General features: G+C 36.3%; 2 protein-coding genes and 2 long non-coding RNA genes across 9 annotated transcripts; 3 read left to right on the forward strand and 1 right to left on the reverse strand.

The window, feature by feature from the left end:
• Positions 1-11,926: 11,926 nt before the first annotated feature.
• TTLL7 (tubulin tyrosine ligase like 7) lies at positions 11,927-366,757 on the reverse strand. Of its 4 annotated transcripts, XR_007953864.1 has the most exons (22): positions 366,651-366,757; positions 295,512-295,713; positions 295,218-295,349; positions 290,712-290,833; positions 288,795-288,862; positions 281,537-281,695; positions 279,807-280,023; positions 274,720-274,884; positions 271,007-271,165; positions 258,928-259,022; positions 250,085-250,232; positions 249,919-249,992; positions 238,323-238,458; positions 235,149-235,235; positions 230,038-230,230; positions 224,431-224,633; positions 222,998-223,132; positions 219,137-219,217; positions 208,240-208,400; positions 200,305-200,478; positions 130,960-131,132; positions 11,927-12,167 (listed from the first exon to the last, which is right to left on the reverse strand). XR_007953864.1 is itself a non-coding variant. In XM_051999183.1 (21 exons), the coding sequence occupies exons 2-21, from the start codon at positions 295,534-295,536 to the stop codon at positions 158,063-158,065; spliced, it is 2,643 nt and encodes an 880-aa protein (XP_051855143.1). In that variant the 5' UTR covers positions 295,537-295,713; positions 366,651-366,757; the 3' UTR covers positions 156,842-158,062. The 4 variants fall into 4 exon arrangements, 3 of the variants coding, with proteins under 3 accessions (XP_051855143.1, XP_051855142.1, XP_051855141.1); XM_051999183.1 differs by lacking the exons at positions 11,927-12,167; positions 130,960-131,132 and adding an exon at positions 156,842-158,171; XM_051999182.1 differs by lacking the exons at positions 11,927-12,167; positions 130,960-131,132 and adding an exon at positions 193,146-194,069 and having other exon boundaries at positions 200,305-200,475.
• LOC127563014 (uncharacterized) lies at positions 149,495-197,615 on the forward strand. Of its 2 annotated transcripts, XR_007953865.1 has the most exons (5): positions 149,495-149,705; positions 154,177-154,302; positions 154,621-154,750; positions 160,690-160,820; positions 196,739-197,615. It is a non-coding gene; the product is annotated as an uncharacterized LOC127563014 (long non-coding RNA). The 2 variants fall into 2 exon arrangements; XR_007953866.1 differs by lacking the exon at positions 196,739-197,615 and having other exon boundaries at positions 160,690-160,839.
• A 32,890-nt stretch (positions 366,758-399,647) lies between the features above and the next one.
• LOC127560389 (uncharacterized) lies at positions 399,648-407,070 on the forward strand. Its single transcript, XR_007953323.1, has 2 exons — positions 399,648-399,788; positions 406,444-407,070. It is a non-coding gene; the product is annotated as an uncharacterized LOC127560389 (long non-coding RNA).
• Positions 407,071-499,593: 92,523 nt separating this feature from the next.
• Positions 499,594-532,277, forward strand: PRKACB (protein kinase cAMP-activated catalytic subunit beta). 2 transcript variants are annotated; one of them, XM_051999185.1, is made up of 11 exons: positions 499,594-499,844; positions 506,924-506,985; positions 510,930-511,058; positions 515,508-515,579; positions 522,567-522,665; positions 523,382-523,464; positions 523,912-524,038; positions 524,171-524,266; positions 529,315-529,437; positions 529,851-530,015; positions 531,751-532,277. In XM_051999185.1, exons 1-11 carry the CDS (start codon positions 499,658-499,660, stop codon positions 531,874-531,876), a joined length of 1,269 nt encoding a protein of 422 aa, XP_051855145.1. In that variant the 5' UTR covers positions 499,594-499,657; the 3' UTR covers positions 531,877-532,277. The 2 variants fall into 2 exon arrangements, with proteins under 2 accessions (XP_051855145.1, XP_051855146.1); XM_051999186.1 differs by lacking the exon at positions 515,508-515,579.
• Positions 532,278-576,716: the final 44,439 nt, after the last annotated feature.

Raw genomic sequence — 576,716 nt, forward strand, 5'->3', positions numbered from 1 at the left:
CCTCACACCAAAAGAAATCTATGGAGGTGTTATCACTAATGCAGTGTCTCAGATGTTCTTAGTGCTGCCAGTTCATCACCAGTACTTTGCATTAGGAAACTCATTGTAAACTACAAAGATTTGGCATCATGAACTAGACTACTGAGATTTAAAGCTTGGTACTTGTTAAGCGGGATGGGTGAGGAGGAAGAAAAGAAAAGTCTGCCTTGTGTTTTCATTTTTCTTCTTTTAAAATGTTGATGGATTTCATTTGTGTTATTGCCTATTGTTGATGATGTCTTTCTTCTCTTTCCCCTTTTTTCACTTTGGACTTCCCATTCCAGTAGGACTATCCGATTAAAACCCTGACTGGAATTTAAATGACAGAAGGTCCTTGCCACCAAGGGGAGGTATGTGATATGACTGGAATTTACCAGAATTTCCCCCACAATGTGGGTTAGACTCATTCCTCATCCTTCCCTCATGAGACAGAAATTAGTTTTCTCTCAAAGGACACCAAATGATTCCAGGACCTGATTTGTATCTGTTTCTCTGATACAACTTTCCAGTTAAATAAGGGCATAAAAAATTCCACCCACATGCAATCAAAGCCCTTCCAAGTTGGTGGATTTCTAAATATCATGAAAATCATCATGTCCTTCATTATATGCTGTCCTGACGACCAGACGTGTTTCCATAAGGACATGAGGAGGGATGCCTCCAAAGAAGCTAATTATCAGTGTAGCCAAACTCAATTGCCTTGCTGTGTTAGGATGCTCTCATTTCATCTCCACATTGAACCTGAGCTACTTGGCAGTCTGTGTACAAAGATAATCTATATATTAGCATATAGCAAATGATGAATTGAACTAAATCCAGCTCAAATTATTTTAGAGAATCCACACTCAAAGGAGTCTATAAGTATCCATAGAATCATAGGATTTAGAGCCAGAAAGAACTTCAGAGATTATCTGTTCTTCTGAGCAACCCAAGGTCCAAAGATGAAATGACTTACCAAATGTCACCAAGGGAGTAAGTAGCAGAGTCAGGATATGAACCCAGTACTTTTTTCTATAAATCCAAGGATCATGATGCTTTATTGCCACATCACTGTGCAGGATAACTGGTTTAACCCTAAAGATATGACTCTTTATGACTAAAGATATCGGTGGTTTTTCCCATATGAAACTCTTAAGACTTAGCTTCTTTCTCTGAAGACTGTCTGGAGGCTAATTGTGCTCTATACATTACTAAATTGTGTATTGTTGTGTAGTCCTGGGAGGGGGGGGGGATTTTAGCACTGATTTCTCAAAACACTGGAATTTCCCTGATTTCTGGTGAGGTATCATATTTTTTCTCTGCAGTGACTTTTCTGCATTCTTCAGAGACAGCAAGCCTTGGCTATAGGAGAAATGTGTAATTTGTTTTGTTCAGTAAATCTGTCATCATTAGAGTATGGGACAGCACATGAAGTAGATTGGATACGACACTAGCGGGAATAATTTGGGGAAATATGCTAAGCAATGGAAGCGTGAACCTGATGACTGAGGAGCCTGGATCCCTGGTTGTGTCATCTGTTTTTCAAGGCAACAAGGGTGCTGTGTTGTTTCCTTTTTGTTTATCACTATAGCTTACACAACCATTTCATAAGGAAGGAAAAAAAAAAAAAAAAAACAAGCAACAATGTTGTTGCCTGGATTTTGTTAACAGTCAAACTCTTAGGGCACACAGCTGTTAATCACTCAACACTCTGCCATCCCTGCTCCATTCTACATTCCATCCATGCTTTGTAGATGACAATCCTGATTTGTCATAAAGCTCCTCTATCACCTGTTAGCCATGGTCCTCTACTTCCAGATGCAGAAGGTTATTTCACTCATTCACTCCTAAGCAGGCTCATAGTTAAGTAAGATATTTGATTAGATTGGATAATGACATGGCAAAATTTAAAACAATGGATGTGCATCAAAAGAAACAAAACCTCACTCACTTTTCCAGCCCTCAAAGACAGAAACTCTTTTCATTTGGAGTTCAACTCTTCTCTTTCTTCCACTTCCTAACCATAGCAAGGGAGTTGATGTAAGCAAGAGAGAGGTGATTTTTTTTCTATTTTACCTCTTCTCCCTCCAACTTTAGCAACAGAGGAGAGCATCAGTCTCCCTAAATAGAGTGCTAGGTTTTTCCCCAAGCTCTTGCTATTTTCGTGTATCCCAGAAGATCAGGATGACAGTCAGCATCACTACTACCCCAGCTTTGCAGGTGTATTTCCTGAGGTGTGATAAGTATAGCAAAATGCTATACTTATTCCAGTTTGAACTGTTCCTGATTCCCAGAGCATGGGAGGGAAAAAGCAAGAGAAAGTTGCACTCCTGTACACAAAGGTTCCCAGATTTCTTTCTGTGTGTTTTCCTGCCTTTCCGTATTTCTGTCTCTTTGTCTGTATTTCTATCTATTGCTAGCGTCTTTCTATCTTCCTTTTCTTTCTCTCTTCTCTCTCCTTTTCTACCCCTCCCTTTCCCTCTCTTCCTATTTATCTTTCTGTCTCTTTCTCCTCTCTGTCTTATTGTCTGTCTCTATTTCTGTATCTGCCTGTATCTGTTTCAGCCTGTATCTGTGACTCTTGCTGTCTCTGTCTCTCTGTCTCTCTATCTCTCTCTGTGTCTGTCTCTGTCTCTGTCTCTGTCTCTCTCTTTGTGTATGTATCTTTGTCTCTTTGTCTGTGTGTGTCTCTCTTTCTGTCTCTGTCTCTCTGTGTATCTCTCTGTCTGTTTCTCCTTGTCTCTCTCTGTCTCTCTTTGTGCCATGCTGTGATTGATCTCTGATACCTTTGTGGAACATTTGCATCAGTCTTCTCCAAAGACTAGCCATCTCAAGAGGGAAAAGGTCAGATGAAGCTATATCAAAACATCAGCTACAGGAAAATACTAGGATGCCTCTCTTAAACATAAATGAAAGAAGATTTACTAATAAATATTTATTGAGCTGCTTACATTTCTTTTTGGAAGCAGAAAGTCACAGACCATAAATGTTTAGCCTCTCCCAGGGTCCCATGATTTCATCAGCAATGATGTACCCTTCTTTGATCCAACCAATGATGCAATGGATAAAGCCTACCCATAAATCATATCAGCTCTATCACTGGTTAGTAAGATGCTCTTCATTAGTCATTTTACCTTTATGGGCCTCAATTTTTTCATCTATAAAATGAGGGAATTGGGCTAAATTACTTCTAAGGTTTGTTTAAATTCCAATTAATAGTATAGGAATTGACATCATTCCTCTTTCAATTTAAAATTCAAACCTTTGGAATTCTTTTTCCACCTCTTGTCTCTATTGGTAGGACAATGGGACTTTTACATGCACATGCACACACACACACACACACACACACACACACACCCTGATCACCTCATCGAAGATCTGATCCTGGGACTGTTTTTAGGTGGTAGTAGTAAAGAAATAAGAGAAGGTAAGAAATGAGGATGGGGAAAGAAAAGGAAGGTTGTGAAATGGTGGCAATAACAACCACCACTAGCATTTATATGGTGCTTAAGGCTTGTAAAACATATTATAAATGTTATTTCACTTGACCCTTAGAAGTCCCTTCTGCTCTTCTTCTCAGAATCCATTATCTTATTTCTGTTTTTTTCCACCATTAGCCTAAAACATCATTTTAATTTAATTTTTGCCAATAAAGCATCATATACAACTGTTTCTGCTGATCAGCTATTAAAATTTCATAGTTTGAGTTTTGGGTCCTTTCCTTGCTTTTGACTATGCAAATGGCTGCTACCTTCAAAAATTCCTGTTTTCCTCAAAGATTTTGCTTGTGTACCACTTCTTATAAATATAATTTATTTATATAAATAAATATATATGAAAAATATATTTATATAAATAAAACTTCTTATAAAAATCCATTTCTGCCCCTTCCCTCTTTGCTAATTCTTTCTTTAAATTATTTTGTATTACTTTCAATGAACTTTGTTTATAATTATCTCTGTGTATATTTTTAGAACTAAGAGTATTTAAGTTGGCAAAGAATTATCTAGTCTCACCTTTATAGCAACAAAACTACTCTTTCCCTATACCATCTTTCAATTGGCCCTCTGGGCATAACCTTCTTCCAGTCAAAGATTCCTCTCCTTCCTTCACTTTGGAGTCCTTTGAACTGGCTAAGAAAGGACAATAGGATGAGTAACATTGCCTCAGGCTAATTTCCTCTGGGGGTAGCTGCTTGGCAAATCTTGGTCCTCTGGCCACCATTTTAGGTCATTTGTGTCCAGGGGGGAAATCACTAGATATGGATTCTCATAGCTGAATATTTCACTGCTATTGAGAAGCTCATAAAATTATTTATAAATCAATAACATTCTTTATCATTTTTCTCCCAAGCCCCAAACCAGATTTATTCCAGTAAAATTTCAAACAGAGAGGAATCATGCTTTCTGGAAAATCCCCTCTCTCACAGTGCCCCCTCCATCTACAATAGCTTTAACAAATAATGAATTGTATAACCAAAAACAGTTAAGATCTCTTGGATCGTATACCCTGGAATTAAGATTTTAAAATGTTTTTAAAGTTTTATTAATTATGGCAATGATGGTAATGAGGCAGCTAGGCTAAGTATTGGATAGAATGAAAGAAGACCTGAGATCAAACAAAGCTTCAGATAGTGTTGACCAGTTAAATCCAGTCACTTAATCTCTGTATGCCTCAGTTTCCTCAATTGGAAAGTACAGATAATAATAGTGACGGATACTGAGATACAGAAGTACTGAACCCCAAAATATATTGGGGTTTCAGGATCCTCTCATATGATCCATTAAATGTTGGGGTATTCTCGAGAATGTCAGACCCAAAAAGTATATTGGGGGTTTGGGCACGTGTCACGAGGTGTCTCAAAAGAATTGGTAGGCTTAGACCATCACCATATCAAGAGGCAAAATTTTCATTATTATACCATTGTATTATAATATCATTATACCATAGGCTTAAATTCCAAAGGGGAGTTTTAGCCATTAATTAAGGAGAAAAACTCAGGTTAAATCTTTTAGTGGAACTCACCATAACAAAGTTTGGTAAGTAGGCTAACCCTAAAAGGAATTAGTCATTATAATGCTTAGTAAACTGGACAAAAAAAAAAAAAAGTTAGCTATAACACGGGAAAAGATGCCATAAGGCAGGGAAAAAAAATCTGCTATAAGGCAGGCAGTTCCTAATGAACCTGCAAAGAATTGGGGATTTACTGGGAACCTGGGAAATTATTGACTGGCAGGCTAACCCCAAAAGGATTTAGCATCCTTAAAGCTGTTAGTAGGGGATTGGGGCACAAGTAGGTTCTTTTACATTTAAAGGGTTGACTTCAAAACTTGTCTTTCTGATTGGATACAGTAACTGTGGGGTCATGGTAATTTTGTCATTGCAAGGAATTCAAGAACACCTCCCTGTTTGCTTCAGAATCTAGCTGTGGGGTTTTCACTGCTTAGGGTCAGTTGCAACAAAGGCTCACTTAAATTCCCCTTAAATGAAACAAAAGTGTTCTCCTGTCAGCACCTCTTTGTATGGCCCAACTAGACACTGGATTGCTAGCAGGGACATGGACTTTTGCTGGATTCTTATTCACCCCATCAATAGCATCTATTTCTTAGGACTGTTGTAAAGATTAAATAAGACAATATTTCTAAAGTCGTTAGCACAATGCCTGGCACATAGTAGGCACTTAAAATGTTTCTTTCTTTTCTCCCTAATGACAAATCACAGATAAGATTAGAAAATACTCTGTCACACACTAAGAGAGAGAAGATGGTAAGAGGAGACCTTACATCACAATCTGATTCCTATGAGAATAGGCAAGTCAACAGCCAATGGTCTCTCAGACACCATGGTATTGAAGAATGATCCCATCCTAGCCATTGAAAGCAGAGGCAGCTGTAGCATCTGGAACTCAGACTGTAGTTCCACAGGCAGCTGTGTTGTCTAGTGTTCAGCTTTCTAGTCTCCAGATACCCTTTTCATTTTGGAAAGGCTATCTATTATAGTTCCTGCTGCTACTGCCCCCCCCCCTACATTTCCATTTGAATCACATTAGCATATATGTGCATATCAACATATAGCTATGCAATACATGCATATATACATGTATCACTTGTGCATCCAACATATGTATGTGTCATGTGTCTAATGCATATATATATAGCTATCACCCTATCTGGGACTTATACAACTCCAGCTTGAATTGGTTGGCTGAGTTCCTCAAGGGTAGTTTTCAAGGTTAATCCTGAGGAGCTGGGTTTTTCTAGTACTAGAAATACTATATATGCTTTCCATTGATTATCAGCCAAATTTAATTAGCTTTTAGAAAAGTTATTTCCTGAGAAGATACAGCAAAGACAATTGTTATAGAAATCTTACTCCCACCCAACTAGGAGAACATTCTCCCGTATGGCAAGTGAGTTCAAATTCTCAGCAAAGTAGCTATGAAGCACATAAAAAAATTTATGTGGCAAAGGGCTATTCTGGTTCCTGTAAATATCCTTCTCCCTTTGTGGATTCCTCATGATATTTTGCTTAGTTATAGCTGTCTTTTGGGATGTGAGGGTCAGTGCATCAGAGAGAAATTGTCTTTCCTAAATGTGTCTATAGTTTATTCTCATTGTATCTCTCAGCTCCAGATAGATACACCATTTATCAGCCATTGGCAATCCAGAGTTCAGTCGTGTCCAACTCTTCATGACCCCATTAGGGTTTGTTTGTTTGTTTTTTTTGACAGAAAAAAACCTTTTCCATTTCCCAATTTATCCTGAATATAAAATCCAGACTCAGACACTGACTAGATGGTGAACCATGGGCAGGTCTCTTCACCCTGTTTGCCTCAGATTCTCATCTATAAAATAATCTGGAGAAGGAAATGGCAAACCACTCCAATATTTTTTGCTGAGAAAACCCCAAATGGGGTCTCAAAGTGTGAGATACAACTAAACTAAAAAATAAACGTTGGAGTTATCTATCGATGTTTAAATCTAGAATTGTTCTTTTTTATTATTATTATAGATATTTGATCAATCAGTACCTCCTATGTGCAAGAAATTTCACTAGGAATATACCAAGACAAAACTAAAAACCCCCTATCCTGAAGAAGTTTATAATCTAGACAACCCATGCATCTGTAAATTCAATAAAGTACTAATCCAGTGATTCAAGGATGCATGGAAGTAATCCTGGGCTTTCAAAGCCTCTTTCTGCAAAGCCCAAGTTTAAATTGATCCTAAAAAACTACAAAACTTTTTTTTTTCATAAAGTCCTTATTACGACCTATATGTCAGTGATCTCAGATCCAGCCTAACAATTTTCATTGAGCCCCATCACCAGGTTGGTCACAGAATGATATATTTTTCAGTCAAAACAGCTCATGAAAATAATTCAAGTTGTATTGGGATTGGTTGATGGAAGGAGTACCTACCCCAAATAAAATTGCAAATCCTTGAAGTTGTGAAGAAATCATTATTTTTATAATCCATAAATAATGTGATTGGTACTATACCATTCTGTCCTTCTTTAATAATGATTAAAAAGAACTAGTACTAAATTATTACAGGGAGGGCACCCCACAGTTTTCTAAATAGAACAAGAAAAAGATATTAAGTATCAAAAGGAAAAAACTAATTTCCTAGTGTAATATGATGAATAATTATTTTAAAGGCTATGTATTAGTTCATATAAATATCTACAAAATGTCATGAAAATTGGATTTTTGATGGGAGATGAGGTCTAGCTTGCTGAAAAGGTTTGGTTTTGGTTGTTTTTGTTTTTTTTTTAAATAAATATTATACATAAAAGTATTTGGACCTCCTGACAATTGCATAATCCATTTAATACCAAGAGAATTTGAGATACCAATAATATTTAGTTGAACGTCACCACCAGAAGAGTTTCAGGTTTGACCATGTTACTATATTGACTAGTATAGTACAGCTATACTAGATATAGTATACTAGAAATATAGTATACTATATATTAGATATAGACAGCTATCACAAGAACAAATGGGGAAAATGCAGTAACAGACATTTTGATAAGGCAACTTGCTAAGGAAAATGCTAATGAGGTTTGCAGAAGAATTATACTAGGACTGCACAAGGATACTCCTTTAGAGGAGCTCATAAGATGCTGTGCCACAGTGGGCACAAATGCCTTTTATAGCCAGGCTATGATACTAGTCCATAAAATCAAATGGCTCATCACCTCCAGGATCAAAAATAAAAATCCTTGGTTTGCTTTCATAACCTGGCTCCTTCTTATCTTCTCGTCTTTTTGGATTATACTTAACTCCTATCCTTGTATTTTGAGATCCAGTGACTTGGGCCTCTTTGTTATTCTTCTCATAAGATATTTAATCTCTGACATTGCATTTTCACAAGCTGATCTCCATACCTTAAATGTTCTCATTTTTCATCTCTTGCTCCTGGTTTCCCTGCCTTATTTGAAATTTCAGTTTATTCCCCATCATGTAAAAGAAGTATTTTCCAGTCATCCTCAATGTCATTGTTTCCCCTTGAGATAATCTCTTGATTTATTCTGTATTTATCTTATTGGCACTTATTTGTACCTATTTGCATTCAGCCTCCCCTAATTTTATGGTGAATTCCTTGAAGACAGGGAATAGTACTGAGCACTGGTATCTATCCTACAATGGTCACTTAATAAATGCTTACTAATTTGATTTGCATGAAGGATAGATTGCAGTGAGAAGCTGAGACAAGTCATCTGCATGGAGGTGAAGTCTTAGTCATGTATCAGTTTGTCAAAAGGAGAGAGAGTAGGAAAAGAAATGGAGAGGTCCCAAACAAAAGTTTGGAGGATAACACATATAAAGGGATTGGAAAAAGAATGAGAATCCATGGAAGAACATGAAAGTAAAGTAGTTAGGAAGTGAGAAGATCAAGAAACTATGTTGTTTCTGAAGCAGAGAAAGAAATTAAGTATTCATAGGAACAAAGAATCAACTGTGGCCAAAATGGCAGAAGTTAAGAACCTAAGAGTCCTCGAAGAACAGAAGTCTCATAACTCAAAGGCCATTGATTACCATGTGGTAAGCAAGGAACAGCTGAATGAGTGAAATAATGGAGTTAGAAGCTATTGTCTTCTAAAAATGCTGTCATGCTGATGCTCAAGTCGCATGGAGTGTGATGGCCATAACCAGTGTTGTAACCAGTCCTTCTGAGTGTTTCTTTTGGGAACTGTGCACAACATGAATTGAAGACAAGAGACTTTGCAGGCAAGATACCATTATGAAAGAAACAGCATGGATCTTCTGGAACCTAGGATCTAGGGAATCACAGCTTGAAGTTGGGGATAATCCTATTCCTAGAAAATAAAAAGTTCTTTTAGACACTGTAAAAATGGAAAGCTAGAAGATATTGTTTATCTATCTATTCTTATCATCAGCATCATTATTAATTATTATAGTAATCAAGATTATAAAGCTCAGAAAGGATGTTATGATCTTATCTATGGGCTAATCTAATCAACAGGAAAGTCCATTAAAATCTTTGAAGAGAGTGGGGAGAGTGGAATACTTTAACTTATATTTAAGCTTTTGGCCCACTGTGGGTTTTTCTTTTCCTTTTTCTCCCAAGAACCTTATTTTTTATGTCTTTTTACATTACAGATTTCGGTAACTTTGTGCTCTGTTTGAGTAGCATATGAGATGACCTGAGCAACAATCCTCAAGGAAACTCCGTTTTACCAAAGATCCCAATTATTAAGTAAATCAGGCCTATGAATGTATTCAGATCTGAGAACCCTCCAGAGAACTTACACTCAGATTGACTGCCTGACAAGTGGAACATCATCTCTTTCTTGGGGAAAGAAATTTCTAGACTTATGTCTGTTGTGTTTGCACATTTGCATTTGCCCAGAGCTAAAAGCTCCAGAGAGCTCCAAGAGTCACAACTGCCTTCTTGTTGATTATCACCAACTTCATGACAGGGGAAGGAAGAAACAGAGATGGAGCCTGTGAGAGAATGTCAAGATAAATACCAAGCAGGCTATTTTCACAACTTATCTCCAGAGAAATAGCACCACATTCAATTGGAAACTCCTGGCTTCAGATGTAAAATGCTTTAGATGATTTTGCCCACCAACATAGATCCTGTAATGGTATCCTCCCCAAAGAGAGAAAATCCAGTTAGTCTGTCAACAAGTCTCTACTGAGTGTTTACTATGTACAAAACATGTTCTAAGCTCTAGGGGTGCAGATGAAGGAAGCATCATGGTCTCTGTCCTTAAAAAATACACAATAGGGGAGACAATGTGGCACTAAATATGTTCCTAAAGATATCTACAAAGTAAATAAGAGGTAAAGTCAGAGGGAAGGCACTAGCAATAGGGGGAAAAAAGAGGTCCCAGAATGACCTTCTATAGGTGATGAAATTTGAGCTGCTGAAAGAAGCCAGGAAAGCTATAGACAGAACCAAGGAAGAGAAGGCTTCAACTTTTGGGTCTCAGGACTGCCAGTTTGTGTTTACACAATGAATGACTCTGGTGAGATTTCTTTGAACTTCCTAGTAGAAGTTTTCAGTACTATGCATGTATTGGTACATTTCAAGGAAAAGAGTACATTTCCGATATCCATATTCATATACCCATAAACTATATTTATATTCTATTACCATCTTTATTTATTCATAAGGGCTTGCAAAATTCATGCTTTAGCAAGGAAATATTTTAGCTCTTCATCTCTTCTCTGTGGTCATTTTCAAAACGGAATGACTTAAGAGTAGCGGTTTCTGTCTTTATTCCCTTGTGACAGAGAAGGGGAATTTCTTATACTTTGGGTGTTCATTTCTAATAACAAAGTCCTGGATTTTGAAGAGGGATATTTTTAACCCTGAGAAATAATCTTCCTTAGGAAAAAAAAAAAAAGCTGAAAAAAGCTAGTTATATTGGTATGTGTTTAAGCCTTTATATTGAGAAGGAAGATTATTAGCATAGTGGTTTGAGAAAATAAGTAGGATTCCTATTTAATGAAACCCATTTTCATTACCACTTAGCTCCATGACTAGGTATTCAAAGATGGGAAAGGGACAGGAAGTAAGCAAGATTGTTTTAGAATCTGGAAGAAATGAGTTAATTACTACAAGGTCACAACAAAACAAAACAAAACAAAAAAGTATGCTTTACCTATGTAATATAGTAAGTATATCATAGAAACAGTATTGGATTTAGAGTGAAACAAAACCAAGTTTGAATCACCTTTGAAACTTTCTAGCTATTCGGTGCTGAGCTAATTACTTCATCTCCTCATCAGTTTCCTTACTTGAAAATGGGATAATGGCAGGTTCTTTATCTGTAAAATTTGAAATGTTAATAGGATCCACTTAACAGAGTTGTTGTGAGGATCAATGAAATAAAGTATGTAAAATGCTTTGAAAACATTGAAGTACTTTTACATCAATTGATATATAATTAAAATGCAAAAGGCAGTGACCCTGGAATCAAAGGATCTGAGTCTAAATCCTCATTTGTGAAAGGTGGGATTTAAATAGGATAGATGGATGGATGGATGGATGGATGAACTAGGAGATCAGATTCCCAGATTAAGGATATGCACTGCCCTCTTCAGTGTTATGCACTGCCCTCTTCAGTGTTATACACTCCCTCTTAGGTATTCTAGGGGTAACTCTATGGGATAGGATTGAATTTCTAATAATATTATTCATGAACCCCAAATCAATATGTTCCTTTCTACATCAATTACCAGCCATATCTCCATGATATCCTTTCATCAATTAGCTTTTACAAAGGAATATTTATCATTAAGCCATAGCAAAGATCAAAACATTTCAAACTGGGGGTCCACTCTCCATTCCCACATACTTCACTCTCTGGGGAGAATAGGTTCAGACTTTAAGTAGTTGCTACAAAAAGTATTCTCCACACCAAATTTACTTTGGGATTAGGCACAATACATAGGAAAGTTACTTTATTGTTTGCAGGACATGATATTTAAACTGCTAGACTGATGTATTCCTGGCCTGAGTCAAGAAGGTAGCTTGTCGAGGCTATGTTTTTACTGGACTTGCGCATAGTTGCTGGTTGCTGAAGAGATTTTGAGATGGCACTTCCAAATTTTTGAAGTACACAGAAGTGAAATCTGGTCCATTTTGTCTCTGATACTCCTTCACCTAAGATCAAGAAAAAAATAAAACACATCAGAGAAAGATGAGAGGTAGAGTGGCCAGATGGGGACAGAGAGCTCAAGGACTCTCCTCTACCTGGTGACAGATAGTAGTTCCTGCTTCATTCCCCACAAGGAACAAGAGTTCATCCATTTGAAATCTTTACATTTATACTCAATTCCAGCTTGATAGCTATTGAAGAGTCTCTGTTACCATGCAATAAATATAGAAGCAGAAAAATAGTCAGAGGATACCTGTACATATTCAAAAGCAAGGAAGGAAAGATATCCTCCAGCACTCATTACCAAAAGCAGGCTCAACAAGTCTACATCTGGACTGGCAGTAGACTGAGAACACTGCATATACCAAGGAACAGACTTTCACTGGCTCGGTCCCTCCATTACAATTCTATTAGTATTACAAAATAAATATTTTGGAATTCCTTTCTGACCCAAATTGCTGTTTTAAATTTGATCAATCCCCCTTTTCATAATGTGGCGGGTGATAGATGAAATGATTGAGGAAACAAAGGTTCCAAATGCTGGCAAGCTTCTACAATCATTTCATCTTTTACTCGCCAAATAATTACATCACTAAAAAAATGGGGTTAAGTCGGTACTGAGAATGAGTTATTGAGTAACATAGTGTCTGATGATGCAGTCACCTAGAAAAGTCTTCTGGTTTTATTAACAGAATTTTGCATGTGCTTGTGGGGGAGGTAGTGGGAAGGCAAGAGAAGGTGGGGTTGAAGGAGAGAACGTGGGAGGAGGAATAGGGAAACATTTGGGGATGTGGGGAAGAAGAGAAATTGTATTTAGCAAGCCCCTAGGAAAAGCTGGAGCTGACAGAGCTCCAACTCCGTAGAAATCATGAATCATTACTGAAAAGTTAAAGAGGTATTGTAAAGGGAAATTTCATTATTAAATGTCCCATTTAAGAAAACAGCCTGACCTAGCAACGCTAACCTAGTCATCCAAAGGCCTAGGTTGAAGTCCTGGCTCATTTACTAGACAAATCAGTACAAAACACTATGGCCCTGACCATCCACCTATAAAATGAAAAGAATGACACTTACCTCATCTCTGTGACATGGGAATATTGCACAGATTAATGCAATAATAGAGGCAAAGGGCTTAGGGCTAGCTGCTGGAGCGAATGAGGTTTTAGAAATGGAAAGTGTTATCAACTTGTACTCTCCTATCTTTCATTTCCCCCCAACTCTCAAGCAGACATCTGTATGAGATCAATGTTTCTCCCATAAATCATTTTCCTGAATATAAAGTTTAAAAATCTCAGCGCCCTGGAAAACACAAAGAGGATCTGTGGTACATAATTATTTCCAACTGGAAGGGCATTGGTGGTCCCTCCAGTGCCAACAACTGTCATGTAGCAGCCTGCAACTTTCAATCAATTTATCCCATTGTTTACAAATCAGATGCAAACCCATGGAGTGCAGGGTTAGCCGAGTCTGCAAATAGCTCTGGTTTCTAGAGTAATTTCACAGAAAACTAGAAATATAGCAACTAGAGGAATTGTTCCTGTTGGCACTAATCTCCCGCCCCCACACCCTACCTCCAAATTATGCTGCTGTTTCTGCATTTTCTGCTACACTCACTCTTTCTCACATCGAGCTGACAATTCAAAGGTCACACTGGGTCTTCAGTGGCACACTGGCTGTGGGACATGGCTGCTTAAGCTCGGTTACTAATAAGTGAACCCACAGAGTGCCATTTCGTTACAGAGTGTGTCATTAAAAGCTTCACCTCTACGGCTCATTCCCTGTTCTTTACATGGCCCATCCCCTGCAATGGGGACTTTAAAAATGAGGAGGTTGAGCAGTTGCAGCCCAGGATTATGGCTAGCTGTTGCAATGTTAATTAATGTATTAGGCCACACAGCACACAAGTGCATGCGCGCGCACACACACACACACACACACACACACACACACACACACACACACACACACACACACACACACACTACCAATAGACAGTGTCCCTGTACTCCAATAAATTAGGACGACGCTCATCTTCCTAGTGTTGAAAATTGAATATAATCCAGTAAGAGAAATGAATTGATAGGAAATAATGAGAGAGAGGTAGAAAATAGGGTTACAGACTCTAGATAATGAGCTTCTGGTTGCCCCGTAAGAGTTCAAATCTTCAGGACTAGATATATGATATCTCAGAACTGGTGGATGAATCAGCAAGCCACTATTAGTGATCTTTGAAAAATTGGAAATATAGGAACACAGAAGCTTTAGGACTAGAGAAATATTAATGTCTCAGTTTTCAAAAAGGAAAAGCAAAAGGAGAGTAGAGCCTGCAATATAGAGAGGAGTCATGCGTGGTTCCATGTCAACTTGGAAGGATGTCTCTCATGAAATGGCCTAGGGATCTTTCCTTAGCCTTGTATTCTTCTTAACATTTCCAGTGGACACTTGAATGAAGTCATCCATATCCAAATTGAGAATTGCATGCTTAGGGACAGGTAGAGATTGAGTGGAGAGAGCACTGGCCCCGAAGACCTAAATTCAAATCTGACCTCAGACACTGAACACTTACTAGCTGTATGACTCTGGATAAGTCACTTAACTCTAATTGTCTCAAAATAAGAAAGAGAGAGAGAGAAAGAAAGCAATTCATGCTTATCAAATTTAAAAGGAATCTCAAATGTATGCCAAAAGCAGGATCCAGAAATACTTATATTGCCAGGATATCAGACTGGAAAAAATTAAGTGTAATAAACATAACTTTTTTACACCTAGATTCAAATAATTAGATTTATAAATAGAAGAAAGGAGGTATGGCTAAATCAAATTTCGTATTTAAAAAACACAGTCTGAGATGAGGAAGCCTTTAGCTTCTGGAGGGACAAGGAAAGGCATCATGCTGAAGATGGGATTTGAGATGAATCTTGAAGGAAGCCAGGGAAATTGAAAGAGGGAAGTGAGAATGTGAGGTATCTCAAGCATGGGGGAGGATGATATATACAAATAAAGAGAACTCAGGCAGGAGGTGGACTATCATCTACAAGGAACTGAACACAGTCCAGTGACTTGGCAGCTGTGTAGAAAATAAATTTGAGAAGGCAGAGATCAGAGACAGAGACCAGTTTGAAAAGTATATAATATACTGTGTCATGAGGCCCAGAATGAGGGAGAGAATGGAAGTGATGCTTAAGACATGAATGTAGTAGAATCAACAGGATTGGCATCTGATTGGACAGAGGAGTAGGAAGTAGGGAAGAGTCATGTATGATTCTCAAGTTATTAATTTGGGTTCTTGGTAGGATCAAGTGGGGTTCAAGACAAACTAATTCAAATTTAAATAAAGCACATTGTAGAGGAGATAACAATATATTAATAACATGAAGATATGAAGATCTACAGCAATGAAATCAGAATTAGACAGTGGGCAACTGTAGATATGCAATCAGAAAAAAAGTGATTTCATTCAATTTAACAGTGACAGAATGATGTTCTTGGAGTTAAGAAGAGACTAGGCAAGGGAATTCTGGCAAATGATTAAGAACCAGTTCTTCGAAAATTCAAGGCATACTTTGAAGTTATTGACTTTCCCCCACCACTTTCATAGGTTTAGACAATCAGCTAAACAATACATCAAGTTGTGACTTGTAGTTTGGTGATTTCTGAAGTGTCCATGCTCCCATTGAAGATTTAATAACAGGCTCTTCAGAACTGTCAACCAAGTGCCAGCAGACCTTTGGACCTAGTACAAATCCTACTCACCTAACTATCTGTGGAACTATAGGTGAACCAGTTAACCTCTCAGAACTGCATAATCTGAAAGATGCAGATAATGTTTAATATCCATTTCACAGTATTGTTATGAGCATAAAATATAATAATGTACTCAAAGACTGCTGCAAATTTCCATGCCTGGAAAATCTTTCACCATCATCTCTCCCTCTTCAGAACTTTTCTGGTTCTTCCTCATGGTATATTGGTCATATTTTTTTCTTCTCATTCCTTTTTTATTCAAAAATTTCAATTACATCCACGACTCATTTCTCAGATCTAATCAAATGACTTATAAGTCTATGTCATCATTTTCTACTTTCTCTCCACCTCTAGATCCAAAATGGAAAGTAGAAAATGTGCTAAGTAGTGATGGTGGTAGTGATAATAACAATAGCAGCAGCAGCAGTAGTAGTATACTAAGTAGTACCATTATTAGTAATAATAATAGTAATAGTAGAATAGTAATAGTAGTAATCATAGTAGTAGTAGTAGCAGCAGCAGTAGCAACTATAATAGTAACAGTAGCAGTAACTGGTAGTATTAACAGTGTAGCAGCAATAAAAGTAATAGTATCAATACTAGTAATACAAATAGTAACAATAGCACTAATAGTAGTAGTAGCTGACAAAGTACTTTATACATATTCAATCATGTGATCCTTGAAATAATCCTATAAGACTTACTATTATTCCTTTTTACAGATGAGGAAAGTAAGAATCAGAAGCTAAGTAACTTGCCGAGGTCATACTCAGCTACTAAGTTATTAAGGGAAGATTTGAACTCAAGTTTGCTTGACTCTAAGTCTAGCCCTCTATCTGCTACATTCTTATTCCCTATATGATACTGATCAAATCATGTCACTTCTCTGAACTTTTCCCCCTGTATACAAGATGAATGGATTGGATTAGATGACTACCTTCCATCTTTAAAATTAAAATCTTCTGATGTTCAATTGTCAGTAGGACATCTTGAGTGCCATGTTATGCTAATACCGCAAACTTAAGTCCAACAATTAAAAAAAATAAATTTTGCCTATTCTTTATCTTCACAGTCCAACCCTGCACATAAAGGGAAGTTGATCAATATTGGATTGAACTGAAATTTATGCTTTTAATATTTCTGTCAATGGCACTACCATCACCAGACCCACCACATTCAAAGCTTTAGTGCCAGCTCTGAATCTCTCCTCTTCCTCACAAGTCACAATTTGTAGCCAATCCAATTTGCTTGAAATCCCCAATTTCTTTCTAATTTCCCTTCCTTCCATTTCCTTTGTCCTCCTATTTCCTTTGTCTCTAACCTAGTATTAGACAAATTAAATCAGGTTTGTCGTAAGGGCTAACAGTATTAGACGTTATGACAAACCTGATTGAACCTAACTTGTCTTTCTGTCTCCATTCTCTGCTCTCTTGAATCCAACCTTCACACTCCTGCCATAATCATCATCCCTATGCATAAATTCACATCACTCCTCTGTGTAAAATTGGTTAGTGACCTTTCCCCTCCACCTCATCAAATTCTGCTTCCTTAATTTGGTATCCACAATGACCCTAACTTTCCAGCTTTCCATTATGCTTCTTTATTCCACATATTCTATTCCAGAAAAAAAAAAAATTGTACTACTTGCCATCAGTCAGAATTACAAAGGTTGGGCAGAATTTATTTCAGAAGCCACTTAGCCCAGTGTTTCCTTGACCAAGAAGCCTCTCTACAAGATATCCAGCCTCTGCTGAAGAGCTTCATCGGAAGGGGTACTCATAGCCTCCAACACTACTGCCTTCCTCTTTTAGAGGATTACAATAATTAAGGAGATTTTCTGGATACCAAGCCTGAATTTAATGTTGTGTTCTATTCCTCTTAGTTCTGTCCTCTTACCCAGAACACAAAAATTTGTATTCCCTCTTCTATATTATAACCCTTGGAAACTATTATAATGTAACCATCCCTGACCCAAATTTTTTCTCCAGACTAAATGACTCAATTTTTTTTCAATCAGTTTTCATAACCCCAGACTTCAAGACCTTTTAATAGTATATTCACCTTCCCCTGGTTCTAGAATCAGACTTCTACATCATTTCCCAGCCATTTCCATGTCATGGAATCATCTAGGTGACCCAGGACCTGAGTGTTGAGCTCAGAATCAGTAAAAACTAAATTCAAATCACTTCACTTAACTTTAGTTTCCTTGTCTGTAAAATGAGGACAATAATAGCATTTCGCAGGGTTGTTGTGAAAATGAAGAGATGACATATGAAAAGAACTTTGCAGCTTTAAAGCCTTTTCCACACCAAGCTGCCTCCCTTTGGCTATCCTCCTCATCTCTCCAAAAGAACTTCAAACTCATTCTTTGGTAGGGGAACTTACAAAACTATTTTGTCCAGAATCTCTACATCATACAACCTCCTTTTCAGGTGTCCTTTATTTGCTGTCTTTCTGTTAAAATGTTAGTTCTTTGAAGGCAAATACTATTTTTGCTTGAATTTGTATTTCTAATACTTAGCATAGTACTTGGCACATATTAAGTATTCAATATTTTTAAATTTTTTTATTTATTTTAATATATTATATATTATATGTAATATAATAATATAAATTAATTTTAATTTAATAAAATTAAGTATTTAAATGCTCTATATCTACCTATCTATTCATTTCTGTCTCTTTCTCCTTCTTTCCCTCTCCCTCCCCTTCCTCCATTTTCCCTCTTCATCTCTGTCTCTGTCCATCTCTCTTTCCCTACTCTCTCTCTCTCTTTCTCTCTCTCTCTCTCTCTCTCTCTCTCTCTCACACACACACACCTTTCACTATCTATTGTTTGTGTGACTATCCTCTTTATTCTATCCACAGCTCCATGAGAGCATGAATTCTATCTTATGGGATCATCATTTCATCCATCAGTACCCTGCACAAAAGCTTGGTTGGTTTAGGGGGGAAGGGGCATCTGAATGTTTCATTTTATCAACACAGAAAGCTTTTCATGTGGAAACCCCCTCCACCAAAGAATATCAAGTCATAGAGATTGAAGCATTGAGACATCAAGTAAGTTGCCCAGGTTTATATCCGAGAGAACACATGAACAAGATCTTCCTGACTCAAAGTCAGTCCTCAAGTCCCTATACCATGTTGCCTATCTATACATAGTAGGTGCTTTATAAATGTTTGTGGAATTGAAAGTCCACTGAAAAAGAAATGCTACTAGTCTCAGATACAGTCACTAAATTTATGACTAGAGCTTTGTTATGTGGTCCTTAAAATAGGTAATCTATTAAGTCTCTTGAGACCTAAAGCATGTAAATAGAACTTTAAAAAGTAAGCATTAAAAAGAGAGACTGTGGGACAGACATGAATGACCTATTCACTGTTTGAACAAGAGCCGGGGTAGCAGCTCAGGATAAGAAGGATGAATCTCAGAGAGATAGAATAGGAGGTTTTTAGAGATCATCAAAGAACTTTTCATGTTGAGTCATACATACTAATAAAAATAGAAACCAATGAGTGGCTTTTTCTTTTTTCTTTCTGAAGAAAATACTATAGATCCTCCCAAAATATTTGTGACAACATGGATGCTTGTGTCAAATGATAGAATTTGCTCTATTTAATTGAAATATATGAGACCCAAAGAGCAAAAATGAAAGGATGAGTTTGCCCATCCATCATTGTGAATAATGGACAGTTCCCATTCCTCTGTAGTTTTGCTGTTGCTCAGCGCTGCAGGAAAGAGTGTGGGTTCAGGAGAAAGCCATTTCCCACAGAGCAATTATCAATTTTAATATTAAAGACATTTTAAAATGATTTTTAATTTATCAACTAATCCCCAAGTTCAGTATGTGAACTGTCAGCTCTCGGCTTTGGATATCAGGCAGATGAGGGCTCATGTCAAAAGTCCATATATAATGGATATTTTGTAAATCTATAATGGGGTCTGAACAGTGCCCCCTCCCTTCATTTTAAATCAATTGATCTTTCCGTGCCATTAGGGACATGATCCACTGCCCTGATTTATTTCCCCTTCTATCTCTTGTACTTCTTTCCCTTTTGAATCAGAAAGAACAAAACATTTCACAAACTAACCAGATTTTAGTAAAAGTTGCCCCTTGTCACCATGAAAAGAAGTCCCCTCCTGCTCTCTTGTAGCTTTGAAAGGTTCCCACTTTGATGTCATGCTAAAATAGCAATGAAACAGAGGGGAGCAGCTTTAATTTGAGGAGGGTCTTTAAAAGTATGGATCTTTTTGCCCTTCATGCTCTCATCTTTTGCCTCTGATTCATGGTCTAGGACTAAATTGTCATTCCATAAAGCCAGTGTAAAAATTCAATTTTGCTTCACCAGGAGGAGAAAATATGAAGGAAGGCTGAATTGGAAAACAGCATTGTTTGATGGAAAGAGCGACAGTTTTGTCATGAAGGGATCTGGATTCAAAAGCTGACTCTGTGACTAATTAGCTGGGTGGTCAAATCTTTCTGGACCTCATTTTTCCTCATCTGCAAAGTGAATTTGATTCAGTTACCTTTAAGGTCCCTCTTAGCTGTAAACCAATAGTTTACCTGTGATCCTATAATCACAGTTAGCCCTTGATCCTATCTTTAGCATTACCTTCTATTATGATTTTTTTATGATTTTTTTTTCTCGAATTCCTGATCCCCCATACCCCAGATTCTAATGCTTAATGTGCCCACCCAAGTTATATTGTATGTGTTTTGCATATACTGATAAATATGTATGTCTGTATATATGTATTGCCTCTCCTGTAGACTGTAAGCTTCTGGAGGATACAAATTATTTCACTTTTTTTTCCCCCTGCATCCTCAGTGCCTAGTGGATATTTTGTAAATCTGTAATGGGGTCTGAACAGCACCCCCCCCTTCATTTTAAATCAGCCTCTCCTGTAGACTGTAAGTACATACCTACACAATAGCAATCACTTTTTAAGTGATTGTTGGGTTTTTTTGACTGGTTGTTATGCTTTTGAGCCATGCCTTTTTAACTATTGTTATCCTTTTCACATCAACGGGGTTAGGAGCACAGTACCCCCAAAATCTAGAAAATCTGTATAAAATTTCCTTGCCAGAGAAGAAGTCTGAATTATTATGGTACTAAAAGATAAAAAACATCTTGGTATTTATATAATATTACATCTATATTTTATATATTTCTGAGTTTCCATATTTTTTCCTATGTTGTCTTCTAGCCTTTACAGGTAATCTGTGGCTTCCACAACACTAAAAAAAAAAAATTATCACTTAATTTCTGATGTTGATTGGCAATACAGCAAAATTGGGACAGGGAAAATTGTGATGTGGAAGAGATCACTGTATATTTACTTTAGCATAAGGCCTGTAAGGAATTAATATAAGATGGCCAAGTATAGGAAAACAGGGCCATACTTTTCAACTCCATTTGGATTTGACTTTTTCTATATGCTTAAAAATTATCTCAGGCCTTGGCAGATGTTAGATTCAAATTCTCTCATGAGAAGCCTCTAGAATTTGAAGGATCTTAGACTGTACTTTCCCGGGAAGGATGCTCAAGCCAATTTGGCTTCAGCTAAGGTTTCTTGTGAGTGTATAGAAAACATAATTCATTTTAATTCAATGAACATTCATTTAGCACCTCCTGCGTGCAAGGCCCAAACAGTCAGGGACATAATGACAAACACAAAGCAATACCTGTGCCCTCAGGGATCAACCTCACTTGGGAAACTCAGAAGTGAGCTGCTGTCCAAATTGGGAAACAGAAATCTAATAAAATCACTCAAAGCAGGTGCATTAGCTTGAAAATAAGTGGGACTGCTTTGATTCTTGGTTCTTTAAATAATTATGTTATTCTCAATATAATAAAACTCCAATTACTGACCTCCCTGGCTTCCTTTAAGTCTCAACTCAAAACCCATATTCTGCAGGAAGCCTTCCCTAATCCATCTTAATTTTAATGTCTTCCCTCTGTTAATTATTTCACATACACACATACACACACACACACTCACACACACAAACACACAAGACACACAGGGACAGAAAGAGAGAGAGAGAGAAACAGACAGAAACAGAGAGAAAAGGTGTGAACAAGAATAAAAACAAAAACAGGAACAAGAACGAGAGACAGAGACAGACAGAGAGAGAGAGAGAGAGAGAGAGAGAGAGAGAGAGAGAGAGAGAGAGAGAGAGAGAATGGGAAGGAGGGAGGAAAGAAGGGAAGAAGGAAGGGAGAGGGTGAGGGCGAGAAAGAAGAGAAGAGAAACAGAGAGAGTAAAAACAGAGAGAGAAAGAAGAGGAGAGAGATAGAGACAGAGACAGAGAAACAAAGAGAGAGAGAGAGAAGAGAGAGAAAGACAGAGACAGAGAAAGAGACAAAAAGAGAAAGACAAGAGAGCCTATTTTGTATGCAATTGTTTGCATATTGTCTTCCTCATTAGACTGCAAGCTCCTTGAGGTCAGGAACTATCTTTTGTCTCTTTTTATATCCCCATCATTTATTTAGCACAGTGCCTAGGTCATACAGTAGAAGTTTAAATGTAATATGGATCTACTGATTGAACGATACTGATAGAATCTTTTAATTGGTGGAGTGTTTTTTTTTTAAACATATACTATTACTTCTGAATTGAAAGGGTAATATTATCCCTATGTTACAGATGAGGAAACCAAGAGTCAAGTTGTCACATGTCTTACCCATAACCACACAGATTATCTGATCAGACACAATGATAAAAGGTGATCTCCCTGAGGAAAGGAACAATTTTTTGGTCTTTAGACCTGTTCAGTCATTAAGTCTGTCTAATTCTTTGTGACTCTGTGGATCTCTCTGTCCATGGGGTTTTCTTGGCTGAGGTTCTGAAGGAATTTGACATTTCCTTCTCCAGTGGATTAAGGCAAACAGAACTTAAGTGACTTGTTGAGGGTCACACATCTAGGAAGTGTCTCAGGCTGTATTTGAACTCAGTTCTTCCCAACTCAGATCTTGGGCTTGATCGATTAAGCCACCTCGTTGCTTCTAAAGTGACTTGCCCAAGATCCCAGCTAATAAATGTCTGAGGTTGGATTTGGACTCAGATCTGACAACTGGACTAGCACTCTATCCACCACACCACCTAGCTGCCCTAACATTTTTTTGTTGTTGTTATCAGTCAGTCATTTCAATTGTGTCCAATTTTGGGGTTTTCTTGGCAAAGATATTGGAGTGTTTGCCAATTTCTTCTTCAGATTATTTTGCAGATGAGGAAACTGAGGCAAAGAATGTTAAGTGATTTGCCCAGGGTCACACAGCTAGAAATGTCTGAAGTCAAATTTGAACTCAGATTTTCCTGATTCCAAGCCAGCTCTCTATACTCTGTACCACATAGCAGCCATTGTCCTAATACACAGTATGTGCTCAATAAATACTTTTTGATTGACTGAGAAATTAGAAAGCAGACTTTCCTCACTTCTATGTCCAACCTTTGGTCAGCTATGCCATCCTCCCCCCTTGTTGGTTCGGGTCTTTTGTTTTCCATGAAAATCACCAACCTTTCTAGAAATGAATAAAAATAATGAGAATAATATTAATATCCAATATTTATATAGTGTCTACAATGTGCCAAACACTTTGAAAGCTATTGTAAGTTTTGGATTTTTTTGTAAGACTAGTAAATCCAAAAGCAAAGGACTGCCCCTGTTCCCATAGGTGATATTTTGGAATGGGATGCTGGGGAATTTTCTTCTATTCTTTTATGATGATAATAATTCCCATCGATACCATACTCTTGCTTTTTGAGGAGAAACACTTTACATTTGCCCATGAAACGCAGTCGGCTCCAAGGGGGCCAAGGTTACAGCTATTGAAGAGAGCCCAGCTAACCTCCACAGGACAGAAAAGAAAGAATAAATGTGGCTGTCGGGGCAGGAGGTGTGATTTCTCACCCCAAAGGGAATATTTCAAGGCCTCTTTATTCCCCCCGCAGAAAGGAAAAAGGATCAATGCCAGCTACCCAGCAGTGGCTAGGAGCCCCCACAGCGTGTGCAGACCTGATGGAAGAGAGAAAATTGAGGTGAGGAAATAGATTTCACATTAGAGGTCTAAAGTGATTATTATAAGCAATGGGGAGGAAATAATTATTTTTAAGATGATAAGCACTACCTGGTCCAAGTATGATTTATGTTAGAGGAACTCTGTCAGACAGACATGTGGTCGTCTGGTAGCTACTGGAGTAGACTTCTAATGCCATGGGCTCACCTTGAGTCCATCCTGGGAATGCAGCTTTCCTAAAAGCCAAAGGGAATGGACCCATAGCTTGCTGCTGAAACTGCCACTAAGAATGCTCAAAAACTTGATGAAAAGGCATCTTTGTGCCTGTTGGGGATTTTTTTTAAAGCATACTTAATGCCTCTAGTTGTAAAATAGAAGTGTAAAACCTTTGCTACAATGAATTGCCTGATGACTCTAGGCTGTTGGGGGGGGGGGGTTCCCCCATTTTCTTAACTAATGACAACTTACTGAGAAGCATAATGTGCCATTGGTTGGGAGAAAGAGTTGTAAGTAGGGTACCGCTAGCTATCCTTCCCCAAAGTTACAATTGGCATATTCAAGCCCCAGATCATAATTTAAGTCCCCATCTCCTATTGTGCAATTTTGCAATAAGACAAAAGATCCTATCCTATTTATCTTCCTAATGTCTGAAATGCTCCTCTTCTTCACTTATGCCTTTTAGAATCCCTCCTTTTCTTCAAGACTCAAATCAAATACTACCTTTTATAGAAAGTCTTTTCTGATTTTCTCACCCCTAGTTCCTAGTTCTTTCCTTTTCTAAATGGCTATATGGTAATTCTGTATTTAGTTATCTATATTGTCTCTTTAATCCAATGTAAAGAGGTAGTCAAATAGCTCAGTGGATAGAGCTCTGGATCTGGAGTCAAGAAACTAAGTCCACATCTGGTCTCATAAGTCATTAGCTATGTGAACCTAAGCAAGTCATTTAACTACTGTTTGACTTTTGACTTCCCCCCCTAGCTTTTTAAGTTGCTCATTCAATTCATTGATCTTCTCTTTATTTTATTCATGTGAACACTTAGACATAAGAAATTTCCCCTAAGAAATATGTTGGCTGCATACCATATGTTGTCTCATTATTGTCACTGTCTTTGATGAAATTATTGATTGTTTGACCCACTTATTCTTTAGAATTAGATCATTTAGTTTCTGATAGTTTCTAGTTTATTTTTCTATGGCCCTTTATTATCTGTAATTTTTATAGCATCATGCTCTGAAAAGAACGCATTGAATACTTCTACTTTTCTGCATTTCATTGTGAAATTCTGTTTGCTTTAATCTACTGGAGAAAGATGGACCAAACCACACCAGTAGTCCAAGAGAACTCTATACTAGGTCACAAAGAATTAGACAAATGAACAAGTGAACAAAAGAAAATTGAATGTAAGCTCTCTCAGGGCAGCGATTTTTTTCATTTTTGTTACTGCTTTCCCAGAACCTAGCAATTCTTGAACATAGTAAGTTCTTAAAATAAATGTTGTTGATTGATTAACATAGAAGTTAGATCAGACCAGTAACTAACACAGGACAAACAAGACCATCCCAATGGTGTTAACATTTGAGGGGCATATTTCAGATACCCTGAGACTACCACTTTCTCAGAGTCCTCCATTGCCTCTATAATTCAACCATTCCCAAGCTACCATTTCCAGAGACACACTGCCATGATATTCTTCTCCCAGAGCTCACCTTTCCCCCTAATCCCCAAGAGGCAAAGGGCCAAAATCTCTGCAGGATGGACTTCCTCATTGCTAGTGCAACTATATTGCCTCCAGACTTTCCTTTGCACTGATATCTTCCTCCTCCTTCCAGCAAGTATTTTTTCCCGAAGTGAGAGAATCCCTCCTAGAATTTTAACTCACGTTTTCCATCTACTCTTCTTCATGTCCATTTCTGTCTCCTCAGCACACAATTTTGTTCCCATACTGAGTTCACAGAAATGTTTCCGGTGGGATGAAAGTGAAAAATGCCCCTGCCCTTTCTCTCAACTGATCACTACCCCTTTGGCACCAGTTATAACAAACTCCTTCCATGCATAAACAGACAAGAGAACTCAGCACTATCCCTGCCAAGCCAATCTGAAGCAATCACACAGACGCCGTATGAAAGGGCAAAGGCTGATAGAACAAGTGTAACAGACAAACAGGATCCAGCTAACATTCTTCCTATAAATCCATAGGGATTTGATTGCCAGAATCTTAATCGATGATAAATAGTTCACTTCAGGTCTTATAAAGTGTGAAGTCCCTTAAGCGTGAAACAGTGATGCTATTTAATGTGGCCAGAGAATTACTACTAAAAGACCGACCAGAACCAATGCCTGAATTTCAGTGGGTGCATCTGGGTACCAGAGCATCTATGATGACCCTGGAATAGCCAGCTAAGAATGAAGGCTGCAAGAGTGAGGGGATTCTGATAGAAACTTTTCAATCTCCACTTTTGCATTAATATTGAGGAAAATGTGGACCTCTCCAACACCCAGACTAGCAACTTATATGTCACATTTGAATCCTCCTAGGAGTTCAGCTCACATGTCTAATTTGTTCCTGTTGATTCTTGACCTTTCAGCATTGACCGAGTCTCTCCTCTATGACCCTTTTTCTTTTCACACAGCCACCATCTAGACTTAGGCACTCAGCACTTCCTGCTTGGAATAGTGCAATAACCTTCTAGTTTCTCTTTTCTTTTCAATTCACCCACTTAGCTTTAAAAATGATTTTCATATGATTACTACGATTGCACATGTATAACCTATATCAGATTGTTTGCTGTCGGGAAGAAGAAAACAGAGAAAATTTTGGAACTCAAAATATTATAAAAGCCAATGTTGAAAACTCCCTTTATATATAATTAGAAAAAAAAATTACTATTAAGTAGGGGGAGGGGAAGTGATTTTCATACAATGCAGGTCTGATCTTGTCCCCTCCTTACTTGATAAACTCAAAAGGCTCCTAATCACTTTCAGGACCAAAAGTAAAATCTTCTATTTGGGTTTTAAGGTTCTTCAAAAACTGGCCCAGCCCTATTCTAGGAGGCTTCTTATATTTTACTCTCCTTTATGTACTGCTTGGCCAGTAGTAAGAACATAGGACCTGGAGTCAGGAAAATTCATCCAGTTCAAATCTGATCTTACACAGTTCCTAGCTGTGTGACCCTGAGCAAGTCACTTAACCCTTTTTGCCTGGGTTTCTTAATCTGTAAAATGAGTGGAGAAGGAAATGGCAGACCATTTTTGCCAAGAAAACCCCAAACAGCGTCATAAAGAGCCAGACACAATCAAAATGATTCAACAACATGCACTCTTAAGTTTAAACAACACTGGTTTTCTTGCTTTTCCCCATGAAGTCATTCCATTTCCAACCTGTGCCTTTTTACTCACCATCTCTGAAGCCTAGAGAACTCTCTTTACCTTTACTCCTGTTTCCCTTACTTCTTCTAAAATATAATTCAAATCATACTTTGTCACAAGAGTTTTCTCAGTGTCCTTCCTACCCTCTTCTTTCCTCAGTAACTTCCCTCTGAAATTTATGCTGTAAATATATTGCATATAAATAGTTATTTTTTACATGTTCTCCCTCATTAGAATATTAACTCCTTGAGGACAGAGTTCTTACCTTTTCTTTTTTTTTTTTTTTGTATACTTAGGCCAGTATCCAGCATATAATAAGCACTTAAATACTTGTTGACTGATTGACTGAATCCCTTGCACATGATAAAAGTTCAGTCTCCAAAAGACCAAGTAAGTGATGAGAAAACCACCTGAGATTTCTCCTTAGGGGAAGATGGGTCCTAGCTAATCATGCTGCTTATTTTAGCATGTCTTGAATTCATGGGATATGGATGTTAATTGTGGCTCTGCCATCCCATCTTGTTGACATCATTTCATTTTGCATCTCAGTTTTCTCAATTATAAAATAATTACACATGGACTGGGTCACCTCAAAGTTTTGGCTCTAAATCTATAATCTATGCCCTATAGGGAGATCCTAAGGTTGTTATTTACTAGTTATGTGACCTTAGGCAAGTCACCAGGGATGCTACTTGTTACTTAGTAAAATGCATGGAAGTTTGGGCTCTAACTTTCAAGGATCTGTGATCCCTCTGATCTCCTCTAACAAATCTCCTGTAATCCAATGACCCACTGGGAGAGCTAGCTTCCCTTTCACAACTAGTTTTTCATGGAAGTTAGCCCAACAACATTCATAAGTGAGTGGTTTTTTCTCTCTTTTCCCCAAGTATGCATCATCTCACCAAAGTAGAAGCATCTAGAACATCAGAATGGACAAGTACAATCTCATTCCTGCTAATTGGCTCTAAATAATTCATCTCTCTCATACTTATTCTCATACCTGCATATAGCATAAATAAATATGCATGCTGCCTTTCCAGGGACACTCAAGCACTTCTCCAGAACTAAATTTTCTTTGGTCCAAAGAGCAAAATAATGATCACAATGATTTGTGACAGAAATGATTGTCTCATACTTAAGATTAAAGGAAAAAAGGGAAAAGGAAGAGGAGATTCTTATTCCCAAGAGAGAATCCTTTAAATATAAAAATCAATTCCATTCTAAGTTGAGGTATCTCTTTAAAAAATTCATTGGAAAAGAATTACAGTCTCAAAATCAAGTTAAAAAAAAAAAAAAAAGATACTCATCTCCTTGCCAAATAGCTCATTAAGCTATCGTGGGGTTTAGGGAAAGAATGACTGTAGGTACCCTTGAACTGCTTTGAATAAAAATTAATCAATATAAAGGTTATTATTAGCTTTCTAACTCTAATAAATATTCTGACAGGGAAAGAAAGAGAGAAAAGAGAAAAAATTAATAATTAATCAATAAGAATTTGTTACATGATTATTATGGGCTTGGCATTATGCTAAGTGCTGGGAATTCAAAGAAAGGGGGAGAAAAAATCCTTCCCCTCAAAGAGCTTATATTCCAATGGGGGAGATAGCCTATAAATGACTAGGTACATATAAGATAGAGGGAAGGTCATTTAAGCTAGGGAGACCCAGAAAGGTCTCATGGAGGAGGTAGTTTTTGAGTTGAGTCTTAAAGGAAGTTGGAAAATCTAAGAGTCAGAGGTTGAAAGGCAGAATCTGCCAGACATGGCAACAGCCAAATGCAAAAGCACAAAGATGAGAGAGGGAGTGTCCTGTGTCATCTGTGAGAAGCAGCCTGTAGGTCAATATGATTGAATCATACAGTGAGTGGAGGGGAGCAATGTGTCCAAAGACCAGAGATGTTGAAAGAAGCCAGTTCACAAAGAGCTTTAAATGTCAAACAGAGAAGTTTATATTTGATCCAAGAGGTAATAGGCACCTTTGGAGTTCAATGAGTAGGGGACGTTGACATGGTTAGACCTTCACTTTCATAAAATCATTTTGGCAGTTGTGTGAAAGGGAGGCTGTAACGAGGAGAGGGCTGAGGCAGGGAATCTAATTAAAAGGCTATTGTGATAGTCCAACAAGAGGACAACTCAATGGAGACAATTTCACCCTTTTTCTGCCTCCCTTAAATTAGCAAGGTGTGTATTGGGCAGTTAACATCTTATTTCCCTTCAAAATCATATAACATTCAATGGAATTCTGACATCCTGACAAATACTGACAGCCCAGAATTAATGTGGCCCAATTTAGGATTCATAGAATACTATCATCACTTCCTTCACTGCCACGGAAAAGAAATCCTAAGTGACACTTGGACTCTGCATCTGGCTGATACACATCACATGCTTGGATAGCAGAGTGACTTTTCCAGATGTTTAGAAACCCCCTCGGTGCATTTGAAAACTTGGCCCCCATTTCTGGAGGCTCTTTCCCATAAAACACACCAACTCAAAGGCACCGGTTAAAAATTAACTCTATCTCCCTTCATTTACTACTTTTAAATGAAGCGTTTTGTTCTGTCATCAGGTGAAGGGAGGACAATGCCTTCAAGATCTCATTTGCAGATATAATATTATGAGAAAACTGACACAGATTTATATACTAGCTTTTAATGGCACAATTAAGATCTTGATCTGCAAAGGGAAAATGTGGGCTGAAAAGCATTTTTCATTTTCAGAATGAGGACAGACCAAACTTGTCAGGGAGTCGAAGTCAGAGAAGGGAGATATCCAGGAGAGTGATAAGTTTTCCCCTCCCAATCTTACTATCAATAGCAAAATAGACCAAGAAGAGCAAGGGAGTTGACTCTAAAGATCACTCATCTCTCCTTTGGCTCCCTCTAAATCTGAAAGTTGCTGTGAAAGTGCTAAATCACTTCTGGGTTCAGAAGTAGTTTGACATAGTCAATAGAGAGATGGCCCTAGAGGCTGGAAGACTTGGATTTAAGTCTCACTTTGACTTACTGGCTGTGTAATCCAGGGGATAGTCATTTAACTTGTTATAATTCTAAGTAGCTCTCAATGACTACAAGCTGGAAAAAACAAACTTGTCTGCATTGTTATTATTTTCTCTTTTTAGGGATTTTGTTATTTTAATTTTTAAAAATCACAAGTTAATCTTTAGCCCTATCATTAGGGGAATCTAAACTTTGAATGTCTTTGCTCTAGCTAAGTCACTTAGTTGGATTTTCCTGGGTAAGTCACTTAACTGTTCACAACTCAGTTTCTTCATAAGTAAAATGGGGATAAGAATAGTACCTAGTTCCTAAATTTGTTTTGAGAATAAGATGATATTAAGTAAAGTACAATATAAATGATAACTCATTACTTCATCTTTGTATATTACTTAGTGCTTTTATAATTAGAGTTCTAGACGGTATTGTGGACAAAACCCTAGCCCTGGAGTCAGGAAGATCAGAGCTCAAGTCCAGCTTCAGACACTTGCTAACTGTGTCACTTAACTTCTGTTTGCCTTAGTTTCCTCCTTTGTAAACTAAGTATAATATTTACACAATCTCTCTAGATTGTTTTATGGAAGAGATAAAAACAGAAAAGGCTTTGTATACCTGAAAATACCACATCATTATTTGTTATTATCATTAATATACAATTGCATCTAAAGCTCTTGGCAAAGATTTAAAGTACTAGAGAGATAGGAACTAAAATGAAGCACACAATGGAGGAGAAGAATGAATTCCTTGTGAGGTATTCCATCCTTACTCATGTCAGACCACACGGGATATTTCACCACCTGCTGGAAGTGATGGTGCCTTAACAACAGAACGCAGCTGTCAGCACGGAGCCCCATTTCTCTTTGGGAGACTGAATCACTTCCCCATGGGGCAAGTCAGGGAAATGTGAGGTCATTGGAGACTTCCTTTCCAGCCCCAGCTGGCCTCCCAGCTGGGATAAAGTACACATTTCCTGAGAACACCTCATAATTTAGAGCCTGACCTGGGTCCCTGCTGGTCTTTTCTATGAAGAATATTTGTTCTGCTCCTGCAGACTTCCTTACCAAAAACATCAGCCTCTCTTTGGCTCCGTGGCAGGATTAGGCCAGTGTTTAGTCAGTTTGTGGTCTTTCTCACTTTTAAAGAAGGCTTGTGTTTCCCCCCAGATACTGTCCCCCAAATTACTGAAAACGTATTCTCTCTGAGGAGGAAATAGTAACTGGTGAAGTCCAATAAATGCATTTTTTGGGGGAAAGTTCCATCTCAAAAATGATTTCTCCCTACATCTAAAGCAAAGCCCCTAGCGCTCTCTCAGAGTTCAGAAGAAAGGAGTTAGGCATTGTGCTAAGTTCTGGGTTATAAAAAGAGGCAACAAGGGAATAAATATGTACCAACAAGTTATATCAAGTTACCAACAAGTTATATCAAAAATAAATAGGAAATAAGAAAGAACGGACTCTAGAATTAAGAAATTTGGGGAAGAAGAGAGGATTTTAGTGGGATTTTAAAGTAGGTGGGAGAGGATCTCAGTTCTACATTCTTTTCTAATCCCATCTCTCTCCATCTCACTCACAAGAAAATTATGAGACTGTCCCATGCTTTGCTCCAATCTATGTAAGTTATAATTCTCAAATTCTCCTAGCCTAGCCAAAAAACTGTTAAAAAAAAAAAAAAACTGATGTTAGTTAGTTAGATAGGTAGGTAGGTAGGTAGTCTATTACAAATCCATGCTGGCTTCTTGTAATTACATTGGGTTTTTTTTCCCCTAAAATATTCACAAACCTTTAAGACTATATCCTAGAAATCTGCTAGGCACTGAGGTGATTTATATTGACCCATAGTTTCTTGTTTTGGTTTAATTTGGTATGGATTTTTGTAGAGTCTACATTTTTCCTGTTTCTGATAATCGTTTGTCCTTTTCTAATTCTGTAACAATACATTACTTGTCTATTCATTTCATAACAAGGTATGAACCTAGTAACTATATTCTTTTAAAAGGGGGTATTAGAAGGGACCAATATTAATTGTAATTTAGCTTCAATGGGAGAAAAAAATCATATCTAACAACTTCACCAGCCAGTAAATGCTTCATAAAATATACCTGGAGAAAGCAAGCCAAAATATGCCCCCAAATAAACTTTTTAAAACCAAAGAGATTGAGTAGGGACTACAAAACCAGGCTCCTTAAGTTACAAAGCCCTTGTGACAATAGTCTGCAGAAGAACCAGAGACCATGGGACATTGGCTCCTATGGATAGAGATCCCACAGCATTTCAGAGTTGCTGCTGGGGATGCCACAAAAATGGTAAAGAGAAGGGCTGAGGCGGATATCATCTGGGGTATGGCCACAGCAGGAGAGAAAGCATGCCATCTGCTAGCTCCTAGTTATTCTTGCTAACTGGAGAGTTAAGCTCAGTTATTTCTATTGCTAGAGCAATATAAGTGCTGTCAGTGATTCCTAAATTTCAGTGCCTAAGAACAATACACCAATCACCCCATCCTAGTTATGAGGCTGATAATATGTTTTCAAAAAATATAACTATAATAAAAAGTTCATCTGTGATATATGTGCATATGTATTTATAAAGGGATAAAGAAAAGATTTATGTTTATAAAGCATACAGAAAGAGTGACGGAGGAGGTGAGACAGACAAAGAGAAAAAGAGAAAGATGTAGAGACACGGAAAGGCAGAGAAGCAGACAGAGATACATACTGAGAAAGAAAGAGAAAAAGAAACAGCAAAGAGAAACAGAGAGATAGAGAGAAGGAGAAAAAGAAAGAGGGAGAGAGAAGGGGAAAGAGAGAGAGAGAGAAAGAGAGAGAGAGAGAGAGAGAGAGAATATCAGTGTATCCCTATGCTTCTAGGCATATTGGTGATGTCATTTCCCTCAAAATCTATGACCAACTAGCTTTTCACATGAACCAGAAAAATGTCATTTCTCTGTTTGCCAAAGCCACCTCTATATCGATAGATGCTAATAAAGCTTGGTAACTGGCTGCTTGCAAAGTTTTGCCCCTGGCATTCTGGCCCCAGAAAGAGGAAGGAGTGAAGGCTTTCCTTATATATATATTTTTAGAAATCCTATAACCTAAGAACAGTTCAACTCACCAGGTGCTATGTTTTGAAAGGATTACTGCACTTCCCAGGAAGTTAACATTGCTCAGCCTTTGCCCTCATGGCTTCCAACATGAACTGAGACATACAACAGCCACACAGCAGCAGTCAACTGTCTCTCGTGCCTTATGGTTTAATGACTTTCCAAACAACTGATCTACGGCACTATTAGTGAAAAGCTCCTCAATCGACTCCCCCTTTGCTCCTTTTAAACCTCTACCGATTTGGTATTTACCTTATTTATTTCACCTTCACACTTCCCTGACCTCATTACCTTTAGACATAATCAACTCCCTTATTCCTTTCTGTATCAGTGACTGCCTGCTTGACATTATGGCATTAGAATTATTTTAATATCATAACAGGAAATGACAAAGGCCAATCAATTACTTTGCATGATCCATTTCATTCCATCGGGATTGATTTTTCTTGTACGCAATCAGATTTGCTGTCACTAAAAAAAAAAAAAATTAATAAAAATAAAAGCTTTTTCTTTCTTTTTTACAACGCAAAGACATCACATTCTTGTGTCCAGGTGGTGATGATGTTGAGGCTAATGAAAGAAAGGACCACCTGGAGAAGCAACAATATGCAGTCATTCCCGCTGGAATCCCTTAAAAAAACAGGCAAAGATAGCTCAAGACCCAGGATCTGTCCCTGGACTTCTGAATATTCATCTGTAATGACAAAAGCTAAAGGGTTTAGTTTTTTTGTTTGTTTTTGGAGGGAGGGAAAGGTTATTTTTCTTGCTGATCTTTAGGGGATAAATAGTATGATATGAATTACACAACAAAAGACCTTTATGCATTTTCTGCTTTTATGGAAGGGTCTCACATTTTTTAGTCTCTTTTTCCCCACTCTATATAAGAGTGTTTAAAGTCTCCTACGTAAAAGCAACCCAGAAATATACCGACAAGGTATTTTTCCCAGCAGGATTGGTGCTGCTCATCCACTTAAACTTCTCCCCGCCTGCGTGGCTCTTGGTCCTTGAAAATAAAAACACATTAGCCACAAGTCAGGTTTTGCATCTTGTCACATAGTTATGTCAAGAACTGATACTAAGGTGAGCAAAAAGCTTCCAGGAAAGAACAGCTATGATTCCTGTTCCCTACGAAGCAAGCTATGAAGAACCGAGCTGCTAAGCATTAGTCAGGTCTACATGCAATACAATAAACCCACAGCAGCTGGGCAGCTGGCCAAACCAGCTCCTGCTATAGGATGCTAGGATGGGGTGGAGTGGGGAACCCATCTACATTACATACCCCAACCTGTCACAAGCTCTCAGCCTAGCAAGCAGGAATTTATATTCTTCATAGTCAGAATATCCAACTGGTTAGAGTATTCCTTTGTCTTTGCCAGAAGGGAATCCAGCAGCCTCAGAACATAGAAAGGTGCTAGAGAATTCTGCTTATTCTGAATCGGTAAGAATATTAGTTTTTATACTTCTGAGACTCCTCTCTCTCTCTCTCTCTCTCTCTCTCTCTCTCTCTCTCTGTCTCTTTCTCTCTCTCTCTCTCTCTTCTCTTTCTCTCTCTGTCTCTCTCTGTCTATTTCTCTCTGTGTCTCTCTCTGTCTATTTCTCTCTGTGTTTCTGTCTTTATTTTTGTCTCTCTCACTTCTGTGTGTGTGTGTCTCTGTCTCTCTGTCTCTCTCTCTCCCTCTCTCTGTCTTTATTTTTGTCTCTCTCACCTCTCTCTCTGTCTCTCTGTCTCTATCTCTCCTTCACACACCCACACAATTCTCTCTCCAATTCAGTCTTTAGACTGAAATAGGCAAATTGCATATGTTCAAAAAAATCATTCCGAGTTTTCTGGGGTCAGCATCCTTGACCCAAATATTCTCCCTGCTCATTTCCATGAGATTCCAGATGTCAGTCTAATCATAATGATTGGTACTCTCTCATGCACGACAGCTTCCTGACTCTCTCAATGGCAAAGAGGAGTATGGGCACTTCTGCTGGCTGGCTGTTGTACTCTCAGGAGGACTAGAGGCCTTCCCTCTAACAAAGCTCTTGACTAGGGAGTTCACAGCTTCTTTCCATCTTGAGGAAGGCCTTACTTTTGTAGGATATGACATACATCTCCTCCACCTGCTGCTCAGGATTTGGAAAGAAAAAAAAATTAAAAACACAGGTCATATGTGTATTGATGATGAGAACAATATGGGGGTCAGAGAAGGAGAAAGAGGGATGTATTACTTAGCCACGTGTAATCTATATGCTAGAGCCAGGGCTTGTCAAAAACTTTTCCTTCTCAAGGTCTGTGTCATCATCCGTCAGAATTTCTCGGACCCATTTCCAGTTTCCAAATGTGTTCCTCTTTTCTCTCTTCCTCACATCCTCCGGGTGAGCCACTTCCAATTTAATCTTACAAGCATTTGCTGCATTTTACAAGCAAAAATGCTTGCCACCGGAAAAAAAAAAAAAGTCAGGGACGCCATAAAGAGATCTGCTGCCCAAGCTCCAAGACGCTGACAGCAAAATTCCCTGCTTCCGCCGGCTCATTTGGTTAAAACAAAAGCCCCTAATTGGATCCAACGACCCCCTCCCTGGGAGAGTTCACAAGCAGGACTACGGAATATTTTTTATTGCCCAGCTAACAGCTCCCCAAATAGGCTGACTCCGAATGGTCATTGTCTCCTCCTCCGAGCCCCCTCCCCCCCACCTCCCCGCAAGTCTCCCTGTGGTGCCTGGCAGACCATTTGGTGGCTGCACTGCATAAAAGCCCTCATAAATAAACTCCCATATTAATAGGACTGGGAGAGAGGGCTGACAAAGTTGGGGGATCATAAAATAATTGGAAACTTTTAAAGAAAATGGTCCAAACGCTTTGCAGAGACGGGCTCAGCACTTTGGAGGATGGGGAACGTCGTGGGTAACTGGACCCAGTTGCCTTCCTAAGGGAAACGACTCCAACCAGTCTTACAATTTATAGCTCATGTTATAATAATAAATAAAAGTGAAATACACATTTCAAACTCCCGGCTTTTCTTGGCCTATGAGATCTCCCAGAGGCTGGAGGGTGGTGGGAGGTAGAAAAGGGGGTCAGCTCCCTCCGCAATTACTCTGCTTTCACAGAAAATTGAACAGTTGTTTGCCATCGAGCCCCTCCCGGCCCCCAGAATCTATCTCCCCTACCTCCTCTTCCTTCTCTCTAGTCTATTTCTGCTCCCTCCCCCTTCCTTCACATCCCTGTTTGTTTTTGTTTTTTTTTTTTTAATTTTGTTTTTGTTTTGTTTTGATTTTTTTTTTTTTTAAGCTCCGTTTGCTTCCCCTGGCTCCCTTGCTCCCAGAGAGGACCAGCTTTGCTGAGCCAATCAAAATGCAGCCAGGCTTGCCCATAAAGAGCTTCTCCGGACTCCTCATTATATAACAAGAGACTGCCAATTGCCATCTCCACCCCCCACCCCGTGGCTTGCAACATGGCTTGTGTATCTGTGTGTCACCGATGCTATCTGGAGCCTACGTGCTTCCCTTTTAATATTTAAAATTCCAGGGTTTCAATTTTAGATGAAATGACTTAATTAATTAACATATACTAAATAATAGAAAACTATTGTTTGGGGGTTTGGAGGAACTTTGCTGGAGTGGTAGAGATTTAGGTTTTGTTTGTTTCAAATTCAATTGATTTCAAATTCAGCAACATCGATGGAGTGAGTGCCTGTAAAATTCAGAGAGAGAGAGAAGAGGAAGGCTCGGACCTCTTTAGTGCTTTTAATTTATTATTATTTTTTAATTCCTGACATCCCCATATAAAATCAATCTTGCTTCTTTGGAAACGCCAATGTTTAGATAATTTATTTGGCGCTCTGATTTTGAAAACATCACAATAGAATGCAATGGACAGAGAGTCTAGGAATCAGTAAAACTCGGATTTAACTCACTCTACACTGGCTATGTGATCCTGAGCAAGATACTTATCGTTTCTGTGGCCCAAGGGAACTTTCTGAGAAGATCAGGTATGAGTTTTATCAATAGAAAAAGTTTCCAAACCAATAAAATCACAGATCTGGATTTCATTTTTTTTTTTTAACTGCACTACGTTGACCTATAGTTGTCGGTTCTGCTTAGGGACTTGGAAGATGCAAATTACCATTAGAAAAACTAGCAAAAATGCTGTTGAATGAATACATCATGTGAAGCATTCACTCTCCCCACCAATCCTCCCACCCCCTTTGACTTATGTTAAGGTAGAATTAATAACACTCCAAGAATATATGAAAAGCATTTCAAATGCTATGGAAGACATCATCTACCCAAATTAATTTCTCGCCCACAGTGAAATTTTCTAAATTTTCCTCATTAGCAGAGGCCAGGTAAAGAACTAACAGTAAGGAAACTTCAGTTTTTCTATAGATCTGCTGACTATGGCCTCTTGTAGTCAAAATATCATTTAGGAAAATACGCCAAGTCAGTTCCTACAACCACTAGGAAAATATAAGCAGGGTGGATTTAGGATTTTTTTTTATAACTTGCAGAGAATTTTTTAAATCACAAAACAAAGGACTACAATTAGGAAAATCTGCCTCAGGAGTCTTGTGGTATCTGTTTCCATAGTGTGCAAAGATGGGCATGCAATCATTCCTAAGTCATCGCCTCCCAAATCAAAGCTAAGAAAGACATGTTTTTTGAAATACACCTGTCATACAAAAAAAAAAAATGCATCACACTAAGCCCAGCTTTTGCTGGAATCGAACAGCAAAAACAGTGAGACCCAAATGGATTTTTGTTATTTTTCTTTTTCTGTTTGTTCTCAAAAGTAGAAGTGGATAACTGTGGATGATCTGATGTTTGGCTTTTATTAGAGAGGAACACATTGAAAGGATAGGAGGAAGGGAAACTTTTATTGCAATGTTGTTTCCAAAGTCTTGACAGTGCTCGGGGAGCTCAGTACCCCCAGGTATCACACCCTGAGTTCATCTGGAAGATAAAATATGGCTTATTCTTTTTTTATATAAGTTAGCTGTCCTTGCCATTCCAGTAAGAAACTCAATCCAGCCATGGGAGAAAAAATGAATCTTTGAAAAAATAGACATCATAACCTCTTTTTAAAGTGCAAATGTATTTTATGGAGAAAAGTTTCCTTTTTCTATTACTGTTTTTCTTTCTATCTTTTCTTCCCTTTCTTTATCTTTTTTCCTTCCTTTCTTTGTACAAAGAGATCAAAATTAACAGTTTTTCAAAAGTAAGGAGTCACTGTGTCATCTTTCTGTGAGAATCTTAAATACAAGGCAAAAACCTCAACAATCATTCACCGAGCTAATCCAAGTTTAATCATTAACATGATATATATCAGGAACATCAGTTTTGTTCTGTTCTTTTTTGGGTGGGGAGGGAGGAAAGAGGTCAAAGGAATATATGCATTTGTATGTTTTTAACAGAATGAACTGCACTTCTAGCCTTCCTGAAGGCTTGCTAGTATTTGAATATTTTTAGCCAGTAAAGGTAGATTTCTGCCTCTGTAAAATTTACTGAGGTTTCAAACCAACACAAAGGTTGGCTGGCAGTTCTAATTTCCCTTTCAAGAAGCACGTGAGAGGCAGTCAGGTCCACAATGAAGTGACACCGTCAATCGGTTTCCTTTGAGAATCAATTAGCAGATAAGCAGCCATCCAGACTGGGTAATGGCACATGTCAGTGGTGTTTCCCAGGATCACCTGGAGCAAGGTAAACCAGCAACAGAGCCCTGGTCCATGAGGGAGAACATAAAAGGAGTCCAGATGCGCAAAGCATTGAGCTTTCAGGGAAAATCTGTAAGGCGAGCCCTTAACATAGGGACAGGGAAACACACAAGGGTTTGAGGCTGCCCAGCAGCTGTTTCCAATAAGATAATATCATTTGCATTGCTGCTGAGGGTTTGGGGGGTACTGCCTGGATATGTCCCCCAGATTCTTTATGAATTCTCTGTTCCTCTTTGAAGCTCGACAGTTAGGATTAAAACATCAACTAGGTAGACTTGTTTGTCTCGGAGATAGAGAAGACAGTAAAGCTTCCTTTCCAATAGAGATGCCCAAGAGGAAAGGGTTATAAGGGTTGTACAAAGCTATAAAAAACACTGACTTGAAATTTACATTGGAATCAGGCAAGTCATCCTCCATGCAAAATAAATTGGAGGAAAGAAGGAGGGGGACAGTTTTTATTTTTAGAAGAGTCCCTGCTATTTTCTTTATGACATCTCAATCTCCTTTGAAAAGAAAGAGCACACACACATACACACACATACACACATATGTTTTCTTTAGGGGATTAAACAAACAAAATAAAAATTTGGTAGTTAGATGCCTACAGTGAGGCTCTTTGTAATGGAATAGGGAAATTTATTTTTTTATGGTTCTTTTGTTTAGATTTTTAATAAGAGGATTCACTTGAATTTTTTTGTTAGTGTTTTTCATTATAGTTGGTGTGGATTTTTTCTTTCTTTTTTTTTTTTTTTAATTTTCCTCATCTTCCTCCTACTCAGAATTTAAACCATCCAGCTCCACAATGAACCCCAAATGGGTTTGATTTGGAAGTGCTTTTCTTCTTTCCAAAATAGTTGCTCAAAGATTTTTCTCCATATGTAAAAATCAAACTCGACACAAAACATTTGGCGACGCTTGCAAAGCCTTAATTAATTTTAGCAGCAAAAAGCATCCCCCCAAACGGTGAGTGAAACCTCAAAGTGAATCTCTGGCATATATTTATCGCAAGAAAAAATTTGAAATATCCTTAAGTGCCCCAAGGAGCAAGCTGCCAGTGCCTCCCTAATTATGAGACCAATTTTGATCGCTATCTGGTAGCATTTTTCATATTGTTAAGATTTTTCTTTTTTTAAAAAATGAGTTTTGAAACATTATACCTTACAGTCTATGCTAAAGTATTAAAATAGGTTTTTAAAAGTGATATGTACCATAGTTTATCTGTTATCATAATGGGGAAATATTCCATCCACCACTAGTACTAAGGTTTAAGAAACTTTTTATAATTGTGCATATGGATTCCAGTAAATCTAGCTTTAAAGTGACAAAGCAACCACTGGCAAGGAAGGCAATGTCAAGGGCTCTCAAATTCTTAAAGATGTCTTTTGAACAGGTGTCAGTAACCAAAGAGATGTGCTTTTCCATCCTTATCATGCTAGAAAAAAAAATAGGGAGAAGCTCTTTCTCACGAGTAATTACTGTTCATCTTGTTATCAAACATCTACCAAAGACAACACTAAAAAGACTCAATGTTGCTTCTATAAAAATCTATTTGTTGAAATCAATGTTCAAAATAAACTTCAAAATTAAATATCAAAACTGTGTCATTTGGTTGATGACTTTACAAATTTCCTGAACTTTTTAATATTGCTTCCAGTACCAAGGAGTATTGAAAGAGTTTTATTTGTATGTTTTAAATAAGTTATTATTATATTTTCTGTTTCTTTCATAGCTATCCCAGGTATTCCTCCTTTTTCCTTCCAGAAAACTATCCCACATAACAAGTGGTCCCTTAAAAGAATTTTAAATAAGAATGCATGCCTTCTGTTAAGAGAGGGAAGGGAAAGGTGAGAGTTGCTCTCATTAATACCTGGATACAAGATTGCAGAATAGACATGTTAAAAAAAAAAAAAAAACAACATTGGTTCCTACACTTGTTGAATGAATTTTTTTTCCCCCAAAGGATACATGCTTTGAAATCAGATGGATTAAATGTGTTGGTTTGATTTCCAGTTATGATATAATGATTACATTAATAGTGACCATATTTAAAAGAAAAATGCCAAAGTTGGACTATTTTTTTATTTGTTTCAGTTTAAAAAAAAAAAAAAAACTTGGACTGAAGATCAAAGGGCACTTGGAATTGTTTGAAAGCTGTAAATGACCCATTTCCAGTTTTCATCCCCATAAAGTTAGAACACAATCTGTGAATACTTTGGGCCAAAACCAAGAAGGAAGGGTCTTCTGTTTCATACATATGTCAGGGTAATAAACATGTAAATCTGGAAAATATTTTCTAAGCAAGCAGCCATGGGTAAAATTTGGAGAACCTGTCGTGAATGAGCTGGAACTGCAAAAATGCAAACTTCTATTACATGGAGGCTCCAGATGCAAAGCGGGGTGGAGTGGGGGTAGGGAGGGAAGATCTCATCTCTGAGCCCCAGCTGTGCACGTCAGAGGTTCTCTTTGCCAGTCACCATCTTTTCTTAGCCCATTGCCTCATCCCAAGAGAGGAAATTATAGGATCGTTTTAGGAGAACCTCACGTTAATCACTACAACTCTGTCATTTCAAACAAAGATACTCAGAGATTATGGTTTGCAATCTGTTTAAAGGATGGCCTGGCTGAACATGAGACCAAAATGAACATGAGAAAGAAAGGCTTCCAAAAGAGAACAAAAGGAAAAAATCAAACAAGCATAGAATGCTGGACAAGCCATGTTGTATTGGGATTAGAAAGTTGGCCTTGGAGTCTAGAAATCCTGAATTCAAATCCTGATTAAAACATTTAGTAGGTTTATATCATCATGGTCATAAAATCCTTGGATCTGGAATTCATAAGGATAAAGAATTATAGCTATAGAATTTGAGAGGACCTCAAAGACCAACCCCCTAATTTTACAGATCAGGAAACTAAGGCCAGGGAAAATTTAATTATTTGTCTAAGATCACACACAATAATAACAAGTGACAGAAGTGTGACCCAGACAACCTCTCAAGGTCCCAGAAAACTCTTTAATATGATAAATTATGCTACTCTGAAGTAGATGGAATTTCCACACCAGTCATTTTCTACAGGGCTGGACATCCCATTCCACCCCTCAAAATTAGATGGAATTAACCCATTTTCCTAAAATACCAGCAAAGAATGTCTCTGTTATATTGTGTTATACAGAGTTTTATGAAAACTTCAAAATACTATTTTTTACTACTTAGATTCAAAAGGAGGAGGGGGAACTAAGAATAGATTTAAAACTTTATTTTATGACAGAAATGTAAAGTCTGCCAGATATAATAATAAACAAAGGCAATTTGATGGATTTAAAAATATACATACACACTAAAACTACTTTTAACACCCCTAGCATTATATGTAATATTTACAATATGTAATCTTCTTTTATAATGTAAAGTGTTTTTAAAATGAAATCTGCACTTAAATGCCAATATCCTCTCCTTCTGGCTTCTCACTTTATGACACTAACATAGGATCTCATTCACCAAGCCAATTGAAATTTTAATAAAAGAAAGCAGGAGTTTCTAATAAACTCCTGCCGTGAGCTGATAATACTAAACATCTTTAGCAGCATGGTGTTTTTTTATTATTATTTTAGCTGTATATTAATATGCTAGTATTTGTAAACTCCCTAGTGTCACCGGATTTATTTCCGAAGGCTTCACTACATTCTCTTATTGTGAAAAGTTTATCTGACAGTGAAAAATTCTAGCGACAGTTTTCCACTCGACAATTACCCGACAGGGGGAACAAGTATACCTAGCTAAGGCATTAATATCACGCATTCAGAAGAACAGATTAATCTCATTTGAGTACCTGTTCCTATAATGCTATGTTGGACATTCTCAACTTTAAACATAATTGGGGTTTTATTGGAGATTTTTTTATTTTGGTGTCTGGAAAAAAATAGGCATCTCTCCAGCCTCTTAACCAATGTAAATATGCATTTCACCTAATAGGATGATAAAAAATGCCTCACATTTTATGTAATGTTTAAGATTTGCAAAGCACTTTATATATGCTACACATTTTATTCTTAGAACAAATCTATTAGCCCCATTTAACAGATGAGAGAAGCTGAGAGAAGTGACTTAAATAAAGTCTCACAGCTAGTTAGTGTCTGAGTCAAGATTCAAAACAAGATCTTCTTAATTCCAACTTAGAACTTTGAGTAACACAAACACAGAAAGAGATACATCTACTGCCTTGCCTTTCTGTGGAAATCGACCTTAACCAAAAGTCCAATGTACTTGACAGTGTCGAATTCAAATATAGCCATAGGGGATTTCCTTCCTTAACACAATGTTCAGCACCATGGATATGCAATTGCAAGAAGGCAATCGCCTTTAGTGAATAATGCATATAAAATATTTGGGATTCACAAGAGAAAGGAGGTTGGAACTGTCTGAACAAAGTCTTTCTGGAGGGCTGTTTTTTGTGTTAGCAGAAGGACCGCTATTGCCAGATAGATACTCAGTTGTTACCTGGGCTCCTTCATACCCTGAAATCTGGACTAGATACACATCTCTAAATTTTTCAGATATGTTCAAGAAGAAAAATAAATTAGAATCCTCACTCCAATTGGAGCTAGTCTTCAGGAAAACAAAAAACAAAAACAAGGGGATGTCATCTGCTCTGGTCTTTCCATCATCTAGTAATCTGATAAAAAAAAAAAAAAAAAAGCACTTCCAATTTTGAAGGTGAACAAAACAAGGAACATATCCAAAAAGACTACCTAACATGGAAGAAAAGCATCTTATTACCTATGGTCATCTTTAAGGCACTGTTGACAGGCAGCCTATATATATGCCCACTAAGTAGAATGCTACAGCCAACAAGAAAAAGAATCATTATTAACATTTAGCACTTTAAGTTTTGCAAAGCACTTTAAATACATTACCTCATTCCATTCTCACAACCACCTTGGGAGTTAGATATTGTTATCACCATTTTATAGGTAAGGAAACTGAGGCTGAAAGAAGAATAAGTGATTTGTTATGATCATATAACTAGGAACAGGAATACTTTGAACTTAGTTTTTTCCAGATCCAGCATTCTATCTACTTTGACACCTAGATACTAGTCTTCAAAGATCAGTGACTCAGATTGGGATTTACTAGGCAACTGATACCTAGAAGGTAATTTAAGCAGATATAGAAATGACTTCAAAGCTGTCCAAAAAAAAGCAAGCTTTCCCCCTCCAAAAAAAAATATGTAAACATATAATACCTATAATCATGTTTTAGCCTAGGCAAGAAAAGGTTTTTTTGTTTTAGGGAGAGAATTGGAGAGTATCTTTATTTCTAATCCAGATGTGTTAATTAATAAAGTAATACTGCCCAATATGATTGACAAAAATCAATTATATGTCTTTACTCAGCTAAGATTCTGGAACCAGTCCCAAAAGGCAGGCCAATGAAAATGGTAGGAACATTTGGAGAAGAAGAGGTAGTCCTTCATAAGAGAAGGACCATATATCTTTGTTTAGAAGCAGTGGCTTCTGTTAAATTTAATTACCTCCCTAGTGGCTTTAAATCAAGGGCAGCTTCTGTTAAATTTAATTACTTTCCCCTGTGGTTTACATGGCAAAGGTGCTTTTGCAACTTGCGGACAGCTTCAAGCCCAAGTGAGGCTGGGGGGATGGTCTGAGCCTTTTGAACAGGCCTTTCCCACTCCACTATACTCCCTCACTCTCCTGCCCCCCAACAAAATATCTCTTTGGGGACATTTATTAGTATAGATATTTTCATCAAAAAAGATAATTCCAGAATTTTCCAAATCTAGTCAATGATTAGCTTTGATTGGCAAATAGTAGATCTTTCAGGAGGGAGCTGAGCGTAATTAGGAAAAATACCAATCATGATGCATTTCAAACCAAAATTGTCAAAACAACTTCTTTTAAACCTAGTTATATAAATGTCTTCTATTCTGTGGCAAATGGATAAAGTAGACCCTATTTCTCTGTAGCATCTAGTTCAGGACTTCTTAAACTTTTTCCACTCACAATCCTTTTAGCCCAAGAAATTTTTACCAACCCCAGGTATATAAGTATACAAAAGAGACATACATATGAAACATTTACTGATAATAAATCATAAAAATATTATTTTCCAACAGTTTAAGAAGCTTTGATCTAGATAAAGGTATTCTTCCCTAAGTTGTCTGAATCAGAAGGTTTATTCATTAGTGCTTTTTTTTTCCATTTCATTATAAACGGGCAGAATCTAACAATTTGCCAACAAATTGCACCAAAAGGAATTCTAGCTACTCCCCTGCTTCCTTGACCTGTCAAACTTGGCATTTGTTGGTGGTGAACTTTCCCTTTACCTTTTATTGGCTTTCAAGGTGGAATTTATTCACAGAGGAGAGATCCTAAAAGTTTGCCATGGTAAAGATGAAGCAGGATCTTCATTAACATTCTGAAAATGTAAATCCAGCCTCATAGAAAAAAAAATAAGGCAGCTTTCAGACCATTTTAGAATTTCAGAGAAATTTTGCATTATCTTTCCCATGATTCTATGCTGATGTCAGGCCATATTTCAAGTAAAATGACAATGAAATCATTTCAATTCCAAGCAATGTGCAAAAAAACAGTCAATTTTTCACTTGGCAAGCTGAAGTCTAAAGTAATTAAGCACTGCTGTGTGGGAGGCAGCTTCCTGCTCTGAAGTCAGCCTGAGATAATTACCATATTAAAGTCAAAACATCATGTGCTGCACGGATAGATAGATGGATGGAGAGATTGGGCATCTATTAAATGATCCATTTTGTTATGCTTCCTGGGAAATGTGCCATTGATGCCAATTAAGAAATATATATTCCAAGTGAGTATTTCCAAGTGACAAAACTTCTATCCCGTAAATTGAATTTATTATTTACTGATCATGAAGTACTTAAAGTAATAAAATCTAGATAGATAGCAACCTATGAGCAGAATTACAGACTTTTACTTGGTTTACAAACCCCTCATTACCCAATTGCCATGTTAGCATGCAATTCTTCATAATATTTCTAGCCACTGCTGGGCTGGAGTATTTCTGTCATGGAAAGGGGGAAGGAGGGGAAAGGCAACTGGAATGAAAATATGAGACTGAAAGTTGAATGCAAACACTCAGAAAAACTTTGCAATTCATAAACAAGTGGTCTTATTAGAGGGAAATATTATTTGAATTAAAATGAAAAGAATCACCTTTCTTCAATAGTTTACCAATGTGGGAAGGAACAAGGAATGAAACAATGGACCACAACATCAAAACTGAACAGCAAATTCAATTCTGCTGAGTAAGTAAAAATTAAATGAAAAAACTTCTTATCAGTTCCATATGTTTATGGAATTTAAGATTCATGATGATTTTTTTCAAAACTATAACTAAGGCAGAGTGCCTGGGGCTTTACCCTAGGGCACCAAACTTTAGAGGGCACTGCACTGGGAAGCAGGTAGAAAGGAATGAATTTAGCATCTATTTAGAAAGAATGATTAGCTAAAATTGAAAGTTACTCAATAACAGGTGTTTCCTCTCCTCCCTTCCTCTATGCCTATCACTAAGGAGAACTGTTTTCTAAGTCTTGTATTACTCTTTAAGTGGCCACTGCCCTCAGAAGATTCCATCTTCAACTAGATTTATCTTTAGAAGTCAATTTACAGAGTTTTTTTTTTTTTTAACATGTGTCTTCTTGAGTCATCATAATACAGCTAAAGAAATGCTCACTTTGGAGTCTGAGGATCTGAGTTAAAATTCTGTTTTGGTCAATTACTTTTCATTAGTCATTTCTTCTTGGTCCTCATCTGTAAAGTGAGGGAAGCGAATTAAATCATTCCAATTGTGTCCAATTCTTCATGACTCCTTGATTTGGGGCTTGATTAGCAAAGATACTGGAGTGGCTAGCCATTTCCTTCTCTAATTTTACAGATTTGCAGATGATGAAACTGAGGTAGGTCACAATTAAGTGACTTACCCAGGGTCACACAGCTAATAAATATCTGAAGCCAGATTTGAATTCAGGAAGATGAATGTTCCTGATTCCAGATCCTTTGCTTTGTTCATCGTACCACATAGCTGGGAGTTGAGTTGATCAAAGCTTTTTAAACTAGGGGTTGCAACCCCATATGAGGTCACATAACTGACTGTGTGGGTCATGAAAGTATGATTTATTATCAGTAAATGTTTGATTTGTATTTTATGTATATATATACATATATGTGTATATATGTGTGTGTGTGTATATTAGCATATATATATATATATATATATATATATATATATATATATATATATATAGGTAAAAAGTTCTTGGAGGAAAAGGGATCATAAGTGGAAAAAGTTTAAGAAGCTCTGGAATAGATGGCTATGAGGTCATTTGCAACTCTTACTTGTTGAGTCTATGATACTGTGATCTCTCAGAGCTTCAGTTTATTCATAGATCTAACTGAATCAGTCTCTTATCTAATAAACTCCAATGGTTCCCTATTAGCTTCAGAATCAAATTAAAAGTCCTATTTGGCTTTTGAACCTTTGCATGATTTACTCCTTCCTTCCCAGTCTTCTTACACTTTATCCCTTCCATGTATTCTATGATCCAGTGATCCTGACCTCCTTGCTGTTCCTCACACAAAACACTTCATTTCCCAGGGCTGGCATTTTCATTGGCTAGCCCCCATTCTTGGAATCTTCTTTCCTGGCTTTTTGGTCATCATCAAGTCTTAGTTAAAATCTCACCTCCTTCAAGAAGCTTTTTCTTTACTGTAGTTTACCCATATCCACCTCTTTGTGGCTGTATGGATCACAGCACATCAAGCTTTTCTCTCCTCCACTGTCTCCCAAAGATTGTACACCCTCATGTTTGTTGCTTCCATGTCACTATCTATCTTGTGTCCTTTTCCTTTTGCCTGCAATCTCTCCAAACATCAGGGTCTTCTCCAATGAGTTCTCTCTTTTCATTACGTGACCAAACTAACCTTCAACTTCAATATCGGACCTTTCAGTGACTAATCTGAGTTAAATTCTTCAGGTGTTTACTGATTTGATCTCTTTACTATCCAACAGACTCTCAAAACAGGACCACAATTTGAAACTGTTGATTCCATGGGGCTCTGCTTTCCTTATACTGCAACTCTCACAGCCATTCATTTCTACTGGAAAAACTTTTCCTAGTCCCCTTTTAAGATCATGCCTTCCCTACTGATAATATCTAATTTATCTTGTGTGTGTATGTACTTTATGTTATTGTTGTTGTTGTTCCCCCCCCCCCCCATAGGATGCTGAAGTCCTTGGACACAGATTGCCTGTTGTTTTTTAATCTCTTTGTATCCAAAATTCTTAACAAAATATTTGGTACATATTAGTCACTTGATAAAGGCTTGTTGACTTTATTATAGCCTTTGTAGTTCTAATTCTCAGTCTCTGATCCTGGTGCCAGACCAATGATTCTAACTGTTATCTTTTCTTTATTAATTCCCCCTCCTATTTTTTTTTAATGATGGCTGATCACAAACAGGCTTTAAAAATATCCCAATCAAAAATGTCTGAGGGACAACTTATTCCCATTCAAATATTCATGAAAGATCCCTAAATGAAAATAGACCTCCTGACTTACCTAGGGAAGGTGATTTCTCTTTATTCCAGTATTGAAGGAACCAGCACCTCTATCACTGTAGTGAAGGTTATGTTTGATCTCATTTAACTACCTTCTATGGGATTTGTTCACCACTGTTTCTACTGGCTTATTGATATCATAAAGGATGCAAAATGAAAGCTATAGCCCTTTGAAATAATGGACAAGGACTTTAAGGCTCAAACTCCCAATTTTTCTTGTTGACAAAAAAGTCAGTTCTTTAAATATGAAAATGCACCCCCACTGAGGTTCAATGCTAATTAGCTTCCCAAGGAGGTAATCTCAAGAATTGATCCATTCACCTTAATATATCAGATTCAATCCTTGCCCTGTAGCACATCACTTGATCAGGGATCCCAATGAGTAAAGCAGTCATTCGGGTAAGCCTGGTATTACTAATTCCACGTGCTGCTCTGATAGACAGTCTAAGACCTTTTGGGTTTGTGAGTTTCGATAGAAATCTTGAGATGAATGCAGTTTTAAATTACTTGCTCTATCGAAATTATAAGAATTTACGGTGTGACTTTGGACACTAGTATTTCTTGAGGTTACTTCTGTGGGTTTTTGTATCACTGTTGTGTTTCAGTTCAGTACTATTTTACCTACAGAATTTCAGAGAAAGAGGGGACCTTGATCCATACCATGTCTGAAAAGGAATCCCCTAAATTAGGGCTTTTTGCCCGAGAAATTTTTAGATAACCCCAGGTATATATATATATATATCTCCAAATATATATATATATATGAAGTATACAAATTAAATATTTATTGATAATAAATTATATTTCACTATCTCCACATTCAGTTACATGAACCCATAAGGATTCATGACCCACAGTTTAAGAAGCTGGGACTTAAATTCTAGGTGAGCAATCCAGCTTTGGCCTGTTTACTTGCATTAAGGATGAAATCAGTACCTCTTTAGGCAGGACGTCTCAAATTAGGGTTAATTTTTTTTCTGATATTTCTTGACTGTATTTCAGTAAAATTGGTTTCCTTTGTAATTCTTTGGAGACTGTTTTACACATTTAAATCTATTTCTGAGAAGTCCATAGGTTTCACTATATTCCCCAAGGGGTTCATATCTTAAAAACACACACACACACACACACACACACACACACACACACACACACACAACTACCTGAAGCATCCTATTCCACTTTAGATAACTGAAATTGTAAGAAAGGTTTTCCTTTTTTGTTTTTTGTTTCCTTGCTTTTTTTAAAGCAAAGCTATATTTTTAAATTTATGGTAAAAAAAAAAAAAAAAAAAAAAAAGGATTTTTTTTCCCTAAGGAAGTAATGGGAGGGGGGAGGGAACAAGTATTTAGTAACCCTACTATATATCAGTAGGACCTCTTTTCTGACTATTTTGTGGTCTCTCGTGTCTACATGGCAGCCCCTTCTCACCTTTTCCTCATAGGATGCTTGGCTTCCTTTAAATCCTGTCTTGAATTCCACTTCCCACTGTATTCTTTCCTATTCCCCCAAGTTATTAGCACTTCTGTAATTTGAAATAGCTTTGCAGTAATTTGTTTCTATTATGTAAATATTCTCTGTTTGGGTGCACTCCTCCCTCTACTCCATCTTTCCCCACTATGTTCCTTCCTTGAGCAGAGATATTCATTTTTGCCCTTGTATCTTCAGAGTAGGTATTTAATGTATTGAATAGAACATGTATCTATAGCGATACAGAACATATGTAAAGTAAAAACCACACCTGCTCAAATTAACCATGAAATGAAATTTCTGAAATTAAATTAAAAATAGAAATTAAATAACTTTTTAATAAGAACAATAAGAGGGGGTAGGTTAAAATACTCTTTCTACCATATACTCTCTGTGTGACCTTGGATTGGTCATTTCTGGGTTTTAATTACCCCTTCTACAAAGGGAGAAAATGATCTATATAATGTCCAAGTCTCTTCCCTCTCATTCCCTGCTCTTTATGAGCCTCTGAATGAAATTCATGCTAACAGAATACTGTCCAATACATAAAGGACACCTGCTTTATGAATACATAGCAGTTATTTACAGTGATCATGTAAATTTCACGTAAGTAAAAACTGTTGCTTCTAAAATTCCCAGGGGCACTTGGACACAACTATGTGGTTTTAAGCATTTTAACCATCCCTCTGCTGGGCTACTTATGTACTTGTATACATATGGTAAAAGAATTTGAGTAAAGGCAGTCCATCACCAAGTCACTTTAAATAACTGTGTATTTCAAATGAGAAATGTTCTAACTTATATTTGAATACAGGGATGACTCATACAATGGACACATCTCTGGTAAGTTTAAAAATTGATTTTTACCTGACATCAAGCTTTTCCTCCCCATCGACATACTATAATCTCGAATATCTTGCCTCCATTTCTAATTGTTCTCCACTTAACAAGAGCACAGTAGAAACCATTAAGGATACAGTTATCACTTCTATACAAGGTTTCATTCCAATTGCTAGCACTCACTTTCCCCAATTGACTTTATCCTTACACTGTATATATTTTGAATTTGATTATCTGTGTCAGTCTATGAATATTTATTGGTACTATGTGCCAGGTACCGTGCTAAGCTTGACTGACATAATCCCTGCCCTCACAGAGTTCACGGTTCAATAGGGCAGCCAACATTCAAGGAACTATATACACACAAGCTGTGTCCATGTTGTCCTCCCTGAATCCCCAAGTATAATATAAGTTTCTGCGGATCAGGGATTGTTTTATTTTGGGGGTCCATGTATCTCATAGGATAGTGTCTGTAATATTGTAGCCACAATAAATGCTTTGTTGGGCATTGCTTATACCAATGAAACTTAAATCTAATTTTAAAAAATAGGACCATATCTTAGACCTGGGAGGGACCATTTACTCCAGCTGTTTCATTTTAACAGTTTTTGACACAGTTTTTGAAGCACTGAGGAGCTGCAATTTTATCAACATCACACTGATAGTAATTGGCAAAAACAGGATTCAAATCTAACTTACTTCCCAGTGTTATTCTTACTTTCAAATCTTAACTTTTAATGAAAATTTCAACATAAATAAAATCATGGGAGGAAGTCATCTTTATAATCACAGGCAACCTTCTGGGAACCTGTAATTTTTCCAGGCACAATTGACTAGCACCAATAATTATGAAGCTAAGGGCGTGTTTGCCCACTCACGCTTCATTTTGTCGATTGGAGGAACAGAATGAGTTTGGAAGCCACCAGAGAGTAGAGATGTGGTTTGCTGAACAGAGCACCAGACTGGGAGTAGAAAGATCTAGGTTTTACTATTCCTGGATCTGCCACTGACTTGCTTGCAAAAGTGGGACAAGTCACTTCACTGCTCTTTGTACAGTCTCTCCATCTGTAAAATGGAGCATGTAAAACTGGCAACTTACCTCTTAACAAAGCAGGAGGATTCATTAAGTAGCATATGTCAAACAGAAAGGCTGAAAAAGGCAGTAAGTAAAAATCTAGGCCTGATTGATTTGGGGTAACTTTCAGTTCTTTGAATTTGAGAAACATTTTTCTACTGCCAAATGGTTTACCCTAGAAGATTCAATAAGATTTGAGTTGCTGGGTTTTTTAATCCTTAAGTGTTCATGGTGGTCACTGTGATGGTTTTATGAGACTATTCAGTTTCTCTTGATTTCACATGATAATTCCCATTTTTGGAGAGAGATGTCAACTTTTAATTTGGGCTCCCCAAATCAAAGACAAGTAAAGAGTAGAATATTTGTATTTTAATTAAACTTTATCAAAGTATTGTTGGTACTTCATAGGGATGCCATGAGTACCAGATACAATATTTTAAACTATTCACAGAGGTGCTCATCATATGTCACCATATATCAGATGTCACCAAGGAGATCAAGATGATAGTGAGGGATACCCACTAGTTCAGAACAGAAAAAAAGTAGTGTTTCCTGACTTGATCCTTTGGGGAGTTTTTCTCTGATCTGGGGCTGCCAGCAGATAGCTTTACTTTGACAAGTTTGCCCTGATTTCATTTGGACTTGCAGAAAGAAAGGAAAAGGACAGGTAACCCTATAAGAGCAAGAGAAAGGAAAACACTGAAGGTGAATCCATCATATTGTTGACCTCCCTGGCTTCCTTTAAATCCTTACTCAAATCCCACCTTAGACAAAAAAAAAAAAAAAAAAAAAAAAACTTTTCACAACCTCTCTTAACTCCAGGGCTTTCCCTCTTTTAACTATATCTTATTAATCCTGGACACAGTTTGCTTTGTATATATTTGTTTACATGCTGTCTGTCCTTTTACATTGTGAAGTCCTTGAGGGAAAGAACTGTCTTTTGCCTATTTTTGTATCCCCAGAGCTTAGCATAGTGCCTGGCACATACTAGGTGCATTAAAATATTTTGATTTGTTAATTTATTATTTTTGTTTGATTTATTGATTTATGCTATTTGCTTATTTATTGACTGACCAAATGAATGGCCAAGAAGCTAAATGTATGGGTTTGCAATTGTAGGACTCCAGCCACAAGACACATCAAGATGAAGCCTACACTGTGTAGTACTTCAGACAGAAGATGGTGACTCTGGGAATGAATCTCTCTTTGGAGACAAAACATTTTCCTTCTTTGAGACAACATTTGTTTGTTTGTTTGTTTTAACTGGCAAGTGTGATATGAGTGTTAAAACACCTACACTGACAAATTGTATTACTGGTCAATGCAGCGATGGAAACTACCTAGGAGAGGAGAAAGATAGATTTCAACTTCTTTGCCAGAGCATTATCTCAGACTGGGGGACTTGAAGCTAGAAAACAAAGTCAACTCAATTCAACAAACATTGATTAACTCTAATTATAATTAACTATTCATTTTTCCCGATGATTTCCCAGGGCATAGAGGATATCTTAGATTGGGGTTCTCTAGACAAATGAATCAGCAACACTATCTGTGACAGGGACTGGTTGAACTGTCATTGAGGCTGACATCTGCAATTTTCTTAGACCTGGTTTGAAAGGAAAGTCTCTCTTCCAGAAGACATGGATCCAAGACTAGAGAAAAATCCTGCCCAAGTGATGAACTATCTTAAATTTCTTAAAAAAAAAAAAAAGGTAGGCCAAAGAATTGTCATTAATACTTGCTTCCCAGCTCTGCATACAGAAACCACTCTCATGGCATCATGGAATCACAGATTTAGAGCTCCACAGCCATCTAGTTCAACCCTCTCACAAATGATTTCCTTCAGATCAGCAGAAATCTGTTTTGAAACCAGATGATCTGATTCCAAAAAATAATCTCTCCTTTTTGCTATTCTGCCTCTTTTTGTGATTCACTAGATAATTAAGCTTTTATCAGGAAGCTCTATATTAAACATTGATTAGTATTATGATTATGAGCAAGTAAATTAACTTTTCTCAGCCTCAGTTTCCTCAGCTGTAAAATGGGGATAATAATAGCTCCTTCCTCCCAACATTATTACAAGGATCAATTGAGATGACATATGTAAAGTGCTTTGTAAGCAGTAAAGTGCTACACAAATGCTATCTTTTACTATTTGCTAAACCCACAGGGCTTTTTCTGTTTTTAAGAGTAACAAAAAATGGCACAATACTATCCACTAAGGCCTATTGCTTGTGTTGCAATTCATTCTAAGAAACTATAAATGTGAAATATTTTTATTAACATGCATCAATAAAGGGAGATATGTGTTCATTTTAACTCAGGCTCCTAAATCAAATAAACAAGGCATCCATCTGTGGACCTCACTCTTCCCCCACTCCCTTATTCCCTACTATCTCACAAGCACCTCACCCACAGTCCTCTTCTTTCTCTCAACAAATGTCACATCCAGTAACTCTATCATATGTCTTAATCAAAAGCAATAAGTGTAGTCCCAGACATGAAAGAACACCTACATAAACATAGTCTTCTGTGCCTTCAGGACTCTCTCACGTTGACATTGTTAACACAAGATAGCACTTCTCATCACTCAGAAACACACCCCCTGAATTCATTAAACGTCCAACACTTTGACTAAATTCATGTTCAGACAGCCAGCAGCAATACCATCTAATGTTAAAAGGGATTGGCAATACAGAAATTTAGAGACTAGGAAGAAGGGGAAGAGACTAGGAAGTGTCTTCCTGGGATGCTTCCTCCACTTTCCTGACTCTTAACTTGTGTTAGGATGGGGTAGTCAATTGACAGCAAACAATTCCTACCTACCAGAATCATTAAAGAAATACTAAAAAGGCAAAGTATATGACTTGTTTAACTTTAATTAAAGAGCCAGTGTAAAAAGCCCTAGTTTTGGAAACTTGTGATGTCTTTGATCCTCTTAATTTTTTTTTCCTGGGGCAATTGGTATTAAGTGACTTCCCCAGGGCCACACAGCCAGGAAGAGTTAATTGTCTGAGGTCAGATTTGAACTCAGGTCCTCCTGCCTTCAGGGCTGGTGCCCTATCCACTGCACCAATCAATTGCCCAGGCTTTTAATTTAAAAAAAAATAGCAAAGTAAATATGGAAAATCTCCCCATAGACAGAGAGGTACAGTCTCCCACAGATCCCTAAGTCATAGTGGGAAGGAGGCAAAGGAGGGAACAGAGAATTAGAAATAACAAGCAGAAGATCATCCTTCTTAGCTTTAGTGGAGCAGCCCTCTCATATTTCCAAGTAACAAAAAATGCAACAACCACATAAATCATTCTCACACTCACAAAGCAGATGAGTGAACTGAGGAAATTTCTGAAGAACATTGAGTAACTGCTTCACTCTTTCCTTTCCCAATGATAACCATAACCTGTGATCAATAGTCATCAGTGAGAGGCAACTGTGGCACAGTGGATAGGTCACTGGAGTCCTGGAGTTAGCAATGCATTGAAATGTGGCCCCAGATGTGATCCTGAATATGTCACAATCCCATTTGCCTCAGTTTCCTCATGTGTGAAAGGAGTTGGAGAAAGAAATGGCAAAGCACTCCAATATCTCTGCCAAGAGATTTTCTGCCAAGAAAATCCCAAAGCGGGTCATGAAAAATTGGACATAAATAAAACAACTCAACCACAACCATCAATGAATGGGTCTTCCTGATATATTCATTCATTTTAAAATCTCATTTCTCAAAAAATAATTTTTAAAATTATATTACTGAGTTGAGAAGCAGCATAAAGGGATTGGTATCGGAATAAGGTAAAAGTTGGTTTAAATACTGCCCCTAGTATCCACCAGCTTTGAAAACATGGGAAAGTATTTTACTTCTTAGTATTCCCAAGCAACTTTCTAAGAACATAAGTTAAAAACAAGTAATCTATCTGCATTGATAGAGGAAGTTTCCACACTGGAGCTTCCTAAGAACAAAATCGCAGATCTTGAAAAATAGATAGATAGATGTAAATATATATGTTTAAAGCACTATCTAGTATAATCTACATATAACTATAATAATATATAAAGCACTATATATAATATACACATATTGTATATACTTAGTACTAAACATCAATGCAACTTGTTGGTTTTGCTTTGTTACAGTTTACATTAAACTAAAATTATTTCAATGCATTAACTTCTGAATCACTTCTTCAAAGTTTCTATAAAGAGTTCATCATTCTCATTCATTTTTCTTCTTATGGGGTTGTCGATAGTATGTTCTCTGTTTTTCTAGTTCTGGTTCACTTTTTTCCCTTTTGCAATATGTGTCAGCTTAATTTTATTATATGAATGCACCACAGAAATAGAGCACTGAACTTTGAGGCAAGATGCGATTTGAATTCCATGACTGGACAAGTCACATGATGGCTTTCAGCCTCAGTTTCCTCATTTGTAAAACATAATAATAGCATCTAATATTGTGGGCTGATATAAGTTCCTTAAAGAGACAGAGCATGTAAAGAGCCTTGTAAATGGTTTTGCATCCCTTCAAGCACCATAGATATGTCGGCTCTTAGTGTTTGGTTACTTTCTAACTGTTGAATGTTCAGATTGCACACAGTTTTCTTTTTTTTTTTTTTTTTTTAATTTTTATTTTATTTTTTTTTAATAATTACATTATATTGACACTCATTTCTGTTCCGATTTTTTTTCCCCTCCCTCCCTCCACCCCCTCCCCTAGATGGCAAGCAGTCCTTTATATGTTGGATATGTTGCAGTATATCCTAGATACAATATATGTTTGCAGAACCGAACAGTTCTCTTGTTGCGTAGGGAGAATTGGATTCAGAAGGTATAAATAATCCGGAAGAAAAACAAAAATGCAGATAGTTCACATTCGTTTCCCAGTGTTCTTTCTTTGGGTGTAGCTGCTTTTGTCCGTCATTTATCAATTTAAACTCAGGTCTCTTTGTCAAAGAAATCCACTTCCATCAAAATATGTCCTCATACAGTATCGTTGTCGAAGTGTATAATGATCTCCTGGTTCTGCTCATTTCACTTAGCATCAGTTCATGTAAGTCTCGCCAGTCCTCTCTGTATTCACCCTGCTGGTCATTTCTTACAGAACAATAATATTCCATAACATTCATATACCACAATTTACCCAGCCATTCTCCAATTGATGGGCATCCATTCATTTTCCAGTTTCTAGCCACTACAAACAGGGCTGCTACAAACATTTTGGCAATACAGGTCCCTTTCTCTTCTTTAGTATTTCTTTGGGATATAAGCCCAATAGAAACACTGCTGGATCAAAGGATATGCACATTTTGATAATTTTTTGGGCATAATTCCAGATTGCTCTCCAGAATGGTTGGATTCGTTCACAACTCCACCAACAATGCATTAGTGTCCCAGTTTTCCCGCATCCCCTCCAACATTCATCGTTATTTTTTCCTGTCATCTTAGCCAATCTGACAGGTGTGTAGTGGTATCTCAGAGTTGTCTTAATTTGCATTTCTCTGATCAATAATGATTTGGAACACTCTTTCATATGAGTGGTAATAGTTTCAATCTCATCCTCTGAAAATTGTCTGTTCATATCCTTTGACCATTTATCAATTGGAGAATGGCTTGATTTCTTATAAATTTGAGTCAGTTCTCTATATATTTTGGAAATGAGGCCTTTATCAGAACCTTTAACTGTGAAAATGTTTTCCCAGTTTGTTGCTTCCCTTCTAATCTTGTTTGCATTAGTTTTATTTGTACAAAGGCTTTTTAATTTGATGTAATCGAAATTTTCTATTCTGTGATCAGTAATGGTCTCTAGTTCATCTTTGGTCACAAATTTCTTTCTCCTCCACAAGTCTGAGAGATAAACTATTCTATGTTCCTCTAATTTATTTATAATCTCGTTCTTTATGCCTAGGTCATAGACCCATTTTGATCTTATCTTGGTATATGGTGTTAAGTGTGGGTCCATGCCTAATTTCTGTGCACACAGTTTTCTTGATTTTGCTTTTGCAACTACAGATACAGTAGCATCCTTACTAGACAGACCTTTTTCAGTATTTTGTTTTTGTTTAGTTAGTTTTTGTTTTTTTATTGTTTGTTGTTGTTGTTTTAAATATAGTGTTTTCAAGATAAATATCCAGAAATAGAACTGTTGGGTCTGACTTTTTTTTCAGAGGGTGATAGGCTTTTAGTTGTCACCCAAAGAATCTTTCACATTGAAGCAAAACACTTTAAAGCAGCTTCTTTCAGCTGTTTAACACCTGTGCTTAAGGAATATTAAGCTTGATGTGCTTTTTAGCAAAACCTGTGTTCTTTCTATCCTGAGCCATTTTGTGTTAATTTCTGTGTAGGAAAGAGATGATTTCTTTATTTGGGATCCCAGTGTCAAAGAAGAGTAACTAATGGAAGGAATTTGCATTTAAACACATACAAACACATTTTTTAAAAATACCCTTAGCTACTATCAAGGGTTTGATATTCATTATGCCATCTGATCTTTCCAAAAATCTTATGTGGAGTTGTTATTATCCCTGTTTACCCTATTTGGAAATAGTCACTGAGAAATGGAGTGACCTGACTAGGTCATAAGCATCTATGCCTGAAGAATCAGTGAATCAAAATTCTTTTTTTAATACTTTAAAGGAGTAGGAGACAGAGTCTGTCTCTTCACAGAGTTCATCACATCTCTTCTCAGCGATTCTGAAAATTTTCTAGAGTACGTTGGAAATCTCCTTGTCCCTACTAGATCAAAAAAGCTAGAAGAATGTGAGTTTCAATTTAGAGCATACTTGCTTGGTGGAATCTTGGTGGCGTCTCTGTGTCTTGGTGTCCTCATTAGTAAAATGAAGGGGTTGGACTAAACCAATGGAGTCAAAATCAATTGGAAATAAAGCTTCTCAATTATATATAAGAATCACCACAGACCACATATTAACTTGGTTTTTAAATATAGCAATATCTATTTTTGTGGTATTTTGTTGTTGTTGAAAGTCAAATATTTCCCAATTACATTTGGGAGTATTGCAGGGACTAGTCCCTCTTGACTAGACTGTGCTGTCCAACTAAAATAAAAATGGGACCAGACTGTACTATCAGACTAAAATAGAAATGGGACAGTAATCATTCAAATATATGGTCATTCCCTGAGTTTCAATTGATAAATGATGGACAAAAGCAGCTACACCCAAAGAAAGAACACTGGGAAACGAATGTGAACTATCTGCATCTTTGTTTTTCTTCCCGGGTTATTTATACCTTCTGAATCCAATTCTCCCTATGCAACAAGAGAACTATTCGGTTCTGCAAACATATATTGTATCTAGGATATACTGCAACATATCCAACATATAAAGGACTGCTTGCCATCTAGGGGAGGGGGTGGAGGGAGGGAGGGGAAAAAAAATTGGAACAGAAACGAGTGTCAATATAAAGTAATTATTAAATAAAAAATTAAAAAAAAAACAAATATATGGTCATTCAAAATAAATTCCTGCATTAGTCAAGGAAGGAAAGAAGGAAGGAGAGAGGGAGAAAGAAAGGAGAGAGGGATGAAGAAAGAAAGAAAGAATTATTTATTTTGTTGCATATTTCCCAATTATTTTAATATATTTTTGGTCATGTTCTGGAGTGTTGTTTTTTCAAGGATCATATTTTTGGCGGGTTTTTTTTTTGGGGGGGGTTGCATCCCTAATGCTTAGCAAATAATAGTAAGTGCTAATTAACAAATGCCTATTAGCTGACTAACTAGTATGTAGTTTTAGACTGGATGCTGTACACCTCTGAGCGAGACAATCTCTAAGATCCCTTTCAAATTGAATTGAATGATCCTTAGTATTTATGTAAATACATATCAGATCTGCCTTGTTAAACTGTAAGTTCTCCCAGGGCACGGATTGGGTCATTCCTCATCTTTGCATTACTCATACCAAAAGCCCCATAGAAGGAGAAGGGAGCATCAGGAATGCATCCTGGAGAGGGGTGTTTCACAAACTGGTGTGCTACCCTTGTTCAAGCATTCTCTATGTTATTTTCATTTTAGTATATGTGTTGCCAGAATTGAAACTAAATGGGAATGAGATGATTCCATCAATCTGAAATATGCCTCTCTGCAAATTCCACCTCTTACAATTTGGTGGTTCCATAGTCCCCTATATATTAAAGAGACAGTTTGTGAGCATTTAAAAATGAAGTGTCCATAAGTAAAATTAACTTGGGTTTATGAAGAACAGGTTATGTTAAACCAATTTCTTTGTTACTCCAAAATTTGGCTCACTTCTGTCATTCTACATGAGACCTTTCCCATCCCCTATCCTCAGTGTCTTCTTTCTGAGACAATCATCTAGTTAGGGTGTGTGTGTGTGTGTGTGTGTGTGCGTGTGTGTACATATATATATTTATTATATGTGCATAATTATTTATAATTCATCTCTCCATTCTAGGGACTCCATTGGGTCAGGGATCACATTTTTGTCTTTCTTCACATTCCAATTCCACAGAGTAGGTGCTAAATATATGCTTATATATAATAATAAATGCCTACAAATAAATGACTGCTGATTAAAACACCTGAATGTTAAATAATCTATAGAACTTCTGAAACATGATCTTTAATCATATTTTATAGTCCAGTCTTTTGATACTAGTGAGAATTTTAAATAAATAAATTAGAAGAGTCCCATTTATAGAATTAATAATCAATTATTATTAGGTGCCTACTATGTGCCAACACTATGTGCTAAGCACTGGGGATACAAATATATATTAAAAAAAAAAAAAAACAAGCCTTCCTTTCAAGGAACTTACAACATAATGGGGGAGGGGGAGAATAAAATATGAAAGGAAACTGAAAATGAAGGGAGGAAAGTAAGAAGAAAGAGAGGAGGAAACGATATCAAGCATAAGTATATGGTGGAAATCCCAAAGAGATGCCTGAGCTCAGCTATCTCCTAAAATATAGCTTCAGAGTTGATAGTCCCTTCTTCCCATTAGAGAGAGTAATGATGAGATGAGGATAGAGTCTACCTGGGTTTCAGATAAGCATTTTTAAAAAATCATTCATATTAATCCTCTGGAAAAGATAGGAGGATTAAGACCGGAATATAATTGTGTTTAGAACCAATTTAGTGAGTGGATCCAAGAATCAGGATTAATGAATGGATCAATTTCAACTTAAAGATGTCATTAGTGAAGGGTCACAGGACTCTTTTCTGTTCAACATTCATATTAGTAACAGGAAATTATAGTAGGTACATCATTGAAATTGAAAGAGAGAACATCTTGCAGGAAAAAAAATTAGAGCGACTTCTCTCCCACCCCTATTCCCCACCCCTGCCATAAAACAAATTGAACAGGATAAAATGGTAGGTGTGAGCAGGTAGGCGATACAATCAATAGAGCACTGTGTTTGGAGTCAAAAAGACTCATTTTCATGAGTTCAAATCCTTTCTCAGACATTTAACTAGTTGTGTGATCCTGAACAAGTCACTGTTTAAGTGATTGTCTCACTTCTTTATCTGTAAAATAAGTTGAAAAAGGGAAATGCAAATGAAAGTACATAAGTATAAATGTAACAGCCTACTCGAGTTTAAAAATCAAATGAATCAGCATAGGATAGGAGCACAATGACTTAAAATCAATTCATATACAATCTTTTTTTTTAGCATACCGTATTATGGAAATGTTTCTTTTATTCCATAAATTAAAAATAAAATAAATTAAGAAAAATTATTTGTGGATTCTAACCAATGCAGGTTCCTGAGTGTGATGAGGTAATCAAACCTACCCATAAACTCTTAGCATTAACAGAAGTAGAATATATAAGCATTTTGAACTCTGCCCTAACTCTAGTCTGCAGAGGGATCTAGACATCATCATTCATGAGGATCTGCTGAAGGAATTAGAAACATGTATTCCAGAGGGAAAAAAAGGCTTCAAGGTTGCCAAAAGGAGATTATTATAACATGGATCTGACCATATTCCTCACTTTGTTAAAAATCTTCAATGGTTCCCTATTACTTCCAGAGTACCTCTAAGAGTGTACAAAATGGCAGAAGGAAGCCTCCTTGGTCTTTTGGATTTTTTTTTCCAAAGAAGAAAATGACTTTTCATAGGTATGACAGCATGGTATCATGGTGGGAAATGGTATAATTGCAGCCAGGAAATTAAGGAATCCAAGCCAGTTCTTCCACTTTTACTCATCTGATCTTAGCTGTGTCATTTCCACTCTATTTACCTCAGTTTTCTCATTTATAAAATAAAAGATATAACTGTCCCTTCTAGTTCTAAATCTTTGATGATAATTATAATTATTATAATAGCTAGCATTTATATAGTATTATAATATCAATAGAGTGCTTTGCAAATATTCTCTCCTTACAACTACAGAGGTAAATATTCATTTTTTTTTTTTACATCTTACAATATAGGAAAATGAGGAAGACTAAACTGAAATGATTTGTCCAGGGTCACACAGCTAAAGAGTATTTAAAGTAGGATTAAACTCGGGTCTCCTGGATTTCAAGTGAAGAAATCAATCACAATTCTACTACTGAACTGCTATGATCCTATGAAATCAAAGATTCCTAGATTTTTTTAGCCAAGTCAAATTATCAGTATTCAATACTGTGCACATAGATTTAGAACTGGGAAGGAGTTTACAGACTACCTGTTTCCACACTTGGAAACTGAAGCCCAGAGAGGTCTGTCCAATATCACACAGGTAAGTAAATGGCAGAATCAAGATTTCAACCCAAGTTCTCTGACTGGAGGTAAGACTTATCACTGAATCACACAGATTTGTTAAATGCCTTTCTACCTCACATATTTAAATTGTGACTACTTGAAAAATACATTAATTAAAAAGCATCTAGTTTTAGTGAACAGGTATAGTCAGGTGGCCAATTTTTATATAATTTTTTTTTAATTTTGCTTTTCCAGAAATAAAAGTTAGTTGAGACCAGATGGGAAAATCTGCCAATCCATGCAATACATTCATGGAAAATCCTTCACTTAATACCAGCTTAGAGTGTTGCCTTTTCTTTTGTGAATTGCTATTCTCACTGCTGGGTGGCAATGTATCTCTCAGGTCAAAGTCCTATATATGGGTTAGGAGGGGACTGCATATTTTTCCATTCATCTTCTGAAAACCAGTGTCAGGCTAGGAGGTGGCAAGAGACAGGAGCTCACAGATGTGTTTAAGGATTTATCAGTTAAAGAGAAAACTTTGACTCCTGGGGATTCCCTTGTGAAATACACATTTCATTTCCACGACAATCCCGGGGTTGGAAGCCACAGTCATAGAATCATAGTGTTTCTGACTTGGGGGAATTTGAAAGATAGACTGAAGCCAAATCCCACCCCCTCCAATTCCTACACATACACACACACACACACACACACACACACACACACACACTGTAAGAGTCCCAAGTCAAAATGGACACTTGTATTCCTAAATTTCTTTAGCAAGGAATTATCCCAAGGAGTCTCTGTGGATCAATAGACTACCACACTTGGAGATTTTAAAAACCAAAACAACCAATTACCTGGAATACTTTTTTTAAAAAGTAGATTGGAAACATTTCCCAGATTGCCATTAATTACAATTAGCAAATTATTGAAGGTGGGGAGAGTAGCAATTGGGAGACTGGAGAGCTTCTGGCTGGTCCTGAGAAAGCTGGTGATGGGATTTCTTTTTGATGGCACGCGGAAAAGAAAAATGCACCAGTTTGGCAGGACCTCCAAGAACTGCATCCCGGCATCTATGGCAAATTCTGCAATGGGCATTCTTGAAGACAGAGTGACATCTAAAGGGATTCTGGAATAGCCAGCTCCTGTGGCAGCCCAACTGACAAAGTCAAGGACATGTCACATTTCTGAAAACTGATGAGTTTTCAGGTTTCCTGGGCTTGATTGTCCCGAGTAACCATGAAAAGAGGATCAAATTCCGATTTTAATGACATGCCTCAGGGTACCCTCAGGACAACTGCAATTTTTATCTTAGATTCTGCAGGTCCTCAGTGAACAAAAGGGGGTGGGGGGAGGAGATCAGCTTTGAATAGATTCCCTTCTGCTCTTGTCCAAAGTAATCCAACTCTGAATATCTATATCCGAAAATATTATCAAGCGGGCAGCTTTTATTAACCCAAAGAATTAATAGAGCAGAATATTTAAAATGGGGTTTCAGTTATTGATTCTCCAATTAGATCTTATATTCCCTCGATAATGGGGAGAATAATGGGCTTTTGCTCTCTCTCTCTTTCTCTCTCTCTCTCTCTCTCTCTCTCTCTCTCTCTCTCTCTCTTTCTGTCTCCCTCTCTTTCTCCCTCCCTCTCCTCCATGCTCTCTGTCTTTCCCTTTCTCATAAGCACACATGCTTTGAATACTCATGTGATGCATAATGACTACAACTGAGAGCTGAGGTTGCCTTTATATATTCTCATTATGCATAAAAAAGCCTATCTGCAATCCTAAATTTTTATCTAGCCAGGGCTAGCAGTCTCCAAGTTATGCTTCTACAACTCTACATGAATGGCTGGATGGCTGGAGAGATGGATGAATGGCTCTAAATATACACATGTATGTCCCCCCTACCACTTTCTTCTCCTCTCCTCAAAGCACATCATTTTTGTTTTGTTTTGGAACTGAACTTGAATAATGTACAGGTTGGCAGAGTGGACCTGTGTACTTACTAACAACACCCTGATTTAACAATGAACTAATTACTTTTACAACTCTTCTGTCCTGGAGCAGTTTTTTCCCCATTTCTCAATGTTTTCTTCCTTAACCATTGTCATGACTCAATCACAGGACTGAGGAAAGGGGGCTGATTGAGGGCGGGGAGAGATTAGAAAGAAAGAAAGAAACTATGGAGAATAGCTTTCCTTCAGTAGAGCTGAAAGCAGAGTCCAATCTCTCCCAGATCTGTGTTTTTTTTTTTTTTTTTCCCTAGCTCTCTTTAATTGTGCATTCCCTCGGAAGCAGGGATGCCTTCTGATGTATTTTTACTTATTTATGAAAAATAGTATAAAATCATGAAAGGCTCCCGGGATGTCTATCGCATTTATAACCATGATGCCCCAGTGAACTGCTTAAGCATGGCTCAGCAGTCAGCCTGCAGAGGAGTTAACTCTTTCCTGGTCCAGGATGATTGGCAGAGCAAGCATGTTTCTTAAAAAGAGACTTTCACTCTCTTGTTTGTGCCGAGATATTTGTGGCAGAATTCTCGAAATGAGGAGTGGGCAGGGCAGAAGATGAGGTAGAGAAGAGTGGATACCATTAGCCCAGAAAAACTGTGAAATTTACAGGGAAATATTAGTCTGAGGATAGAATTAGCTCACACAAATGGTTTTCTGTTGCTGGGAGAAAAAAAATCCCACCCTAGAATCATTTGTATATTTACTCAGATACTAATATTTCATTTTCAAGTGAAAAGAAGTTGGAGCATCTACTTTGGAACAAAGAATAGCAGATCCTTTCAGAAACTCCCAATAAAAGAGATTAAGGCAGCATGTAACATGATGCTTGTTAATAAAACAAGTGATGAAAAATAATAAATAGAATAAAATAATAAAAGATGCTTATCTGCATCTTTCAACGTGTCTATGTGGATGTTGACCTAAACACACACACACACACACACACACACACCACACACACACACACACACACACACACACAGACACACACACTCACTCCATCTCCAACATTTGGGAATCTGGGAATCTGTTCTCCCAAAGTAAGACTATTTGGATTGGTATTAAAATATTTGATCCACATCATCCCATGAAACTTTGTTTCCACCATATCTCAATTTTTAAGCCTGAGTTTCAGGCCTCAGCTCCTGTTCATTTTCCCAGGGCCTTCAAGATCTAGTGTCGCTATCGGATGACTGGAATTCCAGCAAGAAATGAAATATGTCAAGATAGAATTGAGAAGTCTTTGGTAAAGACAATGCTTTGTGTAGTCTTCATTAGGTCATGGATGAGTGTTTATACAGCCAGGAAGAAAATTGGTTTCATATTATTAATGCAGTTTGAACTTCTTTGTTTGATCAAATATTTCTTCAGGTCAGATTTAATAATTATCCTTTTGACTGTTGCTTTTTCCCTGGTTTTTTTTTTTTTTCATACAAAGATGATGAAGGTTTCTTTGCTTTTCTATAGAAGGATAGAGTATGGTGAAAGAAGAATCCTTTTCAGTGACTTTGCCAAAAAGAAAAATGTCAATGAGCCAAGAGAATACTAAAAGTGTGAAAAAGAATGGCTATCTCTCCTAATTAATACAAATTATTACTTATTCCCCCTCCCATATACTTGATAAGTTCAGGGCAGCTATTGTAGTGATGCAAAAGTAGATTTTTTTTTTTAGTACAAGTTTCAAACAGGTATTTGTATTATGTTTATCCACATATGACAAAGGCTAGAATTCATATTTAGAAGAGGATGCAGGAATACAATAGAAATTCTCTCTCTGTCTCTCTCTGTCTCTCTCTCTCTCTCTCTTTTCCTCTCTTTGTATGTCTCTGTCTCTCTGTCTGTCTCTGTCTCTCTATTTCATTCTGTATCTCTGTCTGTTTCTGACACTCTCTCTGTCTCTGTGTGTGTATGTGTCTGTCTCTCTGTCTCTGTCTATCTCTGTCCATCTTTGTCTCTCTGTGGTCTCTGTTTCGGTCTCTCTCTCTCTCTCTCTCTCTCTCTCTCTCTCTCTCTCTCTCTCTTTCTGTAGCTTACAAATAGATAACTGCTAAACTGTAATACCTAGGCATAGCTTTAAAACATTGGGGGAAAAGAATAGGAAATGTCAGCCAACACAAAAATGACCACCCAAAACAAGACTTAACTCGATGCCATTGGTCTGTCCTTAAGAAGGCAGACTTTTAATAGAAACCTTACATCTTATTTTACTTTATTTGGATCCACAGGACTCTAGATTTCTCAGTCTTCAATTCAATATCTGTCTTTCACTGAGGCAATTTTTTCATCCTTTAGAACTTTATGAAATTTCACCTTTGTACTAAGGCTCAGGTCTGTGGACTGTGGTGCTAGCCTTTAAAAAAATGGCAATTGTGATTTGCTGAGCAGTTATTTGATGAATTTGCTGAACACAACCAACCATTCAGCTTAGTGAAACAACCATCTCAGAGTTTCTGAATATAGTTTTTTTCTGCCTCCATTTTCTTGTTTCACCAGAGAAAGTACTATGTCTGGGCTTGGAGGAGCTGGCTTGGAATTCTGGGGGCAATCATTTACTACCCATCTCACCTGTCAAATCATTCCATTTCTCTGAGCCTCAGTTTTCTCAACTGCAAAATGAAGGGGTTGAATTAAATCATCTCTATGTTCACTTCCAGCTCAATCACCATTATGATTCATTACAGTATATGGACAGACAGATTGTAATATGGTAGCTATCAGATCCTAATCAAAAAGCTAGAGATGTCAAAGCCCTGTTCACCCAGGTTCTGACATGTGATAAGTGCTTGATAAATGTGTGTTGCCTGTCTGACCTGGTTCATGAGTCTGATTGATTGATTCAATTAAGAGACAGCTATGGGACACTTCTCTTACACAAATTTCGGAAGTACTTATTCAGTATTTCCACTGGAAGAAGTTTATACATTTTGGCCTAAAGTAAAATGACTAGCATGACAAATTATGCAAGTGTGCCTAAAGATGCTCCTATGAAAGAGAAAGTGTGACTACACTGTTATAGTAAAGTGGGGAGAGGAGAAATTATCCAGGTAAATCCAGATCACTGTAGCTAATGATTGTAGTAAATGATTCTGAATCCCTGCCCCCCCACCCCCTGGTTTGTGATTTACATTGTTGGTTTTTTTTTTCATAAAATAGAGCACAGAAATTGAGATTGACTGTAGAAGATTTTTCTTTTATATTTCCGATTTTTAAAAAATAGATGTCAATTCACAATTCCTACAACTGACCAGCTTATTCACTCATATCTAGCCAAACTGTGAATAGAAACAAAGTGGATCCATTTGAAAATCATCTAAGCCTAACTGAAGTTATTTCTATCCCAAGTTTCTCTTTTCTTCCCTCCCCTGAATCAAAGCAAAAAAAAAGCCAATGTAGTGTCACGAAGCATGATAGGCTTGTAGTCAGAGAATCCGGGTTCAAATCCCAATTCTGCGATTGTGACATTGGACATATCATTTAATCTCCCTATGCCCCCATTTTCCCATCTATAAAATGAGAAAGTTAGACTAAATGGCCTCTAAAGTCTCTTCCAGCTCTTAATGTATTACAAAATCTTATTTTTCAACTAAATTGTCATTTATTGTTTACCAAAGATCACATAAAATAAAACATAAGGACAAGAAAATTAGAATATATTCAGTTTCAGGCATAATAAATTGTTGAGATAACATCCAAGATATTAAAATATGTCTGTTATCGCTTAGGTTTGTATAAATTTAGACAGAACAATGGTAGATTCAAATAACAGCAAGATTGATCATTTATGTTGAAAGATAACAGCCTGAAATAATGATAATAATGAAATAATAATAATAAAATCTGAGTGCATTCCTTAAATAAGTGGGTGTGAATGAATTGTTCTCTGACAGAAGTTTTTGGTTCTTCTCTCAGTCTTGAACTCAAAAAAAAAAAAAAAAGATTCACTTATCCTGAGTAATGGAAAAGCATCAATGCTATTAATAATGCTTTGGATTCACCTACAACCTTCCTTGCTAAGTCACATGGGTATCAACTCATTCTTTCTCCTGAAAACCCTATGACTAGAAACTTATGAGGAATAAGGGTGATTCATACTATCCTACTTTGTTAACTGATGTAGAGACAATCAAAGTAGGACCTGAGGTATCTACATACTAGATTATTACCTCAGGTTCACTAATTAAGTGAAGAGTATAGTTGAAACCTAATCTCTAGGTCCCATCTGACTTTTTTAATATCATTTATATCATTCAGTAAAAGGCTGTTAATGAAGATGTAAAGAAAAATATGAAACAGTCCCTGCCCTGCCTAGATTGGGGAAGTTGGGGGTGGGAGGGTAGGGAAAAGGGAAGGTGATTGTTGCATTTTCTTTATTTTGTAGCCCTAGAGCTTAGCAAAGTTCCTGACACATAGTAAGTATTTAATAAATAAATAAATATTTGATACATTTAAAAATAATAAACAAAATGCTTGATTTATTGATATAATATATATTTTAAATAAGTAAATATGTATAAAGTAATGGGAGTAGGGTGCAGAAGGAGGATACCTAAGAATTTGAAGATCAGAGAGGAATTTGCATAGTATGTGGCACTTGATTTGAGCATTGAAAAGAGGTAGGGATTCCAAGAAACCATCTTCCTTTTAGCCCACACAGGTACACGTCAGAGGCAAAATTATTTGTCAGTGCATATTAAGCTGTTAAAGACTCTTGTCTTGTAAGTCTAGAAAAATATGGGTTAGATTTTAGTTATAATCTCTACCATAGCATGTTAGTTTTAGAGCTAAAGGGGATTTTAGCTCAGTTCCTATCACTTTACAGAAGAAATTGAATAGCTGAGCCACAAATACACAAATAATAAGTGGCAGGATCAAGTCATTGTTTGTTTTTTTGTTGTTGTTTTGTTTTTTCCTGAGGCAAGTTAAGTGACTTGCCCAAGGTCACACAGTTAGGAAGTGTTAAGTGCCTGAGATCAGATTTGAACTCAGGTCCTCCTGACTTCAGGGCTGATGCTCTACCCACTGTATTACCTAGCTGTCCCCCAGAATTAAGTTTTGAACAAAAGTCCTCTGACCCCCCGTGTTTCCAAATCTAGCATGCTATAATTTTGTTGAACTTCTAGTGGTCCAAACCAGCTTCTTTGCCGTAGGTAGCTTTCAAGGGAAAATTAGGAGGAGAGAGGAAACCACTTCTTTCAGCCTCTCCTTCATTTCTTGACTGGGGAGAAGATTGGTGGGTATGTTCTCCCTTATCCCATGGCAAAAAGCTTCCCTTGAACTTGGTATCTCAGAAACTAGGAATGGAGGAAAGGGAAAGGAACAGATCTGGATATAATTCCCTAGGCATTGAGAAAGAATCTAAGCAAAATGAATCAGTACATCTGTCAAGAGCGTTAATCAAGTTTAATACATGTCATTGGGAAATAATCCATTCTTATCCATGTTTGCTATATAGAGGAGGGAAAGAAGAGCGGATTATTTTGTAAAGCACTTGCTATAGTGCTAAATCTTTAATTCAGAGTATATGGGATCAAACTCTGCCCTGACATTTATCAGTAGCAGAAGAATGGATGGAAAGGGATGTCACATAGCATTGAACCTCAGTTTCCTCATTTGAACAACAGGAATCACAACACCAGTACCTCCTTCTCAGGGTGGTTGTAAGGAAGGCAGGAGATAATTCATGTAAAGTACTTTGCATTCCTAAAGCTTCTTATACTTGCCAGTTGTTGTCATGGTTAACATTATTTTTTCCTTTGCGTTTGACAGACTTGTTGTATAGAGAGATGGGTGACCTTGGCAAAACTCCTCAGTCCAACAGGTATAGTGTCATGTTCTTGCAAAGGCCAGATGAATGTGAATATTTATTAGTCAAATACTCTTTTTTGGCCCCCATCTACCCCACCCCTCTTTACCTTTCTTTGGACAGCAGCAGGATGAAAACCAACTGGCTTTTTGGCTCAGCTCCAAGGACTCTTCAAAAAAGAAAGTGTGTTTATTTTTATAATAGACCACCAGCACCCCCAAAGGAGTCAAAGACAAAAACCAAGGTCCCATATATTTTCTAATCTTCCTAGAAGCATTCTTTGTGGTAGCAAAGTATTGGAAACAAAATGAGTGCCCACTGATAGACTAGGAAAACTAAAACTAAAATTGGTTTAGACGCGTTAAGAGTTTAATCTGTAATTTTTCGTTGGTATGAGAACTTCTAATGAAGAAACTCCTTCAACTAATATAGATGGGTTCTTGTTCTGTTGCTTAGAACTTTTGAGTTGTCTGTGACATTAAGTTAAATGACTCACAGCCAGAACAGCATGGATGTAGAGAAGAAAGAACCTCAGAAGTAATCAACTTCAGCACCTTCATTTTCTAGATGAGGGGACTGAGAAGAAAGGCTAGGAAGAAGCATAGACAAGAATGACAGCTTAGAAAGCCAGAGGTTGAACATATATACTTTAAAAGGAAACCAAACTGCAGGTCTCCATTTTCATGTACAATTCTCTCTTTTTGTTTTATTGTGTATTTGGAAATGACCATTTTTATTTGTTGTTTGTTAAAATCAGAGTGAAAATTAAAAATAAAAAGGTATTGGCAAAATACTTTTTTAAAAAGCTGGATTGAAATCTGTGAATGACTCCTGCATCATGAAGTAAAAACTTGTCCTTATCTTCTGACTCAGAATGGAAGAAAAGGAGGAAGAAAAGAAGAAAAGAAGGACTTATTAAATGCTTACCATATGCCAGACACTGTACTATATCTGATTTGATCCTCAAAACAAACCTGGTAGTGGGTGTTATTATTGTTCCCATTTTGTGGTTGGGGAAACCGAGGCAGACAGAGGTTAAATGAAATGCTGAGGGCTACACAGGAAGTATCTAAGTCACTTCTCCCTAATTCCAATCTATGGCATTATCTGGCTGCCGGTAAAAGTTATAAAGTCTAACACTTCATTGGACAGGAGAAAAAACAGGCACAGAAAGATGAATTAACACTTCATCAGCATGACCACTTTAGGGATGTGTTTTTCAGATTTAAACAAAAAACCAGATCCTTCTTCTTGTAGAAGAAATGAGAAAGCCTCCCAATGAAAGAGCGACCTTAAAATGAGAATCCGAGGACATTCAAACAGGTGGATAATGTCAGAAGTTTAAAAAACCTGATTCAATTACAGAAAGGGGGGCAAAGGTTGGTGAGACAAAAATGCCCTGTGAAAAGACATTGACTGGCCTGTTGAATTAGCAGAAAGTCCTTTGCTAAGTCCTGACACTCCCTCATTTCATTTGGGTGATCCAGGCTTCACCCCCCCACCACCAGAGAAGTCATAATTCAAATGTGACTACCTGAGTGTCAGAGATCACTGGGAAATTGTTCTATTCAGAGGATCTGCTCCCTAGTCTAATCAATATGACAGTGACAAGACATTGTTATCTACACTTTCAACCAAAGGTCCTATAACCAGAATGACCTCTCCTAGCTGAAGTGACTGACCCTGTAATTGCTGACTTACCTGTCCCCTAGCTAGTTTTCATTCTCTCTGACAGTGGCTTCATGGGATCCAATTACTAGTAATTTTTCGAGCAGAATATAGTGAAGCCTTGTACCAATTTTGTTCTTTAAAGACTGAAATAATAGGTCATCTCATTTGGATATTACTCAGTCTGTAATTGTCCCTGAATCAACCTTGTTTGTCAGGAGTGGGGCTTAATTAAGTCAGCCTGATCCATACTTATGGATCAAAAGCATTCTCATAAAATGCAGTGATGTATTTAGTTTAAGCCATTTTGGGGATCAAATTTACAGAAGGATCAGACTGTGGGTCATATCAAGAACTAGAGAATCTCAGAGGTAGAAGGGAACTTAGAGGTCAGATCATCCAAGCCGTCACTCTCCGTATAATGAATGGACTGAATGAATGAACAGGAATGTACCATGGAATGGAATGTCTAAATGAATGAATCTGAGATTGTAATCAATAAAGCAGAATTAATCATGAAAATAAATCATCCCAAATGAATAATTATACAAATTCTACCTGACAATAATAGAGCTCTAATTAATATTTTTGCATTTGGAGGCAGACTTTCCCAAAAGTGTTCGAATATTAACTCCTATGGGCAGAGGACCCAGGACCCACAAACAAAACATTTTATCTCTTGAAACTTGGCACTTTTTCTCATTTCTGCCTACTAATTTCCTTGGATTTCTTTAAGTCCCAATTAAATTCCTTTTTTTTTTTTAGAAAACCTTCTATCATCCCAATTCATTCTAGTATTTCCCTTCTCTTAATTATTTCCTATTTATCTTGTACATAGTTTGTTTCTATATATTTGTTTACATATTGGTTCCCTCATTAGACTGTAAGCTCCTTAAGAGTAGAAATAGTCTCTTTCCTCTTTTTATATACTCAAAGCTTAGCACAGTTCCTGGCATATAGTAAGTATTTAATAAATGCTTATTGATTGATTGGCATAGAGGAGGGGATGTAGAAAGGATTCATTATGAATAGTATGAAATTAGCCAGTTTATGGCAAATAGAATAAAGAGTAAAAAAGTTCCATGTAGTTGCCTTCTATTTAAATTATATATTTTTTGTTAAGTGGGTATAAAGCTAAGATATTCTATGCTGCTAAAAGAGCAAGATAATTGTTACTGCCCTTTAAATTTGGACATATTGGAGTAAGTTTTTAATGTCTCTTCCTAGCTGTGGTTTTGAAATTTTTTGAAAAAAAAACGAGAAAAATGAGATTAATGATGATAATTAATAATAACAAATTTTCGTATGCCTTTAGGACAATAGGACTACAAAAGAATCTGAAAGTTGCTTCCAAATATGGGGGGAATTCAAGACCTGAGGAGGAAAAACAACAGATGGTAGAGTGACCTGATAGAAACTGAATATGCTTTGGTGAGATATTTTCTGTTTGTCTGTTTGTGGCAACTCAGTATCAGCAATGTCCTGGATTACTCAACAGGAACAAAAATCATTGTTTGCCTACATGCTCAAGCCTATCAGGTATCCTTTGCCTCTTAATGAATCCTCTCTGTTTGATTGGTTTGAAATTATTGCTTTTGCCTCTTGCATACCTAAGACTGTTTTTATGGTCAAGTTGGTTTTATTATCATTGACCCTAGCCTGGAAAATGGACTTCTTATTTTATGAAGGTCCCAAATCATTAACATTTATACATAAAAAATAACCAAAACCAGTAAGAAATAACAGAAAGGCATTACATTCAAAATAAATATAAAATGTATAGATTAGTTGGTAGTTAATCTATCAAGACATTTTTGGGACTAATATGAATATAACTACAAAAGACTGTGGAAGAAAAAAAGGACATGAATAATTGCAGATTGATTGCTTAGATCTTACCAATATAATGAAAATTACTCTCCTACCTAAAATAATTACAGATAGAGTGACATTCCAATAAAATTAATAACTTTATAGAATGACACAAATATTTATTTAGAGGAACTGAAGATCTAAAATCTCAAGTGAAATCATGTGAAGAAAGGGACAAGAATGGAGGACATATAACATTATTAAATCTTGAACTACTTATAAAGCAATAATCCTCCTACTTGACATATTTAAGCAAGTTGTTGATGCTAAAGAATGGGAAATTATTTTTTTTTAAAATTGTCATCAAAGACTACCACCATTTTCCAAGAATTTGATACTAAAAAGAAAAAAAAGGGAAATGGATATTAATTTTCTAGGAATTTTTACTCAAATGGATTTGGGAAGCCATTGATTTGGCTTATGGTACAGTGATTCTGATCACCTATCCATACCTGTTCATCTTGTATAATTCTCATCCATGCCTTCCCATACCCGGGGCTCCATCCATCTTAGTACAGGCCTTCCTTACATTCTTTTGGCAGGATAAAGATATTAGGGAAATACTCTGACTATCCACCTTGCCTTCACCATTGTAACTAGCCTATCTTAGAATCCCCCTCAAAATTAAGTTAGTTGAAATCAATTGTGACAAGGTACAAAGGAATCCAACAGTCTCCCTTTAGACAGAAAACATTTCAAAGAGTAATGCTAGTTTAGAACATAATCATGTTTTCTTTAAATATCTTGGAGGGGAAAAAGTGGAAGATGAGTATCACATTATAGAAATATGAATAATAACTAGCATTTATCTAGCTCTTTAAGATTTGCAAAATGCTTTATACATATAATAGTAAGAGCTAACATGTGGTGCTTCTGGAGTAGCTAGGTGCCACAGTGGTTGGAGTTAGGAAACATCCTCATGAAGTCAAATCTGGCCTCAGACATTTAACAGTTGTGTGCCCTGAAGTCACTTAACCCTGTTTGCCTCGGTTTCCTCACCCAAAAAATGAGCTGGAGAAAGAAACGGCAAACTGTTCCAGTTTCTTAGCTAAGAAAATCCCAAACAGGGTCATGGAGAGTCAAACAGGGACTGAAAAATATTTTCTCCAACAACAAATATAATATTTACTATGAGCAAGGAATTGTGCCTTCAGCATTTTACAAATTTCATCTCATTTCCTCCTCACAACAACTGTGGAAGGTAAATGTTGTTATTATTCCCATTTTATAGATGATGAAAATGAATCAGACAGACATTAAGTGACTTGTCCAGGATCCCATAGTTATCTGTATCATTAGGGACAGTAAATAAATTAAGAAGATCATTCATCAACAAAGTATTCCCAAAAAACTCCTGAGAGTGAGGTAAATGCTTATATAGTAAAAGTAAGTAGGCCTGTTATCATTTGATAATATTCTGTTTTTGCCAGAAAAAAAGTATAAAAAATAAAATTTCCAGATAAGAAAACCAAGACAATTTTCTTTTGAATTTAAAAGAACTTAAATTTCTAAAAAGAAAACACTTGGTGTTTCAAATCTCCAGCAAGTTCAGATACAGCTTTGGAAATTCTCTGAAAGACATAGTTTAAATTAAGAAACAGCTCATGGTATTAAAAGCAATTGTGAGCATCTTAAATATGATAACAAGAGGCTATAACAAGCACAGCAGGGGGATATGGGATATTCAACTGGTTCAGTAGCTCCAGGAGAGAAATAATAGCCATTCATTCAATAAGCATTTATTGAGCACCTACTGTGTGCCCAGCATTGCACTAAGTGCTGGAGGGGATATAAATGGAGTAAAACTCATTTCTCTTGTACTCTATTGCCTGGCACTGAGCTAAAGAAACAAATCATATATAATCAATATGAGAACCATTCAGGAAAATGTAGGCAAAAATTAAGCAATGTATAGTGAAGCTGTGAATTAGTACAACCATGCTGGAAAACAATTTGAAAATATGCAAACAAATTGGCTAATATACCCATATTCTGACCTAGAGAGTCTACTATTCGGTTATTGGGACTATGCCCCAAGGAGATTTCTGACTTCCGTATACACTAGGAATTTGATTGCTGTACCTTTTCCGGTAATAAGGAACTAGAAGTAAAGGAGATGTCCATCAAATGGGGAATGGCTGAACAAATTGTGGTTTATGAATGTGAAGGATTATTATTATTATTATTATTACACAGAGGACTATGGGAGCATTTATATATACTGATGCAAAGTGAATAAAGCAGAGGCAGAAAAAAACAATAAATACAATTACTACAATGGCATAAATGGAAAGGACTCAGACCAAACAACTGAAAATTAATTTTGCAGTTATAAAAAACAAGTTAATCCCTAAATTAAATACATGAGGAGACATCTTCTCCTATTCCTTTGTGTCCTTATTTAGCTGTGTGAAACACTGCCTGCAACATAATTTTTTTCAATATGTTGATTAATTTTAAAGATTTCCTTTTCTATTAAAAAAAAATCTTTGCTACAAGGCATGCTCTCTGGCAGGAGGGTGGCAGAGGGATACTGGGGAAAATCTAAACAGTCCAAGAAAAAAGATATCAATAAAATTATATTTTAAACAGAGATGTGAGTAATGCTTAATGACAGAATCACTGAATCTTCAGGCTGGACGGGGACCTCCTTTTAAACCAACATGTCCCTCCTATAATATACCTTACAACTGGTCATCTTTCCAGACTCTCCAATGAAAGGGAACCCATTATCTGTCAAGACATTCCATTCTATTTTTGAATCCCGTTTATTGTTAGAAATGTTCTCCAGACATCAAAGCTAAATTTTTCTCTTTTCATATTCTGTCCATTCTTTATAGTTTTCTCCTCTGGGGTCTTGAAGAATAAATCAAATCCTCCTATCATGAGACAGTCTCTAATAACACTAAAATTGCAATATAGTAGGTGCCAATAAAGACTTTATCCACTTTAATCTAGTTGAAAACAGCCATCCTGTTCCACTTTCAATTCTATTCAATAAATATTTATCAAACACTTACTAAATACCAGCAAGGTACTAGAGATAAAAACAAACAAAAAAGATAAAAGTTAAAAGATAAAAGGGGTCCCTGACCTCAAAGAGCTCACAATCTAAAGGGAGAGACAGCATGCAAATAAATACACACAGAGTAAACTGTGTGTAAGATAATAGGAAATAATTAACAACATCTGTTGTTGTTTGTCCTTCCTTCTCCATAACTTTAGGCAGATAATGCTATGACCTGCAAATGAATTGGATGTGAGTGAGAGTTGTACAAGATTAGCAGCTTCACTTTCTCCTCGGAACTATCTGGGTCCAAATGCCCCTGTATGCAGTAGACAACCATGGCTTTTTAAAGTTAAGGTCCTTAACAGATCTCAGTTTGATGAGACAACTGCCCATTCAGTGATTAAGACCACTTAAGGAAAAAATTAGGCAAAGAATAGCTTTTTTAGGAAGGAAGGAAGAGAGGGAGGGAAAAGGGAATAGAGGGAAGGAGGGAGGAAAAAAGGGAAGAAGGGAGGAAGGGAGGGAGAAAGGAAGGAAAGAAGAGAGAGGTACAGAGGGAGAAAGAAGGAAAGAGAGAAAGAAAGAAAGAAAGAAAGAAAGAAAGAAAGAAAGAAAGAAAAGAGACAGAGAGAGAAGGAAAGAGAGAAAGAAAGAAAGAAAAGAGAAAGGGAGAAAAAAGAAAGAAAGAGAGAAGGAAGGAAGGAAGGAAATAAGGGAGGGAGGGAAGAAGGGAGGAAGGAAGAGAAGGAGGGAGAAAGAAATGGAGGGAGGGAAGGAGGAAGAAAGAAAGGAGGAAGGGAGGGAGAAAGGAAGGGAGGGAGAAAGGAAGAAGGGAGGGAGAAGGGAAGGAAGAGAGGGAGAGGTACAGAGGGAGGGAGAAAGAAATAGAGAAAGAGAGGGGAGTGTGAGGAAGGGAGGGAGAAAGAAAGAATCTGGAAGGGAAAGGCACTAGAACTAAAAAAGGAGTGGGGGAGGCTTCCTGTAGATGAATTTTAGATGAGACTTAGAGGAAACCAGAGAGGTCAGTCTCTAGCTGCAGCAGAGGAGGGAGAGTGTTCCAGACATGGGGTTCAGCCACAGAGAATGCCTGGAGCCAGCAGAGAAATAGAGAGTCTTGTTCCTAGAACAGGCCAGTGTCAAAGATCAAAGAGTACGTGTTGGGGAATAAGGTTCCATAAGCCTGGAAAGGTAGGAGGGGGTTAGGTACCTAGGGCTTTGAATGTAAAGCAGGGCATTTTGTATTTGCTCTGGAAGGGCATGGATTGAATGTGGGAAGGAGGGGAGAGAACTTAATCAGACTTGCATTTTAGGAAAAGCGCCTCGGGGACTGAGTGGAAGAGCTCCACCAGTTACAATTGCAGTGATCCAAGTGTGAAGTGAAGAGGGCTTGCACCTGGGTGATGGCAATACAGAGGAGAAAAGGATGGACCAGGGCACAGATTATGGTATACAGTTGGATGGGCAGATCCCTGGGCAGCCATATCTATCTCAAAGGTGGAACAGACCTCAGAATCAGCTAGCTTAAACCCATGGCCGATGATAAATTCTCTCTACAATATCTAACAAACAGCTCTTCACCCTCCATTTAGAGACCTTTAGTAATAGGGAACACACTCAGTAAACATTTCTTAAATCCCCACTATGTGCTGGGGGCTGTGCCAAACTCTATGCTAACCTATTGCCTCTAGAGACAACCCATTCCATTTTTAAATTGACTTGCCCAGGTTCATGCAACTAGTAAGTATCTGAGGCAGGATTTCAACTCAGGAAGATGACTCCAGGCTGGTAATCTATGCACTATGATACCACTTCAATGTCCCTTAAAACACATATATATAGAGAGAGAAAGAGAAAGACAGACAGAGAGAGAGAGAGAGAGAGAGAGAGAGAGAGAGAGAGAGAGACAAAGAGACAGAGAGAGAGAGAAAGAGACAGAGAGAGACAGAGACAGAGAGACAGAGAGACAGACAGAGAGAGAGAGACAGAGAGAGAGAGAAAGAGAGAGGGAGGGAGATGTAGATAGATATGTATATATGTGTGTGTGCATACATATACACACTTCAACATAATTATATATACATATTTATCAACACAGTTTCCTTTATTATATATACATATAAATTACATATATGCTATATATATTTCTGCATTATTGGTTTCCTTTACTATATATAACATTGTATGTATAACTTATACAATATGCAATATAGATGACATTAAATATAATATGTATATATACAGATATTAGATGTATTAATTATACATTATTATTTCTATATGCATATATATATGTGTGTGTTGTTTGTATGTATATGTGTATATGTATGTGGCACAGCATGCTGGACCCAAAGTCAAGAAAACCTGAGTTCATTTCAAACTCCAATTCTTTTTGTTCAGCAAAATAACTGTTAGGACATGTATGCTTATATTGTATTTAATTTATACTTTAACATACTTCACATGTATTGGTCAACCTGCCATCAGGGGAGGGGATGGGGGGGAGGAGGGGAAAAATTGGAACAAAACGTTTGGCAGTTGTCAATGCTGTAAAATTACTCATGCATATAACTTGTTAAAAAAAAAAAAAAAAGAAAACCTGAGTTCAAATGCAGCTCTAGTCACTTATTAGCTGTGTGACTCTGGGTAAGTCACTTTATCCTGCTTATCTCAGTTTCCTCATCTATAAAATGAGCTAGAGAAGGAAATGGCAAACCTGTCCAGTATCTCTACCAAGAAAACCCCCAGTTTCAGTCACAACTGAGATGGCTGAATAAAAACAATATTAGATATAAAGTTCCCAAACTGACATAAAGAACCCCAGGATGGTGAAAAAACTTTAAAGCCCAGAGGACCTGAGTTCAAATCTAACCGCTGACATTAACAGGCTTTTGAGGGAGCCATTTAGCCTCGCACAGCCTCAGTTTCCCCATCTACATCATGAAAGATGGGGCTAATCTAGCTGCTTTGAGATTCCTTTGAGTTCTAGGTTTATGACCCTCTGACTTTTTCAGACAAAAAGAGGATTAGGACAAAGGGAAATTTTTGAAGGTTCTCCAAGGGAAGAGTTCTATTCTCCCTTGTTTACCCGATTAATCTTCTCTTCCCCTGAGAGACAGAAACCCTTGTAAAAGCAGCCCAAACCTGGGCGAGGAGGTGTCCCAGATCCTTCCCTGTAGGGGAGACACCACTTACTCGCCTTCTTAATCCTGGAATCCGTTCCTAGACTCACTCTTGGAGACAACTACAGAGTTGCCTTTCACATGGGATTCTGTTACTGAAGTGTGGAGAGATTACGGGCTGGCAGCTCCGGCTTGCACCCCAGGTGGGAAAGGAGTGGGTAAGAAGGGGGTGGGGGCAGAAGGGAATCAGCACCTCCATTATGCTCATACAAACCTCCATCCCCATAATGCAGGATCCTAATGCTTACAGCCAGCCATTTGTGGCTTCCCCAGGAAACCATTGGAAGTGGGCCTGGTGCCCAATGGTTTCTATTCCAGTTAAGTAAATAAATGAAATATGCTAATTAGAACCCTATTAGCTCACAGCAGGTAGTAATCCATGGCATTTTGATTGGAAAGAATTCTGTCATCCAAAAGGCTAGTCTATAGCAGAATATAAATGGAACCCGTTTTTTCCTTCTTCCACACAACATGGCAATAGGCCAGCTTTCCATCAAGCAGACCTCAGGACCCTGGGTGATTCTGGGGTGCCAATGAGACTCTCTAAAATCTACTCTAGGCCCCTCAAACTTTAGAGTCAGGCCTTATTCAGAATTTGGAATGGCAACATCCAAAATAAAAAATGCCAAGAGGGTTTAAAGGCACAGGTTAGGATGTGGGATGACTTTGGTCGACTTCCTTTTCCCGTGGTGAGATCTTCTAGCCAAACTTGGTTTGCTTACTTTCCTTCCTACAAATATCTTCCACCTCTTCTCCATGAGACTGCAAAGAATATATCCAGTTCTTAGAATGAAAACCATCCTAATATACACTTCTTAGAATTCATGCTTTCTTTGAAAGCTTCACTCTTCTAAGAGAGACTTATCTGGATCCTCCCTCTTGTTACTGCCCTCCCACCAAAATTTCTTTACATTGGCTTGGTATATATTCATCTTTTTCTTTTTGGTGTACTTATTGTTTCCCTGTAAAAGAATATTAGCTCCTTGAGGGCAGGAACTATTTCATTTTTGTTCCTTAACATAGTATGAACTTATTAAGTCCTTGATGAGTGAATGATAATGAACAATTACATAAATGAATGAATGAATGTCTCCTGCTTTCATCAGTCTTGTTCTTCTAAAGACCTGTCCCAGGATGCTTTCTTTTTAACTCAGATTCATCAACACATAATCCCAGAATGGTCTACTCAAAACATCATTGTATTGACATGGTCATGGTTGGGATTCCCTAGAGGAAATTTCAATTAAAGATTATTTACCAGATATACATGGTATATGTAAATCCATCAATATGGGAGGCATTACACATAATTTACATAAGCACATAGCAATATAACACAGGCTAGTAGTAATGTAAATAACATGAATCATCCTGAAAATTTACACATGTCCATAAGTCCTAGAAACAGTCCAATAGGATTCCATTGTCCATTAGTTCATGTGCTAGGAATCCAATAGTTCCTGTAAGCCCGAAGTACTGCAAAAGTCTCATCAACAATATTTCATCTCAAGGAATCCAATGATTCTTGCTGTTTTTTCAAGAACTGAAACAGTCTCATCTTGTCTTAGGAAATCCAATGATTCCTGAAGATTTTTGAGCACAATCAGCAACAGAACCACCCGATATTTCTTAGGTCTTCTTTTTTGTTTCAAGGGTCTGCTCCATCTCTCTGCGATGGACAAGGCGAATGCGGCTCATCGGCACCCATCTGATTCCTTCTCCACATGTAGAGATGCAAGCAAACCCTCTCCCCCAAGCAGTTAGCCTATCTGGTCCCTTCCATTCACCACTTTCTGGATCTCTCCACATTACCTGGCGATTATCTAAAGATAGTGGAGCTGCTCGCACTGGACATTGCTCTTCTGGTGGGTTATAAAACCTGTCTGCTGGAGCCAGTGCATCTTTATCAAAGATTAAAAAATTAATGGTATAGAGAACTAAATTTAGAAGTTCTCTAGGGTTACCCGTAGCTCCCCCTTTCTTTTGTTTTTGGAGGAATGTCTTAATGTCCCTGTTTCTTCTTACTACGATTGCCTGACCTTGAGGATTAAAGGGTATGCCAGTAGTGTGTAAAATCTTATACTGTGCACAAAAGTGTTCAAAATGTTTGGAGGTCTTTATGTTGATATTGTTTCAGCTAGGAAAAAAAAATGCAATGGAGTCTATTTCCCCTTTGTAATTTAAACTAGAGTTAGAATTTAGCAGAGAGAAGGCATCAGAGGGAATACGGACATGGAAGGCACAGCATACTTACTAATCTTGTCTTTGTAAACATCCACTTTCAAAGAACTCTGGGATTTTAAGAGGATTGGACATTTTGACACATTTGTCAAGTGGCCACTGGATATGTCCAAAAATCTCCATTGTGGTTTCGAGTGACACAGTAAAACTTAGCTGTCTTATTGATAGCTCTACAATCATGTGTTGGCTACTCTTTTCTGTATTTACAAGAAAAGTTAATGAATTTGGGGATTGTCTGAAAAGATAATCAATGGAAACAAAATCTAGATCAGAAGTTGTTAAACTTATTTGAGTCAAAGAATCCTTTGGCAACCTGAAGAAACCCTGACTCCTCAGAATAAAATGTTTTAAATTCATAACTGAAGGACACACTAAATTTCAGTTAGAGGTCAGTGAAAATACACATACATTTCTTTATGTGTGTATACATATATAGACACATACTTATATGTGCTAATTATACATACATATATGGATAGAGAAGGAACAGGAAAAAGAAAGAGAGAGACAGAAAAGACAGAGACAAAAACAGAAAGAGACAGAGTCCAGCTTTTCAAGAAGCAGATCTATATTATTCTAGGTCACTGAACTTCTTAATGCAATTCTAAAAACTGAATGAGTTCAGAGAAGTTCCTACATAGATACAATACATACATACATAAAATACATATATTCATGCATATATTCACAAATTTCTAACTGAAATATAGTACTTCATTTAATTATGAATTTTAATATTCTGAGAAATGATCAGAAAGGACCATATATATTTGTGTACATATATATAGCATTATATATGTACATATTTTTCATCTAAGTCCATAGACTTCCTAAAATCTCCCCATTGTGATCTCCTTGAGGACAAAAACTGTCTTTTGTATCTCTGGTGCTTAGCATAGTGCCTGGTATAAGATTTTAATATATGTCACTGACTGGCTATTCATTGACCCAGGTTAATAGCCACTGCATTAGATTTTTAGCCACCTAAATATTATGGTGGTTCTCATGGATTTACTTCTGCAGAGCAAGAGGACCTGGATTCAAATCCTTCATTTGGTACTTATTGCTTAGCCTTGGGAAATTTATTTAACTAAACCCATGTTATTCTCCTACCCCATTCAGTAATATGGTGGAATTGGACCAGTTGGAGATGCTGCTATTAGTGAAATTCCAGTCAAGTAGCTATTATACAACAGAGTAAGACTAAAACAATGCCAAGGGAAGACAGTGGCACATTTTGTTTTCAAGCAAGAAACTGTGCTTTTTAGCTCTTACATCGGAGTTAATTTAATTTTCCTCTCCCAAAATGAATTCTGGTCTTCACTTGAAAACATGTCATGGATGCAGCATGTTCTGTGAATAATTTCTCTTTTTCTCACCGTACATTTTCTTTTTTACTTCTTTTTTTTGTGTGTCTACATAGGGTACCAATCTGGATTATATATCAATTCCCACTAAATGCTGATTTCCAGCTGTTGTATCAGCAGCACTTTTGAACTTACAGTTTCAATTTTAAATGAAGTCTTCACAAAAACATACAAAAATAATAAAGACTCACAGTAAGTTATTAAAAGTTCTGTACATTTTCCCAAATTCAATCTAGCCTTCTCTCCTTCTATTCAATTCTGGGCTCAGTCTATTGTCCATCTGCAATGTCTAAGATATATATACACTAATATACCAGTTCAATGGGCTGTCTCTTTAACTATATATTGCAGTTTAGACAAGAGGCATTCTTCATTCATTAGCTTCTTCTGTGTGGACAGTCAGGCTGAATTCTTTTAAATGATTTTGGATCTTATTAAGAAAACTCTTCCCATCTGATCTGCTATTTTAATCTCCCCCCCCCACCTTCCTTCTACCTCCAGAGAGGTCTCTGCTGCTTTCTATGTCTGCCTAAAATCAGGAGTCCTTAAAGAGGTAGGGACAGCTAGGTGGCACAGTAGGTAGAGCACTGGACCTAGGATCAGGAAAACTCATCTTCCAGAATTAAAATCTGGCCTCAGACATTTACTAGCTGTGTGATCCTGAGCAAGTCACTTAATCCTATTTGTCTCAGTTTCCCCATCTGTAAAATGAGCTGGAGAAGGAAATGGCAAACTATTCCAATCTCTCTGCCAAGAAAACCCTACAAGGTAGATCATGTAGCACAGGACACAATTGAAAAAAAAAATAACTGAACAATAATCTGGAGAAAGACTATTTGTCCGATCTAATTCACTCTAATAAACATTTATGAAGTTCTGGGAAATTCTCATAGTGGTCAGAAGAAGCAATACAAGGATGCTCACAAGGTCTCTTTGAACAACTCTGGAATTGTATGACATGAGACACACTCACAGGACTAGCCCAGCATGACATACCCTCATCAGATAAGGATTCATGAGCAAAGCAGAATTGAAATAGCTCAGAAAAAAAAAACATGAAATATGCCAATTTAGAGAATCCAGCCCAAATGCTTACATGGACTATTGTGCCCAACCCAAGGTAGGATCTTCCGAGCTCATATTGGTTTCAATCAGCCAGTCAGATGCACTGTAACTTGATTCTGACAAAGTAATTGCATTTTGGTTCTCCCTGAGAATGAAGGACTCCAACTATTTTATTCTAGGGGCAATAAGGGAGTTTCTCAAATGAATGTACAAATGAATGAAGGAAAAAATATTCATTAAGTGTTTACTTTATGCTAGATATAGCATTAAATAGTAGGAATGCAAATGAAAAATCCAAACAGTCTTTATCTCCATGAAGCATACATTCTAATGAGGGAGGTTCATGGAGAATAGAAAGATAAAGGATATTTCAGTGGTTAGAAGAACAGCAAAGGTGAGTCCATACACAGGTGTTGATGTCTGTACCCAAAGCATGATGGGTGGGATGAAAGGGGGGAGGTAAATATGTTACTCAAACAATGCCAAGGAACATGGCAAAAGGTCAAGATGGATAGCTGGAGGGGATGTGAAAAGTACAGACTGGTCTGGAGACAGTTTTGTAGAGTGGACTAGATGAGTTCATATTTATTTACTCATTTTTAAAAAGAAAGATGTCCAGAAGCATGATCCAGAGTCAGCTCTAAAGGCAATGTCAATAAAAGTAACAACAAGAAGCATTTGTTAAGCACCTACTAGGTGCCTGCCACTGTCCCAAGCACAAAGAAAATGATAAAAGGGGCAAAATAGGAATTCCTGCCTCCGAGCTCATTTTTCTCATTTGTGGGTTAGGATTAAAAGTAACACCGACTTTGCAGAATAATTGTAAGGATCAAATGAGATTATGTCTATAAAAGCTTAGTAAACCTTGTTGATTTCCATAAAAGCCAGCAATTATTATTATCAGCAAAATGAAGTGAGTATCATGAGAAGCCCTTCCCAATGACAAGAGACAAAATTCCCTAATAGGTGAGACAGTGTGGTAGAGTGGGAAAACCTCTTGCTCTGGGGTTCAGGTCCCAACTTTGCCATTTATTCCCTTTTGGCCAAGTGGGTCCCCCATTAGTATCTCAGTTTTTTCAACAATAAAATGAAATGATTGGAGTAGGCGGCCTCTAGGCTATAGTTTTATGATCCCCAGAAATAAGGTACCATCCTACAGATTTCTAAACAGCTTAGCTTTCACATAGTATCAATCTGTTGCTTTGTCTCTGTCTCAAAAGCACGGTTTGATGTCACCTAAGGAAAAATTGTGCAGTTAAGGGAACACAGTTAAGGGAAGGAAGAACAGGAGGAATTTCCTTGAACTCTACACATTCCAAATATCCATCTTGCCTCGAGCTTGGCTTTCCAAAGGGAAAATCCACAATCTGGCACTGAGACCAAAATGGCAGAACAGGAGTCCCTCCAGCCATTTGAAATGAGACCTGCTTGAGGGCCGCTAGAGACGGCAATTACCCCTGTGCAGCCCTACCCAGGGATTTCAGACAAAGCAGCTGCCTACTTGCTACCAGATAATTCTACCTGCTAATTACTTGGAAAGATGCAGGTAGTAAACAACTGACCTGAATGTTTTCCTGAGTTTGGGGACCTATAAAAGAAAAAGGAAAGGAAGGGGGGAAAAACCCTTTAAAAGGCCACATAATGATGTTGACAGAAAGTCAGGAGCTGTTGAAAACCTATCAAAATATTCTTGCAGCATAATGAAGCATTTTGGGCAGCCCTGCTCTCCCCAGACAGTCCCATTTGCCAGCAGCTGCAACAATAAGGAAAACTTTATTAGCGGTGTGGCATTTTTTTTTTAAATGCAGACTATAAAAACACCCACTGAGCTTCTGGCAGCCTCTGCCGAGTGGCAAATACTCAGTGAATTGCAGATAAAAGAAGACTCTGGATCCAAGCCCTAAAAGAATGCGTGGAGGACGTGTGGTTGCAAGGATGAGAGAAGAAGAAAGGCAGATGAGGAAAGAGCTGGAAATGATAACAGAAGACAGATGAGAGGAGCCCACCTGGACAGAACAGTGACACTGGCCATAGCTTCATTATTCTTATCGTTTCTGTTTCTTTTCGATCATCCCAATGGGACAACTGGCTTCATCATAGTGTGTTGGCTCTGGTCTCAAAGAAGTGACTTTTCTTGGAGGAATGACAATGACAAATGACATTTAAACAGAGCCAGACATAGGAAACTCCCAATAAGTAAACTCCTTCTTCTAGCATATGTCAGCACTCTATCATAGACAACTACCTAGAATTTAAGTGAATTGACTAGTATCATATGGACTGTATGTATGAGATATGGGACTTGAACTCAGGTTCCCTTGACTGACAGACCAACTCTCTCTCCATTTTGCCAAAAAGTACTTTAAAAATTGGCAGAATGTACCATCAGTTCATTTGAGGCTCACAAAAACTCTGTGAAAAACTCTAAAGGAGAACACTTACATAAAGTGCTTTACAAAATTTAAAGTGAAATATAAATGCTAGTTATTGTTATTTTTAATTTTATTTGTCATATTTTCATTACTAAAAATATAATTGTCTCCATTTTACAAATGAGGAAACTGAGACTCAAAAGAGTTTAAGTGATCACACAGATATCAATCAAGATGTCTTCCTGACTCCCAAGAACAACTCTCTATTTGTTCCACCATGAATACACACTTATTACAGAGCAAATTTAATTATACACGTTTAAAGTTAGGAGCCTAAGAGGTCATTCGACTTACCTTTCAAACCTTGTCTTTTGTGATTTCTCTCCAGACACTTTTATTATGGTTCAGTCATTTCATTCCCCTTTTCCCCCCATCTCTCCTTGATGCAATTTGAGTTGTCTTGGCAAAGATAATAGAGTAGTCTGCCATTTCCTTCTCCATTTTACAGATGAGGAAACTGAGGCAAATTGGGTGACTTGTCCAAAGCCACAAGGCTAGTATCTGTCTGAAGCCAAATTTGAACTGAGGAAGATAAGTTTTCCTGATTCCAGGTCCAGTGCTCTATCTACTTTCCCTGGGAGTAAAGAATATTTCACTTCAACCATTATCTCATAAACTTACTAGCTGTATATCCTTGGTCAAGTGACTTAATGCTCAGTTTCCTTATTTGTAGTGAGTGGGTTCTAAGATCCCTTCCAGTTTTCTGCTCCGTTCAACACTGAACAAATCAACTCTTCCCCTGGTTCTGGATAAAATGTTTCTAAATTTTCCCTAAATCCTAGTAATTTCCAGCACCAGAAGGTTCCTTTCCAAACACATCATGCCCCTATTTGGTGCTTTGTATACTATTCCCCCTCCCTCCTCCATTAGAATGTTAACTTCTTGAGGGCAAGAACTGTTTTTGCTTATATTTATATTTGCATCCCTGGGGCTTAGCTCAGTGTTTGCAAACTAACCATCTTAATAAGCATGTTTTCATTCATAAGGTAAGGTTTTCAAATAAATAAGGATGAATTTTTACAAAGTAAATGAATATAGTTATTAAGATTCTCCCTGCAAATCTCGTTTCCTTGTTTATATTATTACTATGCACAGTGATAATGAATGCAAAGATCAACTTCAGATTTCACACCCAAATACATGAAGGATCTGTGAAAGTTTGGATTGCTTAAGGAATTCTCTCTATCAACCAAAATTAATGCCTCAGATAAATCCTAAAGGACAAGTAGTGACTGGGATCACGAAATTATAGATTTAGAACTGCAAGAGACCTGAGAGGCCAACAAGTCCCTCAAAGTACAGGTAAAGAAAATGAGTCAGACAGTGTTAAGTGATTTACCTAGAGTCACAGAGTAAGTGTCTGAAGTCAGATTCCCACTCAGAACTTCCTGACTTCCAGCCCAGTACTCTATCCAATAAATGTTTATTGAGTACCTGATTACTACTACAATGGAACCCTTTGGAAAAACCTGATTGTCACTAAAAGGAAGCCAATTCTGAATAAATAAAAAACAATAACTATCCCAGAGAGCAGATAAGGATATGTTTCCCTCCTAATGGCAGAGAGATGAAGCACTTGAAGGGTAGAATGCTATAAACATTATGAGAGATGGTCACTGCATTGGGTGCCTTTTCTAAACTTTCTTTGTGTAAAGAAGGTTTGATTTGGAAGACTTCGAGTTTGCATTTTTAAAAAATCAGATCAATGATTTCATCAGCGTAAGGAACTCCAGATGAGGAAAGTCCTCAGTGAATGTCTTGGAGAGTCTCCTAGGCTGTGGAAAAGCTAAGTTCCCTTGCTCAGGGTCACAAAGTCAGGTATGTAGGACTTAAATCCTGACTTTAAGCCTTTTGAGGAGAGGTATTTCAGGAATAATCAAATAATATGTAAAAACAAAATCACTTATAAAACTTTTTTTTTTAATTTTAAATAGCTGCTGAAAATGAAACTCTTGAAAATATATTGTAAATATAAAAGGGCCAGTCAGGCCGCTATGTCAGAGTAATTCTCCAGGGGGGAAGAAGAGTTCACTTGCTTCATATAAACCTTTTGCTTCTGAGAAAAGAAGGAGGAGGGCTCTCCACAGGCCTGAGAAGAGGCTGAGATTCTCACTCAGCAGGCCATAGCCCTCCCAGCGGGAAGGAGCCAAAGCTGTCCCTATTGGTGTGAGAGGGCAAGTCCTCCTTAATGAAATACCAGCTCTCAAGGTGCCACCTCTCTCTATTACTCAGCCAGCACAGTTAGAGTTCATCTTGGGATCACATGACCCTGAGTTATTTTAAGACAGTATTAATGTTTTATGACTCATTTCCTAGTTTCCTGCTGTAAAAAAAAAAAGGAAAGGGAGAAAGAGGGAAAGCAAGAAAGGAAAGAAAGAAAGAAAGAAAGAAAGAAAGAAAGAAAGAAAGAAAGAAAGAAAGAAAGAAAGAAAGAAAGAAAGAAAGAAAGGAAAAGAAAGAAAGAAAGAGAGAAAGAAAGAAAGAAAGAAGAAAGAAAGAAAGAAAGAAAGAAAGAAAGAAAGAAAGAAAGAAAGAAAGAAAGAAAGGAAAGAAAGAAAGAAAGGAAAGAAAGAAAGAAAGAAAGAAAGAAGGAAAGAAGAAAAAAGAGAGAGAAAGAAAGAAAGAAAGAAAGAAAGAAAGAAAGAAAAGAAAGAAGAAAGAAAGAGAAAGAAAGAAGAAAGAAAGAAAGAAAGAAAGGAAAGAAAGAAAGAAAGAAGAAAGAAAGAAAGAAAGAAGAAAGAAGGAAAGAAGGAAGGAAGGAAGGAAGGAAGGAAGAAAAGAAGGAAGGAAAGAAGGAAGGAAGGAAAGAAGAAAAAAGAGAGAGAAAGAAAGAAAGGAGGAAGGAGGAAAGGGAGGAAGAAGAGAAGGGAGGGAGAAAAGGAAGGAAGGAAGGAGCAGAAAGCATAAGAGAGGATTAAAGAAAAGAGAGGAAAGAAGATTCCCTAGAACAGACTTTTGCATCTCAGCCTCTGCATATTGCTGACACTAAAAGTGAGGGGGCTTATTTGGGTGTTTCAATACAATGCCTAAAGCCCCCAACTTTTCACCCTGAATAGTCCACATTTCAGTAGTAACCTTTATGCTCTGAGAGTACTGGTTAGCTCTGAATGCCTCTACTGAAGATTCATAGTTGATAATACTGTGCCTTACCCCTTACTCCATTTATTTTTTTCACCTTTCATTTCTGTACCAAAACCAGTTGTGAGCTGTAGAGTCACAAGTAACATGAGAGAAACTAAGGACTTTATTCTAGGTTTGCAAAATAGGGAAGTGAGTGGGATTTCTTCCACATGGTCAGGATTTCTGGTCTTTGAAATGAGCCTAAAGTGTCCTTTCATCCTTGTTAGATGTTCCTTTCCGGGTGTGATTGGATCTGTTTTCAAATTTCCTTTTCACCTTCTCCCCAATCAGATTTTTCCCTCAGTGAAATAATTCCTTGTTAAGACTTTAATTAAGCTCAGATGATACAGCATCTGCACCCAGTCCTCAAATTCTCTTTGCTCTCCATCCTGCCTACTCTGGTTCATCAGATGCCCTGTGCACTTTTCTTTTTCCAATTGATAAAACCCTACATATTCTTCCTAATACCTGAGAGCTACTGCTTAATCATAGGAAGAAGTATCAGGAACTTCCCCAGGAGGAAACTTCTCCAAAGTAAGAGCTGAATTTAGCTCTTCTTAGCCCGGAAATCAGCTGTCTACATTCTTCATCATGCTTCCTCTCAATCAGAGGAAAACCTATAAAATATCTCTGGCAAAAATAAATAAATAAATAAATATCTGGTCAGTTCTAAAATTCACATTTCTCCTGAGGACAATAGATTAGGGGCGGAAAGTAAGAGAAGAGAGAGGCACAATGAGTTTATGGTGAAGAAAGCAGGAAGAGATTTTATCCTAAAGAGAAATATTGGGCTCTTAATCCCTAGCAGTCAGATTCTTTGAATAACTTTCTGACAAATAATCCACATAGATCTATCTGTAGCTAAAAACATCTCTTACACCTTTTCCAGAAAAGCATGAGAGGCTTAGTGTGAGACAAATGGAATTAGCAAGGTAAACATCAGCATATCCTGACAGAAAATGGCCAGAGGAAATCAGCTGTCCAAATAACTGATGGTATATTGTCTTCAGGGAAAATGGTCAGACGTGGACCGATTCTCCCGTTGAGGTCTGGTCTCACTAAAAGAATTGGAGTAGGTGCCAAGGACTCTACCCCTCCTCCACTCAAGTTTCAACTTGATGGAACACCAGAACTCCAAATTTTGCACATTCACAAGATTGCCTTAAATCCTGGACACATTTACCTCAGGACAGATGCTCATTTTCCTAATATCAGGTTAGGACAAACATACAAAAGGCAGCCCAAACCCAGATTTAGTCTTGCTCAGGCTGAACATGTGCATTCTATACCATAGGCTATGGTATAGCCTGCATGGAACTGCATGGTGATTAGGGCAACCTGCTCCTTCTCCCACCTCTTCTCCAGAAGCTGCTTAAAATAGACCTGCCACAATTTGCAGCCAGAAAGGAAGGGAGATGCTGAGGAGACAGTCACTGCCTTTTATAGACCTACTGAGTCATCAACTCTCCAGATCCACCGTCAGTAAAGGAACTTCTCACCATCTCAAAGCACAGACCCTTTAGTCACTTATAGCCAGACACAGGTTCCACAGCAATGCTGAACTTGTTCCATGGGATGCCCCTGTAGGCCATTTGATCATACATGATCTTCCTTGATCCTCACAACAGTCCTGTGATATGCTACCAGGAGTATTCTCATCTCCATTTTAAAGATGAAGAAATAGAGAATTTAAGAAAACAGTCCACTTCACAAAAGTAGTGATCTATGGGGATGACAATGCAACAAAGGCCTTCCTCTTTCCATTGTTCTCTTTCTCACTTAGGAAAATGGTTGAAGAGAAATGATGTTAGATGAATCAGATATATTGATATTGATATATATTGATATATGATATGTATTGATATTACATACATATGTGTGAGATAGATAGATGGATTAATAGATGAACAGATAGTTGAATTGGATAGATGGATGGATGGAAGTTTATAGAGAAACAGGTATATAGATGATAGATGAAATATATATATTCTCCCTTTTACTTGCTATATATATATATATATATATATATATATGTCAGCAAGTAAAAGGGTCTGAATTCAAGGAGCTCAGATTTCCAATGTTCAGTCTCGCTCTCTGGCTTCCCAACAAGTCATAATTGACCATGTGGGGTAGAACTAAAAAGTAATGTGCAGAGGAACAAACAAAAAATATATGAGACTTAGCAGCAACAGGTTAACCTTTAAGTAAATTTAACATGAAACAAACCAAAGCACACAATAGGTTCTTTCGGTGACGTTGACTAAATGTATACATAAGAAAGATGATCCTGACAGTTTGATGAAGGATACAGGGGCATTTGACCTGTTATGTCCAAGATCACTCCTCACCTGTAAGACTGTTTACATTCCTATATAGGAAGATACTTATAATTCATAAAACCTTTATCATTATTAGGGCAGTTTAAAAGTATATATATACAGAGTGAGTTGAATATGAAGAAATAGCTAAAAAACTAACATATAGCAGTGAGAAAGAAATATGCACTGGGTGAAATGGAAGGGTAGAATGAGATAAACTATCTCAAATAAAAGAGGCAAGAAAAAGCTTTCACAGTGGTGGGGGAGATGGAGGAAGTGGGCAGGAATGTGAATAAAGCTTGCTCTCATCAGAAATGGTTCAAAGAGGAAATGACATATTGGGTATAGAAATTGATCTTACCCAACAGAAAATTATGCAGGAAAGAGATAAGAGGGAGGGGGGGAAATGATAAAAGAGAGAGAGCAGATTGGGGGTAGGCTGTAGTCAGAAGCAAAACAATTTTGAGCAGGGACAGAGGGACAGGAGAGAGGAATAAACAGGGAAATGGGAAAGAGAAAGGGAAACATATTTGGCAATAGTAATGGTGAAAAAAAATTTAAACAAGTTTCTCTAATAAAGGTCTCATTTTTCAAGTAGTAGATAAATGAGACAAATTTATAAAAATAAGAGTCATTCTCCAAATGATAAGTAATCAAAAGATATAAACAGTTTTCAGATGAAGTAGCCAAAGTTATTTATGGCCATATGAAAAAAAATGTTCTAACTCACTGTTGATTTGAGAAAATACATATTAAAACAATTCTGATTTATTCTGAGTACTAAAACTAAATCATTCCTATTATATTGGTGAATAGAACAGAAAAGGAAAATGGCATGTTGGAGATGTGCAAAAAAACAAGACATTAATGCACGGTTGGTGAAATTGTGAACTGGTTCAATATTATTTAGAGCAATTTGAAACTATGCTCAGAGGACTAGAAAATCATGTATACCTTTGACCAACCAATACCACTACTAGATCTATATTCAAAAAGAGATTAAAAAAGTAAAGGGACTTATATGTACACAAATATTTATAGCAGCTCTTTTCTGGCAACAAAGAATTAGAAACGGAGAGGATGCCTATCAATTAGAGAATGGCTGAAAAACTGCTAAGTGATTATTATGGAATATTATTATACTACAAGAAATGATGAATAGGATGCTCTCAACAAAACCTGGAAAGACTTACATGAGCTGAGGCAAAGTAAAATATACTATCTCCAAACTAACAGCAATATTGTAAGATGATCAGCTATGAATGACTTAGCTATTCTCAGCAATATAATGATCCAAGACAACTTGGAAGGACATATGAGGAAGAAGTGATGGTGTCTGAATACAGATTGAAGCATATTTTTAACCTTTATTTTTCTTGAATGTTTTTTTGTCTGTGTTTTCTTTCACAACATGCTAATGTGGAAATAAGTTTTGTGTAATACATATGTTTAACTTATATCAAATTGCTTGACTTAATGAGGGAGGTGGATGGGAGGAAGGGAGAGAATTTGGAACTCAGAGTTTTAAAAATAAATGTTAAAAACTGTTTTTACAAGTATTGGGGAAAAATACAATAATAAACAAAAAATAAAATTAAGCATCAGGGAAAAGATGGAATGTGAATAGTAGACTAGAAGTATGGAGGGAGGATGACGAGCTTTGATCAGGTTCTTCTATAACCCCATTCCCCTAATAAGATTAATTATTGTACATAGATCTAGAAGGTACCCTAAGGGTGCGAAGGTCATAGTTATAATTTATTTAAGTGAGTGCAGGAAAACAATGTAGGATTTTGGGAGATCTTTCCAGAAAAACCAAGGTTATAAAAAGAGGAGAAGGAAGACATGATAGATCAGATACAGAGGATCAGATTTATTAATTCCCCTTGATACCCCATCTAACTCAGCAATCAGCCTTTGGGACTATAAGCAATTCTAGGGAGGAGGGTCATGGCTTCTCTGACTTAATGAGGCCCCCATCTCAGACCTGATAAGTTTGGGAATGAATGAGACTCACTGTGGGGGCCAAAGATAGGCAGAGGGAGGCCATCCACTAGCTACAACAGCTCTTGGGTCCAATTTTCCATCAGATATCCTTGATTTCTGTATCCTTTGTTGATTCTCTATAAAGGTAAAATTAGCTCTCCTGTCTCGGAGAGTATTCATACTTAGCTAAATCTAAAACTGGAGGCCTCAGAGGGCTAATTCATAGAGTAATAGGAAATCAGACTGGAAATGTCATAGGGGAGTCATATGGTTGGAGGCCTTTAAATACCTGTATGAGGAGACTGTTATTTCTCCTAGAGGCAATAATTATACATCCTTAGGATGTTTACCTGCTAGCACTTAGAGTATAAGCCTTTCTGGAAACATCAGCATTAATGGGAAGAATTCTCCAAGAACAAAATTCTTCAAGAGCCAAAGAAATGCATCTGAAATAGCACAAATGGTAGGATTGCTTTCTATGGGAATTAGATTTTTGCCTGTCTCAAGTATTACTAATAAGAGAGATCATAGATCATTGGACTGAAGATTTAGAAGTAGAGGGAACATAAGAAATCATTAGTTCTAGCTCCTTGTTTTACACATGAAGGAATCAGGACTGAGTGAGATCAAATGATTTTGGGGTTGCACAATTACTAAGCATTTGAAACAGGATTCAATTAAATAAATGCTAAAAAAAAAAAAGAAAGAAAGAAAAAGGAACTTTTTTTGCTATGTTTTGCTATACTTGTTATATTTGCTATGTTTTGCTATGTTTGCTATATTATGCAAGGTTTTGCTATGTTGCTAACTTCTGGGAAATCTTCCTAGAACGCCTGTATCTTATCAATGTCTACTTACATACTCAGTTAAAAATGCCTTTTCTTTTCCTTAAACACATGTTACATCAAGTCAAGTTAATAAGCATTTTTATTAAATGTCAGGCACTGTGCTAAGCATTGAAGATAGAAAGAAAGGCAAAAACAGCCCACATTTGAAAGGTTCTTAAGTCTAAGGGGAGAGAATCATTCAAACAAACATATAGAAGCATGATATATACAGAATAAGTTGAAACTAATCTCAGAGGAAAGGCATTACAGAGGAATTAGGAAAAAAATTCTCATAGAAGGTGGGATTTTAACTAAGACTTGAAAGAAGCCAAGAAGTCAGAAGAAAAGGACAAGAGTTAGAAGATAGAGTGTCTGGTTTGAAGACCAACAAAAAGGTGAATCATAGGATATAAAGTATCAAAAGAACGAGAGGAAATGGATGGAGAAGTGGACAAAGTGCCAGGCCTAGAGTCAGAAAGAACTGAGTTTCATGTCTAGGTCTTGGACACTTACCAGCTGTATGACCATGAGTAAGTCATTTAACCCTTTTTGTCTACATTTCCTCATCTGTTAAAAATGAGCTGGAGCAGGAAATGGCAAACTACTCCAGTGTCTTTGCCAAGAAAACCATAAATGAGGAGTAATAATCAGATAGAACTGCAACAATTGAGCAACAAAAATGACTGTGAAATACAAGAAAATTAGAAATATTGGAAGGGGCTAAATTATGAAGTGTCCTAAAACAAAACAGAAGTCTTAATACTTGAACCTGGTCATTATGAGGATATTAGGGAGCCACTAGAATTTGCTGAATGGGGAGTAAAGTCATCATTCTGGAATTTTAGGAAGATCTGTTTAATAAGTGAATAGGGACGGACTGCGGGTAAGGAGCCACTTAAAGTAGGGATATGAATCAAAGGCTATCGCAGAAGCCCAGGAGTGAGATGAGGGCCTCCACTAAGGTGTTAAAAATATCAGGAGAAAAGGAGACATAAAGGAAATGTTGCACAAGTAGAATCAACAGATCTTGGCAAAAGATTGGCCATGGCCATGAGAGTGAGTTAAGGATGAAACTTAAGCTAACATCCTGGCCAAGTGGGAGGTAAGATTTGAGGGGAAAGATAACAACTTTGGTTTTGGACATATTGAATTTAAGATGTTTAAAGACATGTAGGTCTTGAAGTATGGAAGTATGAAAAATGGAAGTCAAAAAAGAGGATTAGATAGGATTAGATAAACACATCTGAGAATAATCTACAAAAAGATAATTGATTCCATGGGAGATAATGATATCACATAATCAATGATTTATTCAAAGATTTTAATAATCTGGATCCTTCCTACCTTTCTTGTTTTTTTATATCTTATTCTTGCCACCACCCCTATATACTCTGCAATCAAATGATACTAGATTGCTTAAAAATAATACTCCATCCCCAGATGTGGGACATTTTCTCTGGCTCTCCCCCATTCCTAGGATACTCTCCCTTTTCATCTCTGCCTTCAGTTTTCCTTGGATTCCTTCAAGTCTCTTCTGTAAAAAGCCTTTCCTGATTCCCCTTAATACAAATTCCTTTCCTCTACTGATTATCTTCTATATATGTGTGTGTGTAATATATATATATATGTATGTATATATATGCATATATATATATATACATACATATGTGTATGTGTTTGTGTATGTTCTTATAAATATATATGGATCGAGACAAAGAGATGGAGACAGAAATAGATAAACAGAGACAGATGGAGACAGAGAGAAAGGGATAGTTTTTTGTATAGTTGTTTTCATGTTGTCTCCCAATTAGACTGTGAGCTCCTTGAAAGCAGGGATTGTACCTTTTTTCATTGTATTTTCAACAATTAAGAGGGTGTCTAACACATGATGAGCACCTCATATATTCTACTGCCCAGGATCAACTGACTAAAAATAAGCAGGTATCACTGAGAGCCAGTGGGATTCCATCGACACCAGATCCTATAGGAGTAGTCCTTTTTTTTTTTTTTTTCTTTTTCTTACAGGGTTACTAGACTAGTAGATCAGAGGAATATAACAAACACAATATACCTAAACTTCAGCAATGCATTTCACCATGTTTTTCATCATAACCTTAGGATGAGATCAAGTCATAGGCTGGATGGCAATACAGATAGGTAAAGTTAGTTCTCTTGAATGAATGAAAGAAGAAAGTAATTAATAGATTTCAGACAACCTGGAGAGATTTCTCTTGTGGTATTGCCCCTGGGAAGGTTTTTCTGAATATCTAACTGAAACCTCCCCCTCTAACTTCTACCCATTAGTCTGTATTCCGTCCTTTGGGACGAGGCCAAACAAATGTAATCCTTCTTCTATCTGACAATCCTTAAAATACTGAATACTTATCATGTCTCCTTCAGTATAAAAACACCCATGTCTTTCAACTAATCCTGGTCTGGACTGAACTTTAATTCCCTTGCCCTCCTGGCACTTTTTCTCTAAAAAAGCTCCTGCTTGTCTTATTTGAGGGACATTTTCATTCTTTTCTCTCCTTTTTTTATTCTTTTGTGTTTATTATGATAATATTGCGTCTAAATTTCCTGCTTGCTACCAAGTTTAAAGATATCTAATCCAATAAAAATTATCTGTCAAATTCTTACTATACACCAATCAAAGGGATAAATGGTATCTGCCCTCAAGAGGATTATATTCTTCTGGGGCAGACATACTATATAAACAGATAAGTATATACATGATAACACATAAAGAGGAGAGGAGAAAAAAAACAAGATTTCATGCAGTGAGGCAGCTAGGTGACACAGTGGAAAGAACATGGGGCTTAAGTTCAAATCTAGTTTTAGATACTTATAGGTATAATCTTAGACAAAGCCATAATCACTGTCTACCTCAGTTTCCTCATCCATAAAATAGAATAACAATAGCACCTTTCTCCAAGGGTTATTGTGAGGATAAAATGAGATCATATTTGTAAGGCACTTTATAAACCTTAAAATGCTAATTAAATGCTAGTCATGTTGATAATCATGATGATGATGAAGGAGGAGGAGGAGAAAGAGAAGTAGGAAGAAGATGAAGACAAAGAAAAAGGAAGACAAAGAAGAAGAAAGAAGATGAAGAAAGAAGACAAAGAAGAAGAAAAAGAAGAAGAAGAAGAAATTGTTTCCTATATGAGATGGTCCCGGGGATAATACCTAAAAGAAACTAGGAGTCTAGAAAGCAGACAACAGGGGGAAAGTTTTACAAGTGGAGGAGGGGCAGTTTGTACAAGGTAATAAAAGCAGGAGATTAACTGTCAAGTTCAGGGAAGAACAAGCTGGCTAGCTGGTCTGGAACAAGGATTCACAAAATGAAGTAATATACAATAAACCTGAAAGGGGAGACTGGGACCAGATGGAAATGGGCTTTCAATGCCAAGCTTGGTATTTTATCCTAGAAGCAACTGGAAGATACTGCATTTTCTTAAGCAGGGAACTGAGATGGTCAGATATATGCTTTAGGAAGATGATTTTAGCAACTGTGTGGAGAGGTGAATTAAAGATGAAACAGACCAGGAGAAACTTAAAAGCATACAAGTACAAGAGACTGATTAAACCAGCCCACAAACAACATGGCAGAGCACTATGCTGTTGGTAGAATTCTAGGTCTCCAATTTCACATTTGAGTTCTGTCATTCATTTGCTGTCTAATATCAGATCGTTCTTTTGCCTCTCTCTGACAGTTTTCTTACTATGTAATGTAAATTGAGACCTGAATTCTAGAACCTAGAAATAGATCTTGGACCTTTGTACAGTGCTTTTGTATACATTGTGTGAATTCACATCTGAGCAAGGTTTTAATCCATCAGGACTTTGTAAGTCACTGACATCGACTCATAAAACTTTAGAGCAGGAAGGATTTTAGAACTCCTCTAGTCTATCTCTACTATCCCTCATTTTTGAGAGGAGAAAATATTATATTAAGATGTATTCCTCCCAAAGAAGCATTGTCTGCCATCAAATTCAGTTCCGTGTGTGTGTGTGTGTGTGTAACTGGTACTGCAGCCTGCCCACAAATAAGTGACAAAAGGGAACCATTAGGAAAGTCACTTGATACAGTGGAGACATTGCAGGATTTGGAGTCAAGAGTTCAAATCTTGATTATATCATTTACTATCAAAGTTATCTCAGGCAAATCACATAACCTGGGACCTCAGTTTCCTCAACTGTTTGGTGTTTGATGTTTTGTGGTGTTGGACTAGATGGTCCCTAAGATTAGTTATGACTCTACGATCATGATTTTAGGATGTTATGATCCATTCCCTACCAAGGCAGCAAAGAGCAGATTGACCAAATAACAGCTGAACCTCCACCCCTTTAAAGACTACCGTGCCTCCTAAATGGAATATATTGTCCAGTTAATGCTAACATAAAATCATGGGGTCCCAAAGCTATTGAACAAATCTATCTCAAGTAAGTTTTTCATTAACTTCCCTATAATTTCCATTTCTCGGCCTTTCAGCTGCAGAGGAATAAAACTGTGGGTCTTGCCGACACAAGCACATTCTCCAACGACTTGAAACTGCTCCAAACACAAATAGCCACGTGAGACAGATGAAATGTAGATCGTTTATGGGAATCAGATAGTTGATTACGCAGAAATTATTGGGTGCACACGCTTTGCCACACTTCTAGGATTTACCACGAGGAAGAATGAAAATGTTTTACTCTCCCTGTCCACCAAATAGTCAATGATGATATAGAAAATAAACCCATTGAAAAGCAGAATGTGATGCCTTGTTTGTTTGTTTAATTGTGTTCCTAAAGAGTCATCACTATGAGAGAAATAATAATTACAGCCTCTGAATTGGTGTTCTCTTGCCTCTCAAAAAAAGGCTTTATGACCCAGTTGTTTACTGCTAACTTTTGGTGAAAGACTAGTTTAAGTACATTGAAGTTTTTACAGCCTGAGTGGGAGCTATTACATACTGAAACTGACCTGACTGTTGCTTATAAGGAGGCTGGAGACTAGTGTTCAAAATATAATGACGTTTCCATTGCAAAAACATAGGACAAAATTGTCCGGGGAGATCAGCTTGATCACAAAACTGACTTTTGGTATCCCCAGCATTTGTTTGCATGCCACCTCCTGAAAATGTACAGTTGGCCAGATGTGCCATTGGATGGGGGGGCAAAGGGGCATCTGTCTGGTGTTTGGCAAACAGATAGTCACATCTGCCACCCCATCCCAGTCTGGGGCACTAGATGTGTCTACCGGGAAACCAGAAGTATTCATGTTCTCAGCGAAAATAGTTAGGATTTGGCAATTTCTTTTATCACTGAACAGCATCTATTTTTTAAATTTTATTTTATTTAAAAAAACAATAAAAAAGAAAAAAACAGAAAAGGAATACAAAACAAAATGAAACAAAACAAAAGAGAACATTGTCATGTACTCAGAAGAACATCAGGGAGGATTCAAAATATATAAAAACAAATTACCAGATCAAGAAAAAAATATATATATATATTTGTAGAAGCAATTGTATTCATGAGTGTCCACTTTTCTTTACTCATTTTAAAATGTTCTTTGTTCTCTGTGGCTCCTCTTTTTTACTTTATTCTTTTTTCCCTATTTCATTCCTCCCCACCAAGCAAGCTATACTTAAAAAGGGATATATTTGCATATACATAAGTGAGATATACATATACACATATCTTTCCTATCCCTACTGACTCTTGCTTTAATTCTGCTCTTAACTTACCTTGCTATTACTTAACTTCCCCCATCCATGGATCTCTCCCTTGTCTTCTTTCCACACCCTTTGCTTCCTGCTCCGACCCATCTTCTTCCTTTCCTCTTATTTCTTTATAGATTTTGGAGGGTATTATGCCCTTCATGGTATATGTGTAGTGTTACTTATTTAACCCATTTCTGATGTGAATAAATATTCAGAACTATGAGCCCTCCTATCCCCTCTAATGCCTCTGGGTCTGTTCTTCCTCTGCATTTTATTCGTATGACATAATTATTATTTTCATCTAAAATTTTGTCCCAATTTTTCTTTTGAATTGTCCTATTGTTGATGTCAATTTTAAACATGTGGTATTCATTTCCTATGTAAAAAACAATTTGTCCATGCTGAGTTCCTTGAAATTGATCTTTGATATTGGCTCTTATATGTCAAATTTTCTATTAAGTTTGGGTTTGATTAATAGAAAATCCTGAAAATCTGTAAGTTCATTCAATGTCCATTTTTTTTCATTTGATATCATAGATAATTTTTCTGGATATGATATTTTTGGCTGCAGGCCTAATTCTTTTGATTGTTGGTAGATATGATTCCAGGATCTGCAGTCCTTTATTGTGGCTGCTAAGTCCTGTAAAATTCTAATTGTAGCTCCAGTGTATTAGAATTGTTTTGTTGTTGTTGCTTCTTGCAAAATGTTCTCTTTTTGAACTGGGAGTTTCAAAATTTGGCAATAATATTGCTATGTGTTTTCCACAAAGGATCTCATTGAGGTGATAATTGGTGGATTTTTTCTATTTCTACTTGCCCCTCATGTTCGATTACTCCAGGACAATTTTCTTGAATTAGTTCTTGCATTATTGTATGAAGGTCCTTTTTTTTTGCTCACAACTTTCAGGCAGTCCAACTATTCTTATATTTTCTCTTAATCTATTTTTCAAATCTGTCATTTTTCTTATAAGATGTTTCACATTCTATATTTTCATTCTTTGCAATCTGTTTTGTTATTTCTTGGTCTTTCATAGCTTCATTGGCTTCCCCTTGCCCAATTCTAATTTTCAAAGAGAGATTTATTTTCATCTTTGAGACTCTATCTCCTTTTCTAGTTGGTTAACTGATCTTGTTTTTCTTGGATGGTTTTTATTTATTTTTCATTTTTTAAATTTTATTTTTTCCTCAATGTCTCTCATTTGATGTTTAAATTTATTTTTTTAATTTTAATATTAATTTAATTTTAATTTCTCCTATGAATTCTTACTGGAATTCATTTCACATTACTCTTTGGGATAGGAGATTTTTTTTTACTTAAGTGTCCTCCTCTGAAGATGAACTTTTGTCTTCCCTGTTCTTATAGTTGGTATCTATGATAGGGTTCTTTCATCTTTGCTGGTTCGTTTTTTTTTTTAAAATAAGAGGTATTTATGTAAGCACCTTTAACCATGGGGTAGGGAGAGATGATGGCACAAGATTCCCTTCAGATCTTTCCTCTGACCTGGAACCCCAAACTCAGAATTGTCCCCTCCTGTGAGTGCCCACAGCCAGTGGCTCCTTGTTCCACTGACTCCACCCCATTCAATGTGCTGGTTCCTTTTCCCTCAGGGCTGTGTCTTAGCAGCACAGCTGGGCCTGACATTCCTAATCAGTCAAAGTTTCCTCAGTCTTCCTGGACTCAGACCCCAATTCATAAACAGTCCAGGTGGTAAAAGTCTCTGTGGTTCTGTGTTTCTATGGAGCTAGCCCAGAAGTGTTTGCACCTCAGACAAGTTAATCCCTAGTCTGAGGTCTTTCTTCAGATGTTCTCAAATTGTATCTGGAAGACCCTAGTTCTGCTCCAAGTCTTCCTGATTTTTTCAGCTGTCTTTGTTCGCCCTAAGAAGCAAATTTGTTCTATTTGTGGGGAAAATTGGGAGAGCTTGAAATTTACCAACGTACTCCATCTTCCCAGAATCCTCCTCCATGGCAACTATTTTTTAGGTCTTTATCTGGCAATATTCTTCACAACCATTACTCTTTCTCTATTTCTACTATTATAGTTCAGCTCATGGATGTCCCAATGCAATAGCTTCCTAAATGGCTTCTAGCTTTTCATACTCCAGTCTATCCTGAAAGCCATTAGACCCACTGAATCATATAAAGATCCCTGAGAAATAATCTCATCCAGTTTCTTTAGATAGGCAAGTTGACTTGTCCAAAGTCAAATGGCAGGTAGACGGCAGAGTTAGAAATAAAATTCAGGGTTTCATAATATGTATGCCACCTTCTTTCCTCTATTCTCAGTCCTCTGTATTAATATCACTTCACAGATGGCATTGGGGAGTTCTCCAGTACTTAGAAAGTATTTCCCAGATTTATTCAAATGATATCAAAGGCACCAACTTCACTTTAGGCTTGGATTGTCCCTCTGGATTCCTTGTTTTCTTTATTTGCTGCCTTGTCCCTTTATTTGTCATCTACTCTCATTAGAATGTAAGTTCCTTGAGGATAGAGACAATTTTGTTTGCTTAATTGGCACAGTTCCTGGCACAAAGTAAACACTTGATATTCTCTTTCTCTGTCTGTTCTCTGCCTTCATCCCTGTCTCTCTCTGTGTGTCTCTCTCTTTTTGTATCTCTCTGCTTATCTGTCTCTGTGTATGTCTGTCTCTCTCTCTCTGTCTCTGATCTCTCTCTCATTGATCAAAAGTCAAAGACTTCCATTTTGACAGTCTCAACCTTCCATGTCTTAACCTCTGAGAGCCTATCTATTGTTATCAAAACAACTACTTTCATTTTCTATTTTCTTTCCCTGCCTTCATGCAAGGAAAACAGGGACTAGAGTTGTATATTTCCTTGAGTGGGAGTTGAGGTCCAGTTCAAATTCCTTCCCTTCCTCCTCATTTTTGTCTGCCAACAATTATAGCTCATTATGACTTCAAGCCGCCCATCGCCATGGACTCCCTGCTGAGATGGGCTGTTGGTCCCTAATATCCCACTGCCAATCAATGTCCCATGAGTTCTCTGCTATGTGCTGTTACTAAGCAAACCTGCTTGGTGAGGCTGTGTGGGCAAGAAGCCCAGCTGGGGAGCCACAGCAGTGGGCAGGGACAGCAAAAGCTATCCCCCCATTCTTACTATCTAGGAAATAAAAACCAACCACTTAAATGAATAGCAAACTCCCACCCAGATTCATAGTTGATAATCTACTTTTATTCAAGGAGTATAAGGGAAGAGTCAGATAGATTATAAACTATATTCCAGGCTAAAATATTTAGTTCAGACATTTCCACTTGCCAGTGTCTGATATGATTTGTTAACAATCTTTATGGTTTTCTGTGGGGGCGAGGGGAAGGAGAGAGAAAGAGAGAGAGGGAGGGAGGGAGGGAGGAAGGAAGGAAGGAAGGAAGGAAGGAAGGAAGAAGGAAGGAAGGAAGGAAGGAAGGAAGGAAGGAAGGAAGGAAGGAAGGAAGAAAAGAAGGAAGGAAGGAAGGAAGGAAGGAAGGAAGGAAGGAAGGAAAGAAAGAAGGAAGGAAGGAAGGAAGAAGGAAAAAAGAAAGAAAGAAAGAAAGAAAGAAAGAAAAGAAGAAAGAAAAAGAAAAAGAAAAAGAAAAGAAAAACAGCAAAGGAGGCAGAGAGGCAGAGAGGAAGGGAGGAAGGGAGAAAGGAAGGGATAGAGGAAGGGAGGAAGGGAAAAGAATGAAGGGAGGGATGGAAAGGAAGGGAGGGATGGAAGGGAAGGAAGAAGGAGGGAAGAAGGGAATGAGAAAAGGGAGGAGGAGAGAGGGGAGAGAAAGAAAGGAAGAGATCCCCAGGCGAGTACTGAGACATGGCTACATCCAGCATCTTTGCTTTCTCCTCTAGTGCAGAAAGACTTTATAAGGGTGCCACCTGCATCAGAGCATTACCTTTCTAAAAACAGCAACTGTTTGATCAGGATTGTTCCTTGTTTGAGCTCAAAGAATCCATGTTAGGTTTCCTTCTTTCTCACAAGGCTCCAGGTGATTCTGTTACACAGGGAAGCAGAGAGAAGGTACAGACAGGAGGGGGCTGAGGGTAACTAGCATCGACAGGCACAAATCAAAAGAGACTCCAGGCTGGGTTTTTCCTGTACCAGGAAAGAGAAGATTGAGTTTACCATCAATGTCTGAACAACTACCTAGGGGTTGATGAACTCCCTCAATCTGGCCTCTCCTTTGTCACAGGGTAAAGAGTTTATTAGGGAAAAAATTTCAATTTCAGACCTTAAAATGCTCTTGCTTGGCCTTGGGACTCATCTATACTAGGTCTTAAAATATACTCCTGAGTTGAAAACTGCTTTCCACGCTGTACTCCCTGCCCTGTGTCCCCATGATTGCTGCCAGCATCACTGGAACAGTGTTTCCCTGTTTGGTTGTAAAGGGACTTGTTTTTCAGGCAGTGGCATTAATACTTACCTTTGGCTCTTTCATTAAATGGTCCATAGTAGGAATTTGAAATGGAAGCATAGAAATCCACAATGCAATTGCTGTTAGTATAGACACAGCTGAAGGAGGTGGCAGATGGAGGGATGGATGATGTTAAGTTCTGAATGTTGAAAATAAAGTGTAGTTGATGATGCTGAATGGACAAGATCTTTTATTGTAGTGTTTCTCACATGCAAGGATCTTCTTTCTCATCTCATCCTTCCCATCTCATCTCATCTGTCCTCACTATTCTTGGAATATATTCCATATATTGGAATATCCCAATAATATATTAAAGAGTCTTAGAAATTCCATTTGTCTTCATAAGGTTTAACAAAAAGGTTTAACCACTTTCTACATGGAGCCTTTCCTAATCACTATCCCCACCCCCGCCCACCAGATAGTGTCTCCTCTCAAAAAAAGAAAATAATTATCTCATATCTATTTTGCAGATCCCATATAAGTACGTCACACAGGATTTGGAAGGGATCTGGTAACCATTCTTAACTTTTTTGGGATTACAACTCTTTGGAAATCTAACAAAGCCTTTGACCCTTTCTCAGAAGGTTTCGTAAGGGCATAAATTATTTATCATTTTTTAAAAAAAGAAACAAATCACATAAAAATATAGTTTTCAAAACAATTTCAAGACTATAGGGTAGGAATCCTTGAAGTAGTTCAGCCCATAAGGTAAAGAAATCCCCCACCAAAAAACGCTTGACAAAGTCACACAGCTTCTGATTGAAGAATCCCTAGGAGAGGAAACACATGACCTTTCAAGGCAAATCATTCCCCTTCTGGGTAGGCACAAATCTTTAAGCATTTTTTTGTTTGTTTTAGAGCTTCTACTCATTTCTCCTAGTTCTGTCCTTTAGGGACAAACAAAAACCTCCCTCCACGGACAACTATTTATCTCTCCTGAGTCTTCTTTTCTCTAGGGTGAACCACCTCTATTATCTCAACTGACACAAATATGTCAAGGGTTCGAGGCCTTCCTTTAGATATTTCCTAACTTAACAATGTCCTTATACCACAGATCCCATACTGGACCCAATTCTCCAAAGGTAGATAATAATATTCTAGATCTTCATATCCTAGATAATAATATCCCTTTAATGTAACCTAAGATTACATTTTTGTTCAATGAATCAATGAATGCTTGTGTATAAAGACTTACTATGTGTCAACCACTATTTAAGCACAGGGATTCAAAAAAAATCAACAAGTATGCCATTCGCCTACAAGGAGTTCACTTTTTTTTTTTTTTTTTTTGCTGAGACAATTGGGGTTAAGTGACTTGCACAGGGTCACACAGCTAGGAAATGTTAGGTATCTGAAGCCAGATTTGAACTCAGATTCTCCTAATTTCAGGACTGGTGCTCTATCCATTGCACCATCTAGCTGACCTAGAGTTCACATTTTAATAACTAGTCATGGAGCACATTGGACAAAGGACCATCCCTGAAATCAAGAGGACCTGAGTTCAAATTTTGCTTCAGACACTTGTTAGATATGTGAGCCTGAGCAAGTCGCTTAACTCAGACTGCCTCCCCACCAAATTAATTAATTAATTAACTAATCACATACAGGATACATACAGAATAATGGACCAAGGACTGAGAAAAGAAAAAAAAAAAGTCTTTTCTCAGTCTTGTGCAGAACTTGACATTTGAGCAGAGACTTGAAGGGAACCAGGGAAAGTAAATTTAGAGACAAAGGAAAACTGGAGGATAATCAATGAGGTGAGTGGTTGTTACATCCCACTACTAATTCATACTGTGCTTGCAATTCACTAAAACCCCCAGCTCCCTTTCAGAACAACAGTTCTCTAATTCTCTCCCATCTTATCCTTATGAAGTTGATTTTTTGTACCCAAGCGAAAGAATTGGCTTTTATAAGATTTTTTAATATAGACTTTTTATATAAGACTTTTTAAATAAGACTTTTTACACGTTTTATAATAGGTATAAGTTCTATGGGGGACAGAAATAGTTTCATTTTTGTCTTTGTGTTTCTGTTGCCTGGTACAGCTCTCGAGATACAGTAGCCATTTTATTAAAGCTTGATCATTGCTGGTTTGATTGTTACTATTCCACTTAGTTATTAGATGCCTGAACCACTAATGAGGCAGATCACACTATTTCCTTCATACAATCTATTGATTTATCATTCATTACTCTTGAGCTGATGTCAAATAGTTTGACACCCCATAAGTACCTAATGTTCATTACTACTTTGCCTACTTTCTATTTTTATTGTCTTTTGACAATCATTCATTAAGCTTTATAAATGTAATAGCATGTTTAGTGAAATGTAATGATTGCAAAAAATCCCCCTGGGGCAAATGGGAAACTTTCCATGCTTAAGACTGGTGATTGTTCAGTGACCCCTGACTCTCATGGCAACTGATTCACTTGGACAGAAGGCAATATATGTGAGAAATGGGGCAACAGAGAATGATGTGATAAAAATGCCAGAAATAAAACTTGGATTCAAATTAAGCCACAGTCATTGAATAGTTATATGACTCCGAGTGAGTTGTTTATCTTCATGGGTCATAGTTTCTTGATCTGTAAAATGTGGATAATATCTGCTTCACAGATCCATCATGAGTTTCAGTGTCAATAATGCATATAAAGCAAGTTGCAAACTATAAAGATCTACATTCATGATGTCTATTGCTATTAATAATAGTGAAGTCCAGAATGTGGACTTAGGGTTTCGTCATCGTAAAGAACTCCTACACATCAATGAAATATTAAATACCTACTATGTCCCAGGCACTCTGCTAAGTGCTTTATAAACATTGTTTCATTTGGTCATCACAACAACTCTGGAAAAGAGGAAATCCCATTCATTAATGGTTGTGGCAGTGAAAAGTTAAAAGAGTTCTCCAGTGTCTAATACACATCAGAAGCCAGACTCATGACCTAACTAGATCTTTCTGATTCTAAGTATGGCTCTACTGCCTCTCAGATATTCTATATAGTATTGTTATAGTATTAGATAGTTAACAGCTCATCTGAAGCACCAGTCTAATAGTTTCTGTCCTAAAAAGAGCTATCTAACAAGTTATCTTTGTTTTGCTTAAAGCTTGCAAGGAACAAGAACTTTTGCAAGTAGCAAATTGGGAAAGCAAAAAGTCCATGAAGGGGCTACCCTTTTGGAATTCTATGAAGAAAAAATCAAAGGAAGAAGAGAATAGCTGGAATTCCATGGGCTACATATCTCCAGGGACAATAGCTATCAAATCTAAACAGATAAGCACAGTCATAATGAAAGGCAACACTAAGTTCCTTATTTAAATAGTAGAAGGGCTGTAATTTTGGAATAAGATAATGAAAATGATGAGAGAGGGTCAAAGATATTATAAGATAAACTATATGCATACTGGCAACTTCCCAAATTAGGATAAGCACCTGTTTTTATTTTTTTTAAGTGAGAAAATTGAATCTTTTCTAAGCAATTTAAATTGTGAGTCTAGAAAGTGGGACTGGCCCCAGATTGTGAACCAGGTGCCTGCATATGTTCTCCCCATTAGGATTTATGACATTTCTCTCTCCTGCATCTCCTTCTATATCAGTGATTCCCAGAGTGTAGTCTGGGGTCTTTAAGACCCTTTAAGGATCCATAAAGTATTAATGTTATCATAATATTAAGATGTCTTCATTTCTATTATGGCAAATATGGCCAGATATAGCCCACATAAACAACAGATCTGGGTCAGGGATGTTCAATAATTTTTACAAATGGATCATGAGGTCAAAAGTGTGAGAACCCTCTCCTACATCATTGCTTTTTCTTGGGCCTTTTTGCTGAAATAACATCTGTTTCAGGGTTGAACTCAACATTATGATTCACTTTTTACATTCTTCTAATTTACTTTTGTTGTGTTTGGGAATATTTGATAATTTCAGAAAACCTTGAGGATAAAATAAGAACAAGGGAGAGGCAGAGAATTGGTGGGATAAGGAAGAAAAACCTCATTAATGTGGAAGAAATGACTTTTGGGACCAGCAGAATGTGGTGTAAAATTCGATGAACTGAGTCATTCAAGTCCTATCTCTGCTATTTACTACTTGTGTGAGATGCAGCTAGATGATACCATAGTGCATAGAGTGCTGGGCCTGGAGTCAGGAAGACTTATCATGATTTCAAACACAGCCTTAGACATGTACTAGCTGTTAAATCATTTAACACTGTTTGCCTCAGTTTCATCATCTGTAAAATTAACTGCAGAAGAAAATGACAAACCACTCTTGTATCTTTACCAAGAAAACCCCAAATGGGAGTCACAGAGAGACAGAAATGATTGAACAACAACAAATTATCCTATGTGATCTTGCCTTAGGGAGAAGCAGAATCAGAGCTGTGTTTATATGTGTATATATGTGTGTATTTGTGTATACATTCAATAGATGTAGCTTGAAACTCAAATGCTTTATGCCAAAATAATTTCTTTATCTATAACAAGTGAAAAAAGTGTGAAGAAACATTAACATGTTTAAGAAAACTTCATAGATCAGTGGGAGCAGATGACCATTGATGTTATGTTTTATTATCCAAGTTTAACATCGGCATCAATATAACTTTCTCATTTCCTGTAAAAATGATGGTAGAGATTGTAGAAATGAGGGTAGAAAATCACTTTCTACCTCTAAGCAGGGGCTGACTTACTTTTTCAATTTATATGCTCGGTTCTTGCTTTCCCTTAGATTTCTCTCTATTCTCACCTTTTCCTGTCTTTGCATTGAAGTCACCAATTATCAGCATACATGTCAATTTGAGTTGGAAGATTTTGTCAAGTTCTTCACAGAATTTCTCTACTATATCTTCCTCAGCAACCAACATAGGCAATAAACTGCAGTTATTTCCATGATAGGATTTTCGAAAATACTAAGCATTAGTACTGTGATAGATGATGAAACAATATTTCTTGTTTCTTTTTGAGTATATGATAAAACCAACTCCACAAGCATTTTTGTCTCCCCAAAGAAGACCTTTGAGCCTTCCTTCCATTTAGCTTCCCCTTCTTTCTTCTATTTCACTTATAGTAAAAAAATAAATAAATAAATATGATATGAAATAGCTTCTCTTGCAATATGTCCAGTTGTTAGTCATTGGATAAAGATCTCACAATTAACAGCAAAATTAAAGTTTATAGGTTATCTACAAAAGGTAGGATTGTTAGTATTTCTTAGAATTACTACCATACGGCTGCTGCAGAATCAGAAAGGAGATACACAAAACTAGAGGATGGATCCAAAAATAAACCAAAAAAATGCAGACATCTACTTCTCACCTGTGTAATGTTGGGCAATATTTTAGTTTTCTAGCCTTAATTTCCTCACCTGTAAAATGAGGATATTGGATTGGGTGAACTCTAAGGTCCATTCCTGTTGTAAATTTATGATCCTATTACCCTCCTGGGAGAGGGAAGTACTCACAAGTAGGAAGGATCAGAAACTAAAAACATATGCTTTACTTCATTTCTTCAAATTTTTTTTGCATTTTTCTTTTCCTTCTTCCTAACAAATCTGCAACAATTCATTAGAATAAGAGATTATCTGAATGAAAATTAAGACATTCACTTGTAACTATTATCATTTCTACAAGGAATGAGAATTAGTGTGAGGTTTTGTCATGATATTAAATTTGGATAATGAAATATAACACATTGGTGGTGGCCTGTTCCCATTTATTGATGAAATTTTCTTAAACACATTAATGCTTCTTTATAACTTTTTCTCCTTCGGTAATTATTTTGGTATAAGTAATTATTTTGGTATCAAATGTTTAAGTTTCAAGCTACAGATTTTATCAAATGAACATGTGTTGCCAAATTGATATTCCTAAAACAGAACTTTGATTCTGCCTCTTCCCAGTCCCCAGATCCTCAATGGGGATCTGGGACCTAGGACCTCAACAGTAAAATACAGTATCCTTAGTCTAGTATTTAAAACTCTATATGATATGATCTGATTTCATTTCTTCCTGACATTTCACATTTATGCCATCTCTATTTTTTTTAAAGCAATTTAGCCTGTTTTTCTTTATAAAATGGTTTTTTCCCTCCTATCTCTGTACCTTTGCTTGGTCCTCCATATTTGGATTGCAGTCCCTTCTTGTCTCAGCTTTTGGAATGCCTTGATTTCTTCAATGCAGATTCAGATATCAACGCCTGGAAGCCTTTTCTTGAGCTCTTCCTCTCAGTTATTAGTGCTTTCTCCCTCTTGGAGTTCTGTTATTTTTTTTATTTATCTTGTATCTATAAATACTTATTTTTAGCTATACTCTGTACTTTTGGTAAGATGTAAGCCACCAAGGGGCAGACAGTGTTTTAGTTTTGTTGTACTTAATAAATGTTTGTTAGTTGAATTGGTCCTAATTGTTTAGTGGTTAAATAATGCCCCTTTTTATACCTGAGTAAGGCACCTTGTTAAAAAATTGAATCTTAGCTTCTCAACAACCCAGGTAAAGGATGTTTTTGACATTGACCCAGAGAAAGGAGATATGCTTGACTAATTAGCCTCATGAGAGTGGCCATCTGTAACTTAACTTCTCCATAATATCCTAACTATCTAAGGAAACTTCAGTTTTGAGTTTGCCCACAGAATTTATGTGAAGGGGCCCACAGTCTACACATCTGAAGGCTGTCCTGTAAATAGCTACATCTGGAGGCTGTTTCATACTGTACCTCCCCTAATAAACAGCAGGCCATTTACATGCCAATTAGGTAATGGAGAACTCGAGTCATAAATGAAATGAGATCTAGGCTGTTTAGCTTTCCAGGCAAACACCTTAAGAAATAAATGTCAGTGAAATCCGACTCAACTCAGTCTAACATTTATTCAATGCATAGTGTCTAGGGCCAAGCATAATTCAGAATAAAAAAATCCAACTTGAACAGACTTTGGTGCTTCAATGGATCTGAAATCTTGTCCACGTGGGTACTGTCTCCAAATAGATATTTAGCATTTATATAGTATTTTAATGTTTATAAGGCATTTATACATTATCTCATTTGATCTTTACAATAACCTATTAAATGGATACTATTATTTCCACCTTTTGGTAGAAAAGGAAATTGAGAATAGGAGAAATTAAGTGATTTGCTTAGGACTAAAGAGTTGGTAAGTATACAAAACAGAATTTGAACTCAGGTTTTTCTGACACTATGTCTTTGGTTCCAATAATTCATGTTGTGATTCATCCATGTATTTCCATACCTTAAGCTCTTGTCCATGTCCTCCATATTTCTTCCAAAGGAAATCTACATGAAGTTCTCGATTTTTGCATAGCTATAAGCATGCAGGCTGCCCAATGGTTATCCCTTATTCTGACCACATCACTGACTTTTCTTTGCTCAGGATATATACTTCCTTCATGATATTCTTTCCACCATTCTCCTGAATAGTTCTTGATTGATGATCTAAACATTACACTTGTTAATGCTGTATAGATAGAAAAACCTCAGAGAGTATGGCTACTTTCTTATGATATTAGTTGAGTCTGTGTTGAATATCCCCAAAGAAGGCAATATTAATACTGATAAAAAAAAAAAAACTTCTGCTCTAAACCTAAGGTTTTGTTGTAAGAGCAAAAGCGTTGAAAACAACACAAATAATCCATTGGAGCAGCTGAAAGTTGGAAAGGGCAAATAATTGGTGTGAGGGGGAAAAGAAAATAGCATGGTAACCCAGAAAATACCTGAACTAAGAAGCTCAAGAAATCTCCACTTTGGACAAGTTTTTTTTTTAATTTTATTAAAGCTTTTTATTTACAAAACATATGCATGGGTAATTTTTCAACATTGACCTTTGCAAAACCTTCTGTTCCAAATTTTCCCCTCCTTCCCCCACCCCTTCTCCTAGATGGTAGGTAGTCCAATACATGTTAAATATGTTAAAATATATGTTAAATCCAATATATATATGTACATATTTATACAGTTATCTTGCTGCACAAGAAAAAAATCGGATCAAGAAGGAAAAAAAAACTGAGAAAGAAAACAAAATGCAAGCAAATAACAACAGAGATAATGAAAATGCTATGTTGTGGTCTACACTCAGTTCTCACAGTCCTCTCTCTGGGTGTAGATAACTCTCTTCGTCACTGAACAATTGAACGGTTTGAATCATATCATTGTTGAAGATGCTGGTCACTGTTTTAAAAGTCCACAATGAACATGATATGCTCACTCTAAGCAAAAAAGCTTGTGTCTTTTTGGTGTTTAGTTATCTTTTTTTCCTCTAGATAAGAAAAGCTCCCAAAAGACCTCACATTCTGAGAAGATATCTTATAATATTGTCTCTACCTTTAGACTCTAGAGTCCTTTCCAATCTGCTTGGTAAATATACATGTCCCATTTTGATATTCCTAAATACCTAATACCAAATATCAAAAGAAAACATCTAAATACCAAAAACACAAGGTATGACCAAACATCTAAATACCAAAAGCACAAGGTATGACCATATCACATCCTCATTCACTTCTTTTACCTCTCTAAAACAAGGAATTTTTGCCCTTGGCTTCATGATTTTTTAAAAATATTTTATGAACTGTATTTCAATTTGCTTCCCTTTGTAATATTATATATTTAATTTAATGATTTAATGAGGAGGGGCCCAGAGGTTTCACCAAGCGTGACAACCCACAACAAAAAATAAGACCTCACACTCCAAAATAAAAATAAATTCCTGTATTCATCATTTGTCCACTAAAATCTGACTACCACTTACTTGTTAGGCTTTTTGGCTCCTTGTGAACTTGGCTTCCAGTCAGACTGCCTTCTTTGCCACCCTTCATTACAGCATTCTCTCTTCCAACTAATGATGTGGCTCTTTATCTGGAAAATGTTTCTTCCTTCTCTCAGCCTTTTAGAATCTCTATACCCCCTTATGTTCAGCTCACGGACTATCTCCTATATGGAGTCCTTTCTAATCACCTTACTGGCTACATTTTCCTCAAATATCTTTCCTAGCTGAGTCCACATTCTCTTCCCATAAATGGGATGTAATCTCTTTGGTGGCAGAGATTATTGCATTTCAGCCTTTTTACCTCCAATTAATAATAGTTCCTGACATATAATAAATGCTTACCAAGTAAATGAATGAATGAATAGAACAGACATTTTATGAGAACAAGGACTATTACTTTTTCATCTTTCCATCACCAGGATGTTGACTGGCAGATAGTGGATATGTAACAAATGCTTATTAAGTGATTAACAATAATAAGTGATTGGTCTCCCAAGGCAGTGGGTGATTTTTAAAAGAAGGTTGATAAGGATAATAGGAAACACAAAACTACCAAGTGGTATGTAAGATATATAACATATAATTCTGTAAACCACTTGGTAGTTCAATCAGGGGCTAGCTAGGAGACTTGCCTCTAAGTTTTTTCTTATGATGTTGCAGAAGAGTTAGCAGAATCTACCTCTTATGAAAATGTCACTAAATCTCTGATATAACACTGATATTCCCAAATCTCAGCGGGTTTGGGAACAGCATCCCTAAATCCCAGTTTTCCCCAAAGGACAGGACCAAGTCATTTAAAAGGTTGTCCATATATTCAGTCCAATGCATGCAGCTTGAAAGCCATCACAGGAATTAGGAGGGCAGAGCCCTCTCAAAAAGCCCCATGTGAAGATCCTTGAAACACGGGAAACAACAAAGTTCCTGGCTTCTTCCCACCAAAGCCCTTTAGTGGCTATTTCTGCTCCTTGTGGTTTCTGCAGGTGGTAGGTTAACACGCCATGTACTGAGAGAGCAAAGCGCCTGAACACAGCCCAGCCACAGAAGGGAAAGGCCTCATAAAAAGAACAACATGCTGTATAATCTGTCCTTTTACAGCATCTCCTATCAGAGAGCTTTAGGGTTTAAGGGGATTAGATACCATAACCCATCTGTCAGGTCATTATGAAAGAAAACTGTCCTGCTGTTTCCCAGAAATGATGCCCTACTGTATAGTATTATCATTAAGCATGTCTAGAGTCCTTTAGATTTTCAGGGTGCTTTATAATCAATTTTATTTGTGTCTCAACACATATCCTTTTTATCCATATCAAGATAATCTATTCATGAAGAAACCAAAGTAGAGGAAAATTATGTGGCTTAGTCAGTCCCCCAGAGAGTTCTGATGTAATCCCAGAGCCTTCCAAAATAACGCTTTTCCAACCATTGAGACACACACTTACTCAAGTATGCTATCATGCACACATGCATTTGAATTTCCTAGTTATTTGCTAAATAGTCCAATCCACGTTAGAAAAGGGACCCACAATACAAAAATGATTATGAACTCCAGTTCTGTGGTGACTTTGGAAAAGTCACTTCTACTCTCTGAACCCAATTTCCTCATCTCTAAAATAAAAGGATTGAATTGGCTGAACTCTAAAATTTCTATAAAGCTATAAACTTTCTACTATAAGTTCTGTTTAGAATTTCAAATAGCATCCTTGAAGGGGACATCCATCTCAACAAGATCACAGATCTCTTGGCAAATCTATGTATTTTTCCACAGTCCTGGCAATAGAATGAGAGCTGGGACCCAACTACCATCACTTCTAATGTCTACTCTAGTTTGCATCTGATACTACTCTGAGAGTATATTCATACCTGAGCACTTCTGGAATGATTGCCATAGCTATAATTTACAAAATTGGTGATCAGCTGGTGATCCAACAACATAGAGCTTAATAGATATATCGTGTGTTCCTCCACATTCAATTTCCATCATATACTTAGGTTATTTACCATTTTTGTAAATCCTAAAAAAAGTATTAGCATAGAGCTGGAAGCTGAGTAATAATCTACTAGCTTTTGTTTCTAATGCTCAGTAGCCCTGATATGGGGATCTGGCAGACAAGCTTGAAAGCGTTTTTTCCCAGAGATTCTCATTTGTTATTTGGAACACAAGTACTTTAGCTGTTTTCATGGATGGTAATCATTAAAGGTAGCTTGGTAGTATGGATAGAGTGCTAGCTCTGGAGTCAGAAAGAACCGAGTTCACATTTTATCTCTAATACTTACTATATGACTCTACACAAGTCATTTAACCATGCCTGCCTTAGTTTCCTCATCTGTAAAATGAGTTGGAAAAAGAAATGACCACTCCATTATTTTTGCCTAGAAAACCCCAAATGGGGACACAAAAGGTCAGACATAACGAAATAATTGAACAAAACTCATAAAAGGATCATAGTATTTTCTTTAAAAGAGAAAGAATATATGTTAAACTACTCAAGTGAAGGAAATTGATATATTTAGATTCCTACCATTTGAGAAAGTCTACCTCAATCACTCTAAAAATGGATTTGACATTGTGGTAGAAGTTAAAAGACAAAGTCCTCTGGTATCTCTGAAGATGAGCAAGAAGGAGCTTCTCTGCTTTGGCTATTGCTTCAGTACTTTAAATGAACTGGAATTTCAGAGGGCAACCATGTCCACAAGATAGATGACCACTACCCCTGGACTTAGGAGACCATTTTTGTTAATCCTACACAGTTCATCATCTAGTGGTCAGCTTGCTAGTATTGAATTCCTCTGAGTGAGCCTTGTCGCACATCTTGGGAAATCTTGATGCAAGGCAGTTGTTCAGTGCTGCCAGGCTTTGCAATATTCTACTTTCTATTCTGTCTAAAATGTAACTCAAGTATTACTTCCCCCATGAAGACCCCATTCTTCCCCAGTTGCTGAAGCCCTTCTCCTTTTTTCCTTCTATTATTTTAAATTGATCTAGTATAGATCATCTACCTACCTACCAATCTATCTATATGGGGATATACATTGATTTATATGTACATATGCACAATATAATGTAAGCTCTTAAAGAAAAGGACTGTTGTATTTTTGTTTCTGGCATTTAGTGGGCAGTTGCTAAATGTTTATTCATTGATTGATATGTATCAGTCAACTGACAAGCAACTATTAAGCATATATGATGTGCCAGGCATAAGCTAGGTAGTATTGGGATACAAAGAATAGCAAAAAACAAAACAAAAACAAAAAAATTCCATGGTCTCTGAACTCAAGTAGTTCACATTCTATTGACACAACATGCAAAATATATATCATGTATCTGTATATTATATAATATGTGTATACCTTTACTGGATAATATTCCAAAGAGGAGGCACTAGCAATGGTACAAGGACATGGAGGAAATAGTCACATCTACCAATCAAAAGTATTTGCCATATAAATATAAAAAGTAGCTGTAGATCTCTTCTATCTCCAAAGATACAGTGTGATAGTTATAACAGCCAAACAAGGCAGAATTTGGTCCAAATATTTCCCCTCCAAAACATGCTAAAAGGATAATCCAGGTTAAGTCATGTAACCTCTCAGTGCTCTAGGCAAATAAGATTATAAGAATCAGAGAACATATATTGGAAGAGGGAATTTCCTCACCTGGGATTTTTCTATATCAAGGAAAATATAGGTACAGTTTCAATTCCATTTCAAAAGCTAATATAGATACATATGTATATAAAGATATATATAACATGCATATGCATAGACACATGCATTATGTACATGTATAAGATACACAAGTAGAGGGATATACATGTATTGCCTATATTGCAGGTGCATGTTAATGTATATGTACATATATGTGTCCATATATACCTATATATAGGCATTTTAATATGGGTGTCTGTGTGTGTGTGTGTATATATATATATATATATACAAATATATATACACAAATATATATATATATATAATAAAAGTATAACATATTTAAAGGTTTAATTGATGGTTAATTGCTTTAAATGTAGCAAAAATTTCCTAGTCATAAAAATAACTAGAAAAATGGCCAATCCACTTTAAGTCTGTTGTGGTCCTATATAAATTTATGCTCTTTTGCATAGTTTAAATGGATCTTTGATGGAACTATCAGAGAAGCCCAAACATTTTATGTGAGCCTGTCAAGTAACTCAAATGTGGTTATATCTGGTTTGTATAGTTTTTAAAATACTGCAAATTGTGAATAATACATATCAGCTTATGCAAAAAAAAATCCTGCATAAAAAAACAGTGATTACAAGACAACTACTAAAAGACCATTAAGTTTAAACCCTATTTTCTAGATCAGTGTCTTGCCTTGACCAGTCTAATGAAATGATCAACTGAGCCTTTATAGCCTTATTGTACTTATAAAACCAAGCAAATTTAAATTAAATAAGAATTGCATTTGGTTTTGTTGCGGTTGTTTAAAAATAGATGCACAGTCCACTGAAGGGCATTAATTCAAAGCTATCAAGAATGGACCGTCCTGATTGAGATGGTGGGCACCAAGAGCCAGGGTCACCTTCACTCAACCATGAAACACAATCACTAACCCTGAGAAAAAACCTATGTATATAAAGTGTTTTGCAAACCTTAAAAAGTTTTATTATCATCATTTTAGTCAAAAGATGACATAATATATTTTCACTGTTGCAATTTTACTCTTCAGACTGATTGCCAATTTGGAACAATTCCTCAGATTTAAAGAGACAAAAGGCAGAAAGTGGAATGTGGGGACCTGAGTTTAAAGCTTATCTCTCCATGGATTCCACCTAACCCCAAAGGATCCTATGGATAGATTTTAAGAGGTTCTTGAATTTGGATGAGGGAAGAAACACATCCTTATTTTCAGTAATCTCTAACTGAAAATTGTTATTTCCTTTAATTATTTGAAAACATTATTCTGAGAAGAGGTACACAGAATTCAACATGTTGCCAATATGTACCACCCACCTACCCATATATACACACACACAAACACACATACACACACACACACATTAAGAAACTGTCTTTTTTTTTTTTTTGCTGAGACAATTGGGGTTAAGTGACTTGACGAGGATCACACAGTAGGAAGTATTAAGAGTCTGAGACCAGATTTGAACTCAATCAAGTTCTCCTGACTTCAGGCTGGTTCTCTGTCCATTGCACCACTTTGCTGCCCCAAGAATCTCTGTCTTAACATTTGCTACCTATTTGACTTTGGGCAAATTATCTAACATCTCTAGGGATCGATTTCCTTATCTATAAAATGGGAATAATAATTGTAGTACCTACTTAATATAGTTGTTCCTCCAAAGCCACATGGGCAAGCATAAATCTGTCTGTAGGAATTATTTTGATACTTGTCCCAGCTAAAGACATCCCTTAGACTAGAAAATCTATACTTGTGTCTCTAGTCCCTGGTCTGTACATTGGGAGCTGTGAGTACAAACAGGAAGCTTCCATATACTTTTGCCTCTGACCCAAGACAATCATTAAAAGTTCCTGAGATAGAAGGGGAAAAGGTAGACAAAGATCAGGAAAAAGTCCTTTTTAGAATGGTTTGTTGGCCCTCTGTTAAAAGGCAACACAAGGGTCCATCCACCTAAGTCCCAGGCAATGAGCTTATCTAGAGTTTAGTTCCAATAATTGGAACATTCATGATTTTCTTTTATCCTCTTTACTAGGTTTGAGTAGACCTGTATAAATTCTATGAGAAGAGAGAGAAGAATCAAAATGTCCAAATATTTTCCCAAAAGAGCATCAAATTTATGAGGAAATAATCATGGAAAAAACCTATGTATGTAAACTGTTTTGCAACCTAAAAGTTTTTATTATCATCATTCTAGTCAAAAGGTGACATAGATAGTAAAGAGTTGGGTAAATCAATAACAACCAAGCAGTTCTGTGGCTTTTGAAGAGAACTGCAATTAATCTGTCAGTAAATAAACATCCATTAAATACATCCTATGTGCCAAGCACTGTTCTAATATTGCACATAAAAAAATAGAATCTTTGTCTTCAAGGTGTTCTCTATGTAAGTGAAGAGAATATGTAAATAAATATGAATATACAAAATAATGCACTATGAATGAAAGGTAAACTTAAAGAGAAGTCAACAGGAGTATGATGAGACTCAGAAAGACTTCCTACAAAGAACAAGATTTGTTAAAAAAAAAAAAATCAGGAAGTCAAGGGGTGGAGGTAAGGGGGGAAGCATCCCAGGAATGGGGAAGACAGATGATGGAGGAGGACACGGGAAGTTTATCCTGCTAGACTATATAAAAAAAAAAAAAAACCAGAAAGATAGAAAGAGGTCAGATTGTGAAAAGTTCTCACTGCTAGAGACTTTAAATATGTTCTTGGAGACAACAAATTAACCTTTAGAGTTTAGAGGAAGCTAGATGGCAAGGTAAATAGAATAGACATAGAATCACGAAGATCTGAGTTCAAAGCCAGCTTCAGATACATCTAACTGGATGATCCTGGATAAATCATTTAATTTCTGTTTGCCCCAGTTTCCTCAACTATAAAAGGTAAATAATAATTGTACCTACCCCCCAATAGTTATTGGGTAAATCAAATGAGATGATATTTGTGTATTACTTAATTTAGTATCTGGCACATAGTAGGTGCTAAACAAGTGTTTGTTCCCTTCTCCCTTTCTTGAAAAGCCGACATGTTCAAAACTAAGCATGAAGAAAATCATTTCAGCAGCAAAGGTGGGAGATCGAAGGGAAGGCAATCATAATAGATAGCGTTTAAGGTGATGAGTATTCTCATTTACTGTCCTCCTGGCTGTGCTACAGACTCTCCATCTCTCTGCTCCAGTCATTTTCTCTATCCCCCATACTCCAAATGCTCTCCTTCTCCAACTCCATGAATTGAATAACCAGGAAAACAGAATCCTTGGAAAAACAGCTATGATCAGTGGCTACCACATGAATGGCAATCATACAGGTAGGAAGATAATCAGGAGAGAGCAGTGTCTCAAAAACCTAGAACAGAGAAAGTATCCATGATAAGAGAGTGATCACTGTTGTTCTAAACTAAAGAAAAATCACGAAAAATGAGGATTGAGAAAAGAACATGATTTAGTAATTCCTGTTAATTTTATAGACATCAGTTTCAAGTGAATGATAAAGTCAGAAGCAAAATTATAAAGAATTTAAAAGCAAGAGATGGAAGAAAAGTGGAAGCACCTAGTATAGATGCTGAATCAAGGAATTAAGGAATTTATCCAAAAAAAGGGAGCTAGAATAAAAGCTTGTGGGAATGATCATATTTAAGTGAAGAACTTTTTGTTGCTGTTGTGTAGTGTTAAGGAAACTTTTTTGTGTGTTTATGAGCAACAGAAATCTATTTTCTATTGGATTTTTATTTATTTTTGTTGTTTTTTATTACATTTTAATCTGGTTGAAAACAGGCATTTTTGACCTTCAGGGTACCTGACTGACACTCCTATAGAATATTTGCTCTCCATTTGGCAGCCTATGACATTCCATCTGAATTCCTGAATTCCCAATTCCTGGAGCTTATGCACCTACCTTTTGAAATTTCCAAGCTTGGAGACTACTGCCTACACCTCGAATAGAAAATATCAAAAGAAACCAAGGACCCAGGACCATTTTTGAGGAACCCAGGTCTTGGATAGACCTGGGAGAGGTAGGATGGAATGGCCCTTTCTCTTGCAGAGTGTTTCTCTTCCTAGAGATTATTAGTGATGTAGTTACCGAACTTTTCCAGACTTGAATGAAGCAAAGAGATAGACTGAGCTCACTTGAGTTTTCAAAGACTGACAGACCTGACCATGCAACCAATGGAAAAAAGACTCTTCCCAAGTATACAGCAGGACAATTACAACAACAGAATGTCCACAAACATGCTTCAGTCATCATGATTCTCCAGGAAGGAGTTCCCTGGCATCCTTCATGTGTCAATCTTCTCTTAGCAAGTTGAATTACAAAGGGATTTCAGAGGATGGTGGAATCTTTCAATGTTGGAACTAAAACAGATCTTAGACATCCTAACGAGTCCTAACAAAACAGTTTGTTTCAGTGATATACAACTTCAATGTCTCAAGGATAAGAAATTTATTCACTCTTCTTATTGCTACTCAACTCTTTCCTCCTGGATTATTTTTATTGGGCTTTCCCCTTTAATGACACAGATGGATGGCAACCCATCCGTGCTTCCTCATAAGGGGTAGAAGGTATGGGATGGGGTGTCAATCAATCTACTTGAATCTTCTTTCTTTTTCTTGATATCTTGAGGATACCAATAGAGGACTTGGGTCTTCAGTTATTCCCTGATCTCACTACATTATTAGTCAGTCCCTCTTTGTATTCATTTTTTCATTATTCTCCATCTCTTACACACTGTTTCTCCTTTCTAATTCCTTGTTTATAATGTGGTGCAACTCTCCATTGCCCTCTGGGTAATACTAATTTTCAATTCATTATATATTGTCACTCATATGGAAACATGACGTTTCATCCAGAGATTAGCTCCCTAGAGCATTATGGGAACTCTGTAAAATGAATGCACATTATTTTTTTTAAAGTCCTCCTGGCTATCCTTGGAGTTACACCTTAACTCACATCAGCTAATTTTCTTTGAGTTCTCATTTCCACTGTCAATCATTTGCATCAGAAATGTAACAAAAAGAAAAGCATTGTAACTACATTTTTCTGTATTTAAAAAAAAGACTCCCACCTCAGGGATTCAATATGATATTTCACCTCCATTGGCTTTGAAGACTGGAAGATTTTTGCCAATCCCAACTTTTGACCTTGGTAAGATGAAATCAATAAGCATGCTGAGATCTCTGTCTCTTTTAACTTGATTCTCACCCTTTTCTATCAAAGTCTCTGCTCAAGTCCAGCCAGTGCACTAGGAAGCAGATCCTCACTAGAAAACTGGAGTAAGGAAAATGTATCATGGAACCAAAGCTTGAAAGGGAAGTAGATATCTTATACACCTAGTTCTTATACTCTTTCTTCCTGCCCCCAATTAACAAGAATGAGGGAAGGGTAGAATCCTTATAATATTGAGCCCAGATTGTAGGGGCCTTGGCTGTTAATTTAAATTATGGCTTAGGAAATAATTTTTTCTTTATATTCATCACATTGGAAATGTCTATTTAAAAAGGAAAATAACAAATTGGAGGGGCTTTAAGAAAAATGGATACCTTAAAACATTGTTGGTGGGGAAATGAATTGGTTCAACCATTCAGGAAAGCAAGTTGGAACTATGTACAAAATGTTACTAAACCATTATAACTGTTATAAACTGTTATATCACTTTGATACAGTGATATTAAGCTTATATCGCAAAGAACTCAAAGGAAGAGAAAAGGATCTTATACATACAAAAGTATTTATAACAACTCTTTCTGTGGTGGTAAAGAACCAAAAACTAAAGAAATGTCTGAACAAATTATGCTCTACGAATATAATGGAATACTACTATTTCATAAGAAAAAATTAAGTGGACAGTTTCAGTGAAAACTGGGAAGTCTTGTAGTGAGCAGAACCAAGAGAACAATTTATACTAAAATAACAACCTTATAAAATCAAAGACTTTAATCAACTTAATAATACCCATTACTAATCATGAAGATCACTTAAGAATGCTGTTATCTCCTGATAGTGGGGCAGTGAACTAAATTTTAAAAATGATATGCATGGGGCAGCTAGGTGGCACAGTGGATAGTGCACCAGCCCTGAAGTTGGGAGGACATGAGTTCAAATCTAATCTCAGACATTTCACACTTTCTGGCTGTGTAACCCTGGGCAAGTTACTTCACCCTAATTGCTTCTGAAAAAAAAAAAGAAAAGAAAAATGATAAGCACATTTTAGAACATGACTGATGTGAGAATTTATTTTGCTTAATTTTACATATTTGTTATAAGGACACAGCAAACCAGCTCTGCGACCTATAGCCCCACAGCAGGTATACTACTGGACATAGAACCTACTGTGATGATAGGAAAAATGAAAACACAAACTCAGAAGAAGACAACAATGTCAGAATGCTTACATGTGAAAGGGAAATGTGCAATGGATTCAAGCCCAAAAAGTCCTCTTGGAAGAGCTCAAAAAGGATTTTAAAAATCAAGTAACAGAGGTAGAAGAAAAATGGGTAAAAAACAATAACAGTTATGCAAGAAAATTATGGATAAAAAAGAGTCAACAGCTTGCAAAAGGTAACAAAAAATTGACTGAAGGAAACAAGTCCTTAAAAAATAGAACTGGCCAAATGGGGGGAAAATCCACCAAAGAAAAGTAAAATTAGCCAAATGGAAAAGGAGATACAAAAGCTAACTAAAAATAATGTCATTATTATTCTATAAGAAACTATCGACAGGCTGATTTCAGAACGATCTGGAAAAACTTATATGAACTGAATTCATAATTATTCATAATTCATAATTATAATCATAATGATAACTAGCATTATGATGCTAATTGAAGTGAGTAGAGCCAAGAGAAAATTATATATAACAACAAGACTATGTGATGATCAACTGGACTTGGCTCTTTTCACAATGAGGTGATTCAGGCCAATTCCAATAGAATTGTGATGAAAAGAGCCATCTGCATCCAGAGAGAAGACTATGGAGGTTGAATGTGGATCACAAACAGTATTTTCACTTTTTGTTGTTGTTGTTTGCTTGATTGTTTTTTTCCACATTTTCCCCCTTTTTGATCTGATTTTTCTTGTGCAGCATGACAAATGTGGAAATATCTTTAGAATTGCACATGTTTAACTTAGATTATGTGATGTCTAGGAAAGGAGTAGAGAGAAAGGGATAAAATTTTGGGACACAAAGTTTTGTATGGATGAATGATGAAAACTATCTTTGCATGTAGTATGAAAACTAAAAAAATTATTATTTTAAAAAATGAAAAATGAAAATTAAAAAATTCCTTTAAAAATTAGGACTGGGCAAATGGGAGCTAATGATTCCACCAGACATCAAAAATCAATTAAACAAAAACAAAAGAATGGGAGAAGATACAGAAGAAAATGTAAAATAACTCACTGGAAAAACATGTAGCCTAGAAAACAGACCCAGTAGAAATCATTTAAGAAGCATTGGACTCTATCCAAAAGCCATAATCAAAAAAAAAAAAAAAGAAGAAGCAGAAGAAGAAGCAGAAGAAGCAGAAGAAGAAGAAGCAGAAGAAGAAGAAGAAGCAAAAGAAGAAGAAGAAGAAGAAAAGAAGAAGAAGAAGAAGAAGAAAAGAAGAAGAAGAAGAAGAAGAAGAATCTTGATGGTATCTTGCAAGATAGAAATCAAGGAAAATCATGCTGATATCATAGATTAGAGGGAAAAATAGATATTGAAAAAAATCCACTGATTACTTACTGAAAGAGAGTCTAAAATAAAAACTCCAAGGAATATTGTAGCCAAATTTCATAGCTATTGGGCCAAGGATAAAAATATACAGAAACAATCCAAATGGCAAGGAACCACAGTCAGGATTACATAGGACTTAGCAGTTTCTATATTAAAGAATTAGAGGGCTTGGAATATGATATTCTGGAAGGCAAAGAAGTTTGTATTATAAATAAGAATTAACTACCCAGGAAAAACTCAGCATAGTCATTTAGAGAAAAAGTATGGGGAAATATGAGAAGAATGGGGAAAAGAAAAGAATGGAGGACCAATAGAAGGAAGTGCAGATTTAGAAAAGAAATGATCAAAAGCAAAACACTGATGAGAAGGGACAGGGTAAAAAAAAGGAGAGAGAAGTATAAATTAAGGAAAAGAGGATGGAGGAAAATACATAATGAGTAAACATAACTATGAATAGGAATGGGATGCCTTCCCCCCTAAAACAAAAGTGGATAGAGAGTGGATTAAGAACCAGAATCTTAGTTCATTATTGAACACAAAACAGATAATTTTGATTATATTAAGTTAAAAAGGTTTTGTACAAACAAAACTAATGCAGACAAGATTAGAAGGGAAGCGATAAACTGGGAAATCAAAGGTTCTGATAACCTCATTTCTAAACTATATAGAGAATTGACTCAAGTTTATAAGAATTTAAGCCATTCTCCAATTGATAAATTATCAAAGGATATAAATAAACAATTTTCAGATGAAGAAATTGAAATCATTTCTAGTCACATGAAAAGGTGCTCTAAATCACTATTGATCAGAGAAATGCAAATTAAGACAATTCTGAAGTACTACTACACATCTCTCAGATTAGCTAAGATGATAGGAAAAGATAATGATGAATGTTGGAGGGGATGCGGGAAAACTAGGACACTAATATATTGTTGGTGGAATGGTGAATTGATCCAACCATTCTGGAGAATAATTTGGCACTATGCCCAAAGAGCTATCAAAATGTGCATATCCTAAAAATGTTTATGGAAGCCCTTTTCATAGTGGCAAGGAATTGGAAACTGAATGGATGCCCATCAGTTATAAAATGGCTGAATAAGTTATGGTATCTGAATGTAATGGAATATTATTATTTTATAAGAAATGATGAGCAGATGATTTCAGAGAGGCCTGGAAAGACTTACATGAATTGATGCTAAGTGAAATGAGCAGAATCAGGAGGTCATTGTACATGGCAGCAACAAAATTATATGATGATCAATTCTAATGAACATGGTTCTTTTCAACAATGAGATGATTCAGGCCAGTTCCAATGATCTTGTGATGAAAAGAGACATCTACACCCAGAGAGAGGACTGTGGGAACTGAGTGTGGATCACAACATAGCATTTTCATTCTTTCTGTTATTGTTGTTTTCATTTATTTACTTTCTTATTTTTCCTTTCTGATTTGATTTTTCTTGTGCAGCAAGATAATTGTACAAATAAATTGGATTTACTATATATATATATTACCATGTTTAACATATATTAGATTACTTGCCATCTAGGGGAAAGGAATTTGGAACACAAAGTTTTGCAAGGATTAATGTTGAAAAATTATCCTTGCATGTCTTTTGAAAATAAAAAGCTTTTATAAAAATAAAGAACATTTTTAAAAAAGCATTAAAAAAACAGAATCCTACAATATGTTGTTTATAACAAATAGACTCAAGATAGAATGGACAAAGCACCAACGCTAAAGTTAGGAGAATCTGAGTTCAAAGCCAGCCTCAGACACTTAACACGGTCTAGCTGTGTGATTTTGGGCAAGTCACTTAACCCCAATTGCCTTGCAAAAAAAAAAAAAAAAAAGAAAAGAAAAGAAAATGGGAAAAAAGAAACACATCTGAATCAGAGACACACAGAGCTGAAATAAAAAAAGTCAGGGTTAGCAATGCTGAACTCAGACAAAGCAAAATCAAAGAGATTTAATGAAAAAAATCACCATTATTATTGAATATTATACTGCAAATTTTAGCTATAGCAATGAGAAGAAAAAGAAAATGAAGGAATTAGAATAGGCAACAAGAAGACAAAACTATCAATCTTTGCAGATAATATGATGTTATACATTAAGAATCCTAGAAAATTGACTTTAAAACTTCTTGAAATAATTAAAAACTTTAGAAAAATCACAAGATATAAAATAAACTCACATAAATCCTCATTCTTTCTATATATTATCAACAAAGCTCAGCAGCAAGAGACAGAAAGAGAAATCCCAGTTAAAATAGCTGTAAACAGCATAAAATATTTGCAGTCTACTTGCCAAAACAAACCCAGGAACTATGTAAGCACAAATACAAAGTATTTTTAACACAAATAAAGTCAGATCTAAATAACTGAAAAAATATCAATTGCTAAGGAGTAGGACAAGTTAATACAATAAAAATGAAAATTCTACCCAAATTAATTTACTTCTTCAGTGCCATATCAATCAAAATAACAAAATATTTTATAGAGCTAGAAATAATAACAATATTAATCTGGAAGAATAAAAGATCAAGAATATCAAGAGATATAATTTTAAAAATGCAAATAAAAATGGGCCTATCCATACCAGATCTAAAACCATATTATAAAGCAGAATCATCAAAACTGTTTGGTACTGCCTAAGAAATAAGAGTGGTAGATCAGTGGAATAGGTTAAGTACATAAGAATGGCAGTAAATGACTATGATAATACATTATTTTATAAATCTGACTCCAGCTTCTGGAATAAGAACTCACTCTCTGATAAAAACTGATAGAAAAACTAGAAAATAGTATGATAGAAATTAGGCATAGATTAATATCTCACACCCTATATAAAAATAAAGTCAAATGGGTACATGACTTAGACATAAAAGGTGATAACATAAGCATAGTAAGAGAGCAAGGAATAGTTTACCTATCAGGGATATGGAAAAGAAAAGAATTTATGACCAAAGAAGAGAGAGAATATTATGAAATTCAAAATGGAGAAATTTGATTACACTAAATCAAAAAGGTTTTACACAAACAAAATCAAAGCAACCAAGATTAGATGAAAAGCAGAAAGATAGAAAATTTTTATACCAAGGTTTTTTTTTTTTTTTTTGATAAAGGCCTCAAATATATGGGAAAAAATGAGTAAAATTTATAAGAGTATAAGTCATTCCCCAATGATAAATGGCCAAAGAATATGAACAGGCAGTTTTCAGTCGAAGAAATTAAATCTTTCCATTATCATGTGATTAAATAATCTAAATCACCATTAATTAGAGAAATACAAATTAAAACCACTCACACCTATCAGAAATAACAATGATAAATGTTGGAAAAGATGTGGGAAAATTGAGACACTGATACATTGTGGGTGGAATTGTGAACTGATCCATTCTGAAACTATGTCCAAAGGGCAATCAAATTGTGCACATCCTTTGATCCAACAACACCGCTGCTAGGTTTGTATCCGAAAGAGATCATAAAAAGGGGAAAAGAGCTACATGTATAAAAATGTTTATAGCAGCTCTTTTTGTGGTGGCAAAGAACTGTAAATTTAGGGAATGACCATCAATTCAGAAATGACCAAACAAATGGAACGTGAATGTAATAGAATACTATTATGCAATACAAAGTTTATGAACAAGCAGATTTCAGAAAAACCTGTAAGACTTAAATGAACTGATGCTTAGTGAAGTTGAGTTGAGCAGAACCAAGAGAACATTGTATACAGTAATTGCAACACTCAGTAATACAATGTTGCTAGATAATTCCAAAAGACTGGTGATGGAAAATGCTACCCACATCCAGAGAAAGAATTATGGGGTCTGAATGCAAGACAACACATGTTACTTTCACTTTTGTTGTTGCTGGGTCCCTGGGGGGGAATGTTTGGGCCCTTTTTATTTGTTTCTTCTTTTACAACATAATTAATATAGAAAAATGTTTCCACTATTGCATATGTATAGCCTAGATCAGATTGCTTGTTGTCTTAGGGAAAAATAAATGAGATAGAGGAAGAAAAAAATTCAAAACTCACAATCTTATAAAAATGAGTATTGAAACCTATCTTTACATGTAATTGGGGAAAATAAAATATATTTTCTTAAATAATAGTCTTTCACAGATCTAAGGAGAAAAAAAAAACTTGACCTAACAATTTGGATGATATAGAGGGTCTGAACTCTGGAGAAGTATGCTTGAAACAAAGATACTTACAAGAAGGTGTTTATTCAGCGTAATTAATGAGATGATGGTTGTCTAGTTCACATATACTTAGTATTTAGCATGGTGATGTAATGGTTCTCTAGTTCACACATATGTAGTGTGCTGTAATGATATAATCATACTGAGGTATTTAAGGGCTAAGAGGATAGAAATGAGATATTCCATCTTTGAACATCCTCCTGGTGGCTCTCCTGCCTACTTCACTCCTCCACTAAGACCAAGGCTGGTCCCGAGATCCTCCAGAAAGCTAGCCCAGAAATTACAGGATACCAATGGGAAAAAAGTGAGTTTTCTTTGTTATTGAAAACTGACTACATCCCTGACCTTGTTTCTTAATTCCAGAATAAAATCAGTTACCAAATCTTGTCAATTCAAACTTCACAATACTGCTCACATAAATCCCCTTGTCTCCAATGATAGGACATCTGCCCCAATTCCAGCTTTTATTCTCCTCACCTGGACTACTGCAATAGCCTTCTATTTAGTTGGCCTGTTTGTCTCTAGGTGTCTCTACTCTCTTATCCATCTTCCTCTTAGATGTTAACTTAGTTAATAAATTAATGTTAATGTGTCCCAGTCACCATGCCAAGCAATGGGGATACAAAAACAATAAAAACAATTGTAGACCACAATTATCCTTGAGAATTGAACATTTTTTTTTTACTGGAATCAGATCATCATTATGGACGATAACAATGTCAACTACAGTTATTCACACATTAGCCCTGATGCACAAAAATTTAAGAAAAAATTTTTGATAGATGCTACCACCATTCCAAATGTTCAATCTCTCACCTGTATGTGTATAGAGGTAGCTGGTTGGCACAGTAGAAAGAGCACTGAGGAAGAGCCAAGATCAAATCTGACTTCAGGCAATCACTATCTGTGTACTCCTGGATGCATTGCATAGTAAGTGTTTGTTTCTTTCCTTCTTGGGTGGAATGAAAATCTTTCATAATATAGATCTCCTAGAAAAAAATCAAAATGAGGTAGAAACAAGATGAAGTGTACATATTAACCCTACCATCTTATATATTATTAGACTTGTCTAAAAGATGATTTCAATGAGTCTACATAAAAATTTACTTTTAATACTTTAACAGTTACAAAAAGCAATTGTTTTAACTATCTATTGAACAGTCCATTGAATATCAAATATACATATAAACAAATAATAGCAGGAGAATGAATCCCACATCTCTCTTTATCTGAACTCTGTAGAGAAAGATGAATCAAATAAGAATAATTTTGTTTTCAACATATATGACTTTTCCTGACCTTTTTGGGGGTTTATTTGGTAAAGATACTGGAGTGGTTTCCATTTCCTTCTCCAGCTCATTTTACAGGTGAGGAAAATGAGGTAAACAAGGTGAAGTGACTTGGTCAGGGTCATACAATTAGTAAGTATCTAAAACTAGATTTGAACTCAGGAAGATGGATCTTTCTAACTCAAGCCTATCACTCCATCTACTACATCACCAACTGTCTAAGAATAATAATAGCAATTATAATTATCACTGTCATTATACTTATTACTAAATCTACTTCTGTGCTTAACAGAAAGTGGTACTAACTAGAGATTTTCAAGAGAAACCAAATAAGTCTATTTAAATTGTCCGAGTGTAAACTCATCAATGCTATCCTATACCACTCAGCCACTGCTCCTCATTTTAATTAATTAATTAAATAAATTAATATATTTATTAATCACCTACTATGTGCCAGAAACTGTGATGCAAAGTCATAAATAAAATAGTTTCTGTCTTTAAGGAATTTACATTTTATAAGAGAAGATATGCATATGTATTTGGGAAATCCATAGAAGGTCAGGTGTGGGATAAACATAGAGATCCAGAAATTCTTCGTGTACAAAGAACATTTGATCTGTGCTTTAAAGGGAAGGATTCTAGGAGGAAGGGAAAATAGGTAAGCTTCAGGGATGGCAAACAGCCCATAAAAATGGAAGGTCAAATGTTACATGTAAGGAATAGCAAATAATTTCCTCATTTTTTTTTATAATTATGTATTTTAAGTCTACTTGTTACAATGAACTACTTAGATTGACACCTGAATTATGCAAAGGTAATTTATTGTGATTTTGTCATAAGGGGTATAGATAATCTATACATTCAAAAAGAATATCCATGTGTCAGTTTAGCTGGACCTTTTACTAAGGTAAAAATTTGGTTGAAATTCATTGTATCTCTTGGGAAAATGTCCATAGGTGATATCTTTGTTCTTATAGTTGTAAAACCAGCATGATTGTGAAAGTCTTTAATATAACATTCTAAAAGGAAAGAGGTCATTCCATAGAAATACTGTGGGCCTCTTCTCCCTGCATATTTCTTGGTACATGTAAATTTTTTCTTTACATTTCTCTGTAGAATAATCATTCTACTTCTCTTTTTTTACTTTGCAATCTATCCCTCTCTACTAAGTAAAGAACTGAAATCTATCTTTTCATTGTTTCATTTATTGAATAAGATTTTGTCCTCCCTGATCTTCATTTAAAAAATTAAATTTATAGGATTTTTTCATAATTTATAATACATTTTAAAAATAATTTTTACTTTTGTGGTTTTTGAGTGCTCTTCTCTCTCTCTCTCTCGCTCTCTCTCTCTCTCTCTCTCTCTCTCTCTCTCTCTCTTTCTTTCACTTTCTCTCTCTCTCTCTCTCTCTCTCTCTCTCTCTCTCTCTCTCTCTCTCTCTCTCTCTCTTTCTCTCTCTCTCTCTTTCTCTCTCTCTGACTACTCCTCAAGAGAAACATAGATTTAGAGCTAGAAAGGACCTATGAGTTCAGGGCATCCAACCTCCTCATTTCACAGCTGAGGAAGCTGAGACCTAAGAGATTAAGTGACTTGCCCAATGTGACACAAGTGACAAGTGGCAGAGCCTGGAATTTCTCTTCACTCTGAAGCTGAGATTGGAAACTCATATAGCATCAGTACATCTAAGAATTTGCAGTAAAACAGATTCACATGAAATTTAAAAAAACAATGAAAGAGAAGGGAGATCCAGATATAAGCTCCATTTCTCATTTCTATCCAATTTTCATTAGGTTTACCCTGATTTCTCAAATGTCTATGGTATGTGGGCCAGGATTTATTTTCAGAGCTTGTTTAATGTGGGAGCAATGGGAAATATTCTTAAAAGAGATCAGGAGATGGACAGATTTGGGGCAAGAAGAAAGAAAAAGGCTCTTATAGATAGAAAACATAGCCAGCAGACTTGACTGGGCCAGCATTCTAGTATTTGTTATTTTATTCCTTGAAATAAATGTTTTGACTTGCAAAAGAATTTTATACTAGTTCTCCACCAGTGCCATCAGGAATTTTATATACATAAGCATACCCCACTTTATAAAACCCCAAGGACCCCAAAGCTGGAATTACAAACAGATAAATTAGTGAATCATCATAGGCTCCTAGATTAAATATGAAGCAAGCTTCCCAGGGACTAATGCTTCATTTTACAGAGGGGGAAACCAAGGCAAGAAGAAATGAAATGGTATCCTCAAGCTCATTTCTATGGTAGATACAAATTCAGGTCCTGTGAATCCAAATCCAGAGCTCTTTCTACTATATCACATATTTCTGAGAAATTTTTCAGGGGCAACTTTGTAGAGCAATGGATAGAATCTCAGACCTGAGATTCAAATCTTGTTTCTGATCACTTAGTTAAAGGAATTTTTTAAAAATTATTGATTATACATTCATTCACTTACTTGAATGAATGAGAAAATTTTAGAGTTGCAACTGGAGAAAATACCCACACAAGTGCCATTTTATGGTTATTGGGAAAATTACCTTTGTCTAGTAAAGGCTTGTCCTGGCAAAAATCCAAATGCTTGGAGGCCTAGAGAGGTACTTTATAAATGCTAATTGTTATTATTGTTTTTAAAAATTATTATCCGTGTCACCATAAGAGATGAAATCTCTGAAGAAGGACCCCAGTCCCCCTACCCAAAAGAAGTCAGTGGTAAGAGGGAGCTAGAGTTAGACTAGTGATAAAAACTTGATGGGAAGAACCTTCTCCTTTATTCTACCAGGAGGCTGAGCATATCCAATTCAGGAGATGGGAGGCTTTTGAGCCAAGACTCTTAAAGGAGCAAGACAAGATAGGCTTGTTGGTCCTGGAGAAAGAGAGCTAATTTCTTCTGAAAGAGCCCAGTGATATCCTAGTTAATAATTTAAGTGGGGCAATGAGCAATATTGTATCCCCGAGCATCGCCCAGCAGCTCAGATAGACTCATATGACAGAGACAAAGATATAGCTCAGTAAGAAGACCCTACGGCTGGAACCCTCTCTCTGCTCCCCTCCACCTAAATCAGCCCTGTGATGTGGCTAATTAAAATACTAACTCAGTCTTGTACGACCATAACGATGAGAATATCACCAAGCCAATTGTGGCGATACCCACACCATGCTCTGCTCATATTCACATTCTCCTCTGTATAGATCTCGTAGGTAGCTTGTTAATTGTACATTGTTAGTGACTATAGGTCAAAGAAAGCCTAAAATGATTTTTTTACTCATCTTGACCAGGTTGTCAAAGACAAATAAGGACCATAATTCTCTCTCCATCACCACCTGTCACTTCTAGACCATCTAGATACCCCTTACTTTGCTAGATTAGCAAACCCCTAATCTAGTATAGTAAAAACCGGTTCTTGTACCAATAAAGCTAGTTCAGCAGATAAGGATGGACCTTTGCTTTGGAGAACAAAAAGTAAAGGTAGGATTTGGGGACAGACATTCACATTTTGCTTTCCCATACTTGGTGCTTCTAAACAAAGGAAGATTTTCTGCAGAAACCAGTGCTTTTTCATTTACTTCTAAATCTTTAAAAAAGATGTGTTCTAGATATAAACAGAAAACATCTGAAGCAATAGGAGTTAACTCTTAGGTAACTGAAACTTGGGACCTACCATCAGCTTTTATCACTTATATTATTATTTTGACATAGTATTACTTGAAGGCTTTTCTGGACTTCTCAGAAGCAGAGACAAATATTTTCCCTTATCAGAAAGTCTTTTTTCCCCCCCTTCTTGATCAAATAAACATCGTAAGCTTTATTCTTTGATTATTCAACTGTTTGTGATTCCATATGGGATTTTTTTTTCCCTTGGCAGAGATACTGCAGTGGCTTGCCATGTCCTTCTCCAGATCATTGTAAAATGAGGAAACTGAGACAGAGTAGAGTGACCCAGGATCATGCAGCTATTAAGTGTCTGAGGCAGGATTTGAATTCAGAATGAGGAATAATCCTGGCTCCAGCTAATAAAATTTTTGTCAATATATGAAAGATTCCCAAAAGCATTCATTAAGTGCCTACTAGGTGCTGGGCCACATGTTAGGCTCTGGGTATGCAATTTCAAGAATACAGCCGGTCCCTATTTACAAGGGACTTACTTTCCACTCAAATTTACTTTTTTAGTAACAACTGATTTGTGTGAATGGATAGTGTTGAGCTCTTTCAGAATGTGACCTCAATCTATTTTTAAAAGCCCATGCATCAGACTAATAACAACTACTAGCATTTCTTAGGTTTTAAATTTTATTTTATTATATTTGTTTATTATACATTATTATAAATATTTATTTTATTATTTTTTAGGTTTGCAAGCTTTAAGTCATCTTCACATCAGCCTTGAGAAGAGTTTTGAGCATATCACCAGGTGCTTAATTCCTATTTTGGAGGCTTCGAGAGCAAGAGTTGCGCCAGTCAGCCAACGAGCATTTATCAAGTGTTTAATATGTACAAAGTTCTGTGCTAAGTATTGGAAATGCGAAAAGAAAAATAGTTTTTGCCCACAAGGAGCTTATAGTCTAATGGGGGTGGGAGCTGGGGGGAGGGCGCGGAGTCAGAAGTGTAGTCAGGAGAGAGAAATGAAAACGTGTGGGCCTGAGAACCCTTCTTATATGGAGGTTGTGGGAGGGATCGGCCCATCGGAGGGGCGAGCCAGCAGGCACACTTCAAGTGGGTGAAGTCCAGGGTGGCGGTGAGCCTCCAAGGAGTGCAGCCGGGGAAGGAATAAAGACTGCGAGACCCTGCACCGGGACGGCAGCGGCGATGAACAGGAGCGACAAAGGAGGGGCAGACCAAGGGCCGCAGGGGGCCAGAGGGGCTCGGGGCCTCTGCTGCCTGCGCCGGCCTGAGCCAAACACTGAAGTTCGAAGAGCGAACTGCAGGAAGCAGCCGAGACATTCACGCAGAGCGCCCGAGCTCTACAGTTCTCTGTCTCTGGGTCTGGGTCTGGGTCTATGTCCGTCTCTCTGTGTCTGTGTCTGTATCCGGTCTATCTGTCTGTCACTTCGTCTCTCTGTGTGTGCCTGTGTCTGTGTCTATGTCTATAGCTCTTTGTGTGTGTCTCTGCTTATCTGTGTCTGCGTCTCTTTCTGTCTCTGTCTCTTTGTCTCTCCCTTTCTCTTCTTCCTTTTCCTCCCCACTTCTTTCTTCCTTTTCTTTCCTTCCTTCCCTCCTTTCCTTCTTTCTTTTTTCTATTTTTGTCTTCCTTATTTCCTTTCCTTCTTTCACACCTTCCAGATTTCCTTTTCTTCTTTCTTTTCTTCTTTTGTTTCTTTCTTTCTTCCCTCCCTCTTACTCTTTCATTCCTTCATTTCCCTCTTTTTTCTTTTATCCTTTTTAAATTTCCCATTCCCTCTTTTTCTTTACTTCTTTTCCTTCTTTTTCTCTCCTTTTCCTTCCTTCCTTTCATTTATCATTCACTCTTTTCTCCTTTCTTTCTTCCTTTATTCTTCCTATCATTTTCTTTTATCCTTTATTCTTCCTTTCCTTTCTTTCTTCCTTTATTATTTTCCTCTCTTTCTTCTCTACTTGTTTCTATTTTTCATCCTTCTTTTCCTTTTTCTCTTTCTTTCTTCTATTTTCCTTTTTTCCTTCCCTCCTCTTTTCTCTCCCTTCCTTCCTTTCTCCCTTTTTTCTTTCCTTTCTTCTCCCTTTTTCCTTCTTTCTTTCCTTCCTTTTTCTCTCCCTTCCTCCCTCTCTTTCTCCTTTCTTTTTTCTTTCATATCTCCTTCTCTCTCTTCTTTATATCTTCCTTCCTTCTTTCCTATCTTTTTTCCTTTCCTTTCTTACCAGATCAATGATTTCTTTAGTGAAGGTGTTTTCATGTTAATTACCTCTAAACAACAAATCATCATGGACTCTCAATCTTATAGTTCCTAAGAAATTTCTGGATTCAGTAAATAATGAGAAGTTAAATGGTTTGGCTAGGGTCAAACTGCCAGCATCAGAGACTTAAACCCACATCCTGGGTTTAAGCTTTCTTAAACTGGGTGACAAGCTTTCTAGGATGCATGCTCCTCTCTCAGCTACATACAATAGAAAAGAGGACTGAAACCTTCAATAGAGTCCTAGCACTGTGCTTAGCTAGCTGTGTAACCTTGGACAAGTATCTCAACCTCTCTGAACCTTAGTACCTCTGCAGGAAAATGAAAGGCTGGAGTGTCCTAGATGACTCTAAAATATTTCCAGTTCTGAGATTTCATTCCCTGCTCCCTCAGAGGCTTATCAATATCCAAATACATAATGGGATAGGTTGAGTAAATTCTGTATTTCTGCTATTCAAAAAAAAAAAAAAAAAAGTTGGTCTCATGAAAGATTAAGTGATAAACAGCTCTACAAGTCCTGTGGTTCTCCGGAAGCATATCAATATATTACACATACATGTATATATATTAAATGTACAGCTAAATATAATCATTAGTATTTAGTTAAATGTATGTATATGAGTGTATATATAGTTGTGTTTTTATGTGTATATGTATGTATATTTATGTATGTGTATATGTATGTATATTTCTTTTAGTTGCAATAGCCATATATATACTATGTAAATATATAATATAGAAATAGAAATATACTATGTAGATATATATATGGCTGTTGCAACTAAAAGAAATTAGGTTTTGCTGAAGTACACAAACCCCTGAGAGGAAACAGTGTCTTTAGAAGAATTAAAGACAACAGCTTAACCGAGTGGAGCCAAAAATAAATATCTGGAATCAGCCCCCTAAAGAGGCCAAACTTTATTGGAGAAATCTTTAAAGTTTACGTTCAGGCATCCATCAAAGTTGAGTTTCACTTATAAGCATTCTCCCCTGGCCACATCAGTTCTCTCCAAGTATGTCTCTTATCTTCCCCCAAACCAGGGAAAAAATAGATTAGAGATTCTTGCAAATGTTTTCAACTTCATTACACCAGCTGGAGGAAAAAAACCCATTAATGCAAAGTCTCATGTTGAAAGACACTCTTGACAGCAAATATAGTGGCAATGTTTCAGTAAACACAGAAATATATACCCTAACTGAACTCATAATCAAGAAACATCAGGCCTTGAAAATACCTGAAAGACTATAAATAAATAAATACATACATAAATTATACATGGCTGTGTTTAGATTATCTATACTTGTCTTTATATCTACTTATATACAATATAGATATATAAAATTGATATAGAAATAGAAATATCATAATATACACATAGTTGGTGCATATAGAATATATCATCAACCCCCATGACTCTGGATAATAACTGCATCCCATCCATCACGTTCTGAAGAAGGAAAAGTAATAGATTCTAAATAAAGCACATTCATAGGCGATGTCGCATCTTAGAGTAGAGATCCGCTACTTGCCGGGGACCTCTGAAAAGCGTGCTTGGGCTGCCCTCTCGTGGTCAAAACCAGGGATTGCGCCAACTGGATTCGAGAGAGCTCTGATTTTTATTTTAAGTTAAAAGGGTTTTTTTTTTCCTTTTTAAAAAGAAACAGTCTGTTTTGATACAGCATTTTCAGTGCCATTTACACAAATTAAAGTGCTAATTGCAAACCTTGGAGCTGCTTTAAATAATTCTTAGCTCTCTAAATTGAAGTGAATTAAGAGCCAGTTGGAGCACGCCCAAATGTTTTCATTTATGGACTCTCAGAAAATTTGGTTTTTTAATATATAAAGTGTTGGGGGGAGGGGGAGGGAGGGGATTCACTGGCTGTAAAGGAAATCTAGCTCTCTGAAAGCCTAGCTCATGAAAAGAAGGGGAAATACTAGCTAGTGTCTCCTCAATTCTCTAACAATTTAAATGTTTCAAGAAACGAGACTCTCTTCTCTACGAAAAGAGCAAACATAACCTGAGAAGTAGAAGGGGCTCCTGGAAGTTTACTCTCCATTAGACCCCTGAGTTTGAGGCTGATCGTTATAAACTGGAAAGGAGAATATCCTCTGGTCCTTGACAGCTGAGAGGTAACCTAGCCGGTTTGGGGGAAAACATTCTGAATACAAAGATATACAAGACTCTACTATTACTTGCTAGTCTTCTTCTAGGGTCTTCTCTGGACTTCGGTTTCTTTTTCTGTAAAATGAAAGGCTTGGACCAAGTCACTTCTATCCAGATTGAGCAAGTTTCCTGAGAACAGCTTCTGGATTTAGTTTGTGGGGGAGAGACAGTAAGGTAATTGTACTGAATGAGAATCCAGGATGTTCTCTGGCCAGAGCAAATGTTAAGATGACCCAATATCAGAAAAGTATCAGAGGAAAAGGAATTTGTAAATCAAACATCCACATTTAGTTGTTAAATAAAATAGACATTTACTCGTGAAAAAGCATTTGCACTTATTCTTCCCCTAAGGTGGAAATATCTCTCTTTATCTGATCCTGCATGGTACAGTGGGAAAGGAGAGGCTTTGAAGCTAGGGTACCTGAGTTCAGATCTAATCCCTCATGTTCCCTCTGGATGTGTGACCTTACTAAGTCAGTCAGTTACCTTCTCTAGGTCTCAGCTTCCTTATCTGTAAAGTGAGGGGATGGAGATAGATGATGTTTGGAGTTCATTCCAGCCCCTAAGCAATGAGTCTGATTAAAAATAAGGACAAGCCAACTGAGACACTTTAGGACTTGGGCTAAATAAGAAGTTGGAGTCCAAGTACCAAATCCTCTCCTCCTCCTTCGTTTTTAACAGGACTTTGGCAAGAATGCTTTGGCCCCAATCTTTCTCAACAATTTCAGGTAATAGGCAAATATCTTAGTAAGCTTCAGACCGATTTGCATTTACTAAGAAAATCCTATGCTTAAGAGCTTAATTTTTAGAGTTAAGAAAATTTATGTGCTGTTGATGATGCTGTTTGGAAAAAAGTGAATTATCCCTTTGCTGAGCTAACAGACTTGCTTCTCTCCCTCCCTCTTTCTTTTCTTCCTGCCTTTCTTTTTTTTCTTCAATTCCTCTTTTCTTTCTTTTCTTCATTCCTTCTTTCTTTCCTTCCTCCATTCCCTCTTCCTTTTCTGGTCTTTTTTTCCTCCTCTCTTTTTTTTAATCTCCCTTTCTCTCTTTCTTATTTCTTCCCTCCCTCTTCTCTTTTCTTCCTTTCTTTTTTTCCTTCCCTCTCTCCTTTTTTCCTTTCTTCCACCCTTCTTTATGTTCTCTTCCCTTTCTTCTTCCCCTTTCTTTCTTTCCTTTCTTCCTTCCTTCCATCATTCTCTCTTTCTTTTTCTTTTTTCTTTCTTTTGTTCTTTTTTCTGTCTCCTTTATTTTCCCTACTTTCCTTCTGTTTTTTCTTTATTTTATTTTCCCTTTTTTCTTTCAAAACTTTCTTTCCTTTTTCCATTCTTTTTTCTTCCTATCCTCTCTTCCTTTTTTCTTCCTCTCTTCCTTCTCCCTTTCTCCTTCCTTTTAACCTTCCTTGATTTTTCCCTATTTTCCTCCCTTTTTCATTCCTTCCTTCCTCCACTCCCTTTTCTTTTTTCTTCCTTTCTTTTGTTCTTTTTTCTTTCTGTCTTCCTCCTTTCTTTTAGTTTTCTTTCCCTATTTTCTCTTATTTTCTTTTCTTCCTTTTCCCTTCCCTCCTTTCTTCTTTCTTAATTCTTTTTTCTCTCTCCCCCTTCCTCTTTCCCTTCTTTTCTTTTTTCTTTCTCTACTCCTCCCTTTAAAACAAATTACAGTCCTTTCATCATCCTCTCAATACTAATATATTAATTTGCCATTAGCATCAGAATAAAACCAATCTACCCCAAAATCTGTGTTTTTTTTTATTTAACCTCCCTAAATAAACTTCAAAGACACCATAGTTTTGAAGGAACACTTGGATTTTTTTTCTTTTCCTCCTTACTATTACATCATCATACAGCATCTCCCATTTATCAAATACATTTATCATTTTAGATTTCTTATGCTTGAATTTCATAGTTCCTACTTTGAGTCTTTTTGTTAGAAATTCTTGAAAATCCTCTACATCTTGGTCCCAATTAGTGTGAATAATGAACTCATTGAAATGGCCACATTATTACAATTCACAGTGCATATTCCCAGTGAGTAGATTGGAATCAATTACCATATTTTTTTTTTGTAATTACAACTTCAAATTGTGCTAATTGAAATATATGTGACCATTTCAAGGATATTTATTATTCGCACTAATTGGGACCTACTACATTTCATTAAATATTTGTAGAATTTTACCCAACTTTGCAGAGTATCCTTGGTTGTACCCCACTGCTGTTAACTTTGGAATATTGTGTTCCAAGATCTTCTCTCATTTTTAGTAGAAATGGCCAGGTCTTAATACTTGGACTATTTATTTCTGGATATTTACATTATGTATTTTTTTTCTTTGACATGTGAGCTTTTAATTTTAGTTGTGACATTTCCAGAACTTTTCTTTTGGTGTTTGTTTGTTTGTTTGTTTCTTTTTCAGTAGGTAACCTGTAGAATCTATTTTTGCTTTGCTATCTGTTTTTAATAAATCTGAGTAACCTTAATTTATACTTTCTTGAAATATGTTGTCCAGATTGTTTTTGGCTTTTTTTATCTTGGAATTCAAAGAGATTTTAAAATTATTTCTCCTTCACTCATTTTTTTTTCAGATCAGTTACTTTTTTTCACATTTTGAATTTTCTTCTTTTATAATCTTTTGATTTTGGCCTTATGTTTTCTTGCTGTCTCATAGATCCATTTGACTTTTGTTTGGCTATTCTAGTTTTCAGGGATTCTATTTCTTGAACAAATTCTCTCATTTTCTATTCTAAGCTATTTATTCTTCTTCAAATTCTCTCTTTTCCTCCAAACTTTTCATTTTTTAAAGGGGAGGGGACTCTTGTTTCTTTTGTTCTGAGTATTCATGAAGTAATAATGGAAAATACATTTTTTTCTTGTGTGATTGTGATTGGTCAGTGTTTTCTTTGATCTAGTCATTTCTCCTGCTTTACTTCTTAAATTGAGGCTTTGTAATAGGCTCTACTCATCATCAGACTTTTAGGTGAGAGTGATGTTCCCTCTCTCTTTGATCATGCTCTAGAATTCTCTAAACTATGTGGATCTCCACCTCTCAGGTGTAGTTCCTGTCTTTTTGGATCTTTGAGGTACAGAGCATGGATCTTCAGGGCTCTCTCTGGCATCTCAAGGTGGATAGGAATGTTCTAGGTTATAAAGGATTTTAAAACCCAGAGAATTTTACATTTGATCCTAGAGGTAAGAGGTTACTCTTGGAGTTTACTGAATGGGGGAAAAAAGGCATTGATAGAGTGAAGTCAATGAGCCTAATATCTGAATGGAGGATTGACTGAAATGGGGAGACTTAAGGCATGGGAACCAATCAGAAAGCTATTGCAATAGTTTCAAAGTGAGATAGTGAGGACCTGAGCCAGGATGTTATTAGTGTCTGAAGAAGGAAGGGGAAATATACAAAGCAGATTGCTGAAGTAGAATCACCAGGATTTGGCAATAGATTAGACTAGTTATGGGCAGTGATAGGGGGGTAAAAAGTTAATGATGACATATAGATTATAAGCCCAGGTGACTGGAAGAGAGGGGCTCTTTTTGTTTGGCTTTTGTCTTTTATCTTCCAGGAGATATCTATCCCATAGGATAGATGACACATAGTAGATCTTATTAAAAGCTTGTTCGATTAAATCCTTTGTTCACAAACAATTTTTTTAATTGTCCTGGACATCCAGCCTGGTAAGCATAACATCTTAAAAACTTAAATCCTAAAGTAGGAATGAAATGGAGAATAGCTGAGTGATAAAAAGAAATCAAGACAATTTGACAGAGATACAAAACCAGAAAAAAAGATAGAGACATTCAGACAGAGACAGAGATAGATAGACAGACAGAAATAGAGACAGAGACAGAGAGAAAGAGAAAAAGTCAGAGAGAGAGACAGAGGCAGAGCAAGAGAGAGAGAGAGAGAGAGAGAGAGAGAGAGAGAGAGACTGAGAGAGAGAAACAGAGAGAGAACGCGCGCAAGAAAGCAACCTGCTGTGCCCTATATATCTCAAAGGCATTTAAATGAACTTGTAATGCACGGTCCAGTAGTTGGAGTTTGCATTAGGTACAGCTCAGAGCATCAGGAGGACTGTCAAGGGAAGGTGTGATGGATTATTATTCCAGCTCTGTCTGCACCCCCAGGACCTGCTAGAAGATGCTATACCTCAAGGTGACTATTCTGGTGAAGAGAATATAAAATTAATTAATCAATGGTTACATATAAATAATGAAGAGAGGGAGGCTACTTGAGCGATAGTTCAGAAAAATAGCCTTCACCCATGTCACAAACAGTGACAGCTCAGCTGAGCCATTGATAAACAGGACTAGACATCGGGGGCAGAAATACAGCCTTTTAAATTAATTGCTCCATGTATTTCCTTACAATGAAAGAAACCAATAACCAGAACATATTTTAGATGAAAAGATGTTAGATAAGATATAATCATAGAAACAGCTGGAGCTGTCTGTTTATCATTACAACCTCAGAATGTTGTATTTTTTTTTAATAGTGATGTAAGAAGATTAAGGTTCTAATGTTATTGACAGAGAAGAAGAAGAAAGATCATCATATCAGTAACACAGAAGGAGAGAATTATCACCCTGCCAAGAACAATCAATGCGAATGCAATTTTCTATGTTACAAGTCATTAAGTCAAAGATAAATGAGAAACAGTTTTAAATATAACATATAATTGGAGGCTATTGCAAAACCTCAAAACAGAAATAACTTTCTTTTAAATGCACCAAATCAATAAGGTAGGTATTCATTTAATCAAATAAAAACTTGCTCTTTTGGGCACAGGTTCTGAAATTTTTGTTTCATAAGGGATTGCAATGACTGTCCTTCATTCACACCTTCAGAAACACAGAATTATGAGAGAGATTAGGGACCTTCCACATCTATTTTTGTCTTCTTAAGACAATGCACTGATAAGAATAATCAGGAACTCTAATGGGACTGTGATCCATGTCCCAACTTCCAGCCCTCAACAGCAACTCAACCCAATCTAGCCAACTCAGTCCAATTTATATGATTCGTGCCCATGGTCTCCCAGATGTTTGCCATAGGGAATTCACCTGGACGGTTCTGACTCTCAAGAAGCTCACAGTCTATTGGGAGAAGCAAAAATACTTCTATATATACGTACTTATGAGCTACATAAAGGATAAACTGGGAATAATTTCAGAAGGAAGACATTATTTTTAGAAAGGCTCCTTGTAGAAGGTAAGACTAGCTGAAAGTTGAAGGAAGTCAGGGAAGCTAGAAGGCAGAGTCAATCAGTCAGGCAACAGATTATTAAGTGTCTATAAAGTGTCAGACTCTCTACCAAGTGCTAGGGACACATTCCCTTCTCTCAATGAACTCACAACTCAATGAGAGAGACAACATGCAAACAATTATATGCAGATGAGCTATGTGGAAGCCAGACTGGAGATAATGACCACAGGAAAGGCATAGGGTATGAGAGAGAGAGAGAATTCCATCCAAAGAAGATAGTAAAAACATTTAGAGCCAGGAGATGTAGGAGCAGTAGTGTGTAGCACCTAAGGGAGGAAGGTGTAAGAAGTGGGCTTCATCCTCCCTCAGGGGCCAGGGACCCTGGAGCATTTGTGGATGACTTTTTCTCCACTTTCACCTTAAGCTCCCCCTGCCTAGGTTCACAACATCTCCAAAGGGGAAGGGCGTAGGTAGGTGATGTAACTAGTGCCTTATATTGTAATTATCATTATTTCTTATCAACTTTTAAATTCCCAAAGTGCTTTACAAATATTATTGCTTTTTATCCTCATAATCACCCTGGAAAGTAGATAATATCATTCCATTTTATCGCTAAGGAAATGAAGATGAACAGAAGAAAGACAGAAAATGAAGTCAGACAAATGAAGTGACTTGGCAAGGTGATGTAGCTAGTAAGTATCTTAGATCGGAGGTGAACATAGGTCCTCCTGAGATCAGGTCCAGTGAACTATCAATTATCCACTCAACCAGGAATAGCTTTTTCCAAAGGATTATTTACTTCAAGGATAGAGCAAGAAGAAATTTGCCAATATCGTCTCCCATTCCATCTTGGTCTAGGCTCTAATGTCAGCTCAGTTCTTTTTTTTTTCTTTTTTTCTGAGGTAATTGGGGTTAAGTGACTTGCCCAGGGTGACACAGACAGGAAGTATTAAGTGTCTGAGATCAGATTTGAACTCAGGTCCTCTAGACTTTAGGGCTGGTGCTCTATATACTGCACCACCTAGCTGTTCCAATCAGCTCAGTTCTTAAATAGCTCTGATCCCATGGAGGCCATCAGGTTCCATGTCCCATGACTGCTAGTTAGTTGAGCCCACTGAGCTGGGTTCCCCAACATCACTCCTTGCTTCTCAGAACATGAATGTCACTTTGGCTGTGAAACTCCAGTATGGCAATTTATACCTTGAAACATGGATATTGTGCTAACTACTAACCCCAAATCTTTAATACTGGGATGTCAAGGTGCCTCTGGATTTTTTGAATTTACAAAGTTACAGGGCTCTACTCCTTCCTGTTCTAGATCATAGCAGCAGAGACCTCAGGCTAGAAGGGAAGTTCCAACATAAGACATCAGCTGAGACCTGAAATCCAAAGTCAGGAATAGAGACAGAAGAGGAAGGAAGGCTGGCCAGCTCAGGGCATTATGCAAGACAGAAGCCCAAAGGGGCAAAACCTGGCAAAAGGATATCCTTGGGTAAGAAGCTCTCTCTGGAAAGGTGATTGGACGTTCTAGGTCATAGCTATGGTGGCCCCAGACAGGAAGGGAAGTTCTAGCATAAAACATCAGCTGGGGCATGAAGTCTAAAGTCAGGAATAGAAACAGGAAGGAGAAGGAAGGCTGGGCCCTTCCTCAGAATGGAAGCCCTAGGACAAACTCAACAAAAAAGAGGAAAGAATTGGCAGAGAGATATTCCTGAGTGAGAAGGCTGTAGGAATAATTCAATATTTCAGTGTCTGACACATAGTAGGAACTTAATAAGTGTTTTTGACTGATTGTTCTTTCTGTGTCTCAATTTTCTCATCTGTAAAAGAAAGGAATTAGGCTAGATTCTTTCTGGGGTAACTTCCTAGTTTATCTAAGCTCTGAATGAATACCATTCATCTCAGTGATATTGTGTTCATGCTAAATAAAAAGATAACCTGGGTCCCATTCACATCTCCAGAAAAGGGAGGAAAAAAAAAACCTTGAGAAATCATCAAGGCAGGATTTCAGATACATACAGGGAAGAAAGAAAAGGAGAAAAATAAATATGATAATTTCATATTTAGTCATCTTTTTTCTATTCTATTGTGTTATAGAATGCTTGTTTTATTTCTTAAGTTCAGAATAAATTAAATAAAAATAAAAGATTCACAAAATAAAAGGATGCTATAAATCCCATTTTCTTCTAAGACTACATGGGCTAACCACCAGCAAAGGGAACCTAAGTATTGAAGACTTTGAATGCTTTTTCTTCCCAGCTTGGTAATAGAGGAAGCTAACATTAGATCAGGACTAGAGGGCAGTGTTTTCCCCAACAGCTACAGTTTGGAAGCCTCCTTCAAATAAAAGATAATGGACTAGAGGGGAGAGAATAGGGAGGTCTGGAAGACTTCCAGCTTGCATATCTTTTGCTCCACTACACACATGGGATAGCATCATGGTTAGAGTTACTGGTGGCAGCAATATCTTCAGATTTTGTCCTCAAATTTGAGATGTAAAAATTAAAAGGACAACTTGAAACAAAAAATTTCGTTTCCCATACCAGGTTCTAACTTAAGTAACTGAAATGCTGAGGAAAAAATAGTCACTTTTGTAAAAGTCATAAACATTCGTGATTCATAAGCATAATTTTAAGGACAGAATTACTAGGCACACAGAACCCTTAAATCTGTTCCAAAAAGTTAAAGACTAAATCTATTGTGATGTCTGGATTTCTTTCTCTACTCCAGCCCATCTTCCACTCAGCCATCAAAATGATTTTCCTAGAGCACAGTTTGGGAGCAGCAAGGGGGTCAAGTGGAAAGAATACCAGCCCTGGAACCAGGAAGATCTGAATTTAAATCCTGCCTCATTTGCTTACTATCTGTGTGATCCTAAACAAGTCACTCCTCTCTTTTTACCTCAGTTTCCTCATCTGTAAAATGAGATGAAATGGCAGACCACTTCAGTATTTTTACCAAGAAAATCCTAAAATGGGGTCAGAAATGACTCAACAATACCAGAATGTGCATTTGACTATATTACTGCCTTATTCAATCAATTTCAGTGAATCCCTATCACAGTCAGGATCAATTATAAAGTTTCTCTTTGACTTTTAAAGCCCTTCAAAGCCTGGCCTCTTCCTACTTTTCCATTCTTCTTACATCCTTCCATAGATTTTATGATCTAGACACTCTGGCCTCCTGGTTGTTCTTCCCATGAGCCAGTCCCTCTCCCAAATCTTGGAATTTTCACTAATCATCCTCCATGCCTGATTTTCTCTTTCATCTGCCTCCTGCTTCCCCTGGCTTCCTCCAACTATCAAGCTGTACTTTTTGTAAGAAGTCTTTCCCGCTCCTTCTCAGCTCTAGTGCCTTTTTTCTGACATTATTTCCAGTTTATCTTGGGCATAATTGTTTACACATCATCTCCCCGATGGGTCTGCAAGTTTTTTGAGAGCACTGATCACTCCCAGAGTAGGGACTGTCTCTGGCATTTCTTGGTATTTCTATAACTTTGATACATAGTAGGAACTTAATGTTTGTTGAACTGAATGGACATGGATGAAGTTTTGGTGGTTACTTACTCACCCCCATACACTCCACTTGACTTCAGAGGACATGATAGAAACCTGATTGTGTCCTTTTATTAGTTTCAAGACTTGCATCTGACTAAACTTTTCCAATTTTTCCTAAAGATTTTGGCTGACTTTGACCCATGAATTTTCATTGTATCATTTTTGATACATTTTTGAAAGCCACTAACAAAGGACCATTTGTGAGAGCCACAGAGCAGGGGGGATATTATCATAAACATTCATGTTTCATAAGCACAATTTCAAGGACAGAATTAGTAGGAACACAGGACCCTTAAATCTGTTCCAATGAGTTCAAGACTAAACCTATTGCGACATCTAGTGGTTATATATATGTATCACCGAATGAAAGGTTAATTTTTTACAATTTAAAAAATCAAGAACAATGCAGGGTAACTATGAAGAGAGAGTGTCCCCAACAAAAGAGTGACACTTTTCATTCACGCCCATGTTCTTCCCCACTTCTCCATATTCTGTCCTGATTAGACCTTGTTTGTGGTGTTGATATTCAATCCATATTTTATTTTATATTTTAGGAAAGGTATTCTGTTCAAATTTATTAAAGGAAGCGGGCTAGATGGACTAGAGACCACCCCAGAAAAAGGAATTAGGGATGTTTAGCCTGGTGGAGACATAATAAGGCTTTAAGTAGTAGAAGGAAGGTTATGAATATGAGATATGGGTCTTTTTTTTAATTCCAGGAGATGGGACTAGAAGATGTTGAAAAGAAATTTGGGTTTGGTGTAAAGAAAATATCCCTAAGAAATTCTCCCAAAGTGGAATAAGTTACGAAAACAGCGTATGGTCTATTAGGAGCTTTTCTCTACCTCCCCCGGTGCCTTTTCTATAAGATTGTTTTCCATTGTTTATATTTTATATGTACCTAATTATTGTGTCTTGTCTTCTCCCATTAGAATGGGGACTCTTTGAGGGCCTGGACTATGGTTTTTGCCTTTCTGTGTATTTGCAGCATTCAACTCAGGGCCTGGAATATGAGAAATGCTCAATAAATGTTTTCTGACCTATTCCCTGACTGGCAGATTCCCATCACTACCACTGGAGGAGATTCATCAGGCTCAGAACCTGCCCACCTGCCTACATGCCAGTCTGCCTACCTTGCTTGACAAGAGTATAATAATCAGCTGTCACCAAGTAACCTTCTGTCTTTTAGAATGGGAGTCATGACATCACGTCTAGAAGAAACAATAGGTGGGTCTCATAGAATCCTGCGGACTGGCTTGAGGACAAGACTTTGTTGTTAACTGGGGATGTTTCCCTAGACTCAAAAGTGACTCAGACCTCATCATCTGACACACTGGCCATCGGTGCTCTGAACTAAAACACGGAAGATCCGATTCACAACAGTCTTCATTCTCCAAGAGCTGGGAGCTATCACATATGGCCTGATTTGATCAGAATGAGGGGCTCCAGCTTAAAAAAAAACAACAGTTCTCTTCTATCTACAAGGTAGAAGAATAGAGCCCCAATTTTTGTCCAAGGATCAGACATGAACCCCCCCTTCCCTTTCATTTCTCTATTTCTTAGCTCCCTTTCTCCTTCACCCCAAATCATTTTCCCTTTCTAAATTTCCTTTGCCTTTCTGTGTATCGTTATCTCTCTGCCTCTCTGTGTGTCTTGTTTCATATTCTTTCACTCTGTCTCTGCCTCTCTGTTTCATCTTTTTCTTTCTGTCTGGATGAGAAGAAATCTTTTTGATCTCCTTCCCCCTACACACATACACACACAAACTTTCTCCCTCTCTGCTATGAGTTGGAAAATCAATGGCTGTGTCAAAGTAGATCCCTCCTGGCCCAGGAGAGGTAATCCATTGTCAAACTTCTTTCAGAAAGAACTGTCTTGTATATTTAAGATTAATGTTAAGGATTCTGTTGTCATTATATTGGATTTATTTTGATGATCTGCATATTTGTACTGAGAACATTCTCTAATGATTCATGTGCTTACTAGTGTCCATCAAGTCTTTCTTTCCCTCAAGTATGATTGTGTACTTATTTAGTAGGAATGAGCCATCTGGATGTATATTGGTCCTAACTGAAGATCTCTGCATCAGTCTGTGTAACAATATAGAGCTTGCATCCACACAAATTGTACATGTAGGATGAGATTTTCTCCTGAAACTCAATTGTACACTTTAGAAAAAAGACAATAGTCAGAAAACTTGCTGTTTAGGACCCAGGAATCCTTTCTTACAGAAGAAAGGTTCACTTGGGAACTTTACTTCTGATTTACTACTAATTATAGAACACTATAACAAGTATGTAGTTCTAGCCTGTTCTCCATAGCATAGATGCTTTGTACAATTCCAGCAAATGGAATGATTTTTTTGGTAACATGTCACTAACAGGGAATAGCAAAAAGAATTATTCTGAGGATTCCATAGAATAATTATGTGTCATTGATCGTTAACAACAGACACTATATTATCTATCATTGAAGGAAATCCACCTGAAATAAGAAAAAAACTGGAATCTTAAGGAATCTTAAAGGGTTAACTATATACACTATAATAAATCACTTTTTGCAGTAAGTAAAATTTTATTAAAAAGAAACTTGTTAATGAGTTTTATTCCATTGGTATCAAGTTCTTGGGGTTTTTATATGTATCTTTGCCATCTATCAAGAACAATCAAACTATTTTTGTCATTACTTCCATATTGTGGAGAACATGATCTAAATATGAGACTTATATAGTTGTATATTCCAAGGATTTAAATGTTCCTTAACACATCCTAAATTCTACCCTCCATGCATACATCCAAGGGGGAGAGCATCATCTTAGACTTCTTGTTCCAAAGTGATGCTCAAACAAATGGAAGGAGTAGGAAAGGAAAGCATTTAATCAATGCTTGTTTATTAAATTCCTACTATTTGCATTGGATAAAAAGTACCTTCGGTCCTCATAACATTCCTGTGAGGAAGACGCTATTACTATCTCCATTTAAAAGTTGAGGAAGATGAGGTAGACAGAATTTAAATAAGAACTCGAGAAGAAGAACTGCTTCAACACAGAGATCCGGTGTGATTTAGGAAGAGTACAGAAAGTGAGGTTTGGAAGTTCCCTATTCTAGGATGACAAACCTTTTTGATTCTGGGGCAGCTAAATGGTATAGTAAAGAGTGCCAGGAAGTAAAGACCTGAGTTCAAATTTTGCCTCAGACACTATATAATCATAGGCAAGACACTTAATCCCTCTCTGCCTCAGGTATCTCATCTGTAAAATGCAGATAATAACAGTACCTATCTCTCAGAGTTGTTCTAAGGATCAAATAAGATAATAATTGCAAAACACTTGGCACAATAAGCACTAATATCATTATCATTATCCTGTCCTGGTGGGCTTTTTTATTTTCTCTGGAAGAAAATAATAACAACAATAATAAAAACGAGGCCAGAAGTTACGTTGGAGTCAGTTCCATCAGTTCCAACTAGCCAGCTTGTTGTTAAATTTTCATTGTGAGAATTTACACCTCAGAAGTTCATAAAAATTAGAGCCTAACTTATGGATTGTTGTCTAGTCTTAAAAAATGATGGAGAAAATGCTAGAAATACAATTTAAATTTAAAAGTGTGTCCTACACTCTTGATTGTTAAACAGTTACAACTATACCATGGAATATGAGACAACAGGGTGTAATGGATAGAATTTAGGTTATTAAGACAGACATGGCTCTTATTTCTATATCTGACATTATCTAGGAAACTCTGGAGCTGATTCTTTTTTGTCTCGTTGTGCCCTTAGCAATTTCTCTTCTAAGTCATTAATGGGTTTTGATTTGCCTTGGGAAAAATAAGTTCTCATTTTGAGAGTTTACATGAAGAAGTCACAGATCTTTCATGCAATAATGATTTAAAAAAAAAACAACTTATAAAGGTTTTCAAGTTGGACAAATGTCCCATGTGCTTTATCTCATTTGAGCATGATAGTAAAATAGGGAGGTCTTCGGTATTGCTGTTTCTATTTTTCAAATGAGGAAAATGAAATGCAGAATGATTCTTCCCCAGAATCACAAAGCTAGCAAAGGTCAAGAACAGAATTTGAATCCAGGTTTTCCACAAATCAGGATCCTGTGTAGAATATGGGGTACTTGATCATAGGATTTTTAGATCTTAAGTCTTAAGGACCTAAGAGATGAAATGTGAAAGAGCCCCCCAAAAAACATTTTCCAGATCACAGAAATAGAACCACAAAAAACTAAATCTGAACCTCCTTATTTTGTGGATGGGGATACTGAGGCCCAGGGAGAATAACGGATTCATTTTAAGTCATATGCATGGTAAGTGAAAAGTGGAATTTGAATTCAGACCCTTCAACCAGAGAGTCCATGCTCTTTTTCCTAGTGTAACCATCTGATCAGAAAAAAGCATAGGTAAGACCTGAATAGAAGATTCCTTCTTAATTCCTAGTCCTGGGTATTTTCTAGTTTGGGGGCAAATAAACAATTGGATGATGAATTGTCATAGATGTTTTTTGAAGATGTCAATAGCCATACACTTGTCTCCCCACTTGAATATAAGTTCACTTCTCTGATACTGAGATTCCTCATCTATAGGGAGGTCGTTGCATTTCATGAAAACGGGGTAAAGATAGGAACCTTGGGGGGAAAGTTCAAGATTTAGAGAGGAAATCTAAGCATAATCTGAAATACACCCTTAATTTGCTGAGAACAAATCTCAAAAGAAGATAACATTTTAATAATAATTTTGTCATTAATTGAATCTTAAACTTAAAATATCCCAAGCAAATCTTTTCCCCAAAAATCCTTCCTTCCCAGTATCATGGCCCTCCCAGTCACTCAGGTTCACAACATAGGTGCCAATCCTTATTTAAAAAACCTGCCAGTCGGTCTCCCTACCTTATCTCTTAACACTTTAAGTCATCTTCCACGCAGTTGTCAAATTGATTTCCTTAAGAACAGACAGGACCATGCCATTTCCCTATTTCATTATCACCCATGAATTCCTATTATCTACAAGAACAGACATATGATTCTCTAAACTTGGGTCCTTCCTACTTTTTTAGCCTTTTTTATACCTTACTTCACTATACTTTTTTCTATGATCCAGTGACATTGCCCTCCTGGATATTACTTTTGCAAAACACTCTCTCTCCCAACTAAGAACTTGCAACACTCCTCCTCTTCATCTCCATCTCTCAATTCCTCTGGCTTCCTTTAAGAATCACCTGAAGCCTCACCTTCTGCAAGGAGACCTTCCCAATATTTTTAAATCTCTCTGAGCCTTCCCTCTGGGAGTACCCTCAATTTATCCTCCATGTATCTTGTTTGCATATTTCCTTTTTTATCAGACTGTGAACTCCTTCAGAGCAGGAATTGTTTTTGTCTGTTTTTGTATATCCAGGGTTTAGTGTAGTGCTTGGTACACAGTAGGCTACTGATAAATACTAAATTAAATAATATAATCGCTAAATTCTTAATTAATAATTGAATTACTAAATGCTTTACAGGTATCTTTTTATTTGATCTTCACAACAACTTTATGAAGTAGATGCTGTGGCTATCTCCATTCTTCATATGATCATGAAAACTGAGGCACAGAGAAGTGATTTTCTCTGAATCATGCAACTACTTAGTGATTAAGGCTCTGAGCCTTCTCTCTGGTTGTCTTCCTGATCTGGAATTCTCTCTTTCATCTCAACTACTGAATTCCTTGGCTTTCTGTAAGTCCCAACTAAAATCCCACCTTACAGCCTTCCCTAATCCTTCTTAATTTCAGATCCTTTTGTTATTTCCTATTTTTTCTGTACATAATTTCTATTGTAAATATTTATGTGTTGTCTCTCCTATTAACATTGTGAGCTTCTTGAGGGCAGGGTCTGATTCTTTATGTGTCCCAGAACTTAGCACAGTTCCTGGCATATAGTAGGCATTTAATAAATATTTATTGGTTGATTGAGGTAGAATTTGAATCCAGATCTTCCAGAATCTAAGGCCAGCCCATGGGTATCTACAATATTACCAATAGACTAAAGGAAGAAGATGACTCTTAAAGACTAACAAGAAGGAAAAAAACAGAGAAATCTTAAGGTAAGTGTAGGTTCCCAAAGAACTTACCAAACAACTTAGTTTTTTAAAAACATAGAGACAAGATGGAGGGCAGTATGGGTAAAACTGAAACACTGTCCACTAAGAAAAGTGTAGGGCAGGAGTCCAAGACTTCATGAATTGAAAGTCGACAGGGAAAGCTCATGGTCTTACAAAAGGCTGAGTTGCTTTTGTTTTCCTAAAATAAGCTGAGGAAAAAGAAGAAAAGGCAGGTGCTTAAAGAGAATAGAGCTGGGGATAATCCATAATCCATAGAAGGCAAACGTGTACCTGCTTACTTTTTCTCTTTTTTTCATCAAGGAGAATAATCTTTCAAATGAAAAGGAAAGAAGAAAGAGAACTAAAGACAAGAAAGTATCTCACTGCCCTTGATGAGTTCAGGTCACCGAGCCATTATGAATGAATCTTTGGATACCGAATTAACAAGCAGGTATCATTGTTGAGTCACTCACTGATCAGTAGATCATCAGGAATGATAGTGATCTCATGACATAAATTTTTCTTTTAAACAGAAAGAAAAAGTCTGCAAACTATGGGGAGATGAGATCAATTTCTATTCTGAGCAACAGTCAATACACATTTATTAAACACTTCCTATGTGCCAGAAACAATGCTAAGTACAAATTACTTCAAATACAAGTAGAAAGAGACAGAAATGGAAAGACAGTTCCTGCTCATAAGGAGTTTGCATTCTAATATGGGAAGACAAAACATAAAAGAAACCTAAAAAAGGATGGGATTAAGATATCTAGTTTTGGAAATGGCAAGGAAAGTCTGGAGCTCAAACTGGAAAGGAATGAAATATGGCTGGCCTGGGACCACTAATATAGAGGTTCTAGAAGGAGCCACCCAATGGGGAAGGGAAGAGAGAGGGATGGTATAGGTAATATATACTTCTAATGTGTGGATTGTAAAATGTTTTAAAGAAATGATCAATGAACATCTGGGAAAAGGAAGCATTGATCAAAAAGAACCAATTGGGCAATATCCAGGCAGTTCATCAATAAGCATTTAAGTGCCTTCTATATGCCAGGTACCGTGCTACATACTGGGGAGAGAAAGGCAAAAAACAAACACAAAAGAAACAAAAAACAGTACTATTCTCAGGTGAATGGAAGAGAAAATGGGCAAAACAACCTTGTATAAAAAGATGCTTTGGAGATAATCACCAGAGGGCTAATTAATCATTCAGACCAAGTCATATCAGACTAGTTTCATTTTCTTTCTTTAAAAAAAAAAACAGCATTAATAGACTTAGTAGAACAGCAATACTTGAGTTTGCCTAATTTTAGCAAAACATTTGACAAAGTGTCTCATCCTTTTATTTAAAATTGTGGGCTATGTAATAACTTTGGTGGTTTTGGAACTAGTTCAATGAGAATTCTCCCAAAGAATATTAATGGTTCAATATTAACATAGAAAGAGGTCTCCAGTGGTATGCATAAGGGATGCATTCTTGCTCTTCATTGCTAAACAAATTTAAGATGGAATACCTATCTCATATTCAGATGACACAAAGCTGGAAGGATTGTTAATACACTATGTAGACAGTTCTAAAAAGATCTTGACAAGCTAGAACATTAGACTGAACTCAATAAAACAAAGTCTTCCACTTGACTGAAAATAACTTTGTTAAGTATATTATGGGAGAGGTTTTATCAGGTAGTGTTCAGCTGAAAAAATCTGAAAGTTTTAGTGGGCTGCAAACATCTTATGAACAAGTGAATGTGATTTTAAGTTGCTATTCTGGGTTAGGCCAGATCCAGGTCATTCCCCTGCTAATTTAGGTTTGATATTGGGAAAAAATGGGAAAATCATAGGTTGCTCAACAGGTTTTGGGGGAAAAAAAGATTAACTGTGCCTTGGTAAGAAAAGATTATTTAACAAGGACAATCAAATAGAATCCATTAAATTGTTTCAGATGAATGAAATTTCTATCACAATACACCTTGATCATCAGGAATCCAACTCTTCACAGCAGTTTTGTATTCACACAATAAAGATGTGACATCAACAATCTGGAACCAGAGTCCCCTAAATCAATCATGTCTTGAGAAATTTCTTGATAACTTTTAGGGAGAAAAGGGAATAAGCATTTATATGGCACCTACTATTTGTAAAGCATTGTATACTAAATGCTTTTTTACAAATATCATCTTACACGATCCTCACAATAACTCTATAAGGTAGGTGCTGTTTGACAGTTGAGGAAACTGAGTCACAGGTCAAGTGACTTGCCCAGGTTTTTACAACTATTGTGTCTGAGGCCAGCATTCTAATGCTATACCAGCCTCTAATACCTTTTAATAAAAAGCAGCTTAACTTGCATGGATATAGGGATTAGTACACATCACTCCTGCCACAATTAACATTTTTTTAAATATGGCATCCAAGAATAGAGAAATTATCCTTCCTACTGCTTTGACTACCTCTGGAACATTATGCAGTCCTGAGTGTGACATTTTATAAATACATACAAGATGGAAAGTTTTGTCGCATTTAAAATTTTAAGAGCCTGGAATTCTGAGCAAAAATCAATTTATTTGCAATGCTAGCATTTACCAATAAATAGGTCAATGGTCCATCAAGTACCAAAGACAAATTCTGAGTTTACAGAAGTTACTTTTATAGTCATAAAAGAGAAACAGAAAAATTACAGAATCTTGAGAAACTTATTTTGATAAATTTCTGATTGGTTGGGGTTGACTAAGAATGGAATTATTTACAGAAAGAGAGAAATACAATAAGAACAGGGAAAGTAAGTTGATTTACAATATTGAACTATTGAATGTGTAGGAGGAATGTAGATCGCCAATCTGTCTATCTAATTGGCTATAATATTACATCAGTTACAATTGATATCATGGGATTACTGAGCTAGATGAAAGGTGAGGCACCTGTAGTAAGTGTGGTTAAAAGATTACTACAAAATAAACTATCCACCTCAGCTCTTCTTTGTAAGATCACACTTCAGCTGTTCAGGAATTCAGCTCTAAAGAAATGAGTAATCTGTTACTACAATGATTATATATATATATATAAACATATATATATGTACATAAATTTATATTATATACATCTGCAACTATATCTTAATCTAAAAGCTATCTGAATTAGGCCTTACAAACTAAATCAACAGGTTGATCAACATGAACTTAATTAAGGATTGTTTCTTCCAATTCCCCCCATTTGATCCTCAAGGAAGTTAATTCCTTGTTGATCAATTAAATAAACTAAGAAATTGTCATTTCATATTGTGTCAATATTCATATGTTGTCAATTGTCCCAAAGTTCTTACGACCAATTTCTTAAAAGGTCTATTTGACTCTGCATTGCTAGAGTCAGTTGTCCAATTTCTACTAACAGGTCTTGTAATGTAATAATACTCGTAATGAAGTAGTAGCTTTTAAGATTGGGTTCAGCTAAAATATTCAGTAGTGTTCCTGATCTCTTTTATTTATATTCATACCAGCCTGAAAACATTTCTGATGGCAATATGCTGAACAAGTTCTCCTACCAACTCTATCAATTATATAATATTTTTTAAACAAAAAAAGTATGGCTTTTCCCAATGTTCACTTCTAAAAGAAGATTTCATAGCTGATATAGGTAACTGCTCCATAATGAAAGCCAAAGACAATGTCCCAATCAGTAGTTCATTTCAAAATGAATTAAAGTTTGAATAGTTGATAGTTTGAAGAAGAAGTCTCAGGAGTCTCATGAGGTTCAGGAAGTAGGTTCTCTACTGGATAGGATGAAGAGGCCCACTTGGGATTGGAAGATGAAGAGTTCCTGGATGGCTGGAAGTTCCTGGAAGTATCCTCGAATTGGAATATACTTTCTTGTTCCTTCTAGAAGAGTAGGGAGACTCAAATAGTTAACTCAAATTACCTTATATGATTAAATGATTACTTTTAAAAACACTTGACCAAAAATAAGACTTATAATCTTAGAACTTAGAAATGTAAAGTTAATTATTATTTTAAAGCATGAGACATAGGGCAATTCAGGGGGAACCACATCCATAATTTTCATAAGAATTGTTTTAGTGAATAATGTATTATAAAGGCTACAGTAGCCTTTATATTCATATAGTAATTCATATAGATCCAGGTTAAGAGTATATATCCCAAAATCTATTTTACCAGAATGCTATAAAAAAAAGTCCTCCAGAAAATCAAGACTCTATCCAAGAAAACCAAGAGGGATCCCACTATAATCCAGAATCAGGTGCTGAAACCCAAGTCTCATTTGCAATATGTTGACTATTGACTATGATCTTTTATAGATTATGAATATTCATGATAATTTCACCTGATCTATTAAGGTAGAAATAGCAGGGTTGGTTAAATCAACTAATAATAGTACAGGTCCTTTCTTATGCAACAGTGAGATATAGGACCAATTATGTTGGAAAACCATTTCTGCTAACAAGCTAACCTCTTATTTGAAGGGAGATGAGTGTGCTTGATGTTTTACCAATAGCTTTGGTTGCAGCCTAGGCAAGTAGCTCGATTTATATAGAAATATTTCTAACAGATTGACATAAGTCATCCCAGTGTTTGGGAACAGGGTTCAGGAAACTCTGCCCAAGACCAGATTCAGTTGCAAGGTTTATGATGATCTTTTCAGATGCCTGTGCCATCAGGTTCTAATTTTCCAGTTTCACCCTTGCCTATTAGACCAACAGAATTCTTATAGCACGAAACTAGTGAAACTACATAGGCCATTCCACATGTCCCATGCTTCCCAGGGGAAGAAAAGAAAAGGCTAAATCAGCCCAGATTGAAAAAAAAAACTGACCTAGAGTCACTAACTTTTCTGATAATTCTGAAATTTCTGAATCATTATTGCTAAAAGCAGTCCTATTATAAGTAAAGGTGGTAAAGAAAAGATTTCCAGGATGAGGATCATTCCTACAAGTAAAAAGGCAGTTTTTAGCACAAATATATGATTCTGCCCAGTTAATCTCAAGGATAGGAAGAGTAAGATTATAAATTACACCATTTCCAAAATCTATCCACCTCTTTTCAGTCTTCTGCTAACACAAAGAAAATATTGTCAGAGGCATTCTGTGTCTATATATTTCATGGCTTCTTGGACTAAGGACTAGATTTGGGTGTTTCTATGATGATACTGTCCAGTTAGCCAGACTCCAGTTAGTAGCATTAACCTTGCAGACAAAGAGTGCAAAAGGCCCTGAAAATTTTGGCCTGTCTTTGGTGTGGAATGACTTCCCATGAGTAGGGATGACTTGACAGGGACACCCGATATCCACAGGGCCAAATGACCTTTGCTTTACATAAAGACCATCCTGCCTTACCAGGAGAATCAATGATAGAATTCTAACTTTGCCACATATCAAAATAAGTCTGAGCTGAGGATAGAGCTACAGAAAGCATAAGATTATTACTATGCAACAAGAGGGAGATTTGCATGCTACTATAATTATAGATTAAAGTTATTAGTAAGATAAAGATTACAGTAGGTATCCAACCTTTTCTAGGTTATCACAAAAGGTTGGAGAATCTCAGCACTTGATGTTATTGGAAATATTGGTTAAAAAAATGCTTGAGGGGAAGCTAATTTTGTTCTCTTGGAAGCCATTAAACTATACCACACAACTGGGTTATATAAAGTTATTCCAATCAAATGTTCCTGTCTTATCAGCAGGATTTAGTCACCAAACAATTTCTCCCCTCATATTTGAGCTGCTCCGTGTCTTGTTATTATGTTTTATCTGGGGAGAATTTCCAGCTATTCAGACTAGCCCTACATTTCCATCTTGAGGTGGTTTATAGCTGCCATAATCTTTACTTTGGCCTGGAGGCTGGATTTGAATAGATATCTTTGTATTACTACCTTCAAGAATTATATAACTACTACTTTGGCTGACTTCTACACAAGTGCCAGTTTGTCTCATGTGAAAGCCTCTGCCTCTGCCACAATAATACATACCAGGTATTGGCTAAAAGCCCAGAGAAACAATGAGAAGTAACAGCAAAAAAAAAAAAAAAAAAAAAAAAAAGAGAGAACTTGAGAGGAGGCTGTTTGTTCTACCTGTCCCCCACATTATAATTCCAAAAAGTATAGGGCCTGATGCAAATAATGTAGCAAATAGTGCATTATCCATTCTCTATGGATATTTGGTTTCTACGTCCCTCATCAAGAGTTAATGCACTTTCTCAGTAAAGTAGAAGAACCAGATAGCACTAATATGTAAGAGAAATCAAAGTAAACATATATCATATTATAACACACCTATTCTAATAAAGTAAATTAAAACAAATGTAAGTGCTCTTCTTCTAATCAGGAGCTGACTTTATGTAGGAACATATAATGACATCTCTTCTCTGGTCTTGCTCACAGTTGGGTCAGCAGCAGCTGCATCTGGAATGGATCTTCCCAATCTGGTTGAGTTCCACCAGTCCAATCCACTGGAAGTTCTTGATGACAGACGTAATCACCAGAATGAAAACTGTGCAGCAAAAAGTATAAAGGTACAGTGTGGTCCACCAATGTTCCGGCTTTAAAGAGTTCTTATTTTGCAATTTTCATATACAAGAAGAAACAGAGGTGTCTCCTCCCAGCAATAACATATATACTGGGGAGGAAAGTTTTTCCTTTGCAAGGAGGAGAACATCTGAATACTTAAGGTGGGTTTCAGCAAAGAATTTGCCTATTATGGTTTTTAGTTACTTTTTCATATGCTTAACCTGACATGATCCTTGAGGGTAATAGAAGTATGAAATTTTGGGGACATTCCTAGAAAGAAGTACTAGGCAGTTATGTGGCAGAGAAGACTTGAATTCAAATTCATCTCCAGATACATACTAGCTGTATGACCCTGGGCAAGTCACTTAATTCCATTTGTCTCAGTTTCCTCACCTGTAAAATGAATTGGAAAAGGAAATAGCAAATCATTTCAGTGTCTACCAAGAAAATTCAAAATGGAACCACAAAAAGTAAGACATGATTGAAATAAATGAATAATAAGAAGTAAACCTTGGACAACACTTAATAGGTACAGTGAGTCTCCATATTAGAGGCAATGTAAGCATGTGGGCCAAAGCAAAGAATATTTTCTTTTGGGAGGATTTTTCCAACAAAGGCTCTAGAACTACGGAAAGTCAACTTGCCATGAAAGCTGATCAACAATAAGACAAACCTTGTAATGACCAATATTAAGTATACAAATGAAGCCAATTTGCAAATGCTTAAACTAAGGTGTGAGCTAAAGCGAGACCACCAAAAGCAACTGCTCAAAAGTCATGTTGGTTAAATGCCTGACAAGTAGGGCAAAAAGAAACAAATATGAATTTCAACAGAATATATGATATCAGAGATGATCCAAGATTGTTTTTAGTATCTATTATTCTTTGAGTCTCAAAGTGGCCTCCTTCTGAATAAAGAGCTGTGTCTAATGGTAGAAGCCCCTATGGAGGAGTGACTCGCCTTCTGCTGTCTCCCAGAGACTTCTTTGCCTTATATACCAATATTTCCATTTCTTGATCTCTGCATCACTGTAGATTTAGTAAATGTTATCAAAAGGAAGAAAGAAATCCTCACTTCTGAGTGTGGAGAAGTAAAATACTTTGGCATTGTCTGTCTGGTCATTACTTCAGGAGATAGGATTGGTATACTGTTCATGTGAGCAGGGCAGTGCATGAAGGCTAATGCCTTGGATTGTCAAAGAGTAGAAAGATGAAAATCTTTTAGTTGGGGTGGTCAGCAGCACCTGGTATGGACCTTGGCAGGCTGGTTGAGTTCCACCAGTCCAATCCACTGGAAGTTCCTGATGTAGACATAATCACCAGAATGAAAATTGCGCAATGAAAAAAATAAACCACCACTGTTTCGGCTTCAGAGAGTTTTATTTTGCAATTTTATTTATACAAGAAGAAACAAAGATTTCTCTTCTCAGCAATAACATATATACTGGAGAGGAAAATTTTGCCTTTGCAAGGAGAACATCTGAATACTTAAGGTGACAAAATCAGCATTATCAATGATCTTAAAATGAGGAAGTTAGGAATACTCATTGTAACCACAGCATTTAAGTGGTAAGACAAATTTTGAAGGCATACTGGAAGTCATAATGGAACAATGGTAGGTGTTAAGGTTCTATCCCTCATTAAGACAGCAGGCTTCTATGAGTGGTTAATTCAGCTGTTTGGATGCTGAGGTCAGATCTTAGAGAGGCTGTTTATACAAAATCTCTGTCAGAATCCACAGTGCCATCCCTCATCAAGGAGGAATCATAATGTACCAATACTACGTCAGAAACCTGTAAAGAAGGTATCAGAAAGGTCTCAACCCTGTCCACAATAGTGGACATGATATGGTTCACCTAAAGTAGGTAGATCAGGGAACAAAGTGGCTAGATTCCACATAGAACACTACTTTCATCACATTTTCTTTGCCCAACAAAGTCATTTCATACTTAACAAGCCTTTAATCAGAAAAGGCTTGAGAATGGTATCTCATCAAAAGAGCCTCAACCTCATGAGAGAATCATAATGTAAGCCAGCTTCTAAAACCGCATCACTTGGCTTTTCTCCCAACAGGACAGATGCCACTGTAGCTCTCAAACAAGGGAGGGTATAGGGATATCATATGTGGAGAGAGGATCTGAAGTGCTAGGTGAGCACCCCAGGTGCCACTCACTTTTGCACAAAAAGAGAAAAAGAATAACTGTCATCTGGATGTCCAAGTGCCAGAGCTAAAAGCAAAGTCTTCACGAAGGTGGCAAGGGCAATTAGATATTCATGGTCAAGCTTCAAGGACTCTTGAGCAGTCTTTGTTTAGAACAGTTAAAGACTTAGCTTAGTAGTCTCTCCAAAAGATAGAATCCACCATTAGTACCTGGGTTAATCCACCTGGCTGCACCTAAAATGGTGCTAAGATGTGTGAAGCTGACAGCTGCTGAATGGCTTGCTCATGTTTTGGAAAAACAGTGCAAATCCTGGCAGACAAAATGAAACCAAGAACATGACCTGAGAAAGGGACCCTTTCACTTTTAATTTGGAGATTCTTCTCTAGTGAAGCTGGAGAAAAAGGCGATGGCTTCCTTCTGACAAATGTCAATACTGGGTCTGGCTAATATAAGATTATCAATATACTGAACAAGGATGGAACCTTCAAAAGTAATGAAAGCTAAGTCCTCCTGTAGAATTTGAAAGAATTAAGCTATATACCTTTGTGGCAAGTATATCTTTTTCTAGGTAAAGGCAAATGAGTTTTGGGTATCTAGACGAATGGGAATACTAAAAGAAGGCTGAGCAAAATCTATCACGAAAAAGTAGTTGTCTTCACAAAGAACAGAAATGTTTGTAGCATGGTTGGGTGCTATAGAGAATCTAGGAATAATATTAGCATTTATGATACATAAATCTTGGAGAGTAATAAATAGGCTTCCTGATAGGTCACTTTGATAATAGTGGTCTTTTCTCCCAAGGATCCATTAAAGCAGTAACATTGCCACCTGTGAGATTATAACCTCTAAAAAGTAGTTTGAAATTGAGTGATAACAGATACAGGATCTTCATCAAATTTGGGAGTGTGTCTCCTCCACAAAGAAAGATCAGATGGACTAACAGGCTGGTGTGAGTTCCCAAAGGTAACAGATATCGCCTGTCATGTCATCAAGGACCAGTTTTCCCAAAAAAGATATCAGTAGCAGGTTTCTCCTTTTTGGAATTGGAATAGGTAGGAGATGGTGGAAGAGAGGATTTCTTTTGAGGTGATAGAGAACATCTGACAAATCAGCCCAACAAATTCAATAAGTCCATCTGGCTGGGCAAAGACTCTTCAATAACTGCTCCCAATTTTCTCAATGGGCAGTAATTAAAAGTGCAGTACTGAGACTACATTTCCCACAATTTGATGGCACATTTCTTTATCTTTCCTAATTGAATTAAAGGTTTCCCCTGGTTCCATGATCTTAAATTTCCCCATGGTGTTCCAATAGGGATGCTGTCAGTATTCCCTATAATTTAACTAATACTTTAGCAGCAACTCTTATTTTTAGAGCTTTCTGGACTGCAAAGACTTTTCTTTTTTGTTGCCAATCAATTTCAGAAGCAATATGTATACCTTCTAAGGAGTTAAAAATCACAGAGAAGGTCTTTCTTAAGTTCCTTCTCTAGGAGTTACAAGTATTTTTCTAATTGCAAGATAAGTAGTTCTACCTGTAAAAAAGGTGGTTTTTTTTTGCCCTTAAAAGGATTTCACTCTCCTCTATCATAGTTCTGCAAACAATAAAAATTCTAGCAATTTATGAGGCCTTGTCTATTTATGACAAAGAATCCTACCATCTGTGAGTCAGATTCTGTCATCTAAAGTGTTACCACAGAGAGGACATGGATATGTATGAGTTAATGCACTAACTCAAATTAGAAAATGAGACCAAAAAAGAACATTAAAGTAAATCACAACAGATGCAAAGGAAGACCTTAAAAATCTCTGGGGTCTCTAGAGGTGAGGATCTTATTTACTTCCACAAATACATTTTTAAACCTCTAACAAAGCTTCCCTCATCCATAGGAGAAATGTTTCATCCTGTGAATAAGGTTCATCTGTTTGATTAAGAAGAAATTCTTCTGTTACAAAGACAATCCTATGTTTCAGAAGAAAATCTCATATTTATCTCATATTTGGCAAAGAAGACCTCTGTCTTGTCAAATTTATCTCTCCCCCCCATTGAAGATGTCATTCTAATTTCCAAAATATCCTGGGAAAAATCTGTTTACTATTCCCCAAAAACACATTACACAGAAATACTTAACAAAGTCTTCTTCCTGTCTTTCACTAATGGAGTAAAAGTTTCAGTTCCTGTTAGATGGGAGAATTGATTAAGACACTGTTGCTGCTGTGGGCACACAAGTTTAAAATGAAACTAAAGGTTACCTGTCACCTAAAAAAGATTTTCCCTTATCTGTTACCTCAAGAGGTCTTTTTCCTTACAAAGAAGAGGAAAAAATTGAACATTCCCCCCCAAAATGGGGGCTTACCTTGGCTTGGAAGTACTTGCATTTGGGCTGAAGGGAATCTGACCATCCAAGGTAGCCCTCCTCAGAGAAGTCTCCCAGTGTAAAATCCTCACTTAAGATTACTCAGAGAGGGCCACAGTGAAGGAGCAGAATCTGTCCCTTGGTCCCATCTGGTTGCCAACTGTAGCATTTCAAATTTTGAGAGCCTAGATTCTAAACAAACATCAACTGTTTAGTAATGCTAGCAATTACCAATAAATGATCATTGGCCTCTTAAGAACCAGGAAAATAGAATCTTGAGAAACTTGTTTTGATCAATTTCTGATTGGCTGGGAGTTGACCAAGGAATGATTTACAGAAATAGGAAGTATATCACCTAGTAATATATTCAGCAGTTACTCAAATCACACATATCCACAAAAGCTTTATCTTGTCCTAACTGATTTTAATTACTTTGGTTAATATTTTTCTTTGGTGCTAGCCATATTTTCCTGAAGAAAACTAAATCTTTTGGGTATTTCGAGTGAGGATGTCAATTAGATTGTTGTTGCCATATTTTAAATATGTCTTCATGCCATGTGTGCACAGATTAATAAATATTAAAGAGTTTCTGAGAAATTTGGTAAGAGCTTCTAAAGCTCAATTCTCTTAAAACTCTTTTCATTCACTTCTGCAAATGAAAGAGCTAAAGTGAGTACAATCAATAAGCCATTAAAAAATATTGAGTGTTTACTGTGAGGGGGCACGATACATATAACTAAAGATAAAAAGAAAAAATGTATCCTTTCCTGGCAATACAATTCATTGTGCTTTATGTCATCATGCAATTTTTTCTTTTAATGGATTCTTAAGATTCCTTTCACTTTTGAAATTTTGTGATCTCTATGTGTCTTCCCTTCACATTTAAAGACAGAAAATGGATGAGGAAGGTTCCTATAAAAAGATGTCTGTTTGAGAGTATGACTCTGCTAGTTGGACTGACTCCATTTTTTAAGTTGTTTCTGAGAAGAGAAGCACTTTCACCCTACCCAAAACTACATTTCTATTATTTTTATCTAGTATCTAGTAAGGTATTTTTAAAAGTATGAGAAGTGAGAGTAAAAATAGATCCACACAGATATTTGTGAGCCCTGTACCTCATTTGTCAATCCCCAGAGATCTTCATACGTTAAAAGTAACATAATAATAACGGAATCCTTTTGAAGGCAGGAACAATTTCATTTGTTTTTCCACATTCGAAAAGCAGTGCTATTGTTATGATCCACAATGCTATAAAGATACAAAAGTATCATTTTGACATCTGTATCTAGGCTACTTCCCAGCTAGGAAATAAAGAGATGGTCACTGATTTTATTTACTTGAATTGACTTGGAAAGATACAAGTTATCTTTGTAGTTTTACTGGTATAAGTACTACAGAAAATAATTACCCTAAGACTCTCTCACATATTAATCTGAAAATTTAATTGGGATTCAGTCTCCTTTACTGCTAAAAACAACAGCAATACAACAAATCAAACAAACAAAAAACCAATATATATGTTTGTAAAACATAAACAATTGGATCAAATGCTTTTAACTCATTTATGATCAACATTTTTTTAAATTGTCAACTAATCCAAGCAATTGAAATCATTTCGCTGTACACATCCTAGAATCATGTTAATTACATATTGTATTGACATTTCCATCACATTTCCTGCCACAACATTTGAATTCATATATAGATAAACTATCCCCATGTGCTTTCCTAAGTCCTGATTCAAATTAGCAAATGCATGTCTTTCAAGCTTATCTGCAGACCCCAGAATTATACAACTATAATAATATATGGAAGATATAACCTGTACATGTATAGATACCTACTGCTTGTATGCTATGTCTAGGCTTAGGATCAAGATCTGTCAGTGTTTATATTCCAAAGAGAACATTAACCTTATCTGATTACTTTTAAAGTAAATCTTTCCATACAATTTAGAAAATATTATTCCAAAATATGTTATTAGGGGTTGGAGGCAGAGAGAAGAGAAGAAGATTTAGCTTACTTTCCTTAGACATAATAACCCTAGTTGGTACCAAATAGATTACTACTGACAAGTCAAAAACAAGTACAATACTGGAAAAATAAGGGGGAGGAAGGAGGTGGGGAGGAAGGAGGTAGGGAGGAAGCAGCCCTCCAAGGCATGCACTCAGGAAAAAAAAACTTGAATACTAAAATGTAATATCATTGTTTCTAAAAGTTCATTCAACTATATTTCAAGGAAAAAGTTTGTTGTTGTTGTTTTGGTCCAGACCTATAATGTCATTTATATAGGAAAAATATAGGAAATATATAGGAAAAACTCACATAGCTAATGCCTAGCAATTTATAATCTTACAAGGAGGCCCTAGGGAGTGTCATGATTTGCCCAGATTCACCCATCCAGTATATATGGGGAGGAGGACCTTCAATCATTTGATTTGAACCGGTATGCTGCCCCTGAAAAGTTAAAATGAAAAATAGCCTAAGTCTGGATCTCAGATTTTCTTTACAGCAATGGAAGTAATTATCAGCCTGGCTAAAATGAACTTGGAATTCTTTGTAAATTCCATTGTTGCAAAGAGGCAACAATATAAACTTGAAAGGAGGAAGCCACAGGAGAAATAAAAGTTTGGGGATAGAATTTCTTTTTTTAATTTAATCTACAGAATACCTTTAGAATTCGAAGAAAGCTTTATTTTTTAAAAAAGCAAAATTATCTTTACAAAAACAGCAAAACTTTTATTTTTCTTTTCTCCCAGTTTTGATTCAATTAGAAATAAAAATTTCCCAGAATAATTTTAGATTTGTACAAATTGTTATTCATTTTAAAAATCTGTTTATATTCATTTAGAAATGGGATAGAGAACAAAATAGTCAGTTCCTGGAGCTATGATTACTTTCAATTACACTTACCTCAAATTGTTTATTTTGTACCTTTAGGACAAAGTGGCACCCAAAATGTATTAAACCAATTTAAACTATTTTTTAAAAGTTGTTGTAGGATAGTTGAAAGTGTGAAGAATTTCCTTCTTCATTTGTTATTTTTCTAAATTATGCAAATATTTAGAAAAGCAGAGCCAACATGGTAATGTAAAGACAGAAACCTGCCCGATCTCTACCCCAAATCACTCCAAATTTCTTTAAATAATGACTCTAGACAAATTTTAATGTCAGAATATCCAAAATATGTAATAGAACATTTTCCAGAGGAAGACAACTTAGAAGCAAAAAATTCTGTGGAACCATGGTGGGAGTCCAGTTGTAATCCCAATGCAGGCCATGTCAGCATAACCTCAGCCCCAGCCCTGGCCCCAGCTGGCACCAGCAAAGCAGAACCCCAGAAAACAGCAGCAGCACTTGGAGGTTTCTACATCTCTTAGCCAGAGACATCAAACACAACTTGGAAGGTTACCAGAAAAGGTATGCCAGCAGGGTGAGAGGACCTTGGTAAGCAGCAAACTAGAAGTGTGCATGGGCAGTGACTGGAGAAGAACTTTGTTGCTTTAACACGCTAGAAAAGAGGGCTTATGGTCAGAATCCTAGGAAGATCTTTGAAAACAGCTGCCCCAAAAATGTTTATGTCAGCCCTCTTTGTAGTGGCCAGAAACTAGAAACTGAGTGGATGTCCATCAATTGGAGAATGGCTGAATAAGTTATGATATATGAATGTTATGGAATATTATTGTTCTGTAAGAAATGACCAGCAGGATGATTTCAGAAAGGCCTGGAGAGACTTACATGAACTGATGCTGAGTGAAATGAGCAGAACCAGGAGATCATTATGTACATTTCAACAACAATACTATATGAAGATCAATTCTGATGGATGTTGCCCTCTTTAACAATGTGATGAACCAAATCGGTTCCAATAGAGCAGTAATGAATTGAACCAGCTACACCCAGGGAAAGAACTCTGGGAGATGACTATGAACCACTACATAGAATTCCCACTCTCTATTTTTGCCTTCCTGCATTTTTTTTATTTCCTTCGCAGGTTAATTGTACACTATTTCAAAGTCCAATTCTTTTTGTACAGCAAAATAACTGTATGAACATGTATACATATAATGTATTTAAAATATACTTTAAAATATTTAACATGTATTAGCCTGCCCTCTGGGGAAGGGAATGGAGGGAAGGAGGGGAAAAATTGGAACAAAAGGTTTTATAATTGTCAATGCTGAAAAATTACCCATGCATATATCTTGTAAATAAAAAGCTATAATAATAATTTTAAAAAAGAAAGAAAATAGCTGCACAAAACCCCTAAAACATGCACACTTTACTCTGGAAACAGAGTCCTACTTGAACAAAGAATTAAAAGCAGAGTAATAAGCTAGGAAAAGAGCAGACAACAGAAAAAGTCTCTGTTAATATGATGACAAGGAAGAACAAAATACACTCAGAAGATAACAAAGTCTAAGCTCCTACATCCACAGACTCCAAGGAAAATAAGAATTGGTCTCAGGGTGTGGAAGAGCTCAAAAGAGATTCAGAAAATCAAGTAAGAGAAAAAGAGGGAAAATTAAGGGGAAAAAAATGAGAATGGTGCAAAAAAAAAAGAAAAAAGAAAAAAGAAATACCTAAAGCTAATTAGAAGAATGCTTTAAAAAGCAAAATTGACCAAATGGGAAATGAGGTAAACAAGCTCACTGAGAAAAATAATTCCTTAAAAATTAGAATTGATTTCTAGCCATATGAAAAGATACTCCAAGTCATTATTAATCAGAGAAATGCAAATTAAGACAACTCTGAAATATCACTACACACCTGTCAGACTGGCTAGAATGACAGGAAAAGATAATGCGGAATGTTGGAGGGGATGTGGGAAAATAGGGATATTTATACATTGTTGGTGGAATTGTGAATACATCCAACCATTCTGGAAACCAATTTGGAACTATGCTCAAAAAGTTATCAAACTGTGCATACCCTTTGATCCAGCAGTGTTACTACTGGGTTTATATCCCAATGAGATCTTAAAGAAAGGAAAGGGACCTGTATGTGCAAGAATGTTTGTGGCAGCCCTTTTTGTAGTGGTCAGAAACTGGAAACAGAGTAGATGCCCATCAATTGGAGAATGGCTGAATAAATTGTGGTATATGAATATTATGGAATATTATTGTTCTGTAAGAAATGACCAACAGGATGATTTCAGAAAGGCCTGGAGAGACTTACATGAACTGATGCTGAGTGAAATGAATAGGACCAGGAGATCATTATATACTTCGACAACAATACTATATGCTGATCAATTCTGATGGACCTAGCCATCTTCAGCAATGAGATGACCCAAATCAGTTCCAATGGAGCAGTAATGAACTGAACCAGCTACACGCAGCGCAAAACCTCTGGGAGATGACTAAGAACCATTACCTAGAATTCCCAATCTCTATATTTTTGCCTGCCTGCATTTTTGATTTCCTTCATGGGCTAATTTACAATATTTCAGAGTCCGATTCTTTTTGTACAGCAAAATAACAGTTTGTACATGTATACTTATTTTGTATTTAATTTATACTTTAACATATTTAACATGTATTGGTCATCCTGCCATCTAGGGGAGGGGGTGGGGAGAAGGAGGGGAAAAGTTGGAACAAAAGGTTTGGCAATTGTCAATGCTGTAAAATTACCCATGCATATAACTTGTAAATAAAAAGCTATTAAAAATTTTAAAAAATTAGAATTGAGCAAATGGAAGCTACTGATTGGCTGAAAAATCAAGATACAATAAAAAAAAAAAACGAAATGAAAAAAAATTTTTTTGAAATATCTCATTGGAAAAACTGCCTAGAAAAAAGATCCAGGAGAGACAATTTAAAAATTACTGTCTGCCTGAAAGCATGATAAAAAAAAAGAACCTGAATATCATATTTCAAGAAATTATCAAGGAAAACTGTCCTGCGATTCTAGAACCAGAGGGTAAAATAGAAATTGAAAGAATGTACCAATCATCTCCTGAAAGAGACCCCAAAATGAAAACTCCTTGGAAAATTATAGCCAAATTCCAGAACTTCCAGGTGAAGGAGAAAATACTATAAGCATCCAGAAAGAAATGATTCACATATAGTAGAGCCACAGTCAGAATAACACAAGATTTAGTAGCTTCTATATGAAAGGATCAAAAGTCTTTGAATATGATATTCTAGAGAGCAATGGAGCTAGGATTACAACCAAGAATAAACTACCCACCAAAACTGAGTATAATTCTTCAGAGGGAAAGGTGGACATTCAGTAAAATGGAGGATTTTCAAGCATCTGTGATGAAAAGTTCAGAGCCGAATAAAGAATTTGATTTTCAAATACACAGTTCAAGGAAACATAAGGAGATAATTAGGGAAGTGATATCAAAGAGCACTTTGGTTTGTCTGTTTACATTCCTTCATGGAAGGATGATACTTGTCACTTATTAGAGTTTCCCCATTATTATGGCAGTTAAAAGAAGTATGAAGCAAAGATACCAGTATAAGTTGACTATGAAGGGATAATAACTTTTTTGAGTGAATTTTCTTCATTTACTTTTTTTAGTTCTTTTTGTATTTGCCCAGTTGAATTTTTTAAATGAGCTATTTTGTTCTATGGATTTTTTTCCATTTCACAAATTCTGTTTTTTCAGGGAGTTGTTTTCTTTTTCCATTTTATCAAATCTATTTTTAAGGAGTTATATGCTTTTTCCATTTCACTAAGTCTGTTTAGTAATGAATTTTCTTCAGATAATTTGTTTCCTTTTCGAAATCCTCTTGGAAAGTTCTCATTTCCTTTCCCCATTTTTCTTCTAGCTCTCTTTTAAGATGCTTTTAAATTTCTTCTAGGAGAGACTAGTGTGATGGGGACCAATTTATATCACCCTTTGGGGCTTCATCTGGAGATGATCTGCTTTTAGTCTCCTCAGGGTTTAAAATCTGTTCTTCTCCTTCACCATAAAAATTATCTATGATCAAAGTTCTTTTTTACTTTTTTTTTTACTTATTTTTTTAAAAAGTTGAGATCTGCTTTTAGGGCAAGGGAGATTGTCCAAGTTTCCTCTACAAGAGGAAGTGGCTGCATTGGGTAAGTGCTGACTGCATTGGGTCAGTGCTGTCTGACTTTTGGTGCTGGGTGGGCATGGCCAGGTCAAGTGAAATTCTGGTGTTTGGGGTTCACTATTTACCTTTTGCATTTGTGTTGGATGTTTTATAATTTCTCTGCTGATCTACGGGCTTGCAACCAGGGTAGAGTAGCCAACACTGCTATAGATTCCTCCCCCGCAGATTCTCCACTACATGGAGCTCCCACTGCCCTGGATCTGCTCAGCCTGCTTGTGTATGGCCTGCCTCCCTCCATGCCCAATTGAAACATCTTTTCTGGTGCTCTTTGAAATTATCTTCTGCTGGTAATTTGTTACACTCCCAATATTTATGGGTTCTGCCAGTCCAGAACTAATTCAGAGGCTGGATTTGGTAGTTAGTCTGGGGATCATGGGAAGAGGTCAGAAAAAAAAATGTATGTCCTCTCTGCCATCTAAGCTCTGCCCTCAAAGGGATAATATCTTTTTTAAAAAATGAAATTAAGGGGTGAGAGAGAATGTACTGGGAGAAAGGAAGAAGAAAAGTGGAATGATGTAAATTGTCTGCCATAAAAAAGAGGCAAGAAAAAACTATTACAAATGTAGAGAAAGAGGGGAAGGAAACAGGAAGTGAGTGAATCTTACTCTCATCAGAATGGCTCAGAAGAAATATGGTTATTTATCTTATTCTACATGAAACTAGGAGGGGAATGGGATACAGAAAGGGGGAAGATGATAAAAAAAAAAGATGCCATATTTGAGGAGAGAATAGTCAGTAGCAAGACATTTTTGAGGAGGAACAGGGTGAAAGAGGGAGGATAAAATAGGGGGAAATAGTGATAGTCATTGTAAAAAAAAAATTGAAATTTCTCTAAGGCCTCATTTCTCAAACAAAACTGAAATATATTTTAATATATAAATAAAGCATTCTCCAATTGATAAATTATCAAAAGATATGATCTATGCCCAAAGGGCTATAAATTCATGCACATAACAACATCACCATTAGGCATGAATCTCAAAAGAGATTTTTAAGAGGGAAAAGGACCTACATATAAAAATTATAGCAGCTCTCAAGGGCAAAAAAAAAAAATTGGAAAGTAAGGGGATGCCTATCAATTGGGGAATAAATTGTGATATGCAATTATGATGGAATATTATTGTTAAATGGGAAATGATAAATAGGATGCTCTCAGAAAAAACCTGGGAAGTTCTCCATGAACTCAAGCAAAGTGAAATGTATTGTATATAAAGTAAAAGCAGTGTTCTGGTATGATCAGCTATAAATTACTTTGCTATTCTCAGTGTACAATGATCCACAACCACTCTGAAGAATTTCTGATGAAAAATCCTATCCATACCCAGAGAAGGTACTGATTGTGTCTGAATACAGATTGAAACATTCTCATTATCTCTCCCTTCTTTCCCCCTGCACCATTCCCCCTATTCTCTCTTTCTCATTCTCCTTCTATGTATCGCTCATATTTCTATTTTTCTTCAGAATGTTTTTTAGGGTGGAGATCTGTTTACTTTCACAACATAATTTTTATGGAAATGTTTTGCATGAAAAAAGAATGTAAATGTTTAGTCCTTTTTATGCATTTTAGAAAATTTTAGTTTTATTTTCCTTTGGCATTTTTTAAATGGTATTTCTAAAGACAGTGAGTTGCACGCAATACACTGGTGGAAATGACAGCAGTTCTCAACACTAAAGCCCTGCTGTTGGCCTAAGATCTTTGGTAAGGAAGTAACATCTTTTATTTAATAGATTGGGGATTGTTAAAAGATACTTTCCCTATTCCAGGATTGTTTTAATACAAGTATCTGGGGAAAACCCTAGAATAATTTTAAAATATGGGCAAGCTATTATCTTTATTTATGATTTTATAATTTATTATAATCAAACAGAACTGGTTATTAGGTGCTAATGTGAAATGTGGAAAAAGAGGCAAAGAAAGGAAGGGGAAAGATAAAAGAAAGAAATGGAGAGAAAAGAAGAGAGGGAGGAGAAGAAAAGGAAAAGTCAAAGAGGAGAGAAAGAGGGAGGGAGAGTCTTCTGAAAGATTACAATTAAGATATCTGAAATTTGAAGTTCAAAATCTAGTGTTCCCAAAGGGAAAAGTGCAAAGATGTCATTCTCTCTTACAAGTAATTTCATCCCTGGGCTCCTATTCTGATATCTATAAAACCTTGGTCCAAAGTAAATTGCAGTGTGTTTTGTTTGTTTGTTCCTTACTGTGTTACACACGTGTTTTTTAAAGAGTAAGGAAACCAGGAAACTATAGTGTATGATAAAAACCACACACACATACACATATACTCCCCTCATTTCATAAATGTCATCTGAAAATCTCTACTTGCTTGCTAATATGGCATCTCTTGTCTTAGCTATCCTTTTGAGAAAAGCACAAAAGGAGCTATAATTTACAGCTCACCAGGTAGCATATATAAATAAACACTTTGTTAATATATATGGTTTCATCCTTCCAAAGTAGATCAGTGTAAAGAGGCACAGTGAGCAATGAGATTTTGGAAATTCACCAAGGCCAGATGAAGCATGGAGACATGAAATTTGGCAGTTTTATTTATTTCGAATGCAATGTTGATCTCTTCTGTTCAAGTTAAATAATCCCACTTCCTATTTTTGATAAAAAAAAAAACAAACAGAATATAATCCTTTCATTTTATTCCATCTTCTCTATCTGAATGCATCTTTCGTCATCCCCAATCTCACTTATGTTTAATCTCCCCATCTACTAGCTATTCTCTTCAAACATGTCTATGTCTTCTCTTCCTCAAAAAATTCTCATCTAATCAATCCATCTAGGATACTTCTTTCTCCTCTTTTGGTAGCCAATACATGCTTATGCTTCCTTTCCTTCTACTCCAATTAACTATACAATCTGACTTCTGACCTCATCACTTTACTGAATCAATTCTTTCCCAAGTCACCAATGATCTCTTTATTGCTATATCCCATCTCTGATCTCATCCTCCTTGACTTATTTGCCACCTTTGACACTGTCAGTCACCCTCCTGTCCTTCATCCTTTTTTCAGAACACCAATTTCTCCTGATTCTACCTGTTGGGAAGCTTCTCAGTTTCTTTTGCTGGATCTTTGTCCAGGTCACAATTCTCTGATGACCATGGCTATACCCTGTGATGACCGCATATTTTAAAATCAGCCAGAGTCAGGAATTCAGGTTAAGGGAAAATCTTCAATCTTTATTCTTTGTGGAGGTGAAGGGGGATTGCGATAGCAATGTGAGCAGCTGTGACAGGACCCAGCCAGCAGTCTCTTTCTGCCTCTCTCTCTGCCCCTCTGCCTCCACCCACCAAAATCGTCATTTCCTATACAACACATCAGGACTTGCACAAAGAGTAGGCAGGGGCCATTCTTTCTCCAAGCATATATGTTAATAGAGTATGGTCCAATTACTATTTAGCCTCACGTGCTTGGGACCTCAGTGCATCAAGTCAAGCTTCAGCCCATTACAATACCCTAAGACTCCACCTTGGGCTCTTGGCTTTTTTTAACTCGATACTTTTTTTTTTTGCTTAATAATTTTGTTAATTCATTTATTAATAATTTCACTAATTATATTATCTTTAATACAGATAATTCTCATATCTATTTCTCTAGCCTTAATCTCTCTCCTAACCGGCAGTCTCACATCTCCAACTATCATTTTGAAATGAATGTTATATAGGTATTTTAAAATCAACATGTCCAAAATTGAACTCATTATCTTTTCTCCAAAACTCTCTCCTCTTACTAACTTCCCAGTTGCTGTCACATACAACTATCATCCTAGTCACTCAGTCTTACATCTTAAGTATAATCCTTAATTCCTCAAGGGAATGGGGTGATATCTTTGTATACTCCATAAAATACTTACCAGCATGGACACAAAGTAGTTAAGAAAAATCTAAGAGTAGGCATTAACTCACATAATCAAGTGACATATTTGACCTTAAAATAACTAAGTCCAACTTTCTACTCAGAAATTGTGTCTACTTTTCAGTTTATGAATTAGGCTCTCTGCTTCTCCTTTCCCTGCTAAATATCCACCTATCTAATAAGATTAATCCTAATCACTCTTAAGAGATCCTAGATATCTTTTATAATTCATAAAATACCTATGACAAGATCTTAATTATTATTATAAACACAAGACTATGAAATTCTGGATATCTTAATAGTCCATAATGATCCCATTCGTGTATGTGTAAAAACCAAGGGTTGATTATGTACATATACAAGGAGGCCTTATATAAGAAAGGACCTACAAAAATTGTGGGCCATAAAGTTTCAATCTGCAACAGAAGGCAACCGAGACAGAGCTCTGAGCATAATCAGCTTATTAAGGAAATCAACAGTCCTTAAGAAACTGGATGATCCATGGTCTTCTCTCTTGGGCAAAAATCCCTTAGCTCATGAACTAATGATTTTTATTGGCTTTAAGAGTTCAAAGAAAATAGAATGAGGCAGAACATTTACATGATTGGTCATTTTAAGTAGGGAAAGTTCAATGACTGGCTCAGGAGTGAAGTGGAAGAATTTATGTGATTAGTCAAAGGAGACATCCATCAATCACTAAGTATTTTGTTATTTGGGGTTTTCAACAAGCCATAAGGCTTTTTCAGCAGTACTTTGAGGCTTTCCATAGTAAGAACATTATAACAAAGTGACAACATAGGAAAATTCTGGTTTTTCAAATAAAGTTCACTCATAAGACTTACAGGAGTAGAGGGAGTGAAGAAATACCAGTATGGCTAATTCCTAACGCCTGTTAACATATTAACTAATAACTAATACAGTACAAATATATCCTCTAAATCAATAAGAATATTATTAATACATGATAAATTTATTAATCATAATCTACATGACTCATTCCCATAGTATTAACTAAATCACATTTAATCCTATTCTACTTAACTCAAATCACTGATATCCATTAAATCACAATGAATTGAGTAAATACTGATTAAATTAAGTAAGGATATCAAAATTATTTTCACAATTCACCTCTTTGATCCTTAAAAGTCCTGTCTTTTATGGATTACCAAGGGCACAACTTTAACATACTGATTAAGTGTCAGTGAATAGAGTGGTTAATTACTATGAGAAACATCCATATAAAAATGACATACTTCTCAGAGCACTAGATCATGAATAACAAGAATGAGATATCTTCTAAAGAAGCAGTTTTGGCAGGCTTTATAGATTGGGTATGAAAGATTGTGGTCTAAGTTGGCATCGCACTTGTTCCCATTGTGCTTGTATTCTTCAGTATTCAAGAAAGAAAGTGAGATGGTTCTTGCAGATGATTATCATTTTGGCACTGGGACACAGCATTCTTACACATTATACAGCATGGGCTTATGCTGAGAATCATGGAAATAAAGCATCTTTTTTATTATAGGGAATATATTGTATCCTTTTGAGTAATGGAAGCCTATGAGTGGATAAACTAAAAGTGAAGGTGGATACAGATGGAATGGAAAAAGGACACAACTCAATCATTACTTGTGTAATATGAAGGAAGAGACACAAAAGACTGAGATGCAAAAATGAGGACAAGAGGAGAAGTATCAGGTATATCTGGAACCACTTGTGGAAGTAAAGAGTCAAGTGAGTAAAAAGCTGGAAATGCCAGGGCTGGTATTGGTGGTCACTGTGGAATAGGAGGTAGATGTGGTCAGGGACGACCTCAAAAAGAAAATATATGGCAGTTAAAGGAGCTTGTTGATAGGGCTATCTCTTTTATGTTCCGGCAATCATTTATGAGCAAGGTTGCCTAAGTGTGTGAGACATTCAACAGTTGTAAGGTGTTTGCCTAAACCAAAATGCATGCTCTTGAGGTAGTACTTCTTCAAGCAACAGATTGTATGATCTACAGTCAGTCATTGTTTCTGCATCTTAAACCATTCTCTTTGCTGCAGTTTTGAAAAAATACCCAAAGCTGTCACAATATAGGGCCCCATAAGGATAACGGCAAGCAAACCCACTATAGACCAGAAAGAAAGATCAATTGTTGGAGAGTTTCATTAGTGCAAGCAAGATGTCCCAATGTTAAAGAAGAACCAGTAATTTATTGGAATGATACTCCAGGAGTGTGGTAAATCAGGCAAAAAAAAGAGAGAGAGAGAGAGAGAGAGAGAGAGAGAAACAAGTGGATTAAGGAGAGGTGGTTGGTAAAGTGAAGGGCAAGACTTTTGTTCTCCTTTGGGCCAGATTCAGGTAACTGGAATAGCTGGTCAGGGTAAGCTATAATCAAATTCTATGAAGATAAGGGTGAGCAAGTAGTCTATTTTTAGATTTTCATAAATCTGTAAAGTGGGCATAGTAAAGGTAAAGCCTAAGATATTAAGGTCAATCTTAAAAGAACATCATCTAGCTCATTGTCACAACTGCTCTATCTGTGTGGGCATTTCATCTGTGAGCAGAAAGAGTTTCTAGCATGAATGCTCATACCCAAATGAAGACTCTTATTTAAATGGCCTACTGGGCAGCTTCTCTTAGTAACAGGAGACATAATAGGAAAGTAATAGAGTTGCCATTACTTTTTATTATAGCTTTTTATTGACAAAACATACGCATGGGTAATTTTTCAACTTTGACCTTTGCAAAAATTTCTGTTCCAATTTCTCCCCTCCTTCTCTCCAGCCCCTCCCCTAGATGGCAAGTAGTCCCATACATGTTAAATATGTTAAAGTATAAGTCATTACTTTTTAAACAAGGGAACTGACTTTTCTTCAATGGACAGTAGTCAAAAAAAGTAGCACAGGACAGAGAAAATCCTATAATGATAACTAGCAAGACTGATCCCAATCACCAAACAAAGCCTAAGGTGATAATCAGAATGAGATGTAGAAGGCACAGGAATTAAGGAATTCTGATGAATTCTCTCCTCTTTTTCTATCAAAATAAACTAGCAGTCTCTGTCACAGTCAAGAGTCTCAATGACTGCTGGGCCTTGTTAGATGGAGAAGTTGGCTGTAGAAAAAAAATTTTTTTCTTGTGTGCCTTGGATTTGCAGACTTAAAGAGTGGAATAGCCATCAAACCAGGGTGACCAAACAGAGATTAAAACTGATAAGAAAGCATTAATTATCATATGGGCAATTTGAACAATAGAATAATATGTAAGATTAGGGATCCGCAAAGAAATATCAAACTCTTTCCATTGTTCCAAAGTTCACATAACCATTTGTGCTAAGGCACAAATTTTCAAAGGAGTTCATAGAATCATGGATAAGTTGAGCAAAGTAATAAATTTGATTTGTGAGAGGGTTATTAGATTTCCCTAGAGACCCAGTTAATCTTTTAGAGATACATTGGTGGCAATTTTGATGTACGTCATTTGTTTTCCAAAGTTTCTACAGTAGGATCCTCAAAAAAATCTTCGGCAGTTCTCCACAAACTACACAATGATCCTGTTGAAGCAATCCTTACTTGTCATGCACGGGCTTGGAAAAGACAGCAATTAGGTAAAGAAATCCAGTTAAGTGTGGGGAAGACAAAGCACCCTGTGAGTTCTAACTACAAGAAGAGGTAATGACTTCTACACATTTTCTAAAATTCAGAAAGCTAAACCTTTCCACAAACTCTAGCCATTTTAGAAAGGTCCAGAACAAGTAATAAACAGAATATCTGGAGATAAAGAAAATAATAATTATAAGAGTTGCCACTTGAATTTTGAGACCAATCCTGAAGTCAATTAATAGGTACATGTAACATATCCAGAAAAGAATGATAACACACAGGATAATGCACTAAGGTAGAGCTCTTCTGAAAATAAAGTAGAAAATTCTTGGAATCCAAGAAAGCCAAGATGATGGATCCCACCAAGTCCCACCATGTGAGGTTACATGAGTTGTATGCATTGTGCTGATTATCATTCACCATTCTTTGAAGCTTGTGAACATTTATGAGATGGTCATCTGAGTGACTGATGTAGGAACAAAAGCAATTAAAATATTCAGTGCCATTTGATTTTACATAGCCATATGAGGCACAGAGGCCATTTCTGTTTTATAAGACTGCTTGTGGTGTGATAAATGGCTGCAGATATATCTTCAGCATGTTTTTCAAGTTCTGCAAACATATTCCTGCAGAATCTAACACTTCAAGTCATTCCCAGATTAGGAATCAGAGTAAACAAAAATAATCTACACTGAGTTTCATTTTAAAATACTAACTCCTGCCCACATTGTCTGCTTTTTGAATTGATAGTACCACCAGACTCCCCATGTTTTAGGCATTCTATTAATCCCACAAAATTATCCATAATATTCACAGATGAAATTAGATAAACTATCACACAAGTTCATATCATCCTGGTGGAAGAAAAAAGAAAGCAACTCCAGCACAAAATAAAAAACTGGCCAAGAGTTAATTCCCATATAACGCCGTAATCTTTGTGATGTCATAAATAAGATTGTAGGAGGCCATTACAAGGGAAAAATTTGTGATAAAACTTTATTATTTCCTTTAAAATGTTGAATTAAAACACAAAACAAAGGAAGATACATTATTGATATTTAAAATTATGAAAGTAAAATTATATTTTACTGAGTTTCTTTTATTAATTTTGGAATCTTCAATTTTATTTTTGTTAACACAGAGAATGAAATTTGGTAAAGATTAGACCATGATTAAGAGAAAGCCTAGATTTAAAACTCATTTGGGTTATATTATGATGTAATAAGATATGAAATTTGATCTGGAAATATCTGAAAGGATTGATTTTCATAGAGGTTGGATTGGCTCATTTAGTTATTCCAAAGAGCTACTATTTACAGCACAAAGCCTATAGGCTTAGCATGATGTGGTTTTTATGACTTATCTGGATATACATACCAACAATAGAATTTTTTAAAACCCAGTCATTCTTAGATGAAACAACAGTTTCCACTGATGACAATGAATTTCTCACATAGATGTAATTGGTCTAAGAAAATCTTCCTGCTTCAGAGCTAGTTTAACCACCAAACAATTCCTGTCTTATTACAATTATTGCTGGAGGCTGAGTAAAGGGTTAAAATTTTTTTCTTATACCAGCACAAATAAAACCCCCATTATTCTCTGGTCTGTGTGTGTGTGTGTGTGTGTGTGTGTGTGTGTGTGTAATCAAAGATATGTTGCATTTTGAGTTCATTCCCAAGGATAAAAAAAAACAATAAAATAAACAGGGCAAGAACATAGCATATTGCTAGATTTATCATGTTTTTTCATCTTCATGTGGACTTATCAGCTGAGCTGGGCTTAGGTTCCTCCATATTTTCATACTTTCCAACTGTAATTTAAATAACTGATGCCCCAAAGTGTTTCAAGGGTATCACATTTTCTATTTAACTGTTACCATTATCTGAGAATAGTAAAATTTCTCTTATTTTCAAAATATCTCTCTTCTGTATGTAATAGCACTAAAATATCTCTCTTCTATATGGAATAGCACACATCTACTTGGCTATAGTTGGTAAGAACTATGTTAGATCAAGTCCATACTTGGAACATGTGATTCTGACTCAGGAACATCGTCATCATCCCATCACTCCAACTAGCAAACCATTTATAACAATAATAAACTCTAAATGATCAATAGTGACACTGAAATAGAAAAAAAGAGAAAAATACAGTCTGTTGATCTACCATGAGGGGCACAATGTAAAAGATATGTCATTTGTCTTTTCTAGCTATTGAGTAGTGATGGAACCAGTCACTGGGCTAAAAAGATTTGCATGAAAAACTTGAAGTTAAAAAAAATATATTGCAGGAGAACTGCTGGAAGTTGTACTGATGAAAATTAGTATTATTTTTAAATTACCTGAAGTAACTCAACCTTTTAAAAAAGACTGGCTTATGGAAGCATTCAAAGATGGAGGAACAGTGCCATGAGAATCCACAGAGGAACTGGGTTTGAGAGTAAATTGAGAAGGTATAAATCTAAGCTGAAAAGCCAAAGTTCTCCTTCCTTTCCAGGTGCAAATATAACTTGGAGAGGGAGTGTCCTTGTGGCAAATGCTAGATAGTAACATCAAAAGTAGAAGTTGCACATGAGGAATATCTCATCTCTTTTCAGATACTGTCTCAATCATCATAAGTCAAAGAAACAAAAGACTAATAGGAACTATCAAAATAAAAACAACAGGAGTTTTGTTCCTATCTAAAAGAATATGATTAGAAAAAAACTTCCAGAAAAGCCTAAGAGAATCATAACCCAGAATATGGTATAGGATTGGTTTTTGTAAATTTTAATTTATAGAATAAAACAAGTATTTCCATAACATAGTACAATAAAAAAGATTGCCCATGAAATGCAAATCTACTACGCATAACCTGCTATTCCTTCCAAATATACAACAAAATTATCATATAAATTTCTTTTTTCCCTTTTTTTTCTTCCCACTTCCTCCTGACGTAGAGGTGGATAACATTAGACACAAATGTGTATATATGTATATATGTGTGTGTGTGTATGTAAAATTATCCTATACATCTATCAGTTTTTTCCTCTGGTTACAGATAATCACCTTTCCTCGTGGCCTTTACAGTTAAATTAGTACATATAATGTTCTTTTGGTTCTGGTCATTCTGCTCTTTATTATTTCATGTAAGTCATTCCATGTTTTTCTAATGTCAAGATTTCTTATAGCACAGCAGTAATTCTATAATAATCATATACCACAACATATTAAACCATTCCCCAATTGATAGACATCCCTGCAATTTCCAATTCTTGGCCACCCCAAAGAGATCTGATAGAAATATTTTGGAAAATATAAGTCCTTTTCCTTTTTCTCTAATCAAATTTAGAAACAGATCTAATAATAATATCGCTGTAGCTTAATGACTCTCTGGGCATAATTCCAGATTGCTCTCCAAAATGATTGAATCAGTTCACAATTCCACCAACCATGAGATAATGTTCCAATTTGTCCACATCCTCTCAAACATTTGTTGTTTTCCCCGTCGATAATTTTAACCAATCTGGTACCTCTAAATCATATTTCAAAATTGTTTTAATTTGCAATAATTATTTAGCGCATTTTAACATAGAACTATTTGTGCCCAATCAGCAGTAAAGTATTTCAAGCTAATACTGGCTCATACGAGTTGGATACACTGTTGTGGAACTTGTGGAACTTGTTGTGCAATAATTTGACTCTAATTTGGACCGCTTCAAGAAAAATAGATAACTAATATCTCTATCTCTAAGTCATGTATCCATTTTGATATTCTCTTGGTAAATGTTATAAGGTAGTTGCCTATGTGGCACAGATTTTATGTGTGAACAATGAATACTTTTCTCCAATCTTGACGGCAGTGATAGTAGTCAGCAGAATCTGGAATGGGCTTTCCCAAGAAGGCTGAGTCCCAGAAATCATGCAGTAAGAAGTTCAAAGATCCAGTTCATACTACTATTGCATCGTGAAGCTCTTTCAATCTATTCTGCAGTTCTCATACGTAGGAGGTAACAGAAGATTACCCATGGAGAATGATTATTTCATCAGGGAGAAAAGTTTTACATTTATAGGACAGTGACCAAAAAAAAAATTCATAAAGTAAAATATGTGACCCTTCCACCCCTGGTCTGCTATAGGATAGAACAAAGCCAAAGGGAGCACCAATTAGGGAATGCCTCAACTCACTGAATAAGATGGTCAACAAAGACAAGACTGTATTTACAATCTGCTTTGGACATATCAACAAAATCAATCTAAGTGTTCAAAAGGAGTCTAAAGGACGGTCTCCAAAGGCTACAGCTCAAAATTTGTTGAATAAAAGCTAGGCAAGTGACTTAAAGCAACCCAGTCATGCCTAACTGAATCTATTATCCCTATTATTCTTATTGAGCTCCTTTTATGAACAAAAAGATCTGGCGAAAACCTTCCTCAATTACCCAAACTCTAAAGACCTATTAAGCCTTGTAGCATCACTGTAAGGAACATTACAGAACACAATTTGTTTTCCAAAAATTACTGGAGATTATTTACCATCACTTGATATCAGTTATTAGTAAAGAGAGAGTGCTCAGTAGATGATGGAGAATCATTGAGAGGATGTAAGATGATCTTTTTAGAGCAGCTAACTTTGCAGAGGAATCAGCCTGGGTGATTCTACAAGAGACGGAGTCAGTTCTAGTATTATGAGTAATACAATGGACAGCTTACCAAGAATTTAGGTCTTTGAACAACAGAATGAATATCTTTAATAAAGCAGCATTGGCAATTTTAACACAGTAAGCTAAGAATCCACATTGCAACAACATCCTGACAGGACAATTATCAAAAGCATAGTAAGAATCCGTATAGATGACAGTAAAATGACAGACTTGAGTAAGGGCAATGAGCTAAGTAGCCTGGACACTCAGAGAACAATGAAGCTACCCAAAGTATGTTATGGTCAGAGATAACAAAGCCTCCAGTGTAGTGGTTGCCATCTTCCATGAAGTCTCATGAGTATGAAAATATCTGGTTTCCAAAAAATCTAAGTGATCAATAATTGAGGTATAGTCCTACTCCCCAGAGATAGATCAGGGAGCACTATTGTAGAATTGAGAACACAACATTATAAAAGTGACACTTTACTTAGCAAAGTCATTTTATACCCACACCGGGGTCTGATCAAAAAAGAGTTGGATACAATAACATTGCAATAAACTCTCTACTGGGGGCACTATATTAAGGGACACCCTCGAAAAAGACCCTATACATTCTCCACTAAGAGGACAGTGATTGCCACTGACCACAGGCAAGATGGACCACCAACAGCTATAAAATGCAGCTAAGCTAGATAATAAGCCATATGGCACAGTGCAGGTCCTAATGGTTGAAATAAAATCCTGGAAGTCTCTCCCTTCCATGTACAAAGAGTGAAAGGCTTGTTACAAAATCTGGGATTTTGTAGCAAACACCAGTGCATTTCTAATGCTGGTCAAGACAAGATGCAAAGGTTCAGTAATCTCATTTTTAGTCAAACTATAAAGAGGTTTAGTAATCTCATCAAATGAGATTACTGCTGACAATATCCTGCTGCTCCAAAGATGACACATATTTGTTGCTTAGTCTTTGGAACAGATAATTATTGAAAAGTCTGTATACATATATTCTACCTCAGATTGACACCATTGAACCTTCAAACTGGAGACCTTATGGTCTCTGATAAAGCTGGAGGAAGAAATGACTTTTGGTAAGGTCTAAATAGTGGGTGATGTTTGCAGAAAATCATTACCACATTGGACTAGGAGTCCGTAAAAACAATTAAACTTAGTTCTTTGATGCAAAATTTGGTAGAAAAAAGTTGGGACTTTATATCCTTGAGACAAGAGAGTCCACCTCCAGTGTTGACTGTTCCACATGAAGACAAACAGGTATTAGGATGAATAGGAATACTAAAAAATGAAGAGCACAAATCTATCACAGTAAATCAGATTGCCTTACAAGGAACAGAAAAACAACAGTAGCAGGGTTAGATATCACAGGGTGCTTAGGTATTAAATATTTATAGCATGTAAATCATCTACCATTAGGAGCTGGCTTAGGATTCTTGACTGGTAAGGTAGGAGCAGTACAGGGAGATTTGCATGGTACAACACCTTGTTTCCTAAAAAGGCAATAAATAATAGTGGCAAAAGCTTCTCTAGATAAAGGATATTAAGGCACTACTGGATTTCCTTCACTAATAATTGGGACAGCTGATTTCAGGCATCCTCAGGCATCAGAGGATGAGGTGGCCCATAAGGAGCTAGGAATTTCAGAAGGGATATAAGGGTGTTCTCTGTTATGGACATGTGAGGATAAAACAGGAAGCAATAAAGGGGGTTTTTCATCACAGTAATCACTGATTAGCTCTATCAATATAGGGAGAAAAACTGGACCAACTGGTAGAAACTGAGTCAAAAGTATTACTGGGAAGTAATGAGATAGTGGCTTCTAGTTTGCACAGCCAAAAAGTAACTGATACTTACTTGAAAGCCTATATTAACTTCTTGTGGGGGCAGGATGGATTCCAAATGGGGATCTTCCTCAATTGTTTACAGACCCACAATGAAGTGCATGTAGAAGTTTTTCTTAAGGCTAAATAAGAAGCTCCAATATCTATGAGACTATCATAAAAGGTATCAACCTTAAAGGCAATTTGAGGTTCCCTAGGTTCAAGAAAATAGGGATAATGGGCAAAGATGTTACAATATGAATGTGCTGACAGGGTACATAGTATTTGCCTCTTATACATCTTCATGCTAGAGGAGTTCCCTACAGCTGTCTAAAATCTCAATTTGTTCCTGGGGCTTTACAAGCCTATTATTTGGTGGCCCCAAAGATGGTCTATTGTTTCACTCCTGAGACTGGGTGAAGTTACTATGGAGTCTTTGCTCTCCCTCTTAATTTTTCCCTTTAACAGTTTTAAAATGGATGTCCCTTTTTGTGGCAATAAAAGCACTCGTTTCATTCTGAGTTTGTAAAGCACAGAATGGGCCTGTGACCTGAACTGGGATTAAGGTAGATTGGGTTTTTAACTTGGACTTCTCCTTTCTATCACCCTCTGTTTCTTCCTTCATAAACATACTGGGGAACGGCCTTTAGTTCACCTGTTTTTTTCATGCCACTCAGGAGAGTGCTTATGAAGTTCTACCCAATTTCTGACACTAACAAAGTGTTAACATCCTGGAGATTAAGAGCATCTAACCCAGTAAAGGATTTGGCACTTTTATATAACTTGTCATAAAAGTGAGTGAGGGTGGGTAAAGAATATATGGCTTGAATCAGAAGGGTACAGTGTGTGGGATTATTATGGTCCCAATTTGGGTTTTATGAAAGTCAGAAAGACCCCCCTGGACCTACTGGAGCATTTCCCCTTGGAACTCAATATCATGGCAGGTCTTTCTCCTGGACATAACATGGTTTCCATTAGGTCAGTTTACATCTCCCCAGGTGAAGTATAATTTCTAAATATGGTCTGAAATTGAGCTATATGAGTTACAGGATCATCAAATTTAGGGGTATCTTTCCTTCAAATAGATCAGAAGGGCTGAAAGAGTTATGCTAACAGGAGCTCCAGCCCAACAAACCTTTTCACAAGAGGGAAAATGCCAGTAGGCTGTTCTTCATTTATAATTGGTGTAGGAGGAGACAAGTTTTAGGTGCAGAGGATCAATGACGAGGAAGATCAGGTAAGGAAATAAGACTGGAGGGTTGGTTGGAAGATGTGAGGCCTAACTCTCAGCTTCCCAGAAATACCAGCAATTCATTTGGTCTAAGTAAGGTTTAGGTGATTGTCCAGAATACACCTTAACTTTCTTAAGTGTAGTCAAAAGTTCCAAAAATTGGCCAAAACAAATTACCTGAATTCTTAGTATTTCCCAATCATACCTTACATAGCCTAACAGCTTGGTCATCCCAGGTGATATGGGAAGATGACCATTATCCCATGAGGCAAAAATTTACCCAAGGGAATCCCATAGGAATGCTCATGTTTGATTGCATCTCTGCCTGGGCAGCCCTAGTGAAGAATTTTCCTCCCTCAAAGTCTCCTAAAAGAATTTCTCTGAGAACATTTCCTCTGGAAATTACCAAAGTTCCTAATTTGCTACTGAAAAGTTCCAATGAGGACATTACTAAAATATCTGAGGATCCTTCAATGTAGGTTCTTTCCTATCAGAATATTCTCTGAATTTGAGAACTCCCTCACTAGAAATTCCTTAAGGCTTTAAATAGTATTTCTCAGTTTTTCAGAAATTTGGTTTTGATACAATTAACCACTTTTTCTCATTCAATGTCTTTGAGGGCTTAACTTGGTCTCTGGGAATTCTTACTGAAAATCTAAGCCTTCTAATGCTGGTAGTTTTCAAGGAATTAGGAGTGTCTCTTCAAAAAGTCACATGGTTCAACCTACCATTTGGTCTCTACTTCTTTGGAGGGTTCTTGCTGGCCTAATGAACATAGTAACCATACTCCCTTTGTGGCCAGCCCAGTTTTTGCCCAACAAGTACAGAAATACTTCAAGAAATCTAGAGGCAGATTTGGTATTTGGCTCACTATGTCTAAAGGAGACCTTAACAAGTGTTCTCTATCAAGGAGCTTCATTATTCGGCTTGAGCCCTTGACTCCTGCTTTCTACCATGACCCAGGTGTGGCTATCTTGAGTCCAGTCACAGTCTTGCTTCTTGCTTGTGGATCTAGAAGGAAACTCTAACAGGCCATTCCTGCTGAAGTCTCAAGGTATTCCAGCCCTTGCTTCCAAGATTGCAATCTGCTATCACCTCTTAATTTTGGAGTGGCTGCTACCAACCTTAGCAACTGAGCACATCAGTTTATAGTAAGGGAGCCTTCTCAAAAAACTAACAGGTTAAGTCCTAGTCCTGATGTTCAGTCTGTGACTAAGAACTACAATGTATTTATAGAGACCCAGAGACCAGTTCCATTATGAAAGACAGGTTTAGATAATTAACCATTTAAAATCAATTTACATTCAAAACCCTAATTTAAATTCAAATTCTAAAGAAGAAGCAAAAAGAGAAAATTGTTCTAGAAAAAAACTGGCTAGTTTCACAAACTGACTAGTTTCACAATTGGCCAGAGGACAGCTGACGGAGAATAGCAAAATCAGATTAGTACCTAGTTTTTAAGCCCCTTTTCAAAGAAGGGGGAGGGAATTAGGTTAGTGAACATCTAAATTTTAAGGTTTGGGGATTTTTTAATCAGTTTTCAATTTTTCCTAATTTTAAAATTCATCTAACTGCTCTATGACTTTTCTAGCTAAACCCACCTAATAAATATGAAATTATGTAAATTAACATAAAAAGACTAGTAATTTAGTAACAAAGGCAGACTCACCAACTGCAGTTTGGAAAGGCTCACCTTTACCATGAAGAATTTGGGAGTGAAGGTTGAGGAGAGTCCAACTTCCCAGGGCCATCTTACCTACAGGAGCCAATGATGGAAAAAAAAAATCTACCTAGAGTATACTCCTTTTTGTGTCTCTTGGAAAGGATGGCCAAAAGGGAATTGGGGTCTGTGCCTCAACCTCCTAGCTGGCTTGGCAAAGTGGGCCACAAAATTTCAATCCACAATAAAAGACAACCGAGTCCGAGCTCCAAGCATGATCAATTTATTAGGAAAACTGGTGGCCTGTAAGCAATTGGATCCAAGACTTTCCTCTTGGTCAAAGATCCCTCAGCTCATGGGCTACTGGTTTTTATAGCCCTTGGGAGGGAAGCAAAAATAGATGCAGTACAATTGCATTTTTAGAAATCTAACTCAGTTCCCCTTTCTATACATATTTGGCGACTGAGGCCTTTGTCAGAGAAACTTTCTACAAATTTATTTTTTCCTGTTTCTTGCCTTCTAATCTTGATTACCTTAGTTTTGTGCAGAAACTTTAATTTGATGTAAACAAAACTATTTCTATTACATCCCATAAATCTCTCACTTGATAAATTCTCATCCACAAATCTAACAGGTAAAATACTCTATCCTACCCCCTAATTTGCTTATGATATCACTGTCTAAATCACGTACCCACTTTGACCTTATCTTAGTATATAGTGTGAGATATTAGTTTATATCTAGTTTCTGCCAAACTGTTTTTCCAGCAATTTTTATCAGATATTGATTTCTTGTCCTATATATTGAATCTTTGGATTTGTGAAATACTAAATTGCTATAGTTATTTACTACTTTATATTATATACATAATTTATTTCACTGATCAATCCTATTTCTTAGCCAGTTCCAGGTTGTTTCTGATGGTTACCACTTTGTGTTTCTCTTTCTCTCCCTCCCTCCTCCTCTCTTTCTTGTCCCCCTCTTCAAAAATGTTTTCTTTCTGACCACTACCCTCAATAGACCCTCCATCAACTTACCTCCTCTTCTCTATCTCCTTTCCTCCCATACTTCCCAATAGGTTAAGATAGATTTCTCTACCTAAATTACGATCATTCCCTCTTTGAATCAATTCTAATAAGTGTAGGATTCAAATGTTGCCCATCACTCCCCTCCCATCTTCTCCCTTTTAAAACCTTTCTTTCACATTTGTGTGAGATAATTATCCTTGTTCTTCCTCTCCCTTCCCTTATTCTCCCAGTGAATCCCCCTTTCTAATTCCTTAATTTTATTTTTTAAATGATCTTACAGTCTCTGTTATGCTTCCTTCTAACTGCTCAAATAATGATAAAATTCTTAGGATTTACAAAGATCATCTTCCCAAATAGGAATGTAAACATATTCTAACTTTACTGAAGCCCTTATGTTTGAATTGAATCCCTCTTTTATTTTACCTTTTTATGCCTCCAGAGTTTTAATTAAAAGCCATATTTTTCTATTCAACTCTTGATCTTTTCATTAGGAATGCTTCTATTTCATTGGGATTTTTTGTTTTTGTTTTTCCCCTCTTGAAGGAATGTTTATACTCAGTTTTGCAGGATAAGTTATTATGGGGTATAATCCTATCCCCTTTGCTTTCCAGAATATCATATTCCAACCCTCTTATCCTTTTCTGTCGAAGCTGCTAAATCCTGTGTGATCCTGACTGTAGCACCACAATATTTGAACTGTTTCTTTCCAGCTGCTTACAATATTTTCTCCTTGACATGGGAGCTCTGGAATTTGGCTATAATATTCCTCGAACTTTTCCTTTGGAGATCTCTCTAAGGAGGTAATTGGTGAAATCTTCCCAAGGGGGAGTTCCCCCCTCCCTTGATCACTTCTTGAAATGTTATCTAGGTTCTGTTTTTGATCATGGCTTTAACAGTCCATTAATCCTTAAAATTATCTCTCCTCAAACTATTTTCAGGTTCAACTGTTTTTCCAATGGGATATGTGTCATTTTCATCCATTTTACTTTTATGCTTTTAAATATATTATTTCTTGGTGTCTCACAGAGTCATTGGGTCCCATTTGCCCAATTATGACTTTTAGGGAATTATTTTCTTGAGGAAGCTTTTATACCTCTTTTTTCATTTGACCAAATCTTCTTTTAAAGGCAGTCTTCAGTGGATTTGTGTACTTCTTTACCACAAATTGGCCAGTTCTGGTTTTTAAAGTATTTTCTTCAGTATTTTTGAACCTTTTTTTTTTTTTTTTTTTTACTAAGCTGTTGACTCTTTTTAAAATTTCCTTGCATTATTCTCTTTTGTTTTCCTAATTTTTCTTCTACTTCTCTTATTTGGCTTTTCAAATCCTTTCTGATTCCTTCTAGGAATTTTTGTTGGGTCAGTGTACAATTCATATTTTTCTTTGATGACTTATTTGAAGCCACTTTAACACTATTTTCTTCTGGGTATTATATCTCGATCTTCCCTGGAACCTGTGATAGTTATATAATAACTTGTCAAAAGTCAGATTCTTTTTGTTGGTGGTTGTTTGCTCATTTTTCCAAACTATTTCATAACTTTAAACTTCATGTTGCAATTGCTCTCTGCTCCCAGGGATGGGGCACTTTCCTAAGCTTTAGGCCTTTTTTTTGCTACTGTTTTCAGAGCTAACTTTGAGATCTCTAGGTGCTTCCAAGTGGTATGATTTACAGAAAAGGTGCGATCATTGTTCTCTTGACTTGCACTCTTGCCTTTACCGAAGGAGGGACCTTGCTTTCCTGTAGTCACCAGTTCTTGCTTTCCTTCTACCTGGGATTGTGACCAAGTCTCCCATTCTCCTGCAGATAGTTTCTCCTGCAGTCACAATTGCTAGTGTCCCCTCCATCTTACAATTGAGATCAGGATCCCCATTTCCCCATGAGTGACCATAAGCACTTCTCTTCACACTGTAACACCAAGCATGGTTCTCCTGCTCCCCTGCAGCCACAAGCCTTCTTTGATTCTTTTGGCCCTTTGAATCCAGAACTGCATATGAACAATCCCAGAAGGTCCTGAACCCAGCAACAGCAAAGGATCCTCTGTAACCTCCTTCTGTCTTATTGTTCAACAACCCCCCTACCTTCGGTGAGTTGGGAGGTCCTGAAGCTGCTGCCCCCACTAATGCAGCTACTTCCAAGGTCCACCACTGATACCTCAGTGCAGCCTGAGCTGTGCATTTTACTTTGCAGGCTCAACTACTACTCTGGTGAGACAGACCTTTCCTGCCAATCTCTTAAGTTGTCACGGGCTGGAAAATTGTTTCATCCAATTGTTTTTGGTTCCACCACTCCAGAATTCAATCTAAGTTGTAATTATAAGAGGAGTTTGAAAGGATATTTGGCAAGAACTCTGCCAACTTAGCTCTGTCTCTCCCTAGGCTAGTGTTAAATATAATTCGAGTTTTATAGTGAAGTTTTTCAATTATAAAGTTTTTTTTTAATATTTCATATGCCTTGTGTTGAAAATGAAGCTGTAATCCAGACATTACTCTCCTTCAAGGACATCACAAGCCAACCTAAATGGCCTTTTTATTCTTCATTTCTTGTCGCCATGCTTTTGCTATGGCTGTGCCCCATGCCTATAGTTTCTATACATTTCTATCTTTTAGAATCTCTAGTTTTCTTCAAAGCTCAGCTGAAAACTATCCTTATCCTTTTGGTTTCTAATGATTCTATCTAATTATCTTGTATCTATTTTATCTTATATCTATATTGTTCATATATCTACATATATAAATGTCTTCTCGGTAGGAACAGAAGTTCTTTGAAAGCAAGAACCCTTTCATTTTTGTCTTTGTATCTTCAGTGCCTAGTCCAGTTCAAGGTATATGTAAGGTACTTAATAAATGTATGTTGATTGCCCAAAGAACATTGACAGACACATGTCACAAAAGACACATAGAAAGATGTGATGGTTAACATTACCTTTACTTTTATTAGTTGAATCCAGCTTAAAAGTACATATCAGAACGATCTAGTTTGTTTCACCATGTTTTTTTTTCGTTTTTTAATCCATTGGATTGTCTTCACTAAACCAAAATGTTACTTCATTAAGCCCTTACTGGAAAATTACATTAATACATAGAATTCAGGTTTTCACAAAGAAGAAAAGAGAAGCTGGAGAATTAGATCTGGCTTTTTATAATCCTTTTCAATTGCTATATATGAATGATAAATCTATTTTATATTGAATCATCACATTAAACAACATCAGGCTTATAATTTATCTTTTTCAAACAATGATTATATGAGAATTAACAAGATATTATACAATAAGTAATATAGTTCAAGTCGAAAGATACTGTAGCTAGAAAATAATTTAACACTGTAATGGGATCTCTGAGATCAATTCTATTTTATAGATTCTGCAGCAAAAATAACATTTCTAGTAGGAAGGAATTATCAACCTAGTAAGATTTAGACATTCACATAATTGTGAAAACAGTTTTTAACATGATTTATTACATTTCCAGAAGGGTTAAGCTTTTAGAGTAGGGTGGGTTTTTAAATTTTCTTAAATATAGAGTAGTATATGTGGGGGGATATATATATATATAGATATATAGATATTTGTTTGAGAATATGTATATATATAATCTTCCCATATATATCATATATACATAAAACAGTACTTATTCACTTTTTTGCATGTTTGAATTGAAGGGGAAAAATGAATTGCCATTATGTGTAGCCCATGGCAAACTTTCCTTTGGTTTCACAAATGGGCATATCTGGGTGTAAACAAAACATTGGGATGTTTCACTGGAGAAGGGTTGAAAAAGCTGTAGGACGGTGTTTTCAGGATGAACTTTGTAGTTCCTGGCAGTAAATACCTAAAAACGATGGTTAAAAGGTCAGATTTTAACAAGCAAGGCAATACATTTCCACCTAATTGTCAGTTTCTTATGGATCATACCATGTAAAATGACCCCAGAAAGGCCATGACATACAACAAAAGCTATCTATTTGGATGTTTCTCACAGAACACAAGAAGAAATCAGAAACACCACTGCCAAGTCTGGATTAATACATATTTTGCATTCAGTTATGACATTTCTGAAATTGCAAAAAAAAAATGTGGTCGCTTTTGTATCAACAAAATTTCTAAAGCAAGACTAAGATTAAATTTTCAATCTCTAAAATGTCTTTAGGTTTCAAACAGATTATTTTGTTCATTAGGGCCAATATTTTGGAAGGGAATTCTAGATCAAGAAAGTGACCACCTATGGAAGGATTATAGAGAGTAGTTGCCACACCAGAATGGTATATACATTTTTTAAAAATGCTTTATCTAAAGATAGAATAAAGGATGAACCTTTCCCCCACCAAGAAATCCCATGATAAAGAAACTACTCTCACCAAATCCTAGCCCATGACTTACATGATAACTGTCAATGTGGAGTTAATTATAAATCTGTATATAAGGTATCCATATATTCTTTTAACCCACAATAGTTGCCTATGTCAGCTTCATGTATGTACCCTAAACACAAAGTATGAAGTACTGTATAAAAGTTTGCAATATTTAGAAAGAGAAATTCAGACTATAGTAAAAGCAATTATTTCCAGGGACATCAAAACCCTTAATCATAATTTAATAATGCTTTGTTGTTGTATTGTTGTATATAGAGGAAACTGAAGAATGATGAAGTTAGTGAACTTTACTATGAGCATCAGAATTGGCCCAAGTTTTGTATCTTATGAGATGCTCACGACTACACAACAATATAAGCAATACTAATGATATGCTTTGCTTTTTCCTTGTTCAGGGCCAAATATGACTTGTCATATTTCAGGAGTTGGGGAATAGGGATATGAGGATAGAGGAGAGATGTGTGGAGACAGATAAAACCCTTATTTGTAATTTAATAAGGCTTTGTTGTTGTATTATCTTGTTGTATATAGGGAAAACTGAAGATGATGAAGTTAGTGAACCTTACTATGAGCATCAGAATTGGCCCAAGTTTTGTACCTTATGAGATGCTCATGACTACATAACAATATAAGCAATACTAATGATATGCTTTGCTTTTTCCTTGTTCAGGGCCAAATATAACTTGTCACATTTCAGGAGTTGGGGAATAAGGGTGTGAGAATAGAGAAGAGAGATGTGGAGATAGATACTTGTTGTGTTTACATGCACCAGTCTACTATTAGGATGATGAAAAACCCTTTATGAGCAATGGTTTCCAGCTAACTTGATAATGAGCATGGACAGAATCAACCAAGATACTCCACTGGAAACCACTGGCAGTAATAAAAAACAGAAAACAAAACAAAAACATATTAATAATTATAAAGATAATGCGAACAAGTCATGTAAAATAAATTATAACAAAACTGTGGAGGCAAGATTTCAAAGATCAGAGATAAGAAGCAATAAGAGGCAGTCCCTAATTAGCAGCTTTCTTGGAAAAGAACCTAGAGTGATAACAGAATATCTTATTGACCCAGGAACACCCCAACTTTCAACATTACATTCCTACTTTTATAAGCATCTACTACATAATATGGAGACTATCAGAAATACTGGCAGTGGTTCTGTTACCTATTTTATGGAATACATTGTTGGCAGTCATTTCTTTGAACTGGCAGAAAAATATTCTGCGCAGCTATGAATGCATATATGTACATAACTTAAGTGTTTATGTATGTAAAGTATCATTTACTATCAAGGAATTTACATAAAAAAAGATAAGAGAGTAATTTTCTAATGACACCCATAAGCATAATTATTTAATTTACCTTTATTTAATATTATTTATTTCTGAATTATAAACTATAATTAGTTGCTAAGAAACTAAGTTAACTGAGCAATAAGACAGCATGAAACATTCCAAATTAAATAAATGTTTCATGAATAATAAGTTGAATGTAAGGTCCTTGAGGGCTGACATTAACTCATTTTTGTTGTTATCTACAATGCCTAACATGGTATCTTCATGTATGTTCAGCAGTTTCTGATTCCTTGTAATCCCCTTTAGAGTTTCCTTGGCAAAGACAGAGTAGTTTATCATTTCCTTTTCCAGCTCGTTTTACAAATAAGGAAATTGAGGCAAGTGGGATTAAGTGACTTGCCCAGGGTCACACAACTACAGAGTGTCTAAGGCCAGATTTAAACTTAGGAAGATGAGTCTTCTGATTCTAGGCACAGCCCTCTGTGCACTATAGCATTCCAACCTGTCTGTCCTGCACACTGGAACTTAATAAATGTATGCTGCCGTGACTGAACAACAAAATTAAGATTTAAGGCACTGAAGCAGCTAATGTACATTATTGTGTCGCAGATGGCTAGGTCCGATACACACTGCAAAGGGGGTCTCCTATCTCTCTGCCACTTTGGTGTCCACATAAACCAAAAGCACTGAAAAGTTCTTTTATCTTTCAAAGAGAACTGCATTTTGATGATTTTCAGGACTGTCCTAGTAATCCTGAATTACTGAATTATGCCTTCTTTCTAAATTACTTTCTTTCAAAAGTGCAAGTCATTTTTGTTTTCTAGACCCCAGGAAAGAGGATAAAAGTTCTCAGATCCATCCTGCCTGAAGAGGAGTTCTCCAGTTGTGCTGAAGAAATCAAAGGAGGAGACTTAGGTCGCAGAGAACCGGGCTATCTGATCAAGGGCTCTGTAGCTGTCCCAACTTTAAAAGCACATGAATCCCAATTGTTCCATTCTACTTTAAACAGAAATTTAAAACGTTGACTAACTTTGGGAGCGGGAAAATACATCTAACTTCTAATCCAACTTGCTTTCTTCCTTTCTAAACTAATCTAATCTAAATCTAAACTTCTTGATAAAAATCAGTAAAAGCCAAAAGGAAAGGTTTTTCAAATCTCAAAATGACAAGATCTTGTGTGGGCTTCAAAAAGCATCAAAAATCACACTGGAAGAAGTACTGTTTTTTCTTGAGAGTGCTGTGGGGTATTTAAAAGTATTACAAGGAAACACAATGGATTTTGCTTTAAGGAAATAATTCCTTAATGATTCCTGGGAGGTCCCTGGGACCACTGTCGTTGCTGAATACCAAAAATTATTTTTAAAGCATGTTCTCTGCAATGAAGTTAAAATAAATGGATTTGATTTTTTCATCAGGAACAGCATCTCTGGGAAGTGGATTTATGTATTATCTGCAGAATGTGCATGAAATACTGAAAATGAGAAAAGTTTGTGGCTTTCCTTTCATCCTACTTTACTCTAAAAATTGCTAACTTGTTGACACTCTTGCAAAGCAAATTCATTTGGCTGATAGAAAAAAACAAAGGGGAAAAAAACCTATTTCAATCAAGAGATTCCCTATGTTGCTTAGCGAAGGAAAAACACATTCAAATTGCAAATAAAAGATGCTTATATTTTCACACTACTCTGTTAATAGTGTGATAAATGCCAATGGAGAAATTATTTCTCGAAAAATGCTTCCTCATCCCCTCCAATGGTTATTATTCTGTGGCATGAATTTTAAGGTAGTCTTCTATGAGCCTAAAAATTATTTCCAGTTTTTGGGAAAACCAGAATCTGAGTCAATTTGGACATTTTAATCCTGGAACCAAATCAAACTTCTGGTCTCCACCTAGAGAGAACTCAATCAAACTTCAAATAAATTAAACTTCTTGGATGTGGGGATAACAAGTAAAGTACATCAAAATACGGGCCAGTGGCTTTTACCTAAACCAACTTTTAAATACATATTTAATGTTCACAAGATTTTATCTTCCTATTTCTCAAAGTATAATCTCTGATGGAAACCCCATTTCTTGAGGTTGCCTAAAAACAAGCCTCAAAGTATAAAGAGAGTATCTTGACTTCTCTTGTTTCCTTTTAAAGAGCTGTTATTTGCACATATACAAATCATGTCCCAAGAATGGTTCGTTAACTATAAAAATGGCAAATTAAAGAAAAAGCAGTTTCCGATCAAAAACCCAGTAGTCCTTTCGTGAGAAAGTAGGTCAGTTTGTAAGCCAAAGCTTTATTCAAACAGAAGAAATGAGGGTGGGGTGGGAGGAGCTAAAGTTAATTTATGAATGCTTTTGGCATTAAAGAAGTCATTTTGGCAGCTCTATGATCTAGACAAATGGAAGGGGTAGCACTGGGAGGGGAGGAAACTCAGAAATAGGCTGGCAAAAAACAATTCTACTTAAAGCAATTTTTTCTACATAGTGAAATTCTATGCTTCATATTTTGTCAGTGAAAACATCTGTCAATCTTACCTGTTCTGCCTTTATGTCTATTAATCTTATATCTCTTTATACTATTTAATCATATTGATCTATCAATTAGTAAATTAAATTAAATGTCTACTATGGGCTAAACACTTGACAGGTTTATTCTATATTCACAATGAACGATCAGAATTTAGTACTTTCTTAGTCACCTTAACAGAATTGAAGATATGACTATCAAGCTGCTGCTTCCATTCCTTTAAATTATTGTGTTCCTAATTAGAGCCTCTTATTTGGCAGAGGGCACCCTGAACATTAAATTTCAGGTACCCCGGACTCAGGTTCACAAACAGAGTTGCGCAGGGAATTTCTCTATTTTTCAGTGTTCCTATATCAGTCAGCAATCTCAAGGTGATCCCAGAGGCCTCCAGCTTCCATTTATATCCCAAAGTTCCCGAGTATTCTTTAGGAATAGAGTGCTATATACAAGGGGAGCAACATCTAATTTCTCACACCATACGAGATTCAATGGCGCTTGGGCGGTAGTTGGTGCCTTAGTCTTTAAAGACTGTCACAGAGGCTGCTTCTTGGGTCAGGGTCCAAGACTACCTCAACTATGACATATGTTCACCAAAGGCATCAAAGGGCCCCATTCATGCATTCAGCAACTTGAAGATTTGTCTTATTCTCTTTATTAATATGAAAGTATGATAAGCTTTATTTTTCCATCTTTGGGGCTGTCAATCAATGGAAATATGCAGAATATTACTTTAATGTTTACATAGTCAATATGGCTTGGTGACTAAATTTACCTCTACCACTGCTGAGATCAATCAACGTCTGTTTCTAGTAGGAGTTAAACTATGTTAGAGGCCCTGCAACAGTCACATGACAAGATCTGATAAGTTTAGTTCATCCACAAATTCATCAGAAACAAACAAAGCTCACAAATAAAGCTCGCCATAGTTTTTAATGCAAAGTATTTTTGAGTAATTTTTCTGTTGCGTTCTCTAACTATGCCGGGCCTGTTTTTGTATTTGTTTTGTTTTTGGAATAAGTTTTACAAGATAAATCTGCAAGAGGGTTTTAAATTTAAAAACTTGATTTCTGGAGGAGAAGAGCCTCACTTCACTTAGTGTTAATCCACTTATTTCCTAGGACCTCTTATTAGAATTCTTAAGGATCTTCAAAGCTATAGGTACTTTCCTGCCTCCCTCAATGGTGCCCCTGTCTATAAAAATAACACATAATACCTTTGAAATCTTAGTAGAATCCATAGCCAATTTAAAGTCAGTTGAGCAAGGGCTGCTTATTTACTGGATTTTTTTCCAAGTTGAGCAAAATTATTTTCTTGTTTTTAGGAATAGCAACATCTTTTATTAAAACAAATTTAGGAAGTCGACTAATTCAATTGTCAACTTGGAAAAACCACATTCACAATGGTCTGTTGGGCTTGCTTGGTTTTTTGTTGCCAGCAATTCCCGCAGCATAGCAAGATTTCTTGGAAGTTTAACCTTTGGCTATGACAACATCACAAAAGTGAATACTGTTCTATACCTTGAAACAGGGGAGTGTATATATTATTACTTCTGAAGGCTGAGGAAACCTTGGCTAAATTAAACATCCACTAAAATACTAAATTTCCTAATATGACTTTCAAACAGTCTGTTAAACATGATTTTCACCTCTCTATTGGGGATACCATTTTTGATGTTTGGGAGAAAATATCCCTCTTGAGTTCATTAGCATGAAAATCTATGCTTAAAAGTCCTCGGGAGCTTATGATCCGCATGAACTCAGCCGGGAGACTTTTGCCTAGCTTGTTTCCTGGGAAAAGAATCCCACTTTGACACAGCAAATCGCCACTATTTTGGTTAGAGATACCTCAGGACCCTGGAGATGGGAACGTACCTGGTATTTTCCCAGTCGGGGCACACGGAGGATACAGATGTTCTGGAATCGCTTGCATACTTGTACACCACTAGGAGGCAGTGTTTACAAAGCTGTACCACTTGCTGGCAGCACTGGAGCTGTTGGGGAGTAATCATTTCTGTGCTTTTGCTGAAAATTGTCTCCCACGAGCTGCTGTTGGCATGGAAACAGACATGACCTCATGTAGCAAAATAAATAAATAAATGACAACCTGTGAAAGTACTAACAATAAGGATGGGGGGCGGGGAATGTGGCCTCTTAATTACTCTGTATGATTGAGCCCAACAACTGATGGAAGATATTTTTAAAACATATTCTAGAAAATGAAATTTTACATATATATATATTATATATATATACACATAAACATTACTGTGAAAATTAATAATTTTTTCTTCTTGTAATAATTAACTTAATATTGGTTCAACTTCTGGATGAAATTATTACACATTACGACTGTAGGGCTTTGATAATGAGATTTCCCTGAAGCTCACGATGAGCTTCCGGGGTTGGGAGCCTTTGAAGGGGGCTTGACCTGGGTACCTTCCTGCCCCGGCACCTGGTCGAGGATGGCTTGTACTAAAGCTGGGGATGGCCTCAAGATGAATCAGACCTCTCTGTTGTGAGGTGCTCTGATGAATATTTTTTAATATTCCTTTTGTTTTCCTATCTCCAGTTCCTGTGCTGGCCAGTATTTAATGCTTCATGATTAATCATTTCACCTCTGCCCCATCTTGCATGAGTCCCTCTTTTTTCCCTCCTTTGTTTTTCTTCTGGAGATACTGAGGAGGGATGGGGGGAACACCTCCAACAAAATTAATAGTTGCATCAGAGACACATAACACTTCTGCCCAGGTGACCCTGCACGGAGTTCCTGAGAAGGCAGGGGGTTTTATCTCTCAACCAAATGGCAGCCATGGAGAGGGTACACGTTCCCCTCCCACTTCAAGAATCCTGAAATTCCCCCTTCTGGCTGGAAGGGAGGCACTCTTCTGGGCAGTGCCAGCTTTGGGGGAAGAAACTCAAATATCACTTAATAGCTGGAACTGATGGTAGTTCTCCTTAAAATTGCTCAATGATGTCTGTATCACCTATATACTTATAGGGTCTGCATCTTGCCTCCCCCTACAAAATGTTAAGCTCCTCAAGTGCACAGGCCATTTCATTTTTGACATTATATCCTCAGTGTCCAGCACAGTCCTTGGCATACAGTAGGTGCTTAATAAATACTTGTTGACTGATTAAAGCAACTTTGAAATCAACAGGTCAGGAATCCAGGCTTCTATTTCCTGAGCATCTCTTGCCAAGATGATTGCAAAGGATCATACCTGTGGACTTCCTGGGTTCTAGGAGGCGCCAAAGTAAGGGATCTCAATTTTTGTCCCACAATTACTGGGAATTACTGAGATGTGCATTCAGTGAAAATGTGGAGGGCCTGTCTCTTAGCCCCAAGAGTTTTCCTCCTCAGAAAAGGCTGACATGATGAATTTGGGAAACATTAGTACTCTGTGGAAAATGAGACTGATAGGAAAAAGAGTTGTGCTGATTATGATTTTAAGAAGTACTCTCTGTACTTTCTGCCCACTGTGTCAGGTTGAAAGAAAGCTGTCATATACCAATAAATCTAGTTGTTTGCTTGTCCTGTGCAAGACTTCGGGAACCCTTTATATCTGTAGAAATCTAAATACTCTATTCCCTCCCTGTCTCTCTGTTGCTCTCTCCTTATGTACATATTCATAATTTATACAAACATGTATCTGTGTGCATATACATATACATATGCACATGTATGGATGTATTTATATGTGGGTAATAGTTCTGTGTAGGGATATGCCAAATCTACATATTGGTGATTTGGGGGGGGGTTAAGCCTGTGAGATCAAACCATGTACAAGTAAACCCAGAAACTGAGGACTTTGGGCCACAGATTACTATAAAGCCACTAACATCCATTAAATTCAATTTGGCACAAAAGCACTAGTGATTTCCTAAAGCCAGTGCAGCAGGAATACTGATAACCTCAAAACTACTTGGGAAGTTTTGAATGTGGTCCCAGCCATGGTCTTTCAGAGAACTGAAGTGTGAAAGTTCAGAGACACGCATGAGAACCAAGTAGTGATTCTCCCCCTTTTTTGTACAATTCATAAAACTCTCTACTAAGACATGGAGAATTACAGATCCAAGTTGTTGGGCCTAAGAACTCATAGTGATGAAGTCACAGATCTTTCTAAGATGAACTACCAAGGCAAGATTGTGGTGTGGAAAGTCAAATGATCAGATTCAAATCCCTTTCTTTGAAGCTTGTTATTTGTGTGATTACAGGCAAGTCACTCAGCTTTCCCAAAGATTGTTCATAAAATGAGGACATTGGACACAATGGCCTCTGGGGCCCCTCCAAGCTCTCTACCATCCTCTGAAAGAAAAGCTATGCTCAAGTTTGCCTCACCAGCAAAATTCACTTCTCCTGAGCACTGGGAGAATGGCTCACCAGGCTGGGTAGTGGGCAGATCCTTTCAAACCATTCTCAAATGGGATTATCTCCATGATAACTACAGAGCACAAACCCTATATTTTGCCAGAAGCCTTAATGCTCTAAAACCTTGAAGTCTTCTTAAAGTGTCACCTACTAAGCTGTACACCAGAGATTTAAAGGAGTTAATGTGCTCCCCCTCTGACAAACTGACTTTGAGGCTCAGAGTTAATCATAATTCTTTGGCAAATGGGATCAGTTTACATAACTATGCTTCCATTAGGTTCCAAATAGGAAAGCATGGATCATTTCTCATAAAGGTGTACAATTTATTTCATTTCTCATGGGCTAAGCTTCCTTTACTTTAAATTTGATGATAATTGAATCCTTATTTTATAACACTCATTGGGGAAAATGGTAGATTTTCTTAGGGAGCTACAGCCTTCCTTGAGTGTGAGTCAAAATTATTTACTGTTAACACTATGTGATTATTTGACATTTATTGAAATTTTAAAGCTTTCAAACCTCCTAGGCTTAGAATTTTAAAAAATAGAATGACAATTATTTATTCATGCAGAGGCAACAATGGCCCTAAAAACATGTTGTGTCAACAGTGTGTGACAAGTTTGCCTAAAGGCAATTCTACATGTTGCCTAAAGAGGAAACAAGTTTTCTGTATGAAATGAAATATTTGTTATGAGAAAAGACCTCACAATGTTTTTTTTCTTTTATAAAAGTGAATATCACTTAATAAAGTCATTATATTAGTTATTAATTATACTATTCTATTTGCATATATTTGTGTAAGAAACAGAAATTAAACAACAAAAATTAAATTCACATTTTTGTGTTAAAGCAATGAAAAAATGGAAATTTCAGTCAAAACAGACACCAAAAATTTGCACTGTACCAATTCTATTTTTAAAAAGGCAAAAGCAAATTGCACATTAAAGAAATAAGAGAATATCTCTGCATATCCATGAAAACAAGAATATATTCCCCAAAACATACCTCTTACCCCCTCCTCCACCCAAACAAGATCAAAAATCAGCCTTCCCCAAAATAAATTTGCTCTAGCTCTTCAATTTTTTTTCTTTCCAATGGTTTACATTCTGGTCTACCTGCTATCTGGTTTCCATTGGTTAAATCTATAATTTACAAAAGTGAAAGTACATATGTAGCTATATTGAAATAGCCAAGTAGGCTTTTTTGTTAAGTTCAGAAAATAATGTTGGGTCTCTTGAAGCTAACCAAATACTTCCTTATAGTAAAAACAAATGTCAAGTTGCCTAAATTAAATAGAAAAGTTAAGACAATCAATGCAGTTTAAAAAAAACTCATTGAAAAATGAAGAATTTGGCAACTTTGTCTCCAAGACTTGGAAAGGCAAACAAGGCTCCAATGTTAATCAACTGGCAAAAGTTTGGCTTATTCTGCTTAGCTAAAAGTTAATGTCTCTAATGGTTATGAAAAGCCCTCATTAAGTTCTCCAAACAAGGCCAGATTATCTGCAAATAAGAGTACAATATGTGAGTGGGTATATATGTATATGTGTGCATGCATGCATATAAACTATATGTATATATGTATTTATATATACACACACCTGTATATAAATGGCAAATGGATGAAAACAAACTTATAACTTTAAATGTAAATTGATTAAACAAGCCAAACAAAATGAAAAAGAATGATAAATCAAATAAGAAAACAAAACTCTACAATATATTGCTTATAAGAGACATCTCCAAAAAAGATATACAAAGATTAAAAGGGGGAAGAAAAAAATTACTATGTATGTAGTGAGTTCAAAAAAGGAAAAATAGTAATCACACAAAGCAAAAGCAAACATTCAGAAGATAAAAATGGATAAAGAAGTTATCTTCATTATTATGTGGACATGAATGTAAAATATTATTACTGAGCTATAAGAAATTACAAATATATACAAAGAGAAAGGAAAAATGTCTATGAGCCCAATGTAAAACAAGCAGAGCCAAGAAAACAATATACAAAATGACTATGCAACAATAAGTAGAAAGAACTGCACCTACAAAAAGTAAGTCACAAAATCATTGATTAATAAGCAAGGCTTAAAAGAAGAAATATGAGATCATAGCCCTTTGAAGAGGTAGAAAGGTCACAAATAATGTATATTACATATATTTTCACACTTTTTCAATATATCATTATTTTCCTTTTTTTGTTTTTAAAAATATTCTTTGGTATAGTAAATGGTTCTCTGTCAGATATAGGGGAAATTGTTGATGATGTTAAAAAAAAATCAATAAAAGCTTAATTTTAAAAAATCTCAGTGGTTGCCTATTACTGAAGGAGTATTGAAATGTAGTGGTGATTTGGGGGGGCTTCTGTTCTGGCAATCTGACTCCAAAGTCTTAGAAGAAAGCTTTGCTTCCTCCCCCCCCCCCCACACACACACATACACACACAACCTAGGATATTGTTCTGACAATCTGTCTGATTCTGAATAGACCACTCCTCAATTCACTGCTGACTGATAATCTGGTCAGTGATAATCTGATTATCAAGAAGCAAATTCCAGAAACTGCACATCTGGGCCATAGAATTAGTAGGTCAATGACAGAAAGCTGGATAAATGTTTCTCTTTGCTTCTGTTTCTCTACTGAATTCTTTTGGAATTTAGCTCACTTGTAATTGGCATCACAATTCCAATAAACTTTACCTCTTGACAAGGAAATGGATTCAAGCCTGCAAATTCTTTTGAGATACCTTGAGACACCAGTCTGTGACCCCAAACTTTTGGGGTTCCCTTCCCAACCTCAACATTACCTTTAAATACAAAATGATCTGGGCATGTAAAGTCCTTTACAACCTAGCCCTTTCCTAGCTTAGCAGTCTTCTTATATTTTATATCCCCAATGTTCTTCCTGCCTTCTCAATGCTTCTAGCATACCCCATTTCACCTCCTGACTGTATATTTTCATGTCGGTCCACCATGTCAGGAGAGAGCACAGGGAACAAAGCACAGAGCCTAGAATCAAGCAACCTGGGTTCAAATACAGTCCCAGACACTGACTGGGTGATTCTGGCCAGACCACTCAGCCTTTGTCTTCCTATCTTTCTGTAACTCTAAATGCAAACAATGAGAGCACCAACAATCTGCAGATTCTATAAAGCAGTCAGCACAGGGCTGGGCACAACAAAGACACTATATAAATGTCCTGAAGATGATCATCACCATCCACTTAATGATTTCCCTGAATTCTTTCATGGCTTGATTCAAATCCCACCTTCCTCAGGAGGCCTCTTCTGGTCCTCGTCACTGCTGGAGCCTTTCTTCTAAGCTTACCTTCCATTTACATAATTGTTTACACCTTTTTCCCCCCATTATTAGAATATGAGCTCCTTAAAAAAAATAAATCATGTCTTTACCTTCATTTGAATTCCCAACATTTAGTATAGTGTAGTGTTCAGCACATCATAACACAAAAGAAGTACTTTGACTTACTGATAAATTGAAAGGCTGATATTGCTGGAACCATTTTTATTCCTCCTTTTATGTTCTTTTCAATAAGTTTACATATAAAAATATAAGTCATTACTGCCATACTCCCAATGCCCACTAAGCCCTTCTTTTTCTGGGGGATCTGAGGGACTTGTGCTCTCTCAGTACAACCTTTGAGAGCCTCTGGAAGCAAAAGAAGACATGATGACAGCCAACTCTCATATAAGACCTGATGGTTAAGAAAAGCATTCTTCTCAATGACTCAGGACATCAGGGAAGTGAACAGAGAAAATGTGATTACTCCCATTTTACAGATAAGGAATCTGAGGCCTAGAAAGATGAAGTGATTTGTTCATCATAACATACTTAGCGAAGGGCACAGGCTGGAACTGAACGGTGTGGCACATGATAAAGAGCACCGAACGTAGAATCAGAGGAGATGGGATAGACCCTCTCCCTACCTCCCCTGGAACATTGGGGGAACCATTTCTCTGGGACTCTGTTTCCACTTGATGACTTGAATGCATCCTCTATATCCCATAGTTCTAACAAGAGTCAGCATTCTTTCCATTCTAGCATGTGGTGAGTACCACATGGTACAACAGAAAAGAAAGACTCCATGACAGACATTTACAATACTTGCAATAGGGCAGATCATAGCCCAAGTTTATTACCAGTCTTGTACACACAGAAAAGGCAAGAATGAGAAACAAAAGGATTGAGTTTTCCTCCTTCCTTTTATTTCTTCTTCCTTTTCATTTGCATGAGGCCCAAAGAACTGGAACCAGAGAAAACAGGAATTTTATAAACTCAGACAATTTTTGTGGGAATTCTGTCACAGTCCCTCTCAAAATGAAGTCAGGGGCACAAGTGCTTCATTAGGAAACAAAACAGGAACTAGAAGAATATTCTGATCCTAAATCAGACAGAAGATTAAGGGATTTTTCCCCTAGTCAAAAGGAAGAAGTTCAAAGACAAAGTTAAATGACTATGAACTCTACTTAACTAGCTAAAGGTTTGATCCTTTTATTTAATAATGGGTATATGAGGATCCAACTTTTCCAGAATGGCTCAAGTTTGTATCTTTAGGTTTTAAGTTAAATGAGAAATAGGAGAACCAACTTTTTCTCATATAAAGATTATTTAGAACCTAAACTAAGGATTCCTGCTGTTGCCAGAAGCTAGAACCAGAGAAATTCTCTAGAACCAGAACAATTTACCTATTAGAGCACTGTTTAGCAGAGACCATTCAATTGGTTAGTTAATATTAATCCAAGGCCATGAGAGGACTACTTAGCAAGGTCTATAAAACCCACAAGCCCATTAGGAAGAAAGCTAAGAATAAGCAGTGACATCAAGAGCTCTCTAGCATTGGATTTGTAAGTTGGTCTATAATTTATGTATTTGAATCACAGATTTCCTATGTGTGGTGCTGACTTATTCTTCCCACTAATGGAAGATATATTTGAAGAAAAAAACTAAGAAAAAGGCCAAGCAAGAAGAGTTTTATAAGTCAGCCTGGAGGCAAAAATTGAAGCCATGAGAATGTAATATATCTCTAATAAGATATGTTCCTAATGCAGTCTTTTCTCTAATTCATATGTTCACAGGATTACTGATTTAAATCTGGAAGGGACCTAAGGGGTCACCTGGCCCATTTCAATTTTACAGATGAGGATCTGAGGGGCAAGCAATTTAAGTAACTTAGTCAAAGGCTCCCAATGGCCAGGAAGGATAAATCCAGCCTTCTTTCCACCCTGCCATATTTGCTCAATATTCAGAATGTTTTTTTTTTTCCCAATGGGTACCAATCACTGAAGTTTAATTGTAGTCATAATCTGGGCATAAACATTAAACTAATTATCTTTAAAGTATTGCTACAATATTTAGTTTTGCCATCTCTACAATAGGGTAGATAGCAAAGTGATTGTGAAAAACAAAAATCAACGCCACATACCCTGAATTACAGAAGCAATTCCACAAGCCTTGGCCATGGCTCCATAGCAGTCTGTTAAATACCCGGTTAAAAATTCGAAACAAATGTAAACCTTCCATGTCAGGTATCTTCCAGATACGTGGGAGAACAGAGCGAATGCTTGTTTTCACAATGTCCAAAACCTAGAAGGAAATATAAAACATTTTTAAATCCTAGGCACATCCAGAAATACCACATGTCAAACATCTGGTCTTACTTTCACTGGTGAGAAAAAAAAATGGATGGCAAGAAATAATCATTTAACATGTCTTGTCAAGCTCAACAAACTACTTCACCTAATTTCAGGTTATTCATCATGTAGGCTGTTAACATGCCTTTTCAATCAAAACCATTTTACCAAAACAAACCCAGATAAAGTTATTCTTTTCCAATTCGTCAAATGTAATTTTTCTCACTCTTCTTAACATTATCTAGTTAAGGAAGGTTAACTACCTATAAAAACTAGACTCAATGTGAGATGAACACACACACATACACACACACACAGAGTATGATTACATACATTTATCTCAACTGGCCTCAAATAATGTGGGAGTAAAATCAGTTCTCTTGCTTAGAAAAAATCACCAATTTTTAAAGAAGTAATTTTGCTGTCTTTGGTCTATTCTAGCATTAAGGAAAAACTGAAATAAATATCTAAATTTAAAAGTGATAGTGGCAATTTTAAAAAATAAACATTTGATAAAATTTCATTTATATGACTGCATTTATAAGCCAAAGCATAAAATTTTTACAGGAAAAAAAATTAGAGAAAATATTAAATATTAGATTACACTTCTTATTTTATATTAAATGAGTCATAGAACCAAATTGATTTTAAGAAAAAGAAAATAATATTAATAGTTAATATTTGTATACCTCTTTAAAGTTTAAGAAAAGTTTTACAATATATTATTCTGTTTGAGCCTCATCAACCTTGTAAGATAGTATTATCCCCATTTTATAGATAAGGAAACAGAGGGTGAGATAGGCTAATTGGCTTGTTTGAAATCATACAGCTAGTAAGTATCTGAGTCAGGATTTAAAGTTGGAACTTACTATCATTCCAGTCCTCTACCTACAATACTTTCTTAATATTATTCAACATAAAAAGAAACATTGGACCTTTGGTTACATTTTCTGAATATTAAATGTTAACATGAATTATTATATATGTGTATGTATTCATGAGAAACAAAAGTAAATTGGGTTTCATATATAAAGGAAACAAAGTTTAAGTGAAGATTATGTTCTTATATACATTAGAGTACTTTGCACACAGAAGGGATATAACAATGGATGACTGAAAGAGCAAATGAATATCCTTCAAAGTAAGTTTTTACTTGGTGTAATGTCAGAGAGCAGTAGACAACACTACATGGAGCTTACAAAAGAAACAAAATTGGAGCTCTAATTCTGGAAGAGGTCAAGCAATTGACATTTAGCACCCTTTGTGTGGACAGCAACATGGCAGTTTTAGGGAGGAGGCAGGGATATTAGATACGAAATGGCCTTAACCTTTACAGAGTTTACAATCTACATATGGAATAAACACAGATAATTAATGTGTAATGTATGTAGACATAAATACATTAGAAATCTTATGAGGAAGTTATTTCCTTTTGTCCCATTCATTGTTCATCTGTTTTTAAATTAAATTTATTCGGCAATTCACTTTTATACATCAGACTGGAGGTTAAAAACTGAAGCCATGATAATGGGTGACATCTCCACTAAGACATGCTAATTCAGTTCTTTCTTTAATTCTATATGCAAAAAAACCCAATTTTCAGTATCAGATGTAAAAATTCTAAGCTCCAAATTCTCTCCTCTGTGCCTACCCTACGCCCTACTAAGGCGGCAAACAATTCAACACAGGTTGCACATGTGTAGTCATGCAAAACACCTCTACAAGTCATGCTGTGAAGAAAACAAACCATCCCCTCCCCACAGGAAAAAAAAAAAAGAAAAGCATCCAAACAGCAGCATTTCCCTCTTTGGAAGGATGATGGATGGATAGAGCATGCTCTAATCACAAATCTTTCAGAGCCATCTTAGATCACTGTATTGCTGAGAAAAAAAATAAGTCATTCATAGTTGATCACCTTACAATATTGCTGCAACTTTGCACACAGTACATTTCACTTTGCATCAGCTCATGTCTTTCTAAGTTTTTCTGAGAGCACCTTGATCATCATTCTTTATAGTACAATAATATTTCATCATAACCACAATTTGTTTAGCAATTCCCCAAATGAAGGGATCCCCTCAATTTCCAATTCTTTGCCATCAGAAAAGAGCTGCATTTGTTCTTTTCCTTTTTTATATTTTTTTGGATACAGACCTAATAGTAATCCAAGTTTCTTGGTTTTATGATCTTTTTAAACATAGTTCCAAATTATTCTAAAAAAAATTGTTCCATCAGTTCACAACTCCACCAAAAATGCATTCAATATCTCATTTTTATTTTCTGTCCTATTAGCCAATATAATAGATATGAGGTAGTACCTCATAATTTTTTAATTTGAATTCCTCCAAACAATAATAAATTAAGAGCATTTTTCCATGCAACTATAGATAGCTCTCATTACTTTATCTGAAAAGTGGTTATAGCTTTTGATCATTTATCAATTGGGGAATGACTATAAATTTGACTCAGTTCTCTATTTTTTTTTGAGAAATGAGATATTTAACAAAGAAGTTTGTCTCAAATTTTTTTCAGTTACTATTGCTGTTCCATCCCATTCCCCCCTTTCTTCTATTCACTCTTTTCTGTCACTTTGTTCTTCCTTAAAAGTGTTTTGCTTTTTACCCCATCCTCGTATCTGTTCTATCCCTTCTTTTCTTGTCTCCTTCTCCTCCCTATTTGAGGGAGTTATTTTCAATCAAGATGATTATGGAAGGCTTCATGGAGGAGTCAATGGAGTTGACCTTTTAAAAATATAGATATGAATTTAATGACCAAATAAGCTAAGAGAATAATAATATAGGAAAAGGCTAAAAGAGTAAGTTAATCCCATCTAGTGATGGGCCTTGAAGGAGTCAATGGAGTTGACCTTTAAAGAACAACTATGAATCTAGTGGCCAAATAAGCTAAGAGAGAACATTCCTTACTGTGAACAAAGGAAAGGAGGTAGGAGACCAGAGTCTAATTTGGTAGAAACATAGATAATGTAGGGAGTAATAAAGCAGTAATAAAGGAAAAGGCTAGAAGGGTAATTTAATACTAGCTAGTGAAGGGTCTTGAATGCCAGACAAAGGAGTCTGAAACTCATTTCAGAGATAACAGGAAATCCAAGGAACATATCTGAAATGAAAAGTAACAGGAACAGATCAACATTAAAAAAAAAGATTTTTCTGGTTACAATTCGAAGGATGAATTGGAGAGAGTATAGACTAAACAACACATTGTTGTAAAGACAAGGGCCTCTAGCAGGGAGGTAGTAGTGAGAATAGAGAGAAGAAAATGAATGACAACAGGTGATATAGCAGCATGAACACAACTTAGAATCTTATCATTTAAGAAATTAATTACTAAGGTACAATGTACAATGTTATATAAATAGCACTAAATTGCTTACATATTTACATCAATAAATGCTATAAAAGGTTAATAATTGTGAATATGAGAAACAGTACACATGTGTATTTGTGTGGGACTAACGCTAAATGATGATGGAATATAAACTCAGGACAATAGCAGCCCAGAATGGGAATTAATTAAGAAAGTCTTCTTAAGGAGGGACAATCTATGCACTGAGAGAACAAAGATGTGTAACCCAGGTAAGTCACTTAACCCTGTTTGCCTCAATTTTCTCCTCTGTCAAATGAGCCAGAGAAGGCTCATTTATTGTCTCTGCTAAGAAAACCCTAAATGGGGTCACAAAGAGTTGGGCATGACTGAAATGATTAAACAACTAAAACACATAAAAGTAGCTTGGGTTTGCCATTGGAGCCAAATGAAATTACATATAACAGAAATCTTGATTTTCTTGTGATGAATTTAGCACCTTTCCCAAACCATATTGATATTTCCAAAAGAAAGAACAGATGAGTGATTTAGCTAGTGATCCTATTTAAAAATCGAAAAGTGAAAGACTTGTCTAGGGCTTTTTATTTAATTATTGGAAAATTAAAGGCATAAGGCATAAAGAAATCCATACATTCAAAAAACATTCACTCATATTTACCCGTGTGAATGACAAACTGCTCCATATGGGTGAACAGTTGGTCTTTGTTGAAAACAATGCACAAGATGAAATCAATTTAAAAATCATATCAAAACTACTCCACACTGTCCTGGTGCTATTATATGCATCATGCACACCTACAGAACTCCAACAGCCTCGCAGAGGCCATCAACAGCTCCATGGTGTACCAAGGGCACTCCAACTGAGAAAGAAAGGTGCAAGACAACAACTCATGGTGCTTATAGAGACAAATCCAGGAGGAACAAAGCAGCTATTGATCTTTGGAGAAAACCAATGAAAGATCTATGGGAACAACCTAACCCTGAAATCCTAAGATAGTCCAAATGCTTAATTCTGTCTTTTTGCTTAGTTCATGCATCGCTTTCCCATCTAGCAGTTCTGGTACTTCCTCTTGATTCCCAATATTGCAATCCCTTTCTTCTTGATATAGATTTCCATCCTATCACATAAAGCAACAATAACTCCCAGAAGAAAGCTGTTTTGTACCAAGGGACAAACATGAATATCACAGCATCAAAGATTTGACTGTTCTCATTTTCCCCTAGGAATGATCTGTTCAGCTTTTAACTCACATGTTTTGTTCACTGGAATTTCAAAATAACTAATGAAAAAATGAAATTAGGCAAAGAATTTCTTTCAAAGAGAAAAGAGAAGTAACAGGGAAGATAACAGAGAGGAGGACTCTATTTACATGCTTGTATGTGTGTGCACATATGAATGTGTCCAGTGCTCTTTGTGCTTTGTGGATTAGGAACTCAGAGAAATTGCCACCATTTTCAAGGGCAACCATCCATTTTGAATATCTTCCTATTATGAGAGGCCCAAATGAAAAAGCACCCAATTCCACAAGGACCACAGAATCCCTGGACATAAGTATATGTAGGTACTCAACTCTCCATGATGCCATGTTGCCAAAGGGACTAAGGGATTCCAGGAAAGACAGGATGGATGTGAATTAATAGGACATGGGCTTCCGAAGAGGGAAATTGAAAAATTTTCCAATTTTTCCTTTCACAAAGTCAATCAAACTACAAAAAGGGCAAAAAAATCATCATCTGGAGCTAGGAAATATCTATGGATAACATAAATATCTTCTATAATGTAATTGACATTATTTAGACAAGTTTGACAAGGAAAGAAATAAAGCCAGATCACTTAATCATATGGACTCTGAGAGAAAGAGGCCACTGAGAAGGGCATTTCTATGCTTATTTCTGAAAGCTTTCAGAACACCTTAATTAAGGTCATAGTTACAGCTGACCTCCATTACTAGATTTCTTGCCTTGTTCTCCTCTTGTTCACTGCTTTCTCCTAGTTTCATAAAGTGTTCTGGGACAAGTCTTTCCACTGATATATGGTCTTTTGGACAAATGGTCAATTGCATTTCCACCATGTCATAGTGGACAATTTTTCTTTATTACAACTAATCTCTTCACATTCCATGCCACAAGGTTTAAGAGAACATATTGAATTCAGTGCAATAAAATGAAGACTGTTTTATAAAGATTAGAAAAATAACATAGCATAAGAAACACAACTGGGAATTTTAAATCTTTATATTTGCATAGGGGCTTATATAGTTTTCACCAGATTTTCACTATGATTAATTAGCTTCCTGACTGGGAGATATTGTTCCTTCTAGTTCAAGCTTCTCTCACCTGTGATGTTTCTTGTTTTTATGCCCAAGTAATTTCTCTATAGGATCCCGTACCCTAGAAACCTTCCTTCTAACAAAGAACAATAGTTACCAGAACAAAAGGACACCACTTGACCCAGTAGGCAACATTATGTACCTGGGCTCTCCTGTCATTCATAGAGAAGTGACAAGTGAATTTTATCATCTGTCACCTTGAACCAAGACTAATCATTATATTTCAATGGGAATTTGACAGATATTCTATGTGTTTGTGTTTTTCTCCTGATACTGCTTATTTTGCTCTGTATGATGTTGCTTACTGTGCTCTGCATCAGAGTATGTGTCTTTCCTCTCTGTCTATAGCACAATTCTGAGCTAAGACTTTAGCTTAAAAAGGCCAACTTCTCCCATTTCATCCAGAGCCAACTCCAATCATCTTGATCTATATCTGGCCACTGGACCCAGATGGTTCTGGAGGAAAAAAGTGAGGCAGGTGACCTTGCATAGCCTTCCCGCACTTAAATCCAATTCATTTGCATGTCATGGCATCTCCTCCCTGATGTTATGGTCCTCTCTGATGAAAGTTAAACAACAATCATATAACAAACCACTGCACATCTGATGGCCATCTAGTGCAGATTCTTCGGCTAATTTGGACCTTTCAATATGTGTGCAACTTTACTTCTGCCTTTGAGTTGTCCTATTTTAAAAGGCATGAACATTTTGGTGACTTTTCATACATAATTCCAAGTCAGTTGCCACAATAGAATATTAGTGTACCTGTTTTCAATGCTTTCAACACTATTCTTGTTGCCTTTTTAAAACATCTTTGCCCAATTTGAGCAACATTAGATGAAACTCAGTCATTTTGTTTAGCATTTCTCTTACAATTAATAATTTGGAGTCTATCATATGGATATTGAGAGTCCAACTGTTTTGTTGTTAAAGGTTTTTCATATCCTGTGGCCAATCACTTAACAACTAAATAGTGTTTCTTTCACCTCCGACTTTAATACAAAAACCTAATACCAGAAAAATTCAACAACTAAATATAAAACTATTAACCAAGTTTGCTTGTAAGTTTTACCTGTTTTTCTACATTTTCTTGAAATTGTGATGTCTACCCCTATAAATTATAAACATTTTCCATTCTGACACTTAATGCTCTTTAACAGCTACAAATATAATAAAGCCTCACCATGTGTAATTTTCTCTCTTAATCCATCATCTTTTGCACCAGGACATTTGGTTGCCTACGTTTAGTGTAGGTGTTTATTTTATTTTCATTCTATTAGGTGTGGGGTGGGAAATCTCTGCAAAGTAGAGTTTTTAATTTTATAAAAATGCTCCATTGCGCTAATTGAGCTGATGGGGTTTAATTTTTCAAACAATTCTGTGTGGCTCAAAGCTCCCCCAGGCAGAGACTGGTAGAAGGATGTTAACACAAAACAAAGTATAACAAGCAGCCCTTCTCCTCCTTTCTTCATAAGCTAAGAAATTAGACTTTGAACACAACCTGGGGGGGGGGGGAAGGGATTGAGTGAAATAGCAAAAAGAACCATGGTCATCACCAAGCAAGGCAACAGCAAGGTAAACTTGGTCAAGCTGCAACAGGCCAAAAACAGAGACCTTTTCCATTCACTACTCCTAGAGGAGAAACTATACTCCTCCATCACTCTCTTTCCTCTCTCAATGTGGGCAACTCTCAACAAGATGTGATTGGACTGGTCTAAGTTTAGACCGCTGAAACCAATGAATAACAAAGACACAAGCTGGAACCTATTCTAGCAAAACTGGCAATAATCTATCCAAGTTAACTATAGAGTTGCCTAGCTCTCTCCCAGCTTACTTAGTCCACTGGGCAATGGTAACATGTTCTGTACAATCAATTCTGAGAAAAACTTAGCAGTGATTCAGTCAACAGCATCCTATTACTAGAGGAAAAGCAGTTAACAAAGTCAAGGAGATTGTAAACAGCCCTGTCCCTTGTACCATAACTTCTTTGTCACCCCTCCTCCCACCAATATCTTGATCTCTGACCCTGGGGTCCTCGACCACTTTGGGCCTTGCCAGCTGAGCTGCCACCCCTCTTGTCTCAAAACCGGACTTTATTTCTTATTTCCTAACAATGCCCTTGCCCATTCCCCTTGACCATTTCCAAGCTCCCTTAAATACTGTGCTCCTCCATTGAAATCCAAGAAATGTAAGGACAAATTCTGTCTTTCTTCTATCAGTATTCCTAGCATGATCACAGCACCTGGCACATGATAAACACTTAATAAACTTTATCAGTTCAGTTCACTTCGATGCAATGCTACTACTCCATCTCCTCAGCACTCACCATGATGCATTTTTAATAAGAGCTCTCCCTAGGCCACACCTGGGGCACAGAGGAAATGTTTCAGGGAAGCTATCTATGAAGCCCCAGGCTATAAGGGACAGGTGGGCAGGCTGATGTACACTGTGGGAGATGTACTGGTGAACCTTTAAGTACTTGTCACTATTCTGAATTATTAAACCTATAAAACGTGTTTTAAGAATTAACTTCATCTCTGCTTTCTTCCTGTTCAAAGGTGTTATTACTATCACAGCAAATCATCTCACAACAACTACTTAGTCTAAAATAATCATGTTGTGAGTTCTTTCTTTTCCCTCCGTCTAGATATCCAACCAAAGTTACAAAGCCAAATAATCACCCCTCATAATGTCTTCCTCTTCTCTTCCTCCTTCTGTTGTTTTAACATCTTAATAGAGGCCTTCACTAGCCTTTCCATAAATCAGGGGTTAAGATTTGGTAGGATCTGCAGAGATTGCCTGGTTTTTCCTTTAGTGAAGTGCAGGTGACTGTGTCACCTTCACTCCTGCCCCATCCAGTAAAATTCAGTGGCTCCCTATCACCTCTACGATCATATATAAAATTCTCTATTGTTCAAAGTCCTTCGTAAGCTGCTCATTCCAATCTTTCCAGGCTTCTTAGACCTTATAGCCTTCCCCCTCTTTCCCCTGCAACGTACTCTATGATCGAAACATACTAACCTTACTGCTATTTATCCAGAAAAATACTCCATTTCTCATCTTTGGACATTTTTTCAGGCTGACCTCCATGTCTTGGCTTCCTAGGCTTCCTTCAAGTCCTCCTTCCAACCCCATCTTCTACAAGAAGCCTTTCCTAATGTCTTTTATGCCAGTGCCTTCCCTCTTGTTTGGACATGGTTATTTTTATGTTATCTATTATCCTCATTAAACTGTGAGCTCCTTGAGAGCAGAGAATATTTTCTGCCATTCTTTGCATCCCCAGGACTCAGCACATTATCTGACACAAAGTAGGCAGTTAATAAATGTTTATTGGCTTCTGAAATGCTTGAATGTCATTGTGTGTCCACAGTACATGTTCTCTTCACCAGGTAAATTGCCCCAGGTCCTTTAACCAATCTTATATAGCAAGGTCATATTCTTGCTCATGTTTGGCTTTGTAGTTTAGGGTCACCATACTTGGAATCTAGTTATTTATCTAATTCTGAAGGCATCTGACCGTACCATACCTTCCTTGTGCCAAAGAAATTTGATCAAATACTTTGGCTTAATTTAACTAAATTTGTGATATTTCTTTAACCAGCCTAATAATTCAGTCAAATAAAGTCTTTCTTGTATAATTTCTTCTTTGATATTCATCCCCAAACCCTAAAATAGTCTAAAACTTTCCCCACTAATCAGCCAAGGCTCCCATTCTATTATCTGAGAAATCCACTTTATCACTCCTTTTCAAAAAAAAAAATTGGATAACCACTTTTGCCAAAATTCAATTTATTCAACATTTTCTAGGCACTGGCTATTCCAGGCTACTTTTTTACTTCATTATTTCATACTTCATCAACTCTATGTGGCCATATCCCATTACTTGTTGTCCCCTGCTCTGACCTGAACCTTTTCCTTCCTCTACTTATACATCCCCAAGAGATTTCTATCAGATGCAACTAACTCTTCCCACATCCCTGACTACTGACATCCTAATGGTCTAGCTCAGACACCATCATCTCTTCCATGAAACTGTATCTGAATCCCATAGTAAAGGAACCCCTCTCTCTTTAATGTTCTTGTCTGCTTGATCTCACCTGTGAATTTGTTAGCATCCTAAGTTAAATTACAGTCACTTGTCTGTCACCACCATTAGATTTTAAGTTTCTCAAAGGAAGGGATTACAGTTTATTTGGCCACATTTGCATCCCTGGCACTTAAAGCACACTGTTCTTTGTAAATGGCCAACACTTCATACATGCTTAAGCAATTATATTGTTGTAAACAGTCCTGTTTATATATTATATTGTTGACCATTACCTTCATAAAGAAGGAAAGGGAGAAGGAAATGCAAGAGACAACATAGCAGGATGAATTACACCTTCTGCATCTCTTCTTCTGACCATTCAATATCACATCAAACTTTGCACTGTCCCTGAATGAAGGCAAAGATATAAAGTGATGGCAATCTGGTGTTCACAACAATTTACCCCCTTGCCATGTTTGGAGGCAATTCTATCTCCTTACCCAACACTCATAATTCAGTGATCACTAAGGATTGGTTTTCTAACAAAATGATCCTTCTTTTTGTTGACTAATAACTAAATTGGCCAGTTAACCAATGTTTCATAAGAATCTGTCAGGTGTGTATGTGTGTATTTTTATTGGAATAGTGCCATTAATTCCCTTGTCCCCCTTTCTCCTCAATGTATATAATCATAAAAACTCAAACCCCACTAAAATATAAGTGATATATGGCTTATGACCTAAAAGTGATCACAGGGGCCATGTCAGAGTCCAATTTATTAAAAGGAATGATAAAGATAAAATGATGCCTTCCTATTGATGGTCCAAAGCACAGAACCCTGTCACCTAAGTATTCATAAGATAAAATACCAAGGCTGCAATACATTTACTGGTCATGGACGTGAAAGGCTAGAGATGCTAGCCAATGAGTTCCGATACCTTCTTAATCAAGGAAGATTAGAAGGATAAAAACATATTGGACTTGACTCACCTTCCGCTGTTTTACAGAATCCAGTTTTATAAGCCAGTATGAAGCCACTTTGGGTTTATGATACTTCCAGTTATCCATGATCTGTATTTGGAAAGAAAAGCTAAATGAAGTACAATCCACCATTCCCCCCACAAACAATCCCCCAAAGTAAGTGCTGAGATCAATAAAAATAGTTTGTAAATTGAAAACTCAGTATTATCGGGTAGCTAAGAGGGCTTATCTCTGTATGTCCAACATTAAGAATCTCCAACTTCCACTGCTTCAACAGAGCAGTAAATGAACACAGATTTCTTTTCATCAGTTGGTAAATATCCCAAATCACAGGACAAGAAGTAAAAGAGTTGATGAAAGAAGATACTTCTGGAGTTAGAAGGGACTAATGCCCTTTGATGCTGACCCACATCTGGGGTCTGGTTCTTATAAATTTGCTTATTAGTTTTGTGGCCCAAAGCAAGTCACTTAATCCATCAAATTCAGTTTCCTCATCTTTAAAATAAGAATCATAATAGCACCTCCCTCACATAATAGCTATTAGTGAGTCTGACTGTCTTAGAAATTGAATTGTGCTTTCCACATACAACTGTAAAGGCATTTTATAAGTTATTAATTTGGTCTAGATGTTTAACAGTGTTTGCTAGGGACAAAAATAGACGTCTGAATTTGATTTCTGAACACAAATCCCAGAAGTTGGAGTAAGGAAACACCCAATTGTACCTCATAGAAATAAATAAAGGTCAAGTAAGCTAAATATGCATGTGTATATGTGGACAAAGACATGTGAACACAATGATATGTGGACAAAGACATGTGAACACAATGATATATGCTGATGATCACACACACACACACACACACACACACACTCTCACACACTCTCACACACTCACACTCTCTCTTCTGTGGCCCAGAAATGCTACTGTGACTTACATCTCTGGGGATGTATGTGTATAGCACAGTCACCCTGCTCAGAAACCAAAATTATAACCGTTATTTTCAAATTGTCATTTTTTTAAAGACAAGGAAAGCAGATTTGCTTGAGAAATACTTACATGCAATAAATGTGCTATATAAACAATTCTTGTCTTCACTTATAAAAGACATTCCCATACTTTAGGTAATAACAAAAGCTCAAAAACAGGGGCTCATTTTCAGGTTTAAAATTTGGGGCCATTTCATTATTATGAATACAAAATATTTTAGGCACAGTCAAGAGTGTTCGTATTATAATTGTTTAGCCATTTCAATCATGTCTGAGTCCTCGTGACCCCATTTAGGTTTTTCTTGGTAAAGACACTGGAATGCTTTACCATTTCCTTCTCCAGATCATTTTCCAGATGAGGAAACTGAGGCAAACAGGGTGAAGTGACTTATCTAAGATCAGACTTCTGGTAAGTATCTGAGATTGGATTTGAACTCAGATCTTCCTGACTCCACACGCTATCCACTGTGGTACCTAGAAGTTCTGATAAAGATTAGCCTCTTAATTATTCATATACTTATTAAAATGTCCTCATAAATATTCTTTAATAACAATGATAAAAATTAGGCTCTTAATTACTTAATTATCAAAGATTAAGCTCATCTGCTCTTAAAGTAAAAGTTTCTATTACGAAACAATTTAAACAGAAGAAGCTTTGTTCCCCCTTTTCAAAAACAAGAGAGTTGAAAGAGGTTGGAATTAATGGTAGGAAACAACAAAACCCATCACACCAAAGGCTCAGCACACGATTGCAGCGGTTAGGTTGCAAGTGGCCACACGGTGGCGCCCGTACTCCACAAAACAAACCCTTCCAGGCGCCCTAAAGCACCTCAGCGAGCTAATAAAAGTAGAGGCCGGAAAGGAACCCCCGGGGCCCTTTTTGCGGCTGCCCGCGGGGTGCCCGGGCCCTCCGGGTGATCTCTGCACTTCCCAGCCTCCGTTTCCTGCAGGGGCTCTGTCCTCTGCCCGGAGAGCGGCCGGAACACCCCGAAGCCCGGCCAGGCTCCGCTCCGCACGCTGACTCTGGAGTCCTGCGCGGGCGGCTGGCCGGGATGCTCAGGGGGCTGCTCGGCTCGAGGCCGTGTCCCATCCCCCCCACCAAGCGCACCTGTGGGCACAGCCATCAGCTGCTCGGCCCTGCCCAGACCCCGCCCTTGTTCATTTCCTTCTTCCCCATCCCGCGCCCTCCCTGGGAGGCTTCTCAGCAGGGGGTCCCAATGTACCATGGGGTCATTTCCACTTTAGACTGTGACCTCCGTTTTTCGCCTTCGGACTCCCAGGCACAAAGTAGGTGCTTAATAAGTGCTTATTCACTTTTGTGATTACTCTTTTCCATTACTTGTAATTTTATTCTTCTGAGATCAAAGCGTCCCTTGATTTACAGCTAAAGAAATCACCCAAGATCCTACTGGCACTAAAGAGATCAGCACTTGGGATTAGTGCAAGAGCTGCTGCTGCTGCAATTCATTTCTAACCACATGTACTTGATTTAAAAATAAATTAAATTCTTCAAATTCACCCTTCAATTTCATTAGCCAGCTTTAAAGATAGCTCATTGTACAACATTAAATGTCAAGAAAATGCTTGGAATTCAGAATAAGATTTAGAACCTTGGATCCACATAATACCCTCTTCCAATGAGCTCAAAATGCCTTCATAACAACTTTCCCCAAAAGACCAATACAGTCCTTAAAGAAAGAAGCACTGGAATCAACAAAATTGCAAAGCTAGAAGGGACTGCAGAAATCTGCATCAGGATTTAACTGAAGGAAAACTTTCCATACTTAATCAACACTTATTATATTAGTTACTTTCTAAGGGGTTTTAATAAGCAGCCACAACTCCTTGTTCCTGCAAATAAAAATTCTGACTTTTTCTTCTTTCAGTATGTTAATATTTCCTTTTTCCATGACTTTTCATGTCTATTCTTTAAAATCTTTTTTTCTCTTTTCAAAATATTTACCCAGTAAGGCTTAATGAATGAAGTTTTAAGAATAAGATATCATGAGTTCCAATTCTGGCTGTGTCACTTAACTTTGTTGGGACTTTGGACACATCAGCAATTAGCCTCTTTGAACCTAGGTTTCTTTATATATAAAATTAAGGACTGATCACTTGCAATTTTCAAAAGGAAATGACTGTCCTCAAGCAGAGATATGACAATTTCATTCCCTTCTTGGGCTTTTATGGCAACCCACTTTCAGAGACTTTGGAGTCCCCCTTCCTTCCTCTGCATATGTTCTAAGGAGTGACCATCAGCTCTTTCTGCTGTACATCCTTCCTCTTCCCTATGTTCCTCTATTAGGAGGTTCTGTCCCCTTTTGAGAATCAGCTCAAAAACTACTTTCCCTGACTGTCCACCCCGCCCCCAGCGGCTGAAGTTCTTTCAACTAAAAACTTCCCCTTCTCTTAATTTTTCACATGTGCCACACAAGCCTACAAATGTATGCACAGTTACAAATGGACACTCCTAGAGGGCAGGATGTTTTTCCCTTTTGTTTTTTTATCCCAGCATCCAGCAGAGTATTTTACACAGAGCATTTAATTAATGAAATGCCTGTTGACTGAATAGTCAAGGAGATCTTTGTGGCATGTTTACTGGGATTATTTAATCAAACTCCAATTTATATCTTCTTTCATAAATACACTGCAAGAAAAAAGTTTTACCAGATAGTTAACAATTCTTTGTGATCAATTAGAAGACAAAAACATCAGTTAGTGTTTCTTATACTATACATACTTATACTATAAGTTTCTGGAAAACAGCCCAAAGTCAAACAGCTATTTCTGTGTGTTATGTCTATCATCTAGCAGCCCACCACTGGGCACTAGTATCCCTGAGATGAATGCTAAAGGGATAAGGACGCCAGCCACACACTTACATCCTCGATGATCCGTTCTGATTCTTCATCTGTTTTCCCCGGGAATCTGATCTTCATGTCTCGAAGAATAAACAAGGTCTGTCTTGTAAATTCTTCCTCTTGTTCTTTCGTTCTCAGGTGCTGGAAAGGATCAGCCTTAAAACCAAAGAAAGACAGAGATTTAGAAGTTTTATTTTGCTATGATGGAAAAGATGTTTCTGGGCAAAAAAATGACTTACTTTTATAAACTACAGCAATTAAATAAAAAAAGGGGGGGGGAAGCAACCATTTATTCTGGAGGGGGGAAATGGAAGTGATTAGTAATCACTTGTAGACATCACCAAAGAGCACACACATCCTCTGATGATGGACGATCTATACAAAGGCAAGCCTGACTTTAAAAGGGAAGTAAAGTCAGAATTTTTTTGCACACCAAAGAAGTGGAACCCTCCGAAACTCAGTCACTAAAAATGGAAGTAAAACATTTTTACTTCAGTTTCATTCTGTACATGTTCTTCAGATATTTCTTCTTGGCTAGAAAAATGATTATTCATTGGCAACTGGGCCAAATTCAATCACTGTTGTACCTCGGCTGTTTTAATGTTAAAAAAAAAAAAAAAAAAAAAAAAAAAAAAAAAACAGTAGATCCCACTTCTAGGAGCAGATAACCCCAGGGAAGCAAAAGTATACTGCACTTACTGCAAGATGTTTGGAAAAACTCAAAGAAAAATGTATGCCTGGGGGCAAAATAAACTGTGAAACTTTTTAACAATAATTTTCTGAGACTGAGTGGTAGTTTGTAATAAATACTATTTTCAACATACAAGTTTATAAGTTAGTATTCTCTTTCTAAGGAGCTTATTAAGAGGTGATAAATGTTTTGATATTTAAACAATTCTATCTCATAATATCTGCATCGAAGAAAGGCAGTAAACATTCTCCTAGCCTTACAGAAGATAAATGATAAAAAACAAAAACATTAAACTCATGTAATTTTCAATACATTATGACTACAGTATAAACAGCAATTTAAAAACCCAACCCAAAAGCCTGGCTACAATGTGAGCATCAGGCTTATTACTCAAGACTAACTTAGAGAGTTTTTTCCATTCTTCTAATAATTAAGCTGATGTGGGTGAAGTCTAAGACTGAGCAGCATCAGGCTCAGTTCCAAACTGTCAATGATTATGTTATATGGAGACTCTATTGTATAACTGGAGTATCTCAAAATCAGCATCACCTCCAATTTGGTCCGTTTTGCTGTGCAATCTAAGACTGAGCAGCATCAGGCTCAGTTCCAAACTGTCAATGATTATGTTATATGGAGACTCTATTGTATAACTGGAGTACCTCAAAATCAGCATCACCTCCAATTTGGTCCTTTTTGCTGTGCAAACTCAGATTAGAGAATTCCATTTCTTATGAAAGGAAAAAAGATGAAGTGGTTGACTTACCACTGGAGTTTCATGAGCATCCATGCTATTAGGTTGGGGTAAATTCCTCAAGGTAGAAGAAGAACGGTTCAGAGACTGAGATCTGACCCCACATGCTGGACGTGAAACTGGGACCGTTTGTCTGGCAGAAACAGGGCGGTGATCAATCATGGGTGTATTTGCTGAGATGGAGCGAGGACAGCTGAGTGAGCGTCTGATGGAGCCTGTGGAGAAGGACCTGATTTAGAGCTCTACAATACCAATGGAAAGATCTGAGACTAGTTTCTCTAGGACAGATAACTGGGAAACTAGGAAAGCAGGAAACTAGGAGTGGCCAAAGAGCCAGTGGTACATGAACAGCAAATATGATGGCTTCATTGTACAAACCGATGTCTTGTTCTAAAAGGAAGGGTCTTCCTGAGAAGACTGTAAAGAAATGAAATGCCACAAGCCAAGAATGAATGAAAACTTTCCAAAAAAATCACAGAATTGAGAACTGGAAGGGATACTTCAGGGTCACCACATAGCTACCATCTCAAAATGGAATCTCTAGTTTCACTACTAAATTAAGAGTTCAACTCATCTTAACGGAACAGTAACACAAACGTGGCACTTTAAAGTTCACAAAACATTTTCCTGAAAACTACCTTCTCTTATTATCCTCATTTTTTTTATCTGAGGAAACAAAGACAGATTAATGGCTGCCCAAGATCACACAATTTTTACGTGTCTGAGACCAAACTGCTCTCCTATCATTCTGCCTCCAATTCCAACACATTCTCCACTGTGATACCTACTTCGTATCTCCTTGTTTTGCCTACTGTCTCACCTAATGCAGGCGGTACTCAAAGAAAAACTGTTGAATTAAAATGAAAAAGTATGAAAGCAGATGGAATCCCCTTTGTAAAATTTAATAGATCTTTATAAAAATAAAATATGTACCTATGTGTGTATATATATAAATACACACACATATAATAGAGGAAAGAAAGAAAGAGAGGGAGAGAGATCTTTAATGCAGTTCCCCTTTAAATGGTGCCCTTTGGGCATCCAATATAACTGATTAACTTTTAAAAATTCTGTGGAATAAAAAAATGCATATGCCCAATATAGAAGAAGAAAAAACCCTAATTCTAAGGAGTCATCTTACTGATGAAGTGTTGGTTAAGTGTAGAAGGCCTCAGATAGTAGGTGAACTCTAGGTAAAGTATAAGACTCTTCAGCCCAGAGGAAACCTGCTGAACATGCTGACAAAGTCTGGTTTGGCTCCCTTTCTCTCTTTGGTGCTCTCACCCTGCCTGAGAAGTCAAGGAGGGCGTGACCACCTGTATTCCACTTGAAGCAGGGATAATTACAGTAAAGAGAAATTTACATATCCATAGCAGGGTGCTTATAATTAGGACTCCATCTTTTTTTTTTAATTATTATAGCTTTTTATTTAGAAGTTATACACATGGGTAATTTTATAACATTGACAATTGCCAAACCTTTTGTTCCAATTTTTCCCCTCCTTCCCCTCCTATCCCCTCCCCCAGATAGCAGGTTGATCAATACATGTTAAATATGTTAAAAGTATAAATTAAATACAAAATGTGTATACATGTCCAAACAGTTATTTTGCTGAACAAAAAGAATCGGACTCTGAAATGGTGTACAATTTAGGGGCTCTACAGTTAAGAACCAGTATTCTCATCTAGATTCTAAGAATATTGACAGTTCTAAGAGAAAAATTCTACACATACCTCAACCAACAATAATATATGACTTTTTAGATTCCCATTGTGTCCTAGATTTTGAGACACAAATTTCACAGAGTTCAAAAGGAGCATCATTAAAGATCCCAAGGATCTTTATGCTGAATCATAATCAGCAATATAGATCCTAGGAAAGACTGGTGATGGGATGATCTCCTTGTGAAATGCTAAAGACACAAAGAAATACCTGAATTATCTGAAGAGATTCGTGTGTATGTGTATCAAAAGTTGCCAGTGAATAGTTGTTTTTTAAATATGCATAAAAGATGTAGGCAAGACCCATCCAAAGTAACTACTAAAGCTCAAAATGAATTGGGATGTTAAAGGAAACTGAGGATAACTGAAGGTATGGGTTGTTGTTTTTAATACTTAGACTGGGAGTGGGTAATAGCATGTTCAATGGGTTGTGGTTGCTGTTTGGGATGAATGGGATAATGAGAACTAAAAAGAGAAAGAAGGCAGAGATACTTAAATCTGATTTTTCTTTTCTTCTTCTCTTAGCAGTGCCATAACTAAATTGTTAGATCAGGAGAATGCTTCACATGGAATTTTCAACAATTTCAGCAAAGCATTTAAATCTTTTGTGCCGTCATCATTGTAAAGATGGAGATATGGGCTTGACCCCAATAGATAGGTAGATTTTGGAATAAGATGAATTGTAATACTCAAAGAGAAGTCACCAACAGCACCATGTTAACTTGGAAAAGGAGTATTGAATGGAACTGACTGGAACTGTGATATTTAAATTTTTATCAATCATCTGCATAAAGGCAGAGAAAGAATACTCATCAAACATGCAGACATCACAAAGCTCCAAGGGAGAGCTAGCCCATTGAATGTCAGAAGACAAATCCTCATGACACATTTACTAAGTGTGTATATGTATGTGTGTTATATGTGTTTGTGGGGGGGTGTGACATCCTGAACAAATCACTTAACCTTTCCTATACTCAGGGTTCCTCATCTGTAAAGGAGATTATTCTTCTCCTATGGTCACATAACCAGAAATAAGACCCATGAGGAAATTCAAAAGGGCTAAACATAAAAATCTAATACTTGAGTTCCAAAAACTCACTTCCATAAATACGAAATGGGGAAGACATGGCTGGATAGCAGTTTTTACAAGAAATATTTGGTAATATTAATGGACTACAAGTGTGATATGTTTCAACCAGTGGCTATGGTAAAAAAAAATGATACAGTCAAAAATTTAATGAGCTCATAGCTGCATTAATAGGCTTAGATTCCAGGAAAAAGTAGTAACAATCCCACAGGACATTTTGCGATGATCACACAAATATTACTGTAGTACTGTGCTGCATTCTTAGTACCACAGATTAAGGACAGGTACTGACCAACTGCTGGCCATCCAGAGGAAGGAAATCATGCTGGTAAAGGGAATGGAGTCCCACTGAAGGGACTCCGATTCAAAGTAGGAGAGGTATTTAGCCTGACAAGTTTAGCAATCATCAAGTATTTGAAACACCTTCAAGGAGAAGGGGGATTAGGCTTATTCGGTTTGCTCCCCAAAGGGCAAAAGAACAGAGAAACAAATCCAGTCTGATGTGAGGAAAAACTGAACAATCCAAGCTAAAGCACAGTGAAGAGCCTTGGAAAGCCGTGGATTCCCCATCACTCCAAGTCTTCAAGCAGAGGCTGGATGACTGTGGCTTTAGTTTACTGTAGTATCAATTACTTTCCGGATATGGATGGATGTGATGGTTTCTAATGTCCTTTTCAACTTTAAGAACCTATAATTATGGTAACATTTCAATCTCAGGGAAGAAAAGCTCTGGGAGGTGTGGAGAGAGGCATTCACAATACAGCTGCTCTGTATCTGAGAGACTCTCCATTCACATGTGATACCACCTACAGTTAACAATACTTCTCTCAGGGCAATTTATTTGACTGATGAATCCCATACAACATTAAGTTTATACTACCTATACAAGGTATTGATGGGCACAGGAGAAAATAAAAACAAAAAATCCCTGCCCTCAAACAACTTATATTCTCCTGATTACATGATGCAAGTAACCCCAAAAGAAATATATATATATATATATATATATATATATATATATACATATAACATATAACATATATATATATATATATATATATATATATATATATATATATATTTGGTTGAACCAACTCACCAGAGATGGGATTTATATATGCAAATTTTTAAAATAGTGAAAAACTACTTAATTCTTTTCTCTGACCTTCTTCTATCAGTATACAGTATATTCCACTTGGGATGGAAAGGTTGTTCACATAGGTCTAAACTCCTTCAGCTGGCTCCATTAAGTACATGCAATTACCTATAAATCAGATAATTTTCTATCATCCATTAGCATTCATTCCTGAGAGAAAGTTAAAAAGCTTGTTTACAGTGTTCTTCAGGTTAAGACAGAGTAAAAACAAACCACAAAATAAGGAGACATCCTTCACTATATTTTTCCAAAGATTAACAGAGGGAGAAAGCATATATTACGAAAGTCTTCAAAAGAGAAAAATTATATTGAGAGAAGACATGAAAAACAATACGCATATTTTACTACACCTATTTGTCTGACCACAACTTATGAGTTTCTTGGGCTGAGAACAGTTTCTGAGATAACATTACATTGTCTCTGAGATCGTTCCTGAACCAATAATTTTTGCCCTGATCTTCCTCCAATCACATCCCTCCCCCATCAATCAATGTTATATGGAGTAGTTAATATTATTGGGACAGAGGGAGGGAAGAAAGATTGATTAGTTGTGGGGAGAGGAACCTCAGCTCTCAAAACATAAAAGGAAGAAATAGTATGAAGCAAACTTCCTAGAAAAGACAATATAAGGACATATCCAAAGTATTCAGGATCACTCTAAAAAGCAAAGGATTAAATGGCCTCCAAAACACAACTAGTTGCTGAATGAAAAGAATTGCTAAAGTGGAGAGCACATAACAGCCACCTTTATAAACAGAGTTAGTTTGAACAAGGAAAGAATAGGGAATTATTTACATAGTCTAGGTCTCATCTGAAGGCCAATAAAAAGATCTCTAACCACACAATTTCTCTCACTAGTCCTCACATGTATCTGATACTCTCACATTACTCAATCCTTTGGATTAACAAAAATATTATCTTGGGGAAGAACTATATCAAACTCTTATTGGCTATGCAGGTTCTAGCTCAAGTGAGCAGCTAGTCATCAAGTCCTGAAATAGGGGGATAGCTTTTGATATGAGGGAAGGAATCAGAAAAAAATACTAAACAAGAGATGTCATAGGAATCAAGATGGCAAAACATTATAAAACAAAGGATTCAGATCCTCTAAACTGCTTACAATTTCACAATCTTCCTGAGGGCACAGGATTGTCATAGATTCATAGATCAACCCATATAGAATCAATGAAAAAATGCATGTTGGTATGTGAGAGACAGCAGATTTGAAAGAAAGGGTGCAAGGAGGATTAGAGAAGACGGGAGAGTGGCTAGGTGAGGGTGGCCAGAGAGAGTCAGCAAATCAACTTTCCAACAGCAGCATGGGTCAGACCAAGTCAGAAACTCCCATTTTCCCATCAGGAGCCTTTGGGACATCCCCAGCCCACTCACCACAGAATTAGACTCTGAAACTTCAAATCTCATCATCTGAAGAGGAAAAGACCTTAGAGAGAAGCATGACAAAGAAGGAAGCCCTGTCACTCACTGAGGCTTCCAGAGGTGCACTGCCCACCATGGGCTCTGCTCATGTAGGACAACTTCACTCCCCTTGCATGGGAAGAGGAGGGTGAAGGAATTGCTTTTGGGTTATTTTCAAGCACTTTGGCTTTGGTTCTCAAGTCACTGGTTCTTTCTTAAGCTAAAATCCGCTCACTTACCAGACTGTGCAGTAAATTTCCATTTGCGGGCATCAAGTTCATAAGGGGCTTTCTTTTGGCTGAGTCTATTTGGGAATTCTTGCTCAGTTTCATCGGATCCGGAAGACTCCTCAGTGCTTTCATAACTGCTTTCACTACTGTAGTTCTTTTGCTTTTTTAGAATTTGTGAACTTTCAGGCATGGAATGCAGAGGCTAAAATAAAAAGATCATAACAGTATTAATTGATTAAAAGTTAAATCAAACACTGGTGACAAGATAAGCTGGCCATCTGAATTATCCCTTTTCTTTGTAAGTGACAGGACTAGTTAGGATCCCAAGGGTGCTCACCAACCAAGATACTTTGACAAAATACCTAACAAGCATTCTGAGATGCGTTCCTGGGACCAGATGATAGAGCATTAGAGGTGATAGGGATCTCATTTTATATATTTATTTTACACACACACACACACACAACACACACTCTTAGGGCCAGAAAGAGAATGACATCCTAAATCACAAAGACAGCAAATATCAGAGGTAGATTTTGAGCTCCAGCCCTCTGTACTCCTTTTCTAATGTCCTACACTGCTTCTAGATTCGTCCTCACCCCCAAGGACGCCAACCAAAGGACTACAGCCATTTATGAACAACAGCCAAAGTCTTAGGATGAAGTGAGCTGAGTGGCTAAAATCAAAGGTGACAGGGGCCCAAGGCAAAAACAAAAAACAAACAAAAAAAAAACATAATTCTAGGAGATGAGACCAACTGAGCGCTCGTGTGCTCACTCGCTCTCTCTCCCTCTCTCTTCCTTTCCCTTTCCCTCTTCTTCTCCCTCTCTGTCCTTCTCTGTCCCTGTTTCTGTCACACTCACACACACACACCGCCCCTGCATTTAAAAAAGAGGCAACTAAGAAAGCTGCTCTAGACACAGAAGAGGCAACTTAGGGCTTTCTTCTAAAATATCACTTTCTCAGTTTTCAGCTATAAAATATCTAAAAGTAAGAGATTCTTCCCCCCTTCAGCATATGTGCTATCAAGCAAGTATCCCTGTTATGCTTAATTTATTGTTATTTTTTAAAAATAAAAATATAACTAATTTTTAAAAAAAGGTTTAAATTTTATCCAATCTTCAGCTTGGTTATAAGTTTCATGGATTTTTTGTCAGACCATGCCTAACTCTAACACAGATGCTCTTACATTAGTGAAGCAATCCTATTTTCCTTTCCCTATGCTACAGAATAAATGAAGCATATAATGTGGAAATTAACATGTTGTGAGTTTGGGCTTTTTGTTTTTACAAGGAGGAATCATGTCATGTTACCATGTTATAGTAGGTCTCTGCTGAGAGCCACCTGTTTCTAAACCTCCGATATGACTCATTCTCAACAATTCCAGGTGAAGAAAAAGAGAAAATAGGCAAGATCTTACTTATTTCAGAAGAACAAGCCCAGCCCAGCACAAGATGTATGTGCTACTTGGGGATTTCAAGGATTGTTTACTACACACACCATATGCTTCCTGTTACTAATGAGAATGACTACAACTGTGTCCTTACAGTAGTAATTCCATGTTAAGTGAAAAAGAAGACAACGTAACAGAAGCATAATCAGTGACAGAATGATTGGGTATCATGAGGGTCCACTGGCTGAGCAAAATAAAGATCCCATCAAGCCAATCTGAAGACTGATCTTTCTGAAGGATACAGGAAGGGGAAATTTCTCTAATTCCTTGGGTCCTAGCTTCTTTTTTATAAGAAATGGTTTAAATTGAATCAAGCACCTACAATATTAAAGCCGACTCTCCATTAGCTCAGACTAATTCACTATTCCTTGAAAACATTTTGCTTTCCTATCCCTTTGTGCTCTTTCTGTCCCTACGACTTATTCACCAGCTCTATTCCCTAGAAATCTAACTTCACTCCAAAGTTAATTCAAAAAGGGTTTCTCTCCAAGACCCCTTCGAGAATGTCCTCCAAACCTCCAGCAGAGTTTCCCTTCTTAGTCTCATGATACTACTCTAAGTTACATTTATCTGTACATATTTACATGTCTTATATCCCTCCACAGACTGCAAACTTCTTAGGGGCAAGAACATCTTTTTTTCTATTCCTGTCATCTTCCTCAGTGCATAGTATTGTACCCTGTATCTAGCAGGTGCTCATATAGCTACTGAATGAGGATTGACACTGAATACATTTGTCAAACATTTTACACATTATGAAGTAATATTTGAGCAGTAAATGGATTAGTATGAACAGAAGTTATTTTGTGCAATCAGAAAGACGTTTTTCAACAGTATCCTTTCAGAAGAACTAGGGGCCTTGGACAGGCTTATTAATGTAACTTTAAGACATGATACCAGTTCCAAAGTTCTCTATGGACTTTAATGACACCTAGACTTTTCAAACCGTAAATAAATAAAGGTAAATGGATGGTTAAGCCTTCATCATATTTGTATATTCTGGCCTAATGAAGCAAACATATATTCAAGTGACATATGTGCCAGTACCTTATTCAAATGATAACAACAGAGAAATAAATGGCACAAACCACATACAGCAAAGCACCTAAACATAATGGAACCTATACATAAACCGTACACAATCATTTTCCATCTTAGTAGATAATATTTCTCAGTCTTTTTAACACATGGATGTTAATCAGATCACCTCTCCATTTAATCTTGACTTCCTAAAAATTAGTTCCAGTAGTTGAAGACATAATTCTTTCCAAAGCATCACAGTGATCAGTTTAATAGTTTACAAATGGCAGTCACTTTCAAAACAAAAGGATAATTTGTAGCTCTGTCCTTCCAAGGTCTATGGGTAACAATACTGATTAGACACAACAAGCTACTGAAAAAATATCTTTCAAATGTAAGCTTCTGAAATACATATATCAAAATCACTTGAAATGCTGCTTCCACTCTTCCTTTAACAAAAATAGTTGTCTGTTCCATTTTAAAAGGTAAACTGAATTAGTAAAGGGACAATTAGCTAACATTTAGAAAAGGGAATGGTGATCACAAGAACCAATAGGGTCTCATCAAGAACAGGTTATTACAGATGAACCTCATTTTCTTTTCTGGCAGAGTTCCTAAGCTGGTAGACTAGGGGACTGCTATAAATTTTGCTTACCTAGATTTCTGCAAAGTAGTTAAGTCCCTTGTGATGGTGTTATTTAAAAAAAAAAACTGATGAGAGAGAAGTGAGCAAGATGATCTTGTATTATATATTCAGAACTGGTTAAATGACTGGACCCCAAAAGACATGTAGCATGGAAAGAGCCACAGTTGAGCTCTTCAGGTGTGTTTGGCCCTGTAAGACTTGGTATTTTTATCTAGGGCTCAGATAAAGGTACAGAAGGCATCTTTAACAAATGTGAACATGAAACAAAGCTGAGAAAAACTAGAAGATAGGGGCAGGCTTCAAAGACATCTCAATCAGTAAGAAAAATAACCTTAATCACTTAAGTCATAAATAAAATTCACAAATATGAGATGAAGATAATGGCTAATACAGAAGTTGGTATCGATATGTTCTGTGGTAACAACTCAAAAGACAAAAAGCTGCCCAGAAAAACTAATGCAGTGTTACCCTGAGCAGTCCAGAATCAAAAAGGTAAAAACACTTCACAGTGTTCTCTATCTGGGCCCTAAAAGTGCCCGAGGACTGGATTTAGTGGTGTGTGTTACATTTTATAAAGCACAATGATCAGCTCAAGAATCTCCCCAGCCAGGTGACCTGTTTGGTAAGAGAACTAGAGATCATGACTTGAGGGGTAAGGAGAGCTAAGGGGCAGGATAAATGACCTCAAGTATTTAAAAGGCTGTCATGGGACAGAAGGAAGACAGAGCAAAGAGCAGAAGTGTCAGAGAGGCTCATTATGGACAAATGTCAGAAAAAACTTCCCAGTTGTTAGAGCTGTACAAAAAAAATGTTTCATCAGTAGTTTTCCTCTAACTGGATATCTTCGAGAGAAAGATATATGGATAAAATGTTCTCCTGTTTCTGCTCACTTCACTCTGCATCAGTAAAAAAAAAAAAAAAGCTTTTCCAAGTTTCTTTGGAAATGTCCTTTCATCATTTCTTCCATACAATGTTTTATTTAATTTCTATAACATAATTGCTACATGTGTATGTATACAAAAATTAACTTACATGGTATATATATATATACACATATATATATATACACACATATATGTGTGTGCGTGTGCATGTATCTGTGTTTATATATACATGCATAAAATTATATGTATATGTGTATAAAATATAGTATGTGTGCATGTGTACATGTGGTTATGTTTATGTATACATATATAAATATGTTTGTGTATGTATATATATATAAAATATGTATTATACGTGTATGTGTATTTATTCTATATATTGTGAATACTTGTGTTAACACTCATTTGTTAACAACTCAGACTTTGGGGACACCTTGGACAGATGCATATGTGTACATGTGGAGTTTTAACCTTAAGTAAGTTACCCACAAACCACAATACCCCTCCATGCACACACACATGCTGTATCCATCCCACCACCTCCCTCTCTCTAGGTGCTCCCTTCTCCTGTTGGGTACTATGGAAGCAGCACTGGGGCCCGTAACGGGCCTATTTCCAGACAACAAGGACGTGGTCTCCCCCCTGGAAGACACAGACCCCAGCATTACCGCCCCCCTTGGCACTTCACTAGATCACATACAAGAGAAGGCCGGCAGATAACAGAGCCCAGGATGACCTGACCCACGATGGGCCGTGCTGGCTGGACCCTGCACCATGTCAGTGATTTTATGGCCTGAGATGGGAGAAAAAACAGCAGGGGAAAACCCAGACACCCCCTTTTCCATAGCTACTGACTGACTCAGGTGGGCCTGATAAGCGGTTACGGCAAGACCCAGCACAGAGAAAGGGAAAGCCCAGAGACCGGCCGTCATCCCACTTCCACGGACCACCAGCCCCACTGCTGGGGGTGCCCGTCCTGGCCCCTAACTCCATAGTTCTCATTCGGTGGCCCGGTCACTGTGGGCCACAGGTGGCCATGCTAACTGTGGCCAGCCTGGTAGGAGAGACGGGCCAATGTAGCATCACGACTTCTACCCCAAAGCACAAGAAAAGGTACCTTGGGTCCTCGAGGCCTGACAGCTTTCCCCATTAACTTCTCATCATCTATTTCACATTGCTCCAGAAGGTCCAAAATATCTTCTTCCTAAAAATGGGAAGTGAATCAATCATCCATTAATTAGGGGACATACCTCAATCAGAACACTGAAAGGATTTCTGAGAGTATTTCCTGAGCCTAATGACTTATGCTAAAGAAAAAGGCACAGAAAGATCCTGGAAGGCTCCAAGTGAAGAACATTTTGCTAAATATGGAACCAGAGCCAGCGCATATCTGAAATACATTACACAATGAGTTGAGGTCATCTTCTATGTGGCACTCTATTTAAATACATACATTAACTTCAATTAATGAAATCAGCCCAGTAACTAACTTTATTAAAATTTTTTTTAGAAAAAAAAGCACAAAACAAAAATCTGGCAGTCCACCCCCATTTTCCCAGTCACATTTTTCATACACTAATTTTTTTTTTTTTATGTTAGAGATCCCATCAGATAGCAGTAAGCCTCAACAGCCTGCGGATTCTTGCTGGTCTGGCGGCTTCTCTTCACGCCAAGCTAACCTCAGGTCCTGGGCTAACTAGCACACCTGAACTAAACAGTTTGTTTTTTAATTTTACAATAGCATCTTTAGAAACTTCATGAAATGTTTTCATTTTTAGTGAGAGTACGATCAGTCCATAAGGGGATTGAGAATCTTCTGTACTCTGCTCCAACACTCCAGCTTCTGTAATGTTCTCCAACTTGACATTTTCTGAAGACAGGAGGAAAAATCATCAGAACATACAACCAGGTGCAGGCTGGGCATAGCAGAGCAACACTAACTTATCAACACCAAGAGAAGCTGATTGATTGTTCTGTGAGTTACTTCTTTGACCCGTACTACTTACAATAGAATTTCACTATTAAAAGAATTGGATTTGTCTATACTCTGGTATAGAACAATGAACTCTTGGTATCCTGTTCAGGAAGATTAGATTATTGAAATATTCAGGGAATTTGTTTAAAAGTTTCATTTATGGGGTGACCTGCATAGTAAACTCTAAAAATAGCAATACAGAGAGATTCCAGAATACTTCGAGGAAAAAAATTTTTTTTTTTAATGAACTCTTCTTTCTTTCCTTTCTTAGTTATGGAGACCAGGTGGCTTTTAGATGGCTTTAAATGGGCCACTACTAAGATCTTATCTCCTCTCTCATACCTATTTCTTCCTCCTTCAAAGGCTGCAACTTTTTCAAAATAAAAGCTATGCTGAATACTCAAATTTTAAAAATACTTTTTTTGTAAAGAACAGAGATAAAAACAAATAGCTCTGATAACCCTGATAAGATTAAAAATCAAAATAACCTTGAATTTCTCTATCTTCAAGTATTAATAATGACTTTACATCTTTTCTAACTGGTATTTTTAAGTAAAATTATGTGATAACCAATTTTACAAATGACTTTCCTTCTTTTTTTAAATCAAAGTGATGAAACCATGTCAAGAATTATAAGGACAGGAATATGACATGGAAGAAAATCTCTGTTCAAGGCATCCTATTGTACCTCAAACAAGTGCCACTTGTGTAACAAGTGCTAACAGCAGGCTCATCACTACTGCCTCTCTTAAAAAGTTTTAAAAAAATTTTAAAGCACATCTCCAAGTGTTTCTATTGGGGTAAGCAGTGTCATCTCTATAAATGAAGCTCAGTGAAATGACAATCATAAGCTCATAGCTACAGAGCTGGAAGATACCATCCAATGTATCCTCATTCTACAGATAAGGAAACTGAGACCTAGAGAGATTACATGACCTGCATAATATTATTCATTTAGCATCAGAAGAGAAATGATCTTTCATTTTCTAAGCATTTTTATATAACATAACTTCATAAAATAATTGAATCTGCTGAAAAATCCTTGAAATGAAAAGTACTTCTGGGAGTTTTGTGATGTGGTCTTATTTTTTTCATTGAGACTGAACAAAAAGCATTAAGGTTATTCATTATCTCCTCAGCATATGAACTAGAAATGGAAAAAGAATATCCCCTTTTCATTGTCATTATTCAAATTCTGAGGGCCTCAAGTAATATTTTAAAGGCTTCATATTCTAGTAAATTTATGCCAAGTTTAAGTAATTTTCTAAAATCAAAACACAGGGAGTATGTATGTGCATACACATTTGCTTATGCTTATTAAAATGCAAATATATAGTAAAGGTATAGTTCTAAGATCTGGTGATTTCATACATTCTACGTAATCATTTGCCTCAAAGCAGGTTATGGAATAATAAATTCCTCAGCCTACTTTCAGGAGAATTAAGTGTTAATTGTGAACAATTTGATCAGTAAAGACAAACAATCAGAAATTTCTAAGAACTCTAGACAGTACATACTTACAGAATTTCAGTTCAGAGATCTTTTCTGGGCCTCAGATAAAGGTAGACCCTAGGGACTTTTCCAATCATAAAACTCTGGATAAATCAGATAATTTACCGTAAATTTCTAAAGGTATAAAATAGTCAGGAAGCAAAATCAGGATGTCCCAAGTGAAGGACAGGGACTTTTTCCTACACTAAGGTGTTCATCCTTACTTATCAAGTACTAACTATAGGACAAAAATTAATCAGATAATTGCCAGTTCCTCCAGCTTTCACATAAACTTGGCTTTACTCAAAAAAGTGTACAAGCTTCCCTAATATGAGAGTCTTTGTGGTCATGTAAGAGGGTTAAAAAAAATTAAGGAATAAAAAATCCAAGCAAAAACAAGAAGGCTCAAGACTATACCATAAGTACAAAAATTTGTTTTCTGTTTTTCTTCATTTAAATATGGAAAATTAAAGTTGAGATCACAGGAAGGATTGTAAAAGCAAGAAACAAACTTCCTAAGTTACCAATGATGCTAGTGCCAGAGGGATGTACATTCCCAATGAAGTATTGTCAAATCACATCAAGGTTTCCATTTTTATATGTGAGAGGGTCTGGAAAAAAAACATGATCAACAATCTCTTCTAATTGTTTCAATGTCCTTAACTACAATGTATGAATTCTCTCATTTGTTCTGAAATGTTTCCTTTTAAAAGTAAAAAAGTTTGAGAAATAACTTACTCCAGGAGAAATATATGAGAATAACAGTACCTTATAAGGGTTTACTTGGCTTCATTTGTTGGTCATATTTAAAGAAGACAGTCTTACCTTCATTCTTTTTAAAGGATTATTCAATTCTCGCTGAAATAAAGATGCTCTTCCCGAAAGAAATGTCTGAAAGGCAGTGGCCAATAATTGCTCATATTTTTCAAGTAATGATTTGTCTTCAGGAGGATAAATTCGCCTGCAATAATAGCAGACAAACAAGCTAAAAAGAAGCCTCCTTCTATTAGGTAACCATCGAAATAGTATCTGGAGAATGACCATCAAACACTATGATTCAATGAAAAACAAAGTATATTTTTAACTAGAAACCCTTGAATTCAGGACTTACTAAAATGTCCAACCTATCTGAAATGTTCACCAGCTGATTCAACTTTTTATGCAAAAGGATCAAAAAGGATTTTAAAAGACAAGAAGAAATAAGACTGTTATGAGTTTCATTATCAATTGTGGGGATAATAGGACACCAAAGTAACATTGCTACTTATTTGTTACTATAATTTTCTGGTTTTGCTGTAAAGTAAAGCTTTGAAAAAGATTTGCTCATCAATCCTTTGAAAGGCAATGAATGTTTACCAGTCAACTGAGGGGAAATAAGCTATTTTAAACAATTAAGGAACAGAGACCATTTCTTTTAGCTACCTTTATACTGTTCTCACCATTACTTTCCACAATATTATGATGTGCGCTCTTGATAACAATAATAAACTGAGCCTGGATCTTCTTTACAGACAAGATGACTGGAGATTCAAGATAATACAGATAATTTCAGGGAAAAAACCTCCTTTAGGAAGCTTTACTGAGAATGAATCATAACTCATTCTCTCTATCAGCCTGTCCTTTTTAAAACAGATAGCAAGCTCCATCTAAGACTTCCTTATTCTGTTATGATCAAACTCATAATTCTTGTCACTGTGGCATGGATTTTCTGGCACACAAAACAGTATCTATAGACTGGAGCTAATAGGGATTCATTAACTGGGTATGTAAAAGAACTAAACATGCAAAATAAAGAAGAAGCTCCTCAGCGGTAGATAATTAGAACAAAATCACAATTTCGTTATGGCTAAAACAGAGTGATGGTAACAGTAATGGAAAGAAAAACATAGAATACAGATGCATAAAATGACAAAAGAATAATTTAAAACTGTAAATAATTAAGCACTAAAATGATCAAGCCCACCAAGATTTACTGAAGACTTACTCTGTTGCCAGGCACTTGGCTACATGCTCTAGTTCAGATTGGAGATTATTAAGAGATAAAAGTATTCAACCTACGCTAGTTAATTAGACAGACTTTTACATGAAATAGGTTTGAAATAGGCCTCAAAGGAGACATGGGATTCAGCATCAAGGAGGGGATTCAGAAAGGAAGGAGAATCACATCAGCAAAGACACGGAGGTGAAGGGAAGCAGAACATGATTACAGGGAAACAAAAAGATTTGTTTCAATAAGTCCATTTGTGTTGGAAAATAGAAAACAGACTGGTCAGGCAAACTGGAGCTAAGCTAAAATGCCCTGAATATGGAGGCCACATGAAGTAATGGCCAGAGGACTGGACACAGAGCCCCCAGGAGCCAGGTTCATAATCAGCCGCAGATTCTTACTGGCTACGTTGTCTCTGGGTAAGACACTGACCCTCTTTCTGAGCCCAGGGTCATCCTTCATTCATAAAAAGTTTCTGGCCCCAGATTTAACTCTATGAGCCTATTAGCTCACCAAAGAAGCAATAATGAATGACTTTAAGTTCTAGAAAAGAAGCAAGAGAGACACATTGGAGATGATTAGCGTCACCAAAAGTGCAAAGTAGATTGGAGGTGAGAGAGAATCAGAATAAAATAACTAGATGCTGAAAAACTCTAATGCCTTCTTTCTGCTTCCAGGAGCAAATTCAAAATGATGTGCTTAACATTCAAAATCCTTCATAACTTAGCCCCTTTTCAACCTTACCAGTATTCACACACTTTCTCCCTCGTCATGTATTTTTTGATACTGTGATATTGGTGTATAAACATAGACACTCCATCTCTGGACTCCATCCTCTGACTATTGTTCCTAATATCCAGAATCCTCTTCCTCCTCCACTGAGACCACTGATCTCTGGGCTGCCTGTAAGTCTCAACTAACATCCTATCTTTAACAAGAAGTCTTTCCAAAATCCTCGTTAATTCTGTGGGCTTTCCTCTCAACTTTTTTCTATTTATTCTGTATATAGTTTGTTGGAATATTTTCTCTCCCATGAAACCACAAGCACATTGAGGACAGGAATTAATAGAAGAAAAGAAATTGAGGGTGAGATTATGGAAGATAAAGATAAATGGCAATTAGAGATGTTGTGTAAACTGTAGTAAATCCAGAATTTGAGATCAAGTATGAAGTCAGAAGAAGGGAAAAAAGACCTTCTGAGCACAGAAGCATTAGATGAAGCCACAAGAGTAGATAAGCTACTACTGAGTTTGTATCCCAAAGAGATCATAAAAAAAGGAAAAGGAGTCACATATGCAAAAATGTTTGTAGCAGCCCTTTTTTCAGTGTCAAAGAACTGGAAACTGAATGCATGCCCATCAGTTGGAGAATAGCTGAATAAGTTAGAGTACATAAATATTATGAAGTATTATTGTTGTATAAGAAATGATCAGCTGGATGATTTCAGAGAAGCCTAGAGACACTTATATGAACTGATAATAAGTGAAATGAGCAGAACCAAAAGAACATTAAGCACAGCAACAAGAAGATTATGTGATGAACAACTCTAATGGACATGGCTCTTTTCAACAATGAAGTGATTCAGTCCAATTCCAATAAATTTGTGATGAAGAGAGACATCTCCATCCAGAAAAAAAGACTATGGAGATTGAATATGGTTCACAACCTAATTTTTTCACTTTTTTTGTTATTATTTGCTTGCCTTTTTTCTTTCTCATTTTTCTTTCCTTTTTGATCTTATTTTTCGGGTGCAGCATAATAAATGTGGAAATATATATAGAAGAACTGTACATGTTTAACATATATTAGATTACCTGCTATTCAAAGGAGGGAGAAAAAAATTAGAATACAAGGTTTTGCAAGGGTGAATATTGAAAACTATCTTTGTATATATTTTGAAAATAAAAAAGCTATTTAAAAAAAATGAGAAAAGATTGTGAAGGGATGGAAATAACCAGGAAATTGGACCAGAAATGTGTAGACCAAGACAAAGCTTATTATGTTTCAAGGCATGAATTTTTAGAGAAGGGTCCAAATGATACAGAGTGAGAAGAGTTAATGAGATAAGGAGAAGGGAAAGAATTTCAAGAAAGAAGAGGCAGGTGGTCCATTGTATTAACTGTAAAAGAGAGATCAAAGAAAATGAAGACGGAGGAAAAAGACCATTTAATTTTCAAAATCAATCTAGTAGAAAGGTAGAGATGGAAACAGGTAACTAGAATAATAAGAAAGGAGATGAAATCCTTTTTTTCTGCATTTCAAAACTCCTGACAAGCATTCCTTCTCTCCTCCTTCACTCCAATCTCTCACAAAGAAGTGTCCCTTTTCATCAAGAACCAAACCTGATAGACATTACTTTTATTCCATTCTCTCCCATCTTCTCCAACAAACTGAACCTGTTTCAATGATCCTTTATCTCTATCCCCTCCCTACATGCTCCTTCTCCTACAAAACCAATCCTCACTAGCTCCTGCCATCCTCTCAAGTGACAATCCTCCATCCCTTTTCTTCATAGACAACCTCTGAGAAAAAAGCTGTCTATAAGGCTTTCCATTATTTTCTCTCCTCTCACTCATTCCTCAACCTTCTGTAATCCAGATTTCAACCCCACTCAATGAAAGTGCCCTCTCCAGAGTCATCAATGACATTCCTAATGGCCAAATCTCATAGCTCTGACTTACTCCTTCTCCTTAATCACTCAGTATCTTGTGATCTCTCTGAGTTATCTTCTTATCTGCTAGACTCTCTTCTTTGGATCCTCTGCTCATTCAGTCTTCTATTAGCTTTCCCAAATATGAGTTTATCACATCTGGATCTTCTTTCATTGCCATTCTTGATTTTTCCATGCAGATGACTCTCTGATCTACATATCCAGCCCTAGTCTTTCACTTGAATTCCAGGAGCACATCTCTACCACACTTCAAACTCAACATGTCCAAGACATAACGCATTATTTTTCTCTCCATCTCCATTCTACCCTTCTTCTTTCTATCAAGGATTCTACCATTCTTCCAGAAAGGCATGTTAGCAACTTCTCTTTTTTTCAATTCTTCATTCTCTACCACTTCTACCTCTTAGAATGCTTTGTTTTCTGCATAAAGACTTTAATTCCTCTCTAGCTGCTACTATTCTCCCTCCTACATCATATTTGCAAAGGAAATAGATGGATTGGCAATTCAATTCAATTCAAGCATATGTGAATCTCCAATTCTATGTAACAAAAGCACCGAACTAACCATTGGGGAGAAAGATGAAACAAGGCATGAAGGATATTAAAATTATTTTTAAGGTTTATTCTTCCTCCATAAAAAGGTAGATATTTTGGGGGGATGTGAAAATCTATTGTGGCAACAGAAGGTAAAACTCAGAGTAACAGGTACAAATTATAAAGAAGCAGATTTTGGTTAAAAGGAAAAGGAAAAACTTCATAAAAGTTAGAACTATATAAATATAAAATAGACTTCTTTGTAAAGTAGTAGCATTTCTCCATCCCTGGTCATTTTCAAGCAGAAATTAGTAGAGGTCAGGAAATGGAAGAAAGAACTGATAAAATGGTTGAGAATACGGGAATTTATTTGTAAAGAGAGGAGAATTTAATAGATCCAGGTAGCAGAAAGTTATAGAGACCTAGATGAGGAATCAACAATAATTATTTTAAAAAACAGATTAGCTGATTCATATTACCTAACTTAGCTATTATAATGAATGATTGCTCACCTCTCTGCTATATTTTGCCCATTAAAACAAAAACTTGCTAACACGGAAGGGATTATTTTTATATAATAACTTTGTATATTTATTGAAATACAGTATCATTATTTAAAATGCTTATTTTAAAAGGAAGGTATAATTGGGCACTATTCCATACATATAATGTAGAGAAACCAAAAAAAATTAAAAGCAATAGTTAATCAACAAAGAAAACCAAAAGCTGATTTTATCTGTCCAATACAGAATCAGAGATTCACAATGCATCTCCTTAAGTGTGCCCTAAGTACAAATACTGAGCCCAGGATTTACATGCAGTGAAGACTAAAGTAGAAGTCTTTCTAAGCCAATAAATGCACAGTAGTTCTCACTGAACTCATCCAGAATGGCTTTAGGGCACGGCATGATACTTGGTACGTGGCAATTACAGAACAGCATCCTAGCAACAATACAAAAGTTGCTGTCTTTATTGGCCTTATACAATATACACAAACGTGGGCTATGGAAGGCAGGTGCCTATAGAGACTCCTAAGGACTTTCAATATGCTCCTGGCTCTCCACCTTGGTCAGAGAAGACTGTGCCCAATGCCAATGATAACAGTTACCATTTATATAATGTTAGAGCACCAGCCCTGAATTCAGGAGGACCTGAGTTCAAATATGGCCTCAGACACTTAATGCTTCCTAGCTGTGTGACCCTGGGCAAGTCATTTAACCCCAATTGCCTCAAAAAAAATTAATATAATGTTTTAAGGATTACAAAGCGAGCACTCCGGAGACATCATCCCACTTGCTTCTCACAACAGCCCTATATGGCAGATACTACAGGCATAGCTAGCCATATTGCAGAGTAAAGTGAAATGAAGCTCAAGAGAGATGTTTTGGACTGTTTAAGGACATTTGGTTAGCAAGGATAGGAGGTAAAATCCAAACCAAATCTTGTGACTCCAAGAGCAGAACCTCTTCCCCAACAACACTGCCCCAGCCTGTCCCTGTCTAAAATATAAATAGGGTTGCACGGACCTGAGATGGTCATCAAGCTCAAGTCTCTCACTTTACCAAGTTGGGAACTGAGACCAAAACCGAAGCGCCCTTCACTGTGGCAGAACCAGAATTTGAATTAGGTTTAATAAGGCCAGTTTTATTCATTATATTTTCAGCAGACACACTCAAGGACAAAAGGAAGCCGCTACCATTTTATATTTATGGTTACCTAGGAAAAAACACAGACTGTAAATAATTTCAAAAGTCCTCAAGCACGCTTGCTGCTATATATTGGAAACTGCAAAAGAATGGATAAACTACCTTAGTGAGTCAATCCGGGACACAGGCTGGAATCACAGAACTCCAGAGTTGGCAAAGACCTTGGGGGAGGGGAAAAGAGGGAGCAATCTGAAATATGAAGTTCCTCCTGAGGCAAGGGATGGCCCAGGAGATGCTGGGCTTCCAGTCAGAAAGACCTGTTCAAACCCAGACTCAGTAGCTATGTGACCAGTCTGCTTCAGTTTCCTTCTCCCTAAAGAAGAGATAACAGTACCTTTCTCCCAGGGCTGTGCTGAGCATCAAATGAGATCATATTTGTAAAACAAATATGATCTCATAATGCCTGGCACACACTAGGTGTCTAATAAATGCTTGTTCCTTCTGCATGATCCTATTACAGGACTGACTCTTCAGCCTCTACCTGAAGACTCCCAACAACTTTCCCTCCTAGTCAGCCCATTCTACTTTGGCTCAGAAGATATGGTGACAAACTGCCACCATATCTTTCATCTCTTGGTCCAAGTCTGTTGGCTTTCAAAAGCCTGGAGAACAAGTCTGATTGGCTCCAGCAATAGGGACAAAGAGTCCCGGGAAATCCGAGATGGAGAATACAATAAGGAGGCCGGTCTGGAGAAGGGGCTTGGAAAGCCTGACTTTGGGGAGGAGGCAGCACCCCACATCTCCTGCCGTCTTGTTCTTGAGGAGACCTTTTTTTACTGAAGCCTACTTATAGCAGCTGGCTCAGGTACTACCTTCCCCATGAAGTCTCCCTCCACCATCCATTTATAAGTCTTCCCTTCCTCCTCAAACTTCCCCAAGTTCTGTCTAAATCCACCTTGGCCCTATCACACTCCACACATTAACGTGTGTGACATTTCTTTAGGTGTTTATGCCTTGCCTCCCCTCTCCCAAACCGTGCTGTCAGTTTCCCAAGGGCAGAGACTAACATTTTTAAGCTCTATATTCCTTCCTGGAACCTAGTACTCTCTACATAGTAGGTAAGAAACGTTTGTTCAAATAAATTGAAAATCCCCCTTTAATAGGATCATAAAGGCTCCAAGGAAGTAGGGTGGGATTGGGGGGGAAAGACTCCAGGATGGTTCTATGAAACCAGCTCCATCAACCTGAAAACCATTATCCTAAGTTTTGAAAATGGAAGCAAAAAATTCACTCTCCTCTCCTCCCAGACTAACTCCTAAACAGGGGTCTCATCCCTTTATTGTACTGCCCCTTGATTGCAACCTATGTATGTTTAAAAAAAAAAGGCTCTTTTTTGCCCTTAGTATCTTCTGGAATCCCTGGCCTACACCTGGATTTCATAGTTGTAGCAATACTTGTATAATTTTGTCTTTGTCCTCATTTGCCTGCAGTCCCTTCCCTAGGCAAGCCGACTATATAGGGATCTCTCTATCCTGATAAGGCTGTTCTAGCTAACATCCATTTGTTTTAACAATAGGCTGGTAGGAGGATGTAACAAGTTCTACTTCTATGACCCAGATTCCTGCCAGGGCCCTCATGGATAGGTGATAGTGATAGGGACCATCTGCAGTGATGTGCAAAAGAGTCCTGCTGAACTCCCAGAGTTCCCATCACCTCAGAAATCATGCTAACCTTTTTTCTCTCTCATTGTTCTACTTGAAACCATTACTCTGGAGCCTTTCTTGGTCCTTAAGTCTCCCTCATCAGATGTTAACTACTGAGAGATGTCTATAATACTTTCCCATCATTTTCCATCCATTTTCACCATCTCTCCTGTGGATACCCCTAGTTTTGTCCCCAGAACTTCACAATTAATTGCTTTCTAATTGGTCTCCCAGTCTCCTGACTCCAGGCTCTTCCTTCTCCAATCCATATTCTATAAAGATAGCAAAGTAATATACCTATAGCACAGGTTTGACCATGTCACAGCCCTGCTCAAGATGCTTCAGTGACTCCCTATTACCTCCAGGATCAATATAACCTTATCTGGCATTCAAATCCTTTCACAATCTGACTCCATTATCCAGTTTCTAAATTTGTGACTTATTACTATCCAATTTCTACATTAAGTATTGTATCATCATTCCTCATGTAAATATTCCATTCCCCATCTCATAGGCTGTTTTCCAGATCTGGAAAGCATTTTTTCTTCCCCCTTACCTCTTATGATTCCTACATTCTTTCAAAGCTTAACTCAAACACCACATTCTACCCTAGGGTCTTCTCTGCCTCTCACAGCATCGAATGGCTTACTTTTCCCCACCTCCAGCAAATCCCATCGGCTCAAGGAATCATCATGCTACAGTTGGAAGGGACCTGGGAGGTTCTCTGTTATAACCCCCTTATTTTGTAGACATCAGAACAGATGACTTGCCCAATGTCAGGCAGGTAATCAGCATTAAAGCAGGCTTTTGGCCCACAAAGTCTAATTCTAGAGTCAGTTCCCACTGCACTGTGTTCCCTTTTCCACACACTTCACTCCACACATATTCTGTGTGTCCGTGTGCTCTCCTCTGACCAAATGTCAGACACAAGTAATGGAATAAAAGGACCAAGGCCTTTTTAAATGCCATTTCTGTCTTCTGACAGAACGTAAGCTCCTTGAAGGCCAGCCTTTGTAGCCTCAGGATCTGGGTACAGACCCTAGCACAGAGCAAATGCTTCTTGATCGATGACTCTGCCTGCTCTTTGAGGGAAGACTTTTCCACATAGCTAATTCAAAGAGGGTTGGAGTAGCCAAGAGAGAGCAAGACTTTTAAAAACAATCTCAGAAGCTTTGTTGTCCCACATGCCAGTTAGTCCTCAGAGCAAGGACTTAGAGTTGTGATTATAATCAACTTTCCAGAGGTACTGGGGGCCTTTTCCTACTTCCATCTTCTTATGAGGCATACAGGTATTAGCATCTCCAGAATGTCCCCCATACAATGCAGTTCTATTTCCAAACTGATTCCCTCTCTCTCTCTCCTTTCTTCCCCCCACTCTCTCTCTCATCTCTTTCCCATCTCTTTCTCTAAATCTCTGTCTCTGTCTCTCTCCAACTTTCTCTGTCTCTGTGAATCAATCTCTCTCTCTCCCTCTCCCTCTCTCTCTGTGTGTATGTCTATTTCTTCCTTACTTCCCTCCCTCTCCTCCTCTCTCTCCCTCTCCCATCTCTTTCCTTCCTCCCTCCCTCCTTCCCTCTTCCTCTCTCTCTCTCTCTGTGTGTGTCTGTGTCTGTATCTTTGCCTGTCTGTCTCTGTCTCTCATCCCTCCCTCCACACCACCATGAAAGAGCTAGCATGATGGAATGGAAACAATGGACTTGGGAGTCAGGAGACTTGGGCTCTAGGCTATCAAAGATACTATTCAATGTATGGTCTTGGACAAGAATTTCCTTATCTATAAATCTGAATGACAACAGAAATATGTGGGAGGAAAGTATTTCCCAAGTTATTATTGTTAATAAACCTGAGCATGAAGGCTTGGGTGCTACAATACAGGGTGCTTCCCCCATCCCCTTCTTGGCTTCCACTTCCTATTACCTTTTGACAGTGGCCATCTTTCTTCCTTGTCCTTTCCCCTCCTAAATTGGTACCCAGTAGTCAAGAACCAATCCCCAACTGATGCCACACTCCCCACCAAGCCAAGGTTTAGGAAGGACCAGAAATCCTCACATTTGTCCTTAAGCACCAAGGCTGTTGTCAGACATTGTGTATTGGTGTCTGGCCTTGTCCAAGCTGATTTCATTCACCTCCAGGGGAAATCCTTGGCCATTGCACAATATCCTCCTCACCCTGACTGAAGTATGAACAGCTGGGAAGTGTTAAGCTAGGAAAAGAGACCAGATTTGAACTCTGGTCCTTCTGTCTTCAGGGCTGGTGCTCTACTCACTGCACCAACAGCCACTGAATTCCTTTCCTCTTTCTTCATATTTGTGGACATAGAGCTGCATGTGTGTCTCTGCAGTGGATGTGAACAGCAAGAAATGGCAAAATCCACCTCATCACAAGGGGATGTCACTCCTTGGCCTTGATATATCACCAACTAGGTGCTGCCATGATTTATTCTGAGACTGTACAAAGCCCTTTTACACGGCACTGGCTGTTAAGAACCAAATTATCAAGCCTTTTTGGTTCTATGGGAGGAAAGGGAGCAGAGTAGAAGGATGAATTAATTCTCCCTGCCTTTCTCAAAGGCCTATATAAATGCCTAAGCAGCATTTTAAACAAATTTTAAATGTTGTAAAGGTGGCTCTTTGGGCAAAAACAAGGCTTAGGCAAAGCACACTTTCCATCAAGAAGTGAAATGCTAAGTAGGATGCTGTAAGCTGCCCAGGTCTACCTACTTCATCTACCTCTGGCCTTAGCTAGTTGACTCTGGTAGCAAACATTCTCCCCATCAAGCTGTGTTCGCTGCACATTCAAGGTGCACAATTCCTTTCATTTCCCACCTCTTATTCTAAGGTGATTCAGGTAAACCCAGAAGGTGGTCACTAATGTCCTGCATGGTTCCTTGCTCTCTGGAGGAATTATGGGAGTACACAGGCAACAGTAGAAATGATAAGATAATGAAGCACGTGATCTGTACAGGTGGAAGCCATATGTGCAGTGATAAAATCAGGAATCCTGGGAAGGATTAAGATAAGGGAGCTTCTGCTTCAGTTAAGTCTTTTTTTGTTTGTTTGCTTGTTTTTTGTTTTGTTTTCACTGAGGCAAATGGGGTTAAGTGACTTGCCTAGAGTCACACAGCTAAGAAGTGTCTGAGACTAGATTTGAACCCTGGTCCTCTTGACTTCAGGGTTGGTGCTCTATACATTGCACCAACTAGCTGCCCCTTCAGTTAAGTCTTTAAATAAGACCAGAATTGTATATTGGAACACAATTAATAATAGTAAGGCATCAGAATCAGAAGACAGCTTCTTAACACTTTTTTATAAAACGTCATTTCAGTCATGCACTGTAACACACAGACCTCATCAAATAAATAAGGGACAAAGGTAATGTACAGCCAGGGTTATATTAATCAAAATATTTTCCCATTTGGCGGTGATCTAAAAGAAGAAGGGCCTGAGCTAGATGAACTCTCAGAGTTCTTTTAGCTCTTGGGGTGAGAGATTGTGGTCAGTGACCAACCACACCACGGCCTGAATGTCAAATACAACACAGCACAATCAAACAATAACCAGAGAAGAATAAGCCAGAGGGGAAGCCGACCCAGGACTCCCTGATTCCTGGATACCATCACAGGATCATATCCCAAAGTCTTTGAGAATACTTTCTAGTTCCCTTGCCACTTGAGGAGGTAAATTTTTAAAAAGGTAGTTTGGAGTTTAAAAAAAAAGTTTTAAAAAATTAGGAAATTAAAAGTTTAAAAAATAAAGTAGAAGAAAAAACACCCATCAAACAGAGCTAAGACTCCCCGACTTTCTCCTGCCCCACATCCTAAGGCAAGGCCTGCAGCCCAGCTCAGCCTTTTGATCACACAAGAAAGCAGAAGCAGCGTTACCTGTAGTTCCCCATGTGCCGATTTTCATGTTCTTCTTTGGATACCTGCCTACGAACCTGGGCAAGTCTCTCTTTCTAGAAATTAAGAAATGTCACAAATGAAAGCTGACACAGCACGCTCACCAGGAGGTTTAAGGGGCATCAGGTTTGGTTAAAGCTATTCATACCAACTCCTCCTTCCTCCGCTCAAGTCGGTGTCGCTGTTTTTCCCAGTCTGAAGAGCCTGGCGAGAGCCTTTTCATTGAACCCTGACCATAGAGTCGCTTCTGCGCTTCCGCTTTTTGTTTAGCCAAGTTTCTCCTCTTGTCACTTGTCCTAAAACATGAAGAAGATGTTGTCACCTTAAAAGATTGACTGTAGGAATGCTTGTTTAGGGTTTTTGCTTCCTTTTTGGGTGTGTGTATGTATGTTAGGAGGGAATCCATACCTGTGATTTTATTGGTAAGAACAGTGGGGAGCCATGTATGTCAAAACCCTGAAGAGAAAAAACCCAGAAACAGAAATCAAGTGAGCCAATGCCCAAAGGACAGTCACAATGGGATTTTGTGAGGGATTCATTTCTCCAAAGTACAACAGCTATTTTTCTAGCTCCTTGATGCTAAAAAACAAATTGGGATCCAAAGTGCATGTGGCATATTGGGGGGTTTTGTTTACCAATGTGGTGTCTGAGCTTCAAGAAAAGTTAACAGTATTCATGGTGAGAGCTGGGCTGCACAACTCTTAATGGGGCACACAACAGCCCTGTCTGCAAGACCGAGGAACATGTCACCAGAGCAGGAGGAGGCACCCAGAGCATGGGTTTACCTTAATCTCTGAAACAGAGCTACCCCTTGGAAAGTTTAAACTGGAGGGAATGAACCTGTTTTCTAGTCAGTTACTGATCCACAAGTCACTTAAGGACCACACATCAACCAGATAAAAGAAAAACACCTTCTTCTAAGAGAGAAAGAAATTTTAGACATTCAACTCAACTGCTTTTTAATTCTTTCACATTATGAACATATTACAGTGAGGAACACAGAGGCAGAAAGGGGACAAGGAAGAAAAAAGGACGGCAGGAGAAAGAACAAGCTCACAGAATAAAACAGAGAGGGAACATCAGATACACACAAATAAAATAAACATCCCCATGAAAACACCAACTTTTAAGTAGAAAGACATCCCTGGGGGGGAGGGGAAATGACCCAGAAATTAAAAAGACAAACTTGAGAAACATAAACATAAGAGAAATGGAAATCAAGCAAATACATATAGGGACACAACCAGGGACAGTTTCTGTGGAATTATATCTCCACTACCGAGGCTTCTAATGACTTTTTAGAGCATGTTGTGTTTTTGCAATTCTAGACACAAATGTAATTACCATCTCTCTTGATACTTGGCTCACAAAGCAGAATGAAATTAAATGGCTTGATTCTCAATACTGTCCTAAATATAGGTATTTTTATGTAACAAGGTATGTGAGAGGCTATAGAACATGGATGATCAGTTCCTTATGTTCCCAAATATCTAAATTTTCACCATCAAGGGTTTCTACCAAGAAGAGTGATTTTCCTAGAAATAACTCTCCTGAGTTGAATACCTGTAATTTTCTCTTTTCCAGTCACTTAGCAGAAACAAGACAGATAGGTTTGAAAGCCTCAAATTTAGTACACTACTAATGAAAAAAATTAAGTAGACATCACATTTATTGGAGTATTTATATTTACTTAAAGTCACAATAGCTTTCTGTCACAGCTTGGCCAGTTCTTCTTCCTTCATCTCAAGCACTATCCCGCAGTCTTTCCCAATGATACATTCTTATCACCCTTTTCCTCTTACTACTTATATAAGTTCTCAAGTCTTGGTCCACAGCATCCATCATCCTGGCCTTTTTTCTTTCTTTCCTTCTAACTTATCAAGCGTCTCAAACTCCATCTCCATACTGATTAGTGATCTTTGCTGACATCCGCCGCATCCCCACTCCTCTGGTCCCAAATGCTATTCTGCTCATTTTCCATATGTAGACTAGATTTTTATTGTTAAATGATCTATTAATCACAACAAAGGTATTATTTTGGAGTGGATCTTTTAAAAAATCTCAATACAAAATTCTCAGGAGATCAACTAAACTTTTATACTTCTTTGCTTCCTTCAACAAATGTTTATAAGCCCTACTGTGTATACAGCAAAATGCTAGAAACTGGGGACCTCACACAAAAATTTTTAATGATATAATCCTGAACCTCAAGATGTTTACCATTTCATAAATGACACCACAATGACAGCAAATGACACCAATGTAAGTTATGATATTTTAAGTGACCAGGATAAAAAAAAGAGAAGGATCAGTCAATCGAGGAGGAAAGGTGATAAGGGAAGGAACAACAGAGGGGTGGGGCTTGAACTGATCATAGAAGGAATAAAGTCATCATAAAAATATGTAGAAAGAATTTATTCTAGGAATGGAATGGAACATGGTTTGTACAAGTGCACAGCTGGGAGAAGACAAGATCAAATTCAGGGATTCGACAATTGTTGGATCATCCAAATGGATCAGAGTTCAGGCTGTGTGCACAGCATGCCCCTGCTCTCACGAAGCTTGCAGCACACAAGGAACCCAGAGGGAAAACAGCCTTACTGGACTAGGACTTTTATTAACAAGTCCTAACAGAAGGAAAGACATTTGGGAAACCACTTAAGGAGAAGAGAATATTCCTTCAGCTTGGGAATCCCTATCACGAAATCAAACATTTCCCAAATGTCCTGTCCCTTCTAACTCTTATATGTACAATCCAAGGATTCCATGATCTCACTTCCCCATGTCCATCAAACCAACTCACTTTTTGTGGTTCTTGCCCTTTCATAAATTCTCTACACAGGATCAAACCTGGTAAGGGTAGAAGATTTATTCTCTTCTAGGTGCAGGGTCCCCATGAATCACCTATTGGCCTTTCATGTCTGCTATATTATAACTACTGCTACATGCATTTATTATTATTATTATTAGCTAGAATTTTATAGTGCCTTGAAATCTGCAAACTTATCTCAATTGATTTTGACAACAATTCTGGGTAGGTATTATTTCCTTATTTCAAAAATTCTATCAATTCTATCAATTATTGTTGTTTTTCCTTCATTCTCAAAGAGGGCCACTGACATCATGAAGGGGATATCTTAACTTGCCTAAAGACTGGTTTTAGTGAAGTAGATCTGAGTAAAATCAACTGGACAAGCAGATTTAGGAGTCACATACAGTTTGCCAATAAGCATTTATTAAGGATCAACTACATGCTAGACAAGAAACTAAGTACAGAGAATACACAGGCAGACAAATAATAGTCCCTACCCTCAAGCTCCTCACAACCTAATGGGGGAAGACAACAAGCAAACATATATGTACCAACCAGCTATACACAGGATCAATAGGAAATGATTAACAGAAAGAAGGTACTTGAATTAAGAGGTTGGGAAAGGTTGTAGACCTACAGGATATAGAAAGCAGGATTTCAGGATTTTTAGGATCTGAAGGAAGTCAAGTAATCCAGGAGTCAAAAGATGAAGAAGAGCATCGCAGGCTCAGGAGACAAGAGAAAAAGCCAGGGATCACCTTTAAGGATATCCACCAGGCAAGGTGGACTCAAGGCCCAATGTTCTAGATACTGAAACACCTAAGAGACTAATTCTCTGTCATTACCTTTAGATCAATATAACAGTGGACACATATCATACTCAGTAATATACATTATTTTCTATTTTTCCTGCTAACAGCATATATTAGTGACAAAATGGGGAGTTGTGCTGCATTTTGGAAGATTCTATTTAGTCAAACTGGCAAATCACTGGAACAGGGGAGGTGTGAATGCAAAAAACAAAACCTTGAACCTTGAATCTATGGATCTAGGAAATGAGAAATGGGTATGCAGCATAACAAGTAGCACAAAACATAGTTCAACAAAAGGAGAGATGAGCAAGAGTCTTAAAGGGGAGGCTATGGATGCCCAGAGAGGAATGAGTGAGGTGTTCCCAGAGAAGAACAGCAAGAAAAAAGTCAAAATGTACATGTACAGTAACAAGTTCAACTGGAACCAGTGGGAAGTAGCTAGAAATAGTTAGATAAACAGAGTAAGAGTAGATTATGGAGGGCCTTTGATTTCAGACCTGCTGTGGCAGGCTCTTGGGTGTGAGAGTAATCTACTCTTAAGTGGATTTGAGAAAATTAGTCTGCCAGTGGTATACAGAATGGTTGGAAAAGACAAGACAATAGAGCCAAGAAGGAAAAAAGAAGCCTCACTTTGAAAAGTTAAATGGTACTCATAGGAACTGAGCCCATAACCTTCAAAGTACTGACTGAACATATTGAAGCATCTTAAAACTCCTTATCAAGAAGACAAAGGATGCACTGCATAGGACACTGTCTTAGCAAAATTTTGGATCCAGGTGGGGAGAGATTAAGATTTAGGCATCCCCGGTCTCATTAACACAATGCCCTGTTCAGCTGAGGTGACCAACTCCAAGATCCCACCTCTGACTCTTGCTTCCTGTTTGGGCTTATTGAAGAAAGCAATTTTATCAATCTATCTGTCTCTGCCCCTATTAAAAAAAAACAATGGAAGGGGAGAGGAAGAGATGAGAGAATATCTCATTTTAGATCTCTTCTAGCTCTAAAGCTATGAGCTATAAGAAAATATTATTTGAGTTGGGAACTATGCCATACAGAAGGTAACTTTAGGGAAAAAAATTCCCTCTACTTTCTAACAAGAGTGTAGATTAGCAAAAAAAAAAAAAAAAAAAAAAGACCTAGAATTTGGAGTCAGAAAACCCATAGATAAAAAAGCTAGTAGATGACAGAATCTACCAAAGATCTTAGACTAGAGAGTGGATCTGAATATACAAGAATGAAATTGAGATAAGACAAATGTAAGTTATATCCTTGGGTTCAAAAAATCATCTTCAAACCTATAGCTTGGGAAAGGCATATTCAGACAACGTAGAGTGGGTAATGGGTGCAATGAGTCCACAGTGTAATATGGCAATCAAACAGACTTGTATGATGTGTAGCTTTCAGGACCTCTGGAAAAGGTAAGAGTTGTACTCTACCCTATGACAGACAACACACTGAACATTGTTCTCAGTCCTGGGCCCCCCTAGTTTTTAAAGAATGTTCATAATCTTTAATGTCCAGATGAAGGCACAGTAAAAGAAAACCTTTAATTCAAGTCTGTAATTAAGTCAAGAGAGTAGTTAGGCTGAAGAAGAGAAGACTCAACTCTAATTTAGTATTTGAAGGTCTGCCATGTGAAACAGGAATTAAATAGTTTTTACTTGGTTACAGTGTGTAGAGAAGTTACATTAGTGTAGATGACAAGGCAGCAGATTTAAGGCTATACCAGTTATCCCAAAGTATAGTGGACTACCTAAAGATATAATGGTTATCCCCTCACTGAAGGTGATCAGACAGATCATCTGGATGACCACTTCATGCATGATTTGGTCCAGATGGTCTCTTACAATCTCATATTCTATGATTCAGTGATACTGACTACATGAAAAACCCATTAACCTTGGTCAAATCACTTCAACTTCCTAAGCCTCCTCCTTCATCGGTAAGATAGGGTGGATGGGTAGATTGCCTCCAGAGTAGATTGCTTCTAATGTTTCATCTAACTCTAAATCCTATGTTCTATTAATTCTATTATCATTCTATCAGAATGATGATTTTCTGTGGGAAATGATAAGCAGGATGCTCTCAGAAAAACCTAGGAAGTCCTCCATGAACTCAAGCAAAATGAAACGTACTGTGGGACAAAGTAATAGCAATGTTCTGGGAGGATCAGCTGTAAAGGACTGCTATTCTCAGCAGTACAATAAACGACGACTGCTCTAAAGAACGTATGACAAAAAATTCTATGCATATCCAGAGAAAGAACTGATTGTTTCTAAATATTGAAGTATTCTAATTCTCTCTGTCTGTGTGTGTGTCTATCTGTTTCTCTGTCTATTTTTCTTGAGTGTTTTTTTTAGGAAGAAAATGTATGCTTTCTTTCACATAATCACTTTTATAGAAATGTTTTGCATAACTTTACATGTGCTGTTTTAATGGAGTATGGGGATAGGGATAAGGAAGAGAATCTAGAACTCGCTTTTAAAAAACAAATATAAAAAATTGTTTTAAATGTAACTGGAAGAAAATATTAAAGATTAGTTAATTCTAGTGCCAATGCAAGAAAAAAATATGTATTCATTTATATAGTTCTTTTAAAAAAATTATTATAGGAAAAATCAGTCCAGGAGAAATCAGAAACTCTCAAGAATAAAATTCTAAAGACACAAAGAAAATAACTGCTATGAAGAAGAAAACTGAAAGTGGGAGGAAGGAGAATGGTGCTACCCAAAGAGAGTCAGTATGGATGCATAGGGTACTCCCTGATCAATGTAGAACTTTTAAAATCAATGAAAGCAAAGACAGAGACAAAGAGGAATTACATGCAAAGAGGAATTGCATGACACTGATCAGAAGCAAAATGTAAAGAATCTTAAAGTTTTAAAGACCAAGAGCTGGCAAGGAAGTTTAAGAACAAAAATATATATTTTTAATTGTCAGAGGCAGGAAATGGCCTAAGAGAGACAGATGCATGGGTCAGTGTCTTTGGAAAAATGTTAACAGATGGCAAAGAGAAGGCACAACTAACCAATTCTGACAACTTCTTCTCTGCCAAGGAGAATAAACTTTGAACTGGAGAAGACAGAGCAAAAGTATCTACCAGAAGGCTAAAGCTAACAGAGTTCCTTTACAAAGCTCCTGGCAGTTTTCATGAAAATCACTTAGCCCAAAGCATATTCTGATATGTGAAAAAACCAAGGAGCACTCCAGATATTCCTTGGAACATATTACAGTGATCTGCTGGTGATTTTGGACTGTGAAGCCTATGGAGAAGGGGAATGAGAAACAGAAGAAAGGAGAAGAAATATCCATTTCCAAGGAAGAGGAGAAAGTGAAGTCTGTCCAGTCTCTACTCAAGAACTTGACTCTGGATACTGACAAAATTAAGAAAATGTGATAAAGGAAGCCACCACTGTATCTGAGCCTCTTTTGCATCAAAAGCCATGCTGTGAAGAAGGCTGTAGAGCTGATTTAACCAGATTTTAATGCCACCTTCTCCTGTGTTGTTCTTCCAGAAAAGATGCTGAGATTTGGTATAAGCAGCAGTCTAGTTAATTGCTCCTCCACCAACTGAAGGAGCTGACTTAAAGGTGGACGATGGGGGCAGGGTCTCTAGTGCGGTACCCAAGGGTCTGTTTCACAGCTTCATCAGTGACTTGGATAAAGGCACTCAGAGCACACTCACAATCCATGCTAATTACACTGTAACCTCAGGAAAACATACAGTGTACCCTAGAGTAGAATGTGGTGTAATTCAGTGTCCTGGCCCCACTCATAGAGAATTATTATTGTCTAGACCTGTCAGTTCATGTATCCTCTGCTAGTACAGACTAGCAACTTTTTGTAACTTATTATCTCAGTTTAGTTCAGTTTACTTTCAATGATCTGCTTAAGTTGACACAGCCACAACTTGAACTCATCTTTCTGACTCCATGACTGGCTCTCTAATCCATTACTCCTGCTTCTCTGGCAAAGATAAGAATACGTATTTTAAAAATGACCATATAATTAAGCCAATCTAAAAAGGTGAGAGAGGCTTTTGCTAACAAAAGAATACAGAAGACAAAACAATAATACCTGCTCAAAGAATTTCTTCACTGAAAATGTCAGTAATATTTTTTTTTGGAATCCCTTCTCAGAATAAAGCTTTAAGTTGCATCAAATAAATTTCACAATGTTACAAAGGAAACAAATTAAATTTAAATAAAAATGCTTTTTTTTATATATCCAAGCTCAGAGACCTCTTGACATTTATCCACAGCCCCCAGATTAAGAAACTTTGAAATATAGCATCTGGCAAACAACTGAAAAATAATCTTTAATTTTTTTTGCTGAGGCAATTGAGGTTAAGTGACTTGTCCAGCAAGTGTTAAGTGTATGAGAACAAATTTGAACTCAGGTCCTCCTGACTTCAGGGCTGGTGCTCTATCCACTGCGCCATTTAGTTGCTCCTAAAACAATTTCTTTTTAATCATTCTGTTCTTTGCTATTTCCTTCATTTTATTTTAACTCACATATTTCAGTTTGGTCTTGCTTGGTAAGACAAAATAGAAAGTTTTCCCAAATAAAATAAGTCTTATATTTGTCTCCTTTAAAGAACGATCCCTTTCCAGCTTCAGACACTTAAAAAATCCCTCGTATAACCAAGGAGTTGGCTTTGATAGTAGCTTTGCAGAGATCAACAATAAGGCACTGGCTCAGGAGTATCTGTAGTTAGTTGTTCTGGTATATAAATGTGAGAGTCTATTAGATGGATCACAGGATCTCTGAACCACACAAGACTTTCTAAGTGAGTCACTGGATTCAAATTCACACCTAATATACAAATCTCTTATAGCTATTCAGTTTTCAGTTTAAACATCTCTAGGGATGGGAAGCACATTAGATCTATGATATCTAAATGTCAGATATTGCCTCTTGATCCTACTGAACTTCTCACTGGTGCTAATTCTGCCCATTTAATTTACACAGAATATTTCCTCTTCTACAAGCTAGTCCTTCAAATATTGAGGTAGCAAGCTCTTATTAGCCTCAAGTCTCTTCATACCTCTATGTTTTATATAAGCAAGAAAATTATTTTTTACAATCCCCACTCTTTCCCCTCCTCTCTCTATAGTTTTCTGTGTGAATACAATCAGTCATTAAACAACATTCACTGAAACTGTTAGCAAAATAGCATAAAGACACAATGGGGAGTTAAGTTTGGTATTGAGATGGAGTAGACAGTTTTTTACATCTACTGATAGATCTGAGAATTTAGGAAAGAAGAGATCAATTCCAGCTGAAATTAAATTGAAAATATGGCCTTTTGTGCCAAATGTAGAGAAAAAGAAATAAAAGTTTTGGAAGGAAAGAATTATTTTTTACCTGATGTTGAGTAGCTTCAGGGCATTAAGCAACACTCCTTTTTTTACATCATAATCTATTTTCTGATCAGTTCCAAAGCTGGGGGCTCGATTAATCTAAAAATGATAAAAGAGGAAGAAGTGATCAGTTAAGAGTGTTAATAAATATAAGCATGCACTGCTTAACAATGAACTGGTTCCATGAAAACACTTGACATTGAAACATAGTTACTTCCAAAGGAACACAGTTTAAAATGTAATGATATCAGAGAATAGGAGTTTCATGACACATTGTTAAGAGTTTAGTTATAATGCACGGAACCTTTAATGAAAGTGGCTACAACTACAAATCTAGGACAGTAAAAATTCCTAGAGGACTGAGATATGGAAAGGCTCTTATAAGATTACTTAGTCTAACTCATTTTCCTAAAAGAGGAAACTTGGGGATGGGAGAGGGAGGAATTAAAAGATCTATCCAAAGTTATACAACTTCCAAGTAACAGAAACAGAATCCAAACACATTTTCTGAATATAAATCCAATGATTTTTCCCAACACACTATTATTTATTGCACATAGAGGAAATCTCTTTTCTTTGCTCTTCTGCTAGCTTGATGCTGTTCAAAATTCTTACACTTCACTAGTTCACTTTTCCCTTAAGTACCCAATACTTTCTCCAATTTCCTGAAGGTCTTGGAAAACATAAATTGGATTTTTTGCAATTTGGCGCCATCTGGTGGTAATAAATGGATAAGACATAATAATCTGTATAAGAATTTTTTTAAGTGCATAAAGGGAAATTAAAAATGGCTTTTTCCATTTTGCTTTTCAATATAATTTCTTAAGTTATGGGATTTGAATCTGATAGATAACTTCTTTTAAAGATCTCAAACCCAGCTCTCTAATTTTTACATATGAGATACATAAGGGTCATATAACCTAAGTCAGTTATCCCAATCAATCAGAATGTTAGAGCTAGGATGTCTGTTAACATCCAGTTTGAGACATGCAATATAAGCTACTAGAGATGCAAGACAAATAATTCAGGACAGAGATTATGGGCAGATAAGTAAATCATCAGCACCGAGATGATCATGTGAGCCAACAAGTATTAATGGTAGCCTTAAGGAGTTCAGTCATGTAAAGGAGCAGAGCCAGGACAGCTAGAGAAGATGGGTGTTTTTGAAAATAAGCACACGGGGAAGGAAGAAATTGAACATAACTGGGAGTACAGGCTACCCTGGAGGATAAGACCAGAAGGAATGAGACCACTCGTGCAGATGAAGGGTTCACCTTGGCAAGAAGGACCACCCATTTATACAAAATAGAAGCCAAAGTTCTAATAAGTTAAGATCTAGTGACAAGGAGAAGAGAGAGTTTTTTTGTGAAAGGAATTCATTTTTCAGTAAATTCTCCACTAAGACGACTTAGGGAGTGGGGTGGAAGAAATGTGAGCCATGGGAGGTATAAGGAGGAATGAAATGGTTTTGGAAACATGATATGAGACAGTGAGTTAATTAGGGAAGTATGAAAGGACTGCCTCGCAGCAGTGAGGATCCAGTTGAGATTACATTACATAAATTTCTTCTCGACCCAGTTGGCACAGTTCTGTGTTGTTTCTCCAGTATGTGAACAGGAGCTTAGCTGGTAGGAGGATTCCAAGGACAAGACCAAAGGTAGGATAAAATGCCTAGGAACTTAAGAGAAAGGGACAGGGAAGAATAGGAGTCAAACTGGGGAGGAGAGAGTGTAGCCAGCACGAGGGGGACGGCCTGGAAAAGAACCAAAAGGTCACTGGCAGGGTCACTGATATTTAGGTGACCCTCGAAGGCTGACAGCATTTGACAGCACTTTGAGGGCATGAGCCATTCCATCTTCCTCTCTACCCCCTCTATCCCAAGTCAGACACTTAATAAACGTTTCATCAATATCTGCTGAGCTGAACTGAATCCTCAAACTCCTGAGGCAAAAATGGAACTCAGGTCTTCTTGTTCCCAGGATCAGTGATTCTCCCACTCCATCACCTGCTGCTCCCAAGTTGATAACATTTTCCAAACAAATCTTACACACAAAATTTCAACCATCAATGGGAGAAAGGGAGATTCCCCAATTTTAAGCAACTTGATCAGTGTCAGATGGCAAACGATGGAGAAAAAAACTCTAATCTCCCCTTCTTCCCTCTCACTGGGTGATACTTCTGTGCCAGGGCTGGACTCAGGCTTCATGACATGGAGGCAGTCACAGTTCCACAGGTGTTTTTTTATGTTTTATATTTTAAAGGTAGATAAAAATTCTATTATCCATCTGGGATCTTAACGTAATATCAATATATCAGTTTAATGGGGAGGAGGGAAGAGAAAGCTTTGAAATGGCACCATCTAGTTATTAAGCCAGGCCATGTCTATTTAAGTGGTTCATTTACCCTGTACCAAAAGGGAATATCCTTCTGAAAACAGTGCTGTGCCTTGAAGTGTGTCCCTCCTGCTGCCTCATCATCTCACAGCACTGGAATTTCTTTCCTTTTTTAAAGAAATCTTTTCCTCAATTTGAAATACTAAGTAAGGGAAAATCACAAATGGCTAGTGAGTGAAAAGTATTTTCTCTGGGAAAAGCATCAACAGCATGCTAATAGCATCACAGAAGCATCTCTGGGCTTCTGGGGGTCACTAAACTTTCCCACAAAGACAGGCAAGGAAGGATGGCCTGAATAGAAATAAGAAAAATTACACTGTGGACTTACAGGATGTTGCTGCCCCAAACTGCTTTGTCCTAAGAGAATTTCAGAAAGGGGAAGGAGCCTAGGATTGCATCTAGGCTATCCCCTAAGAGTTACCAGACCTGCCCACCACCATCCCTCCTGCCAGTGGCCCAGATGAGACTCAGTAGCCAGGCTTTTCACAGGACTCTAATCCCTGCAGAACATTACACTCAGGGTGGAACAGTAAGACAGTCAGTACTTGGAGATGAGAGACTTGAATTCAAATCCTGCTTTTGCCAATATATGCCCTTAGGTCACTTCAATCCTTCTGAGATATATTTTCCTCATTTGTAAAATCAGCGGTGTGTATTACGTGAGCTTTTCGGTCTATTCAAGCTTTCAATCTACAATCTAGTGATCCCATGTATGTACGCAGACTGCATCCTTACAGTGAAACATCTGAAAGGAAAAAAAAATTGTGTACATACAGGGTGTCCTCAAACTGCACTAGGATTTGGGGGACATCCTGGCTGTCTTCATGTATTGCAGAGATTGGAAAAATACCTGATCCTGGATACAGGTGTATGCTCAGGCTCTGTACAAGCCAGATCTAGATGGGGCTGTAGGAAGAAAAGTATGGTCAATACTGGGACTTTTTATAAAGAATGGTTTAAAGTTTACAAAGTTTATATATTACAAAATAAGTTTGCCACATGTCATCTCCTTTAATCCTGACAATCATCCTATGAGGGAGCTACTAGAGCTATTATGACTTATGGTTTGGTTTGATTTAGAGGGTTTTTTTGGATTGGACCAGTAATCTCACTGGTACAGGTGACTCGCAATGAGATTACTGCCTCTACCAATGTAAAACTAGTTCTGGCCAGAGTTGCCTTGAAGAAGGGACAGAAGGGGGGACATCCTGTAAGTAGACTAAGTGACTGATCCAGGGTCACATAGCCAGTATGTGTCTGAGGCAGGTATTGAACACATGGGCTCTTGACTCCCAATTCAGCCCTCTACTTACTACTAACCCAAGAACTAACATACCACTAGTTCATTAGTTTTATTAGTTAACTCGGTCCAGTTTGAAATGTCAGTGGAGAAGCAATGAGCTCTGAGAATTGGGAGGCATAAAGTGCTGGGTAGACCCAGAATTTTATGGAAAATGGTCTACAAAAGAAAAGGTAGGAATATGAAATGAAACTACCTTACTGTATAATTTTGTCTAAGTGGATGTTGGTGGTGAGAGTAGGAGGGGAATGAGCAGGTTCAGTATATGTGTGTGGGGAGGAGGTGTACCTTTGTTCATGTATATGTATATGTGTGTTTGTGCATGTATTTGGATTGTGTATAATTCAACAATTTGGAGCATAAAGAGAAATTTGCTGAACCTCAATAATGGGACTCGAGTCTCCTGGAACCAGGAATGGAGAAAGCCATGAGGGTGGGAGAAATTAACAGCTTGAGGAGTTAGTCTTTAAAATTATTATGCTTTGGCTTCCTGTAGTATAACTGCCAAGGCAAGCCCAATAGATTACTCCTAGCAACCAAAGGGAGAGACTAAGGAGAAGCTTCCTTTGTTTTCATATTATCTTGGAGGTCCAGAAATAAGACAATCAGAAAAAGTAGAGTAAGAAGGAAATGTGGTGGTCTTCTAATCCAACCTGCCACCACCTAAAATAGTCTCTTCTATCACATCGACAGGTTCGTTCATCTAGCCTCTCCAAACGAATATTCAGAGTAATGGAGAGTTCAGTGCCTCCCAAGCTAGCTGGTTCCATTGTGAAGTGGTGATAATCTTTAGAAAAGTTCATTTTTTTTTGGCCTGGCTATGGTTTTTGAGGGTGACCAATATTTATCTTTTATCTGTCTGTTCTAGTTATTTATACATCTGTAGCAAGAGAAGACTCAACAGGGAAGGTACCGGGCCAGTCTAATTTCTTCCCAACATGCTGAAGACAAGCAGACATCATATGTCTTCTCACATTTGGAATCCATTCGCCTGTTACCAGTTAGCCTGGGTAAAATGCTCAACAAACCTTAGAACGCCATATTGATGCTAGCATTCACCTTCCCTATCATGACCTTGGACAGGCGACCTCCCTCTCAGGACCTCTGGTTTTTCACTGTCAAACATGGATGGTCAGACCAGATGGTCTCCAATGTCTCTTAGCAGGCCAAGTCTATGATCCCTTGATCCTCCCATCATTCCTCATGTGACATGGCTCTCTGCCCCTCTGCCCTCCCCCTTTGCCAGCACCCTTCTAGGACACCCAGAAAGGCAAGGTCTGGCAGTCACTTCAACTTATCCATTCCACTCTGCAGGGGCCAGTGTCGGAGCAGCCTGGACTCAAAGGAACCTACCCCAGCCTTGCCACCACACCTGATGCTTCACCCCCCCATCTGCTGACCACCAGAGCAGCCCCTTCATTAACAGACACCAAATCACCAGCTTTCAGTCTTCAAGTTCGAGCCTTTTTTAAGTTCATAACTTCTCAGCTCTCTTCACACACACACACACAGTGGGTAAACTGACCATTAAGAGTTAAATGGTAAAGACTGTGCTCTGGTAATTTTAGGCTCTGTATAAATAGAGTTTATCAGGACTGAATGGAATGGGGAATATGGATCCTCTTTTGGATGTTAATATACTAGGAGGAGAATCAACTTACACACAGACGGAAAAAACTGGTTCAGAGTGCCCAGTTACACTTGGGCTTCCAAAATTATTCCTAGAGAAAGGAGCAAGCCAATTTTATTCTGATCCCTAATAGCTCCTAGTTTTCTTCCCTTGACTTTTAAAGGAGTTTTTAACTTTTTCTATCCCACAAAGCAAATGCAGAAAAAGTTTTATTACAATATTTGGCCCAACATTCAAGGAGGTATTTTGAAAAGCCCCATAATTCATTTGATCAGTAAGAAATGGGAGCTAACAGGAGAATAGCCCTCTCCCTTTGCTCCCCTCCCCTTAGTAAGTCTGGCTAGGATTTTCAGAAAAATTTCTGTCCTTTCATATTCAACTTCTAGCACTTTTACTTGGATGCAAACTCTAGTTCTTATGATAGGATTAGTTGTTTTATAAGCAAACAGCTTTCTGCAGCCTTTGCCTTGATCCAAAGTTTGCTAATGTCTGCTTTAAATTGAGACAGTGATAAATTGGAAGAAATAGGAGGCACAGACATTTAATTCACCAAACACACGACTTTAATAAAGAAATGGTAAAAACTGTGCTGTCGGCCCATTCAGACAGAACAAATCTCTTGGACCCAAGATGCTAAGACAGAAAACAAATAAAAATAATGAGAACTTTCTTAGCACTTAGGATCATAGATCTGGGACTGGAAAAGTGTATCCCATCCTCCCATGTTACAGATGAGTATAATGAGGCCCCAAGAGGTGAAGTGTTTTGTCTACAGTCACAAAGAGAGAGAGTGACCGAGGCAGAAAGGGGTTCAGTTTGACTTAGAATCCAAGACCCTCTTGGCAACCTGTCTGTCTCCCAAAATAATCAGCTTAATACAGCAGCAGATGCTTGATCATGGTTTCCTGATTAATTTCCATCAGTGCAGAACAGAACCAAGCTAAAGATGGCTCTGGTACAGGTCAGTCAATAAGCAGTCCAGCAAGCTAGTGCAGCATCCTTCTGCACATTTCTCCTTCTCCAGGTTTCCTTCAACCTTCCCCCCACCATCATGTCAAAGGCACCCAAAAATCCCCCCCAGCCGGACACATGTTCAGGGTCTGCACCCTCCAAGGACCAATGCACAAAAGTGAATGGACATGTGGAAAGGTACCAGCAACTGCCCCAGCCCACCATCTCCCAGCCAAAAAGCTCCCCAAGCTGACCCAAGCCAAAACACCAGAAAGGGAGTCCATGTTCCTGCAAGGAAAGGCTGGGGAACAAGCCCAAAGCACAGAGGGCATGGCCCCCAGGCCCGGCAGAGAGCTTCTAAGCTTCTCTTCACTCTTTACTTGCCCAACACCAAAGGACCCTGAGCCGAGGGGAGGAAAAACAGTTTTTCAAATTGAATTTTTGCTTCTTCCCTTCATTGATTCCTAAACTGGTAAAACTGGAGGGGGACCTATGATCCTCAGATTTCAACAGCTTGAAGCCCCATTTGTAACCAAATATAAATCATTTCAATAGGGCCTTGCAACTGTCAACTGAATAAATCATACTGTTCCATGCAGTATATCTGGGGAAGAAGGTCATCTCAACTTCACTACTCCTTCCATATCTAAAGTAATCAAAGTGATTAAAAAACACTCCACGGATGCAAAATATTGCCTATATTTCCACTTTTCCAATATTTACTTTGGAGCAGGGGGATTTGAGAAGATAGGAAAAGGAATATGCATTTTCCCTCGGCTTCAAAATTTCCAGAAAATGTTTATTTCCCGTATAATTAACATTAACTGTTTTCTTCCACTTGGTGGCGCCAAAGGTCTTTCTATATGACGATCAGAATTTGCTTAAAAAACCACTTTCATGCAGTTTTCTCACAGATACAAGAAATGTTTATTTAGCCAGAACTATTAGCTGTTGTTGGATATATTTTTATGGTTATTATAATTAATCACTGCCGAAGAACGAGTGAATAGAAAATGGAGGTACTTTTTCTCTCCTATCTTTCCAAACTCTTGTTTCCATGAATCTTCATGGGGGCTAATGTTTTTGTTTTTATTTTTCAGGATTTCAATGCTAAAGAGACTTTAAAAGGTTCAGTTAATTTTCAGTTATATTGCAAATAGGGAGGAATATGTGGAAGCTGCATTTAAAAAAAAAAAACAGTCTGAATCACTGGTTTCTCGAGAGCTTTCTCCTGGGGCTTGTGGGGAAGCAGCTCCCAGCTCCCCAGTCCCCTTTCAGGGCCCCAGTCCCCAGCCGGCCTCCCTCCCTCCCTCGCCCACCTCTCTTATGTCAGAGATGGAGAGGACAGCTAAGCTGGCCAGGGCAGGGGAGGGAAGAGCAGGGACAGGTGTGCGCAGGAGGGGCCCATGGAAAAGGTGAAACTGGAGAATGTCAAGCAGGGGCAGAAGGGGCAGACTTAAGGTGTCTGTCGCACGCTAGACAGGGGCCCCACAGGTGGCAGAAAGGGCAAGTCCCCAAAGCCTCGTTTCGGGAACCAGAGAAGGGGGGAGAGATTAGGAGTCCCGAGGAATCAAGTGCTTCTGCTAAAGAAAGCCGGGGAGGGGGAGGGGGCTGGCTGGCAGAGGAGGGCGGGCAGAGCTCCCACTGAGGAGAGCAGCACCAAAAAAAAAAAAAAAAAAAAAAAGAAAGAAAGAAAGAAAGAAAGAAAAAAAAAAAAGAAAAAAGAAAAAAAGAAAACCCAATGTTTTAAAGCTGGAAGTGGGCTTGAAGATGATCAACCTGATCTGCTGCTCCTTTTAAATCCTGAATTGGGAGGAGGGGGCGCCACTGGCAAGCTATGGAGGCTCTATGGAGAGCTGGCTGAGGTAGAATTCAACCCCAAGTACTCCAAATGCAGGGGTCTTTCCATTATCCATGACCCTTCAGACATATAAATCCATCCTGGCATCTCGTGTTCTCATTCCTTCACCCATCTGACCACAAGCTGGAATTGTATGCAGTCTAAAACTATAAACTGGGGATAGGGTGGGAGACGCTTGTCATGGGGGGTGGGGGGGATGGTAACAAATGCTATTATTTCTATATCACTACCAAAAAAGGGATGTGGCTAATTATATGCTAACTGCTGATTATCCTTTTCTCCCTGGCTCAATCCAGATGGCTTCTCCACTATTTGTCCAGTCCCACTATTTGTACCCCAGATCCCAACCGATGTAATTCCAAATCATTCCCTCTTTTGCATTCAGTCTATTGTCCCCTATGACTATTATCTCCTTCCCAACTGCCTAAAAAAGCCAGATCTCCTCCAGCCCAAGAGAAAAAGATTCTTGACCCTTCTTCCTATTTACACCGCCCCACCCCGCCCCCAGCTACAGCCTATAGTTCACCTCCCATTCATGTCCCTTGCTATCTAACCTCTGACCCCACCACCTACCCTAGCACCTAGCTCTATGCCTAGTATATAGAAGGTACTTAATAAATGTTAATGATTGTTAAATGATTGTCACCTCTTTTCCCTATCCTTCACCTGCCAGATCTAATCAGTTGCCAAGTCTTGTTACTTCTTCCACAATATCTCTTGCATTTGTTCCCATTTCCTATTCCCATGGCTGCCACCACCACCTTTATCCCACACTTCATAATCTCTTGCCTGGTATACTAGTATAAATTCCTAATTGCCCTCTTAGTTTATCTTTCCTTTCAAATGTCCAACTAATCTTTCCAAAATATAGAACAGGGAGTCATGCACTCCCCTGTACCAAAGTCTGCAGCAGCATCCCATTGCATCAAAGATCAAATCTGAGCTCCTCTGTTCAGCATTAAAAGCCCTTTCGAATTTAGCTCTGATCTGCTTTTTTCAACTTATTTTATGAAAGAACAGAAGTGATAATCTTTCGAGCATCTTTTTTTACCTTCTTTATTTTTATTGCCTTGTGTTCCCCTTAACATGGCTAATATGGAAATATTTTACATGACTTCATCTTCCCATTGGGTGGGGAACAGAGGATAAGAGAAAGAATTCTGAACTGAAAATTTTTTAATAAAAACAAAAATTTATTTTGGGACTCATCACTTCCTTTCACATATCACAAAAGTGGCTGTTGCCTGCAACTTATGCCCTCTTACAAGTTATATCCAAATACCTGGACAGCCCTTTCCTACCTTTTTTAACAACTCCTCTAAAAATAATAGATTTGTTCATGACTCAGCTGAAATACCACCTCCTTCAGGTAGTCTATCATGAGCCTTGAAAATGCTCATGCCCTCACATCTCCTCAAAAAAGTATATATTTTAAGCTATATCTTAAATATCTAATATTTTTGAGACCTGAGGCTATTTTTTTTGTTTGTTCAAGCTTGTGTGTGTTCTCTCTCTTTCTCTCTCTCTCTCTCTCTCCCACCTTTCAATCAACACTAAATACAGAGTTGAATTTTAATAAATGCAAACAAATTCAATCCTGTGCAGTATACTGCACAGGAAAACTTGTGCAAAACAAACATTTCAGCAAAACAGCAGCAGCAACAAAAAAGCCTAACATTTTGGGATTTGGACTCTTTGCTTTGCCATTTTTCTTAATCCAGTGAATGATACTATGTCAAATCCTTATATCTAGAACAAGCACTGACATAACTTATATTCTATTTGGAATGTGCTGCCTTTTTTCCCCCTTCCTTTCCAATCCTGAATAAGCAATAAAAGGCAGCTGTCCTGGGGAAAGAAGATGATCAAACATATTTGTGCTGTCCATCTGCCTTCGGTAAACAGTCACTAATGAATGCATTATTGTGACGGAGAACTGCTCCCTTAATCTCCAGTTGTGGATCTCCAACTGCTGGATTACTGCAGTAGCTGCCTCTTAACTAGCGCGTCTTGTCTTTGGTCCCCCCTGCCAATCTATCCAGATACCAACTGCTCGATAAAGCTCCCTCAGTGCTGCTTTCATTACCTCATTTCCCTGCTCCAAAAATCTTGCGCTAGCTTACTGGAAAAATGTCAAGTCACTGGACAATTGACCCCACAACTCTTCTCACAGGACTTTCCCAAGTGAATGTTCAACTGCTGCCCTCCAATGATGGCTATCACTCCTTCGGTGCTTCTGTTTAAGGTTTCCCAGCTTACCACATACACACAAATACACATAAACACAGTCTAGCACGGAGTTTTGTACAAGTGCTTGCTGAACTGAACTAAATTGTAGTGATGACTAGCATCAATCAGTTGCCCACTCAGGAAGTTAGTTAACTAACAACAAGACTCATTTTGCTTGGTGTCAATGGTCAGCATCAACATCATCCTTTTCTCATTCACAGGCAGTTAGATTTAAGACTTTGATCAAGCAACACAGACTAGCTATAGCTGCTGCTGTGAGCAATTTGTCAGCAAAACTGGTAAACATAAGTTCCCTTTCACTGTGAATTTCAGCCCTCAAAACCCAAGCTTCTGGTGACAAAAAGGCAATTTCTTTTCTACTGGTCTTTTACCAACTAAGACGATTTCCACAAAGCAGAAGGATCTGATCAAAAACCTCTCCCCTGTCTTGGTACAACTTGAAATTTCACCATCAGGAAATCAATTCCTTTAGGCTCTTTTTTTTCCCCAAGTCGATGATTCTTTTCTAAAATGTAAACATTCCTGACGGTAATAATGCCAAAAAGATCACTTAATCTGAGACAGTGACTTATTAGCTTCTTTGTTCTAAAAGAAGAATCTGGATGCTGGGCTTGGGAGTGAGGAAAGGATGAGGTGGGGGGACAAGCTTAGTTGAGAGCCATGTCTGCATGTGTATATATTTATAAATGCAGAAGCTCCCTATGTCATGGGTTGTCTGTGAACCAGGCACCAGAGTGGATAAATCAGTCTACCACTTATGCTGACAAGAAGCAAATTAAAGTTGTCTCGCTTTGAGTTTTGTTTTCTGATACTGACAATCAGATATTCCCCCAAAATGATACCCAAGGCAGCTGTCCAATAAGGAAGCTGAAATTATCTTTCTTCTTTCCTCTTCTCTCCCTTCAACAGTTCTCTTCCATTCTATCTCCAAATAATAAAAATGATTGATAAAGCATTCCGGTGTTCAAGGGCTTACCACCCTAGAGGCAGCATGGTCTGGTAGAAAGGAGCAATTATCTGGTGAAAATGGGCTGTATGGACTAAGACAGATAAATGAGAAAAACCTACAAGAAAACACTTTGAATTCAAAAGTCCTATTCCAATATAAAGTATTCTCGGTCTTATTTAACCTTCTAACTTTTCCTTTCAGTCTCTTTACCTTGCCAAAAGTCCCCCCCCCAAAAAAAAAAAAAAACATTACTTTTTTTTTTCTTTATAAGCAAACTTTCTACTTAAATTATCTAGATAATTACCTTCATTTTTTTCCTTTCTTCTATCTTTTCAATCCCACCTCGTTTCCTACACTGTGAAATGAAAATCTTCCCCCTGTGATACTACACTACCCTGATTGTCAATTAGCTTTGCATTGTCTAGAATGAAGAAATATGCAATGCTGCAGAAAGGAAAGGGCAGACTCATATGTACTGAGAAGTTCCAAACCCTCCCTCATATTAGCATGATATTCAATGTCTGGTGTGAACTCTGGAGAAGTCTTGCCCACTGCCTCGTGAATAAAACCCAGCTCCCATGCAGAGCTTTCTATAGCTATTTCCAATTCAAATGGTCTGCCGAGCCTAACTAGGAAGAGCACTCAGCTGTGAAAGGGTGCTATTAACACTGTATGAAGAGAGACATTTTAAAACGCAAGGTATATTGAGCATATTGAGCATTTCTCATTCTTTATAAAGAATACATTACCTCCAGAAGCCACGGCTTCAGTTTTCTGTCCAACAAAATATCAAATCCCAGGACTTCAAAGCAGACACTTTCACTTCCTGGGGGTTGTCCAGGTCTACACATGCGATATGCATGCAAGACATGTGGTTCTGCTACAATCAGAGTTTTTACCACCAATTCCTAGATAAAATGTGATAAAACAGATGAAAAATGAACACTATATTGTATCTGATTTCTATTTTGCATAAAGTAAAGAGTTAATGAACACTGTTTTTATTAGCTACAAGCTAAAGGCAAAAGCAGGGCTTCAGACTGACATTCTCCCCCAGAGACTTTCAAAAAAATACAACAACAAAAAGGCCAGTGGAAGGCACCTGAGGGTCTTTATTCACATTAAGATTGGAAAAAAGCTGTTAAATGGAAAGGGCTTGAAGGACATAAACTGAAAAGAAGCTAGCTTTCGGGATTTTCTACAAAAGAAAACCAATTTTAGACCGAGTTATTAGAATTTGTTTTTTAAAGGATCAATTTTACCAAGCAGGGACTAGCTAAAGCAGGGATTCTTAACCTGGGGTCTAGGAACTTTTGTTTTCCTTTCTATTTAAATAACTATTTCAATGCAGTTTTGTCTTATTTTCCTTTGCCAAACTACAGATTGCATTTCTGTATTTTTCACAATTGTGAGAAGGGATGAAGGGGCTTCCTCAGGCTCCTGCCCAAGAGAACCAGGACACAAAGACATCTGCAGAAGCCCTCAGCTAGAGGGCAAGACCAGGAGATCAGTCGGGGCATTGGTCCTATTTTTTGCTCTCTGCATGTTGTCTCTAGCAATACTAATCTGTTTTACTGAATAGCCAAGTTTGTGGAATATTTATTCCATTGAGGTTGTTTTTGTTTTTCATTTTCTGTGGAAAGCTTTCCTTGAGCACTCTATTTTCTATACCTAGTTGAATACATTTGTTTATCTCCCCCTGCCAGGGAGCATAAACACCATCCCAAAACAGAATTAAAAAGGAAGGCACAAGCAGTTAAGCCTTCCCAATTTCTGCAGAAAGCCGACTCCTCAGACACAGACCTGGGCGAGACTAGAAGAAATACAACAGTGGAGTTTTCAGACAATTTGGTTAGAAATGACAAGACCACATGGTAACACCAGAAAAGGTCAAGTAGAAACAAACAGTCTGATTCTATGTATCTTCCAGTATATTACTGCAGCAATGGTCCTAGAATGACTAACAATTGATACCACACAACAGAGAGAAGAGACTACTGATTTCATTCAACTAGCTATCCATGTCTCTCTTGGGAACAACACAGTCCTATTTCCAGCTTTTTGAGTTATGGGTAAACTTATTTCAAGGTTTTAAAATAGATTAGGCCATCTTTGAGCCACTGATGTACCACTAAATGCAATTTCATTGTCATTTAGTATGTATTCTGCCAATCAAAATTAATCAAATTTCCCAGCAAGCACATCTATGAAAGGGCACAAAAGGTAAGGGGGGGGGGGAAACAAACCCTAGTGTGATCTGGTACATTTTACTCCTTATTTACAAGGCTATTATTGATATGTGGAAATATATAAAATTGAAGATAATAGGAGACATTTTCATATAGGCTTTATGTATTATGTTTCAAATTTGAGATCTCAAACTTTTGTCATGGGAAGATTTAAATGTTAGGTAAGTTTTTTTTTTTTTAAAGGATTCAATCAGAACATTTTTGAATGATTACCATCATTGTTACTAACTGCCTGAATTTAAATAAATTTATTAATTTTTCTTTCAGCCAAAAGAGTTACATTGTTCTGTTTTTATTGGAGTTATTTATGACTTTCTTCAGAGAAGAAAGGGTATATTTGAGAAATAAGTCTTTCCAAAGTAAAAAACTGAATAACACTTTGTGATCTGATATTTTAAGACAAATTTTAGTTCCAAACTAATATCTTATCTTTTTAATATACTACCCTAGGGTTGACCTTTAAAATTGTTTTTGAAAAGTTTACAGTAAAATATCTATAACAAAAAATAAATGTTCGATTACTATGAAAATGTAAACAGTAAATTTGTAATAAAATAGTCTATGAAATAACATTTCTAAGATTAGGATTTTCCATATACATTTTATAGATTTGTAAATAAGTGGTTTTTTTAACTATATTTTCAGATACTCAGAAATATATCAGTGTCTATCAGACCAAGTCTTTCAATCTCAACATTCTCTACATTATAACTTTAAAAGAATATTCTCATTAGAACTACACTTTTGGCTAAAACAGACAAGTAGAATGCATTATTACTCATTTTTCTGGTCAACAATTCTATATTATTTAACCTTTTTCCAATTAAATTCTCCAACTTATATAGAAGAAATGTCATCCAAAGCCATCATCTCTTGGATAGGATATAACCACTTTTTTTTTTTTTTTTTTTACATCTAGTTCCATTTTAAATACCCTTCAGTGAGACCTCCTTGTGGCTACTCTCTCTCAGTCTCTGTCTCTCTCTCTCTCTCTAAGAGCAAAGTCTGTTTGGAAGTGAGAACTATGGAGGAAAAACAGCTTAATCTGATAAGGATAGGTACCCCTGTCAAATCTTAGAGAAAATTAAGATTTTTGATGATAATTTTTGATTAGGATATATTGCTAAGTCCCAGTCACCTATTCATTAAGCCACAACAAGCCTAGTGGGTTATGGGTGTCATGATTACTGTCCATCAATATCAGCTGATGTTCAAAATGTCCCTTTTCAAATTAAATCAAATGTACTCCTGTTGGTCCTCTGTTCTCAATCTAATGATGCCTCCTCAGATTTAGACTTGGAAGGAGCTTTACAGATCACCTAATGTTAATCTCTCATTTTAAAGATGAGGAAACCGACTCCCAGAAAGTATAAGTGACTTGTCTAAGGTTACAGTCAAAAGAGCCGAGATTTGAGCCCACATCCTAGAAAATAGACTCCAGTGCTCACGCCACTGACATGCTAGGATTATCCAAACCTTTCAGCATAACATGGATGTTTAAAAAATAACTACAACAATTAGCCTCGGTAACAATAGAGTAAAGACCTTATTTCAATTCAACAAACAAACATTTATCATCCTGCCAAGCTCAAATCCAGTTTGGATATGTTTAGTCTCTACTCAGGATGGAAGCCATCAATTTAACAAACCATTAGGTTGAGACAAATGTCAATGCAGGCACAATCTACAAATTTGCTGATCTTTGATGGTCATTACCCATGACATATATTTTTATTACCTCCTATCCTCCCAAAAGGAGAGCTTCTAAATCAAATTACACAGTCTCTGTGTCACTGTGAATCTTCAATAAGCATGCTTCCTAGACTTTGAGGACAGTTTTAATCCCCTTAGTAAGCTTAATAATATGATTATTAGCCTTGTCTCATATAGGTTTGCCATTCTGCTATAACTTGTTCTACTCTCTTCCAAATCCTACTAAAATGACTTCACTACTAAGTATCTGTATACTTATACACTGGCACAAACCAATATCTTGAAGTAAAAGTTTAATTTAATCTAAGAGTTACCCTAGTTATGAATTACTTGTTAAACTCATGCTGGTGGCAAGCAATGACAAATCTTACTGTGTGATTTTGATCTAATTAATTGGGCCTGAAAAACACTGCATTAAGGAGACTTCTGGGTTTTATATAATGTACTGTTTTGAAAGCAGAGAATTATCAACTAGTAACATGCAAATGGTATCATCTTACTGAAATATCACTCCAAAACTTAGCAACATCATGTTTATTTGTTTGTAGGAATTCGGTAAACCATTTGATAGACCGTTTGCTGCCTTTATCTTCAGTTTCATCCCGTTCAAAGCGCTCATTATGTTTGTTCACAGAGTAGTTTGTCAGATGCATATAGAGCTGGCTCTGTAACACATGAAAATCAAAGTGGTCACATCATCCACAGAACCTTGTCCTGTTGTGCTTTCCAGCAAAACCCCCCACCTTCCCCCAAAATAAGATGTATCCAAAGAGATGGAATTAATTCATTTAAAAGTTTGCATCAGCCTCGATGACAAACAAGTAGCTATTTATCTAATTTATAAGATAAGTAGATGGGCTCACATGCTCTGCAGAAAGCAGCCACTTTCCTGTGGTACCAATTACTTGGATTGTCAAGAGTTGTGTTTTCAACTATTAAAAAAAGACATGCACAGAACTCTGAGTACAAATGATGGCCCAAGTTAATGTTTCTATACCAGGAAAACATTTTAAGGGTGGTGATGTTCCCAATACTGCTGGGTTGGTGGATTTCTTTTTGGTGGTGGGGGAGGCATTTGCTTGTTCCCTTTTGCCAAGTGTGACATTATGAAATACACACACTCGTTCTGTCTTCACCATGGTTTCTTTTGTGAAAGGTATTATTTTTGTGGTCTCTTTCCCAAGAAATGGGAATTGAATTAGGGCTGCAGTAATGGTCTCATGAAAACAACAGAGGCTGAAAGGCAGGCTGTCTGAGCTCCACTGTGGGCTCTCCCACTGTTCAGCCAGGCTAGGCCAGTTGATCACTTGTAATCAAGGATAGGTACATGAAGTACTGATGGCACCGGAAGGAAAGATACTGTAATAACTCAGAGGTGTTCACATAGCAGATCAGCACAAAGACATTTTTTAAAACTTTCTGGTTTTTACAACTAGGACTTGGGATATTATGTCAACTATTTCAAATCCTCACTATTAGCTGGTCATATGATAAATCAATATTTATATGAAGTTTCAAGGACAAAATATGTATTGAAAATATATTTTCCTGGCACAGTTTGAGGTGCCACAGGGTTGAAAAAAGGCTAAACCCTTATTCCTATCCATGAGGAGTTTTTAATCTGATTGTGCAAACAAGACACATACCCAACCAGAAACTGATTAGAAGGACAGCAACTTCTAATGGAACCCTTGCAGCAAGCTGGATTAGATCACATCACCTTTGGCTCTGAATGCTAAGGTACCTCCCAGAGAAGTGTGAACCATGCTCCCTAAACCTGTCTATTCTGGTCTTTTCCTCCCCAACAGTCTCAAATAAAGATGCCTCTACTCCTCCATCCCAGTAGGAACCCTTTCCTGTGCCTTGGAGCCCATCATTTCTTACTCTCAGAGGAAGGTTGTTTTCTTCTAGTCCCTTCCTCATCCTAGGAGCTCACTATATTCTTTGCACCATGTTATATGCACAATCTTCTTTCAAAAGGGAGGGAAAAGGGGAATCATCAACTTTCACTTGACTCTGCTCCTCTTTCCAGTTAAACATATATTATTTCCCTCTCTCCTTCCCTTTACTTCCAAAATTCTCCAATGATTATTCAAATCAATTCAGGTCAAAAGACTTTCGGGGCCTATTATGTGGAGTCAATCTAGAAGGGCCAATAGGCAATATATAAAGAATACAAAATTTAAAATGAAACTGAATCTCAAAAAGTTTATATTCCATGTATATCCTCACCTGCCTCTAATTCCTCATAATTTGATTCTTCCCTACCACAATCCTCAAACTGTACGCTCAGAGATTACCAAAGACCTCCTCCTTTCTACACAAAGGAATTTTCCTCAATCTTCATTCCTCTTGATTTCTCACCATCATTTGACAGTCTCACAAGAGACTGTCTTCTCTTAGCTTCCCTGATAATTCTTAAAATTAAATCTTAATTGGCATAAATCTTATTTCTTTCCCTTCTACCACATACACAGAAAAAAAAAATTCTTATAACAAATACATATAGGTGAATAAAACCAATTCTTTCACTGGCCATATCCAAAAAATGTCTTGCACTATTTGCTTCTCATCTTAACTCCTTGCTTATTCTTTGTCTATGGTTAACTTTTTTTTCTCCCAACTATGGACTGACATCCAAGCCCTAGGCTTTCTCATAGAATCACAATTCTAGCACTAACAGGGAACTTGGAAATAATCCAATTCAAACCCCTCATCCTACAGATAATCAAACCAAGGCTGAGAGAATCCCCAGTTCACCCAGCAAAGTGAAGAGGAATGACCAGCAGGCAGTTAGTCACAGAATTTTATCACAAGAACCAGCTAAGAGAACAATCAACAAGAACAAGAGAGAAGCAAGTAATCTCACTTCTAGCAAGTATGGAGGGCATGAAAAGTCTGCAACAACCTGCAAAGAGCTGACTGTTCTATGATCAAGTAACTGCTATGCAATTACAAAGTTCTAGCTAGATTCCCCCCTAAAAGGACATTAAACCACTGGCAGAACACCGCTTTTCCCTTCAGGTTCTTACAAAACATGAAGTGTTACCTGAAAGAATGAAAAAAGTCCTTCAAGATAAAAACAATGAAAAAGGATCTTAAAGGGCAGAGGGGCACCCCTTCCTGTGTCAGCAGGTTAGAAGATAAATGAATATGAGACTCATAAGGATAATCACTAAGCCCCTTGAAGCCGAGTAATAAATTCAAAAGTGTTGATCCCTTTCTTTATTTGAAGTTCTACATTTCTAATTCCCCATGGACTGGACATTTCCATCTGGATTTCCCACTGGCATCACAAACTATTCATATCCATTACATTCCATTAATCCATATAATCTATAATTCATTAATTCCCTACTTCTCTGAATGTGCCAACATTATCCTAATCATCCAATCTTGAAAGCTTCTCCTGTTATAATCCACCTCATACACAGCCCTAACCACTAACCCTAGGTCCTCCAACTCAGAGAAAGTTAGTTTGTCTCTGGAATACCACAAGCTGCCCTTCCATTTCTATGGCCAAGGGCTTTTTCAACCTCTCTCCTGGACTAGTGCAGTAATCTCATAATCAATGTTCCCATCAAGACCCTCCCTAATAAACTTCATCCTACATATTCATCGCAGAGCCATGTTCCTAACAAATAACTACAATAATTTCATCCCATGATCAAAAACTTAAAATGGCTTTGCCATCGTTAACCATATAAGGTGTCCAGGTTCAAGCAAAATACAGCCTTCAAAATGCCTTCATATTTCCCCATTTTTATACCTTTGCACTTGCTGCTGCCTGATCCCAGGAGGCTGTCCTCCAGTGATCTCTATCTCACAAAATTTTATTCTTCCTTCAAGATTGCCACTTCTACATCCATGGATTTTTCTGTATTCCCACCAGAAATAAAGTGACTTCCCTGCTCTGAATTTTTCTAATCCCTTTTTTGTGTCTTTTTAATGTAACATCCTACTTCCTGTGATAGTTATTTGGGGAAATGCCTTAAGTCTCTTGTTCAACTGTAAACTCCCAAAGGGCAAGAAGCTCATCTTTATATCTTCTACAGGAACTGACATGGTGACTTTGCCCTTAGTAAGTAGTTAATAAATAACTGGTGAAAAAATAATTGTCTGTTTTCTTTGCCAATGAAGTGATGACTGTATCAAAAATTGGAATATCAATACAATCTCTGAAAGGCAATGAGGCATAGTAGAAAAAGTATTATTTTGTATTCAAGAAAGCTGAATCCCTGCTCTCAATTACCTTTATGAGGAGGTTTTAAAAAACTAAAACTGCCTCAAGAAGGGGGGGGAGAAATGTGATCTCCTTAACCAATCAGAATTATTTGGCAGAAAAGCCAACACAAGTTTAGGATATAAACATTTGCAAAACTTTTGAATAAGAATGGTAGAAGGTTATGAGCAGTTTCACATCATAAGACAAAGAAGCAATGGTGGAAAAATCAGTTTTAAAAAAGCTTGGCTAGAGACACAATTAAGTAAAAAATAATCCCAAGTACATTTAAGGATAAAAAAATTGAAGGACTACAATCAAGAAATGAAAAGTGGGAAAGAGGCAATTCGTTTTATAACAAACTCTTTTCATCATCTAGGAAAACTAGGGCCCCACATTATCACCTTGTTATAATCCTTCCAGAGGTCATGGAAATGACTGTGAAGAAAAGAAAGAACAAAAAGCTCCTCCATCACCAGTCAGCTGGTGGCCATGAGTGACAGCTGGCCATGAGTCCTAGAGTTACTATTAACACCTAAGACTCAAAGAATGTAAATGTAGCTCATGGTTTTGTTTGGCTGAGGTCAAAAAGACCCAAGTTCAAAACTGCCCTCTGACACTCATTAGTTATGGGACCCTAGGGCAGGTCACTTAACCATGTATGCCTCAGTTTCCTCATCTATAAAATGAACTGAAAAAGTAAATGGCAAACCACTCTAGTAACTTTGCCCCCCAAAACTCCAACTCTAAATGGGGTCATGAATACTTGGAAATGACAGAACAACAAAATCACAGTCAAATGGCTAAAAAGTGAGAGAGATGAGATTCTGAACCCAGTTCCTACTGGTTCATTCTCCAACCCTCTATCCACCAGCGCAGGATGCCTCACAAAAGAGGAATCATGCTTATAATTATTATCACAATTAATTTTGGAAAAGACTCTCTTTTCCCTTTCTCTCACTCTTCCCCCTTCTCCCTTTCAGTTCCCCCTCCCCTCTCTCTCCCTTCCCCTCCCCTTCCTCCACCCTCTCCTCCTCTCCCTTTTTCTCTTTCTGCCACAGAGACAATGAAAAAGATCATCAGATCTTGTCTTCTACATCATCACTGAAAGACTTACTATATGTGCTTCCAGGATAAGCAATATCTTACTGTTGGCAACTTGTATAAGGGTTAGTAAAAGTTCCAATATATAATCATAATGAGATAAAGTATCACTTGAAAGAATTTTTTACATATATGCTTTTTGTCTCAGACCAAAATTGCTTTAAGTACAATCGAAAATGTATCTCCACTTTATCTCCACTTAAGCACACATAGCATTATGTTTTGTTTTTAAGGATATATATTCACCCTAGCACCACTTACCAAATTTGTGTCATTAGGTGGACTATACTTCTCTGTCCCCATTCTCACAAGCCCATCATGATATAAAAATATTTTTAATGGATCACAGGATGTTATCAGAATATAAATTCGTAAATCAAACTTGTAGCCTTCCATAAGAAAAGGCTTATCAATGTATTCCTGGACAATTAAGTGGTCCTGAGCAAGCAGCTTTTCAGCATTTCTTACCAAAGAGATCCTGGATTTGAAAAAGAAAAAAAAAAAGATAACATGAAATGAGGCACAAATAAATGGTCAGACATGTTCAAAAGAGAAGGGTCCTATAACTGTAAAGCACTAGAAGGTTATTTTCCTCCATGATTCCTTGCTAAGGTTCTCTTGAAAAATGATTTGAAAAAAATCACTGCATATTCTCAAAGGAAAGAAAAGGCTTAATATAGTAATTCTGCATTATTGAAATAAACGCCTTTTCCTTATCATGTGAATCAAGGACATTTCAGAGCATTTCAATTTGTTAGAATTGAGTATATTTCCTCTGGTACTGGCAAAAGGAGGAGTCAATTCTGCTCAGTCAATGGAATTAAAACTTCAACTGACATTGCACATCTCTAAGAACATGACTGAGCAAATAAATGTCCATTTTCTTAAAATTAATAATGGTGATATTGTCACGGACTCAACATTTATTTGCTATCGTTAAGTACCTCGTATTAAAAGCCTTAGATTATTCTGTAAACAAATCAAAGAAGCGACCATGAACCCCCGGATATGTGACAGCTACATTATGAATTATCTCTTTTCATAGCATTATGAACAGATAAGCTAAACATTCTCTTTCAAAGTCCTAAACACTTCAAGGTCTTATCATGGGGTGGAAGTGACGTTACTCTACCTAGAAGGCTAGGTCAGGTTGGTGTCTGGAAGGGTTTGAAATTCATCCCTGCAGAGGAGATGGACCCAGCTAAGCTAAGTGCAGAAAGACTTGCATCCCCTGAAGGCCAGCAATGAGGCAACAAACTGGGGGGCAGGGAAGAATCTACAACTAGCAAAACCATGTAAGTGACAATCTCCTTTCTAAAGGAAGTAGCCATATTTGCCACAGATGTTTAGAAATATTGATTTAATGTTAAAAATTATAAAAAGAATAGAATTTAAAAAGCCTTATTTTAAATGTATATGTGTTCTTTGCAAATAAGATATGAGTTAAAAGTTCTTTTCAAAATAATTAACAAGAATATTTAAAGTTTAAACTACATTCTGAGTTCTCAAATCACTTTTCTGCTCCTGGAGACTTGAACATGTTTTTCCCATGTTTTTCTAAGATCCCATGATGATGAGAAAGAGGAACTATTCTTAACAAACAAGACCACATTTCCCTTTCTAAATTTCATAATCCTGACTATTATGGATTTCATAATCCTGACTACTGTTTACCTGATCTAGAACATCAAAGATCAAATTATGGAAACTGAGGGTATTTTTGTTGTTTTTAATTTATAGAAAAATTTTCAGAAGGCAATTCTTTCTCTAGCATAGAACTCCCATTTGAATTGTTTACTTTTTTAATTGACATACAAAAGAATATTGGAATATGATGGAAAACATGGCCATTAAACCTTCATATCAGTAGTTTAAAAGATTTGCACCCCTCCATCCAGCCACAAATGTGAACAATTTGCTACTTAGAGATTTTTTTTCCCCAAATGCATTTTATGCGTACCAGTTCAATATCAAGGCTCAAGCTGACCTACCCATGACCCATTGCGCCATTTGCTGGTTTAACAATAAATGTTTTTTGTTTCCGTTTTTTCTTCAATTCTTTTACATAATTCTGGAACTGAGTATATTCCGATGGGAAGATCCATGTTCGGGGAATAAAAGTATATTCCTGAGGATTACACTTGATCATTCTGTGAATAAAAGAATAACATTTTAAAAGTTTTTTCAAACCTTTGGAAAAAAGTTTTCTGCCTCTGGGATTGTTACTGCACTCAACACAAATAGAAAAGAGAAAAAAATGCTGTGAGGAGGATGCTAAAAGTCACAAGAGGCCTGGATTTGATTCCAGGCTCAGCCATGTGTACCTAGAGAAATCCTTTATTATCTCCGAGTCTTGATTTCTTTATATGAAAATAGGAATCACAGGATCATAAGATTACAGACTTTAAACTAAAAGGGGCTTCAGAGATCCACCTGGATCTAGAGATTGAGAAACATGAAGCAAAAAGAAGATACCAAAGGACTTGCATAAGAATTCAGAAACTTATTCAGGTCCAAAATTGGATTTGAACCCAGGCATTGATAATTTACATCAGTGGTCCTCAAACTTTGGTTCTCAATATCTTTATCCTATTTAAAATGATTGAGGATCTGTCCAAAGAGTTTTTGTTTATGTGGTTTATAGTTATAGATTATTGATCACATTAAAAATAAAAACTAATTATGAATTTGTAGACTCTCTGAAAGGATTTCAGAGATTCCCAGGATGCTCTGCTCCAGACTTTGAGAACCACTGATTCACATAATAGTGATGTTAGGTGAGAGTTTGATGATCTCTAAACACTTTAAAAATGTGAGCTATTGTTATGGCAATACAAGAACAGCACTGAACTTGGAATCAGGAACAAATTGGTTTGGAATATTGTTCTAAATATCCAGGATGATAGGAGAAAGTCATTAGTCACTTTGAGCTTCGGTTTCCCATCTATGAAATGGGGATAACATTACTTGTAATACCTACCTTCTAGCATTACATATGTTGATTCTTTATAGTAAAGTAATTTGCAAACTCTGCAAACTTTGTAAAGTAAAATCAGCAATCCATGTTGATGACTTTCCAATCTATTCCAGCCCTGATTTCTCTAAGAAGCTCATCACGAATTTCCTATTAGATGTCTCCTATTAGATATGTCCTGTAGATATTCTCAACTCAGCTTGTCCAAAGCAGAGCTCATTTTCTTTCTCAACAAATCATCTTCCCAATTTCCCAAAGACTTTTAGGGCATCCCTTCTTCCCAGTTAACAAGACTTTTACACTCTCACTTGGACCCAATTTATTAACTCACAACAGTTCTTATCCATATCCCCTTCTATCTACTGCATATTCAGAACCTCAAGATCCCCTCATGATTGAGCTCCCTACTTTAAGCCTCTTCCCATTCTAATCCATCTTCCTCAGAGCTTCAATAGAGGTTTTCCCCAAAGTCTGCATCTAATCACCTTATCCTTTCCAAGCTCCAGTGGCTCCTTGTGACTTCCACCATCCCTTGAAGCCTTTCCCATTCTGTCCCCTTGTTCCCTTTTCAGCCTTCTCACCACATGTACCCTCCATTTACACTACAATTCTACCTTAGTGGCCAACTCATTGTTCCTCACTCATAACTCTCCCTTCTCTGCCTTCTCAATACTTTTTATGGGCCTGGGTGTACTCCCTCCTCACCTCTGTCTCTTAGATTCAGTCCCAGTTCACCTCCCCTCCCCTATTTTTTATTTTCTCGTGTGTGTGTGTGTGTGTGTGTGTGTGTGTGTGTGTAGATATGTTTATTTTGTCAAACATTTCCCAATTATATTTCACTCTGATTGGGACAGCACTCTAGAATTGTGCAGACCGCTGATGTTTGACATCTCTGTTGGCTAAACCACATGGCCCCCTTTCAATAAAATGATTGTGGAAGAATGCTGTTGATTAATAATATTATCAAACACACACAGCACACAGTAAATACTTACTAAATATTTGTGGACTTGAAATGTTTTCATCCAAAGATAATGAATCATATTATAATTAAGTATCCTTTTTTGAGAAAAGGAAGAAACTAAAAGCCAAGAATAATAAGGTATACTGTGAGTGAGGAAATACATGTGGGGATTAAAAGGAGGAGGACACAAATCATTGTCCCTTGAATGAATCCTATTTCCTTTCCTCCCTGGGGACTTGAGGTATCTTCACATTGTTTCACATGGTTCTTTGAGAGAACTTCACCAGAGTTCTGCTTCCACTAATTGCCAACCACAGGTTTCTGACTCAGAACATAGCCAAGGAGCTCTCAAATTCAGTAAAATAGACTGATCCCGACAATTCTTCTGACAATTATATAAAAATCACCTGATGCCATCACAGACATATCAACTATTATGTTTCTTTCTATTCATAAAACATTGTTAATGAATCATCACATATTTCACAAGATATAGAGACTATGAAATCAGATTAGACTAAAGATAAAATTAAGTCAGTATATTTTAAAATTCATGATGTCCCATTTTGAATGGTACAGTATCAACTTTAAAAATGCCAAGTCCAATATAAAATAAAAATGTACACCAAAAAAGAAATCAGAGCTGAAATCTATTTAGGTAATCTGGCAAGAATCATCCTCAGAAAATATTCAAGGAAAGTTTGTGGGCTGGTCTCTAAAAAAGACTTGAGAATTTCAGAATCAGACGTGTAGGGGGGGGAGTTTGGTAGTGTCAGTGGTTGTTTTTCCCCTCGTCCCACCCAGATTTAGGAGGTGACCTTAAACAAGTAATTTGGTTGCCTCTATTTATGTAATACAGGGTCACTATTTGTTCATCTAATATAGAATCATTCTATCTTCAAAGAGAATTCCATGGAGTCGTGTTGAATGAGAGACTGGCTAGGATTTAAATGTTCGATATTCCTGGGTGAATAGGAGGAGCTTTAAATATGAAAATATTTCACACCCTGGCTTCTAAATGAAAAAATACATTTACAGAGATACAAATTAAAGATCTAAGGGGATACTAATATTTTACACACAAAATACATAGCCTCGTTTTATAATATGAGGAATATGATGGATTCTAGAATTAAGTTAACATTTAAAAATTAATTCAGAGAAAATGTAGCAGTTTTATAGCACAACTCTAAGAAGAAATCTTGGCTTGAGATGTAAGTCTAGCCTAAAGCTATTATTATGACATTTCTAGTCTTTGACTCTCTGTAGAATAGAAGCTAGACTCTATGTGGGCTCCAAGCCAAAGAAGGGCTTCAAATATCAAACCCATTCTTTCCTTCTCCAAAGCCCCCATGCAGGGTGCCTGGAAGCCTGGCTGGACAAGCCTCAAGTATCACCTCGATGCAGATGACTCTCAAACCGTTATTTCTAGCACTGACCTCTCCCCCTGCCCCACATGGCATGAAGGGCCTCCAGCTTATGCCATGTGAGGATTGGTTGAAGGACCTGGAAGATAGACTTGGGGGAGGGGGAGAGGGTGACATGATAGCTGCCTTAGCCACTTTAAAGTATTTAAAGGGCAGTCACGTGGAAAAGGGATTAGGCTTGTTCTGCTTGGCCTAAGGGGCCCCACTACAGGTGGTAACTGTGAAGAGGCAGATTTAGGCTTGAGGTCATGAAAAATTCCCTACACTCTGCAAAGTCCCAAAATGGAATGGAGTGGTAGCCTCCCCCCCCCAGGTCCTCAAGCCAAAGCGGGGTGACTCTGTCAGGGGTGATGGCAAAGGAGGGATCAGGGCTTCTGTCCTTCCAAGGATCCTTCTAAATTTAACATTCTAGCATTCTGGGATTTTCTCGGACTTGCCTCAGGAACTAGGGCAGAGATGAGAAGGATGTGCTCTCTCCCTCCAGAAGGAACTTGAGTTTTTTAATTACTTGCTCTCAAATACTTGCTCTCAAATTAGATGGAAAACTATTCTCCCACTAATGTATTTTCACATGTATTTTCAAACTTTGGGAAGTTCTGTAGCAGCTACAGGATTGTAGAATTATCTTCCTGATATATTTTCAGAAGTTATTATGGAGAACAAGCAGATAAAGTGTCATTTTCCCTCTCATCAACTATAAAATAATCTGGCATTTCGTCTTATTAGGTATTTGAGAGGCAGACGGGGTGGAAATAACCCTGGGTTTGAAGTTGGGAAGCCTGGGTACAAATCCAATCTCTTCCTGCCCCCTTTGTGACTTTGGTCAAGTTATTGAATATCACCAGCCTCATTTTCTTCATCTGTAAAAAAAAAAAAAAGTGTGGAGGGAGATAGGAAGGTACACTGGCTCGTCCCTAAAGTCCCTGGCATCTCCACAGCTAGGATCCCATGGAGCCCAGCTCTCACTTGTGACCCAGCTCAAATGCTACATCCTTCACAGTAGCACTTGTGAACTTTTGTGAACTCTCTGGAGGGAAGCAACTTCTCTGATTAAATTTCTTACAGTGTTTGCTTTGTGTTCAATGCATTTTGCCTTGCAGGATACTAATTTGGGTACATACTAAATTTTCAGCTTTTTGAGGGCATCTTCCTTTCGCCTTTCTTTTCTAGCACCTAGGACAGTGCCTCACACAGAGGAAATGCTTAATAAATGCTGGATTTAATTAAAATTAAAAGAGTCAATAAGAGACTCAAGCCAGATCTCCTCTGCCCAGCTTCAGAATGCTCTTCCCTGGGGACCCTTTCATATGTCTTTTGTTATCTTACCAAACTTCAAAAAAAGTATATAGACTATAATAATATAGCAAAACAGGGTCTTCTATGCAGTATCTCATTTGACCCTGACAATGGTACTGCATGTCTCTGTATGTTGACCACCATCATACTCAGATAATTCAAATTATCAGACTCCTTAGTGCCATTGGACCTTTGGATCTAAGCACCTATTAACTTTTATGAGGATGGTGGTGGTGAAAGGGTGAGGAGGGTATCTACAAGTCAAGGGCTAATGAAGGTGCTGATCTGACTTTTTAAGTGCATTGTAAAATAGCCTGTCCAGGCTGTCCTCTCACCACAACCAGGAAAACAAAAGGGCATTTCTAAGTGTTATCGTCCGCAAAACAGGTGTAAAACAAAGCAGCCAGAGCTGGCAATCTTACCTAAAAAGCTACAACCTGGACCACTTTGGGGATGGAAAAGCAGCACAACTAAGTCTCAAAAAAAGAGGCAGCTGGAGTTCATTACACACTTCAAATAAGGCAGTGGGGTGGTAGGGCAGCCAGGAGAAATACAAGTGGCAGGAAGCAGACTAGATAATGCACACACTGAGGCACCACGGGCCACTAGGTGGCGCCATGGTGCACAAACCTAGGGTCAGGTAGACGTCTGCGTGAGTTCAAAGCCGACCTCAGACTCTTGGGCAAGTCCCTTAAACCTTTTGTCCCCAGTTTTCTCACCTAGAAAAGAAAATGTCAAAAACCAGGGCAGTATCTGTGCCAAAAGAACCTCAGATAGAGTCACAATGAAAGGAACGTGACCGAAGATCAGTAAAGTTGGGCAGTCCCGTCACAGGGAAATGTCCACCGGCAATTAGAAACACTGATCTCCACAATAATTCTGGTTTCCTGCTGAAGTGGTGGAGGGGAAACGCACTTTTAAGGCTTTATTTTTTTTTTTTTAGGGAAAATATGAAATAGGAAGGTAATGTGAGTCATTAAGTTCTTAAAGTTGGAGAAGTTCTTAGTAGTTATCTAGATCACACTCCTCAAGGCATGAAGCCCCTGGGAGATTCCCAACAAGTGGCTAGCCTCCACTCATTATCCTCATCACAAGTGATCAATTCCAACCAGTATTTTCCTCACAAGGGGTGAGCCCACAGAAGTGTTCCTGGTAATCCCTAGATAAAGATAAGAGACACTAGAGCTGAGAGTTTCAAAGGATCTAACTGTAGCTTTTCACATATCAAGCTCTTGAAGTTAAAATTTTGTAAGAAATGTTTTAAAATTATTAAGTAATTCTAATTAATTACCTGTCTAAATTAAGCCCAACTGCAAATAAATTAACAAATGGCTTAGGAAAAACATTCATCTTAAAAAAGAAAAAGAAAAATGCTTCTTAAATACTATGGTATGTTTTAAGTATTTTAAAACTTCCTAGATTTTGATTCTAAATAGTCAAAGATTTAATTTAATTCAATAATTTCATTAGGCCCCCATTGTGTGCAAGTAATAGAAGATATAAAGATGAAAACTATATAATCCTCCTCCTTTAAGAATCTTACAATCCATAAAGGAGGCACAAAGTGTTCACAGAGAGGTATAGCATTAGGTAAAGTGCAACAGGAGCCAAGCACATTGGAACCAAGTGCTCAAATGGATATAGGAACCACTAATCTGGACCACTAATCTCTAAATTAGTGATCTTAATTTTAAATGGAATGTCATGTATGTTCTATCTACTTTTGTTAATATTTCCCAATTGTTTTAAAATCTAGTTCAGGCTCCACTGTAGGATGCTGCCATGGACTGAGTATTTGACACCTCTGCTCTAGAAGAACTTGGGGGAAAAGAGAACCCTTTGAACTGGGGAATATCAGAGAAAGACTTCACATGGGGGACAGCTCTGGTGCTGATACTCCAAGGGAAAGAAGGAACAACAGGTGAAGATGCGAAGGGTATGCACAGAAGAAATTGAGGAGAGCCAAGAGGATCCACAAAAACAAAGAAGATGTAAGCAGGATGCTGGGAACTATCTAGAATATAGGGGATGTAAAGGAAGCACAACTAGGAGGGCAGGACAGAGCCAAATGACAGAGGTCTTAAAAGCCAAAGAGCTAGCTTGCATTTTATCCTTTTGGTAACAAGGAGCTATCTTCATCTCTTCAAGGGGCAAATAATGCATCCTTTCACTTTATGACTAAGCACCCTTAGAAGAATAAAAAGGAATAAACAGCAGGTGCTCACACACCGTACAAGAATCCTAAAGAAATATTGACACTCATTCAATATGAGAAATGAATATCATTAGCCTTTAACATGTTTTCCCACCATGCTAAATGATTCCATAGGAAATGGGCAAGGTCCTGAATAGTTTTTGAAATAAGCCAACAAATCATAGTCATTGGAAGTTTTTTAGACTGGCATTCAAACAAGTATTTACCAAATGTGCAGACAGTGTTTGACATATGAAAGAGAAAAAATTTAAATGTTTCTTGCCAGCAAAACATTATTTTTTAGAGTTGATGTGATTTAGTGTAATTTAGTACTATCATGTTCACAATAAAGATTCCAAATAGCTTTTCTCTATTACAACAAAAATACAATTACTTGGTCATATTTCTTGCTAAGAAATCCTTTCTGCAGATCTCACCCATTCCTGGAAAATGGTTGATTCTCTGAAAAATAAAACATAAGGAAGCATTAGTATTTTCATGGTTTCTAATCATATATTTGTTCACTTATATAACCTTCATAAATAAGCTTTTAATATTTATGTAAGTCAAGAATCTTGTAAAAACACATAGAGCAGAAAGAATGTATGTCTTTATTTTTTCCCAATCGCATGCAGTTTATACAAATGTTCAAGTTCTGGATCTGGATCAATTGCTCTCTGTCTCTCTGTCTCTCTCTGTCTGTCTCTCTCTCTCATTCTCTATTAAGTAATATGATAAGGAGCAACAGATTTATAGGCTAAGCAACTCAGTTCAAATCTTGATTAGGTTAATTACTACTCACTGTCATTTCCCTTCTGTGAGCCTCTTGTCTTCTCGGTATTTATAAAATGGAACACTGAACTGGATGATCTTTATGGCTCTTTCCAGCCTTAAATACAATAATTCGTGAGCCTAAAAGATTTTTTGGTCTATCTGATACTTCTGAGTTACCATAGATAAGTCATTAGAAAACTGTAGAGAAAGTCAGTTATGTTCCAGATCCAACAATGACTTGTTTCTACAGTCAACCATGAATTATAAGTATATAATATACTATAGTAAAAGAAGTTTTTCAAAATGTCAACACCTTGACCATATTCATGTTGATTTTTGGTGTGTTTTTGTGCTTAACTTTCAGCAAAGCTATTGATGTCCTGTAAACAAAATAACTGCACCAGGCTGAATGAGAGACCCAAGGGGATCTGAGAAAAGTCCCAGTTTCCAAATCATGATTCTGTGCTCAACAACTCCACAAGGACACCCTGCGCTATGATAGTGCTCTTATAAAAGGCTTGTCATCTTCTAGAGCACCTACTTCACATTCTCATCGAGGCAGGCTGGAAGAACAAGCTTATATCTGTGATGCTCATAGAACAAAGAAGTGACCTGCCTAAGGCCTCATAGAAGATACAGTCAGTTCCAAACCAGGGCCTCTCACTCCAAGCTTTCTTCTCTGAGACATAGATATGTTTTTCTTTTCTCAAGCCTTCTCTAGAAGTCCAAAAAATTGAGAGCTATGTGCAAAATGAAGGAAATGAGCAAGAACCAAAAAGAGTGAATCACTCAACTGAATAGAATTCATTGCTAAAGAAAATTTCAGCAGAGCAAGGTGCTCAGAATTAAGAGCTGTCAAGGCAGTTTCATCTAAGGGAATAAATGTGAGAATAGAATCATAGAGAAATAGGATCAAATCCTGCCTCTGACACTTACAAACTATGAGCCAATCACATTTCTCTCTAAGCCTTAATTTCCTTAATCGTAAAATCAGAATCATGCCATGTATAGCAGCTTTTAATGTGTCCTCAAGATAATGGAATAAAGTATGTAAAAGAAATTATAAACTTTGAAGTGCCATATAAATAACCCTTATTAGTATTTCTATATTAGTATTTCTATTAAGCTTTAAGTCCTCCTCTAATGACACATTGTAGTTAAAAGGTAACCTTATGTTCCTGAAGGAAATCAAAACCTTAAAATAAATTTAAAGTTGGAAGGTATATTAAAGATCATCTATTCCAATCTCCACATTTTCTAAGTAAGGAAACTGAGGTCTTCAGAAGATAAAGAATTTATCTAGAGTCGTATGAACAAAAGTCTGTGTGTGTATGCATACATACATACAGTTAGAGAGAGCTAGATATGATTCCTCTAACTTGAAAGCAAATTAAGATGTAATTCATTCATCATTCAATCAACAATGGCATTATGTGTAGAGCACTGTGTTAAGTCTAACAGATACAGGGTTTAGATTAGATGGTCCCTGCCTTCAGAAAGCTGCCAATTAAAAGCCATCACAATACTTCCTTCTCACCTGATAATTTTGTAGTTCTGCAATCTTTTCCTGCTGAACAGCAGCATCACACCATATAAGATTACTTGTGTCATCTTCATCTCGAGTTTTCACAAATCCCAGCTCATCTATTACTACACGAACTGCAAATAACAGTTAAAATGATATCAAATAATGTGACAAAAACATTTCACAAATAAAGGTATCATGAAAACATCTCAGATAGATTCACCAAGTACTTGGCCTTAACCCTATAATATTTAATTTGGAAAACATCCAGGAAAAAAAAAACTCACATTTTTTATTATCAAGAAGAGTGATTAGCTGTCAATACAATTTAATCAGTATGGGTAGTGGGAAATGAAAGTCCAGATGCCCCCAAAATCTATCTGTTGAACCCTAACTCCTACACCAAATTGCTAAAGGGACAACTGATATCACCTATGACCATAACTGGGCCCAGATATACCACTTCTGTTAGGGGAACTGTACTTTTATGCCCTATCCCTGACCTTGGATTAGCTCCAGAAGGACCAAGGTAAAAATAACCCTGCACTCCATTGTAGACTGCCCTCCCTCGGCAGGATTATTTTTAGTCTTCAGGACCATAGCAGCTGTGAACTAGGAGATGTCAGGGGTTGAACAAGGGTCCCAATGGGGAGGCCCCTGACCTGACACAAGTCTCTCTTAACCCTCATTCTGGTCTGAATGCCCAGGTATTAGGAGAAGCTTCATCTGTATTAGTGACTGACCCCATCATCACACTTTACACTGCCCTAGATGTAGTTGAGAATAATGGTAAAGCCAAAAGCTGAAGATTTTTTTTGTTTCATTAGAATTCTAAGTTAACATATGAACATACATACCAATTTACAATTTTTTAAAATTTTGTTGGTGTACTATACCTAATCCGTAATTAGAAGGGAATTGAATTTTCTGGTGAAGTATCAAGAGATTCCCATTAGAAGAAACAGATAAATTTCTGACTAATAAGAAATGGCAGATAAATTCCACCAATCTCTCCCTCATTACAATGCCTCAAAATAAGATTGTGAGGACAGTCAAATAAAAAAGAGAATAGGCTCCCCTATTCTTTATCAAGGCCTCCGACTTAACATCAACATCTTAAAAGTGATGTTTCTTTTTAAAAAAATAAAATAAAAAGATGGTAGTGGATTAGAATTTCCTAATTACTATGCAATTTGAATCGAACTGCTACTTAATTGAAGTGCCGAAATACACTCAAGAATGAATTCAGATGACCACTATACAACGCAAAGAACATCTTTCTGACCCACACTTCCAAATAAAAAGATCACTATAGAATCAATGATTCCTTGTATTTTAAAGCTTGGAGGGATTTCAGAGATTATCAAGGTCAACCCTGTCATTTTACAGTTGAGAAAGCAGATGGCAAGGGGTTAAGTGACTTGTCTAAGAGTCAGGGCTAAGAGTATATAGAAGAGTTAGAAAAATAATCACAAACTTTTACCCAATAACACCACTGTTAATATATACCCTAAGGGTGTCATTAAAAAGAGCTATCTGTGTGAAAACACTTAGAGCTGCATTAGCTGTAACAGCAAAAACAAACAAACAAACAATTGGAAACAATCTTGGCATCCCAAAGTAAGGGTCTGATCGGGCTGAAAAAATCCCTATTCTCTTCTTGTGGTCCAGGAAGTACCTCAGATCTATCTCCTCCTACCTGTGGGGAACCCAGGCTTGACCTGCAAGGATGGGCAATCACTTAAATGCACATAAAGCTCACTCAACCAGCCAATCCAAAAGCCCTTTGCATGTATACCCTCTCTGCATAATCAAGGCCGGCAAAGAACTAAACTGGGTTGTTTGCCTAAGGCTATGGAAAGGAAAATGAGAGATGGTGATTTCTCCTTAATATATGAATAGCTGCTTCTTTCCTTCCTTTCAATGAACTATAGGAACTAGTACAGCAAAGATTCTCAAGGACTAAGAGTCCAGAGCATCTTCCCCGGGAATCCAGGGACTCAGGGCCAGGGCCTGGATTCAGTGTAACTGGATACCCCTGGTACAATGTGTATGACCTGAAACTTGAAAGGAAAGGAAATCATCTATGCCAACTCTACCTTTCCATCCCTGGGAAAAGTATTTCTCTCCCTCTCCCTTTCCTCTTCCTGTCTCTCTCTCTTCTCTCCAATCACATCTCTTTTTTAGGACAAGAGTTCCTGTTCCTTTAAGGTTTACAAGTATTTTCAACACAGCACACAGTTTACATCCTAATGTCTTTCTTAAAGTTCCTTTACTCTATGAAACAATTTTCAGATTGCAACTGGGACAGTTGAGAACTATTAGGGGACCTCAATTCCAATTAACTTTGCCACTGGCTGCTGATTAAGTATGGATGAGTCACTGTTTTCTAGTAAATGGAAACAGAATCTTAAAGATTAATGAAGTGTGTCGAGGCGTGAGGGCAGACAAGGACCCTGGTGCAAGAATAGTGTGCTATGTTCTCCCCTCACCCTCCTTCCCCCCCCCCCTCTATCCTGAATTTTGTATTGAAAATTTGGGGAAAGAAGTACTTTGAATAAGTCTGAAGCATCTGCAAAGAGTTCAGGGATCCCTTCTCCACCCAAGTCCTCATCTGATATACTAGCTCTAGGGTGTGAAGGTGACCCTGGCTGGAAAGAATGGGCCCAGACTCTCGCCTGGCCTTTGAAGACCAGCCTAGCTAAGTTTGGAGAGCTTCATCACTGGGTTGGCTGCAAGGTGATAAATTTTTTTGGCCACAGCCACTCCAAAAGACCACCTTGTAAGGCATGAAGAGGCTGCAAGGTCTGTCCATGGGGAAAGTACCCACAGCAGTGAAATTAGACCCTTGGAGTATTGATGTCTCTGATTCTTGGAAAAAATGAAAGGCATACATGCCAACCGTTCCTCCACAGGGCTCACTGATGATTCAATGAAAAGTATTTCACTTTAAAGCTACTAACCCTAAGTGGCAGCACGGTGTTATGTTAGTGCAAGCATTCCTGACCCGGAGTACCTATGACACTAAGGGTTAAGGAAAACTTCTCAAGTGATACAAAGAATAGTTATGGAATAAGTATAGATATCGAATGTAGTTAATTAATCTCTTAATTTTTTTTTATATACTTGGTAAATTCTAGAATTTTTTTCTGTCCTTTCACAATAAACAGGGGAATATAGGGAGCTTTACTGAAAAGTTCAGGGCTATTAAGGATTGAAAACAGTTGGCTAAAATCGGGGGGCCTATTGTCTACATTCTAACTCTGTTCCTGATTAGCCATGCAACATCTGTCAATTAAGTAGGGCAACTTAAATAACTTCTCAGGTCCCTCTTCCCAACCCTAATGCCTAGGTGTTTTTCACCCTCCATTTTTCAAATACTCTCAGAAAAGTTGGGATGGGACTTAAGAAGAATCTGGTGCTTTAAGAAGAGATTTCCAAAACCTTTGAAGGAATCCTGCCAGTGCAAGACCTTCACTTCCGGTGACTATCGCTGAGCTAACAAGGCATTTTCACATGAATATGAGAGTATGGAATGGGCAGAGAAGCCTTTCGAGTAACTCACACAATTTTAAGCCTATAAAAACCCTCATTAGAGAGTACTGCCTTGACCTGGGATTTCAAGCAGACTGACACTCTCTAAAAATGCAGGAGAGCACCTTTTCTGTAATTAGTCTCATAAGAATTATCTTGAACAATGAGAAATTAAGTGCCTTGATCATATAGTTAATATGTGGTAGAGAGGGAACTAGAACCCAGCTCAGACTCAGAAGCTAGCTTTCTATAATGCTGCAGCTGAGCCCACACCAAAAACTTTATCCAAAGAACTGACTCTATCCATTAGTTTTTGCATTTGAGGTGGGGTGTGGAAGGTTCCAAGATCAAGTAGTCTTAGAACTAGATCCATCAGTATGGGAACATTCCTTCCACCTAGGACATGTAGCAACTCATCAATAACCTTAAAAATCTAAGCCATTACCCTGGGTACTCAGGGGTTAAAGGATTCATCCATAGTCACATGACTTGATAGTTTCAGGAGCTAGACTGAAACCCTTGTCTTCTCAGCTCCAATATGAGTCCCCTATCCATTGCACAATGAGATCTGTTGCTTTTTAATAACAAAGCTAAATTTCAAAATGATTCTAAAAATGAGATAAGAAATGCTCCGGCATGCTAATTTTTCTTTGTTTCATAATTAGAAAAATATCTCTAAAGTTTTAGAGCCATTATTTTGTACAGAAAGAATTTAGATAGGAAAACCAACATAACAAGTGACATTTATTCAAAACTCAGTAATAATGAAAGCTTTTAAGCTTTACATCGATTGTCTAATTGTTTACTGATGCATTAAATACCTCATAAAACAGCAAATTTTAAAAGGGGGAACAAAATACATTCTAGTAATAAGAGTTATTCCTTTTTCTTTCTGATCTCCTTTAACCTTTAAATCCCACATTGGCTAAGTGTTCAGCTCAATGGCAACTATGAAAATCCTTTTAATATAAAATATATACTTACCGATTTCAAATTTTGTGCCAGAAACATTTGCTGTAATAGAGCCATTCTTCTTCTTCTTTCTGACCTTCCTTTTAATTTTGCTTTCATAAGACAATTCCGTGTCCAGACCTAGGTGAGAGGGCCCTTGAATGTCTATGAAAGAAAGATAACAGCTCAACATCATTAAAACAGACCAGTTCACACACACACAGGATTCCAAAGGTATTCCTCAATTTTTCCCTCTGACTTGAAGTTTTGAGGGTGATTCACCACAAGAGTTATACTTAAATAGTGGGCTTCAATCAGGATACTTACCTCCTTCGTGAGGCAAGGATGGCATTATACCTCCGATGATTGAGAAGCAGAGTGTGGATGCTGTCCCAAGCTCTTAAAACAGTATGTTCTGCATCAGCCCAATTTAGATATGGCCTAAAATCACCAAAAGCTCTTATCATACCATCTCAGTGGAAAAATTTTTTTGATTCCAGAAAGTTTAAATAATGGAATAGGGAGATACCTATAAGGAAAAAGAAGATAATTCTAATTTCAGAAACTATAAAACATATTTTGAGACAAATACAAGTCCTACGTAAAGTTCTTCAACAATGCCAAGAATCCTATTTTAGCCTGAATTTGGTTCTCTGGTCCCTTGTTATGGAAGAACAATATGAAGCCAGGCTCCCAGGTCCTGCACTAGCTGTCCCAATTCTTTGTTCCTTACCCACTCCCAGCCGAAAAGCTGGCTCCAGATGGAGTGATGCAGCTCTGTCCACTGACTACCTCCCTCTTCCTCTTACCTTTCACAAAAGCCACCCACTTTCCTAGAATAGAATTACTGATCCTCTCTGCCAAAGCCTTCTACCTTTCATTCTTTCCAGATCCTGGCAGAGGATTATGTACACAAGGAGTAGTCAATAAGTGCTAGAGGCTGACCATTGACTGACCATGAAGAACCTCTTAAATCTCACCTCATCTAGTCCATCAGCCTATAATGAATAGTAAATGGCTGCTGGCCACTTCTACTTCCTAAATCACTCCAATCTCACCTCTCTATGTTGTACTTTGGAGAAAGAGGGGAGAAGGCAAGTGGAGAAAGGGGAGGGACACCAGTCTTAATATGAACTTATAAGAGGACATGGACAATAAGATTTGCAGAATGGCCGAGTATGGAAGATTTAAGATCTTTTTCACCTGTGGGAGTGAATACTCAGAAGAATTCAGATAGATACCTTTGGACAAATCCTTTCCCCCGTCTAGGTCTCAATTTCCACAACTGTAAAATGTTCTGGGGCCTCCTCTGTCCCTTAGTTTAGAGCTGTGATTCAATGATGCATTTCAGTATTTGAGGTAATTCCCAATGTAGAAACTCTTTTGACTTATGCAGATGGACTGTCCTGAAGAGTTCCCTATCTCTCAAATATTAAACTTGTGCTTATTTTTTCATGAGTTTTTAAGTAACACATATGGATGAGGAAGCTCCCTCTCCCCATAGTAGGTCAGCACCTTTTCTGTACCTTAGAATCTCCTGGCAACTCAAAGTTGCCAAGAGAATAGGCAATTGGGTTGGCCACATAGCCAGAATATGTTAGTGGTAAGATTTGAACTCTGGTCTTCAGAATTTAAGGCCAACTGTTTACTACATCACACGGATTAATGCCATATAACTAAAAACAGTTTCAAATAATCTCCCTCTCCTCAGGTTTTCCACAATACTTTTTAATCTGAATCCAGTCTTTGGTCCTATCATACATACACTACCTTGTATTTTATTTACTTCCATTTGTGTTATAGCTCCCTCTTCCCCACAGTCCCTCAAACAGAATGAAAGCTTCTTTTTTTTTTTTTAATAACTTTTTATTGATAGAACTCATGCCAGGATAATTTTTTATAACTGTATCCCTTGCATTCACTTCTGTTCCAATTTTTCCCCTCCCTCCCTCACCCCTTTCCCCCAGATGGCAAGCAATCCTTTACATGTTGAATAGATTACAGTATATCCTGGATACAATATATGTGTGCAGAACCGAACAGTTTTCTTGTTGCACAGGGAGAATTGAATTCAGAAGGTATAAATAATCCGGGAAGAAAAACAAAAATGCAAGCAGTGCTTCTTCTCAGAATGAAAGCTTCTTGAAGGCTGAGGTTATGCTGTTTTACATCCTTATATGATGGATGCCTAGTACCATGTCTCACCCACATCAAGGACTTATTAAATGTTTTATCTAAAGACCCAAAAGACATATGGAGGCAATAGGGAGGCTAACGAATGTTTTACAAACAGCAACATGCACATAAGTGGTACAGAACATATTAAAGGCAGTCTATAACTACAAAGATGCACTGGGAGAATAAATGATGACAAGTATATAGCCCAAGTATACATGAGACACTCAAAAAATAGGAGACATGCTGCCAGTTGATCTTCTCAAGAAGATACAGAAAAAAAATGGACAAAAATAAAAAGCCTCCTGAGATAAGAGATTGGGAAGGGGCTGCTAAGTACTAAGAAGGGAGACCATCCACACGCAGAGAGGAAGTCAGGAATCCAAAGAATCGCTGACAAGTTGGGTCACATCCAGGGAAAGGTGATGGGTATGGTAAAGGGCCTTGAAACTATGTCATAAGAGGATCAGTTGAAGGAACTGGAGACTTTCAGGGTGATTTGATATCGGTCTTCAAATATTTGAAGGACTGTCATGTGAAAGACAAATTAGATTTATTATCCTTGGCTCCAGAGAGGCGAACTAAAACCAACAGGTGGAAATCACACGAAGGTGGCTTTTGGCTCAGTCTAAGGAAGATATTCCTAACAGTTGGTCTCTTTCAAAAATGGAATCAAGTCTCATAAGGTAGTAAGCTCATTGTCACTGGAAAAGTTTAAGCAGAAGTTGGATGACTACTTGGTGAGGATACTATTAACAGTTCAGCTATCACACAGGGAGCTTGTAACAAAATGACCTTCAACTTGCCTCCCACCTCTGTAATTTTATGTGTCTACTTTCAGTATATATTTGCTTTTTTTGCATTTACTACTGTATTTTTCTTACTTCTCTCTTTATTAAAAGCATCCTAAGATAGTTCCTAAAGACACTATTTTGAAGTAGGAAGGAGTCCTTAAATGTTGAAATCAAATTGCTGAATCTAATTAAAAGCTTTTGCTGCATTCAAAAAATGACAAATCACACCCAGTCCACAATGCTATATACTTAGTGCTGACTGGATCAATATTTGTTGTTCATAGGATAATAAGATGTACAGCTGGAAGAGAACCTGGAGATCATCTGATCCAATTCTCTCATTTTTTAAGACGAGAAAACCGGGGTCCAGAGTTCCTGTGCAACTTGTCCAAGGTCATACAACCAACAAATTGCAAAGCTGGAATGGTAATGCTAATGAAAACACAGCTCACTAAAATGTAACCTAACATCTCCAGCACTTTATCCCTGATGAGATTCATTATTGAAGGCACTTAAGAGCTCCATTTGTTTTTGAGTGGGATTGTCTGAGGACACAGTTTTTTATTTTTTTTATTTTTTTGCTCTCCAGAAAACTTCAAGATTCAATTGCCAAAATATACTGAAAAAATGAAGTGAAGTAAATTCTTATGAAAATTCATAATTCTGAAATCAATTAAAACATATGTTTGGCACTATCTTCAAACTACACTATGTTATTCTCTGAGGAAAAATAAATAAAAACCATTTCCTACCCTTAAGGAGCTTTCCATCATGTAACAATGCATATTGTAGAAATACATGAGCTTAGACTCACCCTCCAAGCAATGCAAACATATAAATCTAATCTGAGACAACCCAGTTCATAAAGTGCCCTTCTCCAGTCCCATCCACTTCAATCAGAGAGCTTTATGATTTCTCAGACATCCTAATAAATCAGTGGCACAGATAATCAAACAGGCAAATAATCCCCCAACCCAATTAGACTGTGCTTAGGAGAGGGTTTTGAGGACTTCATTAGAAATATGAGTGAGTCTAATGTCCTAAACATCACAACATTTCAAATCAAAGGTTGCTATGCTGGGGTCACTTCATTCTGGAAGTAGACTGATTTTTTTTTTTTTAAAGCATCAGTCTAAAGAATGAGTTTCCTTTAGCCAGCTTGCTAGCTCCCCCAAGGGAGGTAACTGTTTTAATGTGAAAGTATTCCTAGTCTACCAGCTCTGGCTAGGCAGCAGTAAACAAAAGTATTGTTTACTGCAACAAAGTACTTAATTCAGTAAAAGTAGGTGACAATGTCAATAAGTATTTGAAAGAAGTATTTGCTTATGTAATCCACAAGAAGAGTCTTCATAGTAACTCAATTCACCAGACATTTAAGGTTGCTGTTTCAAGAGATGGCAAAAGCAATAAGAAAAAGGCTTTATTTTATATCAAAATAAAAGAGAGAAGGTAGGAGAAGGAGGAGGAGGAGAGGAGAGTTATGGCTTAACACCCAGACAGGAATTCTGCTTCTAATTCCAGGGAAGAATATTCACATTCTAATGACTGCATTGTACATTTCCACATAAAACTGCACAGGTTTTCAAAAACTGCAAACATCTACTGTTATATCTGATTTCTTTTCACTGAGTTCTAGCAAGCAAGACATTTGAGATGACAAAACCACCCAGTTTCCAATAGAAGTAAAGAGGTTTCAGTCCCTTCTGTAACCCAGCAGCAGACCATGACGGTGCTCCAGAATCCTAGTGCCCTTCACTTCAACAAGCTGCTTTTTGCAATGTTCACTTTCTAAAACAAAGTGACAACATTTCTCCCTTCATCAGAAAATAGGTTAGGCAGGTAAAGCTAGAAGAGAAGGATAGCTTCTAAAGAGCTCTTACACATTGTCCAGTTAGGCAAACTGACTTTTTTGGAAAAAAAAAAATATCTTATTTTAGTATTTCGAGTCAAGGTGAAAAATGGGGGGATAGAGATATGTATGAGTGTGTGTTTGTGTACACACTTTTCCCCCCAAAGGAAAAAAATGTATTTAAAATCAAAGTTCATAATCTTTCAAAAGCTCTATCAAATCCCATCTTGATGCTGAAGAATGCAATTGCAAGGCACCAACAATAGCTGCAAGAAACCAAAAAGTTACCACATTTTCTGCCCACTTCAATTTTAAAGATTAGAAATAGAAATTTAATTTGGAGAAGAAACTGCAATCTTTAAAGAATTCTTATTTTGAAAAGTAAGAACATTTTATTCCCTCAATATATACTTTACCTCTGCCTCAGTGATTTACAGGAAACCCTAATTTCTTCAACTCTACTTGTGGGATGGCCTGCTAAGCTTGATAAGGTAGCTTAGGCAGAATAATTTCCTTGCAGGAACACCACAGTGAGTCTTGTTGAATTTGGGGCAGTTTTCTGAGGAAGGAATGAAGGAACTGGGAGGGGGGAGATGAATAATCAGAAAGTGGACTGAAATCTAAGGGACTGTAAAGAAAGCCTACTGAGTAAGGAAAACACATAGACTCTGTGAGGCATCTGGGCAGGGTGGAAGGCCATAGATACGTATCCAAATTGGAGATTTGTTCAAGTCACCAGGAAAACATGCCAATAATTAACCAAAGTAGGGAATGCTGAAAATCTGTAATAAACACACACACACACACACACACACACACACACACTCACTCACTCTATGAATTTCTGCATGGTGTTATGTCCTCTCTGGGTGGAGATCACTTATCATGTCCCCCTTTCATGCTTGTAATCCTATCAAGGAGCAGCTTAAGAGATATGTCTTCATGAAGCAAAGCTTTCCTAGATCCTTCTTCAACACCCCTCCATTCATGTTCTCTCTTTCCTCATATATCCCTAGACATCTAAATCTGGTATCTCCCCTTTGCCCCTTTCACTCTCTACCTTTACTATATTTGTGTGACAGTCTGGTGTTATTATAATTTTACCATTATAACACTTGTGGAAAACTTAATAGGAGATCAGCTTTACTAAGGCCTCACATGGGGACACAAGTTAGGGAGCCCTAGGCAATAAATATCCCATTCTCTACATTGTACCAGACCTATTTCTTTACTTTAATGCAGGGTACCTCTTATTCTGAAGGTGAGATCCTTAGGGATTTCTTAGAAGTGATATAACTGTCAATATTCAGGCTAGGCCACTAATGGAATCATGTGTCTACTGGCAACCCAAGGCCTCTGGGGGAAATATCCAACATTAGAGAGCGGGGAGGGTAAATGCTGCCAGACTGTAACTCAACTAGGGATTTAGCCTTGGTAGCAGAGAGGAGCCCCTGTAGGGCATCTATCCCACCTGTTCACATGAAGAGGCAGCTGGAAGCCATATGTCTTGGCCCTTCATCTTCCTAATGTCCAACCATTATATTACAAATAGAATATCATGGTGGAAAGGGACCTTTAAAGGTCATCTAGGCCTACTCCTATTTAAAACATAAAATCCTTCTACAGAGGAGTTACAAATGCCTCAAAGATGTACAGTGGCAGATAACCCATCTCATGTAAAACTAACAGGTTATTTGAGCATTCTTAAGTGAGCTAAAACATGCACCCTGGTTCCCAGCCATATCACATACACACACATACACACACACAGATCTAACGTTCTAGAGTCAGCTATCATACTTTACTCCCCTGCCCAGTCCTTTTTTTTTTCTTTTGAAGTGGTTTCCAGAGCTCCACCATTTTGGTCATTCACTTTCAGACCCACTTTAGCATAATATCCCTGCTGAACTATGGTTCTCAGAATCTAACACAAGATTACAGGTATCTAATCACAACACACAACTGTAAGACTATGGATTCATTCTGGATACTTGATTAAAACAATCTAAGACCTCATTTACACATTTAGCTGCCACATCAAAAACTAAGTCTGCAGTGCACTAAAACTCCTAGGTCATGAATTATCAAGCCACATTCCTACATTTTGTGTGTGTGTGTGTGTGTGTGTGTGTGTGTTTTAATCAGTAGCAAGGAATGAAATTTTATTCTATCATTCCTGCTTATTAAAAGGTCTGATGTAGTAGAAAGAATAATGGACTCTGGGTCAAGAAACATGAGTTAGAATTGCAGCTTCTACTCTTAACTTTCTGTGGTGGGATCATGGACAAATCCCTGAGCCTCACTAAACTTTAGCAAAAAGAAGATGGATCAGATTTGCCTTCCTTATTTCACAAGGTTGTTTTGAGGAAAGCACTTTATAAATCTTAAAAGAGGCTCCCTCTAAAGTTCCTGCCATCCACAATTTGATAAGCATTCCATTTATGTCCATTCAATTCAACACATACTAAGTGCTTGTTGATAATACTAATAGCCAGCACTTGTAATGTGCTTGAGAATTTGTATGCTTCTCTCTGATTCCTCACACCAACCTTGGGAGATAGGAGTTATTGTTACTCTCATTTCACACATGAGGGAACTGAGGCTGAGAAAAGTACAGAGAGATCCCCCCCACTGTCACAATGCTGAGCCCAGATTTGAAGTCATCTTTCCAATTCCAATCCAAGACCCTAATGTGCTTTGGCAATTTAATGAAAGCTACTGTCCCACATGGTAAGGATATTTTTTAAAATGAAAATAGTTCCTGCTTTCAAGAAACTTCCAATCTTTCAAGGAAAAATAAACAAGAAAATTTTAAAATGTAATTTCAAGAAAGAAAAAAGTGCTAGCAATTGAGGGGCCAAGACTGTCAGGAAAGACCATCGGGTAATGGCATTGGATAAGAGCTTTTAAAAAATTGAGACAGTCTGAAAGATGAATTTGAGCAGGGAATATATTAGTTATGAGTAATGGGGAACACCCTGAGGCAAAGGCAAAGGCAAAGGCAAAGGCTAAAGACTGATGTCAAATGCATGAAACAACTTTCAGTGGAATAGCTTGTATAGGACAAGTGCATGAAGAGAAGCGATAGGATCACAGGATGTCTTCATCCAGATCAGTTGGAGCAATGTTGATCAATCAATACTAAGTGGGCATATATGTGGACTATAAGAATAATAGTAATAATAAGAAGAATTGTGGGAAAGTGGATTCCACCACTAACTTTACCTGTGTAACTTGAAGCAAACTACCTATTCTTCGTGGAGGCATGGATTTCTTTTCTATCAACAATAAGGTTGGACTAGACAATCACGAGGATGTCTTCTCTTCCTAAAATTCTGTCTGATGTCAGTTGTCTTGTGCATCAAATTGTCCATGATTTTATCAGGGAGGATATTATTATCTCTACCAATCCCTCCAAACTCTAGTCAAATCTTATTTTGAATTGGTGAAACCCAAATAATTCACTTCCCAATAGCCAACTCTTTCAATCTAAGCTTCTCTTAGAATTTAAAAAGGTTGTTTTATAAATTGTTAGGAGTAACTAAACATTTCTGAGCAAGGTAGTGGCAAGATGAAAGCAGAGTTTTAGTAAGATCAATCTGGCCAGATTTAAGTGAAAACAGACTGGTCAAAGAGAAATCATATAAACCAGTGAGGAGGCTAGTTCTCATTTCCAGATGGTTAAGTAACATAGTGACAACAGTGAAAATGGAAAGGATTGGATAAAGAATACATTAAAAAGAAAGAGTCTACTTTACTAAAGAAAATTTTTTGAGGCTTACTAAAAATCTACCAATTTTCTGATGTGTTCAAAACACTGTGGTAGGTACTGGTGGAGATAGATTCATAAACCAAGTTCCCTACCCTCAGGGAGCTCACAGTCTAATAAAAAGAAGACCAACATATACTCTGATTACAACACAAAATGACTATGTGACTGATGAGACATGGGAGCAAGGGAGAAGTCTATTCAGATGAATAGCATTACTTTAGTTATCTCCCAATGGCTTTCTCCAAAAACAAAATTGCCCTTTTTTCTCTAGTCTCTGCCAAGCAATCCACAATAGATTTCAAAACACACAGCTGCTTAGATCTTGAACAGCTGACATCATCCAGAACAATTGAGATAACAATAACACACTGGCACCACTCATTGTGTGTTCAAATAAAATGGGTTATTAGAAGAGGTTGCTTATAAATACAATGACTTTTGTCTCGATTTCTCTGGCCTCTGCGATTCCCAAAGTCTTAGTACTCAGTATACTGTTCCAGTTCTAACACAAGCACCTAACATCCACTTCTAAATTCCTGCTAGTGGCCAATGACGGAATTACCTAATGATAAACAAGATCATTAATTTTGGCAAAGAAAATAAGGGGTTAATAGGTCTGACCACTAGGTCTCATAAAATAGTTATTTTTCAAAGCACTGTGAATTGCCTACCTTTTGTTAAAGGCTTATATTCATAATGCAGTCCAAAAAGCAATTGCATCATAGTCCATGTAGGGCCTTGTTTTTCATTATCACCTAGCAAGAAAACATGTTCATGTTGGAACTAATAAACATTAGGTGATGGAGAATGGTGAAAGATGATCTGCTTGGGGCAGATGGTCTAATTGTAAAGGACATCGGAGAGAAAGCAGAACTACGCAAATGTGTTTTGGTGATAGGTTTTTTTTATCTTATCTTCTGTCAAAAAGGATTATAATGTAATAGATTCAGAGTTTGAATAGACCTTAAAGGTCACCAAGTCCAATCCCCTCTCTTTACAAAGGAAGCAACTGAGGCCCAGGAAGAAAAAAATAACTGCCAATTATCACACAGACAGTGAATATTGGAGCCAGCCTCTGAACCTTATCTTATCCAATTTCTGAAGAAGCCTTCTTTCCACCATTATCAAGAATAATCTTCACACTGAGTAGAATAGAACCAATATAATAAAAGGGGATTGAAATCAAAGATCAGTGAAGAAATATTAAGAGATAGAGCATCTAAATGAGTTCCCTATTATTAGATGAAATACAAGCTAGGAAGGCAACAAGAACGTCACAGGTGTGGTTCCTGAATCACTGTCAATAATCTTCATGGACCTATGGAAAATAAGAAAACTAACAAATCTGAACATTGGCAAATGTTCTATTTAGTTTTTGCTTTGTTTTGTTTTTAAGGAAAAGGCAGACCACAAATTAAAACATCAAGAGCTCTATTCTACCAAATAATCCAAAAAGTTTCATAACAGCTTAGACAGGGACAGAGAAATCACAGGATTGAGAGATAAAAAGCATTTAAGGATTATTTATCCTTTTCTCCTCATTTTACAGATGGAGAAACTGAGTCTCAGAGAAATAGATAAAGCTAAACCACAAACTCAGGTCTTTTGACCACAAATCAAATGCTCTTTATATTACATCATGCTGTTTTTAGAAATCAACAATTCAACCAAGAAAGCAAAACTGAATCACCACAGCTCACTTTCTGACAGTTGTGGTGAGTATAAGACATTTGACAAAAATCTCTCCCTGTACCCATGGATAATGTGGAAACCTGTTAGCTATAGCTGAATAATGTTAAGTGAATTCTAAACAAGTTCAACAACATTACCCAACAAGTATTGATTTGACAATCAATATTACCCTGCTACAGGGTTCTGTCCATGATCCCAATTTTTAATCAATGTCTTAGATGAAAACAGAACTCTTATTAATTCTATAGATGACATGAAACTGAGATCTAATAAATATACTAGAAGACAAAAATCAGGATGTAAAGGGATCATGACAGGCTGGAACCCTGAGTCAAATCTATTGAATGCATTTATGCCTATTTAATTTCAAATTCTAAACAGGTTTAAGGAAAAAAAAAATTCCCAAGTACAAGCTGAGGGAAAAATAAGGAAACAGCAGTTCACTGGGGGGGGGGGGGAGGAAAACACTGTCTTGGTGATTTCAATTTATGTTAAGTTCAACAAATCAATGGAGTAACCCAGCAGTCACAAACAAGTTTAATTGCTAGGCTATAATTAATAGACATACAGTTTCCAGAAAATGAATAGTAATATACACATCTACTATCTTCATTGGTCAGACTATCTGTAAAGTACTGTGTCTATTCCTGGAGATCATATTGTGAGAGGCCACCAATGAGCTGAAGCATATCCAGAAAGTAGCCTAAATGGTGAGAGCCCTTGAAATTATGTCATATAAGAAGCAGTTGAAGAAGGCAGGGATGCTTGATGAGAAAATTTGTGGGGAACAACACCTCTCTCTGAATATCTGACAAGCCAACATGTCCATGAGAAACAAAAATGTATTAATTTTTTGAGTTCCAAAAGGCACAGTAGATAAAAGCTAAGGAAGATGTGATTTCAGCTCAACAAAAGGAAGAATTGCAAATGGTCAGATTTGTACAAAAATGGGATGGACTGCTTCAAAAGATACTATATGCCCTGACTGAATAACATAAACTGAACATTTATTCAAGGTCAACTGTGTACAAAGCAACAGTCAACAGGCACTGAGGAAAAACCGCAAGAAACAGTCCACAAGGTTCCTGGATTTCAACACATTATCCAATAGATATGTCACACATAGAGTCCCAAGTTTTCTTTAAGGCATAGTTTCTAAGTGAGGAAGGAAGTGGTGAGAAGGCATGAGATGAGAGACAGATCAGAGAGAGCAAGAATTGGCAAGTGACTGGTTTAGCTGGGACATAGTGTGTGTGAAGGGGAATAATATGAAATAAAACTAGAAGGGGAGGGTTGCAGCCAACTTCTAAGAGTTCAAAGCCCCAAATGAAGAGTTTTGTATTTTGTGCTACAGTCTTTAATTACTGATATCAGGAGATGTATCACAGAAGATTATTTCAATTGCTACATTCAGTATGGATTGGAAAAGGAATAATTTAGAAAAGAGAAACCAATTAGAAGACTATTTTAGGGGCAACTAGGTGGCACAATGGATCGAGTACCAGCCCTGAAGTCAGGAGGACAGAGTTCAAATCCAGCCTGAGACACTTAATACTTCCTAGTTGTGCGATCCTGGGCAAGTCACTTAATCCCAACTGCCTCAGGGGAAAAAAAAAAAAAAAAAAAAAAAACAGAAGACTATTTTAATAACCAGGTAACTAAATAGTGATGAAGACAAGATGAAAAATGTTGAGGAGGCGGAACTGAAAAAATTTAGTTAACTGAATGGATATGGGGTAAGGAGATAGTGAAGAGAAGAGTCAATTTCTTGGATAAGGGCTTGAACAAGTCAACTTCTCAGATGGTTTCCAATTTACAGATTGTGTTGTTACCAGCTTAATTTGCAAGAGATAAAAATGTGAACTGTTACCTCTAACCAGATTCTCCAAAAGTTCTGCCAACAGAACTTTCCACCCTCAAAACAGCTACATAGTTATCAGCTACATAATCTTCCATAGGTTACCAAAAGCATTTAACAATCTAGCTTCAAAATAGCAAATCCATGTAGAGGAATGAGTTAGTAGACAGGCAATGTGGTGTAACAAATTTAAGAATTGAATTTGTATTTCATAGACCTGTGTCATAGAATCAATAATTTAATTCTTCCTCCCTTCAGTTTCCTTATCTTTGTAACAATGATCAAAAGTAATAATGCATCATATATAAAGCACTTTAAAAACTTCAAAGTTCTAAAAAATTGATTTTCCTAATTTAAGACTTAAGAATATGAATCTGTCAATCAATTCAACAAATATTCACTAAGCACTTATTGTACAAGGCACCACTCAAGGTACTAGAGAAACCAAGACAAAACTACCATACTGTTTCTGGCCTGAATGAGCTTTTATTTTACTGGGAAGGAAGGGGAGACAAGATATTGGTATGTGTACAGGTAAATATAATACCACCAATTCTGTGATGAGGGTAAAGAAGAAATCCAGACAAAATGCTCTAGAAAAATTGTATAGTATCAAAATATCTAAGCTTAGAGCTCAAAAGGGCCTTAGAAACCAATTAAATGCTATTTAATGAACTTCTTGGGGCCCCATTTTCCTCATCTATAAAATGAAGGGCTTGGCTCTGAATCCAAGTCCTCCAAATCTAATGCTCTTTCCATTGTACCATATTGCTATGAAGATTCAATAGGAAATGTATATAAAGTACTTTATAATCTGTAAAGCATCATATAAATGTCAACTAATATTGCTATTATTAGGAGAGGAAAGAGAATTCAACACAAATGAAACTGTCATTGACTTCCTTTGCCATGCCTCTTCCTTAGCACTCACTCCCCATGTATCTGACAATAACAAACAGCAGAGTTCCAGAGGGCATTTTTTCCCTAAAATACATAATTCATTAGATTGGTGACCAAACTTACCCATCAGTGCTAATTCAAACCACTAGAACATCATTATTTCAATGCAAAACACTACTTCAGTTTTCCCTGAAAGAGTTCATTTAACAACTAAAATGCCAACCAACTAGTAGAATCATATATAGTTTGGGGAGGGGGGTTAAGGCAATTTTAAAATGTATGTGTATCCAATACCTTGGTTCTAGAGCAGGAGAAAAATACATTTCATAAGAGGAGGAGGAGATGTCATTGTCTTGGCTTTCTTTAGTATTTCAGAGCACGCCCATTTCAATGGAACCATGACCTCACTGGTGCAGTGAAGACTGAAGTCATTGCTACTTTTTGGCCTGATGCAATTCTTGTCCATCCCCTTTCTCTAATTCCACTCATGGAGGATGAACCCAATGCACTGGAAACCCTTCTCCAAGTCCTTGGGGAGGATGGACCCAATCCACTGAAAGTCCTCCTCTTAATCTTTAAATACTTCTCAGAAAAAGATGACACCCTGGAGCTGATCCTTTGCTCCTATTACAGCCATAATTAGTTCATCTTCTTTCTCTGCAGCATTTCTTTAACACCATCTTCCCTGTTCATAGGATCACAGTTCTCCAAGGGAAGTCAGGGGTTATCCTTTTGAACCTTCTCATGTTTCAGATAAAAGAAACGGAGACCCGAGAAAGTTAAATGGCTTGCCTAACATCACCTAGGCAGTAACATAAGTAGGACTTGGACCCAAATCTGTACTACCACACCTCATTTATCCCCACTTCCAATCATTTACCTTTGCACTAACCTTTGGGTTACCTGAAGTTTTGATTTTTCTAAGGGTTTCAAAATAAGAAAATAGTAATTCTGTAAACTGCTAAGGTTAGAGAAATTAGTCACAAGAAAATATGATTAGCCAGCCCAGGTTAAAGGCCATTAAATTAAAACATGGCTCAGGGATCAGCATTCACACTGGAAGAGGCATTAAAAAAAGGAAAAGGAAAAAGTCCGTGGGTCCGGTTGTCATATTACACACATATTCATAGACTGAAACCTATGGCCATCAAAGGAAGGTCATGAGGAAGAACAAATGATGTGTTTGTCCAAGTCATTATAACTCATTAACTCAGGTGGAAGGAGAGACTTCACAAGGTCAACTTTGTAAAGAATTACTGAAACCTTTTATTGTCTAATAGCTAGATCTATTGTCCAAAGGAAACCCACTCTCAGTGCCAAAGCTGACCTAATTTCTTACAGACCGAGTTCATTACATAAGAATGCTATGCACAGAATCATTAAATTATTTCACATTTTTTAAATCACTGTATCATTTTTCATATATTCACAAAATGTTAAGACTGGAAGAGCCCTTAGTTGTAATCAGGTGTGGTACTATTGGTAAAGAGTGGGTGACAGTTCAGCTGGAGTGGAAAGAGCACTGCATTTACACTTCTACACACTTCTTGTTTCCCCCACAAAATGTAAGCTCCATGAAGGGGAGAAGCCCCAAAACATGTCACATTGCCTGACACTTAACCAAGGCAATGGCTGATTCACAGTTTTACCATTTACTGCCTTATATAACCTTCGGCAAGCCAGCACCCTTCTCTGTACCTCAGTTTCCGCATAGGGTTAATGACAGTCTTAGCCTAGGAAACTTTCCCACTGTGGTTTCTTCTAGTTCCAGAATGCTTGGCGACCACAAATGGAAGAGAGTTGCTCAAGGTCATAAAAACTGCTATTGGCAAACTCAGACTAAGTCTCTTAACCCCATTTCCTCACACTTTAAAAAAAATTTTTTTTGTTGTTCCTCTTCCATACCATGTCTTTAGCATGAAACAAAGCTTTGCAGTTCAAAGAAATGTTCCTCCTATAGAAATGCATATGGAATTGTTAGTTTTCTCATGAAATTTTAGTTCTGGTCAGTCAATCACTTTACCTGTAGCTTGTAAATCGAAGAGGTTGAATTCAATGACCTCTAAGGATTCAGACTGCAAAGTCTAAATCTACAATTCTATGATAGGACACAAGATGATCTAATGTGATTCTTCCTTTTGTTATGGGCATAAAAAAAAGGTCACCTTTTTGAGACTTGAATTAAATCTTCTCTTTCTTCACTCCAATTTAATCATGGAATTAAAAAGGGCAGAGATTGAGCTCTTAAATAGGGAGATTTCTAAGTATACCCTAAAATGAAACAAAACTTTAAAAGGCATCCTTACCCTCTCCCCTCCATCTATATCTCCATACATTATTGTTTTCTGAACTTTATATTGTTACAGATGTGAAATATCCATATCCATTTATACAAAGATTTTTTTTACTAGACTCCACCATGTCTCCTATTATAAATGCAACATTTATTAAAAAAAAGAAAAACACTTTAAACTCATCACTGTATTAGATAACATAATTGGAACAAATATTTTAATTCCAGATCTCATTTTAAGTCTAGCTGAGATATATACAGCATAAGTACATGAAAGTATAGCCTATAGTAGCAAAGCACTAGTTAAGGGAACCCAAGTACTCTGAGCTCTCTCCTCTAAGTTCCTCTTAGTACTTTCTGTCTTTACTACTCATTTGATAATTCACCATACAATGTTCTATGACAAGTTTCATATTGTTCTAGGAAACATTTTTGTTTTGCATTGTGTTATTACTTATGAGCTTTATGATTATCACCACCTTCTGCCTTCTTTTCTTCACTCTAAAGAGGAAATGAGGGAAGACGTGGCACATAGTGTCCTGTGGAAAAATCCTTCTTTCATGCAACGATAAGGTGTTTTAAATCCTCTGATCCAGGGATAAGAGTGTACTCATTGTACCAAGCCCTAGAATTCTACATAGCCTATGAAATAAGACCCACAGAGTTTAGTTTCATACCTATATAGAAAAACCCAAATGGATAAAAAAAAAAAAAGCCTATTATACCAACTATGATAACATAGTTGGAAGTTTGCTCCACCAAGCTGAGATCTCAGTATATGAGCTGAGCCCAATTTGAAGAGAAGGAAGAGAATAGAGGAAACAGCATGTAGAAAATGAAACTGGTTCTACAAGGATCCCAAGCTACTCCTTGACACAAAAAGCCATCTTTGTAAAACAAATATTCTTCAGATGATGCAATATGGCTGAAAATAATGACCAGCACAATTTCCAAGGATCAAAATTAAAAGTAACTTGAAAAGACACAGAAAGATGCATGGCGGGTTTAAGTGGACCACAGTGTACCAACAATGACAACTTAAGCAAAAGAGACATTTTCTAAGAGATCAATCATCAGAAAAGGAGCTGAGAAAACCATACAGCAAGAGTAAGTGAAGTGCACAAGTAAACAATCCAAATGCTATATAGTTATTATGGTGGCCCCATAATGTTAGTGGATGAAAGAGTGGAGCTCATATATAGTAAATGCACCCACTATAGAGAATATGTGGTCAAAACTGTTCAAGAAGCTGGTAGAATGAAAAAATATGGAAGTATCACATTCTACACCATTGTGGAGAGGTCACAGCAGTGAGACCATGGATCCTCTGAAGGAAATTATTTAGTTATAACCAATTAATATTTAGAGGTGCAATAACATATTTAAAATAGCAGTAGACTTAAGAGCCATGAGAAATGGATTTGAATTCTGGCTCTGTTATTCACTGACTATGGAAACACTAGTATATAATCTAATTTTTCTGTGCTACATTAGTCACATTTTGCAGAGAAAACTAATACCATTTACCTTCATTTAGCTGTAAAGAAAGCACTTCATCTATCTTGCCATTAATATTTTTTAAAGTTTTCTCATGCATGCCTTACCTCCTCAACTGTTTTGTAAGTTCCTAAAGTCAAGGAGTTATGTATATACTTTCTTAAATCCACCATAGCAGTTAACCCTAGGCTGTCATTCAACAAATATCCTGTAGAATTTTTAAAGGTGGAAGGCACTTCATCTAATGTAGCCACTATTTCCCAATATGCAAGTCCCCTAATTCGATGTCCCTATGAAAGTCCATCCTCTGCCTTTTTCATTTTCTTTACAGCTTTATTTATAGGAAGTTCTACTTAATTAACCAAAATCATCTTCTCTATAATTTTTACCTGGTTCTAGTCTCTGGAGGCTAAATATAATAGTTCTAATAATGTCTCCAAAAGGTTGAGCTTTCAAATATTTTAGGACAACAATCCCCTCTCAATTCTTCTCTTTTCTAGAGAGTTCCTTCATTTGATTGACATATCACTAGTTTCTCACCATTCTTGAAAGAACCCCTCTTTATAACCAATATATAAAAATACCCCTCCTAAAATGTTGCACTGAATAGAACCTTGTTTTCCAGATGAGTCTGGGTAGCATATGGGGTGAAACTACCCCTATAACTCATCTTGGCCATAATTAATGTAGTAATTGAATAATTCTATTGAATAAATTGGGTCTCCTATTCAAGCCATTTTCTATGAATTGTCCAGTCAACATAGCCGAGTTCCAGGTACAGCCTGTACCCGTGGGACTTTATTAAAGTATCTCAGTAACTAATTTTTCGATTCAGTGTTAAAATACGCACATAGGTGATGATGTTCTGTGGCAATCTACATTTCCCACTTATATACAATAGAAGCCCATTAAAAACTTATCATGTGGGTACATTTACACTTCAGATTAAATCCTACCCAATGAAATATAAACCACATACAATAAAAAATAGTTAGCTTGTAAAAAAAGGTGTTAGTCCTATTCCACAATACCAGAATTAAAAAGAGGGTCACATTATTAAAATGACCTTCAAAACACCAAATCCAATGGTCTTTTCTCTGTATTCATAATCCTTACTCTTTCTGCAACATGATACTGTGGCTCACCTGGCTCACTCTTCCAAATACACTGTATTCCCTCAACTTCTGTGACTATCTTCTATTTTTCCCTCTGATTTATCTAAAGCCTATCCTTTTTCTTAGTTGCCTTCTATTCCCCAAGACTCCAATTTTGGCTTTTCCTCTTTTTTTTCACAACTATAAATACTACTTCTATGATCTGTAACTCCAAAACTATAACACTATCCCTGAATTATTCTCCAAATTCTATATTTAAATTCCCTGAAAAGTTTGTTCAATTTTTTTGTCAGTGCCATGCCCAAAACCTTAAAGCCATCTCCATCACCTCTTGCTTTCCTTATTCCTCATATCCAATCACAAGCAAAGTCCATTTGAATCTATCAACATAACTGTTTTCACATGCCTTCCTTTATTTACTATATTTAATTTGTATGTTTATTACCATTGTATTTATTAGATCAGTTCAGCATTTGACCTACACTACTCCAATAGTTTGCTAATTATTCTTTCCTTCAAATCTGTCCTCTTTCCAGTCCAGATTACATAGTGCTGTCAAATTTGGTTTCCTTATGTACAGAATTATAATCCATTGCTCAAAAACATATTGTTTCCTATTTATTCTAAATCCCTTAAGCTTTATATTCTATATGTTTTTTAGGTGGGGGCAAGGATATAATAATGGGGAGGATTATGAGAGAGAGCATCAGCCAGGAAAGAAGTTGAAAGACAAATGAGATATATTTGTAATTTTGAGGGATCTATAAACCTAATAGGTGAGAGAGGACAATCTGGCTCCAGCTATTCTTTCCAGCCTTTATCTCACCTAATTCTCCTTAGGTCCTCCAAACTCAAAATAAACTAGCCTACTTATCACTCCCCAACTATGTTCCAGGCTTGCTTACTTTAGTTCTGCACCTTTGCTCACGAAATCCCCAATCCCTTTCCTCTTCCGTCATTACTGCTCGTTGAAATTCTACAAAATCTAAAGCCTAGCTTCAAATACTCTCTATTTGATAAAAGCCCTCCTTGATCCCTTCCCAAGAACAGGAAATCACTTCTAGCTTTTGGTATTTCTGACACTAGTGCTTAGCATAGTGCCTGGCATACAGTAAATCGTTTAAAAATGCCTTTTTCATTCGTTATTTTCTTATCCTCTAAAAGCCCAATGTGTTTGTGCTTTGCTTATGTTCTTATGCAGCCTACTGTGTATTATAGTTTTCTTTATGGCATAGATCCCATTATCTCCCTCTACTTGACTAAGGATGACTTTTTGGGGGGGAGGGGGAAGGAGATGGGGCTGTGGAAAAGTCTACATTTCTGCCTTAATCATTGTAGGAGGCTCTCTGGTGAGAAACTCCCTCTACTGCAATAGTAGCTTCCCTATAACTTTGATGATCTAAGATTGTCTCAGGCATTGAGATGTTAAATGATTTGTCCAAGGTCAAAGTGACCATATGTGGTAAGGAAGGGTACTTAAACCAAAGTTTTCCATGCTTTAAAGTTCCTTTCCATCCATTACACCCAATGCCATACTGCCTACCACCCAGTCAGTGCCTGAAACATAACAAGCCCTTAATAAATGTTTGATTACTAAGTAAATAAATAAATGTCTTTTTACATCCTTGTGCCATATAAAACTGTATTCCAAAATCAGGAAAATGAGTTTCTTTTCAGAAACTTCTATACAACTTTTTCAAACATGAAACATTTATAGTGAAAAGAGGGAAGTAAAAAGAGGTAGACAAAACTAAAATGGAAAAAAAGTATTTAATAACAAAGAGCCAAGATAAATATCCACTATTGATCAATTTCAGTACAATCTAAAGAGAAAATATACAAATCAATATGACCAAGACCTGATAGCCATTAATTTTGCAAGAAAATTAATGGAAATTACACCCAAACACATGGCAAAAATATTGCTCTTTATTCTTTGAATAAAATCTTTCTTGTTTAGTAAGGCTGGCATAGAGACAAATCATTCTGGGTTATGGTACCAGTTGTGGAACAATGTTTTAAAATGCAGAAAGCATACGCACATGGTGTTGTAAGGCTGTTTATGCTCACACTGCGGCATTTCCAGGGGTGTCCAAAGAACCCTGATACTTGTCCATAATGGCAACAATCCGCAGCCCCAATGAGGCAGATATCTCCGTCTAATCCCCTTATGATGGCGGCTGCTAAGACACTCTGTCTTCATGCCACTATGCAGCACGGGTACTGCCTTACAGCCATTATCTATCCAGATGGCTTTCACTTGACTGAATAAATCTCAATGTCCTACTCTTAGGGGTGATGGGTTCACAAGGGAAAAAATGAATGACTGTTTGTGGCCTGAATTATTTGAATCGGCTGCCAGTTCACCAGGATTCATTACACATTTTGTGTCATGTTAGCTCTACATAGAGGGTCTTAATGAATGAGTCAGGAGAAAGAAGAAAAGGCACATTACATTTTAGGTGCTTTTTTCTTGTTGGTATTTTTACTTTCTATTTATCACAATGAATAACATGATGAAATGATAAATCAGGAATTAGAAAGATTACTTATCTTATTTCCATTTCTGAAAAACATCTTGTGTGTCTATTATCTTAGGAAGCTAAACAGTTAAATCCTGGGGAGATATATAATCAACTGCAGAAGTATTCAGTTTTGGGTGGAAGGTTAATATTTTACGGGACAACAGAAGAGTCTGGGAGAAATCTGCATCCAGGTAGGCCTCCACTATGAGCTCTGTGAACTCTCCATCACCTCTCAAAGCTCCCATTACCTCACCTGGAATATGGACAAATATATTCTTAAATATAATATGAATAATTCAAAATTAAATTATATTCAATATCATTTTGATTTAGTAAAGCACTTCATGTAGTGCTTTAATATTTTGAAAAGTGCTTTAAATACATTATATCATTTGATTTTTATTATATGTACTTGGTTCTGTAGTGTAATTCTTTGAAAACTGGTAATTCCACAGATGGTAAGGCAACCATCATTACAGAATATCTGATTAAACAGAAGCCTACTTCCCCAGCTCTCCCACTTGTTCAAACTACAGAGGACAATGGTCCTCAGTCCAAAGTTCTATTTACTAAGCTCAAGTTGTCTCTTTAATTTAATTCATTAATAAAAAATGCTTATTGAGTGCTTATATGTATTAGCCACTCAATATTATACTAATTAGAAAATCAATATAATTTGACATTTTATTTATGAAATTTAATACTGTACAAAACACTAAACTCAACAAGACCTTGGCTTAAAAAGAGCTATTAGGCATTTTCATATTAAGAATAAATACCTGAGGTTTTTTTAATAAACATTACAAATGTCTGTTCTATATAACCACATATGCAAGTGACCAATAGCAATAAGTTAAAACTGAAAGCCATTCCTTTAAAACAGCTCACAAGAATCTCTCTCTGATCTGTCATAAAAACAAAAACATTAATTATAGATTTATCTGTTTGCTTCTGGGCAGCTAGGTAGCACAGTGAATAAAGCACTGGACCCAGAGTGAGGAAGACTTATTTTTCTGAGTTCAAATCTGACCTCAGACACTGGCCAACTGTGTCTTTGCCTCAGTTTTCCCTTCTGTAAAATGAGCTGGAGAAGGAAATGTCAAACTACTCCAGTATCTTTACCAAGAAAGCCTCAAAGGGGATGCAAAGAGTCAGACTTTGGAACTTTAAAACATCTTTAAAAGTTGTTTCCTTGTAGAATTTTTTTCCTTCCGAGCCACAGGTTCATAGAATCCAGATTTTAAGTTCATTTCCTGGAGTTAGCCATAGGTGATGCTAACAAGAATCATAAATAAGATCTCACTTCTATCTAGTATGGAGAAGAGGAAGGATTCTTTGACTATTTCATGTAAACTGAATACTATTGATCTTTCTTAAACTCCAACTGGTTTACCCGAGTCCAAAGTGCAAACTGGTCTCCTTCTTACAACAAATGGCAAAAATAAATAAATAAAGATAATAATGATAAGCCTCCACTGGATATGCTTTCAGAGAAAACTATTCCTTAAAAAGAAAGATGAGCTTCCAAGTGATGACAAGGATCTGAAAAGGCAGAATTTTAAAAGCCTGACCCATATAAGGAGGCTGAGTGGACAAAGAGTTTGACTCAGAAGGACAACTATGACACTCATAGCTAAATAACAGATACAAATCTCCTCCTGGTGAAGGAGCTTTACTCACTAAGGAGAAAGCAGCAGCTTGTCTTCCAAGAAATGATCATATAGATCATTATAAAGGGGCATCAGGTGAGAGATCATCCAGGATTGTGGCAGGTGACTCCCTACTGAGTAATACTGAGGCACTGGTCTGCCAACTTGACATCAAAAAAGAGAGGTCTTCTGACTTCCTGGGGCAAAACCTTGATAGAGAACTGCCCATTAGTTACCAAAATGATAAATATTATCCACTTCTTGTGTTAACCAAAGCGCTATATCCTATATTGATTAAAGTCCAGTTCCTCTCAGGATTTTTAGGCAATGACCAACCAATAGCTAAAGGACTGAACTCCTCAATATAAATAAGAGACAGAGACAGAGAGATGAAGAGGGAAGATGATAGGCAGAGACAGAAAGATAGAGACAAAGAGCAATACCAATCTTTTATTTTGACTAGAATCATACCATATGTATGATATGTGTATATATATGTATATGTACACATACATATACATTAATATATAAACCAATTCTAAAAAGAGAGAAGGTAATGGTATCAGTTATAATTGTAATTATGATTCAGAGAAGACAATTAAACAAGAAGACTCATATGATACTTCCAGGATAAATCTAGAAAGTCATCACTAAAGCCAGAAAGAGTACTGAATTTAAAGTCAGAGTTCCTGAGTTCAAATTGCAGCTTTGCCACTAATAGCTTGTGTGTCATTGGGAGACTCAATCAACTGCTGTGTGCCTCTGTTTGTTCAACTCTCGGGATGATTACAGGTATATAGCTCTGATTCATGATTATAGAGTATTTGGCAACTGAAGGTCTTAGAGACATAGGAGGTGCTTTCATCACTGCTATTTACCAAAAAGCAAGGGCTTCACACCCATACACACACACACATACCCACTAAAAGGAAATTCTGGAAATTAACAGTAGGTTAAGATGGTGATGCCTAAAAAAAGACATTCAGATTATAGATTTCTAAACCACAGTTTAAAATACAGGAATGATGGGCTCTTGCCCAAGGATGAACTATCCTTAACAAGGGCTAATAAAAGTGCTTTGAGCTAATGTCTTACAAATATAAACAAAAGGCATTTTAAAATCAGAAACACTTAAGAAGAAAACTCCCTATATATAATCTGTGAAGCAAATTGCCACAGCTGGGTAGATGACAGAGTTAAGATTCAAAAGGATTTTGATAAGTTATAACATTAGGCCAAATCTATTAAGATGAAATTTAGTCAGTCAATCAACAAGGATTTATTAAGTACCTACTATGTGCCAGACACTGTGCACAAGCATAAATAATGCATTCACAAAGAATGACAAGATAGTTCCGGCTCTTCAAAAACTTATTAGGAATCAATATAATGCCTCACATTAAGATTCAGAAATTAACTTCACAAGGACAAAATAATAACAATGATGATGATTAGCTAAATTTTATAGAGCACTGCATGATTTGCAAATCATTTAGGCTTAGTTACATAGTAATTTGTCTAAAATCTGGGTGCTTTAAATCCAAGTGCTTTCAATACAAGTCAGTTAAATGGAATGGCAGCTAAAAAAACTAACACAGTCTAAGTTAGAAAGATGATTTCCTACTGTACAAAATATGTTTGGAGTATTATTTTCAAATAGGTAGGATATTCCAAAAACACCATTGATAAACTGAAGATCTTCCAGAGAAGAGGAATCAAAAAAGTAAAAGACCATGAGCTTACAAAACAACGAAGTCTGACTAGGAGCAAAAATGCTGAACCAAGAGAAAAAAATCTGATGTGGGTCATGAGAGCTGTATTCAAGTCTTTCTAGGATTGTTTTATGGAAGACTTAGTATAATGCCTTTTCTACTTAGCCTGAGACTAGAGAGAAACAGGAGTGATAGGTAGAAGGTGCAGAAAGGCATATTTTGGCTTGATTTAAAGAAAATAGCTGGACAATTAGAACGATGTGCAAGTGGAACAAGTTGCCTCTAAAGAAGACAGGTTCACACTCAGGCAATGATTAGGCAACAATCTGTCCAACATGGTGTAGTGCCCATTTTTATTGAGTTCATTCTTGTTCATTAAGTGTTGGTCTAAAAGCTCCAAGTTTTACTTCAACTCAATTTCTGGTGATTCTGTAAAGGGCCTTTAAAAGTCATGTAGTTTAACACTACCAGAATCACTTCTGCAGTCTCCAAAGCAGGTAGTTACCTACTTTGTTCAAACAATTATAATTATAGAGATCTTCACTTCCACAGACACAGAGCAGTCCAATTCCAAGTAGAGCCCAAGTGATGGCCTTAATTTGTGTATATATTTTTCAAAAAGATTCTGAATTTATGGAAGAGCAGAGCATGAATATAGGTTGATAGTTATTGATGTTCTCTTCCTTTGATGTTCTCATAATGAAAAAAATTTGGAAATGCTGAAGCTAAATTGTAGAGAGCTTTCAAGGACAGACCAAGGAGATTATATTTTATCTTATTGATGGTAAGGAACTACTGAAGGTTTTTTTAAATAAATTAATGATATGGTCAGACCCATGCATTGTAATCATTACTTTTAATTATGTTGTAAAAGATGGATTAAAAAAGGAAGAGACAAAAAGCAGGAAATCAGTTAGGACTTTGGAACAATAGTTCAAACAATACTGGAAAAACAGAACTGAAACAGAACTGACCAGAATTAGGAGATAAATGAATAGTGAAGGATTAAGGAAAAGGGAAAAAGTAGAAAAAGATAAGATTTGGAATCTGGATGAGGTAAAATAAATTTGATGTCTCCAAAAGATGCTGATGATAAAATAACAGAATTAAAGAAATTGGGAGGAGATGATGGGTTTGACTTTGGGAAATGGTTAAGTTGGTAGTGCTGGTAATACATCCAGGTAGAGAAATCCCTCAGGCAGCAGTTATTCTGAAGATCAGGGAAATTAATAACAAAGAAAGAAGATAGAAGGTTTCTAGAATTTATGCTTTTCCCTCTGGAGTTTTGCAAGTTTTAGAAAATATGACAAGGATATGCATTTACAATAATGGAACCAATGACAGTCACTAAGATTTTATTAGGAGAATACAGGAAGACAAAAGCAAAAATGTAAAAAATTGATTATCTTGGAACAATAGAGAGGTTTTATAAAAATTAATGTTAAAGAGCAGCAAAATAAATGCTAAAACATTCTTTTTTGCAAATTACATAATATCTTGCACTGGAAAGACCTGTATTTCAAATGTATCCAGGTTCTGAATGTTTCAGTGAAACTAATAAAAAATGCTCCTAAATCCTGTTCATAGCTCTTTGAAAGGCAGATCTTAGACCAGTGATCAGTAGGAAAACAATCCAGTGTCTGGTACTTACATCTGTCTAGAAGCATTAAGTAGTCTATAATTCTCTCACTTTCCCTGTGAGCAAGACTATTGCTATCACTGACTCAACCCAGAATAATGAATTTAATTGGACTATTAGATGTACCTTGTATCTGTGCTCTGAGTGTGTCATATTTATTTTTTTCAAAAGTTGAGAAAATCTCAGTTATATTTTAGAAGAAAAAAGGTCCAAGTATCATTCTATGATTTATCATTTTGCATAGTTTGAGCATAAACACCTTTAAATGTGAACACAGACTTGTGCTCCCTCACATAGTACAGGGTTAGGATTATAAATTATATCAGCTGTGTATTTCTTCTAGCACTTACAATGTTTCCTATGCTACCTTTGAAACTAATCCTCCCAACGCAAATTGCAATATAAGCTGACAGATTCTAGGACACTGACCAGGATTCAGATTATCAAGCAATAAATGAATCACTGGTGCCAGCTATACTTCTATGAGATAATTCAACAAGCTATCTTAAGATACAAAGTGAATGGTATCCACCCCAAAAAATAAGAGTAAAGAGCAAAGGAATAAAATCAGATAAGGCCAGTTTATTAAAAAGAAACATTCCCTTCAAAAATGACCAAAAGGCAGCTACATTCACCAGGAGGTGGTTGATCAGAGGCAACAGATCTCCCTAACAAGTGTGGGAACAGCTAACTCTCTCTTTAAGGGATGAAATTCCTACTTCAATTTCTCTGAAAGCTATTCTGGGGGAATGGAAAAAAGACACTCCAGGGTCCTCTCTCTTGGTTACTGGCTGAAAAATGAGTAGAGTCTAAACCAGACAAATGATGACATGACACTCTGAGTACAACAAAATATTGTACTTGTATAAATAGGTTTCTATAAATATCAAGAAGAGTAATATTCAATATGCATTTTCAAATTACAAACAAAAGAAACTTCAAATTGATAAAGGCTTCCAAAAGCCCGGCAATTTCACACAATTACAGATGAATCCCTACAAATGAACAAAGAATGTGACCCCCAAAAATGCTTTGTGAGTTATTTGTTGGAAGGGTAAAATGTATTTGCTTTTAGAAACAATCTTATAAATATTGGTTAGCTTTCCTGGCTAGACTGTAAAAAGCTACTTAATCAATAACATAGTTAGGAGCAACAGTTCTTGCTAAGTCCTGGGTCATCACAGTGTAGGACCATGTGGTGGAGGGGAATCTTCACAATAAGTGAAATTTAACACCTGGCACCATTACCCTTTCCCCATTCTGTACCCCCTTCTCATTTCCTATAGTTCTTTTCCCTAGGTCCCCAAGTGATTGTTAACTTCCTGAATCCATCTCCCCAAAAAGTGCTTTGATGCTCTCTCCTGCGATCATAATTCCCAATACTGTGCAGCTAGCCTCAGCTTGGTATACATAGTTTTAAGTCAGGGGCTTGTAAATTGGGGACAGCCTGTATGTAATCTACTCCATGAATTCAGATTACTAGTCACAAGTTTTACACAAAATTTTAATGAAGAATCTATGAAAACAAAATCTAATACCTGTTCAACACCACCTGTTCAATCATTCCTAATGTTCCATCACTTCCATCACAGCCTAAAATTAATAAAAGCATGACTGAAATGCTACCAGCAACCTCTTTATTATTCTCCTTTCCTTTCCAATGTCATTGTAGAATTGGAAGAGGGCCACACTAGTCCACTTGAGGTTTCTTGGTTGTGGTCATTGTTATATTTGTTTCGTGGATCACCGTGGCCAAAGAATTCATTATCATGTGGCCAGACTACAGGTAGTGAGCCTCTCCATACTTGGCTAGGTTGGCCCCTGGAAAGCAGACAGTCTGCAACTGGGACTATCCAATGAGACATTGGAATAAGGATTTTGTTCAACTTCTATTTAACTTAAACCAGCAAAATAGCTTTATTATGAAACATGACTACCAGATTTATAGCATAATTACAATTCTGTTTCATCAAGTCTCACTACTACTGTGCACTTTGTAACAATATAGGTCAAACAACTTCCTTGTTTACACAATGATAGCAAATCTCTCCCTATGTGCCATAGAAAATTAACATAAAAAGAACCATAATGTTCACATTGTGATACTTGTCAATAAAACAGGACTCTACTATAATAAGGCAGGATATAAAATCATATTAATATACCATGCAATGGAAATAAAAACCAGAAATAACATAGCACAAGTGTGTCCCAGTAAGGACTGAATGTTTGGAGATTATTGTTACCCTAATGGAAAATTATCCTGAAAGCACCATCTTGTAAATAGGATAGAAGCCAATTTTCAAATCTGCCAGCAAGAATTTAGCTCATATAAACTTAAGAAGAAAAGTTCACAGGTATAAAAAAATTTTTTTTAAAGTGGCTCTCAGAATTTCAAGAGTTACATTAGCAGTTATGGTGTCATTGTTCATTCATAGATTGTGCAAACAATTAAATTTCTAAAGATAAAATGAATAGAAAGCATCACATAACAACATGAAGAAGAAAACAAAACCATCAACTAAGAAAAGGTGAGAACCTTTCCTTAAATGTTGCACATTCTCACTTGAAGGTCAATGTTGCACAAGTTAGCTTATTTATTTTGGAAAAGGGGAACAGGGGAAGCTTATAAATGGGACTTAACATCTTCTAGTCTCTCCAAGACTTCCCCTTTACTTGAACTTGATTTGTCAAATTTGTCAAGGATCCATAACGTCTGAAGAATAACATTTTACAAGTTTACTCTAGCATTTCTTGATCCAGCTAACTAAGCAAGTGGATAATCCTTAACATGGCATTCAATTAGGAATTTGGCCTTGTACAATCACTTGGGATCTTAGAATCACAAAATGCCATATGTAGAGCTTAGCTGAAGGCCTTTCAAGTATCAATGCTTTTAAACTACAAGAGATAGAGACCTGGCAAGGATTAGCTTTTATCTTCAGTTCTACCGGCCTCCTAACTTTCCACCTAAGTTGCAAGCCCCACTTTTAATTCACTAGGGAGATTATTGGTTTCTTAACTTTAATTATTTTGAGCCTATCTTCTTATAAGAGGAACTGATGATTACTACCCTATAATAATGTGTCAGATATGGAGGTTCCCAAGTCATGTATGTAAGACAATGAACTAGAGAAATGAGAAGTCCCCCATAATGCACTTGGATTTTTAGTGTGAGGAAAGAGCTCCTGACACAACACTTACATAAAAATTAAATCAAAGCAAGTCTTTCACCTAGGGGAAAAATAAGGAGGTATAGCTTTTTTTCTCAAAAGGAAACATAAAGGGACCATAACTACTTCTTTAGTTTTAGGGATTGCTATTATACTGTAAAGAAGCTTGATCATAGTACTAACAAGAAAAAAAAAAAAGAGAATATGTAACATCCCCCTTCTTCTCTCCCCCCCCCAAAAAAAAATCTACTCTCTCACTGGCAGGGAGATTTTCTGGTCCTTTTTTTTCCCTTAGAATTTCAGAACTTCAAAATAGAAAGAAGGCTTTACAGGTTAATAACTAATCAATCTATCCTTTCATTTAATCAAGAATCACCTCTCTAATGCCTGAACATCCAACATGTCCAGTAAAGAAGTTCTCAATACTTCATAAGATACTCTCTTCCATTTTGAAACTGTCAAAATATTTTTCCTTTTATCAGAATCTATCCATACACACCCCGACATCTATATCTCTACCAGTACTAATGAAAGTTAAATCTAGTTCCTCTTCAATATAAAAATCTGTCAAAATTTTTGACAAATTAAAGGCAATGCTCATTTCCCTTCCCAAGTTTAGTTTTCTGGTTAAACAACCCAAGGTGATGCTGGTGGTGGTACTACTGGGAGTACTGGTGCTGTAGCTGCAGGGAGTGTTTCTTTTTTTGTTTTTTCCCAACAGTTTTCTCATATGACATACTTTCAACTCCTTTTTTCAATCCTAGTTTCCTTCCTCTGGACATGTTTCAACTTTTCAATATTCTAAAATGTGAATTACATTACTGAATAAAATACTTCCCATGTAGAATCAATGAACTCAGAATAATTATGACAACAGTATTCCTTTCTCTAGACATTGTACTTCTATAAAAACTACCTAAGACTGCATTAATGTTCTTTTCAGCAACCATGTCACACTGCTGACTCATACTGAGCTTATAAGTAACAAAAACATCTAAGTTTGTCTCATAAATTGCTGTTAAGCCCTATCTCCCTCATCTATCTTGTACTTTAGAGATGACATTTCTCTAAGTGCTGCACTTTACATTCAGCTCTATTAAGTTATTTTGCTAGTTTTAGTCCATCAGTCTCATCACAGGAGAGCTGGAAGACTTTTGAGGTTAGTCTCCCATTCCTACCCCTTATTTTACAGTTACTGTCCATAACCTTCTCGATTGTTTTGGCCTCTCCCTGAATCAGAATTAAAAGAACATATAAAAAAATTATTGCATACTTTGTTAAAATCTACCTAATTTCTTTCTTACAACATCACTTATCCCCAAAGATATGACAAGAAAATTTTTAGCATTCATTTTTACAAGATTTTATGTTCCAAGTTTTCTCACTCACTCCTTTCCTTCCCTTCTTCCAAAGATGGTAGGCAATTTGATATCATTTATACATGTTATCAAGTAAAACATATTTCCATATTAATCACAAATTAAGAAACGGATCAAAAGAAAAAAATGACAAAAAATAAAGTGAAAAAATATGCTTCAATCTTGTTTCCAAGTCCATCAGTTCTTTATCTGGGTATGTATATTTTCCTTCGTGAGTTCTTTGTACTTATCTGGGATCATTGTATTGTTAAAAAGAACTCAGTCATTTATAGTTGATCATTACACTGATCCTGAAATTACATACAATGTTTTCTTTACTCTGCTCGTTTCTCTTTGCATCAGTTCATGCATGTCTTTCCAGGTTTTTCTGAACTCTCCCTGTTCATCATTTCTTGTTGCACAATAGTATTCCATTACATTCCTATACTGTAACTTAATTAGCCATAGCCCCAATTGATGGACATCCCCTCAATTTCCAATATTTTGTTATCATAAAAGTGACTGCTACACAATTTTTTTCCCCCACATACAGGTCATCTTCCCTTTTTGTGACCTCTTTGGGATGTACACCTAATGGTGGTATTATTAGGACAAAGAACAGACAAAGCTTGGTTTCTCTTTGGGCATAGTTCTAAATAAACCTACCTAATGTCATCTTCACAACCAAAATTGGTGATAAAATAAGTTCTATAGCTCAATATTGATTTTAAAATGGTAAAAGCAACATGAAAATTACAAGGCCAACATTAGTTGGGCCATAACTAAGTACTGGATGGCCCAATAATAGGGTAGGGATGGGGTAGTACATGGGGGACCAAGAAACTCAGTACTGGAACTCTTCCTACTAAGAAGAGAACTGGTAGCTAGAGATTACATAGTGCAATGGATAGTGCTAAATCTAGAGTTAAGAAGGCTAAAGTTCAGATCCAACTTCCAACACTTAGTAGCAAAATGATCTTTGGGTTTCACTGAACCTCTAACTACATTTCCTCATCTGTAAAACTGGGACTTAACTCTCAGGACTGTTGTGAGGATAAAATGAGAAAATATTTGTATAGCATTTGCAAACCTTGAGGGTCTATACAAATGACAACTATTATTGCTGCTGTTTCTGGGATGGTAATAAATGTGAAAAAATAACTACTATACCTCAAAGATAAAGGCTCTAGGAAACTGGAGATGGATAAATACTGTTTTATTTTCAAAAGAGAAGAAAGAAATTATAAGGGAAAAAAAAAGCAAAAGCTTTCAAAGTGCTTGCCATCTAGATTACTAATTTCTTGACAATGTGGAAATGGCTTCTTTGAAGAACAGTGAGAAGACCAGTTTTAAAAAATTTTAAAGAAGAGAAAAAATGCCAGCTATAAGCAAGATATTTACAAATAACAGAATACTTAAAATTAACAGATGGAATTGTAATTTTTAATTTAAGGCTACACAAAACTATTGTCAGAAGTAGTTTAGGTGAGCCTGTAAGATTTAAGAATCTTCATCAACAATATATATAAAATATATCTAAACAACCTCCCCAAATATTCTGGGAATATTTCACTTCAAGTTGAATGTTTTATTTCAATCAGGGAGAAATGGGAAATTTTGATAAATGCATCGCTATAATGAGCAGAATTGTTCAAGAATTTTAGAAATTGCCAAATGGAAGTGGAATGCTGCCATATGACCTTGCACCCTGCCATATAACATATCATGAAATTATCCAAGAGATAAGAAAGCTTCAATGGATTAGGAAACTTGTCATTGATTTAAAACACACAAAAAATTTATAGGTATGTTTAACCTATATCACATTGCTTGCTGTCTTGGACAAGGGAGCAAGGGAAAGAGAAAGAAGGAGAGAGGGAGGGAGGGGAGGAAGGAAAGAGAAAAATCTAGAACACAAGGTTTTGCAAAGGTCAATATTGAAAACTATCTTTCATATATTTGGAAAAATGCTACAAAAAAAAAATCTATGGTCAAAATAAAGATCAGTCTTGGAAAAATTGGTTGTTTCCTCAAAGGTATGCTATCTTAAAAAAAGACATTTCATGATGAAGAATTAAAAAAATATATGTTAAAAATCTTATGAAGTCAGGGAAAGATAGAACATGTTATGTATAGGTTAAACTTTTCTAAGTTGTTTAAAAAATATAAGGTTTATAATATGTTGATGAAAACATTACTTAGTTAATCTGCACAACACTGAATTCCATTTGGACAAGAGAGGACAAAACCAATGAGTGGAAGTTGCAAACAAACACATTTACAATCAATGTCAGGAAAATTCTGCTCATAATGTGAGCTGAGCCAATGTGGATGGACTTACATGAGAGGCAATGAATTCTCTCTCCTCTCCAGATTCAAGAAGGCTTCAGTGACAAATTGTCTCTGGTGTGACTTATTAAATAATCAATGAATTACCTTTGAAAAATTCTGAGCTTCATTAGAACCAATAAGTAAATGTGACAAGGAAAAAGAGATATAGAGAGTTAAGCCATTCTCTAATTCAATCCCTGGGCTACAGTCTGAGGCTTTCCTGGGTTCTCTAACTTTAAATATAAAGGCTAGACTATGGCAGAGAAGAAATGATTTAATGTTAAAAGACTTTGAATCAATTCTGATTCGGTTGCTTACAAGGTATGTGGCCTTGACCAACTCTCTGGCCCTCTCTGGGTCAGTCTCATTTATAAATGAAGGAGTCAGACCAGATGACTTCTCAGGTCCCTTCCCAACTCTTAATCCTATGATCCATTATCACCTGTTGTCTTTACAATTTGTCTGTGGATGCAGGACCTCATGAAGCACTGGGCAACGTGCCAAAAACAAATTGGTCCATGGTTCCTCTTTCACCACTACCATTTTCCACAGGTCTCAGTTCCTTCCATGAAAAGGAATTCAAAAGCTCAAATTAACAGAAGTGCCCAGTACCCTCTGTCTCTACAGAAAATATGGCCAACAGGATGTAATCAGAACCTAGAGAAAGAGGATGTCAAAAAACCTCGAGGAAAACTTTCTGATTGAAAATTAGCTTAAATCTTTTTAGCAACAAAATCAGGCCATGTTATGTGTTTTTTTCCCCAAAGTCACATGGAAAAGCAAGATTTCATTAACTGCTGTAAAACATGCTTAGTCACTGGCAGCACAAAATAGCATCCCCCTGACAGGCTTTGACAGTGGTGCCCCAATACCTATCGTGTGTGCCATGCTCTGGGCTTAAGCTGTCTATCACAAGCGCTTAAGCTGATTTCAAAATTTTTGAAAAAGTCAGAGGGGAAGAAAATGAGAATTCAACAGCAAAAATCAAGCCCCTTGAAAGATACTAAAACTATTCTGACATGGTATCTATCTTCCTGGGCTCCTGCTCATAAGTACAGATACTTACAAATTCCATAATCCATTCAAAGCAAGTTACTCATCTTAGTTGTCATCTGGTTTGGATCACTAGGGATCAAGACTATTCTGAAAGGACTCTTCAGTCATCTACACATTCATCTAAAGTCCTAAGCTTTTCATCTTGACTTTGTAGTCAACTTTCTTCTATGTCTACTACTATTATTTTCTCCTCTGAAGCCCATCCTACAGCTGAACAATGATTTAAAAAAAAATGTAAAAATAAGTCCATTTAACCTTATAATGGTAGAAGTAAAGCAAAGTAAAAAATCAAACAATTATGACTTTTTTTTCCTTAATGAGCTTTTGTGAATTTAATTACTGGGGTAGTTTCGAAAGACAATCCTTTAATTCAACAAATAGTTATTAACTACTCTATTGGTTAGACTGAGTTGAACACAAAGAAGAAAAAATATATAGTCTCTTTCCTCATTAAGTATATTCTCTGAGGGTTACTCCCATCTCTCCTACAGAGGTTGCTAGCTGGGTACCCAGGAGGGCACAAATTCAAGGTACTTTATGGGTCTATACTATTAGAATTCTAGTTCCCAATCTTCCTCTCTCACTGGTGTTATCACTCTTACTAGGGACAAAGAAAAGATTTACCAAGATGATATTGCAGGGAGAATAGTAGGAAAATATTCAAAAAATCTGGAGTGTGTTTTCCTACCACTAATGAGTACAGATACATAGTACTAATAGAGAGGAACACAATAACCTAGGCAATGTACACTTCTGGTATTACTGGATCCTGATATCTTCCTTCCCTTGGTGGTTTCAGACTGTGTTCTTTCTCCTGTCTCTCTGCTGGGTTCATTGGACTTATTCCTCTCTACTAAATTACTATGGCCAGAGGTAGTTCTCTTGGACCACCAAACTCCTAAAACCTCATCTTTTGACTAATTGGGCTGGCCCTATTCTGCGCTTGGTGTCTCTATGGAGTAAAGAGATCTGCTATAAGACATCAAGACTTTTGAAAGAGAAAAAATCCCTTTCCCATCCCAAAGATGAGGAATGATACTCTTTCAAGGGCTGGTTTCTTACCATCATACCTACCTCTTCTCATGCTCCTCAGAGCTGTACTGCTTCAATTTACTGTTTTGCTTTACAAATCAGGACCAGGATATGGCAGTCAATATGTAGCTGCCCTGTAGTTCCATGAAGCCTGACTGAAGGCTTTCATGTCAGCTCATAAACATTAACAAATTGTAGATACGTCGTTACACTAGCACCTTATTTTCTTTTGTCTATTCTCTCACATTCGATAATTTCATCAACTTGGCTAGGAGGAAAATCAATTGATAAGGAATCTCTTGATCTAATCCTCCATTCATTATACTTAAGGGACTATGATGTTACTTAGATTTCATCAAAATATTTCACAATTTCTCAGGAAATTCTTGTAAAAAAAAATTTCTACTCTAGATAAATGGCCTGAATTAATTTTTAACTTGAAGTCCAGTGACTCCTTGATTTTAAAGGATTCTTTAAAATGGATGGGAAAACATCATCTTTGTTTCAATACAAATTGTCTTTGTAATACTATGCATTTTATTTTATACACTTAAAAACATTATTCTAAGAAAAAGTCCCATAAGCTTTACTAGTCTCACAAAGAGGAACAAGACACCAAAAAAAAAAAGTTTAAAAAATACAGAATTGGTTCAATGAGTCAAAGAATAGTCATTGATGATTCAATGTCAACTTGGAATAGGGAATCCAAGAGGCATCTCTAAATGGTCCATGCTATTATGAATCTTTGTCCTTTAATTTGATGAAAGCAAAATTATCCAAAATTTGCAGATGATCTAATGAGATAGCTAAAACAATGTCAGAATTCAAAACAGTACACTAAAACATTGTATTCAATCTCATAAAAAAAAAAAAACATTGAATAGAGTAAAGTGAAAAGTATCACCTTTAGATTTTAAAAATTCAACATCACAAGTACAAAACTGTGAGAGGTTATGACGAAACAAGAAGTCTTGTGAAAAAAGATCTCAGTATTGTGATGAATCACAACATGTCAATAGCATGGCAAGTCAGCCAAGATCACTAATGTGATTTTATACTGAATCAAGAAACATATCTTCCAGAAGGATATGGTTGTCCCATGGAACTTCATAATCTAAAGCATTATATTCAGGTCTAGACATTAAATTTTATGAAGGACAGTGCAAATCCAGAGAACAAATCAAGAACAGAACTATAAAAGAACTAGAGATCAGGGCATCCAACGATCAGCTAAACAAAATAGGAATGTTTACAAGAGAACACTTGAGTGTGGGGGATGGAGAGAAGAGCAACTATTTTCAAACTTTTTGAAGACCTAATAGTGGAAGACTTGTGGTAAGTAGAATTAGAAACAAAGAGTGAAAATGAGAATCATACCTAATATGGAGTGACCAGGACTTTGTTTGAGGTCACCAAGACATGTGGGTCAATGGAAGCATATATTTGGTATGAATAGTTCCTCCCAGTCTTCTGATAGGCCTATTCCAATCAACATAAGACACATGACAAGCTTATCTCCTCCTTCCTCATCTTCTCAACTCACTCCCCCAGCCTTCTGTCACCCAGGGCTGCCTTCCCCCCTACAACCATACCAGCATGACTGTACTCAATGAAGGTTTCCTGGATATGCCATGGATGAGAATCTACCCCACATAAATCACACAGAATTAGTATCACCAGTGACATTTCCAGACGTTAGTCTCCTTAGTCCAAGCCTAATAATTAGTCTTGAACCACCTTCTCTTTATCTCTCAACAAAATTTGCCTTGGTTCCATGTGCTTTCTACTCCCCTTGTCTTTTATGCAGCCACATAAAAATTTCTTAAGAAAATGGCATATGTGTCCTAAAAACTGTGACCCCAAAGGTTCTTGCTCAAATTATATAGGCAAACTTTCCCTTCAGGAAAGAAAGCTACATATATTTATGGCAGTTTATTTTATTTGTCTATACCAATACATTTTGTTATCTCTTTACCACATGAAATCCAGGTGCATAGGTACCCTACAAATGCTTAAAAAGTACAGGAAATGGAAAAAAATATGCAGAAATGGAGATAAACTATGAAATGTACCTAACACAGATGTTAGAACTTGCAATTTCATTCACCAAAACACACACACACACACACACACACACACACACACAGAGTTTGTCTCTCTCTCTGTCACATACACACATACACAATTTGTTGTGGGTACTTCCCTATAGTATATAAAAGATTTTTATTCATTCTTTCCAGAAACTACACTAAATCCTAATAGTTAAATTAAAGGAAATGATTTCGAAAATACACTCACTCACTTTAGCAGTAAAAGAAGGAGGTGCTAGCAAATTATACAAATGAATAATCCCAAGTCAAAAAAAAATCTTTTCCAAATTATTGTGGGCAAACCAAACTGAAAACTAATTTCCATTAAAAAAAAAAAAAGCATTCTGAGAGCACTGTCTTGAAGGAGTATAAACAACAGTACTCCCAAAGGGCTATAAAATGGCATATCCTTTGACCCAGCAGTGCCATTACTGGGTCTATATCCCAAGGAAATTATAAGGGGAAAAGACCCACATTGCAAAAATGTATCAGCTCTTTTTGTGGTAACAAAGAATCAGAAAATGAGTAGATGCACATCAATTGGAGAATGGCTGAATAAGTTGTGGTATATGAAGGTAATGGAATATTATTGTTCCATTAAAAAATGATGACAAAGCTGATTTTAGAAAGACCTAGAAAGATTTATATGAACTGATGCTGAGTGAAACAAGCAGAATCAGGAATACATCGTAGTCAGTAACAGCAAGAATGTGTGATGATCAACTATGAAAGCTTTGGTTCTTCCCAGTAGTTCAAGTGATCCAAAGCAATCCCAATAAACATTGGATAGAAAACACCACAGCATCCAGAAAGAGAACTATGGAGATTGAATGCAAATCAAAACATGCTATGTTCACTTTTTTTTCCTGTATTTTTTCCCCTCTTTCATGGTTTTTCCCTTAGTTGTTCTCTGATTTTTCTCTTCCAAGATGATTCATAAAGAAATGTGTATTTGAAAAGTTAATATACATATTATGACCAGAAAACAAATAAAATATTAACAGTACCAACTTATTACTGATAATCTTGCTTCCCCAATACAATGAGCTGTCTGACTAGAAATCTAAAAACCTAATTAGGATAAAGAAACACATTCTACTTCAGAGGGATAGAAATCTATCCCTCTGAGCATCAAATCTACTAGATCACAGTGCAAAATAAAGAATGGATCATCTAAATGCAGGTCAGAATTGGGGGAGGGAGGGGGTGGAGAATGTTGCTTATATAAAAATCCATACATCATCCACAAGACAAACTCTGAGATCGTGGTTATGAGCTAGATGACTGTTTAATCAAATAGATCAGATTATCCTTGCCCTACAAGGCATTATTGATGGTCCAAATTTCATTTAAACAAACAAAAAAACCTACATCAATCAGTGAGCTTAAGTCTGAAATATTTCACTAAAGTGAAAAGAGGTATCTTTGGGGGGCATTTCAAGCAAGGTCAATCCATAATTCATAGAAAAGGTTCAATAAGCAATTCGTTTTGTAACTACAGTCATCTCATCTCCTCTTTCTTTCCAACACTCCAACCTTTAGCTTCACCTGCTTCTCTCCCTTTCACCTCTATCATATCCTGATCCCTATAGATGAAAACAATATGACAACTGAAAGAAATCCATGTTGTCTGTCGCAAGAATCTGAAATGCAAAGGAGAAAAGAGATGTGGGATGAAATGCAAATGTGGCCACATCAAAAATCTTTTCAAGTAATGGTCTCTTAACAAGCTTAGGGCCCTGCAGAGAAATAACCAAATACAGCCATAATATGGAAAAAGAACAAGAACCTTTGGCTTGCACAATACTTGAAAACAGTACAGACGGTTCTCCGTTATTCAGTATGATTCAAGAAAGAAATTCTTCCTTATTGGAGTATATGCAAATTAAGCAATGTGAATACTAACTCTCATCACCAGAAGGTTATAACCTTTTTTAAACACAGAAAATTGACTAAAAAAAACCTGGTAATGGAGGGATTAAAATCTGTTTCTAGTATTTGACAGTAAAATATAAAACATAAACAAGAATCTTATCTTCCTCTTATCTCTTGAAAACAATTACCAATTGATCCTATAGCTGTTTCCAAAATTAGAGAGCTATAAGCCTGAAATGACTAGGCAATGGGTGTCCAGGGAACTCTTCTTTCCATTCTAAGGGGTCCTATCAAGCAAGGAAAACAGGAAAAAAAAAAAAAACTTTAAAATCGGTTTGCAAGAATGCATTGTGTTTGCCTGCCCACCTACCCAGGTTATTAACTGCCAAGCCTCCCATCTCCTCAATCTATCTGTTCACTTTCATTTTATTTCAATTTTATATGGGGAGAGAGTTTAAAATAGATGTCAGCTTGTAAACTTGTAAATTAAAACTTGGGCATCTTTGAAATAAATAACCTGCAGTTCTTTTCTAACCCATTCTCATGTTCTTCCACATCTTCACATAGCTCTTTTCCTCTACAATCATCATCCATAGAATTTGGACAAATTAATGATCTCACTGACAATGATACTGATTACAATCAGCCCAGACCTTTCTTATCTTATATGGAAATTACAGGTCTTCAGCAAACCCCCAATGTACTGAAAGTCTTCATGGATACATACACTATACCAGTCAAGCTGTTCATGTTTAAATCCTGTTTCTAAAAAAATTACACCCCCTTCCTCTCTTTCAGATCATACATGTGCTTGAAGATGCCTTTTACACCACACTTCCTGAATGCACATAATTATGGAAACAAGCCACACACAAGAAACACCCAACAAGAATATTTCCATTGCCTTCTGGCAATGGAAACACAATCACCATCAACAACAAGACAATATCCATTCCCAGGCCATTTTCTTTGTTCACTTAAGACTTCAAAGATATGTGACTTCATCCTCAGGGATACTCAATACAACAAAATCACAACCTTTCTGCAGCCTAGCAGACAGACTCTTTAAGTTGTTAACTCTGGGGGGGGGGGGGGGGGGGTGGGGGGGGGAACAACTGGTAATCAACCTTTTCTTTATGAAATTTTTTTCACAAAGTATGATTTTAATGGAATTATGTTTGTTATGAAAGAACTAGATGGTACAATGAATGTATAGAACCCTGGGCTTGGAATCAAAAAGACATCTTACTAAGTTCAAAAATGGTCTCTGACAGGTTCTAGTTGTATAGTCCTGGGCAAGTCTTTTAGCCCTATGGGCTTCAGTTTCCTCATTTGTAAAATGAGCTAGAGAAGGAAAAGCCAAAGGGCTCCAATATCTCTACCAAGAACATCCCAAACAGGGTCACAAAGTGTCAGATATGATGGAAACAATTCAACAATAACAACATGAGGTAATCCATATATAGCAGGAGAAAAGACCACAGACAGAGGTCCTAAGTTCAACTTCTTCATTTTCCATTGTGACTTACACAGACAGAGATGGGATTTGAATTCAGGTCCTCTGACTCCTGAGCCAGAGCTCTCTTCCACTGCACCACGTACCACGTGTATACCTAACACACAGTAGGCACTTAATAAATGATCATTGACTGACATCTCCCTAAAATTCTTTTGAAATGAATGGGCCCTTGGATCAAATGCCTTCATTCTACATGAGAAGGAACCTTAAGGCTTCTAGAGGTGCCTTGCTCATGGTTATGATGAAGTGACAAAGCAGGACCAGAACCATGCAGACCATGTGACTCTTGGTCTGATGCTTTCCTCTACAGTGTCTGGGGAAGCAATATAAAAATGCTGTCAACGAGCCTTCAAAGCCAGACAACTAAACATTTTATTAGATGTGCTCCAAATGTGTTCCAAGTATATATGTTTTATGAAATTGTATGGAATTAAATAAGTTTTTAATATTAAAAGTCTAATTAAAAGTGAAATGATGTTAAACTTCCTAATTTAGGCTATTTCACTTAATGTTATAGTGTCTATAGCCAAAATAAACAACTGTCTCTCATACACATATTCAAGCATGTGCTCAAGTGTCTATAGATGTACATGGGTGCACACATACACACTCCCTCAGAACAGATAGCATTGTTGTAATTCAGAAGAACACCAGTGGGGCTTCAACAGCCCAGATGATTTCTAAACATAAAAAGAAATCGACCTTAAACTCCAAAGATTTCTTCTCAAGGCAGGGATGGAGGGTTGAATGTGAAAAAAACTGGGATTGGACTAATGAGGTGTGTGGAATAGGAACAATTTTCTTCAGACTAGAGAAGAGCTAGCTTATTCAGGGCACTTCTGTGCAAGGGATGGGTGTTTAAAAGCCATGTGGTTGCTCTAAAACATAGACCAAAGACTAAACCCCAGACAAGTACATTTTAGATGCTAGGTATGTACAATGTTTCCCCGATATCTTCATTGATAATAAGGATTACATAAACAGTCCCACAAAATCTTATCCTTCAATTTATTTGTGCATTAATTAGGGTCTTATATGTAAGACAATGAACATCTACTTTGTTACTCAGATAGTCTCATATATTGGCTCTTCTGAAGGGACCAATCTTTCCAACGAAATATATCACTGCACTTCAGAGATAAAATAATGACCATCCATTACAGCAAAATTCAATGCAGCTGCTCAAGTAGACTGAAAGAATAAAAATGATGCAGACACCAACCAGAAGAGGAGATTGTGTTACAAATGTGCCCAAGGGACTAAATGAATCAGAGAAACTCTATTTTTCTCTACTTCACCGTCCACTCAACTGGCTCCTGACAAATGGACTAGAAACCACAAACTGGTAGACACACCCAAACAAAAAGACCTTTATCCAGGATTTTTTGGAAATTCAAAATCTAGCTAATGATTTTTAGTCACTGACCAAAGCAACCAGAAACCAAAATTATCACTAGGAGCAAGTAACATTTATTGGGCACCCAGTTGGATGCCTGGCACTTTGACAAGCATTATAGAGATCATATATTACGGAAAATATTTGAGTCCTATCCTCTCTTGAAATCAAATACAGAACACTTGACAGCCTAGTTTTCAGAGCTGAGAAACCAAACCTGCCAATAAAGAAAGCTGAAGCCATTCAAAGAAGCATGAAGAGCTTCAGGATTTAAACTTTTAATGTCATTGTGTTGACTTAAAAAAAAAAAAAAAAAAAACTTACTGCAGAATTTTGACCTATAACACAGGATCTTTAAATCTGTGATAATAGATATTTTGGAACAACCGTGAAGCTTTAAATTCCTTTTGTGGAACTTTCTCCTGAAAAATTAGCTTTGGTAGTTGAGTTTTGCTTTTATTAGTTAATTTTGCTAAGTTGTTAGTTGTTATTTTTACTTATTATTGTTGTTATTGTTTCTTAGTTAAAAGCTAAAACTTCTCTGCCAGTGGTGAAAACAAAAATTGCTAATCTCAAAAATTGCTAACCTTTGACCTCTACTTCAAAATCTAAGGTGTTTTATGATTTATGTGATTTCAGCAGAACAGATCACACCACGTCTCTGCTGGTTTTTGAAACACATTCTGCCCTCAAAGATCTTACTTCCTACTAAGATACAGTGTGTATACAAATTTGGTTTGGTCTTTGGATCCCCAGTTTCTAGCACTCCAGGGGCATAATAAATGAAGGTTTGCTGAGTGGCTACATATGAAACTATATCATTACCCCTTGGCCAAACTTATGAAAGACAGGATTTTCCAAACTTAACTGAGTTGGTCCTCAGGCAATAAGCATATACAGCCCATTCAACACTCTGTCCTAGAGGCTTTTCCAACTCAAGAGGACCTTCCAGGTTTTGTACTACTCTTCTCCACTGACTAGCAAAGTCTTTCAAGACTCCCAAAATCACTCCTATGCCAAAATTAAGCACTAGAGGAAATACTATATTACTTAAGTAAATAGAATTTAAAATGAAAACCATTTGTTTAAGTCATTGTTAATATGCATATGCTGTGAAATAGAATTTTGAAAGACTATAATTATAAAATTATTTTCAGATGCATGGTGGAAAGAGCAATACAATGATTTAAAAACAGAGAGCCTTGCCTTCTCCCAGGAAGATGCAACAAGAATGCAAACTCACTTTACAGCACCAGTACTAAGCAATTATTTTTTCTAAATAATGTATCAGTTGCTGATTACTTGTTATATAAAAAATGTTTCAAGGAGGATTAATAAATAAAGGAAATCAAGAAATGTGAGGAAGGAATGATTCCAGGTATGAGATGCTGTGCATGTAAAGGAGAGGAGCAGGAGCATAAAGTTATACATGAAAACAGAAAGGAAACCATTATGACGACAACATTAGAATGTGAAGTGGGAATATGTGAAATCAGTTTGTTAAGATAAAAGGAAACCAGATTGTGAAAGGTTTTAAATGTATTTGATATCAGAAGTAATAAGAGGTTGCTTAGGCACAAGAGTGATATGATCAGAGCTGTGTTTTAGAAATATTAATTTGACATCTAGGTGGATGATGAATTGGGGAGGTGAGAGGCTAGATATAGGGAAACTAATGAAGAAATTTACGGCAATACTATAGCTAAGAAGAGTGGTTATAGTATGAGAGAAGAGAAGAACTGAAAGAAATGAGGAGGTAGAATTAAAAAAATTGTCAAATTGATAGAAGGGGAGGAAAAGGAGAGGGAAGAGCTGAATATGTCTCCAAGAGGACAAACCTAGGTGACTGGAAAAATTAATGGTGGTGCCCTCCACAGAAATAGGAAAATATGAAAGTAGTATAGGGTTGAGAGGACATATAATGAATTTAGTTCTGAAACTGAATTCAGAGACTTAGGAGATTTAAATTGGGAGTAAATCTACACTTTGTCCAGCTAAATCTGCAACTTGTATTTCCTGAGGGAGAAAAGGTATTACACAGGGAATGCAATCGAGTGAAAAAGATTATAAAAGACTTTGCAGAAAAAAAAAAATTCCTTTAAAGGAAATTTCTGGAGAGGCAATTAAAGAAAGCAAATTCTATTCTAGCAAGAAAACTAAAGATATCGAAGAATCAAACTAAGTATAATACTGTTCTGATAGATGGCTTGAAACTGAGTTGGGGGAAGCCAGCCAACATTCTGGGATGCCTGTACAATTACTAGTGGCTACTTTTGCCCCTCTCTGCTCAGCTGTAAAAGTACATCAAATCCCAGGGCCTCTTTCAGTTGCCACTTTTACTAAGGGACAACATACCAACCCCTGACAGCTGTGTTTAGACTTTCCCCAGCTACAGACTTGACTGAAGCTAAAAGATCCCTAAAGTCCTCCAGGAGAGACACTTATATCAATGAAAAGTGACATTTCCTCAAAGAGGGTCTTGGAGGTTTGTCTGGACTGTTACATATCTAAGCACAAATGGATAGTGCTAAACATAAAATTATGAGCTCTAATGCAGGAAAATAATTTCAGTCCTCAAAATGTAGCAATTTACAATAATCAGAGACAAAAGGGCTATAGCCTTTTTCTTACTAAACATTTCAAGTCATCTCTTGAGAAAGCCGTTTTTGTCATTTGGATCAACAATTTAGTCAATTAGTGCCCAGAACAGTGTCTGGCCTATAGTAAGTGATTAATAAATCCTTGTTGATAATTATACTTTAGATCTGAGACATTGTGTTCTTTTAAAATATTATCAGATGGGTCGAGTAATCATTAATAACACCAGATATTTTAAGTACAATTTAGGAACCTGTCAGCTCATGTATTAGGTCTTTCTAAGTCATAGTCAACCTTTTTTAATAGACTGTCCACCCATTATATTTTTTATGCTAGCAGGAATTTGGTGTCCTTAATTTGTTTAGAATCTACACAATCCCATCATAAATACAATAGAGTCAAATTAGACTGCTGGTGTTGAGATGCTTTGAAGATGAAATTCTTTACTCCTTAACCCTCCTTCATTTCTTCGCTAGAGAAGACATCAAAACTGGTCTCCCTCCACTCCAAAATAATCAAGGCTCAGAATTTACATAAAATAATAATGTATGGTTTGCATTATTGCAAATTATGCTTTGCAAGGCATTTAAAATATATTACATTGCTTGAATTTTGCAGTTACCTGGTGAGGCAGCAGGTACTCTGGATAACAGAAAACAGACAAATTTATCTCCAGGGCTGCCCCTGGGCAGCCAACAGCTAGGAAGAAAGGAATCCGGAGACTACCCCCCAGGGCTCACATGAATCCAATCTATGACACAACAGAACTTGAATATTTTCAGGGCAACTTTACAATTTAAGGCATTGTTCAAACTGAATTTTACTTTATTTTAGTACTTTAATAAATATTTCAGTAACATCTTTGTTGCACTGAAAAAAAACCGAGTCTGTCCCCATCTCTAAGACCTAGACAGTTCTTATTATAGTTCTAACCTGCAACCCTAAAAATTATATTGCTCGTCTTTTTCTAGCCTACGTAAGTGGGATCCAAGCATCCTTCTAATATGTTTCTTTAACATAAACTTTTTCTAATTAAAAACTGCAGTAATTCTGATTCAAGATGGATGACCTTAGTAATTTAATATAAGAATTTAATGAATACCGCCTGTATATGCAACATAATGTTCGGTGCTATTTAAGAGACATTTTTTAAGGCTAAGGGGCAGTCCCAAAACAAGTAGTTTAATTCAAGTTTAATTGGACACACTGAGCAAAAACTCAAGACAACTTCATTAAGTAAAAACTCCTGTGCAGTACATATGACAAGCAGGCATCATTGAGTAGGCCCTGTGTTCACAACTTTGTTCTTTTTTTTTTTTAATTTTTATTTAATAATTACTTTATATTGACAGAATCCATGCCAGGGTAATTTTTTTTTACAACATTATCCCTTGCACTCGTTTCTGTTCCGATTTTTTCCCCTCCCTCCCTCCACCCCCTCCCCTAGATGGCAAGCAATCCTTTATATGTTGGATATGCACAACTTTGTTCTGATCACTCTGAACATAATACTTATTTTGCTGAAGTCTAGAGACAAGAGGCAGCATGTGCCAGGGGAGTCAAACTAGCACCTTAACCAACTTCTCCCTTCAGAACCTAAGGAAGACAGCCTAAGACCCATAGCCCAAGAATTAGATTTGATCCCGTGTCCTTAGTTATCATCCTAGGAAGCAGCTCTTGTGGAGATGCAGCTTGGGAACTAGCCTGACAGGGGCTATAGCTATAGCCATTGGAGAACTTGAAAGGGAAGTTCTTGCCTCCAAATACTACAAACCCTGTCAAATGGTTCAACTTGAGAAATATGGAAATGACACAGAAGCAGCAGAATTACCATTTGCATTACTGCTCCATCCTAAGGACCACAGGTCTTCTGCTGACTTGCAGCTGAAACCTCCCCATTAGATTGGGAAGTCCTTTTTAAAATTCTTACTGCAGAAGTACAAAAGCAGGAGAATTCACAGAATGCATTCAGGAATCAGAGAAGACAAGTTTGGCTGGAGTTTCATTCTTGTGTCATCTTGTAAGCCCTTTAATTCCCTAAAATCTAGAGGGTCTGCCCAATGTACTGATGGTGTAGGAGGACTCTTTTGTGACATTGCTACAGAGGGGTTTAGGAGCAAGCCATGGTCTGACTTGATCTATGAAGGTCACAGAAAGAACTAAGCACAAAGGACTGGGGTAAATGGCAACTTCTTCGTGTTGGTGTAGGGTTGGACCCTGCTCCCACCTAAGAGATGATTCAGGTCAGTTCCAATGGTCTTGTGATGAAGAGAGCCATCTGCACCAGAGAGAGACTGTGAGGACTAAGTGTGGAACACAACATAGTAGTTTCACTTTTTTGTTGTTTGCTTTTTGTTTTTTCTCATTTTCTTTCCTTTTTAATCTGATTTTTTTTTGTGTGTGTATGCAGCATGGTAATTATGGAAATATGTATAGAAGAATTGCATATGTTTAACATATACCGGATTACTTGTCATCTAGAGGAGACGTTGGGGGAAGGAAGGGAGAAAAAATTTGGAACACAAGGTTTTGCAAGGGTAAATGATGAAAACTATCTTTACATGTAGTTTGAAAATAAAAAGCTATTTAAAAAAGAAAAGGGGAAAAAAAAGGAGGCCTACCCTTGATATTAATGTATACTGACCAAAGCAGTCCTTCCACCCAGTCTTACTAAAAACAGTACTAAAGATTTTACAATTCAGTTAGAATCATAATCCTATGTATAAATCCTACCATATTCCTAATTACTGTAGTCTAAATTAATGAGTTTCTACCATTCATTAACAAATGACAATCATTGACCTGTAACAGCATTTTAAATACAAACTAAATGTGTCGATATTTTTTAAATGATCAATTTGTTTAAGATATGTAACCAAGTATTAGTAAAATAGTTTATGTTTTAATTCTTTTCTTTTGAAATTAATTGGAAGGAGAGTGTTAGGTGGCAACTAAGTGGTGCAGTGAATAGAGCAATAGCCTGGAATCAGAAAGACCTGAGTTCAAATCTAGCCTCAGGCATTTGACACTTACTAGCTCAGCTGTCTGACTCTGTCACATGTCACTTAACCCCAACTGCCTCAAAGGAAAAAAAAAAAATTATTTTAAGCCCTCAAAATGATTAACTTGTGAAACAGACAAATGCAGACATTAACAAACAAACAAAAAACAACCCAACAACTTGAAAAGCTTGGGGGGAAAATGATAATTTGAACCAAGGCTTCCTTCAATTCCTGAGAATATCCCTTCCAAAGTCTTCTAAATTTTTCTCCACCCCCACTATCCTATCTCATTGCCACCTAATTATGCCAAACTGCTCACCAAACTGCCAGTTACCCAGAAGAACTACTAAACTACACAAATTTTAAAATATACTTGTAAAGATGAAAAGGCAGGTGTATGTGCACCTGGAATGCTCCCTGCAGTTCTATTTACTTGCACCTCAATAAAGAACAATAATAAATTTCAAAAAGAGCCAGAAAACTATGATTAAAATAATCAAGGGGATGGAAGGGCTGCAACCAGAAGAAAGACAAAAATTAAGATTCTTTAGCCTTGGATAGATGGAGGCTTAGTGGATACAGATTTAAGATCTAAAAAAGTCACAAAGGCCACAGATACAGTAAAGGGAGGTATTATTCACTAAATCCCAGACTACAAAGGGCAGTTACCCCATCGAAGCCTGAAGGCAAGAGTCATGGAACTAATAAAAGAACTGCTTTACATAGCCCAGAGCAAACCGATGAAATACACTACACCAAGACTGAAAATATATACAAGTATAAATACACACATACACACATACACACACACACACACACATATATATATCAGTGCAAGTGTTCAAATAATTCACACATAACAAGCATACTCATGTCTCCCCACCCTAAAAAGCACCAACAACCTCCCCATGACCTTGCCAGTTACTCAAGCTTCCATCCCATCTCTCTTCCCTTTCACTGCTGAACTCCTGGGAATTATCTATCCCCCACTTTTACTGCCTAAGGCCTTCCCCGTCTCAATTCCTTCCAAACTTTTTTCAATCCCACCATCCCATGGAAGGACTGTCTCAAAAATCAACAAACTTCTTAATCACAAACTCCAATGGCCTTTTATCTGTCCTTATTCTCATTGAACTGTCCAAAGCCTGAAGTGTCCAAATCCACCCCCAGCTACCCTCTCTGCACACAATTTCCATGACACATTTTTTGCTCTGAACTTTGCCACTGTTTTACTCTCCTCCTCACTTCCCTAAGAGGAAATGTTGCCCCAAGTTCTTGTCCTAGTTATTAAGTTTATTTCTCCTTTTTATACATTTTCTTCTTTGGCAATTTCATTCACTCCACTGGTTTTAATTGTTCCCTCTAAGCAGACAGTAAGGAAATTTATATATCTATCGTGCCTTTGGCTTTCCCCTCGAATTCCCATTTCACATCTCCACCTGCCTACTGGACAACTCTACATGGATGTGCCAAATGCATCTCAAACTATACATACACAATACTTAAATCATCTCAGTGAAACCTTATTCTTCTCTTCTGTTGATGATACCACAATCTTCCCAGGCACTAAATTTCAGTCACTTTAGGTTATTCTCCCTCTCGACATGCAAGTCCTGTAGCCAAATCCTCTCCATTCTACCTCCATGACACCCATCCATCTTCTTTCTCCCCACTCACACTGCCACCAGCTATATCACCTGCATACTAGCCCCAGCCTTCCCTACCTCTGACCTCTCCCCTCTGTGGCCACCAAAATAGCCCAGCCCTTGGGATCAGAACATCATCCAATGGCTTCAAAATGACTATGGATAAGACACCAGCACTCTCACTTTGGCCATTAAAAGTCTGTCACAATCTCATTACTATCTACCATTCTCGGTACTTCTTTCATTCTGCATATTCCATTAAAACTCAGCTACTAAGTGATCCCTACACCCAGTATCTGTGCACCTTAGTGCAGGCTATGCCCCATGTCTCGTATGCTGTCCTACCTTTCCATCCCTCTACTTCAAGGATTCAGTCTACTGTCACCTCTCCTTACTTAGCTTTCCTCATGTAGCCCAGCTCCAGTATTCTCATCCTCCTCCAATTTAACTGGAGCACTTTCTCTCCTTTGCTCATATTCCACTCCATATATCTTGTAACAGATAAAATATAATCTAATATATACAATATAGGCAGGGACTGTGTCATATTTTCAACTTTGTATCCCTGTCACTAACAGCATGTTATACACAGTAGGGATTTAAAACTTACTGAAATCAATCTCATTTTAAAAAAACCATTAAGAGGATGTTACACCACTAGCCTCTGCAATAAGAGTCGAGAAAGAGATTAAAGGAATTAGAGTAGGCAATGAGGAAACCAAACTATCACTCTTTGCAGATGATATGATGGTATACCTAGAAAACCCCAGAGATTCTACTAAAAAGCTATTAGAAATAATTCATATAATTTTAGCAAAGTAGCAGGATACAAAATAAATCCCCATAAATCCTCAGCATTCTTATACACCACTAACAAAATCCAAGAGCAAGAGATACAAAGAGAAATTCCATTCAAAATAACTGTTGATAGCATAAAATATTTGGGAATCTACCTACCAAAGGAAAGTCAGGAATTATATGAGCAAAATTACAAAAAAGTTTTCACACAAATAAAGTCAGACTTAAATAATTGGAAAAATATTAAGTGCTCTTGGATAGGCCGAGCGAATATAATAAAGATGACAATACTCCCTAAACTAATCTATTTATTTAGTGCTATACCAATCAGACTTCCAAGAAAATATTTTATTGATCTAGAAAAAATAACAACAAAATTCATATGGAACAATAAAAAGTCGAGAATCTCAAGGGAATTAATGAAAAAAAAATCAAATGAAGGTGGTCTAGCTGTACCTGATCTAAAATTATATTATAAAGCAGCAGTCACCAAAACCATTTGGTATTGGCTTAGAAATAGATTAGTTGATCAGTGGAAAAGGTTAGGTTCACAAGACAGAATAGTCAACTATAGCAATCTAGTGTTTGACAAACCCAAAGATTCTAAATTTTGGGATAAGATTTCATTATTTGATAAAAACTGCTGGGATAACTGGAAATTAGTATGGCAGAAATTAGGCAAGGACCCACACTTAACACCACATACCAAGATAAGATCAAAATGGGTCCATGACCTAGGCATAAAGAACGAGATTATAAATAAATTAGAGGAACATAGGATAGTTTATCTCTCAGACTTGTGGAGGAGAAAGAAATTTGTGACCAAAGATGAACTAGAGACCATTACTGATCACAAAATAGAAAATTTTGATTATATCAAATTAAAAAGCCTTTGTACAAACAGAATGAATGCAAACAAGATTAGTAGGGAAGCAACAAACTGGGAAAACATCTTTACAATTAAAGGTTCTGATAAAGGCCTCATTTCCAAAATATATAGAGAACTGACTCAAATTTATAAAAAATCAAGCCATTCTCCAATTGATAAATGGTCAAAGGATATGAACAGACAATTTTTAGATGAAGAAATTGAAACTATTACCACTCACATGAAAGAGTGTTCCAAATCACTATTGATCGGAGAGATGCAAATTAAGACAACTCTAAGATATCACTGCACACCTGTCAGATTGGCTAAGATGACAGGAAAAAATAATGATGAATGTTGGAGGGGATGCGAGAAAACGGGGACACTGATGCATTGTTGGTGGAGTTGTGAACGAATCCAGCCATTCTGGAGAGCAATCAGGAATTATGCCCAAAAAGTTGTCAAGCTGTGCATGCCCTTTGATCCAGCAGTGTTTCTATTGGGCTTATACCCCAAAGAGATACTAAAGAAGGGAAGGGGACCTGTATGTGCCAAAATGTTTGTAGCAGCCCTGTTTGTAGTGGCTAGAAACTGGAAAATGAACGGATGCCCATCAATTGGAGAATGGCTGGGTAAATTGTGGTATATGAATGTTATGGAATATTATTGTTCCGTAAGAAATGACCAGCAGGATGAATACAGAGAGGCTTGGAGAGACCTACATGAACTGATGCTAAGTGAAATGAGCAGAACCAGGAGATCATTATACACTTCGACAACGATATTGTATGAGGATGTATTCTGATGGAAGTGGATTTCTCTGACAAAGAGACTTAACTGAGTTTCATTGGATAAATGATGGACAGAAACAGCTACACCCAAAGAAGGAATACTGGGAAATGAATGTGAACTATTTGATTTTTGATTTTCTTCCTGAGTTATTTTTACCTTCTGAATCCAATTCTCCCTGTGCAGCGGGAGAACTGTTCGGTTCTACAGATGTGTGTTGTATCTGGGATATACTGCAACATGGTTAACATGTATGGGACTGCTTGCCATCTTGGGAGGGGGGGAGGAGGGAGGGAGGGGAAAAAATGAAACATGAGTGATTTCAAGGGATAATGTCGTGTAAAAATTATCCTGGCATGGATTCTGTCAATACAAAGTTATTATTAAATAAAATTAAATTAAAAATAAAAAAAAAAAAGAGGATGTTACACAAATCAGGGACAATAACTCTCACCTTCTGAGATGGTCACTATCACAGAGGATATGTGTGATGCAGTTTGATAAAATACCACTTAAAACTATTCTCAAAAATAGAATATTGGGGCAAATGGACATGACCAAAGGTGATTGTCATTTTTTTCTGAATCAATGTAATTTTAGGCTAATTCTTTTTGAACTTACTCCATGTGTCATTTCTTAACCTTATTTTTTCAAAGATTTCTACATTTTACCAACATTTGTTGTTTGTTTTGCAAGATATTCAAAGTCTTTTTCCTACTAAGCTTACACTACACTTCCTTCCTCTCTCAAACTCCCAAGAGCTCCAGGGAATCTGGGAACACACCAACTCCACAGGTCCTTCCCAACGATGGAGTATGGTCATAGCCTCTATCCAGGCATGTCAACGCTATACAAATGTCTCCCGTGTGCCTCTCACATTCTTCACACTAGATCCATCACCGTCATATACTAGCTATTCAATTTCTTTTGACACCAAAAAGATATCAGTAGAGTTCTCAAGTCAGTCAATCTTTCCTAATCTCCCACTCTTATAAGCTGAACAGCTCATCATTTAGTAGGAAAAAAAAAAACATGAGTATGTTATAGGCATTGTACATAGATATTGTTTTAGGTTTCAGGATTAAAAAAGGTTTTAAAAAGACAATGCCTAGGATATATTCATGTTTATTCTACAATATGTCTGATTAATGTGAACATGATAAATAATAAATGCTAGCTGAAGTGAATGTACTACACTGAACATTGTAAAAAAAAAAAATCAATCCACAAGTATTTATTAAGTGCTTTCTATGTTCTAGGCATCATGCTATGCACAAGAAACACAAAGACTTTCAAGGAGCTTATACTCTAATGGGGGAGACAAGTTAGTTAAAAATGAAATCAGTGTTTCTACATCTACTCAAATTGAAGTATTCCTATAAAATAGATTTCAGGGACTTTTGAATATAGTTTTAGTAACATAACATATATAAAATGTATATGTGTAATATAATTGTAGATATTACAGGACTGAAAAATATTATATAAATATAAAAAGCATTCTTTAAATAAATCTGCCATCTTTGTAAAATAAGATCTCTCTTCATACCCTACCAAAAAATCCACTACATTTTACATGGACAATTTTTTTTCTTTTTTATTAGCATGAATTATTTTTGTTGGTTGTGATTAGGAGATTCATACCTCACTTCCAATTACATGGGAAAATGGCAAAATCACAATATTTATATAATTAGGAAAACAAAACTATTTGGTATCAATTATAGAAATGCATTAGACAAAAGTTGGCATGGGGCTAATAATTTTCTTTCCCATGCTTTCCTATCCATTTTTTTTTTTAAAGAGAAATACCACTACTTACAATTATCCTGAAAAAAAATCATTATTTTAATTTTCCTAATTGCAATGGAAAAAAGAAAAATATGAGAAGCATACTTAAAAGTTTAAAGTAATAAATTAATAAAAATTTAAAGTTAATAAACTACATTAAAAATAGCTCTGCTCTTACCCCTCTAGTAACCACCAGCATCAAAATTCTGGAGCTCTTAAAAATTGACTCTCCCCAAGACAAATCCAGAGCAGAACATATATTTTAAATATGATAAATAATCATACCATAAATTATAATTATACATTCTTCTGGTCTTTGTCATAAATTAACTTGAAGTTGAAAATAGAATTGCCACAACTATAATGTTAACACAAAATAAATGCACACTTAAACAAGATGGAAAAGTGGCTACATTTTTAGAAATCAACCACTAGAAAAATTATATTAATTAGAGTTTCACATCCCTTTAGAAAAAAAAAGGCATTAGTTTTATTTTATTCAATATGCTCCTTTGATGAAAATAAAGTGTCTGAAAATCTTGGTGACTTAGCTCATTTTACTTTTTGATCTAAAAAACTACTCCATATCAATTCTAGTGTACATGAGATCAGTATTAAGTCTGAAACACAAGCAATATTCCAGGTTCTTCACTGCATCCCATATATATGTTATGATGGTTCTTTTCAGGTTGTAAAAATAAAAACTACAAATGTCAAGTCAAGGACAATAATGGAGGAAAATATGCAGTAATGTAACTAAAGAAGAATATATTTAGCTTTCTGCTTCTCAGTCAAGGCTGAAAATAACTCTCAACACACTACACTATACAAACAAGCTCCATTTGCAAAGGAGAAAAAAATGAAGGCTCCTATCATGTAGCTCTAATATTATAACATGGAGAGCAGTTAAAATTCCTTTCTGCTGAAAATGATTCTCATTTAGACTTAGTCAAAGGCTACCCTGTCTATTACTAATTCTGAGGAACACCAAAACAGTCTACTTGGGTAGGTTTTTTCCATCATTCCAATTTCCAGTCTTATCAAGGCACAGACATCTGCTCTAACTCTTAAGAACATAGAATTTTTAATTCTATTTATATATTATGTTAAGTGCATAAATATCTTTAATATGTTTTTCTCTATACAAATGAGGTTTCATATTTATTTAGGGACTACTATTTTCTCTAGACTCTGCCATCACAAAAGGAACACGTATTGAATGAGAACTCTCCACTCCTCCCTCTTTTTTTTTTTTTTTTAACTTCTCCATGTGATCAATTAGGTTAGAGATAAAACTAAAAGAAAAAAAAATCCCTTTCTCTTCCCAGGAACAACTTCAAAGAATTATGATTGACCTTTATTTTTTTTTCCTTATTTTTCTCCTATCCATGGACTTGAGGATCATTTCAATAGTAATATGAAGTTTAATGATTTATAATTCTCAATTAATAATATGTCATATAGCTCTTTAAAACTTACAAAATCATTTTTACAACTCCCATTTGATCCCCTCAATAGCCCTATGAAGTTGGCAGGGAAAGTTTCATTACATATTTTACAAAAAAGAAAACCAAAGATCAGGAAAACTTGTCCACAATTAGATGACAGAGCCTGTATATTAATTCTAAAGTGATCCTAAATACAGCTTTGAAAAATTTATTTAAATTAACTTGATCTACCACATTTTAAATTTTAAAAATAAAGATTTAATATATTTTAAAATACGCTTAAAATACATGTTTAAAAAGATACCCATTGTCCTTTTCCCTTACCAGATTAAAAGTATCTCCTCTACTTCTACCCCCCCCAAGATAGTTATTTATTGATGAAAAACAAAGGAAGAGTGCTGAAATCTAATGAATTTCCACACAACTGGCACCCGAATCCCAGGATCTGAGTTGGAAGGACCTCAAAGGCTATCTATATCAAGTCTAACCCATACTTGCACAAGAATCCCCTCAGCAACATATCAGACTAGTAGTCATTAGCCTCCTCTTGGAACACCTCCAGTAAAGGGGAAATCAGTACCTCCTTCTAAGCAGGTCATTCCACTTTGGGATAGCTCTAATTGTTAGGAAGTTTTTCCTTACATGGAGCCCAAATCTGCCTCTCTGCAACTTCCACCCTTAACTCTCCATAGTATCAATGTCACAGTAACATCTCAGTTGACAGCAAAGAGTGTGAAGAGCCCCAACAGCAGTTTCAATATATAATATAACAAATGCCATATGGGGTCAAAGTCAGTTGGCGCACGTAGCCCAGAGTCCTAATTAACAAGGGAGAGTACCCTACACTAGTGAGACAGAGGGCACAGCATTTAAATCCTTAAAAAAAGGTTAGGGATTTATTCAGAATAGCACTTGATTTATCTCTACTTTGTAGTAAAAGATTATGAATAATATTTATTATTCTCTGAATCCTAGACACTGAACAGGAGAGACCAGAAAGTTGGGATAACTCAAAACCTGCAATAAGTTAGAACTATTTGTGGTTTGATTAGTGGTTTTTTCATGTTTTGTGTACAAAATATTGAAATATCAAATCACTATGGTAAAATGCGTCAATTCAGTTTTCACTGTATTTTTTTTTCCTATCCTTACATTTGAACACAAAGGATATCACTTTTGAGTAACTGAATGTTCTCGATATGCTGCACTCTAAATCAAAAATAAGATTGTGTAACACTACAGTTCTTTTTATTATTATTAAAACTTTTTTTTCCAAAACATATGCATGGATAATTTTTCAACATTGATCCTTGCAAAACCTCGTGTTCCAAGTATTTCCCACTTCTTTCCATCCCTTCTCCTAGAGGGCAAGTAATCCAATATATGTTAAACATGTTAAAAATATATATTAAATCATATATATATATATGTGTGTGTGTATATATACACACACACACACATATATGTATGTATATATGTATATAATTATCTTGCTGCACAAGAAAAATCAAATCAAAAAGGAAAAAAATAAAAATAAAATAAAATGCAAACAACAAAAAGAATGAAAATGCTATGTTAATACTAAAGTTCTAACGAAAATTTCTTTGTGATGCTGTAATCTATGTTATGAAACTTTTTGGTACACATTATCAAGCCTTTCATTTTTCATCAATTATAATGCTGTAATATTTTAAATTTTCAGATACAATTTGTTTACAACTTGGAAAAATAAGGTTAAAATATGGTTTGAAGTGGGAGGGGATCAGGGGAGAAATCCTATGTATGTATCAAAAATAACTGCATTGCCCTGTTTTTTTCTTTGACACATTTTTTTAAAGGTTGGAGGGATCACAAATGGATAAAGTGAGCAAAGGCAAAGAAACATCCTGATGGGCTAAAAAGGTTCTACCATTAGAAGCATATGACAAATTCTTAAGTCATAACTTTGAAGTTAAGATCAAAGGTAAACAAATGTTGGAGAAAAACCTAGCATTAATCTTACCAATTACAAGGTGAATCCATTCTCTGTGCCTTTTTCCTAAATTTTTCCCTTCAACACGATTTGCACATCTCTAAAACTGAGTAAAGAGGGCTTTGCCATTCTATGATTACAATTTGATAGCACATAAGCAAAGGTAAAAATAATTTTTAATTATCCATATATATGTAGATAGATACAACATTAATGCCTAACAAATTTAATTCATATTTGGAATAAGTCAGCAAGTATTCAATGATTGCCAATAATACCTGCTAGGTAATTGTATATAATTTATATTTTCATAAAACATTATTATAAAGATTTAACATTATTTTTGCATAGCTGCTTTCAATTTGAGATCCCAGAGAGTTGCCAAGTCCTATTTACTCCACTTTAGAGATGTGAAAATCAAGTTGAGGAGAAAAATGAAGGAAAAAGGCTAAGGGGAAGGTTGCCATGAAGCCAGCAGGCTCAGGCTAGGCTTCTTCTCCAACATACCCCTTCTCTTTGATGTTCATTTCTAGCTTCTGACCTCAGCACTTACCGTTGCTCACATGTCTTTCTCAACGGAGCCTCTTAGCTCATCAGAATATATGTACTTATTCATACACACAAATATATTGACATATATAGTAAAGTCAAATCAAAGTGTCCCACCTGACCACATATATACCATGGATAATACCATAAACTTAATTACAACAAGTCAACAAAATGCCCTCCAAGGATATAGAATATAGTAGGCTCTTACTGAAATTTGCTAATTGATTCCAAATACAAATCGAACTATGTCCTAACAGACTCAGACCCAAATGATAAATAACCACAGGATGTTAGAATCGTCATCAAAAATGTCCAGGATTCATTTCTTTTTTTTTAGAATACTTCAGTGTTCAATGGATTCAATTATACAGTTTCAAAATGGAATACATAATTGTGGGGGAGTAAACAGTTTTTTCATATCCTCAATCCCAGATGAGTTCCTTCCCCATCTTCCCAGATTCAGATTTGAATCCTAATAACATGGGGGTAACACTTAGATGAGCTATGAGAGAATTTTTAAGTCACAATATGGTGTAGTACACAGAAAGCTAGACCCAAGCCTGGCAGGATGCAGGAAGAGACAATTTCAAGGCTCACCTCTGGTACATTCCCCCTGACAGACCCGGATAGGTCACTTAATTCTCAATACTTCAGGCAACTTTCAAGGTTCTAAGCGTACAGCAGGTACCTCTCCTGCACTGGTAACAGAAGCATCTTCACCAAGATTTATTGGGCCACACTTGTGAATTCATTAATATATAAGAACTATAAGAATTAATTGGGGTTGGTACACCTGCTCTACAAGGTAGACTGGGACACCTAGAGGGTAAAGGACTTTAAAATCAGAGGATTTAGAGCTGGAGGGCTCGAATTATTATTGGGCCACATCTCCCCAATTTACAGATAAAACCCAGCCAGTCAGTGTCCAAGGCAAAGGTCCTGCCATGCTGTGCTCCATCTCTAAATCCATATGCATATCTTCAACTTTAAGAAGCATCTGGGAGATAAAAGGTTTCTCCTTCTATAATTAAAAAAAAAAAGTCAGTCAACAGCATTTATTCAGTACCTAGTTTGCAGAGTTTGCAAGCCATAAAAGAAAACAAAGATTTCCATTAATATCCTGATAATTAGATAGCTAATACACAGTAAAATCACACTTAAACTCAGTGCCGTTAGTACTTTTTAAGCATCTCAAAAATATTCTTTCAACAAGTGTTCAGAGACACAGAAAATGAGGAGACAATCTAAAGGATTTATGAAAGCTCATAATACATATATTATTATTAGAGTATTCAATACGAAAATCCAGGAATTCTAAATGGAAAACATTTTTGACCAATCAAAAATCTTTAATTTTCTTCTTATCTTGAATGTATCTAATCACTCTTCCACATCATAAGCTCCATGAGGGCCGGCAGTTTGTCTTAACTAAATGTTTTCTCTCCCTTAATGTTCACCATAAAGCTCTACACTTTGTAGACATTTAATATATGTTTGTTGCAGGTGCACAGAGCTAAAAGATACCCATATATCATCTGAATAAAACCTCCCCATGACCATTTTTATAGTCAAGAAAACGGAGACCCAGCAAAGTTCAGAGTCCTCTTCAAGGCCACAGTTCTAGGACCTAGAGGAGCCAGAATTTGAGCTCAGGCCTCCAATTCCAAACATAATATTCTTTTAGTTACATCACATTAAGCTAACTTTAATGAAAATGAACATTTTCAAACTAACAGAACTATTTTACTAAAACATAAATAAGACTTCATTTAAGAAAAAAGATATGTAGAAAATCTTAGCTGTAATCATCACAGATCATTGTCTTCTTTGTAAGTATTTTAGTGAAAAATATAGCAAAAAAGAATTTAGCACATTTAATTAAATTCAAAATATTAAAAAGTCACAAATTATTGATTTGTAGGAAAAGACACTAAAATACAGTATTTGCTTTTGTTAAAAATCCTTAAAATATACTTTGAAAAGGAGCTCTTTTTTAATTGATAAATATTATATACTTAAGCCCCATTCCCACCCCCACCCCCCCCAAAAAAAACTAGCATTATTCGAAACTCTGAAACTGTGAAACACTAGAAGCTTTCCCAATAAATACAAGGGTAAAGTAAGGATACTCAATCTTTTCCACTATTATATGACATACTTCTAGACATCCTAAAAAACATTAAAATAGAAATTAAACCCAAACACTGACAAAAAGACAGAATAATTTCTATTTGCAAATGATGCTATAGTTTACTTGAAAAAAAGTAGAAAAAATTTAAAACAAAATTTTAAGCCAAATATTTGCATATAAAATAAGTCCACAAAAAACTATCAGCCTTTCTATACTGTAATAGCATTAATCATGAATAAATGAAAGAATGAGAAACTATATTTAAAATAACTATTAAAGTACATAAATATCTGGAAGTTAACCTATCAAGACAACAAAATACTGTTTATAGCGTGGACCACATTGATATAATAATAATAATGTCACCTCAATAATTTAAAAAGTTAATGATACCAAGCTACCAAGGGTTACTTTACAGGTCTAGATAAATAAATGTCCAAATTCATTTGAAAAATCAAAATGTCTTAATTCTCAAGTAAAATCTTTTAAAAAGCAGGACTAAAAGGAGTATTGCAAGATTTCAAACTACACTGTAAAAGAATAATGAAAACTATTTTTAAAAATGGAAAATTGAAACAGTGGAATATTCTAGATAATGAAGCATTAGAAACAATTAAATTTGACAACCTAAGAACATTACTTACATAAGCTACCAAAGAACACTACATACATAAGGAAAGACTCCATACTTGACAAGAATTGATGGTAAAAAGTTTAATATTTTTGGCAGAAAATCAGTTTTGATAATTTTCTTACAGTATATATATTCAACTTTCAAATAATAACTAAATCCAAGAATAAAAATCAGTATTTTTAATTAAAACAATGGAAGAAGATACCTTTTGCAACTATGTCTAGTAGGCAAATTCTTAATCAGGATAAGGGAATCAGATGAAAAGAAAAAGATTTCTATTTATATAAACAAAATAAATGTAACTAGAACTAGAAGGGATCATCATTAAAATGTATTGTTAAATATATATTCAAAAGATATGTAGAATTAATATATATAAAAGTCTAAGAACTACTACTTAGTATATAAGTGGTCAAGATTATAAATATTAAAAACCTAAATCATCAACAATACTATGAAATGACAAACTGCTAAAAACATGAATACAAATTAAAACAATACTGAGGCTTTATACACACTTCACAATATGGAATAAATGACAAAAGAGTAATTCTTTTTTAAAAAAAAGTCAGTGTTTGAAGTGCTATGGCAAATAAGTACACTAACATACTATCAGTGGAACTGTGAATTTGTGCAACTTTTCTGGGAAGAAAAAAATTGCAATTATATAAAAAAGTTACTAAATCATTCATACCCTTTGATCCAGCATATACATCTCAAGTGATAAAAACATAAATTCCTACAATTATGAAAATATTCATGGCAGCACTTGCCTAGGAGCAAAAAATTACAATAATATCACAAAATAGGCACCCATCATTTGATAGTGGGTGAAAAAAAGATGGATTTTAATATAATCAAATATTACTCCATAAAAAACAATGTGAGGAATTCAGAGAAACAAAGAAATGTCCCATATTAAAGTGAAATAAGTAGAGCCTAGAAAACACTATACATAAAATGAACACCAACATGAAACTGAATTATTTTAATTAAAAATACTAATGACACAACTTGGTCCCAGAGAAAATATAATTAAATGAAACTTCCTCCTTTCCTTGGAAATTGGAGATAGGGGAGAAGAGATAAAAGGACAATGAATAGAAAGACTGATTACCCATCCAACTGGGACTACTGACTTTAACTCTTTGTTTTTGTTTTAAGGGAATAAGTCTCATTGAGGAATATTACTAGAAGTGGCTGATATAGAAATACAAGCAGTTCAAGAAACAAAATTCAAAAGCATGCTGTGTTGAAGACACAGACCCAGATTTTTAAGACATGGGTTCAAATGTACTTTTGACACTGCGTGTACAACCATGGAAGAGTCATTTAATCTTTCTGACCTTTCATCTCTCATCTATAACCTGGGAAAACCAGACTCATACTACCCAGATTTCAGGGTTGTAAGGAGACTGAAGTGGGAAAAGATCTATCAAGTGTTTTATTAAAAGTGCCATAAAAACATCACCTTCTAAGTCACATCTTTGTATCCTTTTAAGGTTTGCTAAACACTTTTCCCACAACTTATTCACAAATGAAATTAAGGATCCTTGAGATTATATATAAAACTTAGTCAATGGCAAAAAATTGGCAAATGGACATTGCCACAAAAGTCACTTGCACAGTCTCATATAGGGGACCCAGACTTTGAAGTCCAGTGTCCTGACTCCAAGCACCACACTGAGCTATCACTGGTTACTGGGCATCAGGACCAAAGGCTGTACGTAAATTGCAAAGCTATGTATATTTGTAAAATACTGTTCTCACCTAGTATGTGAACCTGCCATGACCCACTTTTATCATAGAAACGTCTTTATTTAGAGTCTCCAAAGATATTGGAAGAGCCTGATGTGCCATGGTCAAGAGAGATAAACATGGTTAAACTGAATCACCACAAGAACCGGAATATTTAGGGAACAGCAGTAAGCCTTATGGAAAACATACTTTGGGTCTACATAAATATAAATAAATTTAGTCAGAAAGTGACTAGATATAAAGAATAATCTATAGGTGTTTACGTCAGAAAAAAGGATGAAAAGAAAACCTTTGGGGAAACCATAACTAGGTAAACAGGCATCCGGTGGGAAATTGTTGCTGGGGAGATACTGATGGTAACATACAACCATCACTCTCAGGAGGCTCACAGGAGGTAACACTCTGGAATACCCACATGCTCTGCCTCTAGCTACTCTTATCTCCAGCTAGTGCTATCTCTCTGCCCTAGGGTTCTGCCCTCTAGCCAATCTAACAATGTGTCTCCCCTTTTTCCTCTCCCCTTTTGACTGGTCTCTATTTTAATATAGCTCTACTGATACTATTCCCTCATTTCTCTATACAAACCTCTGAAGACTTGTGTTATGTGATATTTTAGAGTTATCTGGACTGATCTCACACCCAAATGAAATACACCATGAGATAATTAGGCGAGACAAGCAAAATCAAAGAGGACTTGAGAAAACAATCCAGAAGAGCAATTCATGTACTTCTAAGGGTCAAAAGATTGTCTCAGATTGAGGAAGGAAAGAGAAGCATAAATAGGAAAATAGGAGAGTGTTGGGCACACAGAGATAGCAGAGTAGAAGCACAAGGGTCCTTAGCAATGTGGGAGAGTCATGAAGGCACACCCTCCAAGCAGAGGGAGAAAGGGCCCAAAGGTTTCAGTCCAAAATGTTGACATCTCAATACACACAACAAAAACAGCCTGTCAATCACAGATTTAGAGACCACTCATTTTCTTAACAAGATAAAACAAGATTTTGAAATAAAGTAAAAAAAATGACAATAACTATACTTAAGTATAAATTTCATTTCTTGTGAGCTGTTTAAAATCCTATCCATCAAATGTCTGTAAACTAAGACTCCTCCTCCTTCTTTGAGGAGCAAATGAATTGCTAGTTACATTCTCTTAGTCTATATATTTGATATGTGTATGTTTGTGTGTGTATATTTATATGCATGTATACACACACAATCCATATCACAAATCCATTGTTAGTTTTGGAACCATGAAAACATCAATTTCAATAAATTTTATTCCATTTGATTCAAGTATTTATTAAGGTGTATAGAAGATGGTATTTATACCTAAATATGCATAATATAAAAAACAAGAAAAATTAGAGAAGTAAGGCAAGAAGTGACCACAAAATATATACCCTAAGGCTCAATGGGAAGTAAACAAAAATATCTTCTTTAAAATCAACAATGTAGGTAAAGGGAGGCAGAAGAGGTACTTTATACATTAAGAAAATAAAATTCATGTGAAGAAATATAGGAAAGGAGGTAAGGTTAAAAAATGAAATGTAAATAACTATGATAGAGATCATTTTAACTGAGGATTAGTGAAGAAATATTAGTTTATCATCTAAGCAGTCTATATACCACTGGGAAAGAAAGAGGACACAGGTTAGTTCAGGAAAATATCACTAGTGTTCCATATTTTAGCAAATCTATGATTATGAAAATGTGTGTGTGAGAGTTCTCTCTAACACATAGAAACTAATACTACTGACTATAATTATAAATTATCATGCTTCAAAAAGTGAAAAAAAAAATCAACAAAATGTTTCTAGACCTGATTCTCGTGTACATGGAGGAATGAGTTGCTGGAGTAAAGATAAAAAAAACCTTATGGGAAAATGACTGTTTCACCTTAAAATTTGTAGTAAGGGAGAGAAAAGTGAGAAATAAATCTGTCATATATAACCTAAATATTTGGAGAGATTATTTCACAGGTTTATGAGAAGAATAAATAGGAAGCCACGAAAAAGAAAACTATTGAAGAAGCTAGCCCAAGAGAAATGGGATCACTCTCAAGAATGAAATTCAAAAAAAACGAGAGAAATGATTTTTATGAGCAAGAGAAAAATTCTCTGAAAAGAATACCATGGAAACAGAGAACTTACTAACCCAGATTATAAAGAGAAAATGACTGTCAAAAATATAAACCTATACATATCCATGCATACATAATGAAGGATTGATGCAAAAATGTGTTATAGTTCTATAAGACTTCTTTTCTAAGAGCATCAATATCAGAAGAGGTCTGAAATTGGTGGAGAAAGGCAAAGGTTTTTTTTTTTTTTTTGGTTTTGTTTTGTTTCATTTTGTTTTTAAGGAGGAAAAGGGCTATCTATACCTGTAGAGAGAGAAAGGAAGGCTCAAAGAGGCCAAAAATGCTACTTGAGATAGATGAGACAAGGCTAACAGACGAGACAGAGGAGAAAGAGGCGGGGGAAAAAAAGAGTAGAGCTGCCTATTTTACATTTGATTTTCTCTAGAAAAGTAGTAGTCACATACAAAGAACACAACAGAAGGAGCAAGTTGGAAACAGAAAAACAAAATGTTCAAAGAGATAGCAAAAAAGCACCTTACTGCCCTTAAAAAATACAAGTCACCCAGTTAATATGAACTACATCCCAAAGTAGCATAAGGACCAAATGTTGTTGCTGATCTGAGGGCCGGAACTGTAAAATATTATGGACAAATCAGTAAAAGGCTATGGGACTGGATGGCATTTAAGGTCCCCTCCAAGTCTGCATGTAAAAAGGCAAATTTTGTTTCCATTTTCACAAGAGAAAGTGAACTGATCTGACAACTAACAAAGTTAGTTAAAGGGACAGGTTACAGCTAGGAAATGAAGTGATTACAAAGTCAGCCTGCCTTAATCAACAATGGAAGATTCCAGGTTAATGGCATTTCCATTTTTAACAAGGTTATGAGGCTGGTTAAACACAAGAATGCTAAATAGTCTACCTAAGGTAAAGCCTTTATTATACAGTCTACTAAAAGCAAGAATTGTTTTTTTTCTATCACCAGCACTGAGCCTGGCGCCTAACATATTACCATGTAATGAACGATTGGCTGATTTTTGGACAAATTAGCCAGAAAGATATAGGCTAAAGGCAATAGCTTGTTAAGGTGATTTGGATAATACATCGAAGGAGATTCAGAATAGTTGCTAATGATTTAATGTCATTTTGAAAGGTTTCTAGATGATTGTCTAGGATCAATGCTTATCAAATTTACAAGTGACACAGCGAATTCATTGGATGAAAATCCAAAACTAAAAGGACGGAATATCGGTCTAAATATAAGAAAAAGAAATTTAACATGGATAAATATGTAAAGGCCTCCACAGGTCCCAAAAAAACCATTTCAGAAGATGGGAGAGTGATGTCTAAAAAGTCATTCATCTGGAAAAGATAGGGCTAAAAAAGTAAACAAATCACCCCCGTAAAATGACAGCCAAAAAATAGCAAAATTTATAATATTTATGCCATCTTTGGCTACATTAGAAGAAGTTCTATATCTAGATTTATAGGGAGATAATAATCTGCCTATCTTCTGCCATGATTAGATCAGATCTAGAGAAAGTTTTTTCTTTTAAGGTACCACATTTTAAGAAGATTATTAACAAGATGGAGAGCATCTGGAGGGACTAAGAAGGTGAAAAGATAAAAAAGGAAAAACAACATTGTTGCTACTAGCTTGTCTTGTCAGATGTCTAATTTACTTCAAAGGAGACTGACAAAATCTTGATCTCATTACAAAAGCCCACTCCCTTGAGTCTCATTTTTATAGTACATACATCAGACAAAACACAATAAATCAAGCAATAAACTTAAAACAGTTCAAAGGAAATAGAGAAACTCAATCTCCAGTCAATTTCTATTTCATCCATACCTGGGCAACAGAGAATTATGTCTATATACAAGCAGATATATGTAAGCTATAAGGATATGCAATATAAATAGGAGGTAATCTCAGAGAAAATGTACTGGCCATGGGAAAGAGCACATATCAAAAGAATAAAGGAAATATGAATGACAGACCATACTACACAGACTCAACAATGGCATGTTTTCCATGAAGAAGACTTCCAGGAATCTTTGGGAAAAGGAGGACACTAAGGAGTTTGCTTTCCATCTGTCTCTGAGAATCCAAAGATTCATGGATCAATGGGAAGGTACCAAAGATGAAAATCCAAGTGTTTCTTCTGTGTTCCTCTTTACTCAGATACCATATCCAAGATAAAAGTAATTTAAGGCCTAGTATTTCTATAATATAGTAGAAAAGACAATCAATTTGAAGACAGAGTAGTGAACTAGACTCACATTTTGCCTGTGCTCATAACCTATGGGACCTTGAGCGAGAGACTTCCCTTCTGTGTGAGTTCTAGTTTGTTTTTCATTTGAATTTGTCATAGAAAGTCAAAGGGATTTCTAAGGTCTCCATTCCAGCTTCAACTCCTTTGATCCCAGTTAAGCTAAAAGTGAAATAACTGTACAGCCCCAGCATCTTACAACCATGTGCAGGTGAGCAATAACTATAAGTGCCTCATCAGATTTAACTTGTCCAACAGAAATTTAGAAAGAAGCCAAGGCTAGCATGTGAACAAATATAAGGAAATGGGGGAGGGAGTTGGGAGGTTGGAAAGGGAGAACCAGCCTAGAAACATATCTATATATATCACTTGTCCACCACAACTGAAATATAGCAAGGTAGTACTTCAGGTCCAGTCTAAATTAATCGTGAATAATAAATATATGGAACACCAATTTAAATTAAAAGGTCAGGTTAAAACAAGACTTTTTTGTATAATAGGTCACAAATAAGCCATGACCCCACCCACCCCTTTAAAAATCTTTTCTACCTGCTGTCTGGGACAACCTTGTTAGTGCCGGAAATGATAAACTCTCCTCTTCAATGTTTAAGTAGGATTTTTTCTGTTTCATGTTTTCTTTTCTTTGAGGTGTGTAAGTTTTACTAGGTAGAGGTAACTTTAAATTACTTTGTACTCTGTTTTCCAGGTCACGGGTTTCCTTCTCTTCTTCCCTACACTATTCCCAGGACAGTTTAACTGCCAAAGACACAAGGGGTCCCATTCCTCTCTCCCTGAGACATTTCCCCTCCCCCTTCTCTGGAGTCATTCGGGGGATGGGGAGGAGCCAAGTCTTAAATCCAGCCCCTCTAGGGCCACAATTCCCCAACTTTACCCATTCTAAACAGTCTGAGGGATTCCTTTTTGCTTCTTTCCCCTAGAAACTCACCAAGGTCTTGTGGGGAGACCCAGGGAAGTGATCAGAAGAAGGAAATTGATCTGAATAGGGGGGAGGAAAGTAAGCCAGAAGTCTATCCATTAGTTCCACTGTCAAAGGTGGCAAGAGTGACTAAATAGGCTAAAGCTCACCTTCCCTCAATGTGTCTTCTGACACTGACCTGACTCTCACAAATGAAAGGAATTTAGGGGTAGGAAGAGCAAGACAAAGTAGAAAATGGGAGGAGGTAATCATCTGGTGAAAATGGCAGGATTGGTATTAAATCTACCACTTTGTCAGGGGAAACACAATTTAGAATAACAAAGGAGAGAGATTACAGGATTTAAAGCTAGAAGTAACAGAATCTAGCTCTCCCCCTTCATCTTACAGAGACCCCTGGGAAAATCAGCAGTGCTTTCCTATTATCTCAAGCAGCTCCCTGTCACTTACACTGCTTTGTTTTAACATCAACATCTTTCTAACATTGCTCTATATAGGAATGAATCAGTCATTGAAGAAACAAATGTTAATATGGTGGATGGCCATAGGGTACAACAGAGAATCAAGAAATGTCAGAGAAAAATTAGAGTAACAATTAGAAAAGGTGGTGAGCCAATGGTTTATTTAGGAGTGGGGAAAGCAGATAGACATTATGGGTGCAGCATTAATGTTCATGTAAGATTTAAAAGGCCTAGAGCACCAGCAAGATCTAAAAAATTTCATAGAGGATACAGATGGGCAGCAATCCATGCCAGTATACATAAGACAATTGCACTTTAGAACTGAAATATTTATGTGTAGGTGACCTCAGAGATCATCTAGATTCAACCCCTCATATCTCCTAGGTGAAAAATCCAGAGAAAGTTTAAATGATTTGCCCTATGGTCATATGAGGAAATATCGCAAAGCTGGGAAGGGAACATAGATGTCCCAACTCCAATGATAAGGGTTCTTTTCAATACACCATATTATCTATTCATTGTATCAAAAACAACAGTTTTGCTAGGAATAGCTTATCCTTGTGTCTACAATAAAATGAAGAACTTTTCTGTCGTGTTCCTTATATGTATCTTCTACAAGTCCTGGTAAGGATAGCACTCTCAGAATCCCTAACGGCATCCAGTGCTTGAGAGCCTGGAATAGAAGTCAGCTGAAGATAACTCTGGATAACTATACCCACATGCTCTTCATCTCAGAGTCATCAGGTCAGCCTATTGCCTAAATCCCTAGGTGCATGATGGCAGAAACCCAGGCTAGAATTCAGTAGACTCTTCCCCACTGATGTGGGAAGTATAAGGAACAAAGACCTGTTCAAGAGGAGGAATTTTAAGCCAAGAAGCAAGAATTGGAACACAAAGAATAAATATGATGAAATCCCAATTTATACACACCCCCACTTTTCTGATCCCTTCTGTTACTTCCTATAATACCCATCTTGAGGAATCTAATCTTATTCCTTTATTCCTCATCCAAATCTAATAGCACCTTTCCAATGCTAAAAACCCAATTACCACCACCCAACAAGCACACAAAAAAACAAGATGTTGTTAGAGAGGGGCTAAGTGATGGATCTGATTTATGGGTTTTCCTGCACCCAAAGGATTTTCCATTATGGCCTGGAAAGATTCCAGAAGAGTGCCTTGAGTTTTAAAGGCATTTTCTGGCTTAAAAGTCCCTTACTAAAAAACATCTATCATCGGATGGGAAACCACTAATGATGAAACGTCCTTAATCAATACACACTGTTAAGTCTACAACTAACTGAATATTAGAGAACTGCCTGGGTTACTTAAAGATTAAGTTATTTGTTTGAGCAAGGTCACAGCCAGTATATGTGGAAGGCAAGACTGGGATTTAGATCTTCCTGACTCTTGAGGCTGGTTCTCGATACCCTATCTGTACATGTACATATATATGCATTATAGAAAGAACTAAACTGATAACAACTTTTACTAGATATTTATTTTTTTAAAAACCTTATTAGGAATTAGTTGAGATCTAAGACAAGCTGCGAGATGGGGAGACTTGAGACAAGAAAAGACAAAGCAAGTTTTATCTACTTTAAAATTCTGTCCTGAATTTAGAATCTAAAACAATTCCCTATTGCCTATTTGATCAAGTACAAAATCTTTGACTTGACCTTCACAGACCTCCAGAATACTGCCCCACTTTACATATTTAAAGCTTTAATAAACTGCTTCTAAATGTTCTTTCTTGGTTTGCTCTTCTGTTCGATCAAAAGCCGACCCATTCTTTATTCTAAAACACAGCTTAACCCCCCAAGCTCCATGATCATGCATTTCTATAGCAATTTTTGTTTACATTCTCATCTGACACTTCTCTTCTGGTCTGGGTTATTCATGACCTTTTCATGTCTAATGTTTTATTCCCCAACTAGACTAAGATACTTGATATCAGAGATGTTTAGTTCCTTCATTGCACACTACCTTCCAATTAATAGACAAAAAAGACTTTTCAATAGATGTTATTAAAAGTTTAAACTCATATAGACATTTACCCTTATGCAAAACTATAGCAAGATCTTATTTGATCCTCACAATAACTGCAAGTTGGGTACAAAGGATGTATCCTTATGTTACAAATAGGAAAATGAAGCTGAAAAGTCCTTGTAAAGTAATTCATCCAAAGGTTACACAAACATTTAAGCACCTATCTGTTCAAGGAAAGAAGGAAGATCCTATTCTAAATTCTGAAGATACAAAGATGAAAAAAAAAAAAAAATGTGGTCTCTACGATCAGAGAGCTTACCTTCTCAGACATTTTGTGACTAGAACCAGTAATAAAACACAACTTCCCTGATTCCCAGGTTCACTGTGGCTCAAATGTTCTTGAGAGTACTCAATGAACAGCTGTTTGGCATAACCCTAAGATTTTCAATGGGTATCACCCAACAAGGAAGTAAGGTGTGTCTAATATCCTATAGCCAGAACTAAATTAAAGGATTCAGTATATTATAAGATGATCAATCCAATTCCCTGACCCTGGGACAGAAATTAGGTTAACAAGAACCTGCTGAGTTTTTCCTTGGGGATGGGAAGGATGAGGATGGTGAGAGAGTACTGTATATAGGTGTGTCTCTTTTAAGGGGAGGGGACAATTTCATTCCTCAAGGTGCCATTAAAAAGCTGGCCAGGGTGACAACTGATGGTACTATTCTTTATGACCGTGAAATTTAACTAAATTAAATAGCTGGTTAGTGGAAATAGAACCTATAATCCCTTAATTATACTAAATTAAAAAAAAAAACTGAGTTTGGAAGCCCTTTTAAACAGGGAAGTCTGCCCTGTAGTGTTTTAGCATATATTTTCTTTAACTTGAGAGTATTCTTCAACAAAGTATTAAAATATAGTTAAGAGGCAGGTACCTCCACTCAGATAAGCACTATTCCAGAAATAAAGATTCTTTACTACTCTAGCACAATACTGCATAATAAATTAAAAACTAAAAGAAAATCTATAAACATAATAATGGACAAAGAAAAATACCCTAAACACATCACTTTGTGATGAAGCAGCAGCTGGGGCCAGCGGAGTTCTTCACTATGGACATATGGCCAAAACAAATCAATCCTATTCCCAAAGGGTAAGATGATTATGCCTCAGAAGTCATCTAAGACACATCTTTTAACTATGGTTCTGTGTTTGTGCTTTTTCTAGTTTAGCCCATGTTATCCAACGGCACTGGAATCAACTCCATGGGCACGATTTACAATCAGGTCACTGTTCTCCAGATGCTAAGTTCAAAACTTCAGTAAGGAAAACTATTTTTGGAATTTTTTTTTTCTTTTTGAAACTTTTTCCTACAGTTAAGTGCCCACTATGCATTCATTTTGAATGATGTAATCTGGTTTTCTTTGGTAGAGGTGGGTAGATTTTGAAGTTTGTGTATGTGTTTTGCAAATGCCATGTAAAAAAGCTGATTTTTTTTCCCTTCAAAAGATGATCTGGCACAGTGGAAAAAGCAATTCTTCCGAAGTCAGAGAACCTGGGTTTAGACTGCAGTTGTATCACTATCTGCGTGACCCTGAGCAAGTCACAATCTGTTTCCTTATGTACAAGAGGAACAGGGGTTGGCTTAGATGACTTTCCAGTTCTAAATGTGATTTCATGATCAAACTTATTCTAAATTCAAGTGAATACGCTGAAGCACACTTTCTTAAAGATGTATTGCTGTTCAGAAAATGGTCTGCCCATTTTGTGCAAAGTAGATTGTTACATTTCCCATTATGTGACATCCCACCTCCAGCCTGGGCTCCAGTTGGTACAGCCCAGCCAAGAAATAGTCCTCTAAAGCAGAGGTCAAGAGAGACCTAACCCTTGGTACAGTACCACTCAGCATCTTTCCAATACTTCTGGCCAAAAATAAATGGCCGACCAAGAAGGCAGCAGCAGATTTCCTATCCAAGACCCAGAAAGAGGGAAGAGAAAGGAAGCCCAAGAGTTGTGCAGCCAGTGGCTGCTGCACAGGAAGCCCGGACCTGATCCCCGCGGAATGCAGAGCATCAGGATGGAGCAAGATGCAGCTGAGGACCAATGGCCAGGCCCGGGGATGCAGGGAGGAAGGCGTCCCCCGCTGCCCGGGCTCCAGTCCTCCCTTTCCCTACTTACCTCCCGATTCACCTCTCCGGCCCCGCCCCACCCAGGCCAGGTGGGGGAGCGCACCTGCCATCAAGAAGCCCTTCCCTCTGCGTCCCCAGCCGGCCACTCGCTCCCACCTTAGGACAATGTGTCCTGAGCGGCAGTGCTGGGGACGCAATGGGCCGCCCCCCGACGTCCCCGTTGAGGGCGGGGTCGAGCCCTGGGCCCGGCCTTGGCAGCGACAAGAGGATGAAGCAGAGAGGCGACGCCTCGCTTGGACCTGGGCCATGACTCACCGGAGAGGCCGGCCCGGGGAGAGAAATGGATGCCACCAGCCAGGCCGCCTCCTCCTTGGGGACCCCGCGGGGCCTCGCCCCACTTTCTAGGGCGGAGTCCGTCTGTTTTCGGAAGGTCCCTACCCGCCCCAGCGCACGCTGCGCCTTTGGCGGGGGAGGATGCTGCGCTGCTCCGCCCCGCCCGCGCCGGTCCCCTCACGTCCTGTCCGGTCCTCCCCGTCCAGCCCGCCGCCCGGCAGTCCCGCCGCCCGCGGCAGCCGCTGTTTCGGGCTCCGGCTCCGGGTCCCACCGCGCGCCCAGTCCCTGCAGCAGCTGGAGCAGCTGCTGCCCGAACAGGGGGCGGGGACTACCGACGGACCAGACCATTCCAGGTTCGTGGAGGGGTGGGGTGCATGCGGAAAGGCCTGCAGGAGAAGAGGGGAGCTTCGGGGAACGGGGCCCGCGGCGAGACGCCGAATTCGAAGGTCATCCTCCCGCCTGGGCTCTGCCGGCGGAAGGATGCGCTGCGGAAAGCGAGAAGCCACCGCCGCCTCCCGCGCGGCGGGGACAGCAAGGATGCTTTGAGCTTGGGCGCTCTTCGCCTTCCACCCCTCCCCACGCGCTCTGTGTACGTTGGCCCAGGCTCGCGGCACCTCCAGAACGCGGCAAACAGTGGACCTAGCAACGGAGAGCGCGGGGCGTGGCCTCGTCCTTGGAGATGCTGCTGACCGCCCACAGAGAGCTTGCGTGCACCGCGCTGCACCTTGGCCCTGCTGCGTCTCTTCGGGCTGATGACCAGCGCGCCTAGCTACAGCCACCCGGGGCTGAACATCCTCATATCCATCCTCCGGGATCCCAGCCAAGCCACGGGAGGAGAGGCCACCAAGTCCAACGCGATCGGAATCAGGTGCGAATCCTCATCCCCTTCGTTGCATTGCACAGCGTCTACAGAACACACAGCCTTGGAACCCAGAGGCTAGGAGCAGGGATGCCCGGGGATGCTGCGCCCACCCCACCCCGCAGGTTCAAAAAGAGCCCATTCCCTGAGAAGATGATTGAGAGAGACTCTAGAGATCAAGGAGGTCTCTTTTGAAAGGTGAGGGAGACCTTGCGAAGTGAAAGGACTCGCTGAAGATCACGCAAGTACACCCCAAATCCAGCACTCTTCCACTGTGCCAAATTGATGTCCCTGGAAAGGGAGAGAAGAACAGAATGAGAAAGGAGGGAAATGCAATTTTGTGCGGCTTCCCACAAAATTCATCATCAGAGACTGAATGTTGACTCTAAGAAATTAATTCATATGCCATTTCTCACATTCTTATGAAAACTTACATCGGTTTTTCCTGATCTCTTCATGTGGGGCTCCTTTCAGGATCGGCACAGGTACTCATCGCCCACTATATTATGTTTGTGTTGGCAAGAGACCATGCCGCATTTATTCTCTATCTCTTTCAATGCCCTAATGCATTGCTTTGCCCATGATGGGCAATCAGTCGATATTTGTTGAAATGTGGCGGGGATGTCTAGGGTTAGTCCTATTTATAAACAAAGCAGAATAGGCAGCTAATATTGAATGATTGTGAAGTTACTGAGATATCAGTTTAATCTTATCTTCGCCCATGTGAAATGAGACCCTTTGAGTGGAGGCTTTGAACAGCCATTGTGATTTCACTGGTATAGGGAGCACTTTCACTGTAAAGAATTCCTTCTGCCAACTCAAACTGACAATTATTTTACCTCTGAAAATTGCTTGAAATCAGGGAAAGGAGATGTGCTCAAAGTCAGATAACTAATATATGTTGGAGTCAAAATTAATACCATGTGGTGGTATTAAGAGTTGGAGGCTAGCTCTCTATCCATCAATTCATTCTGCCCCCACTAAGATTTTATAACTTCGGAAAACATATATTGCTAAGCTTTCCTATGTATATTTAAATCGATCTGTGATTTCATTCATTTAGTGATGTAGAGACTCCCTCTAATAAACCTACGGCAACCAATCTATGGCTTCCTCTCCTTTATATTAATTTCTCATCCTTTTCTGGAGATTTCTTTTGAGAAAACAGAGTATAAGAAGACAGGGTGCCAATGGATAAAAGCTACTTCTGTTAGATAAAAAGGACATAAAAAAAAGAAAAAATAACACTAATGACTGATTCAGATAACTATCATCTTTGTTTATGACATTAAGCTAAAATATCCATGTAAGGAAAGCACCCTTACTATACCTTAGACAAGAGTTTCTAGGTCGTTTATTAATACCTTTTAGATAATTACCAAATTGTATGACTTTGGTTTGAGAGAGCTTCAAATTAATCTATTCTCTCTACAACTACAAATGATTTTCTTAAACTTAGATCTGATCACATCAGTCTGGTACTCAGCAAACTCCAAACTCAGTTTACCTCTGGTATCTAATATTAGCTCCTCTGTTTACTTTGTCTAACTTTTTTCATCCTGGACCCAACCTTATTATGGTGCATTATTTCCCTTTCAATGCCCGATGAAACTAGTTTCTTAATACTCTTGCCACAGAATCCTACTCCATCTCCCACTCTATGCCTTTATATTAACTGTCTTCCAAGCCAGGAAGGTACTCCTCTCTATCTCTTTCTCTAAGAAATCCCTTGTTTCTTTTAAAATACAGATTATATCCATGTGAAAGCATTGCTTTTTCTCTCCGTTGCTAATGTCTTCCCCTCAAAAAGGGAGGGGGGAATTAATTTGTATTTGTTAAACATATTTTTATGTACAGGTTGTCTCTCCTGATGAATAAGATCTATGGGAGCAGAGTCTCTTTATCTTTCTGTTCTAAGTATTCATCTTTGCATTTGGCAAATAATAGGTGCTTTAAAATGATTGGTGATTGGTTGATTTCATCAGTTGATGAATCCAGTTATCATCTCAATGCTGACAGCTTTAAAATCTGTACATCCATTTATAATTTCTCAAGTTTTAACCATAAACTAATTGTTTTTGCTGAATAACTTCATCGTCATCTAAAATGCAATCTCTAAAACAAAAATGATTGTATTTCCGCCCAAACTTATTATCCCCCACCATTGTCCTGTTTTTGTTGAGGGCAATACTGTTCTTCCAGTTACACATACACCTTTAGTAAGTTTCTACCATGTGCCAGGCACTGTGCTCAATGATGGGGTTACAAAAAGAGACAAAAGTCCCTGCCCTCAAAGAGTTTAGATTGTAAAGATTGTAAAGAATTTACAATCTAATGAGGGAGACAATGTTTATAACTTTACCATTATTCTTGACTCTCCCCTTTCCTTCACATCCATTCAACAAGTTTTATTAATCCTACCTGCCCTCCAGAACAGTCACTTTTCTCCATTCAAATATCTTCTATCCCATTTTAGGCTCTTGTCAAATCTGACATGAATTATTATAGTTGCCTCTTAATTGGGGACTCTTTACCAGTCTCTTTCTTCACTAGGTCATCCACCATACTGCTTACCAAACTGATATGCCTATAGCACAACTCTTTATTGCACCACTCCCTTACTCAAATTTCCACATTCTGTGGATGATAAAACACAAAATTCTCATCCTAAACACTGAAAGTCCTCCACTGTATGATTCAAAATTAACATACTCATTATGTTTTATGCCCCTTTGTGTACTTTCTGTTCAAGCTACACTGGCCTGCCTACTAACTGTTCCTCACACATAATGTTCTATTTCCTGCTTCTCTATCTTTATTCACCTCTGAAATCCTTTCTTTCTGGAGCCCTATGGAATCCATAGACTGAATTAAAGAAACATTCAAGTGATAGTCCCTAATCAACACCTTTCCTGATCTACCCATTGTCCAGTGTCCTCACTTCCCCTTGACACTACTTGATGTTTACTTTAAGCTTAGTATTTACTTCTGTTAACTGTGTCTTTGATCACATCAGTAAAATGTAAGATCTTTGAGGGTAGGAAAGGTTTTGTTTTTGTCTTTATATCCTCCATCCTCAGTGCCTACCCTACCTTCAGTAACTTTGCACAGTGCTTAATATTTGTTGAATTCAGTTAGGAAGGAAAGACTTTTGCCAGAAATTGAAATCAAACAGTTCAAGGAAGAAAAGAATTTTGCCAGAAATTGAAATCAAACTTACTAGCACATAGTTTATAGACAGCCTTGTCTTCCTTGTTTGGAAAATCAGGACCATACTTGCCCATCTTCAGCCCTGCTTCCCCTTTCTCTTTCTCCCTGACCTTTCAGATTATCATAAATAGTGGCTTAAGCCATCCATTGTGTCCATTAGTTTCTTGAATATCCTAGAATATCCTTTCTTCATCTGGATCATGTGACTTTGAATTCATCAAGGGCAGCATGTATATCCTTTATTAATTTCCTATTAGCCTTTTGGGGGGGGGTAGGGAAGTTCTGTCATTTCTAGTTCAAAGGTCATTCACACTCCTTTGTATTCTCTCAAACAGAACAGAAATGAAATGAGAATTAATCCTCTTTTTGTTAATCAGTAACCATCTTCCATTCTACCCCAAGCAGCCCTCATATTTCTTCTTTTATCCTCTTCTCTTCCCCTTCCCTATATAAGTTATAAAAAAAACAGCTACTAGCACCTATTTGTTGTCCTTAAGCTTTCTTTACCTAAAATGTAGCTCATTCTATATTTTAGCATTCTTAGATATTATGTGTACTGTTTTGAATTACATTTTCATGTTTTGCCTGCTGTTACCTATCATCTATCTTCTATACATTTTTTTAAAATCAGTGAATTCACTGAATTCTCACCTGAGGGATCCTTCAGATAAATTTATTGTTGGAAGTCTCTCTTCTCTCTCCTTGGCTAATATTCCATGTATAAGTGACACCATGGAATCCTATCAATAAATCAGTATTTAATAAGTACTTACTACATTATCAAGGATTAAAAGGATACAAAAAATGGCAAATGTTAGCATCTGCCCATAAGAAACTTACAGTCTAGCAAAGGAGACAACATGCAAACAAATATGTACAAAGCAAGTTATATATTGGACAAATAGGAGATAATTAATAAGAGGGAAGTTACTACTGATTCTTCTTCTTTCAACCATTTGAAATTTACTCTCCAAAAATCTATGGTGTGCATCTCAAAATTTATACAATATTGTGGCTATTTATCTAGCATATTTAGCTTGGTGGACACACATAAGCAGTTTTAAACTTCCCCACATCCTTTTCCATTTTAAAGCCCTTTTTGCTTTAAATATATATGTTGCCAAACAAATTCATTCTTACTCCTCTTTATCAGGGACACTCCTAACTCTGACCAAGAACAAGCCAATTATATTTTAAACCTTCATCTAGAAATGAAAATTTCATTCTCAGAGATGATCTTAGCCAGCTGTTTGATTTTTTCTAAATCAGCTTTTCCTTTCAGCGTCACTTTCTTCCCATGAGCAACAATGATTTAAAAAATACCATCTGTGTCCCTACAGTCCTCACTTTCTTCCCCAACATTTTATAATCTTTTACTGTGATTTCTGAGTTCTTTCTAGCAGTGCCATTTGTACTCTATGTAAATAACCAAGAATAAGTCTTGAGGACATTCTCTGCTATTTGCTACGTCCATGCATGCCTCGGTGTCTCTCAACTGGAAGATACCCCCACCTCTACTCTTAACTTCTTCCTCTGACCCATCCTAGAGGCTCCCTTAGTTGGTAGCCCCTCTTTATCTATGATATCATTCCTTAAAGGACAACCAGTTGCTTTGTCCTCAGAGAAACTAGCCCCCCCCCCCTTCGTGAAGAGCTTTAGATTTATATGTCTGATCATCTCTCTTCTCCCTTTCTACTTATATGCTACATTCTTACCTTCTCCAACTCCTTGGCACAGATCAAGTTTCTCCTTTTGGCCCTTCAGGTCTTTTTTCTATTTTTTTCTCTTCTCTTCTGCTTTTTAAATACTTCATTTTTTTCTTGATAACCTGAAGAATAGAGGAATATTCTTAAAACCCCTTCACTTTTCTTTCAGAGACAGACTAGGCTTAATTTTAAATGTGAATGGCAATTATTTGGTCATAGAAGAAATATTGTACAGTGGATTCAATTTGGTGCAATTAAGAATCTTAAATATTATCCATGTGTACAAAATAGGGACCAGTGGCCAAGAGGATAATAAAGTTAGGATAGATTCATAACTGAACAACTGAATGCAAAGAGTTGTGATTAAGGACCAAGAGAGAATTCTATTGGAGTTCCACGGGATTTTCTCCCTATTCTATTAAACAATTGTATATCTGACTTGGATGGAGAAATATCTGGTATGCTCCAAAACTAGAAGAACTCTGCATGTTTGATAAAGTAAGGAGCCAAGAAGATCTTGAAGGGCCAGAAAAAAAAGCAGTCAAATCTAAAAACATTAATTTAATAAGTATAAAGGTAAAGTACTACTACATTTGGGTTGGAAAAAAACATCAACTATACAAGTACAGGATGGGGTAAACATGATCAGACAACAGTACGTGTTAAAAAAGACCTGGGGGTTTTAGTGAACTAAAAGCTCAATATGAGTCAATAATGTTGACATGGCAACCAGAAAGGTAATGTAATTTTAGGCTGCATTAATAAAAATATGTACTCTACTTAGACCACATCTGGAGGATTATATTCATTTCTTTCTGGGGGCTACATTGCAGGAATTATACTGACAAGCCAGAGCAAGTTCATAGGAGGGCAAAAAGAAGAAGGGAATGAAAAGCAACCTATCCAAGGATGACTTAAAATTTAAAAAAAAATTAAAAATTTTTAAAAAGGATGACTTGAAGGAACTAGTGATATTCATCCTTGCAAAGAGAAAATTTAGGGACAAGATAACTGTGTTGACATGTTGTAAGGGATTCATGTGGAAGAACAGCTTGTCCTTCCTGGCCTCAAAGAATGAAACTTAGGAAAGACAGGAAGAAGGAAATTACAAAGAAGCAATTAGTCTTGATGTTTGCAAAAACTTTGTAGCAGCTTTGTCCAGAGTAGGGAGTCTCTTCTCCTCCCCAGATCACTTAGTATTAGAAACTAAATGAATACTTTATATTCAGTTTGGGTTAGATTTTGCTGCTCACCAGCTGAGATCTCTTCCTATTGAGAGATACTGCAATTCAGTTGGAAATAAGCTCTGCTCTTCTTCCTTTTTTTCCCCAGGAAAGGGAAGACATTTTTTTTTTCTTGATAACCTGAAGAGTAGAGGAATTACTCCCATACATTCATAGTGATAGACTGGCTCTGCCACTTTGGGAAATCTTCATGGAGAAAAAAAAATAGGCACATGCAACCAATAATTTTACCCCTTACTTAATAGACATCTTACATATCCCAGATCAGAAATTTTGTTTGTTTTATTTGAAAAGGCAAAACCATGCTTCTTTGTTGGTAGCCCTGGACACTAAAATTGGCTGGGGAACTCTTCTTCCCTTTTCCAAAGGCATTAAAAGGGAAAATCCTCAAGGTCTCAAGGGAAAATCCTAGAGAAATGAAAGAGAAATCCTAAAAAAAATTAAAAAAAAAAAAACCTTCATTAGAACTCTCTTGGACTTAATTCCATTAACAAGTCCCCTGGAAATGTTAACTATATAAGCAAACCAGTGCATTTTTACTTCATTAAAAAAATTATTGCTATCATTTGCTTCATGTTATCTTTTCTTCCAAATATATTTCTTCCCTTTCCCTTCTCAATAAGCCATCCTTTGTTGCAAAGAATTACAAAGAAAAAGAAACATAGAAAAATCTATCAAGATGTCATCCCTGTCTCACAGTATAGGCAGAATTCCATACATGTATGCAAAGAAAACACATTTTCTCATCTTTTCCCCAGAGCCAAGACTGATCATTATAATAACGCAATGTTCAGTTCCATGTTTTTTTGTTCTTTTTGTATCATTATGTTCATTTCATGTATTTTCTCTTTGGTTCTTCTGACATCACTCTACATTAATTCAAATAAAGTCTTCCTTTGTCTCATTTTTTCATATTCATTTCTTCTCATGATACAGTAATATTTCATTGTAGCCATGTACCACAATTTGTTCGGCAATTTCTTAATGAGTAGAATCTACTTTGTTTCCAGTTTTTTGCTTCTGCAAAAAGTTCCGCTATGCATGTGTTGAGGGGTTTTCTTATGTATGGAATCTTTCCGTCTTTGACCTCTTTGTCAGAATATGTTTAGCAGTAAAATCTCTGGACCAAAGCATCACAACCTTCCAATATTGGCTGTTTCCATATTTTGTCATTTCTATACATATCTGATATAATTGAGATGCTTTTCATGCCTTCTGTTTGCTATAATGTCATTTCTACCTCTTCTGTACTCAGGAGATTGTTAGGGGTTCCAACTAAGGTATTCTCCTCAAGGATAATGATATGAGAGGTCAAATTTTGGTATTTTTCATTATTCTTGATAGGGAAAAAACATTCTTGAAAAACATCAAGAAGACATAAAACACAGAGATATACGATCAACAGAATTATTTGCATTTTTCTGGCAATGTGATCTTCTGGAGATGATTCAGCATAGATTCAGCATAGATAAGAAGGGTTTCCTATGGATGGTAAAGTCCTCCACATTTTCCTGAATGTATGTGACAATATGTCAATTGCATCAAGTGTGGAGATAATGCAGAGATGAATGGGAAAGATCTGCATTCTCTCAAGAGTTTGGTCTATTCATCTTCACAGAAAAGACTAAATACATGAAGAATGGTTATTGCCCATATTTCAACATGTATCTGAATGCAACAAGGATTGGAATTGGAGTTGAGAATGGATCCAATGTGAGGTCTAGGAAGTTTGAGGTGGAAAATCTTTTCATGAAATGTCTTCAAGATACATTGGGAATTAAGAAACCCAAGAAGAAGAATCATTTTCAATGAATAAGCTGTCAAAATATATGAACAAGCAGAGTTATCAAAAAATTGCCAAATATTAAAAAAACCATAAGAAGGATTGTTCCAAATCATTATTAAGATAAACCAAAATCAAAACAGCTCAGAAGTTTTACCACATTCTCAGCAAATTGGTAAAGAGCTCCAATCTACAAAGGGAAATTTTATTTCATTGGTGGAAGAGTTCTTCTCAGTGATGTAGATGACTTCCCATTCTTGCCTGCTCATCATTTGTAAATCTTGTGCATGCCGTTCTGTGAGCTCACTTCAAATAGTCTGCTCTACGTAAGAGAGACTTTTCTGTTTCCCTCAATATATCTCAAAGTACACATGGAATCCTCTGGCCATCAGCCGGCTGTCCCTTATTCTTATCACACGACCATTCCATTCTCCCCTACCTGATGTACAATTTTCTAACAACATCCTTTACTCCTGTTTTTGAGGTTCCTCATTAATTCTATGTTACAACTTATTAATATCCAGCATGTCAGTTTACATTCATGCAAAAAGTTCCATTGTTTTTAATACAACAAATATTTAAGTTATTTGACATACTTATAGGAAGAAATCCCAGACAGAAACATATTTTGATCTTTTTCCTTAGCAGAAGATAATGTATGAAGGGGAAGTATTCTGCAGCAATGAAAAGATTCTAATAAAATTATAGATTCATATGTCTCAGTAGTTAAATGTCTATATAATTATTTGTACATTTTTATTTTTAGATTAAATCATAGATTTGTCCCATAATTATTAGTAATACCCTTACATGAGAATAACAGTTTTTCTTAGGCCATCTAAACATTCCAAATGTTCAATATGAGAACCTTTCCTTATTTTGATATTTTAGAGATTCTTGATCTCCCCCCATGTTGATGTTTTCTCCACTGATGCAGAACAAAATCCTTCTATCTCTCAGTAGATGACTTCTTTAATGAGTTTCTGTGACCCAAAAAATTCATCACCTAGTGGGTGACAAGCCTCTCGGAACTTAGCTGGGCTTGATCCTTGGACATGAGATGGGCAGTCTAATAGGCAGGCCAGTACTCCAAGCTTTTCTGGCTTGGTTCAATCTGCTGGAGCTTGTTATTTTCTGGCATTGCCCTTGAGAACCCGGAGTTAATTCTGGGTTACAACAACACATCACAGTACTACTTTTATAAACCTTTGTAGTTTATAACTTAAGAAGTGTGGATTGTCACAAAGCCTGGCATCTGAATGAGGATGATGTATGAACCTTTCATTTCAGTGCTGTTATTTTAATTACAGGCTTATTATTGTGGTTCTACCTTTAATCTGTTGAGAATAAACACAATGTTCCCACTCCTATTCAGGCGGGAGAAAAACATCACAAATCCATTTTGTCCCTAAATGAATCATCCTGTCTAAAATTTCCAGGTAAATGTTAAATGTAAAGTCTAGTGTTTTGAAGCCTTAATGAATCCATAATATCATCAGTACAGGTACTCCCTCCACTGGTAGAGATGGCAACCCGTCCTGGCCTTCTCATTTCAGAGTGTTCTTTTCCTTTCAGTGGGGACATGTCCAGTAAATTCAAGGGTTTTTTCTGGGTATTTATCTAATAGCAGTACAACACTCAAATTATGTCTCTTCTCATTCTGGACCTCACATACATCTCTGTGAGTCCCCATTGTTAGTTCCTTCCCTCAGAGATGACTTTCTATTTACTCTGTATATATCTTATGTGGACATAGTTGTTCAACATATTGTTTCTTCTCATTAGAAGACAAACTCCTTGAGGGAAAGGAATGTATTTTTGCCTTTCTTTGTATTATCTTTCCTCTGCACGGTGTCTGACATATAGTAAACAATAAATGCTTGTTGAATGACTGCCTGTCTACCTGTTTTCTTTCTAGCTTTCTCTACTGAATTTTGCACCTCCTTTTATAGTAATAATGTTTTTGTTCTTGCCAATTCTCATGCACAGTTTTCCAATGATGGTGGGCAATGTGCTATTTAAACCCACCACTCATCTTTCCATTGTTCTTTGGTTCAATTGCAAGTTTGATTTGATATGGCTATCTATGATTCTCAATTACATAAAATCAGGGAACACTATGATCTCTAGAGATTCACAATCAGGATTTTTCTGATGATAAAAGGAAGAGTTTAAGTAGCGTAAAGCCATTGGGATCATTGACCATGTTGCATGGATTCCCAAATGTAATGCAACTCATATGAAAAAACAATTATAAAGTCTTAACTTGAGAGCTAAGCCTTCCTGAAGGGCCTTTTCAGCATTTCTGCAATATCAACTAACAGTTTTAAGTTTCTAATAAGTAAATAAGTAATCAAATAATTATTAACTCTAATTGAGTCTTTCCTAACAATTAAAATTATTGCTATTTTAATGTCTTACTTAACTCCTAAATTGTAGGGACATACATCTGTCTAATACTCAACAGCTTTAAAATATGACTTTCAAAGGAAAATATTTTTGGTAAAATATTAAGCATCTAACAGCATACCTGCCCTTAAAGAAGCTTATAATTTATGGCTACACTGATGTTGTAAATAGAACATACATCAATGTACTCATACTTTACAAACATATAATGGATAAAGGGCAAGACCTGAATTCAGGATAATTGGACTGGTATGCTGCTTCAGACACTTACCAGATGTAAAACCTAAAAAACCACTTCTCTCTGCCTCAGTTTATTCCCAACTGGTGTTAATTGTACTTCATTTTCACAGAGGCATTTCCACTCAACCTACCACATCCTCTGCACACACTAGGTCATTAATAAATGGAATGAACAGGACAAGAATCCCCCATTTCGTTGAAATGAGTTCCTAGGTTACCTTGGAACACATAAGAATTTTGCATAGTAAAACTAAGTATCAGAATCCTCCCCCCAAAGTGCTGCCACCCAAGGACCAGCCTAGGAAAGGTCAGGGTGACTTATCACCAGAATTTTGGCACACCGCAGACACACAAGACATCCCAAAGGGAAACAAGCAAGACATGTTTTTTACTTGTATTATTTTCAGAGGAGGATTAGAGCACAAGGAATATATAAAAGGCAAAATCCATTGGGAATTTTGAGTGTGAAACATATCCCACACTTTCCAGTTTATTTTCATGAGCTGTTATACTACAGTAGCCACATCCACAGGATTCCTCCCCTCTCTTTGCTTACACTGCATCACGTGGTATTTCCTGCAACCCTTTTTGGGAGATGCAGTGATACAGTATAAGGAAAGGGGAGGTGGGGGGGGGGAAGGAATCCTGCAGCTGTGGCTACAGTAGTTGCTTTGGCAAAAATAATCATTCAGTGGCCAACCTTGCAGTTATGAGTCATTCTGACCTACACTAGGCTGGACCTCAGGTGGCAGGACTTCAGAGGAGGATTCTAATACTGAGTTTGACTAAATATAATTCATATGTATTCCAGGGTAACCCAGGAACTCAATCCAAGGAAGAGAGGATTCTAGTAATATTACATTCATTTGTTAAGTGCCTAGTGTGCCTTAGGGCATTATAGTAGGTGCATAGGAAGACCAAAAAAATTTACAGATGTTTTCTCCTCCCTCATGGAGCTAATATCTGCTAGGAAGATACGATCATGGGAGCATAGATTTGAATTCAAAAGGGAATTTTACTAGTACTCCGACCCCTCTGACAGACAAGAAAACTGAGGCCTAAAGACATTAAAATCCTATCCCAAGGATTTGCAAGATTCAAAGCCAGTTCTCAACTGTCAATACATATTAGCTAACATTAAAGAGATATTGCCCAAAATACTTAAAATAACATGGTACAATTAAAAATAATAATTAACTTGAAGTTGGAAGGTATTGGGTTACAAGTTCCAACTCCAACATTTATACAAGTTGTGTGACAATAAGAGATTCACCTAATTTCTCTTGACCTCAATTTATCTAGAAAATTTAAACAATCCCACCAGTAGGACTCAGCTCACATGCAGCATGCTGTAGTTCTCCCACTGGGAAGTTCTTTTGGGATCTTCCATTTTGAGGAGATGAAGACCCAGGCTTCTTTGGTTCTGATTCCGGGAAACTAAAACTTCAAGAGAGTACTTTCCCCCCTACCTTAGCCCTAGCTTTTCATCTTTCCTTTCTTTATGTGTTGTCTTCTTCTATTTGAATGAGAGTTCCCCAAGGGGAAAAAATGGCTTTCCCTCCTTGTGTAATGGGCTGAGGCTTGAGTTGATGCACTGAGGTCCCAAGCACATGAGGCTAAATAGTAATTGGACCATACTCTATTAATATATAAGCTTGGAGAAAGAATGGCCCCCGCCCACTCTTTGTGCAAGTCCTGATGTGTTGTATAGGAAATGACGATTTTGGTGGGTGGAGGCAGGGGAGTGGAAAAGGAAGGGGAGGAGAGACTTTTGGGATGGCCATTGCCACGGTTGGCTGGCTCGCGTCTCTCTCTCTTAGCTGGCTTCCTGTCGCAACTGCCTATATTTGCTATTGCAATCTTTCTTGCCTATATTTGCTATTGCAATCTTTATTCACCTCTTCACTTCAATAAATATTGAAGACTTTCCCCTTAACCTGAATTCCTGACTCCGGCTGATTTTAAATACGCGGTCATTACATCCTTGCATTCATATCTATAGCACTTACTAAGGTGTCGGGCTATAGTAAGCACTTAATGAATATTAGTTGCCTACCTGGCTTAGTGATGTAGTTCATAGGAAATAATATAATAGAAAGGGTGTTGGACTTACATATCTAGAAGACCTGATTTGATTTCAAATCCTATTCAGACATTTACTATCTGTGTAATGATTGACCTCCAAGTTCCCTTTTCCAGTTTTATAAACCTAAAACCTTATCTTTCAGTCATTATAATTAGTGACATATTAAGAACCAGCCAATTAGAAGTTAATTCATCTAGAATCTAAAACAAGTTGTAAGATATTTCAGAAGATTTCTGAATATTGGTATAGTGACCCCTTTGGCAGATCATGTGACACCTTATCTTTTAAAATTTCATCAATCTATTTCTTTAATTATTTTACATAGCATATATAGCCAATACATCCAAAGCCTTCTTTTGAGGGTTTTTAATTTCCATTTTAGGGGTCATCACAACTTAGTAAAGTACCTGGCGCATAAGTGATTTAAATGTTGAATAAATGAGAGCTACATGATTTCAACTCCTTTTCCAGAGATATACTCTTTAAAATTTGCTATTGATAACATAATTCTGTTGACTTGCAAGCATACCTTATCTTTCTTTTGCATTTTAGATCATCTGCAAATTTGATTCCATGATTTCTAAGTGTGTAGCATCAGTAATGGAATATTGTGTTTAAAATTTTAATCAAATTATTTATTTAATGCCTATTCTGTATTAAGTACTCTGAAGAATACAAAGATGAAATAATCCTCACCTTCAAGGAGTTTATCCTCTCTCTGTTGGTTTCTGTAAGAGTGAATAGCTTAGGTTATAGTTTAATTTCCCAAATCTGATTCAGACTGATCTTTTTTTAGTCAAATTTGGATCATGTCTATCCCCTCTACCTATCCAAATTATACATAAAAATAGACTAACTTAAGAAGTTGTGCATGCAACTATGTTCTCTTAGACAATAATCTTCTTTGTTGTAGGAGTTTATCTACTTGGAAATAGCTAAACATTTTGGTACATGAATATGAATAGAATATCATTATAACAAAAGAAAAAATTCAGAGAAGTATGGAGATATGAATATGAACTGATACAAAATAAAGTAGACAAAACCAGGAAAACAACATATAGAGTACCCTAAAATAGAAGAAGGAATTATATACTATGTAGTTATAGTATATCCCAGTAGGGAATTAGAGATAGGATTTATTTATTTGTTTGTTTATTTATTTATTTATTACTCAGCACATTTGATGTGTTAATGTTGCTGGACAATGAGAAAAACTAAATTTTAGCAATCTTAAAATTCTCACCATAGGTAAAACCCAAAGGCAGAAAAAGTTACAATTAAATAGAAGGATGACTTAAGAGTTTGTCCATGGAAATCAAATAAAAGAATTGACAGAATTGTTTTTATCATGCATCCAAAGGCAGCAAGAAACATTTATAGAATTTTTAGTTTTATTAAACACAAGTGTTTAATATTTATGTTAAATATTAGTTTAAAAAACCACTAAGATAATCATATATTTTCTATATCTATTATGTTGGATGATATGGTAGAGAAATTCTTGAAAAACAAAAAACAAATATTTACTCTTGGGGCAACTAGGCGAGACAGTGGAGATAGAATACCAGCCCTAAAGTCAGGAGGACCTCAGTTCAAATGTGACCTCAGGCACTTAACACTTCCTAGCTATTTGATCCTGGGCAAGTCGCTTAATCCCAATTGCTTCAACAAAAAATATGTATGTGTGTATGTGTGTACTCTTACTCTCACTAACTCCAAAGGAAAATTAGGAAAATAAGAGAGACAATGAAAAAATATATTGACTAGGGATAAGGAATAAGAGAGACCAAACACTATGTAATTAAGCCTGAAAATTACTAAAATATGAACATTTTCTCTCAGCAATGCCTATACTAAACCTGCACCTCCAATACACTGAATAAAAATGAAAATGACATAGCTATACAAGAATATTCACAGCAACTTTTTTGTAGTGGCAGAGATCTAGAAACTATGTAAATGGGATGCCCATTATTTGGAGAATGGGTAAATTATTGTATATGTATATAATGAGATATTCTTTTGCCATACAAAATGATGAAAGAGATAGTTTAAAAGAAATCTAGGAAGACGACTGATCTGATACAAATTGAAGTGAACAAAATTGGGAGAACCACTTATACAAAAGTGTTTTTATATATAAAACCAGTTATAATGCTGGTTTATAACAACATTATAAAAACAAATTTGAAAGGCCTGAAAATCCTGATCAATGCAATGATGGACCAGACATTATTCTTGAGGATCAGTGATTTCAAAAAAAATGCTTATCCATTTCCTAATGAGAGAGTTAATGGGTTTATGATGAAGAATGAAAGTTATATTTATATTACATTATATATTATGTATATATAACTATATTATATTTTTTAGATATGATTGGTGAAGCAGTTTGTTTTGCTTGATTATGTATATTTGTAAAGAGGATTTTTCCCCATTTAGAGATAGGGAAAAGAAGTGAAAGGAAGATAATTTTGCTGTTCATTTTAAAAGTAAAATGGAAAAATGTGATATTCTGGGGGGAAATATATAAACTTATGAGCAGTATCATTTCTACAGAAGTAATAGAAAAACTAGTGTAAAGAAAGCTTGAAAAGAAGCTAAGCAAAATCATCATGAGAGCATTTAAGAATAAAGATGGAAGGAGAACAACAAACAGAAAAAAAATGGAAAATACCTGCAGAGATTTTAATAAGAAATCAATTTCACCAGCAAATCTAATGTAACTCCCATATTTGGACTCTTAAAATGACAGTCTTGTTTATGCTTATGGAGACAGTATAAATGGCACTTAAGAAAAAGATGGGAAAGATACCTGCTAGAACAGTGTACACAGGAAGTTTATGTGAAAACAATACAATTTTAAGAACGGTATCAAAGGATCAATTCTCTAGGTATTTTAAGAAGAGAAAGATATAAAATAATGGAAAATAATCTCAAATCTTTTTGTGATCAAAAAAAGAGTGATAGAATAACAATAACTACTAGTCCTATGTATGCCTAAATCAAGGGCATTCTTGATAATGGTAATTAGAAAAGAACAGGCAAAGTCCCACAATAGATACTCTGAATTAGGTCATTCATGTTATAAGAAAGCTTATGAAATTAATATGATAAGGCCTTTAGTCAAAAATCACAGCTGACTCAACATCAGAGAATTCATACTAGAAAGTAGTATTATGAATGTTATTATTAAAGAAATGTTCACCTAAGCAAATGCTTTATTCAATATTTTTTCATAATGATGGGGCAATAGACAAACAGTACGGTTCTGTTATTATCATGTTAAATTTAAAATCCACCTTCAAAAATTGTGGGTAAGAATAGTCCATAATTCCACATGCAATAGTCTTTGGATCTTTGCGTATTGAAATATTTATGTGTATGTTTGTTAATCATTTAGAAAGAAAATCTTCAAAATGTCATTCATAATAGAAAAACTTTCTGTATATAATGAATATAGAAAACCCTTAAGCCAAAGCATAAAACTTATTATCAGATAATTAATATTGGAGAAAATATTTTTGACTGTAGCAAATATGAGAATTTCAGTCAGAATTACAAATATTTATGACACATTCAAACTAAAAAGAAATGCTAGAGATGAAGCATAACTATCACTTTCCAACAGCAACAGTTTTTATTGGTGAAATCACAAAGCAAAAGAACCTACAGAAAAAGAAGAGGACACAGTTTAGAACCTTGGAGGATAAACACAGTTACTGGGCATGACCGAGATGAACAAATAGAGAAGTCTGATAAAGACCAATCAAATAGGAAGAAGAATTAGAAGAGAACAGGTAAGGAACAGGTAAGAAAGAGTCTAGGAGAAGAGAGGAAGAAGAGACTGAATATTTTTTTTTAATTCTTATTATGTGCCAGGTACAATCACAAGTGCTGGGAATACAAAGAAAAGCAAAAGACTCTTTCTCATAGTCTAATGAAAGAGCCAAAGCTAGAAAACAGAGAGAAGGTGGAAGAGTTGAAGATAGGAGACTAAAGATGAACAGAGAGGTTAGAGCTCAACTAAGTAGATTTGAGAATCACCAACCTCGAAATAATAATGAGTCCATGGAAGATAATAAGATCATCACCTATAGAAGAAAGAGAAGAGAATCCAGGAAACAATCCAATCAGACATCTATGATTAGTGGGAATAATCTAGATGAAGATCCAGCAAAGGAGACTTGAGGAACAGCTAAATAGGTCAGATAAGAACCAGGCAAAAAATGGTGTCTTGAAAACCCAGAGGATGATCAACAGTGTCACAAACTACAAAAAAGTTAAGAACCATGGGAACTGGGAAAGGGCCATTAGATTGAGCATTTTAGAGACCATTGATAATTGTGAAAGGAGGATTTTTGATTAAATAATGAGGGAGCCTGAGCTGTTCTTGAGATTCTGAAATAATACATCTAATGCCCCAACAAGACAACAGAAACATTTGAAAGAGCAAAATCTCTGCCCAGCTACTTTCCTTAGAAGTGATTAGAACATAGCCTTAAATAATTTTAATTGAAATAGGCTGGGAAAATGAGTAAATAAAGGATCTTGTTACAAAAAGTAGTTATGGTAACAGAGATGCTCAAGACAGAAAACCAAATGAATAACTCCAAAATATTTACAAAGTCTGAAAGAAAACACAGGTTGGGCACAATTTTTACCTAGAATTCCTAGAAGTAGGGAAATAAAAAGGGGTTTGGGTTTTTTTTTAACAACTTAAATGAAAATTCTAAATAAAAATGGATAAAGGAATAAGGAATTGAAGATTTGGGGGGGGAATTAAAAGCTTAGATCAAGAGTATAAAACTTTACCCAAGAAACAAACTCACTGAAAATTAAAATAAATAAAATGTATGACTCTTTGAGACAACAAGAGATATGAAAGGTCAAAAGACCAAAGAAAAAAATTTTAAAGCAAAATCAACTTATCCAAAAAGAAAAACAGATCAAGAAGACATAATATAAGAATAATTTGGCCTTTCTGAAAAATATGAGCCAAAAAAGATGTCTAGATATCATATTTCAAGAAATCAAGGTAGATTTAGCATCTGAGACCTTAAAACTTGGAAGGGGGCCTAGTATTTACTATCCCGATTGATTCTACTATTGTGGCAAAGGTATTTGCTTTAGGAGGAGGAAAAATAACCACAAATTTCTTTGTGGGAGAGCAGTATATCTCTGGGGTGGTTGTCCCAAATTTCCTGTGATCCTGGGAAAGTCTTCTATTCCAAGTAGTACTATGAGTTGCCTAAGGTCTTAAAAATATTGAACATTAACACAAAGAAATGTGACTTGGTTCATTGTTTTCCCTCCTTCCAAAGCTAACAATTCTTCCAACCAGATCCCCTGTTTTCCAGGATCAGCCCTTCAGATGCCAAGTTTAATTAGAAGCCAAATACATTCTCTACTCCTTCTGGGAATATGTAATTAACTCAGGGAGAATATTGCCAAGTATAAATTTATTCAACTTTTCCTGATGTTTGGAGATAGACTAGATTAGCACCAACTTCCACCATCCTAAAACCCTGGAGGCTAGGAGTCCCATCAATTAGTGATACTTCCTATCACCTCCTCCCATTATCTTATTAAGAGTTGTTGTCTGTAGGAGTTAAGTGCCCTTTTCCCTGCTATTTTTTGCTGCTTTTCCCAATATAGCTCATTCTTCCCTTAGCCTAATCTGTGTTCCATTCCATTATGATCTCTAGAACTACTCTTTTATTGTTAACATACTTCCCCTCATTTTGAACTTCCTCTTTTCATAGTTATTTAATCTTATACTCACAGAAACCTGACTCCCTTTGGAAGCACCAGTTATCCCTTCCAGTATTCCCACTACTTTTCTTTTGCCCATTGACATCCTGAGTAAGGAGATAGAAAGGACATATCCCTTGAAGTACTTCTGCTACTGTCCCTCAACAATCTCTCTCTTTTGACATCCAAATCCTTGTTGCCTTTATCCACCATATTTCAGGTCAGTCATTCTGATTTGTTTTTTTTTTTTTTTCTCAGTAAATTTTTTACCTGTCTCACCATCTTCCAGTCCACACCAATACCCATCACATAGCTGGGGATTTGATGACACACATAAAATATCTCTTCAAAGACACTGGCTTCCTAATCTGTCAGCATTCTTACCCGATCTGATCCCTGCCTTCAATCTATCTCAGCTACCCACACAAATGATTAGATCTTGCTCTGTTGCTACCCACCTCACCAAACCTCAGCTAGGGCTTAGCACAATCAGTGCCTGGCACATAATAGGTGCTTGATAAATGTTTATTGAATTACCACCCCCTGGCACCACCCACCACCATTCCTACTCTGAGGCAGGATAATTGTTAATGGAGAAAGTTACAAATATGCACACTAGGAAATCTACAAGTTTTCTCTCTAACCACCTTGTTCACGGCAATCCTTTTATCCTTCACTAATCTGCTTTTATCTCACTCACCATGGCACTGATCCTAAACATTTTCTGACTTTAAACCCTCAAAATTACCCTTCCTCTCACCAAACACACTCAGCTCCTTCTTTACTGAAAAAAATCAAGGATATCTCTCTCTTCATTCAGCCCCAAACCTTTCCATATCACACTCTATTCTTTTGGTTGGATCTTTGAACCAAAGAAATGGCATTCTTCTTTGCCATGGCCTTTACTTTTTCCTTTGATCTGATCCCTTTCTATCTTTTTTAGGAAATAACACCTCTTCTATCTCTTGTCAATCTCTCCTCAAATACTAGATCTTTCTTTTATGCCTACAAATATCCAAATCTTCCCTATCCTAAAAAAAAAAAAAAAAAAAAATTACCCTTAACCCTACCATGCCCTAAAACTTTTGTCCCATATCTTCCTCCCTAAATCCATTCTGCCTCCAAACTTTACTCCATTGAAGGCACTAGCATCTTTCCAATGACCCAGGCTTCCAATCTTTTCATTATCCTCAACTCATCTCTCCTTTTCACTAATCCCCATAATTAAGTCTATTACAAAATCTTGTTGGTCTATATCCATTCCTCACCTCCAATTTCTTCTGTTTACTTATTTAAGGTCTGTGGTAGGACAGATCCTCATTATCTCTTGCCTGAACTTCAACAACCTCCCAATTGCTTTCTCTTCTACCAGACTCTCCTTTCATCAATTTATTTTTCACATGACTGCAAAAATAATACTTCTTATGACACAGATCTGAACATGTTATTTCTGTGCTCAGAAATTTTCAATGGATCCCTATTGACTCTAAGATGAAGTACATTTGATTTCAACCTACAAATCTTATTTCATCCTACTCTGTTGTGTGCATTCTATATTCCAGTCAAACTGACTTTGAATTCAACAAACTATCTCCCATACCTGGGCTGTTATACAAACAGTCCTCCATGTGTGCAATGTACTTCCACCTCACCTCTGCCTCTAGGATTCCTTAACTACTTTCAAGATTAATCTCATGTACCATGTCCTACAGAATTTTCCTTAATCCCTACACTGGCTCAAACTCTTAATCTCTTCAAATTACCTTTTATCTTGTATTTCTCCATGAGAATATAAGCTCTTTGAGAGTAAGGAACTGTTTTATTTTTATATATTTCCCATGACTAGTACCATGATGGAGTTGATGTGTAACAAATACTAGTATGATAAAGTTTTTCAAACTGTTCCTATAGATAGGATGTAGAGATGGGCTCTGAACTGCCCAGATGGCCAAATTCTAAAAGTAATCATGACTGATTCAGTGTCTGTGTAACAGGAAGTTTTTACTGGAGTACTTCAAGAAATAATGTATTTGGCTCCTTTGACAGCCCACAGGCCTCTTGAACCAGAGTGAAAGATAATTGGGAAATATTTAGCAAAATAAATAAAAATATAATACAACATAGGAATGCTAATTTTTGATTTTCCAAATCAATATGTAGCTGATAAAGATTTGTTTATACTTGAGTTGAATACCACTGAACTAGAGCATTAGGCAGAATCAATAACCAATAATTAGTTTTCAATGTAAAATTAAATTAATGAAGATAAATATAAAATCTTACATAGCAAAAAAAATCAATTTCACAAGTATGAGATGGGTGCAGAAGGTGTTGGATATAAATTATTCTGAAAAAGATGGAAAGATCTTACTAGACTGCATCCTCAATGTGCATGGGGAACTTGATATTGCCTAATAATAGCAATGCAATCATAGGCTGCATTAAGGAAAGCATAATTTCTTGTAATAGGAAGATGATAGGAAGGTAATTGTTCCTCATTAGATCCTATTTAGAATTATATGTTCAATTTTGGGCACCATATTTCATGAAGAATATTGAAAATGGAGAGAGAATGTCCAGAAGATGATGACCAAGATGGTAAAGGGTCTTGAGTCAGTGTCATATGAAAACTAGTCTGAGGACCTGGACATGTTTACCCTAGTGAATAGGAGTTTCAGAAAGACAGGATAGATGTCTTTAAATATTTGAAGATCTGTCATGTGAAGAAAGATTAAACTTGTTAAATTTGGTTTCACAGGGCAGTCAGCACTAGTTCCATGGAAATTACAAACAATCCAATTTAAGCTCAATGCCAAGCAAAACTTTCTAGCGATGAGAGCATTCCAAGACTAAATGACCCTGAGAAGTGAGAAGTTCTCTCCCTCCACTTTTAGATCTTTAAATAAAGGATAGACATCCACTTTTGGGGTATATCAAGAGTTTGGGTATGGGGAGATAGCAGTTAAGATACCTTCCAACTCTTAAATTCCATGATTCTGCAAATTGAACAGAATTTCACCTACTTCCCATAGGTTGGCTGAGTTGAAAAAGGGACTAATTGAGTATTCAGATTTAGTGACACCCTTAGCAATTGTTCTTGTTCAATTATTTCCAATTATTGTCCAACTCTAAATGACCCCATTTTAGGGTTTTCTTAGCAGAGATGTTAATAGGTTCCATTTACTTCTATTTGTTTTACAAATAAGGAAACTGAGGCAAACATGGTTAAGTGACTTGCCCAGAGTCACATAGCTAGTAAGTATCTGAGGCTGGATTTAAACTCAGGAAGATGAGTCTTCCTGATCTCAGCTACTATGTCACCTAGCTGTTTTTTGCTGTTAGCTACTGCCCTTGTTTACTTGTTCTTATTGAAATTGGATTTGGAGAGAACATAACTGACTCCATTTGGTGAAAATAGAACAAAAGTGGAGTCAGGTTTTATTCTTTCCCAAAACTACTTTAAGCATCAAACCAAAAGCTTTCAGCCCTACCTTCTTTAAAGCTCAAAACAGTAAAATTCCTTGAGAAGTTTCTTCTCAGAAAAATACACTACTCAACTCTAACATCACAAATACAATAAGGTCCAAAACTAGAAAGGAATTTGGAGAAGAAAAAAGCCTTTGTTCTTGACATCAAACTATTGAAAAGCTTTCTCCAGGAGAGAAATTTTGAAGAAAGTTTTCAGAATAAAACATGGAAAAAAACTTTTTAAAAAAATTAATAATAATAAATGTCATATATGAGCCTAGCATCAAGAAGACCAGGAGTTTTGTGACTCTGGGAAAGTTATTCAACCTCTCAGTGCCCATGAAATTCTCTTAGACTGTAAATTATAGTAAAGGTGAATAGATTGGTGGAGGAAACTTTCTAAACTGATAAAACCCTACATTTGCTTTCAAAGAAAAATATGGAGTTAGAGGGCTAGGGTTCAAATCTGCCTTCTGAACCATATTACATTCTGGATGTTGGGTAAATCATTTAATCTCTTTATACCTCAGTTTCTTTACCTGTAATATGGAAAAAGTCAAACTAAATAGCCTCTAATGACCCTTTCTCCCTTTGCTCTATCATTTGTTTGACAATATTTTAAAATAGTTTTTAATTTGTGAAATAAACATTTCTATGTGTATATATATAATTTCTGACATTATAGTTTTATCATAATCTTTAAATCATGATTTGATTATAATTGCTCACCATATTTCTATCTGTGCCCATGACAGGAATACATCAGTGAGCCCACAAGATCCCTTTCAGTCTTGGATAGGCCTTCACTATGCCAAGAAAATATTGCATGTGCTCAGCAACTAACACACTTGTGCTAATGTGTTGAATGACAGACTTTGCATGCTTTGCCTTTTTCCCATTTCATTTTTATCTGGTCATCACTTGACTGGCCGAAGGATTTGTCAAGGATTTCCTAAATATAGTAGCTACTCTGAAAAACAAATTAAATGTCCATATTTACACACGAGTGGTTATAGCAGGATTAAGCAAAAACTTCCTCTATCTTACTCACTAGATCTATTCTATCATGAAGTAGAGATTTTTCATTTGTTATATACTATGAGCCCCCATGGAAGTATACAAGAGATTCTGATGAGAAAGAGAACATTTGTGATGTATGGAAGAGAATGTTGTGCAAGTCAAAACAAGAAAGGTCTTATATAGTTGTATATTTTAAATTGATTTTCCCTCAACTTCCTCCTGAATAGGAATGTGAAGAAATCAGAGAGAAGAAAATGGTCTTTATAACTCTTACTTTTACTGCTAATACAGAGAAATATATATATATATATATATATTTTTTAAAGAATACATACAGCATACCCTTTGATCCAATGGTGTCTCTACTGGGCCTGAATCCCAAAGAAATCATAAAAAAGGGAAAAGTTCCCACATTGCAAAAATGTAGCAACCCTTTTTATAGTGGCAAGGAACTGGAAACTGAGTGGATGCTCATCAGCTGGAGAATGGCTGATAAGTTATGGTATCTGAATGTTACAGAATATTATCATTTTGTAAGAAATGATCAGCAGGATGATTTCAGAAAGACCTGGAGAAACTTATATGAACTGATGGTAAGTGAAGGGAATAGAAGCAGAAGATCATTGTATACAGCAATAGCAAGATTATACAGTGATCAATTCTGATGGACATGGCTCTCTTCAACAATGAGGTGATTCAGGCCAGTTCCCAATAGATTTGTGATGGAGAGAGCTATCTGCATCCAGAGAGGACTGTGGGGACTGAATGTGGATCACAATATAGTATTTTCACCTTTTTGATGTTGTTTGCTTGCTTTTTTCGCATTTTTTTTCCTTTTTGATCTGATTTTTCTTATGCAGCATGATAAATGTAGAAATATGTTCAAAAGAACTGCATATGTTTAACCTATATTGGTTTACTTACTGTCTAGGGGAGAGGGGAAGGAAAGGAAGGGAGAAAAATTTGGAACACAAGGTTTTTCAGGAGTGAGTATTAAAAACATGCATTTTGAAAATAAAAAGCTATTATTAAAAATAAGATAATACATGTTTATATGTCTATATAGGTATACATATGAGTAAAGTAAAAACTTTACACTTGGTACTGTCAAGATGTTATCTTATAAATAAATAGGATAAGTAGGAGAATTTTCAAGCTGAATATTAAATTCTCTGGGCAAGTCTCTTCATCCTGTTTGCCTCCGTTTCCTCATCTGTAAAATGAACTGGAGAAGAAAAATGGCAAATCACTTCTACATCTTTGCCAAGAAAATTCCAAATGGGTCTCAAAAAATCAGACATCGCAACACGAATCAATTACACAATAGAAATCAGGTGAAAACTGGCCTACATCTGACATTCACAAATAAAAAGCCACTCTTAATCATACCAAGAATGAAATTTATTAATACAAACAGTTCTTAAATGTCTTCAAGTGATTAATCTGATTTACGGCTTATCCCTGACAACCTTGTGCGTTAGCCCTCAGATCGGCAGTGAAGGCCTTAGTGAATTTGAGGGGTTTCAGGAAGGGATAGGAAAACAAACACAAGCCCTTCATAGTGATCATTAAAATAGATTTATTACAAGGATACACTAGCCTTGAAGTCCTATTGCTGGGGTATATAGGCGCTCCAGCAAAAATGGGTGAAAATGGAGGAAATCCAAGTCAGTTTCCCTAAATAGCATGTTTCTTCTTGGGAAGTGTGTTGGGCCCTATTGGAATTGAGATTACTTAAATCCTTTATTCCAAATAACCTGTCAGCTTCTTGATAAATATATCAAAAGTTTATGCCTTTAAGACTGGAGGAATAGAAGAGTCCCAAAAGATGGCTCTGGGCCAAGGACATAGGATGTACTAAACACTACAGAAAAAAAGAGAACTGAGATAAAGAGATATTACGAAATCATCCATTTGAAGGACCCTGGCCTGATTCCTGAGAAAATGAAAACTACCTGGGAAAAGAAACCATAAGCAAGCTGGGTGGTAAAGCATTATCTGTCCCATAACTGATGCCTTGGCCCAATCTTGCCATGTACTACTTACTGCCTCTTAATTCTTCAAATGACAGCAGGAGACCAACAGGCATTGAATATAGCGTAGAATGAGTATATGGAAGTGATTAAGTGCTTTAATTTGGTATTCATTCCTTAAGTTTGGGAATCTGGAAGATGTCAATTTTAAGAACATTTGATTTTAAAAATGATTTTTAAAAAAACATAATTTGATCTAATGCTTGGAAATCTGGGGGAAAAAATCACAGATTGACAGTTGAAACAGACCTCACACAAGCTATCACATCCAACTCATACCTGAAAAAATCATTTACAGCCCATGGGACAAATTTGTCAGGAAATAGCTCACGTGGGGGAACCCCACCTAGTAGCTTGTTCCATAGAAGGATAGCATTCATTGTAAAGAGATTTGTCTTCATTTCAAGCCTGAACCTGCTTCTCTGTGACTTTTACCATTGCTCCTAGATCTGCCCTCTGGCAAAATGCAGAACAAGCCTTAATCCCTCTTCCATGTGACAACCCTTCAGATACTTGAAGACAGCTTTTCTGTCTTCTCCTCTCCAGCCTAAAACTCCACCAGTTGCTTCAGCCAGTCCTTATATGGCATGATCTCGAGACACTTCTCCTTGGCTGGCCTCCAGAACAACTGTTCTTCCCAAATTATGACACCTTGCCCTGAACAAAAATATTCCATATGTGTCTGACTGAGGCAGAATACAACCAGGCTGTCACCTCCCAACTTCTAGTTACTGTTTGAGGCAGTCTCAAGTTTTTTTCTGCTTGTTTCTAGGACAATCATTTGGAGGGAAGATCCCAGCTTGTTTTATTTTTCACTCAATTCTCTCCAAATTTCCTACCCTCTTCCTTGCCCCCTTCACTGCCCTTTCTACTTCTCTTCTGTTTCCAACACCCCCAAGACTTGCTTCTTTCATTAGAATTTAAATTTCTTGAGGACAGGGACTTACTTGTGTTGTTTATATTTGTATCACTGATCATAACACAGTACCTGACATAGAATAAGAATAAGAGCTGAGTATTTTATCTATCTACCTATTTGTCTGTCTGTCTATCTGTCAATCTATTTGTTGGTCTATCTATTTGTCTGTCTGTCTACCTATCTATTTACCTACCTATATTATTTGTCAGTCTGTTTGTCTGTCTGTCTGTCTGTCTACCTATCTACTTATCTATCTATATAAACTTGGAATCATAAGACTTTGTTTTAATCTTAGAGATATAATACAGATATCTCATCAGTCTGTAATATCGTGTCAAACTTGCTCTTCTGGTCTCATTGATAAGTTATCTTGGGGTTTACCTGCTTGATTCTTAGGGACCATAACTTAAATCCAAATCACTCTGGCTCTCATTGGCCAATAACAGGTCTCAGGCTCTGATTGTTTCAGAGTGAATGTAAATAGCAATTGTTTCTGTTTTGGCCAGAAACCCCAACGGTCTTCTCCTCCCAGATTGATTTTGGGCAGAGAGCCCACACAAAATTGACATAATTGACTTTCCCAGGTCACAGCTAGTAACTCTCTGAAGTCAGATTTGAACTTGGGTCCTTCTGCTTCCAGGATCTGTGTACTATCTGCTAGGTTCCTGATTTTTTTTTTTTTTTTGACTGAGTAAAAGAAATCATTCTTTGCCTCATTTCTTACCTAATCTTAGTCACTGAATGGGTATTGCCTCAATCAAACTGAGGCCTGGGAAAGACCATAGCTTTAAAATGCTAAGGTCTTCTACTGGATCCAGAGCCATCTCCAGTTGTCCTGATCTATATCTGGCCACAGGATCCAGATGGCTCTGAAGGAGAAAGTAAGGCTGATGACTTTGCACAGCCCTCCCTCAGTTAAATCCAACTGGCTTACACCCTGTTTTTGAAGAAAGGACTAAACAGCAATGACCCTTGGTACTCTGCTTCTCTGACTGAAGGACACATCAAAAAGCTCCTTCGAAAGATTCCATTTGAAACCCTTCATTTCCCATCTGGCTGCACTCCCTTGGACTTCTCCATCATTCTCCCTCAGACAGTATCTTCTTCTTCCCTGTCTCCTTACTTTTCAGATTAATTTTGTATTGTCTTACCCTCCTTGATTATAAGCTCTTTGAGGATAGGGACAGTCTTTTCCATATGTAAATATTTGTATTCCCAGCACTTAACATTGTCCTAGCCTATATTAGGAGCTTGATAAATATTTATTAACTAACTGGCTCACTCTCTGATACTCAGAAAATAATTTTCCTTCCCCAACCCTCAATTTTCTCATCTTGCAAACATTATTCGCTCCAATAATTAAAAATGACTATAACCCAGAGTGCAACAGAGAAACTCATTGCCAAGGCTAGCAGCCTGCAACACATTACAAAGAACTACAAAGAACCCTAGAGTAAAGGATGTAATCAAAGAAATGTAGTGGAACTTCAGTGATTCTGTTTTCTAGAGAGCCTGGTAGCCTACAAGTAGCACCTGTACAGAACAAGACTGTTGCTTTGATATGAGTCTTAACCTTTTTCACCTCCCTCCTTTCTAGCCTCTGAGACAGATGATTGTGCACTCAGTGAAACCTCTGAAGGGGAGATGCAACAGAGTATGGATCGATTCTCTGCATCTTGTCCTAATTTTGGCTTGGCTGTTAACACCAAGAAAATAGAGGTTCTCTACCAGGTCCCAGGTTCCATTCCCATGGAGAATGGTTACAGCAAATGGAGAAATTTTGAATGCTGTGGATAAGTTCACTTACCTTGGCAATATACTTTCCATACAAATGGTGAGTGTAGTGCACATAGTGCCAGAGCTGGCTCAGTTTGGGGGAGACTCTGAAGGAAAGTGTGGGAGAGAAGAATATTAGACTGATCTGAAGGTCAACAGAGCAATTGTGCTGATCTCATTGTTGTATGCCTGGGAAACCTGGACAGTCTACCAGCGTCATGCCCGGAAACAGAATCGCTTCCATTTGAATTGTCTTAGGAAGATGCCGAAGACCATCTGGCAGGATAAGGAACCCAACACTGAAATCCTTTATCAAGCTAACCTCCAAGAATTCAAACTGTCGCAGAGTGTAACTCCAATGACCTGCCATGTTGTTGAGATGCCAAATATACATTTGCCTGAGAGACTATTTACAGAGAACTTACACAAAGCAAGCATTCACACAGAGGTCAGAAGAAGTGCTACAAGGACACATCAAATTTTCTGTGAAAAACTTTGGGATTGAAGACACTGGCATGGGACCACCCTGCGTGGGACATCAAAGAAAGCACTGTGCTCTATGAACAAAACAGAATCGTGGTACCCCAAAAGCACTGTGAGATGCACAATTTTGGACACATATCCACTTCCAATGGAAGTTCACAGGGACTATTTGTGCCTGACCTGTGGTAGAGCCTTTTGATCTTGTACTGCTTTGATCAATCACAGTCAAACATACTTGCTCTTAGGGATTGTCATTTTCATCCTTTTCAAGCATGAAGGACAACAACCAATCGACTTTCTAGTTATTGGGCTTAACTTTCCAGTTTATTCTGTAAATCACTACTGAAATCTTATTCTTAGCAAGTTTTTTGACCATGTTATTTCCCAATTCAAAAACTTTTACTTAGTGGCTACTCATTGCTTAGGTTAACCTTAAAATAAGATTTTCAACATAGGGCTTTTCAAAACTAGTCCTCTTACCATTCTCTAAATCCTAAATCCTTCACTACAGTCAAAGGATTTATTAATGGTCATTCAAATGTCAATTGATTTTTTTTTTCCTGTTGATGCCCATTTAATCATTTTGTCCAAACCTCACATATTCTTCCCATATTCCTACATTCCTCCAAATTCTAACTACTCTTAACTATGATCAAAACTCTATTAATCTGTGAAACTTTCCAGGATATTCCAGTCTACCTTTAACTTTCATTCTTGTAAATAACTGTGTAAATTTGTCAGTTAATTGTGTTCTGCCTTGTGGCTAGTAATAATATCCTATTAGTACCCACTCTGGATTACTTCCCCAGACGGCAGGAATAGTTCCAAGATCTAATATACCTCATAGATCTACCTTTCTAGAACTATAGCTTGTAAGTCCCCACTGATGGGTATACCCTTAATAATCAACCAATAGATAAAATTAGCTCAAAGAGAATGCATTTACAGGAATAGTCTTAAAAACACTAGCTCCAAAGCATTTCTTCCATAAACCTAAAACATATTCTTCCACAAATATATACATAGTGGGAAAAGTAGACACAAATTTAGATTGCATTGCTAATGAATCACATGTGCCTGAGACTTCCAGGACTTCAGATTTTTGATAAACCTTCTTCTCCAATGTAGTCCTTACATTGTACACACACACACACACACACACACAACACACACACACACACACGCCTATACGCATGCATTATCTTTAAATGAATCGTCATCCAATTGGACTTCCTCTCTGAAGTTCAACACTACATTTTCAGGACTAGTTCTTTCTTGAATTTATGGTTGCCTCTCTTCTTAACTGCCAAAGATCATTTATACTCCATGAAGCTGCCTCTTCCCTAACCTGATAACTGTTTTCTGTTTGGAAAGAATGTCTTATGATCAACCACTGGTTCTTTATGGACTGACAGCATAGTTTTTAAAGTACCATCAAGAGTCATGGCCAGGTTCTTCCTGCTCCATAACAAATTGCCTATTCTAATGAAAGCAAGAAAAACTATTTCCAGCTTCATAAAGGTATATGATTTCTTCCCCTTTCTGTGATTATATCCTGGGCTTTCTCAAAAATATGTGTGTGTGTGTCCCTGACTAATGCCCCCTACAATCACATGTATTTGCTTTTTGACATTCTCAGGTTTGTGTCTCATTTTTCCATTAGATTGTAAGGTTCTTGAGGTCAGGGACTAATACTAATTTGCCTTTCCTACTTTTCCTACCTATCTACTTAGCTACAATGGATGTTCAATCAATATGCTTTGGTAGAATGCTGCCTAAGGTCACGGATGAATATAAAAATAGAATAAATGGCTCATCTATAATTCCCATAATCTACTCTTCCCCATTGTCTCAAACATCTCTAGTGGTATGTCTTACTAATTTGGGAAGAGTAGTCTACTTTTGTGTATAAATCACTGAATATACTATTCCATCAGAGCAGAAATATGTTGCAAGTTATCTGTGTAACTCTCACAGAAAACAAAGCAACAGCTATGTATGTTTGAAGGAAAATAATGTCTTCCTGTACCTAGCGCAGTCACCAGTTCTCCATTCTAGCCTAAGATGATGGATGCATCCAGTTTTCCTTTACTGCTAAGATCCTTTAACCATTTCCTCTTGAACCTTGAACTGGCAAGTGTAGTCTGTCCTGAAATGGGTATTTTAATTTCTAATGGATAATTACACTGGGCTAACAAATGTGAACATTAAGATTAAGATCTGAAAGCATCTTAAGCTAACTCAGAGGGGATAAAGCACAGAAAAGTTTAGCTTTATTCAAAAAGGGGAGATTCTGGGTTTGGTACTGACTAATAGGAAATCTAGGTTCAAATCTTATCTCTGATACTTACTTCTTGTGTGATCCTACCCAAGTCACCTAGCCCTTCCATGACCCAGTCAAGTCTCCAAGATTATAAATTGCAGAACAGGTGCTGATCTACATTTATAGATCAGATTCCTCGCCAGAAGCTTCCAACACTGATGAAGTTACAAGTCTAGACCAAAAAATGTTTAAAGTTAAAAATAAAATAAACTGGCTGATGAACTAGGGATCAAAGAAACCAAGATTATTCCATTCTGCTTAAGGATTGGCCCATTGGAGCTGGTAATCAACATGTTAGTTCCTCAGGAGAGCCTGTTCCATTTGCCAGGCAAATAACCCTGAATTACAAATACTGACCTTTCAGCCCAATAATTCTTAACTTTAGGCACGGGCAATTCCCAAAGAAGTAGTACAAGGCATGAAAATCTGGCCTAATATCAACAATCCAGTCCAATGGAATCTTCTGTTGCCTCTGATCTTTCTTGTAGAGAGTGACTGCCAAGACTAATAGGTCCCACAGCTCTAGGCAGGACAGAGGGGAGAGTGATTGAAATTCAGCAAGCAACAGAGGAGGAAAAGGGGGGAAATGTGAAGCAATAGAAAAAAATTTATTTGAAATCCACAATTCTTAGAAATCTATAATTTATCTGAATTCCTTGAAATAAATAAGACAGATAAATTTTTGAATAAATTTGGTTTTATTTTAAATATATCTATCTGCCTGGTTCTAAATTATTATGTCTCTTCTCTTCTCTCTCTTCATCCTTTCTATTAATGATCTCAGCAGTTCCCAGGGGTTCAATGCCATTTCTATACTGATTACTCCCAAATCGATACATCCAATCTTAATCTCTCTCTCTTAAACTTCATGCACACATTGTCAAATACCTGCTGAATCTCTCTTCTTGATTGTCACCGAGGCACCTCAAATTTGATTTATATCAAACCAAATTCATTACCTTCCATTACAAACCTTCCTCTGCTCTACACTTTCCTGTTTCTATTGAGGGTACTATCATTCTCCCAATCACCAAGATCTGTAATCGTAGATCCTAGATTCATTCTTGACTTTCTCCCTTCCCCCTCCCCATGCATTATAGTCAATCACTTTCCATGTCCTCTCAATATCATCTCAAACATCTGCCCCTGTCTTTCCTCCAACACCACTCTATTCCATCAGTTCTCTCCTAGACAACCATAATAATCTACTTATTGGTCTTCCTGCTTCCATTCTCTTCCCTCTTCCTCCAATCCATCATCCCTCCAATTCCCTGTAGACTAAAATACCAAATTCATAGCCTGGCATTTAAGATCCTCTACTTCATAGAACCCACTGATTTTTCCACACAATTCATTTTTCTAGTTAGAAAAAACTGACTTCAAATTCTGCCTAAGATACTTATTAGTAGCTGGATGACCCTGGATAAGTTGTTTAACTATAAAAATGGGGATAATAATAGTACCTACCTGAGATAATATTTGCATTATGCTTAGCACAAAGTAGACATTTAATAAATGCTCATTCTCTTCTTTCCTTTTTGTACTGTATTCTCTAGGTCAACTGAACTACTAGATGTTTCCTTAATTGACACTCTCCCCTGCCTTCTTGCATTACATTATAGGAATGTACTTTTTTTTTTCTATGTCTTTCAGAATCCTTGGCTTCCCTCAAGGCTCAACTCAGGTGCCAGCCCTCTGTGAAGCTTCTTTTGTTAGTGACTTCATCCACCTGGATTTTCTTTGCACTATGCTTGTTGGTGTAAATGGAAAATTTGGGGTGGATTCCGGGAAAATGGTGGAGCAGGTCAGTAAATTTCAAGCTCTCCAGATTTCCCCCACAAACAGAGCAAATTTGCTCCTCAGACCAAATATAGCTTAGTGAAAAATCAAAAGACTTGGGGTAGAACAGGAGTCCTGCAGGGACAACCCCAGAAGATCTGAAGACAGACCCTGGACCCAGTGTGAAATACATAGGCCTCCAGGCTAACTGCATAGAAATACTAAGTGGGGACCCCTGGAGCAAGTTGGGATGGCTGGCACCTCAGCAGAAACCCCAGGAACTCTCACCTCTTGGACAGTGTGAGGAGTCAAGGTCTGAGTTCAGGAAGACTGAGGGAACCTCAGGCCCAGCTGTGCTGCAGAGACAGGCCCTGAGCAGGAGGGAGCCAGCAAATCAAGAGTGCAGAGGTAGTAGAGCAGGAATGCTGCTGGCTGCAGGCACTCACAGAAGCGGGGAGCCCTGGGTTTGGGGTCCTAGGTTAAAGGGGAGAGCTGAAATGAATTAAAGGTACCATACCCCCCATCCTATAGTTAGAGGTATTTCTACTAATACTTCCCATTAAAAAAATGGGCAAAAAAGAAAAAAACCCACCATAAAAACTTACTATGGGAACGAGGAAGACCCGGGTTCATCTTCACAGAAGGGCAGCGAAGTAAAAAAAGCTTCTACCCTACAGAAACGTGTCCCTACCCAGAGAGAACTTTAAGAAGAGCTCAAAAAAGAATTTAAAAATCAAATGAGAGACGTTGAGGAAAAAATAAAATAAAATCAAAACCATCCAAGAAAACAATATTGGATGGGGGGAAGGAACTAGAAAAGGGGATATTAAAGTCGGTGTATACATAAATATGTATGCATGTTATCTATATATGTATATATAAATATATATATATATATATATATATATATATATATATGTGTGTGTGTGTGTGTGTGTGTGTGTGTGTGTGGTCTATGGATAGGTGTGAATGTATATGTACACATATGTGTGTATATGTATCTATTAAATATATTTGTGGTTAACTATGGCCTGTTTGGGGGAAGTGGAGGGGGTTACAAGGAGGGAAAAAGAATAAAGTTTAAAAAATCCACAGCAGAGACCAAAGGAATAATCTACAAAGAAGCAAAGATGGACACTCATGAATATAATTTCTTCTACTATTATATATCCTTTCTTGAACTGGAAATTTATTATTATATATTTTGAATCCGCCCTGAAGTTCTGCTGGGCATGACAATGTTTTTCTTTTGTTCTGTTTTGTCTCTTTTTTCTATTCTGTAAATAATAACTTTTCTAAAAAAGTAAATTTCAAACTTGCCTAAAACTTTTTATATTTTAACTCTCTCAGACCATAAACCCCATCTGGTTAGCCACAAGACACTTAAGAATACCTAGTATGGGCATCTTTTTTATAACTACGCCTCTCTCTCCTCCCTATCAAAATTGTAATTTTTCAGACCTAGGCTTCCAGAAACATCCATACTTTTCCACTCCTAAACCCATCTCACATATTTGGGACTCTGCCCAAATATGGCTGAGGCAAAGAAATCATTACAGATGGGTTCATGAAAATTCCCTTTAACCTACTGTATTTAATCCCAACCTAAAACCACGTTTCACTTTACAACTCATCCCTCCAACCACCAGCACACTAGCAACTAGCTCACTAGGGCATCTGATGACCTGCCCTGTCTCTATGTTCTAAGGAACACCTGACAATCTGACTGAAAGAGCAATCATAGAAAACCATAAAAAACAGGTACTAGATCTCAAAAAGCACAGTACTGTTAAATAAGCATAATCTTTATTTGTTTTGAGAAGCCTGGGAAGTATGCCATATTAAAAATTAAAAGTAAGTTCTGCATCTTAAAAGAATTTAGCTTTTTTGAAAACTCACTTGTGTGAAATCTCTTGTTCTTGAGTGAAGCTAAATAAATGAAGCTTCATTGTCCAGAGCAGTCTGGAGAATTGTCTCTCTCATCTGCTTTGCTCTGTGGAAAACTGGCCTGAGTTTTGTCTGAAATGGCAGCAGCGTCGGCAGCAGGCCATCCGGTTGAACTGCATGTAAGTGAGCCTGAAAATGGCACAATCTACAGACTATAGACTTTAAATAAGATGTACCTTTCAAGGATCAAGCAAAGGTGGCAAAAGAAGAATGAAAAGAAGGACCAGGAGGAGAAAAAAGAGACTTTGCTCTTTGTTGGTTAATGGCAGAATAAGAAACACCCATAAAAGAAGTCAGCTCAAGTTGGGACAGTTGGCCCCATTTTTGTGAAGTAGAAACCGGAAATAATTTTTTTGATGATGTTATCCCAATAGTGAAACTCATTCAATCAAGAAAAAAAAAAAAAAACCTTTAAGTTCTCCAAAGCAAAAATTGATTGTTACAATTAAAGGGGCAGTTAGTATAAAGGGAAACCTCCTGCATTTAGGGTAGGACCTGGGTTCAAATCCTAGCTGTGTGACTTAACCCCCATTTTCCTCTGTTCTCTCATCTTTAAAATGAGAGGGCTGGATTAGATAATGGTAAAAGTCTTTTCCAGCTCTAAATTTTTAATGCCAGCTTCCTGTTCCATAGAATCATATCATTGGGTCCCAGCAATAATGACTTCAAGCTATAGAGTTTAGTGAGATCTTTGTGGTCATCTAGTCCAGCTCCTCCATTTTACTAATAAAGAAACCTTTCTCCTGGGAAGTTAAGTTACCAGGAAGTGTCAGAGACAGAATTTGGGTAATGAACAATGATTTTTTTTTTTTTTTATCAAAAAGCTAGGATCAAAGAAAATTTTAATTAAAAAAAAAAGCCAGAGATCTGGCAAGGATCTTGGAGATCATCAAACTTAAATCTTCCATTTCATAGAAGAGGGAAATTAATACTTGACCTTCTCCTCACTAGCAGCCTTTCTACCTTGGAAATACCTCCAATCTAAGACCTGCTTTCAGGATTGGTGAATCCTTAACCTAGAGTCTCAATGTATAAGTATTCTACACCATGCTGATTTCACTACCAGATCAACTCACTCTCCCTACTTTTCTCTACCTCCACACCAGCAGCCTTGCTCCATCAAGGACAATCATTTCAGCATACAATAACATTATGACTGGACATAACATTGACTAAAGTTTGGGATGCATCCTGAGATAATTCATTGTTAATTCTTCCTGTTTTCTTTCTCCCTCTCCCAATGCAGCTAATTCTTCTTTGAAACTAGGCAACAGTCTATCAGCTTAGGACAAGTTAGACCCCATATAGATCCAAAGAAGATGATGTCAAAGGTCCTCTCCTGTAGTCTTTATTTTTCTCTGGAATTTGCTTATGTGTAAATGGGAAAAATCCTAGGAAATCACAGATGGCACCCTGTCTGAATCATTCCTGAAAAGAGTCCCAACTACAATTCGTCAGGGGGGTGACAAACAGTTGGCCTGAAGACTTTCAGCATCCCTGTCCCAAGGTAATTTATTCCACTTTTGGACAGCTCAACTCACCAGACTGGTTTTTCTTGACTTCAAGCCTAAATGTGCCTCTTAGCAATTTCTACCCACTGCTCCTAATTCTATCCCCTGGGGCCAGGGGAAAAGGAGGTGAGCTTCTGAAGGAGAAAATTACATGACAAAAATGGTCAGAGAAGGAAACATTTAAGATGAATGAGGAGAAGAAAATCACGAAGACAATTTGAGGGCATTGAACTTGTGAACAAGCCTGGAGACTAAATTTGGGCAAGAGAAATTGGGAAAATTGGAAGAAAATCAAAGGATAAGAAAAGTAGTTCAGTCTTTCATGAAAATAAAAGGATTTAAGAAAAGGAATTGAAGAAGAGGAAGAGAGAAGGGAAGGGAGGAGGAAGAAAAAGGGGCAGCTCTAATGCCCATCTTTTCCTCTTCCCTTTCATCTAGTTTTATCAGCCTGTTTGCATGTAATTTATTATTTCCACCGCCTTACAATTTCTCAATCCTATCCAGGTCAGAGCTACTTTTCTCTCACCCCATTCCAGCTCCTTCCCCTCCACTCAGAGTCCACAGACTCATGTAACTACCTAATATGACCTTTGAGATTCTCGCTCTATTCTGAACAAACCTTTCCATATCTTTTGGGACCAGATCTTTGAGACTCTCATTTTATCTGAAATTGAAGCTTCATTCAAGCATCTTCATAGTCCTCAACTACCTCTCTAGTTTGGGCTGTTTCATCTTTTCCTGATGCTCATCTTGCAGCATCAAGGGAGAAGACAGTTATTCTTCACCCTCCTCCCACTGCTTCCAAATCAATTTCCTGCTCCCATAACTCAATCACTTTTGATCTTTTGACACGCAAATCCATTCAGTCTGATCAGGCTTCCCAGTTTCTCTCCTCATTTCTTTATTTAATAACTGCTTCTTGTTCTGCTGTTCTTTGCCAACCTATAGCTCACTCTTCCATAGAGCTAATAGCCTTCCTTTTTTCTTTATCCACCACCCTCATTCTCAATCACTTCGGTATTTGACAACATAGATTTTACATCTTTTGACCTTACAATCCCTCAGCTCTCTCAACTGTTTTCACAATACTTTATCCCCCATTGGACCTGGCCCGATCCCAAACTCTAGAATTCTGTTTTCAGACTGCACGCACCTGTCCTTCCAGTCTCTCCCTGCCTTGCTAACAATAACCCTGTTGCTCCCCTGCCTTATCTCCTGAGTGCCTCTTCCAATCTAACTTCACTCTTCTCCCTATCCAATTTTGACATATTATACTACTACTTCATCATCAACCTCGAATCCCTTGTTACTCTCATCTACAACCCCCCAAATATCCTGCCCGTTGGGACTTGCTAATTCCCACTCCTTATCCCCATTGAACCCCCACCATCCAATTTCCCCATTCTTTCCCACATCATTGAATACTCTTGATGCAAATCATACTGCTTTTACACACTACAAACTTATGGTGCATAACATTAGCTCACTGCTGCTAGGCAATCCTTCTATTTAGCTCTAGTTGATTCCAAATCTCATTCCATGCAATGGCTATTTTAAACTTTGTCCTTTCTCATGAAGTGCTCACACCCAACACTCACAGCAGATAATCCAAATCCTTGCTTTAATGAGTTATTTTAACTTTTTCCTCCATACTGCAAAAGTTCTTAATATCTGCACCCATTTTACCTTTTTCCCCTCCTATGTTAGAAGACAAAGCTTTTCTACTTTCAAAGGCTAATGGCTCATATTGTGTCAGTGATCCTGTCCCAGAATGTCTCCACTAAAAGGGACCTCAGACATCATCTCCTTTAATCCATACCTGAATAAAAATCTCCCTCCTGCAAAGTGTGTCATTCTATATAGTTCACTGTCAGTAACTCAACAATCACAGCTGTCAGGCCTTTCAGAGTTCTCAGATACACTTAATCTGAACTTGGTGGCTTAACTCAGCAGATACAACTTTTACTTAACTTGTTCTTTTGCTTAACTTTGATTTTTTTCATTAACAAACTTTACCTCCCCATTTTCTTAGCATTTGTACAGTTTAACATATCTTTTTTTATATTTTTGTTATTAAATCCCTAATCATTATTATATGTCTACCCAAAGTTATTCTTCTTTGCAGAATAAATGAGGACAAAATCAAGAATTAAAGGGCTCTTTTTTCTATTCCTTATTACTTGTACCCAATCTATCCCAAGTAGTCAACCTATCCCTTCCCTGATCCTTTTTTTCTTCCTCAAGATAACTAAAAAAACAAAAAAAAATCAGCTTTTTGTCTTTCTTAGTGGTTCTTCAGCCTTCTTAACACTGTCCTTAATTTTGCATTCATCTTCTCTTGCCTTTCTTTGCTTCTAACTTTTATGCATGTTTTTAAAGTCTAAGCTGATTGATTAGCTCCTTTCCATGTCCCCTAGGATCTTGCTCTTACAATCACCCCCTCTGTCTCATACATCTTCCAACTTTCCCTCTTCTCTAGTTCTTTCTCATCTCTCTCATGTTCATTCATGTTCAAGAAACTTTTCTCTTGATCATTCTTACCCTTGTAGTTTCTATCTCATCTCTCTTTTCCTCTCCAGAGCCACTTTTGCAAAACTAGTCTGAATCTTCTACCACCTCTAACTGACCACCCACTCTCTCTATAACCCTCTGTACTATTTCCTCATCAATGTGATCCATCACTGCTCTCAACTTTTTTTTACAGATGAGGAAATTAGGACTTGGACAATTTAAGTGACTTGGATGAAGGTCACAGAGCTTAGTCAATGGCAGAGTCTGAACAAATCTCTAATCTCCTGAGTCACCATCCATTAGGGATGTTTTTTGGTGCTGTTATTACTGTTGTTTTTTCATGTCTAAATATCATTTCTTTGACCTGAGAGCTAGTCACAATTTATAAAATTTGCATTTGGTGTTTCTGAAGGGGTAGAAAATGTCTGATCTGTAAGGTCAAAAGAACCTAATGTGTTTTGGAAAATTGGAAGTCAGAATGATACCACAATATTACTTGATGAGAACCTCTGGGTGACAGCATAAATTAAAAAAAAAAAGTAGAGTATTGAAAGAGCAGTGCAATCCAGGTGAGAGCAATAGTACTAAATTAATTATAAGAGACAATTGATTTCATTATAAGTTTAAAAAAACAAAAAAAAAACTTGTTTTGCTTTTTTATTATCACTTTCTTAGCATTTTGACTGTTTTTCATTTAACTCTGTTATGCAGCCTGAAGCTTCTCATAGACATCCCAGGATACGTGATTCGGGTACAGACTTCCTGCCTTGTTGTGGAATTAAACAAACGTCCCCTTGGTGCTAACACTGTGATTCAACTCCCCTGCAGCCTTCCTTGCAAAGGAGGACAAAGCAACTACATTCAAAAGGGCTGGATGCACACTCTGATTTTTCATCTCTAAAAACCCACTTAACAGTGAACGCATTTCAAATACAGTACAGTCAGAGCCCAGAGAATCAAAGAGCTGGAAGTGGTCTCATGTGGGGTATCTACCTAGCTCTCCTGCCTCCAAGCAAGACATTTGTTGAATGCATGTTGGAGATGACAACATAGACCATTCATGATAAATGACTGATGATTGTACTCTTAAAGTTCCCTGGGGCTAAAAGCTTTGGTAAGTCTTGTAACCTCTTCCAAAGCTTAACAGCCCTCTGTAACAAGGAAGTTTATTTTGATATTCAATGCCCCTTCTTTATCTTCACCTGTTGATGTAGTATCTGGTTCCACTATGTGCAGAATCAACATTCAGGGGAAAAATTGAAGTAGGGACAGGAACTGGACTTGCAAATTTGTAAGTATAGAGAACTACCAGGTGAATAAATGCCTTCCACCAATGTACCTTCTCTGTCACTCACAGTCTGAAAGAATTACCTGGAAGTCTGGCAAGGTCAGTAACTTGCCCAGGAATACACAGCTAATAGGTGTCACGGGCAATATTTGAACCCAATTCTTCCTGATTTCAAGACGATTTCTCTATCCACCTATGTTATTGTTAAAAACACAAGAGGACATTATATAAGGGATGCCATCAAAAAACTAAGGTGAATTGGGGAATAATTGGTTAATAATATAATATCACATAGTTCCTTACTAATAACAATTCCTGACATTTATATGAAGTTAACAAAATATCTCATTTGAGCTTCACAACAATCTCATGGGTTATATGTTGTTATTATCTCCATTTACAAAAAATGAAATTGAGGTTATTAGAGCTTAAATAGCTTATTGAGTAATAATAGATGTAAAGTGATAAGCATAGGTTCAAAAAATCAATGGCACAATTATAGGAAGGGGAAGACCCAGCAAAACTGCTCTCCTTTTAAAAAATCTGGCAATATAAACAGGCTAGAAATTTAACACAACAATAATGGAACATGACTATCCAAAAAGATACTGTGATCTTAGATTGCATTAATCTTCCAAGCACCCCACCAAGATCCCAGGACTCTAGCAGAACCAGCAGCACCTTAGTATTGCGGTGCTACTTTGTGCTAAAATCCCACCATTCTATATACACATATGCTCCCTTGAGGAAGAATAAATCTTATATTACCATTGCTTACTACTGGAAAGGACATAATAATCTATTTCCCTACAGCTTCACTTGGATGCTGAAAAACCAATTTTTAGCCAACCTAGGTCAAAGCTCTATTTTCTGCCATCTTTGCCCACTCACACATTCATCCACATCAGTCCTATTCTTCTAAAGTCACCATTCAACTATATTCTTTCCTTCCATTACAATAACCTGTCCTTTCAGGTAGTCTTTTACATTATATTATTACTCTACTCTTCAGCCCAGTGGCTTGCTATTATGTAGGTCATCTTCTTGCCTTTATACAGGCTGTCTACAATTCCTGAAAGGCTTTTGCTCCTTAATTTTGCCTCTTTATGTCTAAATGTCTTTAAACTCAGATGCCACATTCTTTAAGAGGTCCCTCCTGATATTTCCAGTTGTTAATTCTTCCTCTGCCTTTTGCCTTTCTTTGTCACATCATCAGTAGTTAACATAGTGCCTGGCACATAGTAGGTGATTAATAAATGTTCTGTTTATATACACATATACACATATTGTATAAGAGACAGAAAGACATACATACACAGAGAAAGATGGAGGCGGGAAGGGAGAAAGAGACAGAAAGATAGACAGAGAGGGAGGAAGAGACAGACAGACAGACAAATAGAGAAAGGAAAATCATTTGATACTGGGATGGAAGCATTATCATTCCAAAGGCTCTTGATTTCAGGATTTTAGGCTGTCTCCATCTCCTGGTTGAAGAGAAAAAGCCCAAGGAAAGAACAACTTTTTAATTGAATCAGTAATGATTGAATAAGCTCCCTGAAAGCTTTGTAACATTTTAGTTTCACATTTATGGCTTATTCATGTATTGTAAATATATAAAATAATCCTAAGTCTGATGAGAACTTTATCATATTTGATAACCATTCTCTATTTTAACACACCATCAATAAAATAATGTCAAAAAACAATGGATATAAAACACAGTACTTTTCCAGAAGACAATTTAAGCTCATCATGATTCTACTTAGCTTTCAATTCATTATCAACTCTACTAAAAAAATCTAATTATGACTTCCAAATTAAAGAGAGAATTGACCAAAACAGCTTATTAATCACTTGATGTAATTGAATGATATCAAGCAAATGGCTCTAAAAACCCAATATTAAACAGCTTCTTCATCTTGCAGAATTCTTCTCCAATGATATAAAAGTGTTGTGAAACAGATAAGTACACAGAAAAGAATATAAGAGACTGAAAGCTCTGAGCTGGAATGCAGATGTCATACTTAACTAATCATTGGATATGATACCTAAAAACACACAGGTCTTTTATAAACAAGAGATATAGAGCACAAAGATATGAAGGAAATGGCTGTACTAGAAAATGTTTTTAAAAATTTACAAGCATCCTGAAATCAAAGTTGAATGGGAAGAGCATACTTTAAATTATTAACACCTACACCACACCTATCTGAAACTACAAAATAGACAATAGATTTTGAAAGCAAACTAATAGAAATCCATACATTATTAATGAAATATTAATGATACACAGAGTTGGTCATTCTAAAGATAATAATAGAAAAATGAACACTTCCTTTTCAAAAAAGAGGAAGAGTAGTGAAAAACATAAGTAAGTTTTAAAAAACCTACAAAAGTACTTTTAGAACAAGAAGGTATTACCTTCATGAAACAATGATATCAGATTTTAAAAGCCATGTGATTTGTTGAATATAAGCAAAAGTAGTTTATTTCCTGATGAAGTTTATGAAATAGGCAAGATCTGTGAATGGAATCAAAAGTCCCCTGATGGGCAAGACTCACATGAACTTAGCTAACAGAAAAGTATTGAACAAATGTATGTCATACATCTTGTTTGTGGAAACATAGGAATTTATAAGGATAATTCAAAGCAGATAATTGCTACCAGGAAATATAAAAGTTATCCTTAAGGAACCCAAACAGCAATCAGTGCAAGGAAAAGGTTGGAACTATGTCACATATTCCTGCATGCTGAAAAATTTAAGACCTCCTAATTTAAGCTGGTACTTAAGTCATGACCTGGTAGCTAGAATTAGAAATCAGGAGATTGGTTATTGTCTTTCATGGATTAACAGATGACAACTCCTTTACTACAAATACAAACCTCTAAATTTGCTAGGGAATTTAAATAATAAACCAGAACCCAGCATTTATCATAGGCTAACCTATTAGCCATAATCATTTAGATATAATATTGATCCATAAAAGTGAAGAAAAGCATTTGAATAGATAATGCCATACCAAATACTCATTCTGTCAAATTTACATGGAATAAAATAGTTTGAAATATGAAGACTTAATAGAAGAGATCAAAATCAACTGAAAATAAGTTGAGGTACATATATCAATCAACTCATCTGCTACAGGGGTGCTTTCAGTGAGTTTAACATTCCAATATTTTTGTTCAATTGCCAAAAACAATTGTTTCTATCTGTGCAGTTAGTTCATTAAGTATAAAGGAATAATGTCAATTTACTTTAGGGCTTTCTAGCTGACCTGTATCAAACAATATGAGAAGAATGAAATGATAATGATAACAAGATTATAGTAATAGCAAAAAACTGTCCAACATCAGTCTTGACTAGCTATATGACCTTGGTCAAGTTATTTCTCTCTTTCATGAATCTCAGTTTCCTCACCTTTAAAGGTTAGATGATATCTTAGCTGTTTTCAAACCTTAACATTATACGATTCAAATAAATTTTTGTAGATCATCAGCATTTTTATATATTACCAACAAAACCAGCAAGAAGAGATAACAAAATATTAATCTAAAATTTAATTTAAAATAATTGTAGACTATAATAAAACACCTGGGAATGTATCTACCAAGATAAATCCAGGAACTACATGGACATAATTATAAAATTCTTTTTATACAAATAAAGTCAGATTTAAATAATTGGAGAAATATTATTTGTTCAAGGATGGGCAGTCAATATAATAAAAATGACAATTTTATTTAAAATAATTGTTATTCAATGACAGAAGAAAAATAATAAAATTCATTTGGAAGAACAAAAGGACAAAAATATCAAAGAAATCAGTGATAAATAGTGTAAGGAAAGGAGGTTTAATAGTACCAGATCTTATAAAATTGATAATTATCAAAATTATCTGGTACTGTCTAAGAAAAAGAAAGGTAAATAGTGGAACAGAGTAAACATGAGATACAGTAGTAGATGTTTATAATAATCTCGTATTTAACAAAGAAATCAGTGATAAATAATGTAAGGAAAGGAGGTTTAATAGTACCAGATCTTATAAAATTGATAATTATCAAAATTATCTGGTACTGTCTAAGAAAAAGAAAGGTATATAGTGGAACAGAGTAAACATGAGATACAGTAGTAGATGTTTATAATAACCTCATATTTAACAAATTAATAAAGATTTAAGTTTTAAAGATAAGAATATATTATTTGGTCAAAATTGTTAAAAAACTGGGAAGCAATTTGGCAGAAATTGGCTATAGATCAATATCTTACATAATTTACCAAGAGAAAGTCAAAATGGCTAAATGACCTAGATATAAAAGGACCTATCATAAAAAAAATTAGAACATGAAATACATTACCTGTCAGATTTATGGATAGGAGAATAATTTATGAATAAAAAGAATAGCATTGTGACATATAAAATGGATAATTTTGATTACAGTAAATTTAAAAGGCTTTGTACAAATAAAACATGTAACCAAGATTAGAAGTAAAGCAGAAAATTGAAGGGGTAAATATCATATATAACTTCATAAAGTTCTTATAGCTCAAATATAAAGAGTACTTTGTCAAATTTATAAGAATATGAATCATTCCCCAATCGATAAACAAATATGAACAGGCAGTTTTTTGATGAAGAAATCAAAACTTTTTGAAATCATATGAAAAACTTCTTTAAATCATTATTAATTAGAGAAATGCAAATTAAAATAACTTATCACTAACAGACTGGCTAAAATGATAAAAGGGGGAAATGACAAACAATGGGAGGATATGAAAAAATTAGGACATTAATACAGTAAGTGGAATTTTGAAATAATTCAAACATTTTGGAGAGCAATCTGGAATTATGCCCCCAAAGTTACACAGTTGTATCTATTCTTGACCTGCTCGGTCAATACTGCAATACTGTTATTAGGTCTATTTCCCAAAGTGATTAAGAGAAAGAAAATGATCCTTTGTGCTCCAACATGTTTATAGCAACTCTCTTTGTGGTGGCAAAGAACTAGAAATTGAGATAATGTCAATTGGGGAATGGTTAAACAAATTGTGGTGTGTGCTTGTGATGAAATACTACTATTCTGGAAGAAATGATGAGTTGGTTGAGTTTAGATAAAACCTAGAAAGACTTGCAGAAAATAATGAAAAACAAAATGAGTAGAACCAAGAAAATGTTACACACAGTAACAGCAGTATTGTTCAAAGAAGAGCGAACAGCCAAATTAATAGTTAATCAACAACTAAGGACCTGTGAAAGAAGTTGCTATCAATCTCCAGAGAAAGATCTAATAAAAGTCTGCGTAATATGGCTTTACATATATTTATAAATCTTGTCAAATGGTGGCCTTTTCTAGTGCAGGATTGGAAGGGAAGGAGGAGACATTTCAGAACTTAAAAATTAACAAATAAAATTCAGCATTCAGCAACTTAATAAATGCAAACATCTAAGCCCAAAATATAGCCCAGAGTTGTTGAAGGAATCAAATGAGTTTATGTATATAAAGCATTTTGCAAGCCTTTAAATAAATATATAAATGTGATGTATTGATATTTTAAAATGTTTTAGTATCTTTTTGTTTTTATTACAGAAATGAAACAGAATTATCTGTTCTGTTATGATGCTCCATCATGAGTACCATAATTAGACTGTTTCCAAATACCGTACGATGAAGAGCATTGAACCTTTGGTTATGAGATCTCTGTTCAATACCTAGCTCACTAAGTAGCTAAGTACCTGTTAGTCTCTCTAGGTTTTATTTATAAAATGGGGATATTAGTGTCTTAAAATAACTACCTCACAGAGCTGTCAACAAGATGAAAATGAGAGAATATGTGAAAACTTTACTAAAGTATGAAAATACAAAGGTACTTTAAGGTTGGCTCCATTGCTTTGTTTTTATTACATTCCTGCATAAAAATGAGCAAGAATAAAACAGAATTTTAAATAGGCCCTCTCCACCCTTTGTCTCAATGCAGGAATAATGCTTCTTTCTATCTTCTAATATTCTTCCCCTGGAGGCTAAATTTTTCCTAGTACCAGTGACAAATGCAGATGCTGAGTTGTCTGCTTAATAAGAATAACAATCATAATAACATTTATATAGTGTTTAAATTTTCAAGATGATTTTTACATAAATTTTATCATTTGATCTGCACAATATCCTCAGGTAGGCAGCACATCTTAGAATGTTGGGTCAGAAGCAATAAGATGAAATTTAACAGGACAAATGTAAAGTCTTTCATTTGGATTTCCCATAGAATTGACTTTTTGAAAAACAGATAAGAATATGGTCTAATGGCTAGAGAACCAACTTCAGAGTCAAGGAGTCTTGGGTCAAATCCTGCCTTTGGTACCTACTTGGTATGTGATTCTGTACAAATTTTTTAAATCCTTAGTGTCCCTCACTGGAGATCCTTACATCAATGTAATAACATTTCCAATCCAAAGAATTTTTTTTTAAATGGGAGGAGAAATAGTTCAGTACCAGGATCCAGGAATTTTCTTTTGCCATTTAATATTATTTTTTCCAATTACATGTAAAGATAGTTTTCTATATTAACTTTTATGAAATTTTGAGTCCCAAGTTTTTCCCTCACTCCTTTCCTTCCTCTGTCCATAAGAAAGCAAGCAACTGATATAGCTTATACAAGTACAATCATATTAAATATATTCCCACATTAGTCATGTTGTAAAAGAAGAATAAAAACAAAAAAGAAAAACCATGAGAAAGGGGAAAAATAAAACTTGCATGCTGTGATCTTCACTCAGACCCCATAGTTCTTTCTCTGGATGTCTATAGCATTTTTCATGACCTGGGAATTTTAAATGGCCTGCTAAGAATCACAAAATGATAGGTATCAAGAAATCTCTTGCATGCTCATGTCCAAACTAGAGAGAGACACCTGCTCTGTTTGGCCCTAGTGAGATTATATTGATATTGATAAGACAGAAAGCAACTAAAATGCCAAATAGCCTCTACATCAAGCCATCTGAAGATTAGTTAAAGGAACTGCAAGTGTTGGCCAGCCAGAAAAAGAAAAAAAAAAAGATTTCCCAAAAACTTATTTACTGAATTTCAAAGTAGGAAATAACTTATCCATCTTGACCAATTTACACCTAAAACATAATGACCCAACAAGTGATCATCTGGATTTTGACTTAAAAGACCCAAAATAACAGGGAACCAACTGCAATCCATGTCTCTTTGGTAGAGTTGTAACTATTAGCAAGTGTTTCCTTGCATGAGCCTGATCCTGCTGTCTACAGTTTATACCTAGTATTTTTAGTCTTCCCTTCTGGGATAGTTTTATTTCTATTCCAAGTGGCAGGTCTTCAAATTCTTGGAGATCACTGGTATGTCCCCTGCTAAGTCTTCTCCAGGCTAAAGATAGCCAGGTCCTCTAACTGATCCTCACATAGTCACCACCCTGGAGGCTATAATCTGCATACTCTATAGTCTATCAGTGTCTTTCTGAAAATAGGGTACCGGACACTGAACTAATTGTGTTCTGAAAGGAAAAACATGGAAGGATGACCTACTATATCCCTTATCCTGGATGTGGTGACTCAGATTACATTAGCGTTCTTTGACATATCAGTCACCTAGTGGATATTTGGATTTAAATGTCCCATAGAAATAACAAAAATGAATTCATGATCTTGGACGCTACGTTTTCTCCTTTTTCTTGTCTGGGGCACTATGATCCATCCAGTCACTCAGATATAAAATAACCTCAATGTCATCCTCCTAACTCCATTTTTCACATTTTAAATCATTTACCAAATCTTAACACTTCTACCTCCTTAGTATCTCTTGTTATTCCCTTCTCTTTACTCTCATAACCAGGGTCCTACTACTATAATAACCTCATATTTAGTTTCTTTGCACCAGGTCTCTCTAATTCATCCTTCATACAGCCACCAAATTGATTTTCCTAAACTAAAGGTCAAGCCATGTGACTCCTTTCCTCAAGATGTAGATGTACTCAAGATTCCTATTACCTCTAAGATCAAATATAAACTTCTTTGACACATAGAGCTTTAATAGTTTAGCCACAATTTGACTTACTCTTATTCCACATCGATTCCCTTTACATGCTCTACAATCCTGCCAAACTGACTCTTTTTAAACTACCATTTTCATATTCAGTTTTCTAACTTCTATTTCCATTCTTTTTTACCTGCTTTCCTTGATGAGTAGACTGCATTCCGTTCTTACCTTTACTCTTAGCCAAGTTCTACATAAAACTTTCCTGATTCCATCCCCTCCCCAGATATTAGGGTCTTCCCTTGCCTTAAATTACTTTATTTTTATCTGGTTTGTATCACCCTTATATATCTGTAGTCCCTTACAAATTGTAAGCCCTTGTTACTGAAGGCAAGGATTTCATTTTTGCCCACATATTCCCAGTGCCTGACACATAATAAGTGTTTTATAGATGTTTATTGATGTAATTTATGTATTTAATGTTTGTAACCTATTTGAGCAATATCATTTTTAACTTTCTAAAATCCTCTAGGTCTTTTTTTTTCTCTAAAAAACTATTTTCTTCAGATATTTGAAAAACAGTCACATGAAAGTGGAATCAGATTTGTTCTTTTGGCCCTAGAGGGCAGAACTTGAAGAATCCCTAAATGGCTTCCTTCAAGACTCAATTCTGGTGCCCTCTCCTAAGGCAGACCTTTATTGATGCCCCTAGTTCCTCAAACTATCATGTGTGTATTTCTCTATTTACAGATTGTAACTGCCCGGTAGAACAAAACTCCTTGTGGGCAATGAATATTTTTGTTTATTTTGTTTTGTTTTTTATTTTTGTTATCTCTAGAGCTAAGCAGAGTATTTGAGACAGAGCAGAACTTAATAAAAGTTTGTTGGATTGCAAGAAGATTCTAAACTCTCAATCACCCACAAGAGATCTCCTCCTACCACTTTTTACTGGTGCATTGGAGTTCTTGCCCCTCCTCATTTCTTTTTCCATTCCATCCCAAGTCAAGTGAGAGTACCTTTCTTTTCCACCTCTTTTCCCAGATGCAAAACTTCCCATTATGTCTCTGCTTATTCATTTATGGTTGAAATAGATTATCTGTGCAGTCCTTTCCAAATTTTAAGTTCTGTGATTAGCCTCTATTTTTTATATATGAGGAAACTGGGGGGTCACTGCAGTTAAATGACTTTATTTAGTCTACACACGTCAGTAAAGTGGTAAAGTTGAGACTAGTCCTCCTGATTGCTGACTCCTAGGTGAAATTTCTTTTGTCTTCACCACTTGATTAAAAGCATTCTTTCTTGAACCAAATGGGATACTTCCTGATCCCTTTCCAATATCGAGAAAATTAAACTCATCATCTATGGAAAGCATCTATGGCAGCACCACAAAAAAGAAACCGAAGGGGAGAAAAGAAGGAACCAAACTTTCACTCTATATTTATACACAAAACAGAGACCCTTATTCTTGAATCTTAGACAGCCATCAGCACATAGCCCTTTTTGCACACACATGGTCTTTTCACTGCTGCCTTTTCAGAGACTGTCTCTCTCCCCACCCCCAACTGCTGACCCAGCTGCTCTCTCCCATAGTTTGTTATATTTTATTTTTGGCCATGAGCATATATGGGGAGGGAAGGTGCTCTTTCCACCCTCAGGTCCCAGCTGTCACTGCTTATAATGTTAACTCCACACCCCTTACCCTTACCTCTAATAATATAAGTCAGTCAAGTGATGTTAAAAATATTTTAAATAATACATATAATATGTGTGTATTTTATATAGTATAGAATGTATTTTAATTATATATAGCATATACACATACTATACAATCATGTATATATATGTGTGTGCTTTGTATTCTGTTGTTGTTTTTTTCACTTTCTTTCATAATTATTACTATCTTGTTTCAAGGCATTTATGGACAGAGTATTACTTATTTCCTGACTACACAGACAAAGGAAATGAGAACTCAAAAAGATAGGTTAGAGACCTTCCGTTATCTATGTTATTGGTATGAGTCTAGCAAGGTAGTTGCACAAGCCAGATCTATCTGTGTTCCCAACACTGACAACCTAAAGATGGGAAAAGGACAGATGGATATTGTGACTGCTGTAGCCCTTCAGCTGAAGTGTGTCAGCTATTTTGAGAAGACAGGACCCAGGGCATATTGGGATGGAGATGAATAGAAGCTGTTATTGGGGAAAGAGCAAGGCTGATGATAGAGATAAAAAGACAATAAAATAGAATGAAAAGGGAATGACAAAGAGTGAATAAGAAGTCTTGGGTGAATAGAAAGGTAGGTATGGAATGAAATCTTGTACATGCTACTATAATATTCACGAGCTCTCCTCAGTGACTGAAGTTAAAATTAAATCACAATTTGCATTGTAGAGATTTTTAATTGTACAAAGTCTTCAGTTGCACAAAGATAATTGGCAACTATCTCTTTCTCAAAAATAATATCAGATCATAAGTTTAAAGATTTTAAGCTAGCAGGAATCTTAGAAAATTAAGAACTGGATGGGACCTTATGATTATTGAAGATAGGACCATAAACCTAGAACTAGAATTGACCTTAAATAATCTACCTCTCTAATAGATGAGGAAACAGGACCATCACCCAAGGTTGTAAGTGAAGGAGAGAAATTCAGACTGAGGATCTGTGAGTACTAAATAGTTTTTTCTACTTTATCATGCAGTTTCTTAACAATTCCTCTATACAAAGTGAATAAAAGATGGTGGTTTAAGTCTGTTGCATTATTTATGTCACTCTCCTAATGATTTACTTAACTGTCTGACACATATTGCTGGACTTGAGTTGAATTCAACATAAACATGATCTTTCTTGGTGTGTTTTCTCCCTTTTAATTTTCTCTAAGATATGTTAAATAATAAAAAGAACCTTCTGTGAAAATAGGAAATACACATCATTTCTCAAGTAGCATTATTCTTCTGTTTAAATAAGTGGACAAAACTAAGTTATTCATGAAGGAAATGGTAGAATTTTAGTTCATCTAAGCTGTAGATGAGAAAACAAATATATCAGCAGGAAAATAAAAAAAATAAATTTTAATGAGGAATTTTTGGTGCAATACAACAGGCTAAAGCATCTCCAAAATGAAGTCTCTGCACATGCTTTGGAGCTATTTAAACTCCCATTCCAATTGCCATCTTGTTTCCCTAGAATATTGTTGCTAGATCTTGTCAGGGTTTAGGGATTAACCCTGAGGAGTTGTAGAGTATCTTTCTAATACTATATCTCTGAGCCCCCAAGGGTGTGTTTTCCCATGATTTTTGATTTCTATTAATGCTGACCAAATTTTACTATAGAGGTATTGTTGGTACAGTTAGTACAAAACAATCCCCCCCCAAAAGCCTATGAAATACTATCCTATATATATATAAAATGTAAGGGAAAGTTAGAGGATATGTAGCAAAAGGACTGACTTAGGTCCTTGAAGTTCTTTCACTGAAGTCTTAAGATGTTCAATTTAGGTATATTGTAGGATTTTTTTTTCTTCTTGGTTATTTGTAGAATTTTGAATTTGTGTCTAGTCTTTCCTTAGATACTAATTTAGAAACTATTCTTGAATATTATTAGGATGCTGTTAAAATATCAGTGGAAAAATGGGAAATACAAAAATCAGAATGATTCTGCAAAGTTCACAGAATTCTCCTTTAGGAGATTTGGGAGAAAAGATGAAGACCATGGTGAAATTATTCTCTACCTCCAAGCAATTGCTTCTCCTACAAATAACATAACTTAGGGATTTGATGTGTGGTGAGCTTTTTCTTCTCAAAATACAGCCAGGTGATAAAAGTTCAGATCTTTTATTATCTCCAATATAGCCCGGTTAGCTTAGAGGCCTATCTCTCTGCTTGGTTCCAAGAGCTCTCTCCAAATGTCTTTAGATCCAAAGGTCTGGTCCTTCAGCCTCTGCCTCTGCTTTCTTCAGCCTCCAGCCAGCTCCAACTCTTCATGTCATTCTGGCAAATTCTCGACTTGTAGCGTCTTCACTCTCCAGAACTCTCTGACTGGCTCATTGGCCTATTTATGCTCTTTCCAGAGAGAGGGATTATGGGTAGTTCTACTTAGTACCTTGTTTCAGATTCTGCCCAAAACATCTTCTTGTAAGATTAGATCAACTCTAATTACTTAGCAGTTAGTAAGGATTCCAACATTGATGCTTTTTCCTTTATGTCTAGCCTATATCCCTACTCTATAGTAATTCATCTGCATTAACTCCAAATATTTTTTGTTCTGATATTTAAAAAAAAAGTTTTACCAAAGCATGGGGAAGGGGAAGGCTTAAGCTATCTACATAGAGACAATCCTCCCATTTCATTGCATTTCATATACCTAAATATAACTAATCATGTAATCTCAGTCAGAAGAGGCTTCAGTGACCATCTACTTCAGCTCATAAGAGAAAAGATTTCCTACTACAACACATCTGAAAAATTATCATTTAGGCTTTTCTTAAAGACCCAAGGTAGAAAAAAATCCAATGCTACTCATTTCATTTTCATATCACTTTGGTCATTAGGAAGTTTTTATTTATACAGAATCTAAAATTTCTTTTTTACAATTTCCACTCATTTTTCCCATTTCTTCCCTCTTATTATATGTTGTGACCTGTTCATACCCAATATGCTATCTTTTCATTTTCATCCTTGGGATATGTATTTCTAATTCTTTGGCAATAATTGTATTCCATGTCTCCATGTGTCATGTAGTAATACCAATAACGTGTTTTAAATATCTCCATGTGTTATTAGATGAGCTTTTCAATTTTCTGAGGGCAATCTAGTTTACTCCCTCTTATTTAACTCTAGGCCAAACTAGCTGTTCATCTGTATTGTTCCAAATACATAAGCCAAAGGACAAACTCTGTAACTTCTCCATCCAAAATGTGCAATCACCTTCATTCTCCCTGATTCCTTAACATTTCCAAATGTGGGATGATAACTTGGAGCAGGTAATCAGTATGTCTGTTTCTCTTCTCAGTTCTCTTAGTTAACAAACATTTTTAGTAAGCATCTCCAAAAGTTGATGAGAGCCTGGTTGAAGATAGGGGTAGTAGGAAGGGAATACAGCATAAAAAGCAAAAGACACACAAATTCATCTTCTTTAAGGAAAACAACGTTGTTCTCCATAGCTATTTTTTAGTTATAAGCTTTTTCTTAACTGACTTACCCAGCCAATTCAAGTACTTTTTCTCTTGTAGCCTAGTGCAATGCCTTCAATTTCAAGCAAATCATCTTCCTTTCTATTCCTGTTTCTCTGAGCAGCTTTTCTCTCCATCCTTTCTTCCCTTCATACCAACTCACCTATTCACACAGATATCAGCCAACCATGAAATTAGCATTTCTAAAGCCCAAGATCATTTTTACGTTGGTTCACTTTTCATCTACGGAGGAAAATCTTATAATACAATATATATATATATGCTATAATTTATGGAGTATTTTTTACTGCTAGGATTTAATTTATCTAATTTAGAGTCTAGAATCAATATTTTAAAAGTAGTAAAAAACATGTTAATAGGGGATTTCGAATTTAGATCATTCAGCTAATTAATCAATTCTTTTTGACTTGTGTCCCTTTCAATTCTACCAACTTCAAATAGAGTCCAACTTCCTAAAAAGAATGTCATTGAGATAAAGGAACCATTTCTTTAAAAATTGTCTTTTTTATTTTTATGCCTAAATTATTATCTTTTTCCTGGAAAACAGATTCTTAGGATATCTCTGATTCAAGGACATAAATATTTTTCATATAATTCCTATTGAAATGACCTAAAAGCATGATTACTAGGAGCAGTGATGCCTAAAACTCAGAAAGAAATCTCATTTACTAGCAATTTTAAAAAATAATTAGACTTTTTATCTGTCACTTATCACCAGTCTCCTAGAACACTGTCTGGCACGTAGTAGGCACTTAATAAATCTTTATTCAATTGAACTAAGTCACTTCTATGTAAATGACTCTTTAATCTGTATCTCTCATTGTGACCCCTCCCACGAGCTTTAGTCCTACATTTCTAACTCTTTTGGATGTTTCCATTTCAGAGTTCTTCCCTTACCTCAAATTCAACCTGCCAAAATCCAAATTCATTTTCCTCCATCTATTCCAACTAGCCCCTTCTTCTGACTTTTCTGTTATCTATATCTATCTGAGAAGCATTGACCCATCCACTTCAAAAGTCAATCCACATCAGGGCTTCAATTCCAATTCAATTCTTATACCCATGTCAATGAAATTCCTTTTTCTTAGCCCAAGCCTGGATAATTTCTTGTGATTATATATCTGAGATGCATTGACCTATCTTCAAAAGCCAACCTACCTTAAGGCTTCAATCCCAAGAATCCACTTTATACCCATGAAGAATTTCTTTTCTTTGAACCAAGCCTAGGTAATTTCTTGTGATTTCATTTCCTTCTTGCTCATTCATTACCTTCTGCCTTTCTTTTTGTTTGGGCTAAGGGAAAATAATCTTTCTTTCCGCTATACTTCTCCCCCGCCCAACCAGGTAGTCTCTGATTTCATTTTTTGGCTTAAAGGAAAGAGGGTTTTTGATTTTTTTTAAAATCATGTTTCATGATTCTATATAATGGGAAGTAAAGTACACAATAGTCTGAGGCCTGGACTTGGAGGCAGAGGCCTTTGTGATATTAGACAGGTCACTTGAGTTCTCTGGGTCCAAGTTTCCTCATCTGTAAAATGAGAAGATTGAACCAGATGCCCTCAAAGGTTTCTTCCAGCTCAAAATCTGGGTCTCAGTCCCCTCCAAGAACTCTAATATCCAATGGCACTGGCCTCCTCATGAAACTCCAGCTCCTGGCTCCAAGTATTTTCATTGGCTGTCCCTCAGACCTGGAATGCTCTCCCTTCTCATCTCTACTTTCTGGCTGCCCTGTTTTCATTCAGCTAGAATCCCATCTCCAATGAGGAGCCATCCCTTGCCCTGCTTCCCTAAAACAGTATTTCCCCTACACCCTTTATCTACCTGGTGCCTACCACTTTGTTTGCATGGTGTCTTCCCAAAGCTGCTTGAGAAAAGGGACTGTGTTTTTGCTTTGCTTTGTATCCCTAGCTTTTAGCACAGGGCCTAGTACACAATAAGGACTAAATAAATGAATTTTAACTGACTGGCCCATAGTAAGAATTTAATAAATGCCTACTTAACAGATACTGGGCACTCGGCAATCCATTTTTCTTCCCCCTACAATCTGCACCCTGAAATGGTGGAAGCAGCAACCCTCTTCCATAAGCTATTGAGTGGTAGAGACAGGATTGTAGACCCAGCTACCATCCATAGATGAAGAATCATCATTGAGAAAATCAGGCATTAAAGTGAGAAACAACTCCCTGAGGCACAGATGATAGTCATGGATTGGTTGGCTAACACATCTTTCTGTCTGGCTCCTGCCTTTTTCACTGTGTCTTAATATGAAATTTCCAGGAATTAGAGATCACTTTATCTAATTCAATGGAACTGAATTAACCTACGGAAATTCTAGTTAACATACAATTTATCTGCCAAACCCTGGTCCTAGGATCATCTCTTTTTCACTCAAGCAGATTAAGATTGAATGTATTTTACTTATGCCTCAAGACATTCTATCCAGCAGATGAAACCATTCATAGCAGAAGAGAACCTTTGCTCCAGGAGGTTTAGAAGGATTCAGGTGCAAAGTTGAGGAGATATCATAAGATCCAATGAGGCCTTCAATTATGAAATATTATGTTTCATACCACTAGTGTGGAAGAGGTTACATGCTATTTAGCATAATCTAGAATAATACATTCTTAGAATTGGAAAGAATTTTATAAATTATCTTGTCCACCAGATTCATTTTAAAGATGCAAAAACTTGAGCCCCAAGGAGGGAAGTCAACAGTTCCCGAGGATACACAGTTAATAAGTGATAGCTTTATTTCTTTTTAAATTCCAAACACCAGTTTTTTAAAATCATAGAAAGCTTATGGATTTCCATTGAAATGAATAGCTCCCTCCAGGACACAAAATTGACCTGCTGGAGTGGAAAAGTTTCCTTACCAATTCCAGTCCTAGTATTAGGAAATTAATCCACAAATTGGAAAAGCCCAATTTCCTACTCAGTTGTGGTTCTTTTTCCCTGGGTTGTTATCTGGGTCTGCAACTAAGCCTCCCCCATTCAATAGCTCATGGAAGAGCCTCGGTTTCCACTATTTCAGAGAATGGATTCTTTACCAGCTCTGATGATGAAAGACTCTGATTCAGATTCTGAGGAGCCAATACAGATAGGTGAGACCTGGTGTTAGGTGACCCCCATCAAGTGGGCAAGGCAAACAGAAAGGAGCCCCTTCTTATGCTATGGACTAGTGGGTCACTATTAGCAAGATACAACCATCTGGAGCTTTTGGAAATAGGAGAAAAGCAATGATGATCATACATCAGGAGAGAAGTCTCCATCAAAAATAGGTCATACTAATGTATGAAGTCAAACCTCATTTCATTTTTGACACAGAGAAATTCAATAAGCATTTATTAAATACCTTCTTTGTGCAAAGCACTGTACATAGTGTTAAAGATACAAGTAAGAAAAATAAAGTCTTTGCCTTCAAAGAGTTTACAACCTAATGAGGGAAGAAAAAACATGAAAAGAAACTGAGAAGGGGAGAGGCAGCTGGGGGGGGGGGGGGGACTTTGGAAAAGTAGCATCATGTTCCATAAAGTCTAACCTAAGAGAGTTACAAAGTTAAGATCTCTATTTGTTGTTGTTGAATTATTCAGTAATGTCTGACTCATCATGATTCCATTTGGAGTTTACTAAGCAAAGATACTGAAGTACTTTACCATTTCCTTCTCCAACTCATTTTACAGATGAGAAAACTGAGGCACACTGGGTTAAATGACTTGTCCAGGGTCATACAGCTAGTAAGTATCTGAGGCTAGATTTGAACTCAGGAAGATAAATCTTCAGGTTCAGCACTCTATCCACTGTATCACCTAGCTAGCCCTAGTCCTCTATAAAGATAGACTTTGAGAGAAGTTTAGAAATTTTAGTTTAGAAATGCCATAGATAGCTAGATTATAGCAAAGCAAAGACAAAACTCCCTAATATCATCCATTTGTAAAAAGATAGAAAAGAAGGTAGACTACAGGACAATTCACTATTGGTTTGATGTCAGCATGGAAGAAGGTCTACAGTACAGCACCCTTCAAGGAACTGGGCTTAATCCTGGAGCATTTAACAATTTTTTTTATCAATGACTTAAATAAAAACACAAATGACATGTTTTTGAAGTTTCTTGATGGAATAACAGCTAAGATACTAAAAGAAAGAATAAGAAGTCAAAAAACCAAGCAACTAGGTAGTATCCTACATAGAAAGCTGGGTCTAGAATTGGAAAAACTGAAGTTTAAATTCAGCTTTAAATGCTTACAGTGTGACAGGGCAAGTTATTTAATGTGTTTCCCTTGGTTTCTTCAATTGTAAAATGGGATTTTTATCTCCTACCACCCATGATTGTTATGATAATATTTATAAAGCACTTAGTATAATGTCCAGACATATAGCCTATAAAAATGCTTATAGTGGTTGTCATCATAGTTGTAAAAATATTTACCAAACTAAAGGACTTTAAAGAAAATCAAATTTAATAAAAATAAATGTAAAGTTTTACATTAGGTTCAAAAAATAATCTACAAGTGAGAAGAAGAACAAGAAGAAGAAGAACAAGAAGAAGAAGAACAAGAAGAAGAACAAGAAGAAGGAAGAAGAAAGAAGAAGAAAAGGAAGAGGATGAGGATGAGGATGAGAAGGAGAGATAAAAAGCAGCTCCTCAGAAGATGTAAGATTTTCCCTCATTAGAGATCTTTAAGCAAATCAAGTTAACAAGCATTAAGTGACAGACATGATGCTAAATGCTGACTAACCATTTATTAGAGATGTTCTAAAGAAAATTCACTTCCAGGACAGGATAGATTAAATGGCTTCTGAGGTACCTTACCAACTCTGAGATTATAAAATCTTGTGATACTAATAAGGACCAACTAGTAACAACTCTTATGAGTCTCTAGGAACAGCTTCATGTCTCAAATCAGACATTTTAAAGACCCTATACTAAGACATACATAAATATATACTTGTAAATATATGTCTCTATGTGTATGTATGTGTATACATATATATATACAAAACACATATACTTATCATGATATACACTATATACACTAATAAATAAATGTGTGTATATATATGTATATATATATAATATATTCCAATAATTACATGGATGGAAAACCCATTATGTAATTATACATTTATTGAATAGTCTAAATATATGTGGATATGTATTATATACTACACAACTAATATGATACACACACACACACACACACAAACACATGCATCAAATATTAATCCCATGTAACTAGAATGAAATACAATGCTCATTCTAAAAATATCACATTTTCTCTTAATTAAATCTAAACTTTCCACATACACTCATCCTATCCTTTTGTTACCAATTGTCTCTAATGAAGAAAGAATAGCTGATCTGGTACTGATTCAAAAACAACTTGATTTTGAAAGCTTTACCGTAAAACCAAAATTTTTCCCCTTTCAAAGAATAAAGACAAAGATTAAATCCTTTGATTTTTTTTAAGAACAAGAGAGAGAAAAATCATGCTGTGGTCAAATTCATATGCCACATTAATTCATTTTTCTTGAGTGGGAAAAAATTAACTTTGCCTTCATAAATTAGATATGTACATTTCAGAGCAGTTACAGAACTCCCCTCCCTGATTCTCCTTCCTTGTAATGTTTACATGCCTCTAATTGAAGAGGACTCTTTCCATTACTGGACACAGGGGAAATGACCATTTTATTTCTATTCAGAGAAGCTTAGTTTCTCAGTATTAGTTTAAAGCCTTGGAGAATATTATGAAAATGGAAGCTGTCATTATTCTGCTAATATAATCAGGGAACAACTGCTGCACATGCATATGTTCCAGTTCCTTTTAACAAGTCAATAGACTCACTAAAGCAAAAAGTTCTCTCTTGCTCCTGTAAATACTTCTTAAACCTAAGCTTAGAATCAAAAGAAGAGAAAATCAATATTCACTCTGATTTTGTGGAATCAAAGAAAAAACATGTTCTATTAAAAAAAATAATGTGTCTAAGGGTAGCCATCTCTGAGGGAGAGGGAGAGAAAAAAAGGGAAGGGGGAGAGGAAAAAAGGAGAAGGGAGAATTTACACAATAACTTATTCATTTAAAATGAACAAGTTGTACATGATAGATTTACAATTTCATGTACAACCATCATTTTTTATCATACTATGTTATGGAAATGTTTGTTTTATTCTATAAATTATATATATAAAAAAAAGAGGGGGAAGCTAATATGCATCCAGACAAGAGTACTAATTGTTTTAGTACTCTTGTCCAGTGTCAAACATGGTGTTTTTCTTGGCTAAGCCCATCCTTTTTACTGGTATTTTAGAAATGCACAACTCTAAAAAATATGGTCTCATAATTTTCTTTTGGTTTGACTATGCAATATCTTTAGAGTAAGAGTAAAAAGTATGTTCTGTGGGCCAAGTCTATTCTATAACAAGGAATATGACATCTCAGTCTCTTGCAGTCTGACTTTTGAGCCTACCACTCCACTGAAAGTACTTTCTCAAAGGTCACCAGGATCCTCTTAATTCATCTTTCACATAGCTTAACTGCCTGATATCATGGCCTTTTCTCTCTCTTCATCCTCCTTGATCATATTGCAGCATTTGACACCATTGACCACCCCCTCCTTCTGGGTAATTTCTCCACCCCGTTCTGCTGAACATTATCTTCACCTCATTCTGTCCTTAACTCTCTGACTATGTCTTTACCGGCCTCCTTCATTGGTATATTTCTTTCTCATCCCTATAATGCTGAGGTCCCCCAAAGTTACATCACCAGCACTTTGCTTTTCTTGTACTCCCCAGCTCAGCAATGTTACCTTCATCTTTAAGCAGATGGTTCCCAAGTACATACACACACACACACACACACACACACACACACACACATATATGTGTACACATACATATTTATGTGTGGGTATATATGGACATATAGAGATCAAGATAGATATGTATATGGACATATAGATATCTATGTACATATACAGATATCAACAATCTTTCTCTGAACGCCAATTCCATATCTACCATTTCAACCTTAGCATATCCAAAATTAAATTATCTTTCCATCTAGCTATGCACTTCCTCCCAACTTCCTTATTTCTGTAAATGTCCCCAATATCCTCCCAACACCAAGACTTGACATTTCAGAATTTTTTTAAATTTTTCTTAGTCCTTTACCTTCCCTTTATCTTCATTCAGGTGCTAAATCCTCAGTATTTTACTTCCAACTCTATTCAGATATGAAGCACTTAAGATGTACCAAGTACTGTATTAAATACTAGGAACAAAAGGCTAAAGTGAGAAGAGATTGCATTATGCTAGGAAGATACATGTCCATATATAAGTACATAGAAAAAATATGCCAAGTTATCTAAAATTATTTTAAGAGGGAAAGTAGTCCAACTACTACAGTGATTGGAAAAGGTATCTGTAAAAAAAGGGACACCTGAATTGTCCTTTAAAGAAAATTGGGGAATCAAAAAAAGTGGAGATCAGAAGGGAAGACATAACAGACAAAGGGATAGATTATCCAAAGTCTCAGAGATGAGAAATGAAATATAGAACAGCTAGCAAGCCAATTTGTTTTAGGCAGAAACTTAAGGAGTATCACCCTCACAGTAACTTTTATACATGTTCACTCTCTCTATTCACCCTGGTACGACCAGTGGATTAGCCTTATCACTTATCACTTGGATTATTGTTATAGCCTCCTAACTGGCCTCTCTGTTTCCAGTCCCTCCTATCTCCAATTCATTTTCCATATAACTGCCAAAATAATTTTCCCAATGCCTAGGTATAAGCAGCATTTAATTTGGTACATAACACACGATAGGTATTTAAAAATGTTTATTGATTGATTGAAATATTTATGAATATTTCCAACTTTAAGTGGCTCCCTATTAAATCTAAGATGAAATAGACACCCTCTAGTCAGGCACTTAAAAACCTTTCGTCTGGCTCCAACTTGCTTTCCCATCCTTATTTCCCATTATAACTTTTCACACACTCAGCACTACAGACCAATTGGACTACCTTATGAGATTATCCCATACTTTATTATTTCTTTGAATTTGGGAAGACAATTATTCCCTATACTTGGAATGAAAGTCTTTTTTTAAAATTTCTATTGAAAATTAATTCCTTTGTAGAAATTCTTCTTTTCACTATCTAGCTCAGGTGCCACCAATTCTAGAAATTTTCCCCCTCAGCCTTGAGAATTGAGCATATTCTGCTTTCTCCAATTTTCACTGAACAATTTATTGGTATCTCTCCTATACTCTTATCACATCTTATTTCATATCATATTTATTTGTTAGAGTAACTTATTTGTTTTATCCATTTAAAAAAATTATATATGTATATATACAGAGAGACATATATAGATATAGATATAAATTTAATTATACATATTTCTTCACATTCTATCCTAAGTTTCTTGAGGACAGAAACTGGTTTTCAACGTTGTTGGTTTTTTTTTTTTTTTTGCCCCCACACCTAGTATAGTACTTTTCACATACTAATGTTTAATGAAAATTTGTTGAATTGAAATGACTATCTCCAAAGTATAATTTTGATCTTATTTTTTCCATTTTCAGAAGCTCAAAGTGGCTCCTAATTGCCTGCCCAATCAAATAAAAACTCCTAATCATGTACTTTAAAACACTCTAGCCGTTAGCCCCATTTTAATTAACTATATTTTTCCAATAAGCTCTCTCATATTCTACACCACAACCCAGAAAATTGTCATCTAAACCCATATATGTCTGTCCTAAGAACTAGCTCTACTTCTAAACATTTACTCATAGTATCCACCCAAATTTAAGTATCCTATTCCCTTCCCTCTAATTGAGTCCCTCTTCTCTTGCCAAATTGGATTTATGAATTGTCTCCCTTCTGAAGCCACCTAGACTAATATTTCCTGACCCTGGTTTCTTCCATCACTTAGACAATCCTTTTAGCACAGCTGTAATTAGTTATATATAAGTTTATGTACTGGACATGTGTTTTTGTGTTTCTGTTTTCTTATTTTTAGTTGTCTTGGTTCCTCCATGAAATTGTTAGATCCTAAAGGGCTTAAGGCAAAGACTGTTTATACAGCTTCCTGAAAAATGTCAGGAGCACTAAAGCCCATGAGAAACTAGAGCTTTTGGTAAAAGCTAAGGAAAACAGAAAGGATTTCTTTAAGTTATACTTGGGACAAAAAGAAGATCAAAGAAAGCATAGGGCCCCCACTGGATATAGATTAGATGTTAATTGGGGACAGTGAAGAGAAGGCAAAAGATTCAACTTCTATTTTGCGCTCTCTTTTTCTCCTAAGGAGTTGTATTCTCATTTTAGGAAGTATAAAACAGAGAATTAGAACTCAATACTAATGAAGATACTGTCAAAGAGCATCTTATTGTCCTTGATGAGTTCAAGTCACCAAGTAGGCACATATGGTATCCAAAAGAACTGAAATTGTGGAGTAGTTGCTTAACCACTCTTTGAAAAATGGAGAATAGAAAGAGTGGACTGAATACTGACAGTCATTTAAACTCATTTTCAAAAGAAGTAGGAAAAAAAGAATTCTTTCAAATTTATGATAGTGAGATTCTTGGAAAAAAATTCTAAGACATTCTTCATGGAAAATTTTGTTGAATACTTAAAAAGGGAAGAAAAATGGTGACCAAATCATAACAGATTAACCCCATTTCTCCCACCCTTCCCCCCACTACCACCACCATTTTTAAATATTGGATTCTTTGTAAATCAAAAATGCCAAAGACATCTCATGCATGTATTGCAATAAAGCAAGGTATCTAAAAAAGTGTCTCATAACAACAGCTCTGGAAAGGAAAGAGATGGACTAAGAGATTCTACAGTAAGGTAGATTTAAAACAAGTCAACCAACCAGTTCAAAGGAATGGTGACAAGAATAGTATCAGGTTGGACAGACCACTCTTTAGTTCATTGTTTTAGGGTCCTTGGCCCCATTCTATTCAATATCTTTGCAAATGACCTCAATGAAAATGTAGAAGATAAACATCAAAGATTCAGATGATACAAAACTGAGAGGGGTAGTCAGTATGTAGCATGATAGAACCAATAATTTTAGACAAACTAGATAATAAGATGAATCTAAAAATTATAAAGGCTCACATTTATATAGTACTTCAAATTTGCAGAATACAATACAAATAGCATCTCATTTGATACTCACAACAATATTGGGAGATAGGTGTGTGTATCTGTGTGTGTGTGTGTGTGTGTATGCCATATGTGTGTGTATATATATATATATATATATATATATATATATATCATATATGTATTATATAGATATATACATGGGTGTATATATGTATAGATAGATATAAATATAGATATATACACAAGTGTACACACAAGTGTACACATAGATATATACACATGTGTGTGTGTATGTGTGTGTGTACTCATTTGACAGAAAATCAGGCAGAGAATTTAAGTGGCTTTCCCAGAGTCACCTAGCTAATAAGGTGTCTAAGGTGGGGTTTAAATTAAAGTGTTTCTGACTCCAAATCCAATGTTTTAAACACTATACCACCTAATTTTGTTTTATTTCAGCTAATAAGATAAAATGTAATAGAGACATGCAAATTCTACTGTAGGGTTTAAAAAATCAGCTGCATGCATATATGATTAGGAACATGATACTGAAGTATGTGAAAAAGACCTGGTTCTTAATATTCTCAAAGTCAATATTAGTCACCAGAATGATTGAGAAAATGCTATCTGGGTTTTATTTACCAGATTTTTAGTTACCACGGCCTTCTGTCCTGGTCAGATCACATGTAGAGTATTTTGCTTGTGGTGCCACATTTTGGGAAGAGACTGTCAATCCAAAAAGATCCAAGGAAGATGAATTGTTGAAAGACCTTGAAAACATGACATAGAAGAATATTCACATTTAATATTTATGTAGAGCTGTAAGGATTGCAAATCTTACAATATCTCACTAGTTTATTACAATGACCCTCTGAAATGATCATCAAGAATATTAACATTGACATTTTATGGAAGAGGAACCTTAGGCTCAGCTAGCTTAAATGGCTTGTCCATGGTCCCAACTAGTAGACATCAAAATCAGATTCCAACCCAGGTTTCCTGATTCCAATTCCAGTTCCCTAATCATTCTACCCACATTGTTTTAGTTGAAGAAGTTGAAAATAAAAACATATGACTAGGAGGATGGTGGTGAAGAGCCTCAAAAATTTTGAAGAATTTTCATATGTAATTTTTTTTTTTACTTTTTTCCAGATGGTAGAATTAGGAGCAATGAATAAGAGCCACAGAAATGTAGATCTTGACTCAGTGTAGTTAACCCTGGATTACCTCTCCAACTCAACACTCAAAAGTTTTCAATGTGGGTCTCTAGAGGAATGATAATCCACAGAGGTTCTAGGATATCTTAAGTGTTTGCACTAAAACTCTAGCTCTCAAGCCTCCATGGATGAGTTTATCTCAGACAGTCAGCAAAAACAATGAGTTCATAGTAGAATTATGGATTAAAATGACTTAGTAAGAATACTAGCTATAAGACATCTCCCTTCCTCAACAAACCTAGGATTCACTTTCCTGTAAATATATGCTTTTTTCCATTTCACTAAATCTTTTTGTAAGGAGTTTTCTTCAGATAATTTCTGTGTTTCCTTTTCCAAATGCTCCTGCAATATTCTCATTTCCTGCCCCCATTTTTCTTCTAACTTTCTTTTAAGATCCTTTTTGAATTCTTTCAAGAAAGCCTTGTGAGATGGAAACCAACTCATATTACCCTTTGGGGCTTCATCTGGAGATTATTTGCTTTTAGTGTCCTCAGGGTTTGAGGTCTGTTTTTCTCTTTCTCCATAAAATGATCTATGGTCAGAGTTCTTTTTGCTTTTTTGCTCATTTTTTCAATGGTTGAGATCTGTTTTTAGGGTAAAGGGGGATTGTCCAAGCTTTCTCTACAGGTAACAATGGCTGCACTGGGGCGGTGCTGAGTGGGCATGGCCAAGTCCTGTGTTATTCTGGGGTTTAAATGCTCACTACTGCCTCTTGTATTTGTGTAGGATGTCTCACAGATAATCTGCTGATCCACCAGCTTGCAACCAGGACAGAGTAGCCAACACTGCTATACATTACTCCCAATAGATTCCCCAGCACCTGAACCCCACACTGCCCTGGGTCTCTGCACTGTGCCTGTGCTTGGCTGCCTCCCCATGCCCAATCAAAACAGACATTTTATGAAGTTCTTCCAAAATATCTTCTGCTGGAAATTTGTTACACTCTAAATATTTGTGGGTTCTGTCACTCCAAAACCAGTTCAGAGGCTTGATTTGATGACATCAGGGAGGGACATCAGGAAGAGCTCAGATGTGTCTTCTCTCCACTATCTTGGCTCCACCTTCTCCTGTAAATATACATAACATCAGTGGGAAGATAGGAATAGAATTTAGAGTATCTGAGTTGTAAAGTATATATGTAAGGAACACATGTGGTTAAGGCAGCTTATATCTTTGGTACCACAGGGTTCCACTATCCTTTATTTTCTTCTGTAATCTTAACACTGTTTTCCTATCATCCAAGGGCAGCATATCTATTTTTGTCTCTGACTTGAACTTCTTGATTCCCCAAACTACTTTCTGCTGGATGAAGTTTCTCCTAATGGATAAGTAATTACAATGAAAGATTTAATTATAAATGGGCAAAGGGGGAGAGAAATGAAAATCCTATCCCTTCCCTCCACTGATAGAGCTGGCAGTGAAACATGGGGATCACACTCTACAAAGTTGCTCACAACACTTCCAACTCTTCTAAGGTAAACAGGCCTAGCCTTTTAAAAGTCAAGGGTGCATGATCAGTCTTTGATCAATAAATGTCCAAGATTCCCTTTCAATTTAATTAGAACTTTTTCACATTTCCTAAAGGAATAAATAAGTATGTATATAGATACATATCTTTATATCAGCATATATCTATATCTATCTGTTTATCTGTTTTGTTAGAATATTAGTAACTCCTTACTTTTGTAATTTACTCACTACCTTCTATGAATCATCTGGATTGGAAGGGAAGGAAGAATAATGATTTTTTCCTTCCCCATCCTCCCCATCAATAAAAAATGAAAAATTACAAAATAATCAAGGAGGATAGAATCTAAGCTGCAAGAGTTATCATTGATCATGCAGTTTAACCTACACTTTAAAAAATGAGGCCTTCCACAAAATACCAAAGACCTTCAATGAGAAACAACTCAACTATCCATTTTTGATAGCACTTTTATTAAGGAATTTTAAAAAAATACAGAATTTACATTTGTCTCATTTCAACTTCTACCCATTATAAGCTAGCTTGACTTTGCTTGAACACTGATGTTCTTTCCAAGTCTTTTCTTTGCCAGACTAACCACTCCCAGTTTCTTTAACTAGTCTTCATATTCCATAATCTAAAAATTTCACCATTCCTATGGGCGTCTTCCAGTTAGTATTTCTATTCCTAAGATGTGATCCCCAGAATTAAATATGGCCTGAAAACAGCAGAATATTATGGATTCTCTCCTTCTTTTTCCTGGATTAGAAAAAAAAAACTGTCCAAAATTAGAAGGGGCTATTTTATTGACTTTGTTGTCTCTAGAGGTTTTAGAGCAGATGTCAAATGACCATTGATTAACAATTTTACAGAAGGGATTCCTGTTCAGGTAAAGGTTGGACTACTTAATGACAGCAACACTAAAATTCTATGATTCTTGTCTTCTATTGAATCCAATGTAGTGATTCCTTTTAAACTGACACTCAATTGTATTGACATTCAGAAACACTGAGTAGTGCAGCATATAGTCCAAGAGGTCAGGAATTGGGAGAGAATTTAAAAGTGTGTTTTCAGAAACATTTAGTAAGTTATATTAAGAATCATAATATCATAGCTTTAGAATTGGAAGAAACCTTAGAGGCCATCTAGTCCAACCCACTCATTTTACAGATGAAGAGACTGAATTACTTGAGGGCAAGGACCACATATGCGTAAAGTAGTTATTTAATAAATGGTTGTTAGATGAATATGTGAATGAATGAATTCTGGTTATAGAAAAGACTAGAGAGAGCATATTAAATATCATTTAATAGTCACAGCACAACACCAGAAAAAGCAATAAGGAACAATGCTCCATTAACAGGGAAAAATATGCTTCATGGTTTCATGAACAGGACATTTTAACTGGATGTGAAATGATCCAGATCAGAATATTAGAAAAAAATGACCCTTAAGGAAAGATAGATTTAAGATCTATATTTCAGTTTTGATGTGCTATGCTCTCTCCCAAATTCTTTTTTTCTAAATTAACTACATTGGTTTTCTGCATTGTCTCAGACTAATTAGGCAGTGAAGCTTGCCTGTCCTTTATTTGATAACCTAGGCTAGCCTTAAAAAATGGAAATATGGTGCTGTAGAAGAAAGTGCTTAAAGTTGTTCATATTTTTAATTAATGCAAATGAAAAATAAATTCATTCTTTCAACAAGAATTTATCAAGAACTCACATTCAAACTATATAATGAGGCACCTCTCTGAGACTTTAAACAGTATCAGTGGTGTCTGACTTCATTGGTAAAGGGAATTTTCTCACTGGGAATACCCTATTTCAATGTAATAACAGGTCTGCTTTCCCTTCAAAAAATCATAAATTAATATATACATGGGTCACATGCAGATACATAGTTTGTGATATCATATAATATAGCTAAATAAAAATAGATCTTATATACATTATTTTTTGTGTGCGTGCCAGTCTTCCCAAAAGGCTGTGTAGTATATGACTTCAAACTAGTGATTACCACTTTTTTGAAAGTATCAGCTAGCTTTGACCAGTTAACAAGCATTTATTAAGTGCTTGTTATGTTCCAGGAATGTAATAACCACTGTGAATAAACGTACGAGATAAAATAAAGATAGTCCCTATACTCAAGCAGCTTACATTATAGTGAAGGGGAAGACAAGACACAAAGAGGAGCTGAAAAAAACATGGTTCAGGAAGATATCCACAGAGGGAAAAAAATCCAGTTAGCCAAAGTAAAACCAGGAGAGAAAGAGAGGATGGCTGTCCTAGGGGCATTCTTCAAAATAGAGACTCTCAGAGGAATTAGTCATTGGGGAAAAAGGGCTTTTAGGAGGGGAAGGGGAAAAAGCTCTAAGATAGGATAGGATCTGCTATCAGCAAAGAAGAAAGTTCCAGGGTGAGAAGGCATAGTGATAACATCAATGAAAAGCAGAGTTGGACAAGCCTCATTTTAAAGTGGCCTTCTTGATTTTAAAGGGGTGAATTGCTGCCTCAGTTTAGGGAATGAATTATCGTTGTATCCTTCTTTTATTGTTCTTGCCTTCCTTCTATACATCAAACTATAAGATGTCTCTAACATGGTCTTCTCTTATATATAACATGCTATTCAGGTAAGTATTTCAATCTTCTAGAACTCTGAGCAAATTGACACAAATCTCAAATTTCCTGAACATATTTCTAGATTAAGCCCTCCTCCCTCCCCACTGTGGGACATGACTAAATACGATTCTTGGTTCTTGACAAAAATGTGAAAGCTTGGGGGGGAGGGTGTCGGGGTTCTAAGTGTGAATAAAAAGTCCTCTGATTGAGTGCTGAATCAGAAAAACAAAGGCCTCAGTGTCTGTATAAAAACAAGTGATTAACTATATTCCCCTATCCCTGTTTCTTTTCTGGTTCCAAAGTGGGGGGAATTTTCAAATTCCGTCTGAATTGTTGAGAGTTGCCCTTTGTCTCACCTATCCTTCATGTGGCCATGAGCACGTAGCCACCTTATACTCTTTTGTGCTTGTTTTTTCTTCATTTTAGGCCAAACTTGTTTCTTGTGATGATCATTTCTAAATCTGGCAACAACTTGATGACTTCTGAGAATTCTGGGAGACTTTCAAGGTAGTGGCTGTGGTCCCGAGAGCAACAGGAACTGTCGCAGGGGAAGAATCTGCAGCCAAGTGGTTGGACACCAACAAAAGGATTGACCCAGGCTTGGATCATGTGACCAAAAGACAAATGCTGGAACTGATCATAAGTGCTAAGTCTAAGAAAAATGTAAACTTCTTGTTAGTAGCTTTTCAACTGTTTTAGGTGCTGAAGGGACATGAGTATTAGCTTTCCAAATTATGACAACCGAAGTGCCTCCATTCTTTTGGGGGGAAATAATGCGTAAAAGAAAGAAGGTGGAAGGGGAAGAGGTATTGATAAAAGTACTTGATGAAAAAGTATATGTGAGACTGGACTGGAGTCTAGAAGTGAATGAGAGCCATAATTGGTCTGGATGTCCCACCTTAAATGGAGGTTCTAGAAGGAGCCACTCAAACAGGAGGGGGTGAAGGGGCAGAGGGTACTTCTAATATGAATACTTTTAGGTGTAACATGGATTACAACACTGGAGTGAGTGAGAGTCAGGATGGAGAACTGGGCCATTGTGGAGCAAGTCTGGAGTTTGGTTTTATATGTATTCATGCCTCATCTCTGCTTCATAGAATCCTTCCTTTTCTTCAAGGTTCAGGTAAAAGTCAGTTCCTACATGAGCTCCTGAATCTCCATCAACCATTACTGCCTCCTAACCTCAAATCACTTTGTATATATTTTGTATCTACTTATGTAAGTGTTGTTTCCACAATTGGAATGTAAGCTTTTGAGGGCAGAAACATTTCATTTCTGTCTTTGTAACTCTAGTGGCTTGTACATAGTCTTTGTAACTCTAGTGTCTAGACTTTAAATAACTGGAAGCCTTTGATTGGTAACATAATGGTCTGGCTTGGCCTCTGTTTTGTTCTCAGTGGTTCATACCTTCTTGGGTTTCACTTAAGGGATCTGTGGCTAATTTTTATAGTTTTAAATTCCTGCCTGGTTCACACTTCTCTCTCCATTGCCAAAACCATTCTGTGTCACTGGGGAATTCACTCCAACTGCTTGGGCAAACTGTCTTGGTAATGATAACAATTCCTCTGTCCAATCAGTTCTGTCTGGCACAGTTGATCCATCCCTACCTATCTTTTGGATCAGGCATCATTTCCTCAACCAAAGCACAAAAGTGGATTCATTTTCTGTTTCCTTTTGGGGGAATGAGATAGTTAGAAACTTAACCTCAGTGTTCTCCATGCCCTCAGAAACACATAAATGGCTATCTATAAAAATTAGACTATGCAGTTCTCAGGTCTTTTTCTTGCAAAGTGAATAATGTTGTAGGTAGACTCACTGAGGTTCACTAATCCCCCTATAAAGTGTCTGCTACTTCTGCATAATAATTATAATATGTTTAAGTAATCTGAGGGAGGGGGGGGCTATGAACTTGGTATTGAAAATTATTTTTGACAGCTGCAATTCAATACAATTTTCTTCTTTTGTAATGTTGTATCTATTGTTTTATGCATTTAAAAGCATTAGACTTCATCAGACTACTGAAGGAGTCTAAGACACAAGAACAAACAAGAATCTCTAAGGTAAGCAGAGGCTCTCTCCATCTACCTTGAAAAATAACTATAATTTATCCATTCTATGATCAACAGAATGGCCTGTAGTTCCTCTACTGGCACTTGGTTATAAACCAAAGAAAGAGGGTGTCTTACTATCCCATAATCCCCTCATCTCTTCCATAGTTCACCCTTTCTCCTCTGACAGATCTCTGTCTAGAAGCAGATGGATTAAGAACAAATTTCCAAATATAACCCTTTTTTTAGTTATCTCTTGGATATAAGAGAAGGTCCAAGAGTGTCCATCAGTTCACATAGTTACACTGTCCTTGCTTCCTTCCCTAGAACCCCATATTCCCCTTGCTTATCAGGGATAAAGGGAATGTCTATAGAATATGTCAAAAACACCACTGAAGGACATACTCCTTATATCAGCATCCCTTGTAAGGATTTATAACCATTGCTATGTACTGGTCTTTTAATAAATGTGGCAATGGTCACAAATCCCTATCAAGCAATTGCATGATTTTTCTTCCAGCACTAAATATATTCTCAGGATTATCTTTCATTTTAGTTATCTATGAATATTTCATAACCCTCTTCTCAACTGTAAGCTCTACAGTAGGTGCTTAATAAATGCTTACTGAATTAAATTGAACAGACATCAAATTTTTATCTTGTTAGTACTTTTGCTGAGAGAAGAATATATTATGGTTGAGATGTGGACTCTTAAATAGATTTATGTCTTCTGAGGATTCCTATTACAGTGAGATTTTTTCCTTCTTATTTCTATAACACTCAAAACAGAATGATTAATTTTATAACCATTAGCAACAGTGTGGTTTAATCATACATGCGCTCAAGCTTTAGAGGGTTGATGCTGAGTTCAGGTAGAACTTTATTCTTCCCTGCATCTCATTGCAGCCTTGTTTCAAGCTATATATCATGTGTATAGCCTTCCAATCAAATCCATCAGTCTTTATTGTATCAGAATGCAAGGAGAGGGAAAGTATTTAATGATAGTCTTCAAAATTCATATTTTATGTAACATTTAAAGGGCTACACATTTTCTCTTATTATTTCTGTTTGTTAATGGATTATCCCTTTGAATGACGTGCAAAAGTTTTCTCAGACTAAAAGCAATCTTCCAGTGAAGCCTTCCTCTGATGCTTCATCATGACATAGAACCATCCCCCAGGGATTCTTGACATCCAAGAGAATGGAACACAAAATTCAAAGCTAGGAAAGCTTTGAGTGTGGCTCCAGGCTGCTACTGGGGACTAGTTTTGCTAAAGGGAGAAAGTCTCATAGCTAGCAGATTGCCCAACAGATAATTAACTCTATGGCCATGACAACTTATGAAATTGAAAAAAATACAAACTGCCCCTTGCATTTCCACAGTGATAAGGGCAAACTCACAGCAAAGATGCAGGACATACTAAAAATCACAGTTTTTAGATATCCTAACATCAACTTAGTTATTGGTATTTGGTTATGTAGAGGAGATAAAGTATAAGGAATTGAGGCAGGAAAATGTTTCCAATCTGATATTAATATCCATATGGCCAGGACCAAATAATTTAAACTCTATATCCAAAGAGTCTCTTTAGACACTGTCTTCTAAGATAGACAAGTTGGGATATATGTCAGTGTAGAAAGTTGTCACATTGGAAGTTCTCAATATTAAAGAAAATCACAGATGCTTCATGTACTCATGTACCCTTGTAATTTAAATAATATCTAGATATTAAATCCATCTCATAAACTTCATGAAAATCTCCAGTCTATCACCCTAATCTATGGATTATCATGACCATAAAGTTCATTACTTGGCAGTCAATCTGCCAAATATGAGACTTTCTGTCTTTAGCAACTCTTTTTCTTTCACAATACAGACCTTATGGTTGATTAGTTCTACCATATCCCTTATCCTCTCCACCTATTGCAAGTCACATCTTGACAATTCTCAATTCTAAAATATCTCCACTTCCTGTCTTATTCATTATTACTCATTTGCTACTGAACATTCCTAAAGAAAGAGTTATATTGCCTAGATTGACTAGAATTTTATGCTATCTAATTTCAGTTGGTTCTCACTACTGTATGATAATCTCTTTTGTTCTTCCCTCAAAATTTTTTTTTATCACAATCTGCAACAATGTCTATTTAAATGTTTTAGACCCACAACACCCCTTCTTGATTTTCCCTTTCTACTTTTCTGAGAAAACAGATGTCATAAGTTCACAAGCTCTCTTTTCTATAATGAATTTTAAAATCCCCATTCATAATTTCTTCTCTTGCCTGATAAAAAGGCAGACTTTCCTGACAAAGTTAACATCTTCCTTTGTGCTCTCTTCCAATTGATCCCATCCTCTCCTCATATCAGAGTTTGTCCTTTCACTTATTCTTACATTTCATCTTCATTTTCTCTTTACCGACTTCTCCCCTGAAGCCTAAAATCATATGTAGATCTCTCTGCTCTCAAAAACAAGCATTAAAAAAAATCCTTCCCTTGATTTCCCATGCATCCTATCACTATCATTCTATATCTTGATTCTTTTTCAGAGTTGAACTGCCATAAAGAGTATTTATACTTATCTCTATTTCCTCACCTCCCATTCACTTCTCTGAAGTTTGGCTTCTAACCCCATAACTGAAATGGTTATCTCTAAAAAGATTTCCTAATTAATTAATTCAATGGCTTTTACAGAGTCCTTTCTCATAGCTTTTGACAATGTCAATTATCCCATTCTCTTAGAAATTCTATCCTTTCTTGGATTCTCTCACATTGCTCTCTTTTGATTTTCCTGCACTTTCTCAGTGTCTTTTGATGAATCATCATCTTTCCCTGATCACTTCTGTACATACTCCCTTCCCCAAACTTCTGTGTTGGGTCATCCTTCTTTACATTCACTGTCTTGGGTCCTATGGGTCCAATGGGATTGCAGACAATAGCCACATTTGTATATAGTACTGTAAACTGTTTTCACTCATGAACTCCCATTCTTGCATTCAGTCAACCAATCAAAAAAGGATTTATTAAGTGCCTTGTTGCCTGTTAGATATCTCCATCTGGCTGTAAAATGTCAAAAATTAAACTCATTAAATTTCTTCCCTGAATCCATCCCTCCTCCAAACTTTTCTATTTCTGTTAATGGTACCATCATCTATGTGGTCACCCCAGTTTGGAAGCCTGAAATCACTCTAAACTTTCCCTCTTTTTACCTTCCCATATCCAATCAGTTACCAGATCTTTGAGAGTTGCCAAGGGTACTGTTAATCCTACCCACACAACATCTGTCACATCTGTTCCCGTCTTTCCACCCACACATACTCAATCCTCTGGCCAGACCTTTCCATCTCTTTCCTGGACAACTGTAATAGCCATTAATTGGTCTCTCTCATTCAGTTTCTTCTTTCTCCAATTCATCTTCCATTAGATTTCTAAACTGATTTCCCTAAAATACAGATCTGAATGTGAAACCCTGTTTAACTAAAAAATAATTAATGATTACCTATTACTTCTAAAAGAAAAAGACAAATTTAAATTTATAAATTTAATTTAAAGTCCTCTCAATCTGACTACTAATAACTTTTCTAATCTTTTTCATATTAGTCCATTTCATACACTCCCCATTCCAGTCAAACTGGACTACCATCTGTCCCCTCTACAACAAAGTTACCCCTGCTACCATTTCTTTGTACAGGTAGGTCCTTACACATGGAATGCATGCCTTCCTCATCTTCCCCGCTACAATTCCTTGTTTTTGTCAAGGCACAGCTCTGATGCTCTTTCTGATGTCCCCATTCTCTCCCTCTTGAAATTACTTTTGATTATTTTGTATTTGTTGACTTATGTTTTATTCTTTTCTCTTTCACCATCACCATTACTCCCCCAGAATGTAAGCTCTTTGAGAACTGGGATTATTTCATCTTTTCTTTATATCTCCAGTACCTATCTTAGTCATTTATATATAACATAGTAGGACTTAATAAAAGTTTTTAAAATTAACTATTGAATGACTACCATCACTGAAAAGATAGAATTCACTTAAAGTATTATTATGTTCCTTGAAGAGCTTAATCACTTCTATATTGATATTCTTGCTACATAAAAACCCAAATAATATAAGTCATTTGTAGATAAATGGAAGAATGGATCAGGTTCTAAGCAAAATAGGATTTGGTAATTTCATTTTTTGTTCAAGAGATACAAGATATGTTAGCCTATGGGACTTCTTCTCACCGTACAATGTAAGTGATGAGTAGGGAACTGCCATAAAGAGAATTGTACCCGACATACCAAAATGTCTTCTGTTTGGAAAGCAGAGGATGCAGATATATGGAGTAAAAAACAAGGTGCTTTAGAGCTTTTAAATGAGAAGAAGCAAATTTGAATATACAGGTGTCATTGAGAATTGGTAGATAAGCTTTGTGATAGAATGAGCATGAAAATAGATGATTTTTTTATTTATTTTATTTTTGAGTCCAGAATTGTAATTTCATCAGTGTAAAACATTCCTACCATGGGAATTACCTTCACCGATACAGATTGACAACTCCTCTATAATTTATAGTCTTAGAGGGTTGGTAAAGGCACTGAAAGTTTAACCACTTTTTCTATGGTCAAATGGACCCGATTTGAATCCAATTTTTCTTGACTCCTGAGTTAGCCTTTAGTACATTGTATCATGATGGCTTTCAACATCACTCAATAGAAATAGAATGAAAATGAGGGGACAGAGTGGAATAGTGTGATACATTAAGGATATACCTTCCTGAGAATAAATCTAGGAACTAGAGGATACAATGCACCCTAGTAGGCAGCACATAAGTGGAAATCAAAAGTAGGAGAAATAAAAGTGGTGTTATTGTGGAACACCTATAGAGAAGGAAAAACATGAATAGGATTTGGGGAAACAGATCACGAACCTGGCATGGAGGCACAATATTGTAGTGATGGGAATTCTTCAATTATGCTGACATCTGCTGCAGCTCTCTCTGCTAAAACTAATGCAGCTAATAAATTCTTGGCTTGCTTTAATGATAATTTCATTTTATAAAAAGGTGTTGGAAGTGACAAAGGGAAGTGCTAATTTGGACCTGATCCTGCCCAACAAGGAGAAACTGGTTGCTGAAGTAGAAAGAATGAGAACTTTGGGGACAAATCAGCACTCCATCATAGAACTTTTGATAGAGAAAAAAAAGCTGGATAGAGGCTGACAAACACTTTTTAAATAATCCTAATAGGTAAAATTTATATAATACCAAGATTTACAAAAATATGTTTATACCTTATTTCATTTATTCTTACTATTATTTTACAAATGAATAACTGGAAACTCAGAAAGCTTAAGTGGTTTATCCATAATCAAATAACTAGTAAATGCAGAGGTGGAATATGAGCCCAGATTTCTCCTGCTGCTGAATCCATTACTTTATTCACTGCACCATACTGCCTCTCACAAGAGATTTGGGGATAGATTTTAAAAGATGCAGAGAAAAGAGGGGTAGACTCCCAGAGCCTATTCTTCTCCAGAAGAATAATGCTCTTCTTATAATGGGGCATCCTTAAAGAGGAAATCCTAAAGATATAAACAAAGACTTCCATTAAGGAATAAAAGGAAAAACTACCTAAAGAGACTCATACCAAGAAAACTCAGCACAACAAAACTTAAAAAATACAAACAGAAGATGGAAGTAAGAGTAGATAATAAAGTATAAACATAAAAGGAGGACAGAATCCTATGTGTGTTAAGAAGAGCTAAACCTCAGAATGACCTGAGGTTGGCAGTATATATCAAGAACAACAAAAAGAAGGCTTTTTAAAAGCTATGTTGTAAAAAAGAGGAGAATCAAAGAAGGGATAATACTGCTGTTTTGGTAAATGTAACAAAGGTAACACATAATGGAAAAGGAAGAACTCTTCAACTTTCATTTTGCTTCTCTTCTCTCAGCTAAGGAGCATGAAATTTAGACTAAGAAGAGCTGGAAGAAAATGGTTAATAGGAAAAAGTGAGGAATGGTGGGAAAGCATCCGTGTATTCAATAAACCAGGTTTAGGGGAACTTTACCCTGGGTTACAGAAATTATTGGCAAATGTGATTCATTATCTGTGAACTTAAAAAAACTCATAAAGAATGAGATGCAATAGAACTGGAAAGAGATAAAGCTTTTTTTTTTTAAGAAGAAGTAGGATGTTCTAACTCTGACTTTGGTTTCTGGCAAATTCTAGAATATATTTTGAAAGGTTCACTTGTGTGAACATTTAGAAAGAAAAGAATGCCATATTTATGAACAAGATTAAGATATATTCACTAGATGATAGCACAGTTAGATGGATTTGGACCTTGTTAAATAACTATTGATGGGTACATAGACATCTTAAACTCAACATATCCAAAACTAAACTCATCTTTCCTCTGGACTGCTATAATAGTCTTCTGGTTTCCATGCCTCAAGACTCTCTCCACTCTGGTCCATTCTCCACTTGGCTATCATATTTCAAAAGCACAAATCTAACCATGGAGAGGGATCTCTAGTAGGGCCAATCCTCCAGGAATCTGAGTTCTTCCTTGAATATATTCTTTGTTTCATTTCTATCAGTTATTTAAATGATGTCATACTTAATACTTCTATCAAATTTATAAATGACACAAAGTTGGACACATAAAAGTTTGTATATGAAAACATTTTAACAGACTGACATATGAGTAGAATTCAATGAGATAAAAATCCAAGCAATCAACATTTTTTAGACTCCTGTGACAGGTATAATACTAAATACTGAGGATAAAAAAAGGAGGTAAAATACAGCCCCTATCCTGAAGGAACTTCCAAATTAATGAGAGACAAAATGTGAAAACAAATATAGACAATACGAACTACTTATAGGATAAGTAAGAAATAATTAACAAAAGGAAGGCACTAGAATTAAGAGGCATTGGGAAGGCTTCCCAGTTTTAATAAAACCTACAAAAATTTCAAACTTGGGACTCAAAAAAAATTAACTTTATGATGATAAGAGGATTAAAGAATACTTAGATAATAGTTTAAGTCATACCCATATAAGTCAAAATTTAGGTTTTTAGTGTGCTATCACCTCAATACCAGGTAGTAGTGGGACATAATAATTAAGAAACAAAGCAAAACTAGTGATTTTAGAAAATACTGAGAGGTAATGTTACCACAATCTGACCACATGCTTCCCTAATTAGAGACCACATCTCGATGATTTGTTTAGTTCTGGATACAATATTTTTGAAAAACATTAATAAGAGAGAGCTTGTACAAAGAAGAGCAAGCAAGGTGTGGATCATAATATATAAGGTTCAGTTGAGAGAAGAAAGGACTTACATATAACATTGTAGCATCTTCAAATGTATGAAAAATTATAGAGAGGCTGACTGAGGCTTGTTTTAAGTAAAAGTACTCTCATAAGTGGTCCTATCCCCAAGAAGAAAACTCTGCTCCAGGGAAGTTTGCTTCTTGTTTTGTTAAGGTAACAAGTTCTCTATAGAAATTCTGAAGCAAAGTCTGAATGACTAAATGTTGGGCATGCTGTAGAAATGACTCCAATTCAGATTCACATTGAAATTAATAGTCACTGGAGTCCCCACCAACTCTAGATCCAAGAATCTCTGAAGGTCTTTTGATAGATAATATCACAGGGAAAATTGTGTTAAGAAATCTCTTGAGTATTTATCTCAAGCAAATCACAAATCAGGGAAGTAGAAGATTGCTAAAAAGATTCACCACTATCAATACAGATGCTAAGTTCTCCAGATGCTGCCCTTGCTTTTTCGAGTGTGACATTGCGCTGATTGCATCAAACCTGGAGACACAACAGGGCTTCCCCAGTAATAACCACAGGCACTCAATTTACACAAGACAATCTGTTTAGGTGAAAAATCCATATTATCCAGAGTAAGATATGTAGTTAGTGAAGGAGGTCATTGAGCTAGTCTATCAGTAATAATAGTAATACTAATCCTAACACTATCACTATTAACTGACATTTCTGTAGTACTTTTAGGCTTGCAAAGCACGTTACATACATTTATCTAATTTGATCAGTCCATATATCTTGGACAGGCATTGCAGATGGACAATGAATTGGGCACAAAATTGAATAGATGTAGAATGAGCTAGATCACATTCGGGAAATTACACGGAGCTTTCAATTATTCTAAGTTGCTCCCTGCTGCCAAAGTACATCTTTTTAACATCAATATTCTCATGGTGATGCTATATGGCTGCAAATCATAGATCTTAGAAGAATTAAAATTGCAGGTGATCCAAAGGGCAATGGAAAGACATATGGTGGGGGTAAGTAAGCAGACTGTTGCATATTACCAATGATGACTTGCAAATAAGGAATGAACTAAAAAGACATCCCCAAGGGTATGTATGATTAGAAAAGGGAGTGGGCTGGTCATGTAGCAAAAGTGAAAGGTAACAGGTGGCCAGACTGTAGATAGACATGAGCTAATTAATTTAAAAAAAAACAGGTAAGTCCTCTGTTGTGTTAGGTAGGTGGTGTTGGGAAGACCAAAGGAAGGAAACAAGGATTTGGAAGGAAGCATAGATGGACAACTAAAGTATCCACCCTGATAAGATCCTAGATCCAACCACTGTGAAGAAAAATAATAGAATACAAAGATAGAGACACTTCAAAAACATATAACAAACATAATTTTTCAAAGTGGTAGTTTATTAAGTAACATCACTGGAAGCATCACATTTTGCTACTTTTGGAAATTTGCATTATCTCTACTTTCTCACATCCCACTCATTTCTCAATGACCAAAAATCGCTCTATCTTTTTTGCAGAATGATCATTCAATATGCTGCACTACTTTGTGAGCTGTCCCAGGGCTTTCTAGGGGCCTCCTCCTTTTCCTCCTTTTACATTTTCTTTCTACACTCATTAATTTTCTCCCAAAGCTCTGCTCTCAGCCCTCTTCTCTTCTTCCTCTATACTAATTCACTTGATGATCCCATTTACTCCAATGGATTCAATTTTCATCACTATGAAGATGATTCTCAGAATTATTTATCCAGCCCTATCCTTTTTTCTAACTTCTAGTCTCGCCTAGCCAACTCTCTAAGGGGAATCTCAAAGTGAATGTCCTATAGACATCTTCAACTCAACAGATCTAAAATTAAACTCATTCCCCCCTCTGTATTGCTGCAATAGCCTTCTGGTCATTTTCCTTACCTCAAGCTTCTCTCTACCTCCCTCTAGCCTTCACTTAGATATTCCTAAAATACAAGTATGACCATATCCCTATCCTATTCAATAAATTTTGGAGACATCTTTTCGTCTTCAAGAACAAATATGAAACCCTATGTTTGGCTTTTAAAGCCCTACATACCAAGGTCCTTCTATTTTTTCAGTCATGTTACATTTTACTCCCCTTCACATGCTCTAATATCCAATGATTCTGTATTCCTTGATATTCCTCACACAAAACCCTATCTCCTGAATCTATTTATCCCCTGTGTTTGAGAATCTCTTTTCCCTTGTCCCTATTCTTTCCTTCCCTGGATTCCTTTAAGTCTAAATTAAATACCATCTTCAACAAGACTGTTTTTTGAGTCCTTAACCTTAGTGCCTTTCCTCTTATATTATTGCCAATTTATCCTGTATATATCTTGTTTTGAATACAGTTGTTTGCATATAATCTCTCCTATTAGATTGTAAACCCTTTAGAGACAGAGATTATTTATGTCTTTCTTTGTATCCCCAGGGTTTGGCAGAGGGCCTGCCACACAGTAGACTCTTAATAGTATAGTAAACTATACTATTATACTATACTACTATATACATAGTAGACTTAACACCCTCTGAACTTAACAGTTCCCATGGATTTCACTATTGTCTCTCTAGAAATGACCCTGAAATTTATGCATCCAGATTTCATCTCTTTCCTGAGTTTTAGTCTCATATCTCCAATTGCTTGTTGACATCTCCATTTGAATATTCCATAGGCATCTCAAATTCAACATGTTCAAAATAGAACTCGTCTTTTCCTTAAACCCAAACCTCTTTCTAATTTTCTTCTAAGGACTGATACCATCACCATTTTCTAGTTCCTGCAACAAAGGAGTCCACCACTCTACTCTTCCTCAGACCCCCATATCTAAGGAGTTGCTAAGTCTTGTTGATTCCATCTGCTTGATTTCTTTCACATTTTCCCTGTTTACTCATACTACCACTATAGTACAGCTTCTTATTATTTCTTTCCTAGATACTCTCTCTGCATTCAGTATTTCTCCATACAAACTCATCCTCCACATAACTGCCAAATTGATTTCCCCAAAATAAAGGTCATTTCTCTGCTCAAGTTCCAGTTGCTTCTTACTTACTCTAGGAAGGATTATGGGGTATTCAGGGAAAACTAGCAGATATGCAAAACCAGATTAAGGATAACTGATAGACCACCAACCTGTCAGTGAGTTAGAAAGATGACTACTTGAAGCATACAGACTTCTCCCAGAGAAATGGCTGGATGAGAACAATTTGTCTGCCACTTGTGGCAATTGTAATTGTAGAAGGCATTGTGGAATACTTGAAGCTTGGTCATACATCAAAGGCACCAAGATCATCAACTATATCTCAGATCACCAGTCATCTTGACTTTTGTCCTGCCACTGGACTTTGATGACTCAGAAAGAGTAAGGCTGGCAACTTTATGCACTTTAGTTCAATTGCATACAATTCATGCAAAGGTCAAGATATCATCCATGGGTCTCCTTTGAAAATAAAGAACAAATAACATTAACTCTAGGATCAAATGCACATTTCTCTGACCTATAAAAGCCTAAATAATACGATCCTTTCCTATCTTTTCTCAGATAATTATGCTATCCATATATTCTGTGTTTCAGACAAACTGGATTACTTGCTATTTCTAAAACATTACATTGTATAGCCTCTCTTCACACTTTTGCACACACTGAACACTCTACTTGGAATACTCTCCCTCTTCACCACTGTCTCTTGAAATTTCTTGCTCCCTCCAGTGATCATCTTGAATTTCACCTCCTTCAGGAGTCTTTTTCTGATTCCCTCAATTATGCATGGCTAGCCCAATCATTGTGTATTTATTTAAAATATATCCTATATTTATTCATTTGTTAATGTACTATTTTACCCCAGTTGGATATAAGCAGAGACTGTTTTTTTTATTATTATTATTTAGTAGCTTTTTATTTACAAGTTATAAGCATGGGTAATTTTACAGCATTGACAATTGCCAAACCTTTTATTCCAATTTTTCCCCTCCTTCCCCCACTACCTCCCCTAGATGGCAGGATGACCAATACATGTTAAATATGTTAAAGTATAAATTAAATACAAAATAAGTATACATGTACAAACCATTATTTTGCTGGATAAAAAGAATCGGACTCTGAAATATTGTATAATTAGCCTGTAAAGGTAATAAAAAATGCAGACAGGCAAAAATGTAGGGATTGGGAATTCAATGTAATGGCTCTTGTCATCTCCCAGAGTTCTCTCCCTGGGTGTAGCTGGTTCAGTTCATTACTGCTCTATTGGAACTGATTTGGTTCATCTCATTGTTGAAGACGGCCACGTCCATCAGAATTGATCATCATATAGTACTGTTGTTGATCCTGCTCACTTCACTCAACATCAGTTCATGTAAGTCTCTTCAGGCCTTTCTGAAATCATCCTGCTGACCATTTCTTACAGAACAATAATAGTCCATAACATTCATATACCACAATTTAGTCAGCCATTCTCCAATTGATGGGCATCCACTCAATTTCCAGTTTCTGGCTACTACAAAGAGACCTGCCACAAACATTCTTTCACATACAGGTCCCTTTCCCTTCTTTAAGATCTTTTTGGGATATAAAGCAGAGACTGTTTTATATTGCTATCCCCAATACCTGGCACACAGTAAGTGCTTAATAAATGCTTGTTTATTGACTGATTGGCATTGGATTCATTGGTTTGATGCTACATGTCCTGACCAAATGATTCTTTTATACTAGCTCTGTGAATATCTAAATCTGCCTAATGGAACATAGGTTGACTAGTTTATCTTAATTTTATTGACCCTGGTAACAACTTTATCTTCAACCTTATCTTCTCCTTAAGTATCCCACCATCCTGCATCCTTTTAATGATAGTTCAGTTCATCTCAGTGACAAGTGCCTTGGCACTGTCACTTGCCAAAGTGCCGATTCAGCTCTAAGTTCTATGCTTCAACTCTACCCTTGGCATGATGCTGTCTGACTTTATAATAATAGTGCCAACACTTGGGGCCAGAGCTTCCATTACCATTTTGAGCTAGAAAGCTTGTGTCAGCATTGTTAATTGGAAGAATCCATCAGAGACCCAAGGAAAAGGTGACCTGTGCCACGTGTAATTGCACCACCATTCTGGGGGTGGAATGTGACATTTTTCTGGGGTGTTTAAGGAAAAAGCAGGGTCTTTCTTACTGGAAATCAGGCTGCAACTTCATTGTCTTTGGGCAGAATGGGCTTATCAGAAGAGAAGAATGTTCAAATAAGTTTTCAATGCATATAGCAAGGCACAGCTGTAGCTAAGTGGGTATCCTGGGGAATCTTCCTTTACATCCATTTTTCTGTGTGCTCCAAATGTGCACTGGCCCACTAGAAAAGCAACAGGGATAGAGAGGAAAACAACTGTCTTGTATCTGTACTCCCTTCCTTACTCCCAAGCACCTGATATACTATGTGAAACCTATCCACAGAGTATTGATTTACAATTAATACATATTGAGTTACCTGGTGCTTACAGTGTTCACAACACTATTTTAATAACCAGAGAAGTCTATTATGTTGATAAAAGACATGGTCCCAACCTCATCGAGTTTCCAGTCTATTACAGCAGTCAGACACAACACAGATGATTATAATTCACAACCCAATGTGGAAAATGCTTTCAAAAGTTGCAGAACAAAATTCCCTTTGAAACCAGAGGGAAAGGGTACTGAGGAGATCATTCATGTTCAAGGTGACTTTTATGTAGCACTTTATGTAAATGGACAGAGGTTCACCAAGTAGTGGGGAGGAAGGACATTCTAGTCAAAAGGAACATAGAAAGGGCATAGAGATAAGAGTTTGTAAGATATGCTTGAGAGGCAGAAAATAATCCAGTTTAGTTGGAGAATGGATATGGTCACTTAAGAACTTGAACTTTATTTAGGAGGAAAAAAGGAGCAATTTATGATTTTTTGAGAAGAAAACTGACACGATCAGAGTCAGGCATGAGAAAAGTTATTCTAGTCTATTAGGAAGTTGTTGTAATAATTCAAGTTGGTGACAGGGTGTACATGTGTATGTTAATGTGGAGTCAATGGTGATAGAGAATAGGGATCAATTCAAGAACTATTAAAGAGGTATGGTAGAAATATTTCAGAGTCTGATTCTTTTTGTAAGCAAAATAACAGTTTAGTCATTTTTTTGTATTTATTTAATTTTGTATTTATTTTGTTTTTATTTAATTTATACTTTTTTGTATTTATTTAATTTTGTACTTATTTTGTATTTATTTACTTATTTTGTATTTATTTAATTTATACCTTAATATATTTAACATGTATTAGTCATCCTGCCATCTAGGGAAGGGGATAGGGGGAAGGAGGGGAAAAACTGGAACAAAAGGTTTGGCAATTGTCAATGCTATAAAATTACCCATGCATATAACTTGTAAATAAAAAGCTATTAATTTTTTTTTTAAAAAAAGAAAAGAAAAAACAAAGGAAGCAAAAAAAAAAAAAAGAGGTATGGTAGATAGGATTTTGTAAATCCTGAGAGGTAAGATTCAAAAATGAACATAAATTGGATAGTGATAATATAACAAAAAGGGAAAAAATTAGGAAGAATGATAGGCCTAATTTTAGACATATTGGGTTTGAAGCATCAGTAGGACATTAAGATGGAGATTTCCTGTATCTACTAGAATGTATACATGTAGAGCTAAGAAGAAAGGCGTGGGCTGAAAAGATCGATCTGAAGAGTTATTTCTGTAAAAGTTATAGTTGGAAATATGGAAATGAAAAAATAATGCTGTTGGAAGGAATATGATAAGAGAAGATAAAGAAGTTTATGAGCCATGTTTGAGGAAAACCCACATTAACTGGTCAGAAAAGAAATAAAAAGTTGACAAATGAAGGAAGCATAGGACCTTTGAGAGAGGGAAAAGGGAGAACCAAGATAGCATAAAGTCTCTGACAGACAAAGGAGGAAAGAATATCTCATTGTTGAACATCATCAACTGCTTTAGAAGATGCAAAAAAAAAAAAAATGAGAGAAACATTCTCCAAGAAAACAACAAAAAAAAACATTTAAATTCATGGCCCTGGAATATCCTGTATATAAATGCACAAGATCATAGCAAAAGATGTTTAAATGTACTCTAAAATGTGAAAAATCATTTTATATATATTCTTTTAATGTGAAATAGGCACTTCTATCTCAATTCCTATTTTATAGATACTTTTAGTAGCCTCCTGTAATCTCTAGGACAACATACAAACTCCTTAGCTTGCCATTTAAGATCTGGCTTTGGCCTACCCTTTTTGGACCTTTTTTACACATTAAATTTACACATTTACATACCTTTTTCTTCTGATATATACCCATCTACCTGTATCTTCAGGATATTCCCTGACCTTGACATGCCATCTAAGCACTTCTTCATATCTATAGAGTATTCTCTATGCTTTTCCAACCCCTGTCTTCTTTCCAGACTCAGCTTATATCCTTCTTCCAAAAAGCCTCTACTCATCCCTTTATGCATTTCTCTCCCAAGGTGAAAGTTCTATCTTCCTCCTCAAATATGATCACCATATTTCCTCTCCTTTGGTGCCTTTGCACTTCAATTATATTATTCTCATCTACTCACTTGAAGGCCAACAGGTAGTGCAATGGATAAAATGCCAGATCTGGAATCAGAAAGACTTGAATTTAAATCCAGCCTCAGGTACTTTCTAGATTTTTTCCCCTGGGGAAGTCACTTAATCTCAATCTACCTCAGTTTCCTCAACTGTAAAATGGGGATAATAATAGCACTTGCTTCTAAGAGTTATTGTGAGGATTAAATGAAATATTTATAAAATCATTAGCATACTTTCTAACATATAATGGTGCCTAGTAAATGCTTAATTCTTTCTCATCCCTTTCTCTCTTGTTATGCTATGATGATGTTTTCCATCACCTACTACAGTGTCTTACATGTAATAAGTAGTTAATAAATATTTGTTGTTTAGTGAATTGAATTGAAGGAAAGGGATAGCCACCTTAGGTCCATGACCAAGACAATCACCCCAAACCAGATTATCCACTAAATTCACCCATCATCCCATATATTTATCCTTTGTCATAAACATCATTTGTTCTTTGATTTCTTCTTTGACCATTCATTATTTAGTATTTTATTATTAATTCTCCATTTGGCCTGGTATATTTTGTTTATAGTCCCTGAACCAATGACTTATTTTATTAGATTATGGTTTGTAACAGATGTATCTATTGTTTCTGCCTTTTTTACATTTGTTTGCCACATTTTTGTGTCCTAATACATGATCAAATTTTATAAAAGTTCTGTGTCATGCTGAAAAATAACTATGTTCTTTTGCAGTCCCATTTAGAAGATTCCATAAATATTTAAGTTCTAGTTTCTCTAGCAATTTGTTCAGTTCTATATTTTCTCTTTAGTTTATCTTCCTGTTAGATTTATTCTAACATAAAAGAAGGACATTAATATCTGTCATTGTGTTTCTATGCATTCTTATAACTCAATTGAGGTTTACTTCATGAATTTGGATGCTAAGGCATTGGTAGCATATAAGTTCCCTACTGATAATGGTCTATTATATATGGTTCATTGAACATAATATAGTTTGCTTGTTTATGCTTTTTTAAAAATTTTGAATGTGTTTGCTTTGTCAGATCACATTGTTTTAACTCTACTTTTTGGATTCAATTGATGCCTAGCATATTTTCCCCATCTTCTCAGTTTTATTCTGTGTATGTGCTAGTTTTTTATGTGTTTCTTGAAAGCAACAGATATTAGAGTTTTGTATTCTTAGCCAAAATGTCACTTTTTTATTTTATTAGATTGTTTAGTCCATTCACCTCTAGTTATGAGTTAGATTTATATTTGTCTCTAATATTGCTTCTTTAATTTATTGATTTTTCCATCTTACCCAGGAAGAATCGTACTATGTTTTTTCAGTCATTTTAGCTTAATCCTTTTAAAGATATTCTTAATCCCCTTGGTTCTCATCCCCTCATTTCTAATCACCTCTCCCATTTGTTACTTCTCTCCCGTTGGAGTTTTGCTTATTAGTTTGCTTGCTATTTGTTTATTAATTCCTTCCAACTACCACCATCATTTCCTTCTCACTCAAGTAGATTCTCCCCCTTCCTCTCCTTCTCTTTAACAAGTCCTATTTATTATTTTTATTTCATTTTTTGTGCTCTTTTTGAGAAGAATTTTTCTTCTTCCCTCTCCACAGGTCCTTTCAAACCAAATCCCCTGAACATGTCCATGAATTTCATTGTACTTTTAACTAGAAATATAAGCTGAAATGAACCAAGACTGCTTACATGATAGTTACTGGTCCAGACGTTGTATCTTCATTCATAAGAATGAAACTGGAAAAGGAAAAACCAATATAGGTTACTTCATTCCTTTATAGTGAGTTAAGGTTTTTAAAGCATTTCTTCCCCCCCCCCCCCCATAATTATGTGAAGTAGTTGTATTATTGAATCCATTTTACAGATGAAAGAGTCAAAGTTCAGAGAGGCTAAATAAACTCATTTAAAGTAAGGATCGAACCCAGTGCTTCTAACTCCAAGACCAGTGTACTAATAGTTGTACAGTACCTCCTCCCTCCATTCCCACAGACTTTCCACTATGGTGTACCATCTTGGGATTAATAAGGAATCTTATCCCCTAAGGTATTTGCTGAAAAGAAAAATTGTGAATGTTACATATTATATGACTCAAAATGGGAGGGGAAGGAGGATAATGATTATGATATGTGTGAAATCTTTCAAGAAAAAAAGATGTGGGATTGATCTGCTTTATCAGTTAATAGATCTACCCAATGGTCCTATAAAGAATAAATTATCTAACTTTGCAATTTCTTTTAAAATGCCATTTATACATAATATAATGTTATAACAAATTAATATATTGATTAAAAAATAAAAGATACAAAATGAAGTTCTCTGGATCATAGAAAAAATTTGAGAAGAGAACATAAGTTTTGGAATCTGGAGACTTGGGTTTGAATCTTTATTCCTCCATTGGTGTATAACCTTCAGCAAGAGACTGTACTTGAGTGAGTTCAAACACAAAATGACTAGATGATCTAAAAAGTCCTTTCCAATCCTAAATCTGATGATGTGAGATGTATTAAAAAGAAAAAAATGACAACTCTCTTGTCTGAATTATCATCTGTGGAGGGAAAAATCCTTGGATTTTCACTATTGTCTGCAAAACCATGATCCTTATCAACTAGGGGTAATGAAAAAGTCATACAGTGATTTGGTGAAAACTGGAAATTTGGAAATTAGGAGTAACTGGGGGAAATCAGGAAATAAGCATTTACCTTTAAAAAATATATTATGAAGTTAAAACACATCAACAAATATGAACAGTTTAATATGCAAAGAACAAAAAAGACAATTATAACTGAAACTACTAAACTGTTATATAAAAATTTTAAAATATATATTGCATTTAGGGAGCATATATATTGCATTTACAATTATATTACATGTAACACATCAAGTATATATTATATTTAACACAGAAGTAAAAAAAATTACTTAATTTTTTTTGTTCCCTGTTGAACTTTATTCAGCTCTCTTCTGCATATTTTAAAATATTATTGCCACTCTTTTCTTTGATTCTTTTATTTTTGCAGTACATTTTTATGATCTTTTTGTAAATTGTTCTATTGTCTTTATTCACTTACCTCTGCATCAAAACATACAAATCTTTCCAGTTTCCTGTGAATCCATCATATGTTTTATTACTTAGAATGTAAATCTCCCTCACATTTTACATAGAAATTTTTGCTTAACCATTCCTCAAATGATGAATACCCACTTTATTTTCTAGTTCTTTGTTACAATAAAAAGCACTACTTGAGATAGTTTTGTCATATATTTCTCCATTCAATTTGTTTTTTACTTCCTTAGCATATATTCCTGGTGGTGGTTTTGCCAGATCAAAATTTTGGGAGTTTTTATGATAAATTTATGAAATGCTTTTCAAAATGGTTAAACCAATTCATAGCTCCAATTTATTAATGTTCCTGTCATCCCATAGCCCCTCCACCAATGACTACTTCCCTCTTTTGTCATCTTTTAGGTAGAATTCTTTTAGAATCTTATAATTCTTTTAATTTGCATTTCTCTTATTAGTGATTTAGAGTGTAGTTGTTTTTAATATGGTTGCTTAAAGCTTTGATTATTTCTTTTGAAAACAGCCTATTCATATCCTATGACTATTTATCTCTTGTATATTAAAATATGTATTTATACTTATATTTACTAGTCATGGTGAAGCATGAAAAAATTAGGCCAGCAGTTCGGCACAAATGAATTTTCTTTTCTCCATTCTTTATATTTTAAAATTCTCAGGGTATAGAATGAGGTAATTGCAAGGCCATTAGTTTAAGAAGCAATCAAGTAATCCTAGTTAGAAATATTGGGAACAAGACAATCATTTGAAGGTTTCTGATTCATCCCAAAGAGATGGAGGGACCTGGCAGGGTATCAGGAAGTCCATTGGATATGCAAGTAACTGCCAAGCTGAGTGAGAACAGAAATGGGAGCCAATTCAAGGAATTTAGATGAATTGTTTTTGATCGTGTATTAACTTAGGAATAATAAAATGATAACTCACTTTTATATAGCACTCTAAGGTTTATAATATGCCTTTCTTGCAATTCTGTGAAGTTGGTTATGTAAGCACTCCCCTTTTACAGATGAGGAAATTAGGGGCCACAGAGGTTCAGTGACATGCTCATTGTCATTCAGCTAGTAATTGCTAACCATACAACTCCAGACTAAGTCTTCTGACTCCCAACTTGGTCTTCCTTATTTCATTGCTTCTTTGCTTAATTGTACTCTATAGTTAACTCCTTCATAAATCTATTTTTCCAACTACATCTGTTCAAGTGGGACTACTAAATTTCAATATCCATAAAAATTTTAAAAGCAAGAGATCTCTTTTAAGAAATATCTGTCTGGAGCAGAGGGAGATTAAAGCTTATGGCAGCTTCATTAATCAAATGGCAAATTACACACTTTAAATATTCATTTCATAAAAGAAAATTGTTGCTAAGTGGGAAAATATTACCTGAAAATAGATCAAGCTGTTCAGAGAGGTGTTGTTTTCTGACCAGGATCCTGGTGTGAACATAAGGTATAATCTGTTCATAATACATACAGTACAACTTTTTTTGAAAGACCTCAATTCTGTTCAATGACAAATTTTGATAGTAGCTCTGCACTAGAAGGTCATTCAGCACTTAACCAGGAATCTGCCCTCTAACATGCATGACATGAAATCATCCAAGCTGTTGAACACCTTTAGCAATTGCCACTTGAGATAATCCATTCCACTTAGTAGTAGTCAAAAAGTTTTTCCTTTTTTCTCCATGTAATGGAGTCCAAAATCTTTCACTCTGCAACTTCTGCCCATTGTTTCCAATTCTAATTGTCTGAAAGTAAGTAGAATAAATCTAATCTCTCTTTCACAAGAAGCTTTAAAAGAGATTCTTATTCAGATACAGTATAATCTATGTGGTCTAAGAAGTTGATACCAGTTCTTTAATTTTATGATTCTTTGAATAGGCATGATGGCTGTCTAGGCTGATTGAGGATCAAGCAATCAGTGATTTTCCTCTTTTCTTGGGGGAGGAAATGTGTGTGATTTCTGTAGGCATATCACTTCATCTCTCTATATTTTAACCATTCGTCAAATGTAAATAATAATAATTGACTTTCCTATCTCATAAGATTGCTGTGAAGATATGAGAAAGTATATGAAAGAACTTTGAAAATTTTAAAAGTACTGAATATCCAACTCCTTAGAAAGAAGTGGGATTGGTTGACATCACAGTTTCTGCACAGTTTGGTGGACCTATATTTGCAGGCCTGCCTCCTAATGTCCTATCTGCAGAATTTCTTATTGAACAATTCAGTTAAATGTAACTAATATTTATTATTCACCTACTTTATTCAAGGTACTTTGGTAGGTATTAGGTACATACAGTCAAAAATAAAAAAAGATCTACTCTAGAGTTTATATTTTAAAGTAAATATAAGTTAATTTGAGGAAAGAGAAAGCATTAGTAAATAGGGAGACTTGAAAAAGCTTTACATAAGAAGTATTAGATAACCTGATCCTTAATGGAAATAGTAGAAGCCATTTTTTTTTGTTGTTTTTATCCAAAGTCTAAGAACAGCATTAAGTATAGATTATGAAAATATTATTGTGACAGAAGAAAAACTTTAAAGGCTCTCCTTTCCCTCTTCCACCTTGTACTTTTTACATATATTTATCCTCTTTATTAATATTCCTCCTCAGAAATTCTATTCTGATGATGTTCATTATGGGGTAGAGAGGACATTGGGTTCTTGAAGGCAATGCCAGGGAAAGAAAAGTTCTGGCATGTTCTCCCAAACTAGAAACACTTCCAGTTCTAATCCAGTGACAAACTGTTTCTGTATTTGGGAATCAACCTTGGCTAAATATCGGGCGGCTCATCACCAATACTTTGGTAAGTAAATGATTAATTCTCTGCCATGACAATCCATGAAATTATAATATTACAAAATGGTGCTTTTACTTCTGCAATAATGATGATGGAATGATTGGAAAGAGGACAGGAAGTGACAAGAATCACACCATTTTTAGGATGTTTATAAATACTGGCTGGTAGATATTCTACTCATGAAGTCTTGGTCCAATGACCAATGAGTTGAGATATAACTAGAGAAACAGAGTCACAATCATATTTATATTCTTAGAACAAATGAAATCAGAAGTCATAAAGATGTTTCTTAAATGAAAGTATGACTCACAGATTCTCCTTGACAAAGTGAATAGATCAGTAATAATCTCATTTATATCCTAAAGTTTGAATATGAACTTAGGATCATGTATTCTGTCCACTCAATTCATTGCATGACTCTATTCTAGGGTGAGGGGGGAGAAGTCTGCAAAAATCTGTTTCTTTTCTTGTATTTGCATTAATGAAATCCTTGAAAAGGATTATATAGAGATGACCAAGTACAGATTTGGATTAGTAGGTGCTGATGTCTTCTAGGTCATTTTGTATTGGTGATAATGGCATCTGTGATCTTTTCCATTCTTGTCCTATTGGGATATCTTAAATTAATCCCTCAGTACCTTTAAAATTATTATCTTCTGAACATATTACTTTTGTTTGTGTTTGAGCAGGTTCATTCATTCCTCTTAATTTTATTTTCTTAATTATTTCACATTCTGAAATGTTAAGAATTAAAATAAGGTTATATCTCACCAAGGATGAGAATACTTCACATAAAAATACTAACAAATTTATTCCTTCTCATAACTATCTGTTGTCTTTATTAAAAAAGTTTTATTAATAAGTACTTTTGGATCAGGTGATTTAGGGTTAATGCCAACTTTTCTACAGATTCGTTTTTTTCTCTACTAGTTTTTTTGTTTGTTTTGTAAGGTGATATGGCTCGACATCTTCTGTAATTCTTCTCTATAATATGTTGCAAAACGAGAATTGCATTCTAAACCAGTGTTGCCTGTGATGGCCATGTTTTTCCATTTGACAAGAACAAATGTTTGTTGGCTCTGTAGGTTTCTGGGCTCTTTTGATCCCAACATTGTAAGAACTGCTTTTTATTCATTATAGTTCTCTAGGAAGGAGTACTATTCATAGTCAATGTCTTATATTTTATCTATTTCCCATTTTTCAAAGTCAACAACTTGTTTAAATAGGTCAGGCTGGAATTGTTGTTATTGAATACAGTCTCTAGTCATTTTTATCTTTGCCTTCAAACTTGATATTGATTTTGACCTTTGCTGTAACCAACCAATTATCTGTACATACGGAAGGTTGTTTCTGAAATGACTGTTACATTAGTAACATATCATTTCTATTAAGATATGGACAATTTAACTTTTTTGTGATGTGACTCAATGTTGGCTGTACACAGAAATTTCCAAATCCTTTTTCAAAGATTTTAATACAGGCTTGAATTTGTGTGTTATTTCTAAGAATGTCTTCTTTTACATTTTAATCTCAATTCATACTTTCCAACACAGTTTTTTTTACAATCCTACTCTTTGCCCACTTTTGTATTGAGATAATAAATTGAATCCTCAAAATCTTTTGCAGTCAGGAGTGTGAAGAAATAAGTTTATTTCATTTGATCGATTATCAAGTTTCCTAGACTTTCTCTAATTTTTCATTTTCTACATCATTTTTTGGCATGTAAACTTTAAATATCTTCATGATAGTATCTTTGTCTATCAAAATCACAATGATGATGATTCCATTTATTTCAGTTCAGTTCAATTCAACAAACAATTACTAAGTGATTCTTGTGTCCACAGCATGCTCAGAAAAGAATCTTTAAGGAAGTCAGGTGTTCTATTCGATTGTCTTTCACTTATTATTTTTAATCTGTAACACAAGAAGCTTACTGGAAAAGGGCCTGCTTTTTCAGTCCCTCATGGCATACTTATCAATGGCACATTCTTAAACACCAAGGATATAATTCTACTACAGATTCTACAAATCTTTTATTTGGCTAATTCTATCAAAAGTCTATATCTCAATCCAATTCACCTAAATAAATATTTATTAAACTCCCACTCTATAATCTGGGTTTACAAAATCAAAGCTGAAGACCTATTATCAAGAAGTTTCATTTTACTTTGGAATAGGGCTGACTAGATGATCTCATGTACACAAACAAATGAAATCTAATTTTTTTTAGGTCTTAACTAACAATTAACATTTCATTATTTAATTGTACTACTGTGTATCAAAAAAAGTTTTATATGAAATATAAAACAAATAGCAAATGGAAAGAAAATCATCCATTTTGGAAGTGTTTTGAAAATAACACATTTCACATGTATATCTGCATATATTTTCATAAGAATTGTCTAAGTTATTTCTAAATTTTCTTAGTAGGAGTAATTTCAATTTGTGAGTTACACTGAGAATTCATTAGTTTTTATCTAAATTGTTTATTTCCTAGGGCATTCCTTTACATGTGCAAAAACAAATTATTGACTGTGGCTAAGTAATCTGTTAAGTGTCAATGGAACAGGTCATTACCAGGAATTTATTATGATTATAATATAAATTTTATTGTAACTATTACAAATGCTTCATGAGTTAAAGTTTGTCATCCTAGTCAATTTCCAATCAGACTTTAAAGAGCTAGGATTCAGATTAAAGTAGGTTTGAGAAACTTTTCTTCCATTTCATACTATGTGAAATTTCAAAAAAAGGAGTATTTTTGTGTTGGCTAAAATCCAAAAGGAAGATTTGATTTTCACTTGTGTATCTCATATAAAAGCTCTTCCTAAATCCCTTGTCATTTAAGTGCCACTGTCCCCTAAATCATACACATAAAATGTGTGGTTTGTTAAATTCAATGCCATGTTTTTCTTGTGACTCAAGAAAATATATAATACCCATATTTACGAATATGGTTGCTTTTCTGTTAAATCGATAAGCTGGGATTGGGGCAGAAAGCCTTCCTAGAATCATAGATCTTAAGGCTTCATCCCATCTGTTTCTAAGATGTGAAAGGGAAAATCTCACAAAATGAATGAAAATGACAACTATTTCATCTCCTTTAATAGGAACAGTAAGTATCCAATGTTCTTATTGTATTTGAAGAACTGAATAGAATATCATAGCAAGAATTACTCACAAACTCATTTGTTTTTCATGAAGAAAAGTTTATTAAATTATACCATAAAAGTATATTCTCCAGCCCTGAAGTCAGGAGGAACTGAGTTCAAATCTGGCCTTAGATATTTAACACTTTCTAGATGTGTGACCTTGGTCAAGTCACTTAACTCCAAATGCCTCAGCAAAAAAAAAAAAAAAAAAAAAGTATATGCCCCTCACTGTCCATCTAGGCAATCACTCCTACTTTGACTTTACTTTCCCCACTCTATTCTTGGTGCTTATAGGGGATAATCTATTTTTCACCAGACCAATACTATCCAAATAACTCATGGTAGTGGAAGAGAGCTAAGTTTGCTTCTCCCATTTGATGCATCAGTTTCCCCTCTCTTTTATCTTCAAGAGTACATGGTGGTCTTATCTACTTGCAAGGAGACTAAATTTAGGAGCTCTTGCTTATTTCTTGTGAAAGCTAAGTCCAATGATACATTGTTGGTGGAATTGTGAGGATCCAAACATTCTGGAGAGCAATTTGGAAGAATGCCCAAAGAGTTATCAACCTGTGCATACCATTTGATCCAGCAATGTTTCTACTGGACTTATATCCCAAAGATATCTTAAAGGAGGAAAAGGGACCCATATGTGCAAAAATGTTTGTGGCAGCCCTTTTTGTAGTGACAGGGAACTGGAAACTGAGTGGATGGAGACAGATGGAGAATGACTGAATAAATGGTAGTATATGAATGCTATGGAATATTGTTGTTCTGTAAGAAATGACCAGCAGGATGATTTCAGAGAGGCCTGGAGAGACTTACATGAACTAATGTTGAGTGAAATGAACAGGATCAGGATCATTGTACATGGCAACATAAATATTTTATAACAATCAATTCTGATGGATGTGATTCTTTCCAACAATGAGATGATTGAGGCCAATTCTAAGGATCTTGTGATGAAGAGAGCGATCTGTACCCAGAGAGAGGGCTGTGGGAACTGAGTGAAAATTACAACATAGCATTCTCACTTTTGCTGTTGTTGTTCATTTGCATTTTGTTTTCTTTCTCATTTTCTCTTCTTTTTGATCAAATTTTTCTTATGCAGCAAGAGAATTGTATAAATATGTTATAAGAAATCAAACCATTCTCCAATTGATAAATGTTCAAAGGATATGAACAGACAATTCTCAGACGAAGAAATTGAAACTATAGCCATATGAAAATATGCTCCAAATCATTATTAATCAGAGAAATGCAAATTAAGACAACTCTGAGATACCACTATATACCTGTCAGATTGGCTAGAGTGACAGGGAAAGATAATGTAGAATGTTGGAGGGGTTGTGGGAAAATGGGGACACTAATACATTGTTGGTGGAATTGTGAACACATCCAGCCATTCTGGAGAGCAATTTGGAACTATGCTCAAAAAGTTATCAAACTGTGCATCCCCTTTGATCCAGCAGTGTTTCTACTGGGCTTATACCCCAAAGAGATACTAAAGAAGGGAAAGGGACCTGTATGTGCCAAAATGTTTGTGGCAGCCCTGTTTGTAGTGGCTAGAAGCTGGAAAATGAATGGATGACCATCAATTGGAGAATGGTTGAGTAAATTGTGGTATATGAACGTTATGGAATATTATTGTTCTGTAAGGAATGACCAGTAGGATGAATACAGAGAGGACTGGTGAGACTTACATGAATCGATGCTAAGTGAAATGAGCAGAACCAGGAGATCATTATATACCTCACCAATGATACTGTTTGAGGATGCATTCTGATGGAAGTGGATCTCTTCGATAAAGAGATCTAATTCAGTTTCAATTGATCAAAGATGGGCAGAAGCAGCTACACCCAAAGAAAGGACACTGGGAGATGAATATAAACTGCTTGCATTTTTGTTTTTCTTCCCGGATTATTTAAACCTTCTGAATTCAATTCTCCCTGTGCAACAAGAGAACTATTCGGTTCTGCAAACATATATTGTATCTAGGATATACTGCAACATATCCAACATATATAGGACTGCTTGCTATCTAGGGGAGGGGGTGGAGGGAGGGAGGGGAAAAATCGGAACAGAAATGAGTGCAAGGGATAATGTTGTAAAAAAATTACCCTGACATGGATTCTGTCAATATAAAGTAATTATTAAATAAAAATTAAAAAGAAAGAAAGAAAGAAAGAAAGAAAAAAAAAATTCTCCCTGTGCAACAAGAAAACTGTTTGGTTCTGCACACGTATATTGTATCCAGGATACAGTGTAACCTATTCAGCTTGTAAAGGATTGCTTGCCATCTTGGGGAGGGGGTGGAGGGAGGAAGAGGAAAAATCGGAACAGAAGTGAATGCAAGGGATAATGTTGAAAAAAATTATCCTGGCATGAGTTGCATCAATAAAAAGTTATTTTAAAAATTTTTTAAAAAGAGAATTGTATAAATATGTTTCCATATATTGGACTTATTATCAGATTGCTTGCCATGAAGGGAAAAGGGTGAGGGGAAGAGAGAAAAATTTGGAACACAAGGCTATGCAAAGGTTAATGTTGAAAAAGTAGCCATCCATATGTTTTGAAAATAAACAGCTTTAATTTTTTTAAAAAGAGAGTAAGCTAAGTCCAGAAACTTATACTATTTTATCACTGACTCAGTTTACTGACATTTCTGGACCAAGCAATTTCACCACTGCTTCTCCATGTCTAGGTCCAGGAATTTTTACTACTTTAACAGTACTCCTGGCTGCTTGCCTTTCTTGGGCCCTGCCCACAGCCTCTTTTTGTGTGGTATCTATGCTACTTCATATCCATTGTTCTCACCTCTGAATGCTCTTGAAATGAACCTTTCGATATTTTAGAAATCTGTAATTTTCTTAGTAGGGGGAAATCTGGCTTAGTTAGATTTGAAACCAACTTTTCTTTAAGCTTCTTGTTAATTAAACTGCTTTTCTTTTCTTTTGAAATGCAATATTCTATATAGTATAGTATTACATCATCATCCCCTATAATATTTTACAAATGAATTATACTCCTAAGTTTGCTGTGGTTCTCTACTTAAAATTTTTGAATAAGTATCCAGTGGCAGTGCTCTTTTGGAATTTTCAATGTGGCAACATTTAAGAAATGGTGATGAAGTCAATATCTTTAGTGTTATCTATTTCTCATTTTTAATTGTTTAAGTTATTATTGTTCAGCCATTTTTATTATAAAAAAGGCTTCTTCTAGTTATGAGTTGAATTCTGAGGTCACTTGGATTCTGTGATCCTCTAAGAAAGTCATTTAAAGAAAAGTTTCATTTTCATTAAACAATAGATGTTAATCCATAAGTGACTAATGTATGTAAGTCAGTACATGACACAGTTTCTGCTTTTAAGAAGCCTCCAGGATAGTGGGAAATCTTGTTCAATTGTAAAAAATGAGTTAACAAAAGAATGCCATGAATGCCAAGTGCCATAGGAAATAAAAGGAGAGAAAGATCAATGGGATTTAAATGATGCTGGAAGTCTTCATAGAAAACTTGGGACTTGATTGAGAGGCATGAGTAAAATGTGAACAGTCATATAAATTAGTAGAGTATTTACAAATACAAATGGAAACAAAAATGCTGAGATCTTTGACTCCATACTGTACCTTAAGTGTCTGTATTAGTTAAGGTTATTAACCCATGAGTTTATTCCTCCTTTGCAAGTCAGGTCCCGAGAGCTGTAAGGTCCATCATCAAGTACACTGCCAAGAATTCAAATTACAAATCAGATTAAAATTTTTAAGTGCTATTAAACACAAACAGAAAATCCTATTTATCCATTTCTCTTCCCTGAATGAAGCTGGATACAAAACTAGCTAAGTTAAAGTTGGAATGGATTTGAGAGGTTGTCTAGCTCAACTAATCTTTTTATTGGGAACTGACTAGGGAAGAAAGTGACTTATGCAAGATCCCCAAAATAGCAAAAAGCAAAGATGGTATTTTTACATGGCCTTTTTAATTCTTGAGGGAATATTCTTCCAATTATATCATAAGAAGATGCATAAAACTCTTGTTCTGACTTCTGGGTATCCTTGTCATTAAGTATGTAGGTACAGAGTAGAGAAGGGACTATCCTTTCTATTAACTTAAATACAACTTAAAAACAGGTTATTAATTCCCCAATCTTGAAAAAGCACTCCTAACCAATTTCACTTTTGTCAGTGATACTGCTTTTGGTTTTGAATCTCTTTTCTATAGCCAATATATCCCCAACTCACATTATTTCTACTTCCAAAATATCCCCAGGATTCACCTTATCTAATCCATTCTTGCTTCTCACATCCACATCTTTAATACTTCATGCCTAGAAAATTGCAAAAGTCTATTAGCTAGTTTCTCTATGTGTCATCTCTTTCTCTTCTCTCTATACCAATGAGACAGTTTTCATCAGATCACAGTTGCTTCTTATTTTCCACTACACATCTCTCTGCTTGGTTTTCAAAGCTCTAAAAATGGGCCTCACTCTGTATTTATCCATCCTTATTTCCCATTACTCCCCAACACACAACTTCACTGTTCCCTGCACATTTTAATAAACTATATCACTACATATACAAACTAATACTTCAGAAGAAACTCAGTCTTTCCACTATTTGAATCAATTCTTTCACAAACAAATTTGCAAATCAGTGTAAGACCTAATTTATTTTCTGACAGTCTGTAAAATAGACACAAATAGCATTTAACAGGTAGTCTCCTTGTTAACAATCTAAGTACATCTTGTATTTTTATTATCCCCTATCTTGAATCCAGAAGATTAAAACCATGCCCATGTTGTACATTAATCTTGTTATCTTTGTGCAAAGTATAAGTTCATGAAGACCACAGTATACAAAAAGTGTCTCATCTCATATATAAGAATATGTATTGTGTGTATAATATATGTGTGTATCATCTATGTTTTACATATAGATTTTTTTTCATTGGAAAAGGGCTGTGCTGCAAAGAAATAGGCTTTGGAGGCAAGTGTATTGTTTCAAAATGTAAAGATTAGTTTTCTTTGAAGTAATAATTAACTCCATATCCAGTATTGTATTACTCATGATAATAAAAGGGAACCATTAGATTAAGTGACTTCTTACCGCTACACATGCTCTAACCATAACTTCTTTGTCCATAATGACTTTGGTTTTCTTCAAGTCATTTTAAACTACTATATAACCTTGGTGATTTAGATTAATTGGATGCAGTATATTCTAAATTATTAAAGTGCTGAAATAGAGAATATTTAAAAAAAAGAAATCCAGTCTTCAAGAAAATTTGTGGCATACCTACTATATGTCAGCTTTTATACTATGAACTGAGGAAGTGACAAAGATGACTAAGATACGTTTCCTGACCTCAGAGAGTTTATAGTCTGGACAGAGACAGATAAGGTAACACAAATAAGTTTAGTAACATGACGTAAGTGTCATAAGAAAGACACAAATGGGCATTTACAGGCCAGAATACTTACTTCCAATTGGGAAGTTTTCAGCAATCTCTTTGAACAAATTGTTAACACCTAACATTTTTGTCCCCCACTCAGGGGACAAAAGGCTCTGGGAACATCAAGTTTTACTTCTATCTAACAATATCCCTCAACTCCCCTGCAAGCACTCAGGCTAACAGGTTAGTGAATATAGAACAAGTTTTATTTAATCCAGTATCAACAACTACAATAAACAAAAAGAAATCACGCCTTAGCCTATTAACAGGCAATATAAGTCCCCCTCCCTCTTTGGTGCGCTTCTAACATTCCCATCTAAACAATCCTCCAGACTTAAAAGTTCTACTTTGCAGATTCACTAACTTTACCCTCCCCACTTCCCTCACCCAAAAAAAGGAAGAACAATTGGGACTACTGACAAACAATTTTCTACTCCTGTTAAGTTCCATATTCCTAAGGATGTACGATCCACATGACTCACAGTACCAGTGAAGTGAGAGGTCCAGGTTATTCCTTCACACAAAGACTATTTGCTCTGCTAATCCTCTTGCTTTGTATCTCCCTCTAGCAATACTTTCCTTCTCTGTCTCCATACGGTATTGAGTCATTGATACACATGGTTTCTTGAAAAAAAATAATGGTTCTATCAAGAGCAAGGGGTTTCTCTGAAGTGCTGCATGGAGGCATCTGGCTCCCTTAATTTCCCAATATATGTATTTTGACTCATTATTGGTCTGTACCTCCATCTCTTCTATAGAAAAGAGATGAGTCAAAGCACTGAAGGTGACAGTAAGGGTAAATAGTAGGTCTAGTGTAAGTAAAAGAGGGGGATAAGTGTAAGGATGAAAGAGACTGTACTTAGACTAGGATTTCACAGTTTTAGATTTTGGAGGTGGTTAAGTTCTAAGGTTTAATCATGCCAGCAGCACAGTGTACAGAGTTTTAGATGTGGAGATGGGAATCCTGGATGCAAATCTTGGCCAATGCTTCTTACCTCTGCAGATCTTCTTTGTGTGAATCATTTAACCTCTTTCTGCCTCATTTTGCTTAAATGTAAAGGATACTAAAATATCTTTTTTGCTCTACTTTGTAACATTAATATGATTATCAAATGAAGATAAGAGTAAAAAGCAAATCTTAGAGCAATATAAAAATTCTAAAAAGGTTTCATTATTAATATTGCACTGTCTATATCACAGTTGTGAAAAAATTCTTTACAAACTTAACATAGTATATAAATGTGAACTATTATTATCATGTGGCTTAAATGCGGAACATTAATTCAGAAGAAGAAAGGTCCTTGAGAAATGATGGCAAAAGCATAATTCTATTTTTTCTTTCTTCCTCCTTGCTCTATAAGGCAGAAGGAAAGAGGAAGAAGATTGCAATGAATTTGCTACTCTGCCAGGAGATCCAGTCTTCAGTTAAAACAAGAAAATGATGAAAAATTTAACTGGAAAGTTAGAAGATTCAAGGATATTTGCTGGGACTAAAATAAGTATTCTAAAGTACAATGAAATGGTTTAGAAGACAGAACCAGTCTTAAAAAAAACGTACAAAGGGGTCGAGCTGATTAGAATAGAGTTGAAGGCTCAAGAGGGTTAAAATAACTATAACAAAGCAAAAAAATTTAAAAACATGTCTAAGAATAAATAAGCTTCTATGAAAATATATGGACCACATTGGTCAGATTGTAGTCAGTTGACAACCTATTCCCTTCCCCAATTCATTTCTGTGTTTGTACTCTCCCTATCACATTCACCTATCTTCCACCATTACATGGACAAGAGTTTATCATCCTCCCCTTTTTTAGCATAGGTATATTAGCAAGGGTACTATTACCCAGGAAAGCTATATTCAAGTCAAATCATTAAGGACCTTGAATGCTAAGTTAAGGTGTGTGGATTTAAGGCAAAGGGGAGCTATTGAAGATTTTTAAGCATGACAGTTAAATGATCAAATCTGTACTTTAGAAAGATTAATTTGGTGACTCTTAGTAGAGTAAGTTGAATATAAGGAGAGCCTGGAGGCAGAGAAACAGTTAGCATGCTATTAAAATAGTCCAGAGAAGAGGTAGTAGGGCCATAACTAGGGGTTCTCAGAGGAAATAGGAAGGAAAGGAAATTTATTGTATTATTGTTAAGTACATGATTAGAATACTGAGGGTAGGTGTGACAATGTCCTTATGCTTGGAAACTTACTTCAGTATACATGCTGATAAGTACTTGGACATGCTGGTCTCTTATTTCAGCAAAATCCTCAACTCCCATGGGCCTTTATCATACCTCAAACACAATAGCAAAGGTCATACCTAAATTTTACCATTATCTGTGTAGCTCCCACTATAACTCCATGATCTAAAAATGTGAAATTGCTCTATCTGACCCTAATATCCTTTCTTTCTACCTCTCTATAGGCTTCTAAGATAAAGGGGTCTTACTTCATCCTCCTTGGGACCTCTTGTCACCCCAATGAATTATCTACTTCCAGTCTATCTCGATTTCATCTCCTCTTCTTCCCTGATCCGATAGCTGACTCCCTGGTTCCCTTGTCCTATGCTTTGTCCACCATTAACCCACCTACCCACCATATGCTAGCACTTGTGTGTTTGACACTGCCGGAAGAAATTACACCATTTTTGACTTCATGACAAATCTGTTACTTAAGTTGAGTCCTTATTGTTGCATAACAATCCTGCTGTTTTCCCTTAATTGTCTCTCTATCACCTGTAATGTTCTTTGGTTTGGTTTTCTTGGGGTCTCTGGGTTCTTGGGAACACTTTCATTTCAATTCAGTAATCACTACAAAAACAGCCAGCTGTTAAAGTCCAAGTCCTTTATTATCTCCTTCCTGAGGGTGGGCAGCTTTCTGGAGAGCCTTTCAGACTGGCCTTGGTCTCAGTGGGGGAAGTGTAGGAGGCCAGGCCAGCCATCAGGAGCCTGATTGAAGGTGTAATGAATTTCTGTCTCCTTGGCTCCGAGAGCTTCTGGTGCACTTGTCCTCTGTGGCTGTCAGTCCCTGCTTATATGCTCCACACTGAGTATAAACCAATCATTATATCACTAGGAAACCATTATTTGGTGCAAGATTAAATCAATCATACTGAACCATGCTAACCTAGATAACCACTGTCTCATCAATTCCACTTAGTACCTTGTTTCAACTTCAGAGTGCTGGCCCATAACAATCAGCCTCACCATAGTAATGGCTCTATTCTTTTCTTCTCTCCTCAAAACTTTGCTATCAGCTTAGCTTTGCCTTCCAATTGGCTGAGAAACCACAGGCTATGCATCATGAACTCCTTCTTCTTCCCAATTCTATGCCCCAAGCTTTCTTAATGTATTTTTCTTCTCCTTTGCTCTAATGTCTGACTAAAAGTTAGCTATTCTCCATACCAGAGACAATTGCTCTACTTATTCCTTCAATTCCCTTTGCTCCTAAATCCTGTATCTTCAATTTTTCCACCACTTCTACCCCTCAGTCTTTAATCCTCCTCTAACTGCTGTCCTTTGTTGCTGCCTACAAATAGGTCCTGGCATTTCCATCATTAAAGGATCTTCACTTCCCTAAAGTGAAGTCTCTGAAGCTTTTTTCTTATACTTGGCCTTTTACTGTTATGGTTCAAACATTTTTCAGTCGTGTCCAACTCTTTATGACCCCATTTGGGGTTTTCTTGGTAGAGATACTGGAGTGATTTGCCATATCCTTCTCCAGCTTATTTTACAAATGAGGAAACTGAGGGTTAAGTGACTTGCTCAAGGTCATCCAGCTAGTGTCTGGGGAAGATGAGTTTCCTGAGTCTAGGCCCAGAGTTCCATGCTCTGTGGCCCCACCTAGCATCTCCAGTCTTTCACTACCAAACTCCAAGAATAAACCCTTGACATTTCTTGGCTCTATCTTTCTTTGGGGAAGCCAGATGGAGCTTCAAGCCTGGAATCAGGAAGATGTGAGTTCAAATCCAACATCAATCAAACACTTGGGCGCTGTTTGCCTCAGTTACCTCATCTGTAAAATGAACTGGAGAAAGAAATGGTAAAGTACTCCAATATTTTTGCCCCCCCAAAAAAAACCCCAAACATGACTGAACAATTTTTCTTCTACTCATTTCTAAACCTGGTCCAATTTGACTTCCATCACTCAGCTAAAATTGTTTTCTCCAAGGTTAGCAACATTCTCTTTATTGCTAAATTTAATTAACCTGTCTCAGTCCTCTGCCTTCTTGAACACTTCACAAAAGTCTGTTTTCTCCCTGAGTTTGTGTGTGTGTGTGTGTGTGTGTGTGTGTGTGTGTGTATGAGAGAGACAACAGACCCCTTTGATTCTCCTCTTATTAGTCTGACTGTTTCTTTTCTTTCTTTTGGTAGGTTATCATTAATTTCTCACTCCCAAATTCTGAATGTCTAGCAAGGCTTTGTCCTGTTCTCTTCTCTCTGTACATTTTTGTAGTTGATGGGATCATCAATTCTCATGGGTATTTGATTCTAGTCTCCCTCTTAAGCACCAGTTCCCCATTTCTCACTGCCTCTTGTACTAGTCCAGTTGGATAACACATAAGCTGCTAAACTCCCTAAATGGAAGACATTACCTTTCCCACCTTAAATCCACTCTTCTTTTAGATGACTCTTCTGTTTGGGATATCATCATCCTTCCCCCCAGGTTAACATCTTAGAGATCTTCAATCTGTTATGCTCTTTCATTGTATCTCACCATATCAGCTGCCAAATCATAAGACTATTTTACAAAATCTCTCAGATTCATCCATTTCTCATCCCTCACTCAGTTCCTGAACCTCATCAGAGTTCAGAACCTCATCAGCTCTTGTCTGCACTATGGTAACACTCTACTTTCTAGACTCAACTTCCACCTTCTTCCTCCCTCAATCCATCCTTTCCAAAATTGTCAAAAAAAAAAAATCCAAAAACTTGCTAAAGCACAAGTCTATCCATATCACTCTCTGCTCAAGACCCCATTGTACCCAGGATAAAATACAAACCCAGAATGACACTAAAAGCCTTTTACAATCTGAGATCAGGAACCTTTTCCAAGCTTATTTCCTATTACTCACCTTCCCATAGTCTCCATTCCAGCCAACTGGCCTATTTACTTCTTCTTGTATTTGGCACTCCATCTTATACCTCCACACATTTGTACAGACTGTGCTTCATGGCTGGCATGAACTTCTTGCAATTGCTAGGTTCTTTCAAGGTTCAGTTCAGGTTACAATTCCTATGGGAAGTCGTTTCTTATTTTACTACAACTAGTGTACTGTCCTTCCTCAAATAAGCCGATTCTACTCAGTAGAATCTAAGTTCCTTGAGGGCAAGGATTATATTTTATTTTTTCTTTTTATCCTCAGTATCTAGGACTGGTTTTAGTCATTCTTGTTGGATTGGATTGGCGAAGATCAACTGGAAAAATGGAATGTTTATCCTGAAGAGGAGAAGATGTTTGGATGCTAAAGAGCTGTCTTTATGTTCTTAAAGAGTCATCATATGGGATGGGAATTAAGTTTTCTGTCCTTGGTTCCAGAGGTCAAAGCACAATGGGAAGCAGTTGGAAAAGGTCAGATATAGGCATCATGTATGGAGAAAAGAAAAAAACAAACAAACAACCTCACCATTAGAGCTGCTCCATAGTAGAATAAGTTGCTTCAAGAGGGAATGAGTTCTTCATTTCTGGAGGTCTTCAAGTGCATAATGGATGACTACTTACCAGAAATGTTGCAAAAGGGGTTGCCATTCAGGTCTGATTCGGACTAGATGGTCCCTGATGGACCCAACTCTTGGATTCTGGAAAATACATTAATTCAACTTAAAATAAGAAAAAATGTTGCCTAGAAATGTTCTTTAGGCTGCTTGTTTAATAAATGACAATTATTTATGATTAGCATATGAATTAATCATGTACTAATAGCTACCTCTAAAATGTTTGAAGATGCACTCTGCTGTTCTTGATAATTATGTATTTTAAACATTTCCTCTTTTTTTTTCATTTTTGTTACTAATTTCCACTATGAAGACTTATAAGCAATGTCAATGTATAGTCCAACACTCATCAAAACCACTGCAAATTCAAATGAATTTAATTTTGCTTTACTTTTACATGAATCATATCCTGAGATTAGGTTGTCTATATAGAGTCTTCATACTGAGAAAGCTTGAAAAATAAGATTTTATTGTTAAAAGTGAATTAAAAAATAAATTTTCCTATTTCAAAATGTTAATGTTGATATATATCTTCAGGGAATCTAAATTTATCTGTTTTCATATAAAAAGCTTCCTATAACTTCTCCCAATATTATAGAGTTAGTTGGAATCCTCTAGTGGCTTCTCCTCCAGTTTGCAAAACATAACTAAAGCTAGCTGTAGAAGAAAAAGGCTTTTCAAATCCTGCTCCCCATCTCCTTTGTTTATGCAGTGATAGAAAAACCAGTAATTGTTTAAAATCTTTGCAGGTCCCCGAAGAGTTGAGCCTCTCTGCAGCAAATGGAAGAATGAGAATGATTTCATCCGCATAGAACTGGTCAGGAATAAAAATGTAAAAAAAAAAAAAAAATCCAAACAGCTTTTTGATGTGTACTTAGATCTTACCCAAATCTTTTGTGATATATCAAAGACTCTTTCAGAGCCAATGGTATTTTTAAAATGACAATAACTGCATCCAAGTCTAGACATATATTACAATGCATTTTTCTTTTCCACTATGCTTATTTTAATTTATCATATTTAATGCATCACAATTATCTATTGAAAATTCATTGAAATAGTGTATATTCTACATATAATGATGAAACAGCATTCTTTTTGTGATACCAGAAGCATTTTGAGTTCTCCTGAGAATTTATGCCAGTGAAGGTCACATCTCAGATCTTAGCAATATTTGTTATGTCCATTGTAGCAATATTTAGGATCCAAGCTGCTCTGATTATATGCACAATTGTTTCATAGTTTTCCCTATATCAATTATACTCATCACTGAACAAATTCCCTTTTATTATATACTGTGCCTCAGTTTCTCCATCTGTAAAATGAGGACGACAGGAATTGTACTACCAGAGTCAGGATTTCTATAGGGAAAGCATTAGAACATAAGTTCAAATTAGCAAACATTTCTTAAGTGCTTGCTTTGTGTCAAGAACTCTGCTGGGCTCTTAGACTACAAAGATAAATAGAAAAATGCCTGTTTCCTATGAGAATATTTTCTACTTGATGAGAGTTGAGATTGCTTTTTGTTTTGGCTTTGTCTAGACTCCAGAATACTGCTCTGCATATTATAGGTATTTAATAAATACTTTTTGGATGATTGAATATAAACCTTTAAGAGTTATATAAATATGGATTATTTTTTCCATATTCACTGTATGTAGTACTTAATCTAGTTGCAGAACATAAAGTCAAAATTACAATGTTTCCGAGTGTCTTAAATAATGGGAGATTTACATACTAACAAATATATCCTAATGATAGAAATTATTGGGAAGGTTTAATAATTACCATAATCAATTTTCCCCCTTTTTGTCTTGTTAAGACAATGGTATTAGTATTTTCAGGATCTTGAAATATTTTCTCAGTATATTATTTTTAAATCAACAAAAATATTTATTAAACCTATTGTGCTCTTGGCATAGCCAGGAGAAAGATGCAAAAGAAATTAGAGGAATGGACCCTGGCCCCCTAAAGTCAGTAATTTATTTTTTAAGTCAGTTTTTAGAGTTCATATTTCCAAAGCCCCAGAGCTCAAAGACAGAATCCACATTTTGAAAATGCTTTTGTATTACAAATCTTAACTCATAAACAATCAGGAAACTCTTTGAAAATGCAAAATTTTATAAGGCATATAGTAAAAGGAGATCAACATTGTGTAATGAAAAACAGCACTGATTTTACAATAAAATCTTAATTTTAATCCTGGTTTTATTTAGTGACTGTGTGATCATGGCCAATCACTTAACCTAGCCAGGCTTCAAAATCCTCATCTGATAAAGCTAAAGTCCCTTCCAGCTCCAAGTCTTATATATTTTTTTAATTTTGAAATCATCACAAAAAGTTGCTAAATACAATATCAAAGATTATCAGTACAGTATATCTGGACTACTGTTATTCTGTAAAAATATTTGTAGTAGGTTAATTAGGGAGTTTCAAGCCCAACCTCGTAGTTCATCAAATTAACCAAACTACTCACTTAATCAGCTCTGTACATAACATACCTGGTGAAGCAACAAGTTATAAAAAAAGAAAAAAGAAAAAGAAAGAAAGAAAAAAAAAGAAAGGAAGGAAGGAAGAAAAGAAGGAAGAAAGAAAGAAAGAAAGAAAAAAAAGCAAAAAAGATAGGAAGAAAAAGAAAGGAAGAAAAAAGGAAACAAAAAAAAGAAAGAACAGAAAAGAAAAAATAAAAACAAAAAACAATTTCCCTTTTATAAAACATAGTTCAATGTGCTTTGTATACCTTTCTTCATCAGCAACTTCGGGGGAGTTGGTTCTGTAAGATTTGTCATCCACATGTTACAGATGAGAAAACTGAGGTTTTATTCGCCCGTGGCCACAGGTGCCTTCCGAGTCTTTGACTAAGTTGCAATCTACCAAATTCATTCAATAATAAATGTAATAAAGTCGTATTAAGCATCTACTGAACCCCGAGGTACGGCGGGGATGCCGCGCGGACATACGTTAAATGAAAAACAAAGTCGGGGAAGGGGATCCAAAAAGGTGTTTTACAGAGGAGGGTCGCACCTGAGTTAAGCCTTGGAGAAATCAAGGATTTTAAGAAACAAAGATTTAAAAAAAATGCGTCCCATTTTCTGGGGTCCGCTCCCAAAAATGTAGGCGACGGTGCGCCCGAAGCGGGAGATAGATTTCGGCTAACCGCCGGAATCTTGCATTTTGGCAGCCGCTGTCTGTGACCGCAGTAGTGCGAGATAAGGCGGGAAAGGTTTATTGCAAGCACTCGCACAGAGAAAAGAGCGCTCGCTACATTCGGAGCTTTCATCCGGGCTCTGCTCTTCACTATTCCCTGCAATGTCTTTTCTCGCCTAATCTCGGCTGTGAAATAAACCCGTTAAATGAGTGTATTCGCTAAGATCTTTTCCAAGTCGAAATCTTTCGAACTCTGTCTCTACTGTTCCTTTCTACGCTAAGATTGCCGAAATCTGGGAACTCTCTAGCTACTGTTCCTTTCTATGCTAAGATCGCCGAAATCTGGCAATTCTCTATGTACTGCTCCTTTCTATGCTAAGATTGCCGAAATCTGTGAGAACCGAGTGTGTAAAACTGCATGTGAAAGGGTAGAATTATCAACATCTTTCAAAGAACACGTTTATTATGCGATGGATACTTTGGTCCAAGATTTCCAGCGGTTGAGTCTTCCCGCTGATATTACTGATAGCGACCCGTCAGTCGGCTTTTCGCTACCTGTTTCCATTTCAATCTGCAGCTGCCCGGCGGGCATCAAAACCCGCCGGTCACTTCTCTCGCCCGCAGATTCTCGGCTTGCGGCGGCTTACCCATCGCATATAGCAGATTCATCCCAGGTGCCCGGCGGCCCCTTTGCTAGAAAAAACATTCCTGAATCTTTTAACATTCTCTTGGTACCACTCTACTGCAGCACTCAGCCTGTCCATCTATTTACGCTTTGGTTTTTTGCTCCATAACCCATCTTTCCCTTTCTCCCTTATCCTATATTTTGGACAGTATCGCCCCGCAATGCGCAAATCAATGCGGTAAGACATCGGACTTGCAAGTCATCCCTGGCGGTCGGCTTCTCCAGCCTCCTTACCGCCCATCTTCAGGGTGACCCCGCATTCCTGATTTTTCCCCCCGATCCGCGGCCCCGTTGCCAAGGACTCGGACCTATTGCAACAGTGGTAAAATATTAGGCTTAAAAAATAAAAATTAAGGGAGATAGATTGGAATTTGGGACAATTTATTCTTTTTTTCCCCTTTTTATATTTGTATCTGAGAGTTGCTTAGGACTAGGAAACGCACTGCGCAATTTCCATGGAAAACTTGTTTGGCGCATGCCCGTCTGGGCCAGAAAAGCGAGTGAGAAAGGCTGGGAAAAACATATTAAAATACGGGAATGGGGTCTCCAGCAAGGGTCCGTAGGGAGAAACTGAACTGATACACCTAAGCGCCCATGCCCCTGCTCCCAGAGGCTGCTGGGGCCGAAGTGACGGGGGATGCTCGGGGCCGGCGGGCTGGCTGGACCCGTAACTTACGGGCTGGTTTTCGCACAGAAAAGTACCCACACACGGCCCAATAAGCCAGCATCGTGCGCGCTCCAGGTGATAGGAGCAGGGGCTACCGTGCCGAGGCTTGGCCTCCTTGCCCTGGGCTCGGGGATACCGGTTTCTTTCTTTTTTTATTAGCCGCCAGGTTCGGGCTCGGGCTCGGGCTCGGCTTGGCCGCGGTATCAAAGGTAACTTGGCTTGAAAAACTCGGTTAGCCGCCGTAGCCACAGCAGCCGCTTCGGCTGGGGCTGCTGCGGCAGCTGCGACTGCCCCCTTGCGGACAAGGTGAGCAGCGGGACAGCTGCAGGAGCCTCGAAGGCTCCACCGCCGCGGTATCTGTGGAGAGATCGGGAAGCCCAGTGCGCGGCGGGCTACCCGTGCCACCCCCCGAGCTGAGGCGTCTTCAGTAATGGGGGACCAAAATGGACAATGCTTATGTCCTGTTCCCACAAATCTGCTTAACCAGTGTGCTCTTCTTTAGGGGTGTCCACCTGATCCCCAACTGTCCTCTAAAGAGACGCCCCAGTACAGCAGAATCGGTGTAGGGCCTTTTCCAGACTTAGTCATTGACCCCCACCTGAAGATCCAGTCTGGGGCCCCCACTCTGCATCCCCCTGCCTTTCCCTTAGCCCCCTCCTCAGCTAGAGTCCCAGGACTCATTGGCGTCACTTCCGGGTTTATGTGTTATTGGGGAAGGGGTCTGCTTGGGGAAAGGGTCTACTACGTCTCTGGCTGGGCCAAGCTGGTTGTATGAGGCAGGCTGGCAGGGAACAGGCAGACGGGTGAGGGAGGGGGGCTTGCTCCTCCGTGAGGAGAGAGGGAGCAGGGGGTGGAGCCTGATGGAGAGGGGGTAAGAGGTGGGTGGGGTTGGGGGCGTGTCTGCCCGCCCGCGAGAGTGTCTATCCCGCGCCCGCCAGTGCCAGTGCCACTGCTGTTGTGACCACCGTCGCCAGCAGCCTCCTAGGAGTTCCCAGAGCGGAACCCCTTAGAGTTGCGAGTGAGCCGAGAGCTGTCCCTAGCAGCTCTCTGCCCGCACGCCTGCTGCAGGCAACCCAGTCACTGAGCAGTCAGGCGGCTTGCCCGCCTCACCCAGAGCCGACGACGTCCAAGCGTCCTGAAGACCTTCCCCTTCCCTCCCCTCCTTCCCCCGAAGATCCCGATTTCCCTGACTCCCCAACCATGGGAAACGCCGGAGCAGCTGCCCGGAGATGCACCGAAGGTGAGAGTGGTGAGTCTCCTCATATGGGGCGGCGGACATAGCCTATTCCCCAGTCCAGACACACGTCCGCCTGCCCTTTGGTCCCTGGAGGTCTCCTCGAATCCTTGTTAGCCTCCTCCAAGTCCCCTAAGTCCCTCAAAACCTAGCCGTCTCCTCCAACTCCATTAAGTCCCGTGCGTCTCCACTAAGTCCCTTAAGTCCCGTCCATTAGTTTAGCCTCAGTCCCGTCTGATTTAGTTCATCTCAACATACTGCGCACCAACCCCTCTGTCCAGTCCTTTAAGGACTCACTGGACAAATGAAGGACGGTGACAAGAGCAAATCTTGAGGCGCCCCTTCCAAAGTCCACATGAGGGTGGGGCAAAGCTCCTTAAGATGCGCCCCACAAATTCCCTCAAAGTCGGGTCTTCTGGCCGCAGACAACTCAGGGCAGCTGTCTCTAGCTCCCAGAGTTGTTTTTTCCCGCCCTCCCAGGTCCTTACCTATGGCCTTTATGGTCCAGTCCAGTTTCTGCGTCTCCTTCTGTCCCAGTTCTCACAGTCTGTTCACCAGACGGTAGTCTGTTCTCTTTTGAGCCTCCACCCGTCTGAGGGGCAGGCTGGGGGCTTTGCCCCGACAGACATACTTGGGCTAAAATGACGCAGGTGAGCAGATTTAAAAGGTGCGAAAGCCCATCCAATCCTAAGTCCCTCTTCCCCTGCCCAAATTAATCCCCTTGAAGTGAGGCTCTCACGCTAGCAGAGGAGGGGGAGAGACCTATTAGTGAGCTTGCCAGTGAGTGTGTGAGCGAGTGTGTGCGTGCGTGTGCAAGCGCGAAACGAGGGAATGAAATCTCCACGCACGCACGGGGCTCCTGCCCGGTAAGTACTAAAACCACGTTTTTTTCTCCTTCTTTTCCCTCCTTCACGATGTGTTAAGCGCCAAGCGCCTGGCTACAGCCGCGCGCGCACTTGTGCCAATCCCTTGAGCGAGCGCCACTCTTGGCGCACGCGCCCCCTCCTCCTTTTGGGGGACTTAAAGAGGGCAAAAAACACGTATTATGCACCCCACCTTCACACTTGGCACTACCCCCCATCGCCCCATGAGGCACAGCTGTAAAAGCCACCCCCCCACCTCCACTGGTGGTGCGCCCTTAGGGCAAACAGACGGGGAGCGCAGTCTGAGGTAAATCCTCTATAGCGCCTGTGCTTTTGCCAGGCTCCACTCTTAGCACCCTTTGGGAGGGGGAAAATGCAAATCTACCTAAGTGGGCTTATTCGAGGGGAGCTAAGGGGCCAGCTCTAGCATTTCTAGACGGCCCCCCACCCCCCAAAAAAAACTGTCGCAGTAAGTTTTATGAAAAATAAAAGGGTGGCACTAGAATTGGGCGGGAGTAAAATGGTACGTCGTCACATATGTATAATGTTGATTTCTCAGCCTTGGGGGGGGGGGGGAAGTATGGCAACTACCCCAAGCAGTAAAAAACAAGACAATTCATGCCCCACCCGCACTTCTCTGCATCCCTCACTCCGCCGCAACCCCCCTCCCTATTCTCTTTCTCCTCCTCCTCTCTCCTTTCTCCTCTCCTCTTCCCCCTCCCTTTTCTCCTCCTCCCTCCTTTTTTCCTCCTCATCTCCCTCCCTTCTCTTCTCCTCTTCCCTCCTCCCTCCTCTCTTCTTGCTCCCCCTCCCATTTCTCCTCCTGTCTCCTCTCCTCTTCCCTCCTCCCTCCTCGTCCTCCCCCACTCTCCTCCTCTCCCACTTCCTCCTTTCCTCATCTTTCTTCTTCCTTTTTCTCCTCTCCTCTTCCCCCTCCCTTCTTTTTTCTCCTCTTCTCCCCTCCCTCCTCTTTTTCTCCTCTCCTCCTCCTCCCCCTCCCTTTTCTCTCCCTCCTCCCACCTCCTTCTCTTCCCCTCCCTTCTCTCTTTCTCTTCCCTCCTCCCTCTTCTCCTCCTGCTCCCCCTCCCTCCTCTCCTCCTGCTCCCCCTCCCTCCTCTCCTCCTGCTCCCCCTCCCTCCTCTCCTCCTGCTCCCCCTCCCTCCTCTCCTTCTGCTCCCCCTCCCTCCTCTCCTCATTCCCTCCTCCCTCCTCCCTCCTCTCCTCATTCCCTCCTCCCACTCATTCCCCCTCCCTCCTCTCCTTTACCCCTCCCATTCCCACTCTACTTCCCTCTTCCCATTTATTGCTAACTCAATGCTAATACATGATTACATTCTTGTATTACAATGTTATACACTAATTGATGTATGATCTGCTGGGGTTAGAAGATATTTTGAAACTGGTCAAATTAAATACACATTTTGGTTTGTTTCTTATGAACTCCAGAGAACATTTAAAGGGAATTAAAAGCATACATAAGCATGGAAAGGTGTTATCTCTGCATTTAAGTAAATTTGGTTTTGTTTATTATTGGCCAGTTAATGAATATTTTTTTCCTTTAGCCAGGTTTCTCTGCTAAAGTCAAAATAAAGCTATTTTTTCTAATCAGCATAAAGAAAAAAAAATTCTTCTAGAGTCCAGATCATTAGATCATTAAAGAATAATTTGAAAATCTGGAAAAAAATCACTGAACAAATTAAAAAAAAATTTGAATATGAAGTGTGATGCTTTGACTTTATGGTAGTGCACCAATATAGTCTTGTTTACTTGTAATGTGCCTATATAAAATTGTTTTTAAAAGTTTACAAAACTATGAAAAATAAGCATATTTTTAAATTATATTAATGAGAGGCTAATATAGCTTTTTTTTTTAAGTGGAAAAATTATAGAAACTTAGAAACCTGCTAAAGAGAAAAATATCCATCAAGAGTGTCAAATAGGTTGTTTTCCCTGTTGATTTAATTTAAATGCCTAATTAATTAAAGTGATCAAAATGTGTGTTGGTGCCTTATTCTTATCACAAAAAAATGTACTTGTGGATTGAATCATGCAAGTGTTTTCCTTTTAGCCATGGATGGAGATGGATATCTTGAGAATGATCCTTATGGTAAGACGGGTTTTATGATGATCTGCATATTTAATTATGGGGCTACTCAAGTAGTCCTCTCCTTGCCAGTGTTAATGTAAGGTTCATAAGTATGGGGAAATTCTCAATACATTTAAAAATTGAAAAAGAGAAACCCCCCAAATTTAATTAATTATTCTTACACACTCTTTATGTAAAAATTCATTTTAAAGGCTCAAATGTCCATTGACAGCCTAGTTTGCATGTGTCTATTAATAGTTTTTTTTCAGTACATTATACATGCAAACTAAAGTTTACTAAGTAGTTTTGAACAAATGATGAGAAGTGATTAAAAGAACAAACAAATAACAAAAGATATAACTTAAGGACAACTACTTAATATGTTGTGTCCTTGATCTGTGTGCATAATTTCAGCTAAGAGTATTATTCAAAGGCATTGTTAATGTCCCATTAGAGTGGACAAGATAATTGACTTCTTTAATAAATCACACGAATAAATAAAAGAACCATTATTATAACACTGGAGAGGTTTATTGCTCTGGGTATTTACTAAAAAATCAACTTAGCCTACCTGTGTATCACCTAAGTATTTAGGGTTTTATGATGATTTGCATACTTAATTACTGGGCTACTCAAGTAGTCCTCTCCTTGCCAGTGTTAATGTAAGGTTCATAAGTATGGGGAAATTCTCAATACATTTAAAAATTGAAATAGAGAAATTCCCCAAATTTAATTAATTATTCTTACACACTTTATGTAAAATTTAATTTTAAAGGCTCAAATGTTCATTGACAGCCTAGTTTGCATATGTCTATTAATAGTTTTTTTTCAGTAATTATACATGCAAACTAAAGATTGCTAAGTAGTTTTGAACAAATGATGGGAAGTGATTAAAAAAACAAACAAGCAACAAATGATATAACTTAAGGACAACTACTTAATATGTTGTGTCCTTGATCTGTGTGTATAATTTCATCTAGGAGTATTATTCAAAGGCATTGTTAATGTCCCATTGGAGTGGACAAGATAATTGACTTTAATAAATCACAAGAATAAATAAAAGAACCATTACTATAACACTGGAGAGGTTTATTGCTCTGGGTATTTACTAAGAAATCAACTTAGCCTACCTGTGTATCACCTAAGTATTTAGGGTTTTATGATGATTTGCATACTTAATTACTGGGCTACTCAAGTAGTCCTCTCCTTGCCAGTGTTAATGTAAGGTTCATAAGTATGGGGAAATTCTCAATACATTTAAAAATTGAAATAGAGAAATCCCCCAAATTTAATTAATTATTCTTATAGACTCTTTATGTAAAAATTCATTTTAAAGCCTCAAATGTTCATTGACAGCCTAGTTTGCATGTGTCTATTAATAGTTTTTTTTCAGTACATTATACATGCAAACTAAAGTTTACTAAGTATTTTTGAACAAATGATGAGAAGTGATTAAAAGAACAAACAAGCAACAAATGATATAACTTAAGGACAACTACTTAATATGTTGTGTCCTTGATCTGTGTGCATAATTTCAGCTAAGAGTATTATTCAAAGGCATTGTTAATGTCCCATTAGAGTGGACAAGATAATTGACTTCTTTAATAAATCACAAGAATAAATAAAAGAACCGTTATTATAACACTGGAGAGGTTTATTGCTTTGGGTACTTAAAAATCAACTTAGCCTACCTGTGTATCACCTAAGGAATTTAGGGTTTTATGATGATCTGCATATTTAATTACTGGGCTACTAAAGTAGTCCTCTCCTTGCCAGTGTTAATGTAAGGTTCATAAGTATGGGGAAATTCTCAATAGATTTAAAAATTGAAAAAGAGAAATCCCCCAAATTTAATTAATTGTTCTTATAGACTCTTTATGTAAAAATTCATTTTAAAGCCTCAAATGTTTATTGACAGCCTAGTTTGCATGTGTTTATTAATCTTTTTTTTCAGTTATTATACATGCAAACTAAAGATTGCTAAGTAGTTTTGAACAAATGATGGGAAGTGATTAAAAAAACAAACAAGCAACAAATGATATAACTTAAGGACAACTACTTAATATGTTGTGTCCTTGATCTGTGTGTATAATTTCATCTAGAGTATTATTCAAAGGCATTGTTAATGTCCCATTAGAGTGGACAAGATAATTGACTTCTTTAATAAATCACAAGAATAAATAAAAGAACCATTACTATAACACTGGAGAGGTTTATTGCTTTGGGTACTTACTAAGAAATCAACTTAGCTTACCTGTGTATCACCTAAGGAATTTAGGGTTTTATGATGATCTGCATATTTAATTATGGGGCTACTCAAGTAGTCCTCTCCTTGCCAGTGTTAATGTAAGGTTCATAAGTATGGGGAAATTCTCAATACATTTAAAAATTGAAATAGAGAAATCCCCCAAATTTAATTAATTATTCTTACACACTCTTTATGTAAAAATTCATTTTAAAGGCTCAAATGTTCATTGATAGCCTAGTTTGCATGTGTCTATTAATAGTTTTTTTTTCAGTACATTATACATGCAAACTAAAGATTGCTAAGTAGTTTTGAACAAATGATGGGAAGTGATTAAAAAAACAAACAAGCAACAAATGATATAACTTAAGGACAACTACTTAATATGTTGTGTCCTTGATCTGTGTGTATAATTTCATCTAGGAGTATTATTCAAAGGCATTGTTAATGTCCCATTGGAGTGGACAAGATAATTGACTTTAATAAATCACAAGAATAAATAAAAGAACCATTACTATAACACTGGAGAGGTTTATTGCTCTGGGTATTTACTAAGAAATCAACTTAGCCTACAGGTGTATCACCTAAGTATTTAGGGTTTTATGATGATTTGCATACTTAATTACTGGGCTACTCAAGTAGTCCTCTCCTTGCCAGTGTTAATGTAAGGTTCATAAGTATGGGGAAATTCTCAATACATTTAAAAATTGAAATAGAGAAATCCCCCAAATTTAATTAATTATTCTTATAGACTCTTTATGTAAAAATTCATTTTAAAGCCTCAAATGTTCATTGACAGCCTAGTTTGCATGTGTCTATTAATAGTTTTTTTTCAGTACATTATACATGCAAACTAAAGTTTACTAAGTATTTTTGAACAAATGATGAGAAGTGATTAAAAGAACAAACAAGCAACAAATGATATAACTTAAGGACAACTACTTAATATGTTGTGTCCTTGATCTGTGTGCATAATTTCAGCTAAGAGTATTATTCAAAGGCATTGTTAATGTCCCATTAGAGTGGACAAGATAATTGACTTCTTTAATAAATCACAAGAATAAATAAAAGAACCGTTATTATAACACTGGAGAGGTTTATTGCTTTGGGTACTTAAAAATCAACTTAGCCTACCTGTGTATCACCTAAGGAATTTAGGGTTTTATGATGATCTGCATATTTAATTACTGGGCTACTAAAGTAGTCCTCTCCTTGCCAGTGTTAATGTAAGGTTCATAAGTATGGGGAAATTCTCAATAGATTTAAAAATTGAAAAAGAGAAATCCCCCAAATTTAATTAATTGTTCTTATAGACTCTTTATGTAAAAATTCATTTTAAAGCCTCAAATGTTTATTGACAGCCTAGTTTGCATGTGTTTATTAATCTTTTTTTTCAGTTATTATACATGCAAACTAAAGATTGCTAAGTAGTTTTGAACAAATGATGGGAAGTGATTAAAAAAACAAACAAGCAACAAATGATATAACTTAAGGACAACTACTTAATATGTTGTGTCCTTGATCTGTGTGTATAATTTCATCTAGAGTATTATTCAAAGGCATTGTTAATGTCCCATTAGAGTGGACAAGATAATTGACTTCTTTAATAAATCACAAGAATAAATAAAAGAACCATTACTATAACACTGGAGAGGTTTATTGCTTTGGGTACTTACTAAGAAATCAACTTAGCTTACCTGTGTATCACCTAAGGAATTTAGGGTTTTATGATGATCTGCATATTTAATTATGGGGCTACTCAAGTAGTCCTCTCCTTGCCAGTGTTAATGTAAGGTTCATAAGTATGGGGAAATTCTCAATACATTTAAAAATTGAAATAGAGAAATCCCCCAAATTTAATTAATTATTCTTACACACTCTTTATGTAAAAATTCATTTTAAAGGCTCAAATGTTCATTGATAGCCTAGTTTGCATGTGTCTATTAATAGTTTTTTTTTTCAGTACATTATACATGCAAACTAAAGATTGCTAAGTAGTTTTGAACAAATGATGGGAAGTGATTAAAAAAACAAACAAGCAACAAATGATATAACTTAAGGACAACTACTTAATATGTTGTGTCCTTGATCTGTGTGTATAATTTCATCTAGGAGTATTATTCAAAGGCATTGTTAATGTCCCATTGGAGTGGACAAGATAATTGACTTTAATAAATCACAAGAATAAATAAAAGAACCATTACTATAACACTGGAGAGGTTTATTGCTCTGGGTATTTACTAAGAAATCAACTTAGCCTACAGGTGTATCACCTAAGTATTTAATCTGTATTTTTTTAAAATAATTTTTCAACACATGAGTCTCTTCAGTGATCTCATCAAAGTGGTCACTCCCTCCAATGGTGCAGATTACCACACCTACATTCCCTTCAATAACACAGATCATAAGCCTTACACTTCCTCCAAAGGTGCAGCTCACAAACTGTCTGCACTTCATTCTATATGCCTCTTTTCCATGATTTCGTACATTGGCATAAAATAATTTTAATATCTTATATAGCAATATATAGCTATTTATTATCATTTCAAGGAGTACAGATGCAATAGAATCAATCAATGGGCATTTATTAAACACCTGTTATGTGAAAGACTGTAGATCAGAATATGGGGGTATACACATAGACAAAAAAGTCCATAGAACTCTTTTAAAACTCTTCTATTCATAAACTTATAGGTTTAAAATTAGAAGGAACCTGAGAGGTCATCCAGTTCAGTTGTGCATTTTACCAGTTAAGGAGGTGAAAACTTTAAACAGGTTTGATTTGGCCATGGTTAATAAATAGCAGAGCCAGGATTTGAAATTATGTCTTTTGACTCCAAAATCCAGGGCTCTATCCCTTATTTTAACCAAACTGGTTTATGGATTTTTTTTTTTTTAATGGCAGTGGGCAACCTACCCCTCCAATTAATTTAGTTATTTTTTTTTAAAAGGGAAAATAATGAATTCTACAGTATGGTTGATTTATTAGCTAGATTTAGAATCCTGACAAAATTCCAGAACATTCTGGTAAAGGGGTGGTTATCAAATAACCAGAAAAGGAAATTCTGATCTCAAAGAGATAACATGACTAAAGATGGGGATGGGGGTGAGAGGGAAAAACCATATTAGATTAACCTCATGTCTTTTTTTGATGCTCTCCCCTAACAACCTTCATCCTTCCTTCTCAGGTCCCATCCCTGGGTCCTCCATACCTGCCAAGCCCCTTTCTGCCTTCCAACTCCCATTCCTGGCTCCTCCCTTCTCCCCAAGCCCCATCCCTTGCTCCCCCTCCCCTGCCAAGTTTCATACTTGGCCCCTCCCTCCTCCTTCAAATCCCATCCCTATCCCCCCAAACCCCATTTTTTGCTCCTCCATCTCAATCCACATCCATTCCCCCTCTTCCCACTGAACCCTTATCCCTAGCCTCTCCTTTTCCTTGCTGGTCTCATCCCTTCCCCCTCCTCCATGCTTGGCCCCTCCCTTTCTCCTCCAAGTCCTATCCTTTGCTCCCCCTCCCCTCCCCCACCTCATTCCTTATTTCTTTCTACCTGACTCAACCCCTCCCTACCTGATACCCTGTCAAAAAAAGAAATGAGGTGATTCTGACATGATCTTTTCTAACCGAGTCATAAACCACGGCTAGCTTTTTATGATCATGCCCCCCATTTAGGTGCCCCCAACCATCCTTTTAATACGTTCTAGAATTTTCACAGAAATCGAATTCAAGCTCATGGGCCAGGCATCCCACGGCCTTCATTTTCCTTCTCCAATTTAGTTTTCCTTTTCCATTGCTTTAGTATGCCTCCTACTCTCCAAAACCTTTCATAGGTTATTAACAGTGATTCAGCAACTAAACCTACCTGTTCTTTAGTATACTAAGATTAAGTTTGACAGAATTTGGTGATTTAAACTCAGCTAAAGCATTTCAGCTGGGATTTACTATCTTTCTACTTCTCTTGGGTATCAAGTCACCAATTTATTCTATAGATTCTTCTCCATATTAGAGAAAAGAGAAGAATTAAATAATTCTGCTTTCTCTCCATTGTTTGGTATCAATCAGCCTGTTCCCCTCAAAAAGCAACCTTGCTTCTTTTTTTTTAATCTTTCCCTCGTCCTCCTATGTTATTATAAAATCCAAATAAAGAGGCAACCTCCATTTTTTTGTGTGTGTGTTTAGGATTCTTAGACAGTTTCACCTAATCTGAGCTTTAATGCTCCTGACATTATTTCCTGTTCCCTACCCTTTCTTCTGTTTTTTTTTGTATATCTTTTAAAAACTATTAAGTTGATTAATGAGTTCCTTTGCATATTTATCTCTTTGGGCAGTTCCCCATTTTCCTCATTAGAATTATTTTTCTTTTTTGCTCAGAATTGATTCATATGTAGCACCTATGCCCCGCAAGGCAACTCACTTTGCCTATTGGCTTCTTGATAATATGAAGACTTGATTTGTCCTGAATCCTTGTCTCCCATTGTAATACCCCTACATTATAGCATTCATTCAACTTCTCAGCTTTGATTTCAATAGCATTACAAGATAAAGATGTCATACACTAATAGGAAATGAAAGGCAAGGACACACACTTCACATAGCCCTGGAGGGAGGCTAGCACAGCCACACCCCCTACTCTTTATTATTCATATATATTTATGTATTTAAAGGTTTAAATTGCAATGTGGTATTAAAATTATTTATGCCAATGTAAAGGAGGAGCAAGGTTCTTTGATGCCAGATAGAGAAAAAAAAAAAAAAAGAAAAAAGAAAAAGAATAAGACTTTAAAACCTCGTTTTAAGAATAATTATAGCTTATATTTATATAGAACGCCAGTGTTTAAAGCCCTTTATATGTGTTATCTTATTTGATATAGAAGATAATTATTTGAAAGAAACCCTTTGTAATCTGTTCTCCTAGAACTGATAGTCCACAACAAGACTTCCTTAGGGGTAGATGCAGCACTAGGGAAGACAATCACAAAAAGAAAGTTAGATTCATCAACCTGGCAGAGCTGTCCTGTTACTGCAAAAAGAGATCTCACCTGGATCTCATACCCTTCCTCGTTACAACAAATACAATTCTGTAATGCATAATCATTGGTAGATCTCAAATATCAGTCTAGAGCAGGGATTCTTAAACATGAGCCATCCCTCCTCCTTTTTAGGGAGGCATCTATAAACTGAATTTTTTTGATAATTGCATTTAAATATAATTAGTTCCTTTTCTACTATTAATTTCTTGATTTATGCATTTGAAACACTTATTTTGAGAAGGGGCCCATAGGTTTCAACAGATTGCTGCCAAAAGGGTCCAGGATATCAAAAAAAAAAAAAAAAAAAAAGGAACTTTGACTTAGACATTTTAACTCTTCCTGCTGTGCACAGGAAGTATAGTGTCTCAAAAATCTTAATGTAATTTTAATCTTTAATAGCTATCAAATAATTATTATTTTAAGCAATTAAAGCTTTAAACCACACTAAAACTTTTGGGACACCCTCATACTGACTAGACATCTTAAAAATAAGGGAGAGGTTAGCTCCCCTTTTAAGAATATTGGAAACATCTGCTGCTTTCTTGCCCCATAGATCAGCAGCCTTGACCAACTGATTAATGTCACATGGTCTTCTTTCTGCCAAACTATGCTTATTTACATGAAAAAATTAACTAGTGATATTTTTTCAATTTAAATTACACATATACATATGCATGTGTATATATATATAGGGAATCTATTTGTGTATATACATATGTTTTTCTTCTTATGTGTCATCATGGGGACAAGTTTGAATTTTCAAAGGCTCTGCCCATGAAGCATTAGCCTTAGCAAATAATGCTATGATGGAAAGGCTTTTATGTAACCCAGTTAATAGAGTGAATCTGCTGTTCAAAGACCAGCTTAGTTAATTACCAAGAAACTCACACTAGTCAACTGATCACGAGAAGATCAAATTTGGGGGCATTTTAAAAGAAAATTGTTCATGACCCTCAATCTTGTGTAAAGCCTTTCTAGTTCCCAAGTGATGGTTGAGATGAAGTAGCAGAAAGTGAGAACAAAAGTTCTCAACCTTACTTTGGACCCCTTGAGCAATCTGGTAAAAATCTATGGACTTCTGAGAATTAGGATTTTAAATAAATCAAATAAAATACATAAAATTATAAATAAAATCAAATATATTAAAATAGTTATCAAATTATTTTTTTGAAGTTCAAAGATGCCCCCTCCCCAAGTTAAGAATTGCTCTCTTTGTAGATACTATTATTGAGTTGCTCCTACCAAAAAAAAAAAAAAAATTGACCTTAAATTAGTTCTGATTAAATCTACTTGTGAATTCACCAATTGTAAACTGGTGTGATTTCTTCTAAAAATTAGTAAGAAAAACAGGTTATTTGTGACCTAATCCAATCATAGATATTCTAATAATAATATGAATGGTCTGTTTTACATAAGATAATTTTAAATTCCTTTTTTTTTCAAAGCAAATACATTGGTAAATGATAGTAGGTTAAAAAAAAAAAAGCTGGTTTACATCTTTAAGAACCAAAAGTAAGTTATTCCACTAATTGTAATCTTTTTTCATATGGATCTTTCATTTAAAAATGTACTGCCCTAAACTTAAATACCTATAAGTTTGTTCTATCTTTGTTTCTATCTATAAAAGTTTCTGGCATTACCAGTAGGCCATGTACTTTGAACTGTGTTGTTTCTAATAGTAGCAATATGATTTATTGCGCATCATCCTGGTAACTTGTGAATATGTAAAATGAGTGATTTGGGTTAGGCATAAGCTTGGTTAATTATGGAACAGATTTTCTCTGGGTAAGGCATTTGGTTGATGAAAATGATTTTAATTTTGTAAGAACCTGAACTTTGTTAAGCTAGAGTTTTATATGTTTTCATATATTAATGTTAGCATTCTTTTACTTGAAAAGGGGACAGTGCAAATTAATTTCCTTTAATTAACAAAGTAAAACTTGTAAGACACTCACATTGTTAACTTTGTAGGGTAAACATTTTCCTTGTTTTAAAGTAATAGGATAACAATAATGAGAGGACAGAACCCTGAAAATCAGGAGTTCTGGAATCTAATCCTTTTTCATCCATTAACTAGCAATTATATAAGCCATAACTCCAAACTTCAGTTTTTTTAGCTATGAATTGAAGTGGTTGGTCTAGATGGCCTTTCAATTCCCTTCAATTTCAAAAATTCAATGATTCTAAAACACTTAAAGATTTTTTTTAAAAAAATGACAACAGAGAGAGAGAGAGATGGGTAGATAGATAGATAAGATACCCATAGGGAAGTTCTTACAAGGGTGTTTGGGCAAAAAAAAAAAGTGCTATCAGCGTCTATATGAGCAAATGTAAAGTAGGCTACAGGTATCCCAAAGACTTTAATGCAGTTTTAAGTCATCTCTAATTTAAAATATTTAAGCTAAATAAATTCCAGAATTTGGATCGCAGCTCCATCATTTGATACTCATATAATCATAAACAAATCATTTAACTTCTCTGAACTCATTTTGAAATGAGAGGGTTGAATTAGATAAATCTGAGGTGCCTATAAGAAAGGACCCACTGGATTCTAAATTGGCGATATTATTATTCAAGTAATGAAATTCAACTAGAAAGTTGTAGCTTAAGCTGGGAGCCTCAGGGAATCTTTTCTTATGTATTCTATGGTACATAAGGTAAGCAGAGACTCATATCAAATTGAAGAGGGGCATTGATAGGTAATTTAGTTTGTGTCGCTGCTTATTTCATATCCCTGTGTTTTGGTACTTACCTTAGAGAACTGCAGTACCATATGGGTGAGTCAATGATGATACAGTCATTCAGATTTCCAGGACCCATATCTGATAAGCGATTGTTCTGAGACTCTGCCATAGGCTCCAAAGATGTGTTCAAAAGTATGAGGTCTTATATTTAAAAAAAAAAAAAAAAAGAAAAAGAAAAACAAACAAACAAAAGAAAGAAAGAAAAAAAAAAAACTCAGCCAAATTCAGTTTAACAAACATTTCCAAAACTATTGATAGTTGTGAGTTTCTTGAACAATGTTACCTTATATTCCAATTGGTAAAACAGTAAGGAGTTATTATGGGAATAGAGAAGAGTGAACATAGGATTGTAGATTTAGAAATGAAAGGACTTTTAGAAATCATTTAGTCCTAGCTCCAACTTTTTACAGTTCAGGCTACTAATTTCCAGAGAAATTAATTTAATTTAATTTAATAAATTAAATAATATGCCCACATAAGTAGGAAATAGCAGGGTCAGAATCTGAATCATTTTTCAGATTATTCTCAAAGCTATATATCTATGCCTAATTCAAACCCTGACTACTTATTACTTATTAACTATTGTAACATTTTCCTAATTAGTCTCCCAGCCTCCCATCTCTTTCCTCTCCTGTCTAACTGCTACCCAACTGTCAAATTGACATTCTTAAAATATGGGTCTGACTGTCAGCACCCCACTTGAAAATCTTTGATGACTCCATCTTGCCTTTAGGATAAAATACAAGCTCTACAGCTTAGTATTTAAAGTCCTACATAAACTAATTCCCATCTACCTACATTTCTAGGCTTATTTCATATTCCTACCCTTCACACACTCTTCATTCCAGTTAAACTGGACTGCTAAGTATTCGCTAAACTCTTTGGATCTGGTCATGTTTATAGTTCAGATTTTGTTATCACCTGACTCACATCTCTTTCATTTCAACACCCTAACTCAGGTCCTCATCACCTCTCCCCTGAAGCATCCTAGCAGTCTCCTAATTAACCTTTCTGCCTCCAATATCTTCCTTCTTTAGTCTATTCTTCACAAGGATGACATAATAATACATAATGCTCTAATGAAACTATTTAAAATATATAGATGAGAGGAAAAGTTTTTATTAATGTATTCTATAACATGATAACCCTTAACAAGTGGCATTAGAGTGACACTTATTTACAAGTTTATCTTGTAGCTAATTATGATGTCCCCCCCCCCCCAATTTTTCTCACATATTTGTATTTGTTTAATCTTTCACAGTGTTTTTGTCTTTGAGTATCAATTGCATTAGTTTACAAAGAGGTCCATTTCTTCAAATTATCAAAATAATTTTAAAATTTTACATTTCTAAGAATATTAGCAAGTTTATTTAATTAAAAACATTAATGAGCATATTTTCAATCTTTTGTCTGGGCTACTAAAGCAGTGAAAGAATTCTGCTCTCATCTCTTAATTTAGAAAAGTGAAGCCATACTTTCAACTAAGGTTTTTGTTCTGTGAATGTATTTTATATTCCCAGCTTTTTCAACATCCCAATTATCTTATGATTCATCAGGAAATCTTTTTTAAAATGCAAAATTTAATTCATATAGAAAGAAAATTTGATAAAACATTTTGAGGAGGGTATTATGAGTCACATGAAATGCAGTTATTGTATGGAGCTGATTAATCTTTTCTTTGGGGGGTGGAGGGTGATCTGATGAAGCCTATTTTGCAGTGATTTAAAAAAAATCATAATCAAATAAAATGTTATATTTCCATTAGAGATTAGTAAAAAATAGTTATGATTTTTTTCTCAAGTTCACAATTCCCTTGAAATCTAATCCATGGATCCCAAGTCTATAACTTCTATCCTAAGAGAACATTAAAATTCAAAATAGTCAATATTAAAATGTGTCATTCATCTCCCTGAAGCTTTGGCATTATAGTAACTTCTTTTAATCTTTTAAGATAGACATGCTGTACTGATTCATTAACTTGGGGCAATTTGTTTTCTAATTATAATATTGTTGATTGAAAAAAATAATATTGACTTATTACCTGTTGAACTTTAGACATCTAAAAGTAAATTAGCAATGCCAGAAGGTTACTAAATTGGAATGCGAACTCATGACTTGCAGGTCTTTTTTTCTGAGTTTTCTCCTTTCTTTTGCACTCACCATGCTTTATTGGTATGAAATGTGTTGAAGGCATGATGCAATGTTATGTTTTGAAGTGAGAAGTTGAAAAGAGATAGGATAAAGGAAGGAAAAGGCAAAGAAAAAAGAGGCATGAAAAAGCATACAAGTACATGATAGAGTAGAGTGTACTGACTGACCTCATCCCTATCTTCAATGGAGCATTGAAAGGCTCCAACCAAGAAAGAAATCATTTTCAGAGCAACAGTTGTAAGGTGACTGCTAGGAGGAAATGAATAAATAAATATACAGCAAAATCCTGTTTTTATAGAATGAGTTGGGACCAAGGTTATTCTGTGTAAACATATATTTCTGGGAAAATGGAAGTTGAGAATATATCCTGAGAATTTTATTGGGGAAAAAGTATATGCCAAGTGGCTCAGTGATGCAGTGGAAAGAATACTCAGTTTAGAGTCAGGAAACTTGAGTTCCAGTTTTAGTTTTGCCATGAGCTTGCTCAGTGACTTGACTTCTCTAAACCCTATTTTCTTAATCTATAAATGACTGTGTAGGACTAAATGATTATATGTAAATGATTATGTTAAACTCTAAAGCCCTAGGTTAAAAAACCTATAATTCTATTAATATGAATAAATATTAAGTAATGGAAGATAAACTATAATGAATTTACTTCCCTGTATTAATTAATTAGGATTTTAAAAAACACACTCAAGGAGGGAATTTATTTTTTTAGTGTTTATTCTTTTCTTAGATTCAATTGTTTTTACTTACCTCTTTGCATATTTCCCTCAACTTCCCCCCACCCTACATCTGACCAAGAATGATAGGAGAAGTAGGGAATCTAGAATTTCTCTTCTAAAGGTTAGTAGCATTTGTAAATGCATGAATCATTCACTTTGATGGATGATTATATGGATATGTTGGCCTTTTTTTTTTTTTTTTTCATTTTCCCTAAGATTGCTGATACTATCTCTTCATGCTCCTTCCTTAAAGATAGGGAACTCAGCATTCAAAAACCTCCATTTATTGGGGGGAAATGAATGATGGCAGTTATATTAAACTCTGTTGGAAGTACCCTTTACAAGAGATATATCCAATGTAAACAAAAACACTGTGCCCTTTTGGGTAAGAAGAATGAGATTAATTTACACAATAGCTTTACTAATAAGTGATATGAGTAGAAAGTTGAAAGTAGTTGCTTTTAATCAGGTCACACAGCATGTATCAAAATAATTAGCCCTCCATCATCAGATTTTTATTGTTCTGTACTGTTTTGACTATGAGATAAATTAGAACATTATGTGTACTTTCTGTTAGAATTAGTTGACAGTTGGAGACTGAAAATTTAATTCCTAATTGGTATTATAAGTTGACTTTTGAAAATTTTCTTATTTTTGTTCTTGACCAAAATTATAAATTTGGATTATTATACTATCCAAAACATATTCCAAATAGTTTGTTTGTTTTAAAGGTAACTTCTAATGGGTAGATGTTACAAAATATATTTGCCTTTCTTCTATGATGTTAGTCATAAAAATAAATGGTGGGGCATGACTTTGAAAAGAAGGACCCTATTATTAGGGTCATAGGACCTTAGATTTAGAATCAAATGGGAAATACTCTCATTTTTTCCAAATGAAGACTTTGTCAAGGTAATAGTGATAGTAAGTGGCAAAACTATGATTTAAAGCCCAGGGTTTTTTAACTCCAAATCTAGCAGTTTTCCATTATGTATCATCTATCTATGTCTAGTTATTTGGTCAACCAGTTAGAAAAAAGGTTAAAGTGAATTTAAAATTGAAGGGAAAGATAAAAATGAGACTACAGAAGCTCTAGCCTTTTCTATTTAAATAATCTATAGACTCCAAAAAATAGGAAATAGATGAAAACTAGGATATTAACTCTTACCACCATTTTTGGAAAAAGTGAACTATGCAAGACAATTGCCACACTGGGGAGGCCAGAAGAGCCCATAAACTGTTTTAAATCAAGTACTTGTTTTTTTTGCCTATGCACAAACACACATACACACATACAACTTCAGTATCTCATAGTACCAAAGGTAGTGTCTCACTTTACAAAATAGTGAAAAGTTGCTCATGGGAAGCCAAGGTCCAAGGGCCTGGTATGCCACTTGATTAAGTCAATTTAACCTGAAATCAATCATTTTGCAGATGAAATTGCAAGCACAACAAGTAGAAAGGAAACAGAATGACCTATATGGTCTGTTATAATTAGTGAGAATAGGAAAAGCATTTTGACTTTATCAATTCAATACCAAACACGTTATGGCAGGAAATAATGAAGTTACTAAAAAAGGGAAAATCAAAAAGATTTAGAATTCTCCCTCTCCTGACTTCCCAATCCAGCCCTTTCCCTGATATATCACCCAGTCTTTACATTATCATCTTGATCCTCTTAAATATCCTTGTGAATCCAACAGAACTAACTAGTACTATCTCAGGATTATAGATAAGTCACCAAAGGCTTTGAGAGGTTAAGTAATTTATCTCAGGATTTATTAAGATTTTTGTTGTTGTTTAGTCTGTATATATTTAGTCTGTATATCCTTATGGTTGAAACTCTTAATAAATCTTTATTATGCTAGATTGAATTGAACAGCTACCAATGTTACATAAAACCTTAACTGGTGCTAAAGTATAACAAAAATTTCAGTTACTTAAGACTTTTAGTTCTTATAAAAGGAGCCATTTTAGTCACTGACATAATTGACTTTATTTTTAATCACAGTTTTCATATTTGTTTTAGTTTACCTATCATATATATTTATCCTATCTGTAAACATCCTTAAATATTTCTGTTTTATGAAGTATTAATAAGCTTTTAAAAATTTTTATAATTTCTGTCCTTTTGGTTAGAATTTATTCTTTTGTCACAACTGTTTTCCAGAGCATATTAGGGCTGATATTTCCAACACATTTTTGAGCTGATTCTGAAAATACTATTGGTAATCCACTAGTAATGAGAGCTAGCTATTAATATTCAATTCTAACAATACTATTGTTTCTATCAGTATCAGTTAGCCCCGGCCCATTATTATAAAAAAAAAAAAATCACTTTATCTGGAAATGTCATAAATGTATTAAATCTCAACTAAATGAAAGCCTTTCTTTAAACATACACTGGACAAATAGTAGTGTAGTAAAATAGAGATATATTTGTAAATGAAAGATTTTAATTTTGGAGATGGCAGGGCTAAAAACATCAGCATATTCATTTGACTATCTTAAGAATAGCAAGGATTAAGATAGCTCCAGCCTGTAAATGTCTCAAAGCTCAACTAGCTTTAAAGGTATATGGGACTCAGTAGGGACCAGTGGATTCTAAACTTCTTAAGAGAAGTTTCCCACGGTTGAGAAAAATCAAGATCCTTTGGTATCATCTTAATAAAGCTTGAGACCTTAGATGAGACTGAGACTTAGTGACTGAAAAGAAAATAAATTCATTGTACATATGTACTTTTTGAAAAAGCTAAGTAGTCTCCTACATTTGATCCATATCTACAGTTTACTAGTAGCCTATTAAAACACGAATTTCTCATTTTCCCCATTGATGTGAAATAAACTAATGTGAAGAAATCTGGCAATAACTTTCCTTATAAATAATATTTTTAATAAGGCTCTATTTAAAAAAAAACAATGCTATTATGGTATACTCTTCAATTCAAGAAACATTAAGTAGTATACAGTATTTATAAGTTCCTAGATTTAGATTAATAGGAAACCTAAGAAATCATTGAGTCCAGATACATCTTAGAGTTGAGAAAACTGAAGAAAACACAAGTTAAGTGACTTGGCTAAGGTCACACAGTGTCTGAAGCAGAAGCTGAACATAGGTCTTCTTGACATCAATTCTAGTGCTCTATACATGGTGCCATGATGCTCCCCGCTGTTGACTAATAAGTAAAATTGAAGCTAAATTTTATGCTGTTGAGTTCAGTTGACAAACTTCACACTTCTCAAGGGTTGATTGAATTACAAAACAAATCAAAGTTGTGTTACAACTGTAGTTGTTCCCTTCTAGCAGTAGATGCCAGTAGAGTTCTTCTGAATTAAAACAGAATTGAGCCCAGCAGGGCCATAGCAACAACTTCCTCTTAAAATTGCTATTTTTAGAAAATATGATAAAGGGTTCTTTTAGTCTTATATCATATTTTTAATAGGACTTTATAATATGTCTCTGCAATTTTTGTTGAAATTATGTAAAGATATTTCAGTTTAATTTTTTACAACCACTTAAGCATTAAAACTTTGCTTGATATAGTTATATTTACTTAAAGAACATGTTGATAGTTTTATCAACTAAAATTAGAGTTCAACTAAGGAATTTAGGAGATTTCTAACTTCTAACTCAATTATCCTTGAGTTGAAGCTCTGGAAAATGTATCAGCTGAAAAAGTTCAGTATATTCATTTCTTTCTCTATTTATTAATATAATAATAATACTTTAACGAATGGCAATGGAAAATTAAAGCAATGAGACATATTTATTTAGCAAACATTACATACCTACTTTGTGCAACACATTGGTAAGAGAGATACGAAAATAAATAAATGTAGTCTGTCCTCAGAGAACTTAGAATCTAAATAGTGTTGAGATGTACACAAATAGGTTGTGGATATCAAGACAAATATAAAACTTAAATATGTTGCAGGAATTCAAAGAAGCTAGGGATCCATGGGAGTTAGAGTAAACAAGAAAGCCTTTTTGGGAGAAGTGGGACTTTGCAAAAGAAAAATAATAAAAAAAAAGAAATTTGAAAAGTAAAGATGCCTAAAGATTGGAGATGGACAAATACCTTGACTTTGAGGGGAGAAGAGAAGGGAAAGAAAGGGTAAAGGAAGGTGAATTTTTCACTGTGAAACTAGGGAACTTGACTTTGGATCTTGACCAAATTCTAGAATACTTTATTAAAGTATTCTAACCCTTATTAAAGAGTTGCTGTGGGAGCATTTAGAAAAGGGCATGGTTTGTCAGTATCAGTGATCAGGGGTCCATCAAGAACAAATCATAAAAAAACTAATCTCATATCTTTTTTGATATGTTTACCAGAATGGCAGATCAGATCTGTGCTTCAGGCATAGTTTTCTTAGTGAGGCAGAGCTTCACAATATCCTTAAGGACAAAGTATAGAAATGCAAGTAGAGAAAGGCTAGATGATAGCTTAGTTAGATGAAATAAGGATTGTATGTAATGATAATTAAGGAATGAAAGCCAGGCAGGGCAATCTCAAGAAGAATATGTCCACAGAATATGTACATTATTTTTATTGTTTGAATATTTTATTAGATTTTTTCCATGTGACACAAAAGTAGAAGGGTCTACTAATATTTTGGAAGATAGAACCAAGTTCCTAAGTTTTTATTGGCTAAAGCAATGCTTTCAATCAAATGAAATTGAGTCAAAATTCATACTTAGGCGGAAAAAAAATCCAATATACAGGATGAGGAAAACATAGCTAGATAATAGTTCACATGAAGACTTGAGGAATCTAATGAACTGTAATAACTCAAACTGAGGAAGTTACATCTTTTAAGTTTTTTAGATGGATGATTTTATTTAATGTATTTCGCAAAGTGCAGTATATGATTAGCAATATTCATTAGTCATGATATCAGCACCAAGGTTGCTTTTTTAATTTAGTCTGGTAGATTGTTCCATTGACTTTCAATTCTCTGCATAGATTGTAATAAATTGGAGGGGTTTATTATTATTTAATTTTTTATACTACCATATACAAAATGCTTTTGTTTATTGAGTGTTTTGTATTAAAAGGTTGTAAAACATAGAGCTTTTAAGGCAGATATTATGGGGTTTGTTTGTTTTTTTTAAATCACCACCTTTAGTTAAAATGAAATGAGAATTTTACTAAGCAAAGCTCACAAATGTGCTGTTTGATATAACAGGAAACAGAATAGCAGTAGTGGTTTGAATAGCCTGCAAACAGGAAGTTTGATACTTGCATAGCTCTTAGTTTCGATGTTAGAAGTTATCGAGCTTCTTCTGGGCATTGTCTTTAGTATTAAAAAGTCTCATGTAGATGAATGGCAGCTAGGAGGGGGCTGCCTTGTAACCAGTGTACAGGGACTACCACCACTCTTCAAAAACTTGAAGATTTTGCTAGTAGATTGTTTCATAGACAGCCTAAGGGTACAGCTCATGATTTGAAAACAGATCTGGAAAATGAGAGCCTTCATTTCTCTGAATACACTGCCTTATGGGACAGATCAAGTAAGTCTTCCTCTAATAGCCTTCAATTTGCAGATAACTAACGATAAATAAGAGAAGTTGATGATTGAATTTGATCTAAAGAACAGCATGTTGTTAGAGCCTTTTTTTTTTTTTTTTTTTTTTTTTTTTTTGCCTTATAACCACTTAGTGCTTCATAAGAAGGGCATTTCGTGGGCTCAGGTTGAAACTACTCCCATATTATTTATTGTATTACTCAGTTTTGTTTTTCTTGATCAGCAGTAGATAGGCTTGTCTTCTGTTAGCTCTGGTAATTCTTTCTTTTCAGAGAGAAATGACTAAATTAAAAAATAATTTACTTTAAGTACTTAGAAGTGCTAAGCCACCACAATTTTGTGGAAATTGAATATGTTTTTAATTGAAGGATTCCTTTATAAGAATGACAATGTTTTCATTTGGATTGCAGTTTGTGAGTCATTTCAACATTATAAGCAGGATTCTAAAAAGTTAAAAGATTTATGTTATTGTTTTAATTAAAATTTTGCTTATGGAATTATGCATCTAATTGTTTTCCATAATTTTTCAATTGTTTTGTGTAATCTGTCATTTCTGTCTTATCAGACTAGAATTTTATAATAAAATGATAATAATTACTTTGATTCGTGTATCATATATTAATATTAAATTATTTAGATTATTTTTCTAAAATATGAAATCAAATGATCTTTGGGAACTTTGGCCTTTTGGTTAAAAAAAATGTAAAAATAGGAGCATCTCTTTTCAATTCCATCTTATTTTAGACTCTCCCCTATATTGTTTGATTAGCTGCTTTGATTGGATAGGAAATGAAGCTACTCTAGATTATCTTGTATCCTTTAATGGATTTACTAAATGATCATCAAATGTTACTTATTCAATGTTGAGTTTGTCTTTTAATGTTTATATCAGTTAAGGACATATGTCCTTCCTCTGACTTATTTACTGGCAAGATTATCCTGGGCAGCTCACTTAACCTTTCAATGGCCAGGGCAAATACCTAAAATGATAAATTTTAGAAAAGCTGTGAATCTCTATCACTAACTCATGAATTAAGAAGGAGAAAAGCTAAAATTTAAAAGAAAATGCTTCACCTGAATATACTAGATCTATTTAACTTCTCCTCTTTCATAGGTTGGTAGTGATGGTAGAAATATATGTATTTCATAAATGTTTTTACCTCTTGTCAGGATATTAAGAGATATAAAGGGGAAAATATACATAAGGTACATTTGTGGAAAGGTCATTCATTGTTTCAGTGAAAATGTTTCTATTATGTCTAGGTAGGCAACATTACATATATAATATTAGCTCTACTTTGTAGCAGAGGAAACTTCGATACAGTTTTAGAGTAAGTGAATGGTTCAGTTTATGCAATGAATTTATTAAGATCAATTAAAAGACTCCCTGTAACAGAATTTTCACCTGTATGACCTTGCTGTTGTCTACTGCTTCACTCTCTTAAATCATTTTAGACATAATTATTGTTCTCATAAAGGTCTGATAATTTAATAATCCTTTAATTGCTAGTATTTGCAGCAATTACTAGCTATTTAATTGGACATACATTTTTGATAAATACATTACTTTAGTAATAACTACAGAGATCTAGGAGTGGGATAATATCATGAGCAAAAAACTTCTACTTATTTGAAATGATAAACTGTTCAAATGGAATATGAATATAAATTGTTGCCTCATGAAAGAGATGCTGTCAACACAGCCTTAATTTAAATTTATAAGACTTCATAAAAAGAATCTTTTTGGTTATGAAAGCAAAAACCTAAAAGGTCTTAATATTCAAGAAGTCTGCATGACAAAATAAATAGACCTTATAGTTCAATAACAATGGAGTGTTTTATTAATTAAATAATCTCCTTATCTTTAGATGACTATTAAACATGCAGAAATAAAAATGTGTTAGGATGTGATCACAAAGAAAAGTATACTAATAATACTTAAAGTCATATATAAGATGTAATTATATCTTGATTATATATTAAAAGACAATATGAGGGAAAACTATTAAACAAATAAACTTAATTATTTAAAGACTATAAAAGTTCAATAGTAAAGTAGAAAAAATATTTAAATAGCCTTCTTTCATTTCTTTAAAAATGAGTGTTGGCTTATTAACATACTTAGAATATGCACTATTTGCATACAAGCTGCATTCTTAGATGTAGAAAGCATTTACTTGCATAACTTGTTTAACAAGGAAATAGAGTACCATGTACACTGATGATCATTTGATGAATATAATTGTTCTAAGATGCTATTTCAAGAAATTCACTAAGCAAAGAGACTAGCATGTATAGCATTAAACAAACGAGATCTGTGAGCTATTGAGTAAGTGTTGACTATAAGGTAGATTTAAAGTGCCATTCAATCAGACTTACCTCCATTATCTTTTGCTTCTAAAATGACAAGTCAGTCACATGATATAGATGGTCTTTGGAAATGGGTTTGCTGTTTTTGATTTACAAATATCTAGTAGCAGGAAGCTGATTGCTATGCAGTGATATAGATAAGGAAGGAAATGAACTCTTTATACTTTTTAATATGTCCCATACATCTGGCACCATATCAGAAGTTTCTTGTAGTCATTTTAACTTCTGCCCTTTCTAGAACATCACTAGAAACGTGGCATCCTTTTGGGCTCACCTCTGGATATATGGGATATCTTTATTTGCTCTGGCTCCTTCAAAAAAAGTCAGAGGAAAAGAGCTATTGCAGACCCTACAATTGAAATGACATAGTGATGTATTGGTCTGACTCTTTCTATGAAACCAACTCAAAAAATGCTATCTATTGTGGCACTTAATTTTTTTGCCACAAAAATATTGTGGCACTCTGTTCCATTTTGACCTTTAAAATTTAATTTAAAAATCACATTGAGTCTGCTTTTTTGCTCTATAAGTCTTACAATGAACCTCTGTCTCAAGAGACAGAGTTATAACCTCACTTGTGTACTGCCATTCCAGAACCATTGGATTCTTAAGTTAATTACTTGGTTTATTTATATATATTCATATATATACATATATATACATATATATGTATATATATGTTTTTTTTATTTGAAAATTTATTTGGGAAACCAGTTAGGCATACACATTCTGAAAAGTTTAAAGAACAATACATATAGAAATATATGATTGCTTACCAAAATGAGTTTACATGGATTTAGGACTATTTGTTTTCAGTAGGTAAGGAAATGAAAATATATAGAAAGTGGATGATTTGTCCGCAGTGATATAATTAGTAAATGGTAGGGCTGGAATTTGAAATCAAATTATTCAACAGCTTGACATTGTTCTTTCCAGAAGTATTCTGAGTAGTTTATATGATTTGCCAGCATCTCTGGCAAATGTGGAAAATATTTTATATGTTGTCAGATAACTATCAGTAGCCTCTGACTTTGTCATCTTGGTGAGCACTTGCTACAATAAAACTGGTTTTAAGGAACAAGATGTTTAGTGACACTTATAATAATGAATTTAGTAAAAGTTTAGAAATGTAAATACATCTTGTTTTAAAATGTGCATATATTTCATGTCACATTTTATGTCACTGTTTGAAGTAGTTTATCTTAGTAGACCTATGCAATGTAGCTCCCTTTCATGCTAGCCCATGAAAAATAAAAGCTATTGCCAGTCTGGGTAATAAGATTCATTGCAATAGTCACTGGCAACAGAATAGCATTTTAGTATCTATGAGATTGGCTGCTAGCAGTGAGATCTAAATGTAATTGAAGGATATTTAAAACAAGTCCTTGTTTTGTTTGGCCTTTGCCAGATTTAGAATGAAATAGAGAAATAAACACTGTATTTGAGGAAAACAGTAATTCATGATTAAATTTTTATGTCTTTGAGAGTTGTAAGAAGTGTTACAGCCAGATGAGCACTGAAAATGACATATGAGGGTACATTTAAAATCATCTAACACCAGAAACAGAGGAAAATCCTATATGCTTGGAATGATTAAAGCTTTAGAGCAACTACTCATTGGTTACAAGTGAACTGATAATTCTGGTCTAATGTTGCCATGGTAACAATTCATGCTAGGTATAACTGAGATTATCTTAAACATACTGGCATTTGAATATTTTTTTTCTCTGCCATTTTAAATTGCTATAGTGGTGGTGTATGCAGGAGTAGAAGATGACTAGATGAGAGCATAATAAACAAAACTAGTCATGCACATCTTGGATATTCTCTGGTATTAGTGGCATCTTGGATTGGTTAGTTGAGCTTTCCTTGTAGCATTCTTAAGGAAGAAAAACCTTTTTTTTTTTTTCCATTTCTGTATAGTACATTCCATTTCCAGTGAATGTGTTTACAGGATCAATGCTTCAACCTCTAGAGATTAGCATAACTCACAATACTGTTAGATGGTTATTATGAGCAATGTGTTTTGGAAAGGTTGTTTTCAGCATGAATGGTGAGTATATGATATCTGTTATTCTTCAGCTATTTGTTGAAGCATATTTAGATATGGAGGGAAAAAGCTCTCGTTTCCAGGGGGAGACTAAAGCCAGTAGTACTACATGAAATTAAACAGTATTTTGAGGCTTTTGTATTCATTCATTTAGAGAAACTAAATAAAAGTCTGTAAATATTGGAAAATATGAAGAACTCACTATTAGAAGCTAATGTTAATATATATCTAAGTTCCTCATTTTTCTTTCATAGGGATTTTTTATGTGCCATTTTAAGGTCTTCATATAAATAATCTTCTAAATCAATAAACAAAAGTCATGCAATTAGAAAAGATTTATTTTCTTGTCCCTGGCTCCTAAATATAATCAAGTTATTTTCATTGAATAATTTTGTGAATCCCAACATTTAAGATTTTCATTTGCTGTGATAAAAAAGCAAATTTACTAGCCAGCCTTGAGATAGAGTAGGTATAAAGACTTAGTTGGAATATTTGGAGACAGGGTGATATAGTTAAAAGGATGCTCTATTTGGACCCAAAGGACATGGCTTCAAATATTGTTTCTGTTACTTTCTACCTATATCACAATGAGTAAGTCATTTCTGTTCTTTGGACCTCTCATTTCTTATTTTTAAAATGAAGAGATTGATACTAAGTGACCATTAAGATCTCTTTTAACTCTATGCACAATCCTATGGATATTTCTAGCTTTGGTTAGAAGACAAATTGGGATTTAGATAAAATTGTTTCTCTAACTTATTTATTTAAAAATATTCAGAATAATCTTTAGAGAGAAATGACACACTTTTTAATGGGATAATTAATCTCCTATTTGATCTTACATCTTAAACTGTTTTAAATTCTTTTTTTGAATAATCTATTCCATAATAAAAATTGAGTACCAAACTATACATTTAAAAACCAAACTTATAATTTTAGAATAGCTATCCACATATGAGACACAGCATGATATAGTGAAAGGAGATTTGGACTTAGAGTCAAGAAGAGCTGAATTCAAGGCTAACTCATACTGGCTGTGTGTTTCTAGGCAAATATTTTAGCTTTCAGTGCCTCAGGCAAATCTCTAAGACTTACTATAATTTACAAATTGAGGTTTTATTGGTTCTCTATAATGACTGTTTAATTTCTGGTTAGATTTTGGAAGTAATATTCATTTGGCCTACAGAAGGGAGCTGTTTTTGAGGTAGTGTTATTATAGACTATGTTATTATTTGAGAAAAGGTGTTGCTCCTTTCCCTTCGTATAATTTCTCTTTGATCCACATCTAAGAAAAAACTACTTTTATCTTGTAAAGTCCTATCCAGTTTATTTCTCCATCTTTTCCATCACTCCATGTGAGTGAAAAAGGGTTAATGAGAAATGGAGAAATTAAAAAAAAACAAAATTTGATCATGGATTGGATATGGAAGGTGAAAAAAAAAAGGAATCTACAGGACTGGGAGGATAAACATAAAGGAAATTTAGAAGTTCCAAAATTAAGGCACAGCTCTATGTCATTCTCTTTTTCAAAAACTTCAGTTCTGTATTGTCTGGCATCATTGAACATTCACTAACTTGCATTTTATCTTTATTGAGATAAATGAGGAAGATGAAAGTCACTTTTGAAATGTTTTTTTTTTTTTTTAAAACACAATTCTTTAACAAGGACATCATATGAGGGATTAGGTGTTAATCTGCCTTACCATTTGGACACTAAAATATGCATTTATTGGAGAAAAGAGATTCACATTGTATATACTATAATAGTTACCTTCCAAAGAGTCAGACTTTCTGTTCCCATTTGACTATATTATCCTGTTTGTTAATATTACTGTTACCTTTTTGTTTTTTAATCTTGAGAAGTATTTTCCAATCAGTTACTTTTAAATACCTAAAACAATTATCTGCAAATGGCTAGTGCTTTTTAATCACTTTTTGGCATGACCCAGCAAAACAAAAAAAGAAAACACTTTAAATGAATTTATTAAAATTGAATACCCAAAACAAATTAAGAACTTGTTACTTTTATATAAATAATAAGCAATTTGGTCTCAAATTGATGTACCTTTGTGCATTTTTTAAAAATTCTTGCTGTAAATTCAAATATGAAAAATCAAAAGAAAAGTGTTTTCTCTGACTGCAGGCCTCTCTATTGTGTTTGCTGTTGTGGTCCTGTATTCTACTTGCTATTGCTTTCTACAATGTTCTGCTATCAATATTTATACTTGCAAACAACTTTTTGTTAAAAGTGATTTAAAACAATAGAACAGCATCCACAGCTGTTACCCAGGGTGAATATTAATGAAATTAATAGATTTTTACTTGTAATGGTTATTTTGTCTTGTGTTAGTATGAAACATGTGACATCATCTTCAATTCTGTAGGGATAGTATCATTGATCTGCCATCAGGCTTGGAATTGTCAAAGTGATTTTCATAGACTGATACTCGAGAATAATTTTAAAAAAATTTATCATGGGCCCAATAGCAATGCTTGCTTTATATTTAGGAGTGAATCATTGTTTTGTGTAACATGTTTCTGAGATGCATGCTTTTAACAGTTATTATAGTAGCTATAGCTAATATTATTTCAAATCAGCATGATATACATTTAGTCCAAAAAAGACACATTTTATATGTTTTCAGTGAGAGACTTCCTGTCCAAGGCCAAGGAAGAATTCTTGAGGAAATGGGAAAATCCCACCCAGGTAAACAATCCTTAAAATTTTCTGTAACTTTAAAACCTCATAGAATGTAAAGCCCTGATTATTTTCTAGAGTGACAAATCAATTTTAAAACTGTGTTAATACAGCAATGACTTATGATATGGTTAAATGCTTAAAGTGAAAAGATACTGAATTTAAGTTTTCAATATGAATCTTGGGACATGGGACAAATGTAGATGTTACTTTTAAAATAAATTTTAAAGAAATTTAATTTTGCCAGCTTTCTATTATGCCATGTTGCTTCTTATAGTAGTCATAGTATAAATATTTTATAATTACTATTCTTGAGTACCAGTAATGTTAAGTACTATTGTCTAGAAGCATAAATGCTGTATAATTTAAAAAATGTAATTATTAGTAGTATCTGCCATCATACCAGTTGAATAAAAATTCCTTCATAAAAATATTTTTAGGGGTAGAAAGATTAAATTAAATAAGTATTTTTCCTAATTTATTCTCTTCTGGAATAGTGTCTTAGATAGTTTAGACATGGAACAAAATGTATACTAAATTTGAATTTTAAAAGATAAAATTAAGAATAACTTTTGAAATATTTTTAGTATAAATTTTTAATTCTTTAGATGACTAAAGAAGATAGAGATTTTAACTATAAAATGAATTTTGAAAAACTTTTTTTATAACATTGAACTTCAAATATTTAAGAAATCTTTCCACTAAAGAATATGTAATTCTAAATAATTATAGTAATTTTATTGAAAAAGTAATCCCTGCCAAGATTTGGGGGATATGACTTATAATTTAAAATACAGACATACCAATAATGGCAAACACTATTTAAACCATTATATAACTGAGAAATACTGTAGGAGGGAGGGAATACCTTGACTAGGAAAGAAATTTAAAAAGGAAGGCCTCACAGAAATGTTGGTTTTTAAGTGGATAAAATCCTACACTAGCCATTAAAGAACTAGAGTCAGAGAGACATAAAGTGACACAGAGACAACACAGTTGAAGAGAGAGACAGAAAAACGGACAGATAGACACACAGAGTATTCCTTTATTGGTACAACTGTAATAAATACTTCAACTGGTTTATGATGGCAGATTGACCAAAAATTAACCAGATTAAAGTTGAGAGAATGTAGTCTTGAATAAATTTTCTTATTAACATTTTAAATATGGAAAACTGAAGTTGAAATATAAATGGAAGCAATTTTTACCAAAAGAACCCTCAAGTCAGTGGTGTGATCTTTTTTTTCAGTTAAGAGAAGGAATTACAGAAAGAAACCTGCTAACTAACTGACTGCTCAGTCAAGGCTTCACATCACAGGGACAGTAAAGGTCCCCCTTCCTACTCTCAAATAATGTGATTCTGTGAGGATGTTCTGGTGGGCTTACTGTAATTCTCGGGTGTAGTTTTCAACTTTGAAAGTTCAGAAACTCAATTTTTGTCAGTTCACCCGAGGGTAATCAACCTCTAGAGCATCAATTCAAGTTAACCTTTTTAACAAAAAGTTGACTTGTAAACCCAAATGCCAATTTATAAATTTACAATGGGGGAAAGACTTCTAACCGGCAAATTTGGACCGGTTGCATAGAGGGGCCCACTCCTCTTCTGGTCACTAAGTTCCCCCAGGGGTGCCATGGAAAGAGTGCTAGATTAAGTCCCAGGGACACCTGAATTTGTATTTTTGGCTCTATCTCTTACTACTTATATGACTTTGGGCAAGTTAATTAACTTCTCTGTGCCTCAGTTTCCTCATCTATAAAATGAATAGATTGACATAAATGACCTCTGAGGTCCCTTCCAGCTCCAATTCTATGATCTTATGATGATCCTAAGAAACAAGTTATACAATTGGGAAATCATTTGCTTAGTAGAGAATCAAAGTGAAAGGATGATAATCTGAACTTCTCTGTCAAAGTTCCTTCTTCACTGGACAGAGATGGAGACACAATAGCAAATTCTTACTTTCAAATTCTCTTCTTTCAAGCTTCCTTTTCAAGCAACTAAAATGTTTATCCCTATAATACATTATCATGACAAAGATGCCAGTTTCAATATTGTAGCTTCTTCTTAGTTATATTTTCATAGGATGCTTTTGTTTGTAGGGATGTACCTAAAATTCTTGAGATTTGGGAAGGCCACCAGTCCTATCAATGATACTTTGAAGATCCATTTTTTAAAAATTCCTTGCATACATGACTTCTGTATATGGCAATACTATACATTTTGTGTTAAATCTTGATAGTTTCCCCTTTGGGGGTAGGAGATCATTTTTTTAACCTTATCCCCAAGATCTGTTAAAGTGATTGGAGAACATTAAGTAGCCAGGGATTTTTCTTTCAATCACTGGTATAGTTAGAACTGGGACAATTATAGCAGCTGAGAGACCAGGACCCCACCTTTGCTACCATTGGCAGTAACTATGATTAGAGCTATGGGGGAGCCAGAAATGAGAGAAAGAACTAGTACTGTAATGCTGCTGCTGCATGCAGAATTAGGTTGTTCTCTGGTGAAAAGAAACCAGTTGGCTATCCCGCCTTACCTGCCCCATTGCTATAGAAAGATGAATGAGTACTACTAGGAGAAATAGTTTTTTCAGACAGCCACACAGTGGGACAGGCACTCAGGGAATACACACTTTCACTATCTTGTAACCCAGTTTTCTCATACTAAAAATAAGAAATGCTTTCATAAAATCATAGCATTCTAGAGCTGTGGTTGGGACAAGATCAAATATAGCATTTTGTTTTAAAGATGAAGAAGCTGATTCCAAGTCTGTGCTCTTTTATGCACCCTAGTCTTTTCTGGAATCCTATCAAATCATACACTTTGATGCTTTGGTGGATGCTTGACCCCATCAATTTGAGCACTCCCTCCAGGGGTGCATATAAGAACATGTCCACAACTTCTCATCCTGTGCAATCCTTGTCTATTTCCTTCCATAAATCCTCCATAGAGGAATGGAATGGGCTGCCTCAGGAGGTGGTGGGGGCTCCTTCCTTGGAGGTCTGCAAGCAGAGGCTGGACGAGCGCTTGTCGGGTATGTCATAGTGGGGATTTCTTTCATGTATGGGTTGGACTAGATGGCCACTGAGGTCCCTTCCAACCCGTCAATTCCGTGATTCTATGATTCTGTGAGTCTACACGATGCCCTGAGTTCTTTCTTTGGTTATTTTAATATTTCATGGATACCAGTATAATCTTTGGGTTTTGGAGGTGATAGTTCACCATGCATACATGTCTCTGATGGTGGTTTTTTTTTTTTTTCCTGGCTTTATTTCTCATTTAAGTGAACACAGCAATATGTCACAGCCTACTTACCCTTGCCATGTGTCTTTCCATTGCCTCTTTGGGTCATATGCAATTTTTGGTTTTTTATTTTGTTTTCCTTCTCTAAGATCACAATCCTCTAGCCATATAGCATGATCAGGAGAATGTTATTTAAGAGATGAACCTTTGTGTCAGGAAACAGTTTAAGATCACTAAAGGTGCTACTCAGTTTCCCAAAGGTTATTCCCACCTGCTCTCCTACTATTTAATTCTGGATCCAGCTCATTATCCATCTGAGTTCCTATCCAAGATCAAAGAATCTCAGAGCTGGAAGGGACCTCGGAGATCATCAAGTGTAGCCCATATATGAAGAAAAAACCCCTCTACAGCATTCTGGATAGTGGTCACTCAACCTTTGCTTAAAGACCTCTTAAGGCAGCCTATCTTACTTTTGTATATTTCTACTTGCTAGAGTTTTTTTTTTTTCTTATCATAAGTCTTAATTTTGCTCTTTGCGATTTCCACCCACATTGCCCTTAGTTTTGTCCTTGGGGGCCAAACAGAAACAAGTCTTAGCTCCTCTTCTGCGTAATACCCCATCATTTGTAAATTCCATGTGCCTTGCATTGGTTAGGCACTTACAATTGTTGAATTGATTTGATAATAAACCCTACACTTTTATATATAGAATACTGCTGTTCTGGATGACTTTGAGAGAAAGAAAACTCTTGGAACTGGATCATTTGGACGTGTCATGCTTGTGAAACACAAGGCCACTGAGCAGTATTATGCTATGAAAATCCTTGATAAGCAGAAGGTTGGTGCATTCTGTCATGAGTTATCCGTAGTGTAAACTTGGGTTTTGAAAGCTTAGATTCTAAATGTATCTTTATATATGAAAATATATATATTACTGCTGATTTCCAATTTTTTGACATTATTTAAATGAAAATTTTTTGATGGTTTGTATATCTGTGGAAAAAAAACAGTTATTTTAATGATTTCATTTAAATATATTTTTGTTTCCCTTTTTAATACAAAATTTTGAATTTAGCATGGATTGTCTAATGTTAGTATCATCACCACATTAAACTTCCTTGGGACTTAAAACAGGGCATATCTAAAAGTGCTTTAAAGATATTTCATATTCTGAAATCAGTTCCTAGTCAAATACCTCACACCTCATGTGTTCAACTAAGGGAAAAACCCCAGAAATAGAGGCAACATTTCTTATTCCAAGTTCAAGATAAGCAGCTGAGAAAGAAGGAAATCTTTTATCTAACAATTACAATACCTCAGTCTGTGTATACTAAATAAAAGAGGTGTGAAATGAGGGCTTCTTGATTTAAGAGTATGCTCCAGTGGAACCCTCCTGCTCTAATAACCCATAGCTCTTTATCTCCCTAGCCAATCCAGGTCCATAATTTTGGAATTTGAAGTTGTCGTGAGAATTAGGATTATTTAGTCATGAACTGAAGCATCTCTTGAGCATCAAATTTTTGGTGCCAAAGCACCCCTGATGTGAATAACATTATTTTAGTTAAGATCACTGTATGAATACCTTGGTTCTTAGAACTCAGCAAGCTCTGTCAGAGAGGTAATGCTACATATTTTAGTACTGTGTCCTCCCAACACCCAGTTTAAGCAGAATGTTTTCTATGCCATTTCTTGTTTAGTAGTATTGGTTAAAAAAACAAATTCCTATTACAACATGAAAGCTTATAGATTGTTTGTGTGTATGGTTTTGTCTGCCAAAATAGTCAATTTAAGAAAAATGATGTTTAGATAAATGTTTCTTAATGTCAGTAATATGTTAAACTATATAGCTAATTTTACATTTATTTTTGGTTATAACAGCTCATGAATCCTCTGTTAAGGCAAGGAGGGATTGTGATTTGTATTTGTGGAGGGAATATCCTCAATGGAAAAATCCAGATCTTTAGAAGTACTAAAATATACTCTGTTTTAAAAAGGCAGGGAAATGTGGTTTGTTTTTTTTTTTTTTAAGCGTTTGAGAAGTTTTTTTCATTTAAAATTGTCAATGTATTTAAATCTTTTGGGGACATAAAGCAGAGGTGAAACTTGAGTAGTATGAAAAATGTGAAACAACCATGTTATGTGTGAAAAGTACATTTTTGTTCAATGTTGTCCTGTAAATGGAGACTACGATCTTATTGGTAAGCAATGTCTATTCTTTGGCAATGACTAGAATAGAATATTAGAATGCTAGATCTAAAAGGTATCTTATAGATCATATATAAGTCCAACAGTCTTGTATTTACAAAGGAGAATCTGAGGCTAAAAGATTCCAAGTGATTTGCCAGTAGCAGAGTGAGGACTAAATGCAGGTCACCAACTCTGAATCCAAATCCTTTTTCACTTTATTATACTACTTTAATCATTCAAGGAGCTATGAACTCAGTGGTGGGAATATTCTCCCCATTCATGAAGAATCCCCTCCAGAAACTACTTTTTTTCTGGATGGGTTAGGGGAAGGGGTCCGGAGTCATGATTTTATAAGTATGGGGAACTTCTGATGTGGAAATCCCCTCCAATGATGCAGATTGCAACTCACCTGAAGCTTATACTCAAAGAAAGTTGCTTGGGACACTGAGAGGTAAGTGATTTGTCCGTGATTACCCAGCTAGTATATATCAGAAGTAGTACTTAAATTCTGGTCCTTTACAGTAGATCAAGACCTCTGATACTGAGACACAATGCTAATTAATTGTTGCCAAAATTTACAAAAAGTCTCAGGCTACTCATAATGTTATGATTTCTTTGTTAAATTTGATTAAATTTTTTTCAGATTTATTTGTCAGTGTCATATAATCTCAGAGTTGAAATAGAACTCAGTTGAATCCTTAGTTCTGCTTCAAAATTCCACTTAAAGACCTCAGTGGCAAGAAAGTCATTACTTAACAAGGGACGCCATTCTGTTTTTTTGAAACTATAATTGTTAGGAAGTTTCTTTTTACAGAATCAAAATTTGGCTCCCTGTGACTTAAATGCCTTTGTCATTTCTCCAGGGTCCATCAGGACAGGCTCAATCCCTTTTATATATGACCACACTTCAAGTGTTTGAACAATATATCACAATTTCTTCCCTTTAGACTTTTCTTCCATAGGCTAAACATTTCCATTGAATCTTCTTGGAGAAAAGCAAGGTTCTTTCAGAGGCTTTGCTTTATTAATCAAGTCTATTTGTGAATTTGATGACTGAGGTCCTTCCTAATCCTCAAATTCTATGATTTGGTGAGTTCTCAAAATGATACTTGAGGACAGAAGAAGGAATCTTGAAATAAAAATGATAATAACTAGTGTTTTGAAAAGAGACGTTAGTTGTGATTCCTGAAAGAGAACTCTCTCAACTTAGCCGATGAGGAATATAATTTGATATCATCTGACCCTCATATAAAAACTAGTCTGTTTCATATTATATAGAATCGGGACAGAACAATACAAAAATAGTGATTTATTCTCATAAAAGATTTCAGATTGATATAGATGCTATTTCTTTTAGTCTTAATTTTTAATCTAGATTTGGATATATGTTTCATCTGGCTAAAGTTCAAATTGATTAAGTTGATAATTTGATGATATTGCTACTTTTTCCTTTTGGAAAAATTTATGGTAGTTCATTGTCAAGATTATTCAAAACATTTGAGCTGGTTTCCTTTTAAATGTCATTGGATATTGGTTGTTTTTTTCTTAATGTTAGTTTGTATTAGGCAAATGACTGGAAATTGGGGGATTTTAAAATCATTTTCCTAACTTTCATTAGATTACTGAAGAGATATACCTTTCTTTATATAATAGATGGGGTTTTCTAAAATATTGCATAAATGGAATTTTATTTTCAGTAAAACTGGGAACTCAATATATATAAGTAATTAATTCTTGTGGGGAATCCTTTTATAAACAGCTAGCAAGGTCCCCTTAAATTGAGGTATTTTGAAAATCTAGCCCTTCATATATTTGACTTTGTCATCTAGGAGGGTGACAATCTTATATTCCTTTAAGAGGGGAATAAATAATATAACAAATACTAGCCTGTTTGTGTCCAAAGAAAAAACTGTGTTTGTTTTTTAATTTGATCTGTGATTTCATTCATGTGGGGAAGTCCAATTAGGCATTTTTCTTTACCAATGTAGATCAGTACCTCTTCTGCAATTTTAAGAATTGCCTCAAGGCCCCAAGAAGTAAGTGACTTAACCTCTAGCCACATAGCTAATAGATATCAAAGTCTTCTTGATTCCAAGGTGAGGACCCTCTAACCAATAGGCTAAACTTAGACTTAAATTGATGTCATTTAGAATTTGTAGGCTTATATATTGAAAGGCCCTCTTTACATGTTCAGCTTGGTAATAACATATATATTTGCCTTTATGGTCCAAGGCAGAAAGCATAGTTTATAGGAGAAATCATAAATGAAAAAGCTCCTCTTTGGATGCTTCTCTTTTTGTTCAACAAATTCTGCCCACTGGGCACTTAGAGTAAACAGGATTTCTGTAGTTTTCTTATCCAAACACTCAGGGTGGAACCTTGTGTTAGCTGTCTTTGGCAGAATTCCAGTAACCCTCTGAAATAAAAAGAAACTGAATGACTTCAAGTCCATTAACCCAGGGGAAAGCCAAGTTCTAGTACCACAATCTTATGAATTTTGGCTTCTAAGAGTCATGAACATGAAGAATCCATTTATGGACAGTTGGCAATGTGTAGACTTGGCCATAATTACCATGGGGAATTTGCAAAGAGATTGAAAAAATTTCAGATTAACTGGAGACATGGAACACACACTCAAGTATTTTCATGTATATTCTGAGTCTCCACTAAAAATCCTATTCTGATGCTACTTCATACTGAGGAGTTGAAGTTGAGTTCCTAAATACATTGCCAGCAAATCACAAATTCCTCCAGCTTGAAATGTTTCTTAAATAATCAGGAATTATTCTTCAAGGATTAATCTAGCTACTGTCCAGCCTCAGTCCCTTACTGGCTAAGTGGTCTCAGGGCAAGAGGCACGTTTTCATTGCACTGTCGGCAACTCTGAGACATGTGCTAATCTACATTGGCAGAGAAAATTCTTCCCTGGGAGTTCCCTATACCAATATAATCACAGTTCTAGATCCCCAAGTCATTCTATCCAGGTCCCCTGCTGTATATCGGTAAAGATTGTAAATGAACGTGATTTGCTGTGCCTCTTGTTTGGGTTCACTGTGTGAGGTACCTTTGCATTCTGGTTTGGTTTTTGCTTCCTGGGCAGAAAGAGAAGACTCTGGTAGAGAATACTTGCACTAAACAAGGCAAATGTGCTCCACAAACACAGCAGGAAAAAGTAAGTTAGTTCATTCAAATTTTATTTAAGAATTAAGCTAGAGTATGTTCTTATGAATGTGCCATTTGAGAAGCTTGGAATCCTTACCTTGATATATTTGCTTAATAAATTTATATTTAACCTGAACTTTCCTGGCCAAGAAATGATGTCACTCAAAGTAGAATTCTAAAACACTAATAAGTTTTTGGTGTGTGTGTGCGTGTGTGTGCATGCTTATGTGTTTTTTGAGAGGGAGGGGGGAAAGTGGGAGGGCAAAAGGGAGGGATGGAGGCAAACAGAGAGAGGCTTTTCTGAAGGAGACCATTCCCAAGCATATGTGCTGTTTGACTAACATATGCACATATGTACATAATCTAATATATACCCTTGAAAGTTAAGAACTTCCCTAGCATGTGTCCAATAAATTGTCTTTGATCGTTTTGAAGGTTGTTTTTTTCTTTTTTGGGGGGAGATTTTTTATTTTGTTGTTGACTTCTGTTTTTTGCTTGTTTCGTTTTTCTTTTTTCTTTTTTAATTGTTGTTTGTTTGTTTGTTTTTATTTATTTCAGGAGTAGGGTCTGGTTCTGAGCAAAGGGTGCTGGATTTGGGAGCAGAGGACTCATACCTCAGCTCTGCTACAATAATACCCATGTGATGGGCAAGTCATTTAAATCACTGGGCCTCAGTTTTCTCATCTGTAAAATGAGGGGATTGGACTAGATGGATGATCTTTTAAGTTCCTTCCAGCTCTAAATCTTTGCTCCTATGATTTGATTCGTAAGGACTATTAGAATAAATGAATAAATGGAAAAATCTTTATTAAATATTTATTGTATGCCTAGTGCTGTGTTAAACACACTGGGAATCCAAATGGACAAAGCAAGATAATCTCTGCTCTCAAGAAATTCAGATTCTAATTGGGTGAAAGGGGGTCAGCTGCAGAGAAGACAGCAAACTCAGGGTTTGAAAGGGTAAATTGCTGGGTCAAATAACCTTGGGGATCTGGAGGACAGAGAATCAGGTCAGATACCCCAGAAAAGTAGAAAATCTAAAGATTTTTGTTATTCTGCTTGAGAAAGACGTGAAATTAAGGGTATGTTTTGTTTGTTTGTTTGTTTTCCTGTCATAATGTAAATTGATTCAATTCTGGACTGATTCATCACAGAATTTATTCATTGTAAAGAATTATTCCATTGTATTATTTTTACAGAGTAGATGATCAATTCATCAAAAAGGGAAATTTATGGTGAGGTTATAATTCTAATGTGCATGATCGATAGATATATATATATATATATGTATAGATATATATATAAAACAAGTGGGGTATTCTGAGATTGTCCCATTACCCTAAGAATATGCTTAAATAGAAAAATACTAATTACCTGGGAGGTTTAAGATGGAGAAGAAAAGATTTTTTGGGGGGGAGGGAGTGGATGTAGCTGTTTTCAAGTAGCTAAGGAATGTTATAAGGAAAAGAGATTAGATTTTTCCTTTTTGGCTAGAGAATAGAGCTAGAATTAATGGTAGAAGATATTGATAGCTAGAACTAGGCTTGATAGAAAGAAAAACATTCAAAGAATTAATTAGCTCAAAATGGGAATGGGTTTCTTTACCAGTTTTCTTCTCTAACGCAAAAACTGTAGGGAATTGTTGGGAAGGGACAGATGGCAAGAAAATACAGATTCAGCTGAATTGCAAAAATTTGTATCTGACCAGTGAGGCTTATCATTGCTTCAAAACTGGTTTATCTCTATTGGAGGAGACTTAGAATTAAAAGACCACACAGTCTTTTAGAGATTGATTCAAAAGCAAAATTTGCCATTTTATTAAAACTTCATCAAATCAGTCCTCACTAGATTAACTCTAACCTTAAATGTCAACTGCAGGGCTATCAATCTGGACACTCGCTCTCTTTCTATGATAGTTTCTTAAGTGGCCACTTCTATGAGCTCCACCATGCAAAATTATTTCCCTTGGCCTCTATTTCCTTATCTGTGAAATGAAGAGGTTGGACAAGATAGTCACTGAACAGTCTCTAAGACCTCTTCCAGATGTAATATTTTGTAGCATTTTTGCTCTTATCACATTTCAAGATATATTTTATTTATTTATGCACCAATGTTACTCTTCTTAGTGTTTGTAAGTTACTTGGAGGCAAGGGTAATTGCCATTTTCATCTTTGTATTCTGAGGATTTAATTTGGTGCCTTGCTATTAGTAAGTACCTGGTAATTGTTTGTTGAATTGGTGGAGTCTTCATTTATTTATCCTACTGGTAAAATAGCCAATGGGGTCAGAGAATGAGGCATATCATTATGGCCTCCTTATATTTCCTTTCCCTTCCAAATCCCATTTACTTTGGCTATATTTGCTATCTGCTAAGAGCTTTAGGGCCCAGGATGGTAGAGGGAATCAATACCCTCAGGAGGGCGAGTCTATGATGACACAATCATTCAGATGTCCAGGACCCATATCTGATAAGTGGAGTGTTCTGAGATTCTGCCCATTCTCCCTGGAATGTATTTGAGAGCCACAGATATAAAAATGGAAAATATAAAACCACTGAATTCAACAAACATTTTAGTACCTGTTGTATAAAGAGCACTGTATAACCCTGCTGTGAAAAGTCAATGGTGTTCATGCCTTCTTCTGAGCTTGCTTTCATGTGGAGGTATAACTCATAAGGTTCCCGTAACTCAAAATATTTCTTGATAAGTGCATGAGAGATTTGCAAAATGTAGTGATATGGTCAAAATATAGGGTATCCAGGAAAGCTTAAGGAGATATTATATTCCAGGTTGGTAGGAGATTAGAGTTAGAAGGAATGGCAAAAACCATCTAGTCCATATCTGAACCCAGAGTTTAGTATAGCAAATGCACAATAAATTGTGTTAAAATTTGGATTTATTAATAGGGCAAATAAAATATACCACTTCATGAGACACAGATTAGGATATTGTGGTCAATATGAAAGAAAGGATGTAGAACATGGAGTTACTCTGACACTTACTGGCTGTGTGACCAATAGGAAATTCATAAATACCCTAAGCCTATTTCCTCATCCTCAAAGTAGGGATAATAACAGCTGTAGTATCTACAGGGTTATGGAGTATATCAGGTAAAAGACTTTTATGTGAGATTTCTTAACCCTAAAAAGTCCATATAAATCTCAGCTATCTTTAGGATTATAATGAAATGTATATGCCATTAATATGATAGATATACATAAACTGATATATATATATTTTAATGTTATATGTATATACCATTATGAACATAATAATTTTTCTCTTATTCACCATTTTCTAGAAATATTATCCTTCTTTATAGGACTAGAATATGGTTCTACTATAAATTCTGTTGTTTTTTCTATTGGCTTGTGTACCAATAATAAAACATAATGCCATGATTTTAGAAGGAAAATTAATGTGATGTTAGATATCTAAAAAAAATTCAAAGATTTTTAGATGGAAGTGGAATGATTTATTCTATTCTTATTATCTCTATGTAACTTTAGCTATCTGTGTTTTATAAGGTTGGGTTTTATCTAATTTTTCAAAGGGGAGACCCTTTCATATGCCCTCTTCCATAGACATAAATATCTTAGACTATTTATAAAATGTTGTTCTCATGGTCAGTGTTGAATAGCTGTTTTTACTGACCAGAGAGATGTCACACAGCAAGGCAGTGACAGACTTGTGGTTCTTCACATTCTTTGGATTTCAAATTAATTGAGCCCTTGACAGAATTGTACTATTCCCTTTTGTTAAGGAAATATATCATTTAAAAAAATGACTCAAGAAAGGCACTCTATTCCCACCACGTTCTCCCGTAATAACCATAGAGCTAGATGTAATTGTTTCATGGATTTCTAGCAATGTTATTGTCATGGGAACAGCAAATTATTCCTTACCATAGGACCATAATTGTCATTCTATTGTGATTAGAAACTTACAAGTTGCTAGTTCAAAGATAGCCCTTTTTGTGACATTTTAGGGGACTATTAGATCAACTTTAAAATTTTCATTTCAGTTTTTTTTTTTTAATTTTTAAAGACCTTTTTTCTTTATTTCTAACCTAAATCCTCCTGAAGACAAATCTTAGTTCTTCTGGATCAATAATATTACAAAGATGACTTCTTTGTAATCTAACCATTCATACCCACTAAATACTGCTTCAGCCTTCTCTTTTTTATGCCTATACAATTCCAATTCCTTTCATATGTTTCCACATAAATTGGACAGTTACTCTTTCCACACCCTAATTGCCTGAAACCTTTGCAATTGTTTCTCTTATACCTACGTGGAGCCCAGAACCGAGCACAATTTGTAAATTACTTTTTATCTGTGTATGTCAGATGCCTAAAAATTCCCCAAGATAAGTGTTTGAAAAATATTTCTAAGGACCCAGACCTTTTCAGAGCCTTATAATAGCTAATTTTTTCTGCTGTTTCTCTGTCCTGGGTCTAATTTTTTTTTTATATTTAAAGTCAAATTCAGCACTCTTTAAATCTCTTATCAGGATGAAGCCTATCATGTCTGGCTCCATTTAATTTTTTTTTTTTGGAAGGGGTTTAGTGATAGGAAAAATAAGATGGAGTAAAAGGAATGGGAAGTGTATGCCACTTAAAATTCCAATTATTTTCTTGCATTTTCATTGTAATAAGAACTTTTTTTATGATTTCTACATGCTATATTCTTTATTCATACCAGTTCCATTTCTTCTCTAACAACACTAATATATTTGAAATTTATGTTGAACTTGGTTTTTTCCTCTGACTCCATGGTTGACTGGAAGCCTTTGACCAGTGTGGAGAACCATTTTCCAACTAATTATGCATGTATCTGACAGTGCCAGCTTTCTGGTTTATTTTCACTGAGTGTGCTTGCACGCTATTTGATTCTATTTAACAGACACTTATTAAATTCCTGCTGTATGCAGGGTACTGTGATAAAGACTGAAGAAATAACATTGTTTAAATAAATATAGCCCTTGCCTTCATGGAACAAGGAGATAAAACTCAAACAGATGAACATAATTTTCAACATTACATGATAAACACATTATAGGAAGATGAAATAAAGTGCTATAGGAGGTTCAAGGGGGAATGCTATTACTGGCAGGAGATAAAGAAGAGCTTCATGGAAAAGATGACATTTCACTTGGGTCCTGAAAGATTGGTAGGAATTTAATAGCAGAGAAAAGAGGGATACAAGGTAAATGAAGCTCAAAACAGCATGAGTAAAAAAGCTCAGCACAGATGACAGAAAGTGGTCTAGTTTAATAGAATGTAGCATGTATGGAGGAGAACAAAAGGAAGCTGGAAAAATTAAGATGTAACTAGATTGTGGAAGAGCTAGAGTGCCAGACAAGGACTTTGAACTTTCCTCACTAAGCAGATGAGGTAGCGATTTGGGAAGAAAGATAGGTTAATTTGAGATATGTTCAGTTTGAATTGCCAGCTGTTCATCTAGTTAATAGATAAATAGTCAAGAAAGACATTGGGTTGGAGATTATGATTTTAAGAATTATTTCCTTAGAGGAACTGGGAGGGTTTGTAGGTGAGTTAGGTAAATCCATAGGAGTGAATGAATGCCAGGGGAGAGAGAGAAGAACCAAAGAGGATGTAGAAGAATCCTGTAAGGACCCATAAAAAGGTTAAAAGGATGAAAAGCTAGTAAAGGAGACTAAGATGGAGAATTTAGAAAAATTAGGGAAGAGTAGGAAGAGAGAGTATGTAACAGAAGGAGTGATAGTATCTAATACTGCAGAGAAGTTAATTAGGATCAGAGCTGGAGTGGGGAGGGGGCATTAAGGATGCCATTGGAAATGTGAAAATACTATAACTGTTCCTATAAGAATATTCCTATAAGAATGTTCCAGTAAGCATGCAGGCCAAATAGCAAAGAATTAGCCAAGAGTGGGGTGGTAAAGCAGATGCAATATGGACAACTTTGAATCATTAAGCAATGATGGAGAGATAGATGAGAGAGTTAACTGGATGCAAAAATAGAATGCTCAAAGCAAGGCTTTCTTAGGATATTAGAGATCTTAACATTATTTGTAGACAATTAAGACAAAGAGATTGAAAATATTTAAGAGACAGAGGATGACTTCAGGAGCAAGGACGTGGGGAGAAGCTAGAGAGAATAGGAAAGCTTCAGTTTACTGTTAAGGATACCACTGTTTCTGTGGCAGAAGGAAGGAAGAATAAGTAGGTGATGAGTCTGACTAATTTAGACATGGAGGAAGAGTTAAGGCATTCCTGTTGGGAACACTATAAATGCAAGATGCTATTAAAAGAGCAATTTGCAAATCTCTAATTGATGAAAGAGATGGAAGTGGTGGTAGAGGGGGTTTCTAATGACTCTTGCCTTAACCACTCCCCTTTCTAGCTCTTTCCATATCCACCACCACTAAGAACTATACCTCCCACCCACTGCCAGTCACACCCTGGCAGATTGCCACTGAGCATAGAATAGGGCTTGAGAGTGAACACAAGATTTGCCAAGTCATGTAGGAAAGAATCACAAACCTTGCTAAAGTCAAAATAAATTATTTCCTTCCTCACTGTACCAAATCTATCAGGAGGAAGTTTAATTAATTCAATAAGACCTAGTCTTCATAAAGACATGACATTTTTTAGACAATCCTCTCTTTTATTCTGTATGGACAAATTGGTCTTTTTTTTTCCTTATTCTATATCTTCATGATATATATTAAATTGACAAATTATTCAATTTCCACCTCACCATTTTTCATTTATTTAAAAATAGAAACCATTTCAATTTTCAAATCACAACTGATTCTTTTTTTAATCTCCTGTGATCATTTGCTGTCTAATAATTTTGATTTAATTGGTGTTCTTGCTATGATGATAAAATTCTCAAGACTTCCATTAACCCAAGTTTAGCACTATGTGAAAAATCTTCCATTTAAAAATGATTCTATTTCTGCTATTCTGCACATTTGTTCTGAAAATGTTTACATTACACCTCCCTCAAAGGTTGTTAAGCTGAAGCAGATTGAGCATACCTTGAATGAGAAAAGGATCCTTCAGTCTGTGAATTTCCCTTTTCTGGTCAAGCTGGAATATGCTTTCAAGGTAAGTTTTGCTTAAGGTCAAAAAAAAAAAAAATACAAAATGCAAAATGTCAACCAGAAAAGAATATAAAGTAGCAAGAGTTGTACATGATTAAAACATGGTTTAAAAAAATATATAATTTTATGCAGGATTTGAAAATTTTCTAGATTCTCTCTAGACAAATTGGACAAACTGACCAAATTGTTTGTGAAATGCTATTATGAAATTGAATATTTGTATTCATCAAAAGCTATGATATTTTTAGTAATAGTTCATAGATTTATACAAATGTATATATCTCCCCACCTTTCATCTATCTCTTACTCAGTAACATAACATCTTGCTCATTAATTGCTTTAGTATTTGTTTTCAGGGAAACATAAATAGTTGAACTTAGTTTTCTTGGTCTTTCCCACACATACATGTTAGCATGCAATTATATTTGGAGGCTGTGTAGAATACCCTTAAGTTTAAGTAGGCCCATGGATATTGGGAGCTGAGAAAAACCAGGATGAATTTATGACAGTTCCCAGAAGAAAGTGGATGAGTGCCCTAATGCTGGGAGCTTGGAGGCCTTCAGTGTAGCACTCTATTCCCACATTATTAACCTGTCAAGTAGATTGTAAAAGTGTTCTTTCCTAATGGAAAACAGTATAACCTAAAAATATTTTTCAAGAAACAACTTAGGTTTAGTATTTTTTAAAAATGTTACTTAAATTCTTTTTGCTTACTCACAGGACAATTCTAACCTGTACATGGTTATGGAATACGTGCCTGGTGGTGAGATGTTTTCCCACCTGAGAAAGACTGGCAGATTCAGGTAATCCAGATCTTTCTCCCTTCTCCCCTTTATCTTCAGTGAGTGCCCATAGTTTTGAAGATAACTCACAAAAAACCAAATTTGACTAAATTCAGGAGTACATGTTTACCATAAGAGAAACAATATATCACTCTAAGTCCCTCGAATTTACTCTTTGGGCTCACTTTCTTTTAATCCATTACATGCAAATTTTTTTAAACAAGCAACAAAAGGAAACCAAAGGAAACCAACTCAGTATGCTTTTGATGACTTTAGAAGGGATTAGCAACCCATGACAAGAATATCAAAAGCACTACCTAAAGATGTTTTCCAGTGGCAAAGGAGCAGGTAGAAATGAAATCCCATCATTGAGGAATTTTCATAAATATTAACCATGTTTATTGAATTGAATCATTCCAATAGATATGTGTATATTTATGGAATCTATCATGTTTCCATTCCTTACAGCGAGCCCCATGCCCGCTTCTATGCCTCCCAGATTGTTCTGACTTTTGAGTATCTTCATGCTCTTGACCTGGTCTATCGTGACCTGAAGCCTGAAAATCTTCTGATTGACAAATATGGATACATCCTGGTATGAATTATCAAATTAATATAGAAATTAGTTGTTGTTTTTTTATCCAGAAAGTATTTATTAGAATTACCATAAGTGATACCCCCAAATAGTAAAAAGATGATTCTTTTTTTTTTCTATTTTATTTAATAGGTCACTGACTTTGGATTCGCCAAAAGGGTGAAGGGCAGAACCTGGACCCTTTGTGGAACCCCTGAATACCTGGCTCCTGAGATCATCCTCAGCAAGGTACATTTTATTATGAAATCTTGTATAGTCAGCAGCCTAACACCATACATCATCCTGAATTTCTTCAAATCCGGTATAATTTTAAAATTAATTGACAAAAAAAAAGCATTTGCTATGATTTTTCTAGTTCTAACTTACTAATTTAAATCTACAATTTCTGCATTAACTACTAAAAATTTCCTGTTTAGGGCCTCCCATTGCTTCTACAACTTTAGTTAATTGCTACTCTCGTTGTTAAGGAAATAGTATAAATAAATCCTTGGTTGTGAAACCAGATGAATAATCCAGTGCTTATTATTTTTAGTAATGGGGAAACCATTGGAATAAGGTACCCCAAACACAGACATATTGACAAAAGGTCCATATTAGTCACCAGTTCATCCCATTTATTTAAGTTACCAGGTAAGCCGAAGATATAGACAGCCATTCATGCATGAAACGTTATATTAGGATATCATTCAACACAGTAAGAACCCCACAATTAGGATATAACTTGCAGATTGACTGGAAGGATTCTAATACACCCAACAGCTCATTGCAGCACGAACATCCAAAAATGATGGTTTTTACTTTCATCTTATTTCCCTTAATTCAAGGTAGCTTAGGCTGTAGGGAGGAGGAAAAGGGATTTGAATAAATCTATTCAATTATATCATACTTGATGACAGAACAAAAGAGCTGGAAAGAGCTCAGCTTGCTACTTGCCAACACAGTCGGTATTATGCAAGGTGACTGTTGAGAAAGCATCATTGTACAGGATTATTCATTGTGGAGTACTCCCCAAGCTAACCAAATAATGGTATACGGTGTGGTTCATATTTCGAATGAGTAAATAGCTTTATCATAAAAATTGTTTCATTGTGTTATTTTCTTTGATGAAATCTACTTAAAATAATCTATTATCATAGTGAATAAGAACTATGATAATATGCTTTAATATCAATGCACATTGTTTTGATATTTTATTTTGAATGCTTATGTTTCTTCATTAATGCTTTAAAAACATAAATTATTTTCTTATGCTTTTTTCATGTTGATATAAATTAAATTATACACCTTAATGTGTGAATTGAAGCCAGTAGAGCATAAATTATGTCAAAGTGACATAATTACTTAAAGGATTTGTGATTTGGTTAGTGCAGGTATTACCTTCACTAAGGCAGATCACAACCTCTGTATAACTCAGTAGATGGTCTTCGAGAGTTGCTGTGGCCAAAAATTCATCACCATTTCCCAACATGGTGATGACTCCCAACTTAACACGATTAGTCCTTAGACAAGAGAGACCAGACCCAAATTTTCAAAGCTTTGTGAGCTTGATAGGATCTGTGAGCTTATGTCCCCTTGGACATAACTTTGTCCCCATGTGGCAGTAGAATGGCATTTTAGTGGAACATAAGAATAAGATGCACTTCGATAAGTGAATGATCATGAGGTCCATATGTAGGCGATTAGGTATCCCAGTAAACATTTGTTTTCCAAAAGTTTCAAATGTGATTAAGTGACCTTGGCACACTGATCCTGCTAAGTTCTAGTAACTCTGAAGGAGACTCCACAAATTTCCCTGATGTCCCAGAGCTACCGTTTTGTTTGAAGCTCCTGGCTATAATATAGAAGAAAATGGATTGAGGGAGCTCAAAATCTTAGTAGCTTACATTTATATAGTGCTTTCTAGACACAAAGTGTTTTTGCATGTAATTGATAGAATTACAGAGTTGGACCTCTGAGGTCATGTAATTCAAATGCTACCCAAGTATAAATTATATCTACAACATCTCCAACAAGTGGTCATCCAGCCTCTGCTTGAAGACCTCCACTGACTGAGAACTATTACCTACAGAAACGGCCAATTCCATTTTTGGGTAGCTCTAATTGTTAGGACGTTTTTCCTTATATTAAGTCAAAATCTGCCTCTCTGTAACTTCCATCCCTTGGTTTTAGTTCTGTCCTCCAGATCCAAGACGGGCAGGTCAGACCCCTAATGGTGGAGACTTGAGATTTTACAATAAAGTAATCATGCACCCTTTGAATCTTCTCTTCTCCAAGCTAAATCCCCAGTTCCTCCAACCAATCCTCATTTGGCATGCTTTGGAGTTCCGTTACCATCCTGAATGCCCTTTCTGGACCCATTCTAGCTTGTTAATGCCATTCTTAAAATGCAGCACCTAGAACCAGACATAGTACTTCAGATGGGCTCCCAACTAAAACAGAGTGTAGAGAGGCAAAGTATAGTGTACCTCCTTCACTCTGGATGCCATTAATGTATGGGATTGCTTAAGCTTTTTTGGTTTCCTCATCACATTACCGATTCATATGGAGTTTGCAGTGTACTAAATCTCAAATATATATTTTTCAACATGGACTGCTATGTAGTCAGGTTGCCCCATCCTATAATTATATAGCTGAATTTTTGAACCTTTTAAAATTTATTCCTGTTAAATTTCATCTTGATAATTTCAGCCCACTATTCAAGTCTACTGAAATCTTTTTGGATCCTGAATCTAATATCTATTGTGTTAGCTAGCTTCAAATCTCAGTTTTATAACATATTCAAATTTGATAAGCCTTCCATTTGTACTTTTATCTGTGTCATTGATACCAAACCAAGCCAAAAAAAAAAAAAAGCCCTGTGTCACTCCTAGAGATACTAAATAGCAGTTGACCATTTGAGCACTACTGAATCTTATTTCCCTATATAGTGATCCTCAAGGAAATTGCAAAATAACTTTGCCATTTGCCTTACCCAAATTCAGATATGCAAATATCTGAATATCTAGCATACTCATTTCCAGATTTGACTAAGTCAAGTGATAAAGTTCTACTGGTCTAGTAACTCTCTCTAATAATAAAAAGAAGTTAGTTTGGTATAACATGTTCTTCACAAACCCGTGATAGCTTAGAATGATTATCTCATCTCTTTCTGAGATGTACAAACTGTCCTCTGTTCTAATTGTCAAAAAGAGGAAGATGAATCCTTTAAGCTCTGGGCCAGTAAACTTAACTTTAATTACTCAGGATATTCTAGAATAATGTTGAATTAATGCAAGTCCTGTGGCACTCTTATTTGCCAAATTTGCCAATATTGGTTTGAATCATGATTCAGTAACCACATGGGCAAGTTCATTTGAACTCCATGAGGGTAACTTTAGCAATATGCTCCTTTATCATTTTCTCATTTATCTTGCATTTCATTCACTTGTTAGCTACATTTGCTCTCCCCTGGCCGGTGTCAAAATTATTACCCTCAGTTGAAAAAAGGAGCAAAATAAGCACTGAGTAGTTCTGTCTTCTTTCTGCTGTTTGTTATCATTCGCCCTAAGTGGAAGCCCTTATATTTCCATCAATCTTCCTCTTGTCTCCTACAAACTAAAAAGCCCTGAGTTTTTTTTTTAGCATTTTTTTACAAATCTTAGCGTAAATCAGTCAATAAGTTCTTTGCTACTATTTTAGGAATATTATGCTATTCTTGCTTTTATAACTCTACTATTAATGTAACTATCTTCCATATCTTGGATTTGTCCTTTATAAACTGAGATCATCTCTGCACTCCTTGTATAAGTCCTCTTTAGCATCCCTCCCTTTTCTTCCTTATGGTAATTATAGTAATTAATTCTTTCCAAGAAGTAATTTTTTATTATTGGGCACCAGGATTTCATTCCAGAAAGCCTCCAAGTTCTCTTAAATTGACTTCCCTTTGGCACCTCAGGCCAAAGAATCCTTGCTGTTCTTTTTCAGAATTATTCAAAACATGTTTGCTTTAGGAATTTGGTTTGGCACAACTGTGCCAGACATTCTTCAATGCCATCTGAAATGGCATTGTTGCTTCCTCCCAAGGCTTCTGTCATTTTCACTTCACCAACATTTCCTTCTTTTTAGGCAGAATCAGATATACGTTAGTAGCTCTGATTTTCTTTCTCTTCCACTGCAAGGAATTGCTTTTAGCCAAAAAAAAAAAAAAATCACCTGTAGATTTTCCTTTAAGGTCCAATTCAGGTGCTACTCAGTTGTGAAATCTCTGGGAAAGGAGTGGGAGAAGGAAATTAACATATGAATAAATAAAAGGACTTTGCCAAAGGAAGAAAATCACAACTGATGAAGATGTAAAGGAGAAGGATTAGGGAAGTTCCTACTCCCTCCCTCTCTTCCTCCCCCCAATTCCTGCCTTTTTTTCCCTCTAGTGTTCTTTATAATGCATTCTGTCTTGGTAAAAGGATTATCATTCCTATATCTTAAATCATGGTTCAGAAAAACAAATTCTCTTTTCCCACATCCTTCTCTTAGCCACATATTCACTCCCCAAATATTTTTTGAAGTCCTGACTATCAATTAGTAATCAATTGGCTCTAGCATTTTCTTCCTATAGTTTTCATAATTCTGAGAAAATCTTCATAGGTAGTCTCTGATAATATTCATTCTGATATGAGTTATCAAAAGAGTAGCAGTCCTTGAGTTTGACAGACTCTTGGTAAATCCCTTAAAACACCCAGGATATATATCCTGAGAATGCTAATAACAGCATAACAATCTTGTGAGGTAGGTAGGGCAAATATTATTATCCTGTTTTCATAGATGAGGAAACTGAGTCTCATGACTTTTTCATGGTCATATAGCTAGTAAATGGTGGAGCTGGGACTCAAATTCAAGTCTTTTGACTCCAAATCCATTGGGTTTTTTCCCATTATACCATGCTGCCTTTTAAGAGGTCATTTGGTCCATCTCCCAGCCTGCAGGAGGAACAGCATATTTTTGAGATTGGTTATTTATTGTATTATTGCTGTTCTTTGGTAAACATTTTACAAATTTCTTTAAAAGCCTGTACCGATTTTTACCAGCCATTAGTTTCCAAAGTTCTCTCCTTTATTTAACCTGAATTTGTTCTGTTATAGTTTAAACCCATTTCCTCTCCTGCCCTCAATAGTTGCTTAGTAACTGCTATGATACTCTTTCATGTGCTTGAAGATCATTATACAATCATTAACCTCCCCCCAGACTCCCTTTGAATTTAGGAAATGAAACAGTAATTAACCTTCAATACTGGTTTATCTCAGGGATACAACAAGGCCGTGGACTGGTGGGCCCTGGGAGTGCTGATCTATGAGATGACCGCTGGTTATCCTCCCTTCTTTGCTGACCAGCCCATTCAGATCTACGAAAAGATCATTTCTGGAAAGGTGAGCAGAGATGGTTATCCCATTCCTTCCACTCAGCCCCACTCACCATTGATGAATTCCCAAGGTATAATTTAAAAGAAGAATTCACATCAATAAAAAATTCAGCAAATTCCCAGATCCAGTTGATTGATTGACCAGTCTAGTCAATGAATCTGCCACTGAATCAGTCATGCACCACCAGTCACTTCATTACTCTGCAATAATACGATGACATGAGAGATTCAAAGAAGGACAATGGGTACTTTTATATTGCAATACTGCATTTGCAGAACACTATTTCAGGGGTAGATTGGGGGTCATCACTATATGTCTTCATTTATACAACCTATGGGGAAGAAATGTTGGCAGGGGATAAAATGTAGGGAAAAGTATAGAATAGGTATTTCAACATGTGAGTGTCTGTCTGTGTGTAGGTCCGTTTCCCCTCCCACTTCAGCTCCGAACTCAAGGACCTTCTGAGGAACCTGCTCCAGGTTGACCTGACTAAGCGTTTCGGGAACCTGAAGAATGGTGTTGGTGACATCAAGCACCACCGTTGGTTTTCTGCCATTGACTGGATTGCCATTTTTCAGAGAAAAGTAAGCCTACTTCTCTCTTCTCAACGTCAGTAATTGAAAATAAATGATTGTTGTTCCAATTCCAGATAGTGGAGCCCCAAGTAAACATCCAAATATAGACTTCACATGATAATTTTTAGAATTATTTGTCAATTTCATCACCTATAAAGCAGGGGGTGATAATACTGATATCATTTACCCAATAGGATTGCTTCTGGTAAGGGGAATTATTTGTACACCTTAAGATACTTGACAATGCGTTATTATGGTAAGGACTAATAATCATTCTGTGTATCACTTAAGGCACACAGCCTAAATTATTTCACTCCCTGAGGAAGGAAAAAGATGTGTTCCCTATTTTGACCATAATTTTGAAGTAGTTTTCCTGACACTGGGTCTTACCCTTAATCATTCTCTTATCCCCAAATGATCTTTTTTCAAGCACAGCTCTATGTCAGGCATATGTAAGACATACTTCTTGCTCTCCAAGATTTGGCATTCCCAAATGGATAACATTAATGGAGGCATGCAGCTACATTTTTATGGAGACATTATGGAAGCTAATAAATTCACCCAGACCAAAATGAGAGAATCACCATTTCCCATTCATCACATGGAAGAGCTCAAGTTCCCTTCCCCCATCCTTCTTTGGAAAAAGGATTCTTGGATTCTTTGAATTAAAAGATCACTGTGTACAGAATCTGAGACCAGTAAAAAAGATCTAATAGTCTCCTATTTTTAGATGTGTAATATTAAATACAAAAAGTGACTCTTGTGATAATTTGATCTCCCCAAACAATATGGGAAAGTGGGAGTGAAAACTTTGCACCTGAATGAAGACTTTCTTACTAAACAAATTCCTAGTTATAAATTCCTGACTGGGACAACAGAAAGTAAACACAACCAAGAGTGAGGGTACTGCCTAAAAAACAGGATGAAACAGAAAACCAAACCCCAAATTTGACAATGGCTTATGAAAAGAAACTGGATTCTTTTTTCTCTGCCAGTTGACAGTACAGTAGTTGTGATAATCAGTAACATATTAATTACTGTGAGACAGGATGCGATTAACACATTACCATACTCTTTGTATTAAATGGAGGCATTTATGAAAAGATTTCACTGGGCTGCATCATAATTATCTGCTCTTTTACTGTTTAAATGCCCATTGAAAAATAATTTGTATGCAACAGAATTTCCTCTAAATGTGACTACTTTGTCTCTCTCCACCCCCTCACCCTAACCCCAACCCCCTTCATGGAATTTTGTTTTATAAACCCATAAAGTCAGATTTTTTCTTATCTTTGAAACATTCAGGAATTAGTGAAGCAATTTGTCCTTGTGAGTAGGTTTCTTAGGGGGGAAAAATCTAAGAAATTATCTAAATGTGAGCTGGTTTTGTGCTAGTTAGATTATTTGTAAAAGATTATGAACTATTTTATATTTTGATAATTGTTTTTCAATATAATTGATTTCCTCTGTGACATCATATATTTCATTTTGTGCATTTAAATTTTTTTTAAAATTAAAAATAAATAAAAATAGTATTCTGATAAAGGCACCATGGGTATCACCAGACTATCAAAGGTATCTATGATACCAAAAGAAGTCAGGAATCCCTGCTTGGTTGCCATTTATTTTCATATTCTTCCTCTGGATTGCTTCTAGAGATGGTGATGTGGCTTAGGAATGTCCAGCCATCGAGCACCTACTCTTTCTTTCTTCTCACCTCTCTCTTTTGCTTATCTGATTTTAGGTGGAAGCGCCATTCGTTCCCCGCTACCGAGGTGCTGGCGATACCAGCAACTTCGATGATTACGAAGAAGAGGAAATCCGTGTTTCTCTTACCGAGAAATGTGCAAAGGAATTCGCTGATTTTTAAAGTGGGCCCAGCAGGTCTCACCCCTTTGCACCATGTTATAAAAAAAGGCGAAGCTGAACATCATTATGTAACAACAGTGATACCATCTAGTTCCTTCATTCCACACAGCTAAGTCATCATCATGCGTGCAATTATGAAAACCCAGATTACCTAGGCACAGGGCCGGCCAAGGGTATTATTTTTTCTTTGCCCTTTTTTTGTTTGTCCTTCTCTCTTTGGATTCTATAATTATACTTTTCCCTTTTTCAAATTTACAAAGTCCAGCCCATCCCCCCCAACACTCACTCCACAATGACCTATTTTCTTTTGATCAGTTTGATGTTCAGAAATAGGAGGTGGTACAGCTAGTAATATTTTGATGGAGAGAGAGAGGGAGAGAAAGAGAGAGAGAAAGAGAGAGAGAGAGAGAGAGAGAGAGAGAGAGAGAGAGAGAAGTGCTCTTGTCTGAATCAGCTAGCCCCTTTTATCTATATTCCTAAGACTATGGTTTCTAATAATTATATTAATTTTTTTATCTTTCCTAATTCAAACTATCCCAAACTTATTGGAGATTTCTAAAGACAAAATTTCCCAATGTTATGTAAATTTATGCAAAATTAACACAAAACAAAACAAAACACCCCAAACTTATTGGAGATTTCTAAAAACAACATTTCCCAATGTTATGTAAATTTATGCAAAATAACCCAAAACAAAACAAAAAAAAAAAAACAAAAACAAAAAAAACGAAAAAAACAAAAAAAAAAAAAAAAAAACAGAACAAAACACCCCAAACTTATTGGAGATTTCTAAAAACAAAATTTCCCAATGTTATATAAATTTATGCAAAATTAACCCAAAACAAAACAAAACAGAACGCCCCAAACTTATTGGAGATTTCTAAAGACAAAATTTCCCAATGTTATATAAATTTATGCAAAATTAACTCAAAACAAAACAAAACAAAACAAACTACCCCAAACTTATTGGAGATTTCTAAAGACAAAATTTCCCAATGTTATGTAAATTTATGCAAAATTAACCTAAAAAACAAAACAAAACAAAACAAAATGTCATTCTGGAAACTAAACTAAATTAGGCAATCAATTGGCATCTAAACTAAATTAAGCAATCAATTGGCATCTAAACTAAATTAGGCAATCAATTGGCATCAAGTCGGGGTGGCCGGTCCCTGTGCCTTGGTTTTCTGTGATAAGTACAATTCTTTCATCTCTGCCTTCTGTTGTAATTCTTGCTTGTGTGTTGTTCTGTAAATCATAAGTAGCCTGTGCAATGGGAAGCATGCGATCTCATGCAGCAGGAATATTTCTAAATGGTCTGGATTGTAAACCAGTTTCACTCACATAGGTAACAGCATCGCCGTCTGTATTCAATAAAATTAATGGTTTCAGTATTGTAAACAGCGCATGAGTATTTAAGTGATTATTGTCGAGGGTCATAAAAATATTCCCTCATGTTAAACCTTTTCGCTTTAAAAAGGAAAATTGCTTATTGTTAAAGGGCAGTTTGTGTGGTGAGATATGCTTGGCCCTGCTAGGAAAAAAAAACAACAAAAAAAAAACAACAAAAAAAAAATTAAGTGGCTTCGCTTCGCAATTTATATTATGGATGCACTGCTAGCTGATTGCGGCTATTTATTTTTTTTTTCTTAGTGGTTTTGACTTAGAGCGTTTTTGCCATGTTTTTGTTCTGGTATACTATATTAGTAAGCTGAAGATGGAGTACTGCATCAATCATCATTTTCAATTTAATTGCTTATAACAAGGAAAGGAGAAACAAAGTCTACCAAAACTGCCACAATTGAGTTTCATTTTAAAGGTGCGCTCTCTTTTTTTTCCAAACAAAATCCTCTCTTAAGTTGTAATCAATTTTTAGTTTCCGGCGAGCCAGAAGTTACGATCACGGTAACTGCAGCATAATTAAGCTTTTGGGCGTAGTGATGTTTTGTACATTCTCACCAAATGACTTAACTTAATTAAGATCTTGCTGCCAAGTGCTGGCTTTGGGCGCTCTTTTTTTTGTTTCAAATTTTTCAAATTCCATGGCTCAGCACTTTTTTTTCTTTCAAACATCCATCCTGGTACTCGTTTTTACACTTCTGGATCTCTCAGTGACCTATCTTCACACACACAGCACACCTTCACAGTTTAAAACACAGGGGCATAATTGCAGATCAATATCACAACTCAAACTTTACAGGATGATCGTTTTTATCAAAAAACAGATCTATATTATACAAAACAGATTTATCTGTTCCTCGGTTCCATAGGTCACTGAAACGACTTCCTTTTAATCTGCTTACTACTCCTTTCTGAAAAAAAAAGAACCTTTGTACTCATTTTACAATTATATTTGAAATGTACTCTTTCTCCAACTTTCAGTATAACACCAGATCCTCGAGCATCTTAGTAACAGCAATGTTGCTAAGATGCTGACACTGATTTTCAGTATTATTCTACCCACCTTTACCCATGTGCAAGAAGTTATCAGATAATTTGCCGTATCAGAATTTAAGTAACACAGATTTGCCATCCCATCAACAAATTTGACAATTATTTGTAAGAAAAGGTTTAAATCTTTTGTATTTCATTTAGCTCCAGAACATGCTTTGTTGTACGCTAGCTGTATGCGATAAAATATATAGTAACTTTGATGTTGTTTAAAGTTTTAAATAAATACTATCTATCTAGCTATCTATATATCACAATTTGTCTCTGTTGTGTTTTTATTTGTGTGACTGATTTTCATGGAGGTACAAACATGATCCATCCTTTAAAAGGAAAAGTTCCTGATGAGATTTTTTGGGGAAGGACAAATATCCTAATATTTAAATTTAATAATTTAAATAATTTAAATCTAAATGTATATTTTAAGGTGAAACTTAAGTCCCAAAAGACACAAGTTTTAAGGGCTACCATTCCATTTTATTTTACAATTTAAATTGTATCAACAATCATTTTCAACTTGCTTATTGCATTGAACAAGAAATTTGAGTTTGGTTCCAGAGGCAATTTCCCTTACTTTAAATAGGAACATTTAATATATACAACCTCTCATTCAAGCCCCAATTTTGGTCAAAGAACATTGGTATGAATATGAATGAAAATTACTTTCAAAAATGAATATTTAGTATCAGTTGAAATTTTTCCCAGTTGAAGAAATTGTGCTTTTCCCCAACTGAGAGCAGGAAGAGAAGATGATAAAATGAAAAGACGGGACATGAAGTCAGACATTTAAAATGAACACATGTAAGCTCTGCAATTAACCAGTTTTGTGGCACTAGCTATTATTTACCTTTTTTAGGTCTCCATTTCCTCAGCTATAAAATGAAAGAAGCACTAGATGATTTCCAAAGTTCCCTTTAATTCATAAAATTCTAAAATGATAGTCATGATTTAGATTGTTTTTGATTTGAAATTAAGTTCAACAAATCCGCATTTGGTTAACTATTACAGATACATTGGTTAATCTAGTGGTATTTCTGGCTCTTTGTGTTCCTCCCCTATAGTCTAAGTAATTATAGATGTGGGTAAAAGAGTATCCCAAATCCCATACTCAAGGAAATAGTACCTTTATTCTACTTCATGGAAAAATGCAAAAGACTCAGGAGCAATAATAGGGAAAACTTAAAATAGTCCACAAACAATGAGTACAATTCTCTTCTGGTAGATCCTCAAATTCTCTCAACTCAGAGACACCCTGTAGTTTGGGCTCCTCTTGGCAGGGGAAACATTTGGGGCTGCTAGATGGACAGTCTCTGCCTGATATCAGATACAAATTGAATAGTTCATTTTAATAGCTTAATGCAAATTCCAGATTCCTTGTCCCTCCTTACCAAGGATTGAATTTCTCTTGGTTTCTCTACCTAACTACAAATAACACAAGCACGGGCCTTTTCTCTACTCCAGAGAGCACCAAGGGTTGTGCTACTTAGATGTGCTCTTAATCAAAAGCCAGGTTTACCTACAAAACAAGCCCCAAGACCAACACTGCTCAGAAAATCCTTTATTCATTATAGGACTAAGTTTGGGGTAAAAAAAACCACCCTTCTCTGGTGAGGAAGGTTCTGGGATTCTTAAACTTGAGGCTGCATAAACAAGTTGTATGTGCTCTTGATCCAAGGAGAAAGTTCCTAGACTATAGGGATTGACCTATCTAATCTTCATTCTCTTGAACCAAGGAAAAACAGCCCTAGGGATTATGGTGCATCATTGAGAGATCCCAAAGAAGCATAGCAGAGTTCTCAATGTCAAATTCCTGGCCCTTAACTTTGAGAAGAACGAATACAATCTCCCCACAATGTTTCAGTCATAGAGAGGGAAACACCATGACCTGTTGGGAATTTCTGAAGATTGATTGTCTAGTATCCCAAAGTTCAACAAGCCTAGAATCTAGCTTCTTAAACCATGGAGTCCCTCTAAAAAAGAGATTTTCCTCAAAAAAAAATGTGACCACATATTCCATTTTTCAAGTAAAAAGAGGGATATCTTGGCCGGTGTTATACTTTTGTTGAGAGAAGAATTTCTGGCCCTAGCAATGGAAATAGTCTTTCAAGCAAGTGGCAACCATTGAAAAATGAACCACATGACTAACTGGTTCCCTAAACTCCCTCCCCTTCCTCAGTTCTGAGAAGACCCATCCCCCTCTCTGCAGTGGTTTCTCAGCACAGAACAATAAACAAATTGTTAGGTTAGGTTCACTTTTAGCATTTTCTTTATCCAAGTATCCAAAATCATCATGCACTACTTTCATAATTATGGATTGGTACTTTTTGAGAAGCACCAACTACTTTCTCTTATCTTGGATTGTCTCAGTCTAAGATGGCACTCTATTGAATAGAGTCAACCTCTTTTCATTCTCTTAATAGCAGAGTGTTCTTCTAGAGAACAAAACTTGAAATCCTAAGGATCACTCCCTATTTCTTGAGCTGTGTCTATTTCATTTTCATCATGTAGTTGGTATCCTAAATCTAATCATCCGACAACCACAATAGAGAATATCAGTTGAATGTACACAGTTTACTTTCATTGATGGTACATTCAGTGGAATTCTTGGGCTCTCAACTATATTTTAATGTATCATCCATCATAACTATGGATAAATCATGGTCTATGGGACAGTGCTTTGATCCAAATTAGTTGTCCCTGACTACTAGCAATACTTTAACTCAGAGATATGGTCCATATCTAACAAGGAACATTCAATTTAGCACTAGTCAGAATATATCAGTGAGCTGTCTGTTGAGACTAGAATTAGAGCTCTATAGACAGTCTCAGAATTTGTCAAGGATGTTTCATTTCAAAGTCAGAAGCTCAGAATTATGAATAGGACATCAAATTTCTTTGTCAGTAAATATCTTTGTAGAAACTAAAATGGGCTACTGGTGGCCGTTGCTTTCCTGGTACAAATTCACTCTAATGTCCTCTGGGACTGACTTCAGCATCAAATACTATTTGGTTCTGCATAAGCTTTCTCTGTTATATGCACCATACCACTGATCAAATCCTTGACTCATATTTTTCTCCCTGACAATCTCAAATTTTGCCCAAGAGTTCGGGTCAGATTGCCTCTTTTTTGTTTCAAATTCTCCTGGACCATCTACCCATGGATGACATAACCCAATGTTTACCAAAGCCTATGACCATCTTGAAATGCTATTGAAAATTCTCTGGATATAACCAAATGATATATGCTGCTATCTTTTCCAATTCACTCTCTGCAGAGACACCAAGCATCTATATATCATGTACTTGACATAAGTTGCATACAACTCTGCCATTTAATTGATAGCTTCAGGCTGGAGCTTCCTATAGTCTTTTAAATGACCTTTTCTAATATTTTTCTAATGTCTTTCCAAATGCTAGGGAATCATCTTATTACATTATTACTTAAATCCTCAACTACATTCTCCATGAGTTATTCAAGAATGGGAAGGGCCCAAGAAATATCTTGGGATGTTCATTGAAGTTGATAAAATCCTATTATCCATTTTAAGTTTCTCTTCTGTGGAATTCTGATGTTATCCAGTGCAGAATTCCAGTACTGAAAATGTGAGCTACCTAGCAGGTAGTTTAGAGTATCTTGAGTTCATGCCATGTTCCATCTTAGTTTTTTCACTTAATAATCCATTTTAATCTGGATCTGGATCTTCCAAGTCTTCTTCCATATCACTTCCATGGGTGGTTTCTATGGTCAGAAATGATAATGACATTGACCATTATTTCTTTTTGGTGTTTTCAAAATTCTCCATCTCAGAGGGTAGTTTTCCAAGATCACTTCCAGGGAAAGATTCTTTGAGTTGGATGATATGCATTTTCAAGTATATCTCACATCTTGTTGATGCAGGTCTCAGGCTGGATTTCTTTCCCAGATAATCCTTCTCAGAGACAATGCTGGAGATACACTGAAATAATTTCTCCAAATCCACCCATGATGTTGAAGTGTTCATGGAGGGGTGTGTAGAAACCAGCTTAAACTAACTTCCATGAATCAATTATTAAATTTTCAATGTGAGTATTTATACCTCAGAAATCAGCAAATACTAAAAATTATGGCTTGATTTACCATTTTGGTGATTTCTAGACTTCACAAAGTGATATAGAAAATGTTAATAATGTAAATAAACTTAAAAGTATGTTCTGCATCCATTTCTTTCCCCACCTCTCACCTCAAAGGCTATTGTTAAATATTTACCAGTATCATGGTTCTTTGATGGTCACCCCTTGCCTTTACCTCCTTACTAGTTTCTTAATCAGTAACCTGTGTTATGGGGGGTGGGGAGAGGAAGTGTCTAAATAATGAACCTCTAATTATTCTTTGCAATACTCTGCTAGAGTAGATTGGAATTCATTCCAATGAATGCTAACACTCCAGAGATGTTCTTTGGATCTGTATACACGAGAGTCATATTGCCCACATTCCTCTTACTGATACAGCTTCCCTAGAGAACTTCAAGGTCACATTAATATAACCAAAATATTGGAATTCATCTCACTCAATCCATGAAGGATTACCAGTTACAGGGCTAGGGCATAAGTTTATGTAGTTTCCATGAAATGACTGAAATACAATTATTCTTTAGGATCTTCAGTGCAACTCAGTTGAATATTCTATACTACATGGGGTCCCCTGAGTCAAAATGAAAAGAATCCAAGAAAGACTAATGGGGGAAAGATTAGGTTTTTCAGAACCTGATCAGCCAATCCTTGTCTCTATCTTTATTTTTCATGCCAATCTAATTGGACATCAGCTTCAAAAAAGTATGGATAGAACTGAAAGGCATCTTAAAGTCTGTTAAGTCCAATTCTTTTTCTTTCTTTTTTTTTTTTTTTTTTTTTTTACTAATGAGGAGAATAAAAAAACATATAATTTAAGCAATTTGTTAAGAATTGAATAGTAAAAACCTGAAGTTGGATTTGGACCCAGATATTCCTGGCTTCTGTTCTAGTGTTCTATTCACTATGCCATGCCTTTGCCATGTCTCTTTAATTTGGTATTCATCTCATGAATATCTCAAGCATGCAGGTGTTTAATCAACAGCAAATTAACACAGTACATTGCTACCTTCTGGGTTACATAGACCCAGAAAGACCACTGCTATACTAAAATTGACCAATGTAATGATCAACCAAAATTCCAGAGGACAGATGATGAATATTGCTATCTTAAAGAAAATGTTTAAAAAAACAAAGAAAGAAAAGGTGATGAACTCAAGATATAGAGTTATGCTAAAAATTGGGCTGCTTTGATTTCTGATGTCATACTTCTTTATCCCTAATGGGAGAATAATTCTGCCCCCTATAACATCTTCTCTTACTCTTATTTTACCCCAAGCTTCTGCAGTAGAATCTAGTTGATCCAAAAGACTCTCTTATTTAATAATAAATCTTGGAGATCCATACCAGAGGAAAGGGTTCAAAGATAATCAGGGTCAGTTGTTTCTAGTGCCTACCTTTTCTCTCTATTATCCTTATTACAAATGTCCTCACTAAGTACGTGAACTCTAAGTAACTGAGAAGCCATCCTTGTTGTTCACCCAAGGGTAGGTGCTCCCATATGGTTTTGGTCACATATAATATTTTGTCCACTTGGATTATTTTGACATTCTGACAGCCTTTCCAAATGTAACACAAAGTCAGAGACCTTCTCTCTACCCTGTTAAAAGATATTGAGTAATTGATCAGAGGATAATCACACATTTTTTAATTTTATTTTTTTTAATTACCACTTATTTTCTCTCCCTCATCACTCCCCATATGGGAAAAAGGAAAAGGATAGAAAAGCACATGTTCATAGTCAACTAGGAGACAAAATTACAGTGCTGAATTTGAATCAGACATCCCTGGGTAACCTTGAAGCAAGTCCTAAACCTCTTTGTATTTCACTTTCCTCATCTCTAAAAGTGGGAAACATTAACCATTACCTCCCAGAGTTACAGTGAGAATCAGATGAGTTGATATATGTAAAGTATTTTGCAAATCTTAAGGGACTATACAAATCCAAGCTGTTAGCAGAAGTAGTCAAACAAAACAAACTCCCATATTGATCATGTCTAAAAATATAAATCTTGCTCTATACCTTGAGTTCATCACCTTATCTTTCTTTATTTTTTTAAAAACATTTTCTTTAAGATAGTAATATTCATCATCTGTCCTCTGGAATTTTGGTTGATCATTACATTGATTAGAATCTTTACATCTTTCAAAGTTCTTTGCCTTTCCACAGTTGTTGTTATTGTATAAATTGTTCTTCTGGTTCTCTGCATTTTTCTCTGCATTTTCTGTATTATACACTGTATTTTCAGGGGGGAGTATAAGGTCGAAAGTTCCCAGGGGCTTTCCTGTAGATTTATCTATTTCTCCACATCATTTCCTTGTCACTGCTTCATTGCTTCCATTACTTTCATGGCATACCCTAATTAGTCTACGAAGCCTTCATTTGATGGATGAGGAGAATGTCCCCTTGAATGGAATCCTATAGCTTCCCATACCGAGTCACTTGAGTTAGTACTGGTAGATTGACAGTATATATTCCACTGTCTGCTATCTCAGTCCAGCTTTTGTTTTGAATTGCTGTTGCTTTCCCAATTATTATGCCCCTTACCACATCTTCAGGCACTTTTTGCATTAGGAAGGCCTCAAATTTTCTCACTTATTTCTTGTCAATAGTAAAATGTGTTTGTAAGTTAAGTAATTGCTACCCCTCTGTGTTTTTTAAGAGAACGTTAATGCCTCTCTTTTGTTGAAAGTCCATCTTTTTCCACTGAATATAAGACACAATTTTCCAGGATATTGTTTGCTAGTTCCCATTTAATCCCATTAACAGATAATTCTTTGAAAATGCTAGAATGTACTTGCAAGTGACAAAACATAGCTATCATTGTCTTATGTTTATTTTTCCTATCTCATGCTTCATATTTCTTTCTTCCTTTCCATGAGGTTTCCCACCTTGTGTTTTAAGTCATTTATTCTCCTATATATATTTTTATAATTCATTTCTTTTTTTTAATTTCTTGCTTTATTTCTTCCATCCAATGTCAGAGTTTTTGAAGTCTCAGCTTGTGCTTATTATATAATTACTCTCGTCTGAGTTTCTTTCTTGGAATTTTCTTTTTTATTTATTTTATTTTTGCTGAGGCAATTAGGGTTAAGTGACTTGCCCAAGGTCCCACAACTAGGGGAAGTGTTAAATGTCTGAGACCAAATTTGAATTCAAATCCTCCTGACTTCAGGGCTGGTGCTCTATCCACTACACCACCTAGCTGCCCCACTTTTTTTTTTTTATTCAAGCTTTTTATTTACAATACATATGCATGGATAATTTTTCAACATTGACCCTTGCAAAACCTTCTGTTCCAAATTATCCCCTCCTTCCACCTATCCCCTCCCCAGATGGCAGATAGTTTGGGGGCTTTTCTTAACCCATAGTGTTTCTTCTTTATGTTTGGAGCTTTCTTCTGTTTTTTTTTTTCTTTTCACATTTCCAGCTTCATTTTCTAGATTGGGATTTTATGCAGGCTCTGCTCTTTCTTTCACTCTTGGAGGGGATAGGTAAGTCTGTCTGGTCTTGTCCCAATAGAGTATTGTCATCACATCACAGGGAATCTTTTCAAATACTACTTTTACAACTACCACTAATAATGGTAATAGTAATAACAATCATAATAATATAACACTTTAAAATTTGCAAAGTTCTTTGTCAAAACAATACATAGCCTGCGTAATCAAGTCCCAGGAAAGAGCACAGATCTTTCCAACATTACATTGTCATGGAGTCTCTTCAATTATGTACCAGATACAATGGCCCTTGAACAGTGGCACTTCAGCAATAAGAAAAAATCTCAAAGAATTTTGACACAGATAAATACAAAATCTTAAAAGTACTGGTCTATTTAATAAGAGATACAGTGAAAGGAGGAAAATATTTCTTTGACTATGTATTAGAAAAAAAATTAATTTCAATGACTCCTGGCATTCTTGAGTAAATAAGTTACATTACATTGAAAACTGGAAGGGATATGATATATATCATCTTTAAATTGCAAATGAAGAAATAGAGGCTCCAAGAAGTTAAACAACTTGTTGAAACCCATAGTGTTCATAAAATGCAAAGGTGGGATACAACTCAAAATATAATACTGATTCCATGTTAACAGACTGACTCGTGTAGCTTCATTGAAAATTCAAAGCCATTTTATTTTTTTAATATTTTTTGTATCAAAAACTAAAATTAGTATTTAAAATTAGCACTGTGGACTAAATCTAATAAAATATGTTGACCCAATACCATAATCCGCTTGCTAGAACCTATTTGTATTCATTATCCATTCAAAATTAATGTTAACAAACCCACAATTTTCTCTGAATTTCCCTACCATATCCAACCAATCAGAATTAATTGCATAATATTTTGGTAATGAAAAAGAATAATTACTTAGAATATAAGGTAGACAAGAATGTCAAATAAAAAACAGAAAAGGAAAACAAAAAACAAAGACAAGACAAAGCAGAACATTGTCAAATTACAGCAGAACATCAAGAAGGATTCAAAATATATAACAATACGATACCAGTTCAAGAAAGGATATATGATAGTGAAGAAATTATGTTCAGGCATGTCCATCTTCTTTTCTTCTTACTTTTACTACTTTTTTCTTACTTTCTTGTAGGTTGTTCTTTTGTTTGCTGCTGCATGTTTTTACTTTATTCTTTTTTCCCCTTTCATCCTTACTACCTCCCCCAAGAAGACTATAATTAAGCAAGGATATATTTATGAGTACATATATGGGTACACACACATATACCTCTTCCCCCCACATACATATCTTTTTTGTTGTTGTTGTTGAGGCAATTGGGGTTAAGTGACTTACCCAGTGTCACACAGCTGGGATGTGTTAAGTGTTTGAAGTCCCATTTGAACTCAAGTCTTCCTGACTTCAGGACTGGTGCTCCTCCACTGCACCAACTAGCTGCCCTCCACACACATTTTTCCTATCCCTGCTAACTTTGCTTTATTTCTGCTCCTTATCCTGTCTTGCTATTACTTAATCTTCCCCCATCCGTGGATCTCTACCTTGTCTTCTTCCTCCACTCTTTGCTTTCCCCTCCATCCGTCCTTCCACCCTTATTTCTTTATAGATTGTGGAGGGTGCTATACCCTTCATGGTATATATGTAGTGGTGCCTATGTAACCCATTTCTGATATGAGTAGGTTTTCAGAGCTACTTGCCCTCCTCCCTTCTCTAATGCCTCTGTGTCTATTCTTCCTCTGGATCTCATTTGTATAACATAATTATTATTTTTACTCTGCCCCAATCTTTCTTTTGAGCTATCCAATTACTGATGTCAATTTTAAACATATGGTATACATTTTCATGTAAAAAAAATAAACAATTTTAAGTTCCTTGAAATTGATCTTTGATATTGGGTCTTATATGTTAAATTTTCTATTGAGTTTGGGTTTGGTTGAAAGAAAGTCTTTAAAATCTGCAAATTCATTGAATTTTTTTTCATTCAATATTATAGATAATTTTGCTGGATATCATATTTTTGGCCACTGGCCTAGTTCTCTGTTAGTATATATGATTACAATATATATATATGATCTTTTACTGTGGCTGCTGCTAAGTTCTGTACAATTCTAATTGTAGCTCCATCACGTTTGAATTGCTTTTTCTTATTTCTTGCAAGATTTTTCTCTTTGATCTGGGAAATTTAGCAATAATATTCCTATGTGTTTTCCACAAAGGATCTCTTGAGGATTGTGAATAGTGGATTTTTCCTATTTCTACTTTCCCCATATGTTCTATCATTCCAGAACAATTTTCTTGGATTATTTCTTGCATTGTTGTATCAGTGTTCTTTTCTTTTGGTCACAGCTTAAGTAGTTCAACTATTCTTATATTTCTTATATTTTCTTTTCTTGATCTGTTCTTCAGATCTGTTGTTTTTCTTCTGATTTTCATATTCTGTTTCACTTTGGGTTCTATGTTTTTCATTCTTTATATTTTCTTTTGTTATTTTTTGATTTCTTATAGTTCCACTGTCTTCCCCTTGCCTGATTATAATTTTCTTTTTTGCTGAGGCAATTGGGGTTAGTTAAGTGACTTGCCCAAGGTTGTAAGCTCCCACCGATGCTACTGATTGCCAGGTGTATCCCCGAATACATATGGAGACAAGCCTATGTTAAGGTGCCAAACAGCCTTTCTTTAGTGGTAATCTCAGAAGGAGTTAGCAGGAGGCAAGAGCAAGTGTATGTATGTCTCTGCATCTCTCTCTCTCTGCATTTCTGAATCTCTCTACATCTCTACATCTCTGCCTCTCTCTACTTCTCTCCTTATCCTTCTCTCGCCTATTGCAAAGCTGGCCATTTATATTTACTCTTCTCTGGGATTACCCTGTGCCCAGCCCACTCAGCACTGCATAGGTGGATCCACAGAAGGGAGACACCTGGTGCTGTGTCCTAAGAAAAGATGTAGCAACCAGACACACCTCTTGCCATCTCAAGGAAACACCTGTAAGACACAACCTCCTGCCTCAGAGGCCACCCCTTTTTTACCTCCTGGGTCCACCCCATCAGCTGACATGGAGTACATGACAATTCTCAGAAGGAAAGTCCTTAACATATCCTAACACAGAGTCATACAGCCAGGAAGTGTTAAGTGTCTGAGGCCAGGTTTGAACTCAAGTCCTCCTTACTTCAGGGCTGTTGCTCTATTTATTGCACCACTTAGCTGCACCATTTACTGCACCCAATTCTAATTTTCAAAGAGTTATTTTCATCTTTGAGATTCTGTATCTCCTTTTCTAGTTGGTTAACTTTTTTTCATATTTTTGTTTTTGCTGGATGGTTTTTATTTTTAGTTTTTAGTTTTTCCTCAGTGTCTCTCATTTCATTTTAAAATTATTTTTTGAGTCCTTCTATAAACTGCTGTCTTCCCATATTTCTCCCTAGAGCCTCCTTTTCTTTAGAAGTAATTCTCTCCAGAGATGGAGGTTCTATCACCCAGTGTAGATATTGCTATAATAGTGCTAGAATAGATCTTCATTATTATCTACTATATAGATGCTTCTCTTAATCTGCCTGCCATGATGATGAGTCAATATGGGAAACAACAACAAATTGACTCACCTTCATAAGAAGTCATTTTCAAAAATAGGTTATGGAGTACTTGCTGCTGATTTTTATTCTTTAATGGTTGCCTTGTATTCTATTTTAAATAAGTTTCAATTTGTCTTACAGTGATATCATGTTTAATTGACTGGTTGGATAAAAATTTAGATTAAAATAGAACTTTGTAAGTAGTGATTTTGCTCTAATAGTAAATCTTTCCAGATTCTAGGAATTTGAAAAAGTATTGGGGAATAAAGTTCATTAGGTACATTTTTTCCTATCTCATATTTTTAGGTTTCCCATTCAATTTTCTAAACATCCCTTTCATATCAGTTGTGAAGTTAACTGTATAATATTTATGTGCTCTTGCAATTTGCCTTTAAAACTACTGAGCTATGGATTCCCATGGTGAAAGTCTGGCACTGGTCTTCTTTCAAATGTTTGGTACGTAAAAAAAACTGATCCAAAGTACCAAAGAACAACATAGTTGTCCATGGCTATGGGATGAAGAAAGCAGAGAAATCTCAAGCCAGCTACTACCCTATTCTTGGTCCTTGTAGAAAGAAAAATTCAGTTACTTTTCAACTATCTTTACAAAGTACATGGATCATTTAAAGCTTATTTATCCCTTGATTTTTACTCCATTTTATGGGTATCTTTCTCTCAAATATATTCATTGTTGGAGAATTCTGGAATAATGAAATTGTGAGAGAGATCCTGAGCTAAACTACCCATTATCACTTCTTTTTAAGGCAGAGAAGTGGCACAGTGGATAATATCATGCTAGATCTAGCATGATCTAGCCAGGAAAAACAGTCAAGCTTGACTTCAGATCTTTATCAGTGATTTGAGTGGCAAGTCTTCCTCATCTCCCTCATGTGGAAAATGAGGAAAATCACTTACTTCCCAGGGTTATTGTGAAAATTAATGAGATCATATTTGTCAAGTGCTTTGTAAACTTTAATGCTCTAAATAAGTGCTATTATTATTGTTGCTTCATTGTTTAGTCTTTTTTTTTCTTTTCTTTTTTGGATAATTGCACTTATTTACCTTTCTCATGGTCTTACTGGTTGAGATGTTTGTGAATCAAATTACTGCTCACTTCTGTGGATTTTTTTTTTGCATGTAAGAATGCTTCAAATTCTTATTTTTTAGTTAAAAATTCATTTTTTCCCATTGATGAGTAGGTTCAAATTTTCAGAGTTTGTCATTTGGGCTTAGAGCTTGAGCTCCATTATTTTTGGATTATACAGTTCCATTCTCAATCAAACTCTATGGCAGTTGACTTGCTTTGGAGTGTGCTCTAAGTATTCTTTCTAACCATGCTAATACCACAACAATTAAGAGTTTGTCATTTGGGCTTATAACTTGAGCTCCATTATTTTTGGATTATACAGTTCCATTCTCAAACTCTATGGCACTTGACTTGCTTTGGAGTGTGTTCTAAGTATTCTTTCTAACCATGCTAATACCATACCAGTTAGCTGGTCTGGGTGTCTTCCAAGTTCTTTCTTGGGCTATCCAAATTCCTTAGAAGTTTGCTAGTCTAATGGCCTTCCAAGCATTTTCTTTCACTGCCCAAACTCATAAACCACATAAAGCCAAATTCCACTGCATCTGATTAGCAGCCTATTGTCCAGGGACACACTGGCAATCCAGGACATCTGCACTTTCAGACTGAATCTCATTCTTTAGTCCTCTTTGAAGTTTGACATATTCTTCTGCATTTTCAGTCTTCTCTATTTATGTGCTTGTGATCTTTGGTCTTTTTCTGGTTTTCTCTCTGGCCTTCTATAGGCTGCAACTCAAGGAAGTCTTTACTGTTTCTTTTCCCTATCCGCCCACCTCTATATGCTAATGTCATCCTTTCTAAATTACCTTATTTTATTATGCATTATAATTATAATTTACTATGCATTTATCTTGCATAATTTGCCATCTCCTTTATTAAATTGCAAGCTCCTTGTGGAGGAACTGTTAAAGTTTTTTTTCCTACTTCTTTTTGTATTTATAGTGCTTAGCATTATATTCCAGGTACCATGCTAACCACCTGGAACATAATAAATGCTTGTTTGATTATTCATTGACTGATGTTCAGCATTGAAAGTTTATGCTATAGTGAAAGAGTGGGTGACTAAAAAGTGAGGAAACTGACTAGGTATTGACAAGAAGGTTAAAAGACCAAAAGTTTGTCACAGAAAGATGATTGGAAGAATGGTGGTAATTGCAACAAAAATAGGAATGTTTGGAAGAGGGAAGTGTTTGGGGAGAAAGATGACATATTCTATTTTGGGCATCCAGGCTGAGTCTGTTATAGTCCAGGCATGAGGGCACATGCCTGTAAATTCTTGATATTCAGGAGTCTGAATAAGAAGGTGATTTTGAACTTAATAGTTCTTTTTTTTTCTTAAATGAAAAAAAGTATACTTTCATCTTCACTCAGACTCCATCATTTCTTTCTCTGAAAGTGAATAGCATTTTTCATCATAAGTCTTTTGGAATTGTCTTGGATCATAGTATTGCTGTGAATAGCTAAGTTATTCACAGCTGATCATCATACAATACTGCTTTTACAATGTACAATATTCTCCTGATCCTACTCATTTTATATTGCAACAGTTCATGGATGTAAGTCTTCTCAAGTTTTTCTGATAACATTCTGCTGGTCATTTCTTATAACACAATGTATTCCATCACAATTATTTACTATTAGTTGTTTAGTCCTTCCCCAACTGATGGGCATCCCCTCAATTTCCAATTCTTTGTCACCACACACAAAAAAGCTACTATTTGTATATATAGGTTATTTTCCTTTTTATTTGATGTCTTTGAGTATGGATTTAGTAGAAGTTTTGCTGGGACAAAGGGATTCACACTTTTATAACCCTTTGGGGATACTTCCAAATTGTTGAGCTCAATAGTTCTGAGCTGCAGTAGGTTAATCTGATCAGAAATCCATACTAATCCAGCAGTAGTTTACCTAAGAAGAGATGAGCTAGTTTCAGCTGGAAACAAAGCAAGTCAACACTCCTATGCTGGAAGAGTAGTTCTGGGTCTATTAGTATTTAGCACTTACTCTTTCAGATTATTTGAGAAGAGACCAAGGTGTAAAAAAAAAGAGAAAAGGAAAGAAAGAAAGAAAGAAAGAAAGAAAGAAAGAAAGAAAGAAAGAAAGAAAGAAAGAAAGAAAGAAAGAAAGAAAGAAAGAAAGAAAGAAAGAAAGAAAGAAAGAGAAGAAAAAAGAAAGGAAAGGGAAAGAAAGGAAAGAAAAGGGAAAATATGTAATAAATAGTTGGAGATATATTACTGGGACTCAGATCTGGGAAGCATCTGTAACAGATATAACAGTGAAACAGGTTGACAAGGAGCAGGGCAGGCACAGCTAATAAGATCAGCAAATGAGAAAGTGTAGAGAGAGAGAAGCCAGTATAGAACATAGCCTTGGGGTATGAGATGAACAGAATGGACCAATGGATAAGGGGAGAATCAGAAGAGAATACTGTCAAGAAAATCCATGGAGAAGAGACACTATCTAGGAAAAGAGGGCTGTCAACAATAGCGAATTCAAAGAATCAAGAAGTTATGAAGACTGAGAAAAGGCAATTAAAGAAATCATTGATTACTCTGAGAAAAGCAATTTCAATTGAGTGATAACAACAGAAGCTAGAATATAGAGGTCACTTTTTTTGGTAATGATTACCCAGTAGATAGAACTGAGTGTTTAAGATCTCTAAAGGTAGGTAGTTAAGTAAGAGAGGGAAGACAGAAGTTTAAATGAAAGCTGTTATAAAAAGAAATATACATCATAAAGAGGGAAGCCCCAAATAGATCTAACATTCCTCAACTTAAGTTACAGAGTAACCTTCATCGTACCACCCTGCTTCCTTCAGGATTAATATTTTTGCAAATGAGGGTACTGAGAATGAAAAAAGGTGAGATGAAATGGGGGGGGGGGGGGCAGTTCATATAGTAGACTAGAAATTGACCTAGACTTAAAGTGGAAAGTACTTTAAAGGAACTTTTTCCCCAGATGGTTGATGGGAACTTTACATGAGAGGCTATCTGGAGGGAAAATGTCTCTTCAAAGAGCATGTAGGAGCTGCCCTGTGTATTCCACTGAAAAGCTTCAGACTTGACTGAAAAAGCTGTCATTCACTGCTCTGTCTGGTTTATGGGCTACTAAATTAGCCAACAAGGGAAGGCATGAAGAACTGGACTCATCATGTATCACTGTGAACTTTTTTAATGACAACAACCCTGGATAACACATTGAAGATCTGTGGATTCTATTGGGTTAAAACAAGTTCAAGTCTCAAGTGGAAAGGGGAGGCAAATCAGAGATTTTTAATTATATTAGTGTATGAGCTGGTTAAAAATAAGAACAAAACCATGTGCTAAGAAGTTGGTTAGAAGCATCACTTAAGTTTATGTCTTCAGAAAACCAAACAATATGGAAAACACAGAGAAAAGAGAGCAAAACCCATGAGTGATTAGAGTAGGGAGTCTTAGGTTTTACTATGTCATGGAACCCTTTACAATCTTTTGAAAAAAAAAAAAAAGACAAGTTCAGGGACCTCGGGCTAAGGATTCCTACTAGTGTATCTGAGAAGGGAAAAGAAACAAAGAATGAAATGAAAATCACATTTTTATAGGGATGTTAAAAATTAATGTTGTGAAATTAAGAGAATGGTTGATACAGAAGAATAGAGAGAATTAGATATCACTGTTCTCTGAGATAAGAAAAAAGAAAAAGGAGGAAAAAGAATAGCAATAAAATTAAACTCGAGGGGAATTTGTTATGGAGCACCGTAAATTAGTGTGAGGAAACCAAGATAAGATTGTTGCAGTGGTTTCTCAACTTTACTTTAGTCAAGCCAGACAGCAAACATTTATTAAGCATCAACTATGTGCCAGACACTGTGTAAAGCATTTGGGATATAAAGAAAGTCAAAAGATAGTCCCTGTTTTTAAAGAACTCGCTGTCTAAGGGAGGAGACAATATGCAGATAGCTATGTTACACACACACACACACACACACACACACACACACAATCTCTACATATAAATATATGATAAATTGGGGTTAATCTCAGAGGGAAGGCACATTGAGGATGATTGGAGAAGTCTTCTTGTAGAAAGTAAGATAAGATGGTGATGAGAGATATTTTTAGGAATGAAGTAAAGAAAATTAAAATTCTGGAAGTCAGGAAATGGAGTATCTTGTGAAAGGAACTACAGAAAGCCATTGTCACTGAATCACAAAGTATGTGTGTCTGTGTGTAGCTGGAAGTAAGAATGTGTCAGGGTATGAAGGGCTTTCAGAGTCAAATGTTATATATAAACCTAAGGGTAATAAGAAGCCCCTGGGATTTATTGAATGAGGGAGGGACATATAATGACATGATCAGAACTGTGCTTTAGGATGATCCAACTGATGATCCAGCTCAGTGGAGGATTGACTAAAGTGAAGAGAGACTGGGACAGGCAGATCTACCAGCAGGTTATTGCAATAGTCCAAATGTAAGATTAAGAGGACTTGAACTAAGGTGAGAGAAGTGTCAGAGGGGAAAATATGATATATGTGAGAGAGATTCTAAAGGTCTAATTAACAGAAATTGATATCTAATTGGATATGAAGCAGAAAGAGAGAGTGAGAAGTCAATAAAGACATTTAAGTTCTAAACCTGATTAACTGGAAGGAGTGGTATCCTCCATAGTATTGAAGAAACTAGGAAGAAGGATGATATGGAGGGAAATATGAGTTCAGTTTTGAATATGTTCAATCTAAGATGTATGAAGGACATCCATTTTGAAACATCAGATAGATCATTGGAAATGCAAAAGTGAAGAAAACAAATGCTATAGAGTTTATGTTCTTAAATTAAATATTGACTTTAATATTCTCCTCTCAGAGTTAGATAATTACAACAGAACTATTTTTTAAAAAAGAAAAAGAGCTACATAGATTTTGGAAAAATAAATTGGAATAGCCTATGGAATTTTTTATAAAAATATTACACAACAAAAATAAAAAATGCTCACTTTTACTTTATTTGTGATCTTACATAGGAAGCACATGATATTTGTTGAATTATATTGAATTTAAATGCTCAAATAAATCCAATAGTTTATCTAATTCAGTTGTGAAATGTGACTTTGTGTTCACTGAATAAATATATTTATAGTTTTTGGTATATTAACTCAAATTCTAAGTTACTTTTGACAAAAATAGAACATAATATAGATTTCAAATGGAGAATGGAAAGAGTATTAAAAAGTACCATTTTTTTCAGGCATATGAAGATAAAACAACTTTTCTTGTAAATTTTTACTTTCAGTATAAGGTAGACTATCATTATGTGATTTACCTCATGCTAGAAAAATAATAGATGTCTCTCACTGAAACACTTTTTTTAGCAATAGAATTTGATCTAATTACAGCATATACATAATCTAGCAGATAAGCATATGTGGTTTTCATAAGATGTTTATGCATTTATGTGTTATGTATAATGAGAAAAGCCCTAATCTTGAAGCCAGAAGACTCAAGTTCAGGTCTTGGTTCCAGAACTTACTAGCTTTATGACCCATAAGCAAATCATTTACCCTAACTAAACCTCAGAGTCTTCACTTGCAAAAGGAAGGTGATTATACTTATGTTATCTAACTCTTAGTATTGTTGGGAGAAAATTATTTATTAACCATTAAAATATTACATAAATATGAATTATTGTTAATATGTAACTGCAATACTGAATATCACAGGAAAAAAAATGTATAAATGAACATTTTAAGGCAAACATATATCCATATATTCCCCAGTTAGCTTTATTTATGAGAGACTTAAAAGTCTATTGGATAGGAAGCTAGTCTTAGTCATGAAGCTGTGGATTCAAGAACTGATATTTTTGATTATATGATCTTGGGTAAAGGCTAAAGCTTTGGATGCTGTGGCATTTAAAAAGTTCAAAAGACATAGTTTCTGGTTAATTTAATCATTTTATTAATAAGGCCATCATGTTTATTAATAAGATGAGAGGTCAATGGCACTCTTCAATGACTCACAGTTTGTATACTCTTGGAAGAATAGATGTTCCCAAAGGTGGCAATCAATTCTAATTGGTTAACAATTATGAAAAAAATGAATATTATCATGAGAGGCTGGGCTATATTACAATGAAAGTCTTGAAGTACATGTCTTGGACCATCCAAATCTTGGTCAAAGAAACTTATGAATTTCTATATTGCTTGTCTGACAAAAGGGAGAATCTATATTTTCCCAGACCTGTCTGAGTAAACATAATGAGCAGGAGTCCTTCCATTAGACCAAACTTAGAATTTCTTTTAGTATATGATTACATCTTGACCTGGGTAAATCTTTGAGAAAGATTTTTCTGCTGGTTTATATTTGGATAAGGAAGTAAAAAAAAAAAGTGTGAAAACCTGGGTTCTGATTCAATAATTAGCTAATACAAGAAAGAAATAATAATTTCTCTCATTGCCCCAAGATATTTTGTAAAACTTTAAGTTATAGACTATTTAATATTCTATATCTCTAGAGAAAATTTTTAAACTTGTGAAATCACAAGATTGACTCCCCCATACACAAATATATATTTATATACATATGTACACATCTTTAGGGAAATACCATGATAGTGATAATAATCACATTTATATAGTTCATGATTTTCCTATTATATAGAGGTCAGTTATGTCATCACCTCTGTGAGGCAAGCACTACAATAATTATTTATATGAGAAAATTGAGGCTGAGAATAATTAAATAATGTTGTCATACATTTTGAATCCTTCCTGATGTTCTGCAGGGCAAATGATAATGTTCTGTTCTGGTCTATTCTGTTTTGTTTTGTTTTCCTTTTCTATCTTTCTTTTTTTTTCTATTCTTTTAAAAAGTACATGGTTTTACAGTCTGTTTTTAACATTTTGAAACTTGCCATGGTAAAAGCATAAATGTCATGTATTTCAGATTTTCCAATGACACAAAGCTGGTAGCAATAGCTAAAACACTGGAGTAAAAATTAGATACATTTGAACAGGGATAAATGGAATGTCTTAAACTTGACTCTAAAATCATTTTAACAAATACAAAATAAGAAAGGAAAGCAGGTTAATTTCAAGGCCCTCCTTTCCTGATTGATATCATTTTAAAGAAGAATCTTAACCCTATTTCATATTAATCATGCCTAGACTCTCCCACTCTTCCTCATTATTGCCTGTAACATTACCCTTGATCAGGTATTTTTCCTCTCTCTCTTCCAGTTCCCTCTTTATGTATTTCCCCTTTGGAAGTAGGGGCCATCTTGTTCATTTACAGAATTTAGCACAGTATATGATACAAATTTATCAATCAAATAGCATTTATTAAGTGCCTCCTATGTGCCACACATTGTGCTAAGAATTAGAGATACAAAGAGTAGCAAAGACACTCCTTGGTCTTAAAAAGCTCACAGCCTAATAGAGAAGACTTAGGTACAAAAATGATACACACAGAATAAACTAAAGGTAGTCTCAGAGAAAGGCATTAGGCTAAGGACTAGAAAATGCTTCTTGCAGAAATTTTGTTGAGAGCTGAAGCAAAACAGAGAATCTTGGAGTTAGATAAAAGAAAAAAGAATTCCAGGTATTAAGAACAGCAAGTGAAAATGTTTGTAGTCAGGAGATGAAATGTCTTGTATGAAAAAGAGACAGAAGACTAGTGTCACTGTGTCACAGTGTATGTGGGGCTCAGTGTGATATAAAAAGGCTAGAAAACTAGCAAGAGGTCAGGTTATGGAGGACTTTCAGTGCTAAATAGAGGACTGCATTTTTAATTTTCTGGTTAATAGGAAACCACTGGATTAGAAAAGATCAGTTTGTGTCTCAATCCTAAAGAAGGGTAATGTCAAAAAAAAATGTTCAAATTATCAAACAATTATGCTCATTTCATATGCCAGCAAGTTATCGTCAAGATTCTACAAGCTAGATTTCAGCAATATGTGAACTGAAAATTCAGAAGAATAGTTTTTGAAAAGGCAGAGAAACTAGAGACCAAATTGCCAAGGATTCCTGCTCATTATTCTCCCCTTTGTCTCTATCTCTGTTTCTATCTCTGTCTCTATCTGTCTGTCTGTCTCTCTCTCTCTCTTTTTCTTCACCCCTTTCTGGATTTCTGGAGAAGGGTAAGATTCAGAGGAAATATGATAGCTTTGTTTGAAGAGTTGTAGTATGAAAATGGATTTGAATTGTTCTGTTTGGCTCCAGGATCAGAACCATTAGTAATGAGTAAAAGTTACTTTTCTCCTGAGGAACCTGAGTTCAGATAAAGAAGCAACATTGAAAACTGAATATGAAACAACTGATTGGTTTAAGACTGGATAAAGAGTACATCAAGACTGTATATTGTCACCTTATTTATTTAACTTATATGCAGAATATATCATGTGATGATCAATGAATCAAAAGCCAGAATTAAGGTTGTTGGGAGAAATAGAACAATCTTGGATGTGCAAATGATACTATTCCAATGGCAAAAACTGAAGAATTAAGAAGTCTCTTGATGAGGGTAAAAGATGAGATTATAAAAGCTGGCTTTAAGTTTAACATAAAAAAATAAACAAACTCCAAAACCTAAGATCATGGCAACTGGTGAATTTATGTCACGAAAAGCTTCCTAACTAATAGAGGCAAATGAAAGTGGATTGGGCTACCTTGGAGAAAAGGAAAAAATGGGTGTTATTTTGTCCTCTTTAAGAATCTAAAAGCAGAGATTAGTTTTACAGGCATGTTTAGCAGGGTTTTCTTTTAGAGTATGGGTTGGACCATAGGTCACTTACAACTCTAAAATTCTGTGATCTGTATTCAAATCTTGCCAAGGAGTTTGGATCCTTAAAGAAATGGCTCTACTTTGCTGAGCTTCATATATCTCAGCTTTAAAATGAAGGAATTGGGCTAAATGTCTGAGATCGCTTCCAGCTTTTAATGGTTTCATTGATTCAACACAAAGTTTATGTAGATCTTACATTAAGATTTGGAACTGAAATTTTGAGTTTTCTATGATGATTTGAAGCTTTGCTTGAGAGAATGAGAACCCCAAGAATTAATTCACCTTGACGACCAAAAATAAAATTTCATTCATTAATGATATTGTTCTCCCTACATCACAGGAAGGTTCTATGAGAATCAAATATCATGGCAGTTTCTCCTGACACCAGCACCAAGACTTTTCATTACTTTGCTAATATTTTTGTTAAAGAAAGCCCTTTTTTTTTAGTTTTTTAACAGCAAGAAGTTGAGAAAAGCTAAAGCATTTTGTCAAATGTCCCATAGTAATAATTTTTAAACTGTATTTACTTTTCATTCTTTACTAACCCTCTGAAGGTTTATGTTAGCAATGTTCTTTGTGACATATTATAGTGTCATTCTCTAAACAGAATCCAGGCCAACTTCACTCTTCTTAGGTAGCAGAAAATTATTGTAAAAATAAAAATCTTTTTTCCCCTTTAATATGGGACCTGTTTATCTAATGCCAGTGGAATTATCTGCTTTATGGAGGCATACCAGTATGCTGTGAAGAGTAAGAGGACCCATATTCAAGTTTCTGTTCAAGTCAGTTAATCAATTTGTATCAGGTATTGGGAATACAAAGAAAGGCAAAAGACAGGTCCTGACTGCAAAAAGCTCATAGGAAAGACAACATAAAAAGAAACTGAATGGGAGAAGAGAGAGAGAGGTAGTGGTTGATTGATGTGATGAAATCATGAAATCCTGATGGGTGGAAAATATGATGAGATGACTGCCCTGGGCATTTTCCTTAAATGGAAGAGAAGGGAAGAGCTCTCCTCCACCTTCCAATTTCCAACTGCAGTCAGAGCAGAGAGGGATCCTAGTGACAGGGTTTACTGAAGAAGTGTGATTTTGAGGCCTCTTTCTGTCTCCATGTGTATGTGTATACACATGCATTTATATATAAATGTGGCAAACATTGTTCCCCACATGTACCATAGGGGTGTTATCATGTGGTTCAAAGGAAATTAGAATAACTATTTCTAGTTTCTTCTCTCCCAACCTTTCTCCAAAGGAGACTTTAGTTCCTACTAAGAGAGGAAACAGGATGTGGAGGTTGACCATTGTGCTCCCTTTTGAGAGAGGGATTCTGAGAGAGGATCATATCTTTTTAAAATTATTTAAAATAATTTAATATTTTAATAATAAAAATTTAATAATATAAAATGATATTTAAACATTTAAATAAATAAATAAAAATCTTTAAAATTATTATTTGTTAGGGCAGCTACGTGGCACAGTGCATAGAGGATAGTGGATAGAAGTCAGGAAGACCTGAATTCAAATCTGGCCTCAGACACTTAACACTTCCTAGCTGTCTGATCCTGGACAAGTCACTTAACCTTAATTGCCTCAGCAAAACATATATATATATATATATTATATATATATATATATATATATATATAATTATTATTATTAGTCTAAGGTATGTGATTTTCAAATTGAAATCAATTTCTGATTATTATTTTGTTATCAATAGGAGTGAGACCTCAAGCTTTATATTTAAGACTTAATTCCTTTCCATTTAACACAAGTTCTACAATGAACACATACATATCATTTAATCTGGAAACTCATTTATCCAAATCAGTAACAAAACAAAAGCAAAAATAAAAATAGAAGTCAGAGAAAGTATTCCTAGAAGAATATATATATATATATATATACACATACACACAAATACATATATATATATATATGTATTAAACATATATGTATATATGTATATGTATACTCTAGATCTCACCAAAGGGAAGTTGCCCGAAATCTCTAGTGTAGTAAGCTGGGTATAGGAACATGATGGAGACTTTCAGCTCCTCTTATACTGATTTCTTTCTAGAGATTTTTCCTATAGAAACATGAATTGGAATGATCTGTCTTCTTTTTTGAAGCTGGAAACCAAAAGTACCCAAGGAGACTAGTGACTTGAAGAAAACTGAAGAATTTGAAAACTGAAGAGACTGGAAATGGCTTAAAGTTTGAGGAGAACTGAAAATCTGCCCTCCTTTCTGTTCTCACCAACTTTACCCTGCCCCTTATATACAATATGTATGTATATATGTATGTATAGATCATATATATAATACACATATTCATGCTTATGTGTATGAAAGCATAATTGCTTTCATATTATCTCATGCAGATATTTACTGGCCATATGATCCTTGGTACCTTAGGTTACATCAGTTTCCTCAAGTGTAATATGAGGATAATAGCAATTACTTCCCAGGATTAGGAGAATCAAATGAGATAATATTTGTAAAGCACTTCAGACAGTGATGGCACTTAATAATTGCTATAAGTGCTAATTTCTTTCCTTCACCATTAGATTGTTAACTCCTTGAAAAAGAGTAGACATCATCATTTGTCTTTCTTTGCATCCCTAGCACTTAGTGCAATGTCTAGCACTTCGTCAGTGCTTAAGAAATGTTTGTTGACTGATTGGCTTGATGGCCTTGAAGGCCCCTTTCAGCTAAAAATCGATAATCCCAATTTAAGACTCTTTCCAGCTCTATCCTATGGAGTGAACTTCCTGCCATTAGAAGTTGTCAAGCAAAGTAGTTTGTGAACAATGATAATAATGGCAAAGAATGATTCTTGAATTTAATAGATTAGACTAGAAGACATTCAAAGTGCCTTCAAATTTTAAGATGCCAGGATTCTATAAAATAGCCTTCAAGTGACTTAGCAGCCATACAAATTTAGGTTTTTAGAGCAAATCATCTCCATTTCTCCCACTAGTAAGAATAAATAGTGTTTCTATATTAATCTATCAGGGAATGGGAAACACAAATTTTTCTCCTACAGTTCTATCCAGAAACAGCCCTTGTCTAAACCCTTTAAAACTATAACCTCTTTGTATACTTAAGTCTGGTTAACTCACTCAGAATGGTACTGAGGTATGTGAAGTAAAAGAAAAATTGTTCATTTCTACATGATCATCCATGAAAGAAACCTACATCCAAAGTTGTTTTAAATTATACTTGGACAAAATTTTCCCAAAAAACACAAAAGCCTACTTATAGTTATTTCATGAATAGGAAGATGGATTACATAATTTCCAAGATCCTTTCTAATACCTAAGTTCTGTGATTCTAAGCTTCCTTGTCATGTACTCTGGAATAGTAAATGAAGAGGAGAAAATAGTCCTTTCTTTTGTGTCTCTTTAGATATAGCAAAGGATACTTATACAATCACTATACCTATTTCTTGGAGTAAAAAATCTTATAGATGCCATTCTTTGGAGAATTTTTAAATCTGCCCCAGACCCAAAGTTAAGAAAGTTCCCAAGTGAACCTGAATGTTAAATAATAGAAGGAGGGGTATAAGTTCTAGTGAAGTATGCAAAGATGCGATTACCTCATGGATAAATATTTCAAGAAGTCCAGAATTACCCTTTCCCCACAAAAAAAAAGTTAAACTGAAAGAATAATTTTGTAAAGAGAAACTGACTTTAAAATAAAATTTAAAATCTTGCAGCATTTAACAGTCTACATGAATCAAAAAGATAACTGAATAATTCCCCCACTCCCACATACACCACGTCAAGTTGAGTTTTTAAGAGACTGTTACTGTTAGCACTTTACTGCCATGGCTGCATGCCAGATGTAGCTGTCACACTACTGCTGTAGTTTGAATTGCTTCAGGCTTACTCTCATTTGCTCATCATGATCAAGTGGTCCTCCTTCCTTGGAGAATGAGAGGATAAAAGCAGAAAAGAAAAATGAAAAGAGGAAGAGCAGAAAGCAAAATGGGGTATAGAGTAAAGGAAGGGGAAATAGAATAAGAGTGATGATAGAGAGCAAATTAGGCTTTCAAGATGCTACCCCTTAATTTTAAGCATGTTGCTTCACAACCTCAAGTCATGCAACCTTGGAATGGGATGGGATGGGATGGGATGGAGCAAAGGATGACATGCAAAAGGCAGATCTGAAAAGATCTGTCAAATCAATTAGAGAAGTCAGCACCAAGACCAGTGCTTGTGGAAAAGCTAGTCCTGAAAGTAGAGAGCAGAAGGTAGAGAACACTCTTCTTTCCTAAAGAAATTCCATTTAATATGCAGAGTGATAACTGCTCTGCAATTTACTCCCTCAGGGAATTGCTTGTAATGCTGAAATTTTGCTCAGGGTAACATCCAGTCATGTATCAGGGGAAGGACTGGAAGAAAAGCCTTTAACTCTAAGACTAGCTACATCCATTGATGTCATGTTGTCCTTTGGTGGGCAGCATTAGTCATGATATTTGGGGCAGAGTAAGGATGTATATAGACAATAGTAAATTTAATTAGGCTGGCCAAGATTTGAGCCTTTAGGTGATTTGGATTGTTAATGAAGCAAAAGTAAAATATTGGTGAGACCCTCTGAGAAGTGGAAAAGAATATCCTGCTTTATTTGGGCTTCCAAAGGGGAAATTTCCCTCACTTGGACATGTCCTTGTATCTTTTCCCCATCTAATTGTCAGGAAGGCAACTTGGAAATTGTATGTCTGTGTATCCTTCCTCTGAGTATTTAGTATCTTGTGGCAGATTTTGGTACTAATGTTTTCAAGTGTGAGGGATTCCATTTTCTGGGAAAAATGGTCTGTTAAGAGAATTTTGAGATTTGCTTGTTCTGAGATTACACATTGTAATATTCTTTTCTAAAATATAATGTTCTCTGGGAACAGGTTTCTTGGGGGGCTTCTGGGAGCAGCCTTCCTTTCAGTTCTGAGTAATCACCCCCAATGTAATCAGGAGTTAAAGTCCAAATCCTTTATTGTCTCCTTCCAAATTTTGTCTCCTTCCTTGGGCCTGGTTAGCTTTCTTTGAGGCCTATCTCTCTCCTTGGTTCCGAGAGCTCCTGCCACTAGTCCTTTGCCTCTGCCAGCTTCTGCCTCTAGCTCCCTCCAAATGAACTTCTAGTGGGTTTGTGTCTCTGGCCCTGAGAGCTTCTTGCTTATATACTGTACACTGAGTATACACATTGAGAATATCACTAGGAAACCATTATTTGTTGTAGGATTAAATCAATCCTAAACTAGATTTAACCACTGTCTCCTCAATTCCACTTAGTACTTTGTTTCAAGTTCTGGCCCATAACATCTCCTTGTAGGATCAGACCAATCATACTGAACCATGCTAAATTAGATAATTATTGTCTCTATCAATTCCACTGTCTTAGCACTTTGTAAGAATCCTAGCACCACCCTATCACTTTAAAACTATATTTTGAAAGTCCAGATATAACATATTAAAGTGAAGAATTCATTTTACTCTGAGAATCCAATCTCTTCATATCATTTTACCATTTATACATAACTCTCCTCACAATAATCTAGTTGATATTTAAAGCCCTTCACAACCTGGCACAAAGTTACTTTTTCTGCCCTTTTACTTCTTACTTTTCTTTATGTAAAGTGAAGTGAGTTATCTGGGAAGAACCAACTTCTTACTCTTCCTCATCCATGGCATTCCATCTCTCATCAATGTTCCTTTCATTGCATTAGTTGTCTCCTATGATTGGTATGAAGTCTCTCATTACCTCACCTTATAGAAGGCTTAGTTTTTTTCCAAGTTCAGCTGAAATGCCACAGATATACAATTCAGGGAGTCTTAACCTGGGTGTGTAAACTTTAAAAAAATATTTTTTGTTGATCATATTTCAACATGAGTTATTTCCTTTATAATCCTATGTATTTCATTTTATACATAAAAAAAACCCAGTATTATTCTGAGACAGGATTTGTTGGTTTCACCAAACTGCAAAGGGATCCATGACTCATAAAAGGTTAAATCATTCTGATCTACAGAGAGCTATTTTTGGTACCTCCAAATGCTAAAGCCTTCCCCCAAAATACTTTATATATTCTCTCCTGTCTCTGTCCTTGTCTCTCTCTGTCTCTCTCTCTATCTCTGTCTGTCTGTCTGTTTCTGTTTCTCTGTCTGTCTTTGTAACTGTCTCCATCTCTCTGTTTCTCTCTCTCCCTTGTGTGTGTGTGTGTGTGTGTGTGTGTGTGTGTGTATACACAATACACACATATGCATTTTGTCTCTTCTGGCTGGATTATCAATCCCTTGAGGGCAGGAAATTTTTATTTTTGTCTACTCATCATCTGTCAGGGAGCTTAGAACACAGATAGTATTTAATATTTGTTGATTGATTAATTGAATAACTGATGCTCTTCACCACAGATACAAATGGAATGCTGTATAGATAAACCAGCATAATTGCATTGTAGGATATATAAAGGTAAGCAACAGATAATATAATTGGAAATATGGATTTGGCACAATTATTTCTGTTATGTACTTCAAGGAATGCATTTTCTTAATATATTCATGGAAGACACCTTTTTGAAAAGAGCCATCTAGATTACATTTTGCTTAATTTAATCCAATGTGCTTTTATGGTCAAGAATCATCAGTTTTCATATCAATATAATAGGGCAAATACTTGTCTCTGGAAATGTTTCCTCCCTGTCCTCCATATTGGTTCTCATCTGGCTTTTTCTTTTACTTGTAATGTTATTTTAAAAATATTAAATGCTTACCGTGTTCTTCAAAATTACAGAGTTCTTCAAACACTGCTAAATGCTCAATAAAATGGGAAATTTAGGCATGGTGCAATTCCTATACTCATCAAGCTAACATTCCAGTAGAATAGTAATGATAATCCCCATTTATATGCCATTTTAAATCTTTGAAAAATACTTTTCACATAACACTGCCAAGGGAACTGAGGAAGTATTATTAAATTGATTTGAAAAGTGAAGAAAGTAAGACTGAAAAGTTCAGTGCCTTGACTTTAGTCACACAAATAATAAGTAAAAGAGCCAAGATTAGTAAACAAGTTTTTTGATTTAAAAAGGAAGAGAATAATTTTTTATATGGCAGTTTGGAAAATGTGATATTGAAAAAATAAATAATAGATGTTTATTAAAATTGGGTTATTAAAGAATAGTGTATATATATATATAATTGTACATTTTAATATTTATGTATTTGTGAAAAACCTTCCAAAAAGTTTCATTTAAAATGTCTTAGTATAAATGAATCAATAAATATATAAAGCTTTTTAAGGTTTTCTGAGGGGAAAAATGTTTTGCAGCCAGTTCTTAATCTTTCATGGTAATGCCTAAACCTTATAGTATAATAGATCTCTGATCTTACCCATATGGGTACAGTTTCCAACAATACAAATCAAAACATAAACACATTTTCCATCCTATGTGACTCTTGTGTATAACCTCCTATGCAGGGAGGGTCTACTCATCATTCTCCTCTTGACCATTTGACACTGTACAGCTAGCAAAGGAACATATGTTTTATCTCTCAGTTACCCCTTGCTTTTCCTACATGGCCATGTTCTTTTATAATCATATATCTCCTTGATGATGGTCCATTAACTATGAGCTCCAGAAGAGCAGGAACTGGTGGGGATTTGGGGTGGGATGGGGTGGGGAATGTACTTTCATTTTACCCTCCGCACTTAGCAGAGTGTTTGACACATAGTAGGTGCTTAATAAATAATTGTAAACTTGACTTAATAGATTGTGTGTTGTTTCTGTTGCATAAATCTATTGGTAATGCTGGTAGCATCCTAATCCTCCAAACTTTAACATTTTAGATACTTTGTATTCTGTGATCTACTGTCAAAATGTATCTTTGGAAGATCATTTTTGTTAAGATGGGTTTTCTTTTTGGAGAATATTAGGGTCACTAAAATCAGTGTCATCTCCCAAAGTCAATCTAGTTTCTCTGTTCTTCCTGTTCAGTTCTGAGACTACTGACTATCCTCAGTGTCTATCTAAGTTATAGGTACTGTTAGGCCAATTCCAATGGCTGGTCATATCATGTCATAGTCTGGACATTAGGCACTCGTCAACCCTTTGATTTTTCTTTTGTCTGTGATAATGCCAAAACTTTTGAAGGATTACGAATCTCATTTTGGGGGTTCTGCAATATTTTGGAGTTTCATACAATCAGCTTAATGCCATCCACAAACAAGAACTTTTTCATCTACATTTTGATTAAGTACAGCTTGGAAGAGTGGAGAAAGCTCTAGCTTTGGAGTCAGAAGATGTGAGTTCAAACACTGTTTTGTTGCCTACCACTTCTGTAACCTCATCCAATGATTTGTAGCTCAGTTTCCTCACGTGTGAGATGAAAAGTTGAATTAAATTACCTATTATGTCATTTCCATCTATGATTCTCTAATTTTCCATGACAATGACAAACACCTTTGGTAAACATATATCATCTTCTCTCATGCCTTGCTCAAATTAATATTCAAAAAGTTTTATCAATCAATAAGCATGTATTAAGGATGAAATGATATTTGCAAACACTTAACACATGTGCCTTTTGCACAAAGTTGGTGCTACATAAATGGTCCTTCCCTTCCCTCTTCCCTACTATGTGCCAGGCATTGAGCTAGATACTAAAGAATATAATAACAAGAAAAAAAAATAAAACTCACCCTCAAGAACCTTGTGTTCTATAGGTGAAGATAATATATGCAATTTCTAAATATGAATGTATACAAAGTTTACAAGAAATAAATGTTAGCCAGTTTTAGGGGAGAACATGAAACTGGGCAAGTCAGTAAAAAAGATGGCATGTAAAGGATGACATTGAAGGTGAACTTTGAAGATCTAGAAATTTTAATAGGCAGTAATGAGGAGGAAGTATATTTTGGCCATTGCAGAAAGAAAATGTATAAAGCACAAAGAATATAGATGGAATGCTGTATGCAAAAGCCAGTATAACTGTGTTGTAGAATATATGAAAACAAGCAACAGATAATATAATTGGAAATATGGAATTGGCACAATTATTTCTGTTGTTATGTATTTCAAGGAATGCATTTTCTTAATATATTCTTGGAAGACACATTTTTGAAAAGAGCCATCTAGATTGCATTCTGTTTAATTTAATCCAATGGGCTTTTGGGATCAAGAATCATCAGTCACTAAGCATTTATTAAACACCTACTGTGTACCATGCATGGATAGATATTGGTGATGCAAATACAAAAATAAAACAGCTCTAAACTTCAAGGACTTCTATTAAGGATACTAAGACTGGAAGTTAAAAGGAAACACATCTAGATTTGGGGGGATCGCCTAAGGCAGGAAATGGAAAGTACAAGTTAGAATAAGTAATGGGGAGTAATGTGAAATCAATCTGGAGAGGGTGGTTGGACCCAAATTGAGAAGGGCTTTAAATGTCAAAAGAGTTTTTACTAGATCCAAGGGGTAAAAAGGAGCTGCTACATTTTATTGAATAGGAGAATGATATGTCAGATTTTTGCTTTAGGAGTTGCTTTGGCAACTTTGTTGCCAAAAGATTTGGAGAGGGGAGAGGAGGGCCAACAATAAGAAGGTTATACAATAATTCAGATGAAAGGTGATGAGAACTTGATTAAGAGTAGCATTTGTGGAAAGCGGAGCCAAGATAGCAGAATAAAAAGTATGAGCTCCTTATGTTTTCTCTCAAATTGCTCCAAATGCCTTTAGTTGATGACTCTAAACAAATTTTAGAGCATCAGAACACATAAAAAGATGGATTAGAACATTTTCCAAATGAAGACAATTTAGAAGATCAGCAGGAAATGTCTATAGCAAAAGGAGGGGAACCTAGTGGGCAGTCCTGGTGCAGGCTGAGTTAGCACTGTCCTAGCTCCAGCCCTGGCCTGGCACCATGCTAGCAAGCAAGAATAGGTCTAGGGACTTCTGAATCAGCAGCAGTACTGGTGGCTTTCAGACTCTCACCCCACAGACTCCAAAGATGACTTGGAAGATCAGCAGAAAATGTCTGTGGAACTAGGATTGGAATCCAATCCAAAATCCTAGTGTAGGCAGTACCAGTACAACCCCAGTCTTGATCTCAACCCTGACTCCAGTGCCAACAAAGCAGGAATGGATCTAGGGATCTTTGAATCAAAAGTATCATTGGCAGTTTCTACACTTCTCAGCCCAAAGACACCAAAGATGACTTGAAAGTCATCAGGAAAGGTTTGTCAGTAGGGTGAGAGGGACTTGGAAAACCAGCAAACCCAAAGGGGTAAGAGCAGGTGTGGTGTTTTTCTTCTTTAAAATATAATGGTTCTCTCTGGGAGCAGGTTTCTTGGGGAGGTTTTCTGGAGGCAGCCTTAGTTTCAGTTAAAAGTAATAATCACCCAAATGTAGCCAGGTGCTAAAAGTTTAGATCTTTTATTGCTTCCTCCAATATAGCCCGGTTAGTTTTCTTAGAGGCCTCTCTCTCTCCTTGGTTCTAAGAGCTCTTGCAGCTTTGTCCTTTGTTCTGCCTCGGCTTTCTCCAGGTTGTTGGTGAAAATTGGAAATGAATCTGTCTTGCCTCTGAGAGAGAGCTTCTAGCTCTCAATCTCCCAGAGTGCTCCTCTCTGACCCCTAGGCAATGTTCTGAAGTAACTTTCTAACCCGAAGCTAAGAGCCTCTTTATATATGATCTCCCAAAGATTTGCTCTTCCTTTTGGAAGCAGGGATTAAGGAAGGTGTAAATTTGGATATCTCATACTAAACCCTGAAATCTCCCAAATGTGTGAACTCCAATGAGTATTTAAATACATTAGTGAGCTAGAGTATTTGCTAAGTACCATGCTAAATTAGCACTTTGTAAGAATTCCAACAAGCAGAGATGGCAGTGACAGCTTCTGAAGCCCTCAGTTCACAAGAGATCTCCTTACTAGCATTAGGGAAAGACTGTTGATTCAGCACACTAGATCTTACAGCTACTTTGGGGCAGGGACACTCCTAACAGCTCCAGGGCAGAAAAAAAGGGTTTTGGTCAGGTCCCTAAAAGCATCTCCAAAAACAACTGTACAAAACTCCTGAAACTTGAGATAGTACATCCCTTAGCTTAAAACAGAGCTCTACTTTAACAAAGAGTTAAAAGCTGAGTAAAAGGCGAGGAAAATGAGCAGACAACAGAAAAAGGTTTTGACCATAAAAAGTTATTATGGTGACAAGAAGATCAAAACACATACTTAGAAAAATATAACAAAGTCAAAGCTCCTACATCCACAGCCACCAAAAAAAAAAAAAAAAAGAAAATATGAATTAGTCTCAGGCCATGGAATGGTTCAAAAGAAATTTTGAAGAGCAAGTAAGAGAGATAGAGGAAAAATTAGGGAAAGAATTAAGAGTGGGTGCAAAAAGAAATGCAAAAAGCTAATGAGAAGAAGAATCCCTTTAAAAAACAAAATTGGCCAATGGATAAAGGAGGTATGAAAGCCCACTGAGGGAAATAATTCCTTAAAAATTAGAATTAAGCAAATGGAATCTAATGACTTTATGAGAAATCAAGACACAATAAAGCAAAATCAAAAGAATGAAATATATATATATTATATATATGTATATGTATATATAATATATATATATATGTATATATATATATATAATTGAAAGAATCCACCAATCAACTCCTGAAAGAGATCTTAAAATGAAAACTCCCAAGAATATTATAGCCAAATTCCAGAACTTCCAGGTCAAGGAGAAAATATCGCAAGCATTCAGAAAGAAACAGTTCAAATATAGTGGGGTAGAGGATCACAGAGAGTGGGGAGACTCTGGGCGAGGTATAAGACCCTTCAGCCCAGAGGAAACTTGCTAACAATGTCTGGTTCAGCTCCCCATCTCCCCTAAGGGTCTTGGTCTTCATGAGAAGTCAGGGGGCAGTGATAACCTGTGTTGTGATTGAAGCAGAGTGATACCAGGTGGAAGATGATACCAGTTGGCAAACTACGTACAATAGCAAGTTGTTTATGTGGTTCCATGTGAACAGTATGTACTGGGTGCATGCCCAGTGTTTTTATTACATGAGGGTATGAGGGTATAAAAAAGGGAAAGTCCTAATAAACAGACTCTAGGAGTCTTGCCTCATCACTTCTCCACTAGGAAGGTATATTTTAATCACCCCAGCATGGGGGCTCTAGAAAGCGGGACACAACATAGTGAAACCACAATCAGGGTAACACAAGATTTACCAGCTTCTATATTAAAGAACTGGAGAGCTTGGAATATGACATTCCAGAGATCAGTGGGGCTAGGATTATAGCCAAGAATCACTTGCCCAGAAAAATTGAGTATAATCCTTTAAGGGAAAAGTTGGAAATTCAGTGAGGATTTTTCAAACTTTCATGATGAAAAGACCAGAGATGAAAAGAAAATTTGATTTTCAAATATAAGAGTAAGGAAAACCATAAAGAAGTAATCTGGAAAGTGATATCATAAAGGACATAATAAGGTTTGTCTGTTTACATTTCTACATGGGAGGATGATATTTGTAACTCAATAGAACTTTCTTATTAGTATGGCAGTTTGAAGGAGTATATAAATGTGTAGAGATAATTTTGAAAAATAATTAATTAATTAACTTAAAAAATTAAATCAAGAGGCAAGAAAGGAATAAACTGGGAGAAAGGGAAAGGAGAAATGGAATGGTGTAAATTATCTGCCACAAAAGAGGCAAGAAAAAACTTTTACAGTGGAGGGGAAGAGGAGGAGAGGACAAGTAAATGAACCTTACTTTCATTAAAACTGGCTCAAAGAAGAAATAACATACATACTCAATGTCGGTATAGAAGGGAAAAGGAATATGGGAAGCGGGGTAGGTGATAGAAGAGAGGGCACATCAAGGGAAGGAATGATCAGTGGAAAAATACTTTTGAGGAGGGACAGGGTGAAAAGAAAAAGAGAATAGAATAAATGGGGATAGTTCTAGTAAAAGTAATAGTCAAAAGACTTGTGGAGCCAATTTCTGATAAGACTTTATTTCTCAAACATTAGGGGAACTGAGTCAAATTTATTAAAAAAAACAAAAACAAAACAAACAAAAAAAAAAAAAACAAGAGCTATACCCCAATTGATAAATGATCAAAAGATATGAACTATGCTCAAAGGGCTACATAAATCATCCATATCTTTTGACCTAAAAATACCACTACTAGTCATGAATCCCAAAAGATAATTTAAAAAAAAAAAAAAAAGGAAAGGGATCTCTATGCACAAAAATATTGATAAAAGCTCTTTTCTCAGGGCAAAAAAATTGTAAAGTGAAGGGATACCCACCAATTGGGGAAGGCTGACTAAATTGTGATATTTAATTATCATAGAATATTATTGTTCTATGGGAAATGATAAGCAGGATGTTTTCAGAGAAACCTGGAAAGTCTTCTATGAATACAGGCAAAATATGAAATGTACTGTGCACAAAGAAATAGCAATGTTCTGGGATGATCTATTAAGTTCAGCAATATAATAATCCATGACTACTCTGAAGGATTTATGATGAAAAATCCCATTCATACCCACAAAAAGAACTGATTGTGTCTGAATACAGATTGAAGCATTCTTTCTTTCCCTCTTTCCTTCCCTCTTTTTTCTTCTCCCTCTCCTTTTCCCTCTCCGTCTCTCTCTCTCTCTCTCTCTCTCTCTCTCTCTCTCTCTCTCTCTCTCTCTCTCTCTCTCCCCTCCCTCTCTTCCTTGAAGTTTGTTTTAAGAGATCTATGTTTTCTTTCACAACATGACTTTTATGGAAATATTTTACTTTACATGTGCTTTTTAATGGAGGCTGGGGGTGAGGATAAAGGAGAAAATCTAAAACTCAGAGTTTTAAAAACAAATGTAAAAAAATTGTTTTTAAATATAACTAGGGGGAAATAAAAATACAACTATAATCTAAAAAAAAAAAAAAATAGTAACAGCCATATAAATGGAAAGAAAGGGACAGGCATAAGAGATGTGAAAGTAGAATCAGCAACATTTGGCAACTGATTAGATTTGTAGAGTGAAAGAAGTAGCAAGTTGGGAATAATTCCAAGATTGTAGGTCTAAATAATAATGCCTTTAACAGAAATGAGGAAATGTGGAAGAGGGTTAGATTTAGGGGAATAGATAATGAAATATGTTTGGGACAGATTGAGTATAAGAAACTTATAGGTTGTCCATTTGGAATCATCCAATATGCATTTGGTTGTTTCAGATTTGAGCCAAGAGGAGAGATTATGGCTATAAGTATAAAACCAGGGATCCTCTCCCTGGAGATGAAAGGGAGAGAGACAGAGAGAAAAAGAGAGAGAGAGAGAGAGAGAGAGAGAGAGAGAGAGAGAGAGAGAGAGAGAGAGAGAATTGAGAAGAAAGAAGACATAGAATCGTCTTATGGCACACACAATATGGGATAGTATGTGGGTGATGATCAAGTATTAAGGCCTGAGAAGGTGTATAAGCATAGTTGACCTTATGATTATAAAAATGTTTTGCTCTAAAACTAACATGTATGAAAACTGTGCTGCTTACTTCTTAATAGCTTTATCAGACTAGGTATTGGTGCATATACATATATCTGCAGAAAAATGTCATAAAATTGCAAAAATAAGTTCATGTACAGACATGAACTTATTTTTGCAATTTTATGACATTTTATGACTTCTCAGTCACTCTCATTTAAAAACAAGTAAGTTCTGAGGTTTTTCAGGCTTCTGATATCCTCTTTTCCTTCTGATAATAATATTGATATTTTTATTTTTATTTATATATTTTATATAACACTATTTGCAATGTACCTTATGAATAGTATTTTTTTTTATCCTCACAACCCTTCTGGGAGAGATCCCATTCAAGAATAGCAAACAACAAGGGGCAAAGATATTGAAATATAGAAGGAAGGATCAGAACAGGGAGTATCTCAGCAATTCAGTTTTGACTACATTGTTGAGTTTGTGAATGGGTAGAGTATGAGATAATTTTAGTAATGTAAGGTGAAAACCAACATTTACTTATGTGCTAATAAAACCCATTTTATAGATGAGACCATTGAGGCAGACAGAACTTTAGTGACCTGCCAAGTGTCACATAGCTAAGAAATATTTGAGGTTAAATTTGAATGTTTGATCTTTCTTATTCCAAATTCTGCATGCTATACCTAATTGCCTCAGATACCTTGAGAGCAATTTCTCAACCCATTCGCAATATGATCTCTTCTTTTTATACCAGGCTTAGCTAAACATTTCTTCCTCTTTCTGTTTTCTTTGGTGCCATTTATATTTCTCTTGGAATACATCAGGGTCTGCAATGTTAAGGTCTCAGTATGGTAACTTGGTAGTCATTGATGGAGAAAAGAATTTGTTGTATAAATTTGCACAAATCTTCTTCCAGTTTTCACTGGTTCCATTTTTCTTCTTTCCTATTTTAGTCTTAAATTCTCTTGGGATGATTTTCATTAATTAATTCATAAAATCAACATTTGTTAAATACCTGCTATATGCTAGGTACTGGACTGGGGACTAGAGATACAAGACAAAAACAAAACTATCCCTGTTGTTTAGATGCTTGTATTTTACTAGAGGAAAGCATCATGTATTTAGATAAGAAAAGAAAAAAGTAAATATAGAGTAGTTTTTGGATGATGGGTGGGCATATAGTTACAACTATGGAAATAAGAAAAGGCTCATGAAGAAGCCCTTAAGCCGAGCCTTAAAGACAGCTAGGGTTTTAAAGAGGCAGAGAAGAAGAAGGAGTATATTCTGGGATAGCCTGAGCAAAAATGTTGAAAGTAGAAATGTAATGTCATAGATAAGAACAAAGAAATAGACAAGTTTGCCTGGAATATAAAGTAAGTAATGTAAAATAACAATATCTCTGTAGAAACATAGGCTGGGGCCCAATTTGTGGAATTTATGAAGCATTTCTTCCCCAAATTCACTTCCCTTCCTACTTTTCTATTTCTGACAAAAACACTCACCTCTTTCTAGTGGCTTGGGTTTGCAATCTTACAGTCACTCTAGACTATGTTTATATCTGCTCTTTTATCCATTCTACTTGTTTTTCAGCTTTCATGATTTGTTTAAATGTCAGCTTGGGGTTGCTTCACTTACATATTATGCTTTCTAATTTGTGTTCTTTCTTCTAATTTTAAGGAAAGGTTTTGATATGTTTTATTTCTTGTTCCTGGTCAGACTACAAACAGGTGCCTGGTTTTAAATAATTCCCGCATCAGGGACTAGACATTTTCTCTCTGTAAAGATAAAAGCAAATTTATTGTTTTGTGGCATTATTCAATGCTTGTTTTATCCATATCTTATCAACTGTGTAAAAAATAGTTGGAAAGGAGAGGGGCTCTGGGCAGAGACCTTTTAGGAGCTGTAAACAATAATCCTGGCGAAGAGGAAATAATACCTTATAGGAGGTGGCTTTGTAGTTAGAGAGAAGGGTATAAAAGATATTATAGAGGTACAATGGAAATGATATGACATGATTGAATTGGAGATTGGAGTATGGTAAGGGAGAAGAAACAGTGAAGGATGATCCTAAGATTATGATCTAAAAAGATGATAAAAATATAGAAATAAAAGTATTTTGTTTTATTAAAATAAAATAAAGTCAAAATAGAAAAGTTTAGAGGATGAACAGATTTAAGGTAGAGGAGGGAATTTAAAGAATTCTGGTTTGACTATTTTGAATTTGAAATGCTTATGGGATCATTAAATGCAAAGCTCTACTAGATAGTTGGAAATTAGGAACTAGATTTCAGATAAAAGATTAGGGCTAAATATATGTATATTGAATTTATCTGGAAAGACATGAGCACTGAATCCATTGAAGCTATTACCACTGCTGATAGTTAGCTTGATTATAATTTTTTTGATATTTTTAGAAAGTTTTGAGAGGAAGGGACCAAGACCTGGGAAAAACATAATTATGTTTAAGTAGGATGGAAGGGCGGGGAGGAAGATGATTATCAAAGAGAAGGAGTGGCTGGGCCTGTGGAAAGGGAACCAAGAGATGAGAGTATCATGAAAGACAGAGGAATATAGAAAATCCAAGAGCAGATATAGTCAACATAGTATCAAAAGTGGCACATAGTCCAAGGAAGAAGACTACTGGCAAAATATAGATTTCATAATTAAGAGATTACTGGTGACTTTTTAAAGAATAGTTTCAGTAGCAGGAAGTCTGATTGTAAAGGTTTACCTGAGTGATTGGTGAGTAAGTAGAAGCAGTGATTATAAAAACTCTTTTTAGGAAGCTTGGCAATAAAAGGAATGAGAGATATGAGATAATAGCTTGAGGGGATGTCAGGGTGAAGTGAAAGTTTTTTTGAGGTTGAGGGAGGCTTAAACACTTTTTATAGACAGCTGGGGAGGTGCCAATCCTATAAATTGCTTGTATTTTCCTCACTCTCACCTTTTAATCCCAAAAAAGTTTCCCTAATTAATGGTGTGCACTGGCTTTGCCTCAACTGGCTCTGAACAATTTTTATCCCTGAATAACTCCCCTCCCAGTGGGGATTGTAATGAAGAAAAAGGTAAAGAAATAAAGAAAAATTAATCACTTTTGCCACTTATAGCATCTATGGTCTAATGAGGAAATTTCTGATTAAGTTTGAAATTTGAGTGCTATTTATGTTTTTATTATATTGTCTACAAAGCCCCAACTGTAATATCTTGTCCTGACATGGAAATGGTCTTAAGGATTTCCAAGGTTATAGTAGTAACATAATACAAGTTTTAGCAGGACAAGATCCTTATCATGCTGGAAAGACTTCAAAAACAATTTCAGCATAAGAAACTCTTAGATAAGGAATTTCTTTCTTCCAATTCAGATTAGTATCTTCTTTGTAATTTATAATCTCAGGTTGTTTCCTAAATCACCAATAAGCTAAATGAATCAGCTGATCACATAACTAGTATGTCTCAGAGGTAGGAACTGAATTTTTGTCTTCTTGGCTCCTAGGTGTGTCTTTATCCAGCACACCATTGGGACAAAGGAGAACCTCAATGAAGCTATAAGATGGTTATTTGAGACAGATGATATGATAATGATGTTAATAAGAGAGAGAAGACAAAACTTCCTGAGTTTTGCTTTGCTTCTGTTTTTCATTTCAAGGAGATTGATCATTGACCTGAAAAGCAAGAACAAAAAGGATTAATTGGAATGATACATTGATGATTAGGAGACAGTAAGAGACCACCAAAACTATTCTTGTTGAGTTCGCATTACCAATCTCAGATGAAATTCATGTTCAGTACCTAAACAAACTGACAGATGTGATTGTTGAAACACCATCAATAATCTTTGAAAGATATGGGAGTATCAATGAAATAATTGCAGAGCAATTGGACTGATTTTCAAAAGTGAAAAATAAAAACCAAAGGAGAGGAGAGTATGACAATGAACTCTTTGAGAGCAGAACAATGACTGGCACATACTTAATAAATACTGATTAATTATAGGTCAGTGTATTTAATTTTGGTTTCTAATGCAATACATTTCTCCCAATCCTTATCAGAGTTGTTGATCTCAAAGGACAATTATTTTGAATAATACTTAAACATTTTGGGATTTGTGGCTTTGGTTTAGCCTCCAAACCAAGAAGGATTACATGATAATAAATTAGCCAGCATCTAAATATTAGTCAGCCTGTAAAATAAATATTAATCATACATTCCATTAGATCCAAGCTTAGCTTCTCCCAACTCAAAAACCTTTTCAGGGTTGCAATCTGTCTTCCTTTCTTTCATCTCCCAACTTGGGATGAAGAGTTAACCTATAAGTTCACTTCTCAGTCCCTAAAATTACACATCCACAGTGAACAATTATAGACTGCTCATTAGGGCACTGCAGGAGGGACAATGGAAGTCCTGCCCTGAAAATCTTTTTTGAAGATAATTTTGAGCAAGTAAAATAGGATTAGGCTGAAGGAGCTCTCCAGTGGAGTATAACATCCCTAAGGATCTATATTTGGTCCCATGATATGTAACACTTTTATCAAAGACCTGAATAAAGGCATAGAGGGATAGTGTGCTCATTAAATTTGCCAATGAAACAAAACTCTCTAAGATAGATATTACACCTGATGATAGGATCAGGATCCTAAAAGACCTTGACAGGCTAGAACATTGGACTACATCTAATAAGATGTATTTTAATAGGGATAAGTCTAACACTTGCATTTAAAAAATCAATTTAACAAGTACAAGATGAATTTCAAGGTGTGGCTAGTCAGCAGTTCATCTGGAAAAGATCTGGAGCTTTTAATAGAGTTTGGTTCAATATGAATCAGCAGGGTGAGATAATTGCTAAGAAATAAACAAGAGTTCCTGCAATCTTCAGGTGCATTACAAAAGGTATAGTGTCTGAAGTCAGGGATATGAAAGGTATAATGTACCCTCCCTGGTCAGACCACATTTAAAAGGTTGTCTTCATTTGGGAAGCAAGGGATAGGTTAACTGAAAGCAACCAAAGAGGGAAAACCAAGATGGTGAAAGACTTCAAGTGAATGTCTTACAAAGATCCATTGAAGGAATGAAGAATTTTAGCATGGATAGGTTGGCTCTCTATTTGGAAAGGCTATCACAAGGAAGAAGGCTTGTACTTGTTTTGCTTGGCAATTATGAACAGAATTAGGGGGAATAGGGAGGTGATCATCTGTGCAGGTCAGTGATAGATTGCGGTCAATTCTGGGGAACTAATTTTAAGAAAGACATCAATAAATGGTTCATTAATAAAAGGTCATACTGTTTTGGGCACCCACTGCACCCCAGAATGCTTTCTAAGAAATCTCTGTATATTCTCAAGTCAAAGCTCACAAAGGTAGGTAACAGGGTACAAGTACTCAAAGTAACAAATACACAGTCTGATAGAAAATCACTTTTATTTTACTCTATGAAAAAAGTAGAGATGTGGAGAACTCATGGAAATCCGTCAATAATTATAAAAACAAACAAATACATAAAGTAGTCATAGAAACCAAGTTCTCTTCAGAAAGGAAGTGAATTTGTTGCCATTAGCTTCACATGCTGATGAATCCTTAGCTCTCTTCACAGTCTTTCCCAAACTCATAATGGCACGCTGTGCTTTGATCTCCCTCCAGAAGACAAATACACATTCAGACTCCTGGACAAACAACCTTTTTTCCATAAGAATGTTGTTTAGTCATTTCAGTCATGTCTGATTTTTTATGACCCCATCTAATTAATATTATATGCCCGTGGATCATTGACTACTCCAGTCTGATTCGATCAAGATTCTACTATGTCTACTAATCTTGAAGTCATTCTTTTTCCTTTTTAAAATAATTCAGGACCTAGATCAGCATCTTCCTCTTCTTCCCAATTCCTGCACTTATAACAGGACACTTCAACATACATGTTGATGTTCCTTCAAACATCCTAACTGACCTCTCAATTCTTCAATATTCTCAGATCCCATAACCTACTCTTTCACATTTCAATCATGAAAAGATAAGATCACAATCTAGACCTTGCCATCACCCACAAGTGTTTCACTGCCATGAAAAGAAAAATGACATCTCCTTCTAAACTTATTCTAAACTCTTCATCATGGCCTCCAATCTCACTACCACTCAGTATTTTCTTAAGCCATTATGTCTGAGCTGACTCTACTTTAATCTCTTGTCAATCTCAACTATATACTTAACTAATTCAATTCCACGTTGTTCTCTGCTCTCAAACACCTTATCCCTTTCTTCTATTGCTACTCATACTTTGCCAAAATCCAGTCTTGCATTACTCTCACTATCTCTTTCACTCCTACTTACTGGCTGATGAATGGAGCTGAAAAAGTTATATAACCAGACTGTCTAGTTCTGTTACAAATTTATGTTATCTAATTTCTTCTGTGAACTTGATCTGGCATTGAATAGTAGGAAGAGATTGACTAGGATCATCTGAGACTGTATTCTACAGAAGCCTGTATTTTTAACATCAATATTCTCTGAGTGATATTATATGCCTGTGAATCATTGATTATTCCAGTCTCTGAGAAAGAAAGAATAAAGTTAACCTCTAGGGTAATTTAAAGGTAGGTCTAAATGGGTAAGGGCACCTTATTAGCAATGCTTTGATGACAAAAAGATGTATCAAAAAGCACATTAAGCATATGTACAATCAAAAATGGTTGTGGACCAATGACCTATCAAGATTAAGGGATGAGATATAGAGAGCTCCGGTACTATATGATTACCTACAAAATAACTAAAACAGCCAAAAGAAGGCTCCCATTAAAGTGAGTTGAACCTCTATGGATAACTTTGGGAAAGATATCATCAGGAATCTCACAGGATGAGAAGGCATGGAGGGTTTGTGATTTGTCCCAACATAAGGATTACCATTACTGATGAGAGATCATGGATCCCACC

This window comes from Antechinus flavipes, chromosome 4 (assembly GCF_016432865.1).
Source record: "Antechinus flavipes isolate AdamAnt ecotype Samford, QLD, Australia chromosome 4, AdamAnt_v2, whole genome shotgun sequence".
Taxonomy (NCBI): Eukaryota; Metazoa; Chordata; class Mammalia; order Dasyuromorphia; family Dasyuridae; genus Antechinus; species Antechinus flavipes.

Bases quoted from the DNA above. Each gene is read 5' to 3' on its own strand.
- PRKACB (XM_051999185.1), top strand. From the start codon at position 499,658: ATGGCAGCTAGGAGGGGGCTGCCTTGTAACCAGTGTACAGGGACTACC. The intron at 522,666-523,381 runs GTAAGTTTTGCT...GCTTACTCACAG, and splicing joins AGCTGGAATATGCTTTCAAG to GACAATTCTAACCTGTACAT. The intron at 529,438-529,850 runs GTGAGCAGAGAT...GTCTGTGTGTAG, and splicing joins AAAAGATCATTTCTGGAAAG to GTCCGTTTCCCCTCCCACTT.
- TTLL7 (XM_051999181.1), bottom strand. From the start codon at position 295,536: ATGCCATCCTTGCCTCACGAAGGAG. The intron at 249,993-250,084 runs GTATGAATAGCT...CTTAATTTCTAG, and splicing joins AGCGGAGGAAGGAGGAGTTG to AAAGAGAGACTTGCCCAGGT. The intron at 235,236-238,322 runs GTAAGACTGTCT...TCCCATTTTTAG, and splicing joins ATCCTTTAAAAAGAATGAAG to GAAGAAGATATTTTGGACCT.